General features: G+C 41.3%; 1 long non-coding RNA gene across 1 annotated transcript; it reads left to right on the top strand.

The window, feature by feature from the left end:
• Positions 1–297,937: 297,937 nt before the first annotated feature.
• LOC120397639 lies at positions 297,938–308,054 on the top strand. The gene is made up of 3 exons (XR_005593904.1): positions 297,938–297,962; positions 304,207–304,318; positions 308,025–308,054. It is a non-coding gene; the product is annotated as an uncharacterized LOC120397639 (long non-coding RNA).
• Positions 308,055–576,716: the final 268,662 nt, after the last annotated feature.

The following is a 576,716-nucleotide window of genomic DNA, read 5'->3' as shown; positions in this document are numbered from 1 at the left end:
TACACATTCAGAAATCATATTAGTCTTTTTTTTTTTTTTACCGTGGCATTGCACTAGGAATTCATGTTGGCTTAGTTATCTACAATCTTTTTTCAGAGTCACTACATTACACAATATGGTCCCACATCCTATAGAGACTTTAATCAAAATCCTGTTTTAAGTATTAATCTATGAATTTTTAAATTGGATTAATCCTTCTTTGAGTTGTTATTGCAATAATAACTTTTTATATATTTTATATAAATATAATATTTCTATATATATTTATAACTTATGGGATGCTAAGTTGCATTTTGTTTGTTTTAAGCCAGGTATTGAAGAAGAGCAGTTTTAAATATTAGGAAGTAAGGAAGACTAACTAAAAATGACTATTTATGTAGAACAGGTAAAAGAATACTTTGAAATTGTTGAGCATATTCAAATCTGCCACTTTTGGTTAAATAAAGGAATAAATGATAGAAAATACTGAAATACTGAGAGTTATTTTTAAGAAATGGGGAATAGTAAAGGTGCCATAAGACTAGAGGAAAGCAAATAAAGTAATGTAGATTTTCAGAAAAGGAAAAAAGTGAACCTAATTATTTTGTTATATGTCATTAGAGCTATTTGGGATTTTTAAGGTGGAAAACCTGAAAATTTTCAACAAAACCAGATATAACACCCATTTCAACCACATGCAGTATCTTTGGGAACCATTGTGTTACCTTTATGTGTGGCTGTTTTCTACACCATAGGGAGATTTACCACAGTTTCTACAGGATTTAAAAACAGTAAAGGATGCTTATCCCTGGGATTGTAAACAACTCCAGAGATACAAGCCTCCTTGCTGTGGTTTATATATACTGGTTCAAGCTGAGTATTCCAGAGACTAGGAGACAAAGAAAGGGGCTTTGGATGTAAACGTCTGAGTTTAAACACACTCGTGGCCTTCATTTTGAAAGAGCAAATGACTCTTTGTCCAAGGCAGGGTTGGCACATTGGAAAGGACTTTGTGGAAGATGGGAGATTCGTGGTGTGTGTTTAAATCTATTTATTGTTTTAATATGTTCTCTCTGTAAGAAGGCTTTTGCCCTTTGAATAAATATACTTTTTTTTGGAGGAGCTGTGTGGTAACTGACACAGGTAATAACACCAACATTGTCTGTGGAGAGGAACTAAACAGCAGGGGGCTGGAAGTTTGTCAGATCTGCTCGGGATAATCACGTAAAAGGGCCTGGGGATTCAGTTTAAAACCTCCAGTCAGAAGGGATTGGAACATAAGTCCCTGCTTAGAGAAAGGTGAAGGTTAGAGGCCTGAGTCCTCTGGGGCATTTCTGGAGTGGACCATGCGCTGTATACAAGAATGGGGTGTTAAAGGTGCAGTTACCCTGTAACATGAGACATTTCTGTGAAAACTTGGTATAAAAAAATCCCTCAAAAACATATTTAATACTGTGAGAGTCAGGGTGTCAAATCTCCCCGACTCACCCTAAGCGCCAAAGGCCTATCGGAATCCTCCCTTGCTGATCTCTTAATAGCCTTGATTGAGACCACTCCTCCAACAGTGTAACTAAAACCCACTACCAGGTTTTGGTAACCCCGTATCCGTATCCTCCTGCAAGTGTGCTGCTCCTCAACAAATTCCAGCTCATGTTGTAACCATGACCCCACATATCGTAGTATCCCATGTGGAAATAGTTCAAATTCTGGGTCTCTGCCCTTAGTTGGAGTTGAGTAAATTCCTCAGCACTTCAACATATACCTGAATGTTCAAGATGCTAGCTGCTTTGCACTTAGTCAAAAATGGTCAAGAAGGAAGGTACCAGCAGCCTATCTGTTTCTGCATGATCTCCTCACTGGCTCCCAGCACCAACTCTCAAATTCAGTCCACCTTGTATTTTGACTTGTAGAACTAACAGTGCCTCGTGTTTACTTCACCTCTTTTGCTCCTAGCATCATCTGTGCTGATAGTCAATGCCATTAGGATGGGAAATAGTTCCCAGGGAGTTACATCTTTTACTATCCTCCTCAGAGCCAATCAATAATGCTTGTCCTGGTGGAAACCACAGAGCCAATGCCCCTCAGTGCATCCAAACTAGCTTTCAGGTCCAACTTTAGCATCCAATTCTACCTTGAAAAGAAAACCCTATTGCATAGATTCAGAAACTGTCCAACACACAATGAACCCTCTATTTCTTGATTTGTCCTTACTAATACATTTGGTCTGGCCATAACTGAGAAGGCAGCTGACTACCAAGCATAAAATGCCCATCTCCAGGGCACCACACTGGGATGTGAAATTGAAGATGCCAGTTTGCAGATCATGCAAAGTAATCTTCTCGGCTGTGCCAGCCCTGCTCTCCAGCTCCTACAAGCCTGACAATTTATTATTAGAAAGTAGAGATACCTGCCTCTGTATTAACTCAGTCTCCAGATAAGCCAGCCTGGGAGGGGAGCTCTCTGTTTTTATTTTGCCATCAGTATTCCTAACCTGCCAGCCAACTGTAGTGAGGTCATTGGGCTTGTAATATCTGTCCAGCATCATACCTGAATATATATATCTGGTGGGTGGCACACTTGCTTTCTATATCCATGCTCTTCTTATGTCTCTCTGCCCTGCCTTCCATCATGGCTTCCTTATATAATAATGAAATACCATGCCCACATGCAACTGTGTTAGGCTCCTATGCTGTTTTCCTCCTTACAGCAGCTTTTTTGTTCTTCTCAGCTCAGAATGGTACCACCAGGCAATAGGAAGGGCTTATAGGTAGGGGTGCTGGAACAATTTTTATAGTGGGGGTCAAGTATCAGAGGGGTAACCGTGTTAGTCTGGATCTGTAAAAGCAGCAAATAGTCTTGTGGCACCTTATAGACTAACAGACGTTTGGGAGCATGAGCTTTCGTGGGTGAATACCCACTTCGTCGGATGCATGCTCATGCTCCCAAACATCTGTTAGTCTATAAGGTGCCACAAGACTCTTTGCTGCTTATAGTGGGGGTGCTGCTGATGGAAACCATATATTTGGTGTTTGTTATTACCACTTCAAGCCAGGGGGTCTGGGAGCACCCCCAGTACCCCTAGTTCTAGTATCACTGCTTATAGGCCATCTCCTCCAGTGAGGGGGAGCCAATAAGGTTGTTCTGCACCATTAAATCCAAACAATCATCACAGAGCCTCCTCAAGATCACAAAACATGGAGTGGGGGAGAGTGCAGTCCTTAAAGGGGCCAAGGATTTTCTTTCCTCTACTGGCCCAGCACCTCAGGGGCCATTCGCAATATTTGCCAGGCTCTCAGGAAGATATATTGAACAAACATTTTGGGGTCAGCAAATTCCCAGGTAAATGATGAGAGCTGAGATGTTAAATATGGAGATGTTTAGCCTATATTAAGTCAGCAGCAAAATGTCTCTGTGTTTGCTTAGCCTAGTGATGTTCCCAATATATTAGCATCTACAGAAGAGTCTCTCTGGGAAGCCATCTGGTATGTTATAACACAGTACTGTCCTCCCCTGTTGCCAAATACATGCATTCAATTAATGATAAACATCTGCTACTTCTATGCACTCATGTATTGTTTTCTTTTTCTGTACAGTCTTAGTCTTTGCCTAATCACCTTAGGAAACCTTGGTGTTGAAAATTTGATTTCCTTCCCAGACAGCAGAATACCAGTGGGGTCTGACACAACCCTTGCTTGTTGATGAAGAGGAAGAGGAAATACAATAGCATTGCTTTCTCTCACATACACAGCTGGACTCCCAGACACAGTCAGCAAAAAATGCATAGAGCCAGAAGAAATGTCAGCAGAACTTGAGTGGTGCTGGTCTTTTAGTAACAATAGCTCTAAGAACAGCTGTTGTCATCCATGGAGACTTCACAGTTCCATTGCAGAAATACTGTAGTCCATTTCCCGCACAAGCATTGATAACAGGGAAAATCAAATTTTAGATGTAGTTGCAAGAGAAGACAGAAATGGAGACTTTAAATGCTGAGCCATTTTGCAGAAATGCCCCAAAAGGTAAGATTTACATTAGACACTATTTGTTCAGCATTTGTATCTAAACATGTCCTCAATCACAATTACACTGCATGTAGAATACATATACTTTAAAATAAGCATGGGAGAAGAAAAGATCACAATGAAATGTTAGTAATACCAGGTGTGTAAGAATAATATTTAACTGCCAACAACTAATGCCTTCTCTTTCATAACACCTCTCTGCTGAGTAATAGAAGAATCTATGTTATGCAGAGAAATTGGAGGAAATAACATAGTACCCATTGTGCTTAAAAAGAACAATTTTGTTCTGAGATGAACTTGAACTGGAAAGTTTCTGAACCTCACAAACTATGTGAAAGCTGATCATAATATTACCTTTATAAGTGACAATTATACCCAGACAACTACTCTATGCAGTTCTAGTATCCAGTAGTTGTATCTAGTATCCATATAGTTTTTAAAAGTGGATGAAAAGTTAGAGACGGTTCAGAGAAGAGCCACAAAAATTATTTGATATTTGAAAAGTATGTCTTACAGTTAGAAATTTAAGGAATTCAACCTATTTAGCATGTGAAAGAGAAGGGTGATTTGAGTTGATCACACTCTATAGTACCCACCAGAGAGAAGACATCAGATACCATGGAACAATTTAAGCTAACAGTTAAACATATAACAAAATCCAAAAGGTGGAAATAGAAATGAGAAGAATCAAACTGGAAACATAACACAGCTTCTTAACAGTTCTGGCAATTAATCACTGGAAAATTGCCAAGTGAAGAATTTCCAGATTCATCATTACGTGGAGTGTTTAAATTGGGACTGTATGTCTCTGAAAGATCTGATCTTGTTCAACCACATGTTCACTAACATAGCAGGGAAGAATAATTCCATCCACGACTGCATGAAATTATACATACAGTACGTCATTCTGGATGATCAAGGTGGTCCCTTTAGGTCTTGAAATTCTATGTATCATCTCCCTACTTATTGTCATTTCCCATTGCTGCTTCATGTCTTAATTTCAAACCATGAACTCTTTGAGACGAGAACTGTGTTTTTCTTTCCTCTTCTATCACTGCTATAAAATAAATAATAAGCTATATCCAAAACCATTTCCAACTGTCATAGCATGGGCATAGCTCTATAAGGTGTCTGAAACACAATACCAAGGGCCTGACTCTTTCGTCACTTGCATCTTTGTAAATTTGAAGTAACTCCAAGGAAGTTCGTGGATGTCATGAACCAGGGTCGGCAGTGGGCCTGCTGTGCACTGCCGGATTGGCTGTGCTGCCTGATTGGCCTGAAGCCCAGAGCAGGAGTTTGGCAGTTACTCAAAGCTTTCACCTACAGATGTGATCGCTCTTGCCCATGCCTTGTTCCCAGCCTTGCCACTGTGCTTCCTCTCTCCAGGTAACCTGGTCCTGACCCTCAGCTCTGATTCCTGACTTCAGCTCTGATCCTTGGCACTTGCATCTGGACTCTGACTCCAGCTCTGACCCTGGGCTCTGAATCCTGGCTACCAACTCCTGCTCTAACCACTGGACATGACTCCTTCTCTAAGCACTAGGCTTGACTGCCTATGTCCTGGTCACTGGCAGTGGAACCACACAAGTGCAAAACTGATGTAAAGTGCCCATGAATCTAAATATCTCTGAACTATGGGCAAGTCTGGACTACAAAGCTAAGGATCATATACTATAGACTTTGTGATAACACAATTATGAGGAGACAAGCGAACAAACTAAAGCAAAGGTCACTTTAAACATTGTGAAAGCTGGAAATGGCATAAGGGTCACAATGCTGCTGAATGCTTTGGAACATATTCTTCACTTATTTCAGAATGGAGCCTCTATAGTTAATTATAACTAAGGTCTATTACAACAAAAATGTACAAAGAAACCTGTAACCTTTGTAGGTCTGACTGTACATTGTCACTTTGCTATAAATGTGGATGCTTATCAACCCTATGGCAAGGCTCTTATGTGGCAGAAGACAGATAATACAACACTGAGCTGAGAAAACAGGGAGATGTAAGGAATGTAAAAGGGGGTTTGCCTGTATAAGGTTTGCAGTGTGAGAATCACCATGTTTGATTAACATTTTGCATTCTGCTTCCCCCCCTCCTTATTTTTTCTTCTTATTCTTTCATTAACGTTATGTGAGTTTCATAAAAATGAAGGTGTTAAAATTTAACATAATGCACTGCATCCTTATTTTTTTCTAATTCCGTTTACGAATAGTTATATACTAAATAACTAGTTTTAATCTCTAAACAAAACCTTGTTTTTTAATGCCCATTAGCTCCATGCTAGAGGTATTGAAACCAGAAGCTTTGAAACAAGTTTTCAATTCATACTCTAAGACCAAGACCTATGGTAAATTCTTGGCTGCCACTTCATTAATGTGAGCACCCAAAGAGAGACTAGAACAAGTGTACTTTCAAGTTGTGGCTAGCGGACACTAAATGCTTTAGAAAAAAAACTTTGTCTGTGCAGAGCTGAGCTGAGGCTCTCAGTTTAAGAAACAGAATAGATGGGGAAAGACTTAATAGTTAATATAGCCATATCTCTCATGTCCCATGAATCTTTTTTTTCATCATTATTTACAGTCTTTGGAATTAATTCTGCAAACTCTTATATGTCAGTAATGAGTAAGTGCTGGGATTAGTCACATAAAGTTTATCCCTTATAAACTAATACAGAATTCCTAGATTAACTCTTAACTCCCTCTTGTGGCCTTTTGACAAAATATGTTCTTCCTTCATGGATTCCAGTAGGGTTTTATTTTTCATGGCACATATTAGACAATGGCATAGTAGCTCTGGCAAAAGCCTTGGAAATATACTAAAAATAGCAGATGGTCGTTGATGTAGGGTCATGAATCTGTCCTTCCTTAAGTACACCAGTATATCTGTTATATATTGTAATAAAGTTTATTGATAGTTTTACAAATAATTAAATGAGAACATTTACAGCAAAAGTTACTGAGAAGCTCTCTATGCATGACCGAAGAGGTGATGACATTACAATCAATACCCTGCAAACAACATAAAATCAAATTGTGGCAAGTGTATGAAAATAAACCTCTACTGTCATGCCTTGAATTTTTTTGTATAAGTGACAATCAGTTTTTGCAGGAAGCAAGCTCACCCCACTCAAGACCTGTTCTAACAATTGTGTGCTGCTTTAGGTAACAGAAACTTGATCATTTTTCGATAGATCAGGTTGATGTATGTTCACTAGGAGTAAATGCTTTGAGAATGATAAGAAGGAATAAGAATATGCTGTGGCACTTACACCATCAGGGAAGTGATAGAATTAATTATTTTTGTAACTGTCAGTCAATAGATCTTTGATTATTAGCAGGTAAATATGCCCCAATGGTCTGTGATGGGATGTTAGATGGGATGGGATCTGAGTTACTACAGAGAATTCTTTCCTGGGTGCTGGCCAGTGAGTCTTGCCCACATGCTCAGGGTTTAACTGATCGCCATATTTGGGGTGGGGAAGGACTTTTCCTCCAGGGCAGATTGGCAGAGGACCTGGAGGTTTTTCGCCTTCCTCTGCAGCGTGTGGCACGGGTTACTTGCTGGAGGATTCTCTGCATCTTGAGGTCTTCAAACTGCGATTTGAGGACTTCAGTAACTCAGACATAGGTTAGAGGTTTGTTATAGGACTGGGTGGGTGGGATTCTGTGGCCTGCATTGTGCATTGTGTCAGAATAGATGATCATAATGGTCCCTTCTGATCTTAAAGTCTATGAGTCTATGAGACTCCCTCACTATAGGCTTTCCTAGAGCATTTGTATAATCCAATCCAGGCCAATTTAGTTTCCCCTTCATATTTCAAAACATTTAAAGACACATTCGTGTTTTTCTTTCTTTAGGTTTCAAGTGAATTCTCTGATCCCAAATCTTGCCAGAAGATCTGTGGACACTCTGACATTGTAATGGATACCTTATGCCAGGGTGGGCACAGATCTGATGGTAATATGAGGGACTCTGCAACTCCTAATTATTGATTTGCAGTGGTTTTGATTTTAGATTTAGGGTTTGTTTGAAGAGAAGCTAGGACAAATTATTATGCACCTTGCTTTTGTCATTCAGTTCCAAATGACACATTTCCCCAATATGTGAAATAAGGGGCTGGGAGAAAAGGTAAGTATTTCTAGTATAAGCTATGCAGCCAATCACCCTGGAAGTCTAAACTATTTCCTCTGCTGCTGTGGGCATGAAGATGTTTCCTTGAACCCAACACTGAAAATCAGGTCATATTACATAGTCTTCATGTAACACCATTGCAATGTATAAAGCCTGGCTGCTGTTGAAATAAGCAGTTTGTGAAGCTTCCAAGACCCAACAGTGTTCATTTTGAGATAAAACAAGCCTGATGCTGATTTCCAGCTCTGAACAAGGCACTAAAGAGCAAGAATTGAAGGTCCATGGTCCTTGTTTTGGTGATACCAGACATGCATTACAGAAAGCAAAGGGATGAGAGAAACTTATAGCGAGAATTCACTTGGAACCTAAAAAAAGGGAAAAACACTAACTTGTCTTAAAATGTTCCAAACTTTGAAGAGGAAACTAAATTGACACAGACTGGATTATACAAATGTGGGGATGAGGATAGTATTTTTTCATCTTTGCAAACAAGACTTGACTTTTAATTTCCAATCTGCAGTATAGTGGAGTTTTATAGTCAGTTTATTTTAGCAGTTCACAGCAGCTAACTGACATTAATATAGTAAAACACTTGGCATGGAGCTAACCCTTCAAATCTTTCATTGACACCCCTGAAAAAATGTCTTAGTCCAGCATAGAGAACTTCAGAGTAGTCATCCTAGTAACATGGAAAACTGCAGCATCCCCAGGGTTACTCAAGTGAAGAAGAGCTCTAATGAGGGACAGATAAAAGTACTTGTATATCAAGACTGAAATATTCAGCAAAGATTTTTGTACAGGGATTTCCTAGACATACTTTAGCTGACAGGGCAGGTATATATTCACTAAGTTATTTATTAGCCTATACAAGTGTGGGAAACTAGAGTCAAGATTTATCTTTAATTTGGAAAGTTATTTAGTAGCAGCAATTCTTCAGAGGGAGAGCTGCTTCAGCAAAAGAAAATTAGCATGTAGCACATATAGGAAACTTCATACCAGTTTTGAAAACAACGAAATGAAGTCAGGGGGCACTGAAGACAATGTCCTGAAGTTCAGTTGGGATTAATGCAAAAGGAGATGAAGTGGGACCGACTCCTTTACTAATTTGCATATTTTGCACAAGGCTTGTGGTACTGCCAGAGTGATGCTGCAGGGAGGTAGGACAATATATACCACTGACATATGCATCCTGAGTTTTGCATGCATATGTATGACTTTTAAGAGACCAGTTTATACATTCTGTTTATAATGAAAAATTTTAAAATATTAACATTTATGCATCTAGCTAACCTTAGCTAAAAAAGAGGCAATTTTAAAGAGACCATGTAAGCAAAGATAGCATGTCCTGTGTTGACCACAGATAAAATTGTTGAACCGTGGCCTTTTTATTTTAATATTCCTGTCTATGACATTCAGATGCTCAGACAGGATTCCAAGTACCATGGTATATGAGTACAACTTGTTACCATCCTATTTTATTTGACAGCTGGTTTCTGGGAACATGAACATTGAATGAATAGGAAAAGAAAGAGGAAAAAGCAGCATAACGTATGGAGAGAGGGATAGGAGCTGCAGACCATCAAGTGAAGGAGATATGTGTATATTCTTTTTTGTGTCTTTTATAGAATGCAAGGAATTCCAAAGGTTTCCAGGCAAACATCCTGCAGACTTCTGAGAAGAACTAAGGACCTGCTACCAAGCATAGTGCTGGAGTATTACAGATTCAGTGTTCTGGGTAGCTGCAATCTCCACCACTGTAGACAAAACCAGAGACACTGTGGCATCCAGGGGTGGCTCCAAGCCCCAGTACGCCAAGCGCGTGCTTGGGGCGGCATGCCGCGGGAGGCGCTCTGCCGGTCGCCGGGAGGGCGGCAGGCAGGCTGCCTTTGGCGGCATGCCTGCGGAGGGTCCGCTGGTCCCACGGCTTTGGTGGACAAAGCTGGCTGGCCCACAAAGGCTCTGGAATCTATCCAGCTTTCAGCTTGCCCTAGAAAAGAAAGCTATCCAATTGCAAAGCCAAAGCATTAATGAGGTACTGGATGGAATAATTGCCTACTCTCCACCATATTGGCACTAAAACATCCTCTTTCCTCATATCACCTATGAAGTTCTCCGTGGTTCAATGATGAGACACGGAAGAAAAAAAAAACAGAATGTCAGTGGTGTAACACTCACTCCACAGCATCTACCAATCTCGGAAATCCTTCCTGCAAGACTATGCCATCACAGTAATGGAAGGAAAGAGAAACTTCTCCTCTATCACTGTACCTACAAAATCGTGAACAGCAGGAATATTTCACATGGAGAACAAGCCAATCAACACAGACTGCATAACTTTTCATTCAGTAACTTTCCCTGGTCCTGGCCCTATTTTCTTATAATCATGGAAATGTAGAGCTGGAAGAGACCTCAGGAGGTCACCCAGTCCATCCCTCTGCACTGAGACTGCATTTAGTATGCCCAGACCATACTTTCAGTCCCATGTTTCCTGGTCACTGATTGATCTCTGTTTTTTATATGTGTCCTTAATAAGACTGAAATCACATCATGTAATTAGGGGGTAATCTGAGTTTACATCAGTCATGTAACATAATATTACCTCAGGCTATTTGCTCAGAAACAAAAGTAGAAAAAGCAACTTTGGTAATAGCAGGTTTTATACATAAACCACAGATATTTATTTCCAATGAATATGAAATATACATGACATACTAACAACATGTACAAACTTAGATGCTTTCACTTTGGAAACTTTTGGCCCATTCCCAAGACAAGTTGATGAGGTGTTGAATTCCCTCCACATAAATCAAATGGAATGGAGGATATTCGGCATACTCCAGAAAGTGATTGGTATACCACAGGATCATGTTCAAAATGTGGAGCTGGATAAGGGAAACAAAAAATAATTACTTGAGAACTTAACGATTTGAACATAGGTGTCTAGAAGTGAATGCCTAGTATCAGCATAATCTATGACACTACGTAACCCCTAGTTGTATCCATTTTTAACTTTTTCCTTGAGGTGCCACAGTAGAGCAGTCTTTGGCAGATGAACACTGTGATGTTGCACTCTATATGATTTTATGAAAATATGCTAATGAGTTTAAATATAATGTAACTGGAATATGCTTCACACAAAAGGTCTCTTGTAAGGTATCATTACAATGCTTATACTCTACTAAGTGTGGTCATCCTATTTGTATACATGTAACTAGAAATATGAAGGCCAGGGAAGCCAGGAGCTGAAGGACTCTCCCTCTAGCTCTTGAGGGAGAAGGGTCTGGCTGCCTGGAAGCTGACAAAGGTACCTAGAATGGAGCAGAGCTGTGGGGAGCTCCAGCCTGGAGAACCCTCAGGCTGCAGGCCTTGATAAAGGCCAGAACAGGTACTGGGGCTACAGAGAGGCAGCCTGGGGTAGGCAAAGGCAGCAGGTCCAAATCCCCCTTTGCCAGTGATGAATGGCATGTACACTGCAGTCCGCCCCAGTGAGCAGGGGGTGGATGGTGACTGGCAGTAGCCATATACTGAGGTGAGGTGGGGGTAGGGGGTCGGGGGTTCCCCTGGGAGGGGAAACCCAGAGATTGTGGGGGTACTGCCAGGGGGCAGTCCCCAAGGGAAAGGGGCACCGGGGTCCAAGTGGGACACGGGGGCCAGCAACAGGAGAGACACTGGCTGACAGAGGGTGCTTCGGAGGCTGGCGAGCTAGTTCCTTGGACGTCCAGTGGGAGGCGCCGCCAGTGAGTCATTGCCTTGCTACTCTGAGGGCCTATTGTAATCATGCAAAGTGTGGACCATTAATTGTGGTTTGGAATCTTGATGACTCCCATTAAGCAGGACAATTGTCTGCAGATGGCTCCGTTTTACTTGTAAGTCTCCCTGTTTATGTGTGTGCTGGCAAGTGGGTAATGAAGTCTCACAGTGACATGTGATCATGTCACTTGAACTGGAATCCATCTTTAACCTGGTGCTTTTCCATTGATAAAGAGTGGATGGGAACCCAGAGAGGGACAAAGGATTCCCGCCTTATGCAAAAGAGATATAAATGGGTGGAACAGAACAAAAGAGAGAGCCATCATGAGGAATCCCCTAGCTACCACCTGAGCTAGAAAAAGGGCTGTACCAGGTGAAAGGACTGTGCCCAGACTAGGAAGGCATCCAGTCTGTGAAAGAAACTTATTGAAACATCTCTAAGGATGAGATTTTATCTGTACTCAGTTGTATTACTGTATTAGTCTTAGATTTGCGTGTTTTGTTTTATTTCATTTCACTTGGTAATTCACTTTGTTCTGTCTGTTACTACTTGGAACCACTTAAATCCTACTTTCTGTATTTAATAAAATCACTTTTTACTTATTAATTAGCTGAGATTATGTATTAATACTGGGGGGGGAACGGTTGTGCATATCTCTCTATCAGTATTATAGAGGGCGAACAATTTATGAGTTTACCCTGCATAAGCTTTATACAGGGTAAAACAGATTTATGTGGGGTTTAGACCCCATTGGGAGTTGGGCAGCTGAGTGTTAAAGACAGGAACACTTCTGTAAGTTGCTTTCAGTTAAATCTTCAGCTTTGGAACATGCAATTCAGACCCTGGATCGGTGTTGGAGCAGACTGGCGTGTCTGGCTCAGCAAGACAGGGTGCTGGAGTCCTGAGCTGGCAGGGAAAGCAGGGGCAGAAGTAGTCTTGGCACATCAGTTGGCAGTTCCCAAGGGGGTTTCTGTGATCCAACCTGTCACAAACACTTACTACAGTTATTATTTAAAATGTAATTGTTTAATCCTGTGGCTCTTCTCAATAAGAGAAAATATGCTGTGAAAACTTTCTCTTCAAGTTCCTCTGATTCTGATGGACAAGATACACATATTGAGCTTTATCAGTTGTGTCAAGCCCTGTGAAGACTTAAATTTACTATCTTCATTCCACTTATGGTTGAAACCTACCCATGTGTCCCATGCTCATAGGTATTATACGTGTTGCGTGTCTATTGGTATTTATGTAACTAAAGTTATTTGTATGTGGTTTTTGAACTACTGTATACGGTAAAGACCAGCATGTGCAGTTATTGCTCTCTCACTGGTTGTTTGCAGATCTGACCCTGCACTATTGGGTATCTGGTCACTGAGTTCAATGGAATGAGGAATGGACTTGTTTTTGCAATGTAGCTGTAGTGTTGGACTTGAATGACAGAGATTCAGCAGTAACAGAATGCTGGGATCAGGCATTTGTCTTTACATTCCATACAATGTATATACACTATATAACCAAATTCATTCCATTTTAAAATCCAAGAATACTATTTTTGACTTTTGTTTGGTGTAACAAAGTAGTTGCTTAACTACACAGAGAAGGCTGTACTGATGTCATTCTTAAATCCTTGGCTACTGCTACATTTTGGCTGAGAACCATCTTCTATTCAGACTGCAAAAATATGTTTTTCTCCAAAAAGTACAGTCTATCCAGGTCAAATACATTTCCTCTTTACGTAAACTTAACTCTCCGCCCACTAATATAAGTCGATCATCTGAGTTCTTTATCTCCCTTCTATTGTGTCTTTCATAAGTCCATTTTATGTAAGTGAGTTTTTTTGTGTCTATCTTTTTTCTTTTGTGAATGCAGACCGAGACACACTTTCCATGGAAATACACGAGTGAAGGAATTAAAGCTCTTTTACTCAGAATGCATTTTTCAAAGGGAAGTAAATTTGACATATTTTGAATAATTCCCTCTCAGACTGATCTAAACCTGTAAACCTTACTTGTGGTGAAGTAGCAATTCCAGCAGAAAGGTATATTTTAGTACTCTGTGCTCAAGTGCAACTATCAAAACATTGAACTAGACTAACTCTAAACAGAATAATCCTATCCATAAGTCTGACTTACTTGCCTTGACAAGCACATTCCGGCAACCTGATAACTGCACTCATATTTCATATTGATAATTTATACTTAAAGACTACTTTAAAAGCTTATTCCCATGCAGTTAAATTTCTTTTAATATGACAATCACATATATCTTATCTTCATGTCTAATTGGCACCAAACTTGTGCAACAGAGTATCTGAGAGAAACTAATCCCCCTCAATCGCCTTTTTAAACTAATATTAAACTGCAGAGTATGTGACTGAATGTTTGGCTCTCTTCACTAGACTAGAGAGATTAGTAAATTCACCACACATAAAAAATTGCCATCCTGGATAACAAGTGAGGGTGGAGGATGTTTTCTGTGAGTTGGTGTTGATTCCAATACTACTTAAAAGTTCCATAAAAATTTAAAAGCAACAAAGAATCCTGTGGCACCTTATAGACTAACAGACGTTTTGCAGCATGAGCTTTCGTGGGTGAATACCCACTTCTTCGGATGCAAGACATGAGTTGGAAAGGTATTCTGTGGAATTGAAACAGTCCATAGGATGCCACAAAAACAAGTTTTTTCTTGATACTTAGGTGCCACTTTAATCTGATGGTAATAAGATACCAAATCAAAGCTACTAAAATATTTTGCTCCTGGCTTTTTATCCCATGTATCTGCTAAGTGTGGAACCAGGTAGCTATCTTGCACTGTCTCTGAATTAAGTCTCCTGTAGTCAATGCATATCCTCCTGTCTCCATGGGGATTTTTCACAGTTACTATTGGAGATACCCTAGGTGATGTAGATTGCTCAATCAGATGATCCTCCAGCATGCAATTTAGCTTCTCATTCCATTGTGATTGGATACTTTGGGGGAATCGGGCGGGGGAAGAGGGAGACAGGGGGTAGAACACTTCCTGGTTTAAACACAATCTGATGTTTCACCGGACCTGATCATATCCCCCAGGCTCTTCATTATTCCGGGAGAACACGCTAGCACATTTTAAGAGCAGCTGTTCTAATTGCTTCCTTTCATTGCTTTTTATGGCTGCTTCTGTCAAATCAATCCCTATCTCCTTTACTGAGTGGGATGCTTCTCAGTTCTTGATCTCTATCCCCCTATGAGAAGCTCTGAGACACCAGTTACACTGGACACCGTTTCCATGATCTGATCTTTCACAAGCTGCGCTGCCTGGTTAGTCACATTAATTGCTTTTATCCAGAATCCCCCCTTTGGTCCACCTTGAAACAGAGTTCTGCTAAACAATCCTGAGTGGATATTAGCAGCATCAAACACTCCTACAGGTTCACTGCAGCAGTCCTTTATCCTTTATGCTGTTGTTGCATGGTGGCCTGGCTTCACCACAACTTTATTCTGAGCTACCAGAAGTTACTATCTGCCATCCTATAGGCATGGTAGAGGCGCCTGTAAGGCCCTAAGGGTTGCTCTGCGGTCCATACTTCTTCCTGACTGAATATTGTCAGTGACAAATGTGCTCTGTGAACACCTCAGGAGTTCTTGTGATGTTCTCAGATTAAATCCACTCCTTATACAATAGCACTAAATATTGATCATCATAACAAAAGTCCACTTAGTATGCAGAGACCCCAAGTTCAGTGGGAGCTGGATCTCTCCTCTTGTCTGCAGTGGCTGATGAATAATTGTCACCAATTTAACCCTGAAATACAAGATTTCTTCCTTTTCAACATTGTGTTCACCATGGATCAGACTTATTTCAGATCCTGATTCCAACAACATTGTTGTTTTCCAGCCGTCAATGTCTCTAGACATAGTAGCAGGTATCTAGGCAGTTCTTCACATGAGCAATTCTGATAGTTGCCACTGATGGCCCTAATGCATCAACAACTTATTGTGGCTTCCCTCTGCTTGAGCAATTCCATCTCCAATGGCCTTTGCCTCTGTATTGCCTGCAAATGACTTCTGTCCTGGACCAACTCAGGAAATAGCCTCTTTCTTCTGACCCTCAGTGTACTTGTGAATAGGTTGAACTTGGACCTCCTCCAATTTTTTAGCCACTTCACTTGTAATCACTTCTTGAAGTGCAGCATCTGGTATAAAGATGTCAACCTGAGTCTGGGAATTAATAACTGATACCTTTAAGAAAAAACAATTTCTTCTTCCACATTTTGAACTGAGTATAATGTGGTTCACAGGTTTGTCCAGTATGTTTTCTTTCATCACTAGCAGGCTATAAAGTCCCCGTGTTAAACCATTTAGAAACTGACTTTTCACATAGGATTCTCTCATGGTTTGCCATGGGATATATGCCCATCTCTGCATTGCTATTTCCAGATATGTTGCAGCAAGTTCTACTTCACTCAAACCATCACCAGGATAGGGTAGTAAAGGGAAAGCCCTATTGAACATTCTCCTTGATGCACACATTTAACTATACAATGGTTGCAGTTGTAATACTCACTTATAGAATCATAGAAATGTATTGGACACTGCAAGTACCAAGTCCAGTACACATAGACAGGCTAAACTTTCAGATCTGATCAAGAACATAAGACATTCATACAAAAAACAAATCAAAACAAAAATTCAAATCTTAAAGTGATTGTGGATTTTCTAGATTTTTGTATAAATTAGTGGAAAGTTTAGTCAGATATTCAAAAAATTTTAGCAAAGCAAATTATCTATCAACTGCCCACCCCACCCCCATTTCTGCTTTTAACAAAACATTATTGCTTATCTATTTTCTTTTGCCAACATTAAGAAGAGGGCATTAAGTTTATAAAACTTACATCTGTGTTTTCCATGTGCTGCCCTCTTTTCCATGATGTTCAGATAGGATAATGCAAAAATAATAAAAAAGTATGGTACAGTTAGAACATGCCATGCAAACCATAGACAGGATCTCTGAAGCTTGTAGCTGTTGATGGGACAATATGTGAATTACTGGAGGATTTTATGGATTGATAGCTAGTGCAGACAAATGATAGTCATGTCACTTAATGCACTGCTGGAACATGTTCAGATACTGTAGTAATGAGGGTGGTATAAGAACCTGCATAGAACATAAAAGAATAGTTGTGGAATTCCCCATTTGAGGACTTCTCTGATTGTTGAAACAACTCAGATCTTTAGTTCAAGCATCAAACATTGAGAAGCTTTAAAATAAGACAAAACCCATAATTATTCAAAGGGAAAGATTCATTTATATTTTATGATGTCTTTGTTTCAAATATTCTTTTAGGAAAAAAATGGAGATTTATTGTTCCTCCTCTTTATCGTAAAGTGAATCTGTCTCTATCTCCAGGTATTTCAAAAATCCATTATTCAGGAATATTTCTCGCAAATTTCAACCCATGGAATACATAATCCAATAATATTTCACAGTAGTTAGTAATAAACATCATCACTTTCTATAAGTATATTTTCTGGGTGCAATCCTCCTGAATATTGGGAAGGGACTAATAGTGGTTGAAACCAAACTTTATGAAAACAGGTGCTGTGCAAAATCTCCATACATCTGCTAATGACCCTCATTCTCAAACAATCTCGCTATTTTATTCTATGCTTTTCTAAAGTATTAGGCCCTGCACCTGCTTCTACTGATGTTAGAAAGAATGTTGCCATTGATTTCAATGAAGTGGAATAGCTTCATTTGAATGGCTCAGTTGATAGCACACAAATGTCTGAATCATATTTATGTCACCAGTATTCCTTGGGGTGAAGCAATTTTATTGGCAGCTGATATGCTAGGATAAGGAATAAGGTGAATCTCTCATGTAACCATGATCCTTTACAGGAATCTAAACCGCCTTGGTGCATATTTCTTTAGCGTGAGTCTCTTTCATGCCCCTGGTAACTACAAATTCTGCTACAGAGAACTGCTAGAAATTGGTTGCTTGTCAGCTAGAGTGTTGCTGAGAAAAGGCTATTATTAACAAATAAAGCCTGTTATAAGACTTAAGCTCAGCATTTTGTTAGTTTAAGAACAGGATATTGAAAAATACATAATTGTCATTTGGCAAACCTAGGATTTTATAAGTTGGTAGATGCTACAACAGCTGTTCAGTTACCAAAGAGCTGGTTCACTCATTCTTATGATTCTCGGGTTTCTCATTCAAATTACATGTGGTTGGTATTTTTCCTCTCGGAATATAGAACATGGTTTAAATCTCAAGCGACTTCAAAAGATACAGTCTTGGAGTGATGACAGGGGAAGGGGTGGGTGATGGTGATGGTGGGGCAATGGATAGTCAAGAAGGGAATTACATCAAGAAAGTTAGTTCTTCTTTCCTTATTCCACCTATTTCACCAAAGGGAAATCAATGACAGTTAAATGTGCTGAACTAATGCTAGAAACTTTCTGGTTAGTCCCGAAACAGGTACACTGTGAGCAGCTGCATTTCAAGTTTCCCTACTAATATTACTCAACCTTGGGCTGGATGAATGAGCTGTATATTGATAAGGTAGCTAATTCTTTATGCTGATTTCAACCCAGGCCCTTTCTGTTGAGACTACTAATAAGGGTGTCAATTATCACTTTTTCTGATGTTAATGTCAGTCCACTATGTACGGACTGAGACTGACTCTTCATTTCTCATAGGCCACTGAACAGCCATCAAATGGCAACAGTAAGGTTTGGTCACAACTTGCTTGGATTTATACCAGTACCTAGGAGGTTCCATGTCTCATTCCAATGCCTTTGAGCTCACTTGTTTTAAAGTATTACCTCAGTGTAAGCGTTAATGCCTCAGTTTGGCAAAGCATTTAAGAAAATGTTTCAGTCTCTTCGACTGCACCCTTTCTAGAAGTCTCAACAGCAAGGTTGGTAGCCAATTAACTTCAACTGGAGTTAAGCACCTGGTTAAAGTAAAGCATGTGCTTCAGTATTTTGCTGAATAGGGATGTTGTCCTGAGTGGAGGCCTAAATGTTTTGGTGAAGATGAATGAACTCACATGTGCACTTTGTCCAGTGCTTAATTACCTTTACCCTTTGGAAAAATTTTCTAATGTCTAACCTAAATCTCCCTTGTTGAAATTCAAACCCATTATTTCTTGTCCTGTCCTCAGTCGTTAAGGAGAACAATTTATCATCCTCTTTATAACAGCCTTTTATGTTCTTGAAGACTGTTATCATGTCCCCATTCAATCTTCTCTTCTTCAGATTAAAGAAACCCAATTTTTTCATTCTTTCCTCATAGGTCATGTTTTCCAGACCTTTAATCATTTTTGTTGCTGTCCTTTGGACTTTCTCCAGTTTTTCCACATCTTACCCAAAATGTGGTACCCAGAACTGGAGACAATATTCCAGTTGAGGGCTTATCAGTGCTGAGCAGAATGGAAGAATTACTACTGTGTCTTGCTTACACCACTCCTGCTTGTATATCCGAGAATGATGTTTGTTTGATTTTTTTTTATTTATTTTGCACAGTACATTGTTGACATATTTAGTTTGTGATACTATATAACCTCCACTAGTACTTCTTCCTAGGCAGGCATTTTCCATTTTGTATTTGTGAAATTGATTATTCCTTCCTAAGTGTAGTATTTTCCATGTGTCCTTATTGAATTTCACCCTGTTTAATTCAGACCATTTCTCCAGTGTATCAAAATCACTTTGAATTCTAATCCTGTCCTCCAAAGCACTTGAAACGCCTCTCAGCTTGATATCATCCACTAACTTTATAAGTGGACTCTCTAAGCCATTATCCAAATCATTTATGATGATATTGAACAGAACTGGACCCAGGACAAATCCCTTTGGGTTCCTGCTTGATGTTCCCTTCCAGCTCAATTGTGATAACATCGATAACTACTCTTTGAGTACAGTTTTCTAGTCAGTTGTGCACCCACATTATAGTAGGTTCAGCTAGACTTTATTTGTCTAGTTTGTTTATGAGAAGGTCATGAATATCAAAAGCCTTACTATGCAATGGATTAAGGAACAAATCCTGAAGTCCTTACCCAGGCAAAACTCCCATTGACCTGAGTAAGAACTAGGTGAAGCTTAACATTTATAATACTGCTTGCCTTGTTCTTTCTGCATAAATAAGAGCTCTATGTCTATAAATATTTACTACAGTATAAACTACCCTTTCTATAAACTGGGCAGCTTTGGAAGAGTATTTATATAACTTAGTCAATTTCCTAATATAGCCAACTCAGTTATCCGGTTATCTCACACTGCTTATTATACTCATATACTTGCAATGCTCTGTCATATGCTCCTTCCAGTTTGTATGGAAAAAGCTGACACTTCTCTCCAGTTTTGTTTCCACCTATCTTTTCACCCTTTTTATTTGCTAACTATACTTTTATCTCCATTCTAATTTTTCATTACTGAGTGTTTTGTATCCCTGCCCACCTCAATCATTGGATTAAAATAACATTTCTATGAGATTTATGGTTAGCTACCAGATTGCCTGCTCTTTTCCTGCTCAACACAGTTCATCTCTGACAGTATATTACTGCTTTCTTCCAGCCTCCTATATAAGCAACATGTGGATATCAATTCTGCTGCTGCTGTAACTTCGTCCCACTCTAAGTATCTTGCCAAAATCAGAGATGCCAGCTATAAAAAAAAAGATGATGTAAAATAATAATAGCATCTTTGTATTGAACTTCAGTATTCCATATGCATTCTTTTCACTCATCACAAATGTTCTCACACTGAATTTAATGTCAAAATCACTAACTTCAGTGAGGACTCCAGATAAAGGTTTGATCCAAAATTTATTGTAAACCATGTGAGCTTTTCCATTGATTTCAGTGTGCTTTGGATACAGATAGAAGACACATTGATATGAATGTCTAAAATCCCCTTTACTTCAATCTGGTCAGGATTTCACCCAACTGTGCAACATCCCAAAATGTCCACTATGACCATTGCTCTGTCATGCTTTATTGCCTAATCATGGAAGATTTGCTCTGATTGAAGCAAGAAGAAACAGTGAGATGAAGTCTTTTACTGGGCTCTATTACTACCAGTGCATGACAAAATACAAAGGGTTTCATCCCTTCTGTACATTTGTAGAAATAGTGTTACAAGTGTTGCAATTACCGAAGAATCCAGCAGGAAAATCTTCAGTACCCTGGAGTGTTTCATATGACAATTTAGTGTGTCTACATGAACTACAAACTAAAATGTATTAAATAATGTATAGTAAAGATTGTCAGAATATGGGGTTTTTCTCGGCCAAAAATTTCAATTGTGGGGTGAAAAATATTAGGCTGAAAAACATTAGCTGAAATGGGAAAAAAACAATTGATTGGGAAATGTTGCTGTGGTACCTCAGGGGAGCTATAGTCCAAGTACCTCAAGTTCCCATTCTCCCCTAGGAGTAGGGCTCCCTGGCTAGAATACATAAATAATAGACCTGGTGGGAAATTTTTCAATGGAACAGTTTTCCATCAGAAAATGCGGTTTTGTGTAAACCAAAATGTATCCCTGAAACAAAACAATTTTGATATTTTTTTTGGAAAAATATTTTGGAATGATTTCAAATCAAAATGGAGTATTTTTAATTTCATTACAACGCTATCATTTCATTTTGACTTGATGGGAAAAAATTCCACTTCAGTGTAGTGTGTCATTCTTGTCCCATGTTGCAGGGAGTATGTTCTTTTACTGGATGAGTGTGCATTGGTTCAGTTTGGTTCAGGGTACCCATATGAAGTCACAGCACAAGCGGAAGCTCTCTGTTCCTAGGCAGGTTCTGTTTATTAGGATTGTGTGACTAGTTTGAAGCTGCATCTTTGGTGACAGTGAGCAGGGATTCCAAGTATCAGATACTGTGCCTATCTCTGACCTCCCACAGCTGCTGGGTGCTGCAAAGCAAAGTATATTAATTGACTTCACCTAACAAAGCCTGACCTCCTGTTCTGAAAGAGGAAATGGGAAGAGTTCAGGTCACACTCAGCAATTGTCTGACTCCCAGATAAACAAAAGGACTTTTTCTGATGCTATTCCCACTATAAACAACATGGCACAGTCCCTCACACATTCCCTGTCTTAGAGCTGTGTTAGTGGAACTGGCAGATTCCAGTATGAGACTACTCAGAAGCAGCTCTTCTACAGGAAAGTTTAGGATGGGAAAAAGACTAGTTCTTGCACCTTGGACTTATTCACTGGAATAACTGTTGTGCACCATGAACTCAGGAAATGAAAACAGATTCCCATGCGGTGCTGGAGGAGTCAGCAGAATCCACTTTGGCTGAGGCAGACAGATCCTCTGGAAAGGAATATTTCTTGGGGCAAAGGGTGAAGGAGGTGGTGATAGTGGTGATGATGTGAAGGAGGAGTTTAGTTCAGAACCACAGGTAGTTCCTTCTCTTCAAGAGGCTGCTCCGTAGCGGGCTAATGGTCAGAGACCATTAGCTCCCTCCAAGACTTGGGCTCCACTACTTCAGTTCTGAAAGGATGTGATGGTTAGTCACACCTAGAGCTGTGCAGAGAAGTTCTGTTTCATACAGGTTTCCGAGATTTCAAAATTTGGCTTCATTCCAAATGAGAGCAAAGTCTGAAACTTTCAAAATTCTCTACACCAGAAAATTCTGGATTTTTGTTCATTTTGGGTTAAGAATGTTTGTTTGTGACTTTGTATTGTGTTATAATATACAAAATTGCACAAATTTTAAAAGAGTTAAAATGAAAAGTTGTTTCAAAACAAAAAAAATCAAATTGTTTTGTTCCAAAAGGGTCAGCATAGGACATTTTGACAGTGTTATAACTTTTTTGCCCCATTTTTCTTCTGAAAGAAAATTCTGGCAAAATTGACCTGATTTCACAAAGTGTTTCAATTGCAGTAGAACTGTATATTCCAATGGAATATGGTACCGTCCAAGTTTCTCTTACCAGTTCTAGTCACAGCTCCCTTGTGGTGGAGGGGGGTAGGTCATTCTCTCTCTCTCTCTCTCTCTGTTGGATGCTGTTTTGATAGGAACACTGAGGGGAGGGAAGGGAGGCAGTGCTCCCACACTGCATTTTTCTCAGTTGCCACCAGCTTGAATCTCTCAATACCTTCCTGAATTAAACAATTAAACAGCTGGATTCCTGGGTTTGGCAACATTTCACAATTGATCTTAGGGTTAGTAACAGCACCATTTGCCAGCTATGCAGATGTTGGGCTAGACCGGGCACTGACCCCAGAGAACTGGGGACACTAGGCATGCTGAAAGACATAGAACACAGCCACAGAGGGCACATGCTACAACAAAGTGGCTCAGGAGAAAACCAGACAGGCCCCAGGTCCACTTTCCGTGACATCAGCTAAATCCATCAGCATCACTCAAAAGACATAGAAAAGTGTGTTCAAAGGGGACAAAAATATAACAAGCATCCTAGGGCCATGCTGCTGACCACAGCATTTGCAAGGATGCTGGACATGGACATGCTTCCTTTCTCCCTGTTGGAGGTGTGAGTGCTTCAGATGCCTTAGGGGCTCCTGTTTTGCTAAAAAGGCAGTGCCATCAGAATTGCAGTACAGCATGTCCTAAATAATTGCAACGGTGGGAGGATGCACCTGACAACTGACATTTGGACCAATGGTCAGACAACATGTCTGTTATGGTCCGCTGAGTGAGCAGCAGCACAAAGACTAGCAGCAGCAGCAGCGGCAATGGGTATGCCCTCAGTTGACAGTATATAACACTGTCTGTGTGTGGATTTGAAACACAGCACACCTCCAGAAACATCTTAAAGAGACAGTGTGTGCTGTCACAGTGCAGTGGCTAAGGCCCCTTGCCCTCTCTACTGGGTTTGTGGCAATGGATTCCAGGATGCACTGTTTTCTTTCATTGTGTCTCTTGCCTCACTCAAAGGCTCAGTCTGGTTGTGAGGGGATTTCTGGAAGGGAATGCCCAGGTGCAGGCACTGCCTTCGACAGCCAGGACCATCTCTGGCCACTTCAGCCAGTCCGGTGCAGCACACAGCACATTTAGACAGCTGTAGGATATACTCTCTTTGCCATACCACCAGATTCAAGATCCCCAATTCAAAAGTACCATGGCTTCCTTCCTCTCATAGGACAGGGAGGCTGATTCAGTCATATCATGTTTGAAATAAAGAGTGAGTGACATGGTGGCGGAAGTCATTGCCTGTGGCCCTCCAAGACATAGGCAGCAACCTCCTCACCACCAGGAGGCAACACTACAGCAGATGCTGCAGCAGGAGGGGCATACCACCATGAATGCAGAGAGAGATAGAGAGAACAATATCTCCTTTGGGGACAACCTTGAGGACTTTGGATCAGTCCATTTTGCCTCCTCCACCTTGAGAAGGAGCATGCTGCTGTAGTACTGGAAAGGAAGGTGGATGGATATGTATAAGATGTGGTGATGGTGCTGTGATGGGTTAAACCCCCCTTCTGGGGTGCCACCTGATGTGCTGGGGTCTCACTGAGCCTGCCAGTCCGACCAGCCTGGGTTTCCATTGCACTGGGTTGCTGTGCCAGGCTCTCAGTCCCCTTTCCAGCACACATCCAGGCAAGGCCACACCCAGCTGCAGACACAGACTGAAATCAGCTAGGGGACTGGCCAGCACTCTGGTGCACACACCATCTGTGTAAACCCCAAACTAATATTGTCTTGTGCTGTATAGAAAGATCTGCACAGCACAAGCTCATTAAAGTTGCCCTGTTCCTCAATGTGGGGAGAGATATGCACAGCTTTCCCTCCCCGCCCCACCCCCCCATATGAATTGCATAAACTGGGTTTTGGTATAAACAAGAAATAAGTGTATTAACTACAAAAGGTAATTTTTAAGTGATTATAAGAGGTAGCAAACAGAACAAAGCAGATTACGGAGCCAATAAAACAAAACATGCAAACTAAGCTTAATACACTGAAGAAACGGGTTAAAAATGTAATTCCTCACCCTAAATGTTGTTTTAGGCAGGTTGCATAGTTTCTGTAGCTTAGAGTTCCAGTTATTTCTCTTTACAGACTGGAACCCTGTCTCAGCCTGGGCTCAGCCCCTGCCTTTCCCTTCAGGTGTTTTTTGCAATCTTCCTTCTTGGACGGGGAGGCAACAGAGAAGAGTCCTGATTGCCTTACTTCCCAGACTTAAATAGAATTGACATAAGGCAGGAATCTTTTTCCCCCCAGTCCTTTATTCCCTCTTAATGGAAAAACACTTAAAGCCCAAGATGGGAGTCTACTACCAGGTGACAAGATCACCTGACCCTGTAGTGTCAAAGCAGCAACCCAAGAAGCTCCTCAGGAAGGTAGGAGATTACTATCTTCAAAGATCTATTGTTCTTCTTAAATGACTTATTCAGGCTGATTGCCTACTGTCTAATGGGCATTCCCCCAAGGACACACACAGTTGTAATTGTTACATAGTCAATATTCCTAACTTCAGATACAGAAATGATACATGCAAACAAATTGGATAAACTCATTTAGTGGATCATAATCTTTTCAGTGATACCTCACATGGCCCATCTTGCATAAAACATATCTTAGTTATGCCATATTCATATCATAACAATATTTCTATGATAAATATGGGTGTAACATCACAGGTGCCCACTAACTCAGACCCTCTTCGTTATTGGCAGCTCAATAGGGATGTGTGGCCATCATTGCATCAGCTGGCTATCACCCACCACCCTGCTCACTATCAAATATGTACTCAGAACACATCTTCTGCCAGAGTCTCCCAGCAGGCACTCATATCACTAGGCACGTAATGGTGAGGAGCATTTATTCATCCAAATGAGTACACACTGGCTTCCCCAGTGCAGCAACCTGCCTTGAACATGGAGGGAGGAGCACAACCAATAATTACTATAAACATGGAATCCTCTCATGCTATTACGGAACACATGGTACATGAAACACCCAGGAACATACCCTGTTAGAGCATACCATCAACAGTTTGTTGGAAGACCCTAAGTCCATTGCTGGAGAGGGAGAGAAGGAGGACATTGTTGAGGGGATTTTCATTCATAAGATCCCTGTAAGGGGTCAAAAGAGGGTTGGGAGAACTTGTGTGGTGTGTCTGAGTGAAAGGAGTTGGGGAAGTAGAAAATAAGGAAGAGGACAGATCACTGATACAGAGTGATATGGATGGCTTGGGAAGCTGGGCACAAACAAACAATCTGTGTTTCAATATGGCCACATGTAAAGTTGTACATGTAGGAACAAAGCATGCAGACCATACTTACAGGATGAGGGATTTTATCCTGGGAAGCAGTGACTCTGCAAAGACTTGGGAGTCATGGTGGATAATCATCTGAAAGTAAGCTCCCAGCAGGATGTTGTGGCCAAACTCACTTTTTTGGATATACAAACAGGAGAATACTGAATAGGAGTAGGTTTTGGTGCTGTTCTGATCATTACTGGAATACTGAGTGCAGTTATGTTGTTCACAATTCAAGAAGGATCTTGATAAATTGGAGTGGGTTCAGAGAAGAGCCACGAGAATTATTAAAGAATTGGAAAACATGCATTACAGTGGAAGACTCAAAGAGCTCAATCTATTTAACTTAACAAAGAAGGTTTAAGGCATGACTTGAACACAGTCTATAAATACCCACATGGGAAATAGAAATTTAATAAGAGAGCACTTCAGTTTAGCAGACAAAGTTATAACAAGATCCACTGGCTGGAAGTTGAAACTTGACAAAGTCAAGAAGGCACTATTTTTTAACAGTAAGGGTAATTAAAACTGGAACAATTTACAAAGGCTGTGGTTGATTCTCCATTGCTGGCAATTTTTTAATTCACAATTGGATGTGTTTTCTAAAAGCTATGCTCTAGTTCAAACATGAATAAATTCAGGGAAATCCTACAGCCGATGTGGAGGTGAGAGTAAATGATCACAGTGGTCCCTTCTGGCTTTTTAACCTATGAATCTATCATTCAAACTGGAGCAACACCATAGTACACCAGGTCCATATACTTTAAAGACAGTTTTTCCCTATGTCTTGAATTCTCTTAAGTGAAAGCACCATTAATGGATTTATTATATTAGGGGTGGGGGTGGAAAAAGAGACCCTACCCACCTAATCTGAACCCAACAAATTACAAAGGAAGGATCTTCCATAGCATCATAGGATTATCAACTGGAATTTAGATAAAGCTAGTCACACTAAGTTTAACTGTGAAATATTTTTATAGGATTTATTTACTTATTCACTACTGTATAACTATCGTTTCATTATATTACTTGAAATATAAATAGAACAATTATATTGTTTGCTACTTTAATACCCACTGACATTTAATTTAATTTATTTTAAATGAGTGTGTTTATTTTACTTTTCAGCCTTGAATCTCCTTCACTGTCTCCTTCACTATCTTTTGGCTCCATGCTATCATTATTGTCATATGTAGATGCCTGTGAATGTTAAAGGATGGGTATTTTACTTAATCAGGTAACTTTACATAGCCTCAATATGTGTCATATTCACAAGCTCTGTCTCCGAAGCAATCTACTATTCCGTATGCCAGAGCTCTAAAATATAAATGTAGCTACTGAGCATAGTCTAGATTCAAATGCAAAATTGGTATTAGGGTGGGAAAATAACCTTAGATGAAATAAGAAGTGATGGGGATGTTGTATCTCTGAATATATTTCCTGTCCACATCTGTAGGTTCCTCCTTTGTATTATTTCTCCTTCTGTAATTTAGTTTGTAACATGTCCCAATCAGTTGTTATCTGAAAGTGTAGTTAACACGCTACTCTTTACGTGAGGTCATAACAAAGAATAATTCACCACCAATCTTGGGGGAATCCTCCATGTTAGACATTCCATCTGACATGGTGCTTTGCCATTTAACATTACCTACTTTGCCTTCTTTCATGAAGTTTGCAATCCACATATTTAGATCCAAACCACCCTCATATAATTATTCAAGTCAGATTTTAGGAGACGCTCTCAACTGCTTGATTAAAGTCAGATATATTCTATTTACTACACCCCTCTCAATCCAGGATGTAATTCTAACAAAATATTTCAAATAGCAGGAGATTAAGACTTCCCACTTTCGTTTTCTTCCCATTAACAAGAGTTGTGTTTGTCTGGTTTCATGCCTCATTTAGTGTAGTGTATTTCTTCTCCCTGCACATTCAGTAGGATGGTGGATTTTATTGATGCTGCATATTCCAAACTTGCTTCTCCCTCTATTGTTCTACCCTCTCTAGGAGTTCAATACAAAGTGCAATGAAGGCAATGGAGAGATTCCCATTGACTTCAAGAGCTTTGAATCAGGCCCCAAGTCACTTTGGACTTCAGTTTTCCCTTGTGTTTGCAACCTGCCAAGGAATTGTACTCAATTTTGATCACAGTTTAATTTACACCAGAGTCATGCATGGAACACCTATGAAGGGAGCAGATAAGCGCTTGTGGGTTTGAGTTTAGTTTGTCGAAAGGACATCTGGAAAATGTAAAAGAGTCCTCAACTGACCTTCAGCTAGCTGGAAGACTGACAGATACCATTCCATTACCAATCTGAGAGAAGTTGTGTTGCTGACCCAATGATACTAGGTAATTTGAAAAGCTGAGATTGGAGCATCATTTTTTAGCAGAATGGATCAACATTTTCTGAAGTTTGAGTGTTCAATTATATTTGTCAAAAATCAGATTTTTGGGCTAAAAAATAATTTTTAAAAATGATTCTCATGCTCCAAATGTGTGGGTTTTGACTAGGTACATAGCTGTCAAAATGTTCTGATGATTGAGAAATTCCATTATAATTTTGACATTTTTTCTACATTTTGAGAAACCAGTAATTTTTTTTAATCCCATACATTTTACTGTTTTTTTCAATCAGCTCTACTGTAGAAAATAGGACTGATTCCTCTGTCACTTACCCAGGTATAAATCAGAAGTCAACAGAGTCATACCAGTATAAAACTTGTGTAAATAATAGGAATATTTGTTTGTATATGATTTGATCCAGTATACTCAATTAATTCTAACACATTCTACTCAAGTTTTACTTCTATTGTGTAATGATGCTGACTTGCTCTCAAAGCATCTACTGTTCTGATTACATATGCCACAAAGCACATAACCCAACAACTGACTCTTTTAAAATGCTACAATTACAATATGCTGTGAAAAATAAAATCATGCTGATCCTGGACTACACTCAATAAATGAAACCTCAAAAATGCAAATTAACTATTTCCCACCCTGTATTATATCTACAATACATGTAGTCAACATGTAGAGAAAGCCAACATTTTGGGGACAAATTACAAATGCCAGTGGCTGCTTGTGGCAAACACAAATGTTGAAGTGTAAATGTTATTCATGTATTTATTTCTGACATATTATTCAAGTCTATCTCTAAAGAACAGCAGCAATCTTTGAAAGTGATATTATTTCTGTTCAGTATTTTTGTTTTAACATAAAGACTACAAACTCAGAGTGATCTTCAGAACACAGAAGAAGACATGAAAACATTTCTTTCAGAAACAAGAAAGACTGAGTGCTTCTATTTGTGCTTCCAATTCCTTATGAATACTAATGTCCACAACCACAGATTAAATTAATCTCAGCTGCCTCAGTCAGACTTGGTGAATTAATCATAAAATAGTTTTATCTTGATATGTTAAATTGTCCTTGACAGCAAATTAAAATCTTAATAAGTGTTCAATTCTGAAAACACACACATACACATAGTCTTCATTCTTGGAAATCATGGTTAGAATGCAGATCCCTTGGGGTTGTTTTTCGTTTGTTTGTTTGTTTCCAAAACCCCCAAAGAATTGTTAGTTCTTCAAGGCCATGCTATATTGGAGTTTGCAACCTTAAAGACAAATATTTCTGGCTCTGTTTTAACGTTTTAGTCCAATTTATAGAATAAGTCTCAGTTTAAAAAAAAATTAGCAAAACTTTAGCTCTTACTTCATATAATGAAGATCAACCTTCTTACAAATAAATTGTCCCTGTAAAATCTTTTCAAATTATCTCTTTTTAAAGTAGGGAAGTTGCTATCCTCTCTTGAGCTAAAAATACTCTTCAAAAGCCTTTGAACACAAAAGGGACACATGTTCCATCATTAGCAAAGAGGTAGACTACTTATCATCATTCCAAACTAATTAGTTTATGTCAATGCTGCACACTGTGGAAAGGGAGAGTGAGAAATAGCAAAATGTTTCACTTGTTATGGAGATACAACATAACTAAACATAATGGGTCAGAACTTCAATTGGTAAAAATTGGTGAAGCTCCATTGAGTTCAATGACCTGTATTGACTTATATCTGCTGAAGATCTGGCCCAAAATAACTAAATATAGCACATAAAATTAGAAAAAGACATTATATGAAAAAAATTGCATTAAGATGACACTGAGGTTGTAAAATTAAAGCCATGAAATTTAAAGTTAAGAATGAAAGCTCAGCCTTAATCCCTTCTTGTATCTTAAAATATGATCTATTTTCATATCAGTATAGATTTCCACACTAAGGCTCTAATTCAGGACAACATTTAATCATATGCTCGAGTCTATTTTTCTTCAGTAAAGCATGTGCTTAAGTGCCCTTCCTCAGTAGGGATGCTTTCATGATTCAGGGGCTAATACAATATGTAATATAATAGAAGCTGGAATTTCTTACACAATTAGTTCTAATGGAGCTAATAAAGTATTCAGATGTTGTTTGATATTTAAGTCTCACTAAGAGCTACAAAACAAACCACATTTGAAGAAATTCTATTCAAAAGTTTTAAAGTTAGGGATATCTGTTCATATACGCTTCCCTCCAGGGCTAGCTCTGGTCAGAGAATCTCCAAAATGCATTGCCCCTCATCTACCTCATGGGAACCCCCATACAATGTGAAGATAGTAGTTTAACAGTCCACTGAGAGAGTGGATTGCAAAAAAAGAAATTTTGTTGGCTACCAATGGTAGAGATGGGGTAAGGGAGTTATCTGAACTTTTCAAACTTGATAAGAGGCTCTATAGGAGACAATAGCAGAGGTCCAAGCCTCTTCCTATTTTCTTCAGAACAGCTTCATCAGTTCCTAGATACAATATGTTGCAACAGCTCACTTAGAGCTTTACTGTATAATATTAATGCATATAGAATGACATATATGGAGTCTTTAATTAGACAGTGCATACAAAATAATTCATATGAATTTCTAATTAAAACCTGTGAAGATTAAATAAGCAGATTCTATTTATTTTTCTAATTCAAATAACTTGGACATTTTAATTGATTTTTTTTCAAACAGGTGGCTCACATTATGGACAAATGACCTGCAAAAATTGACTTTTGTATAAAATAACTACCTGGATGAAACCTTTTAAAACCTTTGCAGAAAAGTTATAGACTTCTAATATGGCATGCAAGCTTTCTAATGGAGGCTGTGGCAGTCCCTTTCAATGACAGCAGCAGGAGCAGATCAGCTGAGCCAACAAGGGCAACCAAAGGAAAATGAAACGTCAGGGAATATGCTAGCTATGTTCATACGCAGCATTGAGTTCTCACCTACTGCAATAGTCCTTAAAATGATCTATAACACAGAAGTAATAATCTTTTGCTAAAATAAATGAGAATTACAACAATATGGCATTGTGGCAGTTAGTTAGCTCTTTGCAGCACAGAATTTTTCTAGCCAACCTCAATAACGTGATTAATATGTAAGTTTTATGAACTCTTATCATGTTAGAAATGCCACCTATTTATGATATATTTATCGTACCAAAAATCTGTGATGCTTATGTGGATGGCATAAGTCATCTGGCAACACTACAATAATCAGGTATGAGGAAATAGTGTATGTTCACACACACCTACCTATATTTTTATCTACATGGGGGGTGTGTGTGTGGTTCTAAAGGGCAAGGAGCTCTCTGCTCCTATCTGTTGGTGAGCAGAAGGAAGAATGGCCACAGAGCTACTTCATTTGCATAATAAGCTGTTTATCCAGAATGCTACTGACAGAGCTTCATTTGCATAAGCTTTCTGCCCAGAATTCCTCCAGTGACACTTAGGGGCACTCCTGGAGAATGAGGGATGTCTGGGTTTACTGGGCCAGATTTTCTCTCTTCTATTCTTAGACTCTGTCTCTCCTGCCATATCCATGTGAAGCTCTGTAACCCTGAAAGGGCTACCTAGAAAGAAAAAAAAAGTCTTAAAATCTCTCTTCTGGGCTTTGTTATCATTAGCAGAGAGGAGAGGTTTTTTGGTTTTGAGCTGTGCTTAGGAGGCAGCTTTTTTCTTTTGATTCCTCTCCCGTCCCCCAAATGATCTCCAAGTACAGGTTTGGTAACAAAAAACCTGTGGAAATATCTGCCTTCCATGCCTGTAGCCATAGCTGCCTTCTTGCCACTGCGTTGGATACCATCAATCTGGTGGAGAACCTAAAGTCGTCAAGAGAAGCATCTGAAACTACAGCAGATGTTAGGGAAATTCTCTTTAAGGAGGATATCAGCCCTTTGACCCTTTTCACCTTTTGAATAATGTTTGAGAGCAGGAACTCAGTGTAAACATGCTCTGCTCTGGCCAAAAAGAATAGCCTCTGCTGAGGCTCTAAGAGCTACTAAGTCCACTTCATATTCTTTGAGGAGAGCTGAATCCACTGTTCTGTCAGTGAAAACTTAGGAAATCTCTTTCTGCAGTGATGACAGGGTACTAGATGAGGATTGAAAAGACTGTGTCCGTTTTTGGTAAAGCAACAAAGAATGCTTTGACAAGCGGACATTGTGGATTTTTTCCATTCCATGTTTGTGGTCTTAAGCAAGGCTGCTGGATGGGTATGAAAGAGTCAAGTTTAGAGCCTGTTAGAAAATATTTGAGGGCATTTTGTCTCTCTTTGAACCTTTCCTCATCTTCATCACCTTGGGGAGATACCCGAGAACTTATTCAGAAATAGACTTGTTTTATGACTGTGTTTGTTACCCCTACTCTGCTTAGAGGGAGAACTAACAGGAGAGAGGGTCAAGGATTCAAGGGGGGAGGGGCTCTTCAGTGGAAGGAGTTATCTGGAGAGTCAGCCCAGATAATCAAGTACATATGACTCTGAATCCTATAGTGTGGGGGACTGAAGAACTCATCACTTGTGAATTTATGCACCCATCCCCTTATTGTGGAACACACTGTAGTCATCTGTGAAGTTTGGTTTATGTGATTTACCCAGCATCACATAGGCACTCAGTGTCAGAGAATCCCATTCTCCGGGGTGTCATTTAAATGCCGTGACCACAAGACCATTTTTTGTCTTCCTGAATTTCCCTGACTCATTCACCACACACCTTCTGTGGTCTGCAGCAAATGAGGTAGGACTCCTACAGACAACTTCTTCATTCACTCATTTCTAGAGCACAGTTGATCCTGTGAGCTAAATCAGGCAAAGGCCCTGCAGGAACAAAAGTATCTGATCACATAAAGGCTGTATCATCATAATGCATAGGCTTGGTGTGTGTGGGGGGGAGCACAAACAAAGGTTGCATGAACAATAATCATTAATCAGTATCTTGGCAATCTTGATCTAAAGTAGGATGGTTTGGAAAAAATCAGATTCTGATGTGTATTGTTGCAAGTTTTAATGTGCTTCAGGAAAAAATACAGCTATGCCAAACTACAAATTTGTGAAATTTGCAGTGCAGAGCTGGTATAATAGAACCTCAGAGTTATGAACACCAGAGTTATAATCTGACCAGTCAACCACACACCTCATTTGGAACCAGATGTACACAATCTGGCAGCAGCAGAGACAAAAAAAAAAAAAAAAAAAGCAAACACAGTACAATGCTGTTTTAAATGTAAACTACTAAAAAAAGGGAATTTTTTTTAAAAAAAGATTTCTTTGCTTGTTTCATTTAAATTAAGATGGTTCAGAGCAGCATTTTTCTTTTGCATAGTAAAGTTTCAAAGCTGTATTAAGTCAGTTGAAAGAACAACCATAATGTTTTGTTCAGAGTTACAAACATTTCAGAGTTACGAAGAACCTCCATTCCCAAGGTGTTCGTAACTCAGAAGTTCTACTGTAGTCACAAATATTTGCAAGTCACCATTCAAGTTCAAGCAGTGTGATATAATTCACTTTAATTTCCATAAACAGTAGGGTTTATAAAATTCAGGGTAATTCTCAATGTTACATGAGCTTCTTTATAATTTAATACAAAAAATGCTACAATCAAGTGTTGCTAGTGTATTTGTATGAGGGTCTACTCTGTAGTTTGTCCTTTAATTTTTTTTCTTCAGAAACATTAATTGGACCACTTTTTGCCCTATTTCCTTCTTAAACCTTGTCTCTATCCACTAGATAGACAAGCCTGTTTGTCTGATGCCTGGCTCATTCTCAGACTTTATTTATGCAGAAAAAAATAAATCCCTTCTTTGTTTTATATCAAGAAGATGAAAGTTATTGAGACATCTAATGTTTAAATTGTGAAATGTTTCAAGGCATGTGCACCTTGCATCTCCTGCAATAAACAGGTCTCTTCCTTCATGGTGTAAACTCACCCTGTACAGAAAATGTTAACATTTTTATCTTGACTGACATGTAATGAAGCAATGCAAAGGGGAAACAGGCAGATATTTCTAAAGGATTTTTTTTATTATTATTTCCTTCTTCCTTTAGATGGAGCTAAACCCTTAATGTACCATATATATTTATGTATCTCAAAATTGGTTGGAAAGATAATTATGAAAACACATTGTCTGGCCTCTTTTTACATGAGCCACTGTATAATACGCAGTAGCTTGTGTTTAAGAAAAAAAAATAATCTCGTTCTTTGAATTAAGTCTGCAGTCATCACATTATCTACATGCATTTCTACAGCTGGAAATCTGATCGTAATGGAAACTGCTGGTGGATTTACTCTCCTTTACTGCTAACCTGCTGTCTCCCTTCTCTTGAGAAAAAAATCCTGAGATCTGTAATTTACAGTTCCATGGTCCAGGCTGACTAATATGTTCTGTTCTCTGGCTCTGCAGCTCTTGCTCTCTATGATTAAGTGACCACATATAACCATATTTGTTAATGAGTTCATAGTATTTCCTTAGTCAGTTAACTAAACAAATACTCCATATCTCTGGAAGCAGGAATACACTTTATTACTTCCACATATGGCTCTAAAGGGATGTGATACAGAGGAACACAATGTGCTTAAGCTAACAGGAAATTTAAAAAAAGAAACAGAAAAGGCTCTAACAAATTTGTTTGTCTTCCCACTGAGTCTTTTGTATTATTCACTTCAAAATCAGGTCAGTGATTAAATACTGGATAAAGGAAGAAAAAATATGGAGCAGTGTCAAAGGAAAATGATATGCCTTTCCATGTTGTCTTTGGATAATTAGGTGGTGTAGACCAAACTCTGCCCTGGTCTAAGCTCTCATCTAGGTCAAAGGGAGCTGCTCCCATCTCCCCCAGAGGCGAATTTAGCCTATTAAAAAAGCAGGGAATTATTATATCTTTTAGATTAGCAAGGCAAGCAAGCTGGACATTTTAAAGCACTGTCACTCTCCTGATGAAACACAGGGCCAGCCCGGGGGCTTAGCTAGATTTACTCAGTCCTTTATCAGGTAAAACTCCCATTAGATCCGGGGATGCTGGAACAATTTGTATAGAGGGGGTGCTGAGAGACATTGAACAAAACTATAAACACTGCATATGATGAAAACCATTTTAAGTCGGGGGTGCACCTCCAGTACCCCTAGTTCCAGCCCCTATGATTAGGTACAAATCCTTTACTTAGGGATCCTTACTTAGGGCCAGCTTGTCTCCTTGGGATTTGCATGTGAAAGGAGCCATCTATGCACAGATTTCACCTCTGGAAACCAAAGTGAAGAGGAATCAGGAGCTTCTATGGTATTTTACCTCCTTCCTACCTCCCACCCTGCCCTGCCTGCAGAAAGTTCCCCCTGGAGCTGAGGCACCCCTGGGGAAGATGTATATTGGGAATTGTATGTGCACTGCATCTGCACACAGCTAGGGAATGCATGTGAGTCCCTGTGAGATAAGGAACTCAGTTACACACAATCTGCCTGTGATCTTACGTGTGTCTTATAAGGCGGTTGGGCAGAGGGTAAGTGGCTTGTAGCCATATAAAGAGATTCTCTTAGTGCCATGTATCCATGGAGGGGACGGCAAAGGGCCACCTCTCCTGCCATTCTACTGAAGCAATGGTCACAGAATAGCCCCATTTATTTTTTGCAGCGTTGGAGGGTCTATTTCATCTTTGTTCTTCCGCCACTTCCCTGGATTTTCCTAGCTGCCAGCTGAGTCACTTGGCCTGAGTGTTGTGCTGAGGATATGGGCTATGGTTAGTTACCTCCTTAAGCTCTGAATTGCAGTACCCTGCTTGTTCTGACTCACTTGATTTGATCTTTCCTGGATACACTGATGCATTTGCTGTTTTATTTAATAATTGAATTTCCTTTATAAATATAGGGGGACTGAAAAGACAAAGCATTAATAAGCTCCGCTGCTGCTGGACAATGGTTCTGAAAAAAAACATTTTCACCGGCCTTCTGAACCACTGCAGACTGATTCATATAAGAAGCTGTACCACACTATATTACACTTAATAAAATATACAGAGAATTAATGTCATTATAAAATGTACCAGACTGGGCCTCAAACATTTATTTTACTCATTTAACTTAATTGCAATATTAATAGTACACAACGGACAATGTATTTTACATTTTTGTGATCAACTGTGTGGCTTAGCAATCTGTGATATATGAGACGCAGGTTTGATTCCCATGCCTTCTGTAACATGGGGATAACAGTGCTCATTTGACTTTGCAGAGCACTTTGATAGAATAGCCTCAATCTAAAGTGGCCTTTCTGACCAAATTGGGAATGGCAGTGAGGATTTCTAAAGGAAATTCCATCCAGCCTCACTCACGCAAGGAAAGTGACTAGGATGTAAAGGAGAAAGGATTTTCACTGATGACCAGAAAGTTACATTTTCTCAGTTCACTAGTATAAATCTGGAGTAATGTCCTTGAAATTAAAGGAGTTAATCTCAGTGTAACTAGAAGCTGCAAATGGCCCCTATTATTTAGATATGAATAATATTCCATTTAGGGAACTGAATGAAAAGTTGACATTAGAAAACTTCTTAAGAATGTTCTGAGGCCTCAATAACAAACAAAGAAACAAACCAAGTCAATGGAATTATACCCCTGTAAAATCACTGAACATGAAATCAGAATCAGGCTAGTATGGAAGCATTTTTATTTCAAATTTAAACACTGACTAGTATTTGTATCTATTTATTTTCTAGCTATAGAGCGAGACAGAGAATGGAAATTCTGTTTTATGTAAGATTTTGTAATTTCTAAATTTGTTTTTGTTCTGATCCAGAATAAAACCCTAACATTTCAAAATTATTTTGTTTTGGCAGTCAAAATGTTTCATTTCCATTCTGAATTTTTAGAAGAGAAGAGAAAACACATTTCTAAATTAAAAGTCATTTCAAAAGAAAAAAAATAAAAATGTTTCAATTCAAAATGTCAAGATGGGATGTTTCAATGTTGTGACTAACAAATTTATTTAAGAATGGAACACACAGACAGGAGATATTTATACATACAGAGAACATGAAAAGGTGGAAGTATGCATACCAACAGGCAGAGTCTAATCAATTGAGATGAGCTATCGTTAGCAGGAGGAAAAAAACTTATAGAAGTGATAATTAAGATGGCCCATAGAAGGTGTGAGGAGAACTTAACATAGGGAAATAGATTCAATTGGTGTAATGACCCAACCATTCCCAGTCTTTGTTTAAACCACAGTTAATTGTATCTAGTTTGCATATTAATTCAAGTTCAGCAGTCTCTCTTTGGAGTCTGTTTTTGAAGTTTTTTTGTTGCAAAATTGCCACCTTCAAGTCTGTCACTGAGTGGTTAGAAAGGTTGAAGTGTTCTCCCACTGGTTTTGAATGTTATGATTCCTGATGTCAGATTTGTGTCCATTTATTCGGCATTGCTGGCACATGATGGCATATATCACGTTGGTAGATGTGCAGGTCTGATGGTGTGTCTGATGTGATTAGGTCCTGTGATGGTGTCACTTGAATGGATATGTGGACAGAGCTGGCATCGGGCTTTATTGCAGGGATAGGTTCCTGGGTTAGTGTTTATGTTGTGTGTGTGGAGATCTGTGAGAGTGAGGGATCTTTCTTATGATATTGTAAATCTTTGATGATGATGGGAGAGGTTTTAGTTAGGGGGCTGTAGTAATGGCTAGTGGTGTTCTGTTATTTTCTTTTTAGGCCTGTCCTGTAGTAGGTGGCTTCTGGGTACTCTTCTGGCTCTGTCAATCTTTTTTTTTCAGCAGGGTGTGGTAGGTTTAAGTTTAGCTGAATTGATAGAGATCTTGTAGGTGTTTATCTCTGTTGTATCTTAGAGCTTGGCTGTAGACAATGGATCGTGTGGTGTGTCGGGATCACAGTAGTGTCTAGGAAATGGACCGCTTGTGTGGATTTGTCTAGGCTGAGGTTGATGGTGGGATGGAAGATGTTGGCATACTGAAAGTTCAGCCACCAGGTTAGCCGTGATATTATCGGGGATACTGTCCTGATGGCTTGTAGTCCCCATTCGTGGTGTGATGTTAGTGTAGAGGGCTTCCATCCATATAGTGCAGAATGGTGTTTTCTGGAAGATCACTGATGGATTGTAGTTTCCTCAGGAAGTCAGTGTGGTCTCGAAGAGCTGAGTGGTGCTGGGGGGGGCAGGAGAGAGGAGAGAGAACATAGCCAGACAATCCTGCTGTTAAAGTACCAATGCTTGAGATGATGGATTTCCAGGTTTATGGATCTTGGGTAGCAAATAGAATACACCTGGTCGGGTCCAGGCATGTGTCTGTATAGATCTGTTCCTGTGCTTTCTCAGGAGTTTTTTGAGCAGATGGGTGTTTTTTTTTTTTAAATCATCAGTGGATCAGAGGTAATGGCTTTGTAGAATGTGAGAGAGAGAGAGGCCTGGCCTCCTCTTGTTCATATTTTCATCTTTGATGATGACATGATGCACCTCCTTTGTCAGCCTGTTTGATTATGATGTCAGAGTTGTTCTTGAGGCTGTTGATGGCATTGTGTTCAGCACGGCTTAGGTTATGGGGCAAGTGATGTTGCATGCAGAATCCTTTTTATTATAGCGTGGGTAGGAGGATTCTGTGGGTTGTTATGTAGTTCAGAGGTGTGTTGATAGATTCTTCTGCTGGGCTAAGAGAATAGCTGGAAAGATTAACAATATTGTTGGGTGGGTTAAGGAGCTATTGTTGTGGGCTCTTGTGCCATGTAGCAGTTTAGACAGTTTAGTGTCCTTTTTCTTTGTAGAGAAGCAAAGTTTTTGTTGTAAATGGCTTGTCTAGTTTTTGTAAAGTTTGTCCATGAGGAAGTTTGTGTAGAAGGTTGGTTTTCATCAGAATATCTAGTTTAGAGAGTTCAGTCTTAATCTTCCCCTGTTTGCTGTATAGGATGTTGATCAGGTGGTTTGTGTGGCACAATCTGTCAGCATAGTCTGTGTGGTATGTAGATTGTAATGGATTTTTTACCTTTAGTCCTTTTGGTATGATGTCCATCTGTTTGCATTTGGAAAGGAAGATGATGTCAGTCTGTATCTGTACGAGTTTTTTCATGAAGTTGATGGATTTCATTCAAGTGACACCATCACAGGACCTAATCACATCAGACACACCATCACATCTACCAACGTGATATATGCCATCATGTGCCAGCAATGAAAGAATAAATGGACACAAATCTGACATCAGGAATCATAACATTCAAAAACCAGTGGGAGAACACTTCAACCTTTCTAACCACTCAGTGACAGACTTGAAGGTGGCAATTTTGCAACAAAAAAACTTCAAAAACAGACTCCAAAGAGAGACTGCTGAACTTGAATTAATATGCAAACTAGATACAATTAACTGTGGTTTAAACAAAGACTGGGAATGGTTGGGTCATTACACCAATTGAATCTATTTCCCTATGTTAAGTTCTCCTCACACCTTCTATGGGCCATCTTAATTATCACTTCTATAAGTTTTTTCCCTCTAATAGCTCATCTCAATTGATTAGACTCTGCCTGTTGGTATGCATACTTCCACCTTTTCATGTTCTCTGTATGTATAAATATCTCCTGTCTGTGTGTTCCATTCTATGCATCCGAAGAGTGAGCTTTAGCTCACACAAGCTCATGCTTAAATAAATTTGTTAGTCTTTTTTTACAATGTTGTAAGAATATTTTTTTTCTTTTTTTCCTCTGAAACAAAATCACGATGAAATCAACACAATTTCATAAAGTGTCATTCTATTTTGAAAAATAGTTCCCTCGAAGTTTACTGACCAGCTCTATGTAGTGCCTGTAGTGAGGTCATAAATCTTTCAGAAAATCTTCTATGATACTGAATAAAAATATAGAGTGAATTTCAGCACTGTGCCAAGGGGCCAGTTCAATACCCACATACCATTTAAATAATCAAATAGTGTTCAAGTGCTACATAGGCTTTGAATTGACCCTCTAGCTATGCTTGAATTTCACTCTACAATGGCTCTGTATATATCAAAACACTTGTGATGTGGAATATTACACACGCTGGTTAGCTGGCATCAGATCCACCAGCAGATGGCATAAAAGTGCTTTAGTTAAGACAAAACACTAAGGAGATATTACAGTAGTAACTTTTTTTAGAAACATATTGAAACCAAGCCCCAAAATACAGTTACTAATCTCTGCTCATTAACATCCAAGGGCTTATGAATCAAATGGGAAGCATTTTGTTATTTATTAAGATAAATGAATGCAAACTTTGGAGGCTAATGGAACTATGAGCAATAAATGGTACCGGTTCATAAAGAACTAGTCATGCCAGACAAACCTAACCGCTTTATATGACACAGTGACAGAATGTAATGGATGCAGAGAATGCAGCAGATGTGAATGGACTTTAGTAAATTTTTCCCATCTGTAAATTGGGGATAACAATACTGTCCTCCTTTGTAAAGCACTGTTGAAAAGCACTACATTAGAGCTATGTGTTATTATTAAAGCATTTCATACAGTGCCTCATGAAATCTTGCTTGAAAATGTAATTCAAATAGACTGGATGTGAACAGGGTCATATGGATGGAAACCTCTTCTATTGTAGGGATGTTTTCAAATAGGGGTAATGATAAATGGAAATAAATCAGTTGCAGACAAATGTCTGTGTGTAGGTGAGGTCCAATGAGGTGCTACCGAGAAAGAGGCTGGGCCAAGTATTTTTGTATATCTTTTTTAAGAATCACTGGGGCTCTATGTAGATTCAAAGGGTTGACTGCATAGATCTGATTGCAGGATAGGAGTCTTGTTTTGTTGATTTGAGACACACACAATTGTTCCTTGGAAGGTTGCATCCTGCAAACTACTGATTAAGATAATACATTTGAAAGCATCATATTTCTTGCCCAACTTTGTTTACTGCATTTAGACAAATTACATGGTACAGCTGTTGGTCATTTTTTAAATTTTAGAAGAAATTTTGAAATTCAAAACTAATCAGAAAAAATGACAATGCTATTTTTGTGAAAATGTTCCCCAGTTTTACGACAAACTCTATTGGAGTCCAAATACTGCTCCCTCAGCTGCTCTGGGGTAAATGCAGAATAACTGCTTTTATGGGTTATGAAGAACTGAGGTTTCCTAAAACTCAGAGAATGGCTTTGGGACCAAATGTGTGTCAGGAAGACAATTTGCTATTGCCATCTTCTACACCGGAGAGTTGTACTAGGCCTTTTAAAATGTAAAAGGATTACACAAATCTGAAAATGCAAATGATTCCTCTTTCTTCTAACTATTTTGCAAATATTAAAGTTCATGTTGCTACAATTCTTGTGCTGACATTTGTTTTTAATTAACAATGGATGTGTGTGCATTAGCAGAATTACTGAACACAGTTGAAATTTATTACAAATATATTTCATTTTGTAGCATGCTGCAAAACAAATACTGTCTAGAATTTGGAGGTAGTAGCGTTTCAGTTGTGGGCCAAAAGATCCCTATACCTTACACAACTGAAAAGAATGTTATGAAGTTTAAATAGGAATTACACAATGCCTTGAAATTCCAGAGAAATAGTGTTATCATAAATGGAGCACACACTTTAAACATTCATTTTTGTTCTTATCAACATATGATATTTGGAAGCAAACTGTTTGCCCTAAGCCATCCAGATTGTGCAACAGATTCTAAAGAGCCTTGGCAAATGCCAGTAACATCCATATTTTTTATGTTAAACCTGTAACAGGGATGCTTTATAATAAATGATCATGCTTTGTGACAGAGAAGTGCTACTTGATTTTAATATACTACACCTCTTTTTTGTCAGTAGCTGAAAAAACGGCTTAATCCAGACATCATTTTGATGCAGTAGCTTTTAGACCTTATGCTAGCAGGACAAAATATGGGTAGCTTTAAAGATAAGTATGTTATTTATGAGCTAGAAGCAACAGTTCAATAATTCAAGTCCATTAGTCATCTACTCATATCAACTAAAAGTCAGTCTAAGGGAGACTCATGCATGCAGTTCATAACAAACAATAGTGATTTCCCACTTCCAACTCTGCTCAGTGTTTGTAGAAGAATTTTAAAAACAATGCAAATGTACATACTCTTGGTTTCCGTGGGGTTTGAAATCCTTGTGTCCTTTAAGTAAATGTCAGAATTGTTGACACACATTGTAAGAGAAAAGACTAGTAACAAATAACAGATGCTTTATTTGGACAAAGTTCAGAAGATTTATAACTACCTAAATATTCTATTGGAAAATTAACTTTTCTGACCTTGAATTTCGAAGATGTTCTAAAACCAAATAATTTTGTGGTCTGTTCTAGAAATATTATGGGAAACACTTCTCCAGCTACCTGTATTCTATGGATTTGAATCTCCTCTTATACCATGGATCAGGACATGAAAGTGAAAGAGGACAGAAACAGGGATGGCTTTTAAATGGAAAGGCACAACTTTATTAAAAAAGTGTACATTGGAGAAGGGCAATATCTCCTCATACCAGGCATTTTAAGTGGGCTCATTGGAGGTGGACACACGCACACACACACACACACTGCATGATATTGCATGCCTACCTCAAGGCAGGGTTTAAATAAGTGATTGTAGGAAGCAAGAGCCATTCTAGTTCACATCTCCCTAGCTGGCCAATGGGGAGCAGAGCGCTCAGGGAGTGGAGGGGCCTAACCCTGTATACACTCCCCTTTTTTCCTAAAGTCATCTGGCAACTTGCAGATCCAATCAATTTTCCCATACATTTAATCAGTGTATGGCATTGTCAGAGTGGTGTGACTATGTTAGCTTCAGTGGAGTTCCTCATGATTTACACAGGTGAAAGAATCAGTCAGACTTAAAATAGATTTGTATTGTATCTTTTACTTTTATACTATTTATAATTTCTTGGCAGGTTGAACAGCACCAGCACATAATTAGTATGACAATTAGGGTGATAGTGGTGGCAGTGAGGATTTCTGGCCAGCCAAATAATATGAATGATCATTGTCCTTATAGATGGGAGATTTCATAGCATATACAGAAACTCTTAAAGCCTTTGGAAGCAAAGTGTAACAAGAAGATAATGTGGGTGGAAGGTATTGCTAATGCTGACATAATTTCTCTTACAGACATGAGTGTAGAGCAGCATATAGTTCGGATTCAACAGAAGCCTCTACATAGAATGTAGAAAAGTGCTAAAATGTCCTTGAGGGGGCCAAAAAAATCTAATGATTGTGGAAATGTCTTGCATGGGAAGTAGTAGAAGCCCCACCACTGGGGATATTTAATATTAGATTACTCTAGTTCATGACAATGCTGGTATAGGCTCCTCCACAGAATCAAGAAGCCACAATCAGTTCCCTGAAAATTCCCTTTGGACTCTCCTGTATTCAGCACATCTCAGTTGCTGAAGAGAATCTAACACACAAACTTTATCAGAATACAGAATGTAGCCAACAAATCGTATAAGCAAATGTGAAGAGCAAATCTCCAACTCATCAGAATGGCTACCATCATACAAAGGCCCTCATCTTCAATACATTCCTCTCCGTTGGATCAGAAAGGGTTGGTTCCCTAATTCAGCACTTAAGCATGTGTTTTAACTTTAAGCATCTGAGTAGTTTTACTGATGTCAGTAGAACGACTCATGTACTTAAAGTCAAGCATGTGCTTAAGTGCTTTTCTGGATCAGAGCTCAGGGGAACGGCTAGTCCTGAAGATCACAAAATCTGGGCTCTGGTATCAGGGCAATGGCCAGATTAGTGTAATGACTAACAAAAAAGAAAGAAGACTAGATCCTCAGCTGAGGTAAATCCAAGTAACTCCACAATGGAGCTAGGATGATTCACATGAGCAGAGGATCTGCCTCAGAAAGAAAGTCCATAGTCTTCATTTACGATTTAAAGAATTACTCTTTGGTTATGCCAGTGTAAAATCAGGCCCAGAAGATACAGTTAGTTGGAATAATCATCAAAACCTTCTGAAATTCACTAATCAATAGCTCTTCCTGGTATTTTAATGTGAAAGGCTAATATGTAGGTGTTCAAATGGGTTAATTATTGTGCCAACTTTGACAGATAAAAAATTCTCCTGAAAATTCTGGGTAAAAACATAGAAAATCAAAGACTGCATTCAAAGAATATGTATGAAACAGGAATCAAAACAGCAATTCTTGTCTGTCTTTTGAAATAAAGCTCATACACTAAACAAATAGCTTATGAATAAACTTTGACCACTGGCATCTACAGAACCACATTAGTTTAACTATTACCCATCTGTGTAAGTCAGAATATCTATCTTCTGTCAGCAAAAGACTGCAGACTAAACCTCTGAGGGCCGTAAGATTTCATAACTGTCTTGGCACAGGGACAGCTTTTGCAGAAGAAAAATTTGAGAACACAGAAATGTCAGTTGTCCTGTGCATTTTTGACTGAGAGTCAATTGCAAATAAAACTACCACCACCAGAGGAGCTCACGTTGCTAATGAGAAATCTGGTAATAAAAGAGTAAAAAAATTGCATACTGACCTGAGCAAATAAACAAATAAAAATCTAATAATAATAATGACAAAAGTAATAATTAATAAAATATTATTTGTAATGTGACAGTATTTCCAGGGTTCAGTCAGGTTTCATGCCTCATTGGGCTGGGTGCTGTCCAAACATGAGGGAAGATGTCATAAACAGTTACAATTTCTAATTTGAAAACTTACAGAAATGAGTGTAATACAGAATACGATGGAAGTAGGGGGGAAGGGCAAAGGTAATGATAATAAGATCATGAGGTTACATGGCTTAGGTATTTGTCACAGTGTCACTGGCCCCTTTAAGGGCCAGCCCTAACTGTGACCTAGCCAACTTTCCTCTCCGGGTGGGGAGAATGAAGGTCATGTGACCAGTAGGGTAACGTGACCCAGTCAGGCCTTTGGTATATAAGATAGAGACCTGGAGAGAGAAAGTGTAGAGGTGGATTTTGACAGTTGCCAGCAAGACATTGCAGAAAGTAAGAAGACTCCTGCAGGGCCCTTAGGCTGCAGGGGAAAGACACCAGCGGGAAAGGAGGCCTGTGAAGAAAGCAGAGAAGGCCAAATTCCAAGCAAGAAGAGCACAGACTGTGCCATTTAGGACTAGCGTAAAAGAAAGAAACGTTAAGGAGAGGATAGACCCTCAGGGAGGAGGAGCTGGGCAGAGCTGAAACTGGGGTGAAGACTTTGTAGGTTTGAATTCAATTTTGAAAGACTTTGTGCAGCATTACATAAATTGGATCACAGAAGGGGAATGTTCTGAATATCTGAACTGGGTGGACTTTTTAAGGGGCCCTGAACAGAAGGGGAAACTGAAGCAGGGCTCAACTGAACCTGGGGTTGCCATCTTGCTGATTGTTAAGCAGCCCAACTGTTTTTTTTCTACGATCTTGCCTGTTTGATGGTGAAAAGTTTTAATGTACCAGGATTATTTTTCATGGGGGGACTGATATTCCCTGTAAGCTGCATGTGTGCATGGCCATGCACTGATTGTGTAACTAGTGAACATCATACGGCTGGGGGCAAAGATGGCACCTGGGTCCTGTTCTGTGAGCTGAAAACTTCAACCTGCCCCATAACCTGATGAAATGATGGTGGCTGAACCAGGGACTGGGAAGTAGAATGGACCCAAGGCTTGTCAGCAGGGAGGGGCAAGGAAAGGGTTGGATGAAACAGGGCTCCTGGGAGGCAGTGGTAGGAAGGGTTCCCTTGAGGGCTTGGGTGTGAGAGGGGATTGGTTAGTTTTTCTATGTCTCATAGATGGCAACCTAGGAGACCCACCTTTTGCCCTGAGGGGGAACTTGGAAGGTGGACGGACAGTATATAATCAACTTAATGGTTCCTTGTGTGTTCTAGAGCAGTCATTCTCAGCCAGAGGTCCAGGGCCCACTGTGGGGCCGTGAGCACATTTCATGGGGTCCACCAAGCAGAGCTGGCATTAGACCTCCTGGGGCCCAGGGCAGAAAGCTGAAGCCCCACCACCTGGGGCTGATGTCCAGAGCTCCAAATTCCACCACCTGAGGCTGAAAGCCAAAGCCTCAGCAACTTAGCTTTGCTGGGCCCCCTGTCACATGGGGCGCTGGGCAATTGTCCTGCTTGCTACCCCCTAATGCTGGCCTGGGCAGAAAAACAGTTGTTGTGGCACAGGTGAGCTGTGGAGTTTTTATAGCTTGTTGGGGGAACGGGGTTCCAGAAAGAAAAAGGTTGAGAACCCCTTTGAGGTTGAGAACCCCCTTATTCTAGAGAAATAATCTGGTTCTCTTTTTAGTTTTATTGGCTTGGATCTGCAGGTGAAAGAAAGTCTTAGTTGAAGGGGCCTTCCCCAGCCACTGATTATTCCCACATATATCTTCTCTGCTATGAGCTCATCCCCCTATAAATCTGCCACTGATAGTATTATGCTCCATTTTGCAAGGGAGGGATTATTTCTCTAAAGCTTTAACACTGGATTTAAGTCTAAAATTAGCTTTTAGGTTTGTTTTGATTAAGGATTTAGGGAAGGATTTTCAAAAGCATTCAGCACTGACCTAACTACAGTATTCCCATTGAAGTCAATGAGAATTTTAACATTTACTTCAGTGGGAGCATAGTTAGGTCAAAGCTCAGTGCTTTTGAAAATCATACCCTTTTGCTTAAGTTGTAGAGTCTGTTTTCAAGTTTTCACCACAATTGCCTGGAAGCCATGGAAATCTTTTCCCTGAACAAATGAATTAATACATATACAACTAGCTTGGTTGGTTCCACAACAAAAAGAAGTCTGCAATCCAGGGGCAGCTCTAGGCACCAGCAAAGCAAGCAGGTGCTTGGGGCAGCCCATTTGCAGGGTCAGCAGCTGGCAGGGATCCAGCCTGGGAGCTGAGAACCAACAGGGGGCCCTGGGAGCTGTAGTTCCTTGGTTAGCTCCCTGCCTATAGAGCCAGCCCTGGAGCAGGGAAAGAACTACATTTCCCAGCATTCCCTTGGCCGCTATCAACAGGAAAGGGAAGGGGGGGGAGTGAGGTAGCTGAAACCTCATGCTGCAGCTTGCTGTGAATGAAGAGCTCACTCCTAGAGCGGGGTGGCACTGTGAATGGGGAACAAGTGTGCCCAAGGAGTAGAAGGCTTTGGCCCAGATGTCCCCTTCAGAAGACATCCCCAGACTGGATTAGGGATACTGGTGTGACCTCACCTTGCAGCCCCCAAAGAAGAAATTGGGTGGACTAAATGGACAGTGTCCCTCTCTATCTGGAGCTTAGCAAGGAAGGTACCTGGATCCCACTAGAATTTAAAATGAGAAGTAAGGGAGGGGAGGCTCTACTGGACCTGGGCAGCTTTAGATACAGTACCAGGCACATAGGAGGATTTCCACTTCTGAGCCATGGAAGCAGAAATTGACTTTTCCTTTCCAGATTTAGCTAATATTCAGAAAGGGAGTCTAGCACCTGCCTTCCAGATTTGAACACCTCAAAATTCAGGAGTGTTCAAGCTCAATTTGAGCAGCTGTTACTTCATTTCTCCCAAATCAAATATACTGATCCACTGTAATTTGCTGTAGAAAAAGTAGGATAAAATTGATCAAGAAATGCTTCCCAGTGGTTTTTAGGACTGTAATTGCTATTTTCAACAGCCATTGCCTTTTTTTTTTTAGTTGTATTTGTTTAAAAGGAAGACAGTGATATTGCATTGGCAAATTCCCCATAGAAAGAAAGAGTGGAACAAAAGAATAATAAAGGCACCTCAACTTTTCCTCATTTATGGAGGACAGTCTTATAATATGCATCCAGATATCCTCCAATCACACCACTTTACTGCAGTTCTGTAACCATATGGGAACCAATCCTGTCTGTGTTCTGTGCACATCCAAAATTCCTGCTGAATGACCTGTCCTGGGAGTGAGTTACCAGTGACCCAGGGCTGGGGCGGAAGGAGGGTGCGGGGAGGAGAGTCCAGGGCTGGGGCGGCAGAGGGTGCGGGTGGAGGGGGGCACTGGTGGGGGAAGGAGGGAGTCCAGAGCTGGGGCAGCACGGGGTGTGTGTGGTGGGAGAGACCAGGGCTGGGGTGGCAGGGGGTGCAGGTCGGGGGGGAGAGCCCCGTGCTGGGATGGCAGGGGGTGCGGGTCAGGTCGGGGTGGGGAGAGCCCAGGTCTGGGGTAGCAGGGGGTGCGGGGAGGCCCAGAGCTGGGGTGGCGGGGGGGTGCAGGTGGGGTGGGGGCAGCCAAAATTTTTATTTGCTTGGGGCGGCAAAAAACCTAGAGCTGGCCCTGCTTCAATCTAGTCCATTCATTGGATTTGGCTGTTCAGCACACATTTTTTGATCAGCATCAGGAAAGTTAATCATAGAATCATAGGACTGGAAAAGACCTTGAGAGGTCATTTAGTCCAGTCCCCTCATAGGCCATGTTTTCTAGACCTTTAATCATTTTTGTTGCTCTTCTCTGCTGGACTTTCTCCAGTTTGCCCACATCTTTCCTAAAATGTTGTGAACAGAAATGGACACAATATTCCAGTTGAGGCCTAATCAGCACGGAGTGGAAGAATTACCTCTTGTGTCTTCCTTACAACATTCCTGATAATATATCCCAGAATGATGTTTGCTATTTTTTTTGCAACAATGTTACACTGTTGACTCATATTTAGCTTGTGATCCACTGTGACCCCCAGATCCCTTTCTGCAGTACTCCTTAGGCAGTCATTTCCCATTTTGTATGTGTGCCACTGATTATTCCTTCCTAAGTGGAGTATTTTGCATTTGTCCTTATTGAATTTCATCCTATTTACGTCAGACCATTTCTCCAGTTTATCCAGATCATTTTGAATTTTAAACCTATCCTCCAAAGCACTTGCAACCCCTCCCAGCTTGGAATGGTCCGCAAACTTTATAAGTGTACTCTCTATGCCATAATCTAAATAATTGATGATGATATTGAACAGAACTGGATCCAGAACTGATCCGTGCAGGACCCCACTTGATATGCCCTTCCAGCTTGACTATGAACCACTGAAAACTATTCTCTGGGGATGGGAGTCCAACCAGTTATGCACTCACCTTATAGTAGCTCCATCTAGGCTGCATTTTCCTAGTTTGTTTATGAGAAGCTATAAAATACTGAAAAGTCACATGATGCTAAATCAGCAGTAGGCTGATCATATTGAAGAAAAGGACAAGCAAGGGAAAGGGATATGTTTTTCAAGAAGCCTTTTTTTTTTTTAGAGATGCCACTGTATGTTTTGCAAAATCACTTAACTATAAAAGCATTTTGAAGATCAGTTTTTCCTCCCTCATAATTGCCAGCTGGCTCACAGCTGTGGAAGTGCTTCTGTGTAAAAGGTTTTAAGTGACGTTGTTTAAAAATGCATGTATTCCAACCTCATTTTAAAAGCCTTTTTTTAAGTCTTTCTGCTCTTCTCAACAGCAGTGTGCATTCTGTGCCACCTGTCTGAATGCTGACAAGTAGCTCATGATTGCCAGGCATCTGTCACTGGCATGAATGGACAGTAAAAATGTACTATCCAGCGTTGGGGTTTAAAAAAGGCTGGCTCTGTATTTATGGAGAACCGCTCTAACTTGGTAAGAAATGTCTCTGAAGGATTTATGACCCCAGATCTCTCCATGTGGTGACAGACTCACTGCTTTTAAAAGGGAAATGTCTCAAAGAATGATATGAACATCACAGTGGCTGTAAAGGCTAAAAGGCAAGATTTATCTTTAAATAATTTGGGCCACAAATTGAGGCCAGGCTGACAGAACAGAAAATGTATGGTAGGAATATCTTTTTCCTCTGACAAGCCAGCCAGGAAGAAATGCTGGAACTCGAATCACAGCTAGTGGAAAAGAAAGGCAGAGCAGGTACATACTCACCTAGACATATGAGGCCAGGATGTGCCACCCTCACTACTTTCCCATATTTAAGAAAGGTACTAGTTGGTAGGAATATGGGTGGCAGAATCTGGAACTTGGTGCCTGATTTTCATGAGGATGAGATCTCAGCCTCCAAAGACACATGCACAACTTTATGTACGCACACAGCTGGCTGTGTGCCAAGTTGGGCCAAGTTGCGTCCAACCGCAGAATGGCTGTGTGATGGAAGGAGACAACACAAAGAGTCACACCCCCACTATTCTTGCACGCACCACCACAAAGGGCAGACAGCCGGACTCCTTGCACTCAGGGATTTCAAGGACTACACTAGCCTCTGCATCTACAGTAATACAGCTCTCCCTCTACCCACAAATACACCAGGGTTCTGATCTAGCACCAGGGCTGGCTTTAGGCTGATTCCCCCGATTCCCTGGAATTGGGCCCCGCGCCCATGCCTAAGAGGGCCCCGCGTCTTAGGCGCCTTTTTGAATTTTCTTTTTACTCACCCGGTCTCTCTGGGTCTTCGGCGGCATTTCGGCGGCAGGTGTGTGTGTCTGTGTGTGTGTCTCCTCTCTGGGTCTTCGGCAGCATTTTGGCAGCGGGGGGTCCTTTGGTGCTGCAGAAGACCCAGAGTGGACCCCCCGCTGCCGATGTGCCGCCGAAGCCCCAAACCGCCGCCGGGTATTTGAATCGGGCCCCGCAGTTCATAAAACCGGCTCTGTCCAGCACCTATTGAAATGAATGGAAAGTCTCCCATTGACGTGCCTGGGTGTTGGATCAGGCCCTGTGTTAGCAAGCTGGCAGTTCTAGAGGGGAGCACATGATTTTGAAAGTTTGAATGTACAGCTAGGCACTCCAGTGCCTTCTGCAGCATTCTCTGGGGGTGCAAGAGCTGTAGCCAGGATGGGCAGGGATGGTGTCCCTAGCCTCTGTTTGCCAGAAGCTGGGAATGGGCAACTGGGAATGGATCACTTAATGATTACCTGTTCTGTTCATTCCCTCTGGGGCACCAGGCATTGGCCACTGTCGGAAGACAGGATACTGGGCTAGATGGACCTTTGGTCTGACCCCGTATGGCCGTTTTTATGTTCTTATTTACTGTAGCTCTCTCCCACAATTTAGTCCACATTGTTACATCATCTGATAGATTCCATTACTTGTGTGCACAAGTGTTAGAATTCACATAGACAAAGTCTGGTCAGTAGTTACTTATCCTACACATATGCCTTCAACTAAAGAGGTCATTGGTATTATATATTTTAAGTCTTTTAAGTCAAAATGCATGTTAATTTCTTGAATCAGGAAATAATTTTTTTTCAATTGATTTCTAAGTAAATTTCCAAGCAACTATTTTGGAAAACTTCTAGTGTGATTTCCATAGCACCTACAAGTCTTTAGTAATTTCTCTTTTTACTAAAAGCAAAGGTAATTTTCTACTGATCATTACCATGTCAGTGAAGCTGTAATATGTGGGCACTAGCAGTGCTGGCAGTTAGAGCTGGAGAGACTGGTAAAGGGTACTACTAGCCTACCAGGAACTGTCAGGAAAATCAAGCCTTACCAAAGAGGGATGGACTGAGTGCCACTGATTTTGTTTCTAAATGTTTCATTGTTAGTGTTGATTTTTATTTATTTAAGTGAGTCTGATCCCAGAAAGGCAAGTGCTCTAGCGGCAGCCCTGCTGGGAATTGGGTTGTTTCTGCTAAAACATAAAAAACAGTTATTTACTCGAAAAAGTTAGCATAGAAACATCTTGTTAAAGACAGAGGGCTAGATCCTCAGCTGGTTTAAGCCAAAACAGCACTATTGGCTTCAATGGACCCATGCCAATTTACACAAGTTGAGAATCTGGCCTGAATATTACCTGTTTCTCTCAAAGTGACAAATAGGCAATATCCAGCTTGATTTAATTTTGTAAGACTTAAGACACACCTTTGCTTTCCATATCTACTGCTGAAGCACAACCAGCATTCTGGAATGGAAGAGCAATTTGAGGCCGCTGCTATAGGTTCTCATTTCATATATATAGCACTCATAATACCAGCCAAAAATCAGTCTCAAGATTGTGCGTTGCAAAAGTGGAATTAGTACAGTATTTCAACAGTCTTGGCGTGGAGTAGAATTATTGATCAAAACAAATTCTGAATGATAAAACATACGCTTACATTAACAAACAAAAACGGATTGCTATGTAGCTTTCTAACAACAAACAAATAAATAAATACAAATCAACACACTAGCAAGCCAAATGGGCTTACCAGAAGATGGCAGTGGTGCCTTGTTATAGCTGTATTTACTGTACCATTTACAAGAATAACCTAATTGCTCTATAATTATATATAGTAAAAGGAGGACAGAGATGTAGTCAAACTAATTACCATCTCTGCATCTTAGGTATCCTACCTAACCTGGTACAACTTTTCAGGAATCCTCAACTCAGCCATTTTTATTGTACTCTTAGACTATTTGCCTGGAAACATGCCAGGCATATGAATAATATTCTTGTTGTTACACTAAATTATAGCTTGATTCACATTAGATTTGAATCGTGCCAAATTAGAAAAAATTCTTTGGGAACCATTTTTCTCTTGCACTCGGTGTCTAAATTCTAAGGCCTGGATCCACAAAGAGACTTAAGCATTGCAAGGCTGAGCATTGCAAAGTCTATCTTTTAGATGCGTAGGAAGTCACCGGAACAACTTTATGATCTACAAGGCTAGTTAGGTGCCTAGGTTCCCAATACAGTGAATGGAGCGAGAGAGGCACCTAAGAATACGATACAGTAAAGACAGCACTCTAGGCAGGCAGTGGCCTAAGCTAGCCAATGGGAGATGCTGATGATGGGGTGTGTCCTAAGCCCCTCTCCTCGCTTGGAGATAGGTGCCTAAGTATGGGCTGCAGGGAGGTGCCTATCTCTGTTAGTGATCCACAACCGGGAACCTCTCTCTGGGAGTCAGGTGGCTTAGGCTCCAAAGTCATTTCTTATGAGAATGAGTTAGGTCCCTGCATCACACCACACAAAACGATTGGAGGAGGAGCAGCTTGCCTTATACATTTTAGCTCAGTGCTTAGAGCACTCACCTGGGACATGGGAGAAGCAGTTCAATTTCCTCCTTTGTCTGAAGGGGAATTTGACGGGTTGGATCACAGACACTCCCTTGGGAATTGCCACCCGATGTGCCTAGACTACTTCTGAGCCTGTTTTCCCCGCCAGCTTGGGACTTTAGTGCCCTGCCTGGTTTGAGCCAGACACGCTAGCCAGCTACAAACCCAGACTCAGGTCTGAACTACATCCCCCAAAAGCTTCAGACTTAACTGAAAACAGCTTAATAAGTGCTCGTGTCTCCAGCACTCAGATACCCAACTGCCAATGGGGTCCAAACCCCAAATAAAGCCATTGTAAAGGGTGAACAATTTATGAGTTTACCCTGCATAAAGAAGTGCTCCTGTCTCCTGTATACAGGGTAAACTCATAAATTGTTCACCCTTTAAAACACTGATAGAGAGAGATGCACAGCTGTTTCCCGCCCCCCCCCCCCCAGGTATTAATACATATTCTGGGTTAATTACTAAGTAAACTGTGATTTTATTTACTACAAAAAGTAGGATTTAAGTGGTTCCAAGTAAGAACAAACAGAACAAAGTGAATTACCAAGCAAAATAAAATAAAACATGCATGTCTAAGCCTAATACAGTAAAAAAAACAACAACCCTAAATGCAGGTAAATCTCACCTCAGAGATGTTCCAGTAAGCCTCTTTTACAGACTAGCCTCCTTCTAGTCTGGGCCCAATCCTTTCCCCTGGTACAGTCCTTTTTCCAGCTAAGGTGGTAGCTAGGGGATTTCTCATGATTGCAGCCCCCTCTGTTCTGTTCCACCCCCTTATATATCTTTTGCTCAAGGCGGGAATCCTTTGTCCCTTTGGGTTACCACCCCTCCTTCTCAATGGAAAAACACCAGATTAAAGATGGATTCCAGTTCTGATGACATGATCACATGTCACTGTAAGACTTTATTGCCCACTTGCCAGCACACATGTATATAGGAAGACTTACAAGTAAAACAGAGCCATCTACAACCAATTCTCCTGGTTAATCATTCCAAGCCACCATTAATGGCCCACACTTTGCACAGTTACAATAGGACCTCAGAGTTATATTTTATATTTTTAGTTTCAGATACAAGAATGATATATTTATATAAATAGGATGAACACACTCAGTAGATTATAAGTGTTGTAATGATACCTTACAAGAGACCTTTTACATGAAGCATATTCCAGTTATATTATATTCACACTCATTAGCATATTTTTATAACATCATATGGAGTGCACCGTCACAAGGAGAAAGGTTTTGAATGGGCATGTGGAGGCAGGAGTGTCCTCCCACTTCTCAGAAGAATGCTCTAATCGCTGAGCTATAGGATATTCTAATGAGAGGCTCCCTGATTTGGAGCTGTTTCACTGTGGATAAATAATGAAACAGTCATTAGAGCAGGAGGGCTGGACCATTGGTCTCCCAACTCCTAGGTAGGTGCCCTAATGACTGGACAACAGCGTCATCCTAATTCTCACTCTCTCTATCGCCCAATCATTCTAAGTATGGAACAGCTTCAACAGGAGAGATTGAAGGAAGCCCAGTGAAATTGTGAATCTTAGTGGAACCTAAAACTGGGACTTAGTCACCTAAATACCTTTGTGAGTCTGAGCCTAACATCTTATATATAGAGAGAGAGGTAGGATTTCATACAGTAGTCCACAAAGGGGAAGGGAATTCCCAAACTTCATTAGAATGATGATACACATCCCTCGTCCCACGCCGCTTGGGCCGAGAATGGCGAACCGTGGCCAGTGGGAGGTGCAATCAGACGAACCTGCGGATGCGGCAGGTAAACAAACCGTCTCAGCCCACCAGCAGATTTCCCTGATGGGCCGCATGCCAAAGATTACCGATCCTTGATCTACACCCTCCAATAAGAGGCAAATGAATCATTTGTTCAAAACATCATCTCATGATGCCATTTGCCATACACTCTGTCACCCTTAAACACTGTCTCATTAGGAGTGAGTGTGTATCCTATTGCTAGTGCTGGCTTGAACAGAAAATCTTCTGGTTCAAAGGTGAGACTGTCATCAGCTGTGTAGTAATAATAATATAGTCTCCCCGGCTATTTTTTTCTTAGAGATTTTAATCTGAACTATATAAATCAAATTGACTTTGACATTGATAATAATAATGACTTCAGCTCTTTTCTTTTCCAGTTGTAAGTTCCATAAGCTTTCTATTGCTATGTAAATGTGAAAACTGCAACCTTAATAATGGATTGCAAGCACTGATTCTCATAAAGTCCCCTCAGCAAGTAGAACACTGAGCAACCATGTCTAGCCTGTTAAGTCATTTGAAGGAATTTGGGAAGTCAGCACAATTGGGATAATTTCGTAGCAATTCATCCATAATATCTACTGCCTGGTCCAATTTCTGACACACAGATATATTATACCCAACTGAGGTCAGCATGTATAAACACTAAACTGTCCTAAAAATGCAGAATGTGGAGAAATAGGCCTCATTAGTACTTTTAGAAAAGGAGATAAATCATACTGAACTTGAAAGAACAGATGATCAAGATATGGACAGTTGATTAGCTGTTCTTTCTTTCCCCACCCGCCGTTTATTTAAAAGAATTGACTGTAAAACATGTCAATGATGCACCAGTATTAATTTTTTACATTCTTTTACAGTGCTTGCCAACTACCTAAATACCTCAAGCTATTCTACTGAGCATGATTAATTTTCATGTTTGTTTATCACAGGCTTCTTCAATTTATTTACAGAAAATGACTTAAATTCTTTCCTGTGTAGGTTTGAATTTGTTTGAACTTACTAGACTCCTGGGGCATATTTTAAGTCATGTAAGCTTGAAAGGAACATGGTGACCTGTTATCTAAAGGGGTAGAAAGGGTGTTTGAAAGATTTAAAAGGATCAAGGACAGTGTGAAATAATGCAAATATGTAGGTTAGTTGAAATACAAAGTTCATGGAGCACTTTGAAGATCTTTGAATACACCTCAGCAGAAAATCTGTGTGTGAAGAAGGACTGAAGTTCCCTGCATTTGAAAACATCTCTTCCTTATTAACTGATTGTTCTGAACTCAGCACCAAATCTTTTTCTACTTTCTAAGAGTCTGAAGATGCAAGCTCTGTTAGGCTGCCTGTCAACAGAACTTCATAAATGACACCCGACTGAGGACTTGATATAATGATTTTGCATACTTCACCCACTAAATTCTATAATTTAAAAAAAATCACATTTCATAGCCTCTTTCCCCATCACTTTTTTTTAAAAGGAATGTTGCCATTTAAGAAGACTGGAGACATCATTCCTTATTCTTATTCACAAATCAGACATAATGTACCAGCATTCCCCACTTCAAAAACACTTGAAACCATGCCATCATAATAATCTTTCATCTTAACTACTGTATCCTTCTCCTCGCTCTACTTCTTAATTATTTTCTTTTGTACTCCAGTCTCAGAAACCGTGATGATCATACTCTGTGGTGATGGAGGCCATAAAAGTACCTGGATAGAGACACAGTCTGGCTTAAGTACTCCTGGTAAAGTCACCTTCCTTTCACATTGCTTCATCTACCTCTTTAAAGTCCTCCATTAGCCTTCTGTCTTTTACCACACTGAGTTCTAGTTCCTTGTTCTCAGCTTTACGGCACTACATAATCTCACCCCCAACACTTCCTCTCTATTTTCAGTTTTCCTACTCCAATTGCTGCTATTAGAGCTGGGAGAAAAATCCAATATTATTTTGTGGAAAAATTCAAATTTAATTCAATTTTTTGGGGAGAATTATGATTTTTTTTGGCAGAACATTTTTAAACAAAGCAAAATAAACACTTCTATTTAACTTCCTATTGAATTTTTCATTACATTTTGATTTTCAAAATAATAAAAAAAAAAACAAGTTTTGGATTTGCTTCCCCTCCCCTTTTTTTTTCAAGTGAAGAAGAGAGAAAAAATCAGAAAGGAGAAGAAAAGTGAGGAAAAACAGTTTGTTGTCCTCCTTCTTCTTTCTCTCTTTTTTCTTCAAAATTTCAAATTCTTTCCATTTTGCAGGGTTCAAAACTGACACAACTTTTAGTTTTTTCCTGTTTTGGTGTAAACATTTTTATCAAACTATTTACAAATTATGTTATTGAAACCAATCATGAAAGTTTATCAAGTTTTGTTCACCAAAACCACATTTCAGATAAACATTTTTACAATATGTTCAATAAAACACTACAGTGAAAAAGTCCGAAAAATGAAAAAAAATCAACAATTTTTGTGACTTTTTCATTTTTGAAAGAAGGCCATTTTTCAATAAATACATTTAAAAAATAAAAAATAAAAAACCTATAAAAAATTCCAAGTACATCTATTTCCATGCACTGGTACTGCCATTTTGAAGGGAAAGGGCTTAAAAGAAGCATTTTGGTGGCTCTTCACACAATATAAGAGCAGAAAAACTTAAGGTATTTTCACCTCTTTGACTTTCTCTAATAAAACAATCAAATGCAAAGTTCAGTCTCTGATGACTGAGAAATTGGATTGTGCAGAAAAAAAATTGGCAGAGCAAAAAATCTCAGCTGTAGGCTGCAAAGGAAAAAGGAACATAGAAAAGGTCTCTGTTAAAAAGAAAAACAGTTACTGGAGAATCATTTTTCCATTCTGTAGAACTCCTTTGAAAAAGGATGACCCTGGTAACTAGGCAGACAAAGAACACACTATTAGTGAGCATTAACTGCAGGACTGCAGCCAAGGGACAGATATTAGAAAATGAATGCGGACTAAAAGCTCTCTCTCTCTCTCTCTCTCTCTAAAGATCTTGGAACGCAATGGCAAAGCCATTAAGAGTAACCATACAACCATGTGTTGCAAGCTTGTCAATTCACAAGCTAACCAAGGTTATTCCAGGTCAGCAGTGGGATATAAACGCTCTAACCAGCATCTATTTCAGCGGTTTCCAAACTTTTCAGCCAGAGGGCCAAATACATTAATTCAAAAATGTCAAGGGGAAACAATATTTTGAGGCAGATTCTCTGCCTTGTTCTTTTCCTTTACTCAGCTCCAGCAAAGAAAAGGGAGCGAAAGCTGTATGTAAAGTCCCCTGCTGGGGATTCCTGTGGTGTAAGGGAAAACAATTTCTTATCATAGTAAAAGGGGTTCTAAACTAAGAATAATGGAATAAAAGGATGAAATCGGCTGAATAGCAGGAAACATTTCCTGACAATGACAGCTGCTGGATAATAGAACAGTCTCTCAAGGGAATGGATAGGATCCCTCAGTTTAAACTCAAACTGTGCAAATCACTATTAGATAAACTAGAAAATGTACAAAAGGGACAGAAAGGAAGGATGGTCCAGTGGACTGGGTACTAAATTGAATTGTTTGAGGTTCAGATGCAATTCCCTGCTTTGTCACAGACATCTCAGACTAGGTAAGTCTTTCTGGGCCTCAGTTCTCCATCTGTATAATGGGGATACTATGGTGATTCTATGGTGATGGGGGGGCCATATACGTTCCATAGAGAAAACAATCTTAAACATGCAGGGAGATGCAAAAGGGGCCTGATCCAAACCTCATTGGGATCAATAGAAATCTATCCATTGACTTTAGTGGAGTTTGGATCAATTCCCAGATAACTTAATAGATCTCTTCATCTCTGGATTCTATCATATGTGCCAAGGGCCAACCCAGGAGGCCAGGAGAACATGTATATGAGGTTGCTATTTCAAGCATGGCTCTGCTATTTGGTATGTGTGCCGTTCTATGGCAGCCTCAGCGGAACACGTGACATGAAAAACACTGACCAGTGATGTAAACAATAAAGAAGATAGATTCTAAAAACTGTTGGATTTAACTGAATTCACAGTTTGATTTAACAGAGGGAATGCTGGCATTGTCTGAATTGTAGCAAATGAAAATGTTAGAAAAAATGAGGACTCATTCACTTGGTGTCTCTTCACTTTAGACTCTGATGTTTTCTGGCATAGTGATAACAGTATGCAGTTTCCCTGACCTGTATAAGGAATGTAGGCTCCATGTTACTTTTTGGTTTGAAAAAGTCAGGGATTCCAGCTGCTAACAGCAGCTTTTCTGCTCTTTGAAGCAGAGATAACGGATAATACTGGATTCACAAAAGCCCAGCGACATTTATTAAATTTTAGAAGCCTTCCTTCTAAATACACAGTATCCTTTAAAAACTTGATCTAAGGGGGATTATGAAAGATAGGGCACAGAAAGAGAAGAGATGCTGCTGCTTGGTGCAGTTCAGAAGCAGTAGAAAATACTATAAGAACACAGCTATTTTTTTTCTTCAACAGATGATTCATTTGCTGCTTTGTGTCATTATTCATTTTTAGATATAAAGTTGGAAAGTGAGCAAGCTGCTAATCTGACAAGATTTAAGCATAGTATAGAATTGTTCTGTCATCTTGTGGTATTTGCCAAACTAACCCACCACCCTCCATCCTATACAATGAGCTGTTTCTTTAATATATGAGATGATAAAGAACATTCAAAGAGTGATATGGAGGGAAAAAGAGAACCATCTGTTCAGAACAGACAAACACTGATCCTACAAGAGGAAATGCAGAGAGGACTATTGTGTTCTCATTTATACTGATGTAACTGAGAATGAAATTGGACTCACACATTTTGGATGTATGTGTAGAAATTATCCCCTGTTATAATTTCCATGACAGTCACTTACATAGGTAATATGCTTCCAACGAGATGATTGTCTGACAATACATATTAACACCATCCTCTGTTATTATTTCTATCACAACAGTTACATACCCAGAGCTAGATTGTCCCTTTCCATGTAACCCTGAATATGGGGCATACATAGCAATGCTACCTCAAAAGGAGCACATGGAAACAACTTTGCCTCAGAGAGCCATAATTCCTTTCCATTTCTCTTACTCCTGAAAACAAGTAGCCAGCTACCATCCCTGACTAGGAACTGCTGTTCTGGCTGCTGCATTGAGGGGCTGGAGCCAAAGCTCTGCCCATTTCCTGCCTCCCTGTGGAGGGGAAATGTCCTGGGCATATGGACCCTGCTCTCTCCACGGCAACTGAACTAGAGATGGGGTAGGCCACACAGAGGAATATTTGTGTGGGGAGGCTTTTACTCCTTTTAAGATGCTACGCTGCTGGGTCCTGTCATAATATATCCTTAAGAGACAACAGTGTTCTTGGTGCTGATATGAGTCCAGAACTTGCACTTCTCATGGCTCCTTTGCAAATTAGCCTTATAGCCAGAGCATTCCTCCTGCCTAATAGTGGTTCCTTCACCCTGTTCATCCCAGCAATCCCTGTCTGCGAGAAGGCTGCTCCAGTTTACATTCAGAAGTGGTCTGGTTGCTCACTTCCCCCAGAATCAGGAGAGCTATCTCTGTCCTCCCCCAGCTCTGGCCTTGTACTGAGGGTCTGGGCCATATTCTCAGCCTTACAGATTGTTATTGTTTGAATGGAACAGAGAGCTGAATGAATCAACGTTCAGGATCTTTGTAATCCCAAATGATCAAATTCAGGAGAACACAAAAGTGAGTAATTCAAGTCTAGTCACAGTATGTTACAGTTTGATGTAAGAGAAGGCTATTACTTCACTCCTAATTCAAACAACATTCTTTCATTTTGCTATATCATTATAGACACAAGCACCTACATGAACATTCATATATTTCTTGCAGTTATATTAGTCCTTATCCTCTGGATAAGAATCATATCATATTCACAGGAAGTTACCTGGACATAAGACTGCAAACTTACCCAATCCTAATGAATAAGCACTGTTCACAAAGCCTTTTTTATTGCTCTGTTTATATCAGCTATGCCTCGCCTACTGATCACAAATCAACATGGGCAATTGTGCATGAAACTATGTGACCTCTTGATTTATTATCCTACATCTGCCAATTCTACTACACAGACCTTGACCCTGGCTTGAAATTAAATATCTTTAATCTAGTTTACAAGCGTCTTGACATCATTGCCATGCATTCCTCAACTTTCTGTTAGATGCAAAGGACTCTATCATTATTGAATGTTTACAGCAGCTAGTATAACAGCGCTAAATGGCAGCTTTAATTAGAACTAAAGTTATGTGGTCTTTAAAATACCTGCACTTGAATTTCAGAAAATGAATCAAGTGTGAAGTAGGGAGTTATGTGCAATTTTCTTGCATGTCCTACTTTTTTTCAACACAGTCAACACAGCTGTTCCATTCCTCCTCTCTAGAATTACACAAGGCCTTTTCCTAAACAGGTGTCCACTTTGCTTTCAAACTAAACTAGATCTAAAAATAAAATACAAAGCAGAAAACATAGTTTAACATTTTTTTCTTTAAATCGTGGTTTCTGTAGAAGGCTCTGCTTCAGATTTAACAGTCATGCTGCACAGCACACCTGGTTGTAACAGTCACATCATATTGAACTGAAGTAATGGTATGCAGTATGAAAGCCAATCTACATGGGAGATATTATATGAATGTGAATTCCATTATATATTATATTCCTGAGATTTGTCCATTTACCATTGACCATGTGTCACTTTGGAAATGTACACTAATATAACTAGGAGCAGAGCTGGGCAAATTATTCATGGGAAACAATGTATTCAATGAATGTCACCCCTTTGTCCATTCATGAACTATCTACTAATTTTCATGATTTTCCTGAATTCATTAGTATTTGTTTGTAAGTTCATTTGTGCAATCAAATTTCACCCATGGACCCAAAGTGTTATGATTACGCTTTGTGTTTGACTGGTCATCTAAGTCACATGATATTGTTACCCCCTGATCTCTGATAAAATCATATATGCTTTGTAAACGGGGCAGGCCATTGTGACTTTCACTCAGGAACTTGGAGGGCAGGGAGCCAGAGATATAGAAAACTTAAAACCTTTTTAATTTTGAAGTTTTCAAACCAGAAAAGAGGACAACATTTTTACTTTCCATGAGAAATTTTCTCCTTTTTTTACCAGCACTAATTTATTTAATTTCTTTTTCCTGGCCACTGTGCACAAGAAAGAGAAATATATTTGGCTACACACATGGACCATCCTCCCACTAGCTCACCCTCCTCTCCTATTTCCCTACCCTTTCCTGCATGCCACTATCTAGACAGTGACTGAGGCCTGGTCTACACTAAGCGTTTAAACCGGTTTTAGGAGCGTAAAACCGATTTAACGCCACACCCGTCCACACTGAGAGGCCCTTTATATCGATATAAAGGGCTCTTTAAACCGGTTTCTGTACTCCTCCCTAACGAGAGGAGTGGCGCTAGTATCGGAATTACCATATCGGATTAGGGTTAGTGTGGCCGCAGATCAACGGTATTGGCCTCCAGGTGGTATCCCACAGTGCACCACTGACCGCTCTGGACAGCAATCTGAACTCGGATGCAGTGGCCAGGTACACAGGAAAAGCCCCGCAAACTTTTGAATATTTCCTGTTTGCCCAGCGTGGAGCTCCGATCAGCACGTGTGGCGATGCAGTTAAAAATCAAAATAAAGAAAGAGCTCCAGCATGGACCATGTGGATGTGATCGCTGTAAGGGCAGGCAAATCTGTTCTATCAGCGCTCCGTTACAGAAGACGAAATTCAAAATCATTTTTAAAAAATCTCCAGACAGAAGCCATAGCAGGGAGTCAGCACACTGCTGCATGACAAGAGTAACGGAAAGCCGAAGAATCAAATGGACGCTCATGGACTGGAGGACTCAAGCTATCCCACAGTTCCTGCAGTATCCGAAAAGCATTTGCATTCTTGGCTGAGCTCCAAATGCTTCTAGGGTCAAAAACAGTGTCCGCGGTGGGTCAGGGCATAGCTCGGCAATTTATGCACCCCCCACCCACCCCCAGAAGTGAAAGGGAAAGCAATCCTCTCTTGACTCTTTTACATGTCACCCTATCTTTACTGAATGCTGCAGATAGACGCGATGCTGCAGCACTCAACACCAACATCCTTGCTCCCCCCCGCCATGGCTGGCTGATGGTACAATAAGACTGATATCCATTGTCATCATCAGCCTATTGGCACATGGGGCAGTGCAAAAGGACTGGTAACCATGCCAACTAGCATCAGTTAGGTCGATCAAGGGTGCCTGCCCCTAATTTTTCCTGGTAGATGGTGCAGTATGGCTGGTAACCGTCTTCATCATAGCAACAAGGGGCTGAGCTCCATCAGCCCCCACCCTTCATGTGTAAAGAAAAGATTCAATTGCCCCTGGACTAGCAGCGGGATGCTGGGCTCCTCTCCTACACACTGCTTAATGTCCTGTCTGGACTATCATAGCAGCTGGAGGCTGCCTTCCACTCATTTCTCACTAACAAGTCACTGTGTCATCACACAAGTGGGGGGACAATGTTACGGTAGCCCAGGAAGGCTGGGGGAAGAACGGAATCAACAGGTGGGGTTGTTGCAGGAGCACCCCCTGTGAATAGCATACAGCTCATAATTTCTGCAGGATCTGACAGAGAGCAGCTGTGCTCTCTGGTTCTATGATAAGTGGTTCTCTAGGACACTTGTCCATATTCTAGGCAGGACTGATTCTATTTTTAGATACCAAAAAGGAGGGATTGACTCAGGGAGTCATTCCCAATTTATCACAGCAGCAAATAGTGCAGTGCAAAAGGACTGGCAGCCATGATCATCTTATTACCAATTTATGGTATGGTAGATGGTACAGTATGGCTGGTAACCATCTCTGCTGTCATGCAAAAGCAAAAGCATGCTGCTGTGTAGCGCTGCTGAATCGCCTCTGTCAGCGGCATCTAGTACACATACGGTGACAGTCACAAAAGGCAAAACAGGCTCCATGATTGCCATGCTATGGCATCTGCCAGGGCAATCCAGGGAAAAAAGCCGCGAAATGCTTGTCTGCCGTTGCTTTCCCAGAGGAAGGAGTGACTGGCGACATTTACCCAGAACCACCCGCGACAATTTTTTTTTGCCCCATCAGGCACTGGGATCTCAACCCGGAAATTCCAAGGGGCGGGGGAGACTGCGGGAACTATGGAATAGCTACGAAATAGCTACCCACAGTGCAACGCTCCAGAAATCGACGCTAGCCTCAGACCGTGGACGCACACCACCGATTTAATGTGTTTAGTGTGGCCGCATGCACTCGATTTTATACATTCTGTTTTGCTAAACCACTTTATGTAAATTCGGAATAATCCCGTAGTGTAGACGTACCCTGACAATCATTTTTGCTAGAGTTTAGATCACTGATTTGTAAGCTCTCTTAGTTGCTCCCTGCGCTCTATCTGCTTACAATTTTGCTTCCAAGCACACAACATCATCCAAATGTTAGTGGAAACCCAAACACAAAGGAACACAGATATGGTCAAAACTAGTCAGAAATCAGAGTTTGCAAACATGCTCATGAGGACATTTTTCCATAATTCAACCAATTTTATCCAGAAGTAATTGGAAAAAATTAAGAAAGGAACATGTGGAACTTGCTTACCAAATGTACCTTCTATGTGTCATTGTGCTTAGTATAAATATAGGCTGAACATCAGGGGAAATTTCCTAAGGAGTTTGACAGTGAAATAGTTTCCCACGGAAAATTGAGGAGGAAGTTTTAAGAGATTTAAAGTTACACTGGATAGAATAGAAGAAAATATACTATAGAAAATAATCTTGCACTGACAGAAAGAAGGAATATGTTTTAATAGGACTTTCCAATTCTCACCTCTGTGTTTTTATAATTAATTTTTCTGCTTCCGAAATTTTAAACAGACTATATATATCTATACACTATATATATAGTATATATATGTACAGTTATACAAGCTTGAATCATTCTGTTTTCCTACACTACATGATTTTAAATTACATGTAACCCAAGAGCACTCAATTAGTGCTTGGGTTTTCATTAACTACAGGTACCACTTGAATGATGAACACAATGGAACAGCAATTACAGAAGTTGTAAAGATAGTAATTAAAATAAAAAACAAGAGCAGTGATTTTAATTTGAAACACATTAACACTGCTCTACTAAGGCCATATTAATTTTGAAGAACATTATAAGTGTCCCGCCAAACCCATCTTTAGAAACAACACAAGAACAGGCAAAAAACATTCAGTACCGTCCAGTGACCAAGAGCTATGCATGGGCCTGACGAGAAATAAAGAAGGGGCAAGAGATCCAGATTGCTGATGGCATAGTGAGAGATATGGCTCAAAAGATGTGGGTCCCATCCCAGAAAAAGAAAACAGATGAGGTTGCCTTCCAGGTACAGGGAGAACATATGTGACAATAAATGTGACAGGCTATATAAGAATGAGGCAGATTTTCCACTAATTGTGGAAATTCCATGTGTGAATGATAATTTGATAAAATAATGGATAACTTCAGAGACCTTGGAAGTTCTTGGAGATTCTTCTGGTATCAAGTAAAAACAAAGAAGGGAGAAAATTAATTACTGAAAATCAACAAATTATCACATCAATTATGGAAAGAGGAGGTATTGTGAATCATAGAGTGCTGTAATGCCCTATGTGGCCTTGACTAAACTAGAAAAGTTGCACTGATTTAATTAAGTTGATTTTAAATTGATCTAGTTGAATCCCTACAAACCCTTAATGTAGACTTAAACCCTAAACCGTTTAACTTGTTTGAATTAGTTTATCTTCTATTGCTGATTTACCAGATTAATCTAAACTGATTTAAGCAAAACTTAAACTGTTTTATGTGGATCTACATTAGGGGTTTGCACCAGTTTAACTAGATTGATTTAGTTGAACTACTGCAACTCTTCTGGTATAGACAAGCCTTGAGATGAAAACTAGCGTTTAGATTAGAGGGTCTCCATTTAGGTAGATGTAGAAACAACTCCCTGAGTTCAAAAGATGCACAACTGGTTAGACTTTCGTTTAAGTAAGAAAAGGGAGAGGGGATGTTTTCACTTAACTCGGATAATCTGGGATGTACTTCCAACATACAGAAGATGGAGTTATTCTACAACAGAAGATAAAGAACCAAGAAAAGGAAGGGGGGAGAAAACCAAGGAAAAAGATAGGGAAAAGATAAGAACAGGAAAGAAGCATAATATGTCAATGCTAGCCAAAGGTGCTAATGGGAATGAGAAGGGCTTTTGAAACATATCAAGGGAAAAGAAGTACTAGAGAGAAAGCAAGTCCAGCAATACACAAGGAGAATAAAATTACGAAGAACTCTAAAATGGCAGGAGATACTGAAATCTCCCCCTCCCCCACGTCCCCGCCATCTGACTTTAAGAGGAAAAAAATGAAGAAATGTGATTTGGAGAGTTAGGAAGAAGACTATAAAAACACTACTGGAAATAAACTTAACTGGGCTAAATTCTCATCTGGTGTAAATTAGCATAATTTCATTGACTTCTTTCGGTTCTTTTCCGGTCTGGCTCTGGGCCCAGCTCACTTGTCTTCCATCAATTCCAGTACAATGGCCAGTTGCTCTACTGTCTCCTGCCAGTTCTTATATCAAGGTAGGGGAAAGTTAACTGAGCTCAGATGAAATGATTGCAGTCAGGTCCTCTTGGTATTTTATAACCTGCCTCAGCTTGGTTTTTGCCTTGCGAATAAAGAGGTGGGAGCAGTTAGCATTCTGAAAGTTCCATTTGGAGAAAAATCATAAAACTGCCTCTTTTTTTGGTTCTTAAAAGGTGCTGGAAATGTCAGGAGAACTGTTCCTATTGTGAAATTTCAAATTTTGAATACAACTTTCACCCTTAAAAGATTGTCAATTGCCTGACCCAACAAAATAATTTTACCTCAGTGGGGCATGATATTCCATTGTCTTTTAAGCAGAACTATCCATTGAAATCAGAGTGGACTTCTGCATTAAAAATGAAGCCACAGCAAATAAATAAGTATGACCCATTATTTGCAGTATTCAAGGTAATTGTTATAGTAAGTATAGGGAACTACAAGGGAATACTGCAGATAGTGGTAAATCCAGAGCTCAGTGCCTGGCCCAAGTAGCCAAGTCAAAAACTGGGCAAATGCATTTGGGAGTGAGGAGAAGAGGGGCAGGATCTCCTAGGCCACCTGAAGATCTGTGCAATGGTAGATGGACCAATCCAGCCTCATCCCTTTCCCAGCAAACCCTTAAACCTCCTCTTAAAGACAAGCGGAACGCACACCTGATCAGATTCCCCAACCTTCAACCCTTTCTATAGTGAAACTGCATAAGGCTTGCTTTCCAGGGTTTGTTTTGTGTTCTTTACAACCACCCAGGCAGGCTGAACTTGCCTGCCTAGAGAAGAAACGTTATGTATTTAACTAAAGGTAACTGAGTACATTTTCAAGGGTGACCACTGTACGTCCACATATCTGCTGGGAGGGGAACATTGGTCATGGCTGTAGTAGGAACTGTAGGCCACAGAGTTACCCTCCACTGATGTTGAAGGGCATGAACTCCATTGACTGCAGTCCATCAGATGAGGAACTGGCCCAGCACATTTTTCAAGTCTCAGGACAGCTACATTCAGCAAAATGAGAAATATTTCAGCCCTACAATCCAATAAGGGCACTGCTATAATATAGTGCCACTGGTCTGCATGTGATAAAGTATACCGCCGTCTAACCCACCCCCCCGCCCCGTTGTTGTAAATCTATATACATTGAACTGGTTGAACTGTAACACTACTAGCACAATATGTTACTGTATTAAGGGCATTCTGAATAAGGATGATTATTTTTTTAAATCTTTAAAATAGCATATTTTTCTGATAATCTCCAATAATAGTTTTGCTTCACCATCTGTCTATCTAACTCCTGATTCTTTGTTTAAGGCAAGAAATGTAAGCAGTTGCAGATGGCATCAGAACCCAGGATGTCTGCAAAGATTTGCATGAGCAGGAAAGGCAGAGCATGGATAAGGTTACCACAAAATGGTTTTGCATACCAAATAGCAAAAACAAAAAAGAAAAGCACATTGAACAGTGCAGTTGGTATTAAGCAAGATCACACTAGGCTATATTGTGTCATGTGCTATTAGGGAATGTATTTCATATAATATATTCAATATCCGTAGAAGCAACAGAAAGTATTAAAGGACCTTTGCTTCCTGGCGTTCTGCAGATCCCCACAGGATCTGGAAGAACAACAAAAATCTGGTATATTGATAACACCTTTAGAACAAAGTTAGTATTTGTTTGGCACAAGCTGGAATGTGCAACAGGGGGTGCATCACTTGATTACCGGTTCTGTTCATTCCCTCTGAAGCACCTGGCATTGGCCACTGTCGGAAGACAGAATATTGGGCTAGACAGACCTTTGGTCTGACCAAGTATGGCAGTGGTGGGCCACCTGTGGCCCACGGGCTGCATGCAGACCATCCGGGTAATGCGATTATGGGCCGTGAGACATTTTGCTGACATTGACCGTCCACAGGCATGCCCCCTCTTCCCCCTCCCACCTCCCCGCAGCTCCCAGTGGTCGGGAACGGTGAACCGCAGCTACTGGGAGCTGCAGGGAGCCATGCCTGTGGACAGTCAACATCAGCAAAATGTCTTGTGGCCCATAATTAGATTATCCTGATGGGCTGCATGCAGCCCGCGGGCCGCAAGTTGCCAACCACTGCAGTATGGCCTTTCTTATGTTCTTAATATATACATAATACAGAATTTATTGTGTTCCTAGGATTTAATCTTGTAGGACTTCAGGGCTTCCCTGTTTTACGAAAAATAATTTGGTTGGGTGCATAGAAAATGTTGTCATCTAATAAATAATAATAAATTAATTAAAATAATGTCAACTATTTGATAGGACAGTTTCAATATATAGTTGCATTAAGCTGACACCTCTATTACATTACGATAGAGCAAACAATCTGATTTAAAGGTACAGGTCATTTTCTTACCCTCCGAAGCTGGAAGGAAAAAAGGAACAGCTGATCATGACTGGGAACCACAACTGACAACCCTTCAGTTTCTTTCAATTTTGGAGCCCATCTTTTAGGTTGGAAGAGAATGGAACTATTATTGCCACTATTTGTCCCACAGTCTCAGGCAGAAGATAATTAACTTACATAAACTGATGCTTCCAAAGATGTGCTTTGAGATTGTAGTGGAAATGCCTTGATACATAAACAAATATATAATGTAGTCTTCTCTCCAGGCTGGTCACTTGAGTCATGATATATAATATCAGTCTTTCTTAAACAAGAAACATCTATTGTTCCCACTGGCTATACGCTACAGACAAATAAAGTGTTTTCCACCAGCTCAAATTTCAGATTGATCTTGCTTGTTTACCTGTGATTTCGCTCTCTCTGATACACTTGATAACACATAGTGAGATCTAGTGAATGAACAGAATACTGCAAGGAAACATTTCAGACCTCCAACATCCTCTGGAAGGCTCAAGAATGATATTCACCTGCTTAATTCTGCTTTCTTGATTCTCATAGTATCTATTCTCTTGACCAGGAAGGGTTGGCTGTAGCTTTTTCTAGAGGATACCAAGGGACTAAATTGAAACAATTTATTTGACAAATTTGGCCTCTTTTTCTGTTCACTTTTAAATGGATCCTTGGAACTTTCCATTGGGAGGGATGGATGCTAAGGCATACAACTATTCAACATACTTGTCCTAGTGGAATAACCCAAAGCCCAGCTAGTTACTTGGGCTGGATGCTGCAGAAAGGATTTGCCCATTCTTCTGCTGGGTTTTTACATCTTAATAGCTGATTACTGAGGGCCAAGTCCTGGTCCCAGTAAAGCTACAGGTGTTTAACCCCCTTGATTTTAGGCTTTTCACTTTTTTTCTGCAAATTTCATGGCAGCTATATAAAGTCTATTCTTTCCTTTCTTCTGTAGGATTCTTCTCTTCTATTCCACAGCCATGAAACAGTTACACTGTCTGTTTGGTAACTGAATTACTGTGGCATTACCATTTCAGCATTGTGTGTAAGTCAAATGTGCCAAATGCATTAAGGCAATTCAATCACATTGATGTGAACTTTGAATGTTTACCAGTTCATGAGCACTTGACCTATTTGTGACACTCCTGTTCTGTTTTTTGTCCCTATTTGGCTCTATCCTGATATATACCAGCATTTGAATCAATAGCAGCTTTTCAGCTGAATAGAAATGTACAGTTCTATTTGCTGCATTTCCATCACAGAACTACAGTGTCTTCATCAAGCTGTTGTGGAACAGCATGCAAAGCTCATAAGATACATGCAAATCAAACATCCACTGTCCAACCCCGTTTTTTCCAGCTTTGAAAGATCCAAAGCTATATTACACGCATATCTACAAACTCCTATTACCTGCATTTGTCAAAGTCAACATTTTAAACAGATTTCCTGGAGTTTATGCACCCTAAATGATACTTTCGTGCACATTGTATTATTCCCTTGCCAGTAATGCCAATCAAATAGCAGTACTTACACATTCCTGTACATATTGGACTAAATACTACTTTCATTTATAAGCATGCCCCAATGAAATCAAACCATAAAATATTTAAGTTAAAGGCTAAATCCATATCTAGGACATGAAGAGCAGATGCAATTTTTCCCTGGACAACTGTAGTAGCATAGTTACATTTCTGCTGTTTTTTGTGGATTTTAGTCAGTTCAGTTATGTGGCTCCCTTTAGCTATATTCAAAGAAGTCTGAAATGTGATCCAGTTATTTCACTGGGGTTACAAACTAGGAGAGGGGAGAGAGGAGAGAAATTGCTTGTGTGTCTTCCAAAAACAATCAAATAAATTTTGCAAAACTATGCAAACAAACTATGCAAAACCTCACCATAGCACAAGTACATTTAGCTAAGCACAAGAAACTGAAAATGTCCACATCCATGCACTGCAATCTCATTCATTGTTACAGATGTTTTTGGTGAAAGAATACTGAATGACTTAACTGGGAATTCAGCTAACCCCTTGACTCCTCTCCAAACTCTATAGTAGATGACTTGCTAGTCCTACTGTGGCTTAAATTTCCTTCCACTTAATCTATTTCTCTAGTAGACTGCAGCTGTAGATATGTGACAGAAGAATTATATTTGAGTGTGATATCAGCCCATATCAGCCCAGATGTTTTGGGTAATAGCAATAAGCAGCTTGCCAGGAAACTCAACCCTGTGCTAGTTTGTTGCTATCCATTCACTGATTCCTTATCATAAGGCTGCATAGATAAATACAAGTTTAAAAAATAAATATTACAGTGACTTTCTTTGCAAGCCCCTGCGGTGAGGTCTACAATAATCATATTTTAGTTGAAGGTTTAAGCATTAACAATTTCAAAGACAGGAATTGTTTCTGATTTATATCTTCCAAAACTCAGGGTACGTCTACACTACAGGATTATTCCGAATTTACATAAACCGGTTTAGTAAAACAGATTGTATAAAATCGAGTGCACGCGGCCACACTAAGCACATTAATTCGGTGGTGTGCGTCCACGGTCCGAGGCTAGCATTGATTTCTGGAGCGTTGCACTGTGGGTAGCTATTCCGTAGCTATCCCATAGTTCCTGCAGTCTCCCCCGCCCCTTGGAATTCTGGGTTGAGATCCCAGTGCCTGATGGGGCAAAAATCATTGTCACGGGTGGTTCTGGGTAAATGTCATCAGTCATTCCTTCCTCCGGGAAAGCAACGGCAGACAATCATTTCGCGCCCTTTTTCTCTGGATTGCCCTGGCAGACGCCATAGCGTGGCAACCATGGAGCCTGTTTTGCCTTTTGTCACTGTCACCGTATGTGTACTAGATGCTGCGGACAGAGGCGATTCAGCAGTGCTACACAGCAGCATTCATTTGCTTTTGCATGACAGCAGAGATGGTTAGCAGCCGTTCTGTACCGTCTACCATGCCATTGTAAATTAGCCATGAGATGATGGTTACCAGTCCTATTGCACTATACCTTCTGCTGCTGTCATAGGTGCCCCTGGTTGAGATCAGCCGGGGGCGCAAAAGACAAAAATGGGAATGACTCCCCGAGTCAATCCCTCCTTTATGGTATCTAAAAATAGAATCAGTCCTGCCTAGAATATGGGGCAAGTGTACTAGAGATCCAGTGTATCAGAGAACTAGAGAGCACAGCTGCTCCGTGTCAGATCATGCAGGAATGATGAGCTGCATGCCATTCACAGGGGGTGCTCCTGCAACAACCCCACCTGTTGCTTCCCTCCTCCCCCAGCCTTCCTGGGCTACCATTGCAGTGTCCCCCCATTTGTGTGCTGAAGTAATAAAGAATGCAGGAATAAGAAACAGTGACTTGTTAGTGAAATGAAATGAGGGGAAGGCAGCCTCCAGCTGCTATGATAGTCCAGACAGGACATTAAGCAGTGTGGGGGAGAGGAGACCAGCATCCTGCTGCTATGATAGTCCAGGCAGTACAGAATCTTTTCTTTACACATGAAGGGCGGGGGCTGATGGAGCTCAGCCCCCTGTTGCTATGATGAAGATGGTTACCAGCCGTTCTGTACCATCTACTGGGAATGACCAGGAGGCCAGTCAGGAGCACTCATGGGCTGATGATGAGGACGGATAGCAGTCCTATTGCACTACACCATCTGCCACAAGGCTGATGATGACGACGGATATCAGCCATATTGTACCGTCAGCCACCAAGGAGGGGGGGCGAGGATGCTACAGTACAGTGCCGCAGCATCGCGTCTACCAGCAGCATTCAGTACACATAGGGTGACATTTAAAAGAGTCAAGAGACGATTTTTTTCCCTTTTCCTTCTGGGGGTGGGAGGTGGGGGTACATTGACGAGCTATGCCCTGAACCACTGCGGACAATGTGTTTGACCCTACAGGTATTGGGAGCTCAGCCAAGAATGCAAATGCTTTTCGGAGACTGCAGGAACTGTGGGATAGCTTGCATCCTCAGTCCCCCCTCCCTCCCTCCATAAGCATCCATTTGATTCTTTGGCTTTCCATTACGCTTGTCACGCAGCAGCGTGCTGAGTCTCTGCTATGGCGTCTGTCTGGAGATTTTTTAAAAATACTTTGGACTTTCGTCTTTTGTAACAGAGCTCTGATAGAACAGATTTGCCTGCCCATACAGCGATCACATCCGTACGGTCCATGCTGAAGCTCTTTTTGGATTTTGTTTTCAGACTGCATCGCCAGCCGTGCTGATCGGAGCTCCACGCTGGGCAAACAGGAAATGATATTCAAAAGTTCGCGGGGCTTTTCCTGTCTACCTGGCCAGTGCATCCGAGTTCAGATTGCTGTCCAGAGCGGTCAGTGGTGCACTGTGGGATACTAGGGGTGCTGGGGCAAGAACACCGGAACAGGGGGGAGCCAGGAGGCCATGGCCCCATCACTTCTAAAAGTTGGAGGGCTATGCCCTCTCACTTTTTACTGGCCCTTAGGGTGAATGATAAGGGAGGGGTAGAGAGGAGCGAGCAAGGGGCGGGGTTTTTTGGGGGGAAGAGGCAGCATGGGAGCAGGGTCTCGGGAGACGAGGCATTGCAGGAGCAAGGTCTTGGGGAAGGAGTGGTACAAGGGTAGATGCTCAGGGGAAGGGGTGGGGGATCGGGAAGAAGGAGTGGCACAAGGGCGGGGCCTCAAGAAGAAGGGGTGGAGCGAGGGCAGGGCCTCGAGGGAAGGAGCGGTGTGAGGTTGGATGCTCAGGAGAAGGGGTGGGGGCTCGGGAAGAAGGGATGATGCAAGGGTGGGGCCTTGGGGGAAGGGGAGGTGCAAGGTTGGATGCTCAGGGGAAGGGGTGGGGCAGGAGGTGGGGCCACAGTTCAGGCACTGGTGGCCCCCCACTTTTAAGGAGCTTCCACCATTCCTGGCTGGGGGTGCTGCTGCACTGCCTGACTTGAAGTGGTTTCCATCATATACAGGGTTTACAGTTTGGTTCAATGGTTCTCAGCACCCCCACTATACAAACTGTTCCAGAACCCCTGGCTGCTGAAGCATAGCAGTGTTGCCCAGAATCTCCACAGAGCTACATGCTGTAGCTGTGTCCCTGACACTTCCCTCCTGACCCATCCCCACCCTCAGGCTGCTCCTAGAATATAACAGGGCCTGTGTGAGGATCCTCAGAGGACAACCTGCAGCTGATTGGCAGAATTTCTGCATGGGGGGAATTCCCACCCAGAAGAATTCCCAGCTGATCCAGGGCTTTTAGAGTCCCTTTTCACTGCCTTGTCTCATTCGCCTTAGAGAGAATTGAATGGGGGTGAGAATCTCACTCATGGAATGCCACATTTTAAAAAATTATATAGGCAGCATTTTGACATATTTAGTTCATTCTTTTCTACCTTTATTCCTAGGAATAGTGAGAACAACAGTGAGATTGAAACAACAGATTAGTTCTCCATTCTACCGGCCAAGCTCTGATCTGTGATTCTAAGGATAAGGGATTAAAGCAATAGTTTCCTGCAACTTGTGCCTAATTACAACCGTCTGCTCAAGTGGGCGGAAATAAATTGTATACTGGCTTTGTCTACACTTGCCCAGCATGAGGCAATGTAAAAGAGTGGGAGCTCAGACATTTGTGAGAATCTCTGACGTACGGAATACCTCAGCAACACAAGTACATTACAGTAGTTTTCCAATGGCCTCATTGTGAATGTAAGAATTTAAACCAAGTTACCAAAACAGATGTTCAGCTAACTGGACTCATATGGCTGGACACAGCGGCTCATTGCCTGATTGTGATTTATGCCACTTTCTCTAGGTAGCACAAAAGAAGTGGCAAATTCTAAAGCTGGGGTTTAAATAGGATCCGTTGGGTATATTTATGTAGTGCAGTGTGAAAGGGACAGTAAACATGTTATAAGCTGTCTCTGGAAAGGCACTGAGAAGGATATTAAATTCAAAAAAGCCTCAAAGGCAATCAGCAATGAGGGTTAAAACTGATGTAACAATTACCTTTCAAAATCTGTGGTTTCAGCCTTAAAGGAAGATGTCTGAAGAGTCAGTGCCCTGAAATGTGAACTGTCCCCTGCAATATGTGCATGCTCCTGCTCCCGCTGAAGTCAATGACAAAACTCTCATTGACTTCAGAGGTGCAGGACTATGCCCCAGACTGGAAGAAATTCCTTACAAAGCTAAATGTTTTTTAAAATCTGGTATTTGCATGGCTAAACTATACAGGCAAAATCCAACAGGGGAAAACCAGTGGTCTGTTTACATATGATTTGTCATTGTACACTTGAATAAGATTGTGTCTGTGCTACTTCCATGGAGGGGGGCGAGGAAGTGCCAATTTTCAATAGAGCCAATGACAAATTTCACAGGACAACATTATGTTTCATAAAGAGACTCTTTAGTGGCCAGTATCAAACTAACACCATTTACACTGATGCCTTTCTCTCCTAGCAGAGCCCTGACAATGCCATAACTTTTTTCTGTACCCTCATTCCTACCCCAGAAAGACCAAGGACTTGAACATATTCACACCGCCCAGGTTTTTCTCTGCACGTGCCCAGTAAGTGAAATAATTGGTGAGAAATATGTGATATTGGTGACTGAGGTTGGGGCAAATGATCACTTCCTTATTTACTAAGACATTTGTGTCAGCTCTGAAAAGAACCCATTTACTGGCAATAAATTCATTTAAAAACAATCTTAATTGAAGGTTTGGAAAGGAAAAGGAAAGAAACAGCACAGCAGTAGAAAATTAGAGTAGCACAGGAACAAAAATGTACCTGATGGCAATATTTTGATAAGTGTTTGGGTTGCTCAGATATACCCTGATTCCACTAAGCATGTGCTAAACTTTGAGCACATTCTCCTTGCTGTCCTTAATAACTGTTCCTAGGAAACCATCTATTTTGGTATACTTTCCAAGAAGTCACCATTTTAGTTCATTGTGAAAGATTGTTGTAATTGAAGGAAGGAATGAGAAAGGATGCTTATAAGATTGTGTACATGTTGGCATGTGCCATGGATAGAGTTCTAGACCTTGTGGAAAGGAACTGACAATGAATTGGGCATTTGTAATGATGGTGTGTCATAGGAGATCTGCTGGCATGAAGGAGGTTGAGCCATTGTTTCTATGGCTACTGCCACATTTCCTTGAGTACTTATCAATGTACTGCTAACACATGTACCCCATATCTGCACTGAACATCCACACTTGCTGTGCTGGGCATGGGTATACTCTGTGCACAGGCAAGTACCCGTGTCCACACTGCCCCTTTTTGGGTAGAGCTACCATTTCAGGGAAGTATCCAAGAGTCCTTTGTGTTGTGTATTTGGTTGTCATGGGTTTTGTTACTATGGCAACTGAGTTAGACTATTAAGGGATAGCTCAGCCGGTTTCAACCGGCTGAGTGAGCTCTCTGTCTCTGTAAATAAAATGGAGGGTTTGGTTAGCTGTCTGCTCTCTGGCCTCAAGTGATTGCTTCCTACACCGGCTGCCCCAAGGATATAACACTGGCGACGAGGATGGGATCCTGGTGCTGCTCCAGTAACAGAAGGAAGTAGAAGTCAAGGTAAAGACCAAACAAAGAAAAAAAGCTGCTTGTTGCACTGACTGTGAAAGTGAAACTAAAAATCATGGCTACTCTGACCAGGCCCCTGGAGCCTTTTGATGAGAATACAGAGCAGTGGCATGTGTATACTGAGCGTTTTGAGCTTTTTGGTATTGCAAATGACATTACAGAAGCGAAGAAGGTGCCAATATTCTTAACTGTTGTAGGGGCTAAAACCTACTCTCTGCTACGCAGCTTACTACACCCTGTTAAGCCTGAGACTAAATCTTACAGTGACATTGTGGAAATCCTGGGGTCTCATTTCTCCCCAAAACCACTGGTAATTGCTGAAAGATATAGGTTCCACAAAAGAGACCAAAAGGAAGATGAAACAGTTATACAATTTGTAGCCATTTTAAAAAAGCTAGCAGAACACTGTGAATTTAAAGAGATGTTAAATGATGCCCTGCGTGATAGGTTAGTGTGTGGCCTCTGCAGTGAAGCTATACGGAAGCGCCTACTGACAGAGGCTCAGCTTACATTACAGAAGGCTGTTGATATTGCTGTCTCCATGGAACTGGCTACAAGGGAGGCACAATACATCGGTGCATCCCCTAGGGTGCAAAAAGTGTCACAAGAACTGACCCACAAAACGGTGCAGAGTCAAGAATGTTACCGCTGTGGTAAGCTGGGTCACCAGGCATCAGAATGCTGGTGTAAGGACCTGGTGTGTCGACACTGTGGCAAAAAGGGACACATCGAGTATGCCTGTAAACAAAAGAAAAAGAGGCCTGTGGTCTGGCCGACAAAAAGAGGAACCTTGCATACCCTAGAGCAGACCCAGGATGATCAAGGTGACACCTCCTCACAAGAGGAAGTGCCACTGCATGTTTTGTCTTTGGCAGCGGGCTCACATGAATACTGGGTAACCCCCTTATTGGAGGACCTATACGCATGGAACTAGACACCGGTGCAGCTGTCTCGCTGGTTCCGGAGACTGTGTATAAGGAAAAGCTACAGCATCTTCCGCTTAAGGCAACAAAAACTGTTCTGAAGACGTATACAGGTGAAGCTGTGCCCATGTTGGGCGCTATTGATGTTAAGGTGGAGCTCAATGGACAGGCGGCTAAATTACCACTGTTTGTGGTGAGAGGTGACTACCCAGCCTTAATGGGTAGGTCTTGGCTTGGGAAGATTCAGCTGAACTGGGCAGAAGTGCACCGGATGACTAAAGAAGAAACCAGTCTAACCCCTATACTAAGGAAACATGCTGCTGTTTTTGGAGATGATTTGGGAAGTATGAAGGGAATCACTGTGACATTGAACATTAAACCTGGCAGTCCACCAAAATATCTGAAAGCCCGAACTGTGCCATATGCCATCAGGTCAAAAGTTGAAGCAGACCTGGAGCGCCTGGTCACCAATGGAGTCCTAATACCAGTTACCCATAGCTCATGGGCCACTCCTATCGTTCCAATAGTGAAGAAAGATGGCTCTCTCCGGATTTGCGGTGATTTTAAAGTCACTGTCAACCCAGTGTTGTGTGCAGAGCAAAACCCGCTTCCCCACATCGATGACCTCTTCTCAGGCCTGGCTGGGGGACAAAAGTTCAGTAAGATTGATCTGAGTCAAGCATATTTACAGATGCACGTCGATGAAAAGTCCCAAGAGCTGTTGACTATTGTGACTCATAAGGGGCTTTATCGATACTGTCGCCTACCCTTCGGAATCACATCGGCTCCCGCCCTGTTCCAGAGGGCTATGGACCAGATCTTGTGTGGCTTGTCAGGAGTTCAGTGCTATCTGGATGATATCCTGGTCACTGGAAGAAATGAAGAGGATCACTTAAAGAATTTAGAGGCTACCCTACAAAGACTGGAAGAGTATGGCCTACGAGTTCGCAAAGACAAGTGTGAATTCTTCAAGCCCTCTGTTGAATATTTGGGACACATCATCGATTCTGCAGGTCTTCATAAGGCCCCTGCAAAAGTTAAAGCTATTGTGGAGGCTCCCCCACCTCGAAATGTAAGCCAGCTACGCTCATTTCTAGGACTACTGAACTATTATGGAAAGTTCATCTCACAGTTAGCCACACTGCTAAAACCACTTCATGAGCTCCTTGGGCAGAACAAGGCCTGGAAGTGGACTGAAGCCTGTGATGTTGCATTTAACAAAGCTAAGGATGCATTGTTAAATTCTGAAGTTCTAACGCACTTTGATCCATCCTTACCCCTGCAATTGGCCTGCGATGCTTCCCCTTATGGAGTGGGAGCGTTCATGTCACACATTATGCCTTCGGGAGAAGAAAGACCTATTGCTTTTGCTTCACGCACTCTAAGCAAAGCAGAAACTAACTACGCCCAAATCAAACGTGAGGCATTAGGAATTGTTTTTGGAATTAGGAAGTTTCATCAGTACCTGTTTGGGCGAAAGTTTACTCTTCTTACACACCATCGACTTCTGACATCAATTTTTGGACCCTACACAGGCATTCCCCCATTAGCTGCTAGTCGTATGCAACGTTGGGCATTGATACTTTCTGCACACACATATGAAATCAAATATCGGAAATCCACTCTGCACGGCAATGCAGATGGCCTCTCAAGGTTGCCTTTACCGGTCAAACATCAAGATAGTGCCCAAAAGGAAATCTTCTACTTTGAACAGGTAGAGAATACACCCATCACTGCTGCTCAGATAAAGAAGGCAACCCGCGTTGACCCAGTATTATCCCAAGTTATGGACCTGGTGATGCATGGAAAATCTCGACAAACCTCTCCGGTCTCACCCGACCTTGTTCCCTACATGTCCAGGCGGACGGAGTTATCGGTCCAATCTGGTTGTTTGTTGTGGGGGAGGCGTGTCATTATTCCACCACCCCTGAGATCACAGATGTTAGAACAGCTACATTCCGGTCACTGTGGAATAGTGCGCATGAAGGAAATTGCACGAAGCTATTTTTGGTGGCCTAGATTGGACAGTGCTATTGAAGAGAAGGCAAAAGCTTGTATGTCATGTCAGAGTATAAGAAATGCACCCCAGTGGGCACCCCTTCACCCATGGGACTGGCCTGAAAACCCGTGGCAACGTATTCACGTTGACTTTGCTGGCCCCCTTGAAGGAAGCATGTTCTTGGTGGCAGTAGATGCCCATTCTAAATGGCCAGAAGTCTCTATAATGCAGTCCACTACTGCAGAGAGTACTATCCAAAAACTACAAGGACTCTTTAGTCATTTTGGTCTGCCAGAACAACTTGTGAGCGACAACGGACCGCAGTTCGTCTCTCAGGAGTTTCAAAATTTTATGAAGGCAAATGGGATACACCACATCACGTCAGCACCATATCATCCGTCCACCAACGGATTAGCTGAAAGATTTGTGCAGACAATGAAAAACGCTTTGAAATCAGCAAAGGGACAACACTCCATTCAAAAGCGTCTGGATACCTTCTTACTTTCCTATAGAAACACACCTCATGCTACGACCCAGGCTTCCCCAGCCTTTCTAATGATAGGACGACAGCTGCACACTTGCTTTGATCTGCTGAAAGCTTCTGAACCCAGACAAACTGTGCAACATCAGCAGCAATATCAAGTCATCAGACGGGCACCCAGAGCAAAAGACCGAACCTTTAGCCCAGGGCAGCCAGTTTTGGCTCGAATTATACTTCCAGAGCTAAATGGGTCCCGCCACAGTCATCACTCAAACAGGACCTGTTTCCTATACAGTCCGGACTGCAGAGAATCTTACCTGGCGCGACATGTAGATCAGCTGTTGCCAGGTCATGCCAGTCTTCAGGACCAATCTGCAGTTGAGGGTCTGACTTCACCCTCCTGGGGAGACACCGAATCATGAGTCACCTGTTCCTGACTGTTCTCCTCCATTACTGCCGGCAGCTGAGATACCCCTTTGCCCAGCACGAGCTGATACCACCTCCTCACCTATTTGTGCTGCGGACCCTGAGCCCCTAGTACTTTCGGGTGCAACAACACCAGAAGTTCGCCGTAATCCACCTAGAGACAGAAGGCCTCCTCATCGGCTGGATCTTTAGTTAGGGCGAACCCACGGTTATGGGGCAAAATAATCCCCAGGGTTTAGCCGGGAATGGAGGCAGTCTACCCTCCTTCTCTAGTTTAGTGTGTGTTTTATTTAGGGGATGTTCTTATTAGGGGGGGAGGAATATGTTGTGTATTTGGTTGTCATGGGTTTTGTTACTATGGCAACTGAGTTAGACTATTAAGGGATAGCTCAGCCGGTTTCAACCGGCTGAGTGAGCTCTCTGTCTCTGTAAATAAAATGGAGGTTTTGGTTAGCTGTCTGCTCTCTGGCCTCAAGTGATTGCTTCCTACACCGGCTGCCCCAAGGATATAACACTTTGCATCACAGAAGACACTCTGGGAGCCTCCTTGTTGAGTGTTGTTGGTTCTGTATTCTACCTTCACATATTTGGTGACAGCAGCTTCTGGTCATCTCTCCCTTCTGCCACATTGTGTGGAAAACATGGAGCAAATCTATAATTATGTGGTTCCGCTCCTCCTCCTGCTTGGAGGACAAATGTTCATGTTCTGCAGTACCAGATACTGGATGGAATGGGTCCAGAAAAATTTGAGACCCCCAAAGACAGCTGACTGAGAGGGTGAATGAGAATCCATTGTGATCTCATAGAATAAATGTCTTCAATGCTGGGATTGCAATGGTATACCCATAAGTAGACCACTGCTTCTGGTCCTGGACAACCAGTATCGTGTGATGGGATGGACCATATTGTCTTGGAAAGCTGGGATGGCAACTCAGTGAGGTAGCAGAACTTCACTGAATTGTGCGCGCAGCTTGCAGCAACCATTCAGCACCAGACCACCGATTCTCGGAAACCCATAGCAACACAGAATCGGGTTGCTATTGCCCTTTGAAAACTGGCAACAGTTGACAGAGTCACAGTTCCCCGCAGAGACCCCTGTACCCTCTCCCTCACGCAGAATGGACATGCAGAAGGTACCTAATTAAAAGCACTAAACTTGGGAATAAAAAAATGTCAATCACAGGTTTTTTTTATATGCCCTGAAGTTTATCAGACATTTATTTGCAAAAACTTTGTAGTAAGGGTGAATCAGCTGTCTTGCTGAATACAACATTAAATGTTATGGAATACATGATGCAGCTCTTCTCTGTTTTACATTTTCTGAATCAGTATTTCTATGCTGATTTTATATTTTAAATGTACTCTTAAGCCTTCATAAAGTAATCATTCCAGATTACTACATATTTGACTCACTGAAACAGACATTATTTTAAATTAATCAGTCACACAGGTTTAGTGTGTTCGTAACAATGTTCATTGCTTTTAGAAAAAGGGAACACTAATTTACTGTGTGTGATCTCCATAACAATACACATATTTATGAAATTTCACCAACTTTAAAAAATATGTTTCCAAAGATTTTAGGCATAACAAAGGATTTTATATCTTACTAAGGTACTGATTTTGCTTAAAACTAGTTTATCAGATAGTCAGAAGTAAAGAAAAGGAAACTCTTTGTCCAGCTATCTGGAAGCAAAGGGCTGTTGCTTCCTTCAATTGGCACGGGGTGGGGGGGAAGGGGGGGGGAAGGGTGACATGTAAGGACAGGAAGACTTTGGAAGTAAGTTTTTTTACTATAGTAATTAAAATGTGTATTTTAGATAAGGGTGGTCTTTTGAAGAATTTATTAAAAAAAAAACATATGTCTGAAGATCCCAGCATTTAAGGCTAAAGATAATTGTGCATCTAAAAATCTGTGCAAGGATTTTTTAGAGATGTGATTTTATAATCTTCACCAACTCACTAATGAAATATTTTTAAAGCAAATTTTAAACTAAGGTCCTGTAGACTGATATGTTCTGAGTAAATTTAGATAATGCTTTATTACAGCCTTGCACAACTGTTTTTTGTCAGTACATTCAGAAACTGACAGTAGATACCTGGCGGTTGGCAAATGCCTGTTGAATGTCTTAATTACCCCTTGAATGGCTCTTTAACAGTTTCAGTGTTGTGCTAATAGGTCTGGCAGGCTGGAGACTTTTTCTCTTTTAACTACTAGATCCCCTTCCTAGGAAGACTGCAGGCTATGCAGCTGCCTATGCCTAAGGAGGGCCCTGGGCACCCCCAACCACTTGCCACCCTAGGCGACTGCCTAGTTTGCCTAGTGGTTGCACTGGCCCTGGCTCAGGACATTGCGATCATAATGCAGGGGGAAAGGAGGGACTTTATTTCCCAGAAATGATGTGGTTATGTATGGCATTTCTGTGCCAACATTTATACTGGGAGACCCCACTTACCTGAGAGGGCACAGGACAGATCTGATTTTCAAAACCAGATGCCACCCATGTGCACACTTTTCTGATTCCCGGCAAGCAAGGGAAATTCATGATCCTATTTGCATACACACTGTGGATCAGCGTGGAGCCAGAAGATGACCTGGGACTGTACCGAGGGGCATTACTGTGATGCTATGGTGGTGCTGGAAAAGCTCAACAGAGCATTGTATTTGTTGCAAAATATTTTGGTGGGTTTCAATCCTCTGCAGCCAATGTTAATGCACTATTTGAGAGCAAACAAGAGGTAAAACAGTTTGTAATGGGAGCAACTGAACAAAAAAATCCAGTCATATTTACTGAGACGGGGGCAAACATTATTGTCTGTGGACTCATCTCCTTGCCATTCCCCTCACCCTGACAAGGAGGGTATGGCTGCAGGATAGTGTGCAGGGGGACAAGCGGGGATATCTGATGTGTGGGGTCTTGGTGCCAAACACAGGCTGGGCTACAGGGTTTGGATCAGGCTCATCGTTCCCCTCCTGTATGCCCTGGACGGGGGTTCCCCTGTGAGAGGTTTTGGGAGATCCTTCTCCTCTGCCTCTGCTATCTCTGCAGTGCTGCTCCTGCCCTACCAGTGGAATGGTTTCTCCATCAGAATCCTGGCAAGTCAAAGGCGAGGCTAGCATTATATTTCATTTCTCCTTTGAAGAAGCCTAAGAAATTCCCCCACATAATGTAACTGTGCTGCTGAAGAGCAAGTACTGATACTTTATTGCATCCCAGGAATCTGCTGTTACAGCCTTCAGACAACTCTTTGAGGAAGGAGCTGAGATACCTGCAGTGCTGTTATCAAACTGTTGCACTGTTTATAGCGCAACAAGGGCCAATTGAGATAGGGTGACGGTTCCTTTCAGGGATTATGTTACTAGTTACCTATTTCTGCTTTAAAAGCTGGCCATCATTTGAAGAAAATAGCAGTATTCAAAGTACCACAACGGAAAAGGGAAGTGGCTTTCCAGTCCTGTGGAGGACACCTGACCATCTGTGCCAGAGAGATATTTCTGCTAATGATGACCCCTCTACATATTGTGGATTGGAGGGGCATGATGAACTATGAAGGTGGACCAAGACCAAGCACATCTGCCCTGCTGTTAAACCTGAAGAACCAGCCTGAATTTCTGCAACACCAACAATTTGCTGAATTATGCTTACAGGACTGGGAGGCGATTCAAGAGGAATATGCCTGTATTCTAAGCTAGCATGTGGAATTCCAATGGAAGAGGAAAAGAGAACCATAGAAACCCATCCCCTCACAATCCTCCCCAAGCCTGGCCAGAAAATCCAAGCCCTGTGTCCAGCGAACAGCAATGAAAGGGACAGAGAAACATAAGTCACACTGCAAGTGTATTTTCTTCCCTGAACTTTTGGATGAACACCACTCCATTGTTAAGGGACACAGCATTGTGTTTGTGCAACCACCAAAGTGGATGCTTCAACCACCCCCCCACTCTTCCAAGTTTCTGCAGAATGGCTTAGCTCAGAGCAGGGAAAGGACAGAGACCTGGGACTGGGTAGGGTGATAAACATCTGAAATGGTCACAGGGAGAATTGACTGCTATCACATTCCTCAGACAATCAAATGCCTCCCTTTCCCTTCTCAGACCCAGGCAGGCCCACACATAAGCGACCAACCACCACCACCCCTCTTCTGCATGGCTCCTGTTCACGAGGGGAAGGAAAGACGTGAGAGGGAAGGAAAGGGGTGGTATTGGGACTTTGCACAGCCATAAGTATCATAAAACTGCTCTTTCCCCACCTGGGCCCTTTAGAACCTGCCACCTCTCTGTCCCCCAGTCTGCACTGCCCAGGAACTATAGCTGCCAGAGCTCTGGCTGAGAAATACACAGACATTAGTAATCTGTTATAGCATCCAATATATGATTTACAATGGTTCAGGGGATTTAAATAAAATCATTGTTTTATAGCCATGTCTTGCTCATGGACCATGTTGGGGCAGAGTGGGGAGGGGGAGGGATGGGCAGCTTCATGCATGTATTACTGCAGCAGGAGAGGATATTTCCAAGGAGCTTGGGGGTGTATTGTAACTTACCAACCTTGAGTCCTGGTTTCTGCAGTGGCTCGAGGTTCTCCTTAGGCTCCTTAAAGGGGGTGCCCTCAACCGGGTCTGCTGGGCAGAATCACAGGCTCCTCTTCCTGCAGACCTTCTGCAGCCTCCTTCAAGCTCCCTGCTGCCTTCTTACCCTGCCCCTCATCAGCATCCTGTCATATGATGAGGCTGGCAGGGTTGAGGAGTGGGGTCATGAGTCAGTTCAGGCACCATACTTGCAGCCCTGCAGAGCACTTAGTACAGCTCATAGTACCATGGGCATGTGCTAGGTCCTCTCCTGGAGCAATTCTTGGAGTCCTTCATCCTCAGGTACAGAAGAGTACTGGGACAGAGTCCAGTGAATGACCGCCTCCTCCAGCCCCCGTGAAATCTCCCAGTACAGATGTATGCTCGGAGTGAAGTTATGGAGGATGCTATATGCCAACCATTGATCATCACCCAGCTGTGCGCCAGAGACCAGGGATAGCTCCTGGCACATGATCCATGATTGCCTGTGCTGATCAACAGAGGATAGGGGAGAAATGATCTGAAGTGCTCAGTGCAGATCCCTACTGCCATTGGCAATTAGGAGTCAAGGACTTTTATACCTTTGAGTAAGGGTCAGGCAGCAAAGGGATCAGTGCACAGTGAGAATGACCCTGGAGGATTATCAATTCCCTGATCCTTATCCCTGTTCACACTGCACTGTAGAAAGGGTCCAGGGCCGTACCACTGTAGAGGCATGTACATACCCACACTCTCATGCATGCTAGCTTTCACGCAGTGCAGTCTCCTTCAGGAATATGCCTCATGGCTTCAGGTGTGGACAATAGAAGGGTTATGGCACAAAAATGTACGTATAACCATGTACAGTCACAAGTGTAGACATAGCCTATGTATATTATGGTAAAACCTACAGACCCCAACCAAAATCGAGACCCCACAGTATACAAACACGTAATCAAAGTCAGTCCCTACCCCCAAAAGCTTACAATCTACACAGACAAGGGTTGGTGAAGGGGGACCAGAGGCACAGGGAGGTGATTTGCCAAAAGTTGCACAGCAGGTGAGTAGGAAAGCTGGGACTAGACCCTATGTCTTGTGACTCCCACATCTCTGCCTTATCCACTAGGCCATGCTAACAAGCAAGCCAAAAAGCAGCATGCCCTTGACAATTAGCCAGGTAGCAGCATCCAGACCGACTACCAGCACAAACAAACAGTCAATATTTGCCCTCTGTTTCCCTACTGTTATGCTACTGATTTCCAGGAAACAGGGTCAGTGACAGAATAAAGGATCTGGAAACAAACTGGAATGGAAGGAAGGAGCAGAAGAGGAGGGAGAAGGGATTAATAGAGAGGAGAGGGATTAAAGACTGCATTGAATAGAGCTGTGGGATCTCCTCAGGGTAGATTTTGTCTGCTTTGCTTTGAATCAAACACAATAAGATTTTTTACCTGCTTCTTTAATACTAACAGTACTTTGCAATTCTATAGCTCCTTCCATCTCAGGATTTCAAATCACTTTGCAAACATTAATGAATTAAGCCTCAGAATTCTCCTCCGAGGTAGATGTACTGTCTCTGAGTGCTTCCCTTTGTAAGTCAATTTTAGCTACCCACTTTCAAATGTCACCAGCCTCTACTGGAATGAGGGAACAGGAGTAACAGGGCAAACTATATTTTGAACTGATTTAATGAAAGCATTGAGTTTTCAGTAGGTAGTTTTCCCATTCTGACATTTAATGGAAACACAGTGACCCACATACATTCAAGATGGGACTGCTGTACTAAAAAATACATGAAGATCTTTATTTAAAATCAACAGATCACTTCAAAAGAAAAAAACCTGACAAATATTTTTGTAACCTGAGTATTGCCACAGTGTCTTATTAATATGGTAAATAATCACATTGCCTACACATTTTAACACATGGTTTCTTTGAAGTCATGCTTCAAAGTAGACAAGGGGGGCTGAAGGGTTTGTTGTAAACTCCATAGTGGGAAGCATTCAGTATTTCAGCCTATTCATCTGCCATTCTCCTTACTTATTTATAAGGTATAAGAAATCAAATATCCCACCCCATCATATTACTTTATAAAGCACTGACATATTTATTTTTATAGAAAATGTGCAAAGAGATGAATGCACTGTGATGAATAAATATAGTTAGATGGATTAAATGCCAGTAATAAATCTCTTTATCATGGACCGTTTTAAGTCAAGATCACTTGCTGAGACTATAACATCTGGTGTCACCTATATCATTGATAGTGGAAATACTGCCTTGCAGAAATTCATGTCAGCCTAGCTTTCTTTTCAAAGCTGACTACCACTAGTTTTCATTATCTCTCTTCCCTCCATTTCTGGCATGTATTTAACTGGTACCCCTTTCAGAGTGGTAGCCATGTCAGTCTGCTTATGCCCAAATAAATTTGTTAGTCTCTAAGGTGCCACAAGTACTCTTGTTCTTTTTGCTGATACCTCTTTGGCTGAAACCGAGTGAACTCAGCATTTTTTTTAATACTGCTGATCCATGAATTGTAATTAGACAGATTGACAATGCTAATGTTGGTGTGCTGAGCTGTAGCACGTAGCTTTACCAGAAAGCTCCACCCTATGAATCACTAATGTGTCCTGCTATAATTTACCCCTGGGGACTGACAGCCATCTGTGTGTGCTGTGTGAATCATCCCCCTGCTATCCAGTGTCAGTTGCTGGCTCATAAAGCTGTATTGAGTTACTTATCAGGCTGACTACGCTCCCTTTTTTGTTGTTTATTTTTAAATGAGTGGCATTCAGACAGACAATCCAGAACAAGGCAGTAGCATTAGCCATGTTCCAAGATTACTGCCGGTTCCCATTAATTAGCAGATTTTCAGCTATGGAAGTGCATTATGATGTGTCTACCACTGGGCAACAAAAGGAGCGTTAGCTAAAATCCTGCTCACTTTACTAAAGTAGTCTTTGTCACACCAATAATTCCACTGGACTCAATGACATATGACAGTAAGATTTACTCATGTAAGCAAGGCGAGCTGGACTTGTCTCTCTTTCTTTTCACAAGGATGCAATTACCATTTCATTATTAGTATGCTATAGTTAACCTTGGAGGGGTTTGATTTTTATTGGTAAATGTTGGGAAAACATTGATTTCATCATATGCATGCAAACGGATTAAAAAAAGTGTTTCCATCAATAATAATCAAAACTTACAGACAGGCAAAGTAAGAAAAATGTGGTTTGAGAAGTTACTAGATTTAAGGATATTTCCTTTTTATATTTTGACATGGGCTGTTGACAATAAAGCTATAATTTTATAAAGCTTAAACTTTATGAATCTCAATGTCTACTGTCATTAAATAATTATTCTCACCCTCTGTTGTGTGACACCCCCCCCATAATATTCCGTAACTGTGAGCATTTAAATCTCCCAAAATAAAAAGTGCTTAAAATAAACATTGTTATTATCCATTGAAATTATAAAAACAAAATTAAAATTAAATTCTGCCAAGCCTACCTATAGTTCATGGACACGATCAGAAAAATTTCAGCCCTACAGATAAGCTGCTTGAAAAGTTGGCATTGTGGAGGGGAGCTAAGAGGTACCTGACAAGATCTGTATTTTAAACCTCTCATCTCATTTACTTTCTTTCTGAATTCTATTTAATGCAACATTTGTCTGTGAAAAAAAAATGGCACCTAAAGGATTGCACTCGTTTGTGCTTTGAGGGACTGATTTGCTTAAGATTTATGCATCAGGATGCTGGAATTAAAAAGGTCTGTGATGTTTTATAGAACAAGTAAGTGCCATTGTATGAATATATAAACAGCTCTTTTCTGCTTACATTACACAATAGCAGTGCATAGAGTGCTATATGCTGGCTTGCTTTGCTTTGAAGCCATCTTTGGTGCAATAGCAAAACCAGAAAATTGAGTGGCTAGCCACACCCTCTACCTCCAGATTAAACTATGCTCTAACATTAAATTTGTTAAAATATGGTATATGCTGATAGTGCAAAGACAGTTGCATCGTTGTGGAAGTATTGTAGAGGAATTCCTCTGTCTAAGCTGAAATGCTTTAATGTGCATTGGCAAACAAAGTGGACAGGGCAGATAAAATATGTGACAGCAAGAAACAGATAAGAAAAATGGGAATTGTCTAGCTGAAAATGGGACAGTTGGCATATATGAGGGTAGAGATGGAGAGCATTGTTATAAAAGTGCATTGCAGTAATGAAAACACCGGTAAGTGGCGAAAAAATTCAATGGTTTTGATCATGCAGAGTCTGTGAACCACACAATTTCAGTCAAAAGGCTATAAGCTATTTCTTTGGGGTTTGACCCAGTCACTTTAATTTGCTCCTGCTGCTTCTGCAAGAATAGTGCTGAGGAAGTGGTATATCTAAAGAAAAGAAGGAAATCAACATGTCCTATAGAAATACCTCAAGAGTGGTGTGTTCTGTTAAGTAAGCAACTAATTCTTTCTCTGTTTTCAAACTTGCTTATTCATAGAGACTTTGAGTAGAGAATGTTCTATTGTCATCAGTTCTTTCTTCAAAATTTGGAATGCAGAAAAGAACTGGAACACATCAGTAGCATAAGTAATCATGCCTTAGTTACAACAGCTGTTTCCACAAAGGAATTAGGCAAATCTTCGTAACAGATATGCTACTGATTAGCAAAGTGTGCTGAAAACATATTCTCTGTAAGCATAAATGCTAAGAACACATAAGTGTTTAAGGGCCAAATTCAAAGGTGACATGTAACATTAAATCAGCCTCCGTCATAGGTACATGCAGAACAAAGTGGTCATAAAGCTGCCCTAAAAGATCAGTTGCACATTTCCTTGTTGTAGGGGAATCCTTAGGTGGCAGACAGACGATATAGGTGGCCCTATTCCACTGTCTCACAGCTCCCCTTATGGGATGTGTGGTGTGTGCAGAGCGGTACTGTAACACAGCAAGGCCTAGATGGCATAATGTCACCTTGGAGGCCATTAGTAGCTGGTGAAAGAAAGGCTGCTCCAAGTTCTACTGGGGCTGAATCCAGCCCCTGATTGGTTTCAGGATCAAAGGAGTACAACTCTGGAATGAAGCCACATTTGCCTCCGCAGTCAGGGCCGGCTCCAGACCCCAGCGCGCCAAGCGCGCACTTGGGGCAGCATGCCGTGGGGGGCGCTCTGCCTGTCGCTGGGAGGGCGGCAGGTGGCTCCAGTGGACCTGCCTCTCTGTAAATGGAGAAAGGGGGGCAGACATGCTAAATTTGATATCCCTGGAATTCTGTGCAATTAAAACAAAAATAAATAGTAAAAAAATAATATTTATAAAATAGTAAAGGTAGGACTTTGCATTTAAATTCTTAAATGTCAAGAGATGAGATAGTTAAGGTTTTCATAGTAACTCAACCATGTTACATATAATTTATATTTCCTTGCTATTTTCTTATGTACCGTGTATGTTAATGTGGAGTTTTTAATATAGCTGGTTTGAAAATATTGGTTTGAATATTTTCAAACAAAAAGCAGGAATTTTATTCCACTAAAACTATTGCTAGGGGAAAAAAATCAGGCTTTTTGGCATGCTTTAACTGTTAAATGTATGGCTCTGAAATAGATAACTAACATAAAACATACAGAATGAGCAACATTGTCAAGTTAAACATTACTATGAGAATCTTAACCTTTTTGTTTCCTTACTTTTTAGCTTTTAAATCCCTAATTAGATGCACATTTTATGCATTTTAACATGTGTACCTTGCAACTAAAATGTGACACAAGAAATTGATGCTGTGGCATTTGAATGAGTGTAGCATGAAAAAAGACAACACGTGGAAAGAAAGAATAAGAGAAATCAAGGAAAGAGTAATACCAAGGAATACTGATCATTGATATTACTGTGTCATTTCGGGCCACCTGACCAATATATAAAGCTGTAAGGGCCCTTATTTCCTGAATAATTCACTACAGTTGTGAATCAAAAATATCTTTAATAAAGAATATGGAGTTTTGGCATTGTCCTGATGTTGAGTTCAAAAAAAGATAACAAAGCCCAGAAAGGCCTCATGTTTCATTGTGCATTAGCTAAGAAAACCTTCATGCTCTTGCAATAATAGTATTCAGCTAAATTGCTTATTTAAATGACATGGATTAATGATTCAAGGCCATAATTTTAAGGGGGACTAGGTCAAGCTATTCCCAGGTGGTATATGCTCCCATGGGCTCACGAGCAACTGCAGTAAATTAGATCCAGTTTCCCCAGTGCTAGAGAGGGGAACAAAGAACTGAGTGACATAACTCTCAATCCGAAGGACCGTTGGTTTTACAAAGTGTGATGATCTCTGCATTTTAGGGTATGTCTAGGCTGAAATGTAAGCCTGGGGTTAGTAGAACTCAAGTTAGCAGACCCTGGTTTTATTAACCTAGGACTTGCATGTTTCATTGATTTGTAACCCCAGATTAGGAAATGTTGAACCCCGAGTCCCAACCTGGGGCTCCAGCATCTATATTGCATTATCCAGGCCTGAGTCCAACCATCCGCATTCCAGACATCCTAGCACCCTCCACAAACATGGCCACTCTTGCATTTTGTTCATGGTGCAGTGTGTGTGCAGTGACAGTCCACCAAAGAAAGTCAGTCTGTGGGATTGTGGGATACTCTTGGCAGATTCCCAGACCATGAGACTAATGGGGCTGTGTCTGCACTGCATTGCAGTAGGACTTGAACCCTGGGTGCTGTCTTGCCTCAGGCTAGAACCCCCCGCACCTTCCGAGGGGTCCAAGCCCCTGGGTCCAAGCAATGGATTAACATGAATTATGTGAAGATGGAAGAGGGTTTAGGATTGAGCTTGAGTCTGGACTCTGGACTAACACTGCAGTGTAGACATACCCTTACCATCTTTTGCCTCTGTGCTAGTAATATATGGAAATTAATAGAATTCACACAATTCAAAGATACTGTAGCCTTGAACAAACACTGGACTTAATTGGTGAAAATGAAGGCATAGTCTTCACTCCTGATTCTATAGCTCAATTTCTAGGGAAATTTACTTGTAATCTATAGCCTGGGAGTCTGATCCACTACCTGTAGAAGTCTTGTTATTGACATTAAATGGGCATTGGATCAGGCCCTGAGGAACAGGAGAACAAAGGACCTTCTCCTGCAGTTGTGATGATACATGTATTCTATTCTTGCTGTGAAGAACACTGAACAAAAGTCAACCTTGTACTAAAGGCCTATAGTTTCTGTAGTCATGATCTAATCCTGTGAGAAATCTGAGCTTTCTTAACCTTTACTTTGTGTAAAGGGAGATAGGGGTGCTGCTATCTTAACTGGAATGGGATCCTAAGGATTTTGGATTGCCATTTTATAATATTATTTGATATTTTTCATTCTTCTCCAAGTTTCAGTAGCAGGACACATGTGGCTCATTACATCTTGGAACAGGCTCCTGGAAAGCCAGCTTGCTGGATAAAATGAAAGAGTTGGTTATTTGAGAATAATTCATCATGGAGCAAGAAGAGAGAATTCTCTCCACTTTATTCAGCACAACTTTAGGTCACAGCAGCTCTCGCTTCATTTCATTACAAACTCACATTTTTCCATAACACATCACCTTAAGGATTCCACATGGAGCAGGGCCTACACACGTTGTAAATGTCATTGCACAAGCTTTATATCCTGAAATGCAAAATCTTACTCAACACGCAAACACTTCCAGGCTGGTACAGTTAATCTGTCTCTCTCTCCCTCTGGCCACCATGTCCCAGGTTAAAAGATAGATTTAAAGAAGCTTTAACCTGGATCTCTTTAAAGTAGTCTCACATCTGTGCAAGCGGCAACCTCCTTTCAGTGTGATGGAAGCAGGAACAGACCAAAAGGGAAAAGAGAATGGCAACTGCTAGCTGATCCAAAGCATACTTTCTTAACAGAGAACATCCGTGGAGCCAGAGGGTATTAGTAGATGATCATGATGGAAATTAAGAAAATGATGTTGATGAGCAAAGTGGTTCAAAAATTAAACAGAGCTTTTGAGCACAGATTGTTCTTTGAGTCTATTTAATATATGAATTTGGCTTCTTGCTCATAGATTGGGCAAAGTGTCCTCAAGACAAATGCACATGTACCAATGTTCCACTGGAAAATTAGGAGCAAATGCTAAGGGAGATAAGGAGTGCAGAGCTTTTTTATTTTGTCCTGTACCTAGTTTCTTTTCCACTTGCTGACCTGCGGCACATTTTTCAGCCAGCAAAGTTATGCTTGAGATGGAAACAGATGCCATGTCATGGAGCTATATTATTTGCATGTCAGAGCCCTTACACATGTCAAGAGCTTTTCATATTTCTTGCTTCTCTTTTACTGTCTAGCAGAAAATCAACACAGTTCAATCTTCTAACATCAGTTCAGACTCTCACAGTCAAATATTTCAGTTACTTTTTAAAGCTGCACTTTCTCATTTTCTGTTAGTTTAACAAGAGGATCAGTTCATTTGAAATTGCATAGCTATAGACATCATTATTGATAAGAATCAGTAAAACAGACTGTTTAGCTCTATATTATTTGATTTATTATGCAGTCAAAGCTGCTTTTTTTCCATAATGACTAATATACTAAAGATTTTATCTTCCTGCAGATTATTTTTACAGTATGTCTTTGATTCAAGTATGCCAGGCATTTTGATGAATATGAATAATGTAGAGCTGCATCATTTATAATAAAAAGAGAGGACTGTATAGTTGTTTGGTGTCCTACAATGTGTGAAATGAATTTGATGATCTCAGTTCGTTTCCCAACAGACAGATGTCCTCACTGTAAATCTACTAGCATGGACTGCACCCTTACTGGCATTCCCATGATAGAAACCACAATAGCATCTAACTTCTAGGGTGGTCTCCCTTATTTATCATTGTAGCTCAACATTTAGCAGGCCATAGGACATTCTTTCCATTTTAGAGTTTGCTATACTGAGTCCAGAGACTTTTCTCTATAGCATTCATTCCATGGTATCAGTTATCTGTAATCATTTTTGTCACGGTCCTGACAGATGAGAAATCTGGAAATAAAATAAATTTAAAAATCTACACTTAGTGTAACTTTATAGAGGTGCTTTATAGATTTCCTGTTGGCATATCAACCTTCCTCATACACGCTGTCAGATGATTCCTCTAATGTGAGTTATAGTACAAGAGGAAATGCAAATAAAAGAATATTGTGGAGTCTATTTTGGTAATTTGAGGTAGTTAAACAAATTGTTCTGTCCCTGTGAGAATTACAATAAAAAGTTATTAATATGGTCTTTTAAAATTCATTCATTTGACAATAAGAGCTTTTCCACAGCTATTCTGGAATAGGCAGTTGTGAATAGCTATTCCTGATAAGCATCCACACGTGGAGTTATTCTTCCAGAATAACAGTGCTTTATGACAAATTAGCTTAATCCATTCTGGAAATAGATTAAATTAATTCAGAATAAAGCACTCTTATTTCAGAAGACAGTGTCCACACATGAAGTTTATCAGGAATAGCTAATCCACTTTAAATTCATGCCATATTTCATTCTGGATTAGCCTGCTTAGGCCTTGGCTACACTGGCGTTTTACAGCACTGCAACTTTCTCGCTCAGGGTGTGAAAAAACACCCCCCTGAGCGCAGCAAGTTACAGCGCTGTAAAGCGCCAGTGTAAACAGTGCCTCAGCGCTGGGAGTGCGCCTCCCAGCACTGTAAGCTAATCCCCTCTGGGAGGTGGAGTACCTGCAGCGCTGGGAGAGCTCTCTCCCAGCGCTGGCGCAGCGACCACAATCGCACTTCAAAGCACTGCCGCGGGAGTGCCGCCGCGGCAGCGCTTTGGAGTTTCGAGTGTAGCCAAGCCCTTAGACAAGCCCTAAAGCTTTGTACCAATGTTAACTAGTACAACTTTGAGTCAAAGCAGAAACTGAAAAATTCAAAAGCTACAAGTCAGAACTGGTAAATAATTGAAATTTTTTTCGATACAAATAAGAGTCAAGTATTTTGGAAATTTTCATAGAAAATGCATCTCATTTTTTAGACCAGCTCCACTAGATATAAAATGAGTAGCCTTACATAATATGGCTGCCAAGATCAGTCTTAGCTGAATTAAGCACATATGAAACAGGATTCATGCTCGTAGGTCACTACTACCTCTCAGAAAAATCACAGCAAAACTCTTAAATTCAAATAGTTGCATTGACTTCAATTATATTTGGAGAATGCTGTAAGAAAGTAATTATGAATATTGAACAAAAATATGGATGTGATTTGAAGGTGGGTGAATTTTCTTTTATTGATTTGCCACAAACATTTGAACATTTTTGTTTGCAAAGAGGCCTGTTAAGAGAAAATATTGTGAATACTCAAACCAGTATTGGTACTGGTGCTGTTTGTGGGTTCAGTTTGAAAGTTCTTCCTAGGTTTGGAAGTCGAACAATGACAAAACAAAATCTTTATACACCATATGACTTACACGACCATTCACAAACAGTGAATAGTGAATTACCAAGTGTGCACACTCAAATTACGAAGTGTGAACACTTATGAACTGACCAGTCAACCACACTCCTCATTTGGGACTGGAAGTATACAATCAGGCAGCAGCAGAGACCAATTTAAAAAAAAAAAGGCAAATACAGCACAGTACTGTGTTAAATGTAAAATATTAAATAAATAAAGGGAAAGCAGAATTTTCCTTTTGCATAGTCAAGTTTCAAAGTTGTAATAAGTCAATGTTCAGTTGAAAACATTTGAAAGAACAACCGTAACATTTTGTTCAGCATTACAAACATTTCAGAATTACAAACAGCTTCCATTCCCAAGGTGTTCATATGCTGAAATATGTTTGCATAAACCACTCATTGCGCAAATTACCACAAATCAAAACCCACCTGCTGATCATTTAGAAACATATAAAGGGATCATGTTTGTTTAATGAAATAGTCATTCTGAAGTAGTCGCCCAGGTCTATCTTCAATGGGACTATTTGTATGTGTAAAAATTACTAACATGAGTAAAGTTTGTGAGATCAGGTCTGTTGAGGCTCAGCTGGGGTTTTCTAAGCATTGTCTAAGGTTCCTAGAATCCTTTCAAGTACTCCTAGTCTGAGTTTTAATTGAACATGTCACGGACATTTGAATTGTCACGGAGTAGTAACCCACAAAACCCAAAAACCAATGACATTTGAATTATCTAGTGTGAAATGAGGTTCTGATTCAGTAGGGTAGCTATGCACATGTGTAACTTTAAGTGTGTGAATAGTCCTCTTGACTTAAGTGAGACTATTCATGTGCTAAAAGGTATGCACATGCTTAAGCACCTTATTCCATTAGGGCCTGAAACCAGAACAAGAGCTTCAGTCTCTCTTAAATTTGAAACAGCTACTGGAATTGTCCAAGTCCCACATTTTAACTATGCAGAGGCAGAGTTCCATCACCTTCTAGCCTTGTATGTTACTCTGTGTCTATGTTTGCGTGTGTAAATACACACGTGCACATGCATGAATTCTATGATTCTATGATTCTATGAATGCTTCCAAACGAGAGTAGGAGTGTTCTATTAATCTTTGAAGTGAAATCCAAATGCTTTCATTGTGTCTGTGAAGATCCTGTCTAATTCTCTCCCTATCTCTGATCCCTTATAGAAGTGATGGGCAACCTGCAGCCCATCAGGGTAATCTGCTGGCAGGCCACTAGTCAGTTTGTTTACATTTGCATGGCCACCCGCAGCTCCCAGTGGCCACGGTTTACTATTCCCAGCCAATGGGAGCTGTGGGAAGCGGCGTGAGTCAACCACTGCCTTATAGGGTAATGAAATCCAGGGTTACGCTTGCATGAAATACCTGTGTTTTGAAAGTGACTTACTGTAGCTCACTGCTTGATGGACAGAGCTCTGTAAACTAGCCTAGGAAGTTAGGTCAGTATAACTGCATCATTCAGGGGCATGAAAAATCCACATCCCTGAGTGCAGCAGTTAAACTGACCTAACCCCCAGTGTAGCCAGCACTAGGCTGACAGGAGAATCCTCCTGTCAACCTAGCTACTGCCTCTCGGGAAGGTGGATTACCTTTGCCACAGGAGAACTTCTCCTGTCAGCATAGGTAGGTCTGCACTGAAGCACTGCAGCTTCTGGTATAAGTGCAGCTGCAGCATTTAAAGTATAAACAAGCTCAGAGACTTAAACTTAGAAGTTTCTCATTTCAGAGTTTCTGTAACAGTGCTAGGAATAGAATATATTAACATTTTATCTGAATTAAAGTATTGATTGTCTGCCTGAAGATATTGCTCAAAGTCTATTGTGTTTCAAATCATTTTTGTGTTGCTCCTCATATCCAAAGGAAGAAGAAGGCCGATTCAAATTATTTCTGGGAAAGAATGCAATGTTCAGTGCATCTCATACTGTCCAATGCACCAATATGGTAATCATTCACCTGCAAAAGCTTTCAAAATACCATTTTTAGAAGAAATAATGAAACTCCATTCTAAGATTATATCCACCTGTTGGAGGAAACAAAATATGTTTTAGAAACCAGCTTTGATTTTCATTGCAACTCCTTAGAACCAATGGAAGTGATAACAAAGGGGTATTTGTACTAGCTTTTTATTGGAACTGATTTTTTTCAGCATTCCTGCTGCTATAAGAGAAAAAGTGTCAAAATAGCCACTTTGTCAAATTGGACTACATGTGCTGGACACTAGGGGTTTATTGTTTTGTCTGCACATCTTACAAAGTATGACACATCAAAGGAGGCAAATATATGTGTAACAGTGTCCCAGGGTAGGAAATGAAGGCTATTGAAAGGATCTTTTGTCATTTTTTCACCTTTATGAGATCCAGAAGGAAAGTTAATTCTTTATGGGAAGCAACCTGAAAATACACCTTCTATTTAACAAACCATGCACACTTTTTTTCCAGTTACAATTCTACCAGATATTTATTTTCAAAACTCGTAGGCTGAAGGCATTGATTAATATCATTGTAGTCAAGGGTTTCTCAACCTTCTCAATGAATCAAAACATTATCAGCAATAATCAATTAACCAAAAGCTCAGCATATCCAAGTAAAGATAAACTCGACAATGACAATGTGTGGGTTCAGAATTTTTCAGTAAAGTTTAGTGATCCTTAAAGGTGACATGACACCAGTTGTGATGGCTCACTGATAAGAGAAAGAGAATATTGATAACCAGCCATTAAATCAAATCATGGCATGCAATCAACACAAATTCAGAGGGATCCATCCTTCTTGGCTATGAATAATATAGGGGTGCTAGCTTGGAAGGTGGAGGAACAAATAAATACCTTCCTCACTCTTTTTTCTAGGTGCTCCCACAGGGCCTGCAACTGGCTCGGAGGGAGCATAAATGCATCTGAATGGAAACTCCATTCCCAGATGGAGTTCAATAGGGAAGTCATGACTGTAGTGTAATGGTAGGATGTCCACCTTCTGTGGGCAGGTCTACACTAAGAGCGGGGGTCGAACTAGGGTACACAAGTTCAGCTACGTGAATAGCGTAGCTGAATTCGAAGTACCCTAGTTCGAACTACTCACCCGTCCAGACGCCGCGGAATCGAAGTCCGCGGCTCCAAGGTCGACTCCGCCACCGCCTTTTGCAGTGGTGGAGTACCGAAGTCGACCCCGGTGCTTCCGGAGTTCGAACTATCGCGTCCAGATTAGACGCGATAGTTCGAACTCCGAGAAGTCGAACTCACCGCGTCGACCCGGCTGGTAAGTGTAGACTAGCCCTGTGTGTTGAACTCCTTGTTGAACACCATTTTTTTGGCTGGGATCTTACTTGTGGCTGGGTCCACTATTTGTTTTTCTGGAAGTCTTGGGGGTTGGAGCACATCACATAATGTGGTGAACTCTGGATGGTGGCTCAGAAGGCATTCTTGTTGGCACCTCAGTGACTTGAATATCATTGTCCTTGATTGCCAGTGGATTAGGAGGTTGTGGACATTCCAGAAGGGACCTCCATGTCATTTAGCTCCCTCCCTCCCTATATCTGTCCTTTGTGGGCTACTCAAACTGCAAACTGCCAGGGCATGGGCAACCTATCTAGTGGTGGAGCCCGATCTTGTCTTCTGGTTGCAGTGGCAGTTTGGAGTAGTGATGAGTGTAGATCCAGGAGTCAGCCACTGGGATGAAGCTGAAGATGGAATAAGGGTTGAGGAGCCAAGCCAAAGGTCTGAACTAGAGTCAAGATTGGGGGCAGAGCAGGAATGCAAAGACTATACTGGAGTGGACAGCAGGCAAGCCTGGAGCGAAGACTGGAGGAGGGACCAGAGCTAGGACTGGAGGCATGGTGGAGCAGGACTGGAAACAAAAGCAGGGCAAGCACACTGCAGGCATAGTACAAGTTGAACAGCCACTGTGCTGCTGCCACTGCAAAGCTCAAGTAGCAAGTCGCAGGGCTCTCCTGCCCAATCAGGAAGCACTCCTGCTTGGAGAAGTCTCATTGGGCCCAGGTGCACTTGATGGGTTGACTAGCGGCCAGCTGTGTTTCTGACAGAATTATGCTATGCAGAATAAGGGCACGTGTCTCCTATTCAGTAGTTCCATGCCAAGATTTACTTTATCTCAACTACAAACAAAATAAATCAAATATTAAGTATATACATCAAAGTACAAAGCATTTATCATTATTGATAAGTTTTCATTAATCAATCTTAGTGTTCTTTAGTAAGCTTTATTTCACATCTCTGCAGAGACAAAGTGGCTATATTTGTTAGATATGTCATTTACTCAGGACTATTCACCTAACTTCAATTGATACACTAGGCCCTGTTCCAAAACTCACTGAAGTCAATGGGAATGTTTCCAACTAATTCAATGGCCTTTTGGTCAGGCACATAGGCCCAGATGGAGTTAGATGGCTAAATACCTTTGAGAATCTGGGCTGTACTGCTCAGGGTTTTGAAGCTGACCACATTAAATTCTAAATCTTGAAGATTTTAATGGTCTTCAAAGAGGTTCACATGGCCAGATACTTACATCAATATGACATCCCAATGACTTCACTGGATCTTCACTTTTGTGGATCTGACCTACAGCTTAGAATGGTCTTGCTTTTGGGAAGCTTATGGATGTTCCATGCACAAATAGGGATGCCAGGTGTCCAGTTTTCTACCGGAATGTCTGGTTGAAAAGGGACCCTGGTGGCTCCAGTCAGCACTGCTGTCCAGGCCATTAAAAGTCCATTCAGCAGGACAGTGGGGCTAAGGCAGACTCCCTGCCTGCCATGGCTCATCATGGCTCCCAGAAGCAGTGGCATGTCCCCGCTCCAGCTCCTATGCTTAGGGGCAGCCATTGGGCTCCAGATGCTGCCCCTTCTGCAAGTGCCAGCTCCGTAGCTCCCATTGGACAGGAACTGTGGCCAATGGGAGCTGAAGGGATGGCGCCTGCGGATGGGACAGCGTGCAGAGTCACCTGGCTGTGCCTCCACGTAAAAGCCAGAGGGGGGGCATGCTGCTGCTTCTGGGAACTGCTTGAGGTAAGCGCCGTCCAGAGTCTGTACCCTTGATCCTCTCCTGTGCCCCAACCACCTGCCCCAGCCTTGATCCCCATCCCACCCTCTGAACCCTTCAGTCCCAGCCCAGAGCACTTTCCTACATCCCAAACCCCTCACCCCCAGCTGGAGCCCTCACACACACACCTGCACCCCAACCCCTCAGCCTCAGCCCAGATCCCCCTCCTGAAACCCAAATTCCTCATCTCTGGCCCCACACCAGAGCCTGCACCCCCAGCTGGAGCCCTCACCCCTTGCCCCAGACCGGAGCCCCCTCCTGCATGCTAAACCCCTCATTTCTGGCCCCATTCTGGAAACCACACCCGCATCCACACCCAAACCACCTGCCTCATCCCAGAGCCCCCTCCCATATGCCAAACCCCTCGGCTCGACCTCCCAGCCTGGATCCCCCCTCCTGCACCCCAAACCCCTCATCCCTGGCCCCACTGCAGAGCCCACATCCCCAGACGCAGCCCTCACTCCCCCATAGCCAACCCCCTGCCCCAGCCTGGAGCCCCCTCCTGCACCCTAACCCCCTCATTTCTGGCCCCACCCCAGAGCCTGCACCCCCCTACACATCCCAACCCCCTGCCCCAGCCTGTAGCCCCTCCCCCCACACTCCAAACCACTCAGCCCCAGTCAGGAGCCCCCACCCACACCCTGAACCACTGATTTCTGACCCCACCCCAGGACCCCACCCCAGCCCAGAGCCTGTACCCACTCCAACATCACAATCTCTTGACTCAGCCCAGAGCCCCCTCCCATACTCCAAACTCCTCAGCCCCATCACACATCCCAGAGACCCCTCCTCCACCCCAAACCCCTCATCCCTGGCCCCATCCTGGTGCCCTCACTGCCAACTGCAGCCCTCACCCCCTTTATCACTTGAAAGACTTGTTTCTGCCAGCTCTGACAGTCTCTCTTTTATCAATTAGCATTCGTCCATTGTGCTCTGTCACACCTAGCAGACCTCTGACCAGCTGTAAAGATGTTATTGCAGACAAGTTTGATCTCTGTATCTACAATATCTCACTCCTTGTCTACAGGAACTGACCCTTGACTTTGTTAGCTCTTGCACAAAGAGAAACTAAAATTAAACTAAGCATATGACTCACTAAAAATATACCCTGAACAGCTGATTTCTAGTACAAGGACAGAAATACTGGAAAACATGAGGAAATCCCCATTTGCGGAACTTAGCAGCAAGTTTGTTTTCTTTCTACGTTGCCTGGCTTTCTCACTGGAAAACTTTCAAAATACATTTCCTTTCCTTTTAGTATCATTTGAGTATTTGGTAACTGTATATGAATTGATGCTTTGAAAAAAGAAAATAAAACTTTGCACAGTACATTTAAAAACTAACCTAATGAAATACCATTGTGTTTTAAGGTGGTCTTTGATGAAAACTATCCTCATTAGCTGATCAAATACCATAAAATTCTGTAAAAGCAACAAAGAATCCTGTGGCACCTTATAGACTAACAGACGTTCTGCAGCATGAGCTTTCGTGGGTGAATACCCACTTCTTCAGATGCAAAAATTCTGTTTTCACTGGTTTATATTTTGAAAGGCAGTTTATTTTGACCATATCTATGTTTCTTTTTAGTTACAATACACACAAAGAAGGTATTTTGTTTGCATAACAAATAGGGGAATTGCTATTCTTCATTCAAATGCCTAAAGTCACATGCAGACAAGGGTGTCTGTACACGAACAAGAGTGACTCTTCATTATTCCTCTTTGGTTTTTGGTCTTTATTGTGGCTTGTCAAAGGTTATGTCTCGAAATTGCCCCATTGGGGTGAGAGTAGGTGCTTTATTTACCTCATACGTCATTCTCTGGGCAGAACAACCCTGTGATCTGATTCTGGTGTATGCAGTATAGCCGTACATCTTGGCAAAACTGCCCCCTTCTGGGAGATATAAAGCAGGTCAAAGAAGAGAAAAATACTTCCACGAGGGCCCTCTTCCTCATGGAAAGGAGATGGCCTAGTCTTTCAGGCCCTGCAGGCAGTTTTGGCTCCTATTCTTCTGCATGGCTGAGGGTCCAGGTCTTAGTCTGAGGGACTTCAGCAGCAATAACAAAAAAACAGCCCACCTTCTTCAGAGGGCTTGGGCAGGTGGTGTTCTCAAGACATATGCCAGTTAGTATCACAGGGCCTCAGTCTGGGAGCCTTGGTCCCTAGCTCTGCTTGCTTATGAGTGCTGCCCTATTTGCACTGAGTTCTTCCCTTTCAAGAGTGCACCCTCAGGCTTGCCAAGGCTTACAGGTGTGGCAAGTTGCAGCTGACGGTGACCACATTTGGTGCTAGTGTAATACAAATAATAAAAATAATAATCCACAGATAATGAGTGTATTTTCCTGAATGCATTAGCCCAGCCACTATATAATAGTTCATGATTTGGAGGAAGTGAGACTGCTAGAGGCAGTAAAAAAAAGTGGAATCAGAAAGCTTGAAAAGATCTAACTAGATAGTTAAATATGTGATCCATCATCAGGGAAGTGTGATCTAGATGGAATTATCATGAGGTGGGTGCACAATGTGTTGAAAGACCATACTCAAAGAGTAGTTATCAATGGTTTGCTGTTAATCTGGGAGGGTGTATCTAGCGTGGTCCCTCAGGGGTCTGTCCTGGATTGGTACTATTTAATATTTTTATTAATTATTTGGATACTGAAGTGGAGAACAGGCTTATACAATTTGAAGAGGACATCAAGCAGGGAAAGATTGCAAGCATCTTGGAGGACAGGAATAGAATTCAAAACAATCTTGACAAATTGAAGAACTGGTCTGAAATCAACAAGATAAAATTAAAGATAAGGAAAAAATCAAAAGCACAACTACAAACTGGGGATTATAGTGGGTCACAGAGTCAACAGAGTGATGCAGCTGTGAGAAAGGCTAATATCATTGTGGCATGTTTGTACGGAAGACATGGAGGTAGTTGTCCCACTCTACCTGGCACTGGGGAGGCCTCAGTTGACGTACTGTGTCCAATTCTGGGCACCACATTTTAGGAAGGATGTGAATAAATTGGAGAAAGTCCAGAGGAGAGCATATTATGGAAATTTGACCTACAAGGAAAACTTATGAGAGCTGAATCTATTGTGTTTTGCACAGGGCCAGTCCCATCCTCACAGGGCTGAGTTCTCTGCCACATGGATTAGAGCCACTACATTCTATATTACTTAGATGTACCTTATTATCCTGGCATTTTGCCTTATTATCACTACCTGGCAGGGATTCACAACTGACCCAGTTCTATTATTCATGAGTAGGTCATGGAAGTCATGGATTCTGTGACTTCCTGCACCCTCGGCAACTTCTGCAGCAGCCAGTGTGGCTGACCCCAGGGCTGCTCAGACAGCCCTGAGGACAACCACACCGGCTGCTGCTGGAGTGGTTCTGCAGCCAGTCACTCGGGCGTCCCACATCCAGTTGCACCAGCCGCTGCTGGAGCAGCTTGGGGCCAGACGCACCGGCCACTGCTTTGGCGGCCCCGGGCAGCTGGCTCTGGGGACCACCCAAGCATCAGCTGGTGTGGTTGGCCCTGGAGACTGCTTGAGCAGCAGTCCCTGGGGCAGCTGGAGAATCTGCCTCTCAGTGGCTCCCGGTGGCAATCCTGGGGTGGCCGGAGCAGCAGCTGGCTGGAGCGACAATGGGGCCCCCGGGTCTTCCCCCTGTGGCGGCTGGAGCCCCACCCCACAGTTGATGCTGCAGGCCCCCCAGGCTCCCACCCTCCAAGATTCAGTCAGAGGTATTTATGGTATAGGTCATGGACAGGTCACAGGCTGTGACTTTTTTTTTCTTGCCCATGACCTGTCTGTGACTTTTGCTAAAAATACCTGTGATTAAATCATCACCTTATTCATGAGGAGTTAGTTTTGCCCTTCATTTTTACGCTGCAGATTGATGTCTAGGGTGCCGTGTGTTCAGGAATCAAGTTCTGTCTGCTCAGTAAAGAAATGCTCAATAAGCCCTGCTTGTTTTTTTGTGGGAAATAAATAGTTCCATTTCCAAACTGCTTCAGAGGCAAATTGGTGTTCTCACAGCAGTGAAAGTGTTAACAAAAGGGAGCGAGGCTTGTGATTTTACTCCTCTGCACTTTAGTATCAGCCTAATGTTCCCAATGGATGCAGCTGCATTGAAGGCCAGAAATGGCTTCAGTAATGAAGAGGGGGAACAGCAAATAAAGCAGAGTCTGTAAACTTCAATGAAGAATAAAAGCAAATAAAAAAGATGCTGAGTTTTATGAGTGTGCCAAAAGATATTTTTGCAATGGGGTTTTCATTTCCTGTTATTCTGCTGGCCACACCATGGACAGAAGTTTGGTTTTTGGGGGAGAAAAAAAAAGAAAAAAAAAAGATTCACCGTACAAATGCCAAGTTACACAATAAATTCAAGCACTTTACTGACCATACTATTCAGCTGCTGGCAGAGAATTCAGCTGTGGTTGGTTGTATGTGAGATAAATTAGGGCTAGATGTTTTTGGAAAAATGAAACTTACAAAGTAGGTTGTGACTTGGACTGCATGCCCATCCAGAGTAGTAAAAGAGAGTAACAAGCCCATTTATTCTTTAACCCATCTGCATGGCTCTAGGAGTAAATGGGCACTGCCTACCTTATTATATCCCTGAAGCAAGTAGATGGGGAGCGGGTGGAGCATTGGCTCTACATCCTTTTCACGTCCTAGCCAGTGCAGCTGAGGCAGCACCCAGTGGGGGCAAGCAGGGTCAGAGAAAAAGAGGATCTTTAGCAATATGCTGCTGCTATAGTCCAAAAGTAAATTACTACCCTGGAGGAGAACTGGTCAAAAAAACATTTTGACTGGAACTTTTTTCAGCTAAAAATGCAGATTTGGGTTGACTGAAACATTTTGTGAATTCATGTCAATTTTGCCAAATTGTTTCAGTCAAATCCCACCCCCACACACACACACACTTTAAATAAATCCAGAAAGGTGCAAAACATTTTGACTTTTCTATGTGAAAAGACTTTTGTTTCAAAATTTCCTTTACTTGTTAAAAGGAAAATGATGCTGAAAATCAAAATGTTTCATTCTTGGTTGGTTGTTTTCAACCTGAAACAGAAACAAGTTTTCAGAATTGCTGGTGATCTAATAATAAATAATAATTTTAAAAACCCATTTGCACGGCTCTCCCCTTGGGTCACGTAGAACAGGGTGACTCTGGGATATGCCTGACACACAACGCCTCCAGTGCTATTTCTGGGGCTGGGGCTGCTCAGGCTCATGCCAAAACTCACAGTCTAGCTCTAAAGCTGGAAAAGGCATTCAGAGCTGCTGCCGACATGAGCCACTGATGACATTGCAGCACACAATGTAACACCAGAGCATCATCCTTGGCCAGCATGAAATGACTTAATATACAACAGGTGCGATAACTGACACATTTGTAACACTTTTTGAATGTGAAACATTTACAGAGTCTGTCACTTTGCCCTTTCACCTAAGTCTCTTTTAAGCCGCAAAGAGTTCTCTAAATAGCAGTTACTTCACACAGTTCTAATAATCCAAATGATTTTGTTTTGTTGCCGTGAATTCCAATCTGCTTATTAGAGGTCAAATGAAATATTTTATTTTCCAAATTGCACATGAGTTATTTAAGATTCTAGTAAAAACAAACAAACAAAAAATCTTAACTAGAGTTAAATTAGAAAAGAAAAACCTGTATAAAAGAAGCTGTTCCTCCTGGGACTGAATTCTTTCTTTCTTTCTTTCTTTTTTTAAATAGACATTATAGGAGGAAAAGACTTGTTGTGTTCTCCCAGAACTATTGAAACCAGTGGAATGATACCAAGGAAAACTAAACATTACTCATATCAATTAAAGAACAAATAGGTGAGCAGGGGTCAAAGTATTTATTCCAGATTTCTAATAACAGAACGAAGATAAAAAATTAGGTCTTAGATTTTGACTTTAGACTCAGTCTATCCATGTTAGGCTACGTCTATTCTGAGCTCGAGAGCTTGTGCACAGATACTTGTAATAGTGTCAGGGCCAGGCCATGGGCAGCCTGGCCTAGGGGTTAGCATCAGGCACAAGCCAAAGGTCCAGGAACCAATGACAAGGAATCAGGCTGGATTGGAAGGCCAGGAAATCTAGACTAGACAGATCCTGGGGAACAGGGATCAAGAGTCAGGCCAAGTCAGGAATTGGTAAACACAGACTAGCAGACCATGGCAGAGTGAAGCCCAGTTGTAAAAACTTCCTTTTCCCTCCCCTGGTTTAAACATGGGCTGCAGCCCAATCAGAAGTTTTGGAGCTCTCCCAGTCAGACTGCAGGCAGGGCTTGTGCCCCAGCTGGGCTTCATGGACTCCGGTCCCACCTGCTGTCTGTGAACTGCTAGGTGGACAATTGGAGTGTGATGACTCCCATGAGCACAGGTTTGAGACTTGCAGGGCCTGACATCTAGCACTAGTATAAGTACTGTGTAGCCATGGTAGCATGGCTTAGTCATCCCAGGTATGTACCCACCAATTTCAGCTGGGTTTGTACTTGGTATAACTAAGCTGTGCCTCTACTGCCATGGCAAAACTACTATTTATACTGACACTAATTTGATTAGAGCTCGTTTGAGTAGGTGTACACAAGCATGGGAATCATACCCCAAGGTCGTAGTGAAGACATAGCGTTAGAAACTTATCTGGCCCCCATTACCATAGTGTTTGAGTACCTCAGAATCTTTAATGTATTTATCCTTATGATACTTGCGAGGTACCTGAGTGTTATTATTCCCATTTTACAGACAGAGAACCGATGAACAGTGGCTAAGTGACTTGCCAAATGCCATACAGGGAGTCAGAGTCAGAGCAGGGGCTCAAACCCCAGTTTCAAGCTAGTGTGCTAATCACCAATCATCCACCACATCAGGGGTTATCATTTGCTCCCTTCTTGCTCATAGGGAGGGGTCATTTATTGCTATTGTCTACCCACAGTAAACTATTGCCAATCCCTGCCCTTTGCACCTTTGGTTCCATCTATTCCATACGCCTTTGCCACCGACCTTCTTGCTGTGAGGGAATAAGTGGAAAAATAGTCTACAGGCTTGGGTTCAAGGGTCAAGTAGCCCCAGATGTAAAGTGGAGGTGGAGGGTTTTTATTCACTTCTGCAAGAACATAGTCCAACCAACAATCTAGCCCCTATTGGATGGCTGCTTAGTGATTGTGACACGTGTCAGTCAAAAAGTTGGGCAATGCATAGGGTTCAGGGCACAGCTCTGCCAGGCTACATGCTGGTTTAAGGGAAAAGAAATTGCAAGATGCTGCCTTAGCCCACTACATGGGCTACCTGGATTCCTACCTAGTAGGCAGAGATGAAGGATGATCTAGTTGTTAGGCTTGTAACCTAGGACTTGAGACACACAGGTAAAATTGCCTCACTCCACTACAAACTTCCTGTGTGACGAGTTACTTAGGGACAGATTTTTAAATGCATCTAGGCCCTTAAAGATGCATATAGTCACCTAGTGGGATTTTCTAAAGCACCGAGGTGCCTAACATCTATTGAGCACTATAATAAAATGAAAGCTGCATTACAGTCAATGGCAGATACACAGCATGGTTTCCTCTCACCACCGTTGTTCAATATTGGCATTGATTGGTTGATGGATAAGCTTGAGGGGGCAGCTGTTGGTGATGTCAAGCTGAGCACCCTTCTTTTTCAAGAGCCTGAATACATCAGTGACATTGTCCTGTTGGCTCGGTTTGGTGAATTGCTGTAGTTGGTGGCTGATCTGGTTGGGCAAGAAGACGCACATATTGGTCTGGTTATTAATCCGGATAAAACCAAGTCCCTGGCCATTGCCATCAAAGAGCCTCCAGCTCCAGATTACAACCGGCTCAATATTAACCTGTATGGATGGGCTGTCAAGCAGGTGGCAGCTGTCAAATATTTGGCCAGCATCATAGACAGTGCTGGAGGATGCTTGAAAGATATTGATGCTCATATATCAGCAGCTGTTGCCATGTTTCCTGCCCTTTAGTGGCCTCTGTCATCATTGTAACATCAAGCTTTTCTACAAAGCTGCAGATCTATAGAACCACAGGTAAAGCAACTCTGTGGTATGGAAATGAAACGTGGTCCCTGAGGAAGGCTGAAGAACAACAAATTGACATTCTCAGTTCTCATTGTCTCCCTCAGCTGCACCATATCAAGTGGCAGGGCAAGATTAGGAACAAGGATATTGGGAAGCCAAACTCAGCAACTGCCTCCATCAGCACTGGTTCAGTTTCAGTGGCTTTCTTGGGTGGACATTTAAAGACTGGAAGACCAACAAATTCCAAAGTGTATGTACCAAGGAATGCCGCTACACATTGGTGCCAACAGCTTTGGCAGTGCAGCGAGATTGCCAGTAATGAACAAAATGTATATTCAATCAAACCACCTTAAATCCCTTATCTGATACTGATCCAGGTAGTGCTTGGTTTGCTAGGGGGGCACATCCCTTTGGGATTTGCCATGATGATGACAATGATGACACCTTGCTGTGCAAGTAGGTAGGCACAGGAGTTCCGAGGGCTCTGCCCCGTTTCACCTCCTTCCAATTAGGGTGACCAGATGTTCCGATTTTATAGGGACAGTCCTGATTTTTGGGTCTTTTTCTTATATAGGCTCCAATTACCCCTCATCCCCTGTCCTGATTTTTCACACTTGCTATCTGGTCACTGTGACGTTATTGATATAAATTGGGACCATATAGAACATGGGTTGCAACCAAGGTCCTGTAGTGGCACCAAATCTTAAGTAAAGGGGGTCATATAAGGTGTCTAAGACCAGGTTCTGGGTTGCTGGTTATGATTATGCTGTCTGTATGTCTGTGTATCATTTTGTAGTTGAAGTATAAGTATTGGCTCTTTACTGTCTGTATTTTGTATTATGCTCTGCTTCTGGGAAATATCCCAGACAAGTTGATGTTAGCCCTGCCTAGCTGGCTTGATGGCCCATTAAGGACCATCAGCTACACAATTGACCCATGGAGAGAAGGCAGACACGCCTTGTGACTCAGCAAAGTATGCAGAGACTTGTCCTTGTGACTGCAGACTCCATTTTGATGTAATTTTCCACAATGAGGACAAAGAGATTCTTACACCTGGAAAAGTCTATATAAGGCTGATGCATCATCTCCATTTGGTCTTCAATCCTGCTTCATACCTCTGGAGGGACTTTGCCACAAACTGAAGCTCTGCACAAAGGGACTGACCGACCCATCCCAGCGGGGGATGTTCTCCAGAGACGTAATTTGAACCTGCAGTTTACTCCAGCACTGCTGCAAGCCTGAACTAAGAACTTTGCCATTACTGTATGTAATTGATTCCATTTAACCAATTCTACCTCTCATCTCTACCTTTTTCCCTTTGTAAATAAACCTTTAGATTTTAGATTCTAAAGGATTGGCAACAGCGTGATTTGTGGGTAAGATCTGATGTGTATATTGACCTGGGTCTGGGGCTTGGTCCTTTGGGATCGAGGGAACCTTTTTCTTTTATTGGGGTGTTGGTTTTCATAACCATTCATCCCCAGGACGAGTGCACTGGTGGTGATGCTGGGAGACTGGAGTGTCTAAGGAAATTGCTTGTGTGACTTGTGGTTAGCCAGTGGGGTGAGACCAAAGTCCTTTTTGTCTGGCTGGTTTGGTTTGCCTTAGAGGTGGAAAAACCCCAGCCTAGGGCTGTGACTGCCCAGTTTAAGCAATTGGTCCTGATTTGGCACTCTCAGTTGGGTCCCGCCAGAATCGCTCCGTCACAGTCACCCTACTTCCAATATGCTGGCCAACACAGCTAAACTGGTGCGGAAGAGGGGAGTTATCTGTTGCAGGTGTAAGGCTTGCACTAGTGATTCCTTTTCCTCTGGAGAAAGGGAGAACTCAGGAACCAGACTGTGACTGTTAGAATCATTCTTGTTCCAGGCCTGCTACTGTGGCAGTTCAACTACACACTGGTCCTTAACTCAGGGCTTGTGGGAAAGGTAATTGAGTCCTTAATGCCTAGGGTACAATGAAGTATTGGGATGAAGCGTTCATCTTCAGGCACGCTTTCTGCAATCTTTCTGGAAGAAGGCCCCTTCTAATTTAATGCTATAAAACAGAACAAATGACAAACCTGTGTGCAGTGTCATTTAATCTGCTTTCATTTAAAGAGGATTCCAGTTTTCAGCACTTGCACCAAATCATTAGATATTTGCCAGGCATTTTACATAGCAAAAGCAAACCTGAGAGGGAAAAAAAGATTTTTTGCCTTGGCTTTTTCTGTTCACTTGAAAAATGTGGTTGGTTTTGTTTAACTGCAAGTGTCAGCAAATGTTCCCATTGCAAGATCCTGGCTCTGCTGTGTTTCATCATTGTTATGTGCCACAACCTCATTTATACCAATTCAAAGGATATACCAGAGCCCAGAATGTGGTTCGAGGGGATTTTTTCTATTGTAATAATATTAATTGCAATGTCTTATTATAAGCAGAAAACACATAAGTTAAAACACAGATTCCACAGTTTGTTACATACAATCAACTATAGGGCAGATTCTGGAATCCTTATCATGCTGGGTAGTCCATTAGCACTACATAGTAAGTGAAATCCATATGTATACAGAACATCCATAAAAGGTTATGCATCACTTAAAATTTCACAATATAGGCAAGTGGGAGATACCACCAATTTGGTCAATTTAATGTACCCATTCCACACAGATATGCACATCATACATCATTTGAAAGCTTATAATATCTACTCTAAGATGATGTATGATGTGATGCTGTCAAGTAGTGCTGTTACCATAGAAGTGAGGATAAACAATGACACCATCGATACATTAACATGACCACGTTGAAATATTTTCATTCATTTCAGTTAGTATAATGACTATTTCAAGACATTAAATTGAATTTCTTTGTGACCTTGAAGCATCACAACAACAATCTAAAGGGTAAAACAAAATCTAATACATGTTTACAGGTATCATTGAAATGTAAGAACTCTGGTTACACTTCTAGACATCAACATGGTCTTATTCATCAGTATGACCTCAGTTGAGAGTGCACATGTTTTCACATACTTCATTGTCTTGGCATGTACACAGTTCTGTGCAGGGAAGATTGTTCTGATTGCAGGCAGTTGATTGTGCAGGCACAAATAAGGTCTTTTAAAACCTCAGATGCCATTGGGTCCTTGAAGAATAGAGGAAGTAGTTCATCATCCACATTTTTTCCATCCATGTTGCAATGATACGCCAATATCTGGTTTTCCTATGTGCAAAGACATTCACATCTTTATTTGCCAACTCAGGTCTCTGTGAGTTTCCTTTTCTTTTTTACTCTGGTCATACAACACTGTTACCAACTTCCTTTCTTCAGAAATTGCAGCTTCTCCATCCACTCTCTGCTAATTTGGCAAGCTCGATGAAGTGGTAATTTCCCTTCATTTTGACAATATTAAACAGATCCCTCCCTCACCCCAGCACCAAAGAGGGATGACAGAGTCACATCCTGTTAATGGATGTACAACGGGAATTATTTTGCAGAAGTCAGGAATGAGTGCATCACAAATTGCATGCACAGGTATGAAGCGATGCTTGTCGGTTGTACTGATAATGGTGCCTGTTTCAATCCACATGTTATCTGTGTGTTCCATTTTTGGAAAGCAGTGAACAGGACCAAAACATCTGTATCAGATTATCTATTTACTATGGCTCCTTTGACATCAAGAAACCCAGAAGCCATATTAGCACAAAAAGCATGCAGAAACATCCTTCTGTCCACTTCCTGTTGAGTACAACTGTACAACTGTTGGGCTTCTTTGACACCTCTACTTTGTTACTTCACCACTGGGAAAGCCTACACCAAGCAAGGATGTGTTAGGTAGTCTCCTACACTCTCAGGTGCATTTTAAACCATATATTGAGAGGAATGTTACAAGTGACTTCTTTTTGGATGCCACAGTTAGAATCTTTTTTCCATGGGGACACAGTTTGTCCATCAGTTACCTGGTATTTCTTGCATCCAACATGGATCCTATCCAGCACTGTCTTTTGAAATTTTCATAGAATTGCTATTGTAATATCTGTCAAAGACTTTTATGATTGAATTAGCGTTGCTAAAGCCTTGCCTCAAGTACTCAGAAACCAATTCATCAAGTTTGTGGAATTTGTCTCCAGCCATCATTAGTATTACAGCTATGGCATCTCTGCTGTATACTGTGGTTTCTTTGTTGCATGCTCTTAGCTCATGGATTCTCTCAACTTGAACTTCCAGCTGATGCCCTAATTCAGCTTTGTCTGTTCTTCTCATTGTTCCATCAGCATAGAAGAGGGGCATAGGCACAGGTCCTATTGGATGACTAAGAACAGTTTCCATTGACACATCACCTCTGCATCTCTCTGAGGGAAACAATTTCTGGACTGATAATTGTTGTAATTATCTCTCCTTTGCCAGACTTACATTTTGTCTTCTTGGCCCTGTCAGCAAGTGTTTTGATGCCAGATTTATTGACTGGGCTGAAGAAGCTATATGTCACACCAGAATCAAATACACCTCTTACAAATCTCTTCATTTGTTCTTCACTAACATCTGCTATTTTCAGTAGAGACCCTTGTACATCTGGTGTTACATCAAGTCCAGTAAATATGTTGATAAGCACCTCTGGCTGTGTTTCAGGATTAAATAGTTTTGTCATATTGTTGATGACTTGGTTGGTAAGAACTGTAACATGGTCTTCATTCCTCTTCAATGCAGTGGCAAGGACTTGTTTGTAGACGTTATCTTCACTACTTGTTAGGTCACTTCCTTCTCTCACAGCTTTTGCATATTCCTAATATGAAGCCATGTATTGTCATCTCTGACATTATTACTGACCTGTGCATAAGTATCACTGAATTAAAGAGCTACAGTCTAGAATATTTCAAAGGTTAATACTGTATGCATAGGCAATTACAGTGAAAACCTTCTACCAGGCAGACTAGATACCACACTGAATGGAGAAAAGCTTACAAATGGAGAAGCATTACATTGGGAATTCATGTACATTTATATCTATCCACTATGCAGTACAAACTATGGGCATGCAATCTACTGCTCCTGGTACACCACCTTCAGTATAAGGCTGATTTGGTTAGCAAATTTCAGTTGAAAAGATAAAAAGCTATTATAATCACTTGTGAGATATTTTGACAGTTTAGGAATATGCAATGTGTAAACGTTTCATGTTGGTTTATTGCAAAATGCTGATATTCAGCATTTTTATCACATGCTAAACAGCTTCATCGTTTTGGAGGAAAAAACTTGCCCATGCAAAACTAATACAAATCATTTAATATTTTGTCATTTGGTAGCTTTGACCAATAAACTCCACATTAGTGTTTTGAAATTAACTTAAATACTAAAAACTCAAGTCACAGCCCCATTGCAGTGTTTCTGGAACTGTGCAAAAAAAAAAAGACAATTTTGGGTGCCATTGTTTCATCTGCTTACAGGTCCACATTATACTTCATCTAAACACACATAAAATAAGCTTTCAAGTGATATATGATGTGGCGGAGTGAAAAGTGGGTACATTAAACTCCAAAACTATGGCCCTTTGGGGCAAGTATCTGTACGCCTACCAGGGTTTAAATTGGAAGCAATGCACCTGCCTTGCCAGATGGTAACCCAGATTGCGGTTTTACAATCAGGGCCTATGTGTAACTATGTTGTTGCATTTCCAACTGATGGATACATCACGATAATCACACACTATACTACCTAGTTTATACATGAAAATGCTGAAAAAAGCACCAGCGATAGAATGCTTTCTACATGCAAATACTACAGGACAAAGAGAATTAGATCAACAAGAAACAAACAAAACCATACCAAAAAAGCATATTATTTATAGGGAAAATTTACTACTAAGAGCTACAAAAGAAAATTACTACTGTAGAAGGAGAAGAGAGAAATGGTAAGATTAGTGGAACATGATCTTTACTAGCATTACTTAAGAGTTATGCTTTTTAGTTAAAAAAAAGTTTTAAAAGTGGCACTCTGTGAGAGTAGAGATAAGATAAGAACAATTTTATTGAACCTACTAACTTATGAACAATGCTTTGTATTCATATCAATCAGTATCTACCATCATCTTTCTACTAACACTCTTTATATTACCTATTTATGTCGTAGACAATATGAACAGAGATCTATTTTATATAGCATCCTGTCAACCTTAGGAGTGGCCCCCAGCAAAATTCCAATCTAGGCAATTTCATGTTGATTGCTAACTTCTCCCTGCCTGTAATGTTTTCTCATACAGAAAGAGCAAATCTTATTTTATCCAGCATAGATGGCTTATTTCCTTGTAAGGAAAACAACAAAGGAAAAAAGAAAGTGACTAGTTCTTCTTGTCAGAGACCAGGCCTAGTGGTTAGAGCAGGAGTACAAGCTCTGTTGCCAGATTCAAGGGTCACAGTCAGAGTGAGGAGTCAGGAATTGGAGTCAATGGTCAGAACCAGAGTCAGAGGTGAAATATCAGAGCCAGGAATCAGAGCTGATGGTCAGAACAAGGGTATCTGGATGAAGCATAGCAAGAGTAGGGTTATGAACAAGCAGCAGCTATCACAGCCATGGGCAAATGCTTTCCCTGCTGCTGGTGCTGGTCTTAAGGACAGGTCTGTTGATCCTAGGGTGACCAGACATCCCAATTTTATAGGGAAGTCCCAATTTGGGGGTCTTTTTCTTCTATAGGCTCCTATTACTCCCCACTCCCATCCCGATTTTTCACATTTGCTGTCTGGTCACCCTAGTTGATCTCCTCAACCAGTCATGTGGTTTGGCCATCAGGCAGCTCCATTGCAGACCAGCTCTGCTTGTTGGACAGCCTGAGGATTAAGCGAGCAGGTAAGAAGGCTCATTGTGAGTTCTTACTCCTGACACAGCTCCTGAACTGAAACACAAAATGATGTCTGCTATAGCACGGGAGACTGATCTACATTTAAAAAATGCAGTAGCTAAGGGGAGAGGTGGGGGAATAATCCCTCCAGTCCCCACACTGAAATTTCATGTGGCTGCGATGTTCTTATTTATTTCCTGTCTTAGGGCCAAATCTTGCCCTCGTTTAGGCACATATCTCCCAGTGAAGTTAATGAGAGTTGTGTGTCTGTAACTGATGGTGGAATCTGACTCCTGGATAGTGTTGCCCTGCACTCTCACTTCAGGGCAGAACAAGAGCACTAACCAGTGAAACACACACTCTTAAGCATGGCAGTTCTGAAAAGAACATTCCAAGACTGAGTAATATTCATATGGAAAGGATAAGCTTCTTAGCGGGGCTGTAAGAAATGATTGTTTCTCTTGGCTGCTCAGATGACCCAATTAGGCTGAGTCACCAAGAGCATTTCAAAGCCATGCTGACGATTCCAGTCTAGAATCAGACTAATATGAATGATGACTTCCTTCCAGGAGGGGCAGGTACATGTGTAAGAGAATACCTTTGCTCTCTCGGATGTTTCCCAGAAATATCTATTGTAACCATGTATGAGATGTCTGATGAGTCAGTTTCAGATCATGAAAAGCCACTGTTTGCCATTTGGTCTCACTGAAACTGACGTTATTGACTATTCCTTCATGTTCTACGTGCCACTTGTTGCATACACCCTAGTTACACTTGCACTATCTTCCATTGTACTTTACCCTTATTTAGTGCCTGTCAATAAAAGATTTCAAAATGTTCTATAAACATTAAATAACTGCGCCTCACAACATTGCCTGCCAGGAAGGGAAGTGCTGTTCATACCATTTTCATAATGCAAAGAAGCCAACTTTTTCAAAAGTGACTACTGATTTTGGTTGCTACCATTCTCCGCAGCTTGAGACACCTTCATTTTCACAACTTAAGTCTGTGGGAGCTGTGGATGCTCAGCACCTCTGAAAATAAAGCCCAGCAGGTCTGAAGCTAGGCCTGCCAAAAAAAGAAGCACCCTTAAACTGTGGTTACTTCTGAACATTTTTACCTAAGTGACTTGCCCAGCAAGTCAGTAACAGCTAAATACAGTATACAACCCAGTTATCTGACCCAGTTCCCTTCTCTAGCCACTAAATCTTAAGGCCCCACAAATGCAATCCCACTACAAGCTGATACATCTAACATTCTTTCCAAAATATCCATTTGTAGACTATTATGCTTTGCCAGTACCTCCTGTCTTCTGATTTCAGTAAGCATCTCTTGGAACGCATCTCTCCTTGAAATATGCCAAAGTATATCTGTGGCATCATTCCAGGTGAGACTCAGGATTGTACTTTGAGTGAGTGTCTCATGAGATTCAATTTGGTTGCTAGCTGTTGGTTGCAGACTCTTTTTTAGGTTGTTTTCATTTGTTAGCTTTGGAATATCTTCTGGTTTTAGGATGGTTTTTTTTCTTTTTTTTCCCCCCTGTTTTCAGATGGCCACTGAGGAATTTAGAGAGATTTAAAAATAAAATTAACTACTTCTGTATTTTGCTTTGATTTTACAATGCTCGTTTCCTTTCCAGGTCATCCTTCAGTTCATTCAAATTGCACAGAATAACCTTTGGAAGCCAGTGTTAAATATTCTTTCAGCTTTTTCCCTATCTTTCTACCATCCATCTTGTTCAGTGTACAGGGTTGCCATTCATAAACTATAATCATTCAGACCAGAATTCCATAAGGCAAGAGCTTAGTTTTGATTAGAGATGTGCTGATCTACTCAAACCTTAAGAATAAAATGTATTGAGCTCCCAGCAAAGTGCTCATTCAGCCATCTATTTATCTAGAGTAAAGTTAACAGGTAGTGGTCAGTTAGAATACTCCTCTGTCATCAAACAATGTAATTATTTGGGAATGTGATCTTTGGTCTTGTTTCAGTTCAAGTATGACAGGAAGCTTGTGTGTGTGTGTGTGTGTGTGTTTGGCATAGCTCTAAGCCCATATAATCACTTATACAGTACCTGAAATCAGATTAGATTAGATTTAAAGATTAGAAATGGTAGTATAAAGTTAACTATGCAGATTCAGGCACAGCTTGTATATTGATTTTACTGGAAATATTGTTCATTGTAATAAATCAAGTGCATACTCTAAGGTTAGGCACAATACAATCCATGCTAAGGTACAATTGTAGTTCTTAGAATAACTGGGGCAGGTTTTCAGAGCTAAAACATTTAGGGATCTTGGGTAAAATTTTAGAAAGTGCTTAAGTGACTTAGGAGCCTAAGTCCCACTTTCAGAAACGAACAGACAGATGTTTAAAAGTACAGATAAGCACCGAGTGGGATTTTCAAAAGTGCCTAAGCAGGTTAGGAACCTATATCCCTATGGGAGTTAAGCACTTAAACAGTGTAGGCATTTTGAACCCTCTCCCCACCCTCTTAAGCACCTATCTGCATCTTTATACACCTAAATACCTTTAAATATCTATGAAAATATGGCCCTTGATCACTTTGGAAAATTGCCCCCCACCACCCACACATATATAATTGCACATAATTTGTAGCCATTTGTTGGATGACAGGGCTGTGATAGTCAGACACCCTTCACTATACTTTAAACAGCAAAACCAAAGTCAGTGCTACAGGGTGGGTACTTCCAAAGTAACCACATTTGTTACATTAGAGGCAGAAGACTGTGTAAAAATCACAGGTTCAATTTAGTTATTAAGTTTCTGGTGAAAAAATAATTAACAAACATATAAACAAGATACATGAATGAATATGTTCCATCTTCATAATAAAGAAGGAGTTATAGTCTTTATCCTGGTTAAAGGAAAGGTATTTTCTTCCCCAGACTTTTCTTTAACCCTTTCTGTGGATAAGCAGGGTGGAGCACTTAGCGCATACCACCTTTGGCTGTTTGCTGAACTTGCAGTGGGACCTATTAAAATCTCATGTACACATTTCCAGAAGACAATCAAGTCCTAAGAATTTGGGAAAGGATTTAATCATCTTACTTTGAGCATCTCCCCAAAACATCCTTCTCACTAAGTAACTGCATCAAAGTAGCTTAGGGGTCATCTTACAGTTACAAACTATGTTTTTCCTCTTATCTCAAAACATGCAGTTTTTCCATGCATAGGTCTGAAATCTGTGTTACCGACGGCACTGTGAGCCTTAATAATCCTTTAGCATAAGTCATCTCAAAACATACTGTGTATTGGTGTACGCTATAACTACTGTACTGCTATATTGCACACACACTTTATTTCATAGCTATATATAATCCTTTCATAGTTCAAGACATCAAGCAGTTATTTCATTTTTTAATTAACTCTGCAGTTTAGATAAGAAAACTAGGCTGGAGCATGTTTGATCACATACATCATCCTCAGCACTGCACAGAGAGATACAAGTCAAAAAGTTTGCTGATCATCAGAGCTATCAGAGGACACTATGTTCTCACTTGCTTCCCCTGACTGTGACTCAGTATTGGATTTTTTGCTCTTGTCAGCAAGTGAGTGGGAGAAGATTCTTTTGACTGGGTGAAGCTGAGTGTGAATTATAGGCAGGAGTTAAGCACAAACCTCAAGTACAGTGCCTCCTGCAGTCTCTCTTCATGGGGTTGTTGCCTAGACATGGATTGCAGGAGCAGACCCATTATATGCAGAGCTTTATTCCTTCTCATGTCTACAATAGATCTTTGTTTGGGGCCCAATCATGTGAATGGTCCTTGCAAATACCAGTGGCCACTCATGTGAGATAGGGCTTTTCATTGAGTAAGGGCTTACTGGAACAGGACCTTGATTTCTCAATAGGTGGTTTAATAAAAGGAGAAAGAGAGAAAAAACTCTGTGTTCTCTAAAAATCAAAAGTCTCTTAAATACAGCCAGGCTCTTGGCCATTATTCTAGCACCAAGAAGCTAGAGAATGGCCCTAAAGAATCCAGGAATTTCCTTGGTGTAGAGGGAATCCTTCAAGTAATGTAAAGCCAGCATAACTCACTCGATGCCACCCACTCCCCAGTGCTTCTCATATGGGATTTGCTGGGGACAAGGAGAGACATGCTAGAGATGGGCCCAAAACCACACAAGACTAGCTGAGCCCTGACTGATGACAGCTATAAATTATGTCAGGAGTCTGATTTGTTCCCTGGTGTCTCCAGGATTGAGGCAATAGGGAGCTGACGTAGTGTCATGTTTCCCATTCTCTTCTGAGCTCATGCTCAGAGAAACTGACGATTCAGCGCAAATTGTTTTAAAAACAGTTTACTTGTTTTTGTTGGGTTTTTTTTTTCTGCAAGTCAAGGACATTCACACTTGGGAATATTCATGTAAAATAATCTTTCATTTAGGTTTAAAGACCACCAATGCTATTCTGTTTGTGATACTTGTTTAAACAACCACATAAGATGTTCAAACTTTTGTTTACAATCGTTGACTACTAACTGTTTAATGTGTTATTATGAAGCAGTTTGGATTATGCTGCCAGATGTCAGCATTTCACTGTAAAGTCGTTCCTCCAAGGATAAAACATTGCTAATCTTACTAAAGGTCTTTTGTAAACTGGATTAGTAAATGTCTGGATTAGCAGCAAGAGCTGTACCACAGTAAGGGATTTATAAAAACATAACAGTATTCAGCAGAACAGTTGTGGTATGTTTGGCGAAACTGACCAAGCATGCAAATAGAACTGGGAAGAAGGTGAAATTTTTTTTAAAATGTTTCTCTGATTGTTTCTAAAGTTGGATTGGCCATTTTGGCTAAATTAAGAAACTATCTTGAACATTCCATCAAAACCTGATCCAAACCAAAACCATATTATTTTGAGGTTCAGAATTTTTTTAAATTAACTTTCTGTTTTGATTTTGCAACCCTCTGCAATTCCTGGGTTTGTGGGGGACTGGATGTGGAAATATTGAAATACCACAAGAAAGACTTTTTTCATATTATTTCAAAACCACACAAAATTTAAAAAGTAATAGAACTTTCATGAGAAATCCTTTTCAAGTGAGATTTCTAGCACATATTCCACTGGAAAGATGTTCATGTAAACCTGCCTGATCCAAATATCTGAATGCTTAAAATTTCACCCATGAGCACTTTTCCTTATATTTCTCCCTTTCCCAATAGAATATCAGTTATAAACTTATCAGAAACAAGGATTTGCTCAACTCATCAATTTTAGGTCACACAAATGTTGGTGAAATTTATCAATTCAGTCAGTTTAATGAACTCTAAATTACAGATTAATTCTAGGAGGCTACTCCCTGTAGCCACCTATTAAGGTGTTTCAAGGAAATATTAGGCAACTGTATGAAAAAATACAGGGCAATATTTATTTGATAAAACAATAGATTACAACAGAATCTCACAATGTATGTGGTACAAAATCATACACAAGAAAGAATGTGAAGGACAATGTGTATCATTCTTTTTCTTAGACTACAAACAAATATTCAGTCTCAGGAAGAGGTGTGTGTTATTAATTTGGTTAAAAAGTTTCTGATAGAGAAGCCGTGTGAACAGCAGCAGAGTTTGCTTTCTGGCCTGGTCTTTGTTTGGAGTCAACCCTTGAGGCTGACTTACTGCCTAAGAGCTGAGCATTGGTGTTAGGCTGAGATTACTAAAAGAATGGACTGTTTGCAGACTGTTTGCCCATCTCTGTCTCAACCATACATTTGCATCACGGTATAGGATTTGCTGCATTACTGCTCAAATTCAGTGGTGTCCTCTTATTGCCCTGATGTGCGATCAGGGACATTACACATCAAATAGAGAATGTCTAGTAAAATAAGAGATGCCCTTTAAAATAAAGGACAAGTGTTCATCCTGCCTTCGACAACCCCAGCTGCCATTGTCTTTAGGGGTGGCATGCTGGCTCTTTCCTGCCCCTGGATCTTTACTGGTGAAGGAGAGCTGTTAAACACCACCACCTACTGTTTCTGTGAGGCATTATTGAAAATCTCTGGGTAAGGATAAAAGGGGTAAAAAACAAAGGTGATGTCATGGTAGAGGTCTAATACAGACCACCTAACCAGGAAGAAGAGGTAGACGAGTTTTTTTTTAAAACAACTAACAAAATCATCCAAACTACTGGACTTGGTACTTCATGTCCAGTTGATGGGGAACTTCAACGACCGAGACACGTCTTGTTAAATGACTTATTTGTTTCAGTTTTAACCAAAAAAGTTAGTAGTGATTGGACATCTAACAGAGTGAATGCCAGTGATAATGAGGTAGGATCAGAGGCTAAAATAGGGAAAGAACAATTAAAAAATTACATAGACAAGTTACATGTCTTCAGGTCACCAGGACCTGATGAAAAACATCCTAACATACTTAAGGAGCTGACTGAGCAGATATCTGAGCCATTAGCAATTATCTCTGAAAAGTCATGTAAGACGGGAGGTTCCAGAGGACTGGAAAAGGACACATATATAAAAAGGGAAATAAGGACAACGTGGGGAATTACAGACCAGTCATCTTAACTGCAGTACCCAGAAAGCTAATGGAGCAAATAGTTAATTAATCAATTTGCAGATACCTAGAAGAGAATCAGGTGATAAATAACAGTCAGCATGGATTTGTCAAGAACAAACCATGTCAAAACAACCTAATAGCTTTCTTTGACAGGGTAACAAGCATTGTGGATAGGGTGGAAGTGGTAGGTGTGGTATATCTTGACTTTAGTAGGGTTTTTGATACTGTCTCGCTTGATCTTCTCATAGAAAAACTAGGAAAATACAACTTAAATGGAGTTACTATGAGGTGGGTGAATAACTAGTTGGAAAACCACCCCAGAGAGTAGTTTTCAGTGGTTTATAGATAAGCTGGAAGGGCATATCAAGTGGGGTCCTGCAGGGATTAGTTCTGGGTCCAGTTCTGTTCAATATCCTCATCAGTGATTTAGATAATGGCATAGAGAGTATACTTATAAAGCTTGTGGACCATAACCAAGCTGGTAAGAGTTGAAAGTGTTTTGGAGGATAGGATTAAAACTAAAGAATGGTCTGGACAAACTGGAGAAATGGTCTGAAGAACATAAGGATAAATGCAAAGTACTTCATTAAGAAAGGAACAATCAGTTGCACACATACAAAATGGGAAATGACTGCCTGGGAAGGAGTACTGCAGAAAGGGATCTGGGGGTCATAGTGGACCACAAGTTAAATGCGAGTCGTCAGTGTAACACTGCTGCAAAAAAAAAAATCATCATTCCGGGATGCATTAGCAGGAGTGTTGTAAATAAGACACAAGAAGTAATTTTTTCCAATGTACTCCATGCTAATTAGGTTTGCAGTGAAGTATTGTGTCAAGGTCTTGGTGCCACATTTCAGGAAAGATGTGGACAAATTGGAGAGAGTGCCAAGAAGAGCAACAAAAATGATTAAAGGTCTAGAAAACATGACCTATGAGGGAAGATTGAAAAAACTGGGTTTGTTTAGTTTGGAGAAGAGAAGACTGAGGGGGAATGTGATAACAGTTTTCCAGTACATAAAAGGTTGTTACAAGGAGGAGGGAAAAAATTATTCTCCTTAACCTCTGATGACAGGACAAGAAACAATGAGCTTAAATTGCAGAAAGGGAGGTTTAGGTTGGACATTAAGAAAATCTTTCTACCTGTCAGGGTGGTTAAGCAATGGAATAAATTGCCTAGGGAAGTTGTGGAATCTCCATCATTGGAGATTTTTAAGAGCAAGTTCGACAAACCGCTGTCAGGAATGTCTAGATTATACTTAATCCTGCCATGAGTGCAGGGACTCAACTAGACGACCTCTTGAAATCCCTTCCAGACCTACAATTCTATGATTTTATGATTATGGGTGGCAATCAGATTCTCCTCCAATTCCACAGTTGAAGAAGCAAGAATAATTTCTTTATTTCCACTGACATCACTTGACTGCCCTTTGACTGACCCCTGGAGGTGGGATGCCCCAGAATGCATTGCACATAAGAAAATTCCAGAATACTGTGTAGGCTAATTGAACCTTGGTGAGTTTCAAGCAGTCCTGTTGAGACCAAACTCTGAATGTGATGTATTTTATGTAGTCTGCTTTTTATTCATAACTCCCAGTAAACTTCTTTGTAGTTTCTACTCAGCCAAACTAATTTTTTTTTAAATGAGCACTTAAAATAACTCAGAATTGTTGAACAAGTTGTTAATTATTCAGACAGAGCCAGGTAGCCCTTTACTTCAGGAAAGCAAGGAAGTATTACCATATCATAGCCTCTTCCTGCTGTTTTTCTCTATCTGAATCTTCTGGATTCCAGGTCTCCTCTGTGAGATAATTATTACAAATAGTTGTAATTTTCAAAGTGTTCCATTATATTCCTCCTCTTCCTTCATTATATATCCTTTATGACACTCATATTTAACACATACTGTGTTTAAGACTTTATTGGTGCTATCCAATTAATTGAAAAGCTGCACAAAAAACTTGGAAATAATATGTAAGTCCAGTTACTAGAGACATCTACATCTAGGCTGGGTTAGATAATAAACCACAGGGAACAATCTATAGTAGGTAACCTAAGGAGTTCCCCCGCCCTCATCTCTAACTTCTCTGGAGCACATACAATTTCCTCAGAAGAAGTAAAGGTGGTATGCTTTCATTCAACCACAAGTTGTTGAGCTAAATGCAGAAATTGCTGAATGGAAATCTATGGCCTGTGTTATGCTGAAGGTCACACTAGATAATCATGGCTTTAAAAGTTATTCAATCTCTGAGTCTTGGGAGTGAGAGAATTTTACAAGGTGGAGTGTTGCCTTGGCGGTTTGATTTTATCTAACTCATTCTTCTTTCAGGTGCATTAAAGAGGTTCACTGCTTTGTGAACTAAAGACCAGGTTCCAGTTCATTAATGCTATCATGAACTAAACCCTGAAGGCATTTATACTCAATTCATTAGCTAGTTGTATCATTGTACCTTAGTAGAGTAGTCCATTTTATAAAACATAGACATGCCACAGAGAGTACATACCACCCTATAAAATGGCTTTGGTCCTCTCATTATAGGTGCCAGATCTACTTACCTTCTCTGTGTGGCTATCAGACTTAAAATAGCTATATATGTTGTGTAGATATTTCTTCAGTGATCCTATCATTGGATCTGTCTGGGTGCACCTTTAAGTCATGCAGACACCCATGGAAATCAGTGGCAGTCTGTCTGGGTATAAAAGTCTGCCTGCATGGATTTGATTACAGGTGGGCCTCATAACACCCTCACTATATAAATGCCTAATACATCAAGCCAGGTGCCCCTCAGAGATTGTATTTGTTTATTTTATGAAGAACACAAGGATGTTCTTCCAATTGTCTTAAACAACTGGCAAAATAATTCTGGCACTTATTCTAAGCGTCTAAGCATCTAAGAATGTCAGTGATATTTTCTAAAGGCTTGGTGCCTGGTCCAAAGCCCACTGAAGTCAATGGAAAGGTTCTCATTGACTTCAGTGGCATTTGGATCAGGCCGTTGGTGCTCACATTAACTTCAGTGCCTTTAAGAATCAGGTTTTAGTCTATGTATATAATTGCTCCTGATGACATCTCTTTTTTCACATGTGAGGTTAATCATTCATTCCCAATTTAGATAAAACAAAACGCACTTGGTTTCCCCAGTGTAACCCATTTGATGCCTCCAAACTCTTTGAAAATGACAAGACTAATATGAAATAAACTCTTTGGGGAGGAGTAATATTGTCAAAAGCAGTTGGCAATTCATTGAGTGAAGTATGAACTCCATAATGTCATGGGGACAAGAAATGAGAGGGTTCCATTTTAGTGTGTTTCATTAGAAATAATGGACAAAAGAAGCTAGATAACATAGAAATGTCACTCATTCTAAACTGAGTTCGAGAATAAATAAAAAGAGATTGGACAGCTCAGTAATACCTGGCAGTTGATTGCCCCTCAAAATTAACATAATTGGCAGCTGGTGTGTCCCATTTTTCAAAGTGGTTGTAGGCAAAATGGATTTTTGTGAGCTGCAATTAAATTCAGTTCTTAGCCCCTGAACATGATCAATGATTGTCTGAAAAATACAGGCTATAGATAATTACAAACTGAAAGCCATTTGAGTATTATTTTTTAAAACTACTTATAGAAATAGAAAGGACTTCATAATAATTTCTCCTGATATTTCATTAGCTTTGTGTCATTTGTTTCATTAGTTATATGCTGTTTCACATTGATGTCAATGACCCAAAACTAATTTCTTGCTAAATTGCACTTGTGAATTGTACCCATTGTAGGAACAGTTTCATTTTTGATCATTTGTATTGGGAATAAATGATTGGATCAAAATGGTTAGCTCTGCCTGTGCTGGTAATAGGCCACTACCACGAAAAGGATGCATTTACCATTAGAGAGGAGGCAGCAGAATATTGCTTAGCCCATCACTACCAAAATATTTGCTGTCATGCTGACCCAGGTTGTTCTGGAGGTCAGGTGTTTAGAAAGTTCTAAAGTGTCATCCAAACCATATGTTGTATTTTGTATACAGAAAGAAAACAATAGCATCACCCTGGATCTGGGCACCCTTTTTTATTTCTACAGTATTCCAACAACAACAAAATCTTAATCCAAACATATAGTAGACATTAAAGGCCAACACCTGCCAAGTGCGGAATTCATCCTGAAGGGTGCTGAGAATCTGGTTCTTCCAAAGAATTTGGTGGGAGTTAAGGACGCTAAGTATGTTCTAGAATTGTTCCCTAATATAAATGTATACTTCAGTAAACTTCTAAGGTAGCTGACCTGATCATAGCCTCTATTTGGGTGAAATATTAGGAGCCTATATCTGAAAAACTCTACAGGAGAGTGAGTTTGTTGATATAGCAGTCAGGAAATGAATTCCCATGTCTAAATTTGGATCCTCTGCTCATGCCTGAGCTAGTGGGTTAATAACAATTGGGAATGCTGTGGATACTTTACACATACTCCTTTGTGGTGATGAAGCACCTCACATCACTTTGCATGAGTTCACTCTGATGAACTCACATAGCCCAAGTCTGTTCCTACAGGACACAGGTAAGTTCCATTCAAGTGAATGAGGCTTTCTTCTGTTCCTCAAGGGCACATCCATGATAAGTTATTGGTAACCTCTGGAGTGATCTTTTGTTCCTTTATGCTGGATGGATTTTTTTTTCTTAATATGGGGTCTTTGAAAATGGTTATTAAAAGAGGGAGGGAATAGCATTCTTTCAGGTTTGCCCCAAGAGGTGGTGGGCAAAGAAATACAATTCTAAAATATTTGAGTAATGTAGTAAACTTCACACTCTAAAAACTAGAGTTAGGAGAAGTAGTTAGACAAAATAAAAACTGATGCAAATTTGTCCTCAAAACTCAGACTGCGCCTGAATAAACACTATCATCTTGTCAACTCTCCCTTGTTTTTATATACTTAGAAACTGTGCAGTCTGTTAATGTGTAATAGGAGAAGGGAAGTATTTCATTATGTGCTTACTTAATTAAACAGAATTTAAGAAGAAAACAAAAGGGAAGAAATGTCTCCAGTCTCTCTGACATTCTGTTCTTTAGTCTTCAGAGAGAGAGACAACAAATAGAACTGTGAATCTTATTCTGTAGTTCCACCGAAGAATTGTCATGCTCAGAGTTGCTACAGGGTAGCAGCAGCTGTCTACTATCAAACAGAATATAATACTTTTTCAGTTTAAAGTGAACTGGCAAAACAAATGACAATGCTATAGAAGAAAAAGCTTCTTCACTGTAAAATGCATGGCAGAAAGTTACACATTTTGACATGTTGAAAGATGTCTAGCAGGCACATGTTTTAATCAGCTCGTTAATGACCTTTGACCACTGATATGAGCTCATATGTGAGCAAATTATGAAGCATATGGTAGTCCTTTACGGTGTGTTGCAACATTCTGTTCATTTGAAAATACTCATCAGTGATCTATTCAATATTCAAAAATGGTATGTAACACTTTATTATGTAAGGGGATAGATTGGGAAGGGGAAATTTGTGTTTTGTTGGGGGATGATGGATGTAAGTGATTATTTAATTTAATTTTACTCATATAATTTGGATCAAGGTGCCTGCAGCCTTAGATAAACCCCCTTTTTATTACTGTCTAAATCCAAAGAGAAAAAAATAGATAAGAAACTAAATGTTACATGTATTATAATAGGCTTTTAATTATGGCTTTGAGAATGTGTATACTTTACTGGCAATAACTAATTTGTACTTCAGCCCAGCAAAAAGATGATGATATGAAGTTGTGCATTAGGTAGCAACTCATTCACATGACCTCAGATGATATTAAAATGGTGATAGGTGCCTGTAACTACTTTCATGCACACTTTTTTTTGTCATATATCCAAGGAGAACAGGAGGGTGGTCAACAAATCAAAGCACAACACTGAAAAGTTAAATCTGAGTGTAGTTTGTATATTGGCAGAATTCTGATTATGTTACCACACACTTGTGTCAAACATGAGAAAGGCCGTTGCTGTTAACCCATTCTGGCTACGGTCTTAAAATTCTAACATCACTGAGATAAATGCATTTGCAGTATCTCTACACTTACTTAAGTGAAGTTACACAAGGGGATGAATTTGGTCCACGGTCTTGAGCTACTGCTGTACTTGATATAGTTTGCATTGTGCATGACAGAGGGAAACCTGATGGTGTGTGGTTGATTAAACATAATGAGGTTATCAGAAGATCTTTTAATGACTATAGTAATTCCCAAATCCCAAGCTTGTCAAGCTAACTGCTTAGCTTTCCTTTAATTATAACTGATGATTGTTCCAAAGACAAAAGGGAGAACTAAGATATAGAGACAAGGATGAATAAATTAGTAGATTGGACTTCATATGACCTTACAGTGCTACAAACAATTAAAAAAAATAATTTTGTTTGATTAGATGGTTTACATTCATTCTTTTCAACTGGGAGCTAGTTTCTAATCATGCCATTAATCATATTACTTAGGTGAACATTAATCTAATGCCTCTTCCTCATGAAAAATTTTAAGAGAGAATAATTCTTTGTCTTGGTGATTAGACCAATGACCTTGCTTATTTCTGTGTGCTGTATAGTTGTAGTTGTGTCACTCCCAGGATATTAGACAGACAAGGAGGGTGAGGTAATATATTTTACTGGACCAACTTGTGTTAGTGAGAGAGACAAGCTTTCGAACCACACGGCCAGGGCTGGCTCCAGACCCCAGCGCGCCAAGCGCGCGCTTGGGGCGGCGTCCCAGCGGGAGGGCGGCAGGCGGCTCCGGCGGACCTCCCGCAGGCATGCCTGCAGAAGGTCCGCTGGGACTGCGGCTCTGGTAGACCTCCCGCAGACGTGCCTGCGGAGGGGCCACTGGTCCCGCGGCTCCGGAGAAGCATCCGCAGGCGTGCCTGCGGGAGGTTCACCGGAGCCGTGGGACCAGCGGACCCTCCACAGGCACGTCTGCGGGAGGTCCACTGGAGCCACGGGACCGGCGACCGCTAGAGCGCCCCCCGCGGCGTGCCGCCCTGCTTGGGGCGGCGGAAATCCTAGAGCCGCCCCTGCACACGGCACTCTTCTTAAGGTTTGGGAAAGGTACTCTGAGCGTCACAGCTAAATGCAAGGTAGATGTCCACTAAAAGATATTACCTTACCCACTTTGTCTCTCAACCTTATTTCTAAAAGAGTCCTTTAAAACATTTCAAGCTGAAGTTCCAGATTAAAACAATTAAGAAGACTGAGTATCAGGGCCTCTGATATAAGACAATGAACCTATTTTGAAGAGGCCTGCTGTCATTATGAAATGACAGAGCAATAGATGTGCTTCTGGGAGTTTCTCTGACTCATGCTAGACAGTTGTAGCTCGTTTGCAGTCATTTTATAGGAAGTATAAAGACATGCTGTAAATAATGAAGTCACTATGAAAACAACTGTTTTGTATGTCTGTGTTTGTGCATGTGATAATAAAATAATAGAACTCTACTTCAAATCTTTTTTTTAAACTGAGTATAAAAAATTACCTATAGTCTGAGTCTGTGCTACTGCTCAATAAACACTTACCAAATATTTACATTCAACCAGCATTTAATAGCTGGAAAGGATTAATGCTTTCATAATTGTTGATTTCAGAGTTGTAACCGTGTTAGTCTGTATCAGCAAAAACAACGAGGAGTGCTTGTTGGCACCTTAGAGACTAACAAATGTATTTGGGCATGAGCTTTCGTGGGCTAAAACCCATTTCATCAGATGCATGGAGTGAAAAATACAGTAAGCAGTGTATATATTACAGCACATGAAAAGATGGGAGTTGCCTTTCCTAGTGGGGGTGGGGGTCAGTGCTAATGGAGACCAATTCAATTAAGGTGGAAGCGGCCTATTCTCAACAGTTGATTACTTTTGTAGTGCTAACGAGGCCAATGTAATCAAGGAATGCAATCCATTCCCAACAGTTGACAAGAAGGTGTGAGTATCAGCAGAGGGAAAATTACTTTTTGTAGTGACCCATCCACTCCCAGTCTTTATTCAGGCCTAATGTGATGGTGTCCAATTAACTGGAATTAATTTGCAAACTGGAGAGCACAAAGATAATAGAAATGGCTGATTTCTAATGTTCCCCTTTCTAATGTGACTAAAAGAAAAAGCTAAAAGGCAATTCAGGAAACACTAAGTGTGCATATTTTTTTCTCCTTTGAAAAAAAATAGACTCTGGCTGCTACCTCAGTCATTAAAAGGGATTCTGTGGAGTTCAAAATAGTGATAGAAACCCCAATCAAATTAGTTATTAATGATGTACAATCACCCAATTTAGGGTTACATTCAGGCTTTGTCATAAAACCTGTGGACGGGGAGGTGTCTATCTGCATCACCTCAGGAACAGGACAAGGAGGCCTACTCCAGCAGGAAATTAGGACATCTCCTGTACTGGCTAAATCATTAGCAGGAAGGAGGAGAAAGGAAAGAAGATTCAAGGCTCCCCCTTCTCCTTGCCGCCTACCTGCTCCGGATGGGGAGTAGTGGATGCACAGTTCCCACTTTTTACTCTTATGCATCAGGAGATAAGGACTGGGTAGCCTGCCTGGGGGCATTCTTACTCCCCTTACATCCCCTTATACCTCTGTGTGCCTGTGCGGTAGTTCGAATCCAGCCTGCAGTGAACAATTTAAAGGATTTATCCTTTTCCCATACTTAGATTAGGTAAGAGACCAATTCCATTATATTGATATTCTCCCAATATATATTCTTCCAATTTTATCTATAAAAGGTTTTGATAATTCCTTTCTAATTCAAGCACCACAGAATCAATTTGGGGAAATAGAAATATACTTATTATGCTCTCACTATCTATATAATTAAGATAATTAAATAATCAGTAGGATTATTATTTGGAAACTGTTGGTTTTGGAGTGGGTTGTAGACTGAATATGAACTCAAAACAGAATTATCCGTACTCTGTACTACTGCTTTTTTCAATAAGCACACATTAAACACTTTGAGTCAACAAATATTTAATAGCGGGAAAGGAATAATGCTTTCAGAATTTTGGTGGGGAGCCAAACTGGGCCTTAGAGAAGACAGACTAGATAAGTTGATGTTGTTGGTGAGGGGTCAATAGGTACTGTTCTTGTTCACAATGGCTCCATATATATGGAATTCAATCCCTCCATACTTAAGTATTAAGAAATCTTTCCCTCCAGTTCTCTGGTCCTCCGGCAAAATCAAGGAAGACAAATTTGATAATTTCTAAGGTAAAAACAAACAGGGAACCATTTAAAACAATATCTTGCAAGACTTCTTTATAAATCAGAAAAGGCCATGCCCTCAATTTTTCCCTTTGGAGGCCACCGTTAAAATAATAATAAATATGGGGACTCTGCCTATTTGCTGATTGGGCATGTACTTCATGTTCACTACCGATACACAATATATTGAAATGTAGTAGTTCAAAATGTCATGATGGAAGGGTGACATATGTCACAGGTTCCTATATCAGCAGGGCCTAGGAATTCAGCTTGCAGAAGAACAGTCTTGAGTGTGGAACTTGTACTTCCCAATCCCTACTTCTGAAGATAAAATTCTGTAATGATTAGACACTACAATCATGAGGACTGTGTAAGATTGGAGAGAAGGAGGAAGGAAGAGAGAGAGATGACATGACACGAGAAACACTTTTATTCACATAAAATCACATTAAACGCTATTAAATGTTATACAATGTCAGTATATACACAGACAGATATGAATAAAGAAAAATATGTTTTAAGTGACTATTAAACATGGATCACTAAAGCATCATTATGCCCAAGTTCACCCAAAATACTGTTAACACACCAAGTCAACTGAAAAGTGTCCGGGTTATACGTCAGTTTATAAAAGGTGCACTCATTCTGCAGTCTGGCCACAACCAGTGTGCAGAACAGCCCGAGCACATCACCCTGCTCTACCCCGGCCATTCTTTTTCTGGTGAGATTTCAAAATGGCTAGTTTTGCCTGACTCAGCAAAAAGTGAGCCAGGCAGGAAACCAGCCCAGCAAGTGCACCGTATCTCACTCCAAAACCAAGCAGGGGCTTGGAGAAAAACAGTCTGAAATTGTTGAAAAGCTGCTTCCAAAAAAAATAAAGAGGAATAAAATAAGGGTGATATAGGGAAAAATGAAACACTGTTTCTGAAACATAATGAAAAGGGCACTGCACAGACACCTCATAGGTAATATGATGCACAACACAATTGATTGCTATTATGTAATGCAGGGCCATTCACTGCATGTTACCAGTGTGCTTAGAAAGAGGAGGTTTGTACAATGTCCTCTAAGCTGGGGATATAGACTTACCCAGGGATGGAAGTATCCTCTAGGCTGTATAAGGGAGATTAGAGAGGGTGGCATAATGCTTCACCTTGACACACATACCACAGAGCTGCTTCTTGGACTTGGTTGCAAAAGGAACATTCACCAAGCCCTTCCAGGCAGGGGCGGCTCTACCTTTTTGGCCGCCCCAAGCAGTCATGCGCGCGCGCCCGCCCCCGCCCCGGCAGCGGCGGACCTCCCTGCTGAGAGCCGGAGAGGTCGCTGCGTCTGCGGCTCGCGCTCTCTGCTCCCGCAGCCGGGGGACGGTTCGGGTCCGCGGCGCGCTGGCGCTCTGCCTGGCCTGCCGGCGGGAGGCGCAGCCGAGCAGCGGAGCCAGCGCCCCGTCCGGCAGTCCTGGAGGTCCGGAGGTCCCTCCCCTCCGGTCGCCTCTCCCGCAGGCATGACTGGGGCGGGTCCGCCCCGCCCCCCCCGCCCCCCCGCCACCCCCCCGAGCGCGCGCGCCTTCCAGGACAACAATCTGCCAGGTTGCACAATGATCTCATCCTCAGAAGGGGAGACAGCTAGTGAGGGGAACACATGATTCCTCCCTGGAAGAACAATCCCTGCAGCCCATTGAAGGAGCACCACCTGGAATTCAGAGAGGGTATTATCCAAAACATGCACAGACCAGATTCTGGTCTGAACACCAAGAGCTGTCACTGACTTCTAGCTTTCAGCTAGAAACAATCAGGTAAGACAGCTTCGTCAACCCAGCCAGAGTAAAGGCAGAAAACAGGCTCCTGGAGGAGAGCTTCAGCAGGAAAAAGTAGGTTATAAAATAGCCGCTCTCCCAAGATCCATGCACTGGAAAATGCCTGGTCTGGTTTTGCACTTTGCAGAAGTCACCAGGAGTTAAAAAGACCATTATAAAATAGAGGCAAATCTAGACTCTGTAATGGATCAGGTGCCAACAAAAATAGGAGAGAGTCGAAGCCTCTCCCCCCAGCATGACAGAGAGAAAAGGCAAGGGAGTCCCAGGCTAGTGGGGAGTCAAGTACAGCAATCGCTGAACATGCCAGAGCCAAAAGGCCATCATCCTGCTGACTAAACCAGTGAGCCCCTGACCTCCTTCATCTAATGGCAGGAACAGCAAAGCAGTGTGAAATCAGTGGTAACTATTACAAAAAATAGTTAATATGCCTCTGAATTGAGTTGAAAAGGCCCAGGGAGCATCCAGACACACTAGCCGATGCCACAACATTGAGGCTACAGGTTTGCTGACAAACAGGCAGCCTTGCACCTTCTCCTCAGCTCCTTCCCAGGTCCTTAACATATATTGTTCAGATCCAAAAAAGACCCCCAAAACCTTAATTGTTGGGGCAACAAAGAGGGACCACTCTACTGCCAAGAGCCCAGAAAGATCGATTTTTTCTTAGCTGAGTTAATGTGGACAGAAGATGGCTGCTCCTACACTTGTAAACAAATGCAAAGTGCCAGCATGTCACTGTCAGAAATGATGAAAACTGAGACAAATCAGGAAAGCATCTGGAACCCCTGTCTGTAGGGGTGCAGTAATGGCTCCAACCTAAGAGCATACAGCATCCCAGACAGAGTACATCTCTGACGAATGCCTCTGCCAACTGGGAATCAGTGGCTAAGACCCCCCATTAATCTTTAGGATTCTAAAAAACATTATGGTATAATAAAGAAATATATGAAGAGAACACTGGCCTTCTGGATTCTGAAAGCTTGTAATGTTTTTAAAAGATAACTATGGTTAGCTCAATCAAAGGTTGTCTCCTGATCAATGAAACAAGCACTACATCCAGATTTAAATATTTGCTAACAAGTGAAAACATCATGAATGAAAAACAAATTATCAAAATACAGCGGTATTCATGGGCTGAAGCTAGGATTGTATGCCAGCCTGGGTATACTGCTGGCAGCACAGCTGGATCTGGACCATTCTGACGTACTGCCACTGTCTCGGGGGCTCATACTGGGACTTGTGCTGCCACCAATGCTCCCAAAACACAGCAAACATCAGGGTGAAATTCAAGTCCTGTAATAATTTGGTATTAAAGCACCAGTGGGATGCACAGACAGGAAGAGGGAGAGACACACTGACAGAGACATAATGATGATTAGATAAGTGAATGGGAGACACACAAGATTGAACAAACATATTCACACTGGCCTTTATGGTATAAAAGTGAACCAGTGTAGCCCCGGATACTTGATCGTGAGTAGCTTTCAGCCAAGAGGATTGCATAATGGTGAAGTGAGAGAACCTCCAATCATCTTCTACCCCAACGTCTGCATGAGACAATACAGTTCTCTGGCTAACTGAGGGTGTGGCTCCTCATGGTTCCTGTCTAAATCATAATATACAGTGCAATTAAAATCCCCTCCCAGGACAATAATAGTATCAGGGTCACAGCCAAACATAGCATGGGCAAGCGTCTGCAGAAAGAAGACACTATCTCGCCCCAGAGTAGGGCTATATATAGTGCAAAGATTAAAACAAATACATGTTTCTACCTGGAGGAGCCAGCCGTGAAAACTCTTCACAGAGAGGATCTGTGCCCCTGCACCCTGCAAAAAGAGAACACCTACCCCAGCAGTGACATTGGAGACATGGCTCGAGAAAGCTTCCCCTTCCCATTCCTTCAACCACTTCCCCTGATTGTCAGAGTCTGAGTGATTGTCCTTGCAAAAGGATAACATCAGCCCATTTTTTTTCTGAGAAATTCAGAATTGTGCCCTTTTATGTCCATCCTGGCATCCATTAATATTTAGAGACACAAAACTGAGCAGCACCATAGAGACCAGGAGGTGGGAGCCAAGCAGCAGAAACAATGGAAACTCGAAGTACTTTGAAGACGATGGGGAGGCCTGTGTATCTTGAACAATCCCTGCATGCTTCTTCACCTTGCTCAAAAACTGTTTGAAATGGAATTGTTTCCTACAATCAACCGTGGTCTCTCTCAAGACGAGGGCAGCCGGGTGAACAAAATGCCATAAATCAGGGAAATAGGCTTCAACCTCAACTGCCCGCTTCCCTTTAGTGCTATTCAAAAAGTCACTAATCTCCTTCACATGGGACCAACCCTTCCTATATAGCTGACTAGGTTGGACATCAGGAACCAGTGAGAAGTTAGGAAAATCATTGTCATACTGTTCATCTCCCTCAAATTCCACCAGTTCAAAAACAAACAAACAAACAAAAAAACAAAAACATTGAGCTACCAATGTAACATTCTCATCATTCACAAAGGAGAGAGATTCAGTGGGAGCAGCTGTTATATCTATTTTCCCCAGAGGGACAGGCAGTGCAGCCCCAGACTGGAAGGGCCCAGCTTCATCATTGCAGCATACAGGAATACAGGCTTGAGGACTCGTCATGCCAGGAGAAGACACTGCCCCACTACAGGAATGGAAATACTACCCAACGCAATGCTAGCCTCCTTCTCAGGGCACATAGCTCCCTCCTCAGCCACTGTCGGTGGCTCAGAGCCTCCAAAGCCTTAGCCCATTTAGAAATACTCCCACATAAATCAGCCTCATTGATTTGTTCTTCATCTCTAGAACTTGTCTTTGCTTCCTCTGCAGGGATGTGCTCCTCAACCTCCAGGGCTAGTGTCTGTCAAGACACAAGTGATAGGGTCACACAGCGTTCTTCTGAGGGGCCTGCTACCTGGACAATGGCAGATTTCATGTGGCAAGGGGGGGAGATAGAATCTGGCAGAGCAGATCATGTGGCAAGGGGAGGGGGGAGATAGAATCTGGCAGAGCAGATGCAGGCTCTGTCTGCTGCTAGTGCCTTGATGTTCCAGTTGCTTCCCCACTGTCATGAAATCCCACATTCTTACCAGGGACCTGTTAGCCAGCAGTGCATGGGCAGGAACCCCTCAAGTGGATGTGTTATTCCTTGACTTTAGCAAAGCTTTTGATACGGTCTCCCACAGTATTTTTACCGCCAAGTTAAAAAAATATGGGCTGGATGAATGAACTATAAGGTGGATAGAAAGCTGGCTAGATCGTTGAGCTCAACGGGTATTGATCAATGGATCCATGTCTAGTTGGCAGCCGGTATCAAGTGGAGTGCCCCAAGGGTTGGTCCTGGGGCCAGTTTTGTTCAGTATTTTCATTAATGATCTCGAGGATGGCATGAACTGCACCCTCAGCAAATTTGCAGATGACACTAAACTGGGAGGAGTGGTAGATACACTGGAGGGTAGGGATAGGATACAGAGGGACCTAGACAAATTAGAGGATTGGGCCAAAAGAAATCTGATGAGGTTCAACAAGGACAAGTGCAGAGTCCTGCACTTAGGATGGAAGAATCCCATGCACTGCTACAGACCAGGGACCGAATGGCTAGGCAGAAGTTCTGCAGAAAAGAACCTAGGGGTTACAGTGGACAAGAAGCTGGATATGAGTTAACAGTGTGCCCTTGTTGCCAAAAAGGTTAATGGCATTTTGGGCTGTATAGGTAGGGGCATTGCCAGCAGATTGAGGGATGTGATCATTCCCCTCTGTTCGACATTGGTGAGGCCTCATCTGGAGTACTGTATCCAGTTTTGGTCCTCACACTACAAGAAGGATGTGGAAAAATTGGAAAGAGTCCAGCGGAGGGCAACAAAAATGATTAGGGGGCTGGAGCACATGACTTATGAGGAGAGGCTGAGTGAACTGGGATTGTTTAGTCTGCAGAAGAGAAGAATGAGGGGGGATTTGATAGCTGCTTTCATCTGAAAGGGGGTTCCAAAGAGGATGGATCTAGACTGTTCTCAGTGGTATCAGATGACAGAGCAAGGACTAATGGTCTCAAGTTGAAGTGGGGGAGGTTTAGGTTGGATATTAGGAAAAACTTTTTCACTAGGAGGGTGGTGAAGCACTGGAATGGGTTACCTAGGGAAGTGGTGGAATCTTCTTCCTTAGAGGTTTTTAAGGTCAGGCTTGATGAAGCCCTGGCTGGGGTTGATTTAGTTGGTGATTAGTCCTGCTTTGAGCAGGGGGTTGGACTAGATGACCTCCTGAGGTCCCTTCCAACCCTGAGATTCTGTGATTCTATGATTCTAAGTGATCATGGTCACCACACAAGAAACATTTAATATTTTAAGAGGTAGCAAACACTGTATAACCTGCCCCATCTATGTGGTGCTTTAACACCGGGTTCAAGGGCTGTTCACGATTATGTAGAACCACATAGACCTGGCATTGGAATGACATAACTACCTTCTCCATTTACGGGAGAGATCAGACACTAGTGTCTCATGATGAAGGCTTTGGGGTGGGGGTGGGCAGATTGGAAAAAAACTACTTTAATTGAACAGCCACAGGAGTAAACAAGGAGAAAAATTGAACAAAAGACTCCTTGACCCAGAGTCCCTCCTGTACCAAACAATTCACAAACTGCTCCTGAGCCATGAAAATCACTTTATAATTATGCTTTTGAGAGGCAGATTTTATATTAGCACAGCCAATAGTATTATCTACACTCATCAACACACCCTTCACAGTGCAGGAGACAGAAGGCACACACCGAAACCCAGGCTTGTGGATTGAACCTCTAAATTTATCAGAAGTGGACCCCATGAAGAAATTCCCCCCAACCCTTCCAAGTAAAAGGAGAGGGATCAAAAATACCCAAAATACAATGAGATATAACAGAAGTCTTTGGGGAATCTAGTTAAACCACAGAGGCATCCATGGAACTGGTCTAAGGATCAGGATGGCCACGAGGAAGCCACAACCCAGCTAGCACAGTAAGCGTTGATTGGATTCCAGCCTATAGGAGAAAGACTGAATCACTGGGAAGCCCAGTCCAGAGACTTAGGTGGATGAAGACTAAAATAAGAGACATCTGCTCAGTACTACTAAGGCCTAAATATTTTAGAATCTCTACGTGAGACTGACATCTCCTTTCAGAGTGTGGATCCCCTCTGGAGACGTAGGTGGGCCTAAGGGACAAGAACCAGTCTACACCCAAATGATAACTGTGATCAGCTATTAATTATTAACATTGTTAATTGTGTTAAATCCTAATATTATTTACTGTTACCCTTTTCATCAAATTACTCTATATCCTTGCTAATCCATGTACTATATTATGTTTTTCAAGCGGAGAGCAAAAGTCCTTTTCACTTTGTGATCCCTGTCTGTGGGTGTCATTTTGGAGCAACCCACCAAGCATCCAGTGCTCAGATACTCTAATAGTTGGAGCGCTCACAGCACTTGCCTTCAGAATTTGTGGTGTGTTTACCTTAGCTACCAACACTACCAAATTTCCATGTAACACTGCTCCCCTGGGCTTAGGTTCAAGCCAATATGAGACAAGAGGGGGATTGGTTACAACAATATGTGGCTGTATTGCTTTTCTAAATATGTTCTATTAGACCTATCATTAGTTAACTTTTGTTGTTGTTGTACGGGAAGTAGGACTTTTCCACTGCTCATCTCCAAATTGTGACTCTGTAGTTCCTGCACTTTTGAACTGACAAAGCAATTCCATGAAAAACACTGCTGGTTCATCAATCAAAGTTAGGCTGAAGTCATTACAACTGACCATATTCCATGCACAAAAAATTCCAAGGAAATACTGATTTTACAAAATGTGAAAAGGGAAACTTCACTAATGGATGTATTGTTTCCTTGAAATCAATTCTTCAACTACATTTGGCTACAGTAAATTGATATTCCAGCCTTTAGATTAAAATAGTTGATTCTTGTTATCTAAAACAAAACTCAGGGAACACATAAACTGTTTCAGTCTTAGATATAGCTCTGGGAATAAGCCAATATCTCAACACTGCTCTGAAATAGCTTTGAGCTAGAAAAGCTTTTCAGGTATTATTATGCAAAATAAACATGCAAGATCTAGAATTCCCACAGATTGCAGCTGATAATTATTTCTCTGTACAGTTTACATGTAAGGTTTGGGGCAATCCCACGTAGATCTTTATGTTCCAGATTTTATATGGATAATGTTTGAGTAATGTAAACTCACTGGAATTTCTTATGCCTTCTCATTTTGAAGTGCTCCTGTTTGCAACATTTCCAGTGCTTATTCCAAAATCATTGATTGGATAATAGTTTGACATTTGCAAGTATTAAATGGATTTGTAGGCTGTAGTTTGAAGGTAATGAGTGAACTGCATTTACTGGGTTTATTGGTACTGTGTCAGTGAGGCAATCCCACAAAATCAGATACTACACAGGATTAAGATGCCTAGTTGCAAGTTAAAACGTTCTTTTTTTTTCTTCCTGTATTTCCTGTGCTTAATAGTTATCAAGGAGCTGGCAAGTAGATTATACTATTTTAGAACTGCATTGTTAATTGAGACCAGGGCTGATCAAACTTTTTTTCCAGAAAAAAAAAAACTCTCAGTTTTCAGCAACTTTCCTCTCCCCTCCACCTCCTTCCTCCCACCCACCAAAAAAAGATGGAAATCAAAAAAATGTTTAGTATTCAAGTTTTTGGTTTTCAGAGGTTTTTTTTTAAAGGAAAGCAGGCACTTTATATACACACACACAACATAATTTTGCTAATTTTCCATCAATTCTTTTTAACTGAAAGTTTTCCACAGCACTAATTGGGACCTCTTCACATTTTTTTTAAAGTAACAGTGTAATGCACCTTGACAATGGAGCATTTTCTCAACAGCTGAGATTTGAGGCTTTAGTTTGTGTAATGAAATGTAAGTACTCAATGCTATTGCCATTGAAGTCCGTAGGAGATTAGCCATTAACTTCAACAGGTGCAGAATTGGACCCTAGAGATGACAGACTAGATAAACTGAAGTTTTGTAAAGGGGTTAATAGATACTGCATGTGCTCACAATGGATGCAGCATAGTGTTTATGTTTTGGTTCAGTTGACAGGAGATGGATATTTTTACGAGCTCTATTTTCTTTAACAGATATTCACTTGAGTAACTGTACATCTAACCCAGTTTTGTACATACTGTTGAATGTTGGCCATTATCTATGTTTTGCTGTTTTTGTTTTGTTTTGTTTTTTACTGTGGGTAATTGCTATTTCTACAAATGTCAGAAAGTGTCATGTTTTCCCAAAGACACAAGCAACATTGTCAGCCCAAGGGCAGGCATATTGAGAAGGACATTTTAATGCTTTATTGATTTAGAAGCAAACAAAAGAGGAATATGCATATAATTCTTTGCCCTAGTCTCATGAACTGTATTTTCATGGGAAACCTTTCTAGGAAATGACCAGTAAAGCAACTCACCTAGTAAATTAATTAGAAAATCAAATTCTTTGTTTACTGACTTTAGATATCATGACTGTTGAAATATGCTCCGATATATTATGATGGTTATTTGTGCTAAGGTAACACCTAGAGACCCCAGCTGAGATCAGGGCCGCCTTGTGCTAGGCACCAAACACACTGTGAGAAACACTTGTATGGGTGGGGTTTTCCAAAGCCTCTAGGTCATCTGAGTGAGGCTCATGGTGCTCAGACTGAAAAATTGCTGTGTAGATATTTAGGCTTGGCCTGGACCCAGGGTCCCAGACTGTGGGCTCCAGCCCAAGGCCAAACCACAATTTTTCAGCCCAGTGGTTGAGACCCATGAGCCTGAGTTGGCTGACCTGGGCCCGCCTATGCCCGTGTAGGCATACCTGCACTGTATGTCTACATTGCATTTAAACACCTGTGGCGGGCCAGTACCAGCTGACTTGGGCTCGCAGGACTCAGACTGGGGGTGGGGGGGAGGCATTTAACTGTGGCGTAGACATTTGGGCTTAGTCTGCAGCCCAGGCTCAGGGACCCGCCCACCTCACAGGGTCCTAGAGCCCAGACTCCAGCCCAAGCCTGAAGGGCTACACTGAAATTAAACAGCCCCTTAGCCTGAGCCCGCGAGCCCAAATCAGCTGGCATGGGGGAGCCATGGGTTTTTAATTGCAGTGTAGACCCCTCAGTGACTTCATAGCACAAGTCTCATTGAAAGTGAATGAGGAAACAGTGGGGTGAGGTGACTTACCCAAGGTCACAGAGGAGGTCAGTGGCAGAGAGGTCAGTGGGAGAGCTAGGAACAGAAACTCAGGTCTCCTAAGACCAGTGTCCTATTCATAGGATCACCCAGAATACTTCTAACCTGATAGGATTCTGACATTCAGATTGTATCAACTGCTTATACACATTAGCATTCAGAGCAATAATCATAATACCTAGTTTTATATATAGAACTTTCATCAGTAGATCTCAAAGAACATTACAAAGGAGGTCAGTATCATTATCCTTATTTTACAGACTGGGAAACTGAGGCAAAGAGTGTTGAAGTGACTTGAGCACGGTCATCTAGCAGTGGCAGATCAAGGAATACAACGTGAGTCTCCTGAATCCTAGTCCAGTGTTTTATATACTGGGCAACACTGCCTTTCAGAGAACAATCATCTAAAATAATACACTGCGATATATATAGTTTTCATATTGTCTTTTTTTTAATACAAACCCCTTCCTGAGATCCTGAGATCCTGGAACTGTCTCTTACCTCTCACTCGTATTCTGCTCCAATATGTTGAGAAGGTCTTGACAGTTTTTTTTTCCCCATTCATGTGTTATCATTACCACTGTCAAGAGATTTTGGATAATAAATGTAGTGCTTTACCAACTAAAAACATTTTTTTTCACCAACACAGACTCGTCAATAAAACCCCATGGCATGTTAACTTTCCATCACTCACATGTGGCACACTGACATTTACAATGCAGAGGGAGGTAACAGAGTGTGAAACACATCATAAATCATTTAAAGAGAGTTACAAAGAGACTTAAACCAAAACCCTCCAGGAAAAGTGAAAAAAACCACAACCTTAGATAAGTGAAACGGGCACCAAAAATTATTTTATACAAGAATGAAATTGTGACCTTTTCACCTATCATCATTCACATCAGTTTTCTTTCTCAGCCTCCGGAGTCTAGAACAATTCAGTCACTGTGTAGTATACTGCATGCTTGAGGAATGAACCTTTTATTGTTATTATTATCCAGTGCATGTTACCCTTGAAAGGAATGACAAAAACAAGTGAGAACAGTGTGAAAAGGAAAGCAATAATCACTGCTGATATTGTACAATAAAAGCAAGCTGCAAAATGCAATATTCTTAGAGACAGTCTTCAATTCAAAGTTCACAAGGCAGCCAAACGTTCTTCATTGGAAACTTTTACATTTTGAAACATGTTTTACAATCTTGTCACTCATCCAATTAAAAAGAGGCTTTGTGGAAGCATGGAAAAGTAGCAGGGGAAAGGGGGCACACTTCATCAGATCATGAAACTAGGAATGTACAAACAGTCCTCTTCACAAAGGCATAGTACAGAAGGTTGGACATTTATATGATCGACTCTAAACCATGACATTTGAGATCTATTTCTACTTTTAATTAAATGAAGCAATGGACAGCGATATAAGCAACACGCAGGAATCAGAAGTTGGACGTCTGAATCTGAAAAATAAAATGGGTTAAATAAAAGAAGACAAAACTAGAACATTTTAATTTCAGTTACATACTACTATTCATGATTATTAATTGTAGCACAGTAGAGCATGGAAAATGGGTGCCGACTTCGTGGATGCTCTAGGGCTGGAGCAGAAATGGGAAAAAATGGTGGGTGCTGAGCACCACTGGCAGCCCCTCTCCCCAGTGCCTCTTGCTCACTGGCGGCCCAATCAATCAGCACCTCCCTCTCTCTCCCAGTCCCTCCCATCTACTGCTATCAGCCGTTCAGCGGTGTGCAGAAGGCGCTGGGAGGAGGGGGCGGAGCAAGGGTGGGGTGCCCTCGGGGGAAGGGGCCAAACGGGGTCGGAAGAGGTGAGGTGGGGTGGGGCAGGAGTTGGTCCTTGGAGGAAGGGGTGGAGTGGGGACAGGTCTGGGGCAGAGCTTGGGGTCACGCACACCCTGGCCCATTATAAAGTCAGCACCTCTAGCATATAGGCCCCAACCCAGACTGAAGCCCCATTCTGCTAGGCACTTTAGAAACAACCCAACTGTTCTGGTCTCAAAAAACATACAGTCTAAATAGATAAGATAAAGTATGGGAGGGAAAACAGAGGAATATGGAGTAAAACAACTTCCCCAAGGACACCACTGGTTAGTGACAGAGCAAGAATTAGAACACAGGGCTCCTTGACTCTGGATGAGAATGGTAACCTTCCTTTATATAATAGCCTTGATCACACCAGATCCCAAATAGATGAACAAACTGGATTTCCCCCACCACTGAAATATTATTAATGGTTGAAATGTAACAGCTGCTTACACATAGTAGGAACATACTACAGAAGACCTGCTTAACAGGGTGTTTGTGGCTCTTCTGTTTGAGAATGAAATGAAGCCATAGACATTGCTATTGATCAACGTTTTAAAAAGTCTGAATGTTTGACAACATTTTTCATGAAAAAATTGAAATTATTTGAAGAAAATATTTGGGGAGGTGGGTTTACCAGCTCTAGAAATTCTTCCAGTTCTTGCTCCATGACATTTTGTCTTTTTATACCTCGCTGTAGATTTCATTGCCCTCTATTGCTGGCATAACACTTTGCAAACTCATGTACAGTTTGTTGTCCTCCATCACCCCTTGATGATTTTTGAATGACTATTGTTCAGGTTTCTCCCTTCCACTGATTGTATTTTGGATTCCAACTGCCATCCTCTAGAATTATCATCTTACATTTGTGTATCTTTAATCTGATTAATTATTCTGTTATAATATCACCCTCAGAAGCAGGATGCTCTATAATTCTCAGCAAGGACATTAGTTCAGAAACTGACTCATATTGAAAAGTGCCACCCACTGGATTGCCGATTTGAATATTTTTCTGTTTACATAAGCTTTATTTTTTCCATATTTCTCCATCCAATTATTGAGTTTCAATATAGGGCTTAATTTCAATTTTCCTTCATTAGGTTCCTTGTAAAATGAAGTCTCTGATCTCAGTAAGACATTTGGGAAAGTATTGAAAATAATCTCTTGTCATAAATATAGAGGGAAGGGAAACAACCTTTACATATGCAGTAGCATAAAATCCCTCCTTGTCAGCTATACTGAATTGCCTTACCTGTAAGGAGTTGAACAGTTCAAATAACCTAGTTGGCCCCTGACCTGAAGGATCAATTAGGAAATAAGATACTTTCGAATATGGTGGGTGGGGGGAAAAGGATTTGTTTGTTGTTCTCTTTGTTTTGTTCCATCTCCGGACACAGAGAGAGAAGCCAAACAGATACAACATCTCCTGAAAATATACCTGGAATAGTCCATCTAAAATCACAAAAAAATGTAAGTAGGGCAAGGAAATGCATTAGGTTATCTTTTGTTTTAGCTTATGAATTTTCCTATGCTACAGAGGTAGTTTTATTATTGTTTTTGTAACTGTGAAGCTGAACCTAGAGATGAATCCTCTGTGTTTTAAATCTTTTTATTACCCTGTAAAGTTACCTTCCATTCTAGTTTTGCAGGTGTGATTCTTGTACTTTTTCCTTTATAATAAAGTTATTCTTTTAAGAACCTGATTGATTTTCAGTGTCCTGAAAACCAAGGGTCTGATCTGTGCCCTCACTGCTAAGGCAATTGTTTGGTATATTATTCTCAAGCCTCTCCAGGAAAGGGGGTGAACGGGCTTGGGGGGGAAGGGATATTTTGGGGGGATAGGGATTCCAAGTGACCCTTCCCTGAATTTTTGTGTAAATTGGTGGTGGCAGCAATACCGTCCAAGGACAAGGAAAGGAATTTGTGCGGTGGGGAAGTTTTAACCTAAGCTGGTAGAATATAAGCTTGGGGGTTTTTCATGTGAGTCCCCACATCAGTACCCCAGAGTTCAGATGGGGGGAACCCAGACATCTCTATATTAATAATTTTAGGCTCATAAATGTTTTGGAAACAGATTACAAATTCTGGAAGAAACCACAGTACAAACACATGTGTATGGGAAAAAAATAATAAATGACAATTTTTTTTAAAATGTTCAGGTTCACTGCTTTTATTGCCTTTCTATATTTCTGAGTATAAAATGCAGTACTTGATCCCGTACTTTTTATTTACTCAGGCAAAACTCTAATTAAAATCAGTAATGTCTTCTACTGATGTTGCACCTGAATGAACTTGGATCAGGCTAATAATTATCCATTAGATCATACACACATCGGACAAGCAGTTGAATAAAAGAATTTAAACCATTGGGGAAAGGGGTAGTAAAAATATCAACAAAGGCAGACAGCAGCTGTGAACTGTCAATGTGAGAATTTACAGCAGCCTTTGCAGAAACCTTTTAGTTTCCAAGTTAAGATTCATTCTTCAGCCTTAACCAAACAGGACTGTAAGGACTGAAATATTTACAGATATAGTCAACCATGAGTATTGCTATGAGTCCTATTAAAAGGCTATTCTGTTGTGACATTTTGCCAAATGTTTGGTGCCCGCTTCATTCTCAGCCATGACAGTATATCCATGAAGACAGTGAATCCAATACAAATGCTAAATCTGGCAATAATGATGAGAGAGAGACAAGGTTTGTGAGGTAATATCTTTTACTGGATTAACTTCTGTTGATGAAAGAGACAAGCTTCCAAGCTACACAAAGCTCTCTGAAGAAGGGCAAAGAAGAGCTTGAAACCCTGTCTCTTTCACCAATAGAAGTTTGTCCACTAAAAGATATTACCTCCCCCACTCTGTCTCTCATATCCTGGGACTAGCACAGCTATAACACTGAAAACAATAATAATGATGATTATTCGTGAAGTTCATATGGCCTCTTACTCAGCATTTTAATTTCAGGATTCAAAGCAGTTTAGCACAACTGGAAAGATACAGAAGCTCTTTTCACTCTTCCTTTGCCTCATAAATCAAAGAACACTATAAAATTACAGCAGTAATAAAAATACTAATAATGCACTGTGAATCTCTTTAACCAATTATCCCATTTCCTGACTTCCTATTAAGCTGCACTCTGAGTTCTGAGAGAAAATGTATTTGCATTGTACAGTAAGAGGCAAGTTTAAATGCATTACATGACAGCTAGTGTATTAATGTCACTTGTGCTCAGTAACAAGAATTTCCTATCTCACAGTTTCATGGACAGCCAAGACAATGGGCTGAATAATTCAATGGGAAAAGGCTACTGTATACTGTGGTACTGAATTAAAGCACATTTGATCTATGTTTCTGTGGTGACCCTGACCCATATTACATCCATGCTAGGCAAATGTGGTCTGTACTTATTATTAGAGAAAGGCACAAGCCCCAACCAAGGATCCCAACATCTCTGACCTTTGAGAAGGTCAGATCTGATTGCAGAAATAGGTATAAGTTGTTGGGTTTTTTTTTTCTGAATTCAAAAATGGAAAAAATGTTACAAGTAATGATGGACAAATTGGTTCAGAAAAAATAAAGCCCTCCCTATCATCAAATCCTCACCAGCTTCTCAAAATAACCCAGGCAGATCTTCTTTTAAGGGTATTTTTTTCACTTCCAGTTTTTAGCCAAAATACCATCTCCCAAGTATAGCTGGTTATATTATTCATAGCAAATAAAGATTCATTACAAGCATAATCTCTTTATTTTTATTTCTGAATCATTTATGGATTGATTCTAATTTCTGGAATGTATTCGTTATTTGTTGCTGTTTGCTGCATAATTTAGATCAATTTCTTGCAGTCATTTCGTTGTTTGTAAACTCTTCCAATTAACTAGTCACTGTTTGTTGTTGTGCTTAGTCACCTAAGTAACATAGATATGTTTCTTTTCCCTGATTGGTTTACTGCAATTCTGTTCCTGAACCGAATTACTTTAATACACTTGCGGTTATGTAACTTTTTGAGTAGTGACTATGGAAAAACAAATACTTTTGTTCACTTATAAGAACTTGTTCATACGAATGATTAAAATAGCAAATAACAAGTGAACACAAACATGTTTGAATCTAAACGCTGGTCAGAATTTGACTGAATGTTTGTGAACACTATTTTGCAATATTCAGCCAGCTCATCTCAGAAAAAAGTCTGTGTCCCTTCAAGATTTTTATGCAGTTTTCCAAACCTGTGGGGTAAAATCCTGGCCCCACTGAAGTCATTGACAGTGTTAACACTCACTTCAGTGGAACCAGGATTTCACATCAAGAGTTCTGGTTAATTTGGATCACTTATCTAAACAAAACTCATAATTGGGTTCCCCATTACTTATCTCAGGAACATGATTATCTTTAGTTCCAATAATTCTGCTAAGATTTTTCCAGTTAAGATGTGAAATTACTTTTGCTCTAAAGACACACATTGTAATTTCAGTTGATAGTAGCTATACATGTGAACTGACAACAGAACATACTTGTTATTATGTCAAAATGACTAAGAAAATTCCCTGCCACCATTACAGACTTTTAGCATGTTATTAGCAAAGGACTCAGTTCATCAAGGTGCTGAACATTCTTTCACCAATCCAGTAATGAGTTTAGCATACATGGAAGTACGCGAGCAGTCCCACTGAAGTCAAATGAGACTATTCCCAGGCTGAAATTAAGCATGTGCTTAAGCACTTTGTTGGATAGAGATCAGAGTGCTTAAAGCCTTGCAGTATTGAGTTCTTTTTCACTCTAAATCTCAGGGCCAGATTCTGTTCAGATTTACACCAGTACAACTGGGAACAAAATTTGACCAGAGATTTGAGAAACCTCTTTACTAACATACTAGTTTAGCTTTCTTTGGACCCAATCTTACAGTTTTCAGTATTACAAAATTCCCTTTGAAGTGAATGTGAATTTTGCCTGAACGAAGCCTGCAGTGTTAGGCTTTAAATAAATAAATAAGATTTTTCTGTGTGGACTGTGTTGTGTGACTTTGCTATGGTGTCCTTTGGTTGCTCTGGAGACTTTAATCTCCATAGCCAATCAGCTATGGGGAACAGTGCTTTTAGATGCATAATAAGAATGCATGTATGTGCCTGAGAGAGAGAGAGAGACACTCAGAGTACATGGAAGAAAGAACTACAGTACTTTGAGTTTCTGTAGTTGAGAACAGAGAGTCCTGGAGAAAGAAAGATTTGAAATCTCAGTGTAAACAAAACCAACATTTACAAGAATGCTTGTGACAGGCATACCTGTGGGGCTGAGATCAGTTTACTCTGGTAATACTGCAGGTTGAAATAAGGAAGCTTTATTTTGGGACCTGAGCCTGAATTCAAAGTCCAAAGAACTTGCTTTCCCTAAATGCTTGTCTGTTTCTTAATTAACTTGGTGGAAAACATCTTAATTTTGTGATTCCAAGAATTATTTTTCATTGTGCAGTTGTTAGTGTTTTGTTTTTGTTTATTATTTTGGACCAAATCTCAATGAGTAATTTGAGAATGTCTATTTTTGAGAAGGAGTGTGTGTTATTTTTTATTTATGAAAAAAAAAATTCCCCTAAACTTTTTTAGGATTTAAGTGAAAGATGCTTGACAGACAGTCTTGCAAGTAAAACTGTGTACTGTTTCTGTCAACAGAACAGGCACGGAGGAAGCAGCAACCTTGTAAGCCTCTCTACTTTCAGGCCTAGTCTATATCTAAACATTAGATTGACATAGCTACATAATTCAGAGCTGTGAAAAAATTCATGCCTTGTGAGACGTAGTTAGCTCACTGTAACTCACACTTTAGGTGCAGCTAGTTTGACGGAAGAATTATTCCTTCAACTTAGCTACTGCTTCTTGAAAGGTGGATTACTTACACTGATAGAAACTTTAAAACCTTCTGTCGAGGTAGGAGGAATCCACACTACATCACTAAGGCTGATTTTGTCATGGATATTTTTAGTAAACGTCATGGACAGGTCACAGGCAATAATGAAAGATTCACGGAAGCCCGTGACCTGTCCCTGACGTTTACTAAAAATATCCATGATAAAATGAGGCGCCTGGGCAGCTGTGGATGGGCTGGGAGCTCCAGGGTCCCCCTCCACTGGCGGCTCCAAACTCTGGGGTTTTCCCCTGCCACCACAGAGGCTGGGAGCTCTAGGGGTCCTTCCTGCTGCCAGCAGAGGAGGACAGCTGGGGGGGTCCCCCCTGCCACCTGTGGCGGCAGGGACCTGCAGGAGTACCCCCTGATGCACACGGTGGCCAGGAGCTGCAGGAAGTCCATCTGCCAGTGGCAGCAGGGAACCCTGCAGCTCTCAGCCCGGGCTGGCTGAAGTCATGGAGGTCTTTGAAAGTCATGGATTCCATGACTTATGTAATCACCACGACTAAATTGCAGCCTTATACATCACTACAGCGTCACAGCTGCAGAGTTGCAGCTGTACCACTATAACTACAGTACACCTCATGGTAGTGTAGACGTACCCTCACCGTAACTATTAGCAGTGAGATGATCATGCACTCCTCATGTATTACCCTATAGTTCTTATGTAGACATAATTCCCTCTGAAGTCAATGGGAATTGCATGATTGTAAAGGTTGTAATCAATGAGAGATTCATCTGCATTAGTTACTACAGATATGGGCTCTTACTGTACAGTTAATTATTACTGGAGCTACTGTATAAAATTTCATAGACTCAGTTGAATTATGTGTAGTTATTAATGTGAATAGTTTTATTAAAGATTCATTGGATTTGTCTTCTTCAGTGTCTTAGTATATTACCCACAGAAAAGCATAATTTGAATATAACAAGGGACTGCTAAATTTTATGAGAAATTATAAAACTATTCCCCAGTGGAAGATTATTATTTCCATCTCAGTTGTGCTGTGACACTCTGAAAATGTGCGCTCTACCATTATTGTATGAAAATCCTCCACAGCTAAATCTTGTTTGAAGATCTTTCATGTTGTGCACTATTTCATCTGTGCTTCTGATTCTGATGACTCACCAGAATGCCGCATGCTGATCTTATTAATGATCTAATCCAGCCAAAACCACTTCCTTATGCTCTCTTAAAACACTCCCTTCCACCTCATTATATATTGCTTATAAGCAAAGAGAAGAAGCATATACTGTGCTTTGCTCAGTAATATAATACCTAAAGAATTTTGCAATAGCAAAGTCTTCCTTGATAAAAAATCTCTGTGATTTTTGTATAGTATGAATGTTGAAAGTCTTTTAACTGTTTTCTAAAACCTGGTTTTAGTATTGCCAAAGATGGCAGGAGGGAGCTAAACACTGCAAGTTCACACCCAGACATTTGGTATTAATTTAACATAAATGTGAATCAAAATCGTAAGGGCTAAAGTCTGGTGTTCCCTTGCTGACTTAGAAACAGAAATGTGGCAGCTCAGAGGAGTGTCTCAGAACCATTCTGCTTGTTCATTAAAAGAATGCTCAGGGTGGACCCAGAGTCACTGTGTGCTTGGCAGCTGCCTTCCTTGCTGCAGCAAATCATTTTAATATATGCTCCCTTCCACCACCTTCTTTCGCATGGCAGTAGGCATGAAGGGGCAACAGAGGTATAGTCTTGAACTCAGAGTGTCTACTCAAGGGGCACAGTATTACTGAATGGGAGCAAAGGTGGCAGAATCTGGCTCTTTTAGCTGGGAAACACCCCAGAAGTATGATCACAGGAAAATATTGTACTCATTATGATTTAGGATGGAATTTTCAAAAAGCACCTCAGTCACTCAGAGCACAAGCCCAACTGAAGTCAATGGGATTTGTGTTCCTAAGTTAGGTGCTTTTGAAATATTGCCCATACCCTTTAATTATATGATCACATACTATTTTTTTCTGCAGAAACTCATACAGCGCATAGGGTGGACGGTGCTCAGGAAATTAGTTAGTTGTTCAGTATTTCTTTTTATCTTTATCTTGCAATGTATGCTGCTACCCCTAATTTACTGTACATCATCCAAACCCACTTGAAAAAAACAGCTGTGATCTTGTTCTTAAAGAAGGCATCATACTTTTAGCATTTCCTGGCTTTTGAGTGCTTGATTTTGCTGCCTTCAACATCTTGTAACATAGACATTTATATATGAAATATGTATGTATATGGATGTCCAAACATATTGTAAGTGCAGTACCTATTGCCAATTTTTATAGGAGCTGGTCTGAGCACCTGTACATTGGTGATTTGTACGCTCTGTAATTATAATTAATTATAAATAAACATCAGACTTTTTTTTCTGAAGATCTTTTAGGTCCAATTGTCGAAAAGCCTGCACTTTAGAGTAAATTGTGTTATACAAGTACTGACGGATTTTAAAGTGCTCTTTGTTGCAGAGACAGTATTTCCAGTATTGATGCTGAAGTATTCTAATGTAATCAGGAGACTCATTGTGGTTAAATTCTCAGTTTTTTAGAACAGTATGCAAATCTTGTCATTTTCACGGCATGTTCTGTTTCGTGTTAGATTTCATACAGCTCCCTATTATGAATGAGTGGTTTATTTCACACAGGTTTTGTTTACACGAGTGATCCCTTTTCATCTTTTCAATGAGACAGTTAATATGAGATATCCAAAATGTATTAGAGAGAGAGGGAAAAAAAACAACTATGGTATGTCCTTTCAATACCCTATGACACTCTATTATTTGCAAAGCATATGCTTTCATTTTAGAATTCTATGTTCAAGGATTTGGACATCTTTAATTTCCCCATGAATATTAGGTTATGATAACATTCAGAATGGATCATTTTCTCAGTGTCTAAAATTCTACGGAGTGAGTTTATCTGGCATACAATGATTTAGAGACTGAGAAATCATAAGATGAGTTTTGAAAGTGATGTTGAAGTTGCAAGTAACCAGAAACCATTGTTTCGGAGATAGGGACAATTAGAAGTGAGATGACTCAATGTTTGCACTACACGTGCATAGAGCACATCCTCTTAATGTAGTCACACAAGAACATGTTAGTAGGCTAAACATCCAGTTTCCTTTTACTGTTCATGTGTGTTGTGATGGATTGCAGTGAATATCTGAGACTTTCTTTATATGAACAGTTGAGCATTATCCAACTTCAGCCAATTCAGACTTTCAGTTAAATGTGGTTATATTGTATAATATATTTAAGTAAAAAAACAATATAGATATTTGTTATGATGGAGCCCAATACTGCTCATCTTAAAGATACCAATTAAGGTACTTAAAGCATGTGCGTAATTTTAATTAAGTAATCAAGGTTAGACATTTGACAAGTACTATATTAGAAATATAAAACTGAGATCCTGCCAGCAGGTGGACCTCTGAATCCCTACAGAGTCCCACTGCTGCAGGATCAAGGCCTTAAAGTGAAACTTAAATAGTAGGAGAATTAAGGCTGAAAAAAAAGTGGGATTTTCAAAAGTACCTAAGATCCCTGGTCACTTTAGAAAATCCCACCACAAATGCCCTGTGTTTGGTAATTAAAGGAAAAATGTGTTTATTTGTTTTAAATCCATCTGGTAGTCTAGTGAACGACTCAAGGATTTCATCTAATGAAAGTTGCCCTAAATAATTTATTCTGGAAAGCTCCCAAATGCTATTTCTGGTATGCCAGATCAGGTCCATTAGGAAGTGAAATGTGACCATTTCACAATGTATTCTGCTTTACTGATGCGAGAACACTTTATGAAGAGCATGTTGAATATAAAATAGGCTTTTCTATTCTTTGTTAAGATCTCAAGAACAAGCCATATACCCTCTATATACAAAATCAATGGGCTGCGTGGGCTTTTTTCCTAGGCTGTTTTTCTCAGATGTTTCACTTCTACAGAGGGGAGGTTTGGTAAATCACATACTCTGGCTGTCCAAAAGTACTTCTTGTTCTTTCTTTCTTTCTGCTTAATAGTAAAAGTGCTGAGCATAACTATACACAAGGTAAATATATTCAAGATGAAATTCAACCCAGTGCTGAAGGCCAGTTCAAGACCCATGCACCACTTACATCCCTCTTGAACTCTCAAAATAGGACTTAAGTGTGGCTTACACTATCATTTCTTGTACGAGTCTTGGGGGTTCCAAACCGACCCTGTCCCCAAATTCTACACCCCCCTGTCCCATTCTTTATGTTTGCGGTTGGGACCCCAGCCATCTGTGATTCATAACCGCAGAAAAATAGTCCTGCTTATAGTGACCATTCTAGGAAGAGTCTTGTCGGGAGGGGCTTCCATACCTGCCACACACAAATTTTCTCTGTAAACCCATATAAGCCTCCATACACCTATTGTATTTGCTACATGCAAATAGGTTCTCCCTATTTTTATTATCTAGTGGCTCTTATTATCTAAATTGAGCTTATTTTCTTGTGCCAAATGTCCACACTGTGTTGCTTGCTTTTAAAATTCTATGCACCTCCTTTGTTAGATCTTGTCATGGGCTATAATTCATTTACTCAGAGAGCTCCATTTTTTATTTGTTCCTGATCCAACACAAATTACCCTCCTTTTTACCATACTCTTTTTTTTATACTAACATCGATTGACTTGGCCAAAAGCCTCAGAGCATCATTTATTCTCTTCACTTTAGCAAGGTTAGTGGGGGGAAAAACACAATGTCAAACACATATTCATGGTCATTCATTTGCTACTTTATCATTGCATTCATCTTCAAATTTACCATTTGACAAGTTCAGTGTTTAGAGCCCAGAGGAGAGTGGGTACTGTAGAACACAGGTAAAATTATGTCTTCAACTTCGAAGCTCTCAGTGGGCTTGGCCATAGCTAACTTAGAGACTGCTCACTTTGAATGCCACCAAAATAATATAGTCAACTGTGACAATGAAGATGATTAAGCCCAGGACAAAGGTGTTGAGAAATGGGGTAAGGAGTTCTTAAAGCAGCTATAGATTTCTCTATGGCAGGAGATCAGGATGAGTTTGTATTTTGCCTCTGTAAGAGGATGGTTCAGAACTCACATCATTGCAAAGATTTTTTCCTCATCAGAAACAGCAACAAAATGCATGTCAAGTTTTCTTCTTCCTCTAGATATTTCCCTCTGAAGAATACCTGTGGATCATTATGTTACTGTAGTGAGGTGGCCTGGCTCCCAGCCGCCCCGGAGAGGGACGAGCCCTTACGGACGCCAAAGTGGGTGGAGTCACTGGAGCCTGCGCCCGCCCCTCAGAGGTCACGGCGCAGGGCAGGAAGTATAAAAGCCCAGCCCCAGGGCTCAGAAGCTGCCTGGCCGCCGGAGAGGCCAGACGCTGGTGCCCTAGCTCCCGCTGGGGAGACTCCTGCTGCCTGCGACCGACCCGAGGACGGGCCATACCTGCGGAGCCTGGATGCCGACCAGGCGCTGGAAGAGCCCCTAGGCCGGCCGGTACAAAGGGGCCCTGAGGAGTTGCCCAGTTTACCCCTCGCTCAGTATCCCAAGGAGCCCATGGTGTGGGACGCTGCAGAAGACGCCCCCGAGACAGAGGTACCGGTAGAGGGGGACGTCGGAAGTAGCCCGGGGGCAGCCGACCCTAGTCTGGCTGCAGCACACCCAGAGCCAATGTCAGTGTGTTGCGGCCAGGATCCCCACTGACACAGCAGCAGGCTGCCTGCCGCTGTTAGGGCCCCAGGCTGGGACGCAGAGGAGTGGGCGGGCCTGCGTCCCCCCTGCCACCCCACTCATGAGTGGCAGCCTCCCCCTCGCCCTGACGCACAAGACCAAGGGCCTGGGCTTATATACTGAACTACTTGGCTCAGCCCCTGCCAGAGGGTCTGAGCCCTGAACTGTTGTTTGCTGCCCCGCCCTGACCTAGGGCCTGGGCTTAAAACATTGAACTGTTTGCTCAGCCCCTGCCTGAGGGCCTGAGCTCCTGACTGTTTCCTGCCTCACCAGACTAATTTGCCAGCTCACCAGACTCGTGTAGTGAGGCGGCCTGGCTCCCAGCCGCCCCAGAGAGGCGTGAACCCCAACAATGACTGTTTACAGTTACCGAGAGAGAAGCAGAGGAGTTGGGTCTATTATGATGACAGTGAAATGCTTTAATTCATCTAATTGGTATCTAAATAAAAAAACTTGATTATGTCTGCATGAGAGACAGATTAGGTTGATGAACTGGGTAGGAAGATTCATGATCCAGTATGACATCTGTCGTTTCAGAGACAAAAATTAACCCTAAACAATTCTGTCATTTTGTTTTGAAAAGGTGTCATGGGATAAAGATTGGGTGAGCATTTGAAATAATGTCCAATCCAGATTCTTTGCAGGGGCCACCTGCTGTTCAAGCTACATCCCAAACAGAAGTCTCTAAAGCTAGATTATCAGATGGTGTGTATGGGTATAGCTCCATGACTTGAGTAGATCAATGCCAGTTTACACTAGCTGAGGATCAGACCTTATACTGCCCTCCTGACTTGTAGTTGAAGCTACATAGAGATTTTCTTTGTAACAATATGTAACCCCTTTGGGGTTTAGAGAGCATGGCCCCTTCTTTTTCCTATGGGGTAGAGGGGAGAGTGAGAAAAAAAGGAGGGAAACTCCGGGGGGTGGGTCTGGAGCTCGGAGGGAGAGAGAGAAGCAGCCCACTGGCCCTTGCAAAGGAAGCAGCAGAGAACCTGCCTGAAGCCTGGGAAGGCCAGGGCGGCCGATCGTGGACACCCCAGGACAGGAGCCCAGAGCAGCACTGTGCCAGGGAGGAATCGCCCGAGAAGGACAGGCAGGAGCTGGACCCAGTATCACGGCTGCCCAGAGCTGCGTGGGGCTGTGAGTACTGGGGCTTGTGACTCTGCATTAGGGCCAAGGAGGGAGGTTGCTAGATAGTTAAGTGGGGAGGTGGTCGCTCTGTGTGGTTTTGCCAGGGCCGTGTGTGTGTGTGGGGGGATGATAACAAGTGGGGCAATTTGCCCCAGGTCCTGGGTCCCGCAGGGGCCCCCACAAGACTATAGTATTATATAGTATTGCAACTTTTTCTTATGGAAGGGCCCCCCTGAAATTGCTTTGCCCCAGGCCCCCTGAATCCTCTGGGCAGCCCTGGGTTTTGCAGAGAGCGGCAGAAGAGGCACCGGAGGGGGTTGTTGGGGAAAGTTCACTGGCACCGAAGATGACCAGGAGCCCCCAAGACTCACCACTGGACTGGAACTTTGCTCAGGACTACTGAACTCTGTGTGCAGAGACATTGCTCGGTGTCTGCCCCTCCAGACTGTGCTCCCACTGGGCCCGTGGGGCCTTGCCTTGGATGCAGCCCTGTTTTACTGCTCCCCCTATATTTCCCCTTGTTGTTTTTCTCCTCTCATTCCTCTGTAAATAAATACCTCCCTTTGTTATATCCATTGTATGTCTCCTGTGGGTGGGTGTGTTCACTCTGGGGGGGGGGGGGGGTTGGAACAGGTGCCCCTGGGGTGGAAGGGATTTTTCCTGCTGCATTCCTGTGTGCGCCTTCTCTTGACCAGAGCTGCCTGCAGAGCAGACTCCATCTTGGCCACGAGGGCGCTAAAGTTCCAAATAAATTGTCAAAAGCTTTTCTGATCTAAGTTTGGTAATAGATAGACATGTCAGTACAGCCTATTTTTATAGAAGAATAAAGTGTATATTCAAATGACATGTCATTTTAATTCTTCAGTGATCTCAGTCACATTATGCAGAATATTACCATTTCCTGCTACAGATGTGACAAATACACCCTCCTGTACCTTGCCTCTTACAATTTCAGTAGCAAGCTGTGTCACCGCTAAGCAGCCCTTGCTTATGTAATGAGCAAAACATAAGTAAAAGAAGAGAATAAACTTTGAATAATTAATATCTATTGTCTTGGCCGAGGTCTAGGTGAAGCAAGGGGTTAATACACTGACTTTTCTATTCTAAAGTGAGAAGTGGGTTCAGTGTCTGAATTGGGTCACAAATGCAACATTTTGAATGGTGTCAAACTAGTTCATACTGGACATTTAACTATAATCCAATTACCAGGGCCGAATTTACACCTTACGCATCCCTAGGCACAGCATCTTTAGCCCCCCTCTTGCCTACAGCTGACCTTTGTGTTTTCCATAAAAAATGAAAATGTTAACCCACTTTTAACTTTAAGGCACTCCTAGAATGCTGAGGCCCCTAGGCATGTGCCTACGGTGCCTAATTGGAAATCTGACCCTGACAATTACAGTTTGTCACTAGCTTCTCTATGTCACTTAGGGCTTTGCCAGAAAGGTAAGTAGGTTTATTTTTCTATTCTGGTTACTAGTTATGAAGTATTACCTAGTGGGTTTTTTCCTCTCCAGTATTACATTTTATATTGTTGTATTAAATTAAAAGGCACATTTAATTTAAGAGGCACATTTTTCCAATTATTGAAATTAATAAAAAAGAAAAAATATAAAATGAAAAATCCCTGCTTATGGCAGCGAGAATAGAAACATCGTTCTGTTATTTATATAACTATTTGCTGAAATCATCATGTGAAGCTAAACAAAATAACCCCATAAATCCTTCCTCTAAACTAGTTTGAAAGTTTGTTTTATAGTTTGCTTTATGGACTGTATTATACAGGAGGTCAGACTAGATGATTACAATGGTCCCTTCCAGCCCTATAATCTATAAATTTATGCACTGCTCTAATAGATACCATGTATCTAAGGTGCTAGGTAGGTAATTATATTCCACTTCTCATATGGTTGCTTTCATCGTCCCATCAATATCACGACCACTGTATCTGGACTGAACTTTAGCTAGTTCCCAATAGCTCTCATTCAAACTCCAATCTTGGCCAGTCACTAGTAAAGTTCATTGACCACATGATCTGAGTCTGATAAAATGGAGATAGTAGCCCAATCTACTCCATAGTTTTCCAGGAAGCCTGCCATCAACAGCTGGTCAGACCATTTTTGACAAAATTTCAGAAATATGCCATTTCACGGAAGTCAGACATTTTGCACAGACATATTGGTTTTGATTAAATTTGCTTCAGGAGATGGCTTAGTTTGGTTCAGGGCTCTCATCACTTCTGGAGATAGAGAGAAAACAAACTGAAAATTCCGTGCTTTTGATCTGAAAACCGATGTTTTGATACAACTTCATTTCACAAGAACCTTTCAAAGGTTTTGGGTTTGTTGGTGGAATGAAAAGGAATTTCAAAACCCTGCTACAAAATCTTTCAGTCAGCTCTATTGCCACCACTGCAGTTCCATGGGTGTTACAGTAGGAGTGCGAACACAGGTAGGGCATCAGCACTGCTTTCAGAGCTAGGGACCTGGCCAGAGGCAGCTGCTCTCCAGCCACTCAGTCCTGAAGGCAGTGCAGAAGCAAGGGTGGCAATACTGTGACCCGCCCCTACAATAGCCTTTTGGGTTAGAACCCCCAGCATGAGAAACACTGTGAACTTTTACTCTATAGCATAGGGTATTTTTATAGTATAGCGTAAAAGTACACAAAAGACCAGATTTCATGGTAGAGACCAATTTTCATGGTCCATGCGGCATTTTTCAGGGCCATGAATTTGGTAGGGTCCTAGTCATACTCCATGCAATGTTAGAAGACGTGATTGTTAGAAGACATGATGTTCCGTTTACCCCAGTGCTACTGCCAGTGGAGATGTACCAATGGTAAACAAAGCCACAGAGATGAACAGTTTTCCAGAAAGATTTTTTGGAAGTAGTGTGAGTTTCTGAGAGCAGAGTTGGAACCCAGTTAACTAAAAAACAAACAAACACTTTTTACAGTTTGTTATACTGAAACAAAAAAGCTTATCTGGTTTGCCCACAGCCACATATCAGGAGAGCGGCTGAGACATAACTAAAACACAAGAGGTTTTCTTTTGAGGTCTCTACCTTAACTACTCCCTTTTGAAAATGTTTTTTATCCTGATGAACAGGAAGGACAAGAAGAAGGCTTTCACTATGTGTCTCTCAACAAGAATGATTAGATAAATTATTGACTAGCACATAGATGGTTAATGACTGAAAAATGTTACTGGGCTGACAAGAATAAATACATCAAATCACTTTGGATGGTAATAAATAGGAAATGAGCAAAAACATCTGTATCTAATTATCCCATGAAAGTAAGAGGAATACTGGGCAATCTTTTTTATTCAGCTGAAAACTAATAACTAGTAGCTATTAAAGTTGTGAGGATTCACCCTTTCCCAATAACCTGTCATATTCTGGCACATATCTTGCAGTCTGGCTGCAAGACATTTATAGCAAATGAGGAAATGACAGAGTTAATGCCCCTTAACATGGAATTCAATTGTAACTGATGCAGAGTGTGAAATATCCATTAAAGCTGTATTGAGACCATTGGTCTCTTGGACAGAATACAATTTTGATAGACTTTTATGTCAATGGCAGTATGAAATTTTGAGACAACTTTCCTATCTCCGAACATGTCACCACTTAAAATGTTAATGAGAGATTATTTTAACTGGTGTTATTCTACCATAAAAATAAACCCAAAGGAACTTAAATAAAAGATAAACTAAAACAATATGAAAGTAAATACCAAAGATGCTTTTAGTTAAGAATTCCAATGAGTTAATTCAGGCAATTTGTCTAAGAGTAGTGGGTTGTATGATAGCCTCTCCATAATTAATAGTAAGGCAATGTTCCCCTTATATGCCAGATTTTACATCTCACCCTATAACTTCACCAGAACTAATCTGAAACATCTGACATTTCACATCCTTTATCTTTCAACAGGGTAACTTTTTTCTGATAAGCTTGAGACAGATTGAACATGGCATTTAAAACATCCCAGTCACAGCATGGCCTGATTGCATTTCTCGAACTTTTTCTTGTTTGTTTCTTTGTTGGCTTATCATTAGCCTAATCCAAGATCCACTGAATTCAGTGAAAAGACTCCAATTGCCTTCAATGGGCTTTGAATCAGGCCCTGAAACTCCAAAACTTCTTGTCTCCGAAACTTGTCTTCCAGTACGTGTCTTTTGGTGAGGACTTATCCCTATGGCTATTTTAGTAGTGCTGGTCAAACATCTTCAAAATTCTAAATTTAATAATATTTTTCATGAACTTTTTTGAATTTTTCACAAAAATGTTTCATCTTTTTGTTTTTGATCATTTCCCAAGTTTTGCGGATGACAAGGGGAGAATTTAGTGGAGTTATTAAAAGCAATTTAAGTGTATATTATGAGTTCTGTGGCATTCTCTGTTTGGCATGCCTAATTTGAAGAAGCTCAGGAAGTTAACGCCATCTAGATGCAAACTTTTCAAAGAATCCATTCTGCTCTGATTGAAAGCAATGGCAAAACTCTTGTGCTGCATTATGCATGTAGACGCTCTTTACTAGTGGGGCCTCTAAACTTAAATGGGAGTGTTCCAGTTGGGAAGATCCTCTCGGCTGCAACCCAGACTTAGAGACCACAACTCCCATGATGCCTTGGAGAAAGAGTGAGAGACTTTCTCATCCAGGGAGTGCAGGGAAAGCAGCAGGCGGTAGGCTCCATTTTGGGAAAAGGAGTGAGATTGCTGGTGTGGAGCTCTGTCCATAACAGCAACTGCTGCTAGGAAGCCAGAAGCTGCTGCTGAGAGCCTGCTGGGGCTTTGATTGAGCAGGGAGCCTCAGAGGTGGTTGGTGGCTTCACTGGAGCCAGGGAGAGATTGTTGCTGTGTCCAGAGCTGAGTGAGGTCGGCCTGCAGTGAAGGAATTATGAGCAACCCCCACTCTTTTTTGGGAAAGTACTTGCAAGGAAAGGGGCACAGCAGAGAGCCTGAGCCTGAGGAGAGGTAGAGTGATCTTCCCATCGAACCAGGACCCAGAGCTGCCGACATTTGGTGGGGCCAGCTCCAATCATCAGAGGGGTTGTGCAGCCTGTTGCCTTGGTTGGACTGATAGAACCAACAGAGTGCTGTCTCCAGCTGCCGATCTTCCAGCATGCCCACGAAAGCGTCTAGGACTCTGAAATCCACAGGACTGTATACTCCGGGGTTGGGTAAACGGTGGCAGTGTAAATGACAGTTAGATAAGTTTCATTTATTACTGTATATTGTATTTGTTAATTGATTTTATTCACCTGCCCCCTGTGGATATAAGTTAGTAGTGACATTTAATTTTAGTCTGTTATACCCTGTTTCTTTAAGTTGTTAAATAAAGGTATGTTAACTCTAATTTAAGGATGTATATTATTTATAATTTATACTTTTGAGTTAGACCCATGCCACATATTATTATTATTATTATTATTATTATAGGTTTATTCCTGGAGGTTCCAAAGGCACACCATTGAGTGTGTACAGGGGCCAGCCAGGTGGAAATACCACCAATTTTAAATTCCTTTAGGAATAAAGGGTCTGCAGCAGAGGGGTGGATAGAGGATTCCCACCTATGCAACATCACCACTGGGATACCCAGGATCAACTTTAATGTCAAAATCAGGTGCTCAGGCACACAGGTGAGTGTTGCCTGCTTTCGAGTTACCCAGGGAGGAAAGGAGGGCGTTACATGCACATTACTTAAGGGCACTTATGAAAGTGCCTCTCAGTGCTCTAGGCCATTTTGTGAAGTCTGCTGCTTTGGAATGAGTGCCTGCACCTTCAGAATTCAGGAGACCAGAACAGCTGGCTCACATGGAACTTTCTTCTCGAGGAACTATTCCATTATACTAACAGCTCTTCATGGTACACAGAAGTAGGATGAAGTACTCTGATGCACAAATACAGAATGGAGGGAAACCGGCTGGCAGCAGCACTGCTGAGAAGGATCTGGGAGTTGTGGTGAATTACAGGCTCAACATGAGTCAGCAATGTAATGCTGTTGCAAAAAAAAATGCAAATGCAATTTTAGGTTGCATTAACAGAGGCATAGCATGCTAGTCATGGGAGATGATAGTATCACTCTACTCGGCAGTGGTTAGGCCTGAGCTGGAGTACTGTGTCCAATTTTGGTCACCAATGCATAGGAAGGATATAGAGGAACTGGAGAGGATCCAGAGGCAAGCAACAAAAATGATTAAAGGGATGGAATGCAAGCCATACAAGCAAAGGCTGAAGGAACTGGGTATATTTACTTTGGAAAAGAGGAGATTAAAAGGGGATATGATAGCAGTCTTCAGATACTTGAAAGGCTGCCACTGAACAGATGGAGAAAAGTTGTTGTCTTTTGCAACAGAGGGCAGGACAAGAGGCAATGTGTTCAAACTACAGCATAGAAGATTTAGATTAAATCTCAGGACAAACTTCCTAACTGTAGGGACACTGGGGCAATGGAACAGACTGCCTCAGGAGGCTGTGGGAGCTTCTTCTCTGGGGGGTTTCAAAAGGAAGCTGGATAGATCTGTCTTGGATTGTTTAGACACAACAAATCCTGCATCTTGGCAGGAGGTTATACTAGATGACCCTTGTCCCAACTGGCATGCCCTCTCCTCCCTCCTGCAGCACTCGGTGCAGGCAGACTTCCTTCACTACACAGCAGCCTGGGGTTCATAGCGCTCCACCTAGGGTACAACTGGCGATTCATACAGGTGCGTTCTCCTTGCATCATTGGCAGGATCATGCTCTTATAAAGCACCTCTCACTGCAATATCTAAGCAACAGGGAATAATTAAACATTATTGATTGTAATTAGGTATATATTTTCTCCTCTTCTTTCTGTTCCTCCTTCAGGCCTGGCTAATGCTAAGTAATGTCTTTATCATGAGTACTCTCATTGACTTCAGTGAAACTAATCATGGAGGAAGGTGCTACTGAATGTAAATAAACTTGGCCCATTGTTATTACTACTGCTAGTGTTGGACTGGTATTTATATAGTGCTTTCCATCTCAGAGGGTCACCTAGTGCTTTATAGACTGTATGCATGAAGATCACTTCATCCACCACTAAAATTCATCGTTCTCTGAAGTGCAGAAAAAAGTAGCTAGTCTATATGGGCAGCATAAAAAACCTAGAATCAATCACAGGGTTGGAAGGGACCTCAGGTAGTCATCTAGTCTAACCCCCTGCTTAAAGCAGGACCAATCCCCAGACAGAATTTTACTCCAGTTCCCTAAATGGGATCCTCAAAGATTGAACTTACAACCCTGGGTTTAGCAGGCTAATGCTCAAACCACTGAGCTATCCCTACCCCCTATCTAGCACACAAACATTTAAAAGGTGTTAAATGGTGTTTTCTCATACCATTCTTTTAAGTTGCAGCAGAGTGGGAGTGTACGTTGTTTTTATTGTTATCCTGTATTTATTTCCTGTAGACTCCACAGTGTACTAGAAGCTTTCCAAACAAAGGAAAAGGCATTATCCCTGCTCAAAAGAGCTCACAGGATGTGGAGAGAAAAGTAAACAGAGTGAATAAAGGAAAGGGAAGCAACAAATAAGCAGTTAAGGCCTGGATCCTGCAAACAAATAATGCCTAACTTTATTACTTTTGTGTGTAAAGTTAAGATGTGTTTAAGGCCTGGTCTACACTAGGAGTTTATGTCGAATTTAGCGGCGTTAATTCGACTTAACCATGCACCCGTCCACACCAGGAAGCTAATTAGTTCGACCTAGAGGGCTCTTTAGTTCGAATTCTGTACTCCTCCCCGACGAGGGGAGTAGCGCTAAATTCGACATGGCTATGTCGAATTAGGCTATGTGTGGACGGAAATCGACCTTAGTAGCTCCTGGAGCTATCCCACAGTGCACCACTCTGTTGACGCTCTGGACAGCAGTCCGAGCTTGGATGTTCTGACCAGCCACAAAGGAAATGCCCAGGGAAAATTTGACACGCTCCGGAGCCTTGTGGATGTTCTGCAGGACTGCAGGCAGGAGGACAGAGCCCCCCTGCACTGTATCTGCAACCGCCCTCCCCCGCCACAAAGTCCCAACCCCCCCCACCCAAAGTAACAAGAAGGAGGGGCGACAGGGGCCATGAAAACTGTCACCGCACCCCTGCAGAGTGCACAAATACAAGAAGGCTCTCATTCCCTAAATGTTGAGAAGTCCTTCCCTTCCTGGCTCACCGAAGCCCCAATCCCAGTTTCATCCCCTAACTGTCTAGTTGATTATTAAAAGTAGTTTGCTGTTAATTACTATTTCCGTCAAGTTTTTCTACAGAAGACTGTCTGTGAAGGGGGGGCGAAGGGGGTTGTTAATTGCATAGGACAGTCACCTTTACCAGGGTACAGACATGGGGGCAGGATCAACAGCAGGCCACACACACACACAGTGCAGTCAGTAGGCACCCTGGTCGGTCTGGGAGGTGTTTTCCATGTTCTGTGTGGGTGGGGGGTACGTGACTTTGTGGCATGGGAGGGCGGTTACAGAACTTATGCAGCGGTCCTTGTCCCGGACCAACAGAGCCACGCAGCAGGGGAATCTGTAACCGTCCTCCCCCACCACAAGGTCACGTAGCCCCCACACACAGAGTCCCGAAAAGGAGGGATGGCAGGCTCCGTTGAAACAACCAGTCCGGCACTGCAGACCACTCTAGGAGCAGGAGCCTATCATTCCTCGAGTGTAGAAGCGGTGTTAACATCACTGCACACCATACCCACCACAGTCTGCGTCCCTGTTTCAACCCTTTAACGTGAATTAATTAATAAAGAAAACGTTGTTAATTAACAATGTTCCATTAACTTTATTTTTAAATGTGTGTTGGAAGGGGGAAACGTGGTGAATGGGGTATGTAACCGCAGAAGAAAGTCAACAGTAACTGAAGCAGGGGCAGGTTCAGCTTCTCTGTAAAGAAACTGAACAGTCACAGGTTACCCTGCTCCCTGAGGAACCTAGCTTTCAAAGCCTCCTGGATGCACAGCGCTTCCCGCTGGGCTCTTCTAATTAAACGGCTGTCTGGCTGAGCGTAATCAGCAGCCAGGCGATTTGCCTCAACCTCCCATCCCGCCATAAAGGTCTCCCCCTTGCTCTCTCAGAGATTGTGGAGCACACAGCAAGCTGCAATAACAATGGGGATATTGGTTTCGATGAGATCCGAGCGAGTCAGTAAGCTCCTCCATCTCCCCTTGAGACGTCTGAAAGCACGTTGAATGATGACAGTTACCAAAGACCACCCTCGACACATTTTCCCCCCAGCATGCATTGTGGGGAAATCCCAGAATTCAAATGGGCAGCGGGGACTGCGGGATAGCTTCCCACAGTGCACCGCTTCCAATGTCGACGCTTGCCCCGTTAGTGTGGACTCACAAAGTCGAATTAGTGTCCTTAGTGTGGACACACAAATTCGACTTTGTAAGGTCGATTCCACAAATTCAAATTAAGTTAAATCGAACTAATCTGGTAGTATAGACATACCCTAAGTGTTTGCTGGATTGGCACCTCCATTAATACATTTCTTATAGGCATCGAAACATAGATTTTTCTTCCAGTCTTAACTTGAACGTAGTGAGGGTAGTTAGTGGCCTGACGGGTGATAGTTTAGATTCTCTAATTCATTATGATCCCTTTGTCAGAGGGGAACTCCTCGCTAGTGCAAATATGCCAGATACAAATCATGTGCCCTCTCCCAAGCCAGCCCAACATATGGGACATAACAGGGGAGGGAGGAGAAAATTAAGGGTAGAGATTGGCTGTGACAGAGCAGAACTCTGCTCCAACGATCCTTTACTAGCATTGAGGGCATTAAAGACCTAGTATCTGAAGACATTAAGGTCCCTATGCCAATGGTGCAATTTAGAACAGCCTGGTAGCTACCCTGACTTGTAGCAAGAGAGAGCTACTATATATAGCTGAGTCAATTTCCATTTTAATCTGAAGGCTAAAGCCACCACTAGTACAGAGATTTCACTGGCAATAAAATATGCATACTTGCCATTTATCTGTTTTATCCCACATCATTCATATTTAAAGTAAGACGCTTGACTTTTTAAGACTCTTTTAAAAAAAAATTCTCCTCAATGACACCCAAACAATCCTTCTTCCTCTTTATTTATCTGACTCTGATCACCACAAACACTGACTACGTTAGCAATTACAAATGCATTAGAAGGCTTTTGCTGTTGTATCTCCAAGTTGGGAAGCAGATTTGTAATGGATCTCAGTCAGAGGTGAAAGTAAGCCAGTATGGTCCAGTATGGTGTACCGGCAAGAGCCAGTATGCCGTGCCAGACAGTACCGGCTTCCGTGGTGGGGATTTAAAGGGCTCTGGGCTGCCCGCAGCTGCGGACAGCCCAGAGCCCTTTGAATCCCAGCCGCGGCTCCAGGGGCCAGGCTGGGGCCGGAATTTAAAGGGCTTGGAGCTCCCCGCGGCTTCCGGAAGGAGCACTTGGGCTGTATAAAGAGTTATGAAGGCTCAGCTGGGGAGGAGAGCAAGCTCTTAACTATAGGGCTTCTCAGGGGAGCTGGTCAGAGAGCTCACCAGGAACGGAAACTGAGGAAGAGTTCTCCTAGCAAGAAGAGGTTCCAAAAGAAAAGAGCTGTGAATGCCTAGCCCTACTCTGGTCCCAGTGGGAGGACCTCACCAGGTAGCAGCAGGCACTCCAAGTCACAGAACAATGACATGCCATTCTGGAGAAGGCTTCTGTGGTTTGAACTCTGCAGGGAGCTTGAACCCAGACCAGGAATCGTTTCCCAGCAACTGTTTTTTCACCAGGACACTCCAGGAGTGAGTGCCTCCTGTTACGTCAGAATTATCTGTTGCCCCATATGGATCTATATATCTTTTGTTGTTAAATGAGACTGGGGAAGAGCATATAGGATCACAAGAAGACCCTCCCCCTGACCCTGCTGTGGCATCTCATAGACAACCTAGATCACCCTCAGGGCATCTATAGGGTAAAGGTAGATGTGGACCAGAATAAGGAGACCCTTCAGCCAGTGTAGTGGTGGATAGATACAGATTCCAACATCTCTTCAGTCTAAAGACCAGCAGTTATGGAGAGAGACAGACATCTGTGACACAATTCCACTTGCAGACTCAGGGCCCAAGACTCAGTAGCACTTACCCTAGTTGTTCTAGCTGAGTGTGCTTTGCTGAGCCTCAGACAAAGCCTTATATTCAAATGTTAAAAGACCTGTTTCTGACTGTATTCCAACTATGAAGATTCAAGTTTGGAGCTGTTTCTCATAACACTAAAACTAGGTTTACAATCTGTCCTGAGTAGGGACTGGTTGACCCCCCTCCCCTTCCCCCCCACACACATATTTTGAGAAAAAAAACAGCCATTCTTTGCATTAAAATTCTTACAAAAATTCATCTGATTTTTTTTACCAGCTCTAGCCCTAAGCAAGGAGAGAGGGGGTACAGAACTACACTGGCCCAAGGGTCAAAATTCCTCCTTTTCTCCCTCTGTGCTTTGAGGAAAGAGTAAATTACATCTTACCTTTTCATGGAGCAGATTCTCCCTTCCATTCCCTGTGGCCTGGCCACTCTCTCCTACATATATGCCCAGTCAGCTATTCTAACCAGTGAGTTGTAGGATGGGATGCCCTGTACCTCCATGCCCCTTTCCCTTCCCCTGGGAGGAGCATCAAGCTATCCACTTCCCATGGCTGGAGTCACAATCTGAGCCGGGAAGCAAAGAGGAGTCTTATTCACTTTTACCCCGTTATGCATCTGGCCCTTTGTGATTAATAACAGAACTTGAGCTTGTCTAGGTTCTTCCAGCCTTAATTCTGATCACCCACGTGCATGCTGATGCTTTATTTATGGTTTTCCTTGTCTTCTATCACTAAATTCTTGTAAACTGAATTCAGTCCAGTTTGTGCTAATACTTTCCTATCAGCGTTTAGACAGAATGCTTTGCTGGAATCCAAGCCAAGAGGGAGATTGCAGCTGAGATGCACTGATGGTGTGTTGGCTGCTTTTCAAGAGAGCACAGATGCTCTCAACCCCTTTTTAGACTTCTTAAAAACCAAAACATCCTTCTACTAAATTTGCAAAGGAAATTGACAAAGAATCCTTCAAGTCTTTTCCAAGCAGTGCACTCACCTGTGCTGTGGAGGGCAAGTTTCTAAAGTTTTCTAATGATGGAAATCTTGTACTTAGGGATCAGTATCATCACTCTGAGTCTAGCCATTATCCTAATCAGTGTAATTCACATCCTGAATGACAAAAGCAAAAAAATGATCCAGACAAACATGAATTAAGAAACCCTCCTTCCAGCATCAGTTGTCAGGTGTTCTGAATAAATAATTTTTTTGACAGAAACAAAACTCCTGTTTCATCTTGCTCCATATTAACTGAGTGGAGACTTATTTCTTGTGTTGCTTTGTCTACGTGTATGTATATGTCTGTGTATGTGAGAGTATGAATGAATGTGTAACTCAAGTTTTGAAGGATGCCAGGATTAACATTTCCTTTCATCTTCTAACATTTATCAGCTAGATCAAATGACTAATTCACGAATGTGAAGGTTTGGGATAACTGAAACAGTTTTTTTAAAAAAATCATATAAAGAAAAATCTACCCACTGTTTAAAAAGAGAGAGAAAAAGAAGACTGTATTAAGAAACACATAAGTCATCTATCTTTTTTTAAAAAGCAAATTTGGTGACCACCAAGTGAAGAAAATTGTGATTAGGAAGATGTTTAAAGCACTTTTTCAAATAATGTCATTGTTACAGAGTTTGAGGATGCAATCCAGCCCAGCAAAGGGTTGTGTCACCACTTGCTCTGCAACCCTGGGTACCCTACAATGCTTTGCTCCTGTAGCTCCCAGACTGGGATACTCACAACCAGCCTACAAACCTGCAGGTCATTGTGCTAGAAAATCCTGGTTCAGCAGCTTTGACCTCAGCAGCCTGTCTACAGCCTCACATCCTCCGTTTGGCTTCCACCAGCCTTGGTTACAGACAGCAAAGTAATCCCAACACACTCCCAATCCTGAATTTTCCAGAAACTATATGGTCTGTAATGTCCATCCCTCTCCTGGACAGTGCAGAGAAATAATGTGGTTTGTTTGTTCCTCTAAGGACACAAAAGCACAACACAGCTTATTAACTAAACTGGGATGAATACACCCTTTCATTTAAACACGGCACTAAGTTGGTTTATAATAAACATAAAACAAACTTATTAACAATAGATAAAGCTACAATTCTGTCATGGAAGTCACCGACATTCCCTGACTTTTACTAAAAATACCCGTGACAGAATCTTCACCTTAACAATGGGACATAGGTTAAGTGATGCCAAGCAAAAAAAAAGAGAAAACATGCGTCTACAAGTTTAAAACTTAGTCTAGCAAGATACAGGCTTTATTCAATACAATTTCTCTTACCAATCTTCCTTCTTCTCAGCCATGGCTGACTTTCCCTTAGTCAGGTCCTTACACAGATGTACAAGAGACTAGTTTCCCTTCTTTTCTTGGGGGAAAATCTTTGCCTAAGCAGGTTTATCACATATTTTAAGTTTCCAGAGACTTCAGTTGCTCCTTAGCTGAAGGACCCATCTTTCTCATCTTGAAACAGCTCTGTTCCCTAGTGTCTGTCCAGTGAGGGATGCCAAATATGGCTTCTTTCTTTGCTTCTATCTTCCAAAGTTCATTGACTTTGTTTCAAGAGGCGGGATACCTAATGCTGTTCTTCCCGTCCTGTCGGTTTCCTATCTCTCTGGACATGACTGGGGCTTCCATTGTTTTGATTCCACCATAGATTCATAGACTCTAGGACTGGAAGGGACCTCAAGAGGTCATCAAGTCCAGTCCCCTGCCCTCATGGCAGGACCAAATACTGTCTAGACCCTGATAGACATTTATCTAACCTACTCTTAAATATCTTCAGAGATGGAGATTCCACAACCTCTCTAGGCAATTTATTCCAGTGTTTAACCACCCTGACAGTTAGGAACTTTTCCCTAATGTTCAACCTAAATCTCCCTTGCTGCAGTTTAAGCCCTTTGCTTCTTGTTCTATCATTAGAGGCTAAGGTGAACAAGTTTTCTCCCTCCTCCTGATGACACCCTTTTAGATACCTGAAAACTGCTATCATGTCCCCTCTCAGTCTTCTCTTTTTCAAACTAAACAAACCCAATTCTTTCAGCCTTCCTTCGTAGGTCATGTTCTCAAGACCTTTAATCATTCTTGTTGCTCTTCTCTGGACCCTCTCCAATTTCTCCACATCTTTCTTGAAATGCGGTGCCCAGAACTGGACACAATACTCCAGTTGAGACACAATACTCCAGTTGAGTATTAATTAATGCTTAATTTACAAAGGAGACAGGTAAATAGCTGCCTTCGCTCCTGTCTGGGGTCAAACCTGTTTCTCCCTTTAGTCACAGACTGGAAACATAATATCATTAAATACCCATATTTCCTCATATAGTGTTAATACAGTCATTTCCCAATAATATTAATCACCAGTATGCCATTAGCTTTCAGAAAAGACCTCGCTCTATACACTTTTAGAATACAGAAGTATTGTATACAATCAGTTGATTCAATTGTTTATCACCTGAGGTTCAACCCCCCTGTCTTTATAGATCAGCAAACCTTTGAAATGGTAACACCTCAAAGTAAAGTTTATTCAAGCTGTCAGGAAGGCAACATGAAGTCTGGTGGTGAAGGAATCTCCATTGCCTTTCTTCCCCTACTTGTTATCTTAATAGCTTTGTCTACTTGATATGTAAAAAGAGATTTTTGTTGTCTGCCTGAAGATCAGGCTGGTCAGAGGATCAAATACACAATCCTGTGTCTGGTTAGAGAATCAAATACATATTCCTTTGTCTAAGGGAGACCTTGTTACCAACTCCCCCTGACATACCTGGTTTAAACTCACATTAGTCATAATTTGAGCATATATCCATAACTGTTAATAGCCATCACAGACATATATTATGCAAGAATATTAGTGATCAGTGAGTTATTCATTTTCAAATGATATATTTTGTGCAAAGATTATTACAATAGCGTGTAAAGTGTGAATGAAGGGGTGTTTAGTGTCACAGTCATGTTATCATTTTTTGGTATTTTTAAACTAGTCATTGGAAAACTAGGCTTGATGAAATAAAAACTGATTTGAAATTCTCTCAAAACTCAAACTGAACCCAAATCAATTATTGCTCATTTTTGCTGTAAGTAGAGATGTACCAAAATACATAAAGAAAGGCTATTCTTGCATCAGAAACTAAGTACTTAAAATCTTCCAGAGAAAGTAACCTTAGGTGAGGTTTCCAGCTGGAACTGTAAGAAATATTAATCAAAGCAAAAATATTCTTTACTGTGTCTACAGATTTTCAAGAAGTCCAGTCTGTGCCTAATATGAATCAGGGTATTGAACCTGGGTTTCCCAATTGCAGGTGAAAGGCCTAACCAATGGGTTATTGACAATTTTGAGGTTGTGTGCTCTCTCTCTCACACACACACACACACACACACACACACACACACACACACACACACACACACACACACACACACACACACACACACACACACACGTTTGTTCTTGTTTGCTACTTGCTGTTTCTTTGTTTTAAGGCTGTTGTTAGTCCCCCCTCTCCCTTTTCCTTGGGTGGGGGGAATATGAGGGATTTTCTCCATAGGGTATTGTTCAGATGGGTTTAGTGGTTCGACCCACAAGCATAGTGTTCAGTGTGTGATTGCTGGTGGAGGGTGTGTTGCTGATCAGTAGGTAAGGTTATTGGCTGTGCTAATATAAAATCGGCCTCCCAAATATCTAAATCTAAAGTGATTTTCCTGGACCTGGAGCAGTTTTTGAATTGTTTGGTACAGGAGGGACTCTGAGTCAAGGAGTCTTTTGTTCAATTTTTCCCCTTGTTCACTCCTGTGGCTGTTCAATGAAAGTAGTTTTTTTTTCCAATCTGCCCCACCCACCCCCAAGCCTTCACCATGAGACGTTAGTGTCTGATCTCTCTCATAAACGGAGAAGGTAGTTATGTCATTCCACAGGTCTATGTGGTTCTAGGTAATCGTGAACAACCCTTGAACCCAGTGTTAAAGCACCACATAGATGGGGCAGGTTATACAGTGTTTGCTACCTCTGAAAATATTAAATGTTTCTTATGTGGTGACCCTGGTCGCTTGAGGGGTTCCTGCCCATGCACTGCTGGCTCACGGGTCCTTGGTAAGAATGTGAGACTCCAGGATAGTGAGGAGGCATCTGGGACATCAAGGCATCAGCAGCAGACAGAACCTGCATCTGCTCCGCCAGATTCTATCTCCCCCGCTACCCCGTACCATTGTCCAGGGAGCAGGCCCCTCAGAAGAACACAGATGTGACCCCATCACTTTTGCCTGGACAGACACTAGCCCTGGAAGTTGAGGAGCACCTTCCTGCAGAGGAAGCAAAGACAAGTTCTACAGATGGGGTGAAGAACAGACAGATTTATGTGGGACTGTTTCTAAAAGGGCTATGACTTTGGATACCTCTGAGCTGCCGGCAATGGCTGAGGAGGGAGCTGTGTGCCCTGAGAAGGAGGATAGCATTGCATTGGATGGGAGCTCCACGCCTGTAGTGGGGAATGTCTTTCCCAGCATGTTGAGTCCTTAAGCCTCCAATTTTGCATGCTGCAGTGATGATGCTGGGTCCCAGCCTGGGGCTGCACTGCCTATCCCTCTTGGGAAAACAGATATAAGATCTGCTCCCACTGAATTTCATTCCTTCATGAATGAAGAGAATGTTACAGAGGCAGCTCAATATTCTTCTCAGCTGGTGGAGTCTGAAAGAGATGAAGAGGATGATGATGATCTCCCTGACTCCTCACTGGTTCCTGATGTCCCAGCCAGTCAGCTATATAGGAAGGGTTGGTGCCATGTGAAGGAGATTAGTGACTTTTTGAATAGCACTAAAGGGAAGCAGGCAGTTGCGGTTGAAGGAGAGGCATTTTCCAGTTTTGGAAGAGCCATTGTTTTTTGACACACTTTGTTCCAACTGAAGCTCTCTCTCCTCCCAGAGCCTGTTTTCTGCCTTTACTCTGGCTGGGTTGACCAAGCTGTCTTACCTGATTGTTCCTAGTTAATCAAGCTGGAAGTCAGTGCTAGCTCTTGGTGTTCAGACCAGAATCTGTATGTTTTTTGGATAAGATCCTCTCTGAATTCCAAGTGGTGCTTGCTCAGAGGGCGGCTTGGTATTTGCAGAATGCTTTGCATAGGTTGTTCTTCCAGGGGGGAGTCCTGTGTTCTCCTCACCAGCTGTCCCCACTTCTGTGGATGAGATCCTTGTGGAACCTGGTAGATTATTGTCCTGGAAGGGCATGGTGAATGTTCATTTTGGAGCCATGACCAAGAAGCAGCTCTCTGATCTCCCTCATACAGCCTGGAAAATGCCTCTGTCCCTAGGTGACTCTGTGTCACTGGAGGATGTTGTACAACCCTGCTCTTCTGAAGCGTTACAGTGACTTTCAGTGGAGGGTCCTATATAACATCATAGCAACCGATCATTTTGTGCACCATATTACCTATTAAGTGTCTGTGCAGTGACCCTTTTGTTAGGCGTCAGACACAGTGTTTCATTTTTTCCTACATTGCCCTTGTTTTATTCCTCTTTATGTTTTCTGGCAGCAATTTTTTCAACAATTTCAGACTGTTTTTCTCCAAGCCCCTGCTTGGTTTTGGAGAGAGATACGGTGCACTTGTTGGGCTGGTTTCCTGCCTGGCTCACTTTTTGCGGAGTCAGACAAAACTAGCCATTTTGAAATCTCATCAGAACAGAATGGCCGGGGTAGAGCAGGGTGATGTGCGTGGGCTGTTCTGCACACTGGTTGTGACCTGACTGCTGATTGGTTGCACCCTTTATAAACTGACTTGTAACCTGGACACTTTTCAGTTGACTTGGTGTGTTAACAATATTTTGAGTGAATTTGGTGATGGTGATGCTTTAGTGATCCATGTTTAATGTTTATTTAAGATTTGTTTTGCTTTATTTTATTCATGACTTTTTTGTGTATATATGGACATTTTATATGGTTTTAATAGTTTGTAATATGATTTTATGTGAACAAAGTTGTCAGCTCTCTCTTTTCCTTTTTGTTTTTTTTTGTTTGTTTGTTTTTGTTTTTTGTTATTCTGACCAGGAACAAAACTAAATGTCAAACCTTAATTTTCTTTTGCAAAAACAAATGTGTTTTTTTTCCAGTTGTCCCTAATCATAACTGGTTGCCCTCCCAGTTGAGGACCTGTAGCAGTGAGATGATTGGCTGACTCTGCTCCACTGTACCAGATACTTGTAGGGCTTCTGACACTTCAGAAATATAGACTATATCCAGAGGATTTAAGCTTGTCCTCAGGCCCTCTTCCTACCATTAAAAAGTTTCATTCTAGGCATTCTGAGATTTTTTTCTCTCTGTTCACATGCACAAATTTGCATATGGTGTGTAGTTGATGCATCTGGCGTGGCAGGCATTTTATTTCATCCTTGGTTTGTGCCTTGCTTAACAAAATATATACAAGTCTTACTTTGTGTTGGAAACACTTAGTTTCCTAGCTTTAGAGCAGTGGTGGACAACCTGTGTCCCACAGGCTGCATGCAGCCCATCAGGATAATCTGAGTGCGGACTGTGAGACATTTTGCTGACATTGATTGTCCATGGCCCCCTGCAGATCCCAGTGGCTACACTTCGCCATTCTGTGGGAAGTGCTGCCACCACTTCCCGCAGCTCCCACTGGCCAGAAATGGTGAACCACAGCCACTGGGAGCTGCGGGGGGCCATGCCTGCGGATGGTCAACATCAGCAAAATGTCTCACAGCTTGCAATCAGCTTTCCCCGATGGGCTGCATGCGGCCACAGGTTACCCACCACTGCTGTAAAGCATTCTCCTGTGTCAGAATAGGCATATGTGATTCCCTCCAGGTTGGAAATTCCCACTTTCTTTAATAGCTGATGCGCTCAGAAAGCTTTTGAAATACTAAACCTATTTTTTTCTGTCTGAATCTAAGCAAAGTTCAGGGTTTACATTGAAACTGGGGGTTGATGGGCGCCCAGATGATGTCATAATTTCCCTTTTGTTTAATTTGTTTTACTATTATTTTCTGTCATTTTTTGGAACATGTCATTACATTTTATTTGGTTTCTTGTACACTTACTCTTCTGTTATTCAGAATTAACAGTTGCAGTATGTGCTAGTTAAGGGCTGCTGGCTCTTTAACACAGAATTACTTTTAAGAAGCAACACTCTACATGTCCACGGGGTGGTTCCTGGCTTGTGCATGCTGGCTGGTTACTTTCAAGAGGGCCAATAACTAGGTCGGATCACAATTATTGTCATACTTTGGATGGGGCAGACTATAGAAATAAGAACAACAAAAGTTGAGACTCAGAGGCAGCCTGAACAATAATAATGTAAGTTGTAGACAATTCTTATGGTTGCCAATTCAATCAGTGGCAGATGAGCACAGAAGAAGCCCAACTCCTCAAGGGTGTGTATAGCTAAGGAAAACTTGGCAGAATGGTTTATCTCAAGTAATCTCGCTCTCTCCTTCTCTCTCCCCCTCCCTCCGTTTTTTATTTATTTCCTGGCAGGCATCAGTACTCCTGGGAAAACATTCCTTATGGGTAATAAAAATAAGATTACTTTCATGTAGCCTTTGATTGCAAGTGTTTTTTCCAGCTTTGAAAGAGCCCTACTTCCACACCCTTTACAAACAGAAGTCTGTTGTTGTAAAGCACTTTGGCTTAACTCACGGATTTGTAATAAATATATTTAGTCTTGTATTTTTTTTAAAGGAAATGGATGAATGAGCAGATTTTTAGGGGAATAAAATGTCAGAGATTTCAATAAAATCTATGCAGTATTAAAGATACAATAAATAGGGGGTGTCATGATATTAATCAGTCTGCCATGTTGCTCTTTGGCAGCTGGAGGAGTACATGAACTCAAGACACTGTGTACAAATTTTGTGTTTGTTTTTGTTTTACTAATAGGACATTCCAGACAGCATAAGGTAGGCTTACTATTGGAATTGTTTATGTTTATAGTGTTTTGTCTTATATATTAATAGGAGTATTTTGAATGAATATGGTTCTTCATGGCATTTATCAACATTTCAAATTATCTAGCTGGTATTATAGAACAGTGGCTTGGATTACAACAAATTATAGACTGCATGACTGGTTTCATATAGCCCTGCTTTAATGAGCAGAACAGAACCTTTGCCTCTTAGAATGAAATATAGTCATGTCACAAGTTTATTACTGGTGCATCATATAACATGGCAATAATACTACTGATTGCCACATGTTTATATAATATCTTTCCATGAGTTATGTGAAATAATGCAAGACCTCACAACAGGTCTGTGATTAAGTCGGCTCTTCTGGTCTAACTGAAAGAGTTGGTTTGACTTCTGGTGTTCTGCCTAGTTTAGAAAAGAAAAAAAAAATTATTAATCATTTTTATTGTGCTGTAACTGTGTATATCATCCACAATTGTGAATTTCCAAATCCATAAATATGAATCTATAAGTAGAAAAATATTTTATTTCATTTATCCCGTCTAATATAACTGCACATGTCCTCATTATCTGAAGACAAGTCCCATTCTAAGCTCTGGGCCTCAAGTATGTGTCTGGAAATGGACTTCATAGGTTAAATACATATTGTCTGAAACATATTCTCTTTCAAAGACAACACATTTTATTTTATTCTTATATTATGAGAGGGTAAAATGTTACTCCAGATGTGCTTTCTTTAGACCATCCATTATGTCTCCACTTATTTGTCTCCAATTTAAGCTAAACAGTCCCAGTCCTCTAACTTTCAATTCCTTCCTGCATTATCTCTGAATTCCTCTCTCTTGTTAAATTAGTAAGTCATAAAATTAATTTAAAAAAAAATATGGTCATTAAAATGTGTTCTTGGATTAGGGTTATAGTTACTATATGTCAGATGGATTTTAAATCCCTGAAAATACAAGTTTAATTGTAAATGAAGCTCTGAATCAAAGATTAACTCCCTTCTCTGTCTGTAGCGCACTCAGCACTATGGTTCCCTGACCCTGATTAGTGCCTTTACTACTAATAAATGGAAAACTTGGGTGAGATAATATATTTTATTGGATCAACAGAAGATCCACCTTGTCTCTCTAATATCCTGGGACGAACATGGAGTCAATAACACTGCATATACAAATGGAAACCTTGACCATTTTTTAATGATTCTGTGCAGTCATTTTAGTTAAATATAAGACTCTTTGGATCTGATTTTAGTTGGTAAAGTAGAGTAGATTTACAGGGCTTTCAGTGGCTACAGAACTGGGCAGATTGATTTTATATTTTGTTATTAAATAAAAGTCTCCACAATTTAAGAGAAAATTATTCAGAATATGTTGTCTAGTTAATTTCAGCTAAGAAATACAGCACCTGACAATGAGTTTGAACTTAGGTGTACAGTTTAAAGGAAGCAGCATTAGAGGCTGCCCAATTTTTTGTGTAGAGAGAGCTTTTTCAAGATACCTCTATAAATCATCCAACAGTCAGTAAATACTAAATTTGCTTGGTACTGGAGTATAAAGGTGATAAATGATTATACAATAGAAGACAGTGAAGCACAAATCCAGTGATTACACAGTAACACATGTTATAATTAAGAATACTAGCAATGAACAATCCATTCCATGGGGAATTTTTCTTAACAAGCTTGTCTCAGTGGACATTAAAAGTTCACTTCAGAGTCTGACCAGTTCCTCTGGATCCATCATAGGGCATTCAACCACTTTTGTTCCCAGAATATAGCATGAGTTATAAAAGTTGAAAAGAGCTTCAGGTTAGGTGCAAATTAGCTTTGATTCTGGAAGACAAGCCTGGAATCTGCTTAAATGGCCAACATTTATCTGACAGCTAATTTCATTTTAAAACACTACTTTGCAGCATAACTTGGGTTTGAAAGACTTTAATTTGGTATCCCCAACTGAGCCAACAATTCAGCTACCCTGATGGTAATGGTGGTTATCATTTTGAGCAACAGAATAGTTGATTGATAGGAACTGTAAGAAAATTAGCCACCTTACCAAAGTTGCTAAAGAGTAGTTCAGGAGACTTGTGCAGCCTGAATGCACTTTATCATAATGGCTACCTTTCTTTTTGATATACAGATTATCCTCTCATCAGATTTGTAAAATCCTTTAGAAAGGGTAAAATCAAATACTCCTTGCACAGTTACATCAGGATTCTTTTTTCCCACTGATTTTCAGAAATTTGGCCATTTCCAGTATGTGATACCACGAAGAGTTCTTACTTCTTAATTGGGTATCAGTGTTTTAAATTAGGCATGCTGTTATTATATGAAAAAAAAATCAAGTGCCTTTATTCCATTAAATAAAGGGGAAGTATTTGCCCCTCTTGTTTTCCACAGTATTTATTTTGTAATAAGAATTCATGTAAATAAAACCCAGGACTTTAACTATTTACAGTACTGAATTATTTGTCACTGTATTTTATTTAACTACTTTATATCAGTTAAAAAGGAAATTACAGTTCTTGATAATTAGTTAAATGGGAACAGAATTGGGCTCATTGTTATCTATACTAGTGACTTATTTTTGGTGCTCATTAAACTTTTAAGCACATTTTTTCCACTTTTGCTTCAATATTTCAAGTAGCACTTCTGCTTATGCAGTCAGATTTGGAAAGTGCACAGATTGAGCAGCAGTGTGGGAGGACTAATACAGCTGGAAATCATTCCCCTGAACTGATCCTGGTATTTTAGATGGCTTCAGAATTAAATTTAGAACTGAGACCCTCACAACAAGGCAAACTGTGGAAGGAGGAGGCTGTCCTCAGAGTTACCATGAGGCAAGTGGGATTGTTCTATAAACGGTGGGCCAGAGATCCTGGAGTCCAGTCACACTGTGCACAGCACAAGACGGGAGCAGAAGCAAAGATGGCCTAAAGCTCACTTTGCACTCTGCTGATCCTAGAGGTGCTTTGTGTGAGGCAAGTCACCGGGAATAAACTGGAACACCCCACTTCTTTCGTACTGCCCACTAAGAATCGACTTGACATATCTATCTATCTATCTATCTATATCTGTGTGTGGCTGTTATGTATCTGTATCAAGGGACAAGTATGCTCTCTCCTGTGTTTATATATCCACCTGTGTCAATAAGCACATACAAATAAAGCCCAGATCCCCAAAGGATCTTAGGCATTGCAATGTTGAGTGCCTAAGTTTTAGGCACCTATAAAATCATAGGAACCATGCAGCAATGCACAAAGCCGAGTTAGGTGCCAATGAACGGGGAGAGATAGGTGCCTTAGAATAGCTTCCACAAAAGCCAGCATGCTAGGCAGGAAGCCTCCTAAGCTAGCCAGTGGAAGATACCAATGACAGGGGAGTGTGCTAAGCCCTACCGCTCTTTCTGAGTGGCACCTAAGTCCAGGTTGCAGGGAGGCACATATTTGACTGCTTAGCCATCCATGAAAAGGAACCCACTTCCTGGAGTTAGGTGGCATAGGCATCTAAGTAGTTTCTTGTAGCAGTCAGTTAAATGTTGGTCTCTCTCATGCCCAGAGGCAGACGCTTAGGCACCTAGGGAACTTTTACACTGAAAATGTAGGTGCCGAGTGAGTCTAGGTGCACACAGTGTTCAGTGGGAGTTTTATGCATCACATTGGAGCCAAAACTGGGACTTGGATGCTTAAACCTGAGGCTTAGTGCCTAAATCTCAGGTTTAAGTGCCTAAGTATCTTTGTAGACCTGGGCCCTTCTTTCTTGACAAAACCCATGCTATACATAGCACCCTGGGGCTGAGGGACATATCTGGTAAAATAATTCTCTTGACAGGTTTTTGTAATTCTAGAGAAAACCTAAACAGACCACTCCTCCCCAATTAGGCCCAGCAACACCTCCTGTAAAACTAGACCTAGCTCCTCCATTTTTTTTAATGTAGTTCATAAGTGGTTACGCTTTTACAGAGGAAATGTATTTAATTATAAATTGAGGAAATAAACCCTGTTCTTGGTCAGATTGTTTTGAGTGTAAGTCCCTGTATTCGCACTGTTTGTGTCACTGCCATTTCTAGAGCAGTACAAGGTGTGGCAGCATTTCATGTGAGTCCTGGCACAATATGCAGACTTTACATCAAGCTTGAGCTTGAACTCTGAGTGCAAGAAGCACCACAGTTCTAACACGTTCACATTGTTCTGTGTTTAAAGCCAAGCTTTGAAAGCCTTTTTCTGGCCCATAAATGTTTCTTTGTCCTCAGGATCTTTCCACTTGATATCATATCATTGTTCTGTATATTTAATTAGTGCATCAGGAAACAATGTGGAGGATATTTGTGCCAAAAAACAAAAAAAAAGACAGAAAAGAAATGTTGTACAGAGATTCAAACTGGAGCAATCTGGTTTAAACAACACCTAACATTAGTCATTTTAGTCTCTTCAGTTCTTTGAAGATTTTTTAACATATAGATGGGGCTGAGGTACAAAATTTGCTTCTGTCTTTGGATTTCAAAACCTCCAACTATTGGGGTGTGTGGTGTTATTGTGGCTGTTCGTTATGGAGTTTGTGGCCAGCACTAAAATTCAAAATCCTATCCAGGTTTAATTTCTAAACACTTGCAAAGTTAATAAGTGTTCTAATATAGTGTGTTGATTCAGGCCCATCCTTCATTTACTATTTAGCTTTTGGGATCATGTTGTATCCATAATGACAATACGAATTTTGGAAGGGATATTCAGCCTTGTACTTCAGGGCTTAAGCCAATATCTAACTACTAGAGACCAGGATGAGATCTAATGTGGTGGGAAGCAGGGGAAGGAAGCAGATTATCCCACATCTGCCTACTGTGTGGTTCTTACACCTTCCTGTGATGTCTCTGGTGCTAGTCATTGTCTGACATTGAATACTAGATTAGATGGGCCTCACATCTGATCTAGTATGTGCAGCTGCAGTCAAAAAAGCAAATGTTGGGAATCATTAAGAAAGGGATAGATAATACAACAGAAAATATCATATTGCCTCTATATAAATCCATGGTATGCCCAGATCTTGAATACTGCATGCAGATGCGGTCACTCCATTTCAAAAAAGATATATCGGAACTGGAAAAGGTTCAGAAAAGGGCAAAAAAAAATTATTAGGGGTATGGAATGGCTGCTGTATAAGGAGAGATTAATAAGATTGGGACTTTTCAGCTTGGAAAAGAGACGACTAAGAGGGGATATGAAAAAGGTCTATAAAACCATGACTGGTGTGAAGAAAGTAAATAAGGAAGTGTTATTTATTCCTTCTCATAACATAAGAACTAGGGGGCCACCATATGAAATTAATAGGCAGCAAGTTTAAGATAATCAAAAGGAAGTATTTTTTCACACAACACACAATCAACCTGTGGAACTCCTTGTCAGAGGATGTTGTGAAGGCCAAGACTATAACAGGATTCAAAAAAGAACTACATAAGTTCATGGAGGATAGGTCCATCAGTGGCTATTAGCCAGGATGGGCAGAGCTGGTGTCCCTAGCCTCTGTTTGCCATAAGCTGGGAATGGGCAACAGGGGGTGGATCACTTGATTACCTGTTCTATTCATTCCCTGTGGGGCACCTGGCATTGGCCACTGTGGGAAGACAGGATATTGGGCTAGATGGACCTTTAGTCTGACCCAGTATGGTCATTCTTATGTTCTTATGTTCTTAATTCCTGAGTTCCTTCCCACTTTACCCCAAATGTCCCCCTGTGTTATGTAGACTGAGTTTACTATATGAAAATCTGTTACCTTTTGATGCAATTTTGAAATACTTTCTAATCATGATGACATCTGACAGTACATGTTGATATTATGTATAGCTTTATATTGATGTTTTAATGGTGGTGGTTCTAATCTTCATGTGCCTTATAATAATAATAATATTATTATTATTATTATTATTATTATTATTATTATTATTATAATAACCTGTGTTGGTTTTCTTTCCAAAACACTGAGAATAATTGTGTGATTAAGCACTGTTGAAGAAATTCACAAGAAAAAAAAACCCTGCAACGAAACTGCATGCAGGAGTGCTGATAGTCACTGAACCAAACTGTAAACCCTGCATATAATGGAATCCACTTCAAGCCAACAGCTCCAGTTACAGCACCTACGGGTGTATGGGACCATGGCTGTAATGAGGCCTCCATACCCTGCACTTCACACATGGATTTCCTCGGAGTGGGTTCATGCTTATATGGACTTAGGACCCCCTAAACCTCTACATAAAAGGTGTGAATGAATTGAAAAGTTGACTTCAGGTGCAGAAGGGATGCAGTGCAGAAGGGATGCAGCTTTCCTGCAGAGTCTTTACTAAGGAGTCTTCTTAAAAGCAATAGTGATTTAAGCATGGCAGCACATTCATTGAAAGTTGTACACTAAGTTTCCGTAAATGTATGGATATCTCTATTAATCTTTCTCCTGTAGGCATATTGTATAGTGCTGGATTTTACACAGTACTGAAGTGTTATTGAATGAATGAATGAGAGAGGCTACAGGTCAGCTAGGGTCTGAGTGGGGGAGGATCCCCAACTCCGTAACAATCCCCCCGACAAAACATTGTTCCATACTTCTCCCACCTATAGCCAATAGCCCTCCAGGCTCCTTCCCAGCAATTATTTCCCTCTCCCTCAGCTCCTCCATTAAACTCTGACTCCCCCAAGCCTTTGTGCTGCTTCTGAGGAGTGTTCTGTGTTAATATATCTAGTAACAATCTATTTGTCAAAAAACATTTCCTGAATCTTTTTTGTTGTCTATATTGTTACAGACATACTTGCTGACAGGTATTTTGAAATAAATTACCAAAATAATTGAAACTGGCATGATTAAATTGTGTTATTTTGATAAATAAAATATGCAGAATCGTGCAGCATTTTAAAATATTGTGTGCACAATTTTTAATTTTTTGATGCAGAATTCTCCCAGGAGTATAAAATGTACTAAAATTAGAAAGAAATAAACCCAGTAGTCTTGGCTATAACTTGGCTTTTCTCCTGAACATCCAGGATACATCCTCATTTGCAATATACAAAATTCTAAAAGTTTCTGGTAGATGTGCTTTGCTTTTACAGCTGCCTCCTACTAGCTTGTAGCTTCTTTTTGGACAAACTGGGATACCTTATTAAACTACAATAACTTGTTTCCTTTCATTAATACAATTGAGTTAAGATTTTCAAAGTCACCCAAGGGATTTAGCAGCACATGTCCCCATGAAAACCAAGGGGTCTTGTGCTCCTAAATCCCCTCGACACTATAGAAAATCATTCCTATAATTATTAACATTATTGAGACGAGCCTAAGCCAGAAAATGTAACTCTGGTATTTCTATCACCCACAAAGTTTGGGGCTGTTCAGATTTTCCTGTTCAACCATTATATTCAAAATCAGAACCTAGGTTAGGATCTTGGAGTTCAGATCCAGGTTTGAGTTTAGATTTCTCCCTTAAGCTAAAAATAAAGTTTGTCAAGTTAGAAATTCAGGTTTGAGTTCAAGCCCACATTCTATTAAATTTAGATAAGTTTAGATGAGTTTCAGGCTATAGGATTTATAACACAGCACAATGTATATGTGTGTTTCTGTACATGCTATTCCCAGTGTGCGGCCTGAGGTAGCTACTAAATTAGTAGTGTAATTACCCGTTGAATAGCTAAGGGAAAACACCACATGGAATTCTCTGTTTTAAGCTATAAAATCATGACTCATTTAGTGCTGATGAGAGAAAAGAGCAGTACTGTTTATATATAGCCCTATCTAGTAGTCAGCAGCATTCAGGATAGGAGCATAAAAGCCAAAGGAGTTTATATTTGGATTACAGCTGCAAAATTCAGAAAACCCGAACCCCAATAAGATTGCTTTTGTTGACACACAAATATATTACCCCACCCGCTGCAGAAGATCACTCTGATGAGAATCCATCCTGGACTTTAGATGGCACAAGTGGGTTAGCTGCATGGGGAAAGAAGCTGGCCCTTCCCCTATTTTCAGAACAGACAAGGAGCAGTGTTCTTAGCTACCTTTCCATTGTGTCTGCATTCTCCTGTGACTCATGTGCTGGGGGTACAGCAGAGACTCATCTGGGCTGACATCAGGATAGGATGACTTTGGATCTCTGGCATCACCTGCCCTTTCCAACCTCACATATTCTTCCCAACATATTCTTGAATCTTCTGCTGCCAAAGCAATCAGAACACAGTGAAATTTGAGCTCCATCACCTGCATCACTAGCTGTACTAAACCATTCTGCCTTTTGTTGCATCTGAATCCATTCCTACTCTGTACATTGTCTATTCAAGTTGTAAGCCCTTTACAGGAGGGACTTTTGTCTTTATGCCAGACTGCAAATACCTAACACATAGTTAGCGCTACATAAACAATAACCATTATTTAATTGTTTTATTATTATTTAGCATATTTTATTCCAGTGCTCACCAGAACAATATTTACAGACGTCATCTGCGAGCAATTAAGCAAAAGACACAATTTATAGTGACAGCTACCGTATTGTTATGGTTAATAGCAATGACGTTTTTTGTCATAGCATTGAATTACAATACTAATTTCTTCTAATAATACTCTTTTTATCTGATGGATTCAAACAGGTTTTAGTGGGTTTAAATCCTCACCCAAATCAGTTATATCTGTGCCTTGGTTTTTTACAGGCAGCTGGTGTTAGGAAAGCATGCAGCTGACAGATTCGTGAGAGAAAGAGAATATTCTTAAAAAACATTATTCAGGGGTTAGACTACATGTTTATCCTGTTGATCTTGACAGTGTACAGAGAAGTAAAATAGTTATGAATCTATGCTGGGATAGTATTTGGTGGGAGGAAGGGAGGGAAGTAAAGGAGGTATAGTGTGTATATATATATATATATATATATATATATATATATATATATATAATTAAACATTGAATCATGATAAATACACACAAGAGATCCGAATTAACATTGTACAGGCAACCTTACTTTCGTGATCTTCTAACATTTGAGTGCTTGACTTTACAACCTTAATAATGGTTTCTTAACTTAGTATATATAAAATCACAAAAAAGCCCTATCTTAAAAAAACATTATTAAGGTTGCAAAGCCAAGCACTCAGAAGTTAGGAGATCCAAGAAGTAAGGTTGCCTGGACAACCTTACTTCGGACCCCTTGTGTGTATGTGTAATGATACAGTTTTTAATTACATGATCACATAATAATTTTTCCACAGGGTTCCTGCCTCATTCAGTGCACAAGATGGATGGTGCTCACTTCATAAGCAGCTGTTCAATATTTTGTTTTCTCCTCATTGTTCAATGTGTGGCTTCATGCTTTACCTATTACACACTACTCAAACCCTGCTCAGCAGACAGAATTATGAATTTCCTCATGGGAGTTTTCTATGGTGTTCATTGCTATAGTATCTGAGTGTTTCACAAACATTAATGACTTTATTTTCTCAACACTCCTGTGAGATGAGAAAGTATTATTATTTTCATTTGACAGATGGGGAACTAAGGAACAGAGAAAATAAAGGCCAAACTATTCACTAATTTTGGCGCTCAATTTGAGACACTTATGTCCCATTTTTAAAGAGGATTTATCACTATAAAGCACTTCACATGTTCAAGGCACAGCTTCCATTGACAGTTGCATCTGTGAGTCCTCAGATCAGACCCCAGGGTATTAAGTCAGGCACTCAGAAAATGAGGAACACATAATTAGTGACCATCTGTGAAAAGACCATTCAACTGTCTTAACCATGAGGCTGTCCTTTCTCTTCCTGCAGTCCCCTGCCTCATTCACTACACTACATACACATCTTCCAACTTCTCCAAGAAAATGAAGCAGGGGTCCTACAGACAACAGTCTTCACTATACAACCCTGATTCATCCCCAGAGCAAATCCAACCTGTGCACTGAATGAAACAAGGGGCCTGTGAGGAAAACTAGTATGTGATCATGTAATTAAAGACTGTCATAACTGACATGCACGAGAATTGTATAGTATGCCTTTAAATAATTGGGAGCACCTCAGTGGACCTCTCTGTCTTCAATGGTAGTATCCGTCAGTATTATTCTTATATATACTACATAAATAGATATTTGTACACAATAAATATGGTTATCTGGAATCCAATGGTCTTTGTGTAGTTTTTCATATTCTTAATGTTGTGTAAAGAGCAAAGTCATAACAAATTGGTGACTCTGGGATTCTAATCCAGGAGTGCAGTAGAATACAGAGGGACTTCAGAGGTTTAGAGAAAGTGAAACTCAAACTGAAGCCTGCAGCTCTGGGACTGTGAGTAACCTGCTCATTTGGGGGCTAAAAATATGTCTGGCTGTTTGGGGCAAAAAGCTGGTTTGGTAGCTCAGTAGAGGATTGTGTAACCTACACTAAGAGACTTCTAATGATATCAGTGATAAGAAAAAAGAGGCAGTTTTACAAAGTATAATAGGAGCTAAACCCCATGCTCTGTGGGGCTGCCTAAACCTGTAGAAATATTTGCTAAGACTGTGGGATTTCTAAAAAGTTACATTTCCCCAAAGCCACCAGTGTTTGCAGAGCATTTTCTGATTTCATAGGGCTGATGGTTATTGGTTCATGGCAAAACCCAATAGAAACAGCAAGAAATTGAGACACACAGACAACATGCAGATCAGTACAAACAAACACAACCACCACCTCACAAAGATTGGGGCCAGATTTGGATATCAGGAGAATGGGCAAAGAGCTTTCTTTCTGCTTTCTCTGTCCTGTTGTCAGCTCCGTGCAATGGGGCTTGGGACTGTCATCAATGGGTGATGGGGCTTGGGCTGTCAGCACTGGGGAGCAGGGCTCCGGCTGTCAATCCGAGCCCTGCTACCCAGTTCAGTTAATATGGAGAGCCGGATAATGAAGGCTCAGATAAATGGGGTTCTGCTGTAACAGAGAATTCCAGATTCATCAGCTTGCAGATGACAAGAAGTTCATATCTCTTCGACTGTTTAAAAGACAATAACAATGTGTTATTTGGATTCCTATACAAGTGGAAAGAGTAAGACTTAAATATATCTTGATATGGAGCTTGATATGGGGTTTGCTGTTTCTGTAATTTCACAACAGGATTATCAGAGACCACTTAAACGGTTGAAGTTGCAGAAAATGTCAGTGCTTCTAAAATATATATAAAGGAGAAATCCTTGTTCCCTGGGAATTATTATGGTAATGGTAAATTATATAAATAAATAAATAAATAAATAAATAATGGTATCATACAACTGTAAACATCTTATAATAAACTTCTTGGCAGAGAATGGCTGAGAGTGTCAATTGGATGGGTAATGCATTATGTGTGTAAAGGCATAAAAAAATCCAGCCCCAAACAAAAATTAGCTGAATTTTTTGACAAGGCAGCTCATTGATGTCTTTCAGGATGTTATTAGAACCTGAAAACATCTGAAAGAAAAAACTGTGATTAAAAAGGGAGTTTAAAGTTAAAGTTTGTAACATTTGTTCAGTACCTTTTGCTATTCAGCCAAAGATAGAGAAATACCTTTAGTACTTACACGACTCTGGATTTTTATCCAGCGTTATCTGGAATGAATGGAACATCTCTATATTGCCAAAAATGAAAAAAAAATGGGTCTGTTTGTATTTGTGGTGATTTCACGGTTCAAGTTAACCCAGTATTACATACAGATCAGTATTCTTTGCTCAGAATACAGCGTACATTTGCATCATTAGATGGTGCTAAACATTCATGATCGATCTAGCCCAAGCCTATCTACATATGGAGATGGAAGATTGTGACAAGAAGTACCTCTTCTATAGAATAAGGTTCCAAGATTCTCACTCTGTCTGTGGGCCACTATGAAGCCCCAAATTTCTGTTGAGTCAGTGTGAATCGATGGAAATAGTGACAAGCACTGCTGAGAGCTCTTTTGGTTAGAATATCACCAGGTTCAATCATTTCTGGGACTTGCAGTCTGTTACCAAACAATTATTACGTCCTCATCCTTATGAATTAGACTCATTTTGTGTTCAGCTACAACAAGGCATGTAGCTATGTCATGCTAAGAATCCTAGACCAGCGTGATATCAGAAGTAACGCAACCAAACAGCTCTCTTACTCTGCAGCTAATCTGCATGCAGCAATTTTATTGGTTGTATGAGGGAGACTGCACTCATGGTGGATTACTTGGCCTAACTTCCATCGCCTGTAACAGCACAGGCTTTCAGCAATAATTTTCAATATAACAGACTAGTGTTTGGAATAGTATCCGCACCCGCTATTTGCCAGGGAGACTGGTACTCAGTCTTACCTGAATGATATGCTACTCATAGAAGCTCCTGAGAAAGACTACCCCAAGAATCTCCAAAAGTTTCTTTTGAGGCCAACCTTTCCCAGTTCCATTCTCCTCCTCAGTGGCTCTTTGTCTGATGAGTCTCCCTTCCCACCTATTGTCTCCCTCCGTCCCACTGTTCCCACTCTTCTTGTCAACACAGTCCCAGTCTCCCTCTCGACTTCTCGGATCTCAGTCTACCTGAGCCATCGGCTCCTAATCCCACCTCCCTGTTTCCCTTCCCAGTTCCAATATCACTTGTGACAATTAGGGTCCAGACACCCCAAGGAACGAACAAGGGATCTGAAGCCAAAGAGTAGGCAATTGAATCAGCTGCTTGTATACAATGTTATTGTGTATAAAAATATATTCAGTATGGTCTTTCTTGAAAGCTTGTAATGTCCTGAACTTGATGGTCATTATGAGGTACGTATATACATGGTGGTTATGAATTTATGTATTTGAGTATATATAACACTGTACTTACAATCTGTGCTGCAAACTTTCAGCTCCACTTGCAATCAGGCAGGGAAAGGCAACCTTCCCAGTCAGAGGAGACTAGCTCCCAGCACCTAGCAGTGTACAGCCCAGGAAAAGACAAATGATGGGCCATTACAATTAATGGGAAGATGCTGACATCCAGCTATCAAGCTGAGAGGAACTTTCCCCCTCTCTGAATAACCATGAGTCACCATAGTCTGAGAGAAACAAACCAAAAAAAGACACCTGCAAACCTTCTTAAAAAACCCTTCTGAAGTGAAATCGACCCAGAAACTGAGGCATGGTCACTTGGTGGGAGGGATCCATGAAATGCTGAGGAACCTCACTATGGCAGGGGTTATCTTGGGAAACTATTCAGAGGCATTAGATAACTTGTATTAGAAAAGGAAGATTATCTGATTTGGAAATGTAAAGCCTGTGGTTGCATCTTTATGTTTATTTACTCTGCAACTTGCATATGTTTTCTATTCCTTATTATTTTACCTTTCAATCTGTGATTTTTCTATTAAATAAACCTTTTGTTTATTTTTACCCCAGGCCGGGCTCTGTTGAGCAAACTGTATGTAGTGTGTGAGCCAGAGTGAACTGATTTCATGCCTTCAACTAATGGCTCAAGTGTCTGGTAGTTAAGAACTTGGGGTGGGTGGATTTGGGGAGAATTGGAACTGGAAGGTCTGTTGGTATCACCCTGCAAGGAGTAACCAGGATGGTGGAGACCTTGTGCTTAAGCGTGACTACAGGTCTCAGGGCTCTGAACTAAAGCTGCATAGCGTAATGACACCCAAGGTTACAGGGCAGGTGGTAACAGAACTGCTTGCTGATCTGGGTGAGCTCCAAAATTTCACACTGCTGCAGCTTCCATTCCCAGTCTCCCCTATTTAAGTTTCTTGTCTCAGTCTATTTCCCCATCTCCCCTTGTGTCCCATCTGCATTCAAAACCAGGAAGCTTCCTCTTCCACACTGCCTGGGTCCTGCTGGTGGGTGGTTGGGGTATTGAGAACACAGTAGAAAATTCTCACGTTCTCAGTTCTGGTGCCCAGCCCAAGTATGGCCAACAGAAGCCCAGAGCTGCAGCTGCAGGGAATGTTCAGCTCAGCCCTGGGCTGCAGCATGTTCAGTGCATGTGGAATCTTTGGTGAATTTACTTACACAGCTCTAGGAGTTGTCTAGTGAGCAACTGCAAATTAATTTTTCAAAGACTTATAACTTGGCCAAATTTGGACAGATTTCACAGGATGGCAAAAGGCACAATCCTGACATAAAGTGACATTTTCCACTGGAAGCTTTAGCAGCCCTATATTTTCAAGCTGGAACTTGAAATTTGGCATTTTTCCCTAGCCTCTGTCCTGGAAATGGCTGAACTATTTTGGTGGAAATTTAAGGGGGAAACCAGCAACCCAAAACCAAAGCCAAAAACATCATCATTCGGCAGGCACCTGGCATGTACAATTTCAGCACAAACACTTCAAGTTTGGTGAAGTTATAAGCAACTGAAAACAAGGTACTATAATGGGAAGTATCAGGCAGCCTTACATGTCAGGCATTGCTACCAGCACCATATGTAATATATATTTTCACTGATATTAATTGGAGTATATTAGAGAAGACATAATAAAGGTACAAATACTAAAAATTTAACCCACATGTTCAAATATCATGAGTCTGGACCAATACATTATTATATACCGGTATATTTTTTAAACTAACAGCTGTTTGGCTCCTTTTACTTTGCCTTTCGGATTCCAACCCTTTACAGTCAAAATTTTCATGGTTTACTCCACAACCATGGGGCTAGAAATGCACTTTTTGTTTTAAATGTGTTTTTGTTTAAAACTGAGGTTCTCTGGTAACAATGAGACCCCAGGAGCTGGGGCTGTACAATAAACACCAAATATTGTGGGAATCACAAAAGTGTGCAACACTGCCACCAATATAGCCAAGGACTGAAACACTGCACCACCTGCCAACCAAAAATCCATAACTATGGCTGTCTTTGCAGTTGCCTTTTGTCATACATGATCATCTCCCCTTCCTGTTACATTCTGGGACAGTGTGAGCCTTGTTAATTTCAGTGATTTGAATGCACCAAAAAATCCAGAAGGCAGAAGGAGCTGAGGGATAGGTCCGTGCAAACCAAAACCAAGCCCTTAAATAAAGCCTACATACTGGCCGTTATCTGGGCCTCTCCTCCTGAAATACAATGAGTAAGTGAAAAATAGTCTAACTAGGGAGGCTAGAAAGAGGAAGATATAGGATTCCATTCTGCTGATGGGAGCAAGGAATAACAGTCCATTTAGGAGGTGAAGGAGGGAAGAACCATGGAATTTGGTGGATGGAGCTGAAATTGGATGAATTCAGGCACACTTTATATTTAATCCATTTGAACTATTTTCTTATAATAAAACTGTTAGCGGGGAGACAAACACAAATAATATAATGTTACTGAGTAAAATCACATTTTTACTGACTGAATAGCAATATCTGATTTCCCAGTAGAAAGAGGTTGCTGTATAAGTATTGCCCTCTGTGTGAACTGACAAGTAACAAAATATGTGCTGACTTGACGATCGATCTGATTTCTTCAGCTGATTTAACAGTGCTCAGTCTGTCTGGTACATTCATACTTTGACTGAAATATTGAGGAATCAAAGCGATAATAATTACAGAAAGTTCAAATTATGTATTATTATATAGCACCTCTCATCAAAGCTTGTAACTTACATTAATTAATTAGTGTTTCACTACATCTTTTCATCTCATTGAGTAATATTTTATAGATGAATAAACGAAGGTACACAAAGCAGTTGTATATAATGTAAAGTCACACTTTCAGTGAGCACCAGATGCAGGAACAGAATAATCCTAATGCCCAGTGGTTTATTTTCATTGCAAGACAACACAGTATACCATGGGGCCTTAACCAAAGTCCATTGAAGACAATAGAAAGATTCCCATTGACCACTGAACTTAGGATACGGTCCCATATGAGAAACCCAGTTTTCAAATACTGACACTTCACAGTTCAAAAAAATCCTGCAAGTGTCTACAATTGGTGCACACACAAAGTTCATTCCATTGATGACAGCACTCTGAAATATTCCCGATATTCAAAATAAGGCTATCACCACCATTAGTAGTAGCTATAGAAATGGAATGAAGTTTTTTAAAGAACCCACTGCATGCTCACTCTACATGCCCATTGGAGAATCCAGATGTGAGGTTTTATAAATTCACGGATTTTAAGACCAGTTGGAACCATTCGATCAGTGATAGTCAGACTGTGGCTTGTGAGCTGAAAGTGGCTTTTTAATGTGTCTCTTGTGGCTCTCTGCAGCACATGATATTAAAACACTGTGTGATTTAATTATTAACCGATCTAAGTTATTAACCAATCAAGATGCTTTTACTATGTTATTAACCAATACTAGCTGATAAAATAATAATACTTGCTCAGTCATTTAGCTTTGGGAATTGTATATATACATAATTATATATACACACACTAAATATTTCCCTGTCATACTGTTTAAATACGAACATACAGTACTATAATAAATGAAACAATTAATTCACACTACTGTGGTTCTTTTGGGTAATGTTGATTGCTAATTTGGCTCCTGAACCACTGAGGTCTGAGTATCACTGCATTAGATCATTCAGTCTGATTTTCTGTATATCATAGGCCACAGAATTTCACTGTTTACTCCTGCCCTGAGTCCATCCTTAAGGGACTCACTCTTGCAAACTTGGGCCTAATTGTGAACTATCCATTCCTTGAGGACTGAAAATCTGGAATATGTTATAGTAATTGCCAATAGAAGTATCAACACTTAAGGTTCCATCATTACAGTTCTCTGTAATTTGAGAGGTTTGATTTATATGAAAATTTATAGATAGAAACTTCTGATTGCACCTAGCCATGAATAAAAGACCTTCCAAGTACAGCGCAAAATGACACATTGATACAGTGCCAACTGGGTCCATCATATGGAAATATTGCTGTCTTTAGTGGCTGTTTCTCCACTGACTCATACGATAAACTGAGGCTTCAGAAATTTGAGGTCAGATCAACTACTCATTGACATAATATAGTCGTCTTCAAGTGCCCTTTTGGATACCATTATGCTCTATCATGTCAGTGGTCCATGGATAATAGGGATGCCTTGTGCAAATAATTTGGGGGTATTCTAATGGCTTGTAAGGATCTCACACAATTCCAGTAACAATGTCTTTTTTATTTCTCTCTTGAGAACAAGAAAATCATTCTTAAATGCCTTTAATGTAACCACTAAAGGAAAATACATTTAAAAGTTATTTTATTTGTACTTAGAAGTGCATCCATAGCACCCTATTCTCAAACACCTCCACAACTAGCTCCCCATTTATTTCAGAATCCTGTTCAGAATGTCTTTCAATTGTTTTACCTTTGACAGTTTAATGTGACTAATCACATAGGGGGATTTCTTTCTTTGCTACTGTCCCCACACACTCCACCCATCTACTGCTGCCTCACCTTTTCCCACAATATTGGCACTGTTGGGGTCCAGACCAGCCAATGGGGCCCAGACCTTTAGTTGAGAGGGCATTTTCCACTGTAATGCCGTCCCACTGGAGTAGCCTTCCCGTGTCTCTGCCTCACTGGAGCTTAGACACCACATAGAAAAGCTAACTCAGGCTCCACTACAGCTTATGTTGACATAACTTATGTCTCTCAGAGGTGTCAATAAACCACCCCCTGAGCGACATAAGTTACACTGAAATAAGCACCGGTATGCACAGCGCTATGTAGGCAGGAGTGTTTCTCCCACTGACATAATTTCTACCACTCACGAAGGCGGTTTTATTATGTTGACAGGAGAACTCTCTCCCATTGGCATAGAACATCTTCACCAGATGTGCTGCAGTAGCACAGCTGCACCACTGCAGTGCTTTATGTGTAGACAAGCCCTCAGTCAGCTGATTGACTCCATCTCATTTCTAGTCTCACCTTTCTTTTCTGCCCGTAGTCATGAATTTCTCTCTCTCTGCTGGAATGCATTTGTTTTCTGTGTAATGGTATCAAGTATCAGAGAGGTAGCCGTGTTAATCTGGATTTGTAAAAAGCGACAGAGTCCTGTAGCATCTTATAGACTGACAGAAGTATTGGAGCATAAGCATGCGTCTGACGAAGTGGGTATTCACCCATGAAAGCTTATGCACCAATACGTCTGTTAGTCTATAAGGTGCCACAGGACTCTTTGTCACTTTGTGTAATGGTAGGTACTCTGTTAAGGGCTTTTGGACACAGCCTCTATAAATGAAGGTGCATGAATAAAGTTGCACTGTTACTGTGGTGGGGCGGCTCCCCACCCCCATATGAGAGGGGGCTAGAGTAGGCCAGAGCGGCTGTGCAGGCTGACAGCCAATTAGAAAAGGGTTTACTGGGGGCCAATCAGGGCCAATATTAGAGCCAGCCAATGAGACCTAGGCTAGGTCCTATATAAAGGCTACCTAAGAGAGGAGCAGGCAGTCTCTCCCAGATCTTCAGAGCGGAAAGTCTGTCTCCTGAGTGGGGAGACCAGCAGTTGGGACAGCGCAATGCTGGGCAGGCTCGGGGGGAGCAGAAGAGAACTCCAGCCCGCTACCTGCCAGGCTGCAGGTCCTGAGGGAAGGGCCTAGCTGGTGCAAAGGGGCCAAAGGGGGAGGGGCCCAGGGAGAGAGGCGCACAAGGGGAGAGAAGGAGAGCAGGAAGGCTGCCACCAAAGGGACAGTGTAGCAGGCCCTTCCCTCTTGCACGAACACCCAGCCAGTGGATGTGGTGATAGTGGACTGCACCAGACCGCTGACACTAGGGGTTAGACTTTGGAGTGTGGTTGACCACGGTGGCTGAGGCACAGAGAAGGACTGCTGATAACACCAGACCCCTGGAAGGGGGTGAGACTGGAGCAGTGGGCACTGCCAGAGGGCAGTGTCCTGAAGAGGATGCCGCCGAGCGAGGAGTAACGCAGGTCCAGGCAACAAAAAAGGAGCAGAGGACTGATGGGATATCACCAGCAGTGGGCGCCCCGCCAAGGACCGAACTAATTGCCAGAGTGACCAGTAGGAAGCGCCACGGTGGTGAGTCCCAACCCCATCACAGTTACCATATTCCACTTTTCATACATGGGTAGATGCTCCATTGACATCAATCCGAGTTTTGCACATCAATGGGTGGGTGGGGTCTGCACATGTGCGAAGAGGCATCAAGAGACCTGATGTGGATCAAAGAGGATAATTTAGCTCTTAATTGTGAGCTTTCCATTGTGCCTACACATTTTTTTATTACACCGACAGGTTCACATGCTCCTTTTTATGTACATCTGATGGGGTGTCCACCTCACACAAGACTTGAAGGGTTTATGGTGGCCAGGAGGAGGCGCTGGGGAGAAGGGATTGATCAAATGAGGCTCATCTAGACAGAAACAGGAGCTGAGAGCAGAATGGGGCTGCAGGGAAGTAGTCTTCAGTCACTCCCTGGGAGAAGGGAGGTGTGTTTGGGGCTATAGAGAGAAGCCTACAGTTACTACCTTGGAGGAGGGAATTTGGGCTGGCAAACCTGTGGCAGCCAGAAAGGTAGGCAACGCTCAGGGGAAAAGCAGCAAGGGATAGATAGGACAGTGCAGACCTTCGCTGCTGATGAGAGAGCCCTTGAGCTGGAACCCAGAGTAGAGGGTGGGCTCGGATTCCCCTACCAGGCACTGATGAAGTGGCAGAGACCAGGTGGTGGAAAGTGGACAGCCTGGGACAGTTCATGCTTGCTGGAGGACCATGTCATGAAGAAGAAGCACCTGGAGTTGCAGAGATGGGTGGAGAGACCACAAGAGGAAGGGGCAGCGTCTGGAAAAAGCTAATCCCCGAGCGGCCCCTAGCAGTGATTGGATCCTGTGACAATACACCAAATCCATTTGGTGCTTGCGGGAATTAGGGACCTGCTCCAGAGCCAACTAAAATCAACAGGAATCTTTCCATTGACGTTAATGGACTTTGAACTGGCTGTCATTTTGAAGAAAACATACTCCATAGCACAGACAGTATGCAAGAGGACACTTCTCTTACATCACATTATATTTGGACATAATGAGTTGAATTTAAATTTCTTTACCAGCTCTCTATTAATTTATATTATAAAATTTAGACGTGTCTAATAACTGCTTTTGTAAATCTCCCATCAGGATGCTGATTGTATGCACTGGTTGATTCCAGTCAGTAGATTATTAAATGATATTTTTATAAAGATAGGGACAATTTTTATAGATTGAATGCTGAAGGCAATTTTCATTTCCAAGTAGACCAGAAATATTTTTTTTAAATAATTGTATTTTTTTAATTGCATGTGAAAGACAATTGACAATGGGATGGAACCTGTTATCTCTACATTGCCTTTTAAAATATAGCCTAGTTTGGTACTAATGGCCAGAAGTTCTTACCAGCTGAAGCTTCTTTGATAACTTGTGTAAAATTAGCAGTTTCAATTTAGTTTCCAATGGAGAAACTTCACATTACAAAACTATCAACATAAATAGCATTACTTGGCCCCCTTGCTGGGAGTATTCAGAGGAATGTAATGGTGTGTCACTTTAAGTCCAGCGTGTAACCAGAGAATCTTTGTGCTGTCTGTAGTCAGTCCAGAGCTAGTGCAGGGAGACTGAAAGAGCTTGGCTGGCTGCTCCTGCACCTCCAACCCCTCATCCCCAGCCCCACCCCAGAGCCCGCACACCCAGCCGGAGCCCTCACCCCCTCCCATATCCCAACCTCCAATTTTGTGAGCATTCATGGCCCGCCATACAATTTCCATACCCAGATGTGGCCCTCAGGCAAAACATTTTGTCCACCTCTGGCCTAGATGCACCTTCGACTAGGCAGTATAGTACCAGTGGATTAATATGATATCAATATTCAAATTAATATTATAGGGTCCGTCACAACCTGGACCAATCCCACTCTCTGGATGGATCTTAGTTTGTTGTGACTGCCTCCCTTCTCTGGCTCCCACATACTTCTAAAACCCTTAAGGCTGAGTAGTGACTGTTCCTGGCTCTGGGTCTCCCAGGCAATCTCCCATGTAAAGAGTCAGATTGCATGTCTGACCCTCTTTTGGGGCAGTGGGACCCTGTCATCAATCTCCTTGCACCCTGGAACCAGTGCCTCAGGCCTTCTAATCCCCAATTGCTTAGACATCTCCTCCCGCCCTAGTCCACCAGGATGTGGGAGCTCTGATTTCCTAGTTACACCCTTCAGGGACAATGTGGCACTAAAGTTAGACACACGGGCCTAGAAAATTTCATATACACCCACATATACACACACACATGCACTTTACTCTTAGAAAGCAAAAGACAATTACAGATCTGTGGAAAACAAGAAACTCCGGAACACAGTCCTCCGTGGTTTGATCTCACCAGCTCTGTGAATGCTGTGTTTGGTCCAGGTCCTTAAGACAGACATTTCTTCCAGCCTGCATGGCTTAATCTTCTGCCATTGGTCACCTTCCCTTGCTTAGAGAAACACTTTTTAAAAAAACAGATCTGTCCTCTGTTTCCCAATGTGCTGCAAGTTCATGCTTCACCTCCTCCCCCATCAGCTTCTGTGCAGAGAACAAGGCTGGCTCCAGGCACCAGTGCAGGAAGCAGGTGCTTGGGGCAGCCAATGGAAAGGGGCGGCACGTCCGGGTCTTTGGTGGCAATTCGGCGGCGGGTCCCTGGGTCCCTCTCCGAAGGAAGGACCGGCCGCCAAATTGCCGCTGAAGAACGAAGCGGCACAGTAGAGCTGCCGCTGAAGTGCTGCCAATCGCGGCTTTATCTTTTTTTTTTCTTCGCCACTTGGGGCAGTAAAAAAGCTGGAGCTGGCCCAGTCATCGGCCCTATGGGCAGAAAACCCATTGACTCATAGACTCATACACTTTAAGATCAGAAGGTACCATCATGACCATCTAGTCTGACATCCAGCACATTGCAGACCACAGAATCTCACCCACTCACTGTTCTAGTAGGAACAGTTCCTCTGTTGCAGATTCTCAGACATAGTCTGTCCACTAGGTGTCAAGCCTTGCTACAAAATGGATGCACTAATTCACAATGAAGGCAACAATCACAAATGGCAATCACAAAACAAAATGGAACTTACAGTTCAACAGAGATATATAATCAAAGTGTCACAATATCAATATAAAAATCTACAGCAGATCCTCATCATTCATTCAATGAGGCTAGCTTTATTCTTAAAGTTAAACACATGAATCAGGGATTTATATTATAAGCGGCTCAGGACCAGAACTGTCTCTTGCTACATGGAGGTTCCATGCCTAGCACAGGGAACCCAAATCTCATCTGTTTTTTTTTTTTCTTTTCTTTATCTGTTCTCTTTTAATTTTGTCTTTACATATATGGGAGACAGTATTATTTGCTGAGAAAGAAAGAAAGAAAGAAAGAAAGAAAGAAAGAAAGAAAGAAAGAAAGAAAGAGTCTGTTTCTGCTATGAACAAATATCCTGTTTTCAGAAATTAATCATCTGAAAAATGGTCTGCTAGATAAAAAGAGCCTTCAACCTTCTTCCTGATTACATATTATTTCATTTTTATAAAACTTTACTGGAGACAGCATATAAAATGATTTTATATAATATGTTTCTGTTATATAGTATATAAATTAAACTTGGTGTGTTACATAGTACATATAATGATTATTACTGGGTTTTTTTGTTTGCAGCAATGTTTAAAAACAGAAATGTAAAATAAGAATTGTTTTATCATCTGTTTGTAGAAATTTTAGTCATAAATCTTTTACTATTTAAGTCAATGGGCTAGTTGGACAACAAGAATTCTGTTTCTTGAAACTTGCTGAGGTTTTGAAATCTTTACATTCTACATCAGAAAAAACCTGAGACTTCTTGAAATTTTTCATAAAGAACAAGTAGGAAAGACCCTTCTCCTGGAGGAACCACTAACCCAGTGGGTAACAGAACTTGGGAAGCTGGTTCCTACATGTAAGGCAAGTGCTGGGTGGCTGCATAGGTCTCTCTCACGCTGGTTTTGACCAGAAATTCCACCCCTGAGCTGAGCTACTCAAAAGAGTAAATTGATTTTCAAATCCTCAGCTAACTCAAGACCACTGTTTCTCACCAAAATATAGTTAATCCTGTACTGGAGGTGTATGTGTCTTTAAAGGCTGACATAAATATACTGGGCTGGATATATAGCATTTCAGATGATGCCTTATAAGGCAACTAGAACCAACAGTTTTGTAAAAAATGTTATTGTCTGATGAAGTGGGAGATTCAATGCTGCTTTTTTTTTTCTTGTTTAAATGACTGCTAGTAAAACATTGGCTGCTGCTGCTGCTTTTTTCCCCCTTTAAATTTAATAATACCATTGCTTTAGTGGCCATTAATAATGCCATTGCTTTACTGGCCATCAATCCTTTCGAGACGCTGACTCCACACTGAACTCCTTGGGGATAATCGCGACTGTCAGATGTAAATTACAACAATTAACATCACTCTGTGTTAAAGTGGAGATCATGCTGATGGTGTGTTAATTCCAAGAGGGAGTTAGACCTGGATTGTTGTAGAGGTGGTAAATGCCACAGCTATTAAGTTTCTTGTTTGTCTTGAAGCCGAGGTCATTGTGTACACATAATATGTTAGACAACTCCAGCTTTTATTGGGAAGGCATGCTGAATGTTATTAGGTTTTTTTGTTTGTTTGTTTTTTGCCTCCAAGAATATTGGCCTCTGGGATAAAAATAACTAAGAACAACTTTGTATGTTCCCTTTTATTTTATTTTTATAAGTTATGTTATACTCCTCCCATGAAAGTAGTACAGTAGAACCACACAGTTATGAACATCAGGGATATGAATTGACCAGTCAACCATATACCTCATTTGAAACTGCAAGTACGTAGTCAGCCAGCAGGAGAGACAAAAAATAATAATAAAAAAAAGGTAAAAAAAAAAAGTAAAAAGCAAATACAGTACAATACTGTGTTAAACGTAAACTGCTAAAAAATAAAGGGAAATTTAAAAAAAAATTACAAAGTAAGGAAACTGTTTCTGTGCTTGTTTCATTTAAATTAAGAGGTTGAAAGCAGTCTTTTCTTCTGCATAGTAAGTTTCAAAGTGTGTTAAGTCAATATTCAGTTGTAAACTTTTGAAAGAACATCCAAAACATTTTGTTCAGAGTTATGAACAACCTCCATTCCTGTGGCTTCGTAACTCTGAGATTCTACTGTAATAGCAATAAAGCTCTAAATAGAGAATATTGTTATCAACGACCTGTTATATGGAATCACAGTCTTTCTGAAACAGAAGGCGCTTACCATGGTTGGCACATGAACTACCAGCTAAGGGAGGCTAGCCCACAGTCCCACCCCTTCCACCTGAGGCCACATCCCTTTGGTGCCTCCTGCCTGAGCCCATAGCCCCCACCCACCTCAGCTGTCAGCCCGTCAGCAGTGCAGCTGCAGGCCACCCTCCCCAGCTCCAGAACACTGGAAGGGAGACTGGATCAGCCATACTGAGCGGAATAAGAGGGCAGGGGGAGCCTGGGGGCGGAGTGTGGGCAGGAATAGGCCTAGCTGTTTGAGGAGGCACAGCCTCAGCCTATGATACCCACCGCCCATGGTACTAATTAAAGAAAACAGCTACAACTACGGACAGGTTTCCACATAGCTTGGGTTCCAACTTTGTCTCACCCAATTACCAGAGACCATACCCTGTCTGAAACTCTCCAGACATCTAATGACTGAATAATATAACAGCAAGAACATATAATTACAAGAAGATTTTTCTCTTTTTATTATCTTCTTCCCATAGGTTTCCAGTAGCTCAGAAATCTGGGTAAAGATTGAAGGTTTGTTTCTGAAGTCAAATTCCTCCATAGTACAAAAAATTGATTGTGCCCCAGATATTTTAGTTTAAAATAATTTTTGACACTCCGATTTTTAAACTTTATTTTTGTTAATAATTTTATATGTATAATGTTACCATTGTGGCTATCAAACACAATTGATAATGAAGTTAAGAGAACAGAGATACAATGAAAACTGCAATAGATATACAGTATATATATAAAACAGTATATATATAACAGACATACAATAAAAGCTGCAACACATAGTCTGTAATCCAGGAAAATAAAGCAGAACTCATCTGGCAAACAAAAAAAAATACATGATATGATGAAATAGCTATGTTGAAGAGTCCCCGGAAGAGGGACACTTTTTCAATATCTATGGGAAAGTCAATAATATGGCTTTTCTGTTAAATCTAAAACTGTGTTAATACCATAAAATAAAATTTCTGTGAATCAGGTAGTACATCACCCTATACAGATGAGCCAAAACATAAACAAATGAAAACTTAGATCTGCCTCCATTAGGCACTTCTAACCCATTGTATCACTATAACCTGAGACATACTGTTCCTCATCAGGTGTGCACATAACTAAGGTTGACATAACAGACCCTTCAGTCAAACGCCTGACTAATGGCTTTACTCTGATGTATAATCTTTATTGATAGAGCCAAAGTTATCACTAATGCTCATAAGTACCTCAAAGGGCTACAAAAATAGCCACATAATTATTATTAATCGATAAAACCATAGAATAACCTGGGTCTCCATGACTGACAAGTGTGACTTAACAGTATCTGATCGCAACTATACCTTAGGTATAAAATGCATGGGATGTGGGAGCCTCTTGGAATGTGGATTTAAATTAAATATTCATTGTGCTAATAGAGACAAATGAAATTACTCAGTAGCCTAGTGGTTAAGGTATGCAGCTAACAGGATGGTGACCCAAGTTCAACTTCTTCAGCTTCATCAGGAGAAATTGAGCTCACCACTACCCATAATAACTTGTAGCTGGGTGGTTAGGGCCCTCTCAAAGGAGTGAGCTATCATTGGTTTAACTCACTGCTCTAAATTGTGAGTTTGAACCTTCCTGTCCTACATCCCACGTGAGTGCCCTCTCCATTGTGCTAAAAGCTATAAGGCAGGGGTCTCCTCCTCTGGTTAATCTAGCCTTTACAAATTATAAGAAACAAAATATTTTGGGTTGAACAATGTGGTTTGTTCAAAACCAAACTGTCTTCTTGGTGCCCTTTTTTGATTTGCTGAGTATTCCAAAGAAGTTCAGATTTGGTTTGACCCAAATTGAATTTTTTATTCAGTTTTTCAGAACTGCCAGCAAAACAGTTATTCACTCAGCTCTGCTGCTGAGCTCTTCTGAAAAACTGTCCACTTCATTTAGGTACCTGACTGGGAGCTGAGGCCTAATTCTCAAGTCTAATCACTTTATAAATGATCCAGTACAACCTAGAAACTCTGCTGAGATACAGTTTTCATCTATTTGGACATGAGCTGTCTAACTAGCATGCTTCTTTTAAATTTTTGTTATACTACTGCAAAGTGGAAGGTGGAGCAATTGATTATTCCTCCTCTCTGATCTCTCTCCAAAATGGTTCTTTTGCCAGGAATAAGGCAGACTACTTCTAAAATACAGATGGGGATGGTAACCCAAAATGCTATGAAATGCTATGAAATTTCAAACATCCAATTCTCATGTATGCTCTCCAGCTATTCTTTGGGTAATTTACCCTTACATCTGATAATCCTGATGTCCAGATCTTCAAGCTGTTCTCCATTCCTGTACATGGTATTCATTTCCTATAAGAGTTCTTAAAATGTCTGCATTTGGTATTATATTGCAACTTCTACAGACACCTCCTGCAATCCACATGTGGTCTCAAATTCTCTGGTCTGGTCAGAGGTGCTGAGATTTTTTTCACGCTTGTCATAGTGTTTGATGGTTCTTATGAACAACATTAGTGCACCACTTTAAAATGTCCATAGCATTCAGAAGATGACCACATACTCTCCTGACTTGATACCTGATCATGAGTGGTTTAGCACCCTCAGCTCCAAATGACTTCAATGGGAATTGAAGGAGATCACGGCTCAGTACCTCTCTGGAGATGCCCATTACCTCATTGGAGATGGGCTATTATACTTGATTTACTCTTAATGGACCAGATAGTCAGCTAGGGTAGATCAGGGTAGCTTCCCTGAAGTCAGTGGGTCCAGGCCAATTTGTGACAGGCAAAAATCTGGTCCAATGACTTCAGGGGAATTTGAATAAATATCAGCAGGATTTAACAGATCGTCTCATTACCAAGAAAAGATAAAACTCACTTTCAGACTGGATCACTGACCTTGCTCTTCCGGGCTTGAAAATAAATCCTTAGCATGAAACTATTTACTCCTGAAAATCAGGTTTTTAATCATTCTCAACATTTTAGTTTTTCCCCTGGGGTTTGCTTTTTTTCCAAAAGAAATTTTTAGTACCATACACCAGTCTTGGGATGAGAACAACACATTAAAAAAAATAGGATGGGAACAGATATACAGATTTTTGCCTCCTGCAGTTTAAAAACTCCATAAAGCCATTGTACTAGAATACATTGTAATTAATATGGGGCAAATCCTCAGCTGGTATAAATTGTTCAAGTTCCATGTGACCTAGCAGGGCTATGACAATTTACACTAGCTGAGGATCTGTCCCATAAGATAAGGTTATCGCTAGGTATTGATATTTTCCCATTTTTGAATCCTGACGAAGAAGAATGAGGGAAAAGAGAAAAGGACAGCCTTTTATTTTCTTTGTAATCCATTTTAATGTTGTTTTCTATAAATATTTATTAAATTTGCATCCTCTGGATTTGAACAGCAATATTATTGCACTTTTTGCAATATGTGAGCCAAAGAACTGATCAGTGACACAAAGGCAATGTGGAACATTTTAATAATATATTATAAATAACTTTCCATTCAAAAGCCATTTTTCTTCTTAATCCGGTATCGCATATTTTATCAAGCAAAATAAAATCTGTTATTGTAAGTGTCATCCTGACATCAACTTGGTGCAAAATACAGCTGAAATGTTTAGAAAATCCAAACCTTTAATAAAGAAATATTTACTGTAGTTAGACATAATGATTTATGTTAAGAAATGTTCAGCTTCCTGGGACAGTATAACTAGAAATTCTGAGACGTTTGGAAACTGTGGGTTGAAGCTGACTTTTTTTTTTTGGTCTTTGTCAAACAATTGACATTGGAACTCAGCTGTTTTTTATAATAATATAATTCAAAACTTCTGCTCTAGGGATATCCTTGTTTTCTTAATTCAATCAGTGTAAAGCAATATATTTAGTTGATTCTTTTCCTTCTCATTTTACAATCACATCAGTTTGGGATTGGATTAGGCACTAATGGTGTTTTTTGCCATTAAAACTGTCACTTTGGAAAGCAGGTTGATAATGGTGTTTGTCTGTTGCCCATGGGAATTATTAAGGGAATGAGTTTGCTTGAAAGAATTCCTTCTCCGCAGATACAAATTGATTTCCAGTATATCACAGTAAGATTTTCAAAATGGACAAAAACACAGTTTAACAACCAGACATGTTTAATGTCTTTGAATCCTGCATGAGATATGAGTTTCATCTATGGAGGAGATGGCTAGGGAATATTTTAATATTAAAATCATCATATTGACCTAGGACAATTCAGCTTGATTTTGTTCCTGATACCAGAAGTGAACTTGTGAAGGGCTTGTCCAGACGGAAGACTGAAAATTCATAACTCACTGTCTAGGCATTGGTGTAGAGGTTAAGATAGAAATTAAAACTATGCCCGAAGAAAGATTGACATACACGTTTATACCCTCTCTTACAATTGATGGGAGAATTTAACTGGACAGGCTCAGCTGGAGAACTTGAAAAAAATATTTCATATCCTGTGCTCAAATGATTAATAAATATTTGATTCTTCACTATAAATCATGGGCTTATCAGGGAAAAATAAATGCCCTTTGCTGTGATCAATAAAGGATTGTATATATGTTGCAGAAAAAGTGAACACAGAAAGGTGTAAATGTTAGACATGTCATTGAATTCCTGAAGGGGCTGAATAAAGCTTTCTCTCTTGCCAAATGTGTAGGATATATTTAAGCAATAATAACCCTGCATATCCAGATTCTTTCTGCAATAAGCTACTTCCTCCTCCTAGTATGGAAGTTAGTGGGAATTCTTGGAAGAAACAATGAAAATTCACAACCGAGCACCCGCCTTCACAATTAGATTCTGTTGAAGTTTCACATTTATTTTTGCGTATTAATCAAAATCTAGTAATTATTTAAGGTAAAGTATGCATTACACAGATGCATGGTTTGTATCTACCATTTACAGGTGTCTTTTATGCTTGTAGCACACTAGAGATGGATCTGAGGCTAATGAACCTTAGTGGAAAGTGAACAAGGACAAAAGTGGAAATGGTTATTCTATTGTGTGAGGAAGAAAGGTATATTCACTATCAGTAGTGAATTTGTATTGAGCACTTCTCACTAGAACTGGATGAAATTTTTTTAACAACATTTTTTTCCAAATAAAAATGCAGATTCGGTAACATGGAAATACTTCCTGAAATGTGTCAATTTTGCCAAATTGTTTCATTTTTTTTAAAAGACATTCCAAAAATTTCAAACACTCCATTTTGACATTTTCTAAACAAAATGTTTTGAGTTTTTAATTTGAAATGACTTTGTTTCAATTTTTTTTTAATTTCAAGTATTAAAAAATGCACAAAATATCCTGTTTCAGACTGAATGAAATGTTTTGTTCAACCCCAAATTTTTTTTTTTACTTCTCTCTATTCACTGAAAATGTTTAAAATATTTATTTTCAGTTCAACCTATTTACTTATTTATTTTTATTTTATTAAAATCTGTCTTCAAAAGTGCCATGCGAATGCATGTTCTCATTTTCAGCTGACATTGTAAATAATAAGAGGGCAGCATTATCTTCCGTAAATATAAACAAACTTGTTTTTCTGAGCGATTGGCTGAACAAGAAGTAGGACTGGGTGGACTTCTAGGCTCTAAAGTTTTAGATTTTTGGTTTTTGAGTACAGTTATAACAAAAAAAATCTACATTTGTAAGTTGCATTTTTATGATAAAGAGATTACACTATAGTACTTGTATGAGGTGAATTGAAAAATGCTATTTCTTTTATCATTTTTACAGTGCAAATATTTGTAATAAAAATAATATAAAGTGAGCACTGTACACTTTGTATTCTGTATTGTAATTGAAATGTAGAAAAAAACATCAAAAATATTTTAAAAATTTCAATTGATAGTCTATTGTTTAACAGTGCAATTAAAAGTATGATTAATCATGATTAATCCTTTTAATCACGATTAATTTTTTGAGTTCATTGCGTGAGTTAACTGCGATCAATTGATAGCCCTAATGGAATGCAAAATCATTCTTTTCTTGTGTGGATGCCTATATAGGTGAACTGTGAAACCCTCCTACAGAACAATAAGAATAATAAATTAACTCAGTAGAAGAACTCCTTTTAAAAATACTCAGTTACAATTATGCTGGCTCTGTACCATCAGAATAGCTTTATTTTGTTCCATGAAATAATTTGTGTTATGCTAAGAGCTGATTATTCTGTTTGCCTTTTATTAAGAAAAGCTACTTCAACCCCCACCCCTACCCGAAGGCATCCTAAATAAAGATGAAGGGGCAACAGAGATGAAAAACATGTCCTAAAATCTGAGTCCAGCATTTGGAATTTGAGTTTCCTTCCCAGTAAACCCTTCCAAATTCCTTGACTCTTGCATAAGACTGTAAATCCTGTCATCTCTTTTCTGATAGCATCAACTTGTAAGGCTGGAATGAACAATGTAAACATTCTTGAAATATCTCCTGTTTGTCATACCATTGGGATTGCAAGTGATCACATCTGCATACTTGAAAAAGAATACATTACTTTGAATGTTTACAGTATATCAATGAAGCCACTAGAAAGGGACCATACCAGCTGAGCTGGGAAGGAGAGGGGGAAAAAAGCTTTGACCCTATTCATTAAGATTCCAGTTCCAAATACTTTCCAAATTGCACCCCTCTTTTACTTCTGATAAGTCTGTCCTACTACCCTTGTTGTACTATCTCATAACCCATTATTAACTTTTCATCTTGTGTGCTACTGAAATTCCCACCTATATTTAAATAGCTCTAATGCTGCTCCTAAAAATCACTACATGTAACATATGCAAAAGGTCACTGGGGCCTGAATATATTGTTTGGATGTATATTAATTATCGCACTCTTTGCCAGACACATGTTTACCTGTGTTAGGACAGCACTTCTCAGCAGAGCTGGTTGGAATTTTTTTTCCTGATTTTTTTTTTTAAGAAACTTGAAACTTTTTCAGAGTAGCAGCCGTGTTAGTCTGTATCCGCAAAAAAAAAAACAGAGTTGTTGTGGCAAGATAAAACAAATATTTTTTATTGTAGCATGAGAGCTGAAAGCTCACTTCTCTTTCTGCAATGGAACAAACAGACACACAGAGATATTAGATACATACAGAGAACATGAAAAGTGGAAGAAAGCATGCCCACAAGGCAGAGTCTAATCAATTGAGATGAGAGCGTTAGTAGGAGGAGGAAAAAAATTTTGAAGTGATAATTAAGATGGCCCATAGAGGGTGTGAGAGAAGAACACATAGAAAAATAATATCAATTGGTGTAATGACCCCACACATTTTTTTATTTTTTTATTAGTTAATGGTATATCTATATAGTTTATTTTTCAAGTTCAGCAGTCAGTCTCTGTCTCTTTTTTTTTTTTTTTTTGTTTTTGTGCCACCTTGGAGCAAATACGTTGTATCTTAGAGCTTGGCTGTTAGACAATGGATGGTGTGGTGGTGTCCGTGGAGAGCTGGAGATGTAAGTAAGTAAGTATAGGTAGGTGGTTTTGGGGTATGGGTGGTATATGTATGAGACCATCGCTATATGTACAGTAGTGTCTAGAAATGGACCGCTGGTGTGATGGGGGTCTGGTGGGAGGTTGATGGGGGGGGAAAAATGGAAAAAATCTGGAATTTTTTTTTCCTTTCCCATCCAGATGATGATGATATGATGATGAGTAGCGCAGTATAGATAGGGGGTATGAGAAGGGTGTTTTAGGTTAGTTCTAAGTCAGCAGTTAAGATGTTGGATGTTGCAGGCAGGGGCCCATATACAGGCATATAGCCAGTGATACTTGAAGATATATATTGATATGTGAAAATGTGTGTGAAGATGTGGAAACAAAAAACAAAAAATCAGGTGTTAGCCACAGTGATATTATCGGGATACTGTTGGCTTGTAGTCCATGGCTCGTGGAATGTCTTAGTGTAGTGGCTTTCCACATCCATACATGGTGGAATGTTGTTTTGTGAAGATCAAGATGGGATGGTGTTCAGATGTAGATGGGTCATGGAGATTAGATAGGTGCTGGTAGTCTGGGGTGGGCCTGAGAGAGTGCAGAGCCCTGGGAGCATGCAATAGCAGTATCAATGAGCTTGATGATGGGGTGGAGATGATTTGGAGGTTTAGTTTTGATGATCAGGTTTCAGGATTTACACCTGGGGGTAGAATACAGGTATGTGTCTGTATAGATCTGTGTGAGTTCCAGGCATGTTTCTTGAGCAGATGGTGTTTTTCTTTTTTTCATCATCAGTTTTCAGTGAGGGTAATGGTTATGAGATGTTGAGAGGGAGAGAGAGTGGGCAGTGTCTTGTGTTCATATTCCATTCATTTCATGACTACGATGACCTTCTCCTTTGTCAGTATGTTTTTCCCTTTATTTGCCTAACATACCTAATGAAATCAAAACCCATAATCTCATCTTCATCTAAAGCATTGGTCATCTGTCTGCAGGATGTCTCTCTCCTCCCAGGCCCTCCAGCTAGCCACTACCAGCAGCTCACTCCTCACACCTACACCACTTGAGCTACCTTCTTCCTACAATCCATCAATCCCCATCTTCCAGACAACACCATTCTGGATGGAGAACAATCCACCATCCATCACACTAACCTACACTTAGCATTGCACACGAAGCCATCAGATCAGGATCCCTGACAAAAATAACCTGGCGGCCTGAACCTGGTGTGATTTTGTTCACTGTTTGTCCTCACCAACAAACACATTATTATACAATATCAATTTCTCACATTATGCATACCGCATGTACCATGGTGCAGTCTGCCTGCTATATTTTTAACACACAACCTTAGAACTCTCTACAACGCTCTCTACCCCACTCTACTACTGCTTCCTTATGGCGATCATCTCTGACTATCTGACATCTGGATCATGGAAAAATCAATTCCATTCCACCAGCCACCATTCCCATCCCACCATCAACTCATTATAGAACACACACAAGCACCCCCCACATCTCCAGACACTAATCTCCATACACTACACAAACATAAATACTATACCCCACTACCACCCCACTACCCACTTACCTACACTACACTATGCACTCCCCTTCCATCACACACACCACACGATTCCACCACTACAGCCAAGCTCTACAGCCAAACTCTCTGACAACCCAATCCAGACAGACAGAGACAGAGAGAATCAAAAACAAGAAAGCTATCTAACAACACCACACCTACACCTAAAACAGAAAAAAGGCCAGAAGAAAAACAGATTGACAGAGCCCAAACAGACTAAGAAAGGAAGAAAAAGAAAAAAAAACAGAACACCACTACTACCAGCCCCTACCTAAAATCTCCTACAGCTAGCCAACTATCATCAACAATTCATCCTTAAAGATGATCAACACTCATCCTCTACCGATCTACAGGCCAGCTGCTTATAGACAGCCTCAGCACTGACAACCTCCCCACACAGCCACCCAACACAACACAACACCAGCCATAATAACACATACCACACTACACACACACCTCCACGCCAGCAAACCATCCACATCACCATGTATCCATTCACATGACACCATCACAGCATTCAACACACACCATCATCCATCAGGGGCCCAACACACACACAATGCCATCAAGTGCCTATATGCCACATCATCCATCATCACCCTCTGCCATGTACAAACTCTGCCATGTACATTGGCCAAACAAAAGAATAAATGGACACAAATAAATCATCATAATCATAACATTCAAAAAAACCACAAAGAACACTTCAACACTCAAACCACTCAAAGAAAGACTTAACAGAAGGCAACCAAAACTAAAAAAAACAAACAAAAACAGAAAAAAGAGACCTTGCTGAACTTGAACCACTAACTAAAGAAAACTTTTAACTGTGTAAAACATAAAAACTGGGGAATTGTTTGACACCAATTGGGCACTGCATTTACTATAACTTCATGTTTCATTCTCTATTTCTCATCTTAATCTCTCTCTCAAAGTTTTTATGCTTTTTCTCCTGCCCATCTATCCTGCATTTCCTAATTTTCTGCATGCTGCCTGTTTTTATCACCTTTGTTAGTATTCTTATGCTCCTGTCTCTCTGTTCCTGTGTATGCATCTATGCAGTGAGCTTTCTGAGCTTTTCTCTCATGCTACAATGCTATTGTTTTGAAACTTTTTGTTTTCATCAACATTTTTGTTCGGAAGCTTTCACCAAGCCAAAACTAAAAAACTGAAAATTGATTTTTTTTCTTCTCTGGGTTTTGATTCTTTTCAGTTTTCAGATTTCCTACAGAAAGGTTTGTGTTGTGACAGTATTTTCCCAGTATTAGTTGTGACCATTGTGGGAAATTGTTGCTGAGAATAGATTTTGAATACATTTGTATCTTCTGTCATCCCTATGTGGGGTAAAAAAATGAGGGTTTTTTTTAAAACACAATGAGCTGAAATAAGGGAACTCATAAATAAGACTATAGAAATAGGAAAACCACAGGAATCCACTTGATACTGAGGATGAGTCCACTTACTGTTTTCTACTCAGCAGACATCCTTCTCCATCATTGCTCAGCTGTGTTACTGATGATACACCAGCACACTGCAAGCCGAGACGCCTAAGCACCAGAGGGAAGTGAAGTGACAGCTGCAGAGATTCTTTGGAGACCTATGAATGAAACGATAAAACTAAATGACATTCCTGCATATGATACTCCTTTGGTCATTTAGCAGCCAGTTTAATGGGCCAATCACTTTAAGAAAAATACTTCTCTTCTCTTGTAAAACCATTATTTCCCCCTCATTTTGAACAACAACTGATGATTAAAATAGATGAACTATATCTTGCAATTATAATAAGATCATAGAAATACAGATGGAAAACTCTTATTATATCATTAGTCCGTGTCCTTGACAATGGTAAATTGCTCCCGACAGAATATTTATGGGCCAGATTCTCGGCTAGCATAAACCAGCACAGGAGTCAATGGAACTACGCCCATTTACGCTAACTGAGAATCTGGCCCTATTCATACTTTTTAGTTTTGTGTCAAATAAAATCATAGAATCATAGCACCGTAGGGTTAGAAGGGACCACAAGGGTCATCTAGTCTAACCTCCTGCCAAGATGCAGGATTTGTTGTGTCTAAATGATCCAAAACAGATGGCTGTCCAGCTTCCTTTTGAAGGACTTTCCACGACCTCCCTAAGTAGTTTATTCATTGTCTTACCGTTCTTATAGTTAGGAAGTTTGTCCTGATATTTAATCTAAATCTGCTATGCTGTAGTTTGAACTCATTGCCTCTTGTCCTGCCCTCTGTGGCAAGAGAGAACAACTTTTCTCCATCTTTTTTTTATGGCAGCCTTTCAATTATTTGAAGACTGCTATAGTATCCCCCTCTTAATCTCTTCTTTTCCAAACAAAACATACCCAGTTCCTTCAGCCTTTGGTCATATGGCTTGCATTCCATCCCTTTGATCATCTTAGTCACTCACATCTGGATCCTTTCCAGTTTCTCTCCCTCCTTTCTATACATTGGTGATCAAAACTGGACACAGTACTCCAGCTGAGGCCTAACTAGTGCCGAGTAGAGTGGTACTATCACCTCCTGTAACTTGCATGCGATGCCTCTCTCTATTAATGCAACCCAGAATTGCATTTGCTTTTTTTGCAACAGCATTACATTGCTGACTAATGTTGAGGTTGTGATCTGTGTGTGTGTGTGTGTGTATGTGTCTGTGTGAGAGAGAGAGAGAGAGAGAGAGAGAGAGAGAGAGGTGGGGAAGAAATAACTCGTTTAAGTCTCCTTTTAAAAGTTTTCTTTATGTTGCAGATGATATTGCAGGAAAGGCATGAAAAATGCCGAGGAATATAGAACAATCTCAATTTTCATGTGTATGTGCAACAGTGATCCAGTGGGAAATTCACAGGGTTCCATTGCCCTTAGAATCACACTTTCATGATTTCATATTCTTTATGCTACATTAGCTGGAACACACACGAATATTTGCTGCCTCTATTCTTGCTAACAGGGTTTTTATATTATTTGTATGCTATATGGATAATTTCATCTACCTGCATTTCCTAATGGCTATATTTAAAAAAGCTCATAGTTAGATTGAAAGAGAGGACAAAAGGCTACCAGGATTGCACTGGTGGAAGTTAAAACAGAATTTGCCCCAGAAAGGTTTAGAAGAATAGCTTTGAATCTGGAATACATCTGAAGGGTAAACCTCAAGAACAGAAGAAAATAGTATGACCATGATGTGTGGTGACAGTTCTCTATCAATAATGTATTTATCCCAAGATGCACTTGAGCATCTGTTAAGTAACTCTTTTTACACCAGCTAGGAAATATTTCAAGAGATGGGCATCTTTCTACAGGCTTTTTGTGACCCCTACCGACCACTCCATGAATCCCCTCGAATTGCTAGCAGCATCTGTCTATGGGTACGATCATGCTCCCACTGAAGTCACTGAGGACTGGTCATTTATCACCAGCTGGGGTTAGGGCCAGCATCAGGAGGAGGAGTGGTGTTAGCAGTTGCTTGAAGGCACAATGCAGCAGATCGTTGCAAACATGAATCACTAGTAGGTGAAAAGTAGGAGCAGTTGTGTTCCACAAAGACGCTAACATCCAAGGCAACAGGGAGACATACCTACCCAGGAAGAAAGAGCCTTGCTATAGAATAGGAGAAGCAAATGCTGAATCTTCCCACTATGAGACAAGGGACAGTGGGGACAGCAGAGGGAGAGACTCACAGAGTGGGTGTCCTCTCTCTTGGTGACAAATCAAAGGGATGCTGGGAAGGAAACTGAAGTTGATGGCAGGAGGCTTTGCAAGGATAGTTGGCACGATGGGTGCAGGGATAATGCTACCTATTGACAGGCCTTGAGTTGCTTCCATACAGTCCCCCAGCCCATCTTTCCTCGTAGCCTCCTGCCAACAGATGCCTTGAGGGCCATGGATGATTTCTTCCCTGTCTCTCTTTGGGTACTTCTCCTTGCCTGCCCCTCCCCTTGGCTTCCAGATTACACAGAGGAACCCTAGTACCTTTCTCCCACTGAAGTTGCTGCTACTTTCCTGCTGCTATCCTATTGGCTCCACCTCCTCTGGGTGACTGTGCACATCAAATCCTGCTCCCACTGAAGTTTCCTAATGGGAGAAGGCTTGAGCTCAGAAACAGCAGCTCCAAGCAAAAGGGAGATTCCAGGAAAAGGAGGCAGGTATCTTGGGGAATTTGGGGAGCATAAAGATAATTATTCTTTTTAAACAAATGATCATTTACCCATCCTGACCTGGACTTTGGTGAAACAAGAGATCAGTGGTTGTAGGACACCCTTAAAGATTGGCCTGAACCTGCCCCATTTCTATTAAAATTACTTTGAGTTTGTATTAGGTTCATGTTTTGAACCCCAAAGCCCAGTCACCAGATTGACACGTTTTTGAGTATTTAAATATTCAAGTTGCTTGATTCTCTACAATTATTTTGACAGCATCTGTAGGTAGAGAGGGGGTGAGGATGAGCAAAGTTAAATCTGTTTTTCAGATGCTTTCATTTCTCTTCAAATGACACTAAACATTTTCTATCCCTCCCCCAACTCTCTGATCCATCTTCGACCCATCCTGTTGCATGTCCTGACTATGTCAGCTCCTGGCCACACCACTAATTCTTATCACAGAATATTTCAGATTGAAGTCTTGCTTCTGGGTCAATAGCCTTTTTTTTGTCTCTTCTGGGTCCAATATCAGAGTTTAACTTTGCTTCCTCAGCCAGAAATCTGAGATTCAACCTTGAAGCTGAATTGTCTTTTTATGGACCACATTGGTCTCTTGTAAGACTATCAACACTTCCATGGATCATTCCCATGATTTGTCCTTGCCCTGGCCTGATAAAATCTTTGTCACTCATTAATAGCCTCCTGTTTACATTTTCACCTTATGTACAAAACACGTGCATAGTTTGTGGTACACCAAGGTTTGGCAAACTGACAAGTGACCTCGATTTAGTTTTTATTAGTCTGCTTGCTCCGATACTTTGAGCATTCAAACAAACAAACTAAACATGTGACAAATGAGACTCATATTGGTCAGTGCACTACAGAAAGGTGCTCAGATGCTACGGTGATGACTGTGGTGTAAGAACATACATGGAATGGAATAGAATTGAATGCAGGTACTATTGTGATGGGAGCCATATTAGGTTACATAGAAAGAGAAATCAATGGTTTCTACTGTAGTTTAAAATATGGGGCTGATTCTTAGCTGAAATAAATTGTTATAGCCCACTGATAATTTACACCAGTACTATATTTTTTGGATTTGTAAGATATTCTTCACATTTTAATGATCCATTTGAAGGATTTGATGGTATTCTTCACAATCTTCTCAGGTTGGAATGACAATTGCTGGCTTTGTATTTATTTAGTCGTTAATAAAAGAATTCTTTTTCATCACAGGGCCAAATACTGATCTCAATTACACCAATGTAAATCCAATGTAGTGTAAGTCTATTTATCCAGAATTTCTCCCCATATATTTTTTCTTGACTATGCAAAACATTCCCTGATTACAAAGTAGATCTGACAAAAACAAAGAAACCAACAAACCAAAACACCAGTGTTGTCTGCACAAGACATATGCTCCTCTGAAAATAGCAAGACCAGTAAAATGCATGATAAAGTCTCTGAGATGCCTGGCAAGAGTCATGCCTTGCATACATTGCTGAAATGCATAGCATTGTCACAGCAAAAGTTGCTGATATTTTACAGAGCTCCTATGCATTCCTGGAATAAATCAAAGTTAGATATGCTAAAGAGCCTTTACATGCCCAGTATCTCTATTCACTGTTGATGTTACTATGTATCTGCATTTAACAAAGAAGTCATGATCCTAAAACCATCATGATAATGATGAATTATTATTTCTGTAACTATCCAGCTAGCTCCGTGATACTACATAGGGAGATATTAGTACCATATGGATTGTAATATGTTGATGACGCTTAGCTGTATGTCTCCTTCTTATAAAGCAGAGGTAGAACTCTTGCCGTGCTATTCTAATGTCTGACTGAAATAGGAATCCAGCTGAAAAGTAGCTGGTTCAGGCACAATCCTAGGAAGAGACAGGAGATGTTTATTGACAAAAGGAAGGACTTTGATGATTTGGCAGAGGTGGTGTGACCTCACTTTCCAATGAATGGCAAGGTGGAGCTCCGTCTTGGAGCTTTACTGGATTCATATGTGCTCTTGGACTGTCCCTGCGAGCCACTGTGGCCAGAAATACCGTATAGCAGTCTTCCACTGACCAAGGATGCACTTTAACATAAGAACATAAGAAAGGCCGTACCGGGTCAGACCAAAGGTCCATCTAGCCCAGTATCTGTCTACCGACAGTGGCCAATGCCAGGTGCCCCTGAGGGAGTGAACCTAACAGGCAATGATCAAGTTTCTTTTCAGAGGCCATGTTTCTCAAATAACAGTTCAAACAGCTCTACATTTTGCAGGCTTTCTTTTAGCAATTAAGTCACAGAATCACCACAAGGAGAGACTGCTAGCTCTCATAGGTAAATCACCTGGGAGTACTCCCACCTGAAAACCTTACTCATGCAAGGATTGGCCTCTCCAAGGAAATGTCTGAGGAAAGATTTGCCCCTTTCTATCCCATGAACGATGCAGTAGTTCTCCCACCCCCCTCCACCTATCCCCAAGAGGCCGGGTCTAGCCAATTGCTGGAATAGCCTCCATTGTCACTATGTGGTCTCCGTAGGGCATTAGGATAACTAGAAGATCCTTGCTTCCTGCATCCAGAAAGCCCTCAGCCGTCAGCACCTTGAGAGGTAGCAGAAGGATTTTTCTCTGAATTTAGGGTTTAAGTGGCATATAACACCTTGTGTGGGCCTTCTGCACTGGGATGAATTTCACTCTGTATAAAAACATGACTTCCAAGACTGAAGGCCACGAATCAGCTTGGAGTACTATCTTCATCTGTGAGTTGTCTGCTCTTGTGGATTTAATTTATATCCATGAAATAACCTTTAGCAAAATTAATTCTGTTACTCACAATTAGCCTAATTTAGTCACATTTCCTCTCTTTAGAAATAATTGCACCTACAATACACTATTTATAATCTCCCTTGGAGCCACTATTGTGTAAAATGTAATTAAAGAGTTTCTAACATGCACAGCACAGTCTAGGTCAGGTAAATACATAATCAGGGAGTTATTAATGGAGCTGCAATTAATTAATATGCCTCCATTGGAGCCATTAAAGCTGATTAATGTTATGGAATACAAGAGAGTTTGTAGTTAACAAATCAATGATCCAGTAGACCGTACTGTATTCTTTGGAGCCATTACATTGTACCATATCAAAGTCTCATTAGAGAATTTTTAATTTAATGATCATCGGCCCCAGTAGTCATTAGTTGGTCCAGGTTGATGTTGCATGAGCATAGAAGAATTGTTGGTGGGGATACCTCTTCTCACCTGTACATAAGGGTAACTTCATTGGAACCAATGAAGATACATCGTTGTGAAAACCAGTGTGAGAGAAGACTCAGATCAGTTGGGAATTATTTTAATACGTTAGTTACTTTTGTCCAGTAATCCATTTTTAGAATAGAATAAGTGAAATTCTTCTTTTTAAAATAGTACTCATAATTTTGGGGGGTAGCTTGGGTGACCTGGTGATACATTTCCTGGTGGTACATTGACAGTAATAACTGCCATCCCAGGTGTTGTTTGGGATTTAGCTGGACCAATATCAGTTGGATCTCTCTCTCTCTCTGGCCTGTTCTGGTCAGGACTCTTCTCAGGATCAGAATGAGGAAGACCGGGGGTCCCAGGAAAAGGTGCGGGTGACAGCCATGATGTTGAAGCTCACTCTAGTAGCCTGTTTGTGTTCTTTCCATTTGTTCTTTTTCTTGTTCTTTTGTGTGTTTCCCCACAAAATCTTTCTTTTAAAGGCCCGAAAAAGGATTGATGGGTGGAATATCCCATCACCTCATTATTTTTTCCACCAATTAGGCTTAATATTTGACATACCAATGTTGTCTTATTAGCTTCTGGCTCCATGGCTCCTGTTTTTAGCAAGCATCATTTCAACACGGACCTTGAATTATATCAACTTGTCCTTTTTGTTTAGATGAATTCAGTTATCCTGTCTCCCTTTTGTACTTTTCTCCATCAACATTTGTTATTCTAGGTTCTTATGAACTTTTACATACTTTTTACAGATGAGCTCATAATTTGGGTAAATTTGTAGGCCCAAGTGTCACAACAGAGAAGATGTTATATGTGCTTATCGGCAGGGCTGGCTCCAGCTTTTTTGCCACCCCAAGCGGCAAAGAGAAAAAAAAAAAAAGCCGCGATCGGCGGCACTTTGGTGGCTTCTCTACCACATCACTTCATTCTTCGGCGGTAATTCAGCGACCAGTCCTTCCCTCTGAGAGGGACTGAGGGACTCGCTGCCAAATTGCTGCCAAAGACCCGGATGTGCCACCCCCTTCCGTGGGCCGTCCCAAGCACCAGCTTGCTGTGCTGGTGCCTGGAGCTGGCCCTGCCTATTTGAGGATTGAGGATATGCTGTCTTTGATCCATACAGGCCAGGGGCTAGTTTTCTTGTTCATTTTGAAGTAAGGATTATTATCAAACAGTCTTGCTCAAGAATGCAGATAGGAGTTCTTTTTATTTACTTCTGACGTAGTATTCCAGGTACTATGTGTATGTTATTCTGTGATGAGAAGCTGAGCATGTTTATTCTTACCATGGATAGAGCTTAGAGCAATGGTAATAAGCAGAATATTTACAACACACTACTTTTCTATTGTTATCCAACCCAGACATTCTGTAGACCAAAGCTTTATCCAGAAATCTCACTGATGTTGAGTAAATGTGTCATAATTGGTTCTCTTTATGTTTTTATTTTCTTGTTTTAAAGGGATAAAAATAATGGGCTATCTGAAGCCACTAATTTTTAAACATAACTCCACAATGAAAGCAATGGGAAGCAGAGTTTAAAAACTGATGTTTTAGACCACTGGAGCTCAAACTTGCATTCTTTACTGAGTCAAAATTCCCATTGAAATGATTGCAGAAAAAATGTTTGCTTCCATTAAAAACGTATTTCTGAAAACATTAATGTTAAGGAAGAATAGTGCATGCACTTGCAGCTGCGAGGAGTGAAACAAATTAAAAGAACCAATTATAAGAAATATTCTTTCTAATCATATTGATCTCCCACCCATAAGTAGCTGATATATTATGTATTCAAAAGCACTAGCAGAACTGTGTCCATCTGTCGAAGGCCCAGATTCTACAACACAACTGCAGTTGTGTTGCGTCTTCATAAACGGTCCCTTTTCAAATAATGAAGTAATGTGCTACCAGTGTCAGTGAGAAAGAATCTAGACCTAAATTACATATGACTTGCCAAAGGAAGGGATGGAAAGTTACATTTGTTAAAGGAACTCTTATTAGAGTTGTGCAAATGTTCTCAGCAAACATCAAACCCACTCCAAATTAGCTTCTGCTGTAATGTGTTTGTGAACCTCAACAGAAGTTTGCAAAAATGGGCTCTGGTTATTCATGTAGCTATGAAATGCATGATACTTCCTTCTCCCAACCAGTTTCTCTTGCTCCTTTTCTTTGTCTCACCCCACACATCCTCTCTTTTCACTAGATGTTGTGGTTTGTATGTGATTGCTAGCCACCATACTAACTATTATGAGACTTTTCCCTTCTCTGGCTGCTTGAGGGAATGGAAGTGATTTTCTTTCTGTCACTTCAGTATTGGGGTGACATCCTTCCTGACCAAAGAAGATCCTTTACAGATTATAAACCTAATCTCTGCTCTCTGACACAGACACATAGATCCCATTGGCTTAAATGAACCCATATGGCAGAATTTGACCTTACAATTCTTTGGTTCATTTAGATATTATAGTTATTAGAGAAGTTCTCAACTGATCGGTAGGGCTTCTCAAAGAATTTGGGTAGTATTGCCTAGTGGATAAAGTACTAGACTGGGGCTCAGGACATGTGCGTTCCATTGCTAGCTCTGCCACTGGCCTTGGGCAAGTCACTTCATCTCTCTGTACAGTACAATAGCTCTTGCAAAATTCTATGGATAACCCATCCAGGCCTGAGGTATTTGGTTTAATCTGCATAGCTTGAATAGCTGGTAACTGTGGATGGGCTGATCTTCTTGAGATGGTTTTTATTTAGATCCTGTGTATGTGAAATTAAAGATCATTGGGATTGGGATGGAATATTTTCTGCTTTGTATAGTGTTTCATAAAATGTTTGGGATGTGCTGCTGGTGTGTTTGGCAAGAGTAGTGGGTCACTCCTTAGTGTTTTAGATATTTGTCATTTTTGTGACTCTCCTTGTTCTTAAGCAGTACACTGGGAGTATTCCTGTTTCTTACCAGATTCACACCCCTTTTCTTCTTTGAGCTTACATGTTTGTATTCTTGAATTTATTCATGAAAAGAGTTATTTCCCTTTCAAAATATCAGAGCCAATGTTGGGTAATAAAAACTTGACCTAAATGTATGCATTTATTAGGGGCAAATTCTCTGCTGGTGTAAATTGAATTTAAAATAGTTGTGCCGGTTCACATCAGCAAAGAAATAACCCTAGGTGAAATAACTAGGTGAAGTCAATGTTGAAAGCAGGGTTAGCTGGCTTGTTTTGCAGAGCATCATCAAAGAGTCTGGCACTAGTATATCTCAGTCCTTCAGCAGGTTGAGAGAACAGCAGCAAATGAAGGCACAAAATGCTCAGCAGCGCACCTTATATTTGCACATGAATGAAAGACCCTCAACCATTCTTCTCAGGACTTAGGCAGTGGCAGGTAGTTTCCCAGCAGGTTGGGATTCTGTTGGGAAAAAAATATAAATTTTGGAATATTTCATTTACCTGAATATGAGATTATGAACTAATGATGCAAAACACCTGTTCTTTGTGATCCATTATATCCCTGTCCTGGGCATATTTTTCTTAGAGATAGGCACTAAACTTCAACAAATGTGCTATTTTCCTATTTTCTTTCCACTGTTTGGAAAGAAGAATGGTCTTGTGATTCAGGCAGATCTAGATTCAGGATAAAATTCTGCCACAGATCTCCTCTGTGACTGTAGCCAATCTCTTTGTGCCTCAGTTTAGTAACTATAAAATATGGATAACTTCATTATTGCCTGCCTTGTCTATTTGGATTGTGAGCTCTTTAAGACAGAGACTGTCTCTTATAGTATGCAATGGGGGCCTGAGTTCAGTTGGAGTCTACACACTTCTGTAATACAAAAAAAATAATGATGAAAAATCAAAAGGGAGAGAGGAGGACTCAAAATCACCCACCCACATTATTCATAGCACAGGTAGGCATATCCACACTAGCTCTAATCTAGCTAGCTCACTGAAAATAGCAGCGAAGATGAAGCAGCACAGGATAGGGATGCACATATCTGCCACAGGTGCTATGTGGGCTTCTTCGGCATGGGCTGAAGCCAACACTACCACAGCTTCAATGTGATCTTTAACTGTGTTAGTTGCCAGATTAAAGCTAGCGGAGATATTTCAACCTGTGCTGTAATCCCACCACTGACTGAAGTGTAGACATACAGTTACGGTCAGATTTCCAAAATCCTCTAAATCCTATTGAAAGTCAATGGAATTTAGGCAACCATATGACTTAGGGACATATTTTAAAGATATTTAGGCATCTAACTCCTATGGACTCCAATGGGAGTTAGGTGCCTAACTCCTTTTAAAAATCTAGCTCTTAGACACTTATGAAAATGTTATCCTTTAGATTTAAGCCTGAAAGATTGAATAACTCCAAAGTAATCCCTACTGTGGGACTTCATCTTTCTTTCCTCACCAAACTGCATTTTGATATCCACTCTGTATTTTCAACTACATCTAAAATGCCTGGTAAATTAAGTTATTAAAAGATGACTCACATTTTAAAAGTGTCATACATAATTGCACAGTCATAATTATGGTATTCTGACAATGCGAGAGCAGCACAGAGTGTGATTTCTCCTAAATAGAAGATACAAGGTGTTTAATTGTTTCTTTTCGCAGGTCAGGGTGACTAAAGATAATGTGGAAAAGCTCAAACTAGGAATTTATGTGCTACTGAGTTGACAAGCCAATGCACTCACACTTTTTTCATTTTTATTGTGATAGAATTTCCTAGTCATTTGGGATTTGTCTCTCTTTCAGTAAGGGCAGCACAGCCAAAATGAAATTCCCTGACAGATCTCTTCTGTTTTATTTACTCATGAAAGCTTTGACCATAAGTAGCTTTTGGTTTCAAGCGTGTTCCTGCTTTTAACCTACATTTTTTCCAGTTGTGCCAGTTGATGATGAAGGGCATTAAATGACTTGACCTAGGTCAACTCAGCAGGGGTCTCATGGCTTCTAGCTCTTTATTCTTCACTCTAACCAGCAGATGATTGCTGTAACCTCACCACCTCCCCTTACCAATTTTCACTGAGTTTTAACACCATGAAAAAAAAAATAAAACTGGGAGCATTTTAATATATATCCATGTAAGTTGCAAACACCTACAAGAGCTGATAGAGCTGAACTAAACTGTGCTGGTTAGTTACTGGAACAGAGACAAACATACTGTAGGTCCATTGTCTTCTATCCATCTGTGTTCTGTGATTAATATTATGTACGGAGAAAGTGTTTACTTTTCCCACTTGCAGTTAATGGTCTACTGCAGCATAAATGGTGCTGGCAACAATGAGAAAAATGCCTAGAATTTCAATAATCACAAAGCTATGTTTGCTTTAGAATCAGTGGAGTTTCCTGGCCAGATTCTCAGCTGGTGTAAATCCATTGATTTCAATGGATCTCCCCTGATTAGCACTAGCTGAAAAGCTCCAGGTTCAGGAAGCTTGATTAGTTAATGAAAAATATATACAACAATTTATAAACTACATTTTACGAATTCTGCTGCTCACTTTATGTTGCTCTCCTCCAAAAGTACTTTGGGGAAGGTTTACAGAAGAAACATAAGGCACAAGATAGAAAACACTATTCATTATTAATAGCACTTAAAAGCAACAGCCTCAATGTTAATCTTTAAGTAAACTGTAAAGGCTTCCATCATGTACTGTAAGTTATGTAAGCATTTCAAGCAAAGGCAAAGGATATGGTTAACAGTGTAGTCTGAGAGAAAATATTAACAGCAGAACATTATGAATTGAAAACAAATTCTTTTTGCATCTCCATTTTACCCAGAGCTGAATATGTTTTCACCAAATATAGAAATTCATCCAGAACAATGTATCAGCCAGCTGGCCTGAGAGTCTCATCTAAGTCACACTGGTGTAAATCGGGAATGACTCTACTAAGGTCGATGGAATGACACTGTTGTAAGATGAAACTGCAGCCCAGAAAGTGAGATTTTGATCTCAGTTGTGTAAGTGAAAATTCATTACTCATAATAATGCCACTGAGGTTAATGGTGCAACTGAAGTCAGAGTATGGCCCAGAGCATCTTAAAATGCAAGCTGTTAATATAAAACTTCAAGCAAAAAAACCTGATGATAGCAGTGAAGTGCAATAGATATAGGCGGCTCCTGTGAAGTCAAGCGGTGAGACTAGTCCCATCGTACAGATGGGGACTGGAGGCATAGAGACACTAAGGCCCAGACCCACCCAGCATGACAATTTTCAGGAACAATATTGTGATCCATAAGGCCTGTATTAGGCACCTAGGCTCCCTATACAATGAATGAGGAGAGAGAGGAACCTAAGAATACAATCCACAAAAGCCGGCATGCTAGGCAGGAGCCACCTAAATTAGCCAATGGGAGATGCTGATGAGAAGGGTGGATCCTCAGCCCTACATCTCTGCCTGAGTTAGGCACCTAAGGCTGGGCTGCAGTGAGGTGCCTATCTCTGCTAGCAGTCCATGACCGGTGAGCTCTCTCAGAGTCATGTGATTTAGGTACCCAAGTAATTTGTTCTGAAAATGAGTTTGGCACTTGCCTGACACCAACAAGCTGGCCAGAAAAGGAGGTAGTACCCACCCTATAACTTTGCACATAATGAGTAGCAACTCACTTGGTATGTGGGAGACTCAGGTTCAATTTTCCCTCATGCAGATGCAATTTGAAAAGGGGTGTTTTCCCTCTAGCCAGAGACTGCTCTAAACACTGAGCTCTGGCAGTCAATGTGAAGCGGGGGTGCCCTCGGTCTCTTCTGCTGAAGCAGTTCCACTGTGGATAAATAATTAAACAGCCACTAAAGCAGGGAGACTGGGTGGGTGCCTGAACTTCTGTGCTACGGAGTCATTTTGTTTTGCTGTTGCTCTCTGGCCCAACGATTCTTTAAGTAGTTATCTGAAGTCTTCCACATCCCAGGAAAGTGCTCTAATCATTGGCCTAGAAGTTATAAGGTGGGCTCCTACCTCCTCCTCCAGCCAGATTTTGTATGGGACCCAATCCAGTAGGTGGCCTCTGAGCTTGCCTTCCAAAATTGGTAAAGTGATATATGTGCTCCTTTGCCTAGCTTCCATTGAAGGTCATTCTGGTGGAGATAGGCATCTGGACACCTAGAGTGGAGCAGCAGTGTGCATGTCCAGAGGCAGAAATCTAGATCACTAGGGAATTTTAAAACAAAAGTTTAGGTGTTGAGTGAATTTAGGTGCCTACAGGGTTAGGTGGCAGCTGAATGAGAGTTTTGTGGATTGCAGTGGTGCTTAAAACTGGGACTTAGACACCTATGTGTCGTGCCCAAAGTCACACAGGAAGTCTATGGAGTTGCAAGCGTTTACATTCAGATATCTTGAGTCCTACACTAATGTCCTAACCACTTGGCCATCCTTCTTTAAATATTTGACTCCGATGGAGTTCCACTAGGGATAAACATGGCTTGAATATTCTCAGAGAAATGCTAACTTGTATTAACTGTTGAACTCTGAGTACATATTTCAATATATAGACAGAGATGCTTAAACTCTCAAAGCATAATTCTACTCTGAGTTACATTGTTGCAGTCCATTGTGTCTGAATCTATTTTCATTACTCTAACAAAATAAACATTGAATTGCAGATAATTGTGCCTAATTCTGATCTCACTCAAAGTAGTGTAAATCTGAATAAATCCTTTGGAGTCAATCAGCATTTGCACAGTGACTCTGATTGGGTTATTCCTGGTTTACCCTAATGTAAGTGAAATCAGAATCAGATCCAATTAGAGGTACTTCAGCATGAGTTTTGCATAACAAGCTTAATTCTGGCCCAATGGAGCTACTGTGGGGGTAAACTCAGTGCAAATTAGACCAGGATCTGGCTCAGTGAATTAATAATTAGTTGTATTGCACCCAACTCACATCTCATATACGTCAGTGTAAATCAGGAATAATTCCATTGACACAGCAAAATTACACTGGTATAAATCTGCAGTAAATGTGAAATAAAGAAAGCTTGTAGATTTCAATACAGTTGCATGACTGTAACTGAGGGCAGAATTTCACCATGTTTTCACTTGGTAAAATCAATTTGACTGGAATTGATTGAAATTGTTATATAGAGCACCTATAGAGTTTCCATTCAACCTCTCTAAGAATAATTTTGTCATAATATTTTCCTCTCTCTTTCAAGGATGCAACAAGCACCAAATCAGCTAAAATTCCAAAATCCCACTTAGAATGGGAGAATTTAGTCTTAAAATTACACAGTAGAACTTTCTTGGGGCCCAGTCCTATGAACAACTTCACATGGATAGGGCCCTACATTAATTCTCAGCTGCATCAGTGTGAAACATCTTGCAGAATTGGGGGACTGCTTATTATCCCCATTTAGCAGCTGTACATATCAAGAGCCAAATTCTTCTCTCAGTTACATCAGTATAAATCTGGAACAATTGCAGAAATTCATAGAATCATAGAATATCAGGGTTGGAAGCGACCTCAGGAGGTCATCTAGTCCAATTCCCAGCTCAAAGCAGGACCAATCCTCAACTAAATCATCCCAGCCAGGGCTTTGTCAAGCCTGACCTTAAAAACATCTAAGGAAGGAGATTCTACCACCTCCCTAGGTAACCCATTCCAGTGCTTTACCACCCTCATAGTGAAAAAGTTTTTCTTACTATCCAACCTAAACCTCCCCCACTGCAACTTGAGATCATTAGTCCTTGTTCTGTCATCTGCTACCACTGAGAACAGTCTAGATCCATCCTCGTTGGAACCTCCTTTCAGGTAGTTGAAAGCAGCTATCAAATCCCCTCTCATTCTTCTCTTCTGCAGACTAAACAATCCCAGTTCACTCAGCCTCTCCTCATAAGTCATGTGCTCCACCCCCCTAATCATTTTTGTTGCCTTTCGCTGGATTCTTTCCAATTTTTCCATATCTTTCTTGTAGTGTGGGGACCAGAACTGGATACAGTACTCCAGATGAGGCCTCACCAATGTCGAATAGAGGGGAATGATCACATCCTTCGATCTGCTGGCAATGCCCCTACTTATACAGCCCAAAATGCTGTTAGCCTTCTTGGCAACAAGGGCACACTGTCGACTCATATCCAGCTTCTCATCCACTGTAACCCCTAGGTCCTTTTCTGCAGAACTTCTGCCTAGCCATTCGGACCCTAGTCTGTAGCAGTGCATGGGATTCTTCCATCCTAAGTGCAGGACACAGCCCTTGTCCTTGTTGAACCTCATCAGATTTCTTTTGACCCAATCCTCTAATTTGTCTAGGTCCCTCTGTATCCTATCCCTACCCTCCAGTGTATCTACCACTCCTCCCAGTTTTGTGTCATCTTCAAACTTGCTGAGGGTGCAGTCCACGCCATCCTCCAGATCATTAATTAAAATATTGAACAAAACCAGCCCCAAGACCGACCTTTGGGGCACTCCGCTTGATACCGGCTGCCAACTAGACATGGAGCCATTAATCAGTACCTTTGAGCCCGATGATCTAGCCAGCTTTCTATCCACCTTATAGTCCATTCATCCAGCCCATACTCCTTTAACTTGCCAGTAAGAATACTGTGGGAGACCATATCAAAAGCTTTGCTAAAGTCAAGGAATAACACCATCCACTGCTTTCCCCTCATCCATAGCCAGTTTTCTTATCATAGAAGGCAATTAGGTTAGTCAGGCATGACTTGTCCTTGGTGAATCCATGCTGACTGTTCCTAATTGCTTTCCTCTCCTCTAAGTTCTTCAGAATTGATTCCTTGAGGACCTGCTCCATGATTTTTCCAGGGACTGAGGTGAGGTGAGGCTGACTGGCTTGTAGTTCCCCAGATCCTTCTTCTTTCCTTTTTTAAAGATGGGCACTACATTAGCCTTTTTCCAGTAATCATGGACCTCCCTAGATCGCCATGAGTTTTCAAAGATAATGGCCAATGGCTCTGCAATCACATCCGACAACTCCTTTAGCACCCTCGGATGCAGCGTATCCGACCCCATAGACTTTGCTCGTCCAGCTTTTTGAAATAGTCCTGAACCACTTCTTTCTCCACAGAGGGCTGGTAACCTCCTCCCCATGCAGTGCTGCCCAGTGCAGTAGTCTGGAAGCTGACCTTGTGTGTGAAGACAGAGGGGAAAAAAAGTATTGAATACATTAGCTTTTTCCACATCCTCTGTCACTAGGTTGCCTCCCACATTCAGTAAGGGGGCCACATTTTCTTTGGCTTTCTTCTTGTTGCCAGCATACCTGAAGAAACCCATCTTGTTACTCTTAACATCTCTTGCTAGCTGCAACTCCAAGTGTGATTTGGCCTTCCTAATTTCACTCCTGCATGCCTGAGTGCATTAGAATGGAGTTATTCTGGATTTACACACGTTACTGAAAACAGAATTTGACTTTAAGCTCTAAAAGAATAATCTATTAAAGAAAATTAAAAAAAAAAGATTAAAATGAAATATATTATTGGACTAGGTGAAACTGCAAGAATAATAATTATATTTACTGCTTTTCATTTTTCTCTCCTCTCTTTTGAATCTTACTTATGTAGTACTATACCAGAGCTCAGAATCTAACATCTGGGTTAACACCACTTAACCCCTTGGCACTAGGCAAATGTTTCCCTATTAAATGAAATATTTGCTAATACTATTCCAATTATGTGGCAGCATTGCTTTTCACTGTCATTGGGATAAATCAGTCCCCTGGGAGCATTTATAAAGATCCTTGTAAAAAAATATTTCTTGATTTCATGTGTCTTGATTGAATGGAATCTATTGTAGTAAAATGGTTAATGGGTAATAGATAACCTAAGACATTGGGGGGAAAGGTTTCTTTGCTAATTCCCCCCATTAGCTTTGTTACTTTCTTTTCTATCCATGTAAATAATGAATAGTAGAATGGCTTAAATCTTAGTACCAACTATGGAATGTTTTTGTTACATTGATTTCATACTCTTGTCTTTAACTGCCTAATAATTACGAACCCAACTTTTTTCTCATTCGCTTTCCATATAACTTTTTCTTCATCATGAACAAGAATACTAAGGATAAGATTTTCAAAGTTGCTTGCGGGATATGGACAGTCAATATGTGTTAATTTTAATTGGTATTGGATATCCACATTTCCTAGGAGGCCTTAGCCTAAAAGTAGTCAGGCATGTATATGTATATAATTTAGATGCTTGGTGAGCTCTTATTCTGATTTGCTTCAGTAATAAAGACATATCAAAGTCAGGTAACTTCTAAAAGCACTCACCCAGTGAATTTTGCATATATATCCTCAACTGTAATTAGCTTTGTCAGAGAAAAACATAGTTCTCACTCTCAGGTTGGATGCAGCAAGTCAGATACTTTATTCTCTATCAATTGCATAGAGGGAGAGAGTGCACTAGGACACAGGATTTCCTCCACCTAGGCAGGTCTCTCTACAGGTAAACAATTACAGCAAGCATTTATACCTTTGATTACATACAATAATAAGCAACAGCTGCATTTTGTTTATACATAGGTCATCCTGATATCTTATTTTTTTCACCTCTATTTAGAGTCAGAGGGGTAGCTGTATTAGTCTGGATCCGTAAAAGCAGCAAAGAGTTCTGTGGCACCTTATAGACTAACAAACGTATTGGAGCATGAGCTTTCGTGGGTGAATACCCACTTCGTTGGATGCATGTAGTGGAAATTTCTAGAGGCAGGTATAAATATGCAAGCAAGAATCAGTTTAAAGATAACAAGGTTAATTCAATCAGGGAGGATGAGGCCCTTTCCATCATTTTTTCCAACAGAAAATTGGGGTTTCAGCAAAAGAGTTTGTGTTTTTGAATGTGGTTGGGTGGGTGAGTGAGTGAGTGGGTGGGTGGGTATGTAAAAAGAGTCTGCTTAATAAAGAAAATTTCATTTTTTTGTTGAAAAACCAAACACCCCAAAAGCAAAATATTTTCTGTTTTTGGTGTGAAAATTTAAATTTGGATATGCCATCATGATGCCTCATAGGAGCTGTAATTTGGTTGTCTCACATTACTATTTTCTATAACTTGGGCTCTCCAACTGAACTATATTTCCCAGAGTGCACTAGGGCTAGGGACTTTCATGATTCACTGCCTCTCCTAACCAATGAGTTTGTTTCCCCTAATCTTTTTGTTTTGTCTTAAGTACATTGTAAAGTCTTTGGGGCAGGAACATATATTCTATGACCCTGATAGTACATGGACTTAGTCACATACTTAACTTTACATACTAAGTCAGGGGTCAGCAACCTTTCAGAAGTGGTGTGCCAAGTCTTCATTTATTCACTGCAATTTAAGGTTTGCGTACCAGTAATACATTTTAACCTTTTTAGAAGGTCTCTTTTTAGAAGTCTAGAATATATAACTAAACTATTGTTGTATGTAAAGTAAATAAGGTTTCAAAATGTTTAGAAGTTTCATTTAAAATTAAATTAAAATGCAGAGCCCGCCCGGACTGGTGGCCAGGACCTGGGCAGTGTGAGTGCCACTGAAAATCAGCTCGCATGCCGCCTTCGGCACATGTGCTATAGGTTGCCTACCCCTGTACTAAGTACATGAACAAGTCTTTGCATGATTAGACCTTAAATCATGGATCGGCAACCTTTGGTATGGAGCCCATCAGGGAAATCCACTGGTGGGAAGGGACAGTTTGTTTACCTGCAGTGTCCGCAGGTTTGGCCGATCGCAACTCCCACTGGCCGCGGTTCATTGTTCCAGGCCAAGGGAGGCTACGGGAAGTGGCAGCCAGCACATCCCTCAACCCACACCACTTCCTGCAGCCCTCATTGTCCTGGAACAGTGAATCGCAGCCAGTGGGAGTTGTGATCGGCCTAACCTGCAGACGCTGTAAGTAAACAAACTGTCCCAGCCCGCCTGCGGATTTCCCTGATGGGTTGCGTGCCAAAGGTTACCAATCCCTGCCTTAAATAGTATGGAGCAGATCCTCAGCTGGTATAAAGTGCCATGGCTCTGTGGAGTTATAGAAATGTACATCAGCTGAGGATATAGATACCCAATAGATCCTCACCCCCTAGGTAAACATAGACAACAAAATTATCTTCATTATTCTCCAGGAATGCTAACAAGGAAGGTTTTCAGAGAATATAGTGTCTGAGCTCAGTATTAGAACCTATATCAAACAGAATAGAATGTACACTGCTTATTCAAGAAAAGTATCAGAGAAAGAAAATTGACATGGAGCAAATTATTGTAATACGTTAACAATGAAGGAAAACAAGTCTATAGAACATTGTCATTCACTTAAAATTAAATGTATATTATGTGGTTAAAGAAACCCCCTGTCAATAAATAACATTCCACCTTTTAGAGCATTAATAGAAATTAATCTGTATGTGTTTCATCATTGTTTCAAGACAAGAAAGTATTCTAACAATTACTATTGTTCAAGGGTTACTGTTTCATCTTTTGAATTATGGCTTGCTGTGCTTTAAATTCCACATCAAACAAAAAGTCTGGAAAAATGCATCTGTTTTGTTTTCTTTACTCCAAAAGTGATTTTTTTTCCCAAACAGAAGATTTTTGCTTTTCCTGTATTTTATAACTGGGAATGTCCTATTAAACGTTAGTTCATTTATCAGTATAATATATATGATATTTGTCAGATGTAAGATCAGAGGAAGTTGCTCTACCAATCAAAAGCATCTCAGAGCTCTGCTTTGACTGCGTTTTTCACTTGATGTTTGCCAACTTAAAAGCACTGGATCAGCTTCATTCTGCATTTGAAAAATTATCTGTGACTTCTACAAAGCAGATATAATTCCAGGAATTTATGAAGATTTCTGCAAATCCCAATTTCCTTTGGAATTAGCTTCTCACTTCATAATTCTGTCTTTGATCCTTAGTCTCCAAAATTGGATTTATTTTTGTTTCTAACAAAACAGAATGGGCTTCTGCATCCAGGATGCCTGTGTAGATTATTCCACTGTCATTTGTGCTTGCAACATTTTCTTTCTTTCTTGTATCTTTATTTCTAAATCTCTTTTTCTTTCTTTCCCTCCCACCCAAAACATTTTTGGGATGTTTTCCCAGATGAATCTCTGATATTTGTGTCAAATTTTTACTGGTAGAATAAATACAATTAATGTTATGGACCCTTCCTATGCCAGCTGTAGGGAAATGGAAGGGAATGCAAAAGTGGCTTTAAGCCATTTTTGACCTTTCTGAAATCTGACCTGGGCTGGACTCATTAACCCTGTACACATAGAGCAGACTCAGGCTTAAAGTGGATTGATCAATCATCTTAAAGGAATAGCAGCAAAAAAAAAAAAAAAAAGACTCAATCCTTATATCTTGCCACTGATTTATCCCTTTCCCCTTCTCATCTTCATTACCCTTCCATGTATCCCCTATGCACAAACTCTTTTTCTTCCCTGTCTGCAAGCATCCACTCACCCTTCATTCAGATCTTCCTTAAAAGACACTTCTTCCACTCAGTCTGCCATGATTCAGCTGCCAATAAAAGTGTTGTTTTACAGGATTTGTGTGAACAGCAATACTACTTTCTTATTAAATCCTTCTTCTGATTACAGTGTGCATTATATACATGAATTGTATTGTTTGTCTATTTAGATTGTAAGGTTTTTGGATGAGAGACTGTACCATATTTCACATTCAGTACATTTGTTATTATTGAGACCTGTTCTTCAGCCTTTATAGGAGTGCTTCTTTCCCCCCCGCCTCGCTATGTCCTGGTATATCTGCCATGCAATGAATATACTAGGTCTAAAAATAGACCCTATTAGCACTTTGGATGGGTTTTCCAAAGGCAGTGGAAGTTTTATCATGACTGTAATGGGAGCAGAGTTAGGCCAATGCTGAGCACATTAGAAATCCCCATGTTGAAAAGCACAATAACATGGTAGGCCCTTGACATGTTTATAACAAGGAGTCATTAACACCTTGGGGGGCCTATACAGGAAATTTGTTTGCAACCATAATAGCATCTTTTGCTTTTGTGAAAGCTATAATCCCTTCTTGAAACACCTTGGGTGGAATCATGGCCTTACTGAACTCAATGGGAACCTTGTCATTGACTTCAGCAGGGCCAGGATTTCACCCCTTATTTCTATTTTGCATTCAGTAAAATCCCAAATTCTCCTGCCAAGAGGAACTGGCCATGGGCCATTTCCTGGGGAACCAGGGCTGGAATTTGAAACTATGACTATAGAATGGCAGTGAACAGCATTACTAAGTGACCATTCCTAAATCCAAATTCTGTGCTTGTAGTACCCCCATTGAAGTCAACAGGAGCCACACAGACACAATCCAGTTGTCATGGATGCTTAGATTAGTGTCAGAAATAAAGACAGGGTGTACAAACTCCATCCTAAGCAGCAAGGGGTTAATGATGGTCTGTGGACTCAGTCAGCCACATACCCCGCTTCATCTGCGAGAAGTGTCAAGCCTGGAGGGAGGGGTTAAAAGGAGTAAAGTCCCGCTCAATATCGGCTGACTGGGAGGAGGAGAGAGCCTCTTGTGCTAACCCCTTAAAGGAAAGACTGGGTGGGGCTAGGGAACAACCAGATGTTGCTAGATGCCAGGGCCTCAATAGGTGCCAGTAGGCTTGGCATGGGACTTTTACAGGAGCTTGTTGGGGCTAGAATTTTTTGGGGGGGGAGGCGAGGGGGGGGGCTTCTAGGGAAGGAGCTGGTGGAAAGACCTAAAGGCAGGCTATAGTAGGAAGTAGCCCAGGGAGGAAGTGGTGGGTCAGACCAGACAGAGCTTAGATGTTCATTATAGGGTGCCTGGGCTGGAACTCCGCGTAGCGGGAGGCCCTGGGTTTCCCTACTGGCCCACTGATGAAAGTAGCTCAGAAGCCCTGGAGAAAAGGTCTAAAAAGGATTATTAAGTATGAAGTTAGGCTGAAGACCTGGTGTAAAGATGGTGGATTATCAATGTACAGGACTGTATTTACCCTGAAAGGGCTGGGAGACCAGAAGGCTAGTGGTAGTGGGGCATGCCTGTGGAGGAGACCCTGCAATGAAGGATGCACCAGCCGGTAAGTCCTTTTATCACATCAACACTTTATGCGACCATTTTATAGATCCAAGAAGAACCACAGCATTGTTTACAAATTCCAGATTTCATCCATGTACCTATCTTCTGTAAGTGTTAGACATTAGTCTCTAAACTAATTGAAAGTTCCTCTTATGGGTTACTGTGTTTTATGCTTTAAAACAAATGTTGATTTCAATCAGATGTAATGGAAATTTTGGAAGCTTAACTGAGAGAAAAGAAAGGAAGTTATGTTTAATGTTTTAGCTAAAGTGCATTGCTTTTTTGTTAGCAAAGTAAGGCTAATGTTGATTGTAAAGTTAATGGGTAAATCAGTCATTAATTATTAGTAATGACCAATTCCCATTAGAAATTAGCCTTCCAGCAGTGAAAGTTGCACTTAAAATACTTATTCATCCTGATTATCCAGTGCATTTCCCCCTTTCATGCATTTCCCATTTTCAAAGCCGAAATAAGGGAGCTGGGCAGACAACTCATTTTAAACCATTTCTGGGTTAGGTTGCCTCGCCCTAACCTTAACTCTGGCATGGGAGGTATAGGTCCCCCTCTACTCTGATATGGCTGCACCAGAGCCTCTTGGATTGTGGCTTCTTTCACCCAGGGGAGTGCAAGAGGCTGTGCTAACAATACTTCTCTAGGAGCAATTGGTAGTTATCATGGATCCACCTCAAGTCCCATTCAGCTGCTAGTGGAGCTGGCTGGACTCATGATGAGTGATATTGTTGCACCTCTTAAAAGAGGAATAGAAAATTCCTCCCCCTCCAGTACAAGAGGGAGCCAGTATGTGTTATGCCTCAGAAGGGTATACTCAGGATTGTGACCCCAAAGTACAATATGACTCATTGGCATTATAGATTAAAAAACTAAAATACGGAAACTAAAATATTAGGAACTCAGGGTAGAGGGAACCTTGGTAAATTTTGGTCAGAAATGCTTTGAAGCACAACCAGAAAGTTTTGAAAAAGTTTTGGAAATCTGTCCCATGGCGGCAGCAAGACATTCCAGTGTCTCTCATGCTATATTAGGTAAGGAGGAAAGGACTTAAGGTGCCTCCAAAACCTTGAAGGTTAAAGGCCAGTAGTCAATGAAGCTACATCTACTTAAATCAGCAGAGGATCTGTATCTGTATTTTACACACACACACACACACACACACACACACACACACACACACACACACACACACACACACACACACCCCATCATCATCATCATCATCATCTGGGTGAAATCCTGGCTCCGTTGAAGTAAATGGCAAAACTCCCATTGACTTCAATGGGGCTAGGATTTCATCATAATTAATTCAGTCCTAGTGTGAAATGGACCTTTTATGGGATACTCCCATTATCTATAAATTCTCAGCCATTGCTTGTTTTATTGTTATATAAACACTTTAAAGATACAGACCTCTGAAAATGTTTCAGCGGGGTGGTGGTTGTATTTTTTTTTTTTGTATTTATAGGAATCTTGTTGCTTTTCAAATATGACACTTGCTGCTGTTGCCATTAATCTGGTCCTTCATCCTTCTGCAATTTGTTCCTCATTCATTCACACACACAATTTGTTCATCACAAGATATGTCACTGCAGTTGCGGGACAAAGGTGTTGGGAAATGCCTACCGCGAGCGAAGCAATAAATAGCATTTTGTGTTGTGTTAAAAAATCACTCTGTCTGCAGCTCATTTCATAGGACCTTGTCAGAGTAATCCCTGTTTCCCACAAGGCTTACATTTTCAAATTCAAGTGAACTCTGTGACCTGATGGTTTTTCCACATATTAGTTTTCAAAATAAATCATTTTGATAAGGTCACTTGTTGCTTAGTTGGTGATTGTTCCTAGAAGCATAATGCTTGGTTATATTTACTGCAAAGTACTGGGGAAAGAAACCAGGGGCCAGACTTTCAGAACAGCTGAGCATCCTGTAGGATCCTAAAACTCCTATTGTAAGTATCTAAACAAGTTTCAGATTCTCAAAAGAGCTCAATTTGCATTTAATGGTCAGATTTTCAAACATGGTTAGCCCCCAGCAGCTCCTATAGAGAGAAATGGGTTCTGCTGGGTGCTTTACTCTTTAGAACATCTGGCCATTTTATTTGGGTACAAAAATGGAAACTCTGTTCTCATGAAAATCCACCCTTAAGTCATATATTAGCAAGAGAAGATAGAAATAGTTTTGCTTCATGTTAAGTCTGTTGATTCAATAATATTCATTTAATTTTAATAAGGTGATAGTGATTAAACTATCCAGTATCTTTTGAACATCAATCTAAACAGAAAGGCCTCAATCCAAAAAGGGATTTAGGCATTGTAATGCTGAGTCACTGGAGCATGGGGGACTGAATCATAGGTCTCCCAGCTTGGTGATCTAACCACTAGGCTACAGAGTCATTCCCACCCATGTGCTCTTTCAGGCCCGATTACTCTTTCATTAGTTAGTCACAGTGGAATAATTTCTATGGGAGAGATGGCGGGAATCTCCACATCAGAATGTCACATAGCTCAGTGGTTTGAGAATTTTCCTCAGAGGTGGGAGTCCCAGCAGCAGCCTGTGTAAGTGTTTTATCCATTGGGCTAAAAGTTATAAGGTGGGCACCACCTTAGTTGCCTAGGGAACTTTTACAGCAAAAACTTAAGTGCCAACGGTGTAAGCAGGAGTTACATGGCGCCTAAAACTGGGAGTTAGGCATGTAAATCTGGGATTACCTTTGCAATCTGGGCCAAAGCCCATACATTTTCTGATGCATTATTGTTGCTGGAAAACATTTTTGTTGTTCTGAATTAATTAAAAAAAAATGTTAGCAACAATCAGGGACAATATTACAGAAAAAAACAATTAGCAGAACTAGTCATCCTGAGCAGATAATTGGTTTACTGCTAAAACAGTAGATTGAGAGCTTGTTGGTCAAATGTAGTACCCTAGAAAATCTTGTAACTGCAGGATCTAGTTACAGAGTTCCTCTCTGTGGAAAAAAATAAAACAAAAACAAAGCACTGCTCAGTCACACATCTTATATTATGTATTTTGTATCTACTACAAAAACATTGTACAAATGAAATGACACATATATCATGACATACAATGGTTTAGACTGCAGCACTACATGGCATTACTGAATAATTGTGCCATAATTAAAATGTAGAGGCAATTTAGCAATTCATTTGAAAGGAATTTTGTAGGGCAAGTGAAAACTACCCTAGATAGAAATGTAGCATATCAGGAGACTTTCAAAAGAGGAATCCCAACGTAATCTTGTGCTAAGTGCTCTGTAAATGAGTCTGTTAGCAGTCAGACACATAGCAGATTTGGGATGTGGGAAATCTCTAATTTAGGGATGAGATAAACCCATGGAAAAGCTGAAGCTGCAGATGACACTTTTGGCAAATTAGAGAGTCTTCCTTTATGTTAAGATGTGAGGGAGGGCAGGAGAAAAGCCCATTGCTTATTTGATTCACTTCCACCCACCCCCATTGTAATGTTAATCCAGCTTTCTGAAGAATAAATAGAATTTCTAAGGAACAAGTGATTAACAAAATCTGGATTTGCTCATGATGCAGTATAAAAACCCTCAACCTGCTGTATTGATATAAAGTACTATATTTTTCATTTGTGTAAGCATGTTGACCAGATGTCCTTGAAATTAATTTATTAAAGCTCACACTCTTGAGATTGTTCAATAATTTATATAGCTTTCACTGTAGAATTTTGCATTTGGTGATCTATTGAATCATTGTTTATTAATACAGAACTTTTACTTAAATATTAAAATCTTTGCTACTGTATACAACTGCTTTATGTAAGAATATCATATAATCAATAAGTTGGATACATGTAATTAATAACCATGACATAGAATGCTACTAATGAATGTAATATTTGCTAATGTTTCTGACATATTTCAATAAAATTGAACTCATTTATAGAGGTTATTAAAACCAGAACAGATACAAAGTCGACAACATTGGCTTTCCTAATCTACAATATACAGTAGTTGAAAAAAAATACACCAGAGACTAATAATACTATTTTAAGAGTCTTTTTAGGGAAATGTCTCCAGGTATATACAAGAACAGAAATGCCTTAGAAGTAACCTGGAATGCATTGCTAAGGCAAAAATATAAATACAAAGTAGCAGTATACAGAGTAAAGCAGAATAGCCAAAAGTGAACATAAATCTTATCTATGCACTTTTGTCCTATGTAAAACTGCCCCCATTTTAGGCTAGATTGTGGATACACTTGAAGCCCTGAGACTGACCTTTTCGAAACCTCAAATTTGAAAATGTTTGGATTTAAGGTTTTGGTCCAGGCCCATGTCTCCTACTTGTAAAACTGGTACAAAAATCGCCCACTTCTTCCCCAATCCCTATCATCCCAAATAACCTCTTTCTCTTCCTGGTTATTTCCAATATATAGCATAACAAGGAACACATAGGATTAAAATCTACCCTCAAATACACTAAAAACAAACATAATGATATTGACATGGTTTCGTGACATAAATCAGGGCTTGTCTACATGTTGTTTTAGGATGTAGTACGTTTGAAATGGCTTTACCCTGTTTCAGCAGGGTCCTCATGGCCCAGTTAGTACATGATACACTAGTGCAGACTAAAATTTACAGCCCTCTGGTGGGGACTAATGCAACATGTAGACAAGCCTTAGAGTGATTTTGCCACATGATACACAAGGCAGAATATAAGCTTGCTATGAAGCAGATTTGAATCAATGTTTAGGCTTAAAAATGCCTAAATTCTCATTTCTAAACTATGCTGCAAGTAACCCTGGAGGTTTCATATTATAGACTATCAACCACCATGTTGGGTAGCTCAGGTGGATATTATAATGGTACAAGTGTGGTATTTGTTGTTTGTTTTTGTTTTTGTGGGGGGGTTTTGTTTGTTTTTTGTCAAGGAAGCTTAGCAACAAGATGGCAATAACATCAGTGTTTTTTGTAGAGAGGATTGCTTAGGACAGTTGTTTCCATGGAAACTCCTGAAAATAGCAATCTGACTCCACCCTTTAAAAACCTGATGAGCCTCTTTATTCTAAATTATTTTTTGTTCATAATAAATGTCTAAAATCAGTATTTATATAAAAAATCTTAAATCACTTACATATAGATTGCTAATAGCTTATTTAAAATAATCTATTTAGTTTTAGACTGAAGTGGAAAATAGTTCTGCTACTGGCCCTCCGCTGCCAAAGAATATGTAGCAGCACAAAAGGTCATTGAAAGGAACATTGTTTAAATTAACTGTCACTATAAACAGCCTGGACTGCAAAAGTTTTGTACTGCACTGTAGCTCTTTATTTGATAGGATATGAGTCACAGGAAAAAAATTATATACCTAGTTTTTAGAGCTTGTTAAAATAGCTGCAGCTGGGAGGTGTAACTCTCTCATGAATGAATAAGATAGTAAAAAAAAATATCCTCTATAGGGACGCTTCTCAATGAAAAAGCTGGTAAACAAGCCTGAGAAAAAAGGAAACAGATGCTGAGTGATAAGAATGTGCCTGTTCTGACAGGGGAACACCAGTTTGTGTGAGCAGTGGATTGAAAAAGGGGGCGGGAGGGGGGCTTTTTCAGCTGTTTCCGCATTGCACTCCACAGTGAATTAGTAAAACAAGATTTTGTGCCTGAACAAGGAAATGACATTTTGTCTCTGTGTTATAAAGGAAGTGTTCCTTTTGTTCTCTTGCATAGAGGCCACTTCAGGAATTCAAGATGGCTGGGACACAGCCAGGATTCAGAGAAAATATTTAGAAGGCACAAAATGTGCACACAGTTACAAAAATAACCAAGAGGCCAAAGGCAACGGACAGGGTTGACAACTGGTAACAGGCCACACATGGAACCTCAGCCAGCAGCCATGGAACACCTACTAGGTCCAAGTTGCCTAGACCACTTCCACAAGTGGTGCTGCAGGGAGTCGAATATCTGGAAACCCATGGCAGACAAAATTCATACTGGGGAAACATAGGTTTTAATTTTTGTTTTTGCAAACACAGACCTCCTTTGTGACATTGTAAACTGGGGATAATAATGCTTTCCTCTATCTAAATGTTGTCATGAAAATAAATATAAAGATCATTGAGATCCTCCGATGGAAAGCACTATGTAAATGAGAAATATCACAATTACTTTTTCATGTATATAGATGCAACACTTTTACTCCATTTATATTTTGTTTCGTTTAGACATGACTAATCATCATGTATTAGGGTTCTTTAGTGGTTAGGACTTGAGCGAGTCCAGTATTCTCTGGGCTGAAACAATTGTGACAGTCTTGGTCACTCTCAGTCCACAAAAGCACCAAGGAGATTGTGCTCCAGCCATAATGCTGTTGGCCACAGGCTAGTGGGAATGTAATGTGTTGGTAATGAAACTCTGGCAGTACCAGGGAGTCCTTGGAGTTCTTTGAGCTCTTCAGTGTGGGTTTAGCCCTTCAGTCTGGCCTGATAAAATGGCTGCACTGGTCAGTGTTCTGCTCCTGGACAAAGATCAAGAGCTGCTGAAATATAAAAGGGAGAAGACAAAATTTAGAATAAGATTAATCCTATAGCTTTGGAAATAGACACACAGAGGACATCATTAAAATGTCAGTATTTGCCAACCGTTAACATATGGTACTATTGAAGATTAGCACAGTTTTCCCTACGTGGACAGTAAGAGATATCTTTGTTAACTGTCTACAAATGTTGACATCTAATGACTTCTACTGTAGATAGCATGGTGAATTTATTCATGGCTCTTCCCTCCACTCTTAACACTTGCACCACACAGCACTTTTGGAGATCTACAACAGAGGTGGTTAGTGTACTTTGAAGTATGCAGGTGGTCACTGGATTTCCTTTTAATATCCTTTGCAGGGAGTAGGCAGTGCCTTGAGTCCATGTCCTCAATGCGTCTGCCAGCACAACTGAGCCATTGAGGAAGATGTTCTAATTTGCTGGTAGTACAGGCCAGCAAGGGGCAGCACAATGCCTTCCCTGTGGTGCTATGGTGAAATAGCAGCTATATGCTGTCCTATAGAGAGAACTTATGACAAAGACACAATGTGATATTCTTGGATTTCACACTTGAATGTTCTGATGTTGCTTGGTGCAGGAGGTGAGCTATGGCGGTCATGATCTTAGATGCTCTGAGAATATTCAGATTCAGTTAGCATTGGATTTTGTCCTTTCTTCCCCACTCTACCTCTCAGTTGAGCAATGTGATGTGCACCTGTTAATAGCAACACATCTGTAATACACTTAAATTAATGCTTCTCTTTCACAACAGTTTGGTACAATATGATTAAGATGACTCAAAAGTTTTGCCTTTTTTGCTCTCTCTGATGTCACTCTGTACAGTCATGAGTTGTGACATTTCTTTGGGTTTCTTTCCTTTATATTTGATCAAACTTCACCTGGCACTGGTTTGAATCTGTGATGTACAAATACAAACCCCTGTTCAACAGTGCTGGAGCAGGGCTGCCTGCAGAACCATCTTGGAATGAAGTTTACAAATCCTTCCCCAACATTTTTTGTGTCCTGTGCCCATGGCAAAAGGCTGGATCGTGGTTTTGCTACAAGCCCTGAGTAAGAGGTAACTTGTAGTTGTGCTGCCCCAGGAGCAGACCAGGAACCAGATTGTGACTGAGAGATTCCCTGGTTTCCCTCTTGCTCCAGGGGGATGCAATTGGTACCAGCCAATGTGGTGCAGATTACTTCCCCTGCCACACCCACCAGTGCACTCAAGGAAGGGCCACCCAGGGAGGGGGGGGGCAAGTGGGGCAATTTGCCCAAGGCCCCGGGTCCTGCAGGGCCCCCCACAAGAATGTCGGAGGCTCCCCCCCGGCCCCGCTTCTGCCTCCGCCTTCCCCCATCCCCCGGTGCCTCAGCGCGCTGCATCCAGGAGTGGCCCTGGACAGCGCTAAAGTGGCATGGCTCCAGCAGGGCCTGAGCTCCTCCTGCTCGGAGCCGTGTGGTAAGGGGGCGGGGCTGTGAGCTGCGGCTGAGCGGGAGGAGCTCAGGTGGAGCCAGGCCACTGCAGCGCTCTCAAGGGCCGCTCCTAGACGCGGTGTGCTGAGGCTCTGGGAGAAGGGGGAGATAGGGGTAAGTGGCATGGTAAGGGGGCTGGGGCCGGGGTGGGGTTGGATAAGGGGCAGGAAGTCCTGGGGACAGTCAGGGGACAGGGAGGGGGCAAAGGTTCGGATGGGCGGTCAGGGGACGGGGAATGGAGGGTTGATTGTGGGCGTTCCGGAGGTCTGTCAGGACTCGGCGAGGGGGGTGGATAGGGGTCAGGGCAGTCAGGAGACAGGGAGCGGGGGGGGGGAGCTTGTGGGCGGTGGAGTCCTGGGAGGATGGTTGAGGGGGTCTCGGGGGTGGTGGTCAGGGGATAAGGAGCAGGATGGGTCTGGGATTCTGGGGAGGGCAGTCTAGGGGCAGGAAGTGCGTGGGGGTTGGATAGGGGGCAGAGCCAGGCTGTTTGGAGAGGCACAGCCTTCCCTACCCTAAAGCTCATTCAGCAGTATGAGGCTTGCAGACACCTGTTTAACCAAAGAGCCAAGCTGTTATCTTCTCCCTTAGGGCTACCATCCCTTTCACTTCTCAAATGCCAAATTATAGTCTACATTTAATTTCAGTGCCATAGGGAGATTCATGTCAGGGGAGGGTAGCATCATTTAAAATTAACCACTTTAGATTAACAGTGATAGAGCCAAGAGAGACATGGGGTAGGGATCACATGAGAAGAGCAATATCCTTCCCAACCCTACCAAGGAAGACCCCCCACTCTCCTACATTCCCTGAGGCTCTAGAGGGGTTAATTCAGTGGTTCTCAAACTTTTGTACTGGTGATTCCTTTCACGTAGCAAACCTCTGAATGTGGCCCTCCCCCCCTTATACATTAAAAACATTTTTTTATATATTTAACACTATTATAAATGCTGGAGGCAAAGCAGGGTTTGAGGTGAAGGCTGACAGCTCACGACCCCCAGTAATAACCTCGTGACCCCCTGATGGGTCCTGACCCCCAGTTTGAGAACCCCTGGGGTAATTTAATTTTAGCACCCTGTGTCCATTCACTCGCATGTGCTATTTTGAGCGTTTCAGTTTTCACAACATAGGCTTATCCCAGATTCTGGAACAAGCTCAAATGCTCAGTTCGTGGAGTATGTACATAAGCTATACTAAAGACAAACCCACAGTAACGGTCTCCAGTTTGTGAGGGACCCCATGGAGCCAGTCTTTAGGAACCAGATAAATTCATTGAGGTTAAGTCCATTAATGGCTATTAGCCAGGCTAGGAAAGGAATGGTGTCCCTAGCCTCTGTCTGTCAGAGCGTGGAGATGGATGGCAGGAGAGAGATCACTTGATCATTACCTGTTAGGTTCACTCCCTCTTGGGCACTTGGCATTGGCCACTGTCGGTAGACAGGATACTGGGCTGGATGGACCTTTGGTCTGATCCAATATGGCCATTCTTATATTCTAAGCTAAATAAACCCAAAGTTATGGAGACAGATATGAGTCAAGTAAGCCAGCAGAGTATCAGAAACCTGGAAAAATCTCTGACTAGATGGGCTCAGGCATTTGGTCACAAGATGAGGTGGTTCAAAAGTTTTGGATTTTTTTTAAGCAGAATTTTTTTATTGTTTCTTTAAACAATCAAACACAGCAAGCAGGAAATATTTGGCCACACACTTCTGAAACCCCAAACCATGTTCAGGATTTGGCAGACTAATTTCAGCTTTTCAATAAAAAAAAAACCACAACAAATTTTGAAGGAAAGCAGACGTTGTCTGTGATTTTTTTCTGCTTTTTAAACCCCCCTAGTTTTTGATCCAAAAAAAGTTTTGACGGAAAATATTTGTCCAACCCTTTTAATGAGCTTTAGTGCCTTTTAGCACTAGCTGATGCTGAGAACCAGTGATACCTTGTAAAGGTGACTTGAAAAGAAGTTTTCTCAAAACTGGGTTTGTGCTGAGATGCGGAAGGTTTTTAAATGTTTATTTTTCCCAGGGCTGCTCGGGGCAGGAGGGGGGCAAGTGGGACAATTTGCCCGAGGTCCCGCAGGGGCCCCCACGAGAATATAGTATTCTATAGTATTGCAACTTTTTTTATGGAAGGGGCCACTGAAATTGCTTTGCCCAAGGCCCCCTGAATCCTCTGGGCGGCCCTGACCCAAGGTGTCATCCACTCTCCAGTCTAGACACACCTGAGGGAGGAGAAGTAGCAGCAACCCCATGGAATCTGTTCTCTCCACATTTGCTATGGGTAGTTCATGCAGGGGAGTAAGGAGCTGCTGGGCCTTTGGGGTGGCACTAGGTTAAGGGTAGTGTTTTGATATTTGGTGGGCTATTGCCCTCAATGGTAGTTTAATTTTTTTTACTCTCTATTTTATGTGGGGTGAGGGGGTGGGGGGTGACTGTATGGTAAGGATAGGCCTTTGGATTCAGTGTGAGTTGTGCTCTCTATGGAGCTGTATGATTTGTAAGATAGGTGTAAGTTGCCCAGAGTCTGTAATAGGTGCTTTCCTTATGTAGGTCCAAACTGAAATGCATCAAGGTGTAGTTGTGTATGGGGGTGTGGGGAGGCTACCACCAAAACCTACATCTTCAAAAGTGACCAGTGATTCAGTGCCTTAGTTTCTGGGTAGACAGCCTGAAATACCTGTAAGGTGCTTAATTTTTCTGAGAGTGAGTGCTCAGCACTTCTAAAAATAAAGCCATTTAGAATGTCTCTAGCTGGGGACTCAGAAACCGAGGCACCCAAAATAACCGCTCACTTCTGAAATGTAACTGGTAGCATATATTTTAAAGCTATAAAAAGGACTTCATATTAAAAAAAAATTCCCATGAAAATGTAATTTTATAAAGATTCCTAAAAATGACAAAGCAGTACATTTAAATGTCCTTTGCAAAAGCAGATGCTACCTGTTGAAAACAACAGGTCAGTGACAATCCTTATCACGGTTCAGCTATTGGGACCAGAAGCAAGCAAATTCACAGAAATGTAGCAGACTGCTGGAGTATTTGTCATCTGCAATAACATGCTCCCAGCTAATACTAAACTCCACTGACTTTTCCAAACAATCAAGCTGGTAAATTTTACCAGTAGTGATACTTACAATCAGCACACCTGTTCAGATTGTAAACCAGCATTTCATATGAACAGGGACAAGTTTGCTTTCTGTAGGGAGGGAAGTGGAGCCATTTTGTTTTCATTCCTACTGCTGACATCCCTGTAGCATAAAATTCCTACAATTCATTGCTTCTCAGTTATTAGCTCCCTATCTCCCAACAATTTATTTTTGTAAATTAACTACACCATTAGGTCCCCAATCCAAACTCCACTGAAGTCAATAGAAAGACTGCCATTGAGTTCAATGGGATCTGATCCTAAAATAAAAGACAAATCAAAAATCACTTACAAACTATATGACTGCTCCTTTAACAGCTCCCATTGTAGTTTTAGGCTACATTTGCACTATGATCTAGGGATGTGATTCCCCTGCTTGCATACACATACTCACATTAGCTCTCATTGAGTTAGTTCAAGTATAAATAACCATGCAGCTGCAGTAGCATGGGTAGTGGCAGTGGAGACATGGCTTTGCCATGCCAAGTATGTACCCATGGTTTCAGGTGGGTTTTGTACTTGGCCAAGCTCAGACCTGTCGCCACTGCTGCCATTTGTGTTGCTGCTACACTGTTATTTATACTCATGCTAGCTTGCTGAGAGCTAGGGTGAGTATGTGTACACGAGCAAAGGAATCACACCTCTAACTCATAGTATACACGTAGCGTCTGTCATATTCAATATGGTAGTCGCTCTGCTTCATTTAAAATTGTCATGGTGTGAGGAGAGCACAATTAGGCATTGGGGTGAAGCCAGAGAACTCCATTTTACTGAAAATCAGATTGAACAGATAAGTTTCCCCCACTTGGAAGCATGGTACCCAGGACATAGAACCATAAGGATAGAGAGAAGAATAATACTTTGAATTCCAGCAGGGACCTGGAGAAACATCTCTTTCCCATATCTCTCAATGAAAATGAGAAAGTAGTGAGGGGTGGGGGCAGGATGACACAAGTTCCAGTCTGAGGGCTTTGGTGTATTGTTTGCAAACTTTATGCTTACTTTGATAAGAAAAATAATTAAGATAAGGGATCCTGGATTAAGGAGATTTTTAACGTCTACATTTGTACTGGACTCCTAATACAGAGCCCTGAAATCTCTCTTGTACTTGAGGTTAATTTAGATTTGTGGCTTTAGAAGAACAGTTCAGTAGTCATCTCTAAATATCAATTTAGCAAGGAGAACTTGAGATAAGACATGCAATTATCTTGAAGTCTGACTGTATACCCTGTTTTAGGAAAGATGCCACTAACACATCACTGTCCTGGGAAGTTAGATTGGTGTAGGTAATTAGTTCTTCCTAAAATGCATTTGTCATACATTATAGGTATCTTTTTGGATACATTTACGCAAGTGAACAGTTACTCCAAACAGATTAATACTGAAGAGGGGCTCTGAAGTGGAACAAGGAGAGGAGAGGAGCTGAACACAGCAGAAGTGATGACCATTCTGGAAGGCATAATAATGGAGCAAGACCTTTTTAATCTTCCTCTCTCTCTTTCTCAATAGCTCTATGATATCCTTATATTAAACTACATGACATATTCCGAAAATAAATAAAACCAAGTGCCCAGATGTCTAAAAGCACAAACCGCCAGAACCAACTCCCTTTAAAGTCAATGGAAGTCTTTCTTTGACTTCAGTGAGTATTGAACCATGCCCTGCTTTATCAGAAAACATAATATGGCAAGTAAATATAAAATTCAAAGGAAGGGGCGGGTAGACAAGAATAATATGATAAATTCTCACTTATCAATCTAATGTTCAGAACAAATGAAGAAGAAATGTGTATTAAAAGAGGAGAAGCTGTGTTTTTTATTATTCTCGTCTGCCACTGCTATGATTTAGAGCTTGATTCTGCAAGGTGCTGAGTCAAGCTGGATGCAAAACAGATTTTCCATTTGTGATAAATGAAGGGTGGGGGCTCCCTTTTATGGACACCCAGCCAGCCAGTTAGCTATAAAATCCCTCTTAGTAGTTGTTCTCTACTTGATTTACCTATATAGTGTTAAAAAGTCACCCTGCATAGGTAAAAGGAAAGGAGTGGGCACCTGACAAAAAGAGCCAACGGGAAGGCTAGAACTTTTTTTAAATTCGGAAAAAAACTCCCCCTTTGTCTGTCTGTTGTTGTTCTCAGGGAGAAGCAGGGGCAGGGCAGGAACTATGCTGTAAACCATGTATGAAAAATCATCTGAGTCATATCTAGAAACTACTCACTTAAAACCCCCAGATATGTAAGTGAATCAGGAAATGTCTAGGAAGATACAAGTAGGTTTATTTCTTTTTATTTCTTTATGGCTTGTGGACTCCTCTGTGCTAACCCCAAATGCTTTTGTTTTGCTTGTAACCTTTAAGCTGAACCTCAAGAAGGTTATTCTTGATGCTTAATTCTTGTGGGTTTTTTTAATCTAGCAATAGCCTGAGTTTTCAAATGTATTTTCTTTCTTTTTGTTTTTAATAAAATATACCTTTTTTTAGAAACAGGATTGGATTTTGTCCTAAGAGGTTTGTGCACATGTTGTTTAATTATCTGGTGGCACCAGATGATTTCCTTTGTTGTTTTTCTCAGCTCTTCCCTCGGGGGAGGAGGTGGTGAAAGGGCTCGAGGGTACCCCACAAGAAGGAATTCCCAAGAGCGCCTTCCTGGGTTCTGAAAGGGGTTTTTGCACTTGGGTGGTGGCAGCATCTACCCAGCTAAGATCAAAGAAAAGCTGTAACCTTGGGAGTTTAATACAAGCCTGGAGTGGCCAGTATTAATTATTAGAATCCTTGCAGGCCCCCACCATCTGCACTCAAAGTGCCAGTGCCAGATTGGGGAATCAGCCTTGACACCATCCCATGAATAAATGTAAGATTTTGAAAAGAAAAAAGAATTCTTCATGATTTTTTTTATGTATAAAATAAAGTACATTTCTAAATGAAAAGTTGTTTCAAAAGCAGAAAAAAACACATTTTTGTATTTAGAAAAAGTTGAAACAATACATTTTGTCACTTGCAAAACTTTTTCCAGTTTTTCTTCTAAATGAAATTTTGTCAAAAATTTATATGATCCCACAACAATTTCAGTTTTGTTGAAATGAAATTATCTGACAGAAAATTCTTTTGACAAAAAAATTCCAACCACCTCAAGGACCAAGAACTCTATCCTCAATTCAGCAGAGAACATAAGCATGTGTTTAACTTTAGCATGCATGTAGTCCCATTAAAATAATTTCCTTGTCTAAATCGACCAAAAAAAAAATGGGATCACTCACATACTTAAAGTTGAGCATGTGTTTAAGTGTTCCACTGAGTCAGGACTAGAATGCTCAGCAGCACTGTGCAGGGTCAAGCCTTTAATGACCTGCTATAAACAAGGTGTACCCTCAGATACAGGAATGACACTCTATCCCTGATACAGTATGTCAAAAATTGGAAAGAGCTGTTTCTTTGCACGTTTACACATTTTTGAAATTCCTGTTTGACTTTTCTTGCCTCGAATGTGTGTAAAGAGCTCACTTGAGCGTTGTGTTTCTTATGACCATCATGTGAGCACATTAAGGAATGCTATAATTTAATTCCTCCTTCACCCCCTTGAGTACATATATGTAAAAATGTGTTGCCCAAATTCTATTTACTTTATTAGCACAGAGACTGTTAGTCGAACTACTACAAGCCTTATTAAAAACTCACCCTTTTTGAGAAACGTTCAAATGCTAATGGCCAGTCAATGTACAGTCTGCTTTGTTTGCTCAGTTCATTTCCTTTCTGTCTTTCGACTGTAAGTTCTTCAGGGCACTGCTTGATTATAGTACAGTGGAGCGTACATTTATGGTGTTTTACACTTTCTATTTTAATGCATGCATATCTTACATTTTAAAATACAGTGACAGATCATACATGTCCCCTTTTGTCCTAGGAAAATTTTTTGCTTCAATGGTTGCAAGGGTCATATTGATTTTTTTTTTTTTGCATTGGCTGCAGTCTGCATGACATTTCAAATGGGAAAATCTACTAATGAGAGACTTTAAAAACATTTGAATTTAAGAATTTTCTTAGAGAGTAACTAGAATAGTTCTACAGCTTACATTTTAAACCAAACATTTTTAATTTTTAAAAAGCAGCCTGTGAAACTTAGACATCGAGCACAAATCTCTGCTTTCCATCCATCCATTGCAAATGTCAATCAGTGCTCAGTGTGTGTTACATTTTCTACTATGTGCCAAATCCACAGAAAAAAAACATGCCTGTTACAGCTCACAGCCACAGAAAGCTAGGCTTTCAATATCAAGATGCAGTGAATCATGTTTTCATTTGTGGAAGTTCCCCAGTTCAATTCCTAGGCTGTTGGCCAAAATCATGACTATCACACAAACACACATGTAAAGAGCAAGCTAGAAAGAAGAACTCAGAAATGAGTCTGTAATGTGGGAAAATAGATAAGGCTACTAGGTGTCTTGCTTAATGTATCCTTAGTCAAAGTGCTATAAAAATATTGCAAATAGTTTCTCCTTAAAATATAACAGTCTTGCTCAGCGCTATCCTGTAAGGGCCAGAAAGTTAGCTGAAGTCAATAGAGCTGGGCTGATTTTGACTAGCTCTATATGTTTTCTTTTTAAATGCATCCATCTTCTTTTTTCAATGTCCCTAAATTTATACAATGTCCCTAAATGATACCCTGCAAACTGAGTTTGATGTGACAGCTAATCTAGAGCAACAGATAATTTAAAAATTAAAGGAACATTATCTATCTAAAACTCATATTTTATTAAAATATTCCCTGCTACAGTTACTAATACTGCATTATGTGGTGCTAGATCCAGATCTCAAGTGTATATCTGGAGTAACTCCACAGACCTCAATGGAGATGCTTTAGATTTATGCCAGCATGCCAGGAATTAGGCCCTGCAGCAGATCCAGTCTCTGGGCAACCTAGCAAGCACAACTGGGCTGTAATAGACTATCTGATTGGTTACACTGCCCTCTGATTGGTTGGAAGAGTCAGCAGACCAGTTCTTAAACCCAACAGCAGCAGTAGTTCAGCAGTTTCTCAAACATTCATCTATGGTTGTGATGGCTCTTGTGTTTACTTGATCCCAGCCCTGCTCCCAGCCTTGCCCCTGCCTTACCTCACTTCAGGTAACCCAATCGTGACCCTGGGTTCTGATCCTGACTTCTGATTTTGCTCTGACCCTGGTCTCTGGCATCTGACCCGAGGCTGTGATTCCTACCTACCAACTCCTGTCCTAACCATTAGATCTGACTCCTGCTCTAATCACTGGTCATGACCTGATACATCCCAATCCCCGACAGTTTGAGCGGTGCCAGCACGAGCAATAAGAGAACTAGAGTGGATACAGCAAGCATGGATACTACAAAGGCTGCTCTCTCTCTTATGGAGATAGTGGGAGCCCTACAGCCTTGCAGGCCCAGATTGCTACCCTGCAGTTGCAGAATACGGTCCTGCATGCTCAAGCTGCACCACCTTCAGCTCCGACCCCTCTTCCCTGTGAGCCCAAGCTCCCCACACCTGACACATTTAATGGTGATCACAACAAATTTCATGGGTTCCTAAATCAGCATTGGTTCTTACTTCTGCTACACCCACCGTCGTACCCCACCGACCAAGCACAAGAAGTATTGATTATCAGCCCGCTAATCAGGGACTCCTTGGCTTGGGTATCTCTGCTTCTGGAAGAATGAAGCCTGTTTCTGGGGCAATTTGAATACTTAGTTTGAGCTATAGGAGTGATTGGTCTCTGGGAAACCTAACAAGCACTGACGGCTTGTAATAGGCTGCCTGGCTTGTAATAGGCTGGAAGAGTCATCAGACAGGCTCTTAAGCCCAGCAACACCAGCAGTTCAGCGGCTGCTCAAAGCATTTGTCTACAGCTATGTTAGCTCCTGTGCCTGCCTGTTTGCAGCCTTGCTCCTGCCTTGCCATTGCCTCACCCCACTTCAGATAACTGGTCTTGAACCTCAACTCCAATTTCCAACTTCTGACTTCAGCTCTGATGCTGGGCTTTGGCATCTGGCCTCTTACTCCAGCTGTGACCCTGGGCTCCCATTCCTGACTACCAATTCCTGCTCTGAGGTCTAGACCCGACACCTGCTCTAATCACAGGACCCGATCTCTGATACAGAGTAACTCAGATCAGCCTTGGCTTTTTTATATTTATCATAAAGACCAATTCAAATGGCAGTCTTACATAAAGGTAATTTAAACCTAAAATACATTAATTCTGGCTCATGATTTAAATATTTAAGAAATGTACTGGGAAAGGTCATCACCATTAAAGGCATAATCTAAAACTGAAAATATCAGCAAGGGTTTGTGCTTCTTTTCAGTCTCAAGATTCATGTGGTAGACTCTTAATTGGAGACCTAGGATTTCATTTCACAGCTAGGGCAGGCAGACTATTAGAGCTGAAATGAACAGGTAGAGAATAACAATACTTTGTGTGTATCAGAAAGAACAGTGAGGGAAAATACTCTTCCCTCTTTGCCGCCTTCTCTAATGAATTACTAACCCAAGACCAAAATGTTCAGGTCACAGAACCAATGTCAAGTCTCACCTGCCATCAAGATGTCAGAAAATGAACATTGTTAGTAATACCTGAAGAAAAGACAAATATTGCACTACTAGATATCTGTATTTCAGCCCAGGATGGTGAAGCTGTGGAGGATAAATCTGCACTCTGCTAACATAGGTTCACACTATTGTCAGAGACAATTGTGGTCCGATACTATTTATGTCTGGACAAGGAAAGCTGGCATTTCAAGGAGTTACTGGCATTCCTCTCTTCTCCTGCCCCCGGTCTTTTGTGTAGTAAAGTAAGTTCTGAATAGGAAGTGTTTTTATTCCTTTAAGCCTCTTTTGGTTCTGCCGAATGTGAACTATCAATGATTTCTTAGTTACACTTGCTACTGAAGTGACAGCTGATCCACTGTGAGACTAGACCATGGAAGGAGAAAATGTATCTGCCAGAACTGTGAGAGATGTAAGATGCCCAGATCAAACTGTTCATCCTAGCATCAAATGCCTCACAAAAAAGCAGGGTGCAGTGCTAACCAGGCAGGCATAGATCAGGTATCTGCAGGTTACTACTACTCCAATCCTGTATATCTCCAGCTACATTCAGTAGCAAAAACTCCTCTCTGCAAAATCCAGGACTCCCCAGGCCAACATGATACTCGGAACTCCCACAGATGTAACTGATGCACCCTTCTCCACTTTTACATCCAGCGCCTGTAGCTAGGAAAATTCATATGGATTTTGAACTGAGGCGTGGGCTGCTAAGTAGAATAATGTGTTAGACTGCTGAGCTATTATTCTACTGAACTTTAAACCCATCCTTACTCTCGGATGAAGTACAAAAGAAAATGTAAGTCATATCAATGTGGTAGCTGAAGTGTGGGTGGATTTGTGTAGATTGATACCGCATAGTTGAAATCTGAATCCATCAATCAAATAAAATTAAAACCGTAGTCAGCAGCTTGTGTCATTATCTCTTCACAGAGATTATCAAACCATTTGCTCCAGGTGGAAAGAAGGCAAGTGTGCTTAAACAATCTTGCATTATTGATCCAGTGCAACTCTGGAAAACAGCAGAGAAATTGCACCATGGTAGCAACTTGATAGATGACATTAGTAGCTAGACTAGCATGATCATCATCCACATTGATTTAATAAGGGTATAGAATAAAACAGGAGCAAACTGACAAAGCATATGGAGAATATGACACATAACAATCCATCTATGTTAGGTACTTCCCTGGCCCCTGTCATGTTAGTATCTCAGCAACCCACCATCTTCAATGCACTTGCCCATACAATACCCCTGTGAGACTGGAAAATGCTATTATGACCATTTTACAGATGGGGAACTGAGGCACAGAGAGACTAAATAGCTAAGTGATCCCTTCTGGCCATAAACTCTATGATTCTATGACTCATCTCAGGGGAGGTTTTGCAGTAAGGCAATCCTTTATGGAGCACAAGTCCTGGGAACATGTGACCTTATGAGTCTATTGTCACTACACGAATTATGCATCAATTTATTTATATATCTGTTGTGGATTTGTGATAACTATTATCTTTTTCTTCTGAGGTCTTAGGGAAAAAAAGACCAAACTCTTTGACGTACACTTGTTCTTCGTGCATTGAAGATAATCTGTGAAACTTTAGCTGAAATTAATTATCCAGGGTCATTAGTTGAGCTGTACAAATAACCAATTTTCCAGTTTGGTGCCTGAACTGAAAAAAAAATCATTTCTGGATTACCCAAAATGAAAACAAAAAGATTTTTAATCAAACAATCTCTTTTGTTCAACCCAAAAGGAAATATTTTGCTTGTTTTAAGTGCTTTTTAAATAAAATTGATGGAAATTCCAAAGCAAAACAATTTTCCAAAATGAAAAATCCAAATATTTTGTTCATCTGAATGGACTGAGTCAACATTTCTGATTTTTTCCCACTGAAACAATTTGCCAAAATCAGCCCAAATTTGCAAATTGTTTCAGTCAACATGAATCTGTATTTTTTGGCGAAAAAAGTATTTATATGGAAAACTTTGCAGTGCTCTAGTCATTACTAAGATTTTGTTTCATTTTAGTTAAAATGCCAGATGATTTCAGTTTAGTAGTTTAAGGGAAAACCATGCCTAAAACTGAAGTATATCAATTTCCTTGTACTAAATCATGTTCTCAGATGTTAAACAGAACTCCCCCTTAATTTCAGAGCCAGTATCAGTGCAATGATATGGTCCATTGGAAGACAGTGCCAGTAAACTATATTAGTCCCTTTCCATTTGAAGGAAGAAAAAAGAAATATATTTTTCACATAATTCACAATTAGCCTGTGATATTCGTTATCACAAGATATCACTGAGGCCAAGTGCTTTGTAAGCTCAAAAGAGGAAGGATGGCTCAGTAATTCGAATTCTAGACTAGGACTGGGGTTTAAATACCTGTTCCACCATACATTTCCTGTGTGATCTTGGGCAAATCACTTTGACTTTCTGTGCCTCAATTCCCCATCTGTAAAATGGAGATAATAGCACTTCCCAACCTCAAAAGGACTTGTGAGGATAAATAAGTTAAAGACTGTGAGGTGTTCAGATACAGTAGAACCTCAGAGTTATGGACACCTCGGGAATGAAGGTTGCTTGTAACTCTGAACAAAATGTTACGGTTGTTCTTTCAAAAGTTTACAACTGAACATTGACTTAATACAGCTTTGAAACTTTACTATGCAAAAGAAAAATGCTGCTGTCCCTATTTTTTTAGTAGTTTACGTTTAACACAATACTGCATTGTACTTTTTTTTACTATTATTATTTTTGTCTCTGCTGCTTCTTGATTGTGTATTTCTGGTTCCAAATGAGGTGTGTGGTTGACTGGTCAGTTCAGAACTCTCATGTTTGTAACTCTGAGCAGGGCCAGCTCTACCATTTTTCCCGCCGCAAGCACACACACACACACAAAAAGCGCTCGGACTGTGCCGCCCCAAGAATGGCTGGAATGCCGCCCCTTAGCATGTGCTGCCTCCACTGATGCCTGGATCCGGCCCTGACTCTAAGGTTCTACTGTACTAAGAGTTTGGTGGCCATATAAGTACCTAAAATAGATTTTTAAAGGAATTAGGCATTCCCATGACTAGCCAGAGTGATAATATTAATAAAATAACAAAGGGATATAAATTCACAGGGCTTTCGGCAACTTCTAACTATTGGGATTTAAGAGCGAATTTTCTGTAGGCACAGGGTATCCCATAACTGCTTATTTCAGGGTTTCTTGAACCTCCTCTGAAACATCTGGCACAGATCAATGTGTGATAGAATACTAGACAAACCAACTGAATCAGAACCATCTGATCCAGTATGGCAATTTCCATGTTCCTAGTAATTCTCTACCTGGCCCCCGGGACCCTATAACTTGTATTGCTAGAATTCTTTTACATAATTTGTGCTGCTAACTGTGACAAAGAACTAAATATTATAAAAATAGAATTACCTTTGAATTTCTGAATGCAAGGTTACATAAGTTGCTAAATGTGAAATAATTATTCCACCGCTGGATCATCAGTGGGCACATGTGCTTCATATAAGTGAATGACTTTTCTCTTTAAAAAAGTCTTTAATGAGCTCTTAAAATTTTAATACCTGAACTTAAAATGTTCACTGTACGTCAGCTAAGGACAAAAGTGTTAAGCCTGGGTCTGAGTATACTGAACACTCTTCAAAGAAAATATAATATGAGAACAACTGAAAATAGCAGGAAGATCCCATGATAAACTGTAATATATAATTACCAAGTTAAAAATAAAAGGAGAAAATATTTTGTTTCTAATACCTGTAATACCATGAGAACCCACAAAGAAAGATAAGTTGGCAATTCTAACCTCAGAAGGAGCCTGCCTTGAGGAGATATATCATATAAGACAGAGGAAAGGAAAAGAATATTTGGGCAGCCTGCAGATATGTATAAAAAAATCACTAAGTGAGAGCACAAGAGATATGGTGAATCAACAGTATTAAACTCACTGCTTCACCTATTTACAGTGGCTCTTCTTTAATCACAATCTGCAGTGCAGCTAGTGTGGACTGGGGCAAGAGGGACATGGTTTAGCATCTAATGAATAATTTGATACACAGCACTTGTTTTATATATGAATTGTATACAAGATGCTGAAAATTATTACTTGAAATTAATGAGATAAAATAGACCCATCCTTTTCTGTAATGCGTGAACTTGGGAGCTGATCAGATCTTTTTTTATTGTTCCCTGGGGTGGGAAATTAAAAGACTTTTCATTACAAAATTCCTAAGGATAAATTTTCAACATAGTAATACAGAAAAGGACAGTTGTGTGTCAAGAGTTATAGGTCTAGTCCTGCAAAACTGCGGAGAACACAGGCTAGGGGATGATGTGAAAAGATGGCATGGATCTCACTTTTGCTTTCCTGATTTGCACTGGCTAGTCACTGTGCACTGTTACAGTCGATTCAAGCTGAAGTCTGCTCTGTGTCACACATGTGTAAGAGTGTAATCCACCTCCACTGCAGTCAGTAAATATCCCCAAGTGATTTGACTTGCAATGGGTTTGAGCTATAGCTAGTTGGAAAATGGATATACAAAACTGCCTAAAACTGAGACAATTTCAGCCAAAAGAGCAAACAATTTCAAATGAAAACACTTCTGGTCCTAGTTTTCCCTCCCCCCACCCCCCAACATTTCAGTTTTCTGATTAATATATTTTTGAGGAAAACAGGTCTGTTTTGTTGAAACCACAATTTTCCATAAAAAATTAGCTGGATATTTTTAAAATCTAAATACCTATTAATTCCACCATTGGAATCAAGTTACTGGGAATGTACAGAGGCGTCACTGAGAAGAGAATTGAATCAGATGGATTTTAGTGAGTCCAATTGCCTCAAAATGAGATTTGAAATTTAAAATTTCAAAGGCGATGTTGAGAAAGAGACTCTGTTTCAGTGATAAGAAATATCTTTTGTTACTTTCAAGTTTTTGTTCTTCTGCCTAAGTTTTTTCAATAAAAATAATTTTATTTAAATCATTTTCACTCTGGCCAAAAATTTTTTTTATGTATCACAGAAACAAACAAACAAAAAAACCTAGAGATGGAAAAGATCGATTACAAGCGTATTTCCTTGCTAGATCAGGGATGTACATTGTCTAGTGTTTTGTCTGATCTGGACTTTAAAAGTCCCAAATTATAAATCAATGGGTTTGACTAGATGGAGAAATGTTGCATGGCAAGCTGTGGTATATAGCTATAGAGCACAGGTGTGCTACTGACTAACTGGCTGTGTGGACGCTGCTACTATGTGCTGAATGTTCTCAGAGCACATTGACCTACTCCTGTGTCAATTCTTAAAGAATTAAGGGGGGATAATGTAATTAATGTTAATCAACATAGGTTTATGGAAAATAGATCCTGTCAAACTAACCTGATATTTTTTATGAGATAACAAATTTGATTGATAAAGGTAATACTGTTGATATAATAGACTTCTGTAAGACATTTGATTTGGTGTAACACAACATTTTGATTAAAAAAATTAGAAAAAAAATATAAAATTAACATGGCACACATTAAATGGATTGAAAGCTGGCCAACTCATAGTTCTCAATATTTAACTAGGCATGGCGAATCATCATTGATCAGGTGTGTTTCTAGTCAGGTCCTATGGGGATTGATTCTTGACGTATGATATTTAACATTTTAATTTATATCCTGGAAGAAAACATAAAATCATCTCTGATAAAGCTTGCAGATGACACAAAAATTGGGGGAGAGGTAAATAATGAAAAGGACAGGTCATTGATACACAATAATCTGGCTCTCTTAGTAAATGAGGTGCAAGCAAACGATATGCATTATAATACTGTATAGCTAAATGTAAATGTATATGTATAGAAACACAGAATGTAAGCAATACTTATATGATGGAGACTCTATTCTATGAAGCAGTGACTCTGGAAAAGTTTTGGAGGGTCATGCTGATTAATTAGCTGAACATCAGCTCCAGGCAACACTGTGGCCAAAACGACTAATGAGGTTCTTGGAAATGTAAACAAGAATCACGAAAAAGAGTTGAGAGGTTATTTTACCTCTGTATTTGGCACTGGCGTGACCACTGCTGGAATATCCTGTTCTGCTGTCCCTAATTAAAGAAGGACGTTGATAAATTGAAGAGAAGTCAAAGAAGAGCCATGAGAACGATTAAAGGATTAGAAAACATGCCTTATGATGGTAGACTCAAGGAACTCAATCTACTTATTTTAACAAAGAGAAGGTTAAGAGGTAACTTGATTACAGTCTAAAAGTACCGACATGGAGAACAGATATTTGATAATGGGCTCTTCAGTCTAGCAGTGAAAGGTATAATATGATTCAATGTCTGAAAGTGGAAGTTGGACAAATTCAGGCAGGCATAAATTTTTAAAAGTAAAAATAATTAGCTATTGCAACAATTTTCCAAATATCATGGTGGATTCTGCATCACGAACAACATTTAAATCAAGATTGGATAGGTTTTTTTCCCCGTAAAATATATGCTCTGGGGATTATTTTGGGTAAGTTCTATGGCCTATGTTATGTAGCAGTTTAGACTAGATAATCACAGTGGTCCCTTTTAGCCTTGGAATCTATGAAAGCACACTAGAGGACTTTTAATTCATGGCAGTAGAGTCCACATGGCCAGTTAGTAAGCAGCATGCTAGTGTGCTACAGATTTACACCTGAGCTTGCAGTGCACTAACTCTACATGTAGAGAAGTTCTATATTAAGAAAAGTGCAAGGATCACATGCTGATGCAAGGCATCAAAGTTCAATCCATTCAAAATTTAATGAATGGATCTTGGAGGATATTGCCTTGCTAAGGCATATTCTACACAAGATCCATAATTCTTTGTATCATGCATGTATGATCATTAGAATTTTTGCTGAGATAGAGGCAGGATCCACCATTTTTCAGGGACATTATTACAAAGCCTAATAGATCTCACCAGTAATAAGTTCTTCCTGATATTTAGCCTAATATTTCCATTTCTTTAAAAAGTCTTGTCACACAGTTATAAACCCTCTTGCCACCCTAAATTGCACCACTCCGTTATCTCTTAGCCAAGGTAAATGAGAAGACTTTGAACCTTTAAGATTTTTTTTGTAAAGTAGAAGCTCTTTAAATAGCGATACATTATAATAGCAGCATTCATGAATGGGAATGGGTTTGTGGTCAATAGAATAAACGAAACTGAGATAGGCCCCAGCTAATACAAATCAACATCTAAATTCTGTGGAGTCATGTAATAATCAATTATTGCCTCCCATAATAATGGTTCCTATCTAGCATCAAGTTCTAATAGCGTGGACTCCTGAGCGTGTTTCTACAGAGTTTCTCTGAAGACACTAGGACTCCACGTGGGTGCATGGATCTGATATAGTGGATTTCAAATATAGTGGAGCCTCAGTTTCAATCTAGCTCACCAGAGTGATAGTGAAAATGCAAGCAGTAGCGTTTCCTGCAAGCCTGCCAAAGAATAACGTTAATTGCAGTAATTGCCAAAGGGCAAATAGTAGGGAATGGAACATCAGGGTGGGGGTGGGACAGAAAGAAGTTTATGCAGTGTCTTTTGTACATGACAGATATTACATCTGAATAAAGTTAGACCTTTCACTCTTGATGATGTTAGGTGAAGTGGAGTCACTTTGTTTTTATCATCTTTTATCACACAAAAAAAGCTACAGCTAGTTAAATAACTCCATATTTCCAGTTCCACTTATTTAATTGCTAGATCCATCATCTCAAAGAGATAATTTTATGAAAATAGATTATTTGAATATAATTATTGAGGCATTATGTCCTTCTGTTCATTGTAATCTACTTGAAAATGTTCAGAGTCCTTGTAACTCCTCAACAACATGCTTCAAAAAGAAATTGGGCTTTCACGTTCATCTCCCAGCCTTATACTACAAGGTATATTATGGGTGTCTGGAGTGTTTTCTCTGGGTCTGAACTAGACTGTAAGCTTCTGGCAGGTGGATAACAGCCTTCTTGTATTGTATCTTTGTACAGCACTGAGCACACTGTCAGCCTTCGTTAAACTAATACTTCAGTTAATAATCAGCTCATTTGAGCCTTTAGGTGCCCTGGGAGCAGCTCCAGAAGGAATTCAGCCTCAGACATGCACAATTCTCTGGAGCTACTTAGAGGGCTGGGAGAGGGTTTAATTCATCTGCCCAGTTCCAGATGCACTATACTAACTGACCCCACCCTTGGGCGGGTGTATGGGGGAGAGGCAGAATCCCACCTTCTTCCTACCCCCTCACTCACAGGAAGATGTACAGGACATGCAGCACTTACTTTCCCCACCTGTACCTGGATCTGAGATTTAGGCAGGTGTTGCATAGCCACACAATTATTTGGGGGAACCATACTCTACTGCAAAGCCTTGTAAGACCCAGGCACAATCTGGCCCATTAGTAATAACAGCTCTTCTCTTCCTGCCAACAATTTGACAGGAATTTTAGAGGAGGCTACCCAAAGCTTTAGTGCACATAACTGATGAGTGCTGAGACACTGCCAAACACTAACAGAAAAACAAAACAGAAAAATGTGTCCTTTGCATTTCTTTATTGAGAATTAATTAGAGTATAATAGGTGGGAAGATGTTTAAATCGAGCTGTCAATCACTGGATCAGGTCAGCTCTGAGTCATGACTCATGAAGCTTCCTGTCCAAAATCCAATTCCATTTCTACAAAGATTGGAATGTGTTAGCATCATCAGGAACCACCTAATGGAGGGCAACCACCTTAAATGATAAGGAAGACTTTAAGAAAAACTTGGACTATGCAAACTGCTTTTCACTACAGAGAAGCAACACGAAAATATTAATGGCTAACGGCTAGCAATGTTTGCAGTCAAGTGAAACTGGAGAAAAGCCAAAAAAGTCCTGGCTCTGCTCTCAATACAAACATTATCACACAGCTCTCATCATGACACAATAAAAGACAAAGAGGTACTCAAGGGAATGAAGACATCATCAGATGCCACAAATACAAGTGTCCTGTCAGTCTCCCCTAACAAAAAAACCAGTGAGACCCACCACTACACCAGCAGGACAGGAAATAATGCATAGATCCCAAGGCCAGAAGGAATCATTGTGATCATCTAATCTAACCTCCAGTATAACAAAAGTATAGAACTTCCCCCCAAAATTCCTAGAGCATATCTTTGATGAAAAACTATCAACCATGATTTAAAAATTGGAGAATCTACCATGACACTTGGTAAGTTGTTCCACTGGTTAATTACTCTAACTGTTAAAAATGTATGCATTATTACCAGTCTGAATTCCTCTAGAATCAACTTCCAGCCATTGGATCCTGTTCTATCTTTCTCTGCTAGATTGAAGATCCCATTATTAAATATTTGTTCCCCATGTAGGTATTTATAGACTGTAATCAAATCACCCCTTAATCTTCCTTTATTAAACTAAATAGATTGAGTTCCTTGAATTTATCCCTATACAACATGTTTTCTGACCCTTTAATCATTCTTGTGGCTCTTCTCTGACCTCTCTCCAATTTATCAACATCTTTATTTAATTGGGAGCAGCATTGGACACAGTATTCCAGCAGTGGTCACACCCCTGCCAAATACAGAGGTATAATAACCTCCCTACTCCTTTTCAAGATTCCCTGGTTTACACCTCCAAGGATTGCATTAGCCCTTTTGGCCATGGTGTTGCCCTGGGAGTTCAGATTCAGTTGATTATCCCCCACCATAGGCGCCGACTCTGTGGGTGTTCTGGGACTGGAGACAGAGAAGGGGCGGGGACTTGGGGAAAGGGGTGGAATGGTGGCAGGGTGAGGGAGGTGCAGGGGTGGGAAGAGTCAGGACAGGGGCGGGGACAGGGTGGGGCGGGGTCGAGCACACACTGGGCAAAGGAGAAGTCAGCGCCTATGTCCCCCATGGCCCCCCAGATCTTTGTCAGAGTCACTGCTTCCCAGGATAGAGTCCCCCATAGGTTAAGTATGGCCTTCATTCTTTGTTTATATATATCTATTTACATTGTGTCATATTACAATGCATATTGTTTGCTTGTGCCCAGCTTACAAAGAGATCCAGATCATTCTGTATCAGTGACCTGTCCTTTTCATTATTTATCACACTCTGAGGTTTTGTGTCAGTCTATAAACTTTATGAATGATGATGTTATGTTTTCTTCCATGTCATTAATAAAAATGTTAAATAATGTATTGCCAAGAACCTATCCTTGTGGCACCCAACTACAAACACACCCGTTTGATGATGATTTCACATTTACAATTACATTTTGCAGCCTATCAGTTAACCAGCTTTTAATCCATTAAATGTGTGCCATGTTAACTTTATATTTCATCAAATATAAATTTCATGTGATACCCAAACACCTTACAGAAGTCTAAGTATATTACATCAACACTATTGCCTTTATCAACCAAACATATAATCTCATCCAAAAAGAAGATATCAAGTTAGTTTGACAGGATCTATTTTCCATAAATCCATATTGATTGGCATTAATCATATCCTCCTTTAACTGTTTATTAGTTGAGTCCCAAAACAGCTGCTCCATCATGTTGGCTGGTATCAGTGTCAGAATGACAGGCCTACAATAACCCAGGTCATCCTATTTACCTTTTTTGAAATTTTGGCACAACATTAGCTTTCTTCCAGTCTTCTGGAACTTCCTTTATGTTCCAAAACTTACTGAAAACCAACATTAGCAAGTCCAGCAAGCTACATACACGTCAATATATATGGATTGCAGTTAAATACCTTACATGCAGAGGGCTATATTCTGCTGTCAGTTTCAGAGGTGCAGCTCCTAATGAAGTTAAAGGAAACTGTACCTAAATAACAGGGGTTAGAATTTGTCCCAGTGCATTTTGCCCTAAATATGCTTCAGTGTTAGATTTTATTAGGGCTGTCAATTAATCACAGTTAACTCATGTGATTAACTCAAAAAAATTAATTGTGATTAAAAAATTGTGGTTAATCGCACTGTTAAACAGTAGAATACCAATTGAAATTTATTAAACATTTTTGGATGTTTTTTCTATATTTTCAAATATATCGATTTCAATTACAGCACAGAATGCAAAGTGTGCAGTGCTTACTTTATATTGTTTTTATTACAAATATTTGCACTGCAAAATGATAAACAAAAGAAATAGGATTTTTCAACTCACCTCATACAAGTACTGTAGTGCAATCTCTTTATCATTAAAGTGCAACTTACAAATGTAGTTTTTTTGTTACATAACTGCGTTCAAAAACAAAACAATGCAAAACTTTAGAGCCTACAAGTCCACTCAGTTCTATTTCTTGTTCAGCTAATTGCTAAGAGAAACAAGTTTGTTTACATTTACAGGAGATAATGCTGCCCACCTCTTAATTACAATGTTCACCTAAAAGTGAGAGCAGGCATTCGCATGGTACTGTTGTAGCTGGCATCATAAGATATTTACGTGCCAGATGTGCTAAAGATTCATATACCTCTTCATGCTTTGGCCATTGTTTCAGGGGACATGCTTCCATCCTGATGACACTCGATAAAAAAAAAATTATGAATTAAGTTTGTGACTGAACTCCTTGGTGGGGAATTGTATGTCTCCTGCTCTGTTTTACCATCATTCTGCCATATATTTCATATTATAATAGTCTCAGATGATGACAGAGCACATGCTGTTTGTTTAACACTGCAAATTTGACAAAATGCAACTTTTTTTAATCGTGCGAGTAATTGCAATTAATTTTTAAATTGCTTGACAGCTCTAGATTTTACCTTTGCTCAGGCTGATCTGTATTATAGATCATACAAACCATGTGGCCTAATCGCTTGGTGTTGCTACCAATAACTATTGAGCAGCAATAATACAAAGGTATTTCAGTTCACTTTAATAAAATAAAATACAAATAATGAGCAATTCTATTGATATAGAATTTTCATACATAGATTTCAAATGATTCACAAAAGCAGGTAAGTATTGTTATCCTGATTACAGATGAGAAAACTAAGGCATAGAGAAGTTAAGCGACTTGCCAAAGGTCACACAAAGGTGCCATCATAAAGTTTATCTAATTGTATCACTTTTGGTATTCCAAAATATGTAATCCCTTTCTTTTTCTCTTTCTTCTGATGCAAACATAGAAAAAAACATTCTATAGCATTAAAAATCCTCCTATTTTCTGGAAACTTCTTGCCTCACAAAATGAATGTCATTGAAGATGACCTTGTGGTTAAGGCACTGAACTAGGACTCAGGAAATCTGAACTGAGTTTCTGGCTCTTCCACATCCTTCTTGTGTTACCTTCAGTCACTCAGTTAATCTCTCTGTGTTTTAATTCCCCATTTTACAAATGGGGGTAATACGTCTTTTCTCCCATCTTTTGTTTATCTTGTGGCTCTGGACTGTAAGATCTTCAGATAAGGAATGGTTTTTGATTATGTGATTGGACAGTGCCTAATATAATAGGGCCCTGATCTTGGTTTGGGTCTTTCAATGCTTCTGCAATACTACTACTACTACTACTACTAATTAATACTTTTCTGTAAAGGGAACTCTGCCTTCTTGCTGGAGAGAAATAATTTAAAGGCTTCAACACTATGATATTTAAATGCTTCCTGTTTGTGAATCTTGCTCACAATGTATCATTTTCAGTATAGGAATCTTTGTTATGCTTTTTAGATGCTGGAGGGCTTTATTTGTTTTGTTTTTGTTTCCTTCCACATTGTCAGTCTGTTTCTGTACTGGTCTGTTGGTTACCTAGGAAACCACTATAGGATGGAACTACTGGCTGCACTTTGAGGCTGTTTTCCAGTGTTTCCAGGTGGTGGGCATGAGAGTGATGAAATACAGAAAAAGGACGCAAATAGTGTCACACTGACAATTGTTTACAAAGCAGATTTCAGGAGTGGGACTAATGTCAGGTCCTCTTTATCCTGAGTTGTTTAATTCTAACCTATCTGCTTGTTTGTCGGTCTCACATATGTATAATGATAGTCATATAATACATTATTTCTGCAACCGTTGAATAAACTGTATGACCATAGACAACATTAATCTACAACCTTTATCTACTCACCTGCATTCTGCCCATTGATCCATCTCTGACAGAACTATTACTAGTATTACAAACTTTTTAGCTGATATAACAATTTTTCAAATAAAAATACAAAAATATTCCTTTCACATACATATACATATTCCACATAGTGGGAGTTTTCTGGCTTGTGGTCCAGGACTTGCTATAATCAATCCTGGATCTATGGCAAATTCAATGTTTCATATATTTCAGTGTATCAGTTCTGGAGGAACAGTTGGTGCAAACTGATATAAGTCCATGGTGGAGCTGTGCCAATTTATACCAGTGGAGGATCTTGTTCCCAGGACCACTCCTGGGAAATTGGAATGCCCGTAGTGCCATCGACAACTTATTCCTAATTGGAACATTGTGAAATATTAGACAACAAAATACATTTTTTTTTAGAAAACCTACTCTAGATTTTTAAAAGGTTTTAATAATCAATTAATGCTATTTTTTCCTGCACTGGTACAATAGTGACATTAAGCCAATTGGGCTCTATGAGCAGAGGCATATGAAAAATAGTTTCACTACAATGATCTAAAACATTCTAGTACCTTTCTAAATTAGCTTTTGGGTAAAAATATCTGGGATAGACAATATAGATCGTGGTATGTCACGTATAAAAGTTTTATTCACTGTATCAGGTATTTCATCTTTTCTTATTCTCTTTTCCCCTCATTGACACCTTTTTCCTTTAAAGTACCAGGGAAATTAGGAAATTAAATGCAAAAGAAAGAACAGCATTAGTATAAGATCAAAGTTGATAAATCAAGCACTCAAAAGCCAGGAAAGTACAAAAAATATATTTTTTTAGTGTAGCATTAACTTGCCATTATTCCATGTTTTCCTTTTAAATGTAACCCCCAAAGTATTTCTGTTTCTTATTTAACATATACCATCCACTCTAAGGGATATTCAAGTTTGTTTTTGGAATTCCCTGGTTTTGAGTGCTAGATTTCTCAGTTTTAAAGTTTCATCAACACTTTTCTTTATTTAACTTTCACATATATTACACACACACACTACAATTAGCTGTAAATATTTCTCTCTCAGTAAATCTTTTGGATCAGAATCTCTGCTGCAGCTAGCTTCAGCTGAGCACTGGTGCTATATGAGATCCTCTACAGCTTCCTGGATCTCTGCCTGGCTCCAGCCCTAAGGATTCAATTGCCAGCTAGGGATTAATTTGGCAAAATGAAGTGTTTTCTGGCCACTCTTCCTCTCCCATGCCTTCTGCAGGGAGGGAGGGATGAGAACCGAGTATGCCAGCTTTATACTTTCTTGGAACTTCATTAAACAAGTCTGCTCCCTTTGTGCCATTTAAATGCCATAAAGGAAGCAGAACAGGCCAAATAACCTGGCCTTGTAGCTTTAGACAATACAACCAAAACAACAGCATCATATTATGTTGCATCACTGTGGCAAGTACAAAATGGACTATCTGTTTCCTGAGGCCTGTATTTATAGAATCATAGCATCATAGATGATTAGGGTTGGAAGAGACCTCAGGAGGTCACCTAGTGCAGCCCGTTGCTCAAAGCAGGATTAATCCCAACTAAATCATTTCAACCAGGGCTTTGTCAAGCTGAGCCTTAAAAACCTCTAAGGATGGAGATTCCACCACCTCCCTCGATAACCCATTCCAGTGCTTCACCACCCTCCTAATTAAACAGTTTTTTTCTTAATATCCAACCTAGATCTCCCCCACTTCAACTTGAGACCATTGCTCCTTGTTCTGTCATCTGCCACCACTGAGAACAGCCAAGCTCCATCCTCTTTGGAACCCCCCTTCAGGTAGTTGAAGGCTGCTATCAAATCCCCCCTCACTCCTCTCTTCTGCAGACTAAATAAGCCCAGTTCTCTCAGCCTCTCCTCAGTGGGGTGGGATTGTCCTGCAGATCTTTCCATTTTTCATTCCTACCATTCTCGTAAACACGAGGGAGTTGGTCACTTTCACACCTTCCCCCCGCCCCCTTCATGAGACATATAGTGAAATAGATTTGCAAGTACAGGCCAAGAGGGTAAGTGCTGGATCTCTGAATTTAATTTAAGGTTTTTTTTGTTTGTTTTTTTTCCCCTGCAGAGGAGAAAGATGCTTCTGAATATTCAATTATATATTTTTTCTTTCTTAAAATGGTTTATCTGTTAAAGGAATTGAAAGACAGTGGATGTTTTCTATTTCCAGCCAAGTTTTAAAACAAATACATGATTAAAACCCATTCTTTCATATAATAATCAACACATGAAGATAATTTGTTTGTCCCCTGGTTTTTGACATCATTGAAATCAATTATTCAGAAAAAATAGCTTTATTTTACAATTAGCTGTGCCAACCTTTGAATTTTTAGCTCATTATTATGAGCTTTGGAGGAAAAAAAGAATAAATAAAATAACAATGTGTTTATTCAATAATGGATTGAATCATGTTTACCAGAGAGTTAGTCTTTGGTATAAAATTCTAATATTCTTTCTTGCCACCAATAAATTTAACAATGTAAAAAAGCCTACAGACCAGAATATTACATAATGAGAGACAGGGAAGCAATTTTTTAGGTGGGTCAGTGGAAAATAACCAAACAAAAGTAAGTGACTGGAGTTCTGTGTTTCAGTTTCCCAAAAGCTATTGTTATTTAAAAAATGCTTTCTTATTTTTAAAAATCAGCATATAATGGCATGAAATCAACAAGGTTACCGCTGGTAAAGATCAGATTAAATACACCATTTCAGCAAACACTTTGAGATACATATTTTTCATGGGTATATAGAGAGTTCGGAAACAGACAGCCTCTGATTTCAGCTGGCCCTTGCACCTGGCTTTCAACCATAACATTTTATGCATGACAGTAAGCATTTTGAAATTTATAAAACTGCATTTCATTAATGTTAAATGAGAAAGAAACCCAGAAAGCTTAAGGCTTACAGTGAGAACACAGTGTAAAATTATGCTATGTAATAGAGCAGTAGACAAGCAAGCTGCCTATAAGGGTAAGTGGAGGAATCTACCCGGATAAAATAGAAACACACCCAACCCTTTGCACTAGTCCCCAGATGAACACAGTTTAGGGAGAAAAATCCTTTTACAGGTGAGAAAATGTCCTCCTAACTTTTTCTTTCTTTATTTTTCATTTTTGAAAGTGGAAATGTTCAACATTGCAAGATAGCTAGTTCCTACAAAATCTGGCCAAACTATGAAGTGCCAGAAATCACACACATGGGCTTTCCAGACTTGCAGCTCAGTCTGGTAGATCTAAGAGATTCAGATACAAATATTTCACTTCTGAGTGCCTCTGCAAACTGAACCAAATCTCCTAAACTTTTGAGCTATCTCCTATTATTTGATTCCTCCTATATTCAAGGAAATAGGATTTTTACTCTCATTTTAATTAATCAATATAACATCAGCCAAATACCTGACTATTATCAATTTCTCTCAACCTGGAACAACTTGCTACACCCCAAATTTGACTAACTGCTTAGACCAAAATGGTACAAATATTATCATTATGAATTCATGACATTTAAGCACATCCAGGGTTAGTTTAGGGCCATTGTGAAGGAACACAGTCCAGGAGGCATTCTGTTTCCCTAAGGCAGCTCTTCAGAGGGTGCACACTGGCTATGCATCCCATAGTAGGGTATAACATGCTTCCCTCCATATGCTGGACCCACTGTCACGAACCAGTGTGGAAGCAGGGTAAGGCTTTAGGCCTGTCTTTTCCACAACCCTACACTATTTCATATCCAATTACCTTACCCACCAAGCTTCTTCTGCTCTACAGAACAAACAATAAGGCCTACATTTTTTAAAACGGCCACTGATGCCTCAATTTGTGTGTCCTTCTGAGACAACTTTTGGCCTGATTTTCAGTGTCTTAAGTAGGACAATCAGTGGGGAAAAAAAGGTGTCTAGGGTACTTTTGAAAACTTTACATAAATGTCTGGAGATGTGACCCTCTACAGCTAATGAAAATAGAGAGTCAATGTATGGGCCAGATTCTCTGCTGGTGTTAAAGCTGTGCTACCTATAGTAGAGTTTCACCCATTTACACCAGTAGAAATGTGGAATCTATCCTCCACTGTTCCATCACTGTCTTCTGTGCCCCCCTCACCTCAGGGTGGGAGGTGAACTCATGTGACTGCACCTCTAAACTCTGGATGACCAAGGATGACAAGTGGAGTGGAGGGTGGTGGAGGGAGAGGGGAGTGATATGTTGAAGGAAGTTTTGTTTGTTGGACTTTCTCACCACAAGGTGAGAACCTGAGGCAAAAAACACTTCCCAGCATACTCTGGGGGTGAGTGTTCTGCTCATGGTCCTATGTTTTGAATCATGCTTGCAGTGTTTTCCCAAATTAATGTCAAGTTACTTTCCCCTTTGTATTAAACGTTTCTTTTCTACACACAAACTCAGTGCTTTTGAGGGGAAGTATTGCCTTTTAGAGGTGCCCAGGGGTGGTGTGTAATTTTTCCAAGGTTACTGGGTGGTGGCTGGAGCCAGTTCTGTGCTGTATTATTAAAAAGGAACCTCTAGATGTAGAACCCAGCCCTTGTCACTGTCGCCTCCACCTAGCAGAAGCATTACATTTTATTATTTGTTTATTTCAGAATAAAGACACATTACTTTTCTACTGTTGAGATGTTCTCCTTTCTCTTTTCATAGATTCATAGATTCCAAAGCTAGAAGAGATGACTGTGACCGTCTCACCTGACCTCCTGTATAACCAAGGCCATAGAGTTTCCCCAAAATTATTCCTAGAGCAGATCTTTTTTTAGAAAAAAATCCAATTTTGATTTTAAAATGGTCAGTGATGAAGAATCCACTACTACTCTTTCAGTAAATTGTTCCAACTATTAATTACTCTCACTATTAAAAATGTATGCTTTCTTTCCAGTCTGAATTTGTCTAGCTTTAGTTTTAAAAGGCACCAAGGGAGATCTAGGGCAAATTATTGCACCCTACTCTTATGCTCCAACTCCCTCTTATAGCTGATTTGAAAGAAAATGAAACAAGGCAGTGTAGGATGAATTATGTTGGATTGCATTATAGACAGACAGTGATCCCATTACTGTTGAACTGATTCAGCAAAAATGTTTTTATTCCCTTCAAACAAACCAAATTAACTGTTCTTCTCCAATCAAAGGTTATATGTTACTACACACAGCCAAATTATTATATAAAGGCAATTATTTTTCTAGCTTTGATCTTTGTGGTGAAACTTCTCTGACGATAATGCAAAGCCACATTGTCCCAGATGGAGCATCAGGAGGTGCTGAGAATCACTGAAAGGCACAATTCCCCTCAGGGCTCATTCTGTCCTATGAGTCTAGCTCCCTCTGCCACTCCAGGTGGGTTTTAGCAAGGAGCAGTACCTGTGCCCAGCAGAAAGCAGAGACTGTGATTATAGACAGCCCCTGTATCTGTGTAGAGTTACCAGGGATGAAAGCTTCTGACACTCTCCTCACCACCTTGTACAATGCTCTTCACACTCCGGCTGTTACGGATGGAAGAACCTGAGAAATACACCTGCCCTGGATCTCATTTGAAGGCTTCCCGGTTAAAAAGCAGCCTGACAGGGCGGACGCTATTCCCATCGATTCAAAGGAGATGGGTGGAGTCAGGAAGAGACAAGGAACCATAGACTGCAATTTGAGAGGAGGAGGGATTTCTTCATTCAGCTTCTTTTCACAGGCAACATGTGAAGCTACACTTATCTTATGAAGGGAACACAAGCCCATTTTTTAATAGCAGAGTCATAATAGAGGTTTCTGGCGTCAGGTGCTGCATAAGATTTTGCTTATATAATTGAAGGTGTGAGGTGAATATCTCAATGACATAAAAGTAAGACAATATTTTACCCTGATGGAAAAATGCATGATAATTAAATCACTGTGTAGCTATAGGCACCAGAAAAGATGGGTTGAACCTTCCAAAGCTCAGATGTATGACAGTGGCATTTATCATGTGCAACTAACAATCAGAATGAGTAAAAGCAGCAAAGAGTCCTGTGGCACCTTATAGACTAACAGACGTATTGGAGCATGAGCTTTCGTGGGTCAATACCCACTTCGTCAGATGCACGCATCCGACGAAGTGGGTATTCACCCACGAAAACTCATGCTCCAATACGTCTTTTAGTCTATAAGGTGCCACAGGACTCTTTGCTGCTTTTACAGATCCAGACTAACACGGCTACCCCTCTGAAATCAGAATGAGTGGCACACAGCGAAAACGTAGCAGAGGACCTTGAACTAGCATGAGCTTAATTTCTAACACATATTTCAAGGTTTCAAAAAACTTGTTTTCACCTAGTATTTCTGCTATTAATAATTTCGTACCCTCCACACAGCCAGATAACACTGGACTTGTATGCAACAGAAGAAAATGTGTGTGATCAGGGGCGGCTCTAGCGATTTCGCCGCCCCGAGCACGGCAGCAAGCTGCGGGGGGCGCTCTGGCGGTCGCTGGTCCCGCGGCTCCAGTGGACCTCTTGCAGACGTGCCTGCGGAGGGTCTGCTGGTCCCGCGGCTCCGGTGGAGCATCCACAGGCACGCCTGCGGGAGGTCCACCGGAGCCGCCTGCCGCCCTCCCGGCGACAGGCAGAGCACCCCCCGCAGCATGCCGCCCCAAGCACGCGCTTGGCGCACTGGGGTCTGGAGCTGGCCCTGTGTGTGATGTACTTCATAGTAAGTAGTTGTGGGTGGGATGGAGGGAAAGGGACTTACCTAAGAATGAGTAGATGGAATAAGAGGAAAGGCCAGCATCACATTTCTGTATACTCCATTTCTCCACATCACATTTCTGTATACTCAAGGGCCATTCTTTAAGCCCAGATGCTTCTCTCTGGAATGTTTAGAGGTTTCAGACCTACTATATTGTTACTTTATTTACTGTTAATTCATGCTTCCGTTATGTTAATTCCATTTGACTGCATAAATATTTGAGATTCTTCTCAAGTCTAATTTATGTCTTCCATTTTCCTGTCTTGGCAGAAATTATGAAGAGCTTCCTTGTGTTTACACTGTACAAAAATAGCCAGCAGCCCTTCTATCCAAAGAAAGGTTCTGGACATTGCTGAAGCAATTGTGTCAAAAGAGCTCTAAGTAACTTGGTCATTAAAGATAACCTGGGGTCACCTAAGTGCCAGTGCTGTAACAACATTTTTTTTCAGTCGACCTTCTCAAAATACCAACAGGAAAGGGGTAGATTTCATAGGCAAGCAAGACATTAAGCAGAGAGACCTCAAAATATCCAGCAGAAACTAGCCTACCTGGCTTTTGTAACAGAGAACCTACTGGCTATACAGGCATGGAAGCTAATCCTTTTTCAGAGATGGTACTTCCATCTGAGTGGTGGCTATGTAATGCCAGTTCAGGCATTACATCAAGGCCCAAGACATAGGGAAAGAGTCAATGAGAGCTGCTTTAGGCTTTTTTTTTAACCTAGAAAGCAGTCTATCTCTTGTGGAATTCAATAGATTTTTACATCCCTGGTACAGAATTCTATATGATGGTTCAGATAAAACAACAACAACAACAGAAAAGCTATCCTTCTCCAGGAATTATATAGCTATTTAATTTCTGTTAAATTCTACACATTTCTGTAGAGCCCTATTGGTTTCATCATGATAATACTTTTCAAGGGGAATAATAAGAAATAGATTGCAAGGATCTGCCTTAAGACACTTTTCTTCCAAGTTGTGTGCTATTGCAGAGTATACAAATGTCTACCGTGGGCTCCCTAGTTCCAGGGGAGAGCTGGATAGATCCAGGATAGGGTGTTTGAGGAATACAGGAGTTCATTTTATTGACTTCTCTTTACTCCAAGAACCTCTGTGTCTGCCTGATGTACAGGGAAGGCTTTTCTTGCCTTTTTATGCAAACTGGTTAGCCAGCATTCATGCCCTTCTGCAGCCTATGCAACCTTGGGATGAGGGATAGGGGGATGGATATTTTCCACTGGCATTTGCCTTTTGGCATGTAATATGCAGCAATATGGAGCTGAGTACAGTGCCAGCAGCAGCCAAAGCATCATCCAATTCACAGGAGAAAATATGCCTCTAGCAAGGAATTGGGAATAACATGCATCTTATAAATCAATAAGATCTGAACTATCTAATGTGGGAGAGAGAGCATCTTTTCTCCGAGATGATTATGTACCATACCATAAAAATGGGGAGAAAAAAAAAACAAAACAGAAACTGTTTCTGCCTGTTGTTGTTTGGACTTCATCATTCTTCTAATAAATTGGTTTTGGTTCCTCAAAAGTAGACTTGGCAGAATACAATCTTTATTTTTTTTATAATTTCAACAGCTATCTATGTTTACCTTTAAGCATTTTTTAAATTATTTTTATCAATTTAAACTTTCAGAGTTGTGTGAAATGGGAGGGGGGAATGATAAGGGGTTCAGATAATAATTATATAATAACAGTAGATCCAAAAAGTTAAACCTGTATAACCATTAAAACACAAATTTTCAACATCACATGTCAAACTCTACAAAGTAAATATATTTAAATTAAATTTAAATTTAAAGACCCCCCCAAACCAGAATTCCAGTTCTGACTGAGGCCTTTGGGAGCTGCTGCAATAGATGTGGTACAGGGGTCGGCAACCTTTCAGAAGTGGTGCACTGAGTCTTCATTTATTCACTCTAATTTAAGGTTTCGCATGCTGGTAATACATTTTAATGTTTTAGAAGATCTCTTTCTATAAGTCTATATATAACTAAACAATTGTTGTATGTAAAGTAAATAAGGATTTTAAAATGTTTAAGAAGCTTCATTTAAAATTAAATTAAAATGCAGAGCCCCCTGGACCGGTGGCCAGGACCCCAGCAGTGTGAATGCCACTGAAAATCACCTCATGTGCCGCCTTCGGCACCCGTGCCATAGGTTGCCTACACATGATATAGTAAAATGATTGGAAACACAGTATACTCTCGATTATCCAAATAGCCAGGGTGACTCCAATATTATTTGGATAATCGTGAGTTCAGATAATTGATAGGGCAGAAGCAGCAATGCAGGGAGGCTCTCTGGTTCCACTGTCATGGTCCCGCTCACTCACTTTTGTGATAGTGGGCTGCAGAGGTCTCCCTGCACTGTCACAGCAGCCATTCAACAGTAGGATTGCCTCTCCCGCAGCCTGGGAGTCTCTACTGAATTGTCTGAACCTCTGTATTATCCCCCATGGGGGACAGGGAAAGGATTGGGAGTATGCAGAGGTTTGGATAATAGGATCATACCCAGCTCTTATGTTGCAATTTTTAGTCGCTGATCTCAAAGGATTTTACAAAAGAAGAAAGCAGTATTATTCCTGTTAATCTATGAAGCACAAGGAGTTGAAATGACTAGTGCAAGGTCACCTAGCAACCCAATAGTAGAGCTGGGCCTGGAACTCCAGTCTTCTCAGACCCGCTTAAGAGCTTTATCCATGCTGCACTTAAGCACTAGGAAAAAGCCACTTAAAATGACCAAGAGAGTGCAGCTAATTTAAGAGTCAACAGAACATCTGTTTTCTAGCATAGAAGCCTCTCCAAAGATCATCTCATTAGTGTTTTACCAAAAGGCACTGGCAGCATCTGGGCTGTTATTGCAACAGCTCAGGCCCTTCCACTGGAGCAGATATCCAATCCAGCGGCATGCACAGATTGTTTGATGTGGCACGCATGGAGAAAGTTTTAAAGACAGTTCAATAAAACTGGCGTGCCTAAGCTATGACAAAAATTGGATGATGACTCATCAGACATAAGGAGGATGCCTTTTCCCCACACGATTGGTCTGCTCTGCCATAGAGAGCACATGGCAGTGGCAAAGCGTGCCTTAATACTGCTCAGGCTGAGTTCCCCCGCCCGCTCCAGATGAAACCCAAATGGGAAATAGCTCCATGTACTGTAATATCAGAGAGTGATTCATCTCCATAAGAATTATTAGAAGGAAAGTATCCTTCTTTGTGGAGTGGATTGCCTTCAGTGAGGCCACTCACTGTTTTCCTTCATTGTTATTTATTAGCATTTGGTAGTGATTCAGAATTTCTAATAATGTTATAAATTTAAAGGGGGGGGGAAGGCTAACTTTATCTTTTCACTTTTCATTATATAGTTTGCTGCCATTAATCTTTCACATTTCTTCAAAAAAATAGAAATACCCCATTAGAGCTGTTTGAAGCAGAATAAAGCTATGCCACTATAACTATGTTTGTTATTTCATTGCATGGCATGGTCCTTCTCCCTTAATGAGATGGATGCCCTTGCTCCAGTGGTAGCTCTAAATTCAGTTTGGATACTGGTTAAAGCCCTTTCTACTCCCCTGGAAAAAAATGATTTGGTGGCTGAATTGACTGGTTGTAGGAATATTGCTGCAACGCAATTCTGCATATCTCTAGCTGTTCCCATCCATTTTATTTTCCAATTGGCAATTTTTATTTTCATTCTTGGTTCACAGTTCATTTATACTTGATCCCCTGAGACTTTTCTTGAGCAGGCAGCATGTAAAAATACAGAGAATGGATTAACTTCAGTAATCTACTGTTCTTTGGATGTGTGTACACTCTAAAAAAGTACTTAGGGTGGATACATTGGACCCCTTTTTCCTGTTGATTAGCAACTGCTGCCTGGTTCCTATGGTCTACTCCACAGCTTTTGTCTCTCTATAAACATGAATTGCAATGCATGTTTTTTACAGTAAGTTAATATGCCAGATTCCTTCACAAGTCACTTGAGACACAGTGCAAGAATGAATTACTCTGAGCTGTCTTTCTGTCTCCTGACAGGTCTGTTTGAAAAGCAGCTTGCCTCAAGCTGAATTCATTGTTATTTCACTTATCTCAGAGTCAGCTAGAGACAGTTTTACAAATCTCTAGCGTAAGGCATGAAATGGAATTCAACAGCAACACTGAGTTTCCTCTTTTCATTTGGCTTTAACCAAATGAGTAAGGGCTGATATATTGTTAACACAGAAAACACATTTTTGTGTGTGTTCCTTGAAAAGTTAATCTTCTTATAATCAGTCATCCTGTGAGAAATATAGTGTAATTTAATAGAAAACCAGCTTTTTCTGATTCATCTATCTTTCCTTTTATCTACCTTAAACAAAAACTTCTTGGGTGAAGCATGATCATCAATGGCAGAATTTTGTATTTTGGCAAATATACTTAGCTATATGGCAAATTAGTTATTTCTCTGATGACCAATTACAACAGAAATATTATTTATTTATTTATTTACTTATTATTATGAGTAAAACCTTGCTGTTATGGATTCGGCATAACCTCCACTTTTCATTCAGGATGAATATAAGGAAATGACTGAAATACTGTAATAGGATTCTCCAAATCCAAAACTCAGACACATGTCCCTGCCCAAAACAAAGGCAAATGCAAGGCTGCCCAGAAATTTCGTTGACCTGCATGGAGGGAATTTCTGGGCATGTTTGGGGGTTGTTAGAGGGTGTGCTAAAGAGGGAGAAACCAATGTGACTTGGACTGAGAAATACAGCCTGGACAAGCATGGTGCATGACCCTGAGGGGAACCTAGAGAGGGGGATTTGGGGTCTGGTGCTGGCTAAAGAGGCTTGGGGCTGTAAGCAAAGGAGTTATCTCCTATTATTTGATTCCTCCTATATTCAAGGAAATAGGATTTTTACTCTCATTTTAATTAATCGATATAACATCAGCCAAATACCTGACTATTATCAATTTCTCTCAACCTGGAACAACTTGCTACACCCCAAATTTGACTAACTGCTTAGACCAAAATGGTGCAAATATTATCATTATGGGCTTGTCTACACTACAGGACTATTTCGAATCTACTTAAGTCCAATTTGTGGATTCGACCTTAATAAGTCGAATTTGTGTATCCATACTAAATACACAAATTCGAACTTCTTAGTCCACATTCACGGGGCCAGCTTCGACTTTGGAAGCGGTGCACTGTGGGAACCTATCCCACAGTTCCCGCACTCCCGCTGCCCATTTGAATTGGGATTTCCAATGCATGCTGGGGGAAAATGTGTCGTCATTGAACCGTCAATCCCGCCTCCCTGTCTTCCTTGAAAGCGCGGCGGAAATCTGTTCGCGCCTTTCTCTGGTCGGTTACAGCGTGGACGCCACAGCACTGCGAGCATGGAGCCCGCTGCGATCATCGCTGCACTTATGGCCGTTGTCAACTCCTCGCACATTATCGTCCACCTCTTCCACAGTCAGATGCTGAGAAACCGGGCGAGGAGGCTCCGGCAGCACGGTGAGGAGAGTGGCGCAGACCTCTCACAAAGCAGGGTACGCCGGGCAGTGGAGATCATGGTGGCAATGGGTCAAGTTCATGGTGTGGAACGGCGATTCTGGGCCCGAAACAAGCACAGACTGGTGGGACCGCATAGTGCTGCAGGTCTGGGATGACACAGAGTGGCTGCGAAACTTCAGGATGCGTGGGCACTTTCCTTGAACTGTGTGACTTGCTGTCCCCTGCCCTGAAGCGCCAGGACACAAGGATGCGAGCAGCCCTGACTGTGCAGAAGCGAGTGGCCATAGCCCTCTGGAAACTTGCCACGCCAGACAGCTACCGGTCAGTAGCGAACCATTTTGGCGTGGGCAAATCTACCGTGGGGATTGCTGTCATTCAAGTAGCCCACGCAATCGTTGAGCAACTGCTCTCAAAGGTAGTGACTGTCGGAAATGTCCAGGCCATCATAGATGGCTTCGCCGCGATGGGATTCCCAAACTGCGGTGGGGCTATAGATGGGACTCACATCCCTATCCTGGCACCAGCCCACCAGGCCAGCGAGTACATTAACCGAAAGGGCTACTTTTCAATGGTGCTGCAAGCTGTGGTGGACCATAGGGACGTTTACCAACATCAGCGTCGGGTGGGCGGGCAAGGTTCATGGCCGCGTGTGTTCAGGAACTCTGGTCTGTTTAGACGCCCAGGCAGGCACTTTCTTCCCGGACCACAAAATAACGGTTGGGGATGTGCAGATGCCTACAGTGATCCTCGGGGACCCGGCCTACCCGCTAATGCCCTGGCTCATGAAGCCCTATACAGGCGCCTTGGACACTGAAAAGGAACTCTTCAACTACCGGCTGAGCAAGTGCAGAATGGTGGTGGAGTGTGCTTTCGGACGTCTCAAGGGGAGATGGCGGACCTTACTGACTCGCTCAGACATCAGCGAAAGAATATCCCCGTAGTTATTGCTGCTTGCTGTGTGCTCCACAATCTCTGTGAGAGCAAGGGTGAGACCTTTTTGGCCGCTTGGGAGGTTGAGGCAAATCGCCTGGCTACTGTTTACGATCAGCCAGACACCCGTGCTGAGAGAATATCCCAGCGGGAAGCGATATGCATCAGGGAGGCTTTGAAAGCGAGTTTCCTCGCAGAGCAGGGTAACCTGTGACTGTCCACTTGATTTTAAGAGAGCCTGATCATAAACCAAGTTTTCCCCACTTCCCAAGGACGTTTTAAAACTAAGGACATGTTTTAGTAATTAATAATAAATCTTTCGTTGACTTTGCATTTCTGTTTATTCGTTGAAACATGGAAGCATTCTGTGCTGGTTAAGGTGTGCACTGATGGGTGGGTTTGCAGGAAGGCGGGGTGCCGTCCTTGGATTGGGGTTACCATGACGGCTGTGGGTTGGGGCGTTGGAAGGGGTGAGGGGTGTGGGGGAAGGGTGAGTATCTGCCCCTGGATGAGGTCTCTTTTTGGGGCTCGGGGCACCGGGGAGGATCGTGACTACGGTCCAAATGCATGTGAAGGGAAGCCTGCCTTTACATTCGGAGATGTCAGGCACCAGGACCCTGCACAAGCATACACATCAAGGAAAGACCGGGCAGCATACACCACACAGACTGTCCCTGGTGCCTAGTGACTGCAGTCTGTGTGTGCCCTGCAGTTGACCCTGCAGCCAAGTCTGTAGCATGGCACTGTGGGCTATGCAGTGACATTACAATTCCCCCCCCCCCCACAGAACAACAGAAAGTCTTCTGACACCAGAAACGTGACGGAAACAGTCAGTAACACCAAACCGCTTTTAATAATGTAATACACAGTGGGGGGTTTGAACTTGGAGTTGGGACTGGTTGATGCTGTAAAGAAAGAGCTTGTACAAATTTACAGCGCGACAGTTGTCTCTAACATTATCGGTGTGCTGCGGTGCAGGGACAGTTCTCACGGCCCCTACCGCCCCTCCGTCTTGTCACTTTGGGTGAGGGGACAGGACTTCTTGGCGTTGGAGGCGGTTGCAGATGCACTGCAGGGGGGCTCTCTCCTCCTGACTGCGGTCTTGCAGAACATCTACAAGGCGCCGGAGCGTCTCCGTTTGCTCCCTCATTAGACCAAGCAGCGTTTGAGTCGCCTGCTGGTCTTCCTGCCGCCACCTATCCTCCCGTTCCAGGTGTGTGCGATGCTGCTGACACAGGCTCTCCCTCGACTGTCTCTGCTCTGCCGCCTCCGCTCTGGAGCTGGCCATCAGTTCCTGGAACATGTCGTCCCTTGTCTTTTTCTTTCGGCGTCTAATCCGAGCCAGCCTCTGCGGATGGCGGGCAGTCCGGGAAGGAGCCGAAGCTGTGTGATGTGAAAAAGTAGGTGATTTCCTTGAACACATACATGTTTGCCAACAGTAAACACAGTCTAGTCAGTTTCAGTGAACAAGACCAAAGAGGGAACCAAGTCTCAGGAGATCTCAGAACTAGTCCGAGATTTCGGAATACGCTCTCATTGGCGGCGCCATTGCACTGGAGAGCGCATGCGAGAAAGATAGCTGCATCCTCTTGCACAAAGTCCTGGTAAGCCTTACAGTACATACTGCTTATCAGTTACTGGTTAGCTGTGCTCTCCTGCTAAAGGCAATGTGCAAAGCAGAAAGGATAAGCCTTTTGCAGCCCCTCCCGCCAGCGCACGGGAATGATCAATGCATGCTTGTTCTCTGTGGCCTCTCGCACGTGGCTGTTAGGCGAGGGTCATTGTTATGCAACCTAATTGTAAACCATTAACAATAGTAACACTACACTAATTGCCCTACTTAGATGCAGTATTTGCAGACCGAGATCACCCTGAGGCGGGTCACTCGTGCCCAGAAAGACCGCATGTTACGGGACGCACTGCACAGACCAGGACCATATGCAGCAATGCTAGTAGAGGCGATGGTTCCACTCTATATTCGGATGTCCTGGCGTGGAAGAGTCTGCTTCCACGGAGCGTAACAAGCAACCTCTTCCGACGAACCTCATGCGGAGGCTTTGCGAGGAACTGAATGACACCTTCGTAGAAATGTCGCTAGAGGACTATTTTTCTATCCCCATTTGTGTGGACCTTCTCTGTATATAGTTTAATATATATTATAGTTTAATATTTAGAATGTTTTAAATTGTAAATATTTAGAATTTTTTAAAGTCCATTTGTGTGGACCTTCTCTTCATATAATTTAATATATATTATAGTTTAATATTTAGAATTTTGTAAATACTGTTTCTATTTTTTCTATAACAATGTTATAAAAAATAAATGTTTATACGTGTGTTGCACTTACCGCCTGATCCTTCCCTGATTCCGAGTCCTGGTTAACGGGCGGACGGTTGGTAGGGGATCTCTGTGAGGGTGATGAAGAGATCCTGGCTGTCAGGGAAAGCGGGAGTGGGTTCGATGTCGCCTGCGCCGTCCTCTAAAGACCCTTCCTCATCTTCCCCATCGGCGAACAGGGAGGAACTGTCCCGGTACACTATTCCGTCCTCGGAGTCCACCGTCACTGGGGGGGCACTGGTGGCAGACCCACCTAGAATGGCATGCAGTGCCTCGTAGAAGCGGCATGTCTGGGGCTGGGCTCCGGAGCGTCCGTTTGCCGCTCTGACTTTTTGATACCCTTGTCTTAGGTCCTTCACTTTCACGCGGCACTGCATCGCATCCCGGCTGTATCCTTTGTCTTTCATGGCTTTAGAAACCTTCTCGAACATCTTCGCGTTCCGCTTGTTGGAGCGCAGCTCCGAGAGCACAGACTCCTCGCCCCACACAGCGATCAGATCCTGGACTTCCCGGTCACTCCATGCTGGGGACCTCTTTCTATTCTGGGATTGCCGGACTCCTCTGCTGGAGAGCTCTGCATCGTTGCAGGTGCCGGAGCTCGCCCGATGTGCAACCAGAACGTCAGATTCAAACCGCCCAGACAGGAAAATGAATTCAAATTTTCGCGGGTCATTTCCTGTGTGGCTGGCCAGAGAATCCAAGCTCGGACTGCTGTCCAGAGCGTCAACAGAGTGGTGCACTGTGGGATAGCTCCCGAGCTGCTAAGTTCGATTAGCATCCACACCAAGCCTAATTCGAGCTAGCAAGTGCGACTTAGCGTTACTCCACCTGCCGGGTGGAGTACCAAATTCGAACTAAAGAGCCCTCTAGTTCGAATTAAATGGCTTCCTGGTGTGGACGGTTGAGCGGTTAGTTCGAATTAACGCTGATAAATTCGAATTAAAGTCCTAGTGTAGACCAGGCCTATGAATTCATGACATTTAAGCACATCTAGGGTTCGTTTAGGGCCATTGTGAAGGAACACAGTCCAGGAGGCATTCTGTTTCCCTAAGGCAGCTCTTCAGAGGGTGCACACTGGCTATGCATCCCGTAGTAGGGTATAACATGCTTCCCTCCATATGCTGGACCCACTCTCACCAACCAGTGTGGAAGCATGGTAAGGCTTTAGGCCTGTCTCTTCCACATCCCTCCCTGAGAAGACAGAGTTGTCAGGAGTCCAGTTTTCGACTGGAACGCCCAGTCGAAAAGGGACTCTGATGGCTCTGGTCAGCACTGTTGACCAGACCATTAAAAGTCCGGTCAGTGGCGCAGCTGGGCTAAGGCAGGCTCCCTGCCTGTCCTGGCTCCGCGCAGCTCCCACAAGCGGCTAGCATGTCCAGCTCCTTGGTGCATGGGTGGCTGGGGTTTCCATGTGCTGCCCCTGCCCTGAGCGCTGGCTCTGCAGCACCCATTGGCCAGGAACTGCAGCCAATGGGAGCTGCAGGGTGGTGCCTATGGGAAGAGGCAGCGCACAGAGCCGCCTGGTTATGTCTTCGCCTGGGAGCCGAGGGATATGTCTACACCTCTGGGAGCTGCCTGAGGTAAGCACCACCCAGAGCCTGCACCCTCCCATGCCCCAACCCCCAGCCCGGAGCCCCCTCCTGCAACCCAAACCCCTGAGCCCTGGCCCCACCCCAGAGCCTGCACCTCTAGTCGGAACCCTCACCCCTCCCACACCCCAACCCCCTCCCACAGCCTGGAGCCCCCTATCACACCCTGAACCCCTCATTTCTGTCCCAACCCCAAAGCCTGCACCCCCAGCTGGAGCCCTCACCCCCTCCCACACCCCAATCCCCTGTCTCAGTCCAGTGAAAGTGAGGGAGGGTGGGGGAGAGCACGCAACAGAGGTAGAGGGGATGGAGTGAGCAGGGCGGGGCCTCAGAGAAGGAGCAGGGCAGGGGCAGGGGCAGGACAAGGGTGTTCAGTTTTCTGGGATTAGAAAGTTGGAAACCATGTCAGAAGAACAGGCATGAAACAGCCTCTGCTCTCCCCATCAACGGGAGGGGAAGATTTTTAAAAGCACCTGAGGAATTTAGACTCATTGGGTGAGGTTCTTAACCCTTGCAAGCCTCATTGCACCATGTAAAATGCTGGAGTGGTGTGAAAGGGCCCTAAAAGCCTGCCTTTTGGCCAAAGGAGAACTTCCCCACCACAGGAACTGTGAAAGGCAGCTGTAAAGCTCCCTTCTGAGATCCCCCTTGGAAGCCCTGGCCTAGGGAGCAGTGTGAGGGAGGGACAGGGGAGCAGAGGAGCATGGCAGGGATAGGGTGTGAGCACACAGTGGTGCAAAGGTATTGGGTACTGCTGTGGACCATAGGGCAGCCCTGGAAGGCTGCATAACTTTTGGGCTCTCAGGGCTTTCTAAGTTATGCCAGAGGCCCCTGGAGCAGCCCAAAGTCAGGAGGGTGCAAAAGGTGGCTTAAAGCCACCTTAGCTCCCTCCCTGCCCCCTGTGCCTCCTGAGCAGCACAGACTCTCCACCCCTGACTGAATTTCAATTGGATTTGTGTTTCTAAATCCCTGAAGTGCTTTGGAAAATCTTCCCTAAAGGCTGCAGTTCTGCCTGACTCTCACACAGGCTGCGGCGCAAGGTCGGGGAAAGGCTCCTTAAACCCTTCCAAACTTCACACTTCTGTCAGGACCAAGCCCATAATTAGCATCATTGTATTTATACAAAATGTTTGAGGGGCTCTTCACAGAACAAATTCCACAGCTGACTGTTAAGACAAACTGTCCATTGAAATCAGTAAGGAGTTCTGTTTAAAAATCAGTGATGTGATACAGGCCAACATTAGCTCAAAGTCTACAGAGTTTCTAAATGAACAGGCTTGCAATGTTAAGCTTAGGTCTCATATCGAAACAGGGATATTTTCTAGTTTTGTGAAATAACAGGATTATGCCCCCAGGGAGTTGCATTGCTAGGTTCTCAGGGTTAATTTATCAGTTAATAATGCACAGTAGTTTTTTTTAGCTTCATCCAAAAGACCAGATAAAGCATTACATGGCATTGTAGAGATTTTTAATTAACTGTAATTATACATGTAATCATACAATATTATTCCATGGCAGTCAATTGAGAACAGATGAATATTTCTACAGGGGTCTCTCACTTTCTGCAGTAAAAACTGGCACAGGATGGATTCCTAATAGGCAACTCAGAGCAGATCAGGGCCCCTGGGGAATGTATCATTCTATCATCTCCTCCCTTTCTAGTCACTGTTCATTTAGTGAGTTAGTCAGCTTTAACGTAGTAAATCTAAATGTTTTGCATGAACACTGTAACCAGCTAATGCAAACGTTCAGGAGTTGAGGAGCAGCCACGATACACATTGTGTTTTCCTCCAGCATCAGCAGATTTCAGGGCAGAAGCCTGTACTTTGGTTTATGCTGCTAGAAATAACTTTAAGCATTTCCCTTGGCAATATGCCTTTGGAACAGGGGAGAATTTGCAGTTAAGGGGTTGATGGGTAGTCAATGGTAGTAGAGTTTGCAACTGAACTATTAGCACTGAAATTTAGTTTATGATCATTTTAATAATAATGAAAATAATAGCATCCCTTTCCCCTTCTCCAATGCCCTAAGGGTGCTGAAGAATAGAGGCAGGCAAGAAAATTTGGTTTTCTGTCCTATGAGAGTTTTCAACATTTATACAAATTTTCTAGCCCAAATTGGGACATAAAGTTGAAATCTTGAAAATTCAGATCAGGTCAGTTGAAACTTTTTTTTATAATTCTGAAATATTTTGTTTCAATTTTGACCTTTTTAATTTCCTTTACATTTACATTTTTTTACATTTTTTTACTACAAATTAACTTATATTTCAAAATGAAAGGTCATTTTGACCAAGTACTAAAACTGCTTTGTTTTGAAAATGTTGAAATGGGGCCATCAAATCTTTTTTTATTTTCTTTTTTAATCGGGCAATTCACTGAATTTGAGACTTTCTCACAGTTTCAGTTTTGTCAAATCAGCATTTTCTGACACAAAGATGTTTCATCCAAAAATTCCCAGTTAGTTCTACTGAAGAAACAGAATTAAAATACCATAGAATTAAGGCGTCCAGGAAACAAAAAAATGAAATATTTTAAACCATTGAAACTGGCGCCATAAAATAAGGGTGGATCCTACAGAAAAGTGTGTATCTCTGTGTGTGTAAGAACTCAGTTCAGCTCAGTTTTCTGCAGATGAGAGGAAGGAATGCTGAACATTCTTTTTTCTTGTTCACAACTCAATGTTTTCTTAAAAGTCAAACAAATGACCTTTTTGATAAGTTATTTTTTCACTATACATCATCAGAATTGGGGAATAATTTAAAAACATAAGGTGAAAACAGAAATATTCATCATTAGCCTCCAAATGTACAGTGGATCCTGTCCAAAATTCTTCATTTTCTTGAGTGCTCAAACTTTATCCAACGGTTATATGATCACCCTGCCTCTGATACCTCTCTTACACACCCTATTCTAATTACATATTAGGAGTTTCATCCTCCATCTGGCTTTGATTTTAACAATCCAATGTGACATACAAAACTGAAAACCAGAATATATATCACCCTTGTTGACTGCTGTATCTATAACTAGCCATAAACATTAATCATAAACATTAATCTTGTAATTCTACAGCATTAAAAACAAATGCAATGGAAGTATATGTTATGGTATGTGTAAACACGTATCAGTTATATCTTTACTGTTCTGGTTCCAAACTTTGTAATTACTTTTAACCATGTAGTAAAATGTATTTTTTTTTGCAAGGCAATACGTCAGAGAGCCAACCTAAACAAGAACAGAACATACATGGACAGATCCTGCTGTCGGTCATGAAGAGATAATAGAGTTGGTCTGGATTTACAAGGTACAATTGACAGAGGAATTTGACCAACTTAACTAGATTTAGAGCTATGCAAAAAATTCCCATCAGTCACAATATATCTATCTCTGGAGACAGAGATAGATATAGACAGATATAGATACAGAATATATATATTTTCTAACACAAAGATGTTTCGTCCAAAAATTCCCAGTTAGTTTTACTGAAGAAACAGAACTAAAATACCATAGATTTAAGGCATCCAGGAAACAGAAAATGAAATATTTTAAATAATTGAAACTGGCGCCATATGCCATATGCCTTACACTGTCTTTTGATTTTTGTGCTACCACATGGAAAACATGTTTTTGCACATAAAAGCTTGTGAAAAGAAACTGGGCAATTTTTTGTAAGCCTCTGTAGAATATTGTCTTAAAGGAATCCACCAAATACAGTTGCTTGCAGAAATATAACATCTCCTTTAATCCTTTATTCAAATATCTCAACTTTCTTATTCCTATTTTCACTGTTGCGAGCTAGATTCTGAAGCTCTATTCCTTGCTCTATCATGACATCCGTTTTTTAAGCAGAACTCTTTAGTGGTATCCTCAGTTTCTATTCTATCGTTACTCAGACAAAACTTTCCTTGACTTTATAATTTGGCCCTGCATTTTGGGATCAGTTTTAACCAAAGCAGGTATGCTGCTAAAACAGACTCCAAATTCCTGGTGCAATTTCTGAGAGCCAAACAGTATCATTTAAAATGTGCTTCTTTATGGTGGATCAATGCAGAGCTGCATGACCCTAGGAGAATTTATCTGTAGGGGTTTTACTTCAGGGGGCATAATCTCCAACACCATGGCACACAGGGCTGGTGTGCACACTGATCTATTTGTTTAGATAGTGCATCCTGCCCTCCACACTGCAAGCCCATCTATGTCTGTGGGCCAGTGCAAAATGGATGTGAGGTAACAAAGAGTTCTCTTTTCCCCAGTGCTCTTATAGGTCCTGTTTGCAAAATGCTGCTGCCCAGGTCAATTTGTGGGCTCTGGATTGGTTCCTATGCTTTTAATCTCTGCTCAGATTTCAACTCTGAACTAAACTGGGTATCTTCCAAATTTCTCTGATCTTTAGCCTTTCTTTTTTACTCAGCTAAATTTTCCATGAACAGCACCGATCCAGGGACGTCAGTTACTATGGAAGAAGGGATAGGGGCAGTTGTTCACCCCCCGCCCTGACTTTCCAGAGGTCGATATGCTTCATTTCCCCCAACTTTGTGGGATATAATATAGTCACAGATAATGTTCTATATGCTGACACAACTTTGCCCCCCACTATTTCCAGTTTTTCAGAAATGACTTCCCTGCACTCATCCGTTTGTCATTCGCTGTTATCAAAGATTCCAAAAGAAGACAAGAGGGTCAGATTTCAAGTTTTATTTTAAATTAAGCTCACATACATAACTCAAAAGCATCACAATTGGAGTCAAACTCCTTTTGAGAGTTAGTCCTTAACTGTTGAAACACTGGACCATAAGAACTTAGGACTTGCCATATTGCCTGAGACCCATGCTCCATCCATTCTAGGATTCTGTCGACAGCGGCCAGCATCACATGCTTCATAGGAAGGTGCAAGAAACCCTGCCATAGGCAGATATGGGATAATCTACACAGGGAAATGTCTTGCCAGCTCCTAACAGTTATAGATTGGCATGAACCGTGGACTATGAGGTTTTATATCCCTTTCAAAATTCTTCAATCCTTGGTGGAAAATTAGCAAACTGTGTACACAATGATATGCAATGTCCTACATCATCTCAATAACAGCTCAGCAATGCTAAAACATATTCCTAATTTACTTCAGTTTTACAATATCAGTTTAGCACATGCCTTTATTTACTACTTACGGTACTGGACAAGTGGATTAATAATGATGTGTATATTTTATGAAATAAAATTTTAGGCAAATTGAAAGATACGCAAATCTAGATCCAATATGTGTATGTAAAATCACCATTGGTAGGGGGTTGTGCAGTACGTGATGTACTGTGCCACCAGGAATTTGAAAAGGTGATGGATAATGGGAGGATACCAAAAATGTAAGCAAACTCCACGGAAAAGGAATGCAAGGAGTTCAGCATTCTTTTTTGCACTTACAGTCATGGAAACGCTAATAACATTCTCTTTGTTGACATACTTTGCAGATCAGCATTGCCTTTCCTATATATACGATCACACATAGTACACTGAATTAGTCAACGACACTCTCTCATCCCTTTTTTCTGCTAGCTGGGGAATAGAAGCACATTCTCTCCCCTGGCTCTCTGACACACCAGGCTAATGACACTATTGAGTCTCTTTAGTAGCCAGTCACTTACTGGGGACAGAGCTTACCACTCAAGCACTGCAGGCATGTTTCTCTACATCGTTCCTCTCTCTCACTAAAATTATATTATCTTTTAAAATTGTCTGGTCCCATTTGAGTGAAAAACTAACCAAGCTAACTAGGATCTTTAAAGAGGGAAACCTAAACTGAGATGGATATAGTTACATATGTATTCCGTCCACAGCCTTTTAGCCCTCATCGTAGTGTTCTTGGGATTTTACTGCCAGGCTTAAGGGAATATACAAGCCACCTGAAAACAGGATTCCATACCACATTTTTAGAGATGCACGTGTGTATGCAGGAAATGGAGATGTTGCCAGCAGGTGTGCCACAGTGAAATTGCAGAGAATGGAAAGATAGAGAAGAGCATTTCTATCATTTATACTATGCATGGTATTACAGAGATGGAAGTAAGGGAGAAACAGTGGCAGAAATAACTCTCTAACTGTACCCCAATCCTTACATTTGTGATGTTATACTCTTTTTCATTCCCTATTTATTAAGGAAACAAAATAGCTTTCATGTGAGTTCTGAGTTTGCATTTCATTTAATTGAAACTTTTTGGTGTGCGTTATTATAGACATTTTGAGGAGTGACATTGGTAGAGAATAAGTTCATCCTTTATATTTCAAAGTTAATTAAGAACTAGTATGCCTCCAATTTGCTGCAGCACATCAACCATTTTGAACTACTTTTACACACTCATTAATTATAGCACTCTAAGAGATTAGAAAGGTCCAATAATTTGGTCAGTATAATCTTAAGAGTCTGTTATACATTCCACATGACTGTGGCTTCTAGTAATGTTAATGAGAATTTCAGGCACACAACAATAACAGAGTAAACTCTTTGAAATGTATGGGCTCTTGATTCTCTCTTTGTCACGTCCTAAGTTAATATTACTGTCCTAATGCAATTAGTCTGTAAGACAAGGCTAGCACCTGCTTTAGATTCATATAATATATCTCAGATGAGCCTTTTAAACAATCACACCATTCAGAAGGGAAGACCCGACTGAACAGCTTTGCAAATTCTTCTAAACTGTCTGTGTATTCATCTGTTTATCAATGTAGTGTTCATCGTCAAAAAATTTGACCACTGAGATTCTTCTCACAAATTTTTCAAAGGGACCTCCACTTGTCCTCCATTTATGCATGCACAACTTGGACATCACTTTCCCACACAATTATTGTACACTCTTGCTTCTGCCTGGTATTTAAATTTGCAAAGCCCATTTGTACTCTGCTTGCATCTCATGCACCACTGGGGTTTGCATTTTATCATTTTCATACATAAGTGTTAGTCCTCAAACTTGTTTGAAAGCTTTTCTCTTTAATTTTAAAACTACAGCTATGGGCATGAATAAATATTTAAGTATTTTATATACAGACACTGAGTGGGTATGTCTACACTGCAATATAAGCCCAGGCTCAGTCTCAGGCTTGAGCCCAAACCCTGCTGCAGTCTATACACAAATCTCTCAGACTTGGGCTGAGACCTAGAATTCATGGACCATGTAGGGGTGGAGGGTCAAAGCCTATGTCAAAACATGAGCCAGAGTTCGAGCCTGTAGTGGGGTGAGCACCTGCTCCAGCTCTGAAGGGGTTGGAAAAGCCCTGCAGAGGGCTGGGGCTGGGGAAGGAAGCAAAACCATGGCTGATTGGGGGAAGTGGCTGCAGCTGGGGCCACGCCCCAAACAGGCCTTATAAGAAGTCCAGGGCAGCCAGATGCTCAGGAGTCTCTCTTTGCTTGTAGAGAGAGAAGGGCCTGGCTGCTAGGGAGCAGAGCAGAGCAGAGCAGAGCAGAGCAGAGCAGAGCAGAGCAGCTAGAGGAGGTCCAGCCTGGAAAACCCCCAGGCTGTAGGCCTAGCTGAGGGCCTATGACCAGTACTGGGGCTGCAGTGGGGCAGCCCAGCTATAGAAGGGCAGCAGGTCCAACCTAACCTTGCCTGTGATGAGTGGCGTATACTGCAGTCTGCCCCAGGGAGTGGGGCTAGATGGTGACTGGCAGTAGCCTTACACTGAAGTGAGGTGGGGTGGGGGTTCCCCTGGTTGGGGAGACCCAGAGTGTGAGGGTACTACCATGGGGGCAGCAACCTGGAGAAAGGGGCACTGGGGTCCTGGGAGGGACATGACCACCAGTGGTAAGGTGGATCACCAGCCTGCAGAGGGTGTTCCAGGCTGCTGGAAGAGCTAATTCCCATGGCTGACCAGCAGGAGGTGCTGCAGGGGTGAGTCCACTCCCTTACAGAGCCCTATTGCTTCACAGTGTAGATGCAACCCCTTTTGACTCATGTCCTGGGAGTCTGCCAACTTTCTTTATCCCAACAATCTCCAGTCAACACAACTGAAAATGGAAGCTGTCCCCATCCCCATGGTATATAGCAGCATTAGATCACTGAGTCAGTGTTAATCCTTCTATTGTCTTCTGACCACCAAGCTGCTTCATAGGCATGGTTGTGGGAGCACAGACAGATTCTGATGAATTTCTGGTTTGAGGCCAGCAAAACTGTAGACTTTAGCAAAAGTGCCAGGAATGACCACTGTCACATTGTCTGGAGTGGCTCAGGAACATGAGTGCCAAAAAAACAGGGTAGACACCCCAAACTGATTGCATGTTCTATAATTAGATGTCACCAACCCAATAACAGATGTAAACTCCTGAAGCACTATATCAGTCTGACCAGGGCATCACACCTTGGGCATTTCAGTCTATCCTGCCAACCATAGAATCATAAAATATTAGGGCTGGAAGAGACCTCGGGAGGTCATCTAGTCCAATCCCCTGGTCAAAGCACGACCAACACAAACTAAATCATCCCAGCCAGTGCTTTGTCAAGCTGGGCCTTAAAAACTTCCAAGGATGGAGATTCCACCACCTCTCTAGGTAACCCATTCCAGTGCTTCACCACCCTCCTAGTGAAATAGTGTTTCCTAATATCCAACCTAGACCTCCCCACCTGCAACTTGAGACCATTGCTTCTTGTTCTGTCATCTTCCATCACTGAGAACAGCTTAGCTCCATCCTCTTTGGCAAGATGGACTTAGTGATGGTTGGTTACTATACACCAAAGATCACAAAATATTCAGGTTGCTCCCAGTTCCAAGAGACCAGTCACTTACCCCAGGTCAATTTGTACCCTAAATCTCTCACCTAAGACAATGCTTGTAACCATTCCTGTAATAAACTGACCATTTTATGAGGAGTTTGACCAGCTGCTGGGCACTGCACCCAGCACAGAGCCAACTTTGGTGCATGGCAACCCAGTCAGCTGGCATGGTGCTCGACTGGTCCCTGAATCCAGCATAAGAGCCAGCAGCATGTTCCAAATGAAGACCATAAACACACTCTGTCAGAGATTGATCCCAGGATCAGCAGCAAATTCCAGATCTATACTCTGAGGAGCCTGTAGCAACTCAGAGGAGACAGAAGCTGCCACTGAGCCTGGTAAGTTTCTGACTCCAATTTAAAGTTTATTACTATAGTAAAGGGAGGGATTTCTGAGAAGCCCCAGCTAACAGAATGTATCAGCTAATGGTGGATTTTATCTCAACCCCTTGAGTCCCCCATCTCTCTCCACCCCACCAGGTGGAGTTCAAAATGGTGACTGGGAAATGCAAACAGTAATATTTTTACTGGAAAGGCACAGGTTTTTGCTAGGGTCATTCCTGTTTTCCTAAGAGTAATAATGGCATTAAGTTTACCACTAGGTAATCACTTAGTGGCTATGGAGCTGCATGGAGACAGTGAACTCAGTGTGTCTTTGGGTAAATGTGTTCTATTTCCAAATCCAGTCCATTTCTGTTCAAGGCAGTCCGTGGGTGACAAAATCATTTGTCCCAAGCACTACTGGGGTGTCAATTTTTGCTGTGGAGTTGAGTGTTTGCATGCAGCCATAATCAGGTAAGCCATGTGGAAGCTAACACAGCATCCTGTTAATTCCCTCCTAGATTCTGATTCAGTCTCGGGTGTTGATAGCCGCAAACGTTTCCTGACATAGGAACTCCAGATAGTCACACAGTGGGGAAGGGTATATTTTCACCTCTGTAGCTGACCAGACCATGCCATTTACAGATGCACTATTCAGTCACTATACATTTCAATACTTCAGCCATGTATGCCACAGGTTTCCCAGCAGCAGCTTGGAATACCATCTTTCTTTGCTAATAGGGCACCACAAGAACAGTTATTTCCTCCAAAATGTGAAAGGTCTGAAATGATGGAAAATGCCTTTTGTAGTAAGGCCACTTGCTGCTCGCCCCCACCCACTCCCCACAATGCAAGTAGTCATGCAAGTGTTAGAAAACAGAAACAGCTTGTAATTTAACTTACTGTCTCTGCCCTTCTGCAATTAACCAGGCCGTGTCCAGGAAGAGTCTGTGGACTTAAGCATCCCTTTAACAACATATTGGGGTTCAATTTTGAAATATAACATTTTATCTCCTTGAAATTCCACAAGAATTAATTCTGTGCTCCTCCACTGAGCAATCTGAGACAATAAACCTCTGTTTCTTGTCCTATTTTAGGCCTCTCAACCTCTAATGCAGGGCCGGCACCAGCATTCCAAGCAGGTGCTTGGGGCGGCAATCTGCAAGGGGCGGCAGTCCATGTGTTTTTGGCCCCAAGCAGCGTACCGAATTGCTGCCGCGGATGGCGGGGGCAGTCCGTGTGCCGTTAGAGTGGCATGCGCGTTTTCGCAGCGGTGGCAATTCAGCTACAGCTTCTATGTTCAGCTGTCCGCGGCGGCGCAGCTTCTGTCTTTCGGCTTCTGTCTTCTGAAGACGGAAGCTGCCACCGAATTGCCGCTGTCACAGAAAGGCACGTGCCGCCCTAATGGCACACGGACTGCACCCACCGTCAGCGGTGGCAATTCGGCGCACTGCTTGGGGCGGCAAAAACAGTAGAGCCGGCCCTGCTCTAATGGCAGCCGTACAGCCACAACCTGACACCTGGCCAGACGTACCTTCACAGACCATGCCAAGAGGAATTGTTTCTGTGATGAAACTATAGCTGAAGTTCTTGAGAGTGTGGACAGGTAGGTCCAGTACTGGAAGATGAGGGACTTAAAACTGTATAAATGGCTTGCAGGAAGCAGGAGGAAAGTCTGAGGGTTGCTGCGGAGCTGGACACAGGATTTCAGGGTAGAAGCAGGCACTTACGCTGCAGTTTCTGGAACAGGAATGGCAGCTAAGGGAGAAGGACAGAGCTCAACAGAGAGAACTGTTTGAGTGACTCATCTCCATCATGGCTGGAAGAGTACTGACTTCTGCTGCCTCTCCCACACCACACCTGGTTCCTCTGCAACATACTCTATCCAGAAGTATCTTGTACAACTCCATATCTGGATTTCCCATGCAATCAGGCCCCATGAGTGATTGGGCAGGGCAACTAAGCCCCATGCAGCCTTCCTTCTTGAACCACCTCTCCTGTAGATACCTCCACCCCCAGCACCGAGTGCACAGAAAATAGAACCAGGGGATATGTAGTGATGGGGGGTTGTGTTGTGATTGTACTGTTCCTGCACTTTAAAAAAAAATGTTTTGTGTTACTTGACTTTGGGTGTTGTAATGACAGCTGGGCTGGAAGACAATGGGTGACTATTGTACTGTTATAACACATTTACAAATAAAGCCTTTTATGTCATCAAGAAAGTTTATTGCTAACATTGCATCTTATCATACAATCATGATCTGAGATAATAAAGCTAAACACATGATAAGCATTACTAAGGATTACCCCCGCCCCCCACTTCAGTATTCATCATGTCATTCATAAGTACATTGCATGGCAATCAACCCCCCAAACTTCCCCAGCACTGAACCCTCCCCTCCTCTGATTAATTAGCCCCTTCCCCACCACAAGCACATTCTTACAGGTACTATTCTCCCTCTTCCATTCAGCTAAGCATGTTATGGACTAGAACAGGGATCGGCAACTTTTGGCACATGGCCCGCCAGGGTAAGCTCTCTGGCAGGCCGGGCCGGTTTGTTTACCTGTTGCGTCCACAGGTTCGGCCAATCACAGCTCCCACTGGCTGCAATTTGCCATTCCAGGTCAATGGGGGCTGCGGGAAGCAGTGTGGGCCAAGGGTTGTGCTGGCCACCACTTCCCGCAGCCCCATTTGGCCTGGAATAGTGAACCGCGGCCAGTGGGAGCTGTGATCAGTCAAACCTGTGGCTGCATCAGGTAAACAAACTGGCCCGGCCTGCCCGGGGGCTTACCCTGGTGGGCCATGGGCCAAAGGTTGCCGATCCCTGGACTAGAATGTAGGCAGTCTGGCCTAGTAGTCAGAACAAGAGTCTGCTCTAGTGAGCAGAACAGGCTTCCAGGTTGGGGAAGGGAGCCAGGAGGCAGCACCAGAGTCAATGCCAATTAGCAGAGCCAGAGGTCAGGCCAGAGGCAGGCATAAAGCAGGGTCCAATACAGCCACAACAGGGAACCATCCTGCTGTTCAGACAAACTTCCTTTTCCTCCTGCAGGCCTAAATAGAGTGGTTGGACCAATCACTGGAGCCAGGCGATCCTCCAATCAGAGCTCTAATGGGTGGTGCCTTGGCTGGGACTATAGCCCTGGTAGCCTTTAGCCCCTATGCTTTGGTAGCCATAGGGTGGAGACCAGGATGTGGCAGCTATCTGGGTCCTCCTATGCTTGGGTTCAAGACATGGAACATTACAGTGCAAGTCCATAGTGTGGCAATGCAAAGTATCCCTGACTTCCGTTGCCTGGGCGAATCCAGCTCCAGCTGTGATAGGTGCATGTTCCGGCTGAGCATACAGATTCAGCAGCCACTTGCTGTCACAGGTCTATTCACAGGGGAAGGCTCCTTCTGGCTTCATAAAACTGCAGCAAGCCACAGAGAGCACTAATGACACTGGCACCCAAACAGATCTGTAGACATCTCCCATGTGATTTCAATCTGCCCACATCACATTCTACACCTGCTGGGAGTGTAATTAGCAGGGCCTCTGAAATCAGAGTACGGTTTCATAAGCCAAAACAAAAGTGGGTATGCAGGTTCCCCCATAATAACAGTGGGGAACAGTAACTCCATTTATGACAACGTCATTTGATGGAAATAGAGTCCCAGCCTGTCCATGAATATAGACTCCTGATCAGTGAAAAACCCTTGAATCATGAACTTTTCTAGGGCAGCCCACATTGACATTCATAAATCACCCTCTGTGGTCCACAAAGGCCTGCATAAAATGGAGTAGTATCCTTTGTGGTTTATGTCCTCGTGTGATCCATGATGAGGGCACATGAGTCCCATCAATGGTCCTGATGCATTCTCTCTAAGACAGCAATTATTTCAGGAATATTAATGCCCTCCACCTTGGGGTAAACTACATGCCTGATTGCCTCAGAAACTTCCACCACCATTTTACCCAGGGTCAATTTCCCAACACCAAACTGGTTGCCAATGGACCTCTAGCAGTCTGGAGTAGCTGGCTTCCAGACAGTTATAGCAACCTGCTTCTGGACTGGCCAGGATGACCTCACATGTGTCTTTACACTGGATGGTTGGGGCAAGCTGCTCACAGAGCTCCGAAATGGAGCTTTCTTCATGCAGAAGCTCGGGACCCATTGCTGATCATCTCAGCTCTGCCTGACAGGGTGATCCCACCAGTTTGTGCTTGTGGCCCTGTACCAGAAGCGCTGGTCTACATAGGTGACATCAGCCACTATGATGACTATACGGAGCAGCATCAGCCAGTGTGAAGCTCTGCCCATTTCCTGACACAGTAAAAGTGCAAACAAGAGAACTCCTTGAAAAGGGGTCTCCTCCATGTCACTCAGCAGGATGTGTTAGCAGGCTGTCCAACTTCCTATAAAATGGAGGGTGAGCAGTAAAGTTTTTCTGCAGTGCACCACAAACAAAAGGCTATACAGCCGCCACATTTTGAGGTGCTCAAGAGCATCTGGGATACATTTGGTTTGATTTGAGTCTGTGTGCTGCAGTGGAGACCCCAGAGTCCCAGGTTCAAGCCTGGGTTAGAGAATTAACATGTTGTTAAGAATTAGTGTAGACACTAAAGCCCCAGGTTCTCTAACATGGGTCAGCTGACTCAAGTTCCACTAACTCTGGGCTTACATTGGAATGTAGACATGCCCAGAGAGACCAACCTCCAGAGCACCCTGTAGGGCAGGAAAGCCTAGTGTGGGAATCTCACCGGGGATTAGGCACTGAGCAGTATGGCAGCATCAGGATTTAGGCAGCTTTGTTGTTACCCACTGTCAGACATTTAGGTACCTGGGGGACTTTCTCAGTGGAAACTTAGGTTAAGTAGCTGCTGAGCTGGGGTTTTGAGGGTCTCAGTTTTGGGTTTAGGCATCTAATGTAGCAATTAGTCACCTAAATCCCTCTGTGGTTCTAGCCTTAAGATCTAGGTCACTTTTGAAAGTGAGACTTAGGCTCCTAAACTAATTAGGCATTGCAATGCTATGAGGAACAATGCCAAAATACCTTCAAAAATCTGGGCTGAATCACAAACTCATCATTTGACAGTACAAATACTAATGAGCATGACTCTAGGAAAGATGATATAAAACAGTAATAACTACTGTAATGCCATTGCTTTTCTTTTTACCTGGACAAACATCTTGTAAAGTGAAACACCCAAATTGCCACATTGTATTGCAATTTAGGGAGGAACCTGTGATTACATTGCAATCTGGATACAGTTGCTCTCTATTTCCAACTTACTGAAGAAAGGCATTAAGAATGAATATCCTTGTCAAGTCAACAGCTTGAGTAAAGGACATTTGAAAGGTTACCACTTCCTTGGGTGTTACTCTAAGTGATGTTAAACCATGTTAATTAGAGAAACCTCCTATACATTGAGGAAGCTTTTCAGTAGCTCTTGATTCTACTGTTTTCAAAAAATAAGTTTTCCAGCCGATGGCAATTTCTGGAGCTAGGCATCTGTTATACACAACTGGAAATTCAGTTTTCTGTTTTCTTTCCTCCTTCTGCTATCCCATTTCCTTCCTGGCCACAGTTCAATAAGTGAAGCAGCAACTGGGAGTGTTAAAACTGTTACTGGGCCACTATAAAACAGTTGTTACTGCATTATCACCAGAAATGCTTTAAACCCAATTAATAGGGAATGTCTCTAAAAAGTACCATTATCTCTTAAAAACCGTTTTACTCACTTATGCCAAACAGCTCATAAATAACAGAGACCGAAAAGGAAATCTCTGTTGTAAATTGCCCTGAAGTCTGAAGAGTGTCCAAGCGGAGGTGCCATATTTCAACATCGAGCTGTTGAAAAATAAGCCTATGTTCAGCATAAAAGCACCATGGAATGAATCATGATTTCATTTTGATATGAGTGAGGGTGGAGATGGAAGACTTTGGCCAGATTAGTGTTGTTACAGACACACAAGGGAATCAGGGAGTCTTGCATTAAACAAGCAGATTTCAATTTTTGTTTATTGCTGATTCAAAGACATTGTTAAAATAAGGCACAGAGAAAAAAGCAAAAAGAGATACATAAATACATGTAAAGTTATATAGGTAAGTGATGTAAACAGGTAGGAACACACAGATAATTATGACCCGTTGTTACACTGAGAGTTGCCAGTCCAGACAGTAGATAGTGTAATAAATCAATCTGTAAACAAGTAAAATAGCAGGTGAATCTGTGTATGTAAGTGATTGCTGTGATATACATATGAGTAAGCACTTAAGATGTCAGACTTCCCTGGAAAACCAGGCTCATTTTTGTGTTTGTGTTTTAGTTTGGGCAAGTGTTTGATTCTACTGTTTTTATACTGTTTTATACGCTTACGTGCTCCAAGTGGTAAGGCCCAAACATCCTGACAATGGTCCTGGGATTGCCAGATTCAAGCTGAAGATTATTCTGTGTCTTGTATTACTTATGTCTTGTCTAGCCACATCTTAAATAAATGCTTGTCTTGATGAGCTTGATATGGTGAGAGCAATCACCAAAGGAGTCTAAGGATTGTTAACGTGAATCAAACGAATGAACCCTCTCATCCAGTATTCTATCTCTGACAATGTCTAGTACCAGATGTTCCAGATAAGAGTGCAATAAACTCTACAGTGCAGTGGTTCTCAACCAGGGGTCTGGAGTCCACGCGGCACTGTGAGCAGGTTTCAGCGGGTCCACCAAGCATAGCCGGCGTGAGACTCGCTAGGGACCAGGGCAGAAAGCCGAATCCTTAGGACTGCACACTGAGGCCGCAAGTCCCACCACCTGGGACTGAAGCCAAAGCCTGAGCAACTTAATTTCCCAGTGCCCCTGTGACATGGGGCCCCAGGCAATTGCCCTGCTTGCTAACCTCTAACACTGGCCCTGGCTTTTATATACAGAAAAGCAGTTGTTGTGGCATAGCTGGGCCGTGGAGTTTTTATAGTATGTTGGGGAGGGTCTCAGAAAGAAAAAGGTTGAGAACCCCAGCTATAGTGGACAAATATAGAATGATGGCTGTCATTATGGCTTCAACTATACTGCACACTTAACGTGGGTGATTAACACAGGTCAGCCTAGCCTGGGTGTGAGTGCCCACACTGCAAAGCCAAATCCATGTTACTGTGTGCTTACTGGTTCTATACTCACCCCGTCTGGGGGCATATCCCATTGTTTTTGTGTTGAGATGCTCTAGGATTCTTTCCCTGTCAATTATGGGATAACTTACCTGTTCTTCACAAGAACTGTGGGAAGGCCATTGGAGGACTATCAGTGCGTGAGTGACTTAGCCTGCATCTTCACTGCAAAATGGGCTGGTTCCAGCATGAGTTAAAGCAGAGGCTATGTTCTAACCACAACCTCAGTCAGGTAAACTAGCCTGGGTATAAAACACCTGCAAACCTGGGTCAAAGACTTTTCTGTGTGCACAAAAGTGGGAGTGAAGGCTAAACCCCAGGTAAGACCCTGCTCAATTGTGCAGTGTAGGCACCCTCAGAGGTTGCCTCATGTCTTGAAGCATGATAGTGTTTATACCTTCTATTTTTTCCCCTTATTTAATATAATTATGGATGTTCTCATTCACGTTTTGAAAGACGTTATGCTACATTATTCTTAAAGGAGCCAAGGATATTTATCAGAATACAGGATACTGGGTTTTTATCAAACTGTGTACTGAAGGCCTTTTGCTATTGTGTATAAGTTTGGGGTCTGTGAGCAATTCCAAAAAATATGTGTATGTGGGTAACCCATTTGCCTGAAACCATTCTAACAAATACTGGCTATGTTTAGCTTCATGTTGTTTGGGATAACTGGTATGGAGAAGAAATGTGTGATTATTTCCCATTGATAGAAAGATACATGAAAAATTTCAGCAGCTTAGTTATCTTCTCCTGTTTTAGCCTTTGGGTGTAGGACTGTACATTTTTTAGTGAACTATCTCTCTGAGTTTCTTGGATTTTTTACTCCCACTCAATTGTTTAGCATTTTGGCTCTATCCTTTTGCGTGTTGCTCCCCCTCCAATTTTGGCATGTTCTATAGAGTGGATCCCCGTTGAATTTGCACCAAATAGTTCCCAATAAACAAAGACATAAAGCAGCAGCACAGCCTGGAGAGAAGTCTACCATTTAATTGCTTCCTTTGCCAGTCAATTCCAAGTCAATTCTTTCTCTGTAATTTTGCACGAGATTGTTTTTAACTGGAATTACTGGAGCATTCTTAGTGCCATACTGCTCACTGCCTCCAGGGGTGATACCTACTGCAAGACATTGCATTTGTTCTTATACAAATTCTTGTTGTTCAATGGAGAAAGAAATGAAAGTACAACAAGCACTTCATGTCTGTGCAGCAGTGTGACTATTCTTCTCAGGTTAGGAGGTAGCCTTACCTCCAGAGTGACTTTCAGGAAGAACTCTTTTGATGAACAGCATCTCATTGACAAAGAACAGAGCAATAACAATAAAGCTGGTGAGACTATTTATGTAAGTACTCTTTATAGTTGAAGAACTAGAAAAACCTGTAGAGCCTGTGGGATCATTATTCTTAGGCATGACATATAGGTGTGGCTGCAGAAGACTTTCGGTTGTATAGTTTCCATTCTTTTCTTTAGTCTTGTAAATATTTGCAACTGAGATTTGTCACAGATTAATGGCCTGTATGGCAAATAACACGCAATTATAAAATTATAAAAATGAAATTCACATAAGTGATTTCTGATGGAGGGAAAATATATTATCAAAATAGCTAATTATAAAAAGGGAGAAGTCATTAAATGTGTCTGACATATAATTAGCTCTCACATAGGAATCCACCATTTTCATAGTCCCATGAAGCAGACTAAGGCAGAGAAAATTCAGCTTCTCTTACAAGACACTGAAAAATTGGAGTGTCAAAGTTGCTTTAATGTAAATGTTATTAATTGTTTTAAACATAATGTTTTGGTTACACTAACAGAACTATTTAGAAAATATATAATATTTATATTAAAACAATATAGAAGCTTTCTGACGGGTCTGAACTTTCTCAGTTATAATCTGTCTCCTGAGGTTCAGTATTGTGCTTGGTAGTATTGGGAAGTTATTTCATAAAGATGGTATTTCCCACAATGAAAAATAATAGTGTCATATTGTGAACAGAGGAACAGAGGTACTAAAACAATACTAAATATATCATATGGTGAAATACTGCACAGAGGTATGAGCATTCTATACAACTCATTTTCGATTATGTTATAGACTGAGGCAGTAGTAATGCCAAGGGTTAAGGTTGCCTAACACTTTCCATCACAAGCCCCTGTTTTCAGTTGCTTTGGGCGGAAAGTTTCCATTCTGGGTATCTGCTGGAGGCCGAATTTTTATTTTAATGTTTCAGTGAAATTGGTTCAGCCATTTCCAATAATGTGGTTAGGGAAAATAGGTAGTTTCATCAAAGTTAATTACTTTTTACCCAACTGTTACTTCAAGAGCTCTAGAACTCTATGCATTTGATCAGGAATTTATAATCTAGCAGAGAGATAGTCCTGGGATCAGAGAACTTTTGTAGTTATTAGGCTCTACGAATTGTCATTTGTACATGCTCACTTTACTGAGCTTTAGAGTCTAGCTAGTGTGCTTTAAATTCACACCCTAATTTACTCTGCACTAATTCCCTATGCAGATATGCCCTAGTTGCTAAAATCTCTGAAGATTCTATCTGCAATGAACATGTTGCTCCTCCACAGACATCTTTAAATGCCAACTGCCCAGAGCATTATCCCAGCCCCCAATAAGCGCCATACATGGTAGGTGTAGAGATCAGAGCTCAGGACAGCCAGTCTTAATTCCTGCATTTCCTAACTTCTGAGTACTTGGGTTTACAGCTAGACTGGGCAGGAAATGGTTTTCCCATCCCAGGAAAGTTTTTGAGATTTAAAATAAATGTCCCTTCCTGATTCAGGACAAAAAAAAAACTGGACAATTTTTCAAGAATCAACAATCTGAATATAATTTTGGTTTGGGTCAACTGAAACACTTCATGCAGAAACTTTTGAAACTTTTTTTGTTTCAGTTTTGACTTTTAAAAACATTTTAAAACTATAATTAACTTAAATTTTAAAATGAAAATGCCATTTCAAACCAAAATGTTTTGAAAATGTTGAAATGGGACATTTAGACATTTAAAAAACTTTTTCCCCCAATTTTTATTCCACAATTAATCAAAACCAACTGTTAAATATTTCACTGAAAAATTCCAGACTAGCTCTAGCTACAGCCTTAATGTTCTTATAACAAAGCTTTTTGCATGTATTTTTTTTTTCTGAGAGAGATTTAGATAAAAATATGGATATACTCTTAGTAAGGACACAGACTGGGTTTTTTGATCTGTCCTCCATGCAGGGCAGTGCATAAATGTGCCATCCTAACAGAAGCACTGAGAAGCATTGTGTATCTGGGCCAAAGAAGTTGGGTCACCATAGGTATGTCTACATTGCAGTTAAACACCTGTGGGTGGCCCATGTCAGCTGACTCAAGCTCATGGGCTCAGGCCACAGGGCTATAAAGCTGCAGTGTATACGTTTTGGCTTCAGCTGGAGCCCAAGCTCTGGAACCTTGCTAGGGGGAGGTTCCCAGAGCCCAGGCTCCAGCCCAGGCCTGAACATCTACAGTGCAATTTTGCAGCCCCACAGCCCAAGCCTCATGAGCCTGAGTCAGCTGACATGGGCCACCCACAGGTGTTTAATTGCAGTGTAGACATATAGTATGTGATGTCTGAGTCAGACCATCACCATGAGAGCCAGCATATTGTAATCGTTAAAGCACAGGACAGGGAGCTAGGAGACCACTTTTCTGTCACAGGCTATGCTGGATCTGGCTTTGTAACCTTGGGCTTCCCCTCTGTGTTTTGCAATTTTCCCATTTATAAAATCAAATAATAATATCTGTCTCCCTGGGGTGTTGTGAGATTTATTTCATGGCAGTTAGTTAAAGCACTTGGAGGTCCTTGGATGGAATGCACTTTAGAAATGCAAAGAATTATTTTCCATAGAGGAATATGGTGACTTATATCCCTGGTTTCTAATACATTTGTGAACTGGGAGGTGGGAAGGGGATCATGTTCCTGATGCTTGTGTAAATTGGGATCCTGGTATCTTATTGCTTTCCGTGGGAGTCTGAGATGGTCTTAGGACTTTGCCAAGTTCCTGTAACTCATCGCTTTCTGTACTCTGCAAAGTGGAGTTCCCCTGCTCTGGCTGCCAAAGCCTGGATTCTGTTTCACAGCCCCGAGGACGGTGTAAAATGTCACTTACTCACTAGGAGGCTGCTAGGCTAACTGCTGCAAAGAGGATTTCAGATTTGTATTTGGCTTGAATTGGAATTCAGCTGCTAACACACACATGCACGTTTGGCATCGTTCCAGTCTTTAGCAAAGAAAAGGGACATAAGCCACTTACAATTCACTATGCCCGGCATGCTATGTTTCATTCTCCTTTCAGATAGAACGGGTACTATCTGGAGTCAATCTTGCTCAAAAAAGGTATGATAGTATATTACACTATATTTTATTCTGATATGGGGGCTACAATTTGTGTAATGCTGACAAGACTGGCAGTGACTTTGCAAAAATCATCCACATATTGCTAGTTGTGCTTGGAACTGGCAGGTGTAATCCTGTGAAGATAAATATAATCCAGTTACTGGCACTGATTTCTTTAACGTCTTATCAAACTCCCTGTTGTAGCAACAGTCTTATGCTGTTTTTCCATTCTGCTTAACCAGCAGATGACTCAGTCTACAGACCAAGATAATGTAGTACAATTATAGCATTGAGAATGGTTTATGTGTGACTACTCAAAGCCCGTCTCAGCTCTGTTTATTGGCTACTAGCACACTAAGCTAAATTCAAGCTAAAAATTCCTAAAAATACCCCAGGGATGAATCATCCTTTTCAAAAAGGGTTCTGGAGAGTGTTTACCACTGAGATGGTAAGTCACAGGGTACTAGGCAAGCCAATTTCTGTACAGAAAGGGAGGAGAAAAGCTTGAGTCAGCCAAATGCTATGTTACAGCTTCTGCATTCACTGTCCATTAAATGCTTATTATTATAAGGAAGTGCCCTCAGGCTTGGGCACTTAAAGATGGGCAGCTAATGTCAATTTTTCAAAAGTATCTAAATGAATTAGGAACCTAAATTATACTGACTTTCCATTGGATTTAGGTTCCCAAGTCACTTGGTCACTTTTGAAAATGTTACCCCTCAATCCATATTCAGGAACCTAACTAACTGGCCTGATTTTCGAAGAGGATAAGAGCTGCAGATCCTGTTTACTTCAATAACATCTGTGAGCTGAAAATCAAGTCACTTATTTAGGTATCTAACTTTGAATTTAGTTGCCTAACCTTAGGCACTAAAGTTTGAAATATTTGGCCTAAATCCATGACACAACAGATTATTTGAATTTCATATATCAGTTGTAAAATGGACTGAAGTGTTTCTGAAGGAAGGAGACTTCAAATCAAGTATTACCTCTTTCCTTTCAGAACTCAAATGCTAGTACTCTCAACATTAAAAAAATAATAATGGTAAACGGTAAAGACAAATAAAATCTTGATGAATTTAACATTAACTTTTAAATCCATGCCCTAAAATAAACATCTGATAATCTAAGACAGATCTAGATTCCATATGCAGGGCCGGTGCTACCACTAAGGCGAACTAGGCGGTTGCCTAGGGCGCCAAGATTTGGGGGGCGCCAAAAAGCAGTGCCCCCAATTTTTTTTTACAGCATTCCTCCCCGAGTGCGCGGTCGCTGCTCCACTTCTCTGGCCTCCTAGGCTTGTGGCGCCAAACAACGCCGCAAGCCTGGGAGGGGAGGAGAATTAGAGCGGGGGCAGCGTGCTCAGGGAGGAGGCGGGGCAGAGGTGAGCTGGGATGGGGAGGTGCCGCACGGCTCCCCGGGGGGGGAAGGGCGCCTCAGGGCAGGCGGGGGAGCTGCCGTGGGGGGGGCACCTCAGGGTGGAGGGGAGGGAGAGCTGCCGCAGGGCTGGGGGTGGGTGGGGGCACAAGGTGGAAGTTTCGCCTAGGGCTCGAAACGTCCTTGCACCGGCCCTGTCCATATGGGTATGATACTCATCTCTCTCAAGCGTACTTCATTTCAAGGTATGGTGGTCATTTTAGTCCCAATGTTACCTATTTTCCACAGAGATTCGGTGTCCCAGCACATTTGTTGTTGAAAATTATTTTCACCAGAATTAAAGAATTAAGAAATGATAGAAAGAGCTATTCACACTAAAGGAATGGATTTCAAAGCATTTTAAGCTTTCTGAATAAATGAATAATTTATTCTCTGTCCCTCATTCTGTCTCTTTGGCACAGATTGCATCCCACTGTTGACTCTTGATAGTTTGAGAAATATAATGCTACTGATCAGAGAAATGTAAAGGGTCCAGTATAAAATACCTTGCAGGGATCCTGAATCAAGTGGTTGAACATAAAGAAGGTGCCCCAGGGACCATTTCCAGTATTCCTCTTTTAGCGTATCACCTTTCATTTGTGAGGCTGATGTCTGACATCACAACAGTGAGAAAGGAAACTAGATGCCTGCTGTATCAAATTAGAATCAAGAATGTATTTAATATAATTAATTTATGTTTGAAAAATAGCAGCTTGAAAGTCAGGATGCTGCAGGCTGCACAACTACTCGGAGGCCATGTTCTAGCACCATCCGGAGGCTGTGCAACTAAGATTAAACAGCAAGTTTAAAAAGACAGGCTGACCATTTTAATTAGCATATGCAGAATAGCACGAACTGAATCCTTTCACTCTGTGCACCTGCTTTACAAAGCTACATTCTTGACAATCATGCACTGCATCATCAGTCACTTCAGAAAAGACGATACTATTATTTATTTATTCTCTATTTAACAGAATTCAGTAAACCCTTATTTCTGAAAGGAAAAAAAACCTTGCCTTACACAAATCAGTATAATTACTGTTTAATCATAATCTCTTTGCTCTAATAATTTGGCAAACCCCTGTCTCTCCCTCACACACAATCATACTTTAAGAAGCAGGGTGAGGTTTGTCTTGGAACAGTGTTATAAATCTTTAAAAAATAGCCTATTAAAATGCTCACATTAGCTCTCACATCTCCAGTCAGATGGGAAGGTGTTATATAATATATGCCATAGCCCTGTTTGTACAGATGAATCTAGGGAATTGCCTGGTGGAAAGGCTTTTTTTGTGAAGAGTAAATGAGGATATCTTTAGATAATTGTCTGTGTTCGGGGCTCTTGTATATGCCCAAGGAATGTTTGCAATAGTAAAGCCACCTACTTGATTCCTCAAGAATCATAACCATGGGTGCACGAGCAGCACACACGTATACATAGATGTATCTAATGCAATCCCCAGGCTCTCTGCGCCTGCGTTTTGTCGGAGATCCATTTGACATCATTCGAGGAGTGTATTTTGAAAGAGAGACCATAATGTAGCTGCACAAACTGTAATGCAAAATAAATGAGACTCCAGGCAGGCATGTGCTTATGGCTACTGGGAGCTGTTTGTCAAACTACAAGTGTGTCTCAAATATGTCACTGGCTGTAAGGATGTTGCAGGACACCCAAATTGACCCCTGGGAGGCTGAAGACTTATTAAAGAGTCCAAGTAGATTAGGGGACAAGGAGTTGGGAGTAAGAGGCAAGCTGAAAATTTGAAGGTTCTTTACAGAGTTATGTTTTATTTCCTCCAGGAACAGAAAAAGGAGGCCAACAGATTTTGACCCTCACATAGCTTTTGTGCAAGGGAAGATCCAGCTTTTGGAATCAAAGAAACTCACAGTCCAGGGTGGCACCTGATTTTTGGTGAGTCAACAACTTACAGGACAGCCTCAGATTTAATGGAGGACTATATGGACTGTTATTGTCTATGTGCATCCATCATGTATAGAGAAGAAGTGGAAATTAACAAGGTTTATGGAAAGAAGAGCATGAGGTGTTGGATGCCCTGAATCCTAAATCTGACTCTGTCAAGGGCAGAAAAAGCAATTCTGACAGAAAAATACATGGTGGAAACAACACATTTTCCCCACTTTTTGCAAATCTGGCAACACTGATTATACACAGTCTTAACTGACGCCTGACAATAGTTCACACTGCTTCTGATTATATCCTCTTGATCCTTTAAGCTGATGAGTAAAGATAGATGAACCTCTTAATAATTTTGCAAACATCGCTAACTAGCATTTGGATTTGTTGGAATTGCAATACTAGTTCAAGTTCACTATTTGCTGTAATTTAAACCAATGCTCTCCCTTCCCCTTCCCCCCAACAGATATACAATTAAACCAATATATTTTAGGTGACAATAAGCTTGTATTAGGTATTTTAAAAAAATAATTCAATTGTATATTTAGACTGAAACTCAGCAAAGTGCATGCTATGTGCAAAATTACAGGTACGGCGGAGTGCCTTATGTGTATGAATTTCTCAATTGCATGTGCATTTGTCATGCATTACAAAATTAAACTAATTTTAGCAACTGCATGCACAATTAGGCATGCAATTACACACAATTTTTTTGCTGAAAATCTAGCCTATAATGCATTGATTTTTTTCTCTTTCATCTCCGCACATTTTTTTCCACTATCTCAATATTTTTTTCTGTGTTTTGCTCCTCCTTCTACTGCCTCCATTTATCACTCACATTTTTCTCTGCTTCCCCTCTGCTCATTCGTACTGTCTGTCTTCAGCAGAATGCAAATAAGGTAACAGTCAAGTCAATTTTTTACAGATTCAAAATTCAGCACAAGGATGTTCTCCCAACCCTAAATACTCCAATTTGCATTAGGATCTATCACTTCCTCACAGGAGTGCATTAGCACTTTTTGTTTCTTACAGAAGACATCAGTGATTTCTGTGGCTGAAATACTAATGCAGACGTATGCCACGTTCTTTTTGTGCAACAGAATCAAACTGGGTCTAGTCTACTGGTACAATCTAATTCAATGGGACTCTTTCTATCTATTTCAATGGGAGTGAGACTGGGCTAGATATGGAAGGATGATGCACGTGAACAGTTGTTTATCGAGATGAGCATATGCTACTGAAATATCATCACATGCTGGGTGGTTTTATTTTTTTTCACACTCTTTGAGAATTAGAATCACCCTATTGACCTTACAGGACTGGGGATAATTAAACAAACAAACCAACAGGACCTTGTTCTGACAAACTAAGCAAACATGGCAAGCAAATCATCAGGGTAGGATCATACATATGCACTGTTAAGGTGTCATCTTGACAAAGTGTCTTTTTCGCTACAGTCATGTGCTTCACACTCTCAGCAGGTTTTAGAAGTAAAATACATGCATTTCATTGTTAGAATTCAAATGAAAGCTTGAAAAGCCATCTCCTCAGCCTTTTGCAGATTGGTATTAAGCAAAAATGCTGTTAATGCACAAAACCAAAACAGCACAGAAGAAGGTCAGTGTTGCAGATTTAAGAAAATGCTGATGATAACTCATTAAGGATAAAGCTAATGAAGATTTTAAATATTATCCTTGATGCAGCTGGTGCTATACACCTTTTTCAGCAGCTCAGCTTGGAAGTCAGGCACTCGGGTCTTGATTCCTCAAAACATATACGCAAATGCTTAGCGTTAAACATGTGCTTAAGATCATCTCTATTCATTAACACATTTCAGCATGTGATTAAATCCTATTAACTTAAGTGCAATTTAAGTGCTTTGTTGAACAGAGATTGACAGAAATATTTGAAGTCCAGCATGTGCTTTACAGGTTGCTGAATTGAGACTTGAAAGCCTGATCTGACAGCCAATTTTGAGTATTGCCATTATCTTCCTGGAGAGTTGGATCAGACTGTGAATGACTAGCAAGGCTCAACACCCTCTGATTTATAGTCGGGGGTTCAAGGTCAGGTGTGAGGTACAGGAGATGGGTGGTATGGAAAATGTGATATATCATTAGCTAGGCAGATCCTGTATTGTGCATTAAGTCCATTAAAATCAGTGTCCTTCAATTAGATTTGAGTGCTGTGAAAGTGCTCAGACCTACAGTAAATAAAGTGCAATATATGCAAGAGTCAACAAAAAGGAAAAAAATAACCTGCTAGATTATTGCACTGATTTTTCCCTAAGAAACCTGTTCTAAAGATGAAATTCACTTGATAGTGGAGGGCCCATTCAAGGCCCTTTGTGTCATGGAAAAGCCTATAGTACCAGAACAGCTGTGCAGAGCAGCCTATGCATATCTGGAAGATCTTCTATGCCTTGCTAAATGCATTTTCATAGGGAGAGACGTCTGGATCTGTACTTGAGCAGATCAAGTGGACACAAACTCCTGCCAAAGTATATAGCAGGGGTCGGCAACCTTTCAGAAGTGGTGTGCTGAATCTTCATTTATTCACTCTAATTTAAGTTTTCACGTGCCAGTAATACATTTTAACATTTTTAGAAGGTCTCTTCCTCGAAGTCTATAATATATAACCAAACTATTGTTGTATGTAAAGTAAACAAGGTTTTTAAAATGTTTAAGAAGCTTCATTTAAAATGAAATTAAAATGCAGAGCCCCCTGGACCAGTGGCCAGGACCCGGGCAGTGTGAGTGCCACTGAAAATCAGCTCGTGTACTGCCTTAAGCACGTGTGCCATGGGTTACCTACCCCTGGTATATAGGGTGTGATCTTTATTTCAGCCTAGGAACTGGAATAGCAGTCATGGATGGGACAGTAGATGGGGAGGGCTCTCAGTTACTACAGAGAATTCTTTTCTAGGTAGCTGGCTGGTGGGTCTTGCCCACATGCTCAGGGTCTAACTGATCGCCATATTTGGGGCTGGGAAGGAATTTTCCCCTGGGTCATATTGGCAGAAACGCTGGAGGCGGTTTCGCCTTCATTTGCAGTATGGGGCAGAGATCACTTGTAGGTTTAAACTAGTGTAGATGGTGGAATCTGTGTAATTTGAAGTCTTTAAACGATGATTTGAGGACTTCAGTAACTCAGCGAGAGGTCTATTACAGGAGTGGGTGGGTGAGATTCTGTGGCCTGCAATGTGCAGGAGGTCAGACTAGATGATCACAATGGTCCCTTCTGGCCTTAAAGTCTATGAGTCTGAGTCTATGAGTGGTTATGAAGCTGCTCTGTGTCCCACATGCACATGTTGTCTGCATTCACCCTCCACATGGTGATGGGAGAGGCGGGGGGGGGGGGGGACGGACATTTTGCCTCATATCTCAGAACTCCATATGAATAGCCTAGGAAAAGAGAGTGGAAGTAGCCAAATGGTACATGTTTATGTGTTAATGAGTCAGCGCACAAAATGGGGTACAACAAAAAAAGGAAAATGGAGAAGAAAGACTAACTAAGACAGGAGAAAGGAAGGAACCTGATACATTTAGTAGGAAGAAAAATCTGATATGAAATAGATGTGTGATTTGTAATTGTTTAATAGGGAACTTATTCACAGGGGATGTTCAGGTTCAAGAATAAATACCAACCCTTGTTTTGACTGGCAATGCCTTTGGTTATCAATCTTCTTCCCTTTACTTTTTAGCAGCTCGGGATGTCAACCTGCCTATTCCAGTCATACCTCCTACTGTATTCAGATGCAGTTGTATCCAAGGTAAGACAGGCTGCAACGCACTTATTTCTACACACATTGCAATGCACTGGCAGCTCTCTAGTTGCTCTACTGGCAACAGGAGATTGAAACAGTTAACTGCAGTGATGGGAGCATAGTTGCTATTGAATTCATTTAATCTCTTTTTCTCTTTGCAAATTGCCCATGCACTGATGGTGATTTTCTCAAATGTATTTGTTATGCAGAATAATTCCACAGATAATAATAATTCCGCAAATAGTTCTCAGCCTATTGTGGAGCTGGGTGATTCACACAAAATATTTATTCATCAAATTTAGCCTTTTTTTCTCTGCTTGCAAATTGTTTGAACTGCTTATGATTGCTAAAAAAATTGTTCATTGTTTGTTTATCCAAAAAAAGTTGAATGATATTAGTGCAGATATTGTTCGGCGTATACAATACTTTGAATTTTGAAATGGAGCTGTCTGGATAGACCTTTAAGTTACGCAGTGTATTTCCATTTATTGACCAAATCAACACACCTCTGAAAATTAGACTTGAGATTATGAATTTAAATTGTGTTTTATATGAATATTCTGCAATATTAGTTTAAATGTTCAGCCAATATTCTTGCTAGTAAAGTTGTTTCTCATAGATACTTATATTCCCTCCCTTACAATAGTATCTGAGCACCTTCAAACTTTAAAGTGCTATTATCCCATTTTATAGATGGGAATGTGAGGCACAGGGCCAAAGGGCCAAATTTTTAAAGGTGTTTAATGCCTACTGAAACCAATACAAGTTAGGCACCTAAATATCTTCAGAAATATGAACCTGCGTAATTTGTCCATACTCAGAAAGGCAGAAGAAGACCAGGAAATTGATTCTGGGTCTTCAAAATAACTGGCTAGGGCCCCCTAACCACTGCACTGTCCTTCCTATTAACTTGTATATTAGACTGTTTTCAGACAGCCAGTACAAGAAGGGTGTGAACATAGCTGAAGCCTGTTCATTTAAAATTTGAAAGGATATTCATCAAATATGTAATGCAGTCTTCACCAAGCTCTCTTCTTAGTATCAATATTATTTATTTGCATTGCACTAGCCCCTACAGGCTCCAGCCTCATTGTGGTAGGCATTGTACAAATATATAACAAAGAGACAAAGCCTGCTCTGAAAAATGTACACTCTAGGCATGTTCTAGTCAATAGCATGGAAGCAAAGATATTTCCCACTGCTAAACAGAGAGGTAGAGTGGTCCACTGGATCAAACAGTGGATTGGAACCTCAGCTATGCTAGCAGACTTCTTGGTGATGTCGGACAAGCCACTCTACCTTCCTGTGCCTTGCTTTTCCTATCTGTAAATGCAGATAATGTGACTTAAATCCTTTGTAAAATTCTTGGAGATCTGCAGGAGAAAAATAATAAAAACTAGAAAGAAGTTCTGGTAGATATGGCAGCTCCAAAGACAACATCTGTAAAGCATTTTGAAATGTAAAAGTACCATCTGTCCCCATACAAAATTTACCTTCTCTTTTATATAAGCCCTGTAAAAGGAAATCTCATAAAATCCACCAAATGAAACTTTTAAGGCAAGGGAGCTGTGAATAGTGTAGAAGATCAACATCTGCCAAGGCAGAATACATGCAGACAGACACTTACACAACTTTTAAAATCCTACTGATATTCTTCCCTGCACGGAACCTTACACTAATACATTTTTGGAAAGCTTTTTCTAGAATTATTTTAACTTCCTCTTCATTGTATACAACAGATCTGTTGTCTGATTCCTGAAACTCACCCAACAGAACTCTTAGTTATATTGGATTTGAGTTTCTTCCTCATTCCACTGGGCAATTTAAAAAAAAACAACTCACCTGAGATAATAAGATTATATTGAGGAGAATGTTAGTTTGCTCCATTCTCTGTGCATGAAATAATGTCACATTTTTTTATGTGATCATAGCACAATATCACAAACCACTTAGGTGTTTTCACAAACGTGGTTATCCTCTTTGGCCATCAGTGAAAAGTCAGAAACAATTTTCCTGCCATAGGTACAGAGTGAAAGTAGAGTGAAGTGCTCTACCTATTCTTTATTCCATGAGTAGTCTGGGATTACAGATAGCAATAGTGTCTCTTGGATTTTTATATCGTCAGATAAAAGAACACTGCAAATTGTACTCCTAACTGTCCTATGTCACTCCTTGTTCATAAAACAGTTACAATATCCTTCTCTCCTACTCTCTCTGTGTGTTTGTTACATCCACTGGTTGTATCCTATTTTAACACACAGTTTGTCTAGAAGGGCAATTTGCAAAGATGTGATTACATGTATGTTAAATTGATGGAAACTTATGATGTAGACTCAATGAACTAGTGCAAAGCAGGGAAATTTACGCCAGCAACTTACAAGGGTAAATCGCATTAGTGCAAACTGCATCTTACCCAACACATCTCCACTTGGCCCTTGCACCCAATTCGCTACATTGATGCGGCTACATCAGTGTAAAAAATGACAGTAGCGACAGAGCCTGACAGCCGCTACAAGATGATCTGTGTAGAGGCCTGTGCGTTTCAGTGGGGATCCGGACAGGACTAAATGTCCACCCATGTAGATCAGCTTGCAGCACTAGGGCCTTAGAGTGTAATCTCTTCAGGACAAAGTCTGCCTCTAACTTTTTTTGTGTATAGCATCCAGCACAGTGAGGCCCCTGTGTGCTATTTGATTACAAGTAATAGTGAGATTATCGTTTTTAACTTCTGCAGTAATTTCCACTAAAGAATTTCAATGCACATTTGAAATATCAACAAATTTAGCCTCAACCCCCCCTGTGAGGTAGCTAAACATTATTACCTACTTTATGGATGGGGGAGCTGATGCAGAGAGAAGATAAATGACTTGCCTAAGGTGATACAGAATTCTGTGGTAGAGCCAGGATGAGAACCCAGATTGTCTAGTGCCTCACTTTGTGGCTTTGCTTTAGCCACAGAGCGACCCTTTCACCAGAAGAGCACCTTACAGCAGCAGTTGTCTGAATTTTATTTTTAACAGCATTACCCACACATCCAGCAGATATTCTGAACGTATACGGACCACATTCATCCCTCGTGTAACTTCATTGACGTTACACCTGGGATGAATTCTCTCATACATGTGTTTTGGCCTCTAGTGAGTTTGAATGTTTATGAAAAAAGTAATGTACTGTGTTTCTTCCCTGTCCCTGTGAATAACAGTTTCCATCATTACTCTCCTTAAATAGCCAGAAGGTACATGTGTACCTTTCTCTCCTATCCTACTGAGTCATAGCCAAAACCTCACCTTTCTAAAATTCAAGCAGTGGATCTCAAACTAGTTTAAACAGCATTTTCTCAATTACAACAGGCAGCTGAACAGCATATTTATGGCATCCTTCATTGCTTAAAAGGGTGGTTCTGAATTAATCCTTGCTCTTCTTTGTCTATAGCAGTGGGTATTCATGTAGCCTATGAAATAGACAACTATGGACTAGTCTTTAAATAGCACACTGGGTGGGGTTGAATTGTTTAAAATCAAAAGCATAACCCAGTGATGCTGTCCCGAGCTGCTCTTCCCTTCTCCCCTAGCAATTACTACCTTATATAGACACCATAAAGAGATGCCACTACAGGAGACTATGCAGATCTTCATAATATGATAGTCCCTTCTCTTCGATGCTCCTCACATGGAGACAGCAGCGATCCCCACCTCTCTCCTTTCTTATGTGATCAGAAGAGAAATAGCTAAGAATGATGACATCCGTATGATCACAATTATGGTTCTAAGATAGTATCCCATTGAGATGAAGAGAGGCAGTTTGCACCTTCCAGGGTATTGTTTGAAGCTTCTTGCAAAGGAGGGTGGACTCTGCTGCAGCGACTGACAGTTGGTTCACTCTTGGAAGATTATCCTGGCAAACAGTAAGGGCTAAAGTCTTCATTTGTTTTATAAAAAAGAGCATCCTCAAAAGAAAAGGTACTGCATGCTATGAGTCAGTCTGATCTGACCCCTGATGGTATGGCTGTATGCAGGCATGGATGTTTTGCTGTCAGTCAGCACACAGATGTTCTTTAGGAAATATCTTTAGCTCATATGACTATCAACTACAGAGCATGAGACCGAAAGTTAGGGACTCTTGAATTCTAGTCCCAGTTCAGCACTGGGACCCACTCTATGGCCTGGGACGAGTTACTGAGAGTCAGATTCTGCCTGAGCCATATGCACGTATACTGTAGGGTATGTCTACACTGCAGTTAAAAACCTGCGGCTGGCTGATGCCAGCTGACTTAGGCTCTCAGGACTCAGGCTAAGGGGCTGTTTAGGCTGGACCCCGAGCTCTAGGACTCTGTGACTGGGAGGGTCCCAGAGCTCGGGCTGCAGCCCAAGCCCGAATGTCTCCACTGCAGTTAAACAGCCCTGCAGCTTGAGCCCCACAAGCCCGAGTCAGCTGGTACAGGCCAGCACTGCAGAGGGTATGTAACCGCAGTGTAGACACCCCCGTATCTTAGCTAAGGAGACTGCAGACAGCTGTCCTCTCTTTCCCTTCTCAGAGGGTGGTGCACCTGGGCGCGGATCCGTACTCATTATTATGCTTCAGTGGCAACAACTAGCCTTCAATATGTCTTTGTATCAATATCACCTTCAGAAAAATGGGATAACAATAATTACAAGTTTAGCTAATGCTTATATAGAGCTATAAACAGTAACTGTGAAATATGATTAGACAGAGACATGCAATACAAGGCTATTACTTGAACATAGGTACACAGAACATTATCTGAGATTGTACTGTATGATGCACTAGAAAACACACAGTAAGAAACAGTTCTGTTTGGTAGGGGATGGATTCTTTTACCTACTATTGCTCTTTATTAACTAGGAACCGATAGGACATTAGCCTTGCACACATATGGGAATGAACCAAAAGGACCAAGTAGTGGTTGGACCAATTTAGCCTAAGGAAGTCTTTCATCTACAGCTTCTTATTGCTGTTTTCACATTTTTTGGCCTGTTCTTTAGTTTGCCACAATTCTATATTGTGCACATGGCTTTTTGTGTATTTCTTCATTCCTCTTTTTTCCCCCCTAGCTTAAATCCCTGGAATATACCAGTGTGTGTGTTTTATAATGAGTAGAATACCAGTGTTACAGGCAGCAGAGGGGAATCTTTGTTATATCCCTAGGTAGATTGTTGACATGGACTATTTCCAATAATCACACATTGTCCATTTGCTTGAAAGGATATATTATTTATACCCTAGTAATCTGCCAGGATATGCTGTTGGACACTGAAAAGATTCTATTTTTATTAAGTTTATTAAGAAAAGTTTATTACTTCTAAGGTATTTTGCATAGTATTTTATTTCAACCTGGAAATGTTACTCTTTCTGTCCAGCTGATGTGGCTGTGTAAAAGAAGCCACTGCAGGCACACTTAACAACATCATGCAAAGAAAAGCAAACTAGATTTTTCACTACTTACTGGGAATATTCAAGCAAAGTACAAATAATCCTGTTAGCAGTTGTTAGCGTGGACTTCAGAATTATTGCCTGGAATACGGACATCAGTCCATAACTCCCATTTGAATAAATATATCTAGACTGAGGCAAGAAAAGGGAAAACGGGAATCACTGGAGAACAGTAACAATACTTCAGTGTTTTTGTACTCACTAATTAGTTCAGGCCCACAATTCTCCCCTTTTCCCTGTGGTGAAGAGAATAATTAAGAATGCATGTCCTCCTGAGAGACTGCCTCTTACCATTCATTGAACTGCGATAACTGTGGTCAGCTGACGAAAGAATGCTAGGTTGCCGATCAATATAAGAGAGGGGTGGCTGGCTTAACATTCTAACCGGCTGACGGTGAGGGACAAGCTGATGATGAAGGTGTTTATAGGCTGCTACTTGGTATTGCCTATCACAAACTTTCAAAACTCACCATTCAGGCCCTAAAAAACTAGATTAGCTTAAGAATTGTAAGATTTAAAAATAAATGAATAAATATTGGTTCATTTAATTCACTTTCTGGTTTCTGAGCCTTGAGGTTGCCTTTGCCTCCCATTTTTAAGCTCTTCTCCTCAGTCATAACAGTTAGAAACTTACTTTCTATTTTCTTTTGCACATGCAAGCTGAGATTCTCGTGAAGTCTCTTGATTCCAGCTGCTAGTACTTTAACAATAACATCAACTACCACGAGACGCATGATAAAACCCCAAGAGTTAGTAACCCTGAGGAGGGATGAGCTGATTGTATGATATCTTGGCTTTGTGATTTTAAATAACTGTCTGGGTGCTCATAACATATGGATGGGTGCTTTTTGTTTCTCTAAATCAACAGCAAATAAATGACTATACCACATTATTACTATGGCTGCATGAAAAACGAGAACATTTCTTGCTCTGAAAAAGTGTATTGGATTTCTTGCACTGTTTTCTGTCGAATCTTCTCCACATTTACCAACCATCTCTGATTATTATACCTATTTTACAAGTGAGGCATAGAGAGTTTAGTTATTCCACTGCAAAGTTAAATGTCAGACTGCAAGTGAGTGTTAGAGCCAATAATAGAAGCTAGAAATTCTGAGCTCCAGTACTCAGTTGTTATAACTCACTGCTCCTGTAAGTTGCTGTGTATTCATTAAGTTTACTTCTATTGTCATCTGGGGCAAAGCCTGACCTGGCATCAGTAGATTCTTGTAATGTAACCTGTATAGGTTGCCTATACAAGAGAAAGAGAGCAAGCATAACACTGACAAACCCTGGTCATTGATAGCTGGGGTCAAACCTGGGACCTCTAGAGCTTAATGCAGAAGCCTTTGGGGCCTGAGCTATTAGCCACAGCTGCAGAAAGTGCCTCAATCTGAGGCTGGTCTGGCTGCCACTAGAGAGGGACAGAGTGCCACACCCAGCAGGCATGTGTTACACATGGCTATGGTGAGGCTGGTCTGCATTCCTTATATGGTGCACAGCTCAACTGCATGGTAGCTCCTTTCATGGCCATAAATAGTGAGGCATGTTGGGCAGGGCAAAGGTGGGACGATCCATCATTCTTCTGATCTTTCTCATATTATGGCATGGGCACTACTCCAGCGAGCAGTTGGAGGAGTAGCTGTAGAGCTGTAAGTAGTTGTAGCTGCACTGTTGTTGTGTCATAGCCAAAAGTTAGGACTTACAATTCCTCTTCCCCCTGCAAAGATTACCCCATGCTCAGCCCTACTGCTTGAGCTGGGTCCTGGGAAGAGGAATTTGACTTTACTGTTTGAATTAAAATAATTTGCTTACAAAGTCTACATATGGGTCTGCTTGTCTATTGTGTGTGTCCACCTGTCCCCCACCAGCCCTCAGCATTTTTGTCCTTTATACCAGGGCAAAGTAGGTAAATATCACTAGACAAGGTGTATTGCAACAGAGAACCAGGCCCAAAGTGTCTATCCAAACTAAGGCTGGCCAGAAAACACCATTTTGCAAAGCAATTCAAGGTTTTCACATTTGCTTTTGTTCTGCATTGTAACAAAAATGACATCTTTAAAAAAAAAGTGAAAAAAAATGTGAGGGAGGCACTTTCCCCATACCAGGCAGTAGGCTGGTGGTTAGGGGTTTCATCAGGGGTGTGGGAGACCCAGGTTTGAGTGTGTGTTATACCTGACTTGGACCAAGGACTTGAACCTCTGTCTACCACATCCCCTGTTAATACCCTCCCACTGAGCAGTTGGCTACCCTAGCCAACCCAGCCTGGTTTTGATAAAAAACTCTACCCTGTACCTAAGAAACCTTCCTGATGAAAATGTCATTGAAACGGCTACATTTCTATAAGACGCTTTGCTTTGATGAATCCATATTTTCTGATAATCAAATGTTTTGTTGAAAAATTCCCAACTAGCTCTAATCCAAACATCATAAAACACAAAGAAACACTAAGTATATTGCTATTACTGTGGCAGGGCTTATTGCTTTTTAAGAGTAACTTTTAAATTCTGTTTCCTTGTTTGAAAACTCAAGCAATGTTGCTCAATTGGCAAAACATAACTGAATTAATCTATGTGTCTATGGCTAATGCTACGGTGGAAATCCTCCCTTTCAGACAATCATTTGAAATTTTTAAAGAATTATTTAATGTTGACAAATTGAGTTTCCTCTGAATCTGGCATTGCTTTTATGAATCTGACTGAGGCATTCCCCAGGTCTCTGATAGTTATATCAGAAATTATAATATATCTCCTATATAGCGTCTGGTATAACCTTTTAGTGTTTATTCTTTTGATCGGCTGCTGTTCACTGTACGGAGAAATTGGCAGGGAGAGATTTCTTTAGGGCAGAATAAAAAGGTGTTTAATTAACACAAAAGCAATACAGAGTTTATACTTCTATTTCTTTCAAAATGGGAGAGATCATAAAAGTGAGCTTTATAGGACTTCGGATTGCAGCCTGGATTGAAAATCATCAGTGTTTTCAAGTAGCTCACCCATTTATGTGTTGAATGCCATTTATTAATATACATTTATTTCTCATGAAAGATGAATAACTATAGAAGCTGAAGGAATCCTTTTAGCTACAAATAGATACAGTACAGGCAATAGCAATGCAGTTTTATGGTAATCCACATTAACCCACTGTCTGTCTTTCTCACCTTGTCGTAGCTGGACCATGTAAGAAATTTTTGAGTGTGCTACCACCTTAAGCTAAGAGAGCTTGCTCTTTAGTTCATGTAGCAAAGACTCATTAGTTCTAGATCTGAAAGTAGTGGGTTCAATCCTTACAGATATTCCAGCCACAGAGTTGTGACACATTTGCAAATTTAAGGTGCTAAGAAAAAATAATGGGACACAAAAAACGTTCATGGCTTAGCTAGTAGTACTAGGATTCAAACAATGTGGTGTCAATTCCTGACTCTGCCACTGCTTGGCTGGATGACCCTTGGTAAGTCACTTCACCTCTCTGTGCCTCAGTTGCCCCTCAATAAAAAGGGGAATAACTGTACTTACCCCTTCTGTAAAGCACTTAGATTTATGAATAAAATTGCTATATAAGAGCTAGGTAGATGATCATCATCATTTTATTAGTTTCATAGCCATAAATGAGTTTGAATTGCTGCATTCATACCAACTTAAAGATACTTTACTTATATCATTCATGTTTAATTTTAAACATATAGTCATCTTTATGTACTCAAATTTCCCAGCACAAGCCTCATCCTTTGAAGTGCATTCACCTCCTTCAACATAGGGGACATCTTCAATTTGGACTGAAATCAGCCCCAGCTAAGTGCTTGGCACCTCAGGTGAGTTTCAGCACCTGGCAAAAGAGGGATCAAGGGTACCAAAATATGCGTTGGCTTCCAGACACTTCTGTATTCAGACCCATCACATACCAGGTTCTGAAAAAGCTGAGCTAGTTAGATCACAGATAGGACAAGAAACCAGCTCACATTTCACCTTGCAGTTCACAAAAAAATGGGCAAGACAGATTGATTATGGGCTTGGTTATTTGAATTGATGCTTTAAAAAAAAACAATCAAGGTATAATTAACTGTATTACCTATGGGACTTTACATTGTATAAACTCTAATAAATTATTTTAGAACATCTCACACTCAGCAAGAAAAGAGTAATAGTAGTTATTGCAGGGAAGAGTTAAATATATACGCACACGCATACTGTCCCTTCTGAGTTTAATTGTTAATATTGCTGTCTACCCAGACTGGGAACTGTATTGCTCCTATTGCTGTAATTTACTAGCTTATTTCAGATCAGTTGAATCAGTGAGCAATGAAATGACAAGTTTCAAAATATGGGTCCTAAATTTGTAATATGCTATGTCATGTTTACAGTTCTCGTAGCAAATGTCTATGGAAATCTCAAATTACAATGACTTTATGGCATTTACCAGATGAGATTTTCTACTGAGCCCCATGAAAATCTCCAGGGAAACACCACTCTCTTACACAAGTTAATAGTTTAACTATTCAGCTAGCTCATCAGCTGCTGTAAATTGGTATAGCACCACTGAAATCAGTAGAACTACATCAGCTTACACCAGCTGAAGATCTGGCCCTGGGTTTGACTTTCTCTAAATTTGAACAGCTTTCATGGTGTTTGTCATAAATGGCAGAGCAACATCAACTCTTTCCAGATATACTATAATTTGTGATATACTGTAATTTACAAATGAGTCAGAAGTGGGTCATACAAAAAACATATCAAGCTCAAAATAGAAAAAACTAGTGAATTCCAAGTATTCTTAATATAAAAGGAAGGAGCATAGTTAAACACAAGACTTCTGCTGTATTAATAGGCAATACCAGAGGCTCTCTGATCCACAGTGGAACATTTTCTGAACTTTAGCGGAAGGAATAACTGACCCCTTCCGGATAAATTAAGAACCTCCTTTTCTCCAGATCCACACCAGTTTTTAGAAATGAGCTCAAACCAAACCTTGGTTAAGCTTCTAAAATGTTCTGATGCACCTTTTCTTTTTGTTATATTTTTTTCATATCTTTCCCATCTTGGTTTCTAGCTGGAAGCAGTACCACAAACACCACACAAAAAAGTTATGTTAATGTTTAATCAGTATTGCCGATCCCTGGTGTTCAAATGTCACAAGTCAGGCCCTCCAAATCACGAGAGTGGCTTTAAAATAATGAAATTTTGAAAAATAATAAATTTTATTTGTCCTTTGGGTTTTCAGATTTTAGGACTCATAATCTGAAGCTTTATTTGCACAACCATGAGGCTAGAAGCTTACATTTTTTTAAAATGAAAACTGAGTTGCTCACATAATATGATACCAAGATTTGAGGCTTTAAGAAAAACACAAAAATATTGTGTAACGCTGTAAAATATACTACAGCAATAACCTACAATATTGAGGATTACAAATGTATGATGTAGAGTAGTGGACCATTCCTGTAAAATGCTACAGTATATTTTTAATATGAGAGGAAGTGAAAGAACAAGTGGTCAAGTCCTCACTCCATTGAAATCAATCCTTTGGATTTCTGCAGGATCACAATGTAACCCCAGAGATTCGCAGTTTGGGATTCACTGCTTCATCACTATTTTCAATGTCCAAAACTACTTTTGATTCTAACCCTGCAATAAATTCAATGTAGATGTAAGTGCTATCCCTTCAAGGCTCTTTGAAGCCTTACATAATAATCTTACAACACCAGGTGTGTCCTTTATCTACAGGCAAAACTTTAAAAAAAATTTTTTAAAGACACTGTTTTAGAACCTGGTTGTGCGCCAAAATATATTTGGATTCTTCACTGCAAGAAGTGACTGAATGGCACACAAATAAAATGTCTTCTTGGGATAGTTTGTTGCTGAAACAAGACCCATTTTTAATATACCTAACTACAGTGAGATCAGTTTAAAATATTTCCCCCCACTAATGCTAACTAAATCTCCTCTCTCTCTCTCTCACACACACACACACACACACACACACACACACACACACACACACACACACACACACACACACACACACACACACACACACACACACACCCCAGAAGAGCTGACATATAAGAAGCGTCATCAACCAACTAGTTTGATTGACAAAAAAACAAAACTGGTTTGTTGTTTTTTTTTTTTTTTTAGTATATTTTTCTTTGTGTGAACTTTATATTCTTGAGGGAAATTGCCACATTTTGTGCTTAGTGTGGAAGCAAAACAAAGCTCTTGGCATAGCAGCCTGCAGTTATAGTCTCTTTCCTTCTTCCTTGTTTAGTGTGATGTCATCATTTTGGCACTTGGAAACGTATTGTTTCAATAAGACTCCCATAAATGGCCTTTCTGTGCTCCTGATTTAAATGTTAAGAAATGGATGGGAATTGCTTTCTGTAGTGTCTCCCACTTTCCTTTCAGTTAAACACCACTTGGTAGTAAATATCCACAGGATGCATTGTTATTCATGGTACATCCTGTCTACCACCTAAGCACTAATTTTTGTTTTCTGAAATTATACAAACTCTGAATTAGAACAGCGTTTACAAAATAAACCTCTCTTCTTCCCTTCCCTTCCCTCGCCCCCATCCCTCACAAACTTAACAAATGTTGGCTCTGATATTTGGACATTTCAATCCTAGGAGAACAAAGACAGCTTGTTTCTTTACTTCAGAAGTAGAGGCATAATGATGGCATGCTTCCAAAGTGGTGTACTCTGTTTGGAGTAATTGTATTTACTACACACTGTACATGTTACTGAAATGCTGCTCCTTTTCTTTGCTTTTGTTTAGTGTAAGCAATTGTTCCCTTTCAGTTTGCAAACAGGGTAAGCCTGTATCCGAGAGGAAGGATGATCTTCTGGTGAAAGAACTGGCCTGGTTGTCAGGAGACATGGCTTCAAATTGTAGCTTGGCAAAAAAACTTCCTATATGGCCTTTGGTGAATTTCTTAATCTTCCTGTGCATCAGTTTCCCACCTCAAAGTGGGAACAATACTTCTCCCATAGTTTGTGTGTCTTCTCTTTTTAAACTGGACTCTCCCTTACTGTGTGTGTGTGTTCAGCATCTAGCACAGTGGTTCTCAACCTGTGGCCCAATCTGCCCACAACTGCGGCCTGTGTGACATCCTCAGGGCCATACAGGTAGTATTGGATGTAGCCACAATGGTAAATAGGTTGAGAACCACGGGTCTAGCACAACACAACCCTGATCTTTGTTGACGACTCTAAGGGCCATTATAATAAATAAATAGGGTGACCAGATAGCAAGTGTGAAAAACTGGGACACTTTTTTTTGTGGGGGGGAGGGCAAGGCCGGTGCAACCATTTAGGCGACCTAGGCGGTCACCTAGGGCGCAGGCATTTGGGGGGCACCATTTTCTTCAGCAGCGACCACGGCGGCCGGATCTTAGGCCGCCCCAGTTGCCGCCAGCATTTAGGCGGAGGGAGCTGGGCGGGGGAGTGCGGGGAGGGCCGCCTGCAGCAAGTGGGGGGGGCAGCACGCAGGGGAACTCCCTGCCCCAGCTCACCCTTGCCCTGCCTCCTCCCCGAGCACGCCGTGGCTGCTTCACTTCTCCCGCCTTCCAGGCTTGCGGCGCCTAAGCTGATTGGCGCCGCAAGCCTGGGAGGTGGGAGAAGTGAAGCGGCCACGGCATGCTCGGGGAGGAGGCAGGGCAGGGGTGAGCTGCTTCACTTCTCCTGCCTCCCAGGCTTGTGGAGCCAATCAGCTTAGGTGCCTCAAGCCTGGGAGGCAGGAGAAGTGAAGCAGCGATAGCGTGCTCGGGGTGCTCGTGCTCGTGCGTGGAGCAGGGGTGAGCTGGGGCTGGGGGGTGCCTCAGGGCGGAGGGTATGGGGGGGAGCTGCCACAAGAGGGCACCTCAGGGCGGAGAGGGGGAGCTGCCACGGGGTGGGAGGGGGGCCCCACAGGGCAGGGGCACGGAGGCGGGGGCGGAAGTTTTGCCTAGGGCGCGAAACATCCTTGCACCGGCCCTGAGGGAAGGTATAGTTGCCTACGTAAGTCAAAGTTCCTAATATCGGAATGATCCTGATAATATCAGAATATCTGGTCACCTTATAATAAACCCTGAAATCCAAATAGCCCTGAACTTCGGAGAAGTTCAGATCCAGATCTGGAACTGCACTTTATGAAGAGCCTTCCTCTCTTACAAAGTGAATTCTGGCTCACAGTGAAGTCAATGCCAAAACCACCTCGCTTTGGGGGAGTTTGGATCTGGACCTTTGGGGCTGAGGCCCACCTATCTTTTTTTCAAAATGAAAATTGTTGGTATTGTTATGTTGTTCAGTGAGGGCGTTTAGAGAATCTATGTATTGTGAACTTATATCATCTATATTTGTTAGAACATGATGGGCCAGATAGCTGGCAAAAAGCAGCATTGCTCTAATTAACACCATCTGAATCACAACTGTGTGCCTTTAAATAAAAGGGGAGCTTCAGATATTGTTAGAAGCAGGACTGTTGTGGGTTATTTTTACTTAGTCAACCAAGAGAAAATATCACCACCCCAAATAAAAAGAGTTTTAACAAGTTCTGAGTAGGTACTTCAGGGCCGTGAAAAAAATCTGTTTCTTCTCAGTGAGCATCTGGAACCCCCAGTGGAGTTCTGGCTCATTCCCACACACTTTCCTTCCAGTAATAACACTGGAAAGTGGCAGTTTCCCATCAACTCTGCAGAGCATAACCGTAACCTCAGGAAGGAGTGAATAAACATCAGTGCCAAGCGGCAGCTCCAGAGAAGGGTGAAACTTCACGTGTTTAGTTCATGAGGAGAATGGAATGTTGACCAAGTTCATCTAAATGATACAAAGAAAGGAGGGGGAGAAATACCCTGGAGTTCATTAAAATAGTTTTTTTCTCTTTGTGGGGACTTGACAGCCACTTTCTTTTCCGTGACAGCAAACCCCACTAATGACAAAATTGCCAAATAATGCCTCAGAAATCATTATTAAGAGTGAATTATTAAGAATTATCATAATTAGCCAGCCAAGGGATATACATTTTAGTCACACTTTTCATTATGAATGGTAGATAAGGCTATAATTTGTGTTTTATCAGAGAGATTTTTGTGTGACTGCACACAATGCTAATTTATTATTAAAAAGCCTATTTATTGGTTTGATAGTGATGTAATAAGTTGATATCCATTACATTGTTAAAATCCAGCTAACATGATTAAATATTATTATTCAATTAATAACTTCACAAAGAGAGAGATACCAGTGTCTGCAACAGTATGTCTATTAGCAGATACAGTTCCAATAGGCATTTTTGAAAGAATGCCAAATTAATTCATCTGAGCTTCCAAGTCAAAAAAGTAATAATTAAGACAATGGAAAGAGAGAGAGGGAGAGAGAGAGGAAGAGAGAGAGTTAGCTGATATGATAGAGAAAGTTATATATAGTATGGAAAATAAGTTACAAGGATTTGAAAACATCTGGAATACATTTCTGGAATGTCTCTGAAAAAACAAACCACAGGAGAAAAGTCAGACTGAGAATTACTCATTTCTTTTCTTTCTTTCCTTTTCATATAAAAGGATGGGAAAGGAGTTTCATGCTAATGTACAATTTTTCTTCAGTATATATATAATAAATTAATGCCTAATTTTTAGCATTTCAGTAGCTCCATTTAAGTCAGTAAGACTACACTCATGATTAAAACCTATTGAATCAGTGAAAAGACCCCCATTGTTTTCAGCAGGCTTTGGATTAGTCCCTGAGTGCCTTGCTGAATCAAGGCCATTTTTCTTGAAAAAAGATTCAGAGAAAAATTTTCAAAAGTGACACATTCACAAAGTCACCTAACTAGTAGGTGCCTTAGCTGCCCATCAGAACTCTCAGCCACAAGCCAGGCGCCACATACAATGCTTGGAGAGACCTCAGGGCCTAAGGAAAGGATTAATGGAAGCCAGGTAGGGAGCCAGTCTTTATTCCCCTTAGGTTAGTACAATCATTTAGGAGACACAGATTTAAGTCACTGCTCCAAAGCAGGCAGAGAGGGAATTTGAGCCTGCATTGCCCACATACCCTAGTGAGTGCCCCTAGCCATTGGGCTGTCAGGATACAAGGAGAGGCATCCCCCTGCCTAGTTTGAGAATCTTTCTTCAGGGTTGCTAGGCTTTTGAAAAGTCTGCTAGTTCAGGGTGATATCAGGATTCTGGTAGCTTCGCAAATACTGACCAGCGGAGTCCTAGGCGACAGGTGCACAGTGGTTTTGCAAATCTGAGTGGTGCCTAAATGGGATGTAGGCTCCTAAGTACATTTGTGAATTTGGCCCTAAGTGACAGAGGAGCCTAAGTCACAATTTCAAAAGTGACTTCAGCACTTAGGGTTAGGTTTTCAACCTGCTTAGGCACTTCTGAAAACCCTACTAGGCACCTAACTCCCTTTAACTGAATAGTGCTCGTGGAAGGAGAGCCAAAGAATGGTAGTACAAATCACTGCTGTATTACTTCCTGTCTTGATCTGTGTACAGAAGCCCAATTAAGAACAGGGGATGATGCTATGTTATCTAAGTACCTATACAACCCTCCTCCCCATAGTGCACAGGTGCTTCCCCATCATTAATACATTTTATCCTCTCAACTCCCTCATAAGGTAGAAGAATATTATCCCCGTTTTGCCCAGTATCACACAGAAGTCTGTGACTGAGCTGGCAAATTAATGCAGGTCTCCTGAGACCCCCTCCAGTGACTGATGGACTAGACTATCCTTCCTTTGCAGGGTGTCATCTCAGTTCAGTTCCATGCATAGATCTCCAGGAGATGATCCATATTTCTTGAGGATGCGCAAGTATTTCTTTAAAGTGGACAAAAATAGCCGTTACAGTATAAATTCATATTTAAGTATGCAAGAAGCATCCTACAAAATATAATAAGACCAGATTTTCATGATGCACATAAAACATATATGTATGTAGTCATGCAAAACCAGGAACAGCATTGGCCCAACCATGTACACACCCTTTACAAGTCTGGCGGTTATGGTTTAGTCAGGCATAATTCACAGTTTAGGCCTGTTTCATCTACAGGTTACGCCAGTGAAAGACATAAGTAACTCCACTAAAGTTGATGGTTACAACAATGGAAAACTAGTGTAAATGAGAGTAGAACTGGCTCATTGTGATCTTCCAAGCTAAGCAGTCTGCAGAATGTTGTGAATTCTGGCCTCACAGCAAGCTGACATATTCAGGGGAAAGGCAGCCTGCTCTGGAAAACAAACAAAAACAACATAAAAAAGGCTACATTCCAGGGAGTTTTGGTTATCCCTGCTTCCCACGGTCCATAATTCCCAACTCACTGTCCCTTCACACATACACTCATGGGCTGAGCAGCCCCCAGGAATAACTACAGCTCTACTGGCAAGGCTGGAGAAAATTCTCTGTGTGGCTGTGTCTGGTAGAGAAGTGTACCGTCTCAATCCAACCTAAAAACTGGAAGATTTAAAACAAAGTTAAACTTAACTGGCTAAAATGGGTGATCCTGTTCCATCCTCATTCTTATTACACCCTCAATCACTATTGTGTTTTGTGGGGCACTCAGGAAATCTTTGCCACAGTGCTTCTTCTTCTTCCCCCGACTAAACTCTGAAATAGTTACCAGCCAAGGGGATATCCCTGCTTGTTAGAATATTATATCTCCTGAATCTGATGGCCATCCCTATATGGTTCATCAGGTTTCTGTCTTTGCCCCTGCAAAGGGAAACAAATGGCTGAGTGATGAGAACCTCTAGGAAGTAGTTGTGTTTACATCTGTGGGTATGTCTACAATTTGAGCTCAAGGTGTCATTTCCAGCTCAGGGAGACATACCCACACTAGCCCTGCTTGGGTGTAGCCGGGGCAGCATGAGTAACACGATGGGCTAGCTGCCTCAGTACATGCTGAATATCTCCTACAGGATCATACTTGAGGTGGCTAGTCCCTCATGCCACAGCAGCTACACTTCTATTTTTAGTGCCCTAGCTCCATCAGAACTAGAGTGAGTGTGTTTGATCAAGCTGGAAATTACATCTCCAGCTTGAAGTGTAGACATATCCTGTATCAGATACAGCCTAGTGACTGCAGAGCCCAGTAGGCCCACAAAATTCCTGTGGCCTAGAAGATTTAAGGATTATATTACAACTGAATAGGGCCCATAAAAGTTTAACAATGTACTAATAAATCACAAAGTGTTAAACTAAATTAATACCCAGTCAATATAAAAATAAACATATATGGACTATCTAAATTCTTGTGTAGTTTACACTTAAGCTCTTGCTTTTTGAACTCTGAATGCAACTATTGCCTCAGTTTCCTTCATTGGAAAGATAGTTTAGTTCTCAAGCTACGTCTCAAGACATTCTGTCTCTACCCTTTCCAGGGTAAGGATAGTCCATATAAATAAAATCAAAATGAAAATGGCAGGTACCTAAAGTCCAAATGGAGGCATCTCTTCACTCAGTTCCTCTCTCCCTGGGCAACATTTTTTTCCCCTTTGATTCTCAGTGAATCCTCAACTCCCTTTTCTCTCCACAGTTTAGCAGTGACACCTTTAGTTCTGTGTAAATCAAGAGGAAGCCTCCAAACTCCATCTTCCAAACTCCAGGCCTCGGGCCCTAGATAAGAAAAGAGCATCAGGTCTGATCCCAAATCTCCTGATTCTATTTCAAGGCTCCACAGTCCCTTTTCTCCCACTCAGGACTTGGCTATGTCTCTGTATCTCTCTGTAGCCAACAACACTCTTCCTAAGTACACCCAGAACCATCCCACATCTTGCTTCTTTTATGAACTCTTACCAAAGTCCGCATAAACTTCCCCCTGCCTGAGAATGCTTACCCGTTGCCTGCCTCCATCTTAGTCCTTATCCCAAACTGTGTTTCAGGCCCTTCCTTTCTGTTCTCCTTACTAAAGAGCACCACAGCCTATTTCTTCTCAGACTTCTTCTAATTTCTAACAAAGCCTACTCCTTCCAAAGCCTTCTTAGTGGAGTGACTTAGAAGCAACTCCTGCTCCCTCCAAGTCTTTCCCCACACTGAGAAACAGCAACAGCTTATATACACCCTGCCTTCCCAGCATTCCTTGTCATGACTCCTAAATTCCCATGAACCCTGGGAATTACAACACCCGGAATGCCTCTGGTCTGGATGGAACCAGGAACTGAGCAGTGTTGGATTTAGGACCAGCCTTAAATCACCATCTTGCCCTACTACAAAATAATATCTTTTCAATGTCCTGAATTTGAATAAAAAATTCTGCTTGATAATATACACTTTTAGTTTCATTAGGAAATCCAAGATATTTTGTTGATAGCTACAATAAAAAATAAAGCCGTTGTGTAAAAATCAATCAGTAGCACATAGCACCTTCCTGTAATAAGTTATCTAAACATAAACTCTTAATGTAATGGACACTTTCTATTAGATCTTATCTTGAGGGCATGTCACTAAACATGCCACAAACTAAAAATAACTTTTAGTAATATTTTAATTCATTCTTCTACTGCCAACATCACAAATTTATTCTATACAGTACCTGAACTTAGACATAGCAATTAAATAATTGCTGTGCAATTTTCTTCCATTTCACAATAGTAATTATGGATGATTTCAATTAGAAAAAAATAGATAAAGTATATGTAAGGAAGACAAGTTAGCAAAGTAGTATGTCCCAGGGGTAGGGCTGTCCTACTTGAAAGGCAAACTTAATTCATATTGTAATATTATTGGTGAATGGAAAAAGGTACAAAAGGTGAAGAGTGGTTTTAGGTCAGGGTTTTACGGCATATTTCCAGTAGCTTGTGCAAATTGCCATGTTATTATGGTGATGCTAATTTTCACTGTTAGTAGTAATATATTAGTGCAGATGTTCCTCCCCATCACCTAAACTTGTTCACCAGCCCCCGCTCTTGCCCTGGGAGGGGATAACAGCTGCTCGATCTTCAAAATGTCTCACCAGCTCCCACTATCCTCTGGGACAGGAAAACCTCACCCTTAAACCAGGTCAGGGGGAAAAAACATAACAGAAAGAACAGGTGTACCACAATTGGGAACTTCACATATCCACTTCCCCAGATTCAGTAGTTGCAGGCTGAACCTGAAGTGCCTCTGGAGTTGCTGAAAACAGGAATCCTCCTATAGACTGGTTATTGAGAGACTGGAGATAGCAGGATAAGGCACATGCCTAGTAGCACCAGGAACTTAGCACTGGAGGCTGTCTTCTCAGCATGCCAAAATAGTTATTTCCTTTTCCCTATCTACCCTACAGCTTGTCAGTTTATTTGCTGAAAATAAATTATCTGAGAAATTTAGCCCTTCTGTCCATTCACAAACCATTTAGGATCAATTATAGCTTTTTCTAATGCATTAGTTAGTGATTAAGTACTCACCAACTAATTTAGGTCTGGTCTACACTAAGGGGGGGGGGTCGAACTAAGGTACACAAGTTCAGCTATGCGAATAGCGTCGCTGAACTCGAACTACCTTAGTTCGAAGTACTCACCCATCCAGACGCCGCGGGATTGAAGTCCGCGGGTCCCCCGTCAACTCCGCCACCGCCGTTCGCGGTGGTGGAGTTCCGGAGTCGATGGGAGCGCGTTCGGAGTTCGATATATCGCGTCTAGATTAGACACGATATATCGAACTCCGAGAAGTCGAACGCTAGCCGCCGACCCGGACGGTAAGTATAGACGTACCCTTAGAAAAGCAATATTTAGCCTATGGATAGCTCATGAACAATTCAGTTCTAATAAGGCCATTTGCTCTTCCTTATCCATGGTCTGAAGGTAGTCACCTATACTACATGGTATTTAAGAGAACAATAGATATATATAATATCAGATAATAAATACTGTTGGTTCATATGCAAATACAAATATTTTTATGAAGAATGGTCATTGTCTAAACGTTCATGCAAATGAAAACCTTGTTCTATGGCTGTCTGTAAGTAACAAATAAAAAGAGGAATGAAATGTTCGAAACGAGAGATGGTCAAAAAAATTTGGTGGAAGTTGTTTTTCAATGGAAAATTGGGCTTTCAACTAAACAACTTTTTTTTTTCTGAGTGTCCGCTTAATGGAAAATTTTGACTTTTCATCAAACAACCGAACACACAAAAACCAAATAGTTTTTTGCTGAAAACTGAAAAACTTCAGCAGAAAATCAAAAAAAAAAAAGTTTCAGAAATGCTAATACAGTGCATCGTGGAAGCAGTAGCTCAGGTGCCTCATGTTTCCAGTGTCTTTTATGAGCTGTTTTTCCTAGTCAAATTACATCTTCCATAATGTGTCATAGAATATTAGGGTTAGAAGGTCATCTAGTCCAACCCCCTGCTCAAAGCAGGACTAATCCCCAGACAGATTTTTTGCCCCAGATCCCTAAGTGACCCCCTCAAGGATTGGTCTCACAGTTCTGAGTTTAGTAGGCCAATGCTCAAACCACTGAGCTATCTCTCCCCCCAGGGACACCCATGCTACACCTTGGTGGATCAGAAAGCAGGAAGCACGTGGTACATCATGAGAGATGGAATCCAACTAGGGAGCTGAGCCCATAGAGGCGAATGGGTGAAAGAGGCACCCCAAATACCTCTCCATTATGGCAGCATTTCCAAGCTGCAAGTTTCAGTTTTTAACGGAAAAGGTGTTTGGCCAAAACTTTTCCGTTTTCAGATGAAAATGTTCAGCTTTTGATTTTTCACTGCTGCACACCATCCCTCTGTCACTTTCCAACCAGCAATAGTTAAAACAAACACCCATCCAGAATTCACATGAACGTTTCTGTTTCTGCAACATTTGACCAGCTGTAATTTGTGATAATTATTCATTGAGAAACTCAATGAATGGAATTGAATTGAATGTAGACATGCTGTGAGATGTCATGTTAATCAGTAATAACACTGTGGAGCTAGTAACAGTACATATTAGACCAGCAAGAAATTACATACAAGGAAAATGTCAGTGAGAGGAACTGAAATCAGTGGGAGTTAATCTTGCCCATGTCAGGGTTGATTTGTCCCAGTGGTCCAAATTCTTCCCTCAAATACAGGGTCTCAACTCATATTGACCTAGGGGGAGTGACTCCCCTATACCTGGTGCAGACTTAGGCCAGTGTCTTTTCAGGAGATTTAATCGTTCAGCAGGCACTACAGAGAAGCTAAGAAGGAGGTGCAGAGCTGTTGAAATCCATGTTTCTGTTACCACCTAAACAACTGCTTTCTCAAGAACCAACCTAAAAGTCTGGCATCTTATTACTGGTGACAAATCAGTTCATTCTGCATCAGTTACTTTAACTAACCATTAAAAAAGGAAATGGTATCAGACATACTCAAAATCTACATTATTTTTCAACAGGGTATGGATTTGTTGCTTGTTAATCACTGGTTCATTTCTATGGGTCTAAAGAAACCCTTAAAGTGGCAGAGGCAGAAACATTGCTGACTGTTCAATCCTTTACTATTCCAGAACTTTAATTTGTTATTTATGAAGTAGTAGAATTTAGTGGCACAATTCAGCTAAAACATGCAATTCATTTATACCCAGATTTCTTTATAACTTTATTCATGTTGAAGAAATTGCAGAAAGCATAAAATAATTCCTTCAGAAATTAAATAACTGACACTTTACATTTATTACGGCTGTGAAGCCTTCAAGGTAGATGAGTAATAATTTTTCATTTTCAACAATGGTTTTACACAGAATGCTTGGAGACTTGGAAAGGATGATTAACAGACCATGCATTCCTATGTAATGGCATCATGCTACTAATTCACTCCAAAATAAGGTCACCATTCACTCGCAGATAGGAAGGAAACAGACTTGGCATTTCCCTCAAATTATCTTCTTTCATAACCATCCATTTTCAAGTCAAATCCAAGATCTTTTCTAAAGAATTTGTAAGCATAAGGATTATATTGAACATATAAATGATTTTCCATAATTTTACATTCCTTTAGTGTCTGCATTCAGTCCAGAACATAAAATATAATCCCAAAACTAGAGATACATCAAACCAAAACTCCAGATCCCAACACCCCTTGACCATTGGGGAAATGTGGATCCAGACCCAAATTTTGTAGCTAGCCCCATCTTTATAATGACTAAAAAACATTGCAGGATAAGAACCCATCCAAATTCTGGGCCATGTTCCTTCGTTTCTACTCACCAGGAGCAGTACCTTGCTCCATGAGTAGCCCCAGCATGAATAACAATGGAAGAATCTGTCCCTTTGTAATTTGGGTCTTTCTCTAGCCAAAATCTCAAAAATGTGTATATAATACAGAAGTGAGATGTTAACATGAGAATTTTCAACAATAATTTTGATTGGTGGCAGGTCAATGTGCACTCAAATCCACATTGAACCTAAGTCTGAGCTCCGTGTGTGCACATCTGAAAATTGGGCTACTTATTTAGGTATCTACACATGGATTTAGGAGCCTAACTTTAAGTACCTAGGTTTGAAAATCTTGGTCTGAGTTGTTAGCCATATACCTGGCTCTCACTTTAGAAAGGAATGGAGGGAAATTATTCTTAAAGTACAGTTGCATTTGAAAAACTATGGAAATAGTTTAAAATTATTTGAATGTACACTGGACAGTAGAGGACCTCTGTGTGAAGAGAAAACTATAATTCATGCAAGGATCTCTGCTGATGTCATAAAATGGAAGACACAGATTGAGAGATAAATAGATAATGAAGCCCAGAGTTTATTCAGAAGCCAGCCATCATTACTTAAAACATACAATAAAATTGGGAAAATAAAACTATTCCTAGTTAACCTACTTTTCTTTAAATTATAATGTGTCTGCAGAGTGATTATAGAGTTCCTGGTCCTCCACAGTTACCAGAAAGAGCAGGATATGTTGCAGCAGGAAGCTTAATAGCTGTATTAACTTCCTGGTTGGACAGTTCTCTAGTTACTGCTTAAAGCATAACTCTTTGTGTTATGTCCTCACATTATATGGTGTCAGAAGCCCTAGATTGCCAGAGTGGTGAGGAATGGGGAAAGTGGAAAATGAGGACAAAATGTGAAAGCTCCAGCAGAAAGGAGACACAGCCCAGTCTCAGTGCAACCACAGAGCCCATAATGCAAATGGCTCTGTTAGAGAAGTTTGATTTTGACAACTAAGGCAGCTGGTATTATTGTGTAACACCAACAGACCCCGGTCGTTGGGAGTTGGAACACCAACAAGCCCCGGTTGTTGGCAGGTGGGATTGTACCTGGGACATCTGGAGCTAAATGCATGAGCCTCTAAACTAAAAAGCCACATGGCTCTTAACTAAGGCTGTAGCAGACTCATTAATCTCTCTCTAAATGGTCTCAGTGTCACTAGATGGGACACACCAGGAGGTGTGTGGGTGACAGTTGCCTCTGGAGATTTGAATGATTCAGCCTGGCTTCTGGTTTAACAGAGCAAGCACAAGAATACCAGGTAAATGCCAAGAGATTTGCCAAGGGGGATGCTGATGATAATATTTTATGCTCCCTATCCCTCAATGATGAGGAAAAGAAAGAATACTTCAAAGTGAAAAAAAGGCTTTTGATACCCATGTCTTAGACAGACAGAATATTATAAATGAAAGGGTCAAACTTAATAGGAGGAGCCAAGAACAAAGGGAACCAGCTGAGACTTTTATTACTGCAGCTCATAAACATGCTGAACATTGCAAATATGGAATTTTAGCATAATAATAATAATATGAGACAGGACAGTTGTTGGCGTAAGAGACACAAATTTATCAGCACCTCTTCAGATCTCACATTAGCAGAATCTATTGCAAAAGTAAGAAGGCAAGAAACCATAAAGAAACAGCAATGTGACGTACATGCTAGCAGCATAGGGGAGACTGGTTCAGACAATATTGACACAGTGAAGAGCAAAGGCAGAAATGTGAAAGGAGCAGTCAGACCAAATTTACAACATAAGAACAGTGTGCAACTAGAAAGTGGGAGACCAAATAATCTTAAAAGGAGGGAAGCTTGGAAAAGCTGTGGAAGATATGGCAAGACGCAAAGCCACAGCTGGCAACAATGTAAAAAAGGCAGATGTGGGAGCTGCCACAAAATGGGATATTTTGCAAGGGACACAGGTCACCAAGAGAAGTGGAAACAATCCCACAGGGAGTGTTATGATCAGATGACAATTCTAAAGATTGTATCCTCAATAGAATAGACAACACCTTGGTATACAAGCATGAATCTAAATGGTCAAAACATTACATTTAAAATTAATACTGATTAATATTACAGTCACTATAATAGCAAAATAAATAATAAATCCTGGATTGGAGATCTGCAAAGACCAAATACATTTTTACATGGGGCTTGTTACAACACATTGGATGTTTGTCGCCAGTTCCTTCGGAAACTGGAGAAAGGACAGAAAGTTTTCAGCAAATAATATATGTAATATGAGGACTGACAACTCCTTTACGAGGATTGCCAGCAATAGAAGAACTACACCTAGTAGAGAAACTGGAATTCATTAAAGACAAGAAGTAAACTATATAGATGTATCCACACATTTCAGAGAGCTAAGAAAACTGTCAGAAGAGACAAATAGACAAAATAAAACTGGTGCCATCACAGCCCCATGCCACATCCCCATACTTTTGCTAGGGAAATTCAAAGAAAAATTTAAAAGAATTGAGGCTATGGGGGTTATTTCCCAGACGGAAGAAGCCACTGACCAGTGTGCAGGGATGATTGTAATACCAAAGCTAAATGACAACATCTGGATTTGTGTGGACCTTACACAACTTAATAAAAGCCATGTGCAAAGAAAGACACATGCTTCCTGCAGTTGACCAATCTTTAGTTAGTTATCAGTAGCCAAAGTCTCCTCAAAGCTAGATGCCACAGCAGGCTTCTGGCAAATCCCCCCTGGCTAAAGACTCTATACTATTAACTACAGTCATCACCCTGTTTAGAAGACACTCTTTCAATCATCTTCCACTCAGCATATCTTCAGCACCAGAACATTTCTAAAAGAGAATCTGTCAGATCATGTCAAGTTTGCCTGGATTCCTTTGCCATGCAGATGATGTGTTGGTATATGTCAGAGATAAAAATGAACACGATAAATGACAGCATGCAGTTTTGTCTCACTTCTGAGAACCTGGCCTCACTCTGAATGAGAAATGTGAATTTGGAAAGGAGCAGATAAAGTTTGTACAACACATAATTAACAAGCAGGAAATTCAGTGTGATTCAGACAAACTGAAGGCATTATAAACTCCAAGACATTTCTGCTGTAAAAGGATTCCTGGACAGGACAAATCATTTTGGGAAATTCTTGCCAAATTTAATTCATCTAACAAACCCTGAGCAGATCTTTGTTGATGGTCTCATTATGTGGATCTGGGGGAGAACACAACACACAAGTTTAATAAAATTAAAAAGCTATTGACATCTCCACCTGTTTGGGCTCAATATTCAGTAAACTATACAACCACTGTAGCAGCAGATGCATCTCCATGTGGTTTAGGAGCAATGCTTACACAAAAGCAACCAGAAGGAGACCAGAAACCTGGGCATTCGTATCAAGAAGCCTCACGGAAACTGAGCAGAATTATTCTCAAGTGGAAAAGTGTAGTCGTCACTTGGGTCTGCAAACCGCTCAGTGCACATCTGTTCATCTTGAATTTTAACATAGAAACAGACCACAAACTCTTAGTGGTATTTTGGATTCAAAACCGATGGATGATCTTCCACCTAGGATTCAAAGATTTCAGCTGCAGCTAATGCAATTTCTTTAAACATTGAATACACACCAGGGAAAACACACATAGCAGCAGACGCGCGATCTAGAGCCCCAGTTGAGCAGCCACCAAAGGAGGAAGAAAAGTCTTTAGAGCAGCGATCCCCAACCTTTTCGTCTGGTGGGTGCCAGACAAAAGACCGTGGCGGCGGTCGAGCTTCCACCGAAATTCGGCGGACGCTCGACTGTCGGCCAGGACGCGGGGGCATTTAGATACCCCCGCGGGCGCCATGGCGCCCACGGGCACCACGTTGGGGACCGCTGCTTTAGAGGATGGTGTCAGAGTCTACATTTTCCTTGTTCTGGGAGCAATTGCAGCATCTGCCAGCTGATGTCAGCAAATTAGACATGAACAATTAAAGGATGAGGCTTGCCAGAAAGTGATTCAACTCTGTGAAAGAGCAGAGGGTCAAAATGAGGCAACTTTCAACAGACCTAGTACCATGTTGGCAGGACTGGAAAGATCACTTAGGTGGTGGCCCGCTTATCAAAGGATGGCACATTCTTATCACTATGATACTTCGAGATATACCAAGGACACCAAGGCATAAACAAGTGCGGGGCATGAGCACAACAATCCATTTGGTGGCCTGGTCTGAATGACCAAATTCAGACCTTAGTAGATGGCTGTGAGATATGTAACAAGTTACATTACTATCCACAAATCTATCTTACAAGCATAACAGGGGCTAGCCACACATGGACTTTTCTGGAAATGATACCTATACATTATTGTATTGGATTACTTTTCCAGAAATATTGACTTGGTTATACTTACCCACAGCTGATTGACACAGGTCATCCAGAAAATAAAGTCATGCAAAGCATGGGGTTCCTGAAGTCCTCGTGGATTCAGTTTACCTCTGAAACATTCTTAGCATTTGCGCAGGATTTTGAGTTTGAATGTTGTACTAGTAGCTTTCATTAACCCAACAGCAATGGGGAGGTGGACAGAGCAGTGCAAACTTAAAAAAGACATCTGCAAAAACCAGCAGACCCATATAAAATACTCCTTGTGTATTGGTCAACACAGATTGTGGCTGGACCATCTCCATCAGAACTTCTGATGGGAAGACAACTAAGGACACCTTTGCTGTGGTACCAATACAGCTTACACGTAAATAATTTCAAGAATGACCAGATATGAAGTAATTTCAAAAATGGGTTCCTGAAATAAAAATTAAGCAACAACAAAACCTCAATGTTTGACACAGAACAAAAACATTATCTGAACTGACACTGGGGAACAACATTTTGCTCAAAAGCTCCCAGGCATTTGGAACTGTTCAGAACTCGCAGACACTTTCAGATCCTACCTGATGGAGAATCCAGGAGGACTTCTCCAGAAGATTTTGGTTCATCTTCAATATTTCCCAACACAACAAAGAAAGAATCTGGGACCTCTGGGTAGTCTGTCAGAAAGTGATCCCCCTCCAGAGGGAACTCCTCACACAAACTGAAGTTAGAACATTGTCTCTAAGACTGATCAAACCTCCTCAAAGACTTCATCTTCAGGACAATGTTCAGGGCTATTTAAATGCAATTTATGGAGGAATATAGTATTATAAGTGTTTTTAAGGAATTTGAAGTTTATATTGAATTGTGTGTAGATACATTGGTTTAGAATTTAAGTTTTAATCTTTTTTTATAAAGATAGGGTGATGTGGAGTGGGTATAGAGTTCCTTGTCCTCCGCAGTTACAGAGAGGACTGCAATGTGGAACTTAATAAACACAGGAATTTTCTGGTTGGAGGGTTCTCTAGTTGCTGCTTAAAGAACGGCTGTTTGTATTATGTCTTTACACTACACTGGCATAGACTGAAGGAGCAATTTGATGGTCAGGCTTTTTTAGCTTTCTTGCCTGTCCTCAAATGATATTTCCATGAAATGTCAAAGAACAACCAGAGAGACAAATATTTAAGATTTTTTAAATGTAATTTGAAACGAATAATGGACAGAGTTTGAAACACTACAATGACTTTCAGGAAACCTACAGGTTCCAATCACAGGTATGTCAATTAAGCTACAAATCAAGTTGAAGTTGCCACAGCTTGAGCGAGTTTCAATACATTTGAGCTTCTTGGTTGGAGGTAGTTGCCTGCAAATATTTAATGCTGATTTCACCCTGAAGTGTAGAGGACTTTTCAAAGAACCTTCACAGTGAGGTGCTTGACTTCTGATATTAACTTTTTCATCAACTCTTGGATGTAGATTGCTTATGTTGCCACCGAGCAGGATTGGGTATTTCTCCAAATATTATTTTAGAAATTGATCACTGTGTGCTCTTGAAGATGAAAGAGGAGTGGATTCTGCTGCTTTGCTTTTAATGTCCAGAGATCTGAGCAACATAATTTAGAGGAAAATGGAAGTCAACCATCGGTAGTGTGTGTGCTTGTGTGCACATGTAAGGCGAGTGTAGGTCCCTATCGCATTATAGTCTGTTCTGCCTGAGAGGATATGACTTTACTAAAGCTGACACATAAAGGAGTAACTCCTCTTTTAGCATCAATAGCAGAGTCACATGCTTTTAATGATGAAGATCCAGAGTTCAATCTTCATTGTCATTCCAAGAAGTAGGTTTATTCTAAAAACATGGTGCACCAGCATGGGGCCTGAACCCTGGTGGACTTCAGGTGCTTCAGATGAGCTTTCCTAAGTTGGAAAAGCAGATGACCCATTTTAGGAGAGTGTAAGTCTTTGTCCCTCTCCAGTAGCTGCTCCACATAAGGGGGTATTTATTTATTTAGACTTCCTCATACATCCATTGAAAATGAGCTATTCCTTGCTTTGAGCACTCCTTGACAATTTTTCAATTCCTATATACACCCCTGCTGTAAACCACCATACCCCACCATACACTATCAGGAACAAAAATCATAATTGTTCATGGCCAACATGAGAAAGATTTGCAAAAACTAAATAGGAAACTATGTAAATTTTCCATGGTGGGAAGGATCTGCAAATATCACTGATTCTTTGTTAATGAAACACCAGATTTTCACCTGCTGAAACTGCCTTTGTTTGTACAGAAACTAACAAAGAGTTCTCAGTAAACTTTCAAATTTTTATTTTTTGTAAAACTGTGAAAAGTTGTTAATTTGAACGTTCAGAGAAGAAATAATATACAGCAATGGGACTTCTACCTGAACTATACTACTTTGGTTTTTAATAATAATTTATAAGACTCATCAGGAATTATTTTATCTATATTTTTGTCTATAAGTTGTCCTGTAACTTTAAATAAATAAGTTTTTGTCTATAAGTTTATCTATATTTTATCTATAAGTTTTCCTGTAACTTTAAATAAATGGCTTACTTCTGCTCACATTCACCCTGGTTTGTATGTCTCTATTTTATTTATTTATTATAATTATTATAATTATAATTAATTATTATTATTATTATTTATTGTTCTCACAATGAGATTGGTGCCGTATAAGGCACAAAGTTGGAAACAGTCTTTAGCCTCAAACTTTGTCTATCATCCTGTAGTAAGCTCTGTGTAGCTTGTAGACCTTTGTAACTATATGAAAAATAGTTTAAAGTAGGTGCATCTAAAGCTCAGGGAAGGATTGGGACTGAGAAGAAGTTAGCAGAGAAGACATGGTATACTTGGGAATCCAAAGGTAAGAGTTTGATTTCATTGAAGTTATATTCCTTATTTAGACCCAGATCCAAAGCTGCCATTTTTTTAGACCAGGCTCTTACAGGAAGATGAGGCCCCAAATGAGTTTTTTTAACACTCATGTTCAGTGTTATTGCTTACTCCCCTGCATCAATCATTGTGTCTGATACATTAGTCAACTCTAAGCATGAGCTAATACTCATGATAGAGTGGATTATCTATTGCAATGGCTCTACATTTATAAAATTTCTGCATATGCCAACGTGTCAGCTTCACTGCAACTGACAGCACCTTTAGTTATTTCTCCTTGGCTATATGCATCTCTTTAATGAAAAGTGTTGCCATAAAATATGTTAAATGAACAACTACGTCTCTTTACCCATCTGACTATACTCCCTAGCTACCTCTCAGAATTTGTGTCCCGTTTATTTTTGTCTTTTTTTTTTTTGCTGCTTTTTCATTTCTTCAGCCACATGCTTCCAATGCCAACTTTCCCAGGCCACATTTCCTTCATAATCAGAGCCCTGCCTCATATTTATAGTAAAATTTGCAACAGAAAAAATGTTCAATTTGAATAGAACCTTCCCTGTAGATGTTGCAAAATGCTTAAAGAATGTTAAAAATTAGATAATGAAGTAAAAACGGGCCTCTTCTCAAAATGTGATTTATGAATAGATCATTACAGTAACTGTATTTTTATAATTATTATTTATTATAGGTAGAGCTGGTAGTGCGAAATTGTTAAGGCTGCCTGACTCTTTCTAGTCTAAGCCCCTGCTTTCAGTGGCTTATAACTTTACCCCACTTTAACCATTTGAGTTAATTTGCTATGCCAGGTTTCTGCAGAGGCTAAATTTTGTTGGGAAGTTTAAGCTAAAACAGTTCACACATTTTTTAGAATGAAATTAGGGAAAAAAATGTTTTGCCCATATTAAAATAATTCTTACAAATATTTTATTAAGAAGCTCTCCAAATTTTGGAGCAGGGACTTGAAATTTGGTGAGGGGATTGCCTTGGTTTCTGGAATGTGCTTTTTTACCATACTCAAAAAAATTTGCCCACATTTGGCCAAATTATTAGCCTAACCCCCCGCCCCCCAGTTTGTACATACAAATAGCTTTCTATTAGCATACAAATAACTTTCTTTGACAGGGTAACAAGACTTGTGAATGGGGGGAAGTGGTAGATGTGGTATATCTTGACTTTAGTAAGGCTCTTGATACTGTCTCACATGACCGTCTCATAAACAAATTAGGGAAATGCAAATGAGATAGAGCTACTATAAGGTTGGTGTATAACTGGTTAGAAAACCATTCCCAGAGAGTAGTTATCAGTGGTTCACAGTCAAGCTAGAAGGGCATATTAAGTGGGGTCCTGCAGGGATCATTTCTGGGTCCAGTTCTGTTCAATATCTTCATCAGTGATTTAGATAATGGCATAGAGAGTACACTTACAAAGTTTTTGGACAATACCAAGCTGGGAGTGTTGCAAGTACTTTGGAGTATAGGATTAAACTTCAAAAAGATCTGGTCAAACTGGAGAAATGGTCTGAAGAAAATAGGATGAAATTCAATAAGTACAAATGTAAAGTACTCCATTTAGGTCGGAACAATCAGCTGCACACATACAAAATGGGAAAGGACTGCCTAGGAAGGAGTACTGCAGAAAGCAATGTGGGGGTTCATAGTGAATCACAAGCTAAATATGAGTCAAAAATGTAACACTGTTGCAAAAAAGCCAAACATCATTCTGGGATGTATCAGCAGGAGTTTTGTAAGCAAGACACGAAAAGTAATTCTTCCACTCTACTCAGTGCTGATTCGGCCTCAGCTGGAGTATTGTGTCCAGGTCTGGGCACCACATTTCAGGAAAAATGTGGACAAATTTGAGAAAGCCCAGCAGAGAAGAGCAACAAAAATGAGTAAAGGTCTAGAAAACATGACCTATGATGGAAGATGAGTGGTGATTCCTAGAGCTAACATCATTGCTGAGCAGTCCTAGGAGCTAAACCTTGGATGTTGTATGGGGCCAGTGGAAGACAATACAGATACTATACTGGATGTGAGGTTCCCCACTAAATGCTGAAATCACTAAGGGGTGGGCTCAGTGATGGAACCTCAGAATTTGATGTCATAGGAGCAGCAAGTAGCAGCAGATAGTGGTGGCAGCAGGATGATGGCCAGCACTGGCAGCAGAGAAGCGGTGGCAGAGCCACTTGCAGGGGAAGCAGCAGAGACACTGCTCAGTGCCACTCCACCAGGGTGGAAGGTGAAACCTGGGAACACCTCTCTGAACTCTGGGTCTTCAGTAGCCAACAACAGCCAACTGTGAGTTGGGTGCAGTGGAGGGAGAGAGAAGTGATGTCTTAATGGGATATTCATTCATCTGATTTCCCCACCGCAAGATGGGAAACTGAGGTAAGGACACTACCCAACATACTTTGGGGTCTGCTTTGCTTATGGTCACATGCTTTTGAATGTGGTTGTAGTGTTTTCCCAAATTAATGCTTGGATCCCTTTCCTTTTAATAAAAGTTATTTTGTTATACAGAGATGCCAGGGCTGGCCTTATCATGAGGTGAACTGAGGTAGCCACCTCGAGTGCCAGAATGTGTGTGGGGGGGCCACTAGGACCCAGAGTGTAGAAAATTATGTCAGCACTGGTGCATATGTATTCTTTCTGCTCTAGATGCACAGAGATGGTGGAGTGCTGTGCTGGAGGAAGGAGGGCACAAGAGACATAACAGGCAGACAGGAGAAAAGGTGAGAGGGAATAACAGAAAGCAGCAGGAGCTGCAGGGAGAAAGAGGAGAGGAGCCTCTTGTGTACTTCTTCACACCTGATATCAGCCATATGGAACAAATGACTTTAATGGTGTGTTTTGTAACAACAACAGAACCTAGTAAAAATGTCCTTGCAATAGTGACTGTCAGAGAGCATTTTCTAGAATTTATTGGCATTGATGATACTACAGGAACTGGTATGACAAATGTGCTTCTTAAAAAGCTGGAAGATACAGGAATTGCGATAGCTGACATGAACGGCCAGGGCTACGATAATGGTGTCAACATGAGAGGAAAGAACAGAGAAGTTCAGACACGGATCCAAGAGTTAAACCCTCAAGCTTTTTTTGTCTCATGTAGTTCTCTGGCTTGGTGGTCAGTGATACAGCATCAGCTTCTAGTGAGGCTGCTGAATTTTTTAATGTAATTCAAAGCATCTATGTATTTTTCTCTGCATCAACTCATTGATGGCAAATTGTTGAAGCAACATCTGGGAACCTCCTCTCTGACAGTGAAACCATTGAGTGCCACACGATGGGAAAGTCGAGTGGAGGCGATAAAGCCTATCAAACACCAAATTGGGAAGATAGATGATGCCATAGTTGCCATTATGGAGGATAATGCTATGACAGGAACTGTTCGTGGGAGAACAGTGGCAGAGGGAAATGGAATCACCAGAAACATACAAAACTTCAAATTTCTATGTGGCTTAGTGTTGTGGCATGACATACTGTTTGGAATGAATGTTGTAAGCAAGAGACTCCAAGGTGTTGACCTTGGTATATCTGGAGCAATGGAACAACTGGACAAAGCAAAGTCATACCTACAGTCTTACCAGTTCGATGAGGGATTTCAAAACATTCTGAAGAGTGCACAGAAGTTGGCAGAGGAACTTCACACTGAAGCTCTTTCCCCACCCATTCAAGAATACAAGTGTCACCAAAGAAGAGGCACAGGATAATCCCATAAGAGACCCCAAACAACAATTCAAATTTGAATTCTTTAACCAGGTGCTAGATTGCGCAATACAGTCCGTTTAAGAACCTTTCATGCAGCTCATGGAACACAGCAGTATATTTGGGATGTTGTATGATATTCCCAAACTCCTCACTCTACCTGAAGAAGACCTAAACCAGCAATGCAGGGCACTAGAGACAGTGTTGACACATGATGAGATGTGTGATATTGATGCGAGTGATTTAGGTGATCTAAAGCCCTTTCAAGTTACATTTCAGCAGGATCAACTCCAAAGGTTGTTCTGGAATATATGTGCACAAATAAGATGACCACCCTCTTTCCAAATGCTTTTGTTGCTCTGCGCATACTTGTAACACTTCTCAGTGGAGAACTCAGCTTCTCCAAACTTAAGTTAATAAAAATACAACTATGCTCCACAATGACACAGGAGAGGCTGGTCGGCCTTGCAACCATCTCAGTAGAGCATGAGCTGGCCCAGACTGTGGACCTTCAGGAAGCAGTTCAAATCTTTGCAACCATGAAGGCACGGAAAGCACCACCTTGATTATTCAAACAGATAAAAATGCCAGTGTTTACTTTGCAGACAAGAAAAGTTACATTTGCTATTCAGGCGTTTGAAAGTTAAGTGTTACAATTTAAAATGGCTCGTTCAAAAATTTTAAGTTAGTTCTCCTTTATTGGAGAACTATTGGATATAGCAGAGCAGTACCATGAGAGGAGTAAAACAGGAAGAAGGCAGAATTGAGATCTTACAGGTGCTGGGGCTGGTGTTAAATTTTTCAGATTACTGGGTGGTTGCTTAAGCCAGTTCTGTTATATATAGTTAAGATGAATACCTAGCTACCAGACCTGTCCCGTGTTGCTGCTGACTCCACCTGGCAGAAGGTTTACACGAGCAGAGCAGGAGGGGATAGAGGGCAGGATTCAGGGCAATGGGGGTTACATGGGAGCAGAGCAGGAGGAAGCCAAGAGAAAAATGATAAGCTAGATCTGTTTTCCTAGTCAAATAGTGTTCTAATAATAAATGAAGACATGCTTTACAAAATGATTCAGTTAAATAGCATCTGTTGATGGGAAAACAACAGTGCAGGACCTCTGAACAACTAGGCAAGTCATTAAACGGGTAGTTCAAGAGGTAAGCAAAACTCATACTGCTTAAATTAAAAAAATAATTCATTTTATATGTAGCTATTGATATAACAATTAAGCATGTCTGAGCCCCAGCTACAGGTGCAGTGCCTTGTTTTATTTCTAGTATGAGTCTCCATCAACTACCAGATAACATTTATGTAAAGCGTGGTGGCTGCTACCTCAGCTGATATGAGAAGTTGAATTAGGAACCTCCCGAGATAAAAGCAGGAGTCTCTGCTGCTTGATTTAAAGAGGTAGGCTTTATAGCTGGGGTTGAAACAGACGTATGTCAGGCACAGAAGGAGGTACACAACACACACTAACCATTGGCTGTGAAACACTATCAAGAAAGTTCATAGAATAGCAGTCATGAAAGCATGGTGTATAATGCAGGATCAGACTGATTCTCTGTAGGTTATACCGTGGCACAATACTGGTGCTTAGCACACAGTTCATAATAAATAATAATAATAATAATAATAATAATAATAATAATAAATAAATAAATGGCTTTGCAATGATTCTGAAATGATAAAATAGGATAGAAGTTAGTGTGTACTTTGCAAGAACAGATCCAGTCCAGTGCTTTCTTTTAGCCATTTCTTGTTGAAGCACATTGGAAAAATATCAAACAATTTCCCTTCGTTCATGACTTCCGTAACCCTCCCCAGAACAATAAAATGTTTCTTTACAGCTGATTTGCTGTACACTATGTTCTCTGCACACAAAACAAAGTGAGAAAAACAAAGTGAATTAACTGAATGAGAATATTGCTAGGAAAAAAGGAGTGGCATTTCTTTAGTACTGGCTAGTTAGCTGTGAATTGTATTGGTTTGAGCATTGCCTCTGTAAAGTAGAAAGCTGTCATTGTGACTGCCTGCCAGGATTGCTGATTATATGGGTAAAATTCAGGCCAAGTCTGAGTGACATAGCAGGCTCAAAATAAAATGCGACCTTCACTTGTGTAGCAGGTTAGTTTCAGTTTGGGCTATGTGAAAAGCAGTGTTTGTTGGATCAGTTTAGCCTTTACTGTAAAGCATGCAGTGTAGAGGAGGACTAGCATATCTCACTATGCCTAAAAACAACACCTATAACTCAAACACTAGGTTATTTGGATCTCACAGGATTAATTATTCTTCGGAAACATGAAGCTAAAAGTTGGTGCTGCAAATAGCTTTGGTAACCAATGTCATCTTTCCAGTCCCTTCTGGGAACAAAGAGTTCATTATAAACTATTTTAATCTGTTTTTGACAGCCAGATCCCATTTGTTTTGTCTGATTGCAAAAGGGGGAGAAATGCAAAATCATTGTTATTGTTATTATTTAGTGGATAGTCTAGCAACAGCACCTCGGCGGACGATGAACATTGAAAGTACATGCTAGCTCACTGTGGATGTGTAACAAAGCGTGTCTGGGTACTTTTCAAAGGGCATAAAGGTTCTCTTCTTCAATGCAGGGCTGAAATGACTTCATACATTATTCCATAATCTAGCATGCTTAAGGGCTGATAAAGTTTCCCTTCCTGTGGGGTTGATAAGGAAAGGATGAATTATGGAGAGTGTTTTCTCAAAACAGCAGCATACCCTAGAAAACTCTCTGAGAATGGAATTATGAATGAATTTCATCATGGCATTGCTGGAGGCATGGTAACACAAACAGGCCACAGTGTTGGTTAAACTTCTTCCTTCCCAGTCTGATTCTAGTGTGGAGTAAAGTTTGTATGTGGAATCAAACCTGTAAAAATTGCTTAATCGGTCAGAAACCAGAACACAGGGCACGGCAAAATGTTGCTCTAGGAGGAGACCTAACATCAAAAGAAACCTAAGACGAAGAAATTACACAGTGGTGGAGTTCCTCACGATGACCCTCAACTTCTTTATACACATTTGTAGCTGGTGCTTTCTAAAAGGACAGACAGGAGTCATAAAAATACCGTCTGGGCCAGATCCTCTGCTGGTGTAATTGGCCTCAGAGGAACTATGCTGATTTACACAAAAGGAGGATCTGGCCTCAGAATTAGTGTGCATATATATGCAAGGTTTAAGCCTTCCATCACTACCCCTCCAGGCTAGAACCAACGTGATTGTGCTGCATGCGATCTGGGGAGCCCATGAGAGGTGTAGTGCTCCCAGTGTGCAACAGACCACAGTTCAGTAGAAGTCCCTGCATGCTGCTGTTTACCTGTGTATTGTTTAGGGACAAGAAGGCAGGAGGCCAGCTAGCCAGGGAGCCATCATAAATGACATGGCTCTAGCACAGCCTCAGGGTTCCAATAGTGGTTGAGCATCAGGTCTTCAGTTGTACCATGATTTTGGATAGGGAGAATTCCTTGCACTCCTGACTCCATGGAATTCCCACCCCTCCGGACACAGCCCAGCTGCTCAAGTAGTGAAACATGGAAACAAAATATTTGTGTTAAGAGCTTTAAATCTTTGGTTATTTATAGATCTATTTTAAAAACACTCATCTATAAATGCACAGATGTTTAATCATTGAGGTCTGTATGGTTCTGAGCCAGGCAAACTACACAGTGGTGGAAAGCACAGCGATGTGCTACAAATCCAGCTTCAAATGCCCACATTTGGTCAACGCCTCCCTGCTGGTATGATGCCACACCATATTACCAGGGTAAAATTGGTACCATACAGCTGTTCTGCAAAAAAGCAGCATGAATGGGTGTAGTCTCTGTGGCAATGCCAAATTAGTGTCTAAGCTACCCTGGAGCAATCTACTGTTCTTCAAAAAATTGTTTTACTGTGTTATTTATTTATTTATTCACATTTTGCTTCCTTCGATGAAATAGCAGCTTGTACCTCAGATCTAACAAGTCCCGCAAACAAAAAATAAAGGAGCAGATAAAAACAATGGCAAAGAAGGGGAAATGTGTAGAATAATATTTTTGTGTGGATCAAAAAAATTTAGAGAATGAGAAATATTAATGTCATTCTAAAAGGCATTGTAAGACCTCACCTGCAATACTATGTACAATTCTGGTCACCCATGTTCAAGACAGATGAATTCAAACTGGAACGGGTGCAGAGAAGAGCTACTAGGATGATCAGGGAAATGAAGGGTCTTTCTCATGAAAGGAGACTGGAAGAACTTGGTTTGTTCAGCTTTGCAGAAAGAAGGCTGAGAGGGGGAATGATTTCTCTTTATAAATATGTCAGGGGATAAATACCAAAGGGGGAAGAGGTATTTAAACTAAAGGACAATATTGGCTCAAGAATAAAAAGGTATAAACTGGCCATGAACAAATTTGGGCTGGAAATTAGAAGAAGGCTTCTAACCATCAGAGGAGTGAGGTTATGGAACATCTTCCCAATAGGAGTTGTGGGGGGGGCTAACTCAATTATTTTTAACAGAGAGCAGGGAAAATGTATATGTGGAATTGTATGATGGGGTTGCTTGTGATGGGGGGATAGGGCTTGGCAGCCCTAAAATATTTTCAGATTTATGTCCGATGTTCCTGAAAACTTATATTCCAGGGCTCCAGGAAGTCAGGAAGGGATTTTTTTCCCAATGTATTTTGTTTGTTTTGTTTCCTTCCTCTGAAGCATCAGCGATACCCACCTCTGGAGATGGGACACTGGACATGGTGGGCCAGTGCTCTGAGGTGGCACTGAGAATTCTGTATCTCACATGCTTATCTGGCTGGTTCTTGCTCACAGGCTCAGGATCTTACTCACCATGTGTGGAGTTGGGAAGGAATTTTCCTCGAGGTCAGACTGGCAGTGACCTTAGGCTTTTTTCATCTTTCTCTGTAATGTGTGGGTGCAGGTCACATGCCAGGCTATATGGGTTTATCCCACCAAATCAATTGCCTGCCATTTCAGGGCATTGGTACACCTTGGTCCCTCCTATTGTTTGCTTGTGGCACATAATATTTTAGTCTCCTGTGGGCTGTTATACTTTTGTCTAATTTCACTTGTTGGGTTTAGTGCGGGGCACTGGGTGGTGTTGGTGGCCTGTGATATACAAGAGGTCAGATTGGATGATCTGGTTGTCCCTTATGACCTTCAACTCTATTACTCTATATCTTCTGTCATTTGATGCAGGTTCGCTAAACTGTACAGCAAGTAAAACTACAGCTGGAGAAAATGTTCAGAGGAATAGTTAAAATACGGTATAGAAATATTTGTCTTCAAACTGCCTGTTGAGCTATCACCTTGTAACAGTTGTCTCTGTTATGCTGGTGGTTATGAGGAAAGGCTGGTGCATGGGCCTGCCCATGGAGTTCAAATCAAATCCAGATTCACCCAATTGCCTCTTACTCCCAAAGGGGGCCTGAATTGTGAAGTTCAGCTCTGATTTGAATCAGAAGCTTCCTAAGTTGGAGGTGTTAAGATTTGTTGGGCTCCTTTATAAAGAATGTCCTGATTCTCAAAGTTCAGAGGTGGATTTTCCCAAAGCTTGGGGAGTTTTGGATGAAGGATTCTGGTTTGGGACTATTATAGAATTCAACTTCTGAAATCTGGACTTTCCTTACATTTGGGGATTATCAGATCAGAGATTCTGTTTCAGATCCAAGGTTCTTATTACATTATAGAGGAATGTTTATGATCTATCTTAGTTTAAAATATCAAACACATAATTAATCACAACCAATTTTTAAAGTTAGTGTAGGCATTGAGATACCAGGGAGGGACTCAGATCCCATTCAGATCCCATGGTAATGGGTGCTGTATAAAAACTGAGAGAGAGAGAGAATGTGATGACTTTTAGGATGGCAGGTTATAGTTGCACGATTACTACTATTATTGTTTCAGTCAGTCGAGTTGCAGGCTAACTCTACACTATGAGTTAGGGGTGTGATTCCCCTGCTTGTGTACACATAGTCACGCTAGCTCTCATAGAGCTAGTGTGAGCATAAATAATGGTGTAACCATGGTAGCACAGGTAGCATGCCAAGTACATATCAGCCGGTTTCAGGTGGATTTGCACTTAGCACAACTCAGCTGTGTTTCTGCTGATGGTACCTGTGCTACCGCAGCCACACTGCTATATATACTCAAACTAGTGTGATGAGAGCTAGTGGAGTATGTGCATTCAAGTAGGGGAATCACACCTTTGCTTGTAGTTTAGATGTAGCCTAGGTAAGATATACTAAGGGTACGTCTACACTACAAGACTATTTCGAATCAACTTAATTCGAATTTGTGGAATCGACCTTATGAAGTCGAAGTTGTGTATCCACACTAAATACACTAGTTCGACTGTGTGAGTCCACAGTAACGGGGCCAGTGTCGACTTTGGAAGCGGTGCACTGTGGGAAGCTATCCCACAGTTCCCGCACTCCCCGCTGCCCATTGGAATTCTGGGATTTCCCCCCAATGCATGCTGGGGGGAAAAATGTGTCGAGGGTGGCTTTGGGTAACTGTCATCATTGAACCGTCAATCACGCCCTCCCTCCCTCTCTCCCTCCCTGAAAGCGCCTGCGGGCAATCTGTTCATGCACTTTTCTGCTCAGTGACAGCGCGGGCGCCACAGCACTTTGAGCACGGATCCCGCTGCAGTTATGGCCGTTGTCAACTCCTCGCACCTTATCGTCCACCTCTTCCACAGTCAGCTGCTGAGAAATAGGGCTACTTTTCAATGGTGCTGCGAGCACTGGTGGACCATGGGGACGTTTACCAACATCAACGTCGGGTGGCCAGGCAAAGTTCATGACGTGCGTGTTTTCAGGAACTCTGGTCTGTTTAGACGCCTGCAGGAAGGTAGTTTCTTCCCGGACCACAAAATAAGTCTTGGGGATGTGCAGATACCTATAGTGATCGTCGGGGACCCAGCCTACCCGCTAATTCCCTGGCTCGTGAAGCTATGTGCAGGCGCCTTGCACAGCGACAAGGAACTCTTCAAGTACCAGCGAGCAGTGAGCAGCGTGACCTGTGACTGTTCAGTTTCTTTACAGAGAAGCTGAACCTGCCCCTGTTTCTTTACCAAGTGACTGTTGACTAGCATCTGCAGTTACATACCCCGCCCACCCCACTTCCCCAACTTCCAACACACGTTTAAAAATAAAATACATGTTCCACTGTAACTTTACAAAGGTTTCTTTATTGATGACTTTGCGTTACAGGGTTGAAACTGGGACACGGACTGTGCTGGGTAGGGTGTGCAGTGATGTAAAGACCGCCTGTAAACTCGAGGAATGACAGGCTCCTGCTCCCAGAGCGGTCTGCAGTGCTGGACTGGATGTTTCAACGGAGCCTGCCATCCCTCCTTTTTGGGACTCTGTGTGCGGGGGCTATGTGGCCTTTTACGGGGAGGACGGACACAGATTCCTCTGCTGCATGGCTCTGTGGTCCAGGACAGGGACCGTTGCATGAGATCTGTAACCCCCTTCCCCCGCTACAAAGTCACGTACCCCCCCACCCACACAGAACCTGCAAACCACCTCCCATACCGACCAGGGTGCGTACTGACTGCAGTGTGTGTGTGACGTGCTGCTGATCCTGCCCCCATGTCTGTACCCTGGTAAAGGTGATTGTCCTGTCAAATTACCAACCCCCTTCCCCCCCTTCAAACACAGTCTCCTCTAAAAGAACATGACGGAAACAGTAATTAACAGAAAAGTATTTTTTATTATCAACTAGACAGTTAGGGGATGAAACTGGGATGGGGGCTTGGGTGAGGCGGGAAGGAAAGGACTTCTCAAAATTTAGGGTATGAGAGCTTTTGGGTACTTGAGCACTCTGCTGGGGTGCAGTGACAGTTTACACGGCCTCTGGCGCCCCTCCTTCTGGTTATTTTGGGTGAGGGGGGTATGGGACTTTGTGGCGGGGGAGGGCGGTTGCAGATACACTGCAGGGGAGCTCTGTCCTCCTGCCTGAGGTCCTGCAGAACATGCACAAGGCGCAGGAGCATGTCCGTTTGCTCCCTCATTAGTCCAAGCAGCGTTTGAGTCGCCTGCTTGTCTTCCTCACGCCACCTCTCCTCCCGTTCGCTGTGTGAGCGCTGGTACAGAGAGAGGGTCTCCTCCACTGGCTCTGCTGGTGTGCCTGAGCACCCCATAAGTTCAGCAAACATCTCGTCCCGTGTCTTTTTCTTTCGCCGCCTAATCTTTGCCAGCCTCTGTGAGGGGGATGCTGTGGCAGGTCTGGTGACAGTTGAAGCTGTGTGATGGGAAAAAGGGAGTGAATTCCTTGCAAAGATAAATTTTTGCGAACAATGAACACAGTGTAGTCTGTCTCTGTGAATTCTGGGTTGAGATCCCAGTGCCTGATGGGGCAAAAACCATTTTCGCGGGTGGTTCTGGGTAAATGTCGTCAGTCATCCCTTCCTCCGGGAAAGCTACAGCAGACAATCATTTCAAGCCCGTATTCCCTGGATTGCCTTGGCAGATGCCACAGCGTGGAAACCATGGAGCCTGTTTTGCCTTTTGTGCCTGTCACCGTATGTGTACTAGATGCCGCTGACAGAGGCGGTCCAGCAGCGCTACACAGCAGCATGCTCTTGCTTTTGCATGACAGCAGAGATGGTTACCAGCCATACTGTACCATCTACCATACCATAAATTGGTAATAAGATGGGCATGGTTACCAGTCCTTTTGCACTGCACCGTTTGCTGCTGTCATAAGTGCCCCTGGCTGCTCTTAGCCAGGGGCACAAAAGCCAAAATTGGGAATGACTCGCTGAGTCAATCCCTCCTTTTTGGTATCTAAAAATAGAATCAGTCCTGCCTAGAATATGGGCAAGTGTACTAGAGAACCACTGTATCAGAGAACCAGAGAGCACAGCTGCTCTGTGTCAGATCCTGCATAGATTATGAGCTGTATGCTATTCACAGGGGGTGCTCCTGCAACAACCCCACCTGTTCATTCCATTCTTCCCCAGCCTTCCTGGGCTATCATTGCAGTGTCCCCCCAGTTGTGTGATGAAGTAATAAAGAATGCAGGAATAAGACACAGTGACTTGTTAGTGAGAAATGAGTGGAAGGCAGCCTCCTGTTGCTATGATAGTCCAGATAGGACATTAAGGAGTGTGGAGGAGAGGAGCCCAGCATCCTGCTGCTAGTCCAGGGGCAATTGAATCTTTTCTTTACACATGAAGGGTGGGGGCTGATGAAGCTCAGCCCCCTGTTGCTATGACGATGATGGTTATCAGCCATACTGTACCATCTACCAGGAAAAATTAGGGCCAGGCGCCCTTGATCAACCTCACGGATGCTAGTACGCATGGTTACCAGTCCTTTTGCACTGCCCCAAGTGCCAATAGGCTGATGATGACGATGGATATCAGTCATATTGCACCATCAGCCACCCATGGCGGGGGGGGGAGTGAGGATGTCGGTGTTCAGTGCTGCAGCATCGCATCTATCTTCAGCATTCAGTAAAGATACGGTGACATGTAAAAGCGTCAACAGAGGATTGTTTTCCCTTTCACTTCTGGGCGGGGGGATGCGTAAATTGCCGAGCTATGCCCTGACCCACCGCGGACACTGTGTTTTACCCTAGAAGCATTTGGATCTCAGCCAAGAATGCAAATGCTTTTCGGAAACAGCAGGAACTGAGGGATACCTTGCGTCCTCAGTCCCCCCTCCCTCCATGAGCGTCCATTTGATTCTTTGGCTTTCCGTTACGCTCGTCACGCAGCAGCGTGCTGAGTCTGTGCTATGCCGTCTGTCCGGAGTTTTTTGAAAAATACTTTGGACCAGGCATAACATTACAGTAATTCCCCTAATTAGATGCAGGAGTCTCCGAGCGAGATCACCCTGAGGACGGTCACTGAAGGAGATAGAGAGCGCATGCTGCGTGAAAGCCAGCACAAACCAGGGCCCTATGCAGCCGTGCTCGGGGAGGCAATGCTCCCTGAGTACCTCATGAAAGCCTGGCACGGAAAAGTGTGCTACCACGGAGCACCCAATAAGGCAGCTCTCCCCAGGAACCTCCTGCTGATGCTTTTCGATTAACGCAAGGAGAGCTTCATGGAGATCTCCCAGGAGGATTTCTGTTCTATCCCCATATATAGAGAGACCTCCTTTTCACATACTTCAGATTCCTGTTATATTAAGAATAAAAGTTTACATGGTTAAAGCACTTACTGACTGCTCCTTCCCCTGATTCAGGGTCCGGGTTAACGGCCGGGGAGGGTTGTTGGGGGATCTCCGTGACGGTGATGAAGAGATCCTGGCTGTCGGGGAAACCAGCGTTGTAAGCGCTGTCACCTGCCTCGTCCTCCACAAACGCTTCCTCATCTTCCCCATCGGCGAACATCGCCGAGGAACTGGCCATCGACACTGTCCCATCGTCAGAGTCCATGGTCACTGGTGGGGCAGTGGTGGCAGGCTCTGTAGCGTCCGTTTGCCGCTTTGATTTTTTGGTATCCTTGTCTGGGGTCCTTGATTTTCACGCTGCGTTGCATCCCGGCTGTATCCTCTGTCTCTCATGGCTTTGGAGACCTTCTCATAGGTCTTTGCATTCCGTTTTTTGGAGCGCAGCTCCGAAAGCAGAGACTCATCGCCCCACACACCGATCAGATCCAAGAGTTCCCCATCAGTGTATGCTGGGTCCCTCTTTCTATTCAGAGATTACATGAACTCCTCTGCTGGAGAGCTCTGCATCGCTGTCGGTGCTGCTGAGCTCGCCCCGATGTCCAACCACGAAATGAGATTCTAACTGTCCAGACAGGAAAAGGAATTCAAATTTTCCCGGGACTTTTCCTGTGTGGCTTGTCAGAGCATCCAAGCTCGGACTGCTGTCCAGAGCGTCAACAGAGTGGTGCAGTGTGGGATAGCTCCCGGAGCTACTAAGTTCGATTTGCATCCACACATAGCCTAATTCGACATGGCCATGTCGAATTTAGCGGTGGAGTACCAAATTCGAACTAAAGAGCCCTCTAGGTCGAATTAAATGACTTCCTGGTGTGGATAACGTCCTAGTGTAGACCAGGCCTAAGAAGCCTTCTTGTCAACCAAAAACACCAGAGATGTCATTTCTGACGTTTACATTGTATACACTGACAAAGTACAGTTTACACTGACACAAAGCTTAGATGCTGGCTAATCTAGATAAATAAAATAATTAATAATAACTTTGCAACTATAGACTACTTTTCATTTTATGATCTGAGTGTTTTTTAGAAACATTCACAGCATTCCCATAAGGCACCACTGGTAAAGGGTATTAAGGATCACATAATCCACCGCCAAAATACATCTACCTCTGGGGTGAATTTTTCCAGTCAATCTGGGCCAGGGCCGGCTCCAGGCACCAGCTAAAGAAGAGGAAGAGAGGGAGTGAAGGACCCGCCGCCGAACTGCCACCAAAGAGTGGAGTGGCGTGATTGTGCTGCTGCTGCCTTTTTTTTTTTTTTTTGCAGCTTTGGGCGGCAGGAAACCTGGAGCTGGCCCTGATCTGGGCTCAAGGAACTATAAATTAGGAGTACAATGATGCATCCATCGGACACTTTGCACAAACAGGAAGGTAACAGACAATCCTGCAGCAACTATTGGGGCATCTCCTTGTTGTCAATAGCCAGCAAAATTCTCACCGGAATTCTGCTGAATTACCTTCTGCAAGGCATTGAATAAGGGCTCCTGCCTGAGATTCAGAGTGGCTTCAGGAAAGGACACGAGACCATAGACATTGCAACTCATTGGTTTTAGGAGAAATGCCAAGAACAGAACTCTAACCTACAGATGTCTTTCATTGACCTGAGAAAAGCATTTGATACAGTCAGTTGGGAGGGCCTTTGGAAGATCATGGCAAAATTTGGCAGCTCAGAGAAATTCATTGCAACGGTTGTACAATTCCAGCACAGCATGCTCACTCGCGTTGTGGACAACATTGAGTCATCTAAACCATTCCCAGTCATCAATATAGTCAAGTAGGGGTGTGTATTGGCCCCAACCCTTTTCATTATGATGTTTTCTGCCATGCTTACAGATGTCTTTTGTGACTAACACCTGGATTGGCAAATTTTTCAATCTGAAGAGATTACAAGCCAAGATGAAGGTACAGGAAGTGACTGTTTGTGATCTTCTGTTTGCTGATGACTGTTCCCAAATGCCAAATTCGAGTCTGACATGCAGCGGAGTATGACACTTTTGATCTCACAATCAACATCAAGAAGCCAGAAGTGATTTACCAGCATACACCAAGAAAGCCTTATGTAGATCCCACTAAAACAGTGATTGGCCAAACCCACTAGGCAGTGGACAAGATTACCTACTTCGGCAGTACACTGTCACATGCAGTTCATTGTCATGTGCAGTTCACATTGACGATGAAACTAGTGGTAGAATTGCCAAAGCAAGTATGGCCTTTGGTAGATTATGTGCAAATACGTAGCACTGATGCATTAGTCAACAAACAAAACTGAAGGTCCACATAGCCATCATGTTTCCAATTCTTACGTATGCATGTGAAACCTGGATGGTGTACAGACCCCATGTTATGAAGCTGAATCATTTTCACATGGACTGTCTAAGGAAACTGATGAGGATAAGATGAGGTTCTTCTATGGGCGGGTATTCCAAGCATCCATACTCTGTAGATGAAATCACAGATGAGATGGGCAAGTCATGTCACCAGAATGTCAGATGAATGAGTGCCAAAGAAGATCTTTTACAGTGAGTTAAAGGATGGGAAACTCTCTCAAGGAGGTCAGAAGAAACATTTCAAGGACTCCTTCAAGTTATCATTGGGGTATTTCAGCAATGATCCAGAGTTCTGGGAAGATCTCACTCATGATTGTTCTACCTGGCGAAATCTCACCCATACTGGAGCTACAGTCTAGAGTAGAGGAGAACTGCTGAGGCAGAGCAGAAGGCCAGCAGTGTAAATCTCGCAACAGCAATGTGTTTGCTGTTAATCAAGCAACCCATTGTGGCATCTCTCAGTCAGTGTGCCACTGACAGTTCAAAACTCAAACTGGCCTGATCGAACACTCATGTGTTCACAGAAATCAAACCAACAAGTGATGTTGTGGTCATCTTCGAACTCGAAGGATGAACAACAACCTCTGGGGTGGAACATAACAGCTATTGAACAGTGAAAAGGAACATTACATAGCCATTTAGGGCAGAAAGTGAATATCATATCATATCCAAGTACATGAGGTGAGAGGGGAAATTATGTGGGCGGAATGTAATTATCTGAGATGGAGTTTCACCATGTCCAATGGAGTTAATGCCACTGCCCTTCCATAAAGGTGTCATAAGATTGTTAATGATCACAAGTGGTCAGAGCCTATGATTTAAATTTAATCCAAAAATAGAACCCCTATTAGCCTAGTGTTCCCTGGAGTCCTGGGGCAGTGTTGATTTAGAAGGAAGAATGAACCTAATGAATCATCTGGTTAATTTCCTGCAGTGCCTAGACAGGCCATGGTAGTTTTCCATCCAACTTGTGATTGAACACGATCTTGTAGCATGTTAGATCTGTTGGGATAATAGTCGTAACCTCAGATCTATGGAAGGTATGTTTCTGATAAAGTCCTATAGAATTTAATAGGGATTAAACCAATCATGTTTTCTAGAAATTAATACTCAGAATCTGAATGATAAGCTTTCTGCAGGGTTCTAGACCAGAGATGTAATTCTCTACTGCATTCAGAATGATGGTTCAAATTGCTTAGATCTCATTTTCTGTTAAACTTTATAAGATTTCTCCCTAAGGAAAAAGAGTGAGGGTCAGCACCAACGCACCAGTTTATGGTGACTCTCTCTTTTACATGTGTCACTTTTTGATGATTTGGGGAATCTCTCCAGCTATTTCTTGAGCGCAGTAGTCATGTCCTCTAACAAAATCTGGGTTTCAATTTCTTTTATAATTTCTCAATTAAAAACAACAACAACAACAACTAGAAATGAACTGGAATCAGGGTGAAAATAAAATGAAGAGGCACAACCTACTTGCTAACTAAGGGTGACTACTCTGAACTTAGTCATGCAAACATCATAAGTGTTGTTATTATTTAAGAGAACAATGCCTCAGGATACAGAAGTCATCATTATAGTAGGAAGGGAAAAAGAGAATAAACCATAAAGAATAGCACAGAATTGTAGGCGAGTCCTTTCCAAAGAGTAACTAAAAATGAAAGAAGGCAAACTTTAGAATCGCTGTCCCTTCATCAGGTTATGGGAAAGAAGAACAAAGGGATCAGAACACATATACTGATAGGATGATGATTCAGACCTCATCAGGGAATCTGATACTGTAGTCTGAGTAAAGGTCTATGGGAAATATTTTCCTTGGGAAACCAGGAAATGCCTGGAAAAAAGAAAGCCACAGGGTGCTTTGAAAAGAAATGTTTCCCTGGGACATTATCCCTTTTACAGAGGGGAAGAGGAATCTATTAAGTCAGGACAGTAAGATCAAGGGAAATTAATGAGCTGAAAGAGAGTCCATAGAGCTACACTGCTGTTCAAATTTGTGGGTTGCCCTGAAATAGTATCCAGTTTTCCTGAAACCAATGAAAACTTCACGCAGCTGTTCATTAGATAGTGCAGATACCAGAGGAGGAACTGGGACTCTCTGTATGTGTTAGATTAGTGTTTTGCCACTGTTTCCTCTATTTATTTTCCAGATGGTGTTTTCTTTTCCCTGTTGTGTTTTACACTTAAAAGCTAAATTCATCCCTCTTGTAACTCCATCAATTTACATGGAATTACACCAGCAATGAATTTGGCCCACTGTATTCTGTATCTTATTTTATGCAGATTGTTTTCTTTATGATTATTTGATTGGCACTGGTTATTGCGCTCATTGTGCATTGTAATTCACAATGAGCATTTTATCCATTTGAATCCATATAGCCTTTGCTGTTGGACTCTCCATTTGTAATGCAATTTACGGGATCTTTGAATCTATATTGTACTAAGGAGCAGGTATCTGCAGGATGGTTCAGTGTTGCTCTGGAGTAATGCTCAATCCTTTCACGTCTGAATATCTTGTTTTTTAAATCTTGTCTTAGGTCACAGGATTTGGAACCCTCACAAAAGTGCCATGCAATTTGATACAGTTACCAATCTCTCTTCAATCTGGCTGAAATGATAGGACTCTTGCAGGCCAGGGTTGAGGTGCATTGCAGAAATATATGAGGAACTTGACACTGCCAGGCTATACTACAGTTAAAACAAATCCGTGCTATTATACCCTCATTTTCTAAAGCACTGAAATCACTCATCATATTTGTATACTTCTCTATTCACTTCTTTCACACCATTCATGATTTTATCGATCTCTACCATAGCCCCTTAGTCATCTCTTTTCTAAGCTGAAGAGCCCTAAACTTTTTAGTGAAAGCCATTCCAAAAAGGGGATAGAGAATAAGAAGGAGAATATATTATTGCCCTTATATAAATCGATGGTACTCCCACATCTTGAATACTGCATACAGATGTGGTCTCCTCATCTCAAAAAAAGATATACTGGCATTAGAAAAGGTTCAGAGAAGGGCAACTAAAATGATTAGGGGTTTGGAATGGGTCCCATATGAGGAGAGATTAAAGAGGCTAGGACTTTACATCTTGGAAAAGAGGAAACTAAGGGGGGATATGATAGAGGTATATAAAATCATGAGTGATGTGGAGAAACTAGATAAGGAAAAGTTATTTACTTATTCCCACAATACAAGAACTAGGGATCACCACATGAGATTAATGGACAGCAGGTTTAAAACAAATAAAAGGAAGTTCTTCTTCACATAGTGCACAGTCAACTTGTGGAACTCCTTGCCTGAGGAGGTTGTGAAGGCTAGGACTGTAACAGGGTTTAAAAGAGAACTAGATAAATTCATGGAGGTTAAGTCCATTAATGGCTATTAGCCAGGATGGGTAAGGAATGGTGTCCCTAGCCTCTGTTTGTCAGAGGGTGGAGATGGATGGCAGGAGAGAGATCACTTGATCATTACCTGTTAGGTTCACTCCCTCTGGGGCACCTGGCATTGGCCACTGGCAGTAGACAGGATACTGGTCTAGATGGACCTTTGGTCTGACCCAGTACGGCCGTTCTTATGTTCTTGATCAACTTTGCTGCCCTCCTCTAAACCTTTTCCAGTTCCATGATATCCTTTTTTGAGCTGTGGCAACCAGAACTGGACATAGTATTAAAGCTGTGGGCGCATCATGGATTGATATAGTGGCATTATGATATTTTCTGTCTTATTTCCTACCTCTTGCCTAATAGTTCCTAACATCCTGTTCGATCATTAATGAATATGTTGAACAGCACACATTCCAGTACAGATCTGGGGGGGGGCACTGTTTCCTCTCCCCATTGTGAAAAGTGAACATTTATTCCTACTCCTTGTTTCCTATCTTTTAACCAGTTACTGATCCACGAAGGGACCTTCCCTCTTATCCTATGACTACTTACAGGGCTGGCTTTAGGCCTATTCCACCAATTCCCCCGAATCGGGCCCCACGCCTAAGAGGGCCCCATGCCCAGTGAGAATCCCTTCCCTGGCTAGAGTCGCCTTTTTAATTTTTACTCACCTGGCGGCGCTTTGGGTCTTCAGCGGCACTTTGGCAGCGGGTCCTTCAGTGCCACTGAAGACCTGGAGTGAGTGAAGGACCCGCTGCCGAAGTGCCACCAAAGACTCGGAGCACCACCTGGTGAGTACAACCCCCCATGTTTTTTTACGTGTTTCTTTCTTTTTTTTTTTTTAAAGTCATCCCTGCTGGGGCCCTGTCGAAACTGTTTGAATTGGGCCCCACACTTCCTAAAGCTGGCCCTGATACTTAGTTTGCTTAAGGGACCTTGTCAAAGGATCCCTGAAAATCCAGGCAGTGGATCACCACATGCTTATTGACAATCTCAAAGAATTCTAACAGATTGATTTACAAATGCCATTATGACTCTTCCCTAACATCTCGTGTTTAATTGTGTCTGATAATTCTGTTCATTACTATAGTTTCTACCAATCTGCCTGTTACTAAATTAAGTTCACCAGCCTCTAATTGCTACGATCACCTTTGGAGACTTTTTAAAAAACCTGCATTACATTAGCTACCCGCCAGTCATCTGGCATAGAGGCAATCCATTACATACTACAGTTACTAGTCCTGCAATTTCATATTTGAGGTCTTCAGAACTCTTGGGTGAATACCATATGGTCTTGATGATTTATTAATGTTTAATTTATCAGTCTGTTCTAACCTCTTCTATTGATACATGAGTCAATCTGGGATGGTACTTCAGATCTCTCACCCAAAATGGTGACAAACCCCATCTGTCTCACAGCACCAAGGAGGGGAGAGAAGGAGCCCACAGTGTTTTCTTCTCAGGGGAGGTGTGTCTGTGAGCCCATGGGATTAGTTCTAGCAGTTACACAGGCATAACAAAGGATCTCTCTCCTTGAGCATCTTCCAGCTCACGGGAGGCATCATACCTTTAGCAGTGGCACAACTTCATGCCTCCCTCCCTTAATACAGCTCATCCTGACAGGATGCATAATTGAGCCTTAAGAATTGTAGGGATAATTCACAGTCTGTTGAGGCAGCTATTCTCCTAAAGTGAAAGTCACCCTAATGCAAAGGGGACACTCAGGTCTTTACACACTTAAGCCTTCAACATAGGTCTTAAGTGAGAGTGTATTGATATCTGCTGATCCTGTGCATGGGGATCAATTTCACCCCTAGTTAATCAATACTATCTGTTGGAATCTGTTCAGAAGTAGAAAAGTATAATTCTCCAATTGATAAATACCCTGTCTGCCCAGTTACTGTTTAACTTCAGAAAACAGGACAGGGCAAGTGTATGTCACTCACTGTGCAATTAGGAAGAGAGAACTTGGCTCCAGGCATGATTGGCCCATCCATTGCAGGGCTTTGCATCATGATTGCTCATTAATAAGGGTATTATACAGTATCGCTGGTTGAGCTAGAAGTACACACTGTACTCAGAAGACATACTTTGAACTTTTTCTAAATATCAACATTGAAAGGATTGGAAAATTTTACAAGCAGGAGGCATCTGTACTTATGTAAATCATGGACAAAACCCTGCTCTCAGTTGCCTTCAGTGCAGTTCCATGGATATAATAGAGAGAAGGTGGGTGTAACTGGGAACAGCATTTAATATCATACTCTAGAAGTTGCACTCTGCTATCTCCTATACTGTGAATCTCTAAGTGGCTGAAAGAAGATTCTGTTGCTGGAAGGTGAAGCTAGACAAATTCAGACTAGAAATAAGGCACAAAATTTCCACAGGGAGGGTAATTAGCTATGAGAACATCCTACCCAGGGACACAGTGGATTCTTCATCACTTTAAAACTTAAATTCAGCCTTGGATGTCTTTCTAAAATCTATGCTCTAGCTGAACCACAAATTACTGGGAACAAGGTGGGAATTACTGGGTGAAACTTTATGGTCAGTGTGATACAGACAGTCAGACTAGATGATCACAATGATCCCTTTAGGCTGTAAAATCTTTGCTGCGGATCCAGGAATCTATGCAAACAAATACAAACTTTCCTTAGAGAGAAGGCTCAAATATTTTAGCCTGTGAAGTATACTCCTGTGGGGTGGATGCAGGATGTTTTTTTATTCTATATTTCATAAGGATTTGGAGGTTTTGTGCATGGGGAAACTCGAAGCTGAAATCCCAGGCTAATCCCATTACCTGCTACACAGCCCAATGTGTGCTTTGCAGAATTCATAAGAACATAAGAATGGTCATACTGGGTCAGACCAAAGGTCCATCTAGCCCAGTTTCCTGTCTTCCAACAGTGGCCAATGCCAGGTTATTCAGAGGAAAGGAACAGAGCAGGTAATCTTCAAGTGATCCATCCCCTGTTGCCCTTTCCTAGCTTCTGGCAAACAGAGGCTAGGGACACCATCCCTGCTCATCCTGGCTAATAGCCATTTATGGACCCATCCTCCCTGAATTTATCTAGTTCTTTTTGAACCCCATTATTCACCTCCATTCTTTGACACTACAAGAACAATTTAAAAGGTTTCAGTTTAAAGCAAAAATATCTAAATAGTTTATCCCTCAAACTTTACTTACCTTAACACTTGTTATCTCTGGGTGGACAATAATGTTGGTCTCCTTACTTTTTTTTTTCTTTTTTTAAATATATGATTTTTGCTGATCTCCAACAGAACAGGAAAAGTCCATCAACACCAGACGGACTATCGTGGGATGTTAAAAAAGACAAAAGTAAAAAGAACAGGAGTACTTGTGGCCCCTTTCCCCAAGAAGATGAGTCGTGCAAGTGGATTCTTGCCATCAGCTGAATTTGTAGCCTAGATCATGTGAAAGGAGGGGGATAAAAACCCAAAACAGGAAAAAAATGATTCTCTATGCTGCTTGGACTGGAGGGGAGGGGGATTTCTTGGCATAAGTAAGAGATCCCCAGTGGCTTAGCCTGAGTTATCCCTAAAGGACATGCAGAACTTACTTATTACAGGTTTCAGAGTAGCAGCCATGTTAGTCTGTATCCGCAAAAAGAACAGGAGTACTTGTGGCACCTTAGAGACTAACAAATTTATTTCAGTATAAGCTTTCGTGATGGCGTCACTTGAATAGATATGTGGACAGAGCTGGCATCCGGCTTTGTTGCAAGGATAGGTTCCTGGGTTAGTGTTTATGTTGTATGGTGTGCGGTTGCTGGTGAGTATTTGCTTCAGGTTGGGGGGCTGTCTGTAAGCGAGGACTGACCTGTCTCCCAAGATCTGTGAGAGTGAGGGATCATCTTTAAGGATAGGTTGTAGATCTTTGATGATGCGCTGTCCACATATCTATTCAAGTGACACCATCATAGGACCTAATCACATCAGCCACGCCATCAGGAGCTCGTTCACCTGCACATCTACCAACGTGATATATGCCATCATGTGCCAGCAATGCCCCTCTGCCATGTACATTGGCCAAACCGGACAGTCTGTTCGCAAAAGAATAAACGGACACAAATCTGACATCAGGAATCATAACATTCAAAAACCAGTGGGAGAACACTTCAACCTCTCTAAACACTCAGTGACAGACTTGAAGGTGGCAATTTTGCAACAAAAAAACTTGAAAAACAGACTCCAAGGAGAGACTGCTGACCTTGAATTAATATGCAAATTAGAGACAAGTAACTTAGGTTTAAACAGACACTGGGAATGGTTGGGTCATTACACTAATTGAATCTATTTCCCTATGTTAAGTTCTCCTCACACCTTCTATGGGTCATCTCAATTATCACTTCAAAGGTTTTTTTTTCTCCTGCTGACGATAGCTCATCTCAATTGATTAGACTCTTCCACTTGGTATGCATACTTCCACCTTTTCATGTTCTCTGTATGTATAAATATCTCCTGTCCGTGTGTTCTATTCTATGCATCCGAAGAAGTGAGCTGTAGCCCATGAAAGTTTATGCTGAAATAAATTTGTTGGTCTCTAAGGTGCCACAAGTACTCCTGTTCTTTTTACTTATCACAGATACTTCAATTATCTTTTGAACCTTATGATTGTAACTCATTTGTGTGTATATATATATATATGTTTACCTGCTTTAACCTTGTAAATAACTATTTTTTCCTTTTCTACTTAATAAATCTTTATATAGTTTATTATAGTATTGGCTCCCGGTGTTATCTTTGGTGTGAGATCTTAAGTGCAATTGATCTGGGGTAAGTGAATATTCCTTTAGGCCTAGGAGTAACCTGGATATTACTGTTATTCTTGGTATAAGGGATCATCTGTCACAAAGGTATGCTCACTCTGGGTGGCAAAGTAGATTGAAGTACCCCAGAGGATTGTCTATGACTCCATGTTTAGGCTGTTATAGAGCTTGAGGAGTTCACACCTGATAATTGCTTGGTGAAATCTAAGTACAGAATTCATAATCAATTTGGCATTTGTGCCCTGGTTCTTAATAGTCTGCCTTCAGGTTGTTATTCACACTCTTGAGTCACTGCAGACAGCATTATAAGTATAACAAACAATGGAGATTAACTAGATACAGAAAGCTATAGACTACTTCTTGACATTGTGCTTGCAATCTGAACTGCTGGTTACATTGCAAAGCCATACATGCCGGTGGAGTGCAGGACAGCTGGAAGAAGAAATGTGTATTGTGGATGATAATAGCAAAGGACAGGTGTGTCAGAGAATTTTGAACTGGGGAGCACGTCTCTGAAACTTGGCATCTGATGCTGTTTGTTGATTGGGCTTATATCCAGCAGAGAGAGAATGTTGCCATTAGAACTGCAGTGTGCATTTGTTTCAAATACTCCAGAGGTCCAAGTATACTAGTGAAACATTTATAACCCACACTGAGACAACTACTAGCAGCAAAAGAATAGCATTCGGTCAGAGTTTGATGTAATTCAGCATATACTTATTTGAGGTCTTTTGAAAACAAAACAAAAAGAGAGTGGAAAGGTCTGTCCAGAAAAACTCAGCCTGTGTCTGTAGTTAATCAGATATAGCCTGATCTGCCAAAAATTACTGTTCTCTCTCTGCAGAGTTGATGGTATGAATAAATGAATGATGGATGAACATAATTTGTGGGGGAATAGTCAACATGTTTTTTTGTAAAGGGAAATCATGCCTCACCAATCTTCTAGAATTCTTTGAGGGGGTCAACACGCATGTGGACATGGGGGATACAGTGGATATTGTGCATTTAAATTTTCAGAAAGCCTTTGACAAGGTCCCTCACCAAAGGCTATTAAGCAAAATAAGCAGTCATGGTATAAGAGGGAAGGTTCTCTCATGAATTGGTAACTGGTTAAAAGATAGGAAACAAAGGGTAGGAATAAATGGTCAGTTTTCAGAACGGAGAGAAGTGAATAGCGGTGTCGCCCAGGGGTCTGTACTGGGACCAGTCCTAGCCAACATATTCATAAACGATCTGGAAAAAGGGGTAAACAGTGAGATAGCAAAATTTGTAGATGATACAAAACTACTCAAGATAGTTAAGTCCCAGGCAAAATTATGCACATTGGAAAACATAATCCCAACTATACATATAAAATGATGGGGTCTAACTTAGCTGTTACCACTCAAGAAAGAGATCTTGGAATCATTGTGGATAGTTCTCTGAAAACATCCATTCAATGTGCAGTGGCAGTCAAAATAGCAAACAGAATGTTGGGAATCATTAAGAAAGGGATAGATAATAAGACAGAAAATATCATATTGCTTCTCTATTAATCCATGGTATGCCCACATCTTGAATACTGCATGCAGATGTGGTCACCCCATCCAAAAAAAGATATATTGGAATTGGAAAAGGTTCAGAAAAGGGCAACTAAAATGATTAGGGGTATATGGTATATGAGGAGCAATTAATAAGACTGGGGCTTTTCAGCTTGGAAAAGAGACGACTACGGGGGGCTATGAGAGATGTCTATAAAATCATGACTGGTGTGGAGAAAATAAATATGGAAGTGTTATTTACGCCTCATAATACAAGAACTAGGGGCCACCAAATGAAATTAATAGGCACCAGGTATAAATCAAACAAAAGGAAGTATTTTTTCACCCAGCACACCGTCATCCTGTGGAACTCTTTGCCAGAGAATGTTTTGAAGGCCAAGACTATAACAAGGTTCAAAAAAGAACTAGATAAATTCATGGTGGATAGGTTCATCAATGGCTATTAGCCTGGATGGGCAGGGATGGCGTCCCTAGCCTCTGTTTGCCAGAAGCTGGGAATGAGTGACAGGGGATGGATCACTTGATGATTACTGATTCTGTTCATTCCTTCTGAAGCACCTGTCATTGGCCGCTGTCGGAAGACAGGATACTGGGCTAGATGGACCTTTGGTCTGACCCAGTATGGCAGTTCTTATGTTCTTGTGTTCTTATGGTAATGTTTTGTCAATTAACTGTTTAATTAACTATACTATATATGCTTAATTAATTAAAATTATAATTTAAAAACTGCCCAGGAGGGTGGTACTTAAGAAAAAACACTCAGCAAATTCTCAAAATGATCTATATTACTACATCTTTCTGTATTAATTCACCTCAGAGTCTGAGGGTGGATAGGAGTCATGTGCATACCATGGTTTGCTGTGTAATGTTAAATGGATTGATTGCATTGTCCTGGTCCTAACTCAGGCCAAGCAAAATCCTTCTATCACTTGTTTCTTAATGGAAAATTGGGTTTTCAACTGAATGAAATTTTTCATCAGAAATATTCAGTTGATTGTTTGAAAAGCTAAAACCAAAACATAAAAAGCCAAAACCTGAATTTTGGGGGGGGGGGGGGGAGGGCTGATAATTTTCAGAATGTGACTATTTTTTTCAGATTTTGGTACTTTTCAATTCCCAGCTGACAGATTTTGGTTGACAAAAAACAACTTGGTTTTCAGGGATTTTTTCTATGAAATTTCTACTGAATATTTTGATAAAATGACTTTTTCCTTTACGTCAAAATTTTCAGGAGGGGGGATATTTTTTTGATAAGCTCTAGTCCCAACTCTCACTCCTGTTCAGACAGGACACATCAACAATCAATTATTCAGAAGCAACTAAAGCAGGAAGTGGAATTAAGGTAATGGGAATACATGGAGGGATACATTGGAGTATGGAGATTGTCAGTGGAGCACTTTATACCTGTATATATGTAAATATGTAGCTAGTAGACAGGGGGCTAGTAGATAGTGCTCAAAATATGTTTCATAGTTCCTGGGTTTTGAAGACTAATAAAGCTCATTGCTGTGCATTGAAAATGGCTTGCTTTTAGCAATTTCCATTGAGCTTGGTGAGGGTGGGGGGAAGGAAATAAAAATCCCTGAGAAGGAGGCAATTTTGTCTGGGGAAGCGGTCCAGAATAAGGATAAGGATAGTGGACCAAAAATAGGATAAAAAGGAGGGTGATTGGATCAGGGAGAGCTGAGAAGGGAATCTGTTGGGTTAACTGAGTATACTAGGAGTAAAGGGGTAGTATTAAGATAGGAGAGTTTCATCTGAAAGGACACCATGATTACAGTAGGAAAACTATTTAGTATGCTGTAACAGGTGGCTTTGGAGGGCTGGGCAGCCTAGTGGTTAGAGTGTGTGGCTCTCAGCCCCCCACTTGGTTGAGAAGCCTCAATCTTTAAGGCTGGGGGGGAAGAGGTAGGAGTCCCCTACCTCTCCACTGGGTCCCAGCCCAGGTCCCCGTGTACATGAACCTCTGAATGTAGGGGCCCTCCCTGCAGGGAATCAAAATCCACTGCCCTGGGCTGCTTCCTAGTAGTCTGTTCAATTTGGGGTATATCCCCTCTAGTTCAATTTGCTGGGCAGCTTACTTCCTGTTGGTCCTCTCTTGGGTCTTGGGCAGTGCTTTGCTGCTGTCCCAGGCTACTTCAGCGGGGCAACTGCCAGCCGGTGAGGGTGAGGCCTACAATGTCTCTGAGGTTTGCCCACTCAGTTACTTCATGTGCTGGAGACTCCTGGGTCCCCTTCGCAGTATCCCTTGGCTGAGAAGACAGTGGCTGCCTTGGCTGGTAGATTAGAGCTACTTTCCCTCAGGTAGGGAGGCAGATACTCCTGCCCCTTTGCCAGTCAGCCCCAAACTGAGCCAAGGTCTTTCCTTTTCTGCCCTTTCAGGCCTGCAATGGCTGCCGGCATCTCAGGGCAGGGTTAGCTGGTCCCAAAGGTTCTTTTTAACCCCTGCTTTGCTTACTGGCAGTTTTTCTGCTGCAGCACGTATACCAATAATATTGCCTGCCAGACTAAGTGCCTGTTCATCATAGGGATTTCTATACTTCCCACCACCATAATACCAAAGTGCTTTCAGTTGCAAGGGTAGGTATGTATGGAATCAAACCTGGTAATTGGTAGTAAAGTTAAGAATTGAAACATTTTGGTAAGTTCCAATAAGGCTGAGATATGAATTCTGACTCTTGAAAACCTCAACCCTTTGGAACTTAACTTATCCCTATTATGATCTCATATGAGTCATATCAATTTGTAGAGCTGCATGTTCCTTCCATTGATATCAAGGAGAATCTCCTGATTCACAATATAGCCCATAATGCTGCAGAAAAAAAATTAATGTCTTTTTTCATAGCTTAGGCAATCAAGGTAAAAAGTACTTTTTATTTTTTGTATAGAAGACAGAAGTAAAAAAAATCAGTAGGTACAAAAATACTCCTATTATTGCCTGAAGAAAGGTAACAAAATATATCCGCTACATTGAAATCTAAACTAAAGTTTCAGAGTTCATTGAATTTCTAATTGACACACATCTCTCTCTAAATCTGCACTTAAAAAGTATATATTTAATGTCAAGTGAAGTAGGAGGGTTTATCTAGCAACAGAGAAAGGCTGTATGCAGAATTCCAAGTATGAATGGCTGTTTAAGGCCCCGATTCAGGAAAGGACTTAAAGCACATTCTTAATTTTGACTTCAAGGGGACGTAAATGTGTGCTAAAAGTTCACCACATGCTTAAGTGCCTCTCCTGAATAGAAATGCTTTCCTAGAATTGAGGCCTAAACCTGAAACTGTGAGCAAGAAATATACTGGTAGTTAAAACAAATACCACACACCTGATGTAGCTTTTCCTTTTTAAAAATGATAAAGTTGTCCACCTTTCTATCTCAATTTTTAAAAGATATGGTAGTGGAGAAAGAAGCCATCCTAAACTCTAGTGAAAATCCATATGGATGTTATAGATGCTGAAGGATCCGTCCGAGTTAATCAGTAAAATAGAGACTCACACAGTTCTAATCCTTTTGAAGTAATCACATAAGCCATCTCAGAGGGCAGAAAAACCAATCTATGGAATAGGATTGTTCTGATTGGGGAAAAATTAAATAAAATATCAAAGAAGCAGCAAGGCCTTTGTTGTTTAGTTAACATTGGGTCAGGATTCAAATGGCTCACTTCCTACCTAATCTCTGCCTCTTTATCTTTCATGGTTATCATCAGTGTTTGACTGGCACACATCTCTCTGTCTTTTTAGCCAGTTCCTCTGTTTGCTTCAGCAGTCATGTAGGTTGCATAGTACTTATCAAGCAAAATATAAGCATTATAGGGTTGGACCAAATGGAGTTTGAGCAAGTAAGTCAAACATGGAGAGAGGGATTTGTTTAACATAGTAAAAGCACTAGTCCTTGCAATAGAAGGCAGGTCTTAAACGTATCCATCCAAATTCACAACTTGTGTAAGTCTTCAGTTGTATTCAATGCAGTAGCAACTGTTTATTCCAGCAATGAATTTTTCCCTATGTAGTTTAACCTCTAAGAAGCAAAGAGTACACAGGAACAACTTAACTTTATTATATTGTGCCAAAAACTGCCAATAAGCAGTCTGATCCTGAGGTGTTAGTAAGTGTTATTTCCTCTGTGTTGCAGACAAAACATAATCTGCAGCAGGGCTTCATTTATTAGAAAAGTGCAAAGAAAAAAAATCCCTGTTTCAGCAACATTGTTAAATTTCTACTTTTTGCTGGTTTCACAGAGAAATATAAAAAACGCACCAATTCTGAGTGCAACTTTTATCATTTTCACTCTGAGAAAAAAACAGTTTTAACTAGAAAAAACTATTTTGTTCAGGGGAAATGTAACTTGTGCATCACAGCTGGAGGCTGGAGTTTGTATTCAATAGAGCAGGGGTAGGCAACCTATGGCACGCGTGCCAAAGGTGGCACACGAGCTGATTTTCAGTGGCACTCACACTGCCTCGGTCCTGGTCACTGGTCTGAGGGGCTCTGCATTTTAATTTAATTTTAAATGAAGCTTCTTAAACATTTTAAAAACCTTATTTACTTTACATACAACAATAGTTTAGTTATATATTACAGACTTATAGAAAGAGACCTTCTGAAAATGTTAAAATGTATTAGTGGTGCACGAAACCTTAAATTAGAGTGAATTAATGAAGACTCGGCACATCACTTCTGAAAGGTTGCTGATCCCTGCAATAGAGGATATAGAGGCAGCATCAGCTTTTATGTCCATTAAAGAAATAACCACAGCCATTAATATGATATTGTTTTATTTATCAGAGATAGAGTCCAGTTTTGCTCCCATAGCAGTTTTGCCTCTGACTTTAGTGGGAATAGGAACAGATGTGAGACTTTGGAATTTGAAAAGTCTATTACTAGCAGATGGGGTGATGTGTAATCCAGAGAGTGCATGGTGAGAGGAGTCCTTGCAGTTGTGATTGGCCCACTTGCTATTAGGCATTGGATCCACAACCACTACAATAAATGGGAGAAGGGATAGCTCAGTGGTTTGAGCATTAGTTCTAAGTTCAATCCTTGAGAGGGCCATTTAGGGATCTGCAGCAAAAACAAACAAACAAACAAAAAAACACGTCAGGGACGGTACTTGGTCCTGCTAGTGAAGGCAGGGGACTGGACTCAATGACCTTTCAGGGTCCATTCCAGTTCTATGAGATAGGTGTGACATGTACCCCATAAGGCTTTATGGGGTGGGGGTGCTCATAAATGTATGTATGATATAACTGGAATAGGGTTTTGCTACATGTAAAGGTTATGATCTGCTGGTTATGTTCATCCTAGTTGTATGCAGGCACCATTTGTGTGTTCAGAGTTATGAACATTGGCTGTATAATTGCTTGATTTCTAAGTAGCCCTTTTGGTCACTTCTTGGGAAAGGAATTGCAAATTAAGTGCTCAATCCAGAAGCACTTAACAGACAAAAGAGCTTGGAAGACTCCAATCCACATAAGAAGTCTACCTGAGGACATTCAAGGTAGCATGTGGGTAATGACTGCTGCCTGCAGGTCCTGAGTCATGCATGTGCATGTGACTTGCCCATGTGATTCCAAATCTCCATTTTCTGAAATTCTGCACAAGGTGAGGAGGGGGGGTCTCCACCCGCAAGAGAAAGTCTATTTAAACCCCTGGGAGACCCCTGCATTTTGTCTTCAGCTGGCTAAAGAAGGAGCCTCTCCACCACCCCAGGATACTTAAAGGAAACTGAAACAAAAAACAGTAACTACAGGGGGTGTGAGTGATTGCTGGACCCAGGCTAAAAGGAGATTAGTCTGTAAAAGGGAGCATTCTGGAACTGGTGAGGATCTTATCTGTATTCAGTTTGATTAGACATAGATTTGCGCATTTTATTTTATTTTGCTTGGTGACTTACTTTGTTCTGTCTGTTACTACTTGGAACCACTTAAATCCTACTTTCTGTATTTAATAAAATCACTTTTTACTTATTAGTTAACTCAGAGTATGTACTAATACCTGGGGGAGCAAACAGCTGTGCATATCTCTCTATCAGTGTTATAGAGGGTGAACAATTTATGAGTTTACCCTGCATAAGCTTTATACAGGGTAAAACAGATTTATTTGGGTTTAGACCCCATTGGGAGTTGGGCATCTGAGTGCTTAAAGACTAGCACACTTCTGTGAGCTGTTTTCAGGTATACCTGCAGCTTTGGGGCAGGTAATTCAGACTCTGGGTCTTTGTTGAAGTAGACAAGAATGTCTGGCTCAGCAAGACAGGGTGCTGAAGTCCTGAGCTGGCAGGGAAAGCAGGGGCAGAAGTAGTCTTGGCACATCGGTTGGCAGCTCCCAAGGGGGTTTCTGTGATCCAACCCATCACAATAGGTATATCTTAATTTAATTTTTTTCCACAGGGGGGAGGGATAGCTCAGTGGTTTGAGCATTGGTCTGCTAAACCCTGGGTTGTGAGTTTAATCCTTGAGGGGGCCATTTAGGGACCTGGGGTAAAAATCATTCTGGGGATTGGTCCTGATTTGAGGAAGGGGTTGGACTAGATGATCTCCTGAGGTTCCTTCCAATCCTGATATTCTATGTTAGTCTGAAATGAAAGTACAACACTGTCCTGCTGAATAAATGTCTAAAAGTCACCCTAAATGTCATTAATTCAGCATTATAGGCAGGGCCAGGGCAACCTAGGCAGTCACCTAGGGCACTAGGATTTGAAGGGTGTCATTTTCTTCAGCAGCAACTGCGGTGGCTGGATCTTCGGCTGCCTTGGTCACCGCCAGCATTTGGGAAGGGCCGCCTGCAGCAAGTAAGGGGGCGGCACGCAGGGGAACTGCTCACCCCTGCCCCGCCTCCTCTCCAAGCACGCCGTGGCCGCTTCACTTCTCCCACCTCCCAGGCTTGCGGCGCCTAAGCTGATTGGCGCCACAAGCCTGGGAGGCGGGAAAAGTGAAGCAGCGACAGCGTGCTCGGGGTGGAGACAGAGCAGGGGTGAGCTGGGGCAGAGGGGTGTCTCAGGGCAGAGGGGGAAAGCTGCCACGGGGTGGGGAGGAGGGCACAAGGTGGACGTTTCACCTAGGGCACGAAACATCCTTGCACTGGCCCTGATTATAGGCTTGTCTACACTGCTTTAGTCCATACCAGAGGAGTGCAAATTGTAGCCTGCATTAGTGTGTTGTCCACTATCTGGCCCCTGTGGACCCTGCTGGTATGCACTAAAAGTTCCCTAGTGTGCATTAATGAAGTCACATTTCAAACAGTACTTATGCTAATGCACACTTGGGAAGTGTTTGTATGCACCAGCAGAGCCCAACATGCTATTGCAAACTAAAATGTACCCCCCTCTAGTGCAGAGTAAAGCACCATGTAGACAAGTCAGAGATCAACATTTACCAGCAACTATATAACAAAATAGGAGTTAAATTATATCTGGCAAGAACATGTTGACTACAGCACTGTCCTAACATAAATAAAATAGAAAATATTTTAGACACACACATAGCCCCCCTTCTCTTACTCGCCTATGCTTAGTCATTTCCCCCATATTGACAAACCTTTTCTAGTGTATTGCCTCACTGATTTCCAGATACTGTCCTAGCCATCATCTTGAAATACTTTGTTGCTTTGTGAGAGGGGGGCCACTTCTATGTGACAAGAATACAAAGCCACAGCAGCCATCTTGAAGGAGGCTAGAATGGTCTCATTACAGAACACTGCCACTGGCTTGCTAGAGTAGTTCTAGCTGCTTTTAGGTAAATCTTTAAAGCCCAAATGCTGATTTGATTAAATACAAGGGGGAAAAGAAACATAGGAATTTCCAGACAGGATCAGACCAGTGGCCCATCTAATCCAGCATCCTACTTGAGGTAGTGGCCAGGAGCAGGTTCTTCAGAAGAAGGTGCAAAAGACTCTGAAATGAAATAATCTGCCCAATCCCCTTCAGATGGGGGTTGAACTATGTCAGATGTTTTAGATTACATGTTATCAAACTGAAGAGAAGTCAGGGGGGCACATTTTCAGTGTTTCAGGCTTTATTTGTGTAACTCCAATGGTCTTTAATAACTAAGGCCCCATGTAACATAGAAAACTTCTCCACTCTGTTAAGATTAAACACGTTAGAGCCTCAGGGATTCCTACACATTGATATGGCACCGTGATTATCACAGTATAAGAAACTAGATTAATAGATGGGTAGGTCAGAAGGGACCACTATGCTCATCTAGTGTGACCTATAAATGCAACTGACAGCACTAGGGAACCAGCCACCTGGAACTTCTTGGCTAGTTTCCTATCTCAACACTGACCCAGCCTAATTTGACTTCTCTTCTGAGATTTACACAAATTGCAGGCCAAGATAGAGTCAGTTCTGGCTAGAAAGAAACTCCTTATAGACTCCAATGGTACAAAATAATTGACTACAAGATTTGCAAATAATTGCATATGTCAGGTATGTCTGTTTTCAAATACTATGGCCTTCACTCACCACCACCAGAGCTGGGGAGACAGCAGGGACAGCAGCTGCTGCTGCTGCATCACAGGTGGGATCCCCCCTCAAAGGAGGACGGATTTTGTTTTTTCACTTACCTGAAGCTGAAGCCTGATCAGGTAATTTAGCTTTGCAGGGGGCCCTGTGGTATGGGGCCCAAGCAATTGCTCTGCTTGCTACCCCCTAGCCCTGGTGACTACATATTGTTTCTTAAATGCTGAGTGGTATAATATAAATCCCAAATTATCAGCACAAAGTTGTGGTGAAAATGATTTGAAAGAAATGAGGAAATTCTAATCTACTAGAATAATATATCCTGGCCCACAGGGAAATTGCTGATGTTTGGTTTGAAAAATGCTGTATGAATTGTTTAAAAAGGAGAACATTTCAAAACATTTCAGATTTCTGCAAATGTGTTCTGTTTGTTCATACTCCATTTATAATTGTGAATCCTGATAGAGCTCTAGGACTCTGCATAGAAATACAGAGCTCTTCTGCTGACCCCTGCTGATATCAGACCAGGTGGATACTATTAATTCCAACAGAGGAGTATAAAAAAGTTTGAGTGTTTCTGTGAACAAGATGGAAGTAGGGGCAGTGGTGATAGCAGAGGAGAAAGCTTATGTTGAGATTTATATTTTGTTGTTTTATAAATTAGCAATAAAGGCAAACCCTGAGAAAGAGGTAAGTTGAGAAAATGTTGTGTGTGCTGGTAAATACAGGTGAAAATGCCACTTGCTGACAATCTCATTCTTCCACTGTGATTTTACTGCTGTGGGGCTGTTATGTCTGCATATCCTTGTTTCTATAAAAAGGTCTTTAGTGCTGTTTCACTAGCACAAGCTCTGTGCCCTTTGGACATTGCAAATGGTTTTAAGGATTAAAAACACTTGAAGTTATAGGGACATGATTTGTGCATGCTTGGGAATGAAAATGACAAGGAAGTTCAGATATTTCCTGGGTCTTTCCCTGTTAAAGGGGTTAGCACTCACTGAGCTAATTTGGATTTACCATTGCCTCTGTAACTCTTTGGCCAAATGGTGTCAGCAGCGACAAAGGCTGGGTTCGATATCTAGGGTTCCTCTTAACATTCCAAAACAAAACTGGCTTGATGCCCTCACCCAGAAATCTGGGAAAACTAAACACCACCCCAGAGTGGCTCTTGGAGGCAATACTTCCCCAATCACAAGCACTGAGTCTGGGTATAACAAAAGGAAACATTTATTAAAAGGAAACTCAGCATTAATTTGTGGTAACACCACAACAATGACTCAAAAGGATGCAAACCATAAGTAAATACCCACCCCACAGTATCTTGGTCAGTGTCCTTTGCCTCAGTTTTCCACCTTGTAGTGTGAAAGTGTAATAGACATATGTCCCTTTAACACACCACTCCCCTTTCCCTCCACTGCACCCAAACCAGGCAAAATTGATCACTTTGGCAAAGCAGGTCTATCTACTGTTCAAAGTAGGTGTTTCTATGTAAATATGGTCTGCTTCTGAGGTCTTTTCCTCTAGTTCATCAATAGATGGCAGGGAGAGCTCTTCAGACCCTGGTTTATGGCTTAATTGGTGCAAAACCCCTATGTGTCCTTTCTACAGTCACCACTAGTGAAGCTCCACTGATTGATGAATTAGGGTTATCCCCAAATTCAAGGCTTGAGACTATTCAGACTTCTGGATACAATTACATTATTACTGGGCATGCTCAGAGGATTAAGATATTCATTAGCATAGACACTGTCATACTAATATTAAATCATCTCATTAGCACAATTACTCCTATTCTAGTAACGCGATATCTCCCATGACAGATCTGAAATCTGTTTACCACCTTTTGTCTGCTGGACTGTGAGAAAGGATTCTTTCTTGCTGAAGCAATAGCATTGACATGAGAGAATTCTATTTCACATTCTGCACTGCTGTCAGGATAGGAAATCCTTATGGACTTGAGCTTTTCTGGAATTTTGCCTTCTGCAGAGACTGAAGCTACAATAACAAGTGTAAGTGCATGTGTGTGTGTCCAAATCAGTAGGAATAAACAAAGAGAACAGTGGAAAAAGTGGAACTGAAAAAGATTTAGAAAAGGGCACCAGAAATGATCAAGGGTATGGAATGGTTTCCATATGAGGAGAGAGTAAAAAGATTTGTGGTCTGAACAACCATAAAGAAAAGACTAAGGGAGGGATATGATTCATAGACTTAAGGTCAGAAGGGACCATTATGGTCATCTAGTCTGACCTCATGCACAACACAGGCCACAGAATCTCACCCACCTACTCCTGTAACAAACTCCTAACCTATGTCTGAGTTACTGAAGTCTTCAAATCGTGGTTTAAAGACCTCAAGGTGCAGAGAATCTTCCAGCAAGTGACCCATAGAGGTCTTTAAAATCAAGAATGGCATGGAAAAAAGTTAATAGAGAACAGCTATTTATCCTTTCACACAATACAAAAACCAAGGGTCAGCTGATGGTATTAATAGGCAGCAGGTTTAATACAAACAAAAGGAAATGCTTTTTCACACACTGCACAATTAACCTGTGGAACTCATTGCCATGGAATCTTGTGATGACCAAAAAAGAATTAGATACATTCATGCTAGAAGCCAGGAGAGGAAGACAGGGGTAGATCTCTCCAAAATTGCACTCTTTGGTACACTCCACCTGAATCTCTGGTACTGGCCACTACCATAGACAAGATACTAGGCTAGACGGACCATTGGTCTGACCCAGTATGGCAGTTCTTATGTTCTCAATGCACATTTGTATGATAGATCATGTGAAGGCAATTAAATATTTTCTCTTGTCTAAACTTCCTCCATGTATTAATGTCAAGCAGAATATTTTTAGTAATATTAGTACTCAAGAGGTAGCTTTTTTCCATCTAGGATTTTTTTTTTACTTTGGTCTTCAAATTTGGGGCACCTTCTCTAATTCAAGCAAATAAGAGCTTGTGGGTTTTCAGGGTAGGCTCACTTAGTGGTGTGTCTGTCATTGGGGCCTCTTTGCACTAGCTCCCTGCCTAGCCAGTGCTTCTCCCCCATAAGTCCCACAAAGAGCTGCACCCAGTTATAATTTACGGCAGTCACAGCCTGTTCTACATAAGTCTCTGTCTACAGTTCCTGGGGATTCTTCTCTGTGATCCAGCTTCTTTGGAGCTACAGGCTTGCCATGCAGCCACTGCTTCCCAACAGACCCTAGCCACTTTGTGGTTCAGGAACCTGCCCCTTACCTGGTCAAGGGAAAGGGAAGTGCAATGGGGAGAGGGCTGATGGGAGTTGTAGTCCCCTGGTTAGCAAATCCATCACAATCATATTTGTTTTTTTTCTTCTAAATTATCTGCAGGAGTCTGACTGAAATGGGTATAAGTTATTTTTGGAATCTATGCTGTGCAGATTGAGAGTCATTGTCATGGAATCTGCCATCCTGAACAAGATTTTTACACAGGTGACACGCATTCCTTGAAAATCATTTAGGCTCTGAGTATATAAAATGTACCTGGAAAGCAGATTGGGAGATCTGACTAATGTGACAAGTCTCTCTGAGTAGGTTGGAAAAACCTTTTTGCTATTTAAAAATAAAAACCCTCATATATCACTGCAAAATTTAATAAGAAATAATCATATGAGACTGTCTGTGCCAAGTGTCTGACCCTTGAACACTCCTGAGAATTCTGAGTAGAATCTCAGGAAGCATCTGCAAAAAGTGCATGCAATGCTTGGAAATACATTCAGACCACCTGCACTGAAGAGTAAGAGGAGCATAGCTAGTCCTCTAATAGTTTGCCATATCGCCACATCAAAGAAACTCAGCAGATGCATGAGAGAGTGATTTTTTTTAAAAATGCCAAACAACTAATTGTAGAGAACCTCTGGGAATCTATAGGCCACTCTAGAGTTGGGACCTCATCACCATGCTTGAAGCATCACTGCAGAATGCAGTCCAAAACATAGGCACATCCAAATTAGAAGTGACTTACTTGAGAGCAGTGACTCCTATGCTGCTGAGGAGCTAAGGAAAATGAAGGAAAATGTTTCCAGGCTGATGGATTGGAACATGCTGTATACAAAGTGGATTTCAAATCCTGTCCATCTGGGTCTTTTTTTTTTTTTAAGGTAGCATTTTATCCTCATTTCATAGAATCATAGAATCTCAGGGTTGGAAGGGACCTCAGGAGGTCATCTAGTCCAACCCCCTGCTCAAATCAGGACCAAACCCAACTAAATCATCCCAGCCAGGGCTTTGTCAAGCCTGACCTTAAAAACCTCTAAGGAAGGAGATTCCATCACCTCCCTAGGTAACCCATTCCAGTTCTTCACCACCCTACTAGTGAAAAAGTTTTTCCTAATGTCCAACCTAAACCTCCCCCACTGCAACTTGAGACCATTACTCTTTGTTCTGTCATCTTCTACCACTGAGAACAGTCTAGATCCATCCTCTTTGGAACCCCCTTTCAGGTACTTGAAAGCAGCTATCAAATCCCCCCTCACTCTTCTCTTCTGCAGGCTAAACAATCCCAGTTACCTCAGCCTCTCCTCATAAGTCATGTGCTCCAGCCCCCTAATCATTTTTGTTGCCCTCCACTGGACTCTCTCCAATTTATCCACATCCTTCTTGTAGTGTGGGGCCCAAAACTGGACACAGTACTCCAAATGAGGCCTCACCAGTGCTGAATAGAGGGGAATGATCACATCCCTCGATCTGCTGGAAATGCCCCTACTTATACAACCCAAAATGCCATTAGCCTTCTTGGCAACAAGGGCACACTGTTGACTCATATTCAGCTTTTGGGTTGTATCTATTCAGCACTGGTGAGGCCTCATTTGGAGTACTGGTCCTTTTCTGCAGAACTGCTGCCCAGCCATTCGGTCCCTAGTCTGTAGCAGTGCATGGGATTCTTCCGTCCTAAGTGCAGGACTCTGCACTTGTCCTTGTTGAACCTCATCATATTTCTTTTGGCCCAATCCTCTAATTTGTCTAGGTCCCTCTGTATCCTATCCCTACCCTCCAGCGTATCAACCACTCCTCCCAGTTTAGTGTCATCTGTCATTTCATTTGGTTTGTTTTGATCACTAAATTTTTTATTTTATTAGGATTTTGAAGGAAACATATATAAAAATATTGTATAGAATAGAACTGAAATCTACCTCATTAGTCTATTAGAAGACTCTAGAGCAATGTTTCTCAACGGCCAGTCAGTGGACCAGAGCCAGTCCCAGAGATCTCCCTGACACAGTTTAGGAAGGCAGCAAACCAGTCCCTGGTATCAAAAATGTTGAGAAACACTGCTGTAGAGGTACTTAGACATATGCTGGTAGTAAGAGACTAACCTTAGCCAGAACAATTCTGACAGCAGAAAGAGAATGCAATCAGCATTTGAACTGGAGGGTTCACTGAAGGTTTAGTTTATTATCCCTATGGCTTTCAATAGGATTCTTCATGTACACCAGGGCTACTCACATGAGTAAGGGTCTAAGTATCTGGCTTCACCCAGACATGGAAATATTCCAGTAGACTCTGTACCTAATAGACCTCTTAGCTAGATCCAGGGCCGGCTCTACTGTTTTTCCTGCCCCAAGCAGCACGCCGAATTGCCTCTGCGGACGGCAGGGGCAGTCCATGTGCCATTAGGGCAGCACGCGCGTTTCCGCGGCGGCAGGAATTCGGCAGCAGCTTCTGTCTTCAGCCGGAAGACAGAAGCTGCGCTGCCACGGACAACTGAACATAGAAGCTGCTGCCGAATTGCCTCCAACGCGGGAGCCTCCCTAATGGCACACGGACTGCCCCCTCCATCTGTGGTGGCAATTCGGCGTGCTACTTGGGGGCAAAAACACATGGACTGCTGCCCCTTGCAGATTGCCGCCCTAAGCACCTGCTTGGAATGCTGGTGCCTGGAGCTGGCCCTGGCTAGATCTCTTTTGAAAATTCGTAAGTATATACAGTAACACTGTAGATACTGTCTAGAAATTAACTTATGCATGCATTTGGTCATTAAGATCCACTGAGCATTGAGCAGTAAATACACACTTAGGGCAGATTTTTAATGTAATTTAGATGTCTAAAATGTGTTGGCACCTAGTGGGATTTTAATTGATTTCAATGGGAATTAGAAGCCTTGGTGTTTTCAAAAATCCCCCAAGGTACTTTTCTGTGTCTTTAGGTACCTAAATACCTTTGAACATCTGGCTCTTAGAGCTCAACCCTACAGCCCTGACTCACGTAGGCTCCAATTCATCAGACCACCCCTGTTCAGCAAATCACCTAAACGCATGCTTAAAGTTAAGCATGTGCTTAAGTATTTTGATGAATAGAGATGGGCCTAAGCACATGTGGTGATTAGGGGAATCTGTGTACAATTTATAAATTCTGGTAGCTGTTTTGAAATTATTATGAAGTTGTTGCGTTGACAATTGCTGTATTATGGAATGCCTCTTTGTCTATCCGTATCCACCAGACTAGGGACATGGATAGTACAAAGAATGCTCTGGAATACTGAGGAAATTCAGGCAGGGAATTGCATGTAAAATGTGTTAGTTTTGTGTGGATCTGTGTATTCCTTGTGTGATTACGTGAACAGCAATGGTTTTAGAGTCCTGTGCAAAGTATCTGTGCATTTCATGTGCCCTAGAAGAAGAAAACTGTAGAGCCTGGACACCCTATGGCTGGAGTTCTGGGAAAGTGTGTTTAAGCTAGAGAGAATTTGACGGGTGAGCACTGATTTTAGGGGGCTGCACAGTTGGACCAGGGATTGCAACTCTCAGAAGGGGGCGCTAGAGAAAGCATCTGTGTTTCAAGTGTGTGCTTAGGGACTCCACTGCCTGAGTTCTGTTAAGACTCCAGAGGTTCAAAATATGCAGGATCCTGAAGCTGGATCCCTTCACAGAAGTCTGTTGAATGGCCAAGAAGGGGGTGCTCAACTGGAGCTATGATAGCACACTCTTGTTGAACTAGAGCAGGGGTCGGCAACCTTTCAGAAGTGGTGTGCCGGGTCTTCATTTATACACTCTAATTTAAGGCTTTGCATGCCAGTAATACATTTTAACATTTTTTAGAAGGTCTCTCTAAGTCTATATATTATATAACCAAACTACTGTTCTATGTAAAGTAAACAAGGTTTTCAAAATGTTTCAGAAGCTTTATTTAAAATGCAGATCTTCTCAGTTTAGTGTGATCCTTGCGCTTGCTTTTCCTTGCTGAGTTTTCCAATGTCTGGCATGTATTTGGATACTTTAAGCTGCACACAGGCTTCTGAGTGATCAGTTGCTAACCGGCTGGCAGGAGGTCAGCGGCTGGAACCCCAGATCGGCAGCTGAGGTGAGTGGAGCTGGTGGCTGGTAGGGCTGAGCAGGGCCGGAGGCCTGGACCCTGTCTGGCAGGGGGCCTGCACTGGAACTCCAACTGGAAGCAAGGTGAAGGGGGCTGCGGCGGGGACCCTGGCTGGCAAGGGGCCAGTAGCCGGAACCCCAGAGCAGCGACTGAGCAGCTCAGCCTGCCGCCGCTCTGGGGTTCCGGCCGCCGGCTCCTGCCAGCCTGGGGTTCCTTCACCCGGGTTGGCAGCGGGCTCTGAGTGGGGACGGCGGTAGGTCCCCGGCTGGCAGGAGCCAGCGGAGGAAACCCCAGAGCTGAGCAGCTCAGCCCGCCGCTGCTCTGGGGTTTTGGCCGCTGGCTCCTGCCTGCCGGGGTCTCAGCCCACTGCCAGCCTGGGGTTCCTTCATGCAGGCCGGCAGTGGGCGTTGAGTGGGGACGGCGGTAGGACCCATATGTTGCCAACCCCTGAACTAAAGCATCAGGTAGCCCTGCTGACAGGGGCGGCTCCAGGCCCCAGCACGCCAAGCGCATGCTTGGGGCGGCATGCTGCGGGGGGCGCTCTGCTGGTTGCCGGGAGGGCAGCAGGCGGCTCCGGTGGACCTCCGACAGGCGTGGCTGCGGAGGGTCCGCTGGTCCTGCGGCTTCGGTGGAGCCGCGGGACCAGCGAACCCTCCGCAGCCACGCCTGCGGGAGATACACAGAGCCGCAGGACCGGCAGAACGCCCCCTGCGGCATGCCGAAATGTCTAGAGTCACCTCTGCCTGCTGAAATCAGTGGGACTAGTCATATGATTAAGGGCTGCATGATTAGGCTGCCCTTAAGTGGATAGTAAGTCAGGGAGTGTAAAGAAAGATGGGTGTTAACTGTTTTAAAGGATCTATTATGTGCTCTTTCACAGTGCTTTCTGAGCAGTGCTTAATCTTCCATATTACATTTTTTACATTTTACTTACAGTGGTTAGCTGAAAACCAGGAGGCTGTTTGTGTGAGTAAAGCTGCCAGGCAGGGCCGGTGCAAGGAAGTTTTGTGCCCTAGGTGAAACTTCTACCTTGTGCCCCCCCACCTGCGGCAAAGCCCCCCCTTTCCACCCCCGGGAGCTATGTGGCACCTCCTCACCCCAGCTCACCTCTGCTCCACCTCCTCCCCAAGCACGCTGCCCCGCTCTAATTCTCCTCCCAGGCTTGCGGCACCAAACAGCTGATTGGCGCTGCAAGCCTGGGAGGCGGGAGAAGTGGAGCAGCGACCACGCGCTCGGGGAGGAACGCTGTAAAAAAAAAAAAATTGGGGGCACCGCTTTTTGGCGGCCCCAAATCTTGGCGCTCTAGGCAACCGCCTAGTTCTCCTTAATGGTAGCACCGGCCCTGCTGCCAGGACCATGCCCAGTGCTGTCAGGGGATACCTGGCTTGTCTCACTCATGTGAATACTGCTATGGGCTCCAAATAATGTGAGTCAAGCCAGCAGGATTTGGCCCAGTGTCTTTCCGCCTTCCTTTTAATGTCAATCATTGTGAAAACATTTACAAATCTTGGAAAACACCTGGTCATTTCTATTCTGTTATCTTCGGGTCCTTATACAATGCCCATATCTGAGCACCTTCCAGCGGCTAATTAAGTGAGATGACCACTAGCTCCTTTTATGTGTAGTTAATTCCTTCTTCATCTCTTCCTTCCCACATTTGCAGACCTCTCTAGGCCTGATCCAATGCCCACGGAACCAAGTGGAAAGATTGATATCAATACCCTATTACTGATTCTTATAACTGTAATTAAATATTGTTATAATTCATACAAATACTATAATAATCATTACACAATTGGCTGGAACTGGGTTTACAAACCAAAACATTAATCATAAAATGATTGTGAATATGGCAATCAGAAGAAAGAAACATAATCAGTAACCCATCGTCACAATCCAAACTTCTCTAAATATTCTTCATTAGTTGTGTTTAAAGTAATAGTAACAACTAGGGCATGGAAGGTAATTAAAACTCAATCACAGAGCCCATCATCAGTCCTCACATAAGAACATAAGAATGACCATACTGGGTCAGACCAAAGGTCCATCTAGCCCAGTATCCTGTCTTCCGACAGCGGCCCATGCCAGGTGCCCCAGAGGGAATGACCAGAACAGGTAATCATCCCGTGATCCATTCTCTGTCACCCATTCCCAGCTTCTACCAAACAAAGGCTAGGGACACTGTGCCTGCCCATCCTGGCTAATTGCCATTGACAGACCTATCTTCCATGAATTTATCTAGTTCTTTTTTTAACCCTGTTATAATCTTGGCGTTCACAACATCCTCTACAAGGAGTTCCACAGGTTGACTGTGCGTTGTATGAAAAAAACCTTCCTTTTGTTTATTTTAAACCAGCTGCCTATTAATTTCATTTGATGACCTCTAATTCTTGTGTTATGAAAAGGAGTAAATAACACTTCCTTATTTACTTTCTCCACACCAATCATGATTTTATAGACCTCAATTATATCCCCCCACCCTTAGTCATCTGTTTTCTAGGCTGAAAAGTGCAGCTGTTCACCAGTGAAAAATGAGTTTAGAACTGGAAGGGACCCTGAAAGGTCATTGAGTCCAGCCCCCTGCCTTCACTAGCAGGACCAACTTTTCCCCAGATTCCTAAGTGATCCCCTCAAGGATTGAACTCACAACTCTGGGTTTAGTAGGCTAATGCTCAAACCACTGAGCTATCCCTCTCCTAAAAGGTCAAGTCCATACCACTAATCATTTTTGTTGCCCTTTTCTGAACCTTTTCCAATTCATATTTATATATATATATATCTAAAAATAATATTTTTTTAGATGGGGTGACCACATCTGCATGTAGTATTCAAGGTGTGGGCGTACCATGGATTTATATATTGGCAATATGATTATTTTCTGTCTTATTATATATCCCTTTCTTAATAATTCCCAACATTCTGGTCACTTTTTTGACAGCTGCAGCACATTGAGTGGATGATTTCACAGAACTATCTGCAATGACTTCAAGATCTCTTTCTTGAATGGTAACAGCTAAGTTAGACCCCATCATTGTATATGTATAGTTAGGATTTAAGCTGATTTAAATGATAGGTTACAGACTACAGTTAGTAGTTCTGCAATTTCATATTTGATTTCCTTCAGAACTCTTGGGTGAATACTATCTGATCCTGGTGACTTATTACTGTTTAGTTTATCAGTTTGTTTGAAAACCTCCTCTAATGACACCTCAACCTGAGTCAGTCCCTCAGATTTGTTACCTAAAAAGAATGGCTCAGGTTTGGGAATCTCCCTCACATCCTCAGCCGTGAAGAAGACTGATGCAAAGAATTCATTTAGTTTCTCTGCAATGGCCTTATTTTCCTTGAGTGCTCCTTTAGCATCTCGATTGTCCAGTGGTGCCACTGGTTGTTTTGCAGGCTTCCTGCTTCTGATGTACTTAAACACATTTTTGGTATTTTTCAGTCTTTGGCTAGCTGTTCTTCAAATTCTTTTTTGGCCTTCCTAATTATAGTTTTACACTTCTTTGCCAGAGTTTATGCTCCTTTCTATTTTCCTCACTAGGATTTAAATTCCCCCTTTTAAAGGATGCCTTTTTGCCTCTCACTGCTTCTTTTACTTTGTTTAGCCACGGTGGTACTTTTTTGATTCTCTTACTATGTTTGTTTTTTTTTAATTTGGGGTATACATTTAAGTTGACCCTCTATTATGGTGTCTTTAAAAAGTTTCCATGTGGCTTTCAGGGGTTTCCCTTTTTGGTGCTGTACCTTTTTAATTTCTGTTGAACTAACCTCCTCATTTTTGTGTAGTTCCCCTTTCTGAAATTAAATGCTACAGTGTTGGGCTAATCTGGTGTTTTCCCTGCCACAGGAATGTTAAATTTAATTATATTATGGTCACAATTATCAAGCAGTCCAGCTATATTCACCTCTTGGACCAGATCCTGTGCTCCACTTATGACTAAATCAAGAATTGCCTCTCCTCTTGTAGGTTCTAGGAGTAGCTGCTCCAAGAAGCAGTGATTTAAGGTGTCAAGAAACTGTATCTCTGCATCCAGGGAAAAGGGCACGAAATAATTGTCTGCCGTTGCTTTCACGGAGGGAGGATTGACTGACGACATTTACCCATAACCACCCACGACAAATTTTTGGCCCCATCAGGCATTGGGATCTCAACCCAGAATTCCAATGGGCAGGGGAGACTGCGGGAACTATGAGATAGCTACCCACAGTGCAACGCTCCGGAAGTCGACGCTAGCCCCGGTACATGGACGCATGCTGCCGAATTAATGTGCTTAGTGTGGCCGCGTGCCCTTGACTTTATAAAATCTGTTTCCAAAAATCGGTTTCTGTAAAATCGGACTAATCCCATAGTGTAGACATACCATCTGTCTCCCTTACCTCCTCCAGTTCAGCCACTCTAGTCTCCAAAGCCCGTACACAGTCTCTGAGGGCCAGGAGCTCCTAGCTACAAATGCATACAATGCTGCATTGGGTACAATAAATCTGATAACCCCCACTCTGTTGCTAGACTTGTGCCTGCATTATGTTTTTTACTCATGAAGCTTGTTCCTTTGTTGTTTTTGTTTTTATGCAGGGGTGGTTTTGGCTTTAAATTTAAAGAATGTTAAGTGTATCTAGCCCCCATCATGCTCCCCCTCCAAAATCCCTTGCAAAACTCCCCTGTTAACTGCTCCTGGTCGCTAGTGCTTCTGGCCGCTTGGGAGTGGGCTTCTTAAAGCAGTGGTTCTCAAAGCCGGTCCACCGGAAAGCCCCTGGTGGGCCAGGCTGCTTTGTTTACCTGCTGCATCCTCAGGTTCAGCCGATCGCGGCTCCCACTAGCCGCAGTTCGCCGCCCCAGGCCAATGGGGGGCTGTGGAAAGCAGCGCGGGCCAAGGTATGTGCTGGCTGCCCTTCCTGCAGCCCCCATTGGCCTGAAGCGGTGAACCGTGGCCAGTGGGAGCCACGATCGGCTGAACCTGCAGAAGCGGCAGGTAAACAAACCGGCCCAGCCCACCAGGGGCTTTCCCTGAACAAGCGGCAGACGGGCTTTGAGAACCACTGCTTTAAAGCCCTGGTCTTCCTGAGAAGCGCTGACTCCTGGTTAAGGGCTGATGGGTGCTAAAGGGGTTAAGGATCAAAGCCTCATTAAGAAGCTCTCAGCCTTGCCTAGCAGGCCACTACACTCAGCACATAGTCCTCCAAACAAACAGCCCACATTGTGGGTTACTGGGAACATGTTGCTTTCACATTGCTTTTAGCCAATATTGGCATTTATGAATTTGCCAGAGTTTTGTGTCCACAATGTCAAAATGAATTAGTTGTACATCTTCTTTCCTGCATTCATATTAATGCTGAAATGTCACTTATGAAACAGACTGACCCCTGATGACCATTGAGGACCCAGATGCATAACCCATTACAGTTCACTTTGACAAAGTTTCAGAAAACTCTTACTTATAGGAGGGTACTATTAATGATGGCAAACCAATCCAGATTAAATAAATCATTCTAATAAATCAAACATTCTATCAAAACTGAAACTAATCCCTTAACTGGAATGTCACTAAATGCCGTTAACTTCTTCTTTCTCGTGATATGCTGCACTTCTGTTTTTTGTCCAGGCCTTGAAGCACTAAACACTAGAATTTTGCTGGAAAACTATTATTGCTGTATTTTGATGCATAGAGAACCAGGAAGCAGCCAAAATCTTGAGTGGGGTAGGAAAAAAGTTTCTCCTTGGGAAGTTCTTTGCTTGATTTTCTTGAAGGAAAAAAAGTGTGAACATGTTTCAAATAAGTATTAGAACATTTTAAATACTTCTCAGGACCATACGTCTGTGCCAAACCATTTGACATTTAGCCTCTGTAGAGGTCACACAAATATGCTTCAAAGCAGAAATGATGTAATATTCAGTGTAAAAATAGTGACTTTTATTTTCCTTCATTCCTTCCAGCCACAAAATCTCCCCATCTCACTTTTCATCCCTGTTCACATAGCTTTTCAGATCAACTTGCCAGCTGATTGCTGTCTCTTAATATTACTTTCAAAAGACTGCTTCAGTATTGGACTAAACAGAAGTGTCTGATGATGAATGGCAGCAGCAGAATTAGTATGCTCTACGTCTGATCCAAACTGGGCAAGCAGTGCTGGATTATGTGTTAACTCCTGTGAGCATGGAGTGGTTTATTCAGGAATTCTTTGGCGAACAGCTCACTGCAGAGTGTAATAGGTCTACGCTGGTTGGGGTGGGTGGGATCGATCTAAGATACGCAACTTCAGCTATGAGACTAGCGTAGCTGAAGTCATATCTAAGATCAATTTAGAATCACTTACTTCACATCCTCGCGGTGCGGGATTGATGGCCAATGTTCCCCTGTCAACTCCGCTTCCGCCTCTTGCCCTGGTGAAGTTCTGGAGTCAACGGGGAGCACGTTTTGGGATCGATCACTACCTGCCAATCTGGTGGGTAGTGTAGACATACCCTAAGAGTGATATTGTGACTTACTGCTACGTGGCCATGCCATAGAGAGTAAAGGGGAAGTAAACTGCCTCTGTGCCTTCTTGCACGGCTGCACAGGAACGATGCCAATTGTTACTGGATTATTGGGGTGATGTGAGAAAGTAGGAATGCTGTCCTGGAGACGTCCCCTTTCCCAGGGTTGAAAGGAATGGGAGGGAATGCAGCTACCCCACCTCTGCTAAAAACAGAAGGAGAACTACCCCTCCTCTCACTAGGTTGGAGCAGCAGCACTCCACACACCACCCCCACCTCTTTAACTGGTACGGTGAAAGCTCCCCCTCCTGTTTCAGGCTCCTTTATATGCTTTGTCCACAAACAAGTGGGTGGCAGATGGAGCCATGGATCTGTTCACTCTCCACCCATCTCTCATATGCTGGGCAGCAAAGCTGTCTGAGCATGAAGTTAGGGGAGTATGCTTGGCTCTGTAGTAAAGTATTCTCCCTTTGGAGCAGGGGAAGAATTGTGCCTCTCTGGGGCTTATGTGGGGAACTTTCAGGAGTGACTCACCTAGGTACTGCCTGTGACCCAAGAAACCCTCAATGCCAGCTGGCAAGGGGGTTACAAGAAGATAAGAACGGCCGTACCGGGTCAGACCAAAGGTCCATCTAGCCCAGTATCTGTCTACCAACAGTGGCCAATGCCAGGTGCCCCAGAGGGAGTGAAACTAACAGGCAATGATCAAGTGATCTCTCTCATGCCATCCATCTCCATGCTCTGATGAACAGAGGCTAGGCACACCATTCTTACCCATCCTGGCTAATAGTCATTTATGGACTTAACCACCATGAATTTATCCAGTTCTCTTTTAAATACTGTTATAGTCCTAGCCTTCACAACCTCCTCAGGTAAGGAGTTCCACAAGTTGACTGTGCACTATGTGAAGAAGAACTTCCTTTTATTTGTTTTAAACCTTCTGCCTATTAATTTCATTTGGTGACCCCCTAGTTCTTGTGTTGTGGGAATAAGTAAATAACTTTTCCTTATCCACTTTCTCGACATCACTCATGATTTTATATACCTCTATCATATCCCCCCTTAGTCTTCTCTTTTCCAAGCTGAAGAGTCCTAGCCTTTTTAATCTTTCCTCATATGGGACCCTCTCCCAACCCCTAATCATTTTAGTTGCCCTTTTCTGAACCTTTTCTAGTGCTAGAATATCTTTTTTTTTTTGAGGTGAGGAGACCACATCTGTACACATTATTTGAGATGTGGGCGTACCATGGATTTTTATAAGGGCAATAATATATTCTCAGTCTTATTCTCTATCCCCTTTTTAATGATTCCTAACATCCTGTTTGCTTTTTTGACTGCCTCTGCACACTGGTGGACATCTTCAGAGAACTATCCACGATGACTCCAAGATCTTTTTCCTGACTCGTCACTAAATTAGCCCCCATCATATTGTATGTATAGTTGGGGTTATTTTTTCCAATGTGCATTACTTTACATTTATCCACATTAAATTTCATTTGCCATTTTGTTGCCCAATCACTTAGTTTTGTGAGATCTTTTTGAAGTTCTTCACAATCTGCTTTGGTTTTAACTATCTTGAGCAGTTTAGTATCATCTGCAAACTTTGCCACCTCACTGTTTACCCCTTTCTCCAGATCATTTATGAATAAATTGAATAGGACTGATCCTAGGACTGACCCTTGGGGAACACCACTAGTTACCCCTCTCCATTCTGAGAATTTACCATTAATTCCTACCCTTTGTTCCCTGTCTTTTAACCAGTTCTCAGTCCATGAAAGGACCTTCACTTTTATCCCATGACAGCTTAATTTACATAAGAGCCTTTGGTGAGGCACCTTGTCAAAGGCTTTCTGGAAATCTAAGTACACTATGTCCACTGGATCCCCTTGTCCACATGTTTGTTGACCCCTTCAAAGAACTCTAATAGATTAGTAAGACACATGGTTCCCTTTACAGAAACCATGTTGACTATTGCTCAACAGTTTGTTTTTCTATGTGTCTGACAATTTTATTCGTAACTATTGTTTTGACTAATTTGCCTGGTACCGACATTAGACTTATCCCAATTCTTGTGTGTACATTTTGGTTTACCAACGAATGCAATGTGAGGTCTTAAATGAAAGCCAAGGTTGCACTGGTCCACTGTTAATGTTGTGAAATGTATGTACACATACTATGCAAGGAGTTATGTATGTACACTGAAAATATGTCTGTAGTGTCTGTATTACAGCAGAGGTAGAGGAACAGGTTTCTCATAAGACAAGGCATGTTTAATCACCTGTCTCTCCTGTTGAAATGTAAGTTAAGTATTGTCTCATTCACAATGGGTCTTCCAGCATGCATTGAAGCTGAAGCAGATGAAGAATTGTAAGAATTGCAGAAAGTACCTAACAGGTATACACACGGTGGGGAAAGAATTTCATCTTAAGATATACTTCAGAGGTTTGCTGAACTATATTTGAGGAACAAAGAACCCGCCTCCCCCCTCCCCGCCCCCATGATCCTGCACCTGTCATAGGGGGTGGCTTCTTTGTTCCTCAAATATAGTCCAGCAACTTAACTTAAACTTAATTTAGCAGGCTAACTTCCAATCTAAAGTTACCTTATCTCACCCAAGGTAACTTCAGATTGGAAGTTAGCCTGCTAAATTAAGTTTAGTCTCCAGAAAGCATGTTATGATTTTGTTTTATATGTATCAATTTGTTTCCATTATCCTTACTCACCATCTCTTGAATCTTGAATATTTGGTATCAAACTTATCCTTGTTTTCAATATATTTATATTGAAGTGCTGTGATACTAAACTAGGTGCTGATTTTGAGTTGAATCATACAAGCTGGTGTGTACACTGTTCCCTTGGGGATAGCAGGTCTGGTATTTCTCTGAGTATTCAGTGGATAAGAGGCTGGATGCTACAGGGGGACACTTCAAAAGGGCTTGGGGTGGGGTGAACCTATTATTAACCTGCAAGGCAAAGTAAGGGCTGGCAGAACCAAGAGGAGATTGCTTGGGTTGCTATCAGACTGCTCGGGCCAGGGAGTTAAGCTTCTTGATACCCAGTTAAGCACAAGCAAGTCTCCCTTGGAGTCAGGGGTAACAAGGTGACTCATAATCCTGAGTATCCCAAGAACCATCACACTGCCCCCTACACAGGGTTCAGCCTAAAAGTGTTTAATGAAATGATTTCACTCCGAACCTGCGTTAAAGCCCTTTGAAGCAAATGGGAATGTTTACAATGACTTGCTAGATATGCTCTAGGAATAGTTTTGGGGATGTTCAGTAGCCTGTATTACACAGGAGGTCAGATTAGATTATCACAATGGTCCCTTCTGGCCTTAGAATCTATGAATCTATTACTTCAATGGGCTTCAGATCTGCCTCTTAAAGCTTATTATATTCCTTTCTATTTTAGCATAATTTAGGGAGACAAACAGAACATTGCTTGTTCTGAGCAATACATTTCTCATACAGAGGGGAGAGATAGGTTGGGGTTAATTGTTCCCATGTCTTGCCTGACACATCAGAGCATTTGGATACAAGTTCTTCCCCTGCAACCCCCTTTTCCTTTGTTCATTTTTGTTTAAATTTGCCACTGTTCTTTATTTAAAAGGGTCGAGGAGGGCATGTCAATGATGATTACTATACAGTGGTCATCTGTGACAGTCTGCAGCCTACCATTATTTGCAATTTAAGTCCATCACCAATAATTTATGGCTGCATCTGCAGTTACTATCAGCTAAGCAATATTTAATTGCTTGGCACGTAATCTCCAAACTGTCATCAAATGCATATCTATATGCTCCATTACATGTTTCCAATGATGCCTTCAGCTTTCTTCTTTTTTATTTGCTTTACTGGTTGCTAGCACAGTTTACTGTTAGATGTCCAATGGTCTCAAGTTATAAAGCCATAAAAGAGTGTTAAAAAGGTGATAACCAAAAGAAATTCTTGGCGAACACATAGGTAATTCAGCAGGAAAGGCCACTGAATTCACATTTTCTCTTAAAGGGACAACCTGCTATTTTGTTTGCATAGTCATTTGCTGCCAGGCTGTACTATGATATCTTTTTTCCTGTTTGGAATTTTAATGGTACTGGCAGACCTAAATTTACAAATGTAAGTCCCTATAGCTTTCTTTACATATCAGCTTGCAGTTAAAATAGGTTCTAAAGATGTCAAAGATTAAAAGGTTGTACCAATGGTAATATTTCTCAACCTATGAATAGTAACAGCCCATGGCTTGTTCTCATGCTTTAAATTTGAAGATATTTTAGTCTTCAAATTTTAAATGAGGAACATATTCTATAGGAAGTGCCAGATTCTGCCACTTATGCTCAGTTTAAGTGGTACCATACTTGTGCCATAAAGTACTACTTAACCAGAGTAACAAGGGCAGGACATAGCCCTATGTGAGCACAAGATTTAGGCTACATATGATTACAAACATTCACTTATCGGCATATAGCGATCCTACAGCTCTTGAACATAGTTCCATCAATGATGTCACTGGGGTTACTCAGCTGACTAGAGGCTGCAGGATTGGGCCCCAACTAACCAGAAATTGTATACACAGTGATACATAACCTTCTGCATCTTTATTTGAAAGGAATCAAAAGCAATTCCTGTCTACTAATTTGTGACCATTCATTTAGAAATATCACCGTGTTGCCACTGAATCAAAAGGAAGGTTTTTATATTACAAGATTTAAAAAAAATACATTGCTATTTCAAGTTCCTTCCTCCTTTCTCTAATTGTATCCTATCTTTTATTATTTTATGCCAAATAATTGCCTCTCTATATAGCTTAAAAATCTTCAGGTTTTTCTAAAAATCTGTTTAATTTTAACTTTTCAGAAAGCACACTTGTTTCTGAAAAGTTAATCAGCAAAATCAGGGAGCTACTTTTAATGATTGGTAATTTAATGGGTGAATATTTTTAGCTAAATCTGAAATGCAAAAAGGCTCTGTGGTTTGCTGGTACTGAAAGTGAGTACAAAATTGTAAAATATCTAACAGGCACAGATAACACATGATCTTAATTCAAATTAGAAATGTATTTATAGAACAGACCAGCAAGTTGCAATACATGTTGTGCATAAATCATGAATAAGACTAAAATCTTTAAAATGACACTAAATAGACAGTCTAACCAGCTTCTGTATACAGTCATATTCATTTTAACTGCCTTGCCAAGAATTGTAAATGCTTCATTTTACATTACTTTATTTATTTTCTGGGAAATAGTAAGTGTCTGTCCATTTTAGGAAAGATAGGAAACTACTCTGCTATAATTGGTGGGGTACTTTTATGTCTCATTTAATCAAAATCTATGCACTCTATGTGTAATGTCTGCTAAGAATGGAATTTTCCAGAGAACACTGTTATGAATTGCCATGACTCATAACATGTTCCAATAAAGAATCACTTTCTGTGTGAAGTGTATTGTAGTGGTTCAGAATACCTCCTCAAGTGGTCTTTGACCCCAGTATCTGTTATGCGAACTCCGTTTTACAGTTTATTTTCATGGCTGAAATGCTAGATGAAACCATAATATTTACTATTGCGCATTTGTTCAATGTCAATGTAATATATTGCTAGGCAACACTCAGCAATGAAAAAAGGAGTGCCACCTTTCATTCAGCACGTTAGCTAAAAGAGCAAACATTAAATGTGCCTGTTTTCTTAGTCCCCTACTGCAAGGCAGAATCGTACTGGTAGAAAGTATTATTAGTTGTGATATTTATTTCTTCCATTAAAATTGTTCAGCTGAATGTAATGTTTGGGAAATGTGTTTGATCGATAGCCCTTAAGGCTAAAGTTCTCTATCCACCTGTAGAACAGGCACAGGGAGAAATTGTGAAGACTACCTACTTTCTCTATCTGACAATGTTACTGAAATTTGAAAGCACAGATATGGGAGGGAACTTGATGAGAAAACCCAGATTTAATCATATGTTTCTCAGTGAGCAAGGCAGCATACCAGATATGTACATGCAGATGCTTTTTCTGACTATGCACTTTCTCTGATATCTTTGTCAGTGGACTGGTGGCTGGAGATCCCCCATGACACGTCACCATAGCCATCACTTTTACTATTAGTTTCTGTGCATTTGCAGGTGCGAGGGAAAACAAGCTTCCCAGGGAATGTCTTAGGGCCTGGTGCTATAGCCAATCAATTCAAGAAACTGCCTCTGATGTCGGTTGTTATAGTTGTGGGTATCAGGGGCGGCTCTAGGCATTTTGCCGCCCCAAGCATGACAGGCAGGTTGCCTTCAGCGGCGTGCCTGCAGAGGGTCCGCTGATCCCGTGGCTTCGGTCCGCCGAAGCTGCGGGACCAGCGGACCCTCCGCAGGCACGCCTGCGGGAGGTCTGCTGAAGCCTCGGGACCAGTGGACCTTCCGCAGGCAAGCCGCCGAAGGCAGCCTGCCTGCCACCCTCGCGGCGACCGGCAGAGCGCCCCCAGTGGCTTGCCGCCCCAAGCACACGCTTGACATGCTGATGCCTGGAGCCGCCACTGGTGGGTGTAGAGTAGCTGAAGAATCAGGCTCCTGGTAATTAGCAGATGCCTATTCCTACTGAGTATAACAGTATTTCTTCTTAAAAATAAACTTCAGGAATATGATTTTTAAAAAAGGAAAAACTTTGGGACTAATTCTGTCCTCAACTATGGTGGTATAAACCCAAAATAAGTAGATGGCCTTCAGTGTGGTTGTTTCATAGTTAAATAAAGTAGCACCGGTGTAAATACGAAATAAATTTGGCTCATTAACCCCTTTCTTTTTTCATTTTGCATCTTCATTTCCTGAATTTTTTCAGGCCAGGCAGCTGTACCATTTCACTAGATCAACAACTTGGCTCTGCAAGCCGATGGCCAGCACCTTAAGTTTTGCTGTGCGTTCTCTAACTCTCAGTGATGCTGCAAATGCACCATGCCGTAATATTGTGTTTGTAGCAGTCCCTGCTAGGTGCATGTTGTTGTTTCTTATTCCAGGATGCTGCTTCAGTCCACACCAGCAGAGATTTTCTCCTGTTGCCATCAGTTAGGCAGGGAGCCAGCCTGGATAAAATTTTGGTGTCCAGTGCTATTTGTGGCTGCTTTAAGCACTGCTCCTCAGTTGTTTCCAGCTTCCCTCCAGGAAAGCAGAAGAGGTCTGCTGGCTAAGGCTTGTTTTCACAGCTGCTGCATGATCCAAATGGCCACTGGACTTTCCAGGAAGCAGAAAAAAGAAGGGAAGCTCTGTCTCTCATGCTCTAAGCATATGCAGCTAGCCATTGTGGGTATGGTTTACCCTGTGTGCCTGGGCTCACCTCTTTCAGCTGGTTGCACCCAGACTTGCCATAGCTGACTACCTGTGGGAAAGCCAGTAGGTGTTTGGTCCCAACCTTTCTGTGCAAAAGGATTAGAAGCCTCCCTAGGATCAAGATTAGGGCCATACATATGGAAATAGCTCCTGAGGCCCAACCCCTTTCTCCTGGGGTGTTGTAGAGTGACTCCATTCCCTTCTCAGGGCTTTGGCTGCATGACATAATCTATCCCCATATACCTGTAACTATTGGTTAGAGGATCCATAGCCAAATTGGAGGCAGGCAGCATCACAACAATGCTCATGAGAAGGTTACCATTTCATTAGGGTTCTCCAGAATATCAGTTGCCAAGTCCGTAATGTCCCAGCCAATGTTCCAGTCATTCAGAATCCAGGATTTACAGGATCTCATGTGTTCTGCTACTCCATCTTACCATTGATTCAGTTTCATATTGCAAAGATAAGTGAATCCTTCAAATACAGTAACTGGCAATGTTTGTTCTGGTGTAGATTACAGACAGTACATCCAGCTGGTGTTTTGTGATTTTAAAATTGAGGTCAGTGAAAATGGATGCAAAACATTAGGAAAATCCTGTTCAGCTTCTCATCCAAACTCTTTTAGTGTCTTTGGGAATCTTATTAAGACCTTCTTATTGATACAGTATCGTCTTTATTCATTATTACTTTAACATGGATATAAGGAGGGTAACATTAAAAGGAAAGCATATTCTCCCCTCCCCCTGCTCCCCAGTAATTTTCCTTTGAAGAGACAATGTAATATGGAGTGGGAAAATAGTGAGGACAGGACCATAAAACCAAAATTATGGACATGCACTTTATAGATTCATGGATTAGAAAGCCAGAAGGGACCACTGTGATCATCTAGTCTGACCTCCTGCGTACCCTGGCCTTAGGTCTTCCCTGAATTAATTCCTGTTTGAATTAGAACAATTTATTCCCTAACCCTCTCCTCCAAAAGGAAAGAAGGAGATGGGAATAAACAGGAATAGTCCTGAATCAAGACAAATAAAACTTGGGGTGTAGATAACCAAAACTTCAGCAAGTACATAAAGAAACAAAGTAAATAGCAGATCCAGAACTTCAATCATCTGGAAGTGTCACAGGAGTGCATTAAAACTCCACCTTATTTCATCTAAAATGAATTAATCTGCCGCTTCATCCCTATTTATGATAGACCTCAAGTATGATAAAACAGCATACTCTGTGAAAGGTATATGAGAAGAACACTGCTCTACATTCTCCAGTTTACCTACCTTCTGAGTAGTGACTGAAATTGTCTCATAGCAAAGAGTTTTATTTGGGAATTAATTCATGAAGCTGAACCCCAAGTAGACTTCACCATAGTTTAGAGGTGGGAAGTATCATTAACTATTTGTGAATACTCCGAAAGCCATCCAGGTATTTATGCAAATGTTCAAGAATCCAGAAACTTTAGCAAAAATGATTATTTAGCTAAAAAGTCATACTGGGAGCTTATTTGCTATTTGGTAGCATTTTGTTTAAAACTGTCATCCAATCAAGATACACAACAGGAATAATGAATAGCTGGACTGAACAGGTCATAAATTCAATTCTCATCTGCTTCTAATGCTATGCCAGCTACCATGTTGTGTGATCTTTGAACAACCCACAGTCTGAAAATTATCCATCCAGTTTATTCAGCAAAAAAAAGGTAATGGATACAGAAGACAATCACAGCCATTTGTACTACCTTGCAAATGACTCATGAACCAAATAAAAATAAGGCAAAATTTGTCATATTTTTAGTTCAGCACATAGCAGCTCACATAGTGGCTGTACCATTTTCAATTTCTAAAACAATAAAGGAGTAGAAAAGTAATCTAGTAAGGGACCAAAAATGATAATTTGAAACTCTAAATATAGAAATGTCTCTAGTGCTTTGTACAAAAGCTGCAGCCAAGTGGAAGGGCCATCCAGATCAGCATATTTTGTCATGTTTCTTGCTGACCTTTTTCCTTGAAGCCACCACAAGCCCCGAAGTAGAAAGGTTTTGTGTTCTTTGCACATTTATCAAAAATGGGGAACAAGCAAAAACAGTCTGGAAAATAAACTGTAAAGTTCAGAGTGAGCTATAAAACAAAGACATCAAACCAAGCAACTGAAATGTCAACTTCAATGGCTAGAGTGAAACGAAGAAATCTTCCTTTCTTTCTCAAGCGAGGACAATTCTAACAACAATTATGTCAGTTTGTGAGAACAAGCAAATGTGACAACCATATTTGATCAGTTCTAATACCTGCTTCTGTATTTTTGTTTGCCTTTCAGTTTGGAAGCATTCATGTGTTCATAGAATATCAGGGTTGGAAGGGACCTCGAGGTCATCTAGTCCGACCCCTTGCTTAAAGCAGGACCAATTCCCAACTAAATCATCCCAGCCAGGGCTTCATCAAGCCTGACCTTAAAAACCTCTAAGGAAGGAGATTCCACCACCTCCCTAGGTAACCCATTCCAGTGCTTCACCACCCTCCTAGTGAAAATGTTTTTCCTAATATCCAAACTAAACCTCCCCCACTGCAACTTGAGACCATTACTCCTTGTTCCGTCATCTGCTACCACTGAGAACAGTCTAGATCCATCCTTTTTGGAACCCCCTTTCAGGAAGTTGAAAGCAGCTATCAAATCCTCCCTCATTCTTCTCTTCTGCAGACTAAACAATCTCAGTTCCCTCAGTCGTGCTCCAGCCCCCTAATCATTTTTGTTGCTCTCCGCTGGATTCTTTCCAATTTTTCCACATCCTTCTCATAGTGTGAGGCCCAAAACTGGATACAACACTCCAGATGAGGCCTCACCAGTGCCGAATAGAGGGGAATGATCATGTCCCTTGATCTGCTTGCAATGCCCCTACTTATACAGCCCAAAATGCCACTAGCTTTCTTGGCAACAAGGGCACACTGTTGACTCATATCCAGCTTCTTGTCCACTGTAACCCCTAGGTCCTTTCCTGCAGAACTGCTGCCTAGCCATTCGGTCCCTAGTCTGTAGCAGTGCATGGGATTCTTCCATCCTAAGTGCTGGACTCTCCACTTGTCCTTGTTGAACCTCATCAGATTTCTTTTGGCCCAATCCTCTAATTTGTCTAGGTCCCTCTGTATCCTATCCCTACCCTCCAGTGGATCTACCACTCCTCCCAGTTTAGTGTCATTTGCAAACTTGCTGAGAGTGCAGTCCATGCCATACTCCAGATTATTAGTGAAGATATTGAGCAAAACTGGTCCCAGGACCGACCTTTGGGGCACTCCACTTGATACCGGCTGCCAACTAGACATGGAGCCATTGATTGCTACCTGATGATCTAGCCAGATTTCTATCCACCTTATAGTCCAGTGTTCTTGGTTTAGAATGGCTGTGAAGGCAAATGTAGGTGTGACAGAGCAAGATAATGCTTGGAAGATAGTCAGATGTAATAACTGCTTTGTTGAAACAGGGCTGATCAAATACTTAGTGCTAGATTGTAAGCCCTTCATTCCTGTGAGTGAGCTGTCCATGAGAAGCCCTATTGCAGTCACTGGAACTCCTTGTGCACATACCAGTGTAGTAAGCAGCTCGGAATCAGACCTTAAGGTCTGGATTCAGGAAAGCATCCTATAAAATATTTGCTTATCTTTTTAAATGTGTTTAAGATCCATTGATTTCCTGAACTGGAGCTGCAATGAATATTTCTCTAGAAAATTAGGTTTAAACTGGAATCCAACAGGCTCATCTTTGTATTCAACAGTTCTCTGATTTTCCTGAGCCACTAATATTTCATTTAAATTGTTATTGCACAAACAAGCTTTAGTTTGGCTTCAGTGATTTCATTGTCTGGAATCCTCAAGGTGCTAAGGAACCAATGATTCCCTTCAGATGAGATAATGCTAAGAGTTTAAATCATGTCTGCTGATTGGATATAAACAAGAGAAAGAGGAGCTAAAAATAATTATACACTTATTTTGTATGTTTGACACCAACTTCATTTTTTCCATATACCAGAGACAGTCAATACCTCTGATTCTACTGTAATTTACAAAGTAAATCTAGTGACTCTTCCCTATGCTCATTGTATGACATTAAAATAAAATTATACTCAAAGGTTTAAGACCCTATTTGACTGGTTTCAAAGGACCTTTAACAGATTCCTATGAGTACTTTTGTGGATCCATATTCTTAAACATGCAGCAAAGATCAAACCTGAACAAAGTCCATCAAAGAAAGCACACAAGAAGGGCCCTACCAAGCCTCATGTCAATATGAGATAGACATGGCCTCTTGGATATTTCTACAGCTGCCTGCCAGAGAAACAATGAGGTAACCAACAGTTGTCCCACATTGCACAACATTGATAAGTTCCACATTTATGACTTTTGGAGTCCTACTGCTGACAAGCATATCCCATCTGTGACCACAGTGGTTATCTCTATTCCCTGGAAGAGGGGAGAGGTAAAATGGCAGCAACACAAGTAACAACAGAAAAGCCAGTACAGCTGTTAGCAGTGCATCCCTTTAGGGCTTGTTTGTCCTTAGGATTATTCAGTCATATCAGGGCATATGGGAGAGCAAGACCTTCCTCCTCCTCCTCCTCCCCCCATCCCACACACTTATACTCTTGAGTCATCTCTCTAGATCTTGGGCCTGATTGTACATCAGTAAATGGGTGCTGTGAGCTAGCTTCTCCTCCCAAGCACATGGGACAGGAGTCGGCAGGGAAGGTTGGGGAGTGAATAGTGCAGAAGGATCATACAATGCTTCTTATTAAAAGTAGAGGCCAGGCACTGGAACCCATAGGCATATAGAGTAGCACCTTACTGTCTGAGTAGTTCCACTGACATCAGTGAGATTCTCTGGAATAAAGGTACAGTTCAATATGAGCCAAGTTAGTAATGTTTATATAGGGTGGGGGGGGTAGTATTAATTTAGATATGGGTGTTACATTTATTTAATGGAGGAAGACATTATTACATCATTTAATTTAAGGGAAAACACTACTGGTAAGATTTTAATAGTTCTAGAGCAGATCAAACAATGAAGAAATGTTTTCATACAAATTTTATTTAATCTTTCCCCTGGTTCCATCAAAATTAAATGGTGGTGAAAATTTTCATTAAAAAATGAAATTATTTAAATTTCAAACAGCTGTTTATATTTCTGATTTCTGCCTAATTTCACCATATTTCATTGCTTTCAATTACTCCAAGCTTAATCCTTCTCCAGAACTGGCTATATTTCAAGGAGCTGTTGTTTCTAGTACTTGGGACATTTCTTTCTTGGTTCTATTGGAGTTAAATCTTTTGATCAACCTATTATTGATATAGTTAGAAATAAAAATGTCAATGTCCTCTGTGTGAGCTTATGCATTTTATTTTGCATACGTTTTTAGAAATGCATCTCTTTGTTCTGGAGGATACAGTTGTTGTGATGTCTTGGATAACAGCAATTTTGAAAATTGCCCCATTTTTTCAGAGTTTTGCAAAACAGAGAAGATTGTGTCTGTTATGACTAAAAGATTTGAGCACACATAAACAAGGCATCAAAACTTTATAATAAAAACATGATTCACAATAAAAATGAACAAGACATTAAGGGGGATGCAGAGCATCAAAATATCACATTTGCTGGAGGAGGAGGATGACAGAAACAAGACAACAGACAATAAAACATAAGACAAGCAGGAGGAGGAGAATGTGAAGAAGACTATGCAAGAGATTAAGATAAATAAGAGGGTATATTTCAAGTATATGACGAACAAGAGGTCAAAGAAGGAGAGACTAGGACTTCTAGAGACAGCGATGATAATTTAGTAATTAAAGAAGACACGGAGGAGACAATGAAATTAATCATTGACCTTGTGTTTTACAAAGGAAGATGAAGGGACGCTACCAGATTTAGACACATTATTTTCAAGGGGAGGAAGATGAAATACCAGCAATAATCAAGAAATGTGAATGTTTTAAAAAATATTGTTCTCTGTGTGTTTATTGGACCACTGAAAGAATGGAAGGGAGATAAGATCATGGCTGTCATTTTAAAATAGTCCAAAAGGTCCTCAGCTGCATTAAGGCATCTTTTGCAACCCTTGGTTACCAATTCCTCCCTCCCCCCTCCCCCCTCCACACGTCAACTCATGAATGGCACTGAGTTGTTGTGCTCCTTAGCTGTGACCAAAGATTGGGCCCACTATATTCAAAATGTATTGGAAACTCCATTTGGGCATGCATAATTTTGTGCACAGAAGTTCTTACGTTCTTACTTTTCAGGCACTAACTTTTGTGTGCACCATAAATACATTCTCAAATCTGTGCAGCAGGTGATGGAATTTTTCACTAGCAAAACCAATTTTGGCAAATGCCAAAGGAGTTCAGGCTATGTAAATTCTATCATCTGGGCAGCCAGGGCTTAGTGCTCTAATGCAGCATAGAGGGAGCAGCCATAATTGTAAGCCATCTGTTCAAAATTTGGTCCTAGATGTAGAGCAGTTACCATAAATAAGTTTCAGTTTTGCCTTCATAATAATTTACCGAGAAATTCTTCATTGTTTGTTGGATTCTCTGTGCATAATATAGGAAACACCCTGAATTTCTGCAAACAGTAAGGCAATGTTGTTTAGTTATCTAAAGCATTACCTAAGGTAATTGGCCCATTTTTAAGGGTAACTAGCACTCATATTTATCAAGGAATCTCAGAACCAGAAAACTGATACATATATGATCAGATATTTGAAAAAAGAAACCTGAGATCCTTAACACCTATATCTGCATGTACAATTACTGTAATTACACATGCAAATCAAGCAGTTGCACTTAAAAATGCATATGTAGATATCTAAATGTCCAGATGACACATGCAAAAGCCAGAATTGTATATATTTACAGAAACAATGTGCGTAAATGCAGGCATGTGGTGAGCATACATCTGTGTGCAGTTCTTTTGGCTTCTTTTTTTTTTTTTTTTTTTTAAATATGGCCCATACGCTTTAATTCAACTGTGGGAGAGTTACTATGGAATTCATGACTGAAATGTACCTGAATTTGATTCAGTACTAATCTATCACTTGATCCTGCACCCATTAAGTCAAAGGCCTCCTATTGACATTAGTGGTGCGGGATTAGGTCCCTAAATCTTAACCATCTCATCTCAGATGTTGAGGGTGATCTATTTGTGTGGATAACTGGCTAAGATGAGGTGACCAGTGAAATAGTCCTGATATCACCTTTCATCTTCTCTACTCTGTAAACCAATGTCCTGTGGACAAAGAGACATCCATAAATTGAGGAAATTTATGAAAAGGCAAGGCAATCAATAAAATGTAAGAAGGCAATAAAATTCAAAATGACTTAGAATAGGAGAGGCTGGGGAGATACAGTAATTCAATAAAGTGAAACATACACTTGGAGAACAAAACTAGGGATGAAATAAAAACATCAGACCATATATCTTTGAAAGCCATACATTACAAGAGACAGTATTACCAACCCCCAGCATTCAAAAATCATGAGTCAGGCCTAGAAAAATCATGAGATTAACCTAAATATAATTGAATTTAAAAATAATTGTAAATAATGGTGTGTGTATGAGAGAGAGAGAGAGAAAGAGCATTCCTTTTGCTTGTCTTTCAGTCTGAATCTTTAGGTGACACTCAAGTCACCATTTTCAAGCTTTTCTTTGCAATGATTAGGGCTATTTTAAAAAAAGAAAGCTAGGATTATATTATAAACACATTCCCCCAGAATATGGGGCTTTAATGAAAAAAACACACAAGGATTTCAAAGGTAAAATTCTGGCCCTAATGGAAGTCAAAAGTTACCTTTGATATCAGTGGGGCCAGGACTACACGAGACTTGTACTGCAATCACAAGAGTTGACAACACTGAAAACATGGAATAACAAAAGCATTGTTAAGGGTCTGTGATGAATTTAATTCTAGATAAGAGTATTAAAAATAGCCATACAAATCCAGAGATGCATAAGTATAGATATTAATTATAGGTCATTTTTGTAGTCCTTGGTAAATGATTAAATCAGTGGCCAAGATAGGACTATAATCCATTCAGATACTTCTGGACATATAATTATGAAATTGCTATCACAGATACGGAAAAGGAAAAAAGATTAAAATTAAAAGTAGCTTTATTGAAATATACACACAAACACTAAAAAAAGAGGAGGGAGAGGCTATCTGGAATAACATGAAGAACAAGAGACTATAATTGTATGGTATTATGGGACATACAGTAAAGGGATTTTAATGGAATTTATTTGTACACCAAAGAAAAAAAATGGTTTTCCAAAAGCGTTTATAAATAGCAAAAGGAAAATATTTTGTGGGACATGTGCAAAGCTCAAGAAGAGGAGAAAGCTAAAGGGTTAATTACCAAGAGTATAACCCCAAGGGCTAAATCCTTCTTTATGCTGCACTGATGCAGCTGGGGAAGAGTGACAGAAAGGCTCTTCCTGCATGCAGGCACCAGCACAAGAGAAGGTAGTTGGCCTTGTGGTTAAGACACTGGATTAGGCCTCAGGAGAGCCATGTTCAATTTCTGGATCTCCCACAGGTTTTCTGTGTGTGACCCTGGACAAGTGACTTAATCTCTGTGCTACACACGCAAAAAAGGCATAACACTGCTTCTTTTCTCCCATCATGTGACTTGTCTATTCTGATTGTTAACTCTTTGGGGCGGGGACTGTCTCTCACTATGTTTGTGTATATTGTGTATCACAATGACGGGGAGGGGTCTCAGCTGAAAACTCTATGTGCTACTGAAATGCAAAGAAATAATAATTGCAACAATGACAATAATTTTTCTAGAAAGCATTAGGAGAGAGTGAGCAGCCAGCTAACTTTCTGAAGGCGGCATGGCCCAGGGTAGACTCCTCTTGGTGTCAGTAGCAAATATTGACCTGGGGCACAATTTTCTTCTCTTCAGAGGAAAGTATGCTCTAGATCATCCCTGAGTACCATGAGGAATCCTGCCCCAGCCAGAGAGACTGATGTATCATAGCAAAGCATAAACCATGCAAGGTTTCTACCCTCTTTTCCAGCTAGGGTTATTCTGATCCAGAATCCACTGAAGTCAGTGGAGAAACAACCATTTATTTCCGAGGCCATTGGATCAACGCCAGTCTTAGGGAAAATATTACATTGCTTTGTGTGAGAATCTCCCAAGGGAAGTGTTAGAATCACTAAAAATATACTGCATAAAAATATGCTGCAGAGCCAAAGATTAGATGGCCTAGATGCACTGTCAAGAAGACAGAATAGATGACAAATTGTGATGGTTTTTTCAGTCTGGAATTTCTCTGATTCTATGTACTTTATAACCTCTACTGTTCTCAAATATATTATTTTTCTTCTTTTTCCTTCATTTGTAATTAAACCTCCTGGGGCAGCATTCCTTCTACACTAACACTATTGTACTAGCACTTATGGCAACATTAGTGTAACATTAACAGCTTGATTCTGCCCTTTGTTATGCCCATGTAAATAGCATTGCAGAAGTTTAATAGATGTCAGAATTTGGCCCAGGGGGTCTACTGAAAAGTGCCAAGAAAATCACATTTATCTTTGAAACTAGACTGGACAAAGCTCTCAGGAATACTATGGGAAATAATCCTGAACTGGCAGAGAGGTAGACAAGAAGAATAGGTCACCACCATCCATATTCCCATGCTACGCATGAAAATCAAAGGAAGTATCCTCAAACCAACTATGAACTAAACTGCAAAAATGACATAAAGGAAGGGAAGGAATCCAAGTTGTGGCTCATGGACGTGAAGAAGCAATCGTTTGGATTTGTAACATGCGCAAAAGAATCAGTTATTTCATGGCTTCAGTAGACAATGAATTAGTAATGAAGATGCGGACTCTCCAGAGTTCAATACAATTAACAATTTTTCCAAGAGAAAGCTATGGTGATTCCTTTCAGAATGGTTGAGATGGCAATCAAGGAAATTCATGTAATATATGAATGGAATATTTGGCCAACCACCTGGAAGTGTTCCTGCCTTAAGTACAATATGTTTTTTGGTTGATTTCTAAATATAAGATCTTTCCCAGAGACAAATCTTACCCTTGCGTATTACTCACATATGCAGGGGTAAAGTCAAAATTCAATGTGAATGCTGAGTTTTAACTGCACAAAGCAGGGAGTACACAGGAAGGACATTGCACAGGGGAGACCCTGTATAGGAGGCTGCTTTCCAGTGGCTCTCTCCATAGCAGCACTAATAGGAGTCTGATTGCCAAGATAGCGAAGTAGGGGGTGCTGGTCAGTGAATTTGTGGAAAACAAATGGTGGGGGGGGGCACATTTCTACCCACCCACATACCTAGAGCTATATGTGACCTGGTTACCACATTGATGGCAGTGATAGATGGATGTTGGAATTCATTTCCTTAGACTTTTGCCTTGTGTGGTGGTTTATCTCAGTACGCAGCCCATATATGCAGGCTTTTCACTCCTTTCCTGGATTGGACCCTTATATAAAGCTAGACCCAAGTCACTTCTATTCATCAATAACAGATGCTTTATGCTATTGGGTATATTCTTTCCTTGAGAGTCAGGATACACAGTACAGTCACACAGTGGAGTTGGTTAGCATTACTTACATGAATATATGTCTTTATTGTGGGATCCAGCTTCCTTCCCCTGCTACTCTATTAACGGAGGCTGTGCCAAGTATTGCTGTCATAAGTACTAGTGTGTCTGGTGTGACAGGATTCTGCAAATTGTTCTAAACTCATTACATGTGAGAATTGTGTCAGTCTTTAGAGCCTTATATAAATGATGCAGGACTATCTCCTCCGGGAATCAAAACTGTCATCAGTCATAGAGCAGATAAAATCTGAACAGAATGCTATGAAAGTGAGAGAGGGTTCGGGGGGATATACAACCATCCATAATCCTCCCAAATCATACCCACAATGGTAAAATCGTACAGTGGAGTTTATTAACGTTGCTTACCTGAATATATTCCCTTATTCTGAGATCCAGGGGGAAGACAGTCATCCACAGCTTCTAAGTCATACCCAAAATGGAAAGATATTTTAAAGCTTAAGGGCCCAGTCCTGCATTAAGTCAGTGTGAGTTTACCGATATGTGCATGTTTCTGATATAAATGTTTGTACCATTGCAAAACACGCACAACATTAGGCCTGATTCTGACCTCATTTACACTATGTGACAACCCTGTGCTAGGGTAGGAATGATGGTGTAGTGGGTCTGGCAATGGACTGGGACTTGCATGCTACTACTGGTTGCCACAGACTTACTGTATGACCTTGGATAAGACAATTTATCTACTCTGAGCCCTGATTCCCCATCGGGAAATTGCGGCTAAAATGACCCTATTTCATAGGGAGTTGCGAGGGTAATAATCCATTAATCATTGTGAAGTGATGCAGGACACATAAGAACCTAGATATTCTGTGATGTTATTCCTTACGAGTTACACCAGAATAGAGAGGTGGGATGGCTTAGTTGTTAGGTTTCTAGCCTAGGATGTGAGCCCTGTGTTCAGTGCCTTGCTTTACTGCTGACTCTGTGGTGGGTAAGTAACTTAGGCGCAGATCCTCAAATGTCTTTAGGTGCCCAACTTCCACTGAAATCAATGGAGACGTCAAAGTCCCTTTAGAGATTTGGGCTTTAGTCTCTCTGTGCCTCAGGTCACCATCTGTAAAATGGAGCTAGTACTTCCTTACCTGACAGTGGTGTTTTGAGGATAAATACATTAAAGATTGTCAGGTGCTCGGATACTATGGTTACTAGGGCCACTGAGATAGAGAGATGAGCTGTTTTTACTTCTTTCTTTTTATTTTAGTCTAATTTTGGCAAATATTTCATACCTAAGGGATAACTTTTTAAAAGCCAATTGGCCCTTTTAAGACCACAATTTACTTCGAGCCAAGATGATGATTGAAACAAGATTTGTTTAATTTCCTGCCTCTAAGCTGTCTGAATAAAAAACCAAAACAAAACCCATCATGCTTAATTTGACAAATCAATACGACTGGCAGGTCCTTCTAAAAATAAATCCAGGATCAAGCATGCATGCAGACTAAATCATTTCTGGCAGCCTAGGATGGAGGCTAGTTCTAGTCAGGATGGATACATTGTTCCAGAAGCAATGCTGGAAAGTTCTGATGTAACTCTCTGCACTGGACCCAGCTGCCGAACATAATTCTTGTTTGGATCGTTACAAGTATTATCTTTACTATTGCTATTCCCATTTTGTGCTTTCAGGTGGGTTTTATAGGAGGGCAGCTGAAGCATGATACAACTCCCTCTGAAGTCATTAGGATCCCAACTGACTTCAGTGGGAAGTGGACCCAGGTGCATGGAGTCTGGAAAGCTATTGCAAGGTTAAGAGATGGCTTGAAAGAAGGTGCAAACCTGTATATTGAGGGCCCAATCTTAAAATGTATGCTTGTGTGAACCTTATGCCTATAACATCATGCAAGTAAACAGAAGCCTACTTTTGTAAAAGCTGCAGGATTAAGTCCAAAAGGAACAGCTAGAAGAAAGGAGACAATGGAGCATGGGAAATAAGAAGGGGCATATGCTGAGTGAAAGCAGAGGTATAGGCCAGTGTGGAATTCAGAAGGATGGGCAAAGCTGTTGAAGGCACATCAGGGGAGGGTGGTGTGTGTGGAACGGTGGGAGAAGTTAACTTTACAACTAGCATTTTGGATAGACTGATGAAGGTTGTGGGGGTAGAGGAAATGCAGCGGGCAATAGAGGAGGAGATTGTAGTAACAGCAGTTAGAGATGATCAAGGTTTGAACCAGCAGTAGGGACAGAGTAAAACAGATGAATTTGAGAGGGGAATCTACAACAGGACTTTGCAAGAGCCTCAGCATGGGAGGAAATGGGAAAAGAGTCAAACAGGACTTCAAGGTATTTGACCTGGTTGACTTTGTTCATAGGTTCACAACAATCCCGGAAGATTCTTCATGGTTGGAAGGATCCACAAAAGTGCATGTCTGCTTTGCAATTAGACACCTGCGCCTGGCCTGGCCTATGCCAGCTGACCGAGGCTCGTGGGGCTCAGGCTGAGGGGCTGTTTAACTGCAGTGTAGACATTTGGGCTCAGGCTGGAGCCCAGACTGTAGGACTCTGTGAGGTGGGAGGGTCCCAGATCTTGGGCCGCAGCCCAAACCAAGACATGTACACCACAGTTAAACAGACCCTTAGCCTGAGCCCTGCGAGCCCGACTCAGTTGGCACAGGCAAGACGCAGGTGTCTAATTGAAGTGTAGACATACCAAACATGAATTAATTCACATTATCCACTTAATGGAAAGAAGTTCTGCTTCCCATTCATATGCAGGATGGGTTAGAGCCTTTCACTTTCTGCGCACAACTATAAATTTGTTAATGGCAATATCCTAACCAAGTAACACATATGAAGAGTGGGATGCTGGGAGAGGATAAAATCCTTGTAGAGAGTTCCAGGATTATTTATTCCATGGACACTTTTAGAGAACACATGACATTAATGCAATCCAATGCACTTCAAAAGCAAATCAAATTCCTCTGCAGAAATAGCTTTGAGTCAGGAAAGATTTATCAGTGTCCAGCATTGCCACATGTAGGGAAATCATCCCATTTTCTTCTGTCTGTCCTTATGAATGGTGGCCAGTGGACTATGGAGCAACACCCATGCCCTGTGCTGAAAGTCTCTGCGTGTATCATCTGTTCGTACAGAGAGTATGTTAAGATGCTTTGGAAGAATGATTTTCCCCTCTTAGTAGTATCTGGCATATTGCTTTTTAAGCAGAAGTAATGACCTCATTATCTGTTTTGTAGCACCATATTAGCCATGGATCTGAATTTCACATTTTCAGGGCTGCCAGTTCCTTAATCCCCATAAGCACAGTTATAATATGTGTGTATAACTGGGGAACTTTTAATTTATTTTTATGAAAGAACAGGTGTGACTCAATTTCCCCTCTTGCCTTTGATTGTTACTTGTCAGGTGTGAAGGGGTTAACTTCTTTCTTCAAACAAGACAAGCAATGCAGTGACCGAAGGGAAGTCCCTGAGCATGAATGAAACCTTAGGAGCTAACATCACTAGAGGGTAATGCAGATCTCTAGACTGGTAAACAAGTTTGCAGAAGTATTGTTCTCCCTGGGGGGGAAATTACATATACTGGTTATGACTGGGTTCATGAGGCCCAGCAGACAAAGAATTAATAATTGTATAATGTAGACAGCCTGCTATAGAGGAAGGGGCACTCTCACTGGACCCAACAATTGACATGACACTATAACCAAGAGGGACAGCCCTGCTGCCGGGGTCTGAAGGACTCTGAAACTTACCAGGGTCTCCATGTGGAAGATGAGTGACACCTGATAAAACATGCATATAAAGTGTTTATTGTTTTCAGGATATGTGTTCTCTATAGTACCTTTTGTTTTAAATAAATACTGTATTTTATGAAGGCTGGCAGGTCACTGGTTAACCCCATCATAGGCCCTGGCAAATAGCAGACCAGACTTGATCATATTGATTTGTGAGAGGAAATTGCAGCCTAAATCCCTGATCTGGAGGGAGAGAAACGTGAGTTCCTGCCCTGATAAAGGTGATGGCTAGAGACCTGAGTGGCCATGCCCTCAAGGAGGCCACGAAGGTGTCAGAGATGCAGTTAATCCAGAACTGCAACAATATGTATTTGCATTTTTCCTTCAAACCCCAGGGTGTTTGCTGTGCTCTCTGTACAACCATACCAGAGAGCCCTCTTACATTAGCCAGCTTTTAGGGCATGTACAATAACATGAAATTCTGTTCTGAAAAAAATGCATTCAGGTCTCAATTACATTCCAGGTGTGTTCCTTCCTGGTTTATTTATGGGATAAAATATTCCTTGAGGAAATGTCCTGGGCTGCTGCAGGGTCAAATGAATGTCCTTTTGGCAGAAGCAGAAGTTACAGCTGTTACAATGAGATTCTTGCTGCAGTGAGATTTCTCAGCTAGAGAAATAAAAGGATTTAAGTGCACTCCATCCCGCCCCCCGCTTTCATTCATACACATTAACTTTCTCACCAGAGATCAAGTTACAATGCATTCAGCGGCACTTCTTGGTCAAGTGACTTCAAGAAATCCTTTGTTCCCATTAATGTCTCCAAAGTTCCATGTTGCTTTGCAGCTATGTAACTGAAACTCTTCAAACAATATTGAGTAGCAATTATGAATGAAAAGGGGTTTCCCCCCTTGATCCTATTAAAACTACGTGGGAAGATTTGGCTTCTTTTCTAAGCCCTGATTTTTCCTTTCAGTTTTATCATGCTCATAAAACTTCTCAGGCACCCTGAAAATAAATAAATAGATAAACAAACAAAGCCTCCGCTATGATGATATTACTACTAGAAAACTGGAGAGTGGCCTTGAGGCTACAAATGTTCGGCTGTTTGAAAGCAATACAAGAGTAGACCCAGGAGGTCACATCTGTGAATGTGAGTGTGTGAATGGAACATAGCTACCCTCCCACACAACAGGAATTCCATCAAAAGTATGTACTGAGCATGGGAGGATAGAAAAATATGTTTGGGAGATCACTAAGGAAACTCAGATACATTATCATTGCCAAAGTACAGAAGACAGTACAGTTTGTGACTATGACTCAAAATGACTAAAGCAGAGGCCTCTGAATGATGTTGATGTAGCAGGAAAATATAAAGAAAGGAGAAACATATTTTTAACACATGATCTAAAAGAACATGATATTCTCTGTTCACATTACTGGAGAATATAACTGCATCTTATTTCATGCCTGTGGCTCTGTTCAGACCACAGAAACTGGGGGGGGGGGGGAATGCTTGTTACAGCATTTTACTGTCAATATTTTTTCCCACAATTTCTAAACTGTCAGCTATGTACCTCGTTAAAACGCCCATTCTCATGGATTTCATATTCTTGATGCTTTAGAATTGTAACATTGATTAATATTCCTGCAGAAATATGTATGTATGGAAGCATTTGTATATGTTTATATAATTATAGATCTATTTCCTTCTGGCTTTCTGAAAATCTGCTTTGACCTTTACAATACAGGCATTTTCCAAACTGTCATGCTTAGGAGGATGTAAATTGTATGTTTTCAGTCTCCAAAATGCATCACAATAACCTCACAGCTATGCCTTAATCTTATCCAGTTATTGCATGAATTTCTGAGTCCATAACTGCAGACTAATTCTCCTCTGAAACAGCTAAATATGCTAGGATTTATGCAGCACATGGAGAATGCCAGAAACTGTAATTTCCCTAACATCATCTCTGCTTAAAAAAAAGTCACTGTCAATTGAGGTATGTTCCATATGAAAGAGGTTATTGCATTCACTGTAAACTCTTATTATAAAGACATTGTTGCTCTGTGGCATATGATCTATAAATGCTATTTCATTATGGATGAGAGAGTTTCCTCAATATATCTTTGTTTTACCGTGTACTGTCTCAATTCTCTTCTTGATAATATCACATTTACCACAGCACCTTAGTCATAACAAGGAGGAGAGTCTGTTGAAATCCACAGGAATTTGGTCATTTAAAAGTTGGCAGCAGGAGGTAACATGTAAACATTGTTTTTACAAGGTTTTTTAACATAGTAAACAGCCAGCAGATAAGAATTCTGTCACTATAAAATGTATTGGCCAGTGATGGGTCTATTTGCCTGTTCTTGTTAACAGTAGTGCAAACATCCTGAAAAATATTGTTTTGTACCTTGTGATTGTGTTTATTGTACTATTCATTTCTTTTGGCTGGTCTCTTGAACCAGATGTGACTCCTGGAAAACAAATATTTAGCCCTGTAGACCAGTAGCTAAAGTTCTAAACCATATTCAGTAAACATATAATGGCACTTACTTGGTAGTTCCAATCAGATGTGTCCAACATGTTCATCCAGCCTCCCATTTTCATTCATTCATAATTTTTGAAAATGTGTCTTTTAGGAATTGACGTTTCCATTCTCTGTCTTAGCTGAAAGGAAAATGTTGAGACATGAGTCACTGAAAAATTATACTTTTCCCTATGCAAAAATAACTTTAAAAATGCTAAACTGTTTTTTTCCAAACAGATAACTCAGAAATAACTGCACTTTGAATGTGTAATGTGCTCGTTGAGATATCACTTTTACTAGCTTGAAAACAAAATGAAAAAAATATTATATTAAAGTGTTATGCAGCTGATTATTTTTCTGAGCATATCTGTGGTTACCAGTTAAGAGACCAGGTATTCAACTGCTGTAAATTAGTGTAATTATCCTGATTCCACTGGAGCTATGCCAGTTTAGATCAGCTGATATTTTAGCCCAAGGACCTACTGAACTTCCTCACTTTGGATTACATCCCGCTGCACATTCTCCATGCACAACTAACAAGACAAGGGACTTCCTGATCTTAAGATGTTGCATTTACATGAGGGGTTGGGAGTGAGGGGTTGTGAATGACTCATTGAAACACAGAGCTGGTTTCTGGATTTTCAGGTGGATCTGGGTAATGATTTCCATCCACTCCAAATTTAAGCAGTTCTTGTCCGCCCTTATTACACTACTAGTCACAAGGGCTGGCTTATGGTTCTGCAGGAGGATACTTGAAAGGACTGTCAATAAAGTGGATGTCCTAAAATCTGCAATATCCCCAAAGATCAAAGGCCATTCATATAGTGAGATATCCCAGCATTCTGCCCCTCCAAGCAGCTGCCAAGCCCTCCCCATTCCCCAACCGCCAAAAGGATGAGGCACCAGAAAGTCTACGCAGTGAAGCACATTTTATTATCAGCATAATTTTGCCCTTCTGCAGGTTTTTCTACAGGAGGATCTTATAAGGCTTTCAGGGAAGTCAGTGTCTCCAGCAGTGTTTCCAGAACTATGGTGAAGTATTAGTTTAGTCAGGCCAGATTCAGTGCTGTCAGCTCATGAAATCTAACAACACAGCACTTCAAGATACAAACAGCAATGACATGGGAAACCTGCAAAAAATCAAAAGCCTACTTTTGTCTGGACTTGATTGCAGCAATGGCCGGATTTTGATGGGCTTCTCTGCAAGTATGTAAGTGTGGGAGGGCACAAGAAATCACTCTCCTCCCTTGATCCTGCAGGCAGGGGCTGGTCATAATTGAAGTCCTTGCACACCCTTGATGGTCAAAACTGCTCCTGGATAGAACTGGTTGACAATGCAAAAAGCTCCCGTCTTCACACCAGTCAGAAGAAGTCTATACAGAGAAGCACATGGTGCATCTTCGAGAAGGACGGCACAGCGACTTTGCTCCCTGGGAGATCAACAGAGCACTGTCTTTGTCTTAATTAATTTCATACTTAGGCTTGGACAAATTAGATTGTTATCCATAAACATCAGTAAACATTGATTTCACTGTACACACACAAACCAATGAAAAAAATATTTCCATCAACAATTGAAATTTATTGATAGGCAAAATAAGAAAAATGCTGCTTAAAAACCTATTAAGAGTTTCATTTAGATTTCATTTACTCAGTATATTTTGACAAGTGATGCTGACAATTTATGTTTTAATAGTTATAAAGCTTTAACTTGTCGAATCTCAGTATCTGCTGTCATTAAATAATTATTGTTTACCATCTTATTGGTTGACACCCCCACCAAATTTCCTGCAACAGTGAAAATTTAAATAAATACTTAAAACCCATCATTTTGCACAACCTGTGAAAATTTAAATCAATAAAATTGGAAAAAATGCTTAAAAGTAAACATTGATACTATCCATCAAAATTATAAAAAAAAATAAAAATGTAATTTGACCAAGCCTATTCGTAATACACCACAATGTGTTTTCTTTGTGGTAAGTAATGTTACAAATTGTGCCTGCAGTTGAGTGTCTAATTTGTGTGTCTCATTACTGTGATTTGGTGCACAGTATCATGGTAATTATATATGTAGGTTACCATGGACATATCATTTGTCATGTGCATACCAATGCACACAAAATGTTCCGAAACCCTGTATTTATGAAAAAAAATCATTGATAAAAAATATACACAGTACTAAGGACCACAAAACTGATTTGCAACTCTTCAAAGGCAATGTCATACCAGTCCAGTAATTGTCACAGTATAAAGATTCTGTCACTGTGCAAGAGAATTATATCAATGAGTATCATTTGCAGACAGCACATGCATGCAACTGTGGTAGTCTACTGCAGTGCTAAATTTAAAGCAGAGTTCTATTTTTTTCTACCTTTACATGTGAAGTGAGTCTAGTTACAGATATAGGGATAGGATATTAAGTTACCAGTGGTTGTTACTATGGAAAAAAGTCATTATCAGAAACAGAATCTACAATACTTAAAGCCTTTTTTTAAAATCTCCAACAATTCCTATTTTCTACTGAAATCCATAAACCAGCATTTATGTCAGCAATAATGGAATTGTGCCGTCTTTACCTCACTTACAGTTTAGTACTTTGTTCTCTGGGGATATATTTCACTGTCAGTTTGCATTAACCTATTGGAGTAAAAAAAAGAGCTTTGGAGGGAAAAGAATTTTTGTACTGCTGTGCTGTGTCTACACATAATAGTCAATAAAGAATTGGCTTTGAAATTTGGTGCAATTTACTGTGCACAGCGTTACCAACTAAATACACAATGGAATAGATTATGTTGCTCCTTCTTGTAATAGTGCCTAAAGCATGGGATTGACTGTGACATATCAATACCTCCTGCCTACCTTCTCCTCAACATCTCAGTTCTTGCTATCTCAGGAACTCTATAGAAGAGGATACAACAACCTGAATTATTTACATTCTGTGGTAGAATAAATACAGTATCTGAGCTATTTCTATACTTATTTGTTCTGTCAATCACTTTGGAAGGTTTAACATATTTTATGGTGACATTTTTCTTATACATTTTTATAACGGTCATATTATTTATTGTAGCAACCATAACTATATATTCATAAAGATTTGGGGTTGGTTTTTTTTGCAAGAAATAGGACATGACTCATGAGTGTAAAGCTTATAAATGTACATAATTTTTATTCGACTTTTTTTGCAGAGTAGCTGCTTCTCTGTCATTAGGCCCAGCTTTATTTCTTGTATATTTGTTTGGAACTTTTGCACAGCAACCAGTTTGTGGTCTGAGAATGAATGAATGAACATACTACTTGCTTCTAGGAAAGTTTTGCATTTTTTCTTATTCACTTAACTGGATTAAGAATACAGTACAACCTATATCCTTATTAGTGTAGCCTGATCTACAGATCATGAATAAATATTCCCAGTTATCACTTTGAGAGTTGCCAGGTTCTTGTCCCAAGACCAGGCCCAGTATTATTAAAATTATTATATAGTTGGGAACCCTGATGTGCACAGGTGCATCACTCACACTATAGGAACTCTTTTATATTTACAAATAAATAATGTATTAATACATTTAGCAAAGTTACACACATTCTAACTCAGTGAGGTAGATAGGGATAATACAGAAAGTACATCTGAACATCCATACTTACACCATCCCTTGCAGAACAACCTGAAATGTTAGCCATTATCTTCCTCATCACCCTCACTGTCCTCATCTTCACCAGTGCCCCTCATTCTGGCCCCTCCCAAGGGCTACATCTCTCTCTCCTACTGCCCCACTTTGGGATACCACTTTTATAATATGTTACGCTGACGTTACCGTGTCTAATGCATATTCAGTAGGGATTTTCCCCTCTTCCTTATTTCCTTCCCTTACCAATGTTAAGGTGTCCTTCTTCTATAGGTTAGTGTATTTATGATTTCACCCCATTATCATATGCGTCAATTCGTTGTCACGGCACTCTTGCGGTTGGATGTTCGAACGAATCCTTCCAGAAGCTGGTGACTGTTTGTGTTCTGTGGTTGGCTGATGTCATTGTGGATGAAATCCTCCCCCCCGCCCCCATGCTCTACTTCCAGTTCCACAAAACTCATGAGTTACCTAAAAGCAGCAAAGAGTCCTGTGGCACCTTATAGACTAACAGACATATTGGAGCATGAGCTTTCGTGGGTGAATACCCACTTCGTTGCATCCGACGAAGTGGGTATTCACCCACGAAAACTCATGCTCCAATACGTCTGTTAGTCTATAAGGTGCACAGGACTCTTTGCTGCTTTTACAGATCCAGACTAACATGGCTACCCCTCTGATACATGAGTTACCTAAGTTTATCTATGCCGAAGTCCATAGGCCTCAAGTCTCATGCTAACTGTTGAAGCCAATGACTTACAGGATACAAACCTGTAGGTTCCTTGCACTACTGCTGAATATAATAAAGCAGAATATGATTCAAAGCAGTGAATATAATAGAGATAAACTGGCCCACTGGGCTACATTAGGCAATCTCCTACATTAGAAGACTACAGCAAATGTATTAAACACATTAAATACAGTTCTGCTCCACCTTTCCTAAGCAAATTATAACTAATAATTTTGTCAGTCCAGTGAGTTGCTTTAGACAACATTCACTGTGCAGTTTATGAAAAATGAAACTTGCATTAGTAAAATACTAGAAATAAATGTGGGTTAATTATTCATTGTTAAAAATATTAGTTGTAATTTAGCCTTTTTCTATTCATTAATCACATACACACTAGTCTTGATTTGTAAAATGCATTAATTCAGCCTGATTCTCCACTCTGCTACCCTGCTTGTATGCTAATATAACTCTACTGAAATCAATTAATCAACATTAGCATAAAACTGGCGTAGTAGCAATGTGGAGCATTGTTTGTTAGTGTTTGCCAAATAATTTGGAAACACATTTTTGCCGTGTTTGCAAACTGTTCACTTAGAATATAAGAGCATAAGACAATAGAACTGGAAGGGCCCTCTTGGGTCACTGAGCCCAGTCCCCTGATATCGCAAGCAGTCTTGTCACATAATCCCATTGATAAACTGATTTATCTGAAAACCAGCTAGGTTTCTTGTTCCCAGTGCTTCTATTGGAAGGCTGCTCCAAAACCTCGCTCATTGGCTAGCCAGTTATTTTAGTGGGTATGGTTCACCTCAATCATATGGTTTCCTCTTCCGGATTCCATCTGAGAACCTTTTAAAAGAACAAAATAACAATTAATAATTCACTTGTGTTATGAATCTTCAGCTGGATATTGAAATACAGGACCCAAGAACATTTTCACAATTCTCTGGTGGTTGTCCAAGGGTAATGAGTATTATGACCTCACAGATGATAGCAAACTGAACTCTCATTTTTATTTGCAAAAATATTCGTGAGCTAGCCTTTCAGCATACTGGCTGCTTGCAGTGAGAAACAGGGAGAGAGCTAAAATAAAGAACTCAGTTCCATGTTATTTATTTATTCCCTATCGGCATGCCTCTTTCATATATAATCTCAGTTACCATACCCTTTTCTCAGCCCTTCAACTGTCAATACCCTTAAGCAATAGTCAGCAGATTGAATTTTGTCTATACTGCGGTGTATAGGATGCAGCTGAGGACTGAATCTGGCTCAGTATTCATTTTAAAATATGTATTTTTTCTGCATTAAATCTTTTCTTTAACTATTTTGATATTTTTCACTTTCAAATGAAAGATTGTTAAATACAGGGAACATCCCCAAAATAACAACATCTCTCATGGAAGTCCACAACATTAGACTGAGATGATATCCATACTGGGGGCTAAACCATAGCTTTGTCAGAAGCACTGTGTATGGGGCACTGTACCGTTGTGCTGCCCACCAAGCAGACTTTGAATCAAGGCTTGATCTTGTGCGCACTGGAGTCAATGACAAAGTTCCCTTTGACCTCAGTGGTGTAGGGTCAGACTGTCTGACCCACAACCAGCCTCTCATTTTCCCTCTTGCACTGAAGGTCAGAACTGTACCCTGCAGCAGCCCTATATGGTCTACAGTGTACACTACCTCACGAATTGGGGGAGAGATGGGTGGAGCCAAGTCTCCTCACACTCTCTGTTGCCCACCCTTATGCGAAAGGCATAGCAACTAGACAGTGGTTCTTTCCTCTCCTTCCCCCACTCCTCTACCTGCATTGGGGATAGCTTGCCTATATGTATAAGGTCTTATGCACCTTACTTCTCCGTGCAGTCACACAGGATGGACCACAATCTGGACCTGTATTCCTAGGGTAAAAAAACCCAATATTATGGGGGATGGGGGAATATAAACTCTTAATTGCATTGTTCAGATAAAAATGCTTGAGGGAAATTTTATACCTGGCTGTTCTGTGCAGCAGCAAGAATGTAAACTTTTACTGTTTCCTTTACAGTATCAACAGTTCCAACATTAAGAACGTATACTATGATATACCTCCCAAATATATGGTATAAAAGTACACAGAAAACACATACTTTGAATTACTGACATCTAGCACTTTATATGGCTAAAAGAAACACACCGATAGATCTTCCAGATCATATTCAGAATAATAGGCTTCCTTTACTTGACCCTAAAGGCTTTATGGTGCATTCTTTATTTTATCCCAATCACTGGAATTATTCCTAATTTATGAGTAATATTCCCTTGAAAACCTTGAGACTCCTGCTTTTATATTGTACTGTTAGTCAATAATTCATGAAGGAAATTATTTCATGCAGGAAATAATTACTTTTTTTTTTTTAACCAGGGACTCAATTTTAAAAACAGCATTCTATGAAATTACAGATTAATGAAACCAACCTATAACCGCTTCGTGTTTTCTACAGTAATTTAGCATTGCCTCATAGATCCAAATATGACTTAGGGACAGATGCCAAAATGTCAAAGTCCAGTTTCAAAGTCTAAATCTAGGCACACAAATAAAAGTGTGTTAATTTTCAGAAGTGCTGAGCACCTGCAATGCCCATGGGAGTTTAATGAGAGTTATAAGTGGAGCACCTCTGAAACCTAGAACATTTTTATAGGTGCCTCCTAGGAGAGCTCTTTAAGTACAGAATCATTGGGAGTCTGGGACCAAGGAACTGGGTTTATCCTGTCCAACCCCATCTCCATTGTGCCAGTCTCACAAACACAGCCCTCTAAACCCATAAGTCAATTACAAATTAAAAGCTCGATTTACCCCATGCCTGCCTTAATAAGAGAATGATCCAAACTTCCAGTATAGTTAAAATTCAATAAAATTGCAGGCATAGGCCACATCTGAAGATATTTTTAAGGATTAATGGTAATTTTTCCCAATTATTCTTCATAACTGACAATTTCTTCTTCAGCCAAGGCTGACCAAAAAATGCCCTATTACAGAGAATTCTACGTAGATATGACCTCTTCCAAAATGACTGCTATTTCTCATTATTCCCAACAGTCTTAGGTCATTGTAATTTGCCCACAGTTAGGTGACCATTTTCTGAATTGCAGCTATCTCCTACTGCTCTCAGTGAGACAAAGGCCAAAGGTTGGTCTTAATAAATGGCTGCTGGCTTCATTCTTATTAGAAACAATGGAACACAGTTGCCCTTTGAAAGAGGGCATGGCCTCATTCCCATTGGGAACAAGGGATGATTGTAGCCATTAGGAAAGAGGCAAATTCTTCATGAGTTCCTTTGAAGGAGGAGATTTTTATGCACCAGTCTCCGCTGAGGGATGAACTTTCAGTCATGAAAAATAATGACCAAATACAGTGTTACCATTAGTCCTACATATTTCAACTAGGGGCAGGTGTGTGGAGAAGAACATGGAGAACAGGATGGAAGTGGGTTTGAAGATGTGTGTTCAGGGTGAATGTAGGGAGGTGCAAGAGGCAGGGGGTATTTGGAGGACAGGAGATAGGAGGGAACTGGGATATATGCTCCGGCACAACCACTATTGACTTCTTTAGTGCCAGGATTTCAACCCTAGAGGGGTAGAAGACCAAATCTACTAATCACAGACATGTTTGCACTATATAAAGTATAATTATAACTGTTAGAAACTATGCCAGGCTCCTGGCACTAATTTTTGAAGCAAATGGACTGGCCAGTCCTTTCCGCTATCTAAAATGTATAATCAATTTACTTTTATAATTATAGTCAATTAAAAATGCTTATGGCTTAAAAATATTCTGCTATATAGATGTAATATTGTATTTATTAGAGATGGGCCAAACTACAACCTTGAGAAAACTGGAATCCAGACCCACTGCAACTTGGACTTATCTCTAGCATTTGCTTGTGTTTTTAAGCTGAAAATTGTCTCACTAGAAAGAATCTGAATCTGTGCCTCTGCACATGGAAGACCAAATTTCTATTAAAGAAAGCTGGCTTGTGATATATTGGGAGGTGGCGATGCGTAAGCAGCAGTTGTGGATTTTAAAATTCAGATAGCTCTTATGTCTGATTAGTGATAGTGCTGTTAGCAATTTTGACATGGCACACTGTCAGAAAACAGGAAAACAGACACTTTGGAGATGAGCTAGAGGGCCACTGAAGTAATTTAAAAAAATAAGGACTGTCAAAAGCAATCAAATGAACACATGAATCTCTATTACAGGTGTCACCAGACAGTCAGAAGAGACATCCGGACAGCTATCCAGCAGGAGTTGCTGATGGCGCTATACATTAGGAATAGCAGTAACGATAGCATGCTTCAAGTTGTCCAAAAGGCCTGACATGCTGACTATGTGGATTAGCAGACACCACTATCTAGGATGATCAGACCTGACTCTGCAGGATTCTTTCTGTTACGCCTGCGTTTTTTTAGAAAAGGAATGAATAAATTAATTAATTAACATTATAATAATACACTCTTTGTTTTGAATACTGAAAAACAGAGTATTGCCAAGCTGGAGCATTCAAGAATCAATCAGGCCTCCCAAATATGATGAGATGGACTTAAAAATCATTAGATGTTGAAAATGAATCTGTTGTGGGTTCTTTTTATTTGCTCCCTGTCTTTTGAGCCTTTAGGTTCATGATTTCATGCTTTTCTCTGCAGTCATGAGGGCTAAAATGTTACTTCTTTTTCTTTCCATGAAAACTGAGAATTTCACATCATCACCTGACTCCAGGAGGCATGAAGAAAAACATCAAATATCTAGAGACTCACAAGAGTAGGCAAGAATTGGCCACTGAAACCTACACTTTGTGCCATTGTTCAAGAAGCTCCGAGAACATTGTAGGTGACATCTTCAAAGGCACAAATGGAATTCAGTGCCTGAATCCCTTTAACTTTCAATGGGAGTTGGGTACCCACTCTGAAAAGCTTCCCTCACTCAACCCTTACAGAACAACTTTCACTGAAAGCGAAATTTTAAGAAAAGATTAAAAAGCAATGTGCTGGGTATTATTAATCATCATTATTTGTATTACTGTAGCACTGGGGAGTCATAATGATGGACCAGGATCCCATTGTGCTAGGCACTGTACAAAGATGGAACAAACCCTAATTTCTTGCATTTCCCTTGTTATTATTCCAGATATTTGGGAAGCTTTCCCTGTTCTGTTTGTTCTTGCAGTGGACTAGTAATAACATAAACTTATTCTCAGGCCATGGCTGAAATTGTGGAGAGATTACAGCTCAGCATTATGGCTTCAGGGCAGGGTGAAGCACAAAAAGCATGTGGGTTCTGAGGAAAACAAAATCCTTGTTAGCATATATCTGATATTAATGAAAATGACAACCAAAAGTATTTCAGGCTGGGATTTTCAGAGGCGCCAAAGGGAGCTGGGCACCCAAATTCCAGTGGAATTGATCCATTGCGTGCCTTTGAAAATGCCAGCCCACAAGTGAAATCCTGGGTCCATTGAAGTCAATGGCAAAACTCTAATTGACTTTTATAGGGACAGTATTTCACCCTGATATTATTTGTGTGTTAGTTATATGGAATACAATCCAATAGAAATCCTACAGAAATTGGACTTGGAAAATTGTAATATCCCCATGTTAACTGCTGACCAGGGCCCTAATTTGTAAAAGCACTCAAACACATGCTTAACATTAAATATGTGCTTAACTCTCATTAATTTAAATGGCACTTAAGCATGTGCTTAGAAAGTTAAACATATGCTTAAATACTTTTTCTGAATCTGGTGACAAGAAAAGACATGAATACTTTACTTTAAAAGCTTACAGGAGAAACTATTATTCTGCTAACATTGAATGTAGCAGAGCAGTGGAGTGGGACTCAGGAGACCTGAGTTCTATTCCTGGCTCTGCTTCTAGCCTGCTGGGTGACCTTCGGCAAGTCATTCACCTCTGTGCCCCGGTTTCCCCATATGTGACAGGGGATAAGAAAAACAGTTTGCATTCTGCATGGGCATAGCTCCATTCAACCGAATAAGGTATAATTATGTTTCTGCAACCCCATGACTGGTCAATTCATACCAGCTAAGGATCTGGCTCATCAGCAGTAGTACATATATGCAAAAGCCACTAAATCAGAGAGGACAAGTTTTGTAGCAGATTATGTTGTTTTAATGTTTTATAAATCCCACTGCATACCCTCCCATGCAATTGTAGTCTCTGATCAATAATACGAATATGCCACAAAAAAGAATTACAGAAGATGATGAAAATGCAGTTTCTGGCATATTAGATGGATGAGAAAACTTATTATTTTCTTCTTAAATTTTAAAGAGCTGCAGTGGCATGCTAATAAATTGGTGTGGTCTCAAAAGGATACTAAACTAAAAAATACTTATCTGCTGCAGTTCATAAATCTCTCATGTGTTTTGGAATTACCAATACCTTCAGAACATAGGAACGCAAACTACTGGTTTAATGTCAGCTTTGAAACAACAGCGAATGCTTAAGCAAATAATGAGATAAAAAGTAATGCATAATTAAAGGTTTCTTAAGATAAATTCTGGGTTATGTTTATTTTAAGGGTGGCAGTGAAATACATTTGCACCTATGTATCCTCCAAAGGTGTCATTTTCACAAGTCTCGCTGCACAAATAGGGTCTCAGCACACAATACATTATTAAACAGGGATATGCATTTCAAAGAGAATAAAACTACATGCTAATAAACCTAATATTTAATTTTAATAACATATCAGAATTGTTAGCACAGTGGCCCAGAATAGTAGATTTAAATGAATGATCAAGAGATACAGATTACAAGCTATAAACATTTTCAATTAGATATCTGAACAATCCAAATGAGGGCTAGATTGGGCAGATACAGTCTGTCCTGTGCAAGGGCTGTGCATATAGGAAGTATGGTCCTGTGGTTAGGGCACTAGCCCAAGCCTTGGAAAATCTGATTTCAAGTCGCTGTTCCTCCTTATGCTTTCTGCATTAGGTTCCCTGTGCTACAGTTCCCCATAGGTAAAACGAGGCTAAGTGGTATTTCCTTACTTCTCAGGGGTATTATTATTTTTGTAACAAAAAGCAAATCTAAAGCTAGGTTATCTGACATGGAAAACCAATGTGTGAACCCACTACTCCATCTCTCTTTTTGTGTAATCGATTTAAGTAAATATATACTTAGAGCTGGTGATATTATAGCACAAATGATTACTGGAATATTTTTGTCACTTAGGTTTCTAGCTATTGTGTCCACCTACCAGGTAGTTAAACGTTTACCTGCAATAATTTGCACCTGAAGTTATTAGCATCTGCAAAATTGTAGGCACAAAAAGGAAGAGCAGGATAAGACTGGACTTAAAAACCTGGATGAAATTCTGGCTCCACTGAGGTCAATGGCAAAACTGTCATTGGTTTCAGTGTGGCTAGGCTTTCACTCCAGGTTCTTACTATCTCATTTACTGCAAGTCAATGAAAGGGGTGCGGAACTACAAAACTCTCTGTGCAAAAGAGTGTAAGGAACTGCAGTGCCATGGTTCTCATGGATAAACATCTCTCTTTCAAATTTGAATTGACCTTCCAATGCCTGGAAAAGTAGGAGTCTGGATGTCTAGCCAGTCTACACTGTAATGTGTCATTGAATGGCACGATATTATATCTTGACAGTGCAATGGAAGGAAGAAGTGAGCTTTAAAACTGATTCTCAACTTCCAGTTCTTTCAAGAAGTCTCTCCTGACACTGACTGAGAATACAACTGTTCCAGGGTCTAAGTGTACACCTTATCTCTAGTTTCTGTTTCCATGTAAGCAGTCCAGTTGTGCAAGCCAATCAATTTGTCCTTAGGTGCCAGTCATTAAAAATTAAAATTCAGTGTTACTGTCTTTCACTGTTTTCAAGGCGTTCCCCATAATGTTTCAGCAGTGATTTTACTTTCCAAATATCTTTTTGGCAGTCATCCAATTCTTAGCTTAATAGAGCTCTTTGTATTATTTACTTGAAAATCAACAACCCCATCAAGCCAGTGCTTGTCTTGCCTGTGGTTCCAATACACACAAGTGCCAGTGTTAGATTCTTATAGATAATCAGAATTTGAAACAAACTGTGACCACAGGCAATTGTAAACGGAACAGTCTTCCTACATTCTTCCTTTGTTTTCTTTTTTATTTACAGCCAGGCATTACATCTGGCCCCCATTGCAGTACATAATGATACATTGCACAACCGAATGCCACTATGGTTAAAGAAAGAAGGAAGAGATGGTTCCTACTAACAACCACAAATTATTTATTGCCAATTAGGGCTGTATCCAAGCATTTTCAAAACCCCTATTGCTTAGATTTGAATAAAAAGTTGTTTGCCCAGCAGTCCGCTCTGATGACAATCTTGTGCTTGTTCAACCACTGCATTTAAAACTAGCCTCTTCAGCACGGCTGAAATAAGAAGTGTCCAAATGGGACATTTGCTCAATCCCTTTACCCCATTTGAAAAGGAGCTGAAAGCTGCAAAATACAGAAGCAGCCTATTGAAAATCTCCATTATTATTCCAGTAAAAAGTTTCTGACAAGTCCTGAGCAAATTATAGAGTTGTTGTTTTACACTAAATAGTGTACACTCCAGGTGTACTTATCATATAATAAACTTCCACAGGATGAAATTCTGATCTCAGTTACATCAGTGTATATCTGGAGTCACTCTGTCAAAGCAAGTGGAGATACTTTGCATTAACTAAATGTGCTAAATATGATGATAATTGATTAATGATGTAGACAAAGGATTCAGTGTTGTCTTGGCTTTATGGACCTAATCCAAGCCCATGGCAATGAATGGAAAGACTCCCATTGACTTCAGTGGGGTTTGCTTTGGGTCACAAATGAACAAGAAATCCCATATGTGTAAACAAACCTATCTGGTTAAGATAAAGAACCTAAACATACTTCTTGTTGCATTTAACCTTACAGCAAGACTTTCAAAATGATGGTCCTGTGAAAAAGTTTGATCCATCTTTAAAATTAAACTGTGGTAGTTAAGCTTTGCGGAGGGTTCACCATGAATGAAAAGCAGATCTCAATAGCAAAGCTGTTACTATTTGTTTGTTTTATTTTAACTAATGAAACTGAAACTTGTACAACAAAGAAGGCAGGTGCTGGAGGTCTATGGTGATTCCAATTACTGTAGTAAAATTTTACAGCCAATTTTATGCAAAACAAGCAGAAGGTTGGAATATAGGGGATGTTAAATATTGGGGAATCTTTGGAGAAACACACAGAAATGCTGTAAGTATGCTTATGATTGTATGATAAAACCAGCCAAATGACCTTGTAATTCCACCAATAAAAGGGGCTGAGATACTACGCTTATCGCAGTGTGTAGAGTATAGACACTGCACAACCAGGTAGCATGGGTATAAATGGCAATGTAGACAGTGAGGCTCAGCTGAGGCAAGTAGAGTACAGGGCCCTATATGTCTGAATCCCCAGGGTATATACCCTACACAAACTCACTATGCGCCCAAGCAGTGCTTCCCAAGTCTACATTGCTGTTTTTAGCAATGAAATGTCCCTCTTCCTCCCTGCTCCCAAAGCCTTTCCCTACCACAGGGAAAGGCTCTGGCAGGGGGAAGGCAGCAGGAAAAAGCTCGGGCAGTGGGGAGACAGTGAGGAAAGGCTCTGGCAGCAGGGAGCTGCCGGACCCTTTGTCTACTGCCTCCGTGCTGGTAAACCTTTAGCTGCAGCTTTTAACCACATGTGTAGTTGCCACCATACATGTAGACATATCTTATATCTGATGACTTGAGGTCTAAGTCACCGAATAATATTAATCAATATGGACCATACTGAGTTCTTCTCAACTCAACTGTGAGTAAAATACACTCACCCTGGAATCTAGTTTAGATGGGAAGTTATAACTTGGAGACATATTCATCAGTGCTGGGCTGGAAGTAAATTAGTCACACAATGCATGCTGTGAAATTTGTCAACCATGCCCAGTCAGCATAGCCTCTTCTATGAATTAGTTCTTAATACAATATTGACCGTGGAAAGGTAGCCCAAGGGCTAAACAGCTATCAAGTAAGGTTGCAAAGGACAGGCCAAGGTACTGTAGGTGTGGGAGTTAACACACCAATGTTATTTGGCTTTCCAGGATTATTTAATGAGACAGCTTGTTCCTTTTGCAGACTGCCAGAAATTTCCTAACCCTTGTTTGGTTGGTTAGACAGTGAGATGTGTCAGTCAAAATGCCAGATGCGTACCTAGGATTAACTTGCTCACTTTGTGGATTACACCTTTTATAACATGTTGGTAATCTTATTGTGGATGTCAGGTGTGCATTTTATTGTGCTTAGAGAATATTCAAAAAGTCCAGAGTTAACAGACAGCAGTGGCTAGCATTTGGAAGGAAGAGTTCAGACTGCAGTACTCCATTGAGTTTCCTCCTGAGCACTGATACATTTCAACCAACTGAGAGAGGACAGTTTTAGAAATCTCTGCTTCTTCTGCTTAGTTGCGGTTAGAACCACTGCATGAATTTAATTGTGTGTTTGCAAGGTCATGACCCAAATTGCACTTACCAATTGCACTTCTTCCTAAATTTGTCACACCTGGAGACTGTGGATTTGCAGCACACTTATTGTGGTGTACGGTATGTAGCAGGTAACTGCTAGGATTTTCATCTGTGTACTGGACATTAAGTTTCTAAGGAATCTCCCTGACCACTACGCTTCTCTTCTGCTAGGTAGAGTTGATGCTAAATGTTACTGAGCAAACACAACATTTTCCATTTTTACTGAAAAATGCCCAGATTTTATAAAAGTCATTATTTGGTTTTTTTACTGATTTTCACCCAAATTTTGGAACACTCAAGTACCTGAAAATACTGATTATGTTAAGAAAATCCAACACATTACATTAGACAGATTTGTTTATGCTAATAATAAATTATTGTAAATGTGAGGCTATCTGGGAAAATAAATCAATGTAGCAGAAGAAATGTGCATGTACTGATAATGAAGGATCCTGCACATAGTATACTGTGTCATGGACAGAACTAGTTAAAAAAAATTGACTAAACCTTTTTTTCTGTGAACAGTGGAGACTCAGGCCTGGTCTACACTAGGACTTTAATTCGAATTTATCTGCACCACTCTGTTGGCGCTCTGGACAGCAGTCCGAGCTTGATTCTCTGGCCAGCCACACAGGTGCAACGATGCAGAGCTCTCCAGCAGAGGAGTCCGGCAATCCCAGAAAAGAAAGAGGGTCCCAGCATGGAGTGACCGGAAAGTCAGGATCTGATGTTTCTAAAGCCATGAAAGACAAAGGATACAGAGTGAAGGACCTAAGACAAGGGTATCAAAAGTCAGGGCACTGCATGCCATTCTAGGTGGCTCTGCCACCAGTGCCCCACCAGTGGGTGGACTCTGACAGCCAGGATCTCTTCATCACCCTCAGAGATGACTCGGAATCAGGGAAGGATCATTTTATAACATTGTTATAGAAAAATAGAAACAGTATTTACAAAATTCTAAATATTAAACTATAATATATATTAAATTATATGAAGAGAAGGTCCACACAAATGGACTTTAAAAATTCTAAATATTTACAATTTAAAACATTCTAAATATTAAACTATAATATATATTAAACTATATAAAGAGAAGGTCCACACAAATGGGGATAGAAAAAATAGTCCTCTAGACATTTCTGGAAGCAGACTCTTCCACGCCAGGACATCCGAATATAGGTGGAACCATCGCCCTCTACACATTGCTGCATATGGTCCTGGTCTGTGCTGTGCGCGTCGTAACACATGCTTCTCTCTTTCTGAGCCGAGGGACCCCCCCTCAGGTGATCTCGGTCTGCAAATACTGCATCTAAGTAGAATTGTGTAGTATTGTTAATGGTTTAATGTTATACAATTAGCATAACAGCAAAGGATTATCCTTTCTGCTTTGCACATTGCCTTAGCAGGAGGATCACAGCTACCAGTAACTGATAAGCAGTATATACTGTAAGGGCTTACTACTTTGTGCAAGAGGGATGCAGCTATCTTCCTTCGCTCTGCGCCTGCCTCTCCAGTCCAAATGGCGCCACAAGCGAATCTCGGACTCGTTCTCGTTCTGAGATCTCCTGAGACTGAGACTTTGGTGGTGTTTGGTCTTACTGACTGACTACTGTGTTACTGTGTGTTTACTGTGTGTGTGTGTATGTGTGTCACATCACCTTCTTTCCAAAAAGACAAGGGACGACAGGAACTGATGGCCAGCTCCAGAGCGGAGGCGCGAGGCAGAGAGAGCAGAGGAGGAGAGCCTGTAGCAGCACATCGCACACACCTGGAGCGAGAGGATAGGTGGGGGCAGCAGGAGCAGCAGAGAGGCTCAGCGCTGCTTAGAAGTCCTGTCCCCTCACCCAAAGTCCGATAATGTTAGAGACAACTGTCGCGCTGTAAATTTTTTACAGCTCTTTTTTTTACAGCATCAACCAGTCCCAACTCAAGTTTTACATTATTAAAAGCGTTTATGTCACTGCATAGCCCACAGTGCCATGCTACAGACTTGGCTGCAGGGTCAACTGCAGGGCACACACAGAGACTGCAGTCACACACCAGGGGACAGTCAGACCTCATCCAGGGGCAGATACTCACCTTGCAAACCCACCCATCAGTGCACACCTTAACCAGCACAGAATGCTTCCATGTTTCAAACGATATAAAGAAATGCAAAAGTCAACGAAAGATTTATTATTTATTACTAAAAACCTGTCTTAGTTACGTGGAAAACTTGGTTTATGATCAGGCTCTCTTAAAATCAAGTGGACAGTCAGGTTCGGGTGTCTGGCTGATCGTAAACAGCAGCCAGGCGCTTGCTCTCACAGAGATTGTGGAGCACAGCCGGGATATTCTTTTCGCTGATGTCCTCCACCACCATTCTGCACTTGCTCAGCCGGTAGTTGAGTTCCTTTTTCAGTGTGCCGGCCCGAGGATCACTGTAGGCATCTGCACATCCCCAACCGTTTTTTTGTGGTCCGGAAGAAAGCCTGCCTGCTGAGGCGCCTACAGAGACCAGAGTTCTGAAGCTTGCAGCACCATTGAAAAGTAGCCCTTTCGGTTAATGTACTCGCTGGCCTGGGTGGCTGGGTGAGATAGGCCATCTATGATGGCCTGGACATTTCGACAGGTCACTACCTTGAGAGCAGTTGTCTGCACAGTCAGGGCTGCTTGCATCCTTGTGTCCTGGCGCTTTAGGGGGGGGGGGACAGTCCACACACAGTTCAAGAAGAAGTGCTCGCTGATCCTGGAAGTTTCGCAGCACTCATCCCAGACCTGCAGCACTATGCGGTCCCACCAGTCTGTGCTTTGTTTTTCGGCAGAATCGCCCCCCCATCACACTGAACACCTGACCCATTGCCACCTCCCACGAGTCCTGTAGTGTAGACAAGCCCTCATTTTGAGAAAAAAAATCTGAAAAACTCAAAATATTTTGTTTGGCATTTTCAAAACATAACATTTTGATTTTTTTGATTCAAAACAACTTCTGAAATTCCCTTTCACTTATTTTTTTAAAATGTTTAAAAATGCTCTAAATCTAAATGAAACATTTCATTTCAAGATTTGTTCAACCAGAAACAATTTTTGAAAAACTTTTCAAGTCATCTAAAATTTCCAGTTTTGGTTCAACCAAAAAAATTTTTTTCCCCAGAATTGACAGTGCACCAAAAAAAATCCACTGTTCTAGCCAGGACCGGCTCTAGACTAGGCACCAGCAAAGCAAGCACGTGCTTGTGGCGGCACATTTCCAGGGGCGGCATTCTGCCGTGCGGAGGGTTTGCATTCCCACCTGACCTGCTGCGGAGAGGCTCGAGAGGCTCGCTTGGCTGATGGAGGGGGCACAGCAGGCAGGCCAGCAGCAGCATGGGGGAGGGGGAGAGACCTGAGCTGCAGGGGGCAATTGGACGACCCGCGGTCGGAGCCAGATGACTGCTGCGGAGCAGGGGAAGCCCCTCCTCCACCCTGTTCCACACGTGCAGCCGCGGCTGTTCCTCTCCCCCACCCCAGCCCTATCCCCTTCCCCCGCAGCCCCCAGCCCTCTGTTCATCCCTGGAGTTGCCCCTATCCTCCTGTCTGTTCTGGGGGGGCAGGGGGGCGCTGATTAATGTACCCGATATCCACTAAGCTGGGGTGACAGGAAAAGAGGAATCTGTGTGTGCTGCTGCCTCGCTGGGTCCGGAGTTGCTGGCAGCTGCTTTTGTCTGAAGCAGGCATAGCTTTATCTGAGCTAATAAGCCCTAAAACTTCTCCTCTAAAAGTATGAGAATTTATAGCAAGAAATGATTTTTTTCACTCCAAACACTGCTATAGCATTACGCGTTCTTTTAACATTACCGGTATCAGTGTTTGTAATTGTGATTTTGTTAAAATTAAATGAGTAGACTAGTAGGAAATTGTTTTATTTCACTAACAACAAATTCTTTGTTTTCATTTTTTAAAAATTTTAAACAGTCAAATTTAGAGGCAATATGATATTTGCATTTATCAACCTAAATTTCATCTGCCATTTTGTTGCCTGGTCACCCAATTTTGAGAGATCCTTTTGTAGCTCTTTGCAGTCTGCCTGGGACTTAACTATCTTGAGAAGTTTTGTATCATCTGCAAATTTTGCTATCTCACTGTTTACCCCTTTTTCCAGATGGTTTATGAATATGTTAAATGGGAATGGGCCCAGTACAGATCCCTGGGAGACACCACTATTTACCTCTCTCCATTCTGAAAACTGACCATTTATTCGTACCCTGTATTTCCTATCTTTTAACCAATTACTAATCCATGAGAGAACCTTCCCTCTTATCCCATGACTGTTTATTTTGCTTAATAGCCTTTGGTGAGAGACCTTGGCAAAGGCTTTCTGAAAATCTAAATACACTATATCCACTGGATCTCCTTTGTCCACATGCTTGTTGACCCCCTCAAAGAATTCTAGTAGATTGGTGAGGCATAATTTCCCTTTACAAAAAACATGTTGACTATTTCCCAACAAATTATGTTCATCTATGTGTCTGACCATTTTGTTCTTTACAATAGTTTCACCCAATTTGCCCGGTACTGAAGTCAGGCTTACTGGCCTGTACTTGCCAGGGTCACCTCTGGAACCCTTTTTAAAAATTGGCGTCACAATAAATTTGACCTGGTACCTCTTCCTTTCTAAAGTGCCACATTATGAGTCTCACACATATTTGCAATGTTGCCAGGATAGTAACACTCTCTACATCAGATACTTTTTTTTGGCCATAATCTTTACTGTTATCATTACTCCTATTTTTACATATATTCATAGATTGTAAGGCCAGAAGGGAGCATTATGACCATATAGTCTGACCTCCTATATAACACAGGTCACAGAATTGCAAATTCTTAAGAAGCACTCCAATTCCATGGTGATGGGAGTCACAAAAGTACAAAGACAGATTGGTGAATTTTTATCTTAATTCAGGGGTACCCCACCTGTTATATCCTTGGGGCAGCCGGTGTAGGAAGCAATCACTTGAGGCGAGAGAGCAGACAGCTAACCAAAACCTCCATTTTATTTACAGACACAGAGAGCTCACTCAGCCGGTTGAAACCGGCTGAGCTATCCCTTAATAGTCTAACTCAGTTGCCATAGTAACAAAACCCATGACAACCAAATACACAACATATTCCTCCCCCTAATAAGAACATCCCCAAAATAAAACACACACTAAACTAGAGAAGGAGGGTAGACTGCCTCCATTCCCGGCTAAACCCTGGGGATTATTTTGCCCCATAACCGTGGGTTCGCCCTAACTAAAGATTCAGCCGATGAGGAGGCCTTCTGTCTCTAGGTGGATTACGGTGAACTTCTGGTGTTGTTGCACCCGAAAGTACTAGGGGCTCAGGGTCCGCAGCACGAATAGGTGAGGAGGTGGTATCAGCTCGTGCTGGGCAAAGGGGTATCTCAGCTGCCGGCGGTAATGGAGGAGAACAGTCAGGAACAGGTGACTCATGATTCGGTGTCTCACCAGGAGGGGTGAAGTCAGACCCCTCAACTGCAGATGGGTCCTGAAGACTGGCATGACCTGGCAACAGCTGATCTACATGTCGCCGCCAGGTAAGATTCTCTGCAGTCCGGACTGTATAGGAAACAGGTCCTGTTTGAGTGATGACTGTGGCCGGGACCCATTTAGCTCTGGAAGTATAATTCCGAGCCAAAACTGGCTGTCCTGGGCTAAAGGTTCGGTCTTTTGCTCTGGGTGCCCGTCTGATGACTTGATATTGCTGCTGATGTTGCACAGTTTGTATGGGTTCAGAAGGTTTCAGCAGATCAAAGCAAGTGCGCAGCTGTCGTCCTATCATTAGAAAGGCTGGGGAAGCCTGGGTCGTAGCATGAGGTGTGTTTCTATAGGAAAGTAAGAAGGTATCCAGACGCTTTTGAATGGAGTGTTGTCCCTTTGCTGATTTCAAAGCGTTTTTCATTGTATGCTCAAATCTTTCAGCTAATCCGTTGGTGGACGGATGATATGGTGCTGACGTGATGTGGTGTATCCCATTTGCCTTCATAAAATTTTGAAACTCCTGAGAGACAAACTGCGGTCCGTTGTTGCTCACAAGTTGTTCTGGCAGACCAAAACGACTAAAGAGTCCTCGTAGTTTTTGAATAGTACTCTCTGCAGTAGTGGACTGCATTATAGAGACTTCTGGCCATTTAGAATGGGCATCTATTGCCACCAAGAACATGCTTCCTTCAAGGGGGCCAGCAAAGTCAACGTGAATACGTTGCCACGGGTTTTCAGGCCAGTCCCATGGGTGTAGGGGTGCCAACTGGGGTGCATTTCTTACACCCTGACATGACATACAAGCTTTTGCCTTCTCTTCAATAGCACTGTCCAATCTAGGCCACCAAAAATAGCTTCGTGCAATTTCCTTCATGCGCACTATTCCACAGTGACCGGAATGTAGCTGTTCTAACATCTGTGATCTCAGGGGTGGTGGAATAATGACACGCCTCCCCCACAACAAACAACCAGATTGGACCGATAACTCCGTCCGCCTGGACATGTAGGGAACAAGGTCGGGTGAGACCGGAGAGGTTTGTCGAGATTTTCCATGCATCACCAGGTCCATAACTTGGGATAATACTGGGTCAACGCGGGTTGCCTTCTTTATCTGAGCAGCAGTGATGGGTGTATTCTCTACCTGTTCAAAGTAGAAGATTTCCTTTTGGGCACTATCTTGATGTTTGACCGGTAAAGGCAACCTTGAGAGGCCATCTGCATTGCTGTGCAGAGTGGATTTCCAATATTTGATTTCATATGTGTGTGCAGAAAGTATCAATGCCCAACGTTGCATACGACTAGCAGCTAATGGGGGAATGCCTGTGTAGGGTCCAAAAATTGATGTCAGAGGTCGATGGTCTGTAAGAAGAGTAAACTTTCGCCCAAACAGGTACTGATGAAACTTCCTAATTCCAAAAACAATTCCTAATGCCTCACGTTCGATTTGGGCGTAGTTAGTTTCTGCTTTGCTTAGAGTGCGTGAAGCAAAAGCAATAGGTCTTTCTTCTCCCGAAGGCATAATGTGTGACACGACCGCTCCCACTCCATAAGGGGAAGCATCGCAGGCCAATTGCAGGGGTAAGGATGGATCAAAGTGCGTTAGAACTTCAGAATTTAACAATGCATCCTTAGCTTTGTTAAATGCAACATCACAGGCTTCAGTCCACTTCCAGGCCTTGTTCTGCCCAAGGAGCTCATGAAGTGGTTTTAGCAGTGTGGCTAACTGTGAGATGAACGTTCCATAATAGTTCAGTAGTCCTAGAAATGAGCGCAGCTGGCTTACATTTCGAGGTGGAGGAGCCTCCACAATAGCTTTAACTTTTGCAGGGGCCTTATGAAGACCTGCAGAATCGATGATGTGTCCCAAATATTCAACAGAGGGCTTGAAGAATTCACACTTGTCTTTGCGAACTCGTAGGCCATACTCTTCCAGTCTTTGTAGGGTAGCCTCTAAATTCTTTAAGTGATCCTCTTCATTTCTTCCAGTGACCAGGATATCATCCAGATAGCACTGAACTCCTGACAAGCCACACAAGATCTGGTCCATAGCCCTCTGGAACAGGGCGGGAGCCGATGTGATTCCGAAGGGTAGGCGACAGTATCGATAAAGCCCCTTATGAGTCACAATAGTCAACAGCTCTTGGGACTTTTCATCGACGTGCATCTGTAAATATGCTTGACTCAGATCAATCTTACTGAACTTTTGTCCCCCAGCCAGGCCTGCGAAGAGGTCATCGATGCGGGGAAGCGGGTATTGCTCTGCACACAACACTGGGTTGACAGTGACTTTAAAATCACCGCAAATCCAGAGAGAGCCATCTTCCTTCACTATTGGAACGATAGGAGTGGCCCATGAGCTATGGGTAACTGGTATTAGGACTCCATTGGTGACCAGGCGCTCCAGGTCTGCTTCAACTTTTGGCCTGATGGCATATGGCACAGTTCGGGCTTTCAGATATTTTGGTGGACTGCCAGGTTTAATGTTCAATGTCACAGTGATTCCCTTCATACTTCCCAAATCATCTCCAAAAACAGCAGCATGTTTCCTTAGTATAGGGGTTAGACTGGTTTCTTCTTTAGTCATCCGGTGCACTTCTGCCCAGTTCAGCTGAATCTTCCCAAGACAAGACCTACCCATTAAGGCTGGGTAGTTACCTCTCACCACAAACAGTGGCAATTTAGCCGCCTGTCCATTGAGCTCCACCTTAACATCAATAGTGCCCAACATGGGCATAGCTTCACCTGTATACGTCTTCAGAACAGTTTTTGTTGCCTTAAGCGGAAGATGCTGTAGCTTTTCCTTATACACAGTCTCCAGAACCAGCGAGACAGCTGCACTGGTGTCTAGTTCCATGCGTATAGGTTTGCCCTCCAATAAGGGGGTTACCCAGTATTCATGTGAGCCCGCTGCCAAAGACAAAACATGCAGTGGCACTTCCTCTTGTGAGGCGGTGTCACCTTGATCATCCTGGGTCTGCTCTAGGGTATGCAAGGTTCCTCTTTTTGTCGGCCAGACCACAGGCCTCTTTTTCTTTTGTTTACAGGCACACTCAATGTGTCCCTTTTTGCCACAGTGTCGACACACCAGGTCCTTACACCAGATGCCTGGTGTCCTGGCTTACCACAACGGTAACATTCTTGACTCTGCACAGTTTGGTGGGTCGGTTCTTGTGACACTTTTTGCACCCTATAGGGTGCACCGATGTATTGTGCCTCCCTTGTAGCCAGTTCCATGGAGACAGCAATATCAACAGCCTTCTGTAATGTAAGCTGAGCCTCTGTCAGTAGGCGCTTCCGTATAGCTTCACTGCAGAGGCCACACACTAACCTGTCATGCAGGGCATCATTTAACATCTCTTTAAATTCACAGTGTTCTGCTAGCTTTTTAAAAATGGCTACAAATTGTACAACTGTTTCATCTTCCTTTTGGTCTCTTTTGTGGAACCTATATCTTTCAGCAATTACCAGTGGTTTTGGGGAGAAATGAGACCCCAGGATTTCCACAATGTCACTGTAAGATTTAGTCTCAGGCTTAACAGGGTGTAGTAAGCTGCGTAGCAGAGAGTAGGTTTTAGCCCCTACAACAGTTAAGAATATTGGCACCTTCTTCGCTTCTGTAATGTCATTTGCAATACCAAAAAGCTCAAAACGCTCAGTATACACATGCCACTGCTCTGTATTCTCATCAAAAGGCTCCAGGGGCCTGGTCAGAGTAGCCATGATTTTTAGTTTCACTTTCACAGTCAGTGCAAACAAGCAGCTTTTTTTTCTTTGTTTGGTCTTTACCTTGACTTCTACTTCCTTCTGTTACTGGAGCAGCACCAGGATCCCATCCTCGTCGCCAGTGTTGTATCCTTGGGGCAGCCGGTGTAGGAAGCAATCACTTGAGGCCAGAGAGCAGACAGCTAACCAAAACCTCCATTTTATTTACAGAGACAGAGAGCTCACTCAGCCGGTTGAAACCGGCTGAGCTATCCCTTAATAGTCTAACTCAGTTGCCATAGTAACAAAACCCATGACAACCAAATACACACCACCACCTATGTCCCATGGGCTGTACATGGCCCACCAGAGTATTTCATAAGACTCACAGCCTGCTTCAACACAATATACTAACGGCCGATTCATTAGCGTTTTGTCATCATGTTTACATCATTTTAATGTACACGAGTGTGTAAACAGACAATACTGTATATAGAAACAACCTATCTAAATGCATATGAAACAAGCTCAACTTAAAATATAAATCAAAACAATTAATTTTAAATTGCATTAAAATAGGTAGAATCTGTTTGGCCCACACAAGGTTGTGCTTAGGTTTATGTGGCCCTCTTGTGAAATAAGGCTGGGTACTACTGTCTTAATTTAAAAAAACTCGGTGATGTGTAACTGGTGTGAAGCCTAGAAATGAGTTCTGGACAGGAAGCTTCCCTCTTCCATTTCTGTCTTAAGAGCAAATATCCAGGTAAAACACAGTCCAAATGATAATTCCACGCAGTACAAGAAGGAAATATATGTTTGCAAATCAATATAGTTTAGAAGTATTAACTTCAGCCTTCCTAGGATTGTGAAACCAGACACTTTTTAAGGCATTTTCCTGTACTGAGGTGAAGTAAAGCAGAGCTGCTTTCTTCATTGGTATTATAGTAACTTGTATCATGCAATATAAGAAGGACAAAGGATTAGATAATACCTTGGACAGCATAATATTTTATGTTTGAATTAATACCTAGAGAGACAGCTTAAGAAAAATGACGGCATACTTAACCACTTGAGCTCCTTAAAAGGACATAGATATTAACATTCTTGAAGCAATACCAAAGCCTTACGCCAGTGGAATTTTTCAGTGAAGTATATTGAATGTTATTAATGACTGCTTTTCACTGGTTTGTATATTGCATTTCTAATGCTCTATTTATGAGGAACTTCAGCATGATAAAACAACTCTCCAGTGTCATACCTCAGTATATGCCTGAATCGGATTTCATATAAATTGTTATACTAATGTTGCTCCACTGGTTTTAGTGGAGTTACGCCAGTAACATCAGTGTAACTACAACCAAAACATGGTCAAGCTCCATCTATATTTGTGTGTCTCTCTTTTGTGTATGTGGGGAGGCAGGGGGAGAGAAGTAGCTTGGTACAAAAACACATGAGGTTTCAGAAAAGGATCTGTTTCATTAACAAGTAATGAACCAAGCAGGAAGAATTGTAGGAATGGGATCTGCATAAAGCATGCATAAAAGCCAGTGGCACATGATGAGAAGCCTATGTGTGTCTGGCAGCAGCCTTGCCCAATTTATACTCCTGAGCCCCTGCGGTTCCACCAAACTAGGTCCCTCCTGGAACATGAACCCCTTTCTTCAGTTCCACTCCTCAAACTTCAGGCTCAATGTAATTTCACCATCAATGTTTTGTTTCCATTTCACAATATTTTTCATTGATGACATTTGGGCCTTATTATTCCTTTTTTTTTAAAGGTCCAGATTGCATGTGTCTAACTCTAAATTCTAAAACAGTCTCCATTGAATATCTTCCTCCAAGTAATACACAGCAAGAGTGACTGTCATGAGACACCAGCAACAATATGCGCTTTGTCATTATTAGATACTTTTAGCAAAGTGAGGGGGTTCCCTCAGATACAACAGAATGCAAATTATCAGGTAAAAGACAAAAAAAGAAACAGAGGTAAAAGCATCACCAGTAGCTTTCTCTGGTGAAACTCACATATGTCATTAGACACTATGCAAAGATACCTGACTATCTTTGAGCATCTCGGGTGTAGTCTCTGCATTCTGCAGGAGTTCAGGGAGGAATTCCATAATGACTTGGCTCTGGCTGTGCCTATAAGGTACAATCTAACTTCTTGCAATATCCTTTTCCCCTTAAATACATGTAGATAAATAACATTCATCATTGTCTTTTTATTTCTAGTGTGTTCATTAATATGGGTGACACATGCATGGCAAACAGATTGAAAACACTATCCGAAATCCAGTCTAATTTAGTACTTTGTACAGCCGAATAATATCCTGCTGAAATTATGGTTTGATTGAAGACAATGTATACTTACCCATCAATCACCTCTGTTTTAGATATCAATAAAAACTGGTTCAAGATGAAAATTACCACAGGCAGCAGTAGAGAAATACTGTAAATAGAAAAGAATTGCAAAGAACAGATGTGGAGATGGAAGGGAGGGTGTATGGAATGGAACCTTTATAAGAAATGCATGTTAATCTGAGATTTTTCTTTAAATTCAGTCTATCAGATAGTACATTGCATTGAAAGCCCCTCAGTTTAGGGATTTTATTTTGTGTATACATAAGGTGAAAGTTTTCCTCAACACAGAAGCACAATGATAGCCCATAGTTGACTGGATGGGACAGCTGGGAAGGAAAAAAATTAAAAAGTAAGGTTAATAATAAAATAGCATTGTAGGGCCAATTTTTCAAAAGTAATCAGCACCACACATCTCCCTTTGTTCTCAGTGAGAGCTATTGAGTGTTAGATCCTTTTGAAAATCTGGACACTTCATCTAGGTGCCTAAACAGGAGCTGAAACACGGGCCCCAATAGTGAGTGTTCAACAATTTTGAAAATTAACTAATTGCTTTTGTGAGTTAACTTTTATTGCTGCATTATTTATACAGTTGTAGTGGAGGTATTCCATGAAGTTTTATTATATATGTGGGAGAGCATACTGAAAATTGAAAGGTGGATAAGGAACTGGTTAAAGGGGAGACTACAACGGGTCATACTGAAAGGTGAACTGTCAGGCTGGAGGGAAGTTACTAGTGGTGTTCCTCAGGGATTGGTTTGGGGATCAATATTATTTAATCTTTTTATTACTGACCTTGGCACAAAAAGTGGGAGTGTGCTAATAAAGTTTGCTGATGACACAAAGCTGGGAGGTATTGCCAATACAGAGAAGGATCGGGATAGCATACAGGAAGATCTGGATGGCCTTGTAAACTGGAGTAATAGTAATAGGATGAAATTTAATAGTGAAAAGTGCAAGGTCATGGATTTAGGGATTAATAACAAGAATTTTTGTTATAAGCTGGGGACTCATCAGTTAGAAGTAACAGAGGAGAGGAAGGACCTTGAAGTATTGGTTGATCACAGGATGACTGTGAGGCACCAATGTGATATGTCCATGAAAAAAGCTAATGTGGTCTTGGGATGCATCAAGCGAGGTATTTCCAGTAGAGATAGGGAGGTGTCTATACCGTTATACAAGACACTGGTGAGACCTCATCTGGAATACTGTGCGCAGTTCTGGTCTCTCATGTTTAAGAAGGATGAATTCAAACTGGAACAAGTACAGAGAAGGGCTACTAGGATGATCCGAGGAATGGAAAACCTGTCTTATGAAAGGAGACTCAAAGAGCTCAGCTTGTTTAGCCTAACCAAAAGAAGGCTGAGGGGAGATATGATTGCTTTCTATAAATATATTAGAGGTATAAATACCAGGGAGGGAGAGGAATTATTTAAGTTCAGTACCAATGTGGACACAAGAACAAATGGATATAAACTGGACATCAGGAAGTTTAGACTTGAAATTAGATGAAGATTTCTAACCATCAGAGGAGTGAAGTTCTGGAACAGCCTTCCAAGGGGAGTAGTGGGGGCAAAAGACATATCTGGCTTCAAGACTAAGCTTGATAAGTTTATGGAGGGGACGGTATAATGGGATAGCCTAATTTTGGCAATTAATTGATCTTTGACTATTAGCGGTAAATATGTGCAATGGCCTGTGATGGGATGTTAGATAGGGTGGGATCTGAGTTGCTACAGAGAATTCTTTCCTGGGTGCTGGCTGGTGAGTCTTGCCCACATGCTCAGGGTTTAGCTGATCACCATATTTGAGGTTGGGAAGGAATTTTCTTCCAGGGCAGATTGGCAGAGGCTCTGTTGGGTTTTTTTGCCTTCCTCTGCAATGTGGGGCACGGGTCACTTGCTGGAGGATTTTCTGCACCTTGGAGTCTTTAAACCATGATTTGAGGATTTCAGTGGCTCAGACATAGGTTAGGGGTTTGTTGCGGGAGTGGGTGGGTGAGATTCTGTGGGCTGCGTTGTGCAGGAGGTCACACTAGACGATCATGATGGTCCCTTCTGACCTTAAAGTCTATGATTCTATGATTATTAGGCTCAAAGGGTTTATAGTCCCAGCCAAAGATTGGGCCAAGAGACTGCATCTTAACTGATTGCAATTGATTTCAATGAGACAGTTAAACATTTTACTTTGTTCTGTTGTAGCCTTGTTTATGCTGAAGGCCATTCTTTGTAATGACTTGTACCAAATCCTGGTCTCACTGGAATAATTGGGAAGTTTGCCATTGACATCTATGGACACAAGAATTTGACTTATTGGACTGAAATCTGTACTGGGCAACAATGATTCTTGCCCATTAACTTCAGAGAGAGCACCCCGGTAACTGAGGACCCAATACAGTCTCCATTTAAGTCAAAGGAAAGATTCCTATTGACTTCAATAGGAGCTAGATCAGGGCCTGAAAGCAGAACTAATTTAACGTTAGATTGAAAACTGTACACATTTCCTGTCTATTTGTAATGCAACAACCTGATTCACCACTAGATTACTCCAGTTTTATGCCCAGGTAATATAAATCAGTTGGGTCACACCAGCATAAAACTGAAATAATGCACTGGTGAATCAGATCACATACAATTATTTCCAATGAGTGCCTGATAATAATATTGTGTATCATAGTATCCCAAGGATTGAAAGTGTTTAGGGACACTAGCACATTTTTGAAACAGAAAGAAAAGATCTAAAACTTCCAATAATGAGGGTTAGTATAATTCTAAAAGGAAAAAAAAGTTAACAGGCAAAAATGAATTTATGCCCAGAAGACATGGAGTGGTGGTGGGGATATCATTTGATAAGTGTAAAAGGACATTAGCACCAATTTAAGTAGTCCTAAAGAACCAGTGGTTCAGAAAATAGAAAATAATGATATACTCAAACAACTAATGATGATGTGCCACAGTTAAATGAAATCCTCTCTAACTACCCAAAGGCTGAATGGAGTTTCAGAGTTGATGAGAAATTAATAGTTTCCACTATGCTAAGCCAGAGATATTTCTCCTGCACAGAAGCCCTTAATTGACTGCCTAATTGCCCATGCCTTGGCTCATGTTGACCATTCATGCTAATTATTTACTATGAATCGGTGATAGTTATGGCCAGCATGTCAAGCTCAGGTTTAATCCTTATTTTACAACATTAGAAACTGAGCATCAGCCAAGTACACCGGAAGCCTCTGATAACCAAGATATATTTTTTTGACAGAACAACTTCTGTGTAAGTACACATTGGTCCTTGACTCTATGATCATGCTATGTGAAGAAGCACAGATCTCCCATTGGTGTCAATGGGAGTTTCACACATATAGGGAGAGCTTAATATAAGAATTAGGATTTGCCATGTCACCTGTAAGTTTTGCCTACATGCAAGTTCGTTATAAATGTAATTGCAATTTACACACTACAGTGCACTCTAGAAATTAGGGACTCTTGTTCTAGTTCACTAAATTCAAGTAGATTCTACCTGGGTTCACAGAATTTATACCCTTGGTAAATGGCCCTTTTATGAGCCATGGCGTGTATTATTACAATGTACATTTAGGGACTGATATACCAAAGCCCAATGAAATCATTGGAAAGACTCCCATAGACTTTGTTGGGATCTGATCAAGCTCTTATACAAGCAGCAAAGAATCCTGTGGCACCTTATATACTAACAGACGTTTTGCAGCATGAGCTTTCGTGGGTGAATGCCCACTTCGTCAGATGCAAGAGTGGAAATATAAGCAAGCAAGAAGCAAGCTAGAGATAACGAGGTTAGATCAATCAGGGAGGATGAGGCCCTGTTCTAGCAGTTGAGGTGTGAAAACCAAGGGAGGAGAAACTGGTTCTGTAGTTGGCAAGCTCTTATACAGTTCCCTCATACAGTTGAGATTAAAACTAGTCATTTTGATTTATTCATACCTTTTTGGTTTGGAAATTTGGAAGTAAGCCTTGTTAGAACAGGGATAGCTGTATGATTCACAGCTCATCCTGATGCTGGCCTAGTCTGAAATACATTTGAAATGGTTTTCTAATAGTATTTCAAAATTTTTGCTTACAGTCATGGCCAAAGAAAGAAGTAGAGAGGTGACCTAAATGTAAAAAAAGTTAGTTTAAGGTTTTCAGATCTCAAAAAGGTTTAGAAGAGTCAGGTTTGGGGCAAAGTTTTAAGAATGTGAATTACTATTGTAGCCCCTACATCAATGGTGGGTAACCTGCGGCCTGCGATCTGCATGCGACCCATCAGGATAATCCGCTGGCGGGCCACAAGACAGTTTGTTTACATTGACCGGCCGCAGGCAGCTTCCATTGGCTGCAGTTTGCCGTTCCCGGCCAATGGGAGCTGTGGGAAGCGGCAGGCTGCAGGAACATGCTGGCCAGATGGCACACTGACGATGACTCTGGAGAAAAGTGCTGCAGTGCTGTGAACACTGGCCAGCTTAAATAAAAAAGATTTTCCATACAGTGTCCCTGCCTATGGGTGAAGCTGGGTCTTCTCCTCCTCCCTGGTCTGGAGTCCTCTGTAGCTCTTGACTGGCTCTTGGTGATTGGCACCAGGTCGATTCTCTGCCATTCTGGCAACTGGTCTCTGCAGGCCTGAAGCTGCCTGGCTTATGCACTAGATCCCACAGCAGACCAAAGACTCTTTTTGTGGAGGAAAGGGGATTAAGCAGAGACTCCTTGAGCTGATCTGCTTCTCTCTCATTTCATAACTGAAACTAAAACTAGTCTCTTTGTCTCTGAGTCCGTCCGTTCCCACCCACTGAGGGGCTGAGCTGCCCTGTCTCATCCTTGGTACAGCAGACTGCTTGTCCATATTACTCCGTGCAGAAGCCTCCTTACTGGCCTCAGCAACAGTTTCTAGTGCAGGGTCGGCAACCTTTCAGAAGCGGTGTGCTGAGTCTTCATTTATTCACTCTAATTTAAGGTTTTGCGTGCCAGTAATACATTTCAACGTTTTTAGAAGGTCTCTTTCTATAAGTCTATAATATATAACTAAACTATTGTTGTATGAAAAGTAAATAAGGTTTTTAAAATGTTTAAGAAGCTTCATTTAATATTAAATTAAAATGCAGAGCCCCCCAGACTGATGGCCAGGACCCGGGCAGTGTGAGTGTCACTGAAAATCAGCTTGTGTGCTGCCTTTGGCACACGTGCCATAGGTTGCCTACCCCTGTTCTAGTCCATTCTGCCCCGACCCCTGACTCTAGGCATGCTGGGAAATAGTGCCAGCCAGGTCTGGCAGCCATTACTATTGTAGGCCCTAGGGTAAGACTCCCCATAGACTCAATCCCCAGTTCCAACAGCTTACAAACTCCAAGTGGGGATCAGACCATAGCTGAAAGCAAGGCCTGATTTAAACTTGTTTACTAAGATGCTGAAAATAGAGTGGTGTTCCTGGAATGGAAATGTTCTGGTCTAGGGAAAAGTTTTTCTTACTATAGAGTTTAGCGGCTTGGGCCCATCTGTACCTTTGTGTGTAATGAGTATTTAATTTTCAGTAGTATAAAAAAAATCTACTTTTCCTTCCCTTATTTCATACAGAAATTGGGGAGAGATTCATGTTATGGGCATATTTTGTATATTTGAGCACAAGGCATTTGTGATTAAAATAAAGCAGCTTTTCTTTTTCTTGTACTCTGATTATTTGATGAACTTGTTCTGCGAGACTATTTTTGTATTAAATGTGTCAGCTGACTTTAATGTGTTTTCACTGCTGCTGCCTCCTCTCCTTAAGATTCCTACTTCTCCCTTCTACTAGGAAATAAATCATTATTTAAAGCTTTTAGACACAGATGTGCACTGGGATTTGGGCCAGTTTGGATTGCCATCATGGGAACACTTGAAGGCATTGTGCCTCAGAGACACTCAAGGTCTCCTGGAGCTCCCCAGAATGCACGTGCTCTTCAGGACATGGAGCATACAATTCTCCTCTGGGGCTGACATCTCTTGGAGTGGCTTGCCCCAGAGTATGCTACTATTGTAGAGGATGTCCCTGATGTGGGGAGAGTACTGAGGCTGGTACAGCCAAACATCAAGGTGAGAGCTCCTTGCTCCTCTAAACCTTGCATACCTGTATAGGAGCTGGCCACAATGTGGCCCTTAATTTTTCCAGATAACTGAAATAACAAAGATATCAGTTGTTGCACCTTTGACTATTTCCTCTTTTTGTTAGTGAGTGAGAGATTTTTTAGCTGGTAAGATACAGTGATTGGAATATTAACAAGTCAACAGGTACCCCATTCCTGATTACAGTTGGAGTCCCCGTATTCCATGATGAGGGGCCTCAAAATTTTGATCAGTGGGGCCTCTCCTGGGCACAGGGGTCCACACTTGTCCATTTCAGCAAGCGTATATCTTTCAGAATTCATTTCTGCCTCCCATTTGGTCTTTACTAAAATATACACTCCTAACAGAAATAGAGCTGTGAAAAGACCTGTGAGTAAATGTAGACCTAATTTAGCAGGATATCTTTTTCTTCCTCATATCATTGATCAGCCCACATCATCTATCAGCCATGATAGTGATTTCTTTTATGTAGATGTCTCATAAAATACAAGCAAGAGTAGCTTATTTATCCTTTCTCCTTTGCAAACTTATCTCTAGCAAAAGCTGAATAAAATTGTTTTATTAGCAAATAATAAATAGAATGGGAATGTATTACTACTAATAATAATCATTCTTCATTGTTTCTTTGATCTACACAAAATGTAAGTTCCAGTTTTCATGAGTCACTCTCATTAGACCTGTAATTGAAATTAGATTTATTTTTCCATCATAAATAGATTGTCCATTAATATAAATCATCTTATTGCATTGCAGAGTTTTGCAGGAGCCATGTAGCATGCTGGACTCATGAAGCACTGTTCTGGACAATCAATAAGGCAAATGTATGAACATGATTTGCTCAGTGAAGTAATTTAATTGCATGTAATCTGATCAGAAAGGATTTAGAAAACGAAGTTGGGAATTGGGAAATGACTAAAGCAGATGCATAGTATCACAAAAGCAGCCCAGTAACATGAGGCTACCACAATGTTGATTCAAGCTTTCATAGACTGGCCTATCTTCCTGGCTCAGGAAGCCTTTTGTATTCAACTCTGGCAGAAGTTCCCCATTGCCGCCAGCCTGATACTGACAAAGCAATTTGCCCCATTGTGAGACGACTGGCAGAAGTCCACCGTTTGGATTTCTGCTTTTGGATTTGCAGATTCTGAGTGGGCCAAGAAGTTGTTTATAGTATATGGGTCTGATCCTTAGTTAGAGTGTAAAAAAGCCTTCTGGAAAGTGATAAATTATTACACATGTTCCCTTTTTTATTATAAGGAATTAAAAAGCTCTTAGATATATTTTACTTTCCCAGGTGCCTTTTACTGCCCTCTGGTAGTCTCTGAATTTTAGTCTCTAAAGCACAATAATAAAATATGCATCCACAGTTCAATAGTCAGGTTCACAGGACACAATGAACCACATGAATAAGAGGAGGTTTAAAACTCACGTCTCCCATTTCCAAAACAAGTGCCCTGAAAATTATTTAAAGAAGTAGTTGCCTCATTTATGTCTGCAGGTTTTGAAGTTGGGGAGTCAGTGACTGAAGTCAGCCATTCTCATTGTCTAATTGTGAAATCCTAGCCCAGGCACAAAGCCTTGGAACCAGGCTGTCACATGGGGTAAGGGGGAGCAATCCTCCTCCCAATCTGTGGGTAGGGCATAGTGCGCCTAGGCAGCCAGGTCACATCTTGCCTGCATGTGAAACAGAACCATAGCCCTGAATTTGGGGTTTCCAAGGCGCAGGGAGATTTCATCCTATTCAGCTCAACTGCATAAAGCCTGAGTATTTAGGGAGGCAAATTTACCCCTTCTGGCCATGGCCAGGGTGCTGTACTACTGTGCAGCCCTCTTCTCCCTCCCAGAACTACTGCTCCAGAGCACCACTGGCATACCAGGGACAAGTACCAACATACGTATGACTGCTCAGACGCCGGTCCCACACGCAGCACACAGCCCCTATGCTCAGCTTAAGTGGAGTGGAGGCGCTTGTGCCAAGTTACCCCACCATGTTTGGATTTTGTGCTGGTTGAGTATCATAATAAAGTAATTAGAGACACCGTGGGCATGGGTGGTGGGTATCACAGGCCAGAGGAGGCTAAGCCTCCCCAAACAGCCAGGCATGGCCCCACCCACACTCTGCCCTGAGACCCCCACTCTTCCCCCATGGCCCCAGCCCAGGCTGCTCCTGTTCCCTGAAGCAGGCAGGGGCTGGGGCTGGGATGGGCCAACCAGTTATGCATCCACCTTATAGTAGCTCTATCTACGTTGCATTTCCCCAGTTTGTTTATGAGAAAGTCCATGTAAGACAGTATCAAAAGCCTTACTAAAGTCAAGATATACCACGTCTACTGCTTCCCCCCAGCCACAAGGCTTGTTATCCTGTCAAAGAAAGCGATTGGATTTGTTTGATACGATTTGTTCTGGACAAATCCATGTTGACTGTTACCTGTCACCTTATTATCTTCTAGGTGTTTGCAAATAGATTGCTTAATTATTTGCTCCATTATCTTTCCCAGTACTGAAGTTAAGCTGACTGGTCTGTAATTCCCCGGGTTGTCTTTATTTCCATTTTTACAGATGGGCACTATATTTGCCCTTTTCCAGTCCTCTGGAATCTCTCCCTCTTCCACGATTTTCCACAACATTATGCTGTGTTCTCTATTAGTTGGAGTTTCCTGAGGCTGATAGCTTCATTGCCAGCTACATTGCATTGCTGCAGTGCAGACAGAAGCCGACAGAGAACCGTATAACTGATATCCAAACAATAACTATATCCATATTGCTGTAATTTTATCTAACCTCACAGTGTTATGGTTTGTTTAGTTGGTTGATTGGTTGTTTTTTGGGGGGAGGGAGGGTCTTGAAAGGAAACTGTCAACTTAAATTTGGCCCAAATTTTAAATTTTATTTTTTTAAATATATAATAAAATATAAAGGCCAATAAAAGTGTTTTCAAAAATGAAGGGAAAATGAAAACATATGTTCCTAAATAAATATCTCCTAATTTTTAAAAGCCAAACATTGGCAAACTAAAAGTAGTACAGTTGAGATCAAATGAATGCTGATATCCCATTGATAAACAGAGGAAGAAGCCAACGGTTGGGTGTTCCCTGTGAGGAACCCTCCAGCATTAGAATTTGCTCCCCACTTGGTAGAAGCATGGACTTTCAGGGCACACTGAATGTTGCCAACTCTCACGATGTTTTCACGTCTCATGATAAATGATGATTTTCTTAAAATCCCAGCTCTTGGAGTCACATGATTGCCAAGAATATCAGCTTACATTAATAAAAATAATTAAATAAATAAATTTACTAACCCACGTGGTTGTGTAGAAAATCTTGAAAATGTGAGCCTTAAAGGCTCAGAAACCAGAAACTACATAAATATAACCCACCTTTTATTATTTTTAGAATGTGATGATTTTAAGACAATCTCATGATTTGGGAGTGGGGGCTGACTCCTTATTTTTGAAAGCTTGGGGTAGGTTATACTAATGAGATACTGATTAGCTCATCTGTTTTTACAGGCATTGGAAAAAGGATGGTCAGGGAGTTGATGGGAATATAATTGTAATGGTGGGGAATTGCTGGAGAGGGATTTAAGCTTCTGAATTGCCTGGTTTGCTGGTAGGGCTGTATTACATTGTGCTGATGTACTTCAGTTATGCACCATCATTAGTTTCATAGCATTTTAAAGTATTCCCAAGTGTGCCTAAAGCACATGGGTAAGTGTCCTTTTTAGCATTTTATATACATCCAAGTAAGTAACTCTCCTCAGTTTTCATTGTCCAGCCTAAGATAAATGCCCAAATAAACAGACTAAATATGGACAAGTAAATTGATTTTTAAATTCTCAAGGTTAAGGCATTAGTAATAAAATAGATAAAGAAATGTGTTTGTTTGCACACACAAAAAAGGACTTTTAGTTGACAGTGTCCCTTTTTAACCACAAAATTATCTTGAGATTGGCTGCAAAACTTTCTGCTAAAATTCAGAATTCCAAGTAGAGACACCACTCAAGGAAATTAGCCTTCAGGAAGTCCACGACTAAAATGTACAATGCATCATGTATGATTGAAATGCTAGCTGAATATGGTCAAACATAATATTTTTTCAGAGCAACACAATACTATGGACTTCACAAGGATACAATTTGCTTTTTTCCTCTCTGATTCACATTGTCTCTTGGATTCAAAAATAATGTAGCCCTTTTAAATAGGAGCATAATTTTCACAATGCACTAGTCAAATTAAGTTGCTGATTAAAATGCAGTGTAAAGATATACTGCCTATCAGTAAGACAAAATCTAAAAGGAAAAAAAATAGACTCTCCCTAACTTAGTGCAAGTGTGTGCCGAGAACTACAGGTTGAACAGTGTATTACCAGTATATGTATTATAGGATGAAATTAGATAAACAAAGTTATGCACATTGGAAAACATAATCCTAACTATACATATACAATGATAGGGTCTAAATTAGCTGTCACCACTCAAGAAAGAGATCTTGGAGTCATTGTCGATAGTTGTCTGAAATCATCCACTTAATGTGCAGCGGCGGTCAAAAAAGTGAACAGAATGTTGGGAATCATCAAGAAAAGGATAGATAATAAGACAGAAAATATCATATTGCCTCTATATAAATCCATGGTACACCCACACCTTGAATACTGCGTGCAGATGTGGTTGCCCCAGCTCAAAAAAGATATATTGGAATTGGAAAAGGTTCAGAAAAGGGCAACAAAAAAGATTAGGGGTATAGAACAGCTTCTGTACGAGGAGAAATTAATAAGACTGGGACTTTTCAGCTTGGAAAAGAGGTGACTAAGGGGGGATGTGATCATGAGTGGTATAGAGAAAGTAAATAAGGAAGTGTTATTTACTCCTTCTCATAATACAAGAATAAGGGGCCACCAAATGAAATTAAAAGATAGCAGGTTTAAAACAAACACAAGAACATATTTTTTCATGCAGCACACTGTCAACCTCTGGACATCCTTGCCAGAGGATGTTGTGAAGGCCAATACTATAACAGGGTTTAAAAGGGAGCTAGATAGATTCATGAAAGATAGGTCCATCAATGGCTATTAGCCAGGATGGGCAGTAATAGTGTCCCTAGCCTCTGTTTGTCAGAAGCTGGGGTTGGGTGACAGGGCATGGATCACTTGATGATAACCAGGGCTGGCTCCAGGCACCAGCCCAGCAAGCAGATGCTTGGAGTGGCCACGGGGAAGGGGTAGCATGTCTGGCTCTTTGGCAGCAATTCAGCAGCGGGTCCCTTGGTCCCTCTCAGGGCTAGTCTACACTTACCAGCCAGGTCGACGCGGTGAGTTCGACTTCTCGGAGTTCGAACTATCGCGTCTAATGTGGACGCGATAGTTCGAACTCCGGAAGCACCGCGGTCGACTCCGGTACTCCACCACTGCAAACGGCGGTGGCGGAGTCGACCTTGGAGCCGCGGACTTTGATTCCGCGGCATCTGGACAGGTAAGTAGTTCGAACTAGGGTACTTCGAATTCAGCTACGCTATTCACGTAGCTGAATTTGCGTACCCTAGTTCGACACCGCTTCTTAGTGTGGACCAGCCCTCAGAGCAAATGACCTGTCGCTTAATTGCTGCCAAAGACTGAAGCGGTTGTGGTAGAGCAGATCGTGATCGCGGGTTTTGGGGTTTTTTTTGCTGCTGGGGAGGCAAAAACCCTGAAGTTGGCCCTGATGATAACCTGTCTATTCATTCCCTTTGGGGCACCTGCCATTGGCCACTGTCAGAGGACAGGATACTGGGCTTGATGGACCTTTGGTCTGACCCAGTATGGCCGTTCTTATGTTCTCTGTGTGTTGTGCATGTAAACTTCTATTAAGGAAATTTCCATGGAGGAAAGAGCCCTAGAGCAGGGGTCTCAAAGTCCTGGCCCGCGGGCCATCAGTCGACTGAGAACGTCCCCAGTGTGGCCCGCAGGGCTCCAGCAATTTTGGGGCTGGGTCTCTCCCTTGGCCCCGCTTGCTGCCCCCGGGCACTCTCTCCTCCCTCCCTCCCTCCCTCTACATGTCCCCTGGGTGATTTAAAATGGCCCGGGGCCCCGTCCACCACTGGCAGCGCAGCGGAGCTGAGCGGCTTCCTGTGCACTCACTCCCCATGGCTGTCGGCCCCTCCCTGCAGTCCTGGGGTAGGGCTATGTCTCCATGTGCTGCCCCCACCCCCAGCGCTCCTGCGGCCAATGGGAAGCAGTGGGGATGGTGTCTGGGGGCAGCAGAGCACGGAGGCCCCTTGGCCTGCCCCACCTTGGAGTCCCAGGTTAGTGCCACACTCCCCGCACCCACTGCCCACATACTCCCTTGCACTCCCAAACTCCCTCCCAGGGCCTAGACCCCCTCCCCTTTCCACACACACCCTCCCACCCCAAACTCCCTCCCAGAGCCTGCAACCCCACTCCCTCCTCCTGCACCCCCACCCCGTGCCCCAGCCCAGAGCCTGCAACCCCACTCCCTCCTCCTGCACCCCCGCCCCGTGCCCCCAGCCCAGAGCCTGCACCCAGCACCCAAACTCCACCCCAGATCCCCTCCCCTACCCAAACTTCCTCCCAGAGCCCAGCCTCTCACCCCTTCTGCACCCAAACTCCTTCCCAGATCCTGCACCCTGCATCCCAGTCCCCTACCCCAGACCTCCTCCCCCACCCAAACTCCCTCCCAGAGACTTAGGCAGGTGGGAGGCGGAGTTTCAGGGGCAGAGTTTTTGGGTTCGGGTTCTGGGAAACATGAGTGACATTCTTGGCCCGCTGGGAGGATTTGAGGACTGGCACTGTCCCTAAGGTAAATTGAGTTCGAGACTCCCGCCCTAGAGTGTTGAAATGGTACATTATAGGCGAGAAAGGCATTAGGGGTTTTAATTAGTGCTGGAGAGATTGCTGTAACAAAAGCTATTGCCTGATTTGGGGTTTCATGACAAATCCAAACTTGAGCTAGGCTTGCCAAAGGTTTGTAAAACTTTCATCAAGCAGAGGCTGTTGCTTGTAAACTTGGACTAGTTTATAATACTTTCCTCGAGCACCAGCTACTGGATGGCATCACACAACCCAGAGCATGGCCTGGCCCTGGCTCTGGCCCTATGCCAGCTGATCATATTTCCTTGAAGCTGTAAACCATCACTGGTGAGTTAGACAGGCTCCATACCAGTTCTCAAAAGAGCAGTAGAATATTATCCTGCACAGACCCTCCATGGGTGTGGAGAAGTGTCAGTGGGAGCTGTGGCTATTCAGTGGAATTATACAATTATTGGCAGTATATTATTCAGCCAGTAGATGTCTCTGAAAGTTGTATACAGTTGCAGACAGGGTGGGGTAATTGATAAAGAAAGGACACAAAACTGGAACTCAAGCTGTGGGGAAGAATATTTTTTGTAGCTGGTTACTTTAATAAATGCTTCCTGTTTAAGATAGACTATGTTTCTGTATATGACACCATTCAGCGCCTCTGTAAAAACAAAGACTCCACTTTAATTTTGTTACTGAAATGTTTGATTTAGGTGTCTAACTTCCAAAATATTGACTTACTCATGTAGTACCCAAACTGACATCAGTTGTACTGTTGCATTCACAAGAGAAAAGGTTTCAGGATCAAACCAACAGACTATAATTAAACATTTTTTTCCCAGAAACGATTGTGTCAAGTGCATGTGTCATAACTCTACAAATATATTAACTATTAATTGTTTCCATATACTATTAAAATTTGTAATTTCAACACATGAAAACAAGGGCATCATGACAGTCTTGAAAAGATAATTCTCTTTTCCTTTCATTGACATCTGAAGTTGAGAATTACCTGCATCTGTTTCTTTAATTAGCTCCAAAGTTCTTTATTTTATCTTGCCAAAGTGTTGAAAGAGATTCATCAGACCTATACAATATTTTTTAAAAGTCTTCATGTTGCAGTAATGGAGTCATTGAGTGGTCTTAAGGTGCTATGAAAAAAGAAATATTTCACTGGGAATAAGGAAATGGAAAGATATAATTCTAATCCAAAATGGAAATCACAGGAAGACTACGAGTGTTCCAGACTGGATTTGTACTTGCACAAAAACCATGTTGTATAATAATCAGCACAAGCTTCCTAGCTTTGCTTCAGTTTAGTCCCTTAGGAAATAACAGAGATTGACAGTTCTAGGTTAAATGTTCAAGATTACGTTTATTGCTTTTTTACTTGTCGCCGTAATGGGGTTATTAAAAATAATGGTTTAGGCCAGCATATGGGCAAATTGCAAGGAGCAGCTGTAAATGTAAGCTGCCGGGATGTGGGCAGCCCTACCTTGTCGGTGGAGCAGGATCTTGTCTGGCAGTTGCGGTGGCAGTTTGTAGCAATGACAAGCTACCGGTTCAAGGGTGAAGCCAGAGTCAGGGTCAAGGAGCCAAACCAAAAGGTCAGAACCGGAGTTAGGACTGGAAACACCAGACCGAAGTGTAAGCCAAAGGTCAGCATCTGAGTCAGAATCAGGGACGAGAGACAAAGACTAGACTAAAGCAGGCAGGAGTCAAGGCAGGAGCAGGACTTGAGCAAGAGATGGAATGGGAAGCAGAAGTGAGAGCAGGGCAAGCTCAGCTGCATGTGTGGCACACATTGAGCAGCTGCTATGCTGTTGCCACTGAAAGGCTCAAGTAGCAGGCTTCTGGGCTCCGCTGCCCAAACAGGAAGCATGACCATATGAAAAAGGCTTGCTGGGCCCAGCTAAGCTAACTGGTGCCTAGTGACCAGGTTGGGAGCCAGATGTGCTCCCAACAGTAAGTACAGATGAGCACAAATAAGAATGAACATATGCTGGCAAAGTAGTAATGGTTGGAGGGCAGAGAGATTTATAATGGGTTATGAAATGGTTTCTTTTAGCCCACTGTTAAATTTTGGGCAGGTCAGTAGCAGAATTGGGTGCCATTTTTCTGATGAAATTCTTTTTCAGGAAAAAAAATGCAGAGGGGGTCAACTAAAATATTTTATGATTTGTGTTGATTTCATCACATTGTTGTTACAATAAAAATCTCTCAAATATGTTTAATTTGGGCATTTTTTAAATAAACCATTTTGATTCTTTGATTCAAAATAACTTTTTGTTTGGAAATTTCATTTAATTTTATTTTAAAATGTTTAAAAAGTTAAAATTTAAAAACAAAATGTTTCATTTGGAGGACAAATAAACCATTTAATTCAACCTGAAATGCATTTTTTTTTACTTTTGACTTGCTGAAAATGTGAAAAGAAAATCATTTTGGATCATCCAAAAATGAATTTTTAAATTGTTTTCTGAACTGCCAGTAAACCAAATAAAAAAATGCAAGTTATTTGCACAGCTCTAGGCAGTAGCGACTAAACTATCATCATCATAGGAAGCACAGGAGGTACATGAATTAAGCTAATTGACTCCTTGTGTAACCATTGGATAGAAGATCATGTTAGAAAATGTACATATTTAGAACCTGACCTGTCTTCTCATCCTGGAAAGGGGCTCTTTAGGCTGAGGTGTGCTATGCTCAGCAGTTTTAGTGTGTAGGGATTTGCACAAACTATTTTCCAGTTTTCCTTAGTGTGGCTCTGCTCCCTTTTTGAATGATCACTTGTTTGGTATGTTGTGCTCCTTTCTTCCATCGTTTTCATCCATCTTTGTGTCTTCCTCTGTGTTTAGAAAGCAGCTGTCACATGGTGGGTGTTACACTAGTCTAAATAATAATTAGCCATAATTCCTACCCCCGCAGTGTAATTTCCCCAAACATTTGGAGTTTTAGACCTACTGTAGTATCTCAGCTCTCTGAGCTAAGAGGTGAAAACATTATCTAAAAGTTGTATTAATTCTGACTGCCTAAAATATTCTAATCCTAGATTCAGTCAGGTAAGGCATAATCACTTCCTGCCCTGGACTATGATTTAAAGTTGCTGTGCATGGTTAAATAGTTGCCATGTTTTGCCTCAGAGGTAACTAAAAGTCACTCTTATGGTTTGTAAGGGACAGTTTCTAACAGCCTTGCTCATATTTAGGTTTGGAAGGATTCGATTTTTATTGGGTAAATGTTGATAAACATCAATTTCACCATAAACACACAAGCCAATATAAAAATATTTTCATCAATTATTAAAATTTACAGATAGGCAAAGTAAGAAAAATGCTATTTGAGAACTTATTAGAGTTTGACTCAAAGACATTTACTTTGTAGATTTTGACAAGGGGTATGGACAATTTATTTGTAATGGTTATAAAGCTTTAACTTTTTGAATTTCAGCATCTGTTGTCGGGTCCCCCTCGCATTTTTGCCCTCCCCGCCCCCATGTCACTCAATTGTAAAAATGTTAATCTATAAAAATAAAAAGAAATGCTTGAAAATAAACAGATACTATTCATGCAAAATTTTAAAGCCCATAGCACCTTATTATATGAGTAGCCCCATCTGTGGATCTACTTGTGAAGTATGTTGGGATCGTTCTGCATGAAAGTTGCTATATAAATGTAAGAAATTCACATCATGCAGTCTTTGGCATCAAATCTGGCTTGGTAGCAAGAAGTACAATTTTTAGGGTAGATATATTGCTTTGCACAGGGTTATATATTAATTTAGTAATTTAAAGGATTCTTTAGTTCTAATAGATTTTAAGCCCAGAAGGGACCATTATTACTATCTAATCTGATTGCCTGCATAACACAGGTCATGGAATTTCCCCAGTATTCATCAAGCCCATAACTCTATTAAATTGGAGTCCATGTGAGCTGTTTTTGTTTAGAAGAGCGTGGGAACAGTCTAAAGCTTGTAATCAATGTCTGGCACCTGCTATCTATTTAAATCTATATGTATATAAATATATATTCAATTTGGATGAGCTCCTGGGAATAGTAGTGGCTTCTAAGCAGATAAGATTGATGATGCTTTTGTTACTTTGGAAACACTTTTCTGGGCCAGATCATCAGCTGGTGTAAATTGGTGTAACATTATTGACTTCAATGGAACTACACTGATCTACACAACGCAGAGTAAGCCTGTGGAACTCTTTGCCAGAGGATGTTATGAAGGCCAATACTATAACAGGGTTCAAAAAAGAGCTAGATAAATTCATGGAGAATAAGTTCATCAATGGTTATTAGCCAGGATGGGCAGGGATGGTGTCCCTAGCCTCTGTTTGCCGGAAGCTGGGAATAGGTGACAGGGGGATGGATCACTTAATGATTACATGTTCTGTTCATTCCTGCTGGGGCACCTGGCAGTGGCCACTGTCAGAGGACAGGATACTGGGCTAGATGAATCTTTGGTCTGACCCAGTATGGCCATTCTTATGTTCTTAAGATCTGGTTTTTGTTATTTACCAGAAGTGCAGCCATTTATTAAGGATATCCAAAAGGTTGCCTGTGGCTCTTCAGCACACAACAGGATGAGGGGAATAGAACACCCTAACACATTTTTTGTTTTCTCTCTGCCCCCATCTGCTTTTCTCCCTATTCTGTCTAGTTTTCACGTCCACACAGAAGCAGTATTGTTTCACCTATTTCAAGTATTTAGTGCCATGAAGAACGTATTGAAGAAGAGACACTCAACAAGTAAATTGAAGCCTTGCCCTACACTGGAACATTGGTTAGTTATATTCTAATCTGTATCACTATAGCCTCTCATCTAATATTTTTTATTAATTATCTTCCTGGCCACTGTTCTTCATCTGTTACATAACATTGTGAAATGTATTTGAAAAACTAATGATGGGCTCTGTGCATTCTAAAATTTCACAGTTTGGTCCATGATACTTCTGTGGAGTTTCCACAGTTCTGAAGACAAGCACTGATTCAAGAACCTGATGTATTTTTATCCTGCGCCATAAAACTTCTAATGTGGCCTGTGGCTACCCCCCATGGCTATCAGTCAGCATACAGTCACACGTCCCCAGATTGCGTGTTCCAGAAGGTAGCTAGCAAAGATGATGTCACAGTAAACAAAGCGTGCTGAGAATGAACCATGAGGGCTGCACATTAGACAGAGGCAACATTTCTGCAGCAGCTCATTAAAGGGAAACACAGATGATTCTGTTTGAGCTCTGCTAACTGGCAGCTACAGATTCCATGGGGGAAAGCCGACTGCTGCAGAGGAGCGTGTGGATCGGACACAGACTTCTCTTAGGGGAGAGTCTGATGATAGAGAATCTCCAGGTTATAGTCAGGAGCAGAGGAATGAGAAGTATAATGTAAGGGCCAGATCAGATCATAAACAGTCACATAAAAAAGAATCTGGCACATCAGAAAAAGGTAGGCTAAAAAACAGGGACAAGTTTTTAAAGTGCTTGTACACAAATGCCAGAAGTCTAAATAATAAGATGGGTGAACTAGAGTGCCTTGTGATAAAGGAGGATATAGATATAATAGGCATCACAGAAACCTGGTGGACTGAGAGCAATCAATGGGACACAATCATTCCGGAGTACAAAATATATCGGAAGGACAGGACAGGCCGTGCAGGGGGAGGAGTGGCACTATATGTTAAAGAAAGTGTAGATTCAAATGAAGTAAAAATCTTAAGCGAATCCACAGGTTCCATAGAGTCTCTATGGATAGAAATTTCATGCTCTAGTAAAAATATAACATTAGGGATCTATTATCGACCACCTGACCAGGACAGTAATAGTGATGATGAAATGCTAAGGGAAATTAGAGAGGCTATCAAAATTAAGAACCCAATAATAGTGGGGGATTTCAATTATCCCCATATTGACTGGGAACATTTCACTTCAGGACGAAATGCAGAGATAAAATTTCTCGATACTTTAAATGACTGCTTCATGGAGCAGCTGGTACGGGAACCCACAAGGGGAGAGGCGACTCTAGATTTATTCCTGAGTGGAGCGCAGGAGCTGGTCCAAGAGGTAACTATAGCAGGACCGCTTGGAAATAGTGACCATAATACAATAGCATTCAACATCCCTGTGGTGGGAAGAACATCTCAACTGCCCAACACTGTGGCCTTTAATTTCATAAGGGGGAACTATACAAAAATGAGGGGGTTAGTTAGACAAAAGTTACAAGGTACAGTGACTAAAGTGAAATCCCTGCAAGTTGCGTGGGCCCTTTTTAAAGACACCATAATAGAGGCCCAACTTCAATGTATACCCCAAATTAAGAAAAACAGTAAAAGAACTAAAAAAGAGCCACCGTGGCTTAACAATCATGTAAAAGAAGCAGTGAGAGATAAAAAGACTTCCTTTAAAAAGTGGAAGTCAAATCCTAGTGAGGCAAATAGAAAGGAGCGCAAACACTGCCAACTTAAGTGCAAGAGTGTAATAAGAAAAGCCAAAGAGGAGTTTGAAGAACGGCTAGCCAAAAACTCCAAAGGTAATAACAAAATGTTTTTTAAGTACATCAGGAGCAGGAAGCCTGCTAAACAACCAGTGGGGCCCCTTGACGATGAAAATACAAAAGGAGCGCTTAAAGATGATAAAGTCATTGCGGAGAAACTAAATGGATTCTTTGCTTCAGTCTTCACGGCTGAGGATCTTAGGGAGATTCCCAAACCTGAGCTGGCTTTTGTAGGTGACAAATCTGAGGAACTGTCACAGATTGAAGTGTCACTAGAGGAGGTTTTGGAATTAATTGATAAACTCAACATTAACAAGTCACCGGGACCAGATGGCATTCACCCAAGAGTTCTGAAAGAACTCAAATGTGAAGTTGCGGAACTATTAACTAAGGTCCTTTAAATCGGCTTCGGTACCCAATGACTGGAAGTTAGCTAATGTAACGCCAATATTTAAAAAGGGCTCTAGGGGTGATCCCGGCAATTACAGACCGGTAAGTCTAACGTCGGTACCGGGCAAATTAGTTGAAACAATAGTAAAGAATAAAATTGTCAGACACATAGAAAAACATAAACTCTTGAGCAATAGTCAACATGGTTTCTGTAAAGGGAAATCGTGTCTTACTAATCTATTAGAGTTCTTTGAAGGGGTCAACAAACATGTGGACAAGGGGGATCCGGTGGACATAGTGTACTTAGATTTGCAGAAAGCCTTTGACAAGGTCCCTCACCAAAGGCTCTTACGTAAATTAAGCTGTCATGGGATAAAAGGAAAGGTCCTTTCATGGATTGAGAACTGGTTAAAGGACAGGGAACAAAGGGTAGGAATTAATGGTAAATTCTCAGAATGGAGAGGGGTAACTAGTGGTGTTCCCCAAGGGTCAGTCCTCGGACCAATCCTACTATTCAATTTATTCATAAATGATCTGGAGAAAGGGGTAAACAGTGAGGTGGCAAAGTTTGCAGATGATACTAAACTACTCAAGATAGTTAAGACCAAAGCAGATTGTGAAGAACTTCAAAAAGATCTCACAAAACTAAGTGATTGGGCAACAAAATGTCAAATGAAATTTAATGTGGATAAATGTAAAGTAATGCACATTGGAAAAAATAACCCCAACTATACATACAACATGATGGGGGCTAATTTAGCTACAACGAGTCAGGAAAAAGATCTTGGAGTTATCGTGGATAGTTCTCTGAAGATGTCCACGCAGTGTGCAGAGGCGGTCAAAAAAGCAAACAGGATGTTAGGAATCATTAAAAAGGGGATAGAGAATAAGACTGAGAATATATTATTGCCCTTATATAAATCCATGGTACGCCCACATCTCGAATACTGTGTACAGATGTGGTCTCCTCACCTCAAAAAAGATATTCTAGCACTAGAAAAGGTTCAGAAAAGAGCAACTAAAATGATTAGGGGTTTAGAGAGGGTCCCATATGAGCAAAGATTAAAGAGGCTAGGACTCTTCAGTTTGGAAAAGAGAAGACTAAGGGGGGACATGATAGAGGTATATAAAATCATGAGTGATGTTGAGAAAGTGGATAAGGAAAAGTTATTTACTTATTCCCATAATACAAGAACTAGGGGTCACCAAATGAAATTAATAGGCAGCAGGTTTAAAACAAATAAAAGGAAGTTCTTCTTCACGCAGCGCACAGTCAACTTGTGGAACTCCTTACCTGAGGAGGTTGTGAAGGCTAGGACTATAACAATGTTTAAAAGGGGACTGGATAAATTCATGGTGGCTAAGTCCATAAATGGCTATTAGCCAGGATGGGTAAGAATGGTGTCCCTAGCCTCTGTTCATCAGAGGATGGAGATGGATGGCAGGAGAGAGATCACTTGATCATTGCCTGTTAGGTTCACTCCCTCAGGGGCACCTGGCATTGGCCACTGTCGGTAGACAGATACTGGGCTAGATGGACCTTTGGTCTGACCCGGTACGGCCTTTCTTATGTTCTTATGTTCTTATGTTGTGATGGCTGCTTCCAACTGTGTCAATCTGATTCTACCCAAATTCTGGCTGCATATAGGATACATATAACCTTCTTTGCTTGAACTGCCCCACCAGTTTTACACACACCCTTCTCTTCACCCCAACTCTCATTTATTCGGGCAGCACCAGACTACACACTATTGAATTTTAAGCCATTCAGAAACATTACTATTGTGCTCTTTGACAATAAATACTGCAACCTTGTGGAATTAGAATTTAACCAGCTCTGAGATGTTATCATGACCTCCAAGTAGATAGAGTAGAATACAAACCTTCCTTAAACCATGTGGCAAATGTAGCTGTCAAGTAAGAATTTCTAGCCAGAACATTTGAAGCGATTCTACATTGCGACTTGTGAGTTAGCATATCTGTAGTTAACTGGATATGACATTGGTAATATAGTTCTGAGCCAGGATACATTTCAGAAGTTAAAGTATATCTACATCTTGGAATGGTGTTTTATTTCAGTGTTTGGCCTGTTTGAATTTGATGAAGGAATGCATACTAGAAAATTTTGTCTACTATCTTGTCTGTCTCTCTAGAAGACCAACATGGAATGGTCTAAAAGATGCTTCTGTGGTACACTTAAATGTCATGTGGAGAAATTAGCAGGGGGTGTGTGGATTCTTATTGTTTGATGTTCCCTGTCTACCACAATAGTAACATCCTCGATAAATCTGAACATATTATACAGAATCCCTCTCACACAGAAAAAGGCTGGATGTCCTTAACTGGACAGTGGTGCACTGTGTGACATTTTATCCTTCATCATACTTTGAGTCACTTTCCCTTTTTTACACTTCTGCAGTCTCTTCCCACAACACTAACAAACAGATTGAACCAGGTTTCTTACATCCACAGCCCCCTTCCCTCCTTTTATTTTTTTATGTGCTGAAGTGAAAAAAAATTATGTGACCCATTTTCTCAATCTTCAGATCTCTCTCTGAATCTTGAAGTGAATAAAAATTGAGTGAACTTGTGAAAATGCTGCTATTGCTTCTTCAGTTTCCACCCCCACTTTCTCCAGCACTCCTGGGTGTATGTAATCTGGCCGAGGAACCTTGTCAATTTTAAAAGGCTGTATCCTTTCAATAACCATTTTTCTGCTGCATTCTGCAAACTCTAATTTTTCATCTGCTTCCCCAGGAAATCTGATTCCTGGTTTGGATAAAATTCAATCTTCATTTTTAAAGACAGATGCTGAGTAAATGTTTAGCATTTTATCTGTTTCCTTCTCCTCTAATTCCCTTTCATGTTCCCATTTCTCTGTAGTATATACGTATTTGACAAAAATGACTTAACTCTGTCACTCCCAACAGAAAATTCATATGATCGTCTAAGACAATCTCTAACATGCTGTTAGAACACAGCCCATCTTTTTAATTTGAATGACATGTAAGAATCTAAATAGGGAGGAGTGAAGCTGATGAAGGTTGCGATTTTGTAAATCTCTTATTATGGAAGGGGTTCAAAATGAGTTAAAATGTATTAATTTTTAACCTGTATTTTTTAATCTATTTTTCTTCTACAGTGCTTAATTTTTTTAATTGCATTTTTCTAGCTTAAGGGAAGTCTGCACTACATATTAGAGGTAGAACACCTACGTCTCCCAAAAGCTGAATTGGAACAGGTAGATGTTCTATATAATGTGTAGCTAATATTGGACCAGAGCCTCAGCTGTATTGAAATTACACCAGTTGAGGATCTGACTCGTGTGCATTTTTTTATTCAAATTTCTTTTATCCTTTTTCCTCAGTTTCTCTGCATTTGCCTTTTCACTCTTCCCACACTCAATCCAATCCTATGTGTAACTCCTATTAATGTCAGTAATAGTTATGTGCATGCAACTACAAGAGAACAATTCATGTAACTGAGTAAATTGCAATACATTTAACTTCTTAATGGTCAGAGTTGAGTGAATAATTCAGAGGCAATATTTCAGATGACAAATGTAGACTGTTTGCAGAACATGTGCTGAATATATTTCTGCAGCTTATTCATTGTTTAATTTCACTCAAATATTTTCAGATTTTAACTCAATTGACCGCTTATTCAGAATTTGAGTAGCATTGCTTAAATTGATCTCTTAAGTCACATGGTATTTTTTCTGTTCTCTTAGTAGATAAATATTTCCAGCGCAAACACTTATGTCTTGGAATTTAAAATTCAGGTCCCATAAGTACTTGCAAATATGTTTGAAATTCACATTTTGTTACTGAAACTTGATATCAGTAATGTGTATAAGAAAGCAAACACAAACGAAGCTAAAATGTAGTCATTTAGCTATCCAGATCAATGGTTGGCATCCTGTGGCCCTGTGGTAAGCTGATTGAAGGCTGTGAGACATTTTGCTGACATTGAGCGTCTGCAGGCATGGCCCCCCACAGCTCCCAGTGGCTGTGGTTCGCAGTTCCTGGCCAATGGGAGCTGCAGGAAGCGGTGACCAGCATGTCTCTGTGGCCTGCTGCTTCCTGTAGCTCTCATTGGCCAGGAACGGTGAACTGAGGCCACTGCAGCTGTGGGGAATCATGCTGGCAGACACTCAATGTCCGCAAAATGTCGCGCAACCTGCAATCAGCTTACCTTGATGGGCCCCGTGTGGCCCGCTGGCTGTAGGTTGCCCACCACAGATCCAGATGAATGAGAGATGGGAAATGCATAATTTCACAGTTTAAATACTACTTAGTATAGTATTTTCTTATTGCTCATTGCTTCTTAATCAAAATGCTATGCAAACACTAGCTAATTAGTCAGCTCCTTGCTTCCTCTCCCAAGCTCTGCCCATGGCACCATACTTCCTCCCTGCCTACTAAAAGCCCAATCCTGGTCTTACTAAAAACAGTGGTAAAACGTCCATTGAGTTCAGCAGTGCAAGAATAGGCCTTTAACCACAGGAGTCTTGCTTCTTCATCACTGACACCAATGGGTGTTTTGCTAGACTCCAGAGGGCGCAGGAGCAGGCCTAAAAGGGCTAAATGAAATCTATGCTCACTTCCTATGAGAAAATACAATCTTCTGTCTTATTATCTGGGCCACTTAGACTATATTGAGAAATCTCATTGTTATAAAACATAACAATGTTATGGTTAGACATAAATAAGAGAATAAACGGGTGTTAACCAGAAGGGGATCAGTTTTTATAACTCAGATAGTGTGAGGTCTGAGGGTGAACATAGAGGGTCATATGAACACACAGAGAATCTGAAGACTACAGTGTCTTGTAAATGATTTAAATCTATCCACTTCTAAATAACACATGCTTTGACTTTGATTGGAAAAGAAGAGAGTATATTCAGTCTGTCCATTATGTCCTTCTGTTATGGAGCTGCTTAGCAATGGTCCGGGGAGACATCATGTTTCAGTTCATAGGTTTGTGTCATGGTCTCTGGAGCTTTGGCAGTTAATATGCCAGATAATAAAATGTACTTACTAATAACACACCAGACAAATGAGCTGTTAAACTATAGTGGAATGAAAGTCAGATTAATCAAACGGATAATGGAGTATAAAAAGAAATGACAGCAGTACCTCCCCGTCCCCCATCCCCACCCCACACACATACCCACCATAGCAATGCACCACTCCATTATTCCATAAAAAGAATAAAGTTATAGTGAGGTTTAATAAAAGAGCTTGATGTTACCTCTGTGTGTGTGTTAGGCTACCAGCAATATTTTCAAATGTAGGTGGAAAGAACTGAGGGCTCATCTCCAGTTTCTTCCATTTCCCTCTTTCTATATGTTGAGTAAATCTGAAAATAGTCCTATTGAAATCAGTTGGCTAAACTCTTCCTGGTCCTTATCCTAGTTGCTGAGGTGAAGGGAGAGGGTGCAGCTATGCAAATAACTGATTTTTTTTTGTCCGTTGGCCTAACCCAAAATATAGCTTCATTATGGGTCAACCCAAAATGAAATTTGTTCACATTTTAAGCAAACCAAAAGAATCAAAGAAATTTCATTTCATTTGGGTCAAACAAAACATTATGTTTCATGTTCACGTTTTTAAACCTTTTTTTAAAATAAAATTGCAGTAAAATGCAGAACAAAAAGGCATTTCAAATAAAAAAGTGAAACATTTTCAACTTTGTTTCTAAAATGGTAAAACTAAACATTTTTATACTTTTTTTTTATTTAAAGCAGCCCCTAATTTGGTAATTTCCACCTGAAATCACAAAATCTTTCAGTCAACCTGAATCTGCATTTGAGTGAAAAAGTTCACCCGGCTGTAGTATCTGCACTCAGAGGAGGTTTCCCCACCCTATCGTAGCTCTACACTTGAGTAGGGGTGAGGATGAGCAGGGAGGAGAAGTCTCTAAATCACCATCTGCACTGGCTAATGGAGCTGTCTATATTAATAAAGAAGTATAGTAGCAGGCATACAGCATCTGGCTATACAAGAACCGTGGGAGGCTGTCAGCAGGTACTTCCTAGTGCGTTCATCACAGACGTGGTAGGAAAAAGGAAGACAGAGACTGGAACAGTTCTTCGAAGAATATTTATTTCAGCAGCAGTTGCATTCATTCTCATTTTCCCATACATTTTCAGAACTCAGGGTACCCAAAGACTTTTCCCTTCTGAGGAGTCCATAGGTTTTTTAAGGCAGCCAGCCACAGTCTCTGTGCCTGTAGTCCCCAACCCAGTATCTTCTTCCAAGGTGCTGCCTCTCTTCACTCTGCCAACACATTTTGACCTGCACAGCCTTTATGCATGTCCCTCTCCATTGCTGTTTCCCATAGCACTCCATTAGCAGCACCACTTTCCCTGCACCTGCCCGAGTTAGAAGAATCTGCATTTCATCTGGCTGCTCCCATTTTCAGAATGCTTTGCTAAAGGATACTAATAGCTTGGCCTTCCCCTCCTCCACTCTATCAGCCAGCTTCTGGAAGAACATGGGTTTTCTCTCTTTCTCTGGGACAGTTGATTGAGACTCCATCATGCAGCAGTGGGCATTGGCCGGGTTTCTCTGCTCAGTATCCCTTTCCAGTTCCCCTCTATTGTATGTCTAACCTTCACCCCCGTTCCTGTTTTTTCCACTTGCTGTCCCAAATAACTATACAGTTTGTGACCTCTCCCTCATCTTTTGTTCTGGTGGGTTACGCCCGCCACACCCCAGAATTCTAAGAGAATGAGTCACAGTGCTTCTCTAGGGCGGCTCAAGACCACACAGCAAGCAATGCCGGGTGATGCCTAAACTAGACAGCACAGTGAAGCGAAATGGGGCTACTTGTGAGTAACATGCATCACGAGACAGGTGGCTGAACCAGGCCCTCAATAAACAAAGAAACAGGAAAGGCCAAGGGCACACCTAGCCAATCAGCTGTGGTCAAACAAATCATATCTAAATGGATAGACTGTGCCATTGTTTCCTTCTGTCTGAAAGGAACAGGTGAGTTAACCCTTCAGGGCTCACAGGGAATTAAGCTAAATCAGTTTTTTCTTCTAAAATATAAATATTAAGGATATCTTTTAAAATGTGTATTGGCTATCAAGTCTGAAAGCAGTCCTTTAAAGTCATGTCTCTCATTGCACAGTGGCCAATTTTTTAACATTTAAAAAAACAACCTTTCCCATTACACGGACACTTTCAAGGCACTAGTAAATCATTTGTTTGGCCTGTAATAGAAGCTTTGAAAAGATTAAACAGAACTCTTTCATTGTCTCTTGGCCCGAATGTTGGTTCATTAGTGCTGAGCTACTTCCATTATAAAGAGCATTGACAGACATTAACTTCCAAATTAAAATGCAAGAAATTGGCAAAGTGCTTTAGAAGAAACAACGTACAGTAGGTCAAATTGTTGGCCTAAGGGCATTCCTCAGAAGACAGATTAAAAAAAATAATCAGCCCTCTCTGAAAGATGTGCATTTACCTTCAGTGGCCAGGAGGACCTTTTCTTGCTTGTAAGAAATACGAGCTCTATCGTTCTGTTTGGTGCAATTGTAGTCGGATGTTTAAATCATTAGTATTTAAACTTAAATTAAAACAATGTGCATTGTTGCATTTGTAAACATTATTGGATGTTTTCCAAAACTTATTTTTCTTTAGCACACTCACTCAGCAAAATGGGTGTTAATAGGATTACATGAAAAGCCACATTAAAATAATGTTATTTACGCTATAAAGTCAAGCTCCTGAAAGATTGTAAATATGACATTTCCAGTTACATATGTAAGCTTTATTCTGCCCCTCTGTGTACCCATCCCATTCACAGAATGAGTCAGGGGTCCTGTTGAAAGAATACCATGTGATCATGTCATTAAAAATGGTACCATACGTCAGATACACATGTGAATCTGATATTTTATAACTTTTGAGTGTTTGACAAACCTGAATAATGTTCTTTTAATTTAGGGTGCTTTTTCACCCTCCTTATGTAGTATCCTATGATTTTTTTTAAAGGAAAAAGAGGTAAAAACAAATTCTACATCCCCCTCATGCAGCATCAGGGTTTGCTTACAGAAACGTCAGCATAGACTGCTATCATTGGAGCTACAGGACTAGCTACATTAGCTGGCAACAGGCTGTTAGCCCAGAAGGGGACTCACCAGTCTGGAAGTGCTTGGGCTGCAAAGAACCTGGTCTGGCAATCTGTTCCAACCCCCACCCTACAGCAGCTCTCAGGCTTCCCAGGACAGTGTGTACTGTTGCTACTGCTGCAGCTACTTTGGCAGAGACATGAGCCCAGCACTTAAGCATATTCATGTTTAGTTATTATTTTGTCACGTTGCCAACATTTTGCTAACAAACACGAGTAAAATCTGAACAGAAGTTCATGGGATAAAGAAAAGGCACCTCGCTAGTCCAACAGATTTCCTCCTAATGCAGAGGTGGGCAAACTTTTTGGGCCAAGGGCCACATCTGGGTGGGGAAATTGTATGCAGGGCTGGGGCAGGGGGCTGGGTGCAGAAGGGAGTGTGGGGTGTGGGAGGGGGTGTGGTGTGCAGGAAGAGGCTCAGGGCAAGAGTTTGGGGCAGAGGAGGAATGCAGGGTGTATGAGGGGTCTCAGGGAAGGGGGTTGGGGTGCAGGAGGGGTGTGGGATGTGGCAGGGAGCTCAGGGCAGGGGGTTGGGGTGCAGGAGGGGTGCGGGGTGTGGCAGAGGTCTCAAGGCAGGGGGTTGGGGTGCAGGAGGGTGCGGGGTGTGGCAGGGGCTCAGGGCAGGCGGTTGGGGTGCTGTAGGGGTGCGGGGTGTGGCAGGGAGCTCAGGGCAGGGGGTTGGGGTGCAGGAGGGTGCGGGTGTGGCAGAGGTCTCAGGGCAGGCGGTTGGGGTGCAGGAGGGGTGGGGGCTGTGGCAGGGCGCTCAGGGCAGGCGGTTGGGGTGCAGGAGGGGTGCGGGGTGTGGCAGGGGGCTCAGGGCAGGCGGTTGGGTTGCAGGAGGGTTGGGGGGTGTGGCAGGGGGCTCAGGGCAGGCGGTTGGGGTGCAGGAGGGGTGTGGGATGTGGCAGGGAGCTCAGGGCAGGCGGTTGGGGTGCAGGAGGGGTGTGGGATGTGGTTGGGGTGCAGGAGGGGTGTTGGAGAGCAGGAGGGGTGCGGGGTGTGGCAGAGGTCTCAAGGCAGGGGGTTGGGGTGCAGGAGGGGTGCGGGGTGTGGCAGGGGGCTCAGGGCAGGCGGTTGGGGTGCAGGAGGGGTGCGGGGTGTGGCAGGGGTCTCAGGGCAGGCGGTTGGGGTGCAGGAGGGGTGCGGGGTGTGGCAGAGGTCTCAAGGCAGGGGGTTGGGGTGCAGGAGGGGTGCGGGGTGTGGCAGGGGTCTCAGGGCAGGCAGTTGGTGTGCAGGAGGAGTGCGGGATGCAGGCAGGGGGCTTAGGACAGGGAGTTGAGGGGCGAGGTGCAGGAGGGGTTCGGGCTCCAGCTTGTCTAAAGCAGCTCCAGGATGGCAGCGGCACGCACCTGGGCCAGGGTAGGCTTCCTGCATGCCTGCTCTGAACCCAGCCCTGCGCCGCTCCAGGGGGGGCAGAGGGCTCCGCGTATGCTGCCCTTGCCGTGCCTCCAGGTACCTCCCCCGAAGCTCCCATTGGCCGCAGTTCCCGGCCAATGGGAGCTGTGGGGGAGGGGGGAGGGGGGCAGGGCCTGGAGGCTAGGGCAACACATGGAGCCCTCTGCCTCCCTGCCCGGAGACTGCAGGGACCTGGTGCCGGCCGCTTCTTAGAGCGGCACAGGGCCCACGGCACTACGGGGGGCAATCCCATGGGCTGGATCCAAAGCCCTGAGGGGCCGGTTCTGACCCGCGGGCCATAGTTTGCCCATCCCTGTCCTAATGCATTTCAAAGGCTTGCAAACAATGGATATGCTAGCTAGAGCTTCTTAAAAAGAAGTTGCAAGAGGAGAATCTTTTATAGTCAAAAAGTGTTAGGCAACCCTAAATATAGGGTTGCTACCAGTTCCCCTACAATTACAATTTAGCTAAGGAAATTTCTGTGCTGGCATACTTACCACCTACTCCTCATGTTTTTTAAAAATAATATATTTTGTACTATATTTTGAGTAGATCAGATTCTAAAGCAAAGTACACTGCAGTTCTGCACTTTGGATTCAATATACTACAATAACACAGTATTACCATCAGAATGTTAAGAATCATTACATATGATTTATGTAGGTCTTGCTAGAATCTCTCTCTGTTGCTTCTAGTAAAAACAATTTCCCACCTTCCTGGCAATGCTGAAAATACCTGCATTTTATTGGCATAAGCCACTGTTTATCAAATGTACCAAAAATGATAATCTTGCTAAGAGATATTTTATGACACAGATTTAAGACCCACATCCACAAACGGATTTAGGTATGTAAAGCCCAGATTTAGGTGCCTAAATCCCAGTTTTAGGGACCATTTTGATACACAAAATCCCTGCTTGGCTGCTGCTTAACCTTGTAAGCACCTAAACTCACTTAGTGACTAGATTTTCACTGTAAACCTGTGTTTCTGCTTCTGGGCATGTATGCTACTGCCTCACTCCAGGTGTCCAGATGCCTATCTCCCACCTAAGCCCAGTGCACTCTTCAAACCAGGGGAAAACAGGCTTTCCTCCACCCATATCACCTGCAGGGCCTGACACAGTAGACACATTATGAGCTTGCCTAACTCCACACCAAATGGCTGGCCAGTGGGAGGAGGTGGCAGGGACCTCCCTGACAGCCATTCCATTTTAATTTAATATTAATTGGGCCAGAGCAAGAATCACTCTATAGTCCAGTGGTTAAGGCACTCACCTGAAAGGTGGAAAACCTCTATTAGAATGCTTTTTCCTCATCAGGCAGAAAGGGAAATTGAAGCAGGGTCTCCCACATCCTAGGTGAGTACCCTAGCCCCTGGCTTAAAGTTTATAAGAATCCTCCTTCCTCCTCCTCTACCTCACCAGCCATTTCAAGTGGAGTTAGGCTTTGCCCAGGTTATTCTCACAAGAAACGGACTAGGCTCCTAAGCCACCTGACACCCCTTTCATCAACATATCCTGTTGGCTAGCATAGGTGGCTCCTGTCAAGTGTGCTAGCTTCTGTGGATGCCACTCGCAGAGGCCTATCTCTCCCCATTTGTTGTACAGGGAGACTAGGTGCCTAATGCAGGCTTTGCAAATCCAAGTGATTTTCACTGCGCCCAAAAATTAGTTACTGCAATGCTGAGCATGATGGTGTGCAAGGACAGAGTGTGCTAAGAGACTTCTTTTCCCCCTAACCCAGCCTGCATAAAGGCCAACAACAACTGTAGTCCTTGAGCTCTGGGGAGCCTGGATAGTAGTCTCTCCCTACTCCCCCAAGGAGCACATAGTGCCCCAAAAGGGACATGGGTTGATGGGAAACCATAGCTCTGTCCACTTTACACATATGCCATCAGAGATAGACAGTCAAGAAAGAGAGAGTAATGTGCACCCCATGAAGGGGTAACAGTGGGCTCATTGCCTTTGCACACCCAGGAACTCTAGGGCCGCCTCCTGGGGCACCTCCTGGAAGAATGCCGTTTCACTCCACCTCCCCAGGAAGGGCTGTGTCTCATAGGCACCACGGAGCCTTTGAATTGAAAAGAGTAGAGTTTGCAATTAAACTGAAAACAAAAATCGTTGAAAATAACCTTCCAGCCACTGGGAGGGCAAGTCATTTGAGGTGGGGGTGGGAGGACTCAGATGTTTGATCAGAGATATCAACACCCTGGGTACCTAAGTGTTCACTGTAAACATCACAACATTGTCTGGCACGGAACATTACAGTCTGTTGCCATACAAGAGATTCAAGGTTGAGTTACCAGTCCGGCCTTCTTTAGGAATGCAGTTATAATCAGCATCTGTGAGGGTGGGGAGCAAGGGAAGTGAGGCTGGCTGCATTGCTAAATAACATTCACTTCTTCTGATCTACTTGTGTATTAGCATCAGTTCCCAAAGAAGGTGTTTATTTGATCTGCCAGCTGGAAGGAAGATAAAGTGGCTGCCAGAAAGGGTTCATCCATGAGTTAAAAACTAGGAGAGGTGAGGAGAGAGAAACTTGAACACAAAAGAGCTGCAAAGTTAGAGACATGGTAATTTGTTAAATAAAAGCCGAGCTGAGCCTCCGCTCTGCATTCAGTGATAATAGTTTACATTGATATAGCGCCTTTTATCCAGAAGGAGCGCAAAAGCATTATCAACAACAATGCAACAGAGCACAGCAACATCCTAGGACATTTTAGGACAGGAACTGAAGGATGCTTTATCAAATTGAAACCACAGGAGAATTTTTTATATAGGTAGAATATAGTTTTTCACATTGAAATTCAGCCAAAACATCCAGGTTAACATCCATATTTTTGTGAAGTTAACCAGGGGAATCTTAATGAACACAGCTTTAGCCAGGACCTTGATTTTATTCCTCATCCAAGAGCAACAACTCTTGTAACTGAAAGCCCCCCAACACTATGCAGCAGCATTTGTTCAATTCAGGCTTATGGGAAGAAGTGCAATTTAGTAGATAGTAACGCTGTTTCCTGCATCATCCGTGTTTTCCTTGGGGGCCTACCAAGAACTGGTTATGCCCAACCTTTCTTAACTGGTGACAGTTGATGAAATATGGCCAAAGGTGATCAAGTGGCAGGCATCTAATGAAGGATTTCTTCTGTGTGCCTTTGTGTGGGGTTTTTGTATTTCAGAAAGTCCCTCATAATTTTGTGAAGAATAGCATGAACAGCACTTCCCCATTGGATTTAAGGAACTAGGTTTTGCACTGAGAAGTTGTTTAAAAACATAGTGGGTCAAATCTTCATCTGGTGTGATTTGGCTTGGTGTCTATAAGGCAGTGGAGATCTGGGGTGAAATCCTGGCTATTGAAGTAAATATCAAAACTTCTATTGACTTCACATTGAGGTCTTCACTCATGGACCTCAAATTCATTCTATCATTCAGGCACCCCAGAGCTCCTATTTCAAAGCATAATTACCATATTGTTTGATCATCATCATGACTTAGAGTTAATACCTTATAAAATCATCCAAGTCATGCTATTTATTACTCAGAAATGTTTCCTTATTGCTTAAGTGGAATCATTTTAGATATTTTTACAGAGAGATAATTGGCTTGCACTATACCAATTCATATTATTATTATATTTTGCACTATATAATTCCATAATTTAAATGGAGTTCTGTAATTTACATAAGACTCTGAATCACCTTTAACTTTTATCTAACTTCCTTTTATTATTAAAAAAAAGGAATCTTAAAAGCATGGTGCATCTTCAAAGTTCTATATTGAAAGAAAAAGAACATTTTGTCTTTCTGGAAAATGAAAGTGGCTTACCAACATAGCAACAGTTGAATTGGCATGTTTGATTAGATGAATCTTAGTTCCACTGTTACACAATAGCTAGAATGTCAACTAAGTTATAACAGTTACAAGGGGAATGAGTCTGTCATAGAGTACACATCCATGGAAGTTGTAATTTATCAGCTTATGTAAGTAGGAGAGATTGTGATATAAAGTCTGCTGATTAAAGTACAATAGAGAGAGATACTAAATTATGGGATGAGTAACACTAAATGCTTCTGAGAATGGAATTATGCAATAGATCTGGAATGAAACTGAACAGAAATGTATGTGATATTTGAGTTTATAGCAGAGAGTATTATGCAGGTAAAACACCCTTCTAAACATATACCGTGAGCTTTAATCTCAATCAGGATTTTCCTGGTTTATATTTTACATATGTTTATATTTCAGATGTACATAATTGAAAGTCAAGATCGCATTTGATTAAAATCATCAAAATATAGAATGACTCACTGCATTCAGGAATGCTTATTTCAAGAGGAATATTTTTTAAGGAAGAAAAATAGATGAAAAATGTCATGTTTATTTTAATATAGTTATGAACATATTGTTATTGTAGTAAAATAGTACCCAGCAACCCCAATCAAAGATCAGGGTCCCATTGTGCTGGACCCTGTTCAGAAAAGTAGCAAAGTAGTAGAGCTGGTTGAATATGGAAAAAAAAATCAGTTGTGAGAAATTTCAAGATTGTTTCTATAGCACAAGGCTCAAAACAGAGCTATTTGTGTTTCTTTATCAAAAGTTTTCACGTTTATCAATTTTTAAATAGAAATTCTCATCAAATGTATTTTAAACTGTTGAACAATTTCATATACTGAAAAAGAAATTGATAATGTTTTAAATAAAAACTGATAAAAACATTGTTTGATAAAAAACATTCATGAAACACAGGAAAGGTAGATGACATCAACAATTGTTCACAAAAAGTTCCATTTGAAAAAAAGGCCATTTTTCATCAGAAAAAATATGTTATGCAGAAAAAAGTCACTAGCCCTTCAAAGAAGACAGTTTGGGGTTTGTGATAGTTAAGGTAATACCATCACACAATTTTTTATATGTCAAACTGTGTAAGCTACAATGTACCATACAGGGAGTACATATAAACGTGGTGGTGTGACAGGAAACAAGTGGAACAGGAAGTGATCACACAGCCATAACTTTCAGCTTACCAAGGCCCATTGCAGGATCAAAAAAAAAAAAAAAAGGACACAAGACAAAGCAAAGCACAGGAACCCTGCCATGTAAAGTTTTTTTTATTTTATTTTACCATTGGGCTGTATTCTGCCCTTAGTTACACCTTCAATTGCATTGATAGGCAGATTTTGACCCAATTCTCAGGTGGTGTAAACCAAAGTCAATGGAACAACAATGTTTTACACTATCTGAGGATGTGGTCCACTACCTACCAAGTCACTTTACCAAGATGTAATTCATTTGCAAAACAACAAGTAAAGCAAGAAGTAATTTGTGCACAATGGAGAAAAAGAAAAGAATGGTGAATCCTTCAAATGGTGGATAGGGAAAAAGGTCAATATTTTTGCAGCATGACTTTTTAAAGTGTGAGAAAAAACAATGGTGCCACAGCGCGTCAGATGTAAAAAATCACCAAACAAACTGCTTGTTACCTATTAAGGTTAAAAGGGGGAAATGATACTCTTTATTAAGCTCCTACTTTTGACTGCAAGAAATTGACACAGAACAGTGATGGATGCTCATCTGCCCTCCAAAGATCAGAGTTGGCATCTAATTCTAAATTATAAACTAACTATGAATGAGCCAACTGTTCAATCACACACTAGTTATCCTTGAGTGGAAAAGAACAACATTTTTAGCCGTTGACAAAGTGAAATTATAACATGTCCCTGTCCATTGCTGCACTGAAACTGTAATGTACTGTGAGGAGGGGAAACATTTGGAGGGGCCGTGCAAGATCCATAAAACTTCATTCAGATGAGAACTTGTGATGCCAGCATGACATCTTTTAGCTAAATAAATTAATTTAAAGAAGAAGACTGAGGAGAATTGGGAAGATATCAAGTTGTCAGATTTGGAGAGCTATATAGTAGTAGTTTTAAATAATCACATCACATGTGACATTGCTTTGGTAGCCATAAACAGAATGTAAAACAATATTGAGATAGTCTATTGTAACTTATTATTCATAGGATTAGATGAGAAGTTCACAAGGCTGCAGCTGGTGCATAATTCAGCTGCAATTCTCCTAAGCAGGAGCAGCCGAAGAGAACATATTACATTAATGCTAAGCAACCTACAATGGCTCCCCATGCACTATCCAATTTACTTCAAGGTTCTTTGAAACCTCATCCAAACCTGGCTCTCATAGACTGGGACATGGGCAATCATGCCTAGATATTGGAGCAGGAGTTAGTGGCCAGGAATGAGAGTGGCCAGGAATGAGAAGTCAGAGGTCAGGAATTGGAGCTAAGGGTCAGATCCAGGTTACCTGGAATGAGGCAAGGCTGGGGTAGGAGCATGACTGTAACAAGGAGGGAGCATGGCTGGGAACAAGGAGGCACTATCAAGCCATGAGTGAGTGCTTAGAGCAGCCAGTGCCCTGCTGCTGGTGGTGGTGATGGTGGTCTTAAAAGCATGACTGTGATCCCCTCAGCCAGTCAGATAGTTTGGCCAATCAGACAGCTCAGTTGGGGCCCACACTCATTTGACTGCCTACGGGTTAAATTAGCAGGGAAGCAGGCTACTTGTGGGTTCTTAATCCTGACACTGGTCATATGAAAAAGATACAGATGAAATTTGGCTCTAAAATGTGTCTGTATAACCAGAGTTTTGGGGATGGGATGTAATGAAAATCAATAAGATATATATATATACAGAGAGAGAGAGATTGGGAGCTCATATATATAGTAGGATGGGACAAAAGTAGATATTGCACTCTTGTCCTCAACCTGGAAATAGATCTATCCGTTTTCATTAAAATTCAAGTTTGCCTAATCATTCTTTTTAGCCCATTAACTGGCACACAATTTAATATGAAATGGGCCTTCTCCTGCTTTATTTATAAAAACCCACAGAAAAAAACTTGCAGTCCCTCACACTTTCCTGACTGTGCTTTTTCCCCCCCTCATATTGGTTGCATTGTAATGGCTCTAGAAAAGAAAACACATAGCATCTGCTGAAGGCTGTGTGATTACCTGAAATCATAATCCTCAAAAGAGAAAATACTGCACTTGCCAAGCTTTCAGTCTCATCCTTTAGTCACGTGCTGCGTCACCACAACAAAATGATACCTGAATAGCCATGAGCACATAGTGGAAAATGTGTAAGTAACTGCATGGAGCCTGTACAAAGAAAAAGGCCTTCAAAGTTTATTTCTGCAGCTTTTAAGACTCGGTCAGTGTTGTGGTGCCACCGTGAAAGAAGAAACCCCAAAGCAAAATGTAAAGCGATAAAATTCAACCTCAAAAAAAAAAAAAAAAAAAGAGAGAGAGAGAAAGGTGAGTTCAGCCTGTCAAATATCTGTAAACTGGAGCTGATGATCACTGGACTTGAAATTTCAATGTTTTGATAGCCAAAAATGTGTAAAGAGATATGCCATAAACAGATGCCTTTTTATTTTGAGGACTCAGGTGCTAAGAGCTGAAACAGCTCCAGATTTCAGTTCTGCTGGAAGTCCCTTCTGAAAGCCAGGAAGAAAACTAACAAGAAATCCAGTCCGGTGGTCAACAAGAGTAGTAGATGCCAAGTCTTTTGGCTTTAAGGGAGGTTATTATCTGAATGATTCCTTATGAAATCTCATTATGTAGTGGGCGCTCCTAGTCAGCTGTAAATCACCCCCCATTACACAGAAGTGACGATTTTGGAACTTTACACTGGAGTCTCATTGAATGTGCAAAAGGATGGTCAATGGAAAATGGATAGCTGACTTCATGCCAAAAACTGACATGACACCCGATTCCAAGTATTTCAAACTATTGTTATTTAGCTTCTCAGATATTGCCCGATTTTGTTTTCTATCCGTAACCCAGCTGGCTGTTCTCCCATAATATAAGCTAATCATCATGGGATAAGAACCTGAATACAATGGACTGTTTCAATATATTTTACCTAGGTGAAAATACTCTTTTAAAATTTATAACTAGAGCTGGCCAAATCATTTCACACTGGTTTTCATACTTGCAATTTTACAGGTTCAAATAAGACTAAATTACTAAAGTGGAAATCTTGGGTGCAAGAGCAAAAGCTAATGTGTGAAAATCTGGCCGGGTATCTCTATCCTGTGAACTCCTCTTGGTTCCTGCAGCGATATACACACTACAGGGGATGTAATGATCCTCTTTGAGACTTGTGATGATAAGTAAAACTTCCCCTTTGGATCAATACTTGCTCTTGATTGTTATTACTCTTCAGACGCCTAAAGAACATTTAGACTACTGAGGAGATTCTGTAGGGTGCTTGTCTAGCTAACTGTCCTTTTCTCTCACCAGCTTCTAGCAAACACACTGAAAAGTAGGATCCTAAATGTTAAATAAAAAGTTTTTAGCCCTGTGGGGACGGTGTATGTGTGTGGGAGGTTCAGGATGCATGAAGACTCCTTCCCCTGCACCTCTTTGTAGGGGCCAGGCACAGTCTGGGAAGTGCAAGGGCTGAGTGAAACTAGTTCCAGCAACAGAAGTAATCACTCCAAAGGGAGCAGGGAGGGGAAACAGCCTGTCTAGTAAGAGTTTTCCACCCAGTAGTGCTGTTAAAAGAGACTGAAGTCTATTTCCTGATACCAGTTGGTGTATTCACTCAATAACATCCAATTTTAACATTCAGTCTACTTCAGCTTTTACTTTATTTCTCAGTAGAAGTGGAGTTTTACGTAGTCTGTGTACCTTTGGCAGCACACTGGGATCTATAGCAACATGATGTACTGTATCCTTTATCCTTACTGCATCCCAGTCCTTTGAAAAGCTCCACATCCCCTCAACCCAAGCCAACAGTTCTCAGGATCAGAGCTGCGTGTATCTTTGGACTCCTATATTGCCTGGCACTAAAACATGCTGGATACAAAAAGCACTAAGAACTGGATTTCTCATTTTTAAGTCACATGATTATGGCAAACTGGAAAAACATGAAGGATAGCACAGTATCCATGGGGCTATCCAATTTCTTCCACATTGTTAACATGGGAAAAAATGTCGGAGAATCTTCACTCTTGCTCTGTGTGTGAGTGAGTTCTGGATTAGGATTTCTGCGTATCATGACCTTTCCCAGAGGGTTACTTAAATATTTGAAGCCACAGTGATTTTAACTATGTGTTGATATGTATCTTTATCAGAAGTCACTGCACAAATTATGCCTACGCTGCACTCCGTAAAGATATGTTTACAGTTCATTTAATTTTCCTATTGCAGTTTATAAACATATCACTTTCGCTTTAAAAACCAATATCTCACAATGGGGAAAATGGGGTCGGGGTTGTTTAAAAAGTGTGTTTTAAATAATATTTCCTGTGTGTTTAAACATTAATCGGAAGGATATTGCCTTTAACAAGAAAAATAGAGTTGGTGAAGTACAGTAAATTATAGGAGATCCTGTGAATATTTCTTCCATTTTAATTCATGTGTGGTTTGCTTGGAGTTTTGGGTTCAAACAAAATGTGGTTTCCTCCAGGCCCAGGAACTGACCTAGGTTTGCTGGAAACTATGTTCAAGTTTTCTTAAAAGTGTTCTGACTTGTTAGTAAACCTTACAGCACACCTTTGCTTGTTTCTTTTAGAGCCGGAATCTACAAAGAGCTAAGCATCCTCACCTCCCAGAAAGCTCGGAGCCTCAAAAGACCAGGCACTTTGGACTTCATTCAAAGTTCACTGAAGTCAATAAAAAAACTCCATTGGTTTCAATGGGCTTTGAATCAGGCCCTTTGTACATAACAAAACCTGAACTGAGCACGCTCACAGTTCCTAATGGAAATTTTACACAACCCTGGAAGTGAATTTTTTATCTCTGCAGCAGATCCAAGTATGATATGCAAAATAATCAAATTGCAAAATTAGTCACATAGGTCTCAATTCAGCAAAGTATTTAAGCACATGCTTAACTTTAAGCACACACTGAAGTCCATCCACATTCAGCATTTATGCATGTGCCTGACATTAAGCATTTTTAAATGCTTTGCTGAATCAGGTAAAATTAAAAATAAATGTGTAAAAATCTGCAAAATAGCAGAATTCTTACTGATTGATAAATCCTAACAAGCTTTCTCATGTTCAGCATCAGAATCCAGACTTCAATTCAGCAAAACATGTAAGTGTGTTAAGCAATGTGACAGTGTATGTGCCTAAGTGTTTTGCTGAATTGAGACCCCAGTTCTTGAGTTGGATGGTTTTGGGGGTTACAGCCATTGTTGCTGGATCATAAAAGGGATTTTATGACTAAGGAGCAAAAAAAGCTGAGAAAAAGTTAAAGGAAAATCAGCTCTCCCCACTCCACATGTACCTTGTCCACCCCCTTCCAGTTCAAGCACTGTCAGAAAAAAAATTGCAACACATAATAGGAATACAAGTGTGCCAGCAAGCAGCTTTTAGTAAGGAAAAAGATTTGAGTTGAAAATAGGATAGGGGTGTAAGGAGAGATAGGAAAATGTGAGGAGTGGGAGGGAAAGGGGAAATCAATTTCAAAGAATTTTTTTCATATGGCATCAATTATACAGAAATAAGGAAATTGTAGAGCAAGTTGAAACAACTGATATGGAGGAGTTGCCAGATGTGGCAGATATATTGTAAAGACAATAAAATAATGCCCGGGGGGTTACTGAGAAACACCATGGTGTGTGTGTGTGTGTGTGTGTGTGTGTGTGTGTGTGTGTGTGTGTGTGTGTGTGTGTGTGTGTGTGTGTGTGTGTGTGTGAGAGAGAGAGAGAGAGAGAGAGAGAGAGAGAGATGTGAAAAGGCCGCAGATGGTGCACAGTATCAGAGCCTCAGAAACTCCAGGAAAAAAAAAAATGAAAAGGGAAAGAAAAGCCACTAAATCACATTGTACAAAAATCTATATAGTTCTGGTTTTATAGTAACTGTCTATAGGAGATATGTATCCACAAAACAGACAGGAAAGCCCCTAGTCAAATTTCTAAATTCAGTGCTTAGGAAAGGGAAAAAGGAAAGATTGCAGGTTGAACATTTCCCCTGTTTATTTTTTTTTCAAATTTCTCTTTCTGTATTTTTTTTATCATTTGCCTGATTAGCTGAAACCATATTTTGTTTTGCTGAAACCAAGTGGATAGCCCAGGGACAGCATTTGTGTTGTGCTTGTGTTTTTAATCTGAGCATACCGAAATTCCTCACTGAGTGGAGGTAATCCAGTGTGATACAAAGGCAACAGGAGACCCAGTGAAACAAAGAGGATTATAGTACCTATCTGTCAGACCTATCTGCAAAGGTTATTTGAATGAGGATACAGTAGAATAACCTGCCTGGGCCTCTTAATCCAGAAAGACTGAAACCACTTTCCTTTTTTTTTTATGTACACTTGCCCACACAGTAGTTTCTCTCTTAGGCTTTGTCTTCACTGATACAAAGGTGGTATTTTTTAGCATGAGATAAGAAATGCTTGATAGCTATCTCAGTGTAAAATCCTAAATGGAGACAAAGCATCTGTAGTTTTTACCTCGGAGGTAGCTAAGTGAGGTCAGTACTATACCTCCCACCTTTTCTTGACCTCACCTAGTTTACCTCGTGGTAAAATTACAGTTCCTTGCCTTGACTGTGTTTTTACAGCAGGATAGCTAACACAATAGTTATCCCATGAGAAAGAAAAAAAAACACCCTATTTTTCTCTTTGAAGATGAAAACTTAGAAACACTCCAGAACTTGCAGGGCCTAGAACATGTCTTTTGTCCATTGACAGGATATAGGGATATGTGTTTTGACAGAGCAGGTTAACATTTGTGACCCTGATGCCATAAATAGTTGTTAAGCATGTGTGACACTAAATGGATTTAGTTATCCTATAATGGTGGTGTTAATCAGCAGTCTATGTAGCTAGCAAAGGGATAAGCCTAAAGCACTGACTTAAATTCAGCTAAATTTAAGAAAGTTAATAAAGCCCATGATTAGAGGTCTGCAGAAGCAGTGTCATGATTGGTAGGTATCGTTGTACACAAAACTTATCAGGGGAGCTCATAGGGCCAAATTTTGCCCTCAGATATCTGCACAAAACTTCCTCTGGAGTTGATACGTATCTTCCTAGGAACAGACCATGAAGGCTTTCAGCTCTAGGTCACCTGGATAAGAACATCCCATGCTGGTAACGACTGGAAGTTGTAAGTCTGATGGATGTTCAGTAGCCTATCCTTTGTGAAATCAGTTCTCATTCCAGTTTCTTATAAAGAAATGTTCACATTACTAACCATCATTACAGCTGGCAGTAAGTGATGTGTTTATTAAAATCAGGCTCTGGAGACAGAGGCCAGGGACTGAAAGAGTAATTGAAAATGAACTATGTTTCCACTCCTCTAGATAAAGTGACTTTTGTTCAGTGTTGAAGATCATTGGTGGGGCAATCATAGAACCACAGAAGTGTAGGACTGGAAGGGATCTCAGTAAGTCATCTATTCAATTCCCCTGCAATCAAGGCAGGAATATGTAATAACTAGACCATTCCTGACAGGTGTTTGTCTAACCTGCTCTTAAAAACCTCCAAGACAGAGATTCCACAACCTACCAAGGCAATTTGTTCCAGTGCTTTACTACCCTGACAGCCAGTAAGTTTTTCTTAATCATAGAATCACAGAATCATAGGACTGGAAGGGAACTCAAGAGGTCATCTAGTCCAGTCCTGTGCACTCATGGCAGGACTAAGTATTATCTAGACCATTCCTGACAGGTGTTTGTCTAACCTGCTCTTAAAAATCTCCAATGATGGAGATTCCACAACCTCCATAGGCAATTTATTCCAGTGCTTAACCACTCTGACAGTTAAGAATTTTTTCCTATTGTCCAACCTACACCTCCCTTGCTGCAATTTAAGCCCATTGTTTCTTGTCCTATCATCAGAGGTTAAGAAGAACAATTATTCTCCCTCCTCCTTGTAACAACCTTTTATGTACTTGAAAACTGTTATGTCCCCTCTCAGTCTTCTCTTTTCCAGACTAAACAAACCCAATTGTTTCAATCTTCTCTCATAGGTCATGTTTCCTAGACCTTTAATTATTTTTGTTGCTCTTTTCTGGACTTTCTCCAATTTGTCCACATCTTTCCTGAAATGTGGTGCCCAGAACTGGACACAATATTCTAGCTGAGGCCTAATTTGTGTAGAGTAGACGGAAGAATTATTTCTCATGTCTTGCTTACAACACTCCTGCTAATATATCCCAGAATTAAGTTTGTTGGGTTTTTTTTTTTTGCAACAGTGTTACACTGCTGACTCATATTTAGCTTGTGCTCCACTATGAGCCCCAGATCCCTTTCTGCAATACTCCTTCCTAGGCAGTCATTTCCCATTTTGTAAGTGTACAACTGATTGTTCCTTCCTAAGTGGAGTACTTTGCATTTGTCCTTATTGAATTTCATCCTATTTACTTCAGACCATTTCTCCAGTTTATCCAAATCTTTTTGAATTTTAATCCTATCCTCCAAAGCATGTGCAACCACTCCCAGCTTGGTATCATCCACATTATTGCCATTATTTAAACCATTGATGAATATATTGAACAGAACCATATCCAGAACTGATCGCTGTGGGACCCCACTTGCCATGCCCTTCCAGCATGAGTGTGAACCACTGATAACTATTCTCTGGGAATGGTTTTTCCAACCAGTTTTGCACCCACTTTTTAGTAGCTCCATCTAGGTTGCATTTCCCTAGTTTGTTTATGAGAAGGTCATGTGAGACACTATTTAAAGCTTTACTAAATTCAAGATATACCACATCTACCACTTCCCCCCTATCCACAAGGCTTGTTATCCTGTCAAAGAAAGCTATCAGGTTAGTTTGACATGATTTGTTCTTCACAAATCCATGATGACTGTTAATTATCACCTTATTATCTTCTAGATGTTTGCAAACTGATTGCTTAATTATTTGCTCCATTATCTTTCCAGGTACAGAAGTTAAGCTGACTTGTCTATAATACCCCAGGTTGTCTTTATTTCCCTTTTTATAGATTGGCATTATATTTGCCCTTTTCCAGTCCTTTGGAACCTCTCCTGTCTTCCATGACTTTTCAAAGATAATCACTAATGGCTCAGATATCTCCTCAGTCAGCTCCTTGAGTATTCCGGGATGTATTTCATCAGGCCCTGCCAACTTGAAGTCATCTCATAGACTCATCTAACTTGCCTAAGTAATTTTTAACTTGTTCTTTCCCTCCTTTAGCCTCAGATCCTACCTCATATTCACTATGTTAGACATTTGATTGTGTCTAACCTTTTTGGTAAAATGAAAACAAGAGAGTCATTTAGCACATCTGCCATTTCCACATTTTTTGGTATTATTTCCCCCCCTCATTGAGCAATGTGGGAAACTTGCATTGCTTCTGGTGTCTTTTGTGGATTGAAATAGGTCTCTATCTTCTTGGATTATCAATCAAGAGCATTTTGTGATTAAAAAATGCAAACCAGAAATGAAAGCAATAAGGAATAAAGTTCGATAGTTAGTTCAGAAGTTAACTGAGAAGATCAGTAAGGATTCTCATGATTTCTAAGGTAAAAAGAGAGAGACAGAGAGAAACATGTCAATGCAACGATCATTGGTTCCTCTGTATTAAACTAACCACTTTATTAATGATGATGATGATGGATAACTATAAAACATATAAGTGATTTAGGAGCCTAAATTCCATTTTTCCCAAGGCCACTTTTGAAAATGGTTCCCTTATGACACTGTGCTCCTAAATCATCTAGCTGCTTTTGAAAATTGTACCCACATTACTCAAAATGTGATTAGGCACTTTAAAAACTGTTCAAGGACAGATGTCTATTCTGCAAAATTTACAACTGAAGGGCATGATTGTGTTCTGGGCTACTCTGATATACATCCAGTGAAACTCATTCATCATACGGGGGAAGTACTCTGTGTTTATGCTGCTGTAACTGAGTTCAGAACCTGTCCCTAAAGAGAGCAACAGCTCAAGAGCTACACGTGCCTGAAGAAAAAAGCACATCCAACCTCTTTGGGAATCAATTTGCATTAAAATTAGGATTAAGCTCTTTCATATCTATTTTCTTAATATGCATATTTACTAATTTTAACCCTGACATAATATGGATAAACACATGAGACATTCTATGCTCTGCAGATATTGTAGTGCTAAGCTATGGTTCCCTTCCTCAGGCAACTATCCCTTAGTGGACTGGATCCTGCAGAGTGCAGAGCAAAAACCGAGAGATACAGAAGACCATTAATTCCTGTTTATTCCATTGAGAAAGAGCTCAGCCCCCTCAGAGATTCCTCAGTATGTTAGAAGATGAAACAGTGCTGTGAATAAGGCAATTACAATCTGGCCCTTAACATATAATATTACAACCCAACAAGCTTTCTCCTATATTATGTTGTCAAGTGTGTTAACATTACACAGTGCATTTATCTGTTCCTCTTGCGATAGGAATTTAGAAACATTGCTGAATTGCAGATAGTATTTTCCCCTGATGCTGAGTGTCTCTGAAGTATATTTTTATACTGACCAAACTCCCCACTGAAATAATAGAACTGGTAAAACAGCACTGAATATGTAAAACATTGTGGGTAAGACTAAATTGCCATGTAAGGCAATTGAAATGTAAGGAAAGTTAGCTCCAAAACCACTGAGTTTAGCAACAAGAATCTGAAAAGGTAGAGAAAATTCCACTTTTATCAGCTGTAAATTTGCAAGCAATTCATAAACTTCAGTGGTTTTTGGAAAGCTCTTTCACAAGTGTGTAAAAAAATGTTCTCAATGCCAGTAATAAATGACAGCCGTGGAATTTTGGCAGCAATGTTTCAGGCATCCTCATGAAATGGATGAATATTTCCCTCAGATTAATTCACGTTTCACCATGTTACCAGGGAGAATGATAATAAGGGTTCTTCCCTCAAGCTTGTCATGTATAAAATATTGTAGCCACTCCATAACATTAAAAGGGTGAGTGAGACTGGACACTCCTTAAAAAAAAAAAAAAGGCAAACCTAAACTCTGAAAAGGTAACATCATCAGCGTGAAATGTGGAACTAATTCTTAGTGACAGCTGTTCTCATGCTTTACCTTGAGACATTTGGATTTAAATGTCAACACGGTGGGATCTTACTCCTTCCCCAAGTATTCACCATGAAGATGGTTTATATTTTCTCTATGCAAAAAAAAATGCACATGCTGCAAATATGAAATGGGTGGGATGTTCGGTAAGGAGCTCTCCCATCAGAAAAATAATCATCCATGGTAATCATCCATATTTTTCTTTACCCCCTGAAATTTCAAAGTGAAATAATCTTAGGTGAACAATATCAGCTAACGGTACATCTATACTGGAATGAAAACCCTGTGGCATGGTCACGGTTGGCCTGGCTCAGCTGACACTGGCTTATGGGCCTTTGGCTGCAGGGTTAACTACTGTAGTGTAAACATTTGGGCTTGTGCTGGACCCTGGGTTCTGGAACCCTTCCCCTCATGTGGTCCCAGAGCTCAGGCTCCAGCCCAAGACCAAACATCCACACAGCAATTTTACAGCGCCACAGCCTGAGTCCCATTAGCCAGAGTCAGCTGACCTAGGCCAGTCACGTGTGTTTAATTGCTCTGTAAACACACTCTAAGTGTGCAATAATACAGTCTACTAATGAACTCACCTTCTACAGAATTTGACCTGGCATATTTAATTGCAAAGATGCTTGAGAACAGAGAGTGCACACTGAAAGATTGATCCTGTCCCCTATGTTCTCTGTATGTCTCTGAAAAATCTGCTAGTGTGGTTACACATGCATGTTTAGTAGCTACTTCTAAAGACAGAGCCTGAACCAAAATCCAAAGAAGTCAATGGTCTTCAGATCAGGTACATCTGTGGCAATGTGTGTATCCTGCTTGGTGAAACAAATGAGCAGCTCCCTTGTACTCAAAAGATGATTAGTCAAGAAACCTGCCTGCATTGGCCCTTACAGTGAAAAATGTTGCTGACCCCCTGCATTAGGGAATTAATCATAAATTAAACCTGTTTTATTATTTTAATCCTTCAGTAAGATGAAATTTTTATTCTCCATTTGTATTTGCTTGTATTTGAGAAGTCCTTTAAATGAGAAGGTTAAAGGGTGATGATTACAGTCTGTAACAGGGGTCAGCAACTTTTCAGAAGTGGTGTACCAAGTTCACTGTAATTTAAGGTTTCGTGTGCCAGTAATACATTTTCATGTTTGTAGAAGGTCTCTCTCTATGTCTATATTATATAAATAAACTATTGTTGTATTTAAAGTAAATATGGTTTTTAAAATATTTAAGAAGCTTCATTTAAAATAAAATTAAAATGCAGATCTTATCAATTTAGTGTGAGCCTTGCCTGGGATCCTTGTCTGGGGTTCCAGCCACCAGCCCCGCTCATCCTGCTGCCGGTCTGGGGTCTAGTCGCTGGCCCCGCTCAGCCCGCTGCCAGTCTGGGGTTCCATTTACCCACCCAGCAGCGAGCTGAGCGGGCCAGTGGTGGGCTGAGTGGGGCTGGCAGGGGACTGAGTGGCTCAGTCCGCTCCCAGTCTGGGGTGCTGGCTCAGCCCACTGCCAGCTGAGTGAATGGAATCCCAGACCGGCAGCAGGCTGAGCAGGGCTGGTGGCTGGAACCCCAGACAAAGATCCCAGGCTCTGCTCAGCCCATTGCCTGGCTGGGCTGAGCGGGGCCAGTGGCCGGGACCCCAGACCGGCAGCGGGATGAGCCGCTCAGACTGCTGCCAGTCTGGGGTTCCGGCCGCCAGCTCCTGCCAGCCAGGATCCCAGCCGCCAGCCCCCCTCAGCCCACTACCAGCCTGAGGTTCTGCTCACCCAGGCCGGCAGAAGGCTGAGTGGGGCCAGCACCCCAGACTGGCAGTGGACTGAGCCACTCTGCCCGCTGCTGGCTGAGTGAATGGAACCTCCGGCCAGCAGCGGGCTGAGCGGCTCAGCCCACCGCCACTCTGGGTTTCCGGCCGCCGGCTCCTGCCAGCCGGGGTCTCAGCTGCCGGCCTGCTCAGCCCGCTGCCAGCCTGAGGTTCCCTGGGGTCCCCAGGCCAGCAGTGGGCACTGAGTGGGGCTGGCAGACAGGACCCCAGCTGGCAACAGGGCAGCAGCCGTAACCCCAGAGCAGTGGTGGGCTGAGCCACTTAGCCTGCCGCTGCATTTCATTAAAAATTGATTTGCGTACCATCTTTGGCACGCGTGGGGTAGGTTGCTGACCCCTGGTCTATAAGTACCTACATGGGGAACAAATATTCAACAATGGACTCTTCAAGCTAGCAGATAAAAGTAACATATGATCCAATGGCTGGAAGTTGAAGCTAGACAAATCCAGACTAGAAATAAGGAATACTTTTTTTAACTGAAAGAGTAATTAATCATTGGAACATATTACCAAGGGTCCTGGTGGAATCTCCATTACTAACCATTTTTAAATCCAGATTTGATATTTTTTCTAAAAGATGTGCTCTAGAAATTATTTGGCGAAAACGTTATGTCCTGTGGTATGCAGGATGTCAGATGAGATGATCACAATGGTCATTTCTGGCCTTGGAATCTATGAGAATAATTGAACACAAGGAAAGTGGTAATTATCCATCTCCAGGTTTTCAAAGCAAGACTCGATGTCTTTCTGGAAGATATGCTTTAATCAAACACAAGATGTCGGGGTAAATGAGTGAAATTCTGTTATACAGGAGGTTGGACTAGATGATCTAATGGTCCCTTCTGGTCTTGGAATCTTTGAAAATATGAATACAGTATTTGTTACTATAATAATAATTCCTTGCTCCCACTTTTGTCTATCTAGATTGTAAGCTCTTTGGGGCAAGGATTGTCTCTTAGTATGTTCCTGTATAACACAATGGGGCCAGGATTACATCAGGGTCTTTTGGTGCTACTGTAATACAAATAAATAAAATAATAATAAAGAAGCAGTCTGTGTTTTCTTGGTGTGAATGGCCTCAGAACTGAAGTTATCCTGTATCAGGCATCTAAAGAGATTAGTCCTCCAGTTTGTAACTAGAGATATTAAGTGCACCAGTCATTCCTAGGGATTTTCAGTTTTTCAGAACAAACTCAAATAAAATAATCAAAATGTGCATACCAATCACTATTTAAAAATACAACATTACTAGCTACAGATTTAGATTATTGTGACTTTAATTTGTCCTTGTGATTTTGAGTCAATATAAACCTGGCCATCAATATTTTCGCCGTAAAGCATTGGTAAATGGTGTTTATTTTTATCTTTCTCCTTTCCCTTTCACCTCAGCTCAGGCACCCATCTTTCACCAACCTCCCTCTGGCTAGAGTAAAACGTGAAAGCCTGTGTTTCCAGCTGATGCCACGCTGTGTAGCCATTGGCTTAAGGGAATGCTAATGCTAAGCCAGCTGAGGATGTAGTCAATGTTTGTTCTGTCATCCTGAATACTAAAGCTTGCTAACTTTGTCTACTTTGCCATGGACCAGTGACCACTGATCAAAGTCTTGAACTTAGGCCTATGGTTGTGTACCTGGTATCTGTATTTCCTCTTAGTCACTTCTTAGCCTGTCAGCATGGGGTGTGATCCTTTTTTATATTAATGGAGGAAAAACTCAACCTATACTTGTTTGGCATGTGGCAGAGCAGGTTGGGTTTGCCGGTTAACCTTGGTGCAACCTGTCCCCTGAACTTACTTCTCTTTGTGACTTATGGATCTTTCGGTATCAATTATATACTATTGTGGAAAAACCTCACTGTAAAAATCAAACTCAGGCAAATGTAGCTCAGTGAAGGATCTTTGGAATAAAAATGTGACTAGAACAGTGCTAGTACAGTAGGCCGGTAATCACTATTAGTACTTATGGAAACACAAAGCTAGAAGGATAGCAAGCAGAAGCTATTATTGAGCTTTTTTGAGCCAATCTGAGGGGAATATTAAGCTGTCTTCCTGCAATCTGGTGTCTGGCTTCTGCAGGATTCTTCCTGGCAATCAACTTCCCCATGAAGCCAGCTCAGACTTTGTAGATGGAGTCCAAGATCATGGACCTTTATTGAAAGCTGCTGGCTTTTTATGCCATCTGCCCTTTGGGAGTCCATGCCTATGGTGCAGGATTCTTCTTGGTCAGCCACTTAATGCTGTTGCATGATAGGTAGGGCCCTACCAAATTCACGGTCCATTTTGCTCAATTTCACAGTCATAGGATTTTAAAATGGTAAATTTCATGATTTCAGCTATTTAAATCTGAAATTTTATGGTGTTGTAATTGTAGGAGCCCTGACCCAAAAAGGAGTTGGGGGATGAGGGGGTCGCAAGGTTATTGTAGGTGAGTTGGGGTATTGCTATCCTTACTTCTGTGCTGCTGCTGGTGGCGGCGCTGCCTTCAGAGCTGGGCAGCTGGAGTGTGGTGGCTGCTAGTTGGGAGCCCAGCTCTGAAGGCAGAGCTGCTGCCAGCAGCAGCGCAGAAGTAAGGGTAGCATGGCATGGTATGCTGCTCAGCTGTGAAAGCAGCACAGAAGTAAGGCTGGCAATACCATGACCCCCTAAAATAACTGCCCTGCAACTCCCTTTTGGGTCAGGACCCCCAATTTGAGAAACGCTGGTCTCCCCCCATGAAATCTGTATAGTATAGAGTAAAAGCACACAAAAGACCAGATTCCACAGGGGGAGACCAGATTTCATGGTCCGTGATGCATTCTTCATGGCTGTGAATTTGGTAGAGCCCTCATGATAGGACGATGTTTGCACTGTTTCATAAAGATTATTTTCTTGAAGGATCTCTGCTGCAACTTGTACACACATTGGGCCCAGTTTGCTGTCCTGCACTCACATGAGTATCACCTCACTCTGTTCATTGCCCTATTCATTTAACTGGCATTGCTTACAAAGTAAATTACTGCTCAACAAGAGTAAGCATAGCAGAAACTCATTCAGTATTTATGGTTCAGTCAGTGGACGCTAATGCAGCTGCTGTAGGCAAGCTTCAATGTTCATCCAAGTGGTTCACCCAGCTCTAACTTTGACGCCTTTATTTTTTACAAAAATTGTACTAGCAGGTCATTTCTTCTTTAGTTGTCCTAAACACAGCTTAAATGAATGGACTCCCCTTTGATTTAACACTGAAAATTAATTTCAGAGCATAAACTGTTAGTTGCACCTGTCTCCATAACGATCTAGCTTTTACATGCGTCTCAAAGCTTCTTTATTTAGCAGTAATTGTAGTGGAAATGGTGCTTAAGCCATTATGGTCAATAACTCATCTATTTGAAAAGGCTGGGTTTAATCAAAACAATTGCTGCACCCTCACTGGTGCATACTTTATAGCTTATGAGTTTTCCCCATGTGCTGTCTAATTACAACACAGGCAGCAATCCAATACATTAACACTCTTGACTGGATTCTTCGTCATGGGTGCCCCACTAAAAAGTAGGGAAGCAGTGTCAGAGGACAACTATGTGCATCATATGTATGTGGAAAAGAAGGAAGAAATGAAGGAAGAAAAATGGCTAATTTGGGTAGCAGAGGGAGAGTTGTAATGTCCAATTTGTTTTTCTTTGCTGACTCATATAGAAAGAAGGGTGTCCATTAATATATATACAGTGTACACAAAATCCGAGATACTTTCTATTAAATATTTTAAATCATCAAAAATTGAATGATCTGGTACAGTAGCATACACTGGGCTAGATTCACCCCATTCTGGTGCACTAATACATAAATTAGGCCCCAATTCAGAAAGGCACTTTAGCTTGTGGCTTAATCAAAAGCCTATTGGGCCTGATCCAAAATCTATTGAAGTCATTGGGAATATATTTACTCCAATGAGTTTTGGATCAGGCCTACAGTAAAGACCAATACACCCTGTGGGGACTCAACCCAGGGGGAGTACAGGTCATGTTTCCAGCACTACCAGCCCTGCCCAGTGGGTTATGCTGGAGAAAAGTTACTTTAATTTCTGCTTTGCAGGATTTGATCCCCTGCCCCGTCCCAGAGGCAAGCCAGCACCCTGAAACAAACTTGTCCCATTATGTATTATTTGCAGTTTAATGGCTAATTATTTTTAAAATAATTGTCTTATACCATCTACTTTCTTTAGCACAAAGTCAGGCTATTTTTCTGTAATATCCCATACCTATTTAACCTATTGCCACACCAGTTTTATGTATACTGCATGTATAATATATCATCAAATTATATATATATATATATATATATATATATATGAGGATATGTGATATATATGTCTCTATCAGAAAACATTGGCAGGAGAGAAGATTTCTGCTTTGGAAAGTTAAAAATAAAACTATTCAGTCCTTTTATGTCCCACATTTCTATGCCTATTAGTGACTTTTACAGTCTGAAGGGCAGACACTTATCATGTGCTTAACTTTATTCATGACCCTCTGAAAACAATGGGGCTAATCAGACAAGTACATGTACATACACCTCTACCTCGATATAACGCTGTCCTTGGGAGCCAAAAAATCTTACCGTGTTATAGGTGAAACCACGTTATATGGAACTTGCTTTGATCCACCGGAGTGCACAGCCCCCCCGGAACGCTGCTTTACCATGTTATATCCGAATTCGTGTTATATCGTGTCGCATTATATCGGGCTACAGGTGTATTTGCAGAACTGGAGCTTAAAAACAATAATGTGGATCAAACCTTATACTTTAAGACATAAGATTACCATGGGGAGGTGGGGGGTATAAGGATGGAATTTTGACTCAGGTGCAACATTGTACATTAGGGACGATGCATTACAAAGTGTCATGTAAAGCTGACTGAATAATATTTGATGAATATTTGTAATTATTTCATATCATTAGACCCAGACCTCATATGGAATTTTTGCCTTCTGCTGTGATATCAGCCATTGGTTACTACTGAAGAAAGGATATCAGCATTAGCTGGATGAATGGGATGGTGTCTTCTGTGTTCCTAAAAAAGTCAACAAACAGCAACAATCTCAGAATAAATCAGATCAGGAGCACTGTAAATAAGGAATGCATTCTTTATGCCTATTTATTCAGAACTTTTTCAGAGTGCAATTTTTTAATCTCACATAATTTACTATATAAAACCATGGAACTCTTTTATAATCCACCAGTTTCATTCTGTGACCTACCAAGGTGTAGTATTGGTTTCACAACTTCAGGATTTCTATCTTTTCCCACAATCTTGCAGTTTCAGAAGAACTTTCATTAACAAGATGACTCGTGTTTCTGCAACAAGCCTCAACATTTCTGTTCCCATATGTTAGCAAACCACATGGAGAGGAAAACTACTAAGTTGTTTCTCAGGAGGCCGGGTGAGGCATACCCTTGGAAAGTAACGTTGTGAGCCAAGGACAGTTTGTATAAGTGCACTTCATTGAGTACATTTTTCACTCTACCGAGAAACTGCCCTCTGGCAGATTCCTTCCATGTTTTCTCAGCACACCCATAAATCTTGAAACCCCTCCCACAGAAAAAAAATAATAAATGATACTTACTCAGAGGCAAGCATAGCAAATCAGTTAATATGGTCTTTTATTAAAGACAGATGAATGTGTGGGATGGTGCTGGAGAAAAACATCACAGGCTTCTTGCTGACTGATTAAGTCTTTTGACACTTAGGTTTTATTATTCAATAGATCCATCCTTTGAATGTTTAAAAATAAAACAACAATCTTTCTGAAGCTATAGAAATAAAAACACCTAAAAAGTATGGATCCTTTTTACCTACCACAGGATAAGTAAACAGGCCTTCCAGAGTAAATCCACAATTCCAAAGTTTAAAGAGATCCCTGTAGTGAACAGTGCTGACAAAGTGTATGTACATCATCCATTCATTAAGCTGCATTGCTTTTTTTAGTGCCGCTACCGCTGAAGCCAACTGTGTGAGTGCAGTGCATTCGCTCTGGAAGGATTTGTGCTGTATCATGCACTGGGGAGAAATAACTGTTGAGTGCAATTTAACTCTCTAAGTTGGAGGGGGGAAATGAATAGTAATTACTCCTGCTCACTTCTCTTTCAGGAAACACGTATTTTAAAGGCTCAAGTAACTACTAAAGTAGTTGCATGCAGAGCAGATTTGAAATATTTTTGAACAGTTTGAAATTCATGATATTTGCAGCCTCACAAGGACCACTGATGGCCAAAATGGCTTTGGACCCACTATTTACTATTCATAAATCAGGCATGATTGAAATGCTGAACAGAAATCTAACTCTTTCATTAATGCAAGAAAATCTTTTACACTTCTCATTATATGCTGTGCACCATGTAAGACTGCTGCTTAGATTTTCTAATGCACATAGCCAATATTCTGTAATTGGGGATGTATTATCTGTGGGCCTGAGCCATGACTCCTGACTCTGAACACTGATGTGGAGACGTTTATTCAACATTCTCCAATTCCAACTACTGGGATAATATAGATTTTATGTAGGTCACAATTGTTAATCTGCTACATCATGAAGCAGAGCTAGTAGGGAAAAATGTCCACGCTTTTTTTTCTAAACTAAAATGGTCATATTCCAGTTTTTCAATACAAAAATGAACCTGAGCAATTTTTTTCATCAAAAATAAAAACAACGTGATGAAAAAATATGGCAATAATTTTTAGCCATTTGCACAGTGAAGAAACAGTAATTGTCCACACATCTGTGTCACTGTTATTTCTATTTCCTGACACTGTGATCCCCATCCTCCTCTCATTGAAGTCAATGGCAAAATTGCAGTTGGAACTTTAACTACAGTGGACTGAAAAAACAATCATAGTGTAATAACTACCTAGAGACATTACTGATCGTAGTACTGATCGTGGTATGAGAAATAATTCTGTATTCTTTCTGAGGTACCTCAAGAATTGCTAGCCATAAGCGATTTCCACAAAACTTTGGACTTCCCAGATATGTTGGCAGCTTTTGGAGCACCATTGCTTTGCATTGTGCTTCAGCCCTGCCTAAGAACAAAAGTGTATTGCCATGGGAAGCACAGTTTAAAATACCTATCTACTTTCAGCTTTTCAGGATTTTACTTTGAAATGAACTGCTTAAAAGCTTTTGTTTACATTCCGCCTTTCTTGCACTTTATATTCTTTACCAATGCACATTAAAGAGTTCACAAAAATGCATCCTGACCTGTTTAAAGTATGTGATTAACTGCTAATTGAGATATTAACTTGCAAGGAATTGACAGAGATGATCATGTACAATTATATTTGATGATGCTAAATCATAATGATCAGTTTGGCTACATTTTAAATAGTATGGTGGCTGCTAAATATTCATGCATTCTGTATACATGTGAGCTCTGATATAAATCTGCCATAACTTACTGGCCTTTTAAACTCCTCTTTAATTATCTTCCTGATAACAGCACCCCTTGTATTGCAGGGACATCTCATAGCTGCCCCTATATTTAGGTTGTCTAACATCTTTTCTTTATAAAAGATTCTGATGAACTTATTTTTTATAAGTATTCACACCACCTTTGTTTGCAGCAGGTCTTTGATATTCAGCAGTGGGAAATGCCCTCAGGCTACAGAAGTGCCTTTTCTTTGTCCTGATAAATTCTGTTCAGCTTTTGCTGATCTATAAAATTGATAAAATCACCATTTCACTTTGCTCAGCCTTACTAAATGCATGAACATTGTAAGGCCCAGTTCAGGGCTGTCCTTAGGATTTATGGAGCCCTGTGCAGTATTATTAAACTAGTGCCCCTATGCCCAATGGCAGCCCAGGGGGGGGGGGCGGAGGGACGAGGCAGAGAGTCACAGTTCCCCACAGCGATCCCCGTAGCCTCTTCCTCACGCAGAATGTGCTGTGCCGACGCATTTGGCACTGGGTGTGCGGAAGTCAACCTGCTCTTACTTTCTGTCATGGGTGGTGGGCGAAGTTGCCACTTGGGGAGGCTAGCTCTCCAGTCCACCTCTTCTTCCTGTGGCCCCGCCCATACTCCACCTCTACTCTGCCACAGGTCTCGCCCCTGCTCTGCCCAGGCCTTGCCCTCTCCCCACTGTCTCCCTCCTCTCTTCCCTTCCCCTCCCTGCTCACCCTCTTCCAGCCAAATCCCTGAACCCAAATGAAGCAAATGAAATTTGAAAAAAACCCACTTTTCTGCAATTTCTTTCTAAAGAAAATGGAGCATGTTTTTCACTGCATGCCAGAAGGTGAAGATTGGACATGTAGAAGGTACCTAATTAAAAGCACTAAATTTGGGAATAAAAAATGTCAGGTTTTTTGATATACCCTGAAGTTTGTCAGAGATTTATTTGCAAAAACTTTGTATTAAGGGCAAGTCAGCTGTCCTGCTGAATACAACATTAAATATTATGGAATACATGATGCAGCTCTTCTCTGTTTTACATTTTCTTAGTATTTCTAAGCTGATTTTATATTTTAAATGTACTCTTAAGCCTTCATAAAGTAATCATTCCAGATTACTACATATTTAACTCACTGAAATAAAGACATTATTTTAAATTAATCAGTCACAGAGGTTTAGTGTGTTCATAGCAATGTTCATTGCTTTTAGAAAAAGGGAACACTAATTTACTCTGTGTGAGCTCCATAACAATACACATGTTTATGAAATTTCACCAACTTTAAAAAATATGTTTCTAAAGATTTTAGGCATAACAAAGGATTTTATAATTTACGAATTACTGATTTTGCTGGAGGACTCTCTTAAAATTAGTTCATCAAATAGAACTAAAGAAAGGGAAACTCATTTGTCCAGCTATCTGGAAGGAAAGGAGTGTTGTCTCTTTAAGGGCTCTCTTCAATGGGGGGTAGGGGGGAATGAAGGGAGAAAAGGATGGACAAAAAGGACAGGAAGACTTTGGAAGCACGTTGCATAATGATAGGTTTCAGAGTAGCAGCCATGTTAGTCTGTATCCACAAAAAGAACGGGAATACCTGTGGCACCTTAGAGACTAATAAATTATGCTCAGATAAATTTGTTAGTCTCTAAGGTGCCACACATACTCCTGTTCTTTTTGGAAGCACGTTTTTTGTACTATAGTAATTAAAACTAAAATGTGTATTTTAGAGAAGGGTGGACTTTTGAAGAATTTATTTAAAAAACTATGTCTGAAGATCCAAGCATTTAAGACTAAAGATGAATACTCAGATTGTGCATCTAAAAATCTATACAAGGATTGTTTAGAATGTGATTTTATAATCTTCAGCAACACACTAATGAAATATTTTTAAAGCAAATTTTAAACTAAGATCCTGTAGACTAACATGTTCCGAGTAAATATTACAGCAGGGATCGGCAACCTTTGGCACGCAGCCCATCAGGGAAATCCACTGGCAGGCCGGGACTGTTTGTTTACCTGCAGCATCCGCAGGTTCAGCCAATCACAGCTCCCACTGGCTGCGGTTCACCATTCCAGGCCAATGGGGGCTGCAGGAAGTGGTGGTCAGCACATCCCTCAGCCTGTGCCACTTCCCGCAGCCTCCATTGGCTTGGAATGGCAAACCGCAGTCAGTGGGAGCTGCAATTGGCTGAACCTGCAGATCACAGATTATTAGGGTTGGAAGGGACCTCAGGAGATCATCTAGTCCAACCCCCGGCTCAAAGCAGGACCAATCCCCAAATGGCCCCCTCAAGGATTGAACTCACAACCCTGGGTTTAGCAGGCCAATGCTGCAGATAAACAAACCATCCCGGCCCACCAGCGGATCTCCCTAACGGGCCACATGAAATTTGATATTGCCTCTGTATCCTTTCCTTCTATGCCAAAGGTTGCCGATCCCTGGCTTAGCTGTGCGACTTACCAGGAGACAAGGGTGACTCTACTCATTCCTCTTGGGCAGCTCTTACAGAGTCGTCATGGATTGGTGTTTCTCCTCACTGTGAACTCTCAACTATGGATTCTTGTTGGCTTAATCCTTTCTGCTTTGCTTTTCAACACATTTGTTAGATGGCCTCTTGAGTCAACAAAATGTGGATGACATGGAGCTGTAAGTATCTCCTCCCTGGAGAAGATAGCTCCATCACAAACTACTCCAATATCTGAAAGAAATAAGAATCTGAATTTGAGTATCTATCTCAAGCTTAACCCCAAGTCTCAAAGGAAACACTGCTGCAAAGTGTGTGTGTGTGCGGGGGGGGAGGGGGGGCAAAAGCAGGCTGTGAATTAAAAAAAACCTGCAGAAAGTATGATTGTTCCCTCTGTTGAAGGAGTCTGTTCCTCGGTGGTCAAGGAGGTGCACTTGTGGAGACATACCTCACTGAGCAATCTGCCCACATTGGCTAGATGCCCAGGTTGCAGTGGTGGTGAGAAGCAACTTTTTTCACCTCCAAATGGCAAGAAGGTTGCATCCATGCTTCTCACATGCAGACCTGGCCATGGTTTCTTCTATATTGGTAAGAATATGAGCGTCACCAGGGACAGTGCAACTAAAAGCATTTAGGCTACAGCTTATAGGAGACATGACAAAGGGTTCTTAGTGAATGGAAGCTGGATGAGAAACTCCTTACCAGAAGAAATCAGGATGAGCTCTGGCCTCGTCTGTATTATCACCCAATCTGTAGTGCTCTGAATTATTTTCTCTGTGATAGGCAGACATAGGCAGAATAACTCAGAGAGTGTTGGATGGGGAGGAGCATGCTGAGCACTGTCCCTCACATAGTGTCATAGCGTATATCTACACAGCAATGGAAAACCCGTGGCTGGCCCATGCCATCTGATTCAGGCTCGCAGGGGTCAGGCTGCGGGGCAGTTTCATTGCCATGTAGACCCTCTCACTCCAAAGGGTCCTAGACCCTGTGCTCTGGCCCAAGCCTGGAAGCCTACATAGCAATGAAACAACCCCTCAGCCTCAGTCCTGCAAGCCCAAGTTGGCTGTGTTTTTCTTTGCTGTGTTTTCTTTGCAAAGAGTTTACGGCCAGAAGGGATTGTCGGATCATCTTCTGCCTGCAGTTGCCATTAGGCACACAGGGGAAGAGAGGGTCATGTCCATGGCCATCATCCTAATACAATGGACTATGCTCTTTATGGCTTAAAGAGAACAACTGGGTGCATTCATTCAAACACTCTAGAACTTAAGGGAATAGAAATTTGATATTGCCTCTGTATCCTTTCCTTCTATAGTGCAAAGCACAAAGGCAGACACAATTCAGCTCTTCACTTTTAACTTAATATTAACTTTTCAATTATTTCTAACAAAATTCTGATCAAAGTGTATGAAAGCTGGGTTTTTTATAGTTCTTTATGCATAGTCTTAAACCTCTATTAACTATGAGAGAAATAACATTGAGGCAGCTCCTGTGGGGGGAGGTGCTAGCATTCAGCTTTCTACTTATTAACACAAATAATCTTCCCTCTTGCTGTTTTTAGAATTTCAATAAAACTATTAAAAATTTAGAAAAAGTCTCTAGGGGAAAAAATCTTAATAGGGGGATTTGCAGATTTTCTACACATAATTGAAGGTTCAGGTTAATGACTCCCGAGTCAATGCTGATGCCCCTGTGACCTAAGAGAGTTGCTCCATCTACTTGCTCTTCACTACAGTGGGAGCTTGAGACCTGAGTTCAAGTCCCAAAAGAGCATTTGCATATGTGAGGTGATTATAATAATTATCCACTGGATCTGTGTGCATGGCAGCAATATAAAAATGTTACAGATCGGGTGTGCGATTGAAAAGGAACTATTCAGGACTTAAAGGTCACGGCAGCAGGCAGAGTTATGATAAATGTCTCTAAACCACTGGAGCATGCTAGTCATTTACTCTTAGCCTGTTTAAATATAGTGAGTATTTTTCTCAAGGCTCCAGTGGAGCCCAAAGTAACAGAATAAAAATGCTACACTTCCAAAGGAAAAAGGGAAAGTTTATGCAGTGAACACTTTCCCTGAAGGAATCCAAGCAGCCCCACTTCTACTGTGATACAGACAAGAAATCAACCAACCAGTAATGACAAGATTGCAGCCACAGAGCTGATTTTATTCATTAAAATAAATGAAGATGTTTTGAAACCTTCCATAAGGCCCTTTCCATAATACAAGAGTGCAATGATGCTAGCAGCAAAAGTATTTAAACTGTGGAAGCCATGAGCCACTGAATCTTAGAAACTGGGGTGGAAATACAGAGCCTTTAGAACTCCATAATGGGAGTTTTGTTATTGACTTCAATCAGGTCAGGATTTCTCCCAGTGTTTTCAAGATGGTTTCACCAGAACTTGTATTATTTTTAGGACCTAAGCCTGCAATTAGCTCCACTGGGGCATTCCCGAGGCCCAGGATTGGAGTCTTACCGTGACTACATGATGAACAAAAAATTGGCCATCATTCATATGGGGCTTGTTACGTTCTCGATCATTGTCAAGTTTCCATAAAGCAACATTTAAAAAGGTACCATAGCACAGGAATGGCTAACTATCGTCAATATTTTGGCTGAGATATGATGGTTGTAACTTGTGAGCTCATAAAAGCCAGTAAATCTTCCAAACCACTCTGGCATTCTGTACCTCAAAGCAACACCCTAGAAGCCCCATATTCACCACTGTCATATAATTATGAAATGGTTTGTACAAAGTATGCCTTGTGAGATACCATTTTAAAAGTCTTGATGTGTTGAACATTAATATCCTGTTGGATTGTATGTGCTATCATTGTATGCGAAGTTATGAAGTTTTGCTATGTGTGTGTTACTGAAATATGTTGTGAGGCTGGGAACACACACAACCAACCTTTCAGGTACAACCATGGAGTAGACAGATGTGCTAATGGCCCATTAAAGAGAATCCACTATCCCAAGAACTGTATACAGTGGAAACTTCTCAGAGAGAGCACATATAGACAATGGAGAATGTTTGACAAACGTGGGCGGTCACAAACATAGATCTTTCCAGCAAGCTGGAAGAAACTATAAAGAGGTGAAGTGACATCTTGACTTGGCCTCACTCCCCCCACAACTCAACACCTGGAAGCACATCTGGAGGACAAAGAGTTTGAACCAGGGGAGGGTGGTCCAGGCTGGAGAAGAGTCCTATCCTGGATATTTAACAATACTATCTGTCAGGGTGAGACACTGCTTGATTCAAATCCAGTTTAGTTTATAAACCTTAGACTGCAGATTTATTTTATTTTTCAGGTAACCAACTATGATTGCTATACTTACTACTTATAATCACTTAAAGTCTATCTTTCTATACCTAATAAATCTGTTTTGTATATTACCTAAAATAGCGTGTTTTGGTTGAAGTGCTTGGGAAATCTCAGCTCAGTTTACAAAGGCTAGTATTTGTCCTCTCCACATCAAGGGAGGGGTGGACTGGGTAATGAACGTACACTAGTCAGGCTTCTGACCAGGACAAGACAGTATATTCTGGAGTGCAAGGCTGGGGAGCTGGAGGAAATTGGTTAGGGCCTCTTTACTGTTGGTTCATGAGTGGCTGAGAGAAGCATTCATATAACTCAGTTGTGTGTGTTCCTGCCTTTGGATGTCTGTGTAAGTGCAGTACCTGCCAGAGGTTTCTATCTTGCCAACAGCATCACAGTGTGAGAAGGATACCCAGGGGTGGCTCTAGCCATTTCGCCGCCCCAAGCACGATGGCACGCCGCGGGGGCGCTCTGCCGGTCGCCGGTCCCGCAGCTCCGGTGGACCTCCCGCAGGCGTGCCTGCAGATGCTCCACCGAAGCCATGGGACCAGCGGACCCTCCGCAGGGACGCCTGCGGGAGGTCCACCGGAGCCACCTGCCGCCCTGCCGGTGACTGGCAGAGCGCCCCCCCATGGCATGCCGCCCCAAGCACGCGCTTGGCATGCTGGGGCCTGGAGACGCTCTTGAGGATACTCTAGGTTGGTGGGACAGTGGGCTCAATGGTCTCGCAGTTCAGGTTGCATCTTGGGAAAATCCCATCACAACTGTATCTTTCTGACACCCCTCTATGCGAAGTATGACCAAACTAATTAGCACAAGTTTGCAGAAATGTGAGTGGATGAAATGACCAAGCTCTAAACCCTTGAATGAAAAACATGGGCTAAACACTAGCTTGACTTGTATGGGGGGGGAATGAAAGGTGCAGGGAGAGGTCATGGACAGAATATCCTTTCACCACCCACAAAACCCTTATTATTATTATTTTTAATTAATTATTGGCATTTGACCTAGAGGCCTCATATAATAAAAATATGGTAGCTGCCCCATAGGACTTACAATTGAAGCAGAATCAAGGCAGACTGGTGACTTACACCCGATGGCTGCTGGTGGAGGGAACCTGGCTAACACACCACATTGTATTGTGTGGCCACAAGTCAGTATGGTCAGATGATTTAGGGGCATGGCTAGACTCTCATCAGTCTTGCACTCCCGCTGATCCCAGAAGCAGGCAGCAGGAGACAATGCATGTGATCTCTTTTGGACCAGCCATAAAGAAAATTGCTCCATGCCCTGCTTCAGGTAACTTTGAACCTTTCTTTCTGGTCATGCAGTCAGTATGTCTCAGAGTCAGAGAACATCTGCTCTAGCACTCTAGCGTTGCCTTCTCCCATTCTCCCAATCCTGCAGTACACCTCTGTAAAACCAACAGCCAAAACCCAGTCTCACATTTTTAGGCTTGTAGTACAAAATACAAAAAAACTCCACCAACATACTGTAGATATTTAATTTGCATATCTGTGAACAATATTCATCTGCTGTATCCCAGATCCCATCATTCATCTACTGTATAATGGAACAAGGGGAAGGCTTAAAATAATTATGGGATTAAAATTTCAGAACATTCTCAGCCTCAGATAGAAGCAACAGAACTTGTAATTTGATGCCATCTGATCTACAGCAAGCCAATGGGAAGCAGGAGAACATTAAATTTTGCAGCTGTTTTGTTCAATAACCATAATAATATAGTTGTTAGACATAGACAAACCACATCAGCTCTGGCAGAGCAAAAATAGGATCCAGAGCTAAGTACCTGTTAAGCTTTGACTGTGAAGTGTTTACATGTAATATCAGTATTTCTCCAATGCAAATGACACTGGGTGACAGCTGTCACTTTGGTGTACACAGTGCTCAGAATGATCAGGAGCTCCCAGGAGGTGAGCTTCAGAACAATTTTGATTCCAGCAGGAATTGAGTTTTGGCACTTCTGAATACACAAAGGGAAACAAGTCTCCCTGTTACTCATGTGCCAAGGGAAAAAATAGCGTAGAGATGATTAAAAAATGAAATAGTAAGTAAGACAAAAGATTAAGGCTGGGATTTCCAAGGGAGCCTGGGGGAGTTAGTTTAGTTCAAAGGATTCCTAATTCCCTTAGGCTCAATCCCAGCCTGAGTGTCAGATTGTGACACTGATATTCACACTAGTCACTCCCACCCAAGGAGTTCCACCGAAGTAGGGATAAAAGGGTCATAATATGGCTGTATATGTTACAGAGAATTGTAGAATTAACTGCCTGATCAGAGCAAATACAACCCCCCTTTTTAAAGGCATTATTCCTTCCTCTGCGCACACACACACACACACACACACACACACACACACACACACACACACAGATACATACTCTCCCTTTCACCCTGTCTTTCTAACACACACACAAATGCACATACACAACCTACATCTTGCTCCTCAATTCAGATCTTAGCTGGAACATCACAGATTTTTTGAATTCCCAAACTGAGAGTTGGTCCAGAATGTGACTGGCTGCTGGGTGAGTGTGCAAAGGAGGGGGAAACCTCCACAAATGCAGTCTACACAATGTCTTCATGGGACTTGGTCCTGCCTCCCCTTCCATGCTAAGCAGCATAGCTATTGGGCAGTGGGAAGAGATACTGTGGTGAGGTGCTTAGTATAAGAACCTATATAGAATAGAGTAGTAGGAGCAGGCTTCACCACCATAGATGCTGTGCGCCCCTTGTTAGCCTAGGAGCTCTAGGAAGGAATGTATCTCCTTGAAGGACAACCCTGTGACATTATACTCCATATTCTTAATGAAAATATGCTTGTGGTAGGAATGTGACATAACTAAGATATGCTTTATGCAAGATAACCCTTGTAAGGTATCATTGGAAAGGTTATAATTTACTGAATGTGATTATCCTATTTGTATGCCTGTACCATTTCTGTATCTGAAGTTAGGAATATTGACTATATATCTGTATTTCAGCTATGTTACTTTGGGTGATGCTCCCCTGCTAACACTTCAGGTACAACAATGAAAAAGCCCAACAGTGCTGATGGTCCAACAGCAAGGGACTATGGACTGTAAAACAGCCTTAGTCTTCCTGTGAATCTGTGGGTCAGCCTGTGAAGAACGACTACAGGGGCCCTACAGAGTCAGGTGGTCTTGTCACCTAATACTAAAACATTACCTAGCACTTCTTGTAACTTTCCACTGTAAGGGAAGGGGGGTCAAACTAGGAAACAAAGGACTCCTGCCTTATGCAAATCCTATTGAAGGTGGGGAGTGAGCTAACCCAGGTCCTCAGTTCTCCCCTGCTACCCCACCCAAGATGACTGCTGGAAACACCTTAGACTGAACAGGGGGAAAGAACTGGACCAAGCTGGAAGGGTGTCTGGCCTGTGAAGATAATTAGAACCACACACAGGGTGAGAACTCCCATGTAACCAGTTTCTTTAGTGTATTAAGCTTAGTTTGCGTGCTCTGTTTTATTTTCTTAGTAATCAGCCTTGTTCTGTCTGCAGCTCCTTAACTATTTAAAATATACCTGTTATAGTTAATAAATGTATTTCTGGTTTATAATACAACCTAGTTTATGTGATTTCTAACTGAGCGGGGAGGGGGCACGAGAAATTGTGCATATCCTCTTCCACATTGAGGGAAGAGGTGAATATAATATATCTTTGGGTCATTCCAAGGGAGGTGGACATCTGAGTGCTGAGCAAGTCCCTTAAACTGAGTCTTCCCAGAGCTGATCTGCAGCTGCGTGGCCCTGCCTGTGTGTGTGTTAGAGGAGGTTTTAAGAGCCTGGCTCAGCAAGACAGATTCAAGGGGGCCCATGCTGGCAGAACAGGTAGACTCAGGGGTATCTCAGCACATCAGGTGACTTCCCAAAGGGTCCAACCCATCACAAACCCCATCTAGAACCCCCTCTGAGGGGGTGAATCTGCACATAGTAAGACAATGGCCAAGAGACACAGCTGAGCTTTGTCCTTCTTCACATAAACATGCATTTTGTAAATGGCTATGTTCATTGTAATTTCTATAGTCCTTCACGAAAAAGTCTTCATTATCTGAAATAGTTCAATGACCACTTTATGCCAATTGGCTTCAGCCTATGTGTTGTTCACAAACTATTCATTTCAGCTCTGACTTTGACTACTTGCTGCTGTTAGTCTTGTGATAGATCACCTAAGTCATATAGTATTGTTTCTGCTGCCTGATCAGTTGACTGAAACTTTTATAAAAAGTAGAGAGAAATCAACGGGATTTCAGGTTTGACACATGACCATTTTGCATTTGCCAGAATTTGGGTTTCCCGTGAACTTTTCTGTGAAGAAAATATCACCTGCATCACCATACACTGATAAAAAAGGGAGGTGAATGCCTTCATAACAAATTGTTATTTTTTTCCAGCAAATCATTGCATATACTCTTTTCGTAGCTCTGCTAATTAGTGATCTGGGTCAGGGCAGTTCAGGTGGAGTAGAGAAGGCAGTTGCCAAACTGAATTTACTAAACACATGGACCTTCTCTGAATAAAAATCAAGAGCAGTAGTATATCCCTTCTTTTAAATATCTCAGGAAAGAATAATGGAGTTTTTCTCTGATAGGTTGTACCATATGCAGGTTATCACTCTCCAATCTATTTGCTCTTAAAGATAAATAGCTTCTTAAGATTCAGCATTATGTTTTCTCTCCCTACCCTCCCCCTTTTACTGTCCTTCCTTAAAAGTGCTTAAAATGGAATCACTACCTGGCAAAAATTCTCTTTGAAATCAAAGCAATTTCAGCACACATGACTAAATGCAAAAAGTATCCAACACCTATTAATGTCTAAGTCATTTTATTTCACTTTTTTAATTAAAAAATAACTGCAATGTATGTTTGACTTTGATTTTGAAATTGTTTATGGGTTAATTATGCAGAGAAAGATTTTAGGAGCACAGAAAATAGAGTGCATTTTTAAATTTGTGCTATAAATCTTTTACAGTAGGTCAATGGTTATGATGAAAGAGGAAATGAGATGTCATAATACTATCTGAGGCCTACATGAATATTATCTAATAATCATATTTATAGGTGCTAATAAAAATATCAAAGGATTAGCATAAAATGTGCATGATTTACTGACAAATCATTTATGAGTGTTTGTGTTCAGGATCGATTGAAAATCAGGTCTGTTGCCTCACCAGTTGGAAGGGAAATTTCCACACTCACCTTCCCCCCACCACCCCAGTGGGATCAAAACAAAGAATGATTTTCACATCAGCAGACCTTGCCAGCAGTTCTGTTCTTGGATCTGTGATTGTGATGTGTGATATATTTCTGTCAGTAAAGATAAGAAACTTGCACAATAGGAGTGTGAGGGCCATATATGGCACTGAGCAGCCAGGCATTAAAGTTGAGAGAGGAGAGAGTGACATTAATAAACAGAAATGGACCTGAGGGGTAAAGTTCATAGCCACAACTGTATTCGAGCTTTCCCAAAGCTGAGGTTTAGATGATCTTAGATTTGGGACTTTGGGTCAGATCATAATGCATCTAATCTTGAACTATGACAGTCAGATACTGTTCTGTATCTAAATGCAAACTTCCCTAAAGTTTTGGAGTGGGAAGAGGGGTCACTTTCTGGTTCATCTCACCAGTCTGTAGATGAGGAAAGACAGAAAAAATGCAGCAGAGAAGCTTAAGTGGTCAATCATGACCAGCATCATCCACGAAGCAGAGAAGATCGTAAGGAGCATGCCTCTGTGCAGAGACCACTATCAACCCTCAAATGATCCCTAATACCTGAAAGTTGGTGGAGTAAAGATAAGATCATGTCCCTGACACCTTCACAACAGCACATCCTCCCAGCACCAAAATATAAATGAGCTCGCGACCTGGTGTGAATTTTGATCCCAAAGAGCTACCATCCTTATTTTGTCACAGTTGTCCTATATCCTGAAATATCAGTTCGGAGCCTAAAAAAAAAAAATCCATTTCCTTCTCTTTTTTTTTAAACCTGTCCCACTCTTCCCTATGTTTGGGTATATTTGTCTTGCCTCAATTTTGAATTTTGATGACTACTCTAGGTTGGTAGTAAAAGATATAGGGCAAAGGACACAGTTCCCTTGAGAAAGAAGAGAACAGGAAGCAAAACCAGCAACTTTAAGGAGATGTGATTTCACACACTGTTTCCTTTAGAATTAGTGGGGAGCTTCAACAGTGTGTTAATAAGAATATACCTATATCATAGAACTTCAAGGGACCCTAAAAGGTCATTGAGTCCAGCCCCCCTGCCTTCACTAGCAGGACCAAGTACTGATTTTGCCCCAGATCCTCAAGTGGCCCCATCAAGGAGTGAGCTCACAATGGTGTGCTTAGGAGGCCAATGCTCAAACCACTGAGCTATCCCTCCCCTGTTAATGCTGCATGGATCACACCTTATATGTCAATATCCTCAATGCTTTGATTTTTTTTAAAGGGTGACAGAAAAAATTTGAGGTTAATTTTCATTGTTTTTCATGTGCTGGGTGTAAAAAAGAAATACACAGTTTGTTATATATACCCCAGGTACAAGCCATGCATATCCTGTAGCTAATAGGGATTTCTACAAATGAGTTTAGTCATCCTAAGTGTGGTCACTGCAGTTTTCTGAGGCAGATTAAAATAAATACAAGACGAACATTTTAATCTCTTTTCAAGAAACACAGACTGCAAAAATTGCCCGTTCTGTGTTCTGTGTAGTGCTTCTATGGAATGGTTTCTCTTGTGTGTTTGTAGACCTTGCATGGCCAGCATTGTTTCTCTTCCTAGCTGTCTTTTAATTATTTCATAGGATGGTCATTATCCGCTGTACAAGTGAATAAATAACTATCCAATAAGGAATTTCTCCAGAGCAGGGCCGGCTTTAAGCTGATTCCCCGGAATCGGGCCCCGTGCCTAAGAGGGCCCCGCGCCTTAGGCATCTTTTAAAAAAAAATTGTTTTTTTTTACTCACCTGAGAACAGGGGAAAGGGGGTCCGCTCTGGGTCTTTGGTGGCATTTCGGCGGCAGGGGTTCCTTCAGTGCCGTGGAAGCCCCGGAGCAGACCCCCCACCGCCGAAGTGCCACCAAAGCCCCAGACCACTGCCGGGTATTCGAATTGGGCCCCACTGTTCATAAAGCTGGCCCTGCTCCAGAGTCACACTTTCAAAAGCCATGAACTGCACAGAGGGAAAAACATTGTCAGCAGAAAATTATTCATAAATAGCACCCTGGCTTGCAGGCCTAACCAGTCATCTTACAGAGTTTACTTTTGGATAGTCATTAATGCCTGGAATGGAAATGAGAATGAGGTTTTTGGCTGCCTTATGCATGATGGGTGTTTTCATATCCTTGCAGTAAGGATTCATGGCTCATTATAAAGACATGCATGTTTCCAAGGGGTGTCATTATTTTACAGAGAAATGGGACATATACTGAATGCCATGAGCAAGGCAGATTTCAGAGTTGCTAACTGTGCTAAAGACCCAACTATCTAGTTTATATACAGAAAAAGACACTAAATTTGTGTGATAAATTATCAGTTGCAAATTATTCACTTAGCTCTAATGGTCATATTTTACCATCAAAATTGAAAATATGCAACCTTTATATATATTTATATAAAACAGATGCATATTTTTAATTTTAATGGTAAAATAGAAATATTAGAGCTAAGTGAATAATTTGCAACTGATAATTTATCACACAAATTTAGTGTCTTTTTCTGTAACCAAATCACTATCTCCTAGAATAGATTAACTATTCAAAATAATTTGCTGAATGTATGTACAAGTTTTTTTAACTTCTATGTACTGATTGTGAACCATTCTCTGTGAGATTTATGGTTTTATATTCACTATGGATTAAATTCATCCCTCTGCAGGGAGCCAACAGAAAATGTAGGCATCACTTAAATCTCAGAGCTGAAGTGGTATACAGATCTTGTTCTGGTCATTTGCAGGGAATGGAATTTCACATTTATTAAATAACTGTAATTCTAATTTTGGTTGGTTCCCCAATTGAAAGCCTAATATGTATATAGTTATGGGAAATGCTCTTTCATTTGAATTCATTTTCATGACTTCTGGTTTGTTTAGTTTTTTCCTTATTTATCAGGTATGTCAGTAAACTGTCAAATTTAAATTAGCAAAACACGATGGACTAGAAATATCTGAGTAACTGATTGTTTCACTGTATGCAGTGTTCCTGTAGCCATGTCAGTCTCAGGATATTAGAGAGACAAGGTGGATGAGCTAATATGGTTTAGTGGACAAACGTCTGTTGGTGAGGGAGAACATGAAAGCTTGCAAGTTTGTCTCTCCCACCCAGAGAAGATGGTCCAATAAAAGATATTACCTCATCCAGCTTGTCTCTGTGTGATTAACTGGCAGATCCAAAAAACTGAAAAAAATGTTTTAGGTTGACTTGAAATGAAAATTTATCAAAAATTTAAGCAAACCAGAAAATTGAAAAAACTAATTTAAGATTGTCGTGGAAAAATTGACCACGCCTTTGATTTTGGGTCAGACACACTGAGGCACTTTTATTATAGTACAAGCATGCATGCAGGGAGAGGGTTAAAACTCCCCTCTGCCTGTTACAAATTTTACCGAGCTTATAAAGTTTAAAACCGCAAATTAGCATTTACTTAAAATACCCTTATTTGGGAGTATCAGTTGTGACATTTGCAAGCTACTTCAGTTTTTTTCATACATGGTGTTTCCTTTTATTGTTTCTGGGCAGTTTTCGTTGGTAGTCTGCCTGCCTGTAAGACCCCTCCTTTGCGGTTGCATTGGATAAGGCTCAGCATTCTAGCGGAGCTTCCCTCCGTTCCCCTTTCTCTGGTTTCTTCATCACCCCCCCCCCCTCATGCCCCTGATATAGACAGACAAGAATTGCAGAAGTTAACCTTTGTTCTATATAGCAATTGGGTTTTGCTAACAGACCTGGGCCTGAAAGGCAGGGGTTAGGATGCAGTTTGCTTCTGACCCTATGGGTGGGGTCTGGATCTTAATTGTTAATAACGCCTTATTGTTTACCAAATTGCCCAATACAACTACTTCCAATAGAGTTGCACAGCAAGCCCTCCCAACTACATGTGCCCACCTACGTGCGGCTACATTGTACAAGACTCTTTATTAATTTTCCATTGCTAATATGCTGTTATACTAGGCCATGTTTCACAATTATCAGTAGGCGTTGGTTCCCCTTTCTCCTGTTGGCCTTTCGATTATGCCATACCAGCTATCCTATGTCTTAATATCAAGCTGACCTATAATGGCCTAATGTTAATTATGCTCAGCTAATTCAACATGGGGCAAGCGGGACACAGTCTGGGGCAAGTGGGACCCCTTAAAATCCCTAACAATTCCCTCCTTTTGATGCCAAATCAATGGCATCAACTTCCTCAATGTGAATATTAATTAAGGCCTGGACCTCAAAACTTGTAGGCTCATTTTATAGGGTGCTTCCAGGGTTTCAGGCAGACAGGGATTTATTTCCCTCAAGGGAACAAGGGCCACTTAATAAAGTGGCATAAACAAAGCAAATATAGGGCAGGGACAACAAGCTTTACAGCAACAATAACAAAAAACAAATATGCATGGACAACCCTCCTTTTGATAGTCCCCACTATATGTACCTAGAGGTATGGAGGGCTAGAGGGTTTTGATAATGTAATGGGCTAGGCATATCAGGTGGCTTGATTTCCCAAATGTCTTGGTGAATTACCCAATCTCATATGCATGCTTCCCACGGGCCTGGCAGGATTCGGTATGTGGAAGGTCACACTTTCTTTAACTGGTCCATATGCTTGGAAGGAGTACTGTGAATGCACACGAATTACCCAGAGAATTTCCAATTATGCCTTCATGACCACAGGTCAGATGGTACTCCTGAGATGTCTGTAAGGGCCGTGGGCCAAGCCTGGTGCTCAAGATCACTCTGAATGGCCATTAGCTGGTCACTCAGGAAATCCCAAACATGCCAGATCCCACTGCAATTCCTTTCCAGCATCAGTGATATTTAATACCACCTCTTAATACCTTTTGGGTCATAGAACTAAGGGCTGAAATAACGTGCAATCCACCCATTCCTGCCTACACCTGAGTTAACTGCGCCCCAGTAATAAGACTGGGTATACTTTTCCAGTTGGTCCAATTTACCTTCAGGCTGTTGGGTTTCACAAATACTTGGACAAATAGCGGCAATTTGAAAGGGAGTTAACGGTAAAGTAAACCTGATAGTTCCTAACGTGGCATTAAGTATAATTTATTTGAATCCCTCTGGGTCTCTTTTCTATAGGGGCTGTACCACAGCTATTGGTTATATACGTGGACAACTTCCTGCGATGCCTCTGGGTTTGTAGTACGAGAGGGAGAATACTGTAATAAGGTACAGGTGATGTTATCTGCTACAGGGATGGCCTCTAGGCAGGAAAACAGACTTTTCCATGAGTATCGTGGCAGATTCCAGAAACTAGCATTTTATCTACCTTGTCATAGAATGCATCTATGTCAAAGATTGTTTCCTTACACAGTTTGGCTAGTTTGTTTGCAAGTTCCCCTTTTCCCGTTCCACTGTCCCTACATACTGAGGGTGGTGAGCACAATGTAAATGCTGCTCAATGTGGAGAGTCTTGCAGACTTGCTGCATGTCCTGACCCATAAAGTGGATACCTCGGTTACTGTTTATAGAAACAGGGAGACCGAATCATGAATAAAAATCCCTAAACAATTTCTTTGCTACTGTGATGGAGGCAGCCTCTGCACAAGGCAAGGCTCCAATCCATCCAGAGACTATACAGACACATATTCATATGAGCAACCGTTTGGCATGTTGATAAAGTCAATCCAGATATTCACAGACAGGCCCCACAGAGTGGGGTGAGCTGCCGGTTAGTCCGGACTGGCTTACCACTATTGTGTACTACTAGTGTCGTGACACCAGTGTAATCATCCCTCCTTTGCTCACGTGGGCCAAACCATGGGTCACATGAGCAAAGCAAGGCAACAAAGTCTTGGGCGCTACCGGCGACCATCCAGCTGCTCCATCAGCCCCATCCCACCCTAAGTTCATTAAGGAGGAGAGTTTGAGGAACACTACAAGTTTCATTTTCAGGTAGTTTTGGCTAGCTTCCGCAAGCTATTCTTCGAGATTTCGTAGTCTTAATTCACTTAGCTGTCCGGCAGTGAGGCAGCAAGGGAGAGGTTGCTAGCACTATCACCTTGCTTGCTTGGAGGCTTTATTATGTCCTCAGGTGGAAAGGTTGTGTTCTTAGTAAGATTCAAAGGCTCAGTGGGTTTGTCAGCAGACAAAGGAAAAGTTGCCACATCTTTACCCTGTCCTTTACTCCTGTTGTCTAGAAGGAGCAACAACGCCAGAAGGAAAGATAGACCGCTCATCAGTCGGAGAGCCATTACAGTGAGAAACATGGGCAGGTAGTCAGTTCTCGGCACTTCACAGCAGTGTTGGTAATTAACAGGATTTGATAAGGGTCTTTCAGAATGAGGCCAGAGTAGTTTCTCACTGGTGGACTTCCATGTAGATTCAGCCTTCTGGTTCCAGCAAGCAGCAGAGCTATTATATATAAAAAGACCTAACACATTTCATTAGTCTCTTGCAATAATTAAGCATTGTGTTATTTATTAAATGAATGTCCATCTGAGCCAAAGCCAGCAGGGCACTGTTGATAGTTGCATTGGGTGCCCTGGTATAAATTTTATAAAAGCTTAATCTGGCCTTTCAATTGGGAGTGGCCTTCAAAAGGCATTTAACCATACTAGATCTATGAAGTTGCACAACTTGTTATAATTTTTTTTTCAGTACATTAAGTTCATAATCACTGTTGCTACTCACAGTTTTACAGCAGTTTTGGCATTTGTCTTTTCACAAGAGAATACTTTACTAAAACTAACACATACTTACAATTACAACATTCAAACAAAATTAATCTAAATAATTTTCCTTACTGATTGCAGGCAAAACTGAGGAATTACTTAAATTACTCCCCATATTTCCTGTATTTGTTCTATAGACAGGTCAGGTTTTAATGGTTTTTACCTTTTAACTTCTGTTCTTAAATACATGTTGATTTTTAAATGGAAAACACAAGCCATTTTGGCTTTTCTTTGACAACATAACCGTTGATTGCATAGAGCCACCTTAAGGCTTAGTGTGGGGGTACTTACTACAGCTTTTATTTGCTATTTGTTACCAAACCAGATTCAAAATCTCTTACCAAAATTTTATAACACATTAAATTACCTTAAGGATCAAATATTAAATACCAAAATTAACACTAGTTTCTTTTTGTTTGTTTTTACAACCCCAAAACAACACCAATTTATTATAAAACAAAGATTGTACCCACCATACGTGTTTTTTAACAAAATTGACTATCTTTTATAGTCAAATAATTTTACTTATATAACCTCTTGCCTGGATTATTCACAGACACTCCCAAAGGAATGACTGCAAAGAAACCAAGATTTTTCTTTTCATAACACCTTCTTTTAATATTTATACATAGTTTTACTGCTTAATTTTCTCCAATAACTATAGAGTTAACTTTTAACTTTCCTTCTTTTAACTTCCTCAAACTGCGGTTGCCTGCTTGTATGGGCCCGATCCTTTTTCTTGCTACATTTTTTTTTTCTTTTCATGGGCACAGGCATTGTTTCACTACCAATTTAGCAAGGAGGGCGGGCTTTTGACTTAACCCCCCATCTATCTATTTACATACACACATCACATTTTGATGCATATTATTTATTAATAACATTTTTATATGTCTAGACTTAATACAATCCTTCTCTGAGCCGGTGACAACCCCTCAGCACTGAAAACAACAGCATGAACAGCACAGTAAAATTCCTCTCTCGGTCTAGTTTGAGAGAGGGTTTACTACACTTTGGGAAGTGGTCCTGCTGGGTTTAGACAAATTTCAGCCAGTTGGGCAGCCCCAATGTGCCCAACCCGGTTGGCATGATCGGCTCACAATGCCCACAGGGAGGGAGAGACTTTAACCAGCTGTTCCTGTTGCAACGAGGAAGGGCTGGGGTCAGTCTGCTCCTTCAGAGTGTCCTTCTGAAAACCTGCCAGGACCTCATTGTGAGCGGGATCAGACACATCCAGATACACACCATTTGGGGTACAACAGATTGCACAATTTAATTCACAAAGCAAATCTTTTGATATTTCTTCCCCTCGGGCCAGTGGAGGCCGGGCAACAGCTCCCTGCCTACTTTCTAGGACCATAATATGAGTATATATACGTGGCAGGAGTGCCCTTCTCTGGCATGGGAATCTACCTAGATTCCCCTTTTGCCCCCATTACGGATACCGGGCAGACAATTACAACCTAGCTGACAGGCATCCCCAAAGGGCTAACTATAAAACACTTAACAGACATGCTAGCACAGTGGACAAAACATACAACAAAACACATCACACCCCTTTGCCTCTCTCACCAGCAGTCAGGGTGTAACGCTCAATTATTTCAGCATTCACTGGCACATCTACGGGCTGTTAGCTTCAATTACTGACAGCTAGTTTTACGGCCCCTCCACTGTCTGCCTATTGCTGACGGAGCCTTGGCCAACCTTATTCTCTAGGACCACTCCGGGTTACTCACTTCCCCAGGGTTCATAGCGACTTCTCCTCGGGTTCTAACCCCAAACCTATAACCGACACAAAACAACCTTCACAATACAGGCATGGCGTTGACAAGGAGTGCACCCTGAGGTGTACAATCCCGTCAAGGTCAAAACTTCCTTCAGGGGAAATTGCAGTTTTGGATCATTTCTGGTATACCAATTCCATTTTTCTAAATATTTACACGTCGACGACCTATAATGTACGTACATATAAGCAGCAGGCGTGCCTTGGGGTGGGACCGGCAGGACTTTCGATCCTTTGGCCCCCATGCTCACCACAGCACACTTCACTCAAGCCAATCACACCAGGATGCTAACTCGGGGGTTACCACAGTTCTACACTAATGGCCCAACTCGGCCTGCCCTTTTTTCATGGCAGGAACACAAGGGAGCAGGTTCCCAGGCATTTTCCCTCTAGCAAACCTGCAGGAAGGCGGACAAGGGGGGCGGGCTGACAGAACAACCCGTGGTCCCCGTACGTCTCTCTCCAGCCCTGGGCACCAGCCTGCAAGCCAACGATGCTGCAGTAGCTTTTGAGCTGACGGTACGGTTTCCTGGGGCTTCCCTCCTCTCCGAGGAAGGGAAGGGAGCTTATGGCTCCGGGGGGAACAAAAAGGGACTCTGCGGCCTCTTACAAGGCAGTGCTCAAAGAGCGGTCACAGGGCCATGGGGATATGGAGGGGTAAGGGACACAGGATAGGGAACAACACAAGCACCCTGACTGGTTAGCCACTTACCAAAGCCTGCCAGTCAGGGAAGCTTTTCAATCTCTCTTCAAGCGGGTTGTGGAGCTTGCTTTCCACAACCAACAACACTCCGGCTGCTCGGCCTTATACACACACACAGGCCGCACGGCCTCACACACACAGGCACGTTTCCTGGCACAGCTCGCCAGGGCGGAAACTACCCCTGGTCCCTCCCAACCTAGTGGCTCCGGGACGCCGAACGCCCAGCTCTAATAGGCGATCAGTTTTCTCCGGACCCAAAGAGCGTGGTCCGAGGGGCTGCCGGCACACCTTGCCTTGAGACTGAGACTGTAGCTCAGCCTACAGTAGCTCAGCCTAACCTGACCTGACCTGACCTGACCTGACCTGACCTGACCTGACCTGACACGTTTCCCGTAATTCCCCTATCCCTCCCACACCCCAACTCGAGTCTAATAAGGCCTTAGCAAGGGCCTCAGGTGCGTCTGACCATGTCCCAAGGTTGGATCCAGCTTATGACTTACCCCAACCAGAGCCTACGGACCAGTTCTCCTCCAAGCCCCTATCAGCAGAGATTTCAAAAGGTCTCTTACCTCTCAGATGGGCCCTGGGGTTGGAAAGGAACTGCCCGCGGTCCTCTGATCCAGGGATGTCATCTGTGGATCCCGGACGAGCCCCCAAATTGTCGTGGAAAAATTGACCACGCCTTTGATTTTGGGTCAGACACACTGAGGCACTTTTATTATAGTACAAGCATGCATGCAGGGAGAGGGTTAAAACTCCCCTCTGCCTGTTACAAATTTTACCGAGCTTATAAAGTTTAAAACCGCAAATTAGCATTTACTTAAAATACCCTTATTTGGGAGTATCAGTTGTGACATTTGCAAGCTACTTCAGTTTTTTTCATACATGGTGTTTCCTTTTATTGTTTCTGGGCAGTTTTCGTTGGTAGTCTGCCTGCCTGTAAGACCCCTCCTTTGCGGTTGCATTGGATAAGGCTCAGCATTCTAGCTGAGCTTCCCTCAGTTCCCCTTTCTCTGGTTTCTTCATCACCCCCCCCCCCTCATGCCCCTGATATAGACAGACAAGAATTGCAGAAGTTAACCTTTGTTCTATATAGCAATTGGGTTTTGCTAACAGACCTGGGCCTGAAAGGCAGGGGTTAGGATGCAGTTTGCTTCTGACCCTATGGGTGGGGGTCTGGATCTTAATTGTTAATAACGCCTTATTGTTTACCAAATTGCCCAATACAACTACTTCCAATAGAGTTGCACAGCAAGCCCCTCCCAACTACATGTGCGCCCACCTACGTGCGGCTACATTGTACAAGACTCTTTATTAATTTTCCATTGCTAATATGCTGTTATACTAGGCCATGTTTCACAATTATCAGTAGGCGTTGGTTCCCCTTTCTCCTGTTGGCCTTTCGATTATGCCATACCAGCTATCCTATGTCTTAATATCAAGCTGACCTATAATGGCCTAATGTTAATTATGCTCAGCTAATTCAACATGGGGCAAGCGGGACACAGTCTGGGGCAAGTGGGACCCCTTAAAATCCCTAACAAGATAAAACAAAAACATTTTGTTTATCGCAAAATGAAATATTTCATTCTGATTTTGATAATTTTTTAACTTAAAAAAATAAAATTGAAGGAAATTTCAAATCAAAAAGACATTTTGAATCAAAAAAAATTTGTTTAGAAAATGTCAAATTGAAATATTTCTACTTCTTTAGAAATTTTTGCTATTTTTTCAACATGAACAATTTGGCAACAATGACACAAATTTGTGAAATGTTTTGAAGCTGTATAATCTGCATTTTTCACTGAAAAAGGTTTCAAACAAAAAAAATTGCACTGGACAAGTCAGATGTAGGAACAGCACAAGTAAATATTTGGAGAAAGTAAAAAGTGCATTGCACTTTTTAGACATGTTTATATATAAATAGATATATGTATGTATATATATATTTTACACATACACACACAACACACATGATCATTTCCTAATAATCCTGAAGCTTGACATTTCTTCCCTTGGACCCAATGCTCCCTGACAGGGCCGGTGCAAGGATGTTTCACGCCCTAGGCGAAACTTCTACCTTGTGCCCCTCCTCCCCCCGCGCCCCTGCCCTGAGGTGCCCCCCCCCCGTGGCAGCTCCCCCCCCTCCGCCCTGAGGTGCACCCCCCGCGGCAGCTACCTCCCTCCGCCCTGAGGCGTCCCCCTTGTGGCAGCTCCCCAGCCCCCACCCTCCACCCTGAGGCACCCCTTCCGCCCCAGCTTACCCTGCTCCAAGCATGAGCACGAGCACGAGAACCCCGAGCACGCCATGGCTGCTTCACTTCTCCCGCCTCCCAGGCTTGTGGCGCCTAAGCTGATTGGCGCCGCAAGCCTGGGAGGCAGGAGAAGTGAAGCAGCTCACCCCTGCCCCGCCTCCTCCCCGAGCGCACCGTGGCTGCTTCACTTCTCCGGCCTCCCAGGCTTGCGGCGCCAATCAGCTTAGGCACCGCAAACCTGGAAGGTGGGAGAAGTGAAGCAGCCACAGTGTGCTCGGGGAGGAGGTGGGGCAGGGGTGAGCTGGGGCGGGGAGTTCCCCTGCGTGCCCCCCCTTACTTGCTGCAGGCGACCCTCCCCGCGCTCCCCTGCCCCAGCTCCCTCCACCTAAATGCCGGCAGCGACCGGAGCAGCCGAAGATCCAGCCACCACGGTCGCTGCCAAAGAAAATGGTGCCCCCCAAATCCCAGCATCCTAGGCGACCGCCTAGGTCCCCTAAATGGTTGCACCGGCCCTGCTCTCTGATGCTCCCCAATGCTCTCGATGCTTCCCACTGAATTCAATGAGAACAGGAATTGGACCATTATCAGAGAAAAATAAATGAAAATGATAATAAAATTAGATTTCTATACAGCTAATGTTTTGTAAAGAAAGAGAGGGGCTCAGCTCTAGGAAACTCATATCAGAGTCTTGTTACTGAGCAATAAAAGGGAAATATAATGAAAGATTTCTGAAATTCCTGCTGGGAGATTTAAAGAACAAAAATTTCTTTCTTTGGGGATTTTCACCAAATGTCGGTTAATTATTCCTGACATTTATTCTGAGGTCCCATAGTGAGGGAGCACATGATAGGCAAGATTTAAGAAACTAATAATAGCCCATTTAAAATATTTATTGACTTGGATCTTGGAAAGTGGAACTGGAGGGTTTGGGGTTTTTTTCATAACTGAGAACTCTGCAGCTGTGCTATTGTATACCTTTGAGAACTCAAAGATAATAACAAGCAGTAGATGCTGAAAAGCTCCAGTGAAAAAGAAAACTCCACTTACTGTACATCTATTACATGTTAGTTATAAGCACACTGTACTAGTCTATTTTCAGTATCTAAGCTGTAGTGTACTGTATGCCTACTTGGATACACAAAACGATGATTCAATGTTTTATTGAGTATCCATTTAAAGGAACGTAGATTACCTTGGGAAAAGGCAGTAAATAGAACATCGATTTTCATATTCATTTTATTTCATTACAGTATATATCACCCCAGATGGAAGAGTGACTAATCATGGGTTAGGATAGAAAAGTGATTTAAAAAAATATGCAAAGCGGTTGAAAATTAGATTTCCAGTTTCAACTAAATCAACACAGAAGTCTTACTATTTATATCTCTAATGATATGAGACATCTGCAGTTACATATTGATCTAGGTTAAAAAAAACAATCTACAAAATGTGAAACATACAGGTTTGCCATTGATATGCTAATAAAATGTGACAGTGGGGTGACCATCTCAGACTATGTGCTTACTTAGACATAGAAGGCTTGAGTCTCTTCTCACTTACAGCAGGGTAAATGAAGGCTAATTTCACAGATGCCAGTGGAGGTGTATAGAATATAGGTATGTAGGAAGATAACAAATGTCAGGTGTCTGAATAAAAAAATTGATCCTGTGTTCCTATCCTGGTTCTTCAGGTAGGCCGTAGGATTAATAAGGTGTAAGACCTTTGCATTTCCACCTATATATGTACCAGTCTGAAAAATGAAAAGACTATACACTGCAGCAGGAACATATTTTGTGTTGCTTCAATAGCTTGTCACTGTTGCCCACATGGTATCTGTCCATCCTTACCTTTGGATGGACTCAGAATGCAAGTTTGCACCATGCTGACATTTTGATGGCTTCTCTACTCATTTCGACAATCATCCTGATTTCAATGGGGCTAAAGATATTGCAGGTCCGAAAATAACTTTCAGAGTCAACAAATTATCATCATGTTGAAATCTTGCATCACAAAGACATGGTCAAGCTCAGTCCTACCTAAGTGGTGCCATTCCACTGGGGTGGCAAGCTCTTTCAGGGGGGCCCTCCATTTTGCAAAAAGATCTACCCATAAGACTAGGCTGGTTGGAACTCCAGGGACTTCATTACAAGTCCAACCATGGTATGTGTCTGTTTGGACAGATTCCACTTTCACTGGCCCATAATGTTGGCCCATAATGTTTAGGGATAGTAGAGGAAGAAGATGGTATATCCTGGACAATTATCAACCCAAAATGGACACATCATCTTTTATCATTTTTCCTTTGTGATTTCCCCCCCCCATGAATACTTGTTTCCATGTTTTAAATTACATTTAACATTGTGTGTAAAAATGGCTCATGAAATGAGTGAATAAAAAGACAGATCATTTCTTGATATTATTTACAGTAGACTGTAGGACAGCACGGACAAGCAACTATAGTAAATGTTTCTGATGCAGCTGGTAACACCTCTTAGCACAAGATTCTCAGTAATGCTTCTGTTTGTAAGTAATGAGAGGATCACTTCAGGCTGTCTTACTCATTGCCTTTTATCTGCCAAAAGATTCCCATCAACATGAAAATCGTTGTGCCATTTGTATGTGCTGTTCTCATCATACAAGGAGCTGTGCAATTATTCTGGGGTTCGCCTCATGAAACCTTGCCAAAAATGTATGAGATTTCATCCCCCTGAATTTCACAAATTCTTTATCATCTTGAGACATTCTCATGGAATCCTATCAGTAATTCCACTACTTTGGAAAATGCAAAAAGGAAAGAAAAATGCTTCTAATTTATGGAGGAGTTTTCAACTTTATTCACTAGCACCCAATTCAGCAAAGACCTTAACCCTAGGTTTAAGCAGGTCAGTAATCCCATTGAATTCACCTGAACAGAGGGTCAGCACAAGGCCTACAAACCAATTAAGTTGGATGTAAGTCCAAATTACGTTATGTTTGCACTGCCCCTCTGTGTGAGGTAAATTTCACCTTACACAAAGTGTGACTGTCCAAAAAGAAGGTGCCATAAAAGCAACTCAGCTGGATACAGTGCCACACATATATTCTAGAATTTATGAATACCCTTTCACTGTATGGCACAAATATTCTGTCATTTTTTTTGTTCCTTTGATGTATACTATAAAGATGACAGAGCCTCAGAATATGCCCAAGAGCAGCTAGCCATAAAATATACAGATGATTAATGATCCCAGTTACAACCATTTTTCCAGGTTTTTTAAGAATCTTTGGACCAGATTCATCATTGAGTAAATCTACTGAAATCTGGAATAACACAGTGATGCAGGCTCTAAATTTCAGTTTTAGGGAATAACAATATTGCCTTTCTTAGCCCCTCCCACGTTTGAAGCCCCTTTTACATTTCCAACTAACACGAAGAAAAGTTAAATGTGCTGTTGATTGAGAAAATGCTTTTGAAAGAAGGCAATTATTTTCTTGGCTACTTGTTTTCATTCTTTTCCCCCTGGTTTAGTTTAGACCTTCCAGGAATTTGGAGCTTTAGAGAATTTCATTTACTGTAGCACTGTAGTTGATTGGTAAATCTTCCATTTACGATTCCTGTGCCTATTATTAATCTTGAGTGTGCAGCACTGTATAGAAGGTAGTTAAGGAGCTTACAGGAGGCTAACTGGCTGTATGCAAAGTCTCGTGCTTCTTCTGTGACAGCCTGACAAGCTTGTCTTATTAGTGAATATCAAGGATTGTGGCTTATTTCTTAGCAATGCTAACAGGTTCTCCCTTCACATTCTGAATAGGTTTTCTCAAAAACAGCTTATTAAAAAAGATGAAAGATATTGTTCTTTAAGCCCATTCTTTTTTTAAACCATGTTCTCTGAAGTGACCTTCACCATATAACTCATGATAAAATATAATCTCCCTTCAAATACTTTATGTATTCACTTCATGCATTTTAAGCATTCAGGCTTTTTAAGTGCAGTGCCCTCCATCAGGAAGTGTGGTATCAGCTGGATTCTGCATATGCTCCTCTCTAAAGTTTCTGTGATAATGCAAATATTGACTTCCCCCTTTGAGTCACTACCATTAAGACAACTGCAGCTGCCCTGGGGCTGGGGCTGCAGGATAGGCGTCCCTCCCCCAGCCCCAGCATGTCTGGGCTGGGGCTGGGTTCGGACTCAGGGAGGGGCACCCCAGCCACACCTGTATCTGGTGTGGGCCGGCCCGCCCCATCCACAGCTGGTTCTGGGCACCCTGGTGCACCTCAGGCAGGACCGGGCAGGGCCGTGGCTGGGTTCTGGTATCCTGGCTGTGGCAGATCCGGGCCACAGCAGAGTTGGGGATGGGAGAGGGACGCCCTGGCCATGGCAGTTCCGGACCACCCCAGCTGCAGCAGGTTGGGAGCCGGGCCCCAGGTGGGTTCCCTGAGCGCCTGTGCAGTGCTAAATAGGCTCCTTCATGGCCACACAACATACATGGAACTTTTCACCGGGCTCTTTTAAATTATCCGGGCCCCTGGGAAATTGCCCCTGTTCCCCACCCTCTCCCCGCTCACGTCAGCTGGCCTGGGGAGATTTAAGAAAGCTACCATAGGATTTACAATAATATTTAAAATAAAAATACTAGGGATATGTGAAGGTATTTGCGTGATCTCAGACCCAATTAAACATTGTGGGTTTGACACTAGTAAGCATGCTTGAAGGTTTTGAAGAGCACCTCACTTGATAGTGACTGGGGATCTGTACAGCAAGGCCTTTCAATTTAAGTCCACATTTCTTATGGTGGACAGAAAACCTGCAAATCCCTGTTTTGCCTTGTATTTTGTGCCCCAAAGTCACACTACTAACCATCTTCACAATCATACCCAGAGATGAAACTATTTATTGAAATACTTGTTACTGTATTGCTAGAGAAGCTGAGGATTTTACAACCAGGCAAGATTAATCTAATTTAAATTTTTAAAAGAAGTATCAAGATTTTGACCAATCCTTTTGTAATTTTTTTTTACTAGATGTTTACAATCCCTCTCTCCACACACACGTTTCAACCATCTCTATGATCTTCTCATTGCTACAATTGGTCCTTCCAGAGCAGGCAACATTGAATGTAAGCTTGCTCTGACACTGCTCATCATTTATCTGCTTTGTGAACAGAGCAGTTCAGTTTTCTATGCTATAATCAGCACCTTTCTTAAGCATTATATTCACTTCAGGACCAAAACAAACAAAAAAGCCTAAGGTCATTTAGGCTCAGCCCAAACAACTCCCCACATCACCACCACCACCCATTTTCATCTGTTATATTTTGTGGTCTCTCTGGTCCCACACCAAAAGGAATCACATACATTTGAGATTTAGGATGAGTCAACACAGTGATCTTTTGTGCTCACATCTGCTTTTGTCAGCTCTGTTGGCTCCTGTGTTTGGAGCACTTTGGAAATGTTTAGCGATTCAGCTGCTCACTGATACAATTTCAGGCTAGCTCTTCCCTGTGTATCTTAGTAGTGATTGTAGTTAGCTCACAAATTTGAGGGATTAACTCTCTGGAGAGGAGTTTGCTGCAGTTCTAATAAGAAGGCGTTGATAGGCCTTTGGCAGGGCTAAACACACTGGCTAAAGGCTGTTATTGGTTTTGTTCTGCAGTACCTTAAATACATTATGTGTGTTGCTCTATTTTGCTTTTGTTTCATCAACCGCATCTTTTTATTCTCTAAAGCAAAATGCCGTATCATGCCATTTTTTACAGTTGGTGCCATTTCCTCATATTTTTTACTTTCAAGCAGTAAGCTTTCCTAATGGCAAGATGTATCTTGCTTATGTTATGGTCATGCCTTATGTCTGTTCCTCATCTGAGACAGAAATGTACTTCTGTGCCTCAGAAATCTAGCGTTATCTTGATTTTATTACTATAAGTTAATTATGATAAAAAGTGATTAATCATCATGACATTGTGTCTCCAGACAGTTATCTTTATACAAATTCTGTGTCAAATTGTTTTACACCACAATTTTTCCCGTATTTCCATTCAGATTCAGAACCTCATTCTTACACTATCCCCCACATCGCAGCAGGTTGAAATTATTTGTTATTGACATGTTTTTAAAATTAAATGAATCTATAACTAAAATACAAATATTTATGCCTACAAAAGCATTTATATGCAAGCATATATATATGAAGGTATACAGTATAATAAGTGTACCTCTTGACATAGGTAATTTGATAAATACATCCATATTTTTAGATCTATGTTTCATGTAGTGGTATCTGATATTGCAATTAGATTCCTCTTTGCTCTATTCATCACCAATTTTCCACTTCTTTAGTCAGAATATGAGATTGTTCATGAAAAATGTTTTTGACTACCCAAGGATGTTTCCTCTGTGTTCATTCTGAAGGCTCTCAAATGTAGCAGGATCGACAGACAGTCCCTTTTTAAATGTGTGAAACATAATAATCCAAAATATAGGTATTTGACTGAAAACTAAGAGATAATACTACAAGAGAACTCCTCTTTCTCCAATGATCTACTGTACAACTGCCCTGGTGGGAAAAAATATATATTAAAGCCTTTGAAAGGAATTTGACTGTGGTAAAGAGTTCATATGTGTGTGGTGAAAACTTGTCTCTTCGGCCTGGTCTACACTAGGCGTTTAAACCGATTTAACGCCACACCCGTCCACACTGAGAGGCCCTTTATATCGGTATAAAGGGCTCTTTAAACCGGTTTCCGTACTCCTCCCTAACGAGAGGAGTTGTGCTAATATCGGTATTATCATATCGGATTAGGGTTAGTGTGGCCACAGATCGACGGTACTGGCCTCCGGGCGGTATCCCACAGTGCACCACTGACCGCTCTGGACAGCAATCTGAACTCGGATGCAGTGGCCAGGTAGACAGGAAAAGCCCTGCGAACTTTTGAATATTTCCTGTTTGCCCAGCGTGGAGCTCCGATCAGCACATGTGGCAATGCAGTTAAAAATCAAAATAAAGAAAGAGCTCCCGCATGGACCATGCGGATGTGATCGCTGTAAGGGCAGGCAAATCTGTTCTATCGGCGCTCCGTTACAGAAGACGAAATTCAAAATCATTTTTAAAAAATCTCCAGACAGACGCCATAGCAGGGGCTCAGCGCACTGCTGCGTGACAAGCGTAACGGAAAGCCAAAGAATCAAATGGACGCTCATGGACTGGAGGACTCAAGCTATCCCACAGTTCCTGCAGTCTCCGAAAAATATTTGCATTCTTGGCTGAGCTCCAAATGCTTCTAGGGTCAAACACAGTGTCCGCGGTGGGTCAGGACATAGCTCGGCAATTTACGCACCCCCCCACCCACCCCCAGAAGTGAAAGGGAAAAAAATCCTCTCTTGACTCTTTAACATGTCACCCTATCTTTACTGAATGCTGCAGATAGATGTGATGCTGCAGCACTCAACACCAACATCCTTGCTCCCCCCCTCCACCATGGGTGGCTGATGGTGCAATATGACTGGTACCCGTCCTCATCATCAGCCTATTGGCACATGGGGCAGTGCAAAAGGACTGGTAACCATGCCGACTAGCATCAGTTAGGTCAATCAAGGGCGCCTGGCCCTAATTTTACCTGGTAGATGGTGCAGTATGGCTGATAACCATCGTCATCATAGCAACAGGGGGCTGAGCTCCATCAGCCCCCACCCTTCATGTGTAAAGAAAAGATTCAATTGCCCCTGGACTAGCAGAGGGATGCTGGGCTCCTCTCCTCCACACTCCTTACTGTCCTGTCTGGACTATCATAGCAGCTGGAGGCTGCCTTCCACTCATTTCTCACTAACAAGTCACTGTGTCTTATTCCTGCATTCTTTATTACTTCATCACACAAGTGGGGGGACAATGCTATGGTAGCCCAGGAAGGCTGGGGGAAGAACAGAATCAACAGGTGGGGTTGTTGCAGGAGCACCCCCTGTGAATAGCATACAGCTCATAATTTCAGCAGGATCTGACACAGAGCAGCTGTGCTCTCTGGTTCTATGATACAGTGGTTCTCTAGTACACTTGCCCATATTCTAGGCAGGACTGATTCTATTTTTAGATACCAAAAAGGAGGAATTGACTCAGGGAGTCATTCCCAATTTTGGCTTTTATGACAGCAGCAAATGGTGCAATGCAAAAGGACTGGTAACCATGATCATCTTATTACCAATTTATGGTATGGTGGATGGTACAGTATGGCTGGTAACCATCTCTGCTGTCGTGCAAAAGCAAAAGCATGCTGCTGTGTAGCGCTGCTGAATCGCCTCTGTCAGCGGCATCTAGTACACATACAGTGACAGGCACAAAAGGCAAAACAGGCTCCATGGTTGCCATGCTATGGCATCTGCCAGGGCAATCCAGGGAAAAAAAGGTGCGAAATGCTTGTCTGCCGTTGCTTTCCCAGAGGAAGGAGTGACTGACGACATTTACCCAGAACCACCCGCGACAATGATTTTTGCCCCATCAGGCACTGGGATCTCAACCTGGAAATTCCAAGGGGCGGGGGAGGGTGCAGGAACTATGGGATAGCTACGGAATAGCTACCCACAATGCAACGCTCCAGAAATCGACGCTAGCCTCGGACGGTGGACGCACACCACCGATTTAATGTGTTTAGTGTGGCCGCGCACACTTGATTTTATACAATCTGTTTCGCTAAACCGGTTTATGTAAAATCGAAATAATCCCGTAGTGTAGACGTACCCTTCCACCAAGAGAGGTTGGTCCTGTAAAAGATAATACCTCACCCACCTTGTGAGGTATTTAAAAATATTTGCAATTGGTAACTATTTCTGTTCATGGTTTCCTGTGAAGAGTACTGAATTTGAATTTCTTGATCTGCCCCAGTCAGCATGAAGTAAATATATTATTTCCAACCACATTGGATTGCCAAGTTATTTGCAACCCATGAACAGACTCCATAGTTATCAGCTGACTTCCATGAGAAGTGAGTAGGAAGTGCTGTGTAATTAGGTCTGCCAGATTGGCAAATGCCTAGGGGGTGAGTAAAAGATCCATGATGGTTATAGGCATTACAGTACATCATGGAGAGGAAGGCATGCTGCACAGATGGTCTCGATGGGAGGACTTTGGCTTCCTCGACCATGGGATACTATTCTGGGAACCAGATCTGCTGGGAAAAGATTGGGTCCACCTCATCAAGAAGGGGAAGATTCTGAATGCAACCCCATATTCATATCCTACACATTACTGTAATAACCTTTGGGGGAAAAATGCCTTGTGAGGTATCATTTGAAAACTAATAACATGCCGGTCAATAATATGGTGAAATGTATGTAGTAGCATTATGTGTAAAGTTATGAATTCTCCCTGTTTGATGTTGGTAGCTTCATATTCAAACCCACATAGCCCCAACTAGGCAGGAGTGGTTAAGCAGCTCTATCTTAAGAACATAACATAAGAACATAAGAAAGGCCGTACCGGGTCAGACCAAAGGTCCATCTAGCCCAGTATCTGTCTACCGACAGTGGCCAATGCCAGGTGCCCCAGAGGGAGTGAACCTAACAGGCAATGATCAAGTGATCTCTCTCCTGCCATCCATCTCCATCCTCTGATGAACAGAGGCTAGGGACACCATTCTTACCCATCCTGGCTAATAGCCATTTATGGACTTAGCCACCATGAATTTATCCAGTCCCCTTTTAAACATTGTTATAGTCCTAGGCTTCACAACCTCCTCAGGTAAGGAGTTCCACAAGTTGACTGTGCGCTGCGTGAAGAAGAACTTCCTTTCATTTGTTTTAAACCTGCTGCCTATTAATTTCATTTGGTGACCCCTAGTTCTTGTATTATGGGAATAAGTAAATAACTTTTCCTTATCCACTTTCTCAACATCACTCATGATTTTATATACCTCTATCATGTCCCCCCTTAGTCTTCTCTTTTCCAAGCTGAAGAGTCCTAGCCTCTTTAATCTTTCCTCATATGGGACCCTCTCCAAACCCCTAATCATTTTAGTTGCCCTTTTCTGAACCTTTTCTAGTGCTAGAATATCTTTTTTTGAGGTGAGGAGACCACATCTGTACACAGTATTCGAGATGTGGGCGTACCATGGATTTATATAAGGGCAATAATATATTCTCAGTCTTATTCTCTATCTCCTTTTTAATGATTCCTAACATCCTGTTTGCTTTTTTGACCGCCTCTGCACACTGCGTGGATATCTTCAGAGAACTATCCACGATGACGCCATGATCTTTTTCCTGACTCGTTGTAGCTAAATTAGCCCCCATCATGTTGTATGTATAGTTGGGGTTATTTTTTCCAATGTGCATTACTTTACATTTATCCACATTAAATTTCATTTGACATTTTGTTGCCCAATCACTTAGTTTTGTGAGATCTTTTTGAAGTTCTTCACAATCTGCTTTGGTCTTAACTATCTTGAGCAGTTTAGTATCATCTGCAAACTTTGCCACCTCACTGTTTACTCCTTTCTCCAGATCATTTATGAATAAATTGAATAGGAGTGGTCCGAGGACTGACCCTTGGGGAACACCACTAGTTACCCCTCTCCATTCTGAGAATTTACCATTAATTCCTACCCTTTGTTCCCTGTCCTTTAACCAGTTCTCAATCCATGAAAGGACCTTTACTTTTATCCCATGACAGCTTAATTTACGTAAGAGCCTTTGGTGAGGGACCTTGTCAAAGGCTTTCTGGAAATCTAAGTACACTATGTCCACCGGATCCCCCTTGTCCACATGTTTGTTGACCCCTTCAAAGAATTCTAATAGATTAGTAAGACACGATTTCTCTTTACAGAAACCATGTTGACTATTGCTCAAGAGTTTATGTTTTTCTATGTGTCTGACAATTTTATTCTTTACTATTGTTTCAACTAATTTGCCCATTAGACGTTAGACTTACCGGTCTGTAATTGCCGGGATCACCCCTAGAGCCCTTCTTAAATATTGGCGTTACATTAGCTAACTTCCAGTCATTGGGTACCGAAGCCGATTTAAAGGACAGGTTACAAACCTTAGTTAATAGTTCCGCAACTTCACATTTGAGTTCTTTCAGAACTCTTGGGTGAATGCCATCTGGTCCCGGTGACTTGTTAATGTTGAGTTTATCAATTAATTCCAAAACCTCCTCTAGTGACACTTCAATCTGTGACAGTTCCTCAGATTTGTCTGCTACAAAAGCCAGCTCAGGTTTGGGAATCTCCCTAACATCCTCAGCCGTGAAGACTGAAGCAAAGAATCCATTTAGTTTCTCTGCAATGACTTTATCGTCTTTAAGCGCTCCTTTTGTATTTTGATCATCAAGGGGCCCCACTGGTTGTTTAGCAGGCTTCCTGCTTCTGATGTACTTAAAAAACATTTTGTTATTACCTTTTGAGTTTTTGGCTAGCCGTTCTTCAAACTCCTCTTTGGCTTTTCTTATTACACTCTTGCACTTAAGTTGGCAGTGTTTGTGCTCCTTGCTATTTGCCTCACTAGGATTTGACTTCCACTTCTTAAAGGAAGTCTTTTTATCTCTCACTGCTTCTTTTACATGGTTGTTAAGCCACGGTGGCTCTTTTTTAGTTCTTTTACTGTTTTTCTTAATTTGGGATATACATTGAAGTTGGGCCTCTATTATGGTGTCTTTAAAAAGGGCCCATGCAACTTGCAGGGATTTCACTTTAGTCACTGTACCTTTTAACTTTTGTCTAACTAACCCCCTCATTTTTGTATAGTTCCCCCTTTTGAAATTAAATGCCACAGTGTTGGGCAGTTGAGGTGTTCTTCCCACCACAGGGATGTTGAATGCTATTGTATTATGGTCACTATTTCCAAGCGGTCCTGCTGTAGTTACCTCTTGGACCAGCTCCTGCGCTCCACTCAGGATTAAATCTAGAGTTGCCTCTCCCCTTGTGGGTTCCCGTACCAGCTGCTCCATGAAGCAGTCATTTAAAGTATCGAGAAATTTTATCTCTGCATTTCGTCCTGAAGTGAAATGTTCCCAGTCAATATGGGGATAATTGAAATCCCCCACTATTATTGGGTTCTTAATTTTGATAGCATCTCTAATTTCCCTTAGCATTTCATCACCACTATTACTGTCCTGGTCAGGTGGTCGATAATAGATCCCTAATGTTATATTTTTACTAGAGCATGAAATTTCTATCCATAGATACTCTATGGAACATGTGGATTCGCTTAAGATTTTTACTTCATTTGAATCTACACTTTCTTTCACATATAGTGCCACTCCACCCCTTGCACGACCTGTTCTGTCCTTCCGATATATTTTGTACCCCGGAATGATTGTGTCCCATTGGTCTCAGTCCACCAGGTTTCTGTGATGCCTATTATATCTATATCCTCCTTTATCACAAGGCACTCTAGTTCACCCATCTTATTATTTAGACTTCTGGCATTTGTGTACAAGCACTTTAAAAACTTGTCCCTGTTTATTAGCCTTTCTGATGTGCCAGATTCTTTTTTATGTGACTGTTTATCATCTGATCCGGCCCTTACATTATACTTTTCAGTCCTCTGCTCCTGACTATAACCTGGAGATTCTCTATCATCAGACTCTCCCCTAAGAGAAGTCTGTGTCCGATCCACATGCTCCTCTGCAGCAGTCGGCTTTCCCCCATCTCCTAGTTTAAAAACTGCTCTACAACCTTTTTAATGTTTAGTGCCAGCAGTCTGGTTCCACTTTGGTTTAGGTGGAGCCCATCTCTCCTGTATAGGCTCCTCCCATCCCAGAAGTTTCCCCAGTTCCTAATGAACGTGAACCCCTCCTCTCTACACCATTGTCTCATCCATGCATTGAGACTCTGAAGCTCCGCCTGCCTACCTGGCCCTGCGCGTGGAACTGGGAACATTTCTGAAAATGCCACCATAGAGGTCCTGGAATTCAGTCTCTTCCCTAGCAGCCTAAATTTGGCTTCCAGGACGTCTCTTCTATCTTCCCCATGTCATTGGTACCTACATGTACCACGACCACTGGCTCCTCCCCAGCACTACACATAAGTCTATCTAGATGCCTCGAGAGATCCGCAACCTTCGCACCAGGCAGGCAAGTCACCATACGGTTCTCCCGGTCATATTAAATAAAGGAATGTGTGCTTACCTCAATATACATATAAGTAGTAAAGAGAGTCTTTGAGACAGTAAGAGGGAGACAAGGCAAATCTGCATTTCAGTATACACAGGGAAGAAAGAGCATGGGGGTTCCTTCACCCCCAAACTCCATGTCACATTCTTTACTATTTGAATAAACTTTGCTTTGAGAGGTAATCTCCAGATGAATCCACTTCAACAGGGGACTAGACTATAAAAGTGAGGGGCAGAAACACCTCAGTCTCTCTCTCTCTTGCTCTTTCACCTAAGAAGACAAAGGAACCATCTCTTTGGGGGCCGATCCTGATCTGAGAATACCTCTGTCCTTTTGCTGGGAAAATGTAAGGATTTAACTTGAACCAAGTCTAGTTTTTAAGTCTTCACTACTAGGAAACATTTTTATATTTATTTCTCTTGTAATTATTTCTGAATGTAATACTTTGTACTTGTACTCACTTAAAATCTATCTCTTTGTAGTTAAATAAATTTAATCATAATTAATCCAGTGTTGTGTTTAAACTGAACTTGATAACTCCAATTAAGGTAGCAAACTGCCCCAGAAAGGGACAGCAGACCTCTAATATCTGAACCGTCCAAAACATATTTTAGGGGGAAATCTGGACTTAGGGTTTGTTGGAGTCACCCTGGAAGTGGTAACCAAGGTGGGTGGAAGTCAGAATGTTGACTGAAGTGTTGCTGGCAGGCTGCAACTATACACAGACACTATGGCTGTGACTTGCATGCTGTCTCGCTGTTTGTGAGGAGCACAGGTTGGGAGCTACAGCTGCAAAGCTAAGCTTTGTGAGGCATCCAAGGATGCAGGACTCGGGGGTGACACAACCCCTTACTAGTCGGGATTGCATCCCAGATTGTAATACTAGGTTCAAAGGGGATAACTCAAAAGCCAACAGGTAATCATAAAAAAGAGGACCTTAGCATACAGCTACATGTTGAGGAGGATATGGAAAATTAACAGTAGTGTCATAGAAGCAACAAGTGTGTAATCAGTGGGGGAATCTACTCAACATCTTGGTGTGATACACAAATGTAAGGATTATGGGGAAGAACTGGAAGTGTTAGCACATAAGCTAAATTATGACTTAATTCGTGTCAGATACTTGGTGAGATAAATCTCATAACTGGAACATTGGTATAGAGGGGTATAGCTTGTTCAGGAAGGACAGGCAGGGGGAAAAGAGAGAAGGTGTTGCATTATACATCAAAAATATATTCACTTATTCTGAGGTCCAGAAAGAGGTGAGAGACAGACCAGTTGAATGTCTCTGGGTAAAGATGAAAAGAGGAAAAAATAGGGCTGACATCACAATTGGGGTCTGCTATAGACCACCAAATCAGAAAGAGGAGATTGATGAAACATTTCTAGGTCAAATAACAGAAACATGCAAGGTGCATGACCTGATAGTAACAGGGGACTTTAACTACCCAGACATCTGTTGGAAAAATAATACAGCAAAAGACAAAATGTGCAATAAGTACTTGGAATGTACTGGGGACAATTTTTTTGTTGTTTTTAAAAGTGGATGAAGTAACCATTGTAGATTTGCTTCTGACCAACAGGGAGAAATTGGTTGCAAATTTGAAGGCAGAAGGCAATTTGGATGAAAGTGATCATGAAGTGATAGATTTCATGATTCTAAGGAAAAGCAGGAGTGACAGCAGCAGAATAAGGACAATGGATTTCAAAGAGGCAAACTTCAACAACAAATAACTGGTAGTTAAGCTCCCAGGGGAAGAAAATCCAAGAAATAAAGGAGTTCAGGAGAACTGACAGTTTCTTATGAAGACAATATTAAATATACAACTGCCAACTATTCTGATGTGAAGAAAAGAAGGAAGAATAGTTAGAAGCCAATAAACAGCTCCTGATGGAGTAATAATGATCAAAAGGAACCCTACAAAAAGTGGAAACACAAACAAATTGCTAAAGATGGGAACAAAGGACTAGCACAATTATGCAGGAACAAAATCAGAAAAGCTAAGGCACAAAATGAGTTATACCTAGCAAGGGACATAAAAGGCAATAAGAAGAGGATCTTTAAATACATTAGGAGCATGGGAAAAAAAAGATGAAGGAAGCGTATGTCCTCTACTCAGTGGGGAAAGAAAGGCAATAACTGATTAAATTCATCCTCAGGTACTTAAGGGGGAGGGATAGCTCTGTGGTTTAAGCATTGGCCTACTAAACCCAGGGTTGTAAACTCAGTCCTTGAGGGGGGCCACTTAGGTATCTGGGGCAAAATCAGTACTTGGTCTTGCTAGTGAAGGCAGGGGGCTGGACTCAATGACTTTTCAGGGTCCCTTCCAGTTCTAGGAGATAGGATATCTCCATTATTTTATTTTAAGGAACCAGATGGAGCAATCTCAGAACTGTTCGCAGTTACCTTGGAGAAATCATGGAGAATGGGTGAGTTCTCAGATACCTGGAGAAGGACAAACATAATACCTATCTTTAAAAAGAGGAACAAAGAGGACCCAGGGAATGATAAACTGGTCAGACTAACCTCGGTAACAGGAAAGACTCTGGAACTAATTATTAAACAATGAGTTTGCAAGCACCAAGAGGATAATAGGGTTAGAAGAAATAACCAGAATGGATTTGTCAAGATCAAATCATGCCAAACAAACCTAATTTCCTTCTTTGACAAGGTTATTGGCCTAATCAATAGGGAAAAGCTGTAGAGGTGATATATTTTGATTTTACTAAGGCTTTTGACACATTCCCACATTACAGTATCATAAGCAAACTATATCTAGATGAAATTATTATAAGGTTGGTGCAAAACCATACTCAAAATAGTTATCAATAGTTCACTATCAAACTGGGAGCGAGTATCTAGTGTGGTCCCAGAGTTGTCAATCCTATCTGGTACTATTCAATATTTTCACTGATGACTTAGATAATAATGTAGAAAATATGCTTATAAAATTTACAGATTATGCCAAGCTGGGAAGGGTTGCAAGCACTTTGGAAGACAGGACAAAATGGGAAATAACTGGCTAGATGGTGGTGCTGCTGAAAAAGATTTGGGAGTTATAGGGTATCACAAACTGAATATGAGCTAATAATGTGACGCAGTTGCAAAAGAGACTAATATTCTGGAGCATCATATGCAAGACAAGGGAGGTAATTGTCTTGCTCTTCTCGGTGCTGGTAAGGTCTCATCTGGAGTACTATGTCCATTTCTAGGGACCATACTAGAGGAAAGCAACAAAAAAAGATAAAGGTTAAGAGAGCCTGACCGATGAAGAAAATTTAAAAAAAAAACTGGGCATATTAAGGCTTGAGAAAAGAAGATTGGGGGCGGGGGGTGGAAACTGATAACAGTCTTCAAATATGTTAAGGGCTGTTAAAAAGAGGCCTGCTCAATTGTCCTCCATGTCTACTGATGGTCGGACAAGAAGTAATGGGCTTAATCTGCACCAAAGGAAATTTAGGTTAGATATTAGGAGAAGCGTTCTAACTGTAAGGGTAGTTAAACTCTGGATTAGTTTTCCAAGGGAGGCTGTGGAATTTCCATCATTGGAGGTTTTGAACAACAGATTGGACAAACACCTCTCAGGGTTGGTTTAGGTTTATCTGGCCTCATCACAGAGGACTGAACTGGATGACCTCTTGAGGTCCCTTCCAGCTGTACATTTCTATGATTCTGTGATTATGATTGTCAATGATCGAGGTGAATTTCAGGATAATTCTTGAAATCTATGGATGAAAGAGACAGGATAGATGTGAGAAATGTGTTTGGTTTATTTTGCTTGTGGGATGTGGACAGGTAGGCTACTGTGATATTAATGATGGAGAATTAAAGTTTGAGTTGCAGATAATATATTGGTGAATAGGGATGAAAGCTGAAGCCACGGATATGTACTCTTTGCAATGTGCTAGCTCCATAGGAAATTTTCAGTTTTGCCCAATTTTTTTCAATTTTACATCAGAAAAAAAAATTAATTTCCACTTGGGTCTATTCAAATAAAATATTTTGGCTTCTTAAAGTGAATTGAAACATTTTGTTTGGGTCAGTTAATCAACAGTAATCTGTGCTGCGGTGTCTAATGAAAGTTATGGTTTGTGTGTCTTGTGCCTGCGTCCGCTTCTATGGAATAGGTCCCCTGGCTAGACTACATCTCCCAGGAAGCATCATGGTTTACTCTTTGGTTGAACTTACAAAGTGTAACATAGGAGTCACACAGTGCATGATGGGAAATGTCAGCCAGCCAGCGATCCCAGCCCATAGAGGAGAACAGGGACATGAGCCACTAGAACTACAACTGCCACTGGACAAAGCGGCAGCTCAAGAATACATACATTAAAGTTGAACCAATCCCAAACCAAATTTCCAAATTGAGATTTTTCTGAATTTTGTGTTCTAAGAAAAATGTTGGTATTTTGACATTTTGTCCTAATGGAAATTCAGATTTTGGAATCTTTAGAAGAATAGTTAGAAGAAACATTAAATGTAAGCCAAGGATGACAACATTTAGTTTCATTTCATTTGGTTTTTCAATGTGACTGTCAGAAGTGTAGGGTGTCTTGGTCTTTGGATCATTTAATAAAAAGCTGGTACAGTAGGAATATGTAAATCTAAATGTACACAGGGTGAGTCTTTGGTAAACAAGAAACTTTAAAAAACACACACACACACAATTATGACTGTAATTTTAGTTTAAGGAAAGAGACTATTTAAAGCATACTATGCCAAAATACCTCCCCATGTATAGCACATTTTCTTTAAACTAAACATTTTACCCCATTCAGAGCTGTCTGGTGAGAGAATACACTTCTCATAAATTGTAATTTCTGGAATCTTGAGAAGCTAGCTTTGTACTTCTGTGGACTTGTTTGCAGATTTTCTATGGAATTCTTGGTATCTTTCTCTCCTGATTGGAGGTCAGGCATTGCAAAGTATGTATAAAGGGAAGTAATTGATTCCAAGGGGAAAGCAGAGATTAGAACTGCAATTTCCTCCGAAAAGAACTTCCCTGTTTTGAATTTTTAGTAGCTGTCTGTATGTTATTAACAACGGTACTTAAATCTGACAGGCAAATAATAATGTTGTTATTCATCTCAAAGACAATGGACCAGAATACATTTCTGGATTTATAAGTGCATTTTAAAAGCTGAAAGACAAATTTCATTACAATAAAGAATGAAGTGTTTTACGTTTGGTAATCTTTTTATTTATTTTATTTTATTTTTATTGATAGATAAAAGCTCTTTTTCTACAACTGCTATTAAGGATTTTGAAGGTTTAATAAATAGAGCGAGCATTTCCCTATTTATTAATAACTGCAATGTTTGAAAAGTGACAGTCTGGGATCCAATTTGAAACTCAGTGGGCCAAATTTTCCGTGTGTAATTTCACTGAAATCAGTTGAGTTAGACAGACTTGGATTTGGCTTCACATATCTGCATTGCCTTAACTTGTGCTGCTCAAGGACAAAATTAAAACCAACAGCCAGACACTGTTTTCATTAAAGTTCACCGACCATTGGCTGAAATCAATGCAAGATTATCTCCCAAGTATAAAATGTAGTAGCTTCATATACAAAAAAAGTATCAAGCTTTTTATGATACAAATATGACTGGCCCAAATCCAGGTCCTCGTCATTTTATGATACTTATTTTGTTTTGGGCATTTCATTGTGTGGATTCCTTATCGTGGAGTAGCTCATTATCAATATCTCCCTCTTGAATAACTGATCATACTGGTGATATCCGAAGCCCAATATTACACACAGAATTAAGATTTTAGGTTGCTTAGTCCAAAATGAAAGAATGGCAAACAAATGAAAACATATCTCAATGTGCTAGGATCATATCTCATAAGGCACCAATTTGCTAGTCTTGCTACATGTGCAGTTGCAATTAGAAACTGAATATCAGTAGTTACGATCCCTGCAGGATCAAGCCCTACGAAAATAATTTCATGTTCACAAAGGCTTTGTTTTGTGAATATTAGACTGATAGCTATTCATTTTTGCAGTCAAGTCTGCTTGTGGATTGTTATTGTGCTGGGCTATTTGTTTCAAGGTATTTTCTTTAAGTTGTTATGTAAATATGATTTTAGAAAATCATGTCTTTTTTCTTTTTCCAGGCTACCATATCATAGGTATCATCCAATATGTAAGTAGGATAAAAATATCTATATGATAGTTTTATATTACATGACAGAATGTGCTCTGACATCAAATTGATAAGGTATCTTCATTTGGGAACTCCAAGGCAGTTCCTTAAAAAATTGGTTTAAAAAGTAATTAAAATAGTGATTTAAAGATGTAATTTAATGAAAGTTTCAACGGTATCTCCTTTAGTGGCAGAAAATTCAAGGATATTTTTATCGTTTTGTCTTTTGAAAATTAATGTTCCAAAATAAGTATAGAAAATCAGAAAGCTTTAATTCTTAGCCCCAGCCCTGCAAACCCTTATTCATGGAAACTGTCCTTACTTAAATAAATAAATTTGTTAGTCTCTAAGGTGCCACAAGTACTCCTGTTCTTTTTGCGGATAGAGACTAACACAGCTGCTACTCTGAAACCTGTCCTTACTTATGTGAGAAATCCCATTGGATTCAATTGAATTAATTTAATCATTAAGGACTTGTCTGAATAAAGTTCTGCAGGATTAAACTCATGGGGCCACTTCAAACTCCCACTGTAATCAATTGGAAGACTCCCTTGGGTTTTAATGGGAATTAAATAAGACCAGAAGAGAGTTAAATGGCTATCAATCTTTGCCATGCCTAAAATACAGTTTGACTGTGTGTCTGGGGTCATTTTCAGGCATGTGGAGGGTGGTGCTTACAGGCACTAGTTGTACCTCCAATAGTGATAGAACATCAAATGTTTCAAGTTTTAGCACATATAGGCACCCAGAAGTTTGAATACTAATCTGAAATTTATCTGAACTATGTGGAATCTGCAAAATTGATTGGAAATCTGCAGAGGATAAGGATTATGTACATGATCCTGTGTTTGCAGTCATTTCCTTTCTTATGGATTAGTCCCAATGGAGCTAACCTTAAAAGGCTTTTTGTTTGTTTGTTTATTTATTTACTTATTTATTTATTTTAACATAAATTCTTGTAAAAAGTTATATATTAACATGATGGGATAAGCACAAGGGAATCTGCAAGTATCAGAGCTGGGTCTACATAATCCCCTTCCTCTCCATAAGGGATATAGTGTGCGAGTGTGAATAAGAAGGGGACATAGCTAGAGCATGTAGTACTTGACAATCCTCACTTGGGCCCATTACAGCTGGATGCAAATTGGAACAGTACTAAGGCTATTCAAAATTATACCAGAGACCAGACGGGTAAATGTGACCCAAAGACCTCTTGATACCAGTAGGCAGAGGACACAGGGGTTCATCGGGATACAGGGATCCCCTGGGTTCACCAAAAAAATGTCATGTAAGTTTTCTAATGAAAGCCTGTGTCACACTGGTCATCATAGTCATTGTGAAATGTATGCTCAGCAGATATGTGAGGAGTTATGTGTGTATGCTGAAAATTATGTTCTGTAGGCCTTGTAGTTAAAGGCAGATTACTCAAAGCTTGCATGCTTTGAGACAAACTTGTCCAGACAGGAGGTGGAAGACACTTAACTCCCTAGTGGACCAAAGTGTTGTGTATCTTACAATAGAAGTCTATTAACATACTATGTCAAATATTAATGAAGAGCTTGTGGAGACTTCAGAAGGAAATTAATAGGAAGAAGTAAACAGGAGATGCAGGGGAGAACTCTATTTTCAGGTGAAGATCAAAGGTTTGGTCTGGTATATCTGGGAGTGTAGAGAGACACTCTGGCATCCTTCAGGCTGTGAAGACAAGCTGCCAATGGGCTTGATCTTATGAAAGGAGAATCTCAGCCATGCTGGTTGAAAATGCTGGGAAAGACTTGGGGTAAACTATCCTCTAGGAGACAGGGAATCTCCTGTGAGAAAGCGTCATATGATTTCATCTGATATGTAACCATTTGTTTCCAATATTCTGATTTGCTATCTTTTTAATCTGTTTTTGATAATAATCTTATTCTTGGTTTCACTGTAAATAAAAGTAAGTGTTGTGTGTAAAATGGTGATCTTGAAATAAAACTAGTAAACTGGTGTATACTGTTCCTTCAGGAGTAGATAATCTGAGTGTTCCAGTGGATCAGGGATTGGGCACTTGGAGGTTGGGGGTGTCTATCAGAGACAGCGAGGCCTGTGGAGGGCTGGAAGGCAGTGCTTGCGTGGAGTCAGGAAGCTGATCTACAGCAAGCACAGATAAGACTTTCTCACACTAAGGGCAGATAGTAGCTAGGTGTCTCACAACCCTGGGTACTCTTGGAAAGCATCACAGTAGAGCTGAGCAAATTCTGGATTTGTTTGGTTCAGTGACAATTCCAAAAAAATGGGGCGGGGAAACCATATTTTCATGTTGAACCAAAACCAAAGTTTGTTTTTAATTTGTTGGTGAGTTAAAAACAATCATTTGGGGTCAAACAAAATATTTCATTTTGACAAAATTGTTTTGTTTCAAGGTTGATTATTTTAAAATATTTTATGTGAAATTAAAGGAATTTTTTCAAAGAAAAGCCATTTCAGACTGAAAAATCTAAACATTTCCATTTTCTTAAGGCTTTTTTGTTTTCCTTTTTAAGATTCTTCTAAATGGAAACATTTTGGGAAACTGACACAAATTTGTGAAACTTTCCAGTGTTCCAGAATCTGAATTTTTCACCCAAAAAGTTTCATCTGGCAGCCTTAGGGACTGGCTGAATACAAAGGGGACTCAAGCCAGTTTTTTTTCCCTGTCCACCAGTAATGCCATGTGGAACTCTGGCACTGTGCAGACTCTAGGCATTAGACTCTCTGAGTTCAATTCTCTAATCCGTGCTTCCTTTCTCTCTCTATGACCCTCTTAAATAATTATCCATCCAGGAGAAAAATTTGGGCCATAGAAGTGATATAAATACTGCATATAATTTCAAGAGCCCATTTTCCTGTCTTCTTTATACTTATGAAAATTGAAAGATTGTAAAACATCAAATATTGTCTTCTTCATTTTGCTGCAAAGAGATCACAAAAATGGGAACAAGATGTTAACGAAATTGCTAGTAGAAATCTAATCCAGGTTTTGCAGAGAAGTAATTCTACGCTATGTGATGGCTGGCTGATGAAGAATGGACATGGTGGACTCAGTCCAGTTTTGAGAGGACAAGGATCCACATGGCACAAACCACCAGAACAGACAGTATCTGGTTCCTTTGTTGGCAATTTCAGCAGAGAGGCCAAGGAATGAATGAGCATGGGAAATAAATTATACTCTTGCCTCGAGATGACAACCCTCCAAATCAAAATGGAAACATTTTGATAGGTCAAGGTCAGGAAGCTTTCACTGATGTTGCCTGTGTTTCACCTCTTCAGCATCCAACCAAGGCTACCAATCTGGCACCTTTCACAAGTATATCATATAAAAAACTAAACATGTAAAGCAAAATCTCCACTGAATTGCTAAAATCAACTACTCTATAACAAATAGAGGCAGAAGGCCCCAAACACAGTTTATACTAGGGGTCGGCAACCTTTCAGAAGTGGTGTGCCGAGTCTTCATTTATTCACTCTAATTTAAGGTTTCACATGCCAGTAGTACATTTTAACATTTTTAGGTTTCTTTCTATAAGTCCATAATATATAATTAAACTATTGTTGTTACTAAAGTAAATAAGGTTTGTAAAATTTTTAAGAATCTTCATTTACATTTAAATTAAAATGCAGAGCCCTTCGGACCGGTGGCCAGGACCCGTGCAGTGTGAGTGCCACTGAAAATCAGCTCACGTGCTGCCTTCGGCACACGTGCCATAGGTTGGCTACCCCTGATTTATACCCTTTAATCCAGCTGCTATCAAGCCAGTGCACGTCTGTTAGCTAACTTATATTCTTGGCAGCAAAGCTAGTATGAGCTTTCTCACACTGATTAGATATCAGTACAGGCTCTCTCACACTTTAAAAGCATACACTGCTATAATATACCTGCCCTATAAATTCAAAATGTAACTACTACATCAACCATCACTTTTTAGAATATCAAAACCAAGTAACTCTCTGTTCATGAAGTCAGAATTGAAATATCAAATGAACACAAAGATTATTGATACCCAGGTAATCCTACTGGATAAGGTGCAAGAAACTCCAGAGGGAATAATTATTGATTAGTCTGCCCATAGGGAAGATTTTCTTGCTAATTTAGTGGCTGCCTTATGCCCCGAAATGTAATAGTTTGTATCGTTCATTCATCCATCCATCCATCCAACTACAGAAATTCTCACCATCTGCATAAAAGTCTTTTATGACTTCTGCTAAGCTCTTGAACTCAATGGCATCTCGTAGCAGTGAATTTTACAGGTCAATGATGTGTTGTGTACAAAACTATTTCTTTTAATCAGTTTGAAATTTGCAACTTAATTTTCATTGACTGTTCACCTTGTTCTTGGATTGTCAGGAAAACTATAAAGAAACATTTACCTTTCTTTCTATTTTCCATGAATTATTTCCTGCAGCTCTGTTATTTATTATTTACCTGTTCTCTAAACTAACGGTCTCAATCTGTTCAATCTCCCTTCATGTGGAACTTTCTTGATGCCTCTAATCTTCTTTCTTCTCTCTGAACTCCTATTTCCACTATATCTTTCTGAGATAGGGTAGTCAGACAAGAGCACACAATGCCAGGTGAGGTTGTGCCATTTATTATAAAATGATATTATATGTTCTGTATTAGTGTCTCCCATTCTTTATGTTTTATTACATTATGTTTAATTTCTGGTTACTGCTGCACACACAGAGAGATTTTCACAATGATGAGCAGGTCTTTATCTCAAATCCTTGTAGTTCATTTAGAATTCAGCAATGTGTATGAGAAGTTCAAATTATTCCTTCCAGTGTGTTTTGACTTTAGCATAAAGTAACATATTTACAGACCAGGTAGTGTTATGAAGTCAAAACACCAATACCTACTAAAGTCAACGAAAACTGAAAGTTGATTTAAATTGGTGTTGGGTCAGACCTGTAGGGAGTTACGATATTTCCAAAACCTTCTGCCAGAGCTGTTTGAAATTTTCCAAATTTTGACTGGAAAAAAAAACAACCAACCAAATAAACAAAAATAAAGAAACAAAACAAAACCTCAAACAAGATAATTTTCTTTAAAAAAAAAGGAATTATTATTCTTCACTTCTTCAGATACAATTAGAGTTCACTTAGCAGGTAGACAAATTTCCACCTGCCTTAAAACCATGATGAAAATGGAAAATATTTATTTATTTATTTATGACAATCTTTTTGCACAGCTGTAAGCCACATTCTACATAAAGAGCAAATTTCTTCCTCTCTGCAGGAACCTTTACTGCAAAATAGTTCAATGATGATCAACATGGAAAGAGTTGGTGACCTAAACACACTTACTAGTGGACATATGTCTGCACCACAAGACTAGGATCCACTACTGACATCAATAGGAACCATTGTTTGACATTTAATCAGTGAAACAAAGGAATAAATGATTATGGTGAATTAATTTACCGTCTTCCCATCCCTGCAGATTTTCACCCTTGAGGCATGTTGGAAGGATAATGTGATGAGCCTTGTACTGCCACTGGCCATGTATGCCATATCTGTTCTGTGGCTAATATTTCTATTTCTGTTCCAGTAGTGTCTAAATGCCTGAACTGAGTCAGGGTCCCATTGTCCAAGGTTCTGTACAAATTCATAGTCAAAGACCATCTTCTCCAAAAACTTTATAATCTAAATAGACAAGACAGACACAGGGTAGTAGGGAAAAGGAAACACAGAGAGGTGAACTTACTTACCCAAGGACACACAGCAAGTCAGTAGCAGAGACAGTAACTAGAAGCTAGGTCTCCTGTGCTCTGGTCCACTGCTCTATCCACTGGATCACATTGCCTCTCAGGTAATTGTAAAAATTCGCTCTGGGATTTTCATAGGAGCCTAAGAGAGTTAAATGTATAAAGCCTAAACTCCTTTGAAAATCTCAGCCAGCCACTATGTAGCACCTTTTACATGAGTGCCAAAAATTCTCTTATTTTTCTTGAGAAAATATAAATATATTCTAGTGACTAGTATATTGCTTGCAACCTCTAATGATATTTACATTGACATTATTTAGGGATTGATCCAAAGATCATTGAAGTCAATAGACATATTTCTATTGACTTCACTGGGCTTTGACCAGGCCCTTAGAATAAACTGCAAGTAGAAACAAGCAAGTGATCAAAATAGAAATAAATCCAAGGAGAAAACATGCTGTCTAATGAAATCAAAACCACACACTGTCAGCCTCTCACACTGATGTAAATGGGGAATCATTTTACTGAAGTTAATGAAGATAACCAGTGTAAACCTAGTGTAAGTGAACCTGGCCCAGAGCCAAATGTCCATTAACTTCTCCAATGAAAGTATTTACTGTTATATTACATTTGGCTTCATCTTTTTCCTCAAATTATTGACAGTCACGAGGAGTCAAAACAAAGATATTTTGTATTCAAAAGAAATGGTGCAAAGAGTAACATATTTCTCTCCTGGCTGATCTAGTCATTCTTGTTAAGACCAGGAAAGACACAAAAGAGAAAGCGGTTTGGAGTCACGCTGTGCATACTAAATCAAGATCACACTTTTCCATCTGACATAAGAAACAAAACACCTCTCTGGCTGGGCCTGATCACTATCCCACTTACAATGATTTTATACCAGTAAAATTTGACTGCAGCTATTTCAATGAAGTTATTCCAGATCTACACTGAAGCAAATAAAATTAGAAGTTGCCTGTCCCCAATCCCCACCCCCCTCTCTGTGTCCGGTATCAGCAACGCAAAAATCAATAGTTAATATTTTCAGCAACAGGAAAGAGAAAGGGTGAGCATATGGAAAGGCAGCAGAACCGTGGCAAGGTCATTCTCTCAGTCTGCCAAACATGCACAAACACTTGCCAACAGGGAGTGCAGGGAACAATTTTGGATTCTGCCAGTCTGTTGTGCTAATTGACCACAGAGTATGTCAACACATGCAGCCCATTCTGTGCTATAAATACACACACACCTGGATTCTGCCACCATACCAACTGGCTGCTTAAACCCATTGTCAATAGGACTGTTGACACTGCAGGCTAAGCTATTAAATTCAGTTATGTTTGTAATCCCGTAATGGTTGGTTGACCTTCATAAACAAACGCACAACTAGTCTTTGTTTCAAATGAGACATTTCCTGACTATAACATCTGCTGTTCTAAACTCATGGTTCAAACCACAGCCACTATTTTTAGTGAGGACCAAATAAGCCTCTTTTGATGACAGCGTGCCAGGGGCTTGGCACTCAGATTCTCAACTGGTTTCAAATTGTGATGTCAGCATTAACACTGGGCTCCTTTCGTAGTTCTCCACTTCCTTCCTTCTCCACAAGACAGTTCAGTTCTGCCCAGGCACTGCCACAAGAGGAAGAAGCACTGCAACCACTGGCCACCTCTTTCATGATTAGCAAGTTCTCATCACCCTGATTTTGTCTTACGCTACATATACACCACAACTGGGGGGGGGGTGATTTGCAGCTCATGCAGGCATATCCGTACTGACTAAAAGTAGCTGTGAGGAGGTAGCAGTGCGGACTTCAGTGTGGGCTGTACAAATCCACTTGGTCCCCCAAGTATGGACTGTCATTGCTGGCCTGTGCTGAAGCCCACACTACCGGATCCTCTCTGCTATTTTTAGAATGCTAACTAGATAAAAGCTAGTGAGATACCTCTACAGCAGGGCAAATTACCCCCACTTGGTCTTAGTGTTTGATTAATGTAAAGTGAGTTTTTACCTACTAATCTACATTGCCAGACAAAGTTTAAATTCTCTTTGTGTTTTTTAGGATGAAGAAGAGGAAGAATGGTCCAGTTTTTATGGTGTTAACCTGGACTCCCTGCTCCACCACTGACTTCCTGTGTGACCCTGGACAAGTCACTCAGTCTCTCCTCTCTGTGCTTCAATTCCCTGCTATATGGATAATGGCACATCCCCACCACGCTGGCCTGTTGTGGGGATAAAAGCATTAAAGAGTGTGAGGTGATCAGAGGCTCCAGTAGCAAGGGCCATATACGTGTCATTGAGGTATGTGCCAAGGGCTAACAGTGACAGCTGGAAAGGAGGTGAAAGCTATCAATGAAGTCCCTGTACCAGCATCTCAGAAAGTGGCTGTATTTCCAAATTTGTAGTTTGAAGATTTTAATCTTAACTGACAGAATGATTCATATTAAAAACATTATCTCAGCTAGGTTGACTTGTTCTGCACTGAAATTGTCAAATTAATTCTCTAATGTCCTTAGAACGTATAGCTGTTATGCTTGTGCTTATCGAACCAGTGTGCTATGCTAGTGGGAAAGAATGCCACCAATGAATACGATAAGTAGCAATGACACAACGATCTAATTTTTTTCCTAAGTGATTATTCTTAACATGTAAATAATGAGATAGAGTCTCAGATGGTATAAATGGGCACATCACTGTTTACTGGCTCAAAATGCTGAAAACACTTGATTCTGGTGACACTGGTGAGAATTCATTCACTTTGGGTGGTATTATAAATATCTACACCTGTGGTTCCCAAACTTGTACTGCAGCTTGTGCGGGGAAAGCCCCTGATGGGCTGAGCCAGTTTGTTTATCTGCCGAGTCTGCAGGTTGCCCCGCGATCGCTCTCCCAGGCGCGGGCTTCTGCTCAGGCCAATGGGAGCTGCTGGAAGCGGCAGCCAGTACGTCCCTCAGCCCGCGCTGCTTCCAGCAGCTCCCATTGGACCAAAGCAGTGAACCGCGGCCACTGGGAGCCACAATCAGCCGAACCTGCAGACGCAGCAGGTTAAACAAACCGGGCCAGCCCATCAGGGGCTTTCCCTGCACAAGCGGTGGAACAAGTTTGGGAACCACTGATCTACACAGATCTTTTGCCTAGCAGTAACGATACAGGCTAATAGAGTGTTTCATCCAGATAATTCTTGATTAGAATGATTGTGTGTACATAGGTGCTGGAACTAGAGGTGCTTGGGGTGCTACCACACCCCCTGTCTTGAAGTGGTTTCCATCATATACAGGGTTTACAGTTTGGTTCATTGGCTTTCAGCACCCCCACTACCACCACCAGCTCCTTTATGTTTTGAGCTGCATGTTATAAAACTCACTATCACTGTATCTAATATGAGGAAATTAGGAGAGCTAAAGAGGCAGTATAGCCTAATGGATAGAGCACCGGCTGGGACTCAGGACACTGGAATTCGATTCTCGGCTTGGCCAATGGCCTGCTGGGTAACTGTGGGAAAATCACATCACCTCCCTTTGCCTCAATTTCCCAATCTGTAAAATGGGGATAAATAATATTTACCTCCTTTATAAAGCACTAGTGTAAGACCTAGGTGGTATTATTATTATTCCTGGTTGTCCCACAGACTTGCTTTGTGAATGTGGGTAAGTCACATAAATAAAAATTTGCAAACCTGGATGCCCAAAGTTAAGTCATTAGAGCATGAATTTCAGAGGTGTGGAGCACCTATGTTTTCTAATAAAATCAGTAGTATCTTGAGAAAGATCTCTGAAAATTAGGCCACTTTTAGACAGCTGCCCAAGTATGGCAGCTAGGGCTGCCAGTTTTGGTCGGATGTATTCCTAGAGATTTCATCATATGACATAATCAAATTGGCAGCTACATTTGAAAATGCTGGTCTTAATCTCTCCGTATCTCACCCTCCCCATTTGAAACATGATGATCTGGTGAGGCTTACTTCATTAATCTCTAAAATCTCTAAAATTCTTCTACCTGTATCCTCAGACGTACATAGGTGCAAATAATTAGATTATTAACTATTACACCTTCTGTTGGTATCTCCTTCCAACTGAAATCAGTTTGTTATTTTTACACATGTATTCTCCCAAGTTTCTCACATTTCAATTGGGCATTTGGATATATATTTGAATATAAACCCTTGTCTGCGTCTAATTTATCTAAATAATTCTTCAACTAGCCATCACCTGAATTTTTACTTTGGTGCTTTCCTGAGTCAGATCCAACTCTAACATCACCCCATTGGCTCATCTCTAGTCTATATGGGATGTGGGAGATGCAAGCTTTCCTTAGCTCTTGATGCTGAATAGTTATCTAAATATCTTTATATTAATTTTAACAAACTTTTTTTTTTAAATCAAGAAGGTGAACAGTCATGATGATTAAAAATGCCTCTGCTTTCAAAAGCCTATGCAGTGGTTTGCATTCTCAGGCATGTTGTTGAGTCATGTTGATTGAGAATGGGTGAAAAAACAGAGCCAGCCTATTAGCCGACTTTGTTGGTTGCTATTTACATTAATGGAAATGCCTTGGTACATGCCATTAAGAATGATCAGAAGATGAAAAGTGCTTCCTCTGCTTCTTATCTCTGGCAATTTGAAAAATGAAATGTCCACAGACAGGTGTTTTAGCCTTCACAGTCTCCAAATGAAAATGCTTTCATACAAGGGAGAAAGTTCTATCTGGAACACACTCAGGAATCTGACCATCACACTCCATGGTCGGTTCAGATGGAGCCCTTCTGAAGGCTGGCATAAAACAGGTGCCCTGGCATGGATAGTATTTATCACTGACAGCAGCAGCTACATTCCTGCTGCTACAAGCAGCAAATAGCTTCCTGACATTGCACGAAGGCAACGAAGGAAATGCAGGAGGGAACACAGTTGGTTTTCTAAAGATCTGGTTTGTTTTGTGTTTTCTGCACAATTTGTTTATTTAAAGCAGCTGGCATCATGTGACTTTATGGATACAAGACAAAAATATTGCTAAAATTTATATTACAGTTATGCCTGAAGGTCCCAGCTAAGCAAGACCCCTTCTGCAAGGTGCCACAGTAAATACTCCTCAGGAAGACAAAAGTATCATCATTATCCCCAGTCTTCATATGTATAACAGAGGTACAAAGCAGTTAAGTGACTTGCCCAAGATCATACAGGAATAGCCAGGGATCGAATCCAGATTTCCTGAGTTCCAGCCCACTGCCTTAATCACCAGATAAGTCTTCCTTCCTTGGAAAGCATTTGAATTTATGAAACCACTTGCCCTGATTTACTGGGAAAGTGTTGCAGCATAACTCTCCCCACTACAAAGAATTGAAACCCTGACAAAGAAACACAACAGGCCTGCGTTAGACTGAACACACCGACCTAGGCGCTGCTGCAATAGAAATGCTTTAAAAAAATGAAGCACAGGGTTGGGCTTTTGTAGCACACATTTCAGCTTTGCTGCAGCGAAAATGAATGGTGGTGAAGAACTGTTTGAGGATGTAAAACAAGGATGCTGTCATTGAGAAAACATCTGATACCTGTCAGCTGTCTTTTAGATAACAGTAAATGGCTGATAAAGTAAATGATTTCATTTGTGCTTCTTGGTTTGCTGAGTGTCCAGTTTTTATAAGTCTACAACTCCATTTAGACAAAGGGGCCAGATTCTGACCTGCCTTAGACCTTGTGCATTTCCTGTCAACTGTAGTGATAGGCTTTAAGACAGGGCTCAATTTGGACCAAAATCTTCAATAGTAGGCTGACTAGTTAACCAGTTCTGCTAGTTAATATTCAGAACTGACTATAATGGGGTTTTTAATTAGCAGGGCACATAGTCTACCATCTGTTTGCAAGAGTCTTACTTATCATTTAGACCTAAACTGCCCTTACATTTCCATATTGCTTGCTCTGGTCATTCACATTTTTAGCTTATTTCAGAAAATACGTCACAGAATCATAGAATATCAGGGTGGGAAGAGACCTCAGGAGGTCATCTAGTCCAATCCCCTGCTCAAAGCAGGTCCAACACCAACTAAATCACCCCAGCCAAGGCTATGTCAAGCTGAGCCTTAAAAACCTCTAAGGAAGGAGATTCCATCACCTCCCTAGGTAACCCATTCCAGTGCTTCACCACCCTCCTAGTGAAATAGTGTTTCCTAATATCCAACCTAGACCTCCCACACTGCAACTTGAGAAATTGTTTCTTGTTCTTTCATCTGTCACCACTGATAACAACCTAGCTCCATCCTCTTTGGACCCACCCCCTTTCAGGTAGTTGAAGGCTGCTATCAAATCCCCCCTCACTCTTCTCTTCTGCAGACTAACCAAGTCCAGCCCCGCAACCTCTCCTCATAAGTCATGTGTCCCAGCCCCCTGACCATTTTCATTCTCCTCCACTGGACTCTCTCCAATTTGTCCACATCCTTGCTGTAGTGGGGGGACCAAAACTGGATGCAATACTCCAGATGTGGCCTCACCAGTTCCAAATAGATTGGAATAATCACTTCCCTCGATCTGCTGGCAATGCTCCTACTAATGCAGCCCAATATGCCGTTAGCGTTCTTGGCAACAAGAGCACACTGCTGACACATATCCAGCTTCTCATCCACTGTAATCCGCAGGTCCTTTTCTGCAGAACTGCTGCTTAGCCAGTCAGTCCCCATCCTGTAGCGGTGCATGGGATTCTTTCGTCCTCAATGCAGGACTCTGCACTTGTCCATGTTGAACCTCATCAGATTTCTTTTGACCCAATCCCCCAATTTGTCTAGGTCACTCTGGACCCTATCCCTACCCTCCAGCGTATTTACTTCTCCCCCCAGTTTAGTGTCACCTGCGAACTTGCTGAGGGTGCAATCCATCCCATCATCCAGATCATTAATAAAGATGTTGAACAAAACCAGCCCTAGGACCAACCCCTGGGGTACTCCGCTTGATACCAGCTGCCAACTAGACATCGAGCCGTTGATCACTACTCATTGAGCCCAACAATCTAGCCATCTTTCTATCCACCTTATGGTCCATTCATCCAATCCATACTTTTTTAGCTTGCTGGCAAGAATACCGTGGAAGACCATATGAAAAGCTTTGCTAAGTCAAGATATATCAAGTCCACTGCTTTCCCCATATCCACAGAGCCAGTTATTTCTTCATAGAAGGCAAGCAGGTTGGTCAGACATGACTTGCCCTTGGTGAATCCATATTGACTGTCCCTTCCTCTCCTCCAGGTGCTTCAAAGTGGTTTCTTTGAGGACCTAATCCATGATTTTTCCAGGGACTGAGGTACATAGTACCTTGTTGTTCTGCTGAACTGGGATTTGGATAATTGTTGTAATAATATTACCTATTTCTGACACTTCAGATTTAATGTAACTTGTGAGTTGGGTTACCTGCAAAAAGTCAGAACAGATCCTGAGGTTTAAACCTACAGATCAGCTGATCTGGCACTTAATGTGATTCCAACAGATAGCTATTATCTTTTTTTTCCCACAGCTTTCTCCTTATGCCATGATATTTTATTAAGCTCATCCTTACAATTTTGCACAGTGAGTTTGCATTATTTTACCTGGAATATAAACTGAGTGCAGTTATCAGAAGGGCATGTTTTCCTTTGAAATCCAGGACATTCAGGTTATATTTTCTAACAGAGCAGTGCAACAGTTACTTCCAATGAAGAGTGTTGTGTTTGGGTGGGCAATCTTTAAACAAAGATTTCTGCAGTTCTTTCCTTCCTTCAAACAGCCTTTATCCTGCTGCATGTGTGTTTCACTGAACAGTAGCAAACAGTTTACTCCCTGGAGATTTTATGAATTCATTTACTGTAGTATGTCTCTTGCTTGGCAAGTGGAATTTCACATTATGCAAAGCACTGACATGCAATAGTTTGATGCAATGCAGATTTATTCATTAAATTTAATTATGTGTTCCACAGGTAAGAAGCCTTGCATTTCACCATTTGCTAGCTCTTTTTGGAGCCCTGAATGCTACATCAGATATTCATTAATATGAAAGGAGATTCACTGGATGAGCATTAGAAGCATTTTTTCAAAAAAAACATTTTTGGTTTTCTCCTGCAGGCATTTTGTTGAGTAGGCATGACTGGACTGAAGAGTGGAGAGCATCCACCAGTCTGCAACATGCAAATTTCATTGTTTCTCTGTTTAATCCATTTGCTTCTACTTGCAAAGCTCCAGCTCTGTAAAAGTTCTTTGATTTTGTAACCATGGTATGCAAATTAGCAGCAAAAATAAACCTGGCACCCTAAAGGGGGCATGAACAGGTGAGAAATAGGGCTCTGCTCCCTGCCCACCTCACACAGGTATTGATCAACACAGCTGGCTGGCCACGTACGAGGATCATGTTGCACATCTTGTGCCTCTACTCCCATGCTCCCTCCAAGTGCACCGCTGAGCTCTCTGAGGCAAATTGGCCTTGGGGCAGAGCAGCTTCTCAATGCCCCTAATTCAGGGCTGTACCTAACACGCACTAACTAATGCCAAACAATGTTAATTAAAACAAGTGAGGTACTGTATTATTGCTTCCCACTAGATAGGCTTGAAAACCAGAAAACAATTTCACTACATGGTGCCAAACAGAACCAGAGATTTTAAGCATGGGCGGTGGGTAAAACTTCCCCTGGGGAGGGTGAGCTTCTTGTCCTGCCTCTTCTACCCACAGCCCCGCCCACACTCCGCCCCTTCTCTGCCACCGGCACCACACCCACCCACTGCTGACTCACCACTCGCCTCTTCAACCCCTAAAGATCCCCCTCCGCTTACCTCCTCCCCCGCCCTCCTGCTGCTCACTCACCTGCTGCTTGCCTCTTCACCCCTCCGCCAGACCCTTTCCCCGCCCGCCATGAGACCCCCACCACCACCTGTGGTGCAGCTGGCTTGTGGCTCACCTCCTCACTTGGTGCTGCATCCCACTCCTCCCCCCATCACACCCTTTCCCCTTTTCACCTTAAAGCACTAATAATATTCCCCAATATTCCCCTTGGGAACTACACAGGCAACAGGTATCAGGCTCAATTGCCAGATAGATTCTCCTCTGTGTAGCAGAGAGTTCGGTGTATGCTGCATAGAGAGAGACAAAAAGCCAGGCTACCTGCACCAACCTGAAGCCTAATCATAGAATCATAGAATATCAGGGTGGGAAGAGACCTCAGGAGGTCATCTAGTCCAACCCCCTGCTCAAAGCAGGACAAACCCCAACTAAATGATCCCAGCCAGGGCTTTGTCAAGCCAGGCCTTAAAAACCTCTAAGGATGGAGATTCCACCACCGACCTGGGTAACCCATTCCAGTGCTTCACCATCCTCCTAGTGAAATAGTGTTTCCTAATATCCAACCCTCCATTGCAACTTGAGACCATTGCTCCTTGTTCGGTCATCTGTCACCACTGATAACAGCCTAGCTCCATCCTCTTTGGAACCCCCTTCAGGTAGTTGAAGGCTGCTATCACATCCCCCCTCACTCTTCTCTTCTACAGACTAAACAAGCCCAGTTCCCTCAGCCTCTCCTCATAAGTCATGTGCCCCAGCCGCCAACCCTTTTCATTGCCCTCTGCTGGACTCTCTCCAATTTGTCCACATCCTTTCTGTAGTTGGAGGACCAAAACTGAATGCAATACTCCAGATGTGGCCTCACCAGTGCCGAACAGAGGGGAATAATCACTTCCCTCGGTCTGCTGGCAATGCTCCTACTAATACAACCCAATATGCCATTAGCCTTGTTGGCAACAAGGGCACACTGCTGACTAATATCCAGCTTTTCATCCACTGTAATCCGCAGGTCCTTTTCTGCAGAACTGCTGCTTAGCCAGTCAGTCCCCAGCCTGTAGCGGTGCATGGGATTCTTTCATCCTATTTTTAACCCCAATAACATATTTTCCTACAATATAAAAGCCAGCTGAATGTGGCCAAAGGCTTCCTTGGCCTTGGCAAATGGCTGTTAAATGGCTTCATTACCGCTTTAATGGTTCTTTAACAGTTTCAGTGATCTCTGCTACTAGGTCTCTGGAAGGCCTTTTTACTGTGTAAAGTTACTCAGGGATCCTCTCTGCTTGCCTCCTCACTCCCCTCATCTTCCACTGACTCTCTACTCACATTCTCACACACACACCCTGCACCCCATGGAAGGAAGGTGTGGGGGGCATGAGAGAAGAGGTGGCCAGTAGCTACGGGGACCTCCAAGGGATAAGTGAAAGGAGTGGAAGAGAGGAGAAGAGAGAAGAAAGATTCCCCCCAGGCAGCAGCAGCAAGCCGTGGGAGCCTCGGGGAAGGGTCAGAGCAGGGAGGGGAAGAGGCAGGAGTGGGGGGGCACCATGGTCCAGGTGTCAGGCGGCAGGGATGGCTGTGCTAGGGGCAGCAATGCCTCCCCTTGCCTATTATACCCGCCACCCATGATTTTAAGGCCAAAAAGAACAAATAGATCATCTAGTCTGATCACCTGTATAACACAGGCCAAGAAATTTCAACCAGTTACCCCTACATTGAGACCAATAAATTGTGCTTAACTAAAGAATATCTTCCAGAGATGTATCCAGTCTTGATCTGAAGATATCAAGAAATGACAACTCTACCACTTCCCTTAGCAGATTTACCATCAGAATAACCACCCTCACTGTTAAAAATGCGTGCCTCATTTGTATACTGAATTGAAAACGTCAAAAATCATTTATATTGTACAGGGTTTAAATAGACCAACATACGATTTTTCATAACAATGTTTACAATAGTTTAAAACAAAATTTTAACTGAAATGTTACCGATCTTTTTATCAAAATAATTAATGAGGGTTTTTTGTTTCACAAAAGCCAGATTTTCGGTAAATAAAAAAGTCAACAATGATTGTGGAAGTGATGTCAATTTAAAAAAAAAATCTATAAAAATATCTTGGAAAGTTTCCTTGAAAATGGAACATTTCTATATTTTTCTCAATAATTTTACAATTTTTCACAAAAAGTTTTGTTTTCTAAAAAAAAAAACAGGCCTATTTTATGGTAAATTTTCATGAAAAACATCATTGACCAGCTCTACTTCTCACAGCTTTCCCTGAGACATTCAACACCCTGCCCCCTTCATAGTGTCCCTCAGTAGAGACAAGACCAGACGTGGTTGTTGTAAATAGAGCTGGGAGACTAACTGATTTTTCAGTTTAGTGGCAGTACCTGAACCGAAGACAAATTTTGTTTTGCTAGAACCACTTCTGATTTTTTTTCACCATCTAAATAAATTAGTTCCAAAGTGGGAATTTGAACCTATATAAGTGCCCTCCCGACTGGGTTAAATACTGTAAAGGACAGATAAAGGAGGTAGGGTATTGGAGGGCAGGAACGGGGGGGGGGACCCCACCCTGAATTTCCCAACACCCCCTCTCCCCAGTTACATGCATTGTTGCTAATTTAATTGTTGGTTGGAAATTTGAATTGAAATTGAAACATTAATACATACTTTAAAAGCATATACAGTATATGAAAAAAATACTTGTACCTGAGAAAGCATAATGGGTTTGAAAAGTATGAACAAAGACTAGCTTCCTCATATGGCTGTTATCTACGATCATGTTGGTACATTTATTTCGGCTATATTGGTCTACCTATTAATTTCAAATTATGATTTGTAATCAAGGTCTACCCTGACAGCTAGTTATGAGTCAATGTTGAGTGGACTTGACACCTACTCTGCCTAGGTATTCAGCAGACAGAGCTGTGCTGCCCAAATGATCAATTTTGGTGGTGCTGGGTTACAAATCACTTTAGTATAACCTGTGTATTATATAATTCTTTTAACATTAACTTTAATAAACATTTTAAATTTAAATGTGGGGGTCATGAAATCTTGTTATCCTTATTGTATGAATAAAGGGCAGCAGAACTGTGCTTAGCCTGCCTGAATAAGGGGGTCTCCGTCAGTGCTTAATTTGTGCTGAAATCACTGAGATCTGGGTGAAACCTCGGGAGACCAACTCACAGAGGTCACAGTGGCAGATGTCAGCAGAAGGTGACACTGCAGGGCCATTGGTGACGGAGAGGTAGAGTGAACCATGGCACGACAAACAACAGCGGCCAGAACATTTGTTTGTTGGACTATGTTTTAGTGACTTCACTCCAGAATGCTACATTTGTGACAGGCCAAGATTTTTAAAATGCATTATTTGCCAAGGTCGTTATCTCACATCATCGCTATCTCAAGAGGTCATTATCGTGGGGAGTTTCTGTAGTAAACTTTTTTTATTATTATAATTAATTTTTATGTAAGAATGGCCTTATTGGGTCAGACCAATGGTCCATCTATATCAGTATTCTGTCTTCCAACAGGTTGCTTCAGAGGGAATGAACAGAACAGGGAATCATTGAGTGATCCATCCCCTGTCGTACAATCCCAGATACTGGTAAACAGAGGCTATGGACACTCAGAGCATGGTGTTGCATCCCTGCCCATTCTGGCTAATAGCCATTGATGGACCTAACCTCCATGAACTTACCTAATTCTTTTTTTAACCCTGTGTGATGGGGCAAGGCCAGATGCTATAGTAAAGTAGTGGGAGACAGATATATTAGCCATAGGCTAAACAAATCCCTGTTACTAGGATAAGCATATGGCAGCTGTTCCAGGTCAATTAAGACACTTAGGGCCAATTAAGATCTTCCCAGAAGGCAGGAAGGACAGCTAGGTTGATTGGGACACCTGAAGCCAGTCAGGGGCTGGCTGAAACTAGTTAAAAGCCTCCCAGTTAGTCAGGTGGGGGCATGTGTCAGGAGCTGTAGGAGGAAGCCATGCTGTTGGAAAGCTGAGCAGTACAAACCATATCAGGCACAAGGAAGGAGGCCCTGAGGTAAGGGTGAAGTGGATATTGAGGAAGTGGGTGCTGCTGTGGGGAAGTGGCCCAAGGAATTGTATGCGTCCTGTTTCTAAAATGTCAGCTACCATAGCTGATATTATTAAGGTCCCTGAGCTGGAGCCCAGAGTAGAGGGTGGGCCCGGGCTCCCCCCTTCACCCACTGATTAATCACTGAGACTGGGAGACAACAGAGACTGTGCAAGGGAGAGTAGCTTCTCCTCACCTTACTTGCTGGCTTATGATGAAAATGGCTCAGTAGGTTGTGACCCTTGCCTCTAGAAAAAGAAGGCTATGAGAAGGGTCAAGTGAGCTTCTAAGGCTAGTGAAATCCACCAGGAAACATGGGACCCACGGAGACAAGGACAGAGCTTTGTCACACCTGTTATAATTGTGGCCTTCACAACACCCCTGGCAAAAAGTTCCATTGGTGACTGTGCATTGTGTAAAGAAATACTTCATTTTGTTCATTTTAAACCTGCTGCCTATTAATTTCATTGGGTGACCCCTGGTTCTTGTGTTAAGTGAAGGAGTAAATAGCACTTCCTTATTAATTTTCTCCACACCAGTCAAGATTTTATAAGCTTCTATCATATCCCCTCTTAGTCAGCCCATTTCCAAGCTGAAAAGTCCCAGTCTTTTTAATCTCTCCTCATATGGAATCTGTTCCACACCCCTAATCATTTTTGTTGCCCTTCTCTGTACATTTTCCAGTTCCAATATATCATTTTTGAGATGGGGTGACTAAAACTGCATGCTGTATTCAAGATGTGGGCATATCATGGATTTATATAGTAAAAGTGGAGGAGCTTGGTTTGCCAGATTGATCACCTAACCAATACTGAAAACCTATATGAAAAGGCTGCAAAACACCATGCCTCTGGACTGCATCAACATGCAGAAAGCCTTATAAGCCAGTCACTGTCAAAGCCAATTTTAGAAGAATTTAATGAGGCTTAATGTTGGAGACAAAACTCATTTTGTGTAAACCAACATGGCTGTTGCATCATACTTTCTATTTAAGCAAGATATAACACACACTACAAACTTGGGTCATTAAAGAATGTCATCCAGGCATCTTCTACAACAGTAGTAGATCTTTGTCCAGGAATAGAAGCCACCCTTGGATCAATCAGACAGATATCCATTGAAAACGTACTGGAAGAAGCAAAGACTTCAGTCCAGAAGTTGACTAATGAAGGTACTTATATGAAGGTACTTATATGAAGAGGACAAGAAGTGTTTGTTAAGTTTGTTAAGTTTGTTAAAAAAGTACACAAACTTGATTCTTACAAATCTACAATAGCGATCTCTGGATTCCTCTCAACCTCCATATAGCTTTTTCAGATCCTGTCTTATAAAACACCTACAGTTGAGTGGAGTGAGGCACTACAAGCAATGGGGCTGCTATGTGATCAGGACAGAATAGAGAAATTTGAACACAGCATGGAATATCACATGATGAAAGAATGAAGCTTTAACTTCTTTATCATCACTAGTGGTTTGACCCAATCTTTGTGCTATGTTTCTTGGGATGAAAGAAGTAGAAATTCATCTCTTGCTACTCCCAGTCACAATAGCTACAGCTGAGCATTCTTTTTCCTCATTTAATAGAATTTTGAGCTCTGAAAGAAGTTGCCTTCTGCCTGATCATGAGCATCACTGGAAGTAACGGACAAACAAGAAGACACCAAAAAGTTGTGCAAAATTACAAGAAACTAAGAAGGATGTAGTTGCAGTGCTTCATAGTAGGCTTGAGTAGCCAGCTTTAATTTCTGTGATGACTTTAAAAAATGAGTTAAATCTAATAAAATGGTCATGAAACATTTTTCAGTTTTTACTATGGTGCCATACAGTCCACCTTCACCCTCACAGTCTCAACCTTTGTCGGTCCTATTTCCCCTCCCCTCCCCCCGGATATTAGAACACACACACACCCATTTCAATTCCTGGGGAAAATACTGGAATGCGCACAGTGTCCACCTAAATCTTAGTCCAGATTAAATTCATCATGGAATGGATTACTGCATACACTATAAGAAGCATATTCATTCCAGACAGGAACACAAGTCCAACATTTTCCTCTGGACAACATGTTATGATGTTGTTAGCAGAATGGTTTTCTCTCCTGTCATTACCCACTATTGGGAAAGTAGGAGGTTAGCAGAAGGCCAATAAATGTTTGGGCCTTTTCAAGTGAGCTAAAGTCAGTCTTGTTTGCTAGAATTTGAATCTCTAGTGCATACAGTTCACTAAAGTCCTGGAGGGAATAACTGGTCTGACTGCTGGTTAAAAAGAAAATATGATGGAACAGCTTTGTACCTTAAATACATAGACAAATCCTCTAACAGGACAAGAAAACCTCTTATGTTTTCACAGGTGCGTAATCAGATAAAGAGGAGACAAGTGGAAATACAAAAGGCTTAATATCAGACACAAGAAATACTTTGCTATATTATCCAAAATACTCCATTTCCAGTTAAATTTGGTGGTTTGTTCGATGATTAAAAATCCAATAGATTTAATGTTATGAAAACTGAGAATAAGACAAACTATAGGCATTTCCAGTACGGAGAATTTCAGATCATCAATGATTGAAAGAGACGGAATAATAGCCCCATGTCATTTGCATGCATTAAACCAATAGCTTTGGAACAAACATCAGGAAAATTATTAATGTTTAGTAGGAAAACAAGTACAATGTATAATACAATAGCAAGAGATTAGGGCCAAGAATCATGCTCATGGAATTCCAAGAGTAATACACAGTAGCTCAAATTTCACTTCCTAGGATTATGACTGTCTGATAATGATAAGAAAGTGCATTGTGAATTATTATTAAGCATGGTAAGAGAAAAATGTCTAATTTCTTAATGCAAAAATAATACATAAATAAATAATAACATTGTTTTCCTATGAAATGTGTCGTCAGCTTGGCTTTTTTCTAAGTATATCGGAAGAAAAATGAATTGTAGTGCACTTCTTGACAGTACAGTTATGCTATTCAATGGGAGAAGAAATGTCATGGATTATTTTGCTATTCTTTAACCTATCATTGTTGTCTCTTGTTTCTAGCTCCTCAATTTAGATGGGATGGTTCATGAGAGGAAAACTAATTCTAGGTTTTATGCAGATGTAACCCACACTTCTTCCCTGTATTACTTGGGAGCAGGCAACAATTACCTGTGTGCTCGGGTGTCTGAAGTTGTTGACAGTAAAGGAGATCCTGAGTGTCCCAGTGGTGATGTTCAATAGGTAGAATGCCTCTCTCCACCCATCTGCAGCTGTCATTTTACTTGTAATGGAAATTCATCTTGATGGTGTCTCCACCTGTACACACTCACTGGCATGTCTTGGGAGCCTCCAGGAATAAATCTGAGCGAATCTGTTCAATGGGTCTGACTCAAAAGTACCAAATATGAACAATATACACCCACTATAAACTTAGAGTTAACACACCTTTATTTAACAATTTAAATAACAGATAACGTAACAGATTGAGATTAATTGAATTGTCAATACCAAATTAAATTAGCAGGGGGCACTTCAATAAGTCAATTAATAAATGCAATTTACAGTAGTAAATGAAACTTAACCATCTTACATTTACACTGTCACCATTTATCCCAGCCCTGAGTGTCCACTCGTCTGAATTTCAGATTTCTAGACACCACTGTGGGGTGTGCTTGAAGATCTTGAAGCTGGGGACAGTGCTCCTTTGGCCCAGCAAAACAGTCCAGCCAAGGTAACAAGGGGCAGAGCGATTCTAACTTGGGATCATTCCAAACTGCACATCCCCTCTGAAGATGGGAGTTGTTATAACCAGAGGTCAGTAACCCTGGATTCTGGTTAGATGATAAGATCACTTTGTTTTTTCTCAGACTCAGGGAAACCCCTTAATGTCTCTTCGCTGTCCGCTGTCCCTTGCAAGCACTTTCCCAAACAGCAAAGGCAGCAGTTACCCACACTGCCTGCACTGCAGCCCAACCTGAGTCAGTTCTGGGTACAGGAACAGTCTCTGCCCTGGCTTCAGTGAAGCCACCAATAGCCTCTGAGGCCCCTTGCTTGGACAAAGACCCAGCAGACTCTCAGCAGCAGCTCCTGGCTTGACAGAGCCCCACAAAGCAATTTTAGCTCCTCTGACCAGGATCTCAGCTCCCCTTCAAGATGGAGCCCACCGCATGCTCTCCCCACATCCTCTGGAAGTGGAAGGCTCTCTCTCTTCCCCAAGACATTATGGAAGTTGACGTCTCCAAGGCTGGATTTTCCCAACTGGAGCATTCCCAATTAAGTTCAGAGGCCGCTCTAGTAGAGGATGCCTATACAGCTATGGGTTGTTATTCCATAACCTACGCTCTCCCGGGTCAAAGGTAAGTGCTAACACAACAGAATATTGGGAGCGAGGTGGTGATTATGAAATCAATGCACATTAATTTGACTTATCACTACTAGGGCCAGATTCTGCCTGGTCTTGCCATGGTTGTGCATTGAGTCTTCCTCAATGCCTGAAGTAAGGGCTGGCTTAATTGCAGGCAGGCATTCAGGAGAGTGCAGAAGGGGATCCCTGCTTGCTCCTATGAGCACATACAGTGACCCAAAAAATATGGAAAAGAGGCAAAGCTTTGTCTCCATTGCCACACCTGGGGGAGTAAAGTGCATCCTCTGAAGGTGCATAGCAAAGGGGATGCTCCCTTTATAAACTGCCTACGTTCAGAAGTCAGAATGCCTCCTGGTGCTCCCTTAGGGCAGTAGATCTCCCTTAGGGCAGGGTGTGATCTATCTCTTTGAGGTCTGTAAGCTGATGAGCATAAAAGGGGAGGTAACAACAACTAGGGTCTATGTGAGGATCTCTCTCTCACAGTACATTTTTTTCAAAGGAAATGTTTTCCCTCAACACCTGCACCACTGTTCCAGGTACTGGGCAAGTTGGATTACTACAGGTGAATGGTGAATTCAGTACTTACAAGACATCACTCAGCTTTTGTGCTTTCATGTTACAGAGAGTCAGAGTCTGATTCTGATCTCACATCCGTTTTACATGAGGATCACTTCATTGATACTACACCTGGTTTGCACTAACATATGTGAGAGGAGACTCAGATCCACACTCCACTGGGGTGCTCTAGGATGAACTGTCACTTGAGAATGGCAGAGGCCATTTTTCCCTGTTAAAATTTGTGCTGGAGCAGGCCTCATTCATGCCTTGGTTCAGTTTAAAGCTTTCACAGGTTGTTCACTTCCCAGCCTTTACATTGTCATTAATTTGAAATTCTCAGGACAGTCCAGATCATCAGGGATCTATCCTGTGTCTTACTATTGTCTTTGATCTGAATATAATAGGGTCCTCCTGGGTTACTTTCAGTCCTCGCAACATAGCTTCAGCTATGAACATGTTATTTTTTTGATAGTGCACTAACGATGACAATGAATCATGAGGTGAGGAAGTTAAGTCATAACAGAACCATAACATTTATACATTTACAGCAGGAACCCAAGGAAAATTATCTCATGGAAGGAAAATTAAACTAGAGAAGAAGTAATCTATTATATGTCAATGCTGGGAAAAGATCTGATTCTGGAATTCCTAGATTTGAGAAAAAGGTTGTTTTCATGACAACTGTAAAAATATTATCTCCCCCCCACACACCCCGCCTTAGATAATTACACTCCTAACCAGGTAGTTACCCACTAGAATTCTGACAGTACAGTTTCAGTGCTCGGTTAAAACCTCAAAAGTCTGTATTACTCATAAATGATATGTATCATGTTATCATTTAATGTTCCCAATCCATTCATTTAATCTTTGAAAACTGTGACAGTCATCTGACATTGTCGGAGCATGTGCAAATGACTAGACGCCCAAGGCTGCGTGATAAAGTATTGGCTAAATCCCAGAAGTTGTTTACAGTGAAAACACAGAAGTACTCCTTGAACAGCTAGCATTGTGTCTTGCACCACATGACAGCTCAGTCAATACTGTTCCTTTTTTTCAAATTAATCTGCCACACTTATCTATCAGTTTAATGAATAAGGGTTTGTAAATTGGACTAATGTTTACGTTTCCAATAATAACAGGGAGGTAAGTATGCTGTCTGAAGTAGAGACATCAGTTCAGAGGTATTTGGGACTATACATTGTGTCTGCTGTCATTGTGTATTAACCATTCATCTGCCTTTCGCACCCTGGCATGTAAGAGACAAATTGGCCCTTATGTAGCCATGCTAGGAGCACAGATTCTGCCAACTCTCACACAACCTGTATTGCAACCCCTGCACTTGAGGGAGCCCAGGGGCTCCTACGAAGTTACTACCCTGTTGTGAGCAACTCACTGAAGGGGGGTACATTCTGCCCTCACCCCTTACGCATTGGCCACCAGTGTTTTTAAAGGCATGTAGCATATTACTCCCTCCACCCTTCAAAACAACCAGGGAGATCTAGGAGATGTAGTTCCCAGAGGCCTTCCTTGGGGAGTGTCTCTGCATTGCCCCTTACAATGGGACATGCCTGAGCGGCACAAGTAAGTCTTTGTGCTTGCAGTATCATACTAATAATAAGTTCATCACTTCCCAGTATCCAATGGGAAGACCCAGGGCCAAATTCCACTCTCTGTTGTATCGGTGGAACAATTCTCACTGGTGTAAATGAGAACAGAATCTGGCCCCAGGTATTTCTGAAAGTTCTGACAGGGCCTTTGGTGAACAACTCAGCTGTGGGACAGAGCAGATATCATTCACCAGTTCAAAGTGAGGTCCTGTACTTTCTTAGGCAGGCTGGGAAACCCTTCCGATTAATCCTGTGGCTTTCCCTGCTGCATTACTTGCGTTCCTTATGAATCTACTATCTAAAACAACAAAGGGGTTTCCAACGGTCTGAGGGATTTTCAATGCTCCAAGCACAGTCAGTTCCCATTACTCAAGTGAGAAAATGAGAAAAAAATCTGATGTACAGAGTCTCTGGCCAGTGTTCAGGTTAATATTTATACACATTTTTACAAAGTACTCAAAATTCATAATAGCAGGGGGGTTACTTCCCTTACCAAAAAAAGCACATTTTAAAGTAATTGTCCAAAGTACTCTTATAAATTGCACTGCAACATATTGTAAGTTATTCTAATCTTTAGTGTTTCCACCATTGTCATAGAATGCTGTATACGTAGGAAAACCTTTGAAGAGTTGCAACATTGAGAAATAAATTGTGACTTGGACTACACACCTATGCAAAGGAATCCCCTTCCGCAGGCTACACAGACTGTAGGTCTGGATATATAAGCACATACTTAACAGCCAACAACTTGGGTGCCTCTGAATGAGGCCCTCCAGCGCTGAATGGATGAGGTTCTACAGGTTGAGCAAAAGAGACAACCTCTTAGGCTGTGAATTGTAATGGATCCATGTGTTTCTGAATCATGATGCCTCTTGAGGCTAGCCCTGTGATCCTGAAGTTTATGCACCACCCCTTCTTCGGGGTGTGTCCAAAGTCACAATCTAGTTTTTCTTTACGTATCTGTTCTAAATGAAAATGAAAATGCTTCCTCCTAAATCCTGGTATGAAATGTGGTGAATCACGTCTGTCTCCTGCATGAGTGCCTTTTCCCCATTTCAGTACCGCACACTGACATCAATCTTTTATTATTATTATTATTAATTATCTCTGAAAAGGAGTGTGACTTATGTAAACAACAGCCACAGAAAAATGAGGAACTACCGTAAGAGGTCCCAGCCATCATTCTGAACACTATTCTTTCATGTGGTTTCCTTTCTGTTTGTAAGCGCTTTGGGGTGAAATTCTGGCCCCACTGAAGTCAATGAGGATTTTGCTATTTACCTTTGATTTCTTATATGTTTGAAATGTGCCTAACAAACTGGAGGGTCTGGGATTTTGGTAGTTCCTTTCAGTGGACTCTTTCAACTTATTTAATATCTCTCACTGGTTTTACCTTGACATGGACGGAGTTGCTCCTGATTGACATTGTATGAGGCCAATACCAGGCTCTTTAAGTCACAGTGCATCAGATTCTTCCACTCTCGCTCTTCAGACAACCCCATGAATTTCACTGTAACTACTTTTGGGACCAGCTATCACTTACCATGAGCATGGGGCAGATTTTTGCACTTAGGGTATTTTCCAAAACAGAATGGTATGGATTTAAAGCAAAACAGCGCAATTAATAAACCCTTTGTATACTGCAGAAGCTAAAACAGGCAATAAAGTCACAGAAAAAAAATTCTGTTCAACAGGAATAGCATATTGCAGCCTGCCCAATAATATCCTTCAAACACTTGCCAAAACTAGATAAGAACAGCTGATCTGAGGGTGTCTGTAACAGAATCTTTTCCATATAAGTGTCTCTTATCATATGATGACTGCAAAGCACATGTCCTAAAACAATAACAAATATTCTTTCATAGTTCTAAGCAATCATTGTTCTTGAATCAGATGATAACTGATCTAAACATATTGAACCAAAGTGTTTCTTGGTCGTCCCCCCCGCATCGAGTGACTGTATTTTTATACAGTACCATGACTCCTATAAATACAGAATGCTATTAACATTAAGGTTATTGTCACAACTGACTAGAGGTTCATAGTTAAGGCTGAAATGTGGCTGCTTCTAGCACATGATGTGAGAGGAAAGGAAAGCACAACAGCAAGAACTCATGAGTTAGTGCTCAGTCTTTCGTATTTTTTAAATATGATTTTTTGGAGTTCTGTATCTTCTTTAGATTATATTTCATTCTGAAAGACAAGTTTCCCATCTCCAGTAAGGAAACACACATGGACTGACAACTGGCAACATTTGTTTAAAAAACAACAGCCACAACAGCAACAAAACAGAACATTTTTTTATCCAGGGAAAAGCAAAAATAAGAAATAGACAAAAGATTCCAACCCAATGAATTGTCCTCTAACTGCCTACTCATCCACCTACCTACCCAGACAGACACCAAATATGTCCAAGTTATTTATCACAAATGACTGTTTCCCAAATCAGGGTTCAAGCCATCAGAGAAATACTGCAAAATTAACTCTTGCTGTAATTTAAAGATAAATCAAAATATACTCAGATACTATGGAGATGAATGCAGTGAACATAGATTATTAGATACTAAAATAAGTAGATGGATGAATATAAACAGAAAAGTAAACGGATATAAAACAGATAGAACTTTAAATCCAAGAGCTTGAGTTGTCTGGGGCAGGAATAGTTTTTGTATTATGTTTGCGTAATGCCTTTTTCAATGAGGCCTTGGTCCCTAATTGAGGTCTTTTGGAGCTATGGCAATGGAAATAATAAGTATGAAACAGAGATAAAAATAAAAATAAATATAGATAGGAAGAAAGAGATGGAAATATATAAAGAGATTAGATTAGATTAGATTAGATTAGATTAGGAAGTGTTTTGCCTTTATAGGCCTAATCTTGTAAAGACTTGCTCACATAAGGAATCTTTGCTCTCATAAGTCATCCTGACTAATACAAATAGCTTCCTTGACTTCCATGAGTCTGCTTGCACATGTGAGGATTACTCCTGTGAATTCAACCTGCAGGATCAGACCCACCAACTTGACATTGCACTTGTGGGTGTCCAGTGGAGACACTGGAAGGATTCTTATTGTCTACAGTGGGAGGTGGATCAGGCTACATCTGTGACGGTGACATCATTGTTCCCATTTCATCATAAGTCTGTAACGCCAAAAGGAAAGAAAATTGGAAGGGACTAGAAGCAAAGACAAAAGCGAGCAAAGTGAAACAAATATGGTATGTGGTATAATCAAAATATGTGATGGCATGGGGAGCTGTAAAGTTTTTATTGCCTCTTGTTTAGAAAAACTTGCATAGCTCACCCTTGAGTAATATGATCATCTCAAACTCATGGCAATAAAATCTTTATGGTGCCCCACACCGTCTCGTAGTCTGTACATACATATACTTTTGTATAACATAAAATGGTTTGTAAATAATTTTTTCGTCCCATGCTGAAAGCCTTTAGAACAAAAACATATTTACTTCACATCAAGTTTTACAGCAAGGCTGGATGCTCCCCAATAACACACAGTGATTTATCCTGTGGGCCCTGCCCCAGCTGCAGTGAAACTAAGAGTGTCACTACTGGGTAGGAAAAGGAGAAGAGATCAAGAGCGTCTGGGGAAAGATATATGGATTCAAAAAAAGGTTACAAGAAAGTAATTTGACATAGGACTGGGAGTCTGAGTCTGAATTCCATTGTGTCACTAAGGACCAGATCCACAAAGGTATTTAGGCTCCTAACTCAATGGAATCTAGGTGCCTAAATATCTTTGTGGATCTGGACCTAATTCACTGACTGACTTTGGATATGCCACTTACAGCCTTGTGATCCTCAGAGGTGTGGAGCATGCACAGCTCCTCTTGACTTCAGTGGCGCCTCTGGGTAATCAGCTCAATCCAATCGTTTCTTTGTGACTCAGTTTCACCATCTGAGGATGAGAGTATTCTGAAGTGGTTTTTAAGATCCTCAGTGACAAGCACTGGAGAAGCACAAAGTATCAAGATAGATATTAGAGAAGTTGTTCAATTGCAGATTTATTTTGCCTTGCACAAGTCATTCCATTCATAGAAAAAAATGAATTAAGACAAAGTTGCTGAATTATTAAAATATAACGTAGCACCAATTTAAAGGCAGCAAACAGGCCTGCAATGTGCAGGAGGTCAGACTAGATGATCACGAGGGTCCCTTCTGACCTTAAAGTCTATGAGTCTAGGCATGTGACAGGGACTGCACTGAAGCAACTGGGCCACACCAGAGAATCACAGCATCAAGTGGCACCAGTGGACATAGGCATCAACTCTGTGGGTGCTCCAGGGCTGGAGCACCCGCAGGAAAAAAGTGGGTGCTCAGCACCCACCAGCAGCCCCACTGATCAGCTCCTCTCCCTCCCCCAGTGCCTCCTGCCCACTGGCAGACTCCACCAATCAGCTCCTCCCTGCCCTCCCAACGCCACGCCCTGCCACGATCAGCTGCTCAGCAGTGTGCAGGAGGCACTGGGGGGTAAGGGAGGGAGGCAGGAGTGAGGGCAAGGCGCACTTAGGGGTGAGCAGGTGGAACGGGGCCAGGAAGAGGTGGGGGATGGGGTGGAGTGAGGGCAGGGCCTGGGACAGAGCGGAGGTCGAGCACCCTCGGTAAAGTGGAAAGTCGGTGCCTGTGCCAGTGGGTGTTTTGAGATTCCTTATCAGAGAAGAGGAAAGACCAGCCCCATACCCTTGGCTCCTAGTGACTGTAATGGGGGAGAGTAGACTCAGTGAGAGTTACCACTACCCAGATCATCCTAGAAGGGCTCTCTCTTTCCTCCTTCCCTGGCCTCCTTCAATACAACACTGCTCTCTTGCATGCAGCCAGGATACCCTTTGCATAAATGTGAGTCACATCTCATATTTTCCCTCAGTAGCCAATTCTAATCATTCTGTTTGGAGCAGGAGTTTCTGTCACATGCAATATTCAGCTGACTGTATAAAACGTTTGTTTCCTTGCTCAGTGTTTAGAATGTTTACATTCCTGCACAGGGAAGTATAAAGGGAAAGATACATTACTAGCGTCTGCAAAGTAAACCTACGCATGTTCTGTGCTGAAACTCAGAGAAGGTTTCTGTGTCTCAGTGGAAAGGTAAAGGAAAATAGGTTTGTTTCTAAGGCAATAAAAACATATTTGGTTCCTTATTTTTTTTTACGTTGTCTGTTATTGCATTGAAACTCATCTGGTATTTACCAGGTCATAAAAAGGGCAAAACAAGCTGCTCTTCACTGGGAACAGCTTTAATACTCTAGTTTAAGCCAACCATCCCAGCTAGGTAGATGAGAAATAGACTGGAAAAGAAGTCCTTCCAAATGCATTCAGATTAAGCCTCGGAATTTAAATAAAGGGAAAAACTCATACAGGTCTGTCGCATCTTGCGCGCATTTAATGTGCGTGAATTCAGCTTCACGCGGTTGGCAAAAACAACAACAAAAAAGAGACATATAATAATTTAGATACTGTTCCTGTAGTGCGGGCAATTCTGCCTGCCATTACACTCAATGTAATTTTGACTCTACGCGATTTTCGCTTTACGCGCTGACCGCGGAACGTAACCCCAGCGTAAGATGAGATAGACCTATACTGTAATCATCCCTGGGCTGGATTCTGATCTAATTTACACTGGTTTAAATGAGGAGAAACTCAAGTAAATTAAATGGAGATCTGCTAGTGTATGAACCTCCCAAACTGGTGGATAACAGAGTGACAAAAAGCAGCTTAGAAGTGAATAAAATACAAATAAATAAATAAATAAATAAATAAATAAATAAAAATGAGAAACTACAGGTGGTTGGAAACAGAATTCTCCAGCTTGCAAACATATAGATTTTTCAGTGTTTAGATGCTACAGTGATGGGTGTTGTAGAAATATGATTAGACAGGTTAGATGAGATTAGGTAGACAGCTATTCTATAGTGGTTTACATCTCTGAACCACTGTATGAACATTAACTATTTAAGGGCAAGCTCACCTCCTGCCCAGTGCACCCATGCAGGGATGTAAGGGAGCTGACGGGACACAGCACTGCAGGTAGAGCACACTCCGTGGGGTTGCTATTGCCGCTGCCAGGCAGGTAAGCACAGAGGAGACAGGTAGGGAGGAGACAAGCAAGAGTGGGGAATAGCCAGAATCTTGGCTTCTCCCTCCATGCACCAGTGAGCAGAACTGAGCTGCATAGAGAAGGAAACCATCTGTTGTGCCTGGTATATGGCACGTACAGATTGCTCACGCCCGGAGCAAAACGGGAACCTGGAATCAAACTGTGACTCTCAGTCAGTATTAATACCTTGATCTGCCCCTGGGGTGCTACAACTAAGTACCCCCTGCTTAGTCTGGGCAGATTGTAATGTTACAATTAACCAGGGGTAGGCAACCTACGGCACGTGTGCCAAAGGTGGCATGCGAGCTGATTTTTGTTGGCACGTGGGGCGGGCTAAGTGGCTCATCCTGCCGCTGCTCTGGGGTTCCTGCTGCTGGCCCCTTGCCAGCTGGGATCCTGCCACTGGTCCCACTCAGCACCCGCTGCTGGCCTAGGGGAAGGAACCCTAGACTGGCAGTGGGCAATGACCCCTGCTGGCAGGAGCCGGTGTCCGAAACCCCAGAACGGCAGCAGGCTGAACCGCTAAACCCGCCACCGCTCTGGGGTTTCCACCGCTGGCTCCTGCCAGCCGGGGTCCCACTCAGCGCCCGCTGCCGGCCTGGGTGAAGGAACCCCAGGCTGGCAGTGGGCTGAGACTCCGGCTGGCAGGAGCTGGTGTCTGAAACCCCAAAGCAGGGACGGGCAGAGACGCTCAGCCCACCACTGAAACCCCAGAGTGGGGCGAGCTGACCCGCTCAGCCCACTGCTGCTCTGGGGTTCTGGCTGCTGGCCCCTTGCCAGCCAGAGTCTAGGCCTCCGGCCCTGCTCAGCCCTACCAGCCACCAGTTCTACTGACCTCAGCTGCCAATCTGGGGTTCCAGCCGGTTAACAACTGATCACTCAGAAGCCTGTGTGCAGCTTAAAGTATCCAAATACGAGCCACCAGACACTGGAAAACTCATCAAGGAAAAGCAAGGGCAAGGATCACACTAAACTAATAAGATTTGCATTTTAATTTAATTTTAAATAAAGCTTCGGAAAGATTTTGAAAACCTTGTTTACTTTACATATAACAGTAGTTTGGTTATATATTATAGACTTATAGAGAGACCGTCTAAAAAACGTTAAACTGTATTACCGGCACGCGAAGCCTTAAATTAGAGTGTATACATGAAGACTCAGCACACCGCTGCTGAAAGGTTGCCGACCCCTGCAATTCTCAGAGCACATATCTGAAATAGTAAGTCCCTCCCTCGATTGAAATGAAGAGTTCAAGGAGGATGGTTGCTGTTGACAGGGTGTGAAAATCATTTGGAAGGAAAAGTGGATGTGAGTAAATTCTGGAAGGGGAGGTTGGGAAACAGAGTTTAGAGGAGATGAACCTGAGGTTTCCAGGCTTTTAAAGTGGATGCTGAAATGAATTATAGGGGAACTTGGTAGACAAAATAAATATAGAAGTTGCTAACACTTTCCATTATAAAATATTTTGGGTCCCTTTTTTGGTCATAGTTTCTGTGCAATCTGAATAGACTTTCATGGGGGAAAGACAAAGTGCTTCCCTAGCCTGAGGGCTTTCACCTTGCCAAATATCAAAGACCTGCTCCAAACAATAGATATGAGATTCTGTTCAGCTTTCATTGAGTTATAAACTGTTAAAAATCACCATTTCCCGCTCTCACACTTGTGTCCTGGCCAAAATACGAACTGAACACGTTAACCTTCTAAGGCTGAAGTCATGTTGCAAAAGTTGCAGCAAAAGCAGCATGCACTGTACTGGGAATACATGGGAGTTGCCAAAGCAGTTCTAGTGGCAGAAAGGGGGAAAAAACTAGGCTGGGCTTCTCCCAAAACCTCACACATGACCTCACTGATGCATCCTCCCCATTCTGGAGGTATCACATGGGTCAGGAGTTCCTCCAACCTCAAGAATCATGGGGAGAAGAGAGAACTGGGTAGGAGTCATGATCACTGCATATCACAATATAAGTATATGAAACAATATATAATACATAATTGCATGACCATTTACTATATTTTCCACAGGACCCCTGTGCACTGAATGAGGCAGGGTGGCTGCAAAAAGGGGAAGAATTAAGATTTTATGGTTGTGCCAAGTGCAGAATGTGGATCAGATCAGGCTGGTATTGATTAGACTCATAGGTGCCGACTCTAGGATTGGAGCACTCATTAAAAAAAATGAGTGGGTGCTCAGCACCCACTGACAGCCAGTTCCCCCTTCTAATACCCCCCCCCACCCCCCCCCCCACACTCTCCCCCTCCCTCCTCCTCCTGCCTCCTGCCAGCAGTTTCAGCAGCAGGCAGGAGGGGCAGGGAGGAAGGGGAGGGAGGGGAGGGGGGCATGGGGGGGAGGGGGGGAATGGGGGAAATGGGGGGGAAGGAAGAGATCAGGGGGGGGGGGGGGGTGGGGGGGGCAAGAGGGGAGGTGGGGGTGGGTGGGGGGGGGGTGGGGGGGGGGGGGGGGGGCGGGGGGGTTGGAGAGGGGGGGCAGGCAGGCCCTGCCTGAGGCCTGTCAGGCCCCTCTGATGAGACTGACTATCAAAAGTTACAGAACACCAAATGCTATCTAGGATGGAGCTCTGAGGAATCAACAGATACAAAGTCACTACCAAGAAGAAGTTTTACAGAAAACAAAGACCAAATGACTTGGGAACATCCAAAAGATACTATCAAATTAAAAAGCACAAAGATCAGCAAAAGAGAAAGATCAGCAACAGAGAAAAAGTAATATTGAAGACTACATACATTGATAAAGAATATATACAGTTTAGCAAAGTCTGAATGGCTGAATGAGAAATGCAAATAAGTTGAACAACTAGCTAAAGAGAACAAATTAAGATGTTTCAAAAGATAAGATCCTTTATTTACAGAAGAAAGGTGATTAATATTACCCAAAAGGACAAAAATAAATAATATTTGACAGACTCTAAAGATAAGAATAAAAATGGTGATAATGTATCAAAGCATTATTTGGTGATGATAGGCCTGAAAAAACCTCATTTGGAGATCAATCAGGTAAGCTCACCAATAGTGGATGAAGAAATAATTTAAATAATATCATCAACTTTATTCAACATTTATAGCAAGGGTTTGATGAAACTAATTGAAGAAACACAATAAGGTATTAAGTTGAATGGAAAAGGGGTGAATATTTGCTATGCTGATGGCAAAGCTGTTGGCTGAGTTAGAAGGTCTGATGAGGTTAGTGGAGATTTGTAACATTCCTCCCTTTCAGGGTTCAGGGTGCCCCCTCCTGGCGATGTCAGGTAGTCGACACAGCCTCTGGAAGTTAATTGTGTGGCCTGACCTGTGACCATACAAGTTAGCTAAATAGCAGCTCAGGTCACCAGCAGGAGGTTCTGTGTTAAATTACAGCTGTGAAACATGGATATTCAAATAATGGTAATAAAGAAACTACAGTCCTTCAAATTATGGTGCTATAGAAGAATTCTGAAATATCATGGATAGATCACATAACCAATGAAAAAGTGTTGGAGATTAATGAAACTCAGGAAACAACAGAGATTTTTCTGAAAAGAAAGATTCAAATTGCGGGGCACATTTTAAGATGTTCAGCTGGAGATATATGTTTACAAGCACTGGAAGGGACAGTTGATGTCAGAAGAGCACGAGATAGAAAAAGAAGATCTTGGATGGATGAAGCGGTGTCCTAGGTGGACCAAGAGAGATTTGCAAAGAGATTAGCAGAGGATGATACAGAATGGGCTACCATGGTTGTAAGCTTCCAGGAATGGAGATGCTAGACAAGAAAAAGAACAAGTGTAAAGCTGGCATTTCCTAACTTTTGAATGCTTGACCTTGTAACCTAATTAATATTAATTTAATAAAGATTTTTGTATGTGTTTTATTATTTAGATTGTGATAGCACACAAAGGCCCCAGTCAGAATCAGAACCTTTGGTGGAAGGTGCTGTACAAAACCTTAGAAGACACAAACCATCTAGGAGACCTTTCAGTCTAAGGGTTAACCCAAAGGAGCTTCTGCCCTAAGAGAGACTGAGACAAAGGTTTTTTATGAATTTGTTATGCCAAATGCATGAGACTTTGTGTCTGATTTAGTATGAACATGTTCTTCTAGCAAAGATTTAGAAGCAGATAGAAGACAACAGCACAACTCATGATCAAACTTGTGAGTACCCTCCCCTTCACACACACACAAAACTTTGCACTGTTACAGGTGATACTGTGAACAATAAAGCCCCTTTCTATGTCCCTAAGGAAGAACATGATAACTACTTATGGCATTTACCCATTACCTAGCTGCAAATACATCAAATTAATATCAAAGAACAAGAGACATGCCAAATTATGAAAAAATAGCTATTTAGCTATAATCGTTATAAAACAGTTTTATTGCCCCAATAAGCTGTGCATAATCTGCATTGCTTTAGTGGAAGCATGTGGAGACATTTGTGGATCTCCTGGTTTGCAGGTTCTACACATCTGCTACTACACTCCACTATAGGATAAAGCTTACAGTTGCTTACCTTACAGTTACTTACCTCTGATGATCAGTGCATAGGACCCCGTCTCCTTCCAGTCCCTTCCCTACCACTCTGGGGACTTGTTATCCTCTCAGATACACAAGTGGATCTTCATTCCACTATTATGCATGCATTATTTTACATGCATATTCCTTGCATAGTTAAAGGGCCATCACACAGAGGTCTTATGGAGAGCAGCATATCGGAATTGAGATCTGCTGGTCAGTGTGCTATAAAAAGCTAACATTTGCATACTTCTCGTGTTCTGCTGCCAGGATACTTCACCTCTGATCCTATGCAGCATGCTTTCCCTAAAGAAGGAGAACAAGATGTAGCTCTCCTACATAAAAAAATCCCACAACTAAAACCACAGAATCTCATTGCTTGCGGATACATTATGAGGCAAGATGCAGATACATGCAAGAAACAATAAAGAAAGAAAAAAAATCACAAAAAGGAGGAAGCAAAGATCAATAGTAAAAACATATACATTCAAGGATGGATAACAAAAACATGAAAAAAGATAGCTGCTCTCTGGCTTAACATAGTTGGAGCCCTGCAGTTAAATACATTGATCTTATTTTTCTTCAGTTACATTTATCATTCATTTTACTCATTAACCGTTAAGGCAGATTCAACAAAATCTAAGTCAGTACATGAACTCTAACAAATAGCTTCCTAAGAAGACTTGATTTAATTAGGAGACAAGCTATATTATTCTACCTTAATAGACTTCCTATTCTAAACAACGTTCTGTCATTTTTCTGCTAGTCAAGATAACCCACCTGCTATTTATATGTCTACAATCCATAAGGGTAGGTATTCGAAAATATTTGTTATGAATTCATATTGGAATTCTTCAAAATTCCACTAATCATGGACCAGATCCAAAACCCATTGAAGATGGTGGGACTCTTTCCATTGACTTGAATGGGCTCTGGATCAGACCCTGGGTTAGAAGTCAGTATAATTCATTGTATGCAATCTGGATATGAGTGCCCAAAGTTACAGGTATTCTGTATGAAAATGAGCTGAGTTAACAGAGTCATATGTACTAGAGAAGGGTCAAACCATATGAAAATTGTAAGATCATCGAATGTGGTGTAAACTGAGAAGCGTTGGCGCATAGTCAGAGCATGTATCTTGGCCAAGTTGTTATTGTTCCATGGCTGTGTGGTGGCCTGCCTAAAATTCATTGGTGAGGCATTCCAGTTCCTAGTGGCAAAGGCTGTTTGCCTCATAATCAAATGGCAGTTGGCATTAGTTAATAATACCCTTATTGGCAGTCTACTGGAGGTGCCAAGAGTTGAATGGGCTTGTAGACTGATCTTGGTGAGGTAGCAAGGTGAAGTTTGAATAAATAGCAGAGTTCACATTCATCCCACCACTCCCCTGCCACTGCAATCCTTCAATGGCCCAACCTCCCTTTTCCTGCTCATTGTGCTTGTGCTCTCCTGTGACAGGATCCCTGGGGTCCAGCCTGGGAGTGTAGGACCACTGTGCCCCCTTACCTTTTCCCACCCTGGGCTGTCTCTCATAATGCCCTGCTAGTAACAAGCAGCAAACCCCTCCAGGCGCTGTGATCACTCAGCACAACTTATGTGGAGACCCAACACCCAGCTACATTGCATGAATGCTCCAAGAGCCACTCATGAATCAGACAGAAAAAGGCACCAGCCAAATCACCCCTCTCCCAGCCTTGCACCTCAGGAATAGACCTGCTCCAGACGAGCAATGCAGATTTATTAATTGGTTCACCACTTTATCAGTGGAAAGTGGATATACACCAGCCTTTGCAAAACCTGAGCAGATTTGCCAAACACTTCACACAAACTCACTGGTAAAGATAAACAGTAAAACAAATTTGTTGACTACAACAGATAGATTTTAAGTGATAGGCCAAAAGTCTGAGTTAGTTACCAAAAGAAACAAAATATAAGCATGCAGTCTAAACTCTTGACCCTATTAGACTGGGCAACATCTAGATTAAGCAGTTTTTCTTACCCCACTGGTTATTACAGTTCACAGTACACAGATTTCTCTCTTGAAATCTGGGCCAGTCTCCTCAGTTGGAGTTTTCAGAGTGTCCTTGTTGCTTGCAGTGGGGGGAGGGGGCTGTGTTTGGATCTATACCCTCAGTCCATGTGCTTGGAAAACACAAGTCCAGGCACGACTGGGTGGGCATTGCTTAGTCTCCAGGCAAGGTTGAGCAATTCCCCTGGTGTGACCTCATGCAGGCGAGTCATTGAATTGTAACTCCCTTGCTGGACAATGGTTGTTGATGGGTTGTTTGACACCCTGCCGGGTGTTGGTTACCTTCCTTGCTGTTGCCTCTGGGGAGCTAATATCTGGCTGATTCCCCAATTTACAGCATGTTTTAGTAACAACCATATAGCATAATTCTCATAATTTCATATGCATTAATTATATACATATATAACTAGAAAAATGACTTTCAGCAGATCATAACCTTTCCCCGATACCTTACAAGGCATGCTTTATATGTAAGATCACAATTATATAAACATGAGGAATATGGGGGTCACAGGATGCTCCCCCAAGGTATAGAATGTCACACCTCCCTCCTTTCCTGTCTCCTTTCTCCCTCCCTAACCCTCAAGAGAACCCCTTTACTCACTTCCCTTTCTTACTCATTGTCACCATGCCTTAGTGGGTCACAGCTGAAAATAATCAGATTCAGGACAAACTGCTGAGAAATGGGGAAGACCCACCCGAAACTGGTGATTATTCTTCCATAAGATATACCAAGCCAATAACAAAAGTAAACTTCTGTCTTACCACATCGGTTAACAAGAAGTCAGAAATGGATTCTCCTTAGGCATTCCAGCACTTATTTCATCACACAAACACTAGACTTATGATGAGTGGCTATTTAAAACCAATTTCACCAAACAAAGGGTCCATCTAGTCCAAAGAGACCAGCCACACAGCCAGGTCAATAAATAACTCAGATCTTACCCAATAATCACGCTGTTGCCAATCCTTTAATATCTAATATTTAAAGGTTTATTTAGAAGAGAAAAGAAAGAGGAGAGAGTTAAGATGGTCAAGGAAAACAAATATACACATTCATTGCAAAGTTCTTGTATTAGGTTTGAAGCAGTGATGAAATAAATTATTGGCTTGTAAAATCTCTGGTAACTTCCAAAATAGTGAAAGGTCCTCAGTGCAATGCTCCTTTTAGTGTAAGTCCATCGTCCAGTGATCAGAGCAGGAAAGAGGCAAAATGGAAATGGTTCCATGATCTTTTATATCTTCTCCCATGTGGAGGGAACTTCACCGTCCCAAACAAAGCCCCCAGCACAGTCTGTAGAAAAGATGACACAAGATGGAGTCCAGGGTCACATGATCAAGTTACATTCCCTTACATGTTTTGATGACTCACAGGAGGAACCATTACCCATATTTTAGCTAAAGCGTCCACAGGAAGGCTCACCAGGTGGGAACAAGCTTCTTCTATGGTTCATTGTAAGTGTTCATTAAGTGTTCTTTAATGGGCCATCAATTTGAATGGTTCATTCACAATGTGCTGGCCAGACTAGATATAAACTATCTTATGGGTCTTACCCCAGGAGCAAACACATTGAAAATACAGATATAGAATATAATCAATATTCATAATTTCAGATACAAAAATGATACATGTATATAAACAGGATAATCATATTCAACAAATCATATCTTCTCCATTGACACCTTATATGTAATACTTTGTATAAGATTTGTTGCAATTATCTAACAGTGACAATATTAATGATATACTGGGTCATGTTTCAATCATCACAATCTGGGGTTCAATTCAGATCAGTAAGGGGTTGTGTCACCAACTGCTCTGAAACCCTGGTTGTCTCACAATGCTTTGCTGATGCAGCTCCCAACTTGGGTCACTTACAAACAGCTTGCCAGCATGCAGGTCACATCCCTGGAGTGTCTATGTATAGCCACTGTCCTGGTCCAGCAACACTGACCCCAGCAGCCTGTCAGCAACACACCAGCCACACTCTGGATTCCAGCAGTCTTGGTTATTACGTACAGGATGACCCCAACACACTCCCATTTCCAAATATTCCTCAAAACCACGTCTTCCACACTGTCCAGGATTACCCTGAACATTTCAGATAGTAGAGGCCCATTGCCCTGCAATGGGGTCAATTTACAATAGTTTGCTACTTTAACTGGAGCTACCAAATGATTCAGTTTAAACCCAACACTGAATTCATTTTAATTAAAGAATAAAATGAGATTATTTAACTTCAAAGAGAGAATTTTTAAGTGAGTACAGGTATAAGATACTAAAGTCTGAAATGGCTATAAGAGAAAAAGATAAAACTCTTTATAATAACTCATACTTAACAATCTAGACTTGGTTCAAGGTAAGATCCTTACCACATGTTCCCAGCAACAAGGCAGAGGAAATTCTCAGGTTAGAGTCCCTCCCAAAGTCCAAAATCTGGTTCCTTTGTCTTCTTAGGTGAAAGAGTTTGTGTCTGTGTGAGAAAGACACAACTGACTGACTGACTGACACGTTTTTGGCCCTCACTTTTATAATCCAGCCCCGCATTGAAATGGATTCCTCTGAGGATTACCCCTCAAAGCAAAGTTTAGTAAAGAAGGCAATGTGAAATCTGCGGGTGAAGGTGCCCCCACATTCTTTCTTCTCCCATGTATGTTGAAATGCAGATTTGCCTGGTCTCCCTCTTGCTGTCTCAAGAACCCTGTTTACTACTTATATGTATGTTGAGGTAAACACACATTCCTTTGTTTCGGATAGACCTGCTTAACCACTCATGCCAAATATGGGCTATGGGGGTCTGAGCTGTGTCACCAACATCATACGGGGGGAAGTTCATAACTTTACATGTAATATTACTACATGCATTTCACCATGATATTATTGACCAGTGAGTTATTAGTTTTCCAATGATACCTCATGAGGCATATTTTTTGCAAAGATTATTACAATAGTGTGTAGGGTGTGACTATAGGGTGCATTTGGTCACACGCCTGTATGATTTCAGTTGGAACCTCCAGGCACCATTGGTATTTCAGTAGTGCCTGGATGGTCCAACTAAAATCAGAGAGCTATTGTGCTAGGTGCTCTATAGGTAAGAGATATGCTTTTCAGGGCATGGATTCACCATATAAACAAACAGGAAGAAGAAAAAAGTGGGAAACAAGGGCATAGAGAGGGGAAGTGACTTCCCCAAGGTCACACGGCAGATGAGTGGTGGAGCCAGGGAGAATCCAGGAATCCCAAACCACAATCCAGTGGCCTAGCCACTGAACCACACTGCCCTACAATCCTTCTCATGGTTTCCCTCCCCCGTCACATAAAAAGCTCAGTCCTCCCAGAAAAATCCTCAATATTAGCTTGATCAATGATTCAGCTGCTTTCAATGGGTCAAAATATGTCCATGTTGTTTGTAGGCCTGTTGCCATTGAAGAAAAAGAAGGTGAGGTCAAAGTTCCAGTAGTATCAATTGACCTTTAATGCTCTGAACCATACCAATCAGTATGTTTCCTTCAGAAAACCTGGAATTTCCATAGATTGATGTTGACTGACAGATATCCAGAGTTCTGGTAAGAGGTTGCTATTTGTCCAGGGTTTTTTTGGAAATAGTTATATTACTAACACCAGGGCTTTTTCCATTATAAATCAAAATACAACAATCATCTAGAAGACTCAAAATAGCATTCAATAATACGCCACCTAAAAGGTACAAATGTACCTGAAGAGGCCAATGTCAGAGGAGTCATGATATTTTTTATTGACTATCCTTCTCCTCTGCAGCTCTTACAATACATCTCTGTTCCTATGAGTTTTGCAAACCATTGTTTATATCCACAAGCTTCCTCTAAAATTAGTAGACCTGGTCAAAGTTTTTCAACAAAATAGTTTTCTGCCAGAAAATGCTGATTCAACAGAATAAAAACATTCCACGCGAGCCTGTCAATTCCATCAAAACTTTCAATGAAAATCAAGCAGCTGCCCAGGTGGCTGCCGAACACTCTGGTTGCTAAGCTGCCCAGTCAATTTGCCAGCTGCCTGGCCTGCCATGGGCAGGCTTCCCAGCTGCCTGGCTGTTTGGCCAGCCCTCTGGTTGGCTTGGTCTTCAGCTTCCCAACTGCCCAATTCCCTGGATGCTCATCTGTCTACCAAGCTTCTCAGCTGCCCATTGCTCAGCTTGTATGGAGGCTGGGTACCTGGGTGCTTGGCCAGCTGCCTGGCAGGTGCACATGCATCAAAATGGCTTGTTCCATTTCCCTGGAAGTTCTGCAATGTCAGTGTTTAATTCCGATGCAGAACTAAACAAAATGTCAACAACCCAGAATCTCCTGCAAAATAGAAATTCAATTTTCTGGATAGCTCTAAAAATTAGTAATACATCAGCATGATTTGTCCAAGGCTTGTGGAATGTTTCCCTCCACCCTGCAAATGCTATGTATAACTTTTTTTTTCATTTCCTTCTCTCATGCATTTGTTCTACCATATGCAAAACATGGCACAGATTCCGTTCTTCGCGGTTTAAAAGATGAAAGAATAATTAAGCCTTTGTCAACAATAATTTTAGCTTACATCTTGGAGGAAAAGCCAATTTAAAAAATGCCTGAAAGAAAACATGATCTCAGCAGAAAGCATTTCCTCAGAGCAACGTTATATGGACCTGACCCTGTGACTTTTCCCATGTGACTAGTTCCCTTGGGGTCCATAGGATTATTCACGAATGGGTTTTATCATCAGGCCAAGAGCTGTGTGATCATATGATTACATACAGTGCATAAGGTAAGGCAGGTATTTAGTATAAGAGACTTAGACCCCCAAATCCAAGGGACTTTCAATAAGTGTTGGGCTCCTAAATATCTTAAGTGCCTTTTTAAATTAGTAAAAGTAACTTACATGCATTCTTTCTTTTTTTAACTGTATCAGATAATTTTCATTATCATTTTCAATTCTCTGTTTGTATTGAAAATCAGTGTAGCATTTTACATGTTTATATCCATGTATGTAGTGTAGACAATGACAGCGATCTAAATAAATAGATGGGCAAGGGTCTGATTTCTGAACATTTATAGCAGGTCAACAGCACAATGGACTATCACTTGTCAAACAATATACTACAGGTACAAGATTATTGACCGAAAGTCTCTTTCATGAGTCTGTCTCAAGGGTGGTGAAGCGCATATACTCACCCCAAAGATGTGCCTCTCATGCAGTCACATTATAGGCAGAAGAAACTATTATATCTGACTGCAATAAGAAACATAATTATTGTATAGGTTGGATTCTTGAAGTCAAAGGGAGTTTTTCCAGCAAATTCATCAGATTTGAATCAGGGACCTATAAAGGTTCTTATTGTGAGGGGACAAGAGTTTTTATCAGGAATCAGCGTTCATCAGGCCAGTCACATTCATTGCATCTATCACACAATGGCTCCTTCAGTACCTTATAAAGTGACCACATAGACGACCCCCAATATATGCTGCAGTATAATTACCTACTACTACACCCTTAACACAGCTCTAAAATCAGCATTTAAAAGTCTGGTGATAGGGTTGTATTCCGAAAAGGATTAAGGATGTGATTATTTTTCAGGATTTAAATTAACATGTCATTTACAGAATCTTATATGGCCTGTATCCTGCAAGCTGGATATGCAGCTATATTTCAATGGGACCAGTGCAAGGGCAAGGGTCTTTCTGTGCAGAGCCCTATTGCAATGGATGGGCTTGGCATGGGTATAAAGTCCTGCAGACAGAGAGCAGCTTTCAGACTCAGGGTCTATGTGAGCAACAGTCATGTGCCTGCTCCCAGAAATTTCCTCCCCATTGAAGCCCTAATGTATTTGGTTTCGGAAACTGAAGACCAAATAATGTATCTTTGATACCTTAACTCCTTCTCCTTTATTTGAGTTCTCAAGTGTAAACTTCACTTTTCTCTTAA

This window comes from Mauremys reevesii, linkage group 2 (genome assembly GCF_016161935.1).
Source record: "Mauremys reevesii isolate NIE-2019 linkage group 2, ASM1616193v1, whole genome shotgun sequence".
NCBI lineage: Eukaryota > Metazoa > Chordata > Testudines > Geoemydidae > Mauremys > Mauremys reevesii.
Note: the sequence above shows the minus strand (reverse complement) of the source record. Positions and strands in the feature narration are given on the sequence as shown.